The sequence below is a fragment of the Elephas maximus genome, chromosome 18 (assembly GCF_024166365.1).
Source record: "Elephas maximus indicus isolate mEleMax1 chromosome 18, mEleMax1 primary haplotype, whole genome shotgun sequence".
Classification (NCBI taxonomy): domain Eukaryota; kingdom Metazoa; phylum Chordata; class Mammalia; order Proboscidea; family Elephantidae; genus Elephas; species Elephas maximus.
The window spans coordinates 72,135,050-72,619,491 of NC_064836.1; the positions used below are offsets into that span (position 1 = coordinate 72,135,050).

General features: G+C 39.0%; 8 protein-coding genes and 1 pseudogene across 15 annotated transcripts; 5 read left to right on the forward strand and 4 right to left on the reverse strand.

Annotated features, from left to right (window-relative positions):
• Window positions 1–40,196: 40,196 nt before the first annotated feature.
• Window positions 40,197–143,175, reverse strand: IMPG2 (interphotoreceptor matrix proteoglycan 2). Of its 3 annotated transcripts, XM_049858314.1 has the most exons (20): window positions 141,918–143,175; window positions 141,282–141,527; window positions 129,408–129,574; window positions 125,758–125,789; window positions 125,629–125,652; window positions 104,486–104,535; window positions 103,089–103,171; window positions 97,959–98,120; window positions 93,647–93,705; window positions 91,530–91,550; window positions 75,643–75,887; window positions 72,725–72,810; window positions 63,756–64,059; window positions 60,887–62,184; window positions 59,496–59,715; window positions 55,024–55,234; window positions 47,203–47,391; window positions 44,642–44,843; window positions 44,103–44,182; window positions 40,197–42,636 (listed from the first exon to the last, which is right to left on the reverse strand). In XM_049858314.1, exons 1-20 carry the CDS (start codon window positions 142,000–142,002, stop codon window positions 42,621–42,623), a joined length of 3,780 nt encoding a protein of 1,259 aa, XP_049714271.1. In that variant the 5' UTR covers window positions 142,003–143,175; the 3' UTR covers window positions 40,197–42,620. The 3 variants fall into 3 exon arrangements, with proteins under 3 accessions (XP_049714271.1, XP_049714269.1, XP_049714270.1); XM_049858312.1 differs by lacking the exons at window positions 141,282–141,527; window positions 141,918–143,175 and having other exon boundaries at window positions 44,642–44,840; window positions 129,408–130,194; XM_049858313.1 differs by lacking the exons at window positions 141,282–141,527; window positions 141,918–143,175 and having other exon boundaries at window positions 40,197–42,633; window positions 129,408–130,194.
• A 3,533-nt stretch (window positions 143,176–146,708) lies between these two features.
• On the reverse strand, window positions 146,709–321,783 carry SENP7 (SUMO specific peptidase 7). Of its 5 annotated transcripts, none has more exons than XM_049858316.1 (24): window positions 321,122–321,461; window positions 310,689–310,741; window positions 297,044–297,148; window positions 279,576–279,673; window positions 247,092–247,289; window positions 233,717–233,911; window positions 206,216–206,334; window positions 202,915–203,099; window positions 201,790–202,129; window positions 200,761–200,918; window positions 197,660–197,797; window positions 191,620–191,653; window positions 186,860–187,039; window positions 185,372–185,634; window positions 183,647–183,780; window positions 182,313–182,429; window positions 165,973–166,095; window positions 156,883–156,975; window positions 156,118–156,242; window positions 154,624–154,676; window positions 153,067–153,110; window positions 152,900–152,968; window positions 151,272–151,422; window positions 146,711–148,635 (listed from the first exon to the last, which is right to left on the reverse strand). In XM_049858316.1, exons 1-24 carry the CDS (start codon window positions 321,135–321,137, stop codon window positions 148,498–148,500), a joined length of 3,129 nt encoding a protein of 1,042 aa, XP_049714273.1. In that variant the 5' UTR covers window positions 321,138–321,461; the 3' UTR covers window positions 146,711–148,497. The 5 variants fall into 5 exon arrangements, with proteins under 5 accessions (XP_049714276.1, XP_049714273.1, XP_049714274.1 ...); XM_049858315.1 differs by lacking the exon at window positions 321,122–321,461 and adding an exon at window positions 321,601–321,783 and having other exon boundaries at window positions 146,712–148,635; XM_049858317.1 differs by lacking the exons at window positions 233,717–233,911; window positions 321,122–321,461 and adding an exon at window positions 321,601–321,783.
• Window positions 194,478–194,891, forward strand: LOC126061702 (40S ribosomal protein S25-like; annotated as a pseudogene).
• An 8,344-nt stretch (window positions 321,784–330,127) lies between the features above and the next one.
• On the forward strand, window positions 330,128–336,374 carry LOC126061379 (putative protein FAM172B). The gene is made up of 3 exons (XM_049857880.1): window positions 330,128–330,155; window positions 332,392–332,495; window positions 335,283–336,374. The coding sequence occupies exons 1-3, from the start codon at window positions 330,128–330,130 to the stop codon at window positions 336,372–336,374; spliced, it is 1,224 nt and encodes a 407-aa protein (XP_049713837.1).
• An 8,379-nt stretch (window positions 336,375–344,753) lies between these two features.
• TRMT10C (tRNA methyltransferase 10C, mitochondrial RNase P subunit) lies at window positions 344,754–347,921 on the forward strand. The gene is made up of 2 exons (XM_049857974.1): window positions 344,754–344,903; window positions 346,588–347,921. Exon 2 carries the CDS (start codon window positions 346,600–346,602, stop codon window positions 347,854–347,856), a length of 1,257 nt encoding a protein of 418 aa, XP_049713931.1. The 5' UTR covers window positions 344,754–344,903; window positions 346,588–346,599; the 3' UTR covers window positions 347,857–347,921.
• A 10,148-nt stretch (window positions 347,922–358,069) lies between these two features.
• PCNP (PEST proteolytic signal containing nuclear protein) lies at window positions 358,070–376,621 on the forward strand. Of its 2 annotated transcripts, none has more exons than XM_049857773.1 (5): window positions 358,070–358,175; window positions 363,969–364,183; window positions 366,327–366,401; window positions 372,930–372,985; window positions 374,715–376,621. In XM_049857773.1, exons 1-5 carry the CDS (start codon window positions 358,112–358,114, stop codon window positions 374,839–374,841), a joined length of 537 nt encoding a protein of 178 aa, XP_049713730.1. In that variant the 5' UTR covers window positions 358,070–358,111; the 3' UTR covers window positions 374,842–376,621. The 2 variants fall into 2 exon arrangements, with proteins under 2 accessions (XP_049713730.1, XP_049713731.1); XM_049857774.1 differs by lacking the exon at window positions 358,070–358,175 and adding an exon at window positions 363,820–363,945 and having other exon boundaries at window positions 364,021–364,183.
• Window positions 376,622–389,726: 13,105 nt separating this feature from the next.
• Window positions 389,727–414,922, reverse strand: ZBTB11 (zinc finger and BTB domain containing 11). Its single transcript, XM_049857772.1, has 11 exons — window positions 414,360–414,922; window positions 404,600–404,835; window positions 403,695–403,926; window positions 399,477–400,321; window positions 399,057–399,233; window positions 397,985–398,230; window positions 396,672–396,816; window positions 395,848–395,965; window positions 392,817–392,975; window positions 392,512–392,687; window positions 389,727–391,942 (listed from the first exon to the last, which is right to left on the reverse strand). Exons 1-11 carry the CDS (start codon window positions 414,667–414,669, stop codon window positions 391,425–391,427), a joined length of 3,162 nt encoding a protein of 1,053 aa, XP_049713729.1. The 5' UTR covers window positions 414,670–414,922; the 3' UTR covers window positions 389,727–391,424.
• Window positions 414,923–418,409: 3,487 nt separating this feature from the next.
• Window positions 418,410–422,337, reverse strand: RPL24 (ribosomal protein L24). The gene is made up of 6 exons (XM_049857775.1): window positions 422,248–422,337; window positions 422,057–422,132; window positions 421,458–421,568; window positions 419,703–419,839; window positions 419,211–419,274; window positions 418,410–418,534 (listed from the first exon to the last, which is right to left on the reverse strand). The coding sequence occupies exons 1-6, from the start codon at window positions 422,250–422,252 to the stop codon at window positions 418,454–418,456; spliced, it is 474 nt and encodes a 157-aa protein (XP_049713732.1). The 5' UTR covers window positions 422,253–422,337; the 3' UTR covers window positions 418,410–418,453.
• A 25,290-nt stretch (window positions 422,338–447,627) lies between these two features.
• Window positions 447,628–477,998, forward strand: CEP97 (centrosomal protein 97). The gene is made up of 11 exons (XM_049858071.1): window positions 447,628–447,732; window positions 450,255–450,397; window positions 451,268–451,426; window positions 452,360–452,461; window positions 453,772–453,885; window positions 454,437–454,603; window positions 466,106–466,270; window positions 467,035–467,168; window positions 467,559–468,333; window positions 471,530–471,605; window positions 473,425–477,998. Exons 1-11 carry the CDS (start codon window positions 447,690–447,692, stop codon window positions 474,121–474,123), a joined length of 2,577 nt encoding a protein of 858 aa, XP_049714028.1. The 5' UTR covers window positions 447,628–447,689; the 3' UTR covers window positions 474,124–477,998.
• Window positions 477,999–484,442: the final 6,444 nt, after the last annotated feature.

Here is a 484,442-nt window from a genome sequence, read left to right on the forward strand (position 1 = left end):
ACCTGAGCCATGGTCTTTTCAATTGCCTGATACATATGTGAAAGCTGGACAATGAATAACCTGATACATATGTGAAAGCTGGACAATGAATAAGGAGGACCAAAGAAGAATTGATGCCTTTGAATTATGGTGTTGGTGAAAAACACTGAATATATCGTGGACTGCCAGGAGAATGAACAAACATGTCTTAGAAGAAGTATACCCAGAATGCTCCTTGGAAGCAAGGATAGCAAGACTACATCTCCTTTACTTTGGACATGTTATCAGAAGAGGCCAGTCCCTGGAGCAGGACATCATGCTTGGTAAAGCAGAGGTTCAGAGAAAAAGAGGAAGACCCTCGATGATATGAATTGACACAATGACTGCAACAATGGGCTCAGGCAAAGCAACAATTGTAAGGATGGCACAGAACTGGGCAATCTTTTGTTCTATTGTACACTGGGTTGCTATAAGTCAGAACCAATTCAATGGCACCTAACAACAACAATCATTACCATATACGAAAGTGATTTATAAACTGTGTAATCCATTGCCGTTGAGCCAAATTCTGACTCATAGTGACTATAGAACTCTACAAATGGTCATTTTCTTCATATTAGAAGTACAGAAGAGGTAAATTATAAATCAGGAGATAATAGTAGGAAATGGCATGGCCAATATGTAAAGAAGTTCTTTCCAAATTCATAATTCAGTGCCACCTTTCCTTAATGTCATGGCATCACAGAACTTTGTGGTTAAAGAGGATTTTAAGGGCTTTATTGCCCAGACATCTACCTGATATTCTCTCTCAGAATTCCACAAAATTCCCACCAAGTGGTGGTCAATTAGCCTCTGCTCGAACGCCTCCAGAGACAGGGACTCAATACTTGCAAAATCATTTCATGTTTTTGGTGATGAAGGGAGGTGGAGCAGTAGGAAAGGGTAGAAAAATGAGATTCTAGGGCTGTGCTGTTCAATAGGTCGCCACCAGCCACATGTGGCTACTGAACACTTCAAATGCAGCTAGTCCGAACTGAGATGCGCTGTGATTTTGAGGACAGTACAAAGAAATATAAAAAATGTAAAACATCTCAACTTTTTATATGGTGAAATGGTAATATTTTATGTATGCCGTGTTTATTAAAATATACTATTAAAATTAATTTCACCTTTTTCTTTTTACCTTTTTAATGCGGTTACTAGAACATTTTAAATTGCTTCTGTGGTTCACATTGTATTTCTACTGGACAGCACTGGTCTAAAGAACACATTTTGTCTTTCTCTCAATTTAGCAGAACAAACATGAGGCCTTTAGGAGACATTGAGTTGGAAATCCTGGACTAGTTTTACTGTGCAAATCAAAACCCTTCCTTTGTCGTTTGAATCCAATGCACTGTTCTGCGATGCATTTCTCTGTGTCTGTTCCCTTAGCTGTGAAGTGGAAAAAATATTTTCTTCTCCTTGCTACCTCCACAGAGAGTAATAGACTCATTATGAGTCTCTCATGATGACAGTCTCCTGTTGTCCTGGAGACGGTCCTGGAGCATGGTTAGCTTCACTGCTCACGACCCAAGACGGCAAGCAACTTGCACATTTAACAGTATCAGACATATCATTGTAGCTAAAAATAGGAAAGCAAAAATGTTCTCAGAAGCTCCCTGATAGGAAAAACAATAAATCTTAGTCAATTATTATAAAATGTATTGTTACTTGACAAATTAACATAGCTTACATGTATTACTCACGGGTGATAATTCTACATTTGAAAGTGCCTCTGATATTGAGGACAAGTATAATCCTTAAGTGATGCATGATAATTCTTTTCGTACAAATCCATCTGGGTATTGTTTGACACCATACCAGTACCTTAAATGTTTAAGTCTCTTTAACTGATTTGTTGAACAGTCTTAATACAGTGGGTAAAACATGAATTCATTTTATTTTATTTATTTTACTCCCTTAGTGACTTATTGGGCAGATTCCAGATACCCTCAGTTATTAAAAGTCCTGTCTATTAAACTAAATAACTCTGAGTTATTAAAGTCCAGCAGAATAGCAGTAAAGGGGAGTGAGGGGCTTATGACAGGATTTCAGCTTTTGCTGGGAGAATGTAAGGAGAGTTTAAGGAAGTGAGGACCAGTTCAAATCAGATGTCATTAGAAAGCAGGGCAATGTGATGACTGAGTATTTTGGTAATTTCTATCTAGGAGGCAAAAAGATTAAGGCAAGGCTAGCGTCCTCATTGGCAAAGAAGCCGTAGGCACTCATGTAAATTGGAGAATGTTGCTTAGTGGTTTTTGTCGTAGCAAGTGTCCTATCTTTCTTCTCTTGAACTTTGTCGTAGAATAGTCATTTTTATTATCATGGGCATTGTTCATTTCCAGTTGGAAACATCAAAGCCTCACTGCCAGCCAGCTCCCAGGGTTGATATTCAATTTCTCACAGTCTTCTGTCTTGAATGTATTCAGGCCTGATGAGTGACTCCTAATAGCTTTAAAGCAAAAGCACCCCTCTCTCTGTCACATATGCAGACACACACTCAGATTTCCTCTTCTCGATCTTTGATAAGGAGCACTAGTGGCTCAATGGTTAAGCACTTGGCTCCTAACCTAAAGGTTGGGAGTTGAAACTCACCCAGCTGCATGGGAGAAAGGCTTAGCAATCTGCTTCCATAAAGATTAAACAAAAAAAAAAAACCAAACGTGTTGACCTCAAGTCAACTCTGACCCCATAGGACAGAGTAGAACTGCCCCCACAGAGTTTTCAAGGAGCGGCTGATGGATTCAAACTGCCAAACTTTTGGTTTACAGCTGAACGCTTAACCACTACACCACCAGGGCTCCTCCATAAATATTACAGCCTAGAAAACCCTATGCAGCTGCTCCACTCTGTCACATGAGGTCTCTATGAGTCAGAATCGACTCAACGGCACCCAGAAACAATAACAATATTCTGATTAAAGAGATTTGAGTTTACCAGAGCCCTGGTGGTGCAGTGGTTAAGCATTCGGCTGTTCACCAAAAGGTTGGCCGTTCAAATTCACCAGCCACTCCTTGGAAACTCTATTAGACAGTTCTACTCTGTCCTGTAGGGTCGCTATGAGTCAGAATTGACTAGACGGCAACAGTTATGGTGGGTTTTTTTTTACTGTTTGGTATTGATTTGGGCAGGGTTAGTTCTGCCCCCTCTTCATAAGCCCTGGAGATTTATCTGCTCCCTAGCTGTTGCTTATCCATGAGTGGTTGAAGCAACAGAATTTCACAACTGATGTGTCAGAACTGTGAGTTGTGAATTGCCATGGGATCCTAATGCAGCAAATAGCACAGGGAATGTAAAAAATGCCTTATGACTATTAAACATGGAATTTAGTGACCAAGTGATTATGACTCATTGTGGCTAGTAATATCTTTGGGGGTTTTTAAGATCAGAGAAAATTCTTACCTATTTGAGCTAAATAATCCTTTTCCAGGCAATGAAATAAAAGATATGTTCTCTAAACTCCTTCCAGGTCCACAGGTTTAGGTCACTAAGCCATTTCCTGCAGCCCTTTAAGGAGTCTTTTTTCAATTTTAGGGTGATTAAACTACAAATATAAGTATTGTTCTATCAGTATAAGCTCTAGGCATCCTAGGACATCTAGTTTGATTTCCTAAAGAAAGAGAAAATAATTCATTCTTTTATGTGAGTGGAACAAACGGCATTAAGGTTTCTCTTTGCCAAGCACACATCTCCTTTGTGGGCCAAATTCTCTAACTACTTGCAATCACAGTAGAAGTACAGATTTCTCCCCATTCTGTTCCACCAGAATTTGGCCACATAGTATTGGAGTATTTTCAAACACAGTATTGAATAATCCTGCAAATCTTGAAGTATTCTAGCTCAGTGGTTCTCAGATCTAAAGAGCATCACAATTACCCGGTGGGCTTTTGAAATACAGATTGCTTGCTCCCACTTCCCTACTTTCTGATTCAGTAGATCTGGGGTGGGATCTGAGAATTTGCATTTCTGACATGTTCTTAAGTGATACTGATGCTGCTTGTCCACGGACCACACTTTAAAAACCACTGGTCTAAATACGGGTTCTTTCAGCAAAGAAGTGCAGAGATAAACATGAGCTGGAACCATTCTTCCAGAACTCAGAATGACTTCTTCCCTTTAAAATCCTTCTCAAACAGCTAATCAAGGTCATTTTTCAAAATATTAAAACTAAGCATTGAAATATGAGTCAGAACACACATCCAAAAATCCTGAGAGACTAAATTCCTGGGCTGAGGGCTGTAGGGACCATGGTCTCGCGGATCATGTAGCTCAATTGGCATAACAGTTTATAAAGAAAATGTTCTACATTCTACTTTGATGAGTAGCATCTGGGGTCTTAAAAGCTTGTGAGTGGCCATCTAAAATACTCAACTGGTCTCACCCCTTCGGGAGCAAGGAAGAATGAAGAAAACTAAAGACACAAGGGAAAGATTAGTCCAAAGGACTAATGGGCCACAACTACTGCAGACTCCACCAGGCTGAGTCCAGCATTAGATGGTGCCCAGCTGCCAGCACTATTCTGATGGAAATCACAATAGAGGATCCCGCACAGAGCTGGAGAAAAATGTAGAACAAAATTCTGACTCACAAAAAAAAGTCCAGACTTTCTAGCCTGACAGAGACTGGAGAAACCACAAGAGTATGGCCCCTGGACATCGTTTTAGCTCAGTAATGAAGTCATTCCCGAGGTTCACCCTTCAGCCAAAGATTAGACAGGCCCATAAAACAAAATGAGACTAAAGGGGCACACCAGTCCAGGGACAAGGACTAGAAGGCAGGAGGGGACAAGAAAGCTGGTGATTGGGAACCCAAGGTCGAGAAGGGAGAGTGCTGACATGTTGTGGGGTTGGTAACCACAAAATGTGTATTAATTGTTTAACGAGAAACTAGTTTGTTCTGTAAACCTTCAGCTAAAGTATGATAATTTTTTTTTAAAAGAAATATGAGTCAGAACAATGGTTTTCTATGCTTGATTAAATGAATAATTTGGAGCATAATGTTTAATTTTAAATATAGTCATTGTCCATAGTGATCTGCTACCAGGAAAAGCCCTGGAATAATGAATTGTAGTCTTCAATTTTTCATCAGTATAAAATAATCATTCCCATTTCACCATAACATATTGTTATACTTAAACATATCTAGCTTCAAGTAAGTATAAAAATATTCATTTTGCTATAATGACAATGCAACTAAGATTCATATTTAAAACCTGGTTCACCTTGTGAGTGAAAAAATTCTGATGTCAAAATAAACATAACTGTGATATTTCAGGACTACTAGAAACCTGTAGCTTTTACATGTCTGGATATCCCAGCTTTCTAATCTTAATTACCACTAAAACAATTACACTAAACATTAATGAATATCACTAATGAATATTAAGATGACCAACACCCTAATTAAGGTGTAAACAATCTTTCTAGAATGGTATTTGGAATACATCTTCCAGACTGCTTGGCTAAGTCCTTCCTGCCAGAAGAACACACTCCCTCATGCTCAAGCTTCCCCACTCTCACAGAGCTCCAAGAAGATCAGAGCAAAGAGAACACAGTGAGGTGCCTGAGCCACATACCTGGGGAGAGCATCATATCCTGGCCTCCTAGAAGAGCTGGATGGCCTAACTTCTCATCAGGAGCTCACTTTCTGCCTTGCGTGTTTGACAGAAATTTAAGAGGGGAAAAAGAATGCCCTTGGAAACTCTGCTCAGACTCCTGGACTCTTCTGAGTGCACCTGCCCAGCTTCTAAACAAAACCTTATCCTGCTTCTAGACATCAGAAGATGAAAAATTTCTGACTGTTATCTCTTTTAATGTATGACTTAATAATCACGTGAATTGAGTACATTCAAAAAGTGAGCTGCAAACAAGGCATGGTTATAAATCAGTATTATTAAGTCAAAAATAGGGGAGGAAAAAAAGACCTATGAGCTTTGATGACAACGAGGTAAACCTGAGCCGAGACGTGACGTGGCTACCACTAAAAATGAATGCTTTTCAGGTGAGGCAAAGCAACAGCCTCGTTACACTCACAATAGGCGGACTACTTCTGGAGTGCCGAGTTAATTCTGCAGATGACATCTTAGGAAAGTCATCAACAAATAGGAGAGCATGTACAGGTGGCCAGGATGGTGACACATTTGAAAAACTTGTTATTTGAGAAACATCTGGAGGAACTTAAATTGACTAGAGAAGAATTGGGTGTGGGGGGGAAGGGGGTGGGAGCCACATGGATACATGAACAGTCTCTTGAAATACTTGAGGAGCTATTACTAGAGACAGAAATTAAGCTTGTTCTTTTCTCCATAGATGGCAGAATAGGAACCAATGGAAGTATCAGGGAGTTTAAGAACACAGCTTTGAAATCAGACTGGATTTAAACCTTGCTTCCAGCTGCTGTTGTATGTGTAAACTTGGACAAATTATTTAACCTTCATGAGCCTCAGTTCTTTATCTGAAAAGAGGGATAAGAGAAGTACCTGCTCTTACGGTTTTTGTAACGATTAAAAGAGATAACTGATATAATAGACTGAGCAGAGTGCCTGAAAAATGTTCAAACAATATTAATTAATCAATGAATTAAATAAAGATGCCTGAAAATGCAATGGGCTGCCTCTAGCAGGGAGTTTGGTTGTTGATGTTGTTAGCTGCTGTCAAGCCTGCCCCTGACTCAGGGTGACCCTGTGCACTGCCTGGACCACTACGAGCTGCAGATCGCATTGTTGTGCTCTATAGAGTTTTCAATAGCTGATTTTCAGAACTAGCTCATCAGGCCTTTCTGTCTAGTCTGTCTTAGTCTGGAAGTTCCATTGAAACGTGAGAGGGGAATTTTAGCATGGGCTAACTGACCATCTGCCAGGGAGCATCCCACAATGTCATGTTGCAATTATTCTTGCCTCATGTAGAACTACGGAAGCCATAAGAACTCTTCTCACTCAAGAATTCTTTGACTCTTGTTAACTAGCACTTAAACCTCTCTCCCTGTGCTCCCACTGCACCTTGTTCCTACATCTTTTGCAGGGTTCATCACGTTTTTTTCATGTAGAACTACGGAAGCCATAAGAACTCTTCTCACTCAAGAATTCTTTGACTCTTGTTAACTAGCACTTAAACCTCTCTCCCTGTGCTCCCACTGCACCTTGTTCCTACATCTTTTGCAGGGTTCATCACGTTCTTATCATTAGTTGTGAACATGTCTGTCTTCCCCTAGTGTGCAAGGCCCTCAAGCTCAGATGGCGTCTCATCCAACTTTGTTCCCTGGGCACCTAGCCCAGCGCATGGCACACCGTAGATACTCAGTAAACACTGGTTGAATGAAGGAAGCCACTCGGGAACGGGGCCTCACCTGGGCTTCTGGCCACTTACTCTACCAGTGTGGCAATTCCTCTTTTAAAAGCCTTATCTAATGGTCAATCCAAGAAGTTTCTGAATTCTTGCAATTATGCTGGAAACATCATTTGGTGGGCATTAATTTTCTGAGTGAATAAAGCATTCCAACGGCACCATGTCAAGTACATTGCAAATTCAGGAAGTTTGGACTAAGTTCTGATTCCCAACATGTGAACTTCCCCCTTAGCCACAGCCTCAGACTTTTGAGTTCTTGGACGTGCTCTCCACGGTCATATTCTCCTGCTGACAAACTGGTTCATGGGAATCCTTAAGCCAACCTTCCTTTTTCGGTACCAGAAATTTCACCCTAAATTCTGAACAGGGGCAAAAGCCATCATATTGCAGTCTAGCCATGGTGTGTCGAAACTAACAAGACACCTGCTCACCACCAGAAAAATGTGTTTGCATAATTACCAAGCCCTATTCTTCCAGTCCCCGAGTTCTTCCCTGGATAAAAGAGAAGCATCTTTCGGGTCCCCAGACTTATTCATCTTTTATATGTTTTTCCAAGTATTTACCATAATATTAATCTTCCCTTGGTCACTCAATAAACACTCGATGAGTAACTAAATAGCACTCTAATAGCATTACAGAGGTAATGAGACAGCTTCCAACTTTGCTGAAATTATAGCCATGGAGTAGCTTAGACGCGTAGAGAAAGTGGCTCGTTTGATGCGGGAAAAAAGTTCTAACATTTTATACTCCGCAAAACCTGACTAAAACTCCATAAAACCACCAGAAACTCAAAATGAGATATGGTAAAAAAAAAAATTAAAAAAAAAGTAGTAAACGAGCTGCCAGTCCTGCTAACCCACAACATGTCGCTACGAGAACCTCAACAACCTACAGCATTTGTTTCAACACCACACATGCTCGCTCTCCACTCTGGAATGTACTCAAGGGAAAGTCTGAAAGGAAAACCAATCTTGGCAAAACCTCATTTGTTCTTTCACATAGTCCAAAGCTGTGATGCTCGGGGAGCACTAAGCTCCCCAACCCCAGGCATGACTAAACCTGACTTTTTCAAACTTCAGAATAACAATCTCCCTTCTGCTTCAAACTGTACGTGCAGCACCGAGACAACTGAACCTACCCCAAACCGCACAAACAAGAAAGCACATGTTTTCCATCGAGACTACTTTCCTCAGTAATAATCTGTTGTTTCTTTATGATATTCTTAAAGCTCATTCTCTGTTAACTGGATACAGACGGTGCGGAAAATTCAAAATGTTTTTCATAAGCCAATGTTCATTTAGATCTCCATATAACTTTTTAATTCTTTGTCATTTATTCTAACCCTTTATGTCATTTATGGCTTTCCTGGGGTATTATCTAGCCCCAGCAGGAGTTCAGATGTCTATGTCCTGCCCATTATCTTTGGCAAGTGATTAAATAACTTCTACATCCTCTTCTAACAGCCACCCAGAGAAGGAGACAGGAAATGTGAGACAACACTAGTGGTGGGTGATTTTACTGATGTCTGTCACACACCGTTACTGTGCTGTATGCAGCCAGTCATTAGTGCTTTCATCATTTTGTATTCCTGTTCCTCCTCACAGTGAATTTAGCGGTGGTTTTTTTTTTTTTTTTTTTTTGGTTCACAGTAATTTTTGCAAAACAAACAACTCTTTTAGACAACATGTTAAGGGGTTATCTTGCACGGGGAATTGATCTGTATGGGGAGTCAGGGCCAGTGGGCTAAATGAATGTCATTTTTAATGACTCAAGAAAACCTGTGCAAGGGTTACACCTCACAGAAATCAAAGGGTTAGGACCTAACAGAAATGCTGCCCACAAAAGCCAGGCAAGATGCTCTTCTCAGCAGGCTGAATAGAACACAGGAACTGCGGCCTGTCTGAAGCTCAATTAACCTGTTCAGACCTAGCAAGGTCAGACCAGTGCTCTGTTTGCATATTCAAGAAACTTTACAACAGGGAGGAAAGATCCCCTTGATAGAGGTATGCTCTTTAAAAAAAAAAAAAAATTACAGCCCTCAAAATTATGTCAAGAATTTTGACAGCCCTTTACTTCACCTGTCAGTGAGTGATTCTGAACATAGCCGAGAGGTATTTCCAAAACTCCTGAGAAGGAATAATATCACACAACACTAGTAATTAATACCACTGCATACATACTAGTGAAGCATTCCAATACAAAAAGTGATTAAAAAAAAAAAAATCTTCAAGGAATTCTAAGAGTTCCACACATATAAAAGAGTGAACTTGTGTTATCTAAATCCAGTCTTTGCTGTAATTCATTTAATTTGTTCTGAACAGAAAAGAAAGAGAAGTGTAAGCAGGGCCAGGACATCATTTCTATGTAACCAGAGGATCACACTGGTTGTAAGATCAGTAAAGAATGATGGTGAGCAAGATGGGGAGCACGAGGAAATGAGGTCTTTCATAGCACATATTCCCAGTGCAGCAACTCGGGGTTGTTCTTCCGGGATCTTTGCAAAGCCTGACCGTGCCCAAGTTGATCAACAGAACACTAAAGCAAAAACACAAATATTTCTTACTTTGTAAGGAGCATTTTCAGTTGGAGACCTCCACTTTAAAATTCTTAAATATTCCATTGCTTTACAGAGACTTTGCTTTCTAGAATTTCAGATCTGCTAATCAATAACAATTATCATTATGTAGTATTTGCATTTTGTTATATTTTTAAAATAAATATCTCATTTAATATCTGTGAGGTTGGTCTTATCATTATTCCCAATTCACAGATGAGGACATTGAAGCTCAGAGAGGGAAATCATCTTCCCCAATGTCACACAGTCTGTGAAGAAGCCAGGGCTTGAACTCATATCTTCCAAGTATGAATTCTTCAACTTATATTCTATACACCATGTTGTCTCTGACCTATGATAAAATGACTGAGAGATTTGAAAAGGATCAATTTAGAAATAGCCATACGTCATGTCAAAATGTTATTGTCATTGTTGTTGTTAGGTGCCATGAAATTGGTTCCAACTCATAGTGACCCTATGTACAACAGAACGAAACACTGCACAGTCCCATGCCATCCTCACCATCATTGCTATGCTTGAGCCCATTGTTGTAGCTACTGTGGCAATCCATCTTGTTGAGGGTCTTCCTCTTTTTCACTGACACTCTACTTTACCAACCATGGTGTTCTTCTCCAGGGACTGTTCCCTCCTGTTAACTTGTCCAAAGTATGTGAGATGTAGTCTCACCATCCTTGCTTCTAAGGAGCATTCCGGCTGTACTTTTTATAAGACAGATTTGTTCATTCTTTTGGCAGTCCATGGTATACTCATTATTCTTTGCCAACATCACAATTCAAATGTGTCAATTCTTCTTTGGTCTTCCTTATTCATGGTGCAGCTTTCCCATGCATATGAAGTGAAAGCAAGAGATACATAAAATTATTAAGTACACATTGTGCTTCTCCCTGGAAACAAAACAGTAGTTTTTAGGCTTTTCTGATACTGATTTACTTCTACCACATTTTTCTTTCACAAAAGGCAACTATTGTGAAGTCAATCTCATCACCTAATGAGAAAGGCTCTCATTGGCAGGTCTCTCTGCCTGAGGATGTTTTCCAAATGTCAAGGAGTGATTGACTTCAAGTTGTGTGCTAGCATATTAGCATGAATATAAATTTCTGTTTCTAACCACTGACATGTCACCTGACATGTTGGCACTGAGCTTAGCCACAAAAACAAAGCTGTCACAGGGCCCCAGCACTTACCACTCATAAATAATGTTCCATACAGACAAGAAGTGCACTCAAATTGACAAAGAGGCTGTTGTGATTATAATGGAAGACAAGAATTTACAGGATAATCCTAACATAAAGCCCTGACACTATGTTCTATTATCAAGCTCATTTTTCTAAAATTAAGCCTTTTCTGTCACTTTTGTTACCATGTGTGCTACCCTGGAGTCCTTTACTCAGGGCCCATGACTTTCTGCTTAAACATAAACCTGGAAGGGTAGTTTTGTTTGTTGATGCTGCTAAGGGTGCGATATAGGGCTGCCACTTTTTGGGCAGCTTTTATATAAGAAAAACTGTCCAACTCACTTCTACAAACTGATAAAATTGCTGGTTGATTGTATCATATTTTAAGCTGGGTGTGGATGGAGGAATCCAGTAAAAAATACTAGTTGAGAAATTCAAATTTTCCAAAATAGTCAAGATAAATTACCTGTCCATTAATGGTGCCTATTCTGGGTAACTGGGCTGCCATCTAAAAGGCTGCTGTTTCCAGCCCATCTCCAAAGCATTCACATGGATGTATCAGCTTCAAACTACATCTGGAGACTTGACATTGATTTTGACATGAAAAGATTATAAATGACTGCAAAACTTGCCAGGCCACTCAGTATAACCCATAAAATACACATACATTTCCATGTCAATTGACCAAGAAAGCATGGTCAAGAATTTAATAGTGATTTTGGTAAAAAATGATTTCAGGGGAAGAAATGTTGGATTGCATAAAACTCCTTCTCAAGATGTCTTGAAACCAACCTAGCTCCATCTTGTGGAGCCACAGACTGAATGAGACAACTTCAGAATTAAAAAGACTTACGACCTCATTCAACCTTCTCATTTTAGATGGATGGGAGGGAGGTGGGATAAGACTTTGATTTATTTTTATATGGATTACAAATTTATTTACTTTTTATTATGGACATTTTAAAAATATACTTAAAGATAAGGCAACCAGTACAATAAAACCCCATGTATGAGTACCAATCATATCAATTGAGCTGCCAATCTTTCAACTCCTTACTTATCACATGAGGAATTTGAAACACATAGAGAAGTAAATTACCAAGGTCACTTAGTTATTTGTGGCTGACATATGATTGGAAGTCGTCTCCTAATCCCCCAGATAGTGCTTTTTCCACTCTGCCTCATAGGTCTGGCCACTTGCAATATATGGATTATCCAGATACTGTTCCTTCTAATAAAACCAAACTCGTTGCCGTCGGGTCAATTTCAACTCATAGCAACCCAACAGGAGGACAGAGTAGAGCTTCCCTATAAGGTTTTCAAGGAGGACCTGGTGGATTCAAACTGCCAATCTTTTGGTTAGTAGCTGTAGCTCTTAACCACTACGCCACCAGGGTTTCCATCATTTCTAACAGTGACCCATATTTACCACCACACCCCCCACCATTTTAATTGAAGGGAATTGTGATTAGGAAATGTATCTGGGCAGTAATTATTCTACCTTTCCATTACCAAGCAGAGTCAGTATGAATGAATTAGTGCAGAAAACTAATGACATTCTGGTCTAGATTGTGAGGACACCCTATTCAACTAAGTTATTCAAAATGCTTTCAACAACAGAAGGAAGTTCTGTTGACTTTGTTAATGGAGAAGTTTCTTAGAATTTGTCTTATCTTCATCAAGTTCTGACTGAGCATGTTTAAGGCAAATCAAAATACATTGTCCTGGTTTTTGCTGTATCCACTCTTTGCTTAGTGGTTAAGTGCTATGGCTGCTAACTGAAGGGTCGGCAGCTAGAATCTGCCAGACACTCCTTGGAAACTCTATGGGGCAGTTCTACTCTGTCTTATAGGGTCTCTAGGAGTCGGAATCAACTCGACGGCACTGGGTTTGGTTTTGGTTTACTCTTTGTTTATATTTAGCAAGGAGGCTAGGAACTATGGAATCAAGATATAATAGAACCATATCACTAAAATTAAGTCTCCGGTCTTGTGTTGTTTTCTCCATCCTTTAGATCAAACCACACTACCCATGCAGCCTTCAACCAGCAAGCCAATCACAGGCAATCCTACTCTGTAAACCTACAATTTCTTTGTTTTGTTCCTAATCTTGCTCTTGCCTCACTCTGTTCCAGCTTAGCCCAGTTTTCAACCCTGTTATGTATTGAATTATGTCCCCCAAAAAGATACGTTGAGGTCCTAACCCCTGTACTTGTGAATGTGACCTTGTTTGGGAAAATAGGGATTTTCTTCACAGACGTTCCCTGTAAAATTAACAAGGTCATACCAGAGTAGCACGAATCCTAATACTATTCCCTTCTGAATGGTGTCTTATACAAGGGGAGAATAGACATGGAGACAGGGTTAGGCACAGCAGGAAGATACCATGTGAGGCTCTGTCTATAAATCAAGGAACACCAAGAAATGCCTGAGGCTACCAGAAGCTAACAGAGACAAGGCTTTCTTCTAGAGCCCACAGAGAGAAAGCATGGCCCTGCCAACACCCTGAATTCTGACTTCTAGACTCCAGGCTGTGAGACAATGAATTCCAGTTCTTAAAAACCACTTTGTTCTGCTGCAAAGTATACTTTTTTTTCTAGCGCACATGGAACATTCTCTAGAATAGACCACATGTTAGGTCATAAAACAAACATTTGCAGAGTACAAAACATCGAAATATTACAAAGCATCTTCTCAGACCACAAGGCAATAAAACTAGAGATCAATAACAGAAAAACTAGGGAAAAGAAATCAAATACTTGGAAAATGAACAATACCCTCCTAAAAAAAGACTGGGTTATAGAAGACATCAAGGAGGGAATAAGGAAATTCTAAGAAAGCAACGAGAATGAAAATACTTCCTATCAAAACCTCTGGGACACAGCAAAAGCAGTGCTCAGAGGCCAATTTATATCGATAAATGCACACATACAAAAAGAAGAAAGAGCCAAAAGCAGAGAACTGTCCCGACAACTTGAACAAATAGAAACTGAGCAACAAAAGAACCCATCAGGCACCAGAAGAAAACAAATAATAAAAATTAGAGCTGAACTAAATGAATTAGAGAACAGAAAAACAATTGAAAGAATTAACAAAGCCAAAAGCTGGTTCTTTGAAAAAATTAACAAAATTGATAAACCATTGGCTAGACTGACTAAAGAAATACAGGAAAGGAAACAAATAACCCAAATAAGAAACGAGAAGGACCACATCACAACAGAACCAAATGAAATTAAAAGAATCATTTCAGATTACTACAAAAAATTGTACTCTAACAAATTTGAAAACCTAGAAGAAATGGATGAATTCTTGGAAAAACACTACCTACCTAAACTAACACGTTCAGAAGTAGAACAACTAAATAGACCCATAACAAAAAAAGAGATTGAAACGGTAATCAAAAAACTTCCAACAAAAAAAAGCCCTGGCCCGGACGGCTTCACTTAAGAGTTCTACCAAACTTTCAGAGAAGAGTTAACACCACTACTACTGAAGGTATTTCAAAGCATAGAAAAGGACGGAATACTACCCAACTCATTCTATGAAGCCACCATCTCCCTGATACCAAAACCAGGTAAAGACATTACAAAAAAAGAAAATTACAGACCTATATCCCTCATGAACATAGATGCAAAAATCCTCAATAAAATTCTAGCCAACAGAATCCAACAACACATCAAAAAAATAATTCACCATGATCAAGTGGGATTTATACCAGGCATGCAAGGCTGGTTTAATATCAGAAAAACCATTAATGTAATCCATCACATAAATAAAACAAAAGATAAAAACCACATGATCTTATCAATTGATGCAGAAAAGGCATTTGACAGTACAACACCCATTTATGATAAAAACTCTTACCAAAATAGGAATTGAAGGAAAATTCCTCAACATAATAAAGGGCATCTATGCAAAGCCAACAGCCAATATCACTCTAAATGGAGAGAACCTGAAAGCATTTCCCTTGAGAACGGGAACCAGACAAGGATGCCCTTTATCACCGCTCTTATTCAACATTGTGCTAGAGGTCCTAGCCAGGGCAATTAGGCAAGACAAAGAAATAAAGGGTATCCGGATTGGCAAGGAGGAAGTAAAGTTATCGCTATTTGCAGATGACATGATCTTATACACAGAAAACCCTAAGGAATCCTCCAGAAAACTACTGAAACTAATAGAAGAGTTTGGCAGAGTCTCAGGTTATAAAATAAACATACAAAAATCACTTGGATTCCTCTACATCATCAAAAAGAACACCGAAGAGGAAATAACCAAATCAATACCATTCACAGTAGCCCCCAAGAAGATAAAATACTTAGAAATAAATCTTACCAAGGATGTAAAAGACCTATACAAAGAAAACTACAAAGCTCTACTACAAGAAATTCAAAAGGACATACTTAAGTGGAAAAACATACCTTGCTCATGGATAGGAAGACTTAACATAGTAAAAATGTCTATTCTACCAAAAGCCATCTATACATATAACGCACTTCCGATCCAAATTCCAATGTCATATTTTAAGGGGATAGAGAAACAAATCACCAATTTCATATGGAAGGGAAAGAAGCCTCGGATAAGCAAAGCATTACTGAAAAAGAAGAAGAAAAGTGGGAGGCCTCACCTTACCTGACTTCAGAACCTATTATACAGCCACAGTAGTCAAAACAGCCTGGTACTGGTACAACAACAGGCACATAGACCAATGGAACAGAATTGAGAACCCAGATATAAATCCATCCACGTATGAGCAGCTGATATTTGACAAAGGACCAGTGTCAGTAAATTGGGGAAAAGGTAGTCTTTTTAACAAATGGTGCTGGCATAACTGGATATCCATTTGTAAAAGAATGAAACAGGACCTATACCTCACACCATGCACAAAAACTAACTCCAAGTGGATTAAAGACCTAAACATAAAGACTAAAACGATAAAGATCATGGAAGAAAAAATAGGGACAACCCTAGGAGCCCTAATACAAGGCATAAACAGAATACAAAACATTACCAAAAATGATGAAGAGAAACCCGATAACTGGGAGCTCCTAAAAATCAAACATCTATGCTCATCTAAAGACTTCACCAAAAGAGTAAAAAGACCACCTACAGACTGGGAAAGAATTTTCAGCTATGACATCTCAGACCAGCGCTTGATCTCTAAAATCTACATGATTCTGTCAAAACTCAACCACAAAAAGACAAGCAACCCAATCAAGAAGTGGGCAGAGGATATGAACACACATTTCACTAAAGAAGATATTCAGGCAGCTAACAGATACATGAGAAAATGCTCTCGATCATTAGCCATTAGAGAAATGCAAATTAAAACTACGATGAGATTCCATCTCACACCAACAAGGCTGGCATTAATCCAAAAAACACAAAATAATAAATGTTGGAGAGGCTGCGGAGAGATTGGAACTCTCATACACTGCTGGTGGGAATGTAAAATGGTACAACCACTTTGGAAATCTATCTGGCGTTTTCTTAAACAGTTAGAAATAGAACTACCATACAACCCAGAAATCCCACTCCTCGGAATATACCCTAGAGATACAAGAGCCTTCACACAAACAGATATATGCACACCCATGTTTATTTCAGCTCTGTTTACAATAGCAAAAAGCTGGAAGCAACCAAGGTGTCCATCAACGGATGAATGGGTAAATAAATTGTGGTATATTCACACAATGGAATACTACGCATTGATAAAGAACAGTGACGAATCTCTGAAACATTTCATAACATGGAGGAACCTGGAAGGCATTATGCTGAGCAAAATTAGTCAGAGGCAAAAGGACAAATATTGTATAAGACCACTATTATAAAAAAAAAAAACTATTATAAGATCTTGAGAAATAGTAAAAACTGAGAAGAACACATACTTTTGTGGTTACGAAGGGGGGAGGGAGGGAGGGAGGGAGAGGGTTTTTTATTGATTAATCAGTAGATAAGAACTGCTTTGGGTGAAGAGAAAGACAACATTCAATACATGGAAGGTCAGCTCAATTGGACTGGACCAAAAGCAAAGAAGTTTCCGGGATAAAATGAATGCTTCAAAGGTCAGCAGAGCAGGGGCGGGGGTCTGGGGAAAATGGTTTGAGGGGACTTCTATGTAAATTGGCAAAATAATTCTATTATGAAAACATTCTGCATCCCACTTTGAAATGTGGCATCTGGGGTCTTAAAGGCTAACAAGTGGCCATCTAAGATGCATCAATTGGTCTCAACCCACCTGGAGCAAAGGAAAATGAAGAACACCAAGGTCACACGACAACTAGGAGCCCAAGAGACAGAAAGGGCCACATGAACCAGAGACCTACATCACCCTGAGACCAGAAGAACCAGTTGGTGCCCGGCCACAGTCGATGACTGCCCTGACAGGGAGCACAACAGAGAACTCCTGAGGGAACAGGAGATCAGTGGGATGCAGACCCCAAATTCTCATAAAAAGACCATACTTAATGGTCTGACTGAGACTAGAGGAATCCCGGTGGCCATGCTCCTCAGATCTTCTGTCGGCACAGGACAGGAACCATCCCCGAAGACAACTCATCAGACATGAAAGGGACTGGTCAGCGGGTGGGAGAGAGATGCTGATGAAGAGTGAGCTAATTATATCAGGTGGACACTTGAGAGTGTGTTGGCAGCTCTTGTCTGGAGGGGGGATGGGAGGATAGAGAGAGAGGGAAGCTGGCAAAATTGTCACGAAAGGAGAGACTGAAAGGGCTGACTCAATAGGGGAAGAGCAGGTGGGAGTACGGAGTAAGATGTATATAAACTTATATGTGACAGACTGATTGGATTTGTAAACGTTCACTTGAAGCTTAATAAAAGTTAATATAAATAAATAAATAAATAAATTGGTTCACACAATGCCATCTAGGAATTTATCTCTGACGGATGAAATAGATCTCTCCACCAGTTCCCACAGTTTTGTATGGTCTAATGCCAGTAATAAATCCCTTATTCCATATAAAAAAAAGTATCAAGATCAAACAAAATTTGTTCATCTTCCTACGTTGATGCTTTTATACCATTACCAATAGTTTCCCATTTGGGGTAATGTTTCAAAATACAAGAAATATTTATAAATCTTAGTTTAAGCAGGACTTTTATCAAATAAAACAAATATTTTTCTAAGCATTAAAGGACAGTCAAACACTGAAACAATGCCCAAAAGTATATAAGGCAGAATTAAAATTAAGAGCATTTTAAAATAATTGAAATACAAATCACCTGTACCAAGTCACTTTTGATTTAAAATAATAATAATAAATTCAAAGGGACCCAGGCCAAATTAACTTGAGCCAAGTACTAGCAAAAAGGTGAGTGGAAAGTCAGGCCTGGAAACACTCTCTGCTGGCCTCTGAGAGGCCCTCCGTGCCAGGCAGGCAGAGGCCCTGTCTGATTAATGCCCATGCAGCCAGTCCCAGACCTGATTAGCTGACAATATACGCAGATTGGCCAAATGAAAGAAGGCCACGGCACGAATGTCAAAAAAGTATAAAGAAACCTCAGTCCGAAAATGGTCAAAGCATTTGCACAGATAAGTCACAGAAGAAATAATACAGTGGTTAACACACATCTAAAAAAAAATACTCAGTTTCCCAAGTAATATATTAGATGCAGATTAGAGCATAAGAGACCATCTTCACCTATTAAATTAGTAAAACTTTTTATTTAAGGAAATACTAAATGTTGATAAAGATATGGTGAAATGGAGCTCTTCCACACTGGTGGAATCTAAACCCATTGCCATCCAGTTGATTCCGACTCATAGTGACCCTAAAGGACAGAGTAGAACTGCCCCATAGGGTTTCCAGGGAGTGCCTGATGGGTTTGAACTGCCAACCTTTTCGTTAGCAGCCATAGCTCTTAACCACTATGCCACTAGGGTTTCCAGACGGGTAGAGGAAGTGCAAATTAGTAAAAGTTTTCTAGAAAGCTATCGTTTGTCAGAAGAAAATAAAACATCATCAAAATTCATTAAAGTGCTCAACTACTAGCCGAAAGGTTGGCAGTCAAACCAACCCAGAGGTACCTTGGAAGACAGGTCTGGCGATCTGTTTCCAAAAGGTCACAGCCTCGAAAACCCTATGGAGCAGACCCGCTCAGCATGTATGGGGTCTCCATGAGTAGGAATTGACCTGACCACAGCTAACAACAACACTAAATAATTCTACTTCTAGAAAAACCCTATAGAGCAGTTTTGCTCTACATACATGGACTTGCCTTGAGTCAGAATCAACTTGGCAGCAACTAACAACAAAAATCTCTCTTAAGGAAACATTTAGAATTGCAGAAAATACAATGATGTTCCCTATAGTGTTCATTCTGACCATTAAAAAATTGGAAATAATCAAAACTAGATCACAATATGCGAATGGTGATATTAAGTTTTGGTAGAGCTATCCCAGAACTCTCAAAGCACACAGCAAGAGGGGCGAGATAGGTTGCATAGACGAGTGAAGTGGACTGGGGGGGTGTGGTAGACACCACCTGCCCCATAGAAAGGGGGCGATCTCAACTCAGCCCCAGACAATTGCTGATATGACGGAATGCAAGTTCACCAATCTCTTGATTTTTCAAAAGAAATCAAAATTACGGATTTTGATGTGAAATTTCCTAATTTTTAAGTATTGGCAACTAAACAAATATTTTTTAGTATTGCAAAGGCCAAATAAAATATGTTTATGGACCAGACTCAGCTGACACACCATCAGCTTGCTACCTCTAACTTAGCTGATTGAATGTTTTTGAAAATTATGCTATTGAAGAATTTTTAATGAAAATGCTCCTTGTATAATATTAAATAAAAGAAGACGACAGCCCTAATTACTTAAAAAATATATACGGTTGTTGTTGTTAGGTGCCGTCAAGTCGGTTCTCACTCATAGTGACCCTATGCACAGCAGAACGAAACACTGCCTGGTCCTGTGCCATCCTTACAACCGTTGTTATGCTTCAGCCCATTGTTGCAGCCACTGTGTCAATCCACTTCGTTGAGGGTCTTCCTCTTTTTCGTTGACCCTCTACTTTATCAAGCATAATATCCTTCTCCAGGGACTGATCCCTCCTGACAACATGTCCAGACTATGTAAGACACAGCCTCACCATCCTTGCTTCTAAGAAGCATTCTGGTTGTACTTCTTCCAAGACAGATTTATTCATTCTTTTGGCAGTCCATGGTATATTCAATATTCTTCGCCAGCACCACCATTCAAAGGTGTCAATTCTCCTTTGGTCTTCCTTATTCATTGTCCAGCTTTCACATGCATATGATGCAATTGAAAATACCATGGCTTGGGTCAGGCGCACCTTAGTCTTCAAGGTGACATCTTTGCTGTTCAACACTTTGAAGAGGTTCTTTGCAGCAGATTTGCCCAGTGCAATGCGTCTTTTGATTTCTTGACTGCTGTTTCCATGGATGTTGATTGTGGATCCAAGTAAAACAAAATCCTTGACAACTTCAATCTTTTCTCCGTTTATCATGATGTGGCTTATTGGTCCAGTTGTGAGGAGCTCTGTTTTCTTTATGTGTTGGAAAAAACACTAGGAGAAAAGACATCAAACAACAACCCTATTTGGAGGGAGAATGTGGATGATTTGTTTTCTTTATATTTTTCTGTATTTCCCAAATTCCCCTCAAATGAGGATTTACTGTTTTATAAAATTATCTTAAAGAAGGAAAGATGCACCTGCTCAGCCCTTACTCTGGGCTTGGCATTAATGCACCATCATTCATGGAGTGAATGAAACAATTCAGAAAGGCTGACTTTTTTTTTTCAGTCAGTCATTTTAATTTTGTGAGTAAATGGCTACCTCTGAGGCCCCACAATTTTGACATCACTAATAGATCAAATCAACTCACCCAACAACTAACTACAATAGGTTGGGAACACTGCAGAAGGCACTTATTAAAAACAATACAATGAAATACTGTATTCAATCATTTAGCCCAAAGACACACTCAGCAAATAGTAAAAAATAAAGTACTGTATTCAGAACTCGTAAGGGATAGAGGTGCCTCATTCTCAAATGAGAATTTAAAAAATGAGGAGTCAGGTTAGTGTTTTAAGGCCAACAACAGGCATTTAAGGGTAAAGCCAGGAATGCGTTTGGAAAATGAATAACTGCCAACTGAAGTATAAAATGGATCAACCTCTTAAAAAAGAGAAAAGTAGCAAGATGTGATGGCAGGTGGCTTTTTGTGCCATCAATTGACGTTTTTTTCACTTTTCAATACTATGTGCAGAGGTTGTTACTAAAAGGCAGAATTATGTGGATATATGAAATGTTTTCTATTGTGTCTCAAAGGTTGCATTTAGTTTTATTTGGACTAATTTACAAAAAGAAGAACCCTTAGGCTAAGTCTAATGCCATGATATAAATTTCAGAATTAAGCAACTCAGTGCCCAGAAGCACGGGAAACCAGGCATATCTGGGTCACTTTCATGCTGCCATTCATGGCCCTCACTTCTCAGCCCCAGCTCGTCCCTTCCAATTGCCTACTTCTGCTGCAGAGCCCAGCAGCCACAAGGGATTGGTTCTTGCTGTTTAGATGCCATTTAAACCTGGAAACAGGGTCAGGAAACTTCCTGGTGATAAAGCCCCTCTTAATAGAGTATGCCTTTGTTCACTGATATCTTTTCCTTTCAACTGCCATGAAGCCCTCTCTCCTGGACCCTGACTTGGACTTCAGTGCTCTTGTGTTAGAATTCTACATTGTGTAGCACCTCCTGGCTCTCATCTGACTTGACTTCAGAGTACTTGTCTTTGGCTTGCCTGCCTTGATGCTGACCTCAGCCCACCCTGAACCCCAGAAAAGCCTGGCCCATCCACTCACTGAACCTGCATCTTAGATTCTGATCAGCGTGGTTGGCTGGAAACCATGACCCAGATACCTTTCAGCCCCCAGCACCTGGTTCTCATACTCCAGTAATAAAATGTGATTCTAATTGTAACTCCTTTGGGAAAGCTTAGCTCAAATACTGGCCAGAAGTTTTTAAGAATGTTTATCATAACCTGCTTTCCCCTGTTCTCTTTTTGCTCCATATTTGGCCAATGTTTATGAGTTATTCCAGCCTTTATTTTCCACTTGTCACCATTCTAGTGGAGGAAAGGTTATTAGAAAACTCAGAAGAGTATGTTCTCCTATGTAACCATAGCCAGGAATTAATAAAATACTGGATAATCCAGAGATAATTGGGTTACTTTTCATGAAGCAAATTTATCTTTATTCTCTTTTGTGTTTTGATTAGCCAAATATGGAATTTTGCATTCTCCAAACAGTGGGAGATTAAATAACAGTGGGAGGGAACTCACTTACCTGGCAGGAAGATATAAAATTTTATCATGGGTAAAAGAGGGATAAACAGAGAAAAGATCGACATTGTCAAGGATTTCATTTTACTTGGATCCACAATCAATGCCCACGGAAGTAGCAGTCAAGAAATCAAATGACACATTGCATTGGCAAATCTGCTGCAAAAGACCTCCTTAAAGTGTTAAAAAGAAAGGTGGCACTTTGAGAACTAAGGTGTGCCTGACCCAAGCCATGGTATTTTCAATCACCTCATATGCAGGCAAAAGCTGGACAATGAATAAGGAAGACTGAAGAAGAATTGATGCATTTGAAATTTGGTGTTGGCAAAGAATATTGACTATACTGTGGACTGCCAGAAGAATGAACAAATCTGTCTTGGAAGAAGTACAGCCAGAATGCTCCTTAGAAGTGAGGAGAGCAAGGCTTCGTCTCACACACTTTGGACATGTTATCAGGAGGGACCAGTCCCTGGAGAAAGACATCATGCTTGGCAGAAAAACTGAAAAAAGAAGAAGATTCTCAATGACATGAAATGCCACAATGGCTTCAACGATAGGCTCAAACACAGCAATGATTCTGAGGATGGCGCAGGACCGGTCAGTGTTTCGTTCTGTTGTACATGGGTCACTATGAGTCGGAACCAACTCCATGGCACCTAACAACGAAAGAGCGTCGCCTATTCTCATATTTCTCAATAATTCTAGAATCACATAGGGTACCCAAATGAGTAGCAGATCAAAGCTAGGAATATGAAAAAGCAACAATGTCTTTATTAAAAAAAAAATTCCTTTGGGAATGTAAATATGGTAATAATATTCACATGTAGATCAAGTGATTTTATTTAGTGTTCAACTAAACAGGAGTGTCTAGTTTCTGGGCTAGTAGGATGGATGTGTTGTTATTTATCTGCTACATCTCCACTGGCTATTTTTATAACATATTGTGCTTTCAACCTCTGTTTAAAGCCACTCAGCCTAACGTGCTCTCCCATCCAGTTGGCACTGTGCTGCACAGCCCCAGACACAAGCCTTCTGTGAAAGCGATGACTTTGAAGCTCAGACGCTGAGTTCACATAGTAACCATGAGTCCACACAGGTCACTCTGACAGGAGAGAAGAGGATGCCAGAGCTAGAAGCCATCAGCAACTCAAAACATACACAGAAAAAGAAGTCACTGTTTTAGTTTGCTAGTGCTGCCGTAACAGAACAGAAATTGTGCTTTAAAAAAACAAATTTTCTCACAGTTTAGGAGACTAGAAGTCTGAATTCAGAATGTGGCTCTAGAGGGAGGTCCTTCTTTGTGTATTTCCTTAGTTCCTTGGTGATCTTCATGTGGCTTTGTGCTTGCTGTCTCTGTGTCTCTGCTGCTCCTTATAATTCAGAGGTGATTAGGTTTAGGACATACCCTACAACAGGTATGGCCTCATTAACAAAACAAAGAAAACCCTATTCCCAAATGGGTATATGGGTTAGGATTCCAACACATATTTTTTTTGTGGGGACACAATTCAATCCGTAACAGCCACACTAAGGGGAGGGGCACGGTAGGGACGTTACACAAATGTATCAACACAAAAGCACCTCCTTCCCCAGTAAAGGCTGAAACAGAAGCTAGGTTTCCAGCCCCGGGTGGGCTTGTGAGAAGTGTTATACCAATACGGTCTAGGTTTTGGCAAGTAAATTAATACTAGGAAATCAAGTCTTACGTGGCCACCTCTGTTGGCTAGAATTACTGTATTTTCCCGACTTTTAGATAAAAAAAGAAAACTTGAAGTGGGAAGTTCTCAAGATATTTGCCTTCCTGTTTCTGCTCCTGAGGAACGGTTTTATAGGCTGGGAATGAGTCATATTATTTCCTCCTTAAATCAGTTTAAAAGTTGAGAGGTTAAAAACATTACTTTTGGAGTCACATAATTTGGCAATAAAAGATGGTTTTAACAGTGAACATTTTAGGAAATAACCTAACCCTCTGCTCTAAATCTAACAGTACTGGGGACACCACTTTCTAAGACAATTAGATGGAAATTCCTGGAGCAAACGCATCGCACATTAATGTGCTTCTCTCTGCAAGTTGCCATGTCACTTCCCCAAGTCCCTCCCCAGTGAGTCTGGAACAGATAGCAAGTACCCAGCCCCCACTTGGTTCTCTGCCGAGACCTCCCAAGTGTCGGTTGTCGTGAAATCCTGATGTAAACATGTACACAGGGAGCAACGCACTGTGATGACAGCGCAGGGGGTGAGAAGAAACACCATTAATCAGTGTGGCTCCCGCCGGGGCACCTCGAAAATACTGGGCAAAGGCAGTGTTTTTATAACATGTTTACTAGCATTATCAGATTCCTATGCTTTTCAGCTTGGTTTAATAAAACTGAAAAGAATCACCTAGTTTTATAGAGCTTTTCAAACTACCAATTTTATATTTTTAAAGCCAAAATTAATTTAAGACTGTCCTCAGAACAATTTCTAAACCTGTTCATTAATGGAAAGTCCATTTAAGCTTGCAGCTTTGCAATTCCAAGCTAAATTCTGACTTTGAAACATCACTGGCAAATTCTAAAAGTGAAATAAGGAAAAGTGAAGCAATGGAAAAATCTCCCCCGGCTCACAGTGTTGAAGAGAAGGTATTTCCAATCCTCAGCATGTGTTTTAGAGCTTTCTTTTATGAGGACAAGAGATCATTCCCACTACTGTGTCATGAGGAAAACAAATTTCTCTACAAAATAAGTTATCTTTATATTTACATTTTTAAAAGAAACAGGCAACATTTAAAAGGGACAATTCCAACCTTACAGTTTCTTTATCCAGATTCTTTGATGAGTATCATCTGTGCAGATATAGGCTATTAAATCCATTTTCCTGGTAGAAACTGGAACAGGCCTCTCAGCCATATCTTGAAGAGAACCTGCACCTTTTTTCCCTTCCCTAGCCTGCCTCTGTCTCCAAGTATCATTTTGCTATTAGCTCCTCTAAAAATTAAATGTTAACCAATATCTCCCCTAGGACCATGGAAAAACAAGTGATACCTACCTAAGCCTGTCAAACGGGATGATGCTCATCAGGATAGTGCCAGTCACTCCCTGGGCTGAGGGGATAATGGCAGAGAAAGATCAACATGTTTGGAACGTGATCACCTAAACCACACAGAAAAAGAATGGACATTCCACAAGTTCCTAAAACTCCTGTCCCCTTTACCCTAGAAAACCCTAGCTGGACTGCAGTTTCTCGAGACAGACAGCTTTAGGAGGAGGCCATTCCCCTCTGTCTCCATATAGTGGTATATATAATAAAAGCTGTTACTACCCATCTCACCCGTCTCAAGAATTGGCTGTTTTCAGCAGGTGGCTCTAACTTTTGAAATTGCGGTAAAAATTTGGTGGCCCTTATGGGGATCTCTAGCCTTTTGAGACACGGTGGCCTGGGACAGGGCCCAGGCCTGATCAACAGTTGCCCTACCAAGCAGCCGCTGGGAACTCTGTCTCCGGAGGCTGTCACCAGATCCGGGCTCACTGCAGTGCCACTAATGCCCAACCAGGCCAAAAAGGTGGGTGAAGGCAAGATCTAGCCAGAATCCTGAGGTGAGTCCAAGGCCCACTCCCTGTTACACTCAGGGCCAGGGCAGATAGGGCAGACCAGCATGGCTTCCAGAACTGGACCTGGGCCCTTAGTTTCTAAGGTGAGTGGCACCTTACATGACCATCCCCGTGAGTAGGATTGCAAGGAGGGACTCTTGGTGACTCTAGCATTTGGGCAGGCATATGAGTGTGTGGCAGCCATCATTTTTGTGTGTCTGGATGTTTTCTGTCTCTGGTTGGTGCACGCTGGTTCTGGGGAGTGGATGTAGACATCTCTATCTGTTTAGATTGGGAGATTGAAGCCCCTCCATCTGGTATTGGGGATAGGAGGCATCTGGAGGATTGAAGTGGAGATTCAGACGTTCCTAGTAATATTAGACCTCACTAAAATCATCCTTGTTCCCCCTTTCCCCTTCTGGCTTTTCTGGTCCAAGTACTCTCTGTTTGTCTTATATGCATGACTGGGGCTATCTGGGAGGTAGAGGCTGCCAAGATCACCTCCGTAACCTGGCTGGCTGGCTGGGAAGTTGAGACTGCAAGATTATCTCTGTCACCTCTGTCTGTTCATCTTATGTGTAATTTACGTGTAATAAAAATTAATTGGTGAAAAGAAATTCAGGTTGAATCAGAACTTACTTATAGAGCCCTGAAAATTTATTGATTGGGCTGAAAAAAGAGATGCACAGGGAGAACATATTTTCAGTCTAGACTGAGATTTGAACCACAATACAAAGAGCACTCTGGGCAGGATGTTAAGATTTTAAAAACAGGTTCTCTCCCAGAGCTGAGGAAACTCTTGGCTGCAGTGTGAGAGACAAATAAATTCCCACTGGACTAAAAGAAAAAGCTGGTGGTATCAACTACCCATAAAAATAAAAAGCTAGGTTCTTGAGAACAGTTAATTGGACAGAATGAGAAATCAAGAGAACATACCAGGAGATTCACCCACAGGGTGCGTTCTTAAACACTGGCAATTCTTTTCTTATGATCAATTAAAGAAAAAGCTTCAGAAAAAGACGGACGTATAGGGTTAAAAATCTCTCGGCTAGTAGGACTGGATGCCAAGTTTACTCTGAGATAAGAAAAAGAAAAAAAAAAAAAAGTTACAGACCAAAAATGCCAGACAGCCTTCCTAACTACTGACTTGCAGGCTAAAGGCCATCCCCTAAGAAAACAAAGAAAAGGAAGGAGACCAAGGCCACAGGAGTCAAGAAGGCCCCACAGCCCTTTAGAAAGAGACCAGTGCAGTTGGTGTAAAGAAAAAGGACATTAAAAATGAGAATGTAGAAAATACCAAGCAACAACAAAAAGAGAATAATTTTGTCTTTAAGTAGCAGTTCCAGAACAGCAAAAGGGGAAAAAATTACTTTTCTTTTGCCTTTCAAAAAAAAAGCCTAGGTCGACTTAAACATATGTAAGTGAATAGGAAATGGCCTAATCTTGTCTTCTACCCTGAGCTAAAATGTAGGTAAGGGTGGGGCGAGATCAGGCCTTCTCAGCCTCCAGCCCTAGTCTCCATGGTATAGCTCCAGGAAAGCTTTTGAAAGACCCTTTCCAAGTAGGTGGAGACCTTTTTGAGACAAAAAGAAGATATAAGGAAAATTTGTTTTACTATAATTATCAGAAATTGGGTGGATCCCAATCATAAAAGAACTGTAAACAAGTTCTCTATTGTAGAAATATGTGTGTGTGTGTGTGTGTATGTATTTTGAGTGAGCTCATTTTTGCCATTTAAAGGGATATACCATAAGAGATATCCAACAAAGACAACATTTAAGAGGTTTATTAAAAATAAACTTATTTGATATGGTCAAGAGTTTTATCTGTCTGACTGAAGTTTAATGGTTTAATTTATGAGATTTTTAGTAGCTTTAATGTTAAATAACATATAAAACAAAGAATTAGGTTTCTCACTGTTAACAAAATTTTCTTTGATTACTGAGTTAAAGACTTAAGCTCTTCTTCGTGTGATCTGCTTCAAAGACAAAGGTTCAGTCTGTCATTAGAACAAGATTCCTAAGTCAGAAACCAAGCCACATGGCTTTAGGGAAAAAAAAAAAAAAATCCCTAAGGTTTTTACTTGAAGATCTTTGGTTAAATAACTAAAGTATTGTTTCTTGGTACCTTACAGTAAACTGCTGACAAGTTTGAAAGCCACGAAAAAATTTTTTATAAAGAAAAATTGCTAAAAAGCCTTATTTAACATGCTATAAATTACGGGTAACATGTTGTTAAAAATCAAGAGAAATCCCTAATTCTTTCTCATTGGTTTAAAATTTATGTTAATATTTCCTCTTGTTTTTGCCTAATATTAGACAGCAAACACATAATATTGTGCCATAATTTTATTATTTCTTTATTGCTAACATGGTTGCAAATTTATTTTTTTGAATCTAGCGTCAATGAAAGCCAGTGGTTTGATTGGAGAATTCATATCATTTACCTATGAAGTTATTTTTATTATTATTCAGGTATTTAGAGACTTGGTAATCTTGGTATATTCTTAATATATCCTGACTGTACGGTATTGTCTCAAAATTATTATGTATTATATCTAAAGCTTTTTAAAAATATGGTTAATGGTTATATTTAGAAATACTTTTATCTATTTTTTAACTGATTTGGCCTTTATGCTTGTAATTAACTTCTATCAGGTCTTTCACTATTAAGAGTTACGTTCATAAATTAATCGTGGCCATATTAAGTTTTGTCATCTACAGATAAGTTTTTACTTTGCTGATTTCCTGAAAACATTTCACCAGGATATTTCAACAAAAAATGTGGACTATATTGGACTCATGAAAGAGACTGTGACTAGATTCGATCAAGATATCCAGAAATCCTACGCAAAAACTGATCGGTTCGCAGGCTGCGGTTGATCCAGAATCACTTAGAACAGAAATTAACTACATAAGACTGAGTAAAAGAAAAGATAATACAGTTTTATGTGAAAATATTGCTAATGTTTTAAAGTCTATCATTCTAGAAATAAGCAATGTTTAAGGTCCTACTTTCTAGATATAAGAAACCATTTTCCTCCAGCTACCAGATTAGGGTCCATGCCCTGGAGCAGTTGAGCCAATGAAATGTGCTCCAAATCAGAAGGAGTGAGGAGGTTTGTTAGGGGATGTGTACATCACCTGGGACCCGGCAGTAGCACAGGTAGGCTGTCTCTGTGGAGTCCAGGGAGTGATTTTGCATTAGAGTTTGTGTGGGATTTTATAGGGCTTGTAAGTGTTTTTGTAGCCCGCAGACAGCTGGAAGAGTTTTTCATTGCAGAATAGTGACAGGGGACTCTTTGACTGAAGAGACACATGTTGGAACACCTCTTTACCGGGTTATAGGCATGCATATCAGACACCTGGGCTCTAATCACCATGTGGGGGGGTTGTAAATCACAGGTAGACAGAACAAAACAAAGTTGTTGGCCTCAGATTAAAACAAAGAACAAAGTCATTAACAGAGGTATGTGAAGGAAGAGGCAAGCAGAGGAAGGAGAAAAATAGGTTTATCATGGTGTTAGTTGTGTCAACCTCTCTGTCGCCCATTTTGAAAAAGAAAACATGCTAGGGAATGTTAGGGTCACACTTCTTTCTCTTAAGTTATCTAACTAGTGGGTTTCAATATTTTAACTCTTGAGTTAGAAATTCCTGTTGATAAATTTAACAAAGTTGTAAATATCATAACCAAAAAAGTGTCTAAAATTTGACCTGTGATTTTACAAATTAAAATAGGATTAGATTTCTTATTAGTTCTCTCGGAATAGTTTTATGCCTCAATAGATAATTGTTGCTATATTTATATTAATACACAAGCTGAGGTTTTGCAGACTATAGCTGCTACTGAGGCACATAAAAAGCAGTTACTGATGCTGCTTTTGCTTAAAAAAACATCTCATGAGATTTGTTTCCTTGGTTGGAAGAGCTTAGAGTCACGGTTTCATTAGATATTTCAGGCTATTGGCCTAATATTATTGTTAGTGTTTCTATTCTACCTCCTGATTTGCTGTATGGTGCCTGGGATCTTATAAACCAGATAGTGCCCAATTACCATTTATTGAGCATTTTTTGATCAAAGATTCTATAACAAAATCATGATCCAAAGGAGGGAACCATGAGAGGGTTGTATGTGATTCTCCTAGAATCCAGACTTCTGGCTTTCATGGAGCTTGGGACAACCTACACAGGCCATCACCTTTGGATGTCCTTTTGAACCTTGAGCTTTGAGGAAAAAACTGATTCCTGAAGCCACACTGAGTTAAACAATTGTCCAGATAAACTAGCAAGACCATTTTGCTCCGGACATTGTGCTTTTTTTTAGAATTCAGTCTGTTTTGAGAAACTGACTCCACAGATCAGACTGGGAATTATGTTCAGGGTAAATCAGTAATCAGTTTAATCAGTCTTCAAGACAATGTTTATAGTCGAACTCTCACCCCCTTGCTATCTCCTCTCAGAGGAGATGGACCTCATAGCTCGGACTCCGTTTTGTCTTAGGTTTCACTTCTGCTTCTGAAAAACTGACCCATGAATGTTAATAGATAAACCAAGGAGGGGCAGCTTGCCCTAACACTTCGTATGTTTTATGCAAACTGACTGGAAACCTCCAACAGAAGTCCATCATGTATTTTCTTGCTAATCATGTATTCTTTACTAGAAGCTTGTTTGTCACATGTAAATTTTTCCATACCTTTCTGTTTTCTCTAGACAAACTGTGTGTGCTTTATGGATATATGTTTTTTGTGTGATAGATTCAACTAATTTAGATGATCCCTTTCCAACTGACAGTGAATTTACAAGTAATCTCTTGTTGAGAGTCCTGACGAATGCATGGGACAATGCACTCTGAGAACCTTAAGATTACCTTTAGATATTCATAGTAATGATGCTAGTAAATATTAGAAAGGGAATATTAAATTGTTACCTATTGTAAAACGAGAGTCAGAAGAAAGCCCATTGGTCCAACAGTCAGGGTGTGGTTGGTAGATTTAATTCCTACTTATGATATAGTTGAATTAGAAAAACCTTTAAGAAGTTAATCAATCACCATGGGACAAAAAATAGACAAAACTGCTCCTGGGACAGAAGCACAACATCGATCTCTGATCTCATTAAGCTGAAGTGACATGAGATAACGAAATAGACTGGAGATTTTTTATCCCCCCCCCCCAAAAAAGTATAATCTGTGCTGTAAAAAATACTTCTTGTTGCATTTGGATAAATAACACAGAAAAAGTAGAACACATACAATTAGACAACAAGCTACTTGGTCACACACTGTAACACCCTTACAAAGACGAGATTTATTTGGTTGTTGTTGTTAGGTGCCGCTGAGTCGGTTCTGACTCACAGCGACCCCATGCACAACAGAACGAAACACTGCCCAGCCCTGCGCCATCCTTACAATCGTTATGCTTGAGCTTATTGTTGCAGCCACTGTGTCAAATCACCTCGTTGAGGGTTTTCCTCTTTTCCGCTGCCCTGTACTCTGCCAAGCATGGTGTCCTTCTCCAGGGACTGATCCTTCCTGACAACATGTCCAAAGTATGTAAGATGCAGTCTCGCCACCCTTGCTTCTAAGGAGCTTTCTGGTTGTACTTCTTCCAAGACAGATTTGTTCCTTCTTTTGGCAGTCCATGGTATATTCGATATTCTTCACCAACACCACAATTCAAAGGTGTCAAATCTTCTTTGGTCTTCCTTATTCATTGTCCAGCTTTCACATGTATGTGATGCAAGTGAAAATACCATAGCTTCGGTCAGGCACACCTTAGTCTTCAAGGTGACACCTTTGCTTTTCGACACTTTAAAGAGGTCCTTTGCAGCAGATTTGCCCAATGCAATGCGTCTTTTGATTTCTTGACTGCTGCTTCCATGGCTGTTGATTGTGGATCCAAGTAAAATGAAATCCTTGACATCAATCTTTCCTCCATTTATCATGATGTTGCTCATTGGTCCAGTTGTGAGGATTTTTGTTTTCTTTATGTTGAGGTGCAATCCATACTGAAAGCTGCAGCCTTTGATCTTCATTAGTGCTTCAAGTCCTTATCACTTTCAGCAAGCAAGGCTTTGTCATCTACACAACGCAGGTTATGCAGGTTAACGAGTCTTCCTCCAATCCTGATGCTCTGTTCTTCTTGTAGTCCAGCTTCTCGGATTATTTGCTCAGCATACAGATTGAATAGGTATGGTGAAAGGATACAACCCTGACACACATCTTTCCTGACTTTAAACCAAAGAGTATCCCCTTGTTCTGTCTGAACAACTGCCTCTTGATCTATGCAAAGGTTCATCATGAGCACAACTAACTGTTCTGGAATTCCCATTCTTGGCAATGTTATCCATAATTTGTTATGATCCACATAGTCGAATGCCTTTGCATAGTCAGTAAAACACAGGTAAACATCCTTCTGGTTTTCTGTTTTCAGCTAGGATCCATCTAACATCAGCAATATCCCTGGTTCCAGGTCCTCTTATGAAACCAGCCTGAATTTCTGGGTGTTCCCTGTTGATATACTGCTGCAGCCACTTTTGAATGACCTTCAGCAAAATTTTGCTTGCATGTGATATTAATGATATTGTTTTATAATTTCTGCATTAGGCTGGATCACCTTTCTTGGGAATAGGCATAAATATGGATCTCTTCCAGTCAGTTGCCCAGGATACTGTCTTCCATATTCTTGGCATAGACGAGTGAGCACCTCCAGCACTGCATCTGTTTGTTGAAACATCTTAATTGATATTCCATCAATTCCTGGAGCCTTGTTTTTTGCCAATGCCTTCAGAGCAGCTTGGACTTCTTCCTTCAATACCATCAGATCCTGATTATATGCTACTACTACCTCTCCCAATGGTTGAACATTGACTAATTCTTTTTGGTATGATGACTCTGTGTATTCCTTCCATCTTCTTTTGATGCTTCCTGCATCATTTAATATTTTCCCCTTGCCAGATGAAACACACAGAAATCAAATTGACTACATCTATGGAAAGAGACAATGGAAAAGCTCAATATCATCAGTCAGAGCAAGCCCAGGGGCCAACTGTGGAACAGACCATCAATTGCTCATATGCAAGTTTAAGCTGAAACTGAAGAAAATCAGAGCAAGTCCACAAGACCCAAAATATGATGTTGAGTATATCCTACCTGAGTTTAGAGGCCATCTCAAGAATAGATTTGATGCATTGAACACTAGTGACCAAAGACCAGACAAGTTGTGGAATGACAACAATAGGTCATTGAAAAGACAGGAAAGAAAGAAAAGACCAAGATGGATGTCAGAGGAGGCTCTCAAACTTGCTCACAAACATCAGGCAGCTAAAGCAAAAGGAAGAAATGATGAAGTAAAAGAACTGAACAGAAGATTTCAAAGGGCAGCTCAAGAATACAAAGTAAAGTATTATAATGACATGTGCAAAGAGCTGGAGATAGAAAATGAAAAGAGAAGAATGCACTCGGCATTTCTCAGGCTGAAAAAACTGAGGAAAAAATTCAAGCTTTGAGTTATTTGGTTGGTTACCATCAAAAATAAGCACATGAGCTAGATCACTACTGCAAGGGATAGCCCTGATAGTATTAGGCATAATAGAATTTGTCCTCTATTGTCTTACACACTTAAAAGGCAAAAGAAAAGCCTTGGGCTAAAATGTTGATGTACACAGAGTCTGCAATTGAGGAAAACTTTGCTCTTACTTAAGATTCTGATGAAGAACCAGATGGTATCCAGTGGAAAACCAGCATTGTGAGTTTAAAGAGCCTGAAATGGCTGCCATCTAGGAGCTCGACTAAGTCCAGGTATTGATCATCAATGTGTTATCTCCAATCTCCAATCAAAAGGAGAGAATGATTTAAACATTATTCCCTGTCCTTGAACATTGAGAATGTGACCCAGCTGGAGCTGGGCTGACAAGAGCTCACAAAGACTCACAAAGACATATCGACTGAGTCCTGAGATAAAGACAACAGACAAGACAATCTTGCAAATTGCCTTTTAAGAAAGAAAAATATCTTTTAGGGAACGTTTCTCACAAAGCCAATCAAACACAACACAAAAGACTTTCCCCTCTTTTTTTATTGTTAGCATTTAGTGAATAGAAAATTTGTTGGACCAACGAAGACCCTCCTGTCAGTTACTGAAACCTATACCAATACCAACGACTGTTAAGAAATACAATTCAATATGTAAGATCACGGTTTCTAGCCAATCTGTGAAAAGGTGAAACTTTCAGTGGTTTTGCCCATTTTGTACCCTGTAATATTCTTAGGACTTGGACAGACATGACTCTAGCAGCATCTTTTCCATTTCCCACTTTTGCCTTTTTAAATATATGAACCAGTTAAAAGACTTAAGTGGCTGTTCAAGGAACAAAACAAAGACTGGTAAATAAGTATCATAAAAATAAGTGCGGTAGAGGTATTAAGAGTTGTTTTTGCTCTAGCCCTTTTACTAATTTCTATTTTATCCTTTGCTTGTGTTGTTCCTCTCTCTAGACAAGCTTATGTGTCTTGGTATATGCCTTAATGAGTTGGTGCCTTCTTCCCGAATGGTGGAGTCATTTCAAGTGATTCGAAAGTTCTAGCTCCAAATGATGGTTGCTCAGGGATTTCAACTCATCCTTCATCAAGAAGACAGACAATAGCCCAATAAAGGGCCAGTATAGACACAAGAGGGATAGACTAGTTTAACTCAGACAACACAAAAGTTCCACTCCTCTAACCTTTAGGCCTCTACGCCCCCCCTCCAGCAGGAAGCAGCTAGAGAGACACGATGCCCTGTTTCCCAAGACTGAGAAACCTACAACAAAAAGGGGGGATTAGAGCAGACTGCTCAGCCATATCGTGAACAGAACCTGTGCCATTTTTCTCTCCCCTAGCCTGTCTCTGTCTCCAAGTATGATTTTGCAATTAAAATTAGCTCCTCTAAAAGTTAAATGTTAACCAATGTTTCCCCTAGGGCTGTGGAAAAACAAGTGATACCTACCTAAGCCTGTCAAACAGGACAATGCTCATCAGGATGGCACCAGTCACCCCCTGGGCTGATGGGATAATGGCAGAGAAAGATCAACATGTTTGAGATGTGATCACCTAAACCACACAGAAAAAGAATGGACATTCCATTCTGTCCCTTTTTCCCTAGAAAACCCCAACTGGACTACAGTTTCTGGGGACAGACAGCTTTAGGAGGAGATCATTCCCGTCTGTCTCCATATACCGGTATATATAATAAAGCTCTTACTACCCACCTCATCCATCTCAAGAATTGGCTGGTTGCAGCAGGCAGCTCTAACTCAAGAAACTGCAGTGACAAAACTGCAACGCGGAGTACTGATTTATCGAAAATGAAGTTGTTGCTAAATGGTACAATGAGATACACATGCTCATTTTATTCACTGTACCTCAAATTATAATAAAATAGAAAAGATCATTAGCTTTCTCTCATTGATAGTAAATAAGGTACTGAAATACCAGAAAGCACAAATTCTTTGAGAAAAAAAAATTATTTCTCAGAAGCTTTCTATATAATAACTTTAAAAAAGTAGAAAAGTGGTGTCCATGGAATCGACTCAACAGCACTGGGGGTATGGTAAAAGAAAAAAGGCAGGGGGAGGAGCATCTTAAGCAATTATCACTCAAACCAACATCTGTTTTCAAATAATTAAAGGATAAAAGTCCCAATTTAGTACTTCCTCAGACTTTTTAAAACTTCTAATCTACATTATTTTTCCATGCCTTCCAAATGATAGCAATTTAAAATCTAAGTCAAAATTTGGTTTCCCACCTTTGTCACTGGGAAGACAATAGCTAACATTCGTTTTGTTACCATACAAACCTTTGATGGTTTCACAGCAGCAGCAGCAGTCTCAACCTCCTTGAGTATTTGCTCATTATCCAGCGCTGAGAAACCCTAATGACTGTCCTCTAGAAGCACGGAGTCAAATAAATGCTTCCAAGTACCTACACTGTATCAGGGGACATAATTCCCAGAGGAACCTGGCACGAAGCCATCTTTCTTCAGGGCCTGTCCTTGGAGCACCATGATACCAGCCCCTCTGCAAGGACTGAGTTACATAAATGGGAAGACAGGCAATTCTTCCCTCATAGGAAACCTTGAAAAACCAAGAGGGAACATCACAATCAATTGCTCCTATGTGTAGGACAGGCACAGTCAATTTTGAAGGCACATCAACACTTTCAAAAAAGACATGAACTTGAAAAAAACTGACAGATTTAACCAACTACCCATCCGTCTGCACAGTAGTTGTTTTTTGTTTCTGTTTCAGAAGGAGAAGAAGTGCCCTGCTCTCTGGTGCCTTTATTCTATTATGCCCTACATAATAAAAAAATAAACAAGGAATAAAATTTCTAAAAACAAAAATTCTTTTTGAAGATTAAACAAATATCTTCATACTTGACGTAGATCAAAGTCTCGCAACTCCTTCCACAGAAAGTAGAGATGAATTTTTATATTAGCATGGATAAATTTGACCTAAAGAAGAACCAGAAAAAAAATTGGACAGGAGCTATGTATGTTTTAACGAAAAGATAATGTGAAGTTTAGTTTATGTGGAACAGACCACCGAGGTCTAGCTCAGACGGGATATAAATCCAGGAGGACCTAGAATGTGAACCAGTATCCTGACAGCATGAGCTGAGTGACTAGGGTGTGTCCTGACCAGATTTCTTAAGAAGAGGGTTATTACTCACTCTTTCTCCAAAAAGTAGGTCACAAATTAATCAATCAATGGGTATTTATTTGACACATTTCTCCCACTTTGTGTTTTTATAATAAGGTCTTTGGAGTCAAATCAAGATCACCCTCCTGATTTCTTTGGGTCTTGTTGCCAGCAGGACACCACACAGATGTAGGGAGAAAAAACTGAAGATCAAGTTTCCTGAGGCTGATGCACAGCAAACTGCCTGCTTCAGTAAGTGGTCACTGATTTTCTTCCTTTCATGTGCAAGATTGCCTTAGATTGCGGTTGCCATATTTATTACTTCTCTGTGGACAGGTCACCAGTTCCTTCTTGCTACAAGACAGCTGGTGGTAACTACCCTGTGTAATGTTACTTTCATCAACTCCTTCAGTTTTCTTTCCATCCCTGCCTTAAGCAGATGAGGAAAAATGAAAGCTTTTAAAAGTTTAAAAGAGTAACGTTTAAGAGAGGCCGAATAATGACTCATCATCGTTAAAATGAGGCAACAATTGGGTTCCAGATAGCATCTAGTTCTCCTACATTTCACTATAAAAAGAGAAATCAAAGAATGATTTTCATTTTCACATCATGCTCACTTGTGTGTGCATCATTGAACAGTAATTACAATTCAACTGTTGCTAAAATCTACATTTTCTTCTGACAAAAAAAAGTCGATAGGTTTTTGAAACAGATGTTTATTATAATGAAAATGACACCATTACATACAAGATAGAAGCAAGATCATTCTATACACATGAAAGACTTTTAAATTTATATTTCTAATTAACTTCTATTAAGACTAGAAAATGTCAAGAAAATAATGAAGTAACATGAATTTATATGTTCCACATTGGGTAAAATGCAATTACAAACAAAATGAAAAACGAGAAGTCCTTCATTATCCACACTTCATACTGAATATATATTATGGTGTTTTCACTATCGCTTAACGATCATCACATAGACTTGATATATAAATGACTATACTTCTGATACCACGGTTACTTTTTTCCTATTTATGCCCCTAATCTCTAAAAGAAGTACATCTAAAGAAAACAACAACAAAACCAGAATGGGAAATCACATAATCTAGGTTGTAACTGTAACGGTTTGGCTGAGGGGAATGTTTTAACCTGTGTCTTATTATTCTAGGGGAATGGTTTAACCCATGTCTTATTAACTCATAGGAGTAGTGTAAGGTTTTGCAAAATGTACGAATCCAGACAACTTCCAGGCAAATTCCTTTCATCGTCCATTATATTATACTACCTTCCTCCATTCCCATCTCCAGCCAGGATCCTTTGCGGAATACACTGCAGCCGGTTTGCAGATTGTGACCTTCACACATGTTCCTGCATTTATCACACACTTGGGAATAGAACGAGCTAGGAGCCATGACTCATCGCAGCTGGACTGTAAATGGGGACACTAGCCCCACCCATCCCTACTGGGAATTGTTAGAAACATTTTAGGAAAGAAAACTTGACCCATTTTTGTCTTAGCCTAAAACATTTCCATTTAATAAAGATAAGTTATTCTCCTAAATCAATTGTTCCCTACGGAATAAATGTGCTGTCTTCTCTTTCCATTGCAAAATGGAAATTCAGTTCAGGGGCTGACAGATGTCCAGTACCCTTTGTTGAAAACACAGACATGACACAAAGATACCAACCGCCTAAAAATCATGAAATAGAAGTCATGCTTGTAGAACAAGCATACAAATGAATAGCTAGCTCAGGTGTCATATTTGAACCAACATATTTTAAGAGTCTACATAGAATATTTTGTGTAGTTTCCACCTTTTTGTCTTAAGTAATGTTAAAACCAAAACCAAACCCATTGCTGTCAAGTCATTTCTGACTCACAGTGACCCTATAGGACAGGGTAGAACTGTCCCATAGGGTTTCCAAGGAACACCTGATGGATTTGAACTGCTGACCTTTATAGTTAGCAGCCTTAGCTCTTAACCACTACACCACCAGGGTTTCCCTTTTTGACTTAGTTAATGTTAAAACCAAAACCAAACCTGTTGCTGTCAAGTTGATTCTGACCCATAGCAACCCTACACGACAGAGTAGAACTGCCCCATAGAGTTTCCCAGGAGCAGCTGGTAGATTTGAACTGCTGATCTTTTGGTTAGCAGACAAGCTCTTAACCATTATGCCACCAGGGCTCCACTAGGTAATGTTAGGTCAGAGTTTTCTAATTACAATTTACTATGTGGATAAAAAAAAAAAAGATGTGAGGACAGCCAACCCATGGTGACTAGATACTGCCAAAGAAAAAGCAAGGAAGAAGTGAGAATAAAGTCATCAGATAAACCCTGCACTCATTTTATTATGTAAAGTCAATGGATCTTTCCAGCCAAACCAAACCCACTGTCTAGTCTATAGGACAGAGTAGAACTACCCTCTTAGGGTTTCCATGGCTGTAATCTTTAGGAAACCAGACTGCCACATCTTTCTCCTTCAGAGTGGCTAATGGGTCTGAACTGCTGATGTTTCAGTTAGCAAAAGAACACTTAGCCACTAAGCCACCAGGACTCCTTCAGTGGTTCTTTAAAAAAAGACACATAAATGTGAACAAACACAGTCATGCGTCACTTAACATCCACAATACCCAAAACCCAAACCCACTGCTGTCAAGTCAATTCTGACTCATAGTGACCCTATAGGACAGAGTAGAACTGCCCCATAGAAATTACCAAGCAGCGCCTGGCAGATTTGAACTGCCAACCTCTTGGTTAGCAGATGCAGCACTTAACCACTACGCCACCAGGGTTTCCAACATCCACGATATGTTCTGTGAAATAGGACGTTATGTGACCTGATCGTTGTGCCAACACCTAGTTTATCTAAGGCTACAACAAACTCTTCTGCAGACTCAGCACTCACTTTCACATTATGCAGCGAAAAACGTTGTTTAAAGCCCTTCAACCGCCCAGAGCTAGCACTAAAGTCGATATGGTAGTCTGGTCCTGCTTTTTCTTTAAGCATCTCAAACAAGCTTCTTGTCTCATCAGTGATGGCAACACGCTGAGAAGGATTTGCTTTTGTGTTTGGTTCTCAATCCATATCATCAGCAATTTCTCCATATCTGATATAGGTTCCTCTCACGTTTTCACGAGCCTCGTAGCTTTCAGTGGAGCCCATCCTTTAACAGCTTGGAGAATTTTTTCTTTGTTTTTGAAGTTAGGTCCGCTATGTCCCATTCTCCAATCACGGTTTCTGAACTCTATTATAACCTTATGGGACCATGGGCATACATGCAGTTGGACAAACGGATGTTATGTGGTGCACGAGCATACTCTTAAACCATGGCAATCGTGGAAACAGTGCCCTATGTATCAAATAAATTCCCCTTTATCCAGAACCCATAAAAATAACAAGAATCATGTACGTAAATTCAATTTTCAAAGCCACATCTACAAGACTCCAAAGTAGCTTATGAATAATAATAAAGACAAATCTGAGTTATGTACTTCAAACTTTTAGTGCTGAGTACATTTTATTGTTTTCAAATAAGGTGACAGCCATATTGAATATTATATTGCTGTTAGTGATAATGTTCTAATAATCTAAATATTTCATTCTCCAATCACATAGCCTGAATGGGTGTTCAGTCTGATACTTTCAAACCACTGCATGCCATTAAATTACCTTGCAGAAAGCTCTTTTAAGAAGATATCCTCTGCTCTTTAGGGGTAGTTTGTGCTCCCACACTGATAGGCCAGACTGGTACCTCCTATAACACTTTACTTTGTATAGCAGTGGATCTTCACTGTGGAAATTCTGCATTTTCCCATCTTTTCCACAGTGATTCAGCTATAGCAAAGAAAGGATCAAAGTCTTTATTGCTGGACTGAGACTTCCTATTCTTTCCCTGAGGGATTCCTTAGCTCTCCCAGTTAATAGCTGAGGAGCAGACATTCACATGATCCGCTCTTGCATGAAAAGGTCATGTAAAAGGAAATCAGAGACAGAAACGTATGTCAGAATTCCAAATCCCCCTTCAGTGCTTGACTTAGTTTGGGCGTATCCTAAGGGTTTCGTACAGTGACCTGGTCTAGACGCCTGTCCTTTACGGCCATCAATAATTCTTCTAAGAAGCATTCAAAGGATTGCATCCTAAAATTAATTTGTAATGAAACAAATTTTGTTTTTCATCCAACACAAAAGGCTTAGAAAAAAAGGTTTAGAATATCAAGCAGAAATCATCGGGAGTTTTGCAAATGAAACCATGCATTTAGTAGTAACAAATATTAACATTGATAATGCTTTAAAGATAATTATCAATTAATTTTCAAACGAACCCAGTAGAAAAATAACCCAGTGATGGCTTGTACCTATGTTGAACTTACAGACAATCTAGTATATGAATAAGTAATGAAAGGCAATACTGAGATAAAAGGAGCTAACGTCACACACACACACGCATGTGCGCACGCACGCACGCACACACACACAAAGCGTGTTACCCATAGGTGCTTTGCAAAAATGCCTAGATATCTTCAAGGTTTTCAACAGTTTTACTATGGCAGGTACCCAGCCTCAAGATTTAGTTCCTGGTGTTCTTATAGAGAGTGAAATTGGGAGACATCAAGTTGAGGGGGAAAAAAGTGAACCAAGTATTTTATCTTATGGCCAGTTTATCCCTGGTTGGTTATATGTGGTCATAAAGAAAGCAAAATGATCAAGACTGTTTTTGGCAAACATGAAGATACCTAATATAAAATACCCATATCAGTAGTAACCATCGCATACGCAATGTAAAATGAATGGAGATGATTACTTCGCCTTCTCTTTGCCCCTTCTACAAGCTCCCCATTCAGAATAACATTAGAGAGAAAGAGGAAACCTTCCATTTTCAGTCAAATTTTATATAAGAACTTGTCCTGCCTATAATTTTTTTTTAAAGATTTGAATTGCAATAAAAATCCTGTCATGCTTGCACATTAAATGGGAATTCAGACCCAAAATATCACACAAAGAAGAAGCAATGCCAATGAGCTAATCTATACTACTGAGGTAGTTAAGTGCTGTTTTCCAAATTCATATAGCAGAACTAGAAAAGACTCAGGACATCTTTAGACACAGTAGTAGAGCCAGAGAATCCAAAAGCATGACTCAGTCTACCAATCAACCTGCAAAGCATATTCTCAGGGCTATGGCCTTACCCAGCCCCCCATACTCTCCCTGTCCAAGAGATTAAATCCACCTTTAGTCTAATGGGAACCCTCTAACTTTATGCATACAGATTGTCCTTGACAACTTAAAAAATAGGATACTGACACACTTATCATAAAAATACTGTGGTCTTGATTAATGTGGTCAGGAAACTCACAACTCTGGTAGCAGCATAAGGTGCAAGCTTAACACTATAGCAAAAAGGTTGCTTCTTCTTCAACAATTTGGCCCAAGACATCTTAACGTTTTGTTGAGATGAATGCCCCACTGTAAATTCTATTAAGACTATTTCAAAGGCTTCTCATTCCACCTGACAATAACAAATATGCTACAAAATATTCACTTACTAAGCATGACTTCTCCTGGTAATAATTTCATCTTATTTTCCTGCTAGGAAAACGGAGGCACAGTTATTAAGAGACTCAAAGATTCAGAAGCAGAGAGAAGTGCAGCCCTGACTCCCAGGCCCAGCTTTGTTCTTACAGGCAGTTTCCAGAGCTCATGCAGATTTGAATTTCTTTAAACGCAGCTTTTGGTCTTTGTAGGTATAAATAGTCATATCTCTTATACATTCTGAAACACTAAGCTGGAAATACGTGCCCTAAATTTTATTTTATTTTTAATCTCTTCTTCCAACAGAATTCAAAATCCAGGTTAATTACGTGATGTAGGTAGCAAGCCATCTCCATCTTCTCAAGGCTTCTAATCGGTTTCAAAATGGGAGTTTTGCTTAAAGCTCTTCCCTGCTATGAAAACACAAAGAATATTTAATTGAAGAAGCAAAAGCTGCACTTTTGTGATATTTCCACGCTATGTTCCTAAACTCTTCAATCCTTTCCATTTTGTTTCTTTGCAGAAAAGGTCTCCTATGCTGTGACAAATTAAAAAAAAAAAATCCACCCTACAAAGGCCACATAATGTTTTTACTATATCCAAAGTCAAGTCCATTAACATTTTCTTAGGCTTCTGGTAGATGAAAACGCTGAATCTAAAGTGAAAAGTTAAAATGATGTATAGATTATGTGATTATGTACCCACCATTTTTTAACGCCATCTTCCCTCTATGAATATCCCCTTAAATGAATACTGTCTGTGTGGACTTTCTTTTGTTTCATAGGATTTGTGTGTTTAAATACTTGTTACATGAGTTTTTTTGCACATAGGTAGTCCTCAATTTAAGATGTATTCGAGTTACAACGAATCACAAGTACGACTGTCTTTTTTTTGTACATCTTAGGGTCACTATGAATCGGAATCAACTGGACAGCAATGGGTTTGGGGTATTTGTACTACATACAATGTTGCAGTTTGTAACTTGCCAGTGTTATCATCCTCAGATGTTCACTCGCAGGTGTTCAATATTATGATTTCCTGTTCAAAACAGTGCTGTATAGCAGGCTATGAAAACTAAAAAAAAAGTATCTGACTTACACCAGAATGAAATTATGACACAGTCATTGGAGTGGAACCCTGTCATAAGTCTACTAATGACCATAATGGTCTCTTTATAAGATAGTTCATTTTTGTAACCCAAGTCTGGTTGCGAATTATGGGAACAAAGAAAGAAAAAAAAAAAGAAAAACATCTGATAGACACTTGTCCAAAATGCATGCTGAGAGAAGCAAATGTGAAGAGAGTAAAACGTAAGATGAACTTGAATGAAATGTAAGATGAACTTGATAAATGCAAGAGATATCCTTTAATGAGATGTGTGACTCAAGAGCATGCTGAAAAATACCTAAGAGATGGAAATGAAATGATGCGCTAAAACACATGAGGATTTATGGCTACTCAGATGCTATTTATAGAAATGTTCTATGAAAAATATTTTATAGCATTGGATCACAGGTGATATCTATAGGAACAAGAGAGAAAATATGACATAGCCCAGGGATCTATGAGCAAGAGCAAATAGCATCTCGTTTTTAAATCTTCTGTCACTTGCCAACATTGTGATTGTGTCTCTTCACCTCTCTGAGACTTTTTTCCCTCATCTATAAAACTCTAAACAGAAATGCCCAATTTATAAAGCCATTATGAGGAATAAATGAGGTAATCTGTGTAGAAGTGTATGATAAACTATAAAGAATTCAACAAATGTTCGTTACTACCCGGACCCATGTCACATGGATAGGAGTTGCGTGCTCACGCTGGTGGCACTACCCTAAGGCAAGTTAAGACCCTGGATTAAGGAGCTTTTTCAAATACTTACATTTGATGCTGTCTCACAAAAGCTGCAAACTCAGGATCATTGGCATAGAGTTCCAAAATTCTCATTCTTTCTTGAATTTCCTTAAAAAAAAGAAAAAAGAAGCTATACATTGCATTAGAAAAACCTCAACATCCTCTTTCAGCGAGTTCTACTTTTCCTAAGGAATTGTGGTCTTCTGGGTGATTTAGGAGAGGCCCATTTTAGAGAAACAGAAGGTTTGGATGCTGTGTGTACTGTCCTGAATAACTCAGAACAGTTATTCTTAGAACTTTAGAAAGGAGGAGAAAGAGACAAGCGGAGGGAGGGAGAGAAATTATTAACAACAATGGACAAAGGGACCACGGGTGGGAATTAAGATACAGCTCTGAATCATATACCCTCTGCATTCCACACAGACAGGGAGATATCATGAGATAAAAAACTAATTATGGAAAACTTGCATCCTTTCTTGAAGCCTGTGGTATACACACCGATACCCATATACACATGCGTGTCCACACAAGGCAGCAAAGCAGCAATGGAAAAGCTAAGTTTCCTACCTCTCTGGAAAGTTCGCTGCTCTCATACATCTGTCGGATTTCTTCTCTGCTCAGACCACCAATCACTTCTCCGCTAGCAGAGTTGTAGAAGGGACGCTGGGGATAGGGTCCCTGGTACTGCTCGCATCCAGCCCTGTGGCTTCCATACACAGGGTTGTACTTCACAGCATTCTCAACGGATGAGAGGCTGTCAGGCTGCCTGCTGGAGACACAAAAAAGAAAATAAAAAAAAACCACTGCCGTGGAGTCAATTCAGACTCGTAGTGACCATATAGGACAAAGTGAAACCGCCCCCAGAGGGTTTCTAAAGCTGTAATCTTTATGGAAGCAGACTGCCGCATCCTTTTCCCATGGAGCCACTGGTGGGTTCAAACTGCCAACCTTTTGATTATCAGCTGAGCCCTTTAACCACTGCACCACCAGGGTTCACAAAAAAGAAAACCAAAACCAAACCCATTGCCTTCAAGTTGATTCCAACTCACAGTGACCCTACAGGACAGAGTAGAACTGCCCTATAGAGTTTCCAAGGAGCACCCGGTGGATGACGAATGAACTGCGGACCTTCTGGTTAGCAGCCATAACACTTAACCACTATGTCACCAGGGTTTCCACAAAAAAGAAAGGCATGGTTAATTCATGTTCTCCTTCAAATGCTCAACTATTTGAAAGAGTAATTACCGGGGATAAGATTTCTGTTGTGGAAGAAAAAAAGAGGTGAACTGGATACAAATAGGGGAGGTGGCTGTAAAATTTACGAAAATCAATCTCAAATGTTACTTATCAGGTGTTATCATTATAATCAGAGCCCTGGTGGCTCACTGGTTAAGAGCTCGGAGGCTAACCAAAAGGTCAGCAGATCAAATCCATCAGCTGCTCCTTGAAAACCCTATGGCGCCGTTCTACTGGGTTACTATGAGTTGGAATCGACTTGATGGCAACCAGCTGGGTTTTTGGTTTTTATCATCATTATCTGTTCAACTAGATGGCAACTGGAAATATTCCATGTCTCATTCATCTTTATTTGCCCCACAATGCCTGGAGTCAATAAATGTTACTTTGGAAATATGTCTGCCAGTAGATAGTGTTTTCTTAAAAGAATATGGCTTTGAATCTCCCAGAGTTTACAAATTGAAAATCAGTGTATAACCATACAGAGAATCTAAAAGGAATATAAATATAGGAGGGCTGGGCATTGATTAAATTCAACTCAGGTCTACAAATATTTACCGAGCATTGATTATGAGTTTAGGACTGTTTTAGATGCTGATACTGTAAAGAAGGATTTGCTGGAATCCCTGCCCTGGATGAGATTACAGTCTAATGCAAAGTCAGACTTGATACAATGTGTAAGAACACTACTCATAACCATACCCATTGCTGTCACTCATAGTGACCCTGTAGGACAGAGTATAATTGGCCCATAGGGTTTCCAAGGCTGTAATCTTTACAGAGGCAGGCTGTCACATCTTTCTCCCACAGAGCGGCTGGTGGGTTCACACTGCCAACCTTTCAGTTAGCAGCCGGGTGCTTTGACGACTGCACCACCAGGGCTCTATAAGAACACTAAAAATCCATTGCCATCGGGTTGATTCTGACTCATAGTGACCCTATAGGACAGAGTAGAACTGCCCCATAGAGTTTCTAAGGAGCAGTTGGTGGATTCGAACTGCCAACCTTTTGGTTAGCAGCCAAGCTCTTAACCACTGCATCACCAGGACTCCAAAAGAACACTAGTGGAGGTATATTCTGAGCACTCTAGGAACTCAGGAGGGGTGTCTCCTTAGCCCAGCCAGAGGCTAGGGAAGGCTTCCAGGGAAGGTAAGGACTCTAGAAGAACAGAAAGTACAGCCAGGGATTGTGATCATAGGGTGACCCAAAGGATGATTGAATCACTATTCCCTAGAAAGCGTTTCGTTTCCCCCAATAATAACATCATGCTTAACTAAACAAAGAGGGAGATTTCATTTCTTGTCACAGTCTTACCTAGATTTAAAACCTGGCTTATTACTGCTGATGTGAGCCAAAAGGGAACAAACTGTAAAGTTCTGGCTCCTCATACAAGGGAAGCAACTTCTCTACCTCATCTCCATCAACTCGCCCTCCATCCCCACCATCACCACCACCATGAAACAGGCTCTCTGGCCACACTCAACAGTACCATTCCTTCAGTGTGCCTTCAGGTTCATGTCTACCTCCCTGACTTTGCTTCTTTATGCTCATGCAACTAGCTAGAAAGCATCTCACCCCATCCCCAGCAAACCTCTACTCACCTGTCCAGCTAAATATCACAACCGCATTAAAAATGCTAAGACTCTCCCCCCTAGGCAAGACGAATTCATCCCTCATCCAGGCCCTTTAGCACCTTGTTCATACTTCCACTCATGTTGTATTATGGCTAGTTTCTTTTCAATCTGCCACCCTTTTGAGGCAAGGGACCATGTTTTTATTCAACGTCATAGCTCTCCCCTCTCCACCTAGCTCCGGGTCCAATATTTGCATAAGAAAGTACTATGAGAATAAAAGGAACATAATTGCATCACAGAGCTCTCTTCCTTATTTACCTGAAAGGCATCTCTCTTTCGCTCCTAGCAAATTGAGCCTGAAGAGTCTTGACGAGGAAGAGGATGACAGCAGAAGAGATGAGCAGCAGTCCGACAATGGAGGCGATGGTGATGCCAATCACCAAGGGCTCTGACACAAACTCCTCACAGTGCTCACCTCGATACCACCAGTTCTCACCCACCCGGCATCTGTAAAGAGCAGCCACCAAGTCCAAAAACTGAATCACTCTGCCCACAGTAACAATTAACAGCAGGACTAGAGAAGGGTAAAGATATAAATGCTGACCAAATGAAGCTTCATTAAAGAGTTCAATACACATGTCAGATGACCGTACAATTTAAGGCTATGCATTGATGACTCAGTAGGTCATCAATGACTGTAAGTGAGTGATTAAATGACTTAAATTATTTGTTCAACATTTTTTTATATAATTTATTTTATTTTTGTTGTTGTTGAGAATACAGACAACAGAACATACACCAATTCAAAAATTTCTACATGTACCATTCAGTGACACTGATTACATTCTTCGAGTTGTGTAACCATTCTCGCCCTCATTTTCTGACTTGTTCCTCCCTCTTGAACATAAACTCACTGCCCCCTAAGTTTTCTATCTAATCTTCTGAGTTGCTGTTGTCAGTTTGATACTATATACATAGATCTTAAAGGAGCTGAACACTCAAGGCAGACAGACATTCCTTACTAGTTAAGCTAAACTGTTGTTTGGTTTTGAGAAGATTTCAGGGGATATTTTTATTGATTTATTTATTTATCCCTTTTTTTTAAAATCGAGCTTTAGGTGAAAGCTTACAGCTCAAATTAATTTTTCATACAAAAATTTATACGTATATTGTTATATGACACTAGTTGTAATCCCTATAATGTGACAGCACACTCTCCCTTTCCACCCCAGGTTTCCTGTGTCCATCCAACCAGCTCCTGTCCTTTGCTGCCTTCTCATCCTGCCTCCAGACAGGAGCCGCCCCTTTAATCTCCTGTATCTGCTTGAACTAAAAAGCACAATCTTCACAAGTATTATTTTATGTTTTACAGTGCAGTCTAATCTTTGTCTTAAGAGTGGGCTTCGGGAATGTTTTTAGTTCTGGGTTAAGAGAGAATCTGGGAGCCACGTCTCTGAGGGTTCCTCCTATCTCAGTCAGACCACTAAGTCTGGTCTTTTTACATGAATTTGAGTTCTGCACTACACTTTTCTCCTGCTCAGTCAGTGACCCTCTGTTGTGTTCCCTGTCAGGGCAGTCATTGGTGGTAGCCAGGTACCATCTAGTTCTTCTGGTCTCAGGCTAATGGACTGTCTGGTTTATGTGGCCCTTTTGTCTCTTGGGCTAGTATTTTTCTTGTGTCTTTGGTGTTCTTCATTCCTCTTTGCTCCAAGTGGGTTGGGACAAATTGATGCATCTTAGATGACCTCAGATGACACTCACCAAAGTGGGATGCAGAACATTTTCATAATAAACTTAGTTTTGCAATGACCTAGATGTCCCCGGAAACCATGGTCCCCAGACTCCTACCCCTACTACTCTGTCCCTCGAAGTGTTTGGTTGTGTTCAGGAAACTTCTTAGTTTTTGCTTTAGGCCAGTTGTGCTGACCTACCTTGTATTGTGTGTTGTCCTTCCCTTTACCTAAGATAATTCTTGTCTATTTTGTCATTAGTGAATTCTCCTCCTTCTCCCTCCCAACCCTAATAACCATCAAAGAATGTTTTCTTCTGTGTTTAAGCCTTTTCTTGAGTTCTTGTAATAGTGGTCTCATACGATATTTGTTCTTTTGCCACTGACTAATTTTCATTCAGCATAATGCCTTCTAGATTCATCCATGTTGTGAGATGTTTTGCGGATTCATCATTGTTATCATTGCATAGTATTCCATCATGTGTATGTAACCATAATTTATTTATCCGTTTGTCGATAGGCACCGAGGTTGCATCCATTTTTTGCTACTGTGAACAGCGCTGCAATGAACATGAGTGTACATGGCTCTTATTTCTCTAGGATATATTCCAAGGAGTAGGATTGCTGAATCCTATGGTACTTCTATTTCTAGCTAAGGAAGTGCCAAATCCATTTCTGAAGTGATTGTGCCATTTTATATTCCCACCAGCAGTGTAAAGTGTTCCAGTTTCTCCAAAATCTCTCCAACATTTACTATTTTCTGTTTTTTGGATTAGTGTCAGCCTTGTTGGGGTGAGACGGTATTTCATTGTAGTTTTGATTTGCATTTCTCTAATGGCTAATGATCGTGAGCATTTCCTCATGTGCCTGTTAGGTGCCTGAATGTCTTCTTTGATGAAGTGTCTGTTCATACCCTTTGCCCATTTTTTAATTGGGTTATTTGTCTTTTTGTTGCTGAGGTGTTACAGAATCTTGTAGATTTTAGAGATTAGACGCAGATCAGATATGTCGTAGCCAAAATTTTTTCCCATTCTGTAGGTAGTCTTTTTACTCTTTTGGCGAAATCTTTTGATGAGCATAACTGTTTGATTTTTAGGAGTTCCCCATTATCTAGTTTCTCTTCTGGTGTTTGTGTATTGTTAGTAATGTTTTGTATACTGTTTATGCCATGTATCAGGGCTCCTAACATTGTCCCTATTTTTTCTTCCATGATCTTTATCATTTTAGATTTAGGTCTTTGATCATTTTGAGTTAGTTTTTGTATATGGGTCTTGTTTCAATTTTTTGCAGATGGATATCCAGTTATGCCAACACCATTTGGTAAAGAAACTGTCTTTTCCCCATTTAATGGAACTTGGTCCTTTGTCAGATAACAGCAGCTCATAGGTGGATGAATTTACACTTGGATTCTTAATTCTGTTCCATTGGTCTATGTGTCTGTTGTTGTACCAGCACCAGGCTGTTTTGACTACCATGGCAGTATAAGAGGTTCTAAAATTAGGTAGTGTGAGGCCTCCCACTTTTTTCTTCTTCTTCAGTAATGCTTTACTTATCTGGGGCCTCTTCCCTTTCCATACGAAGCTGGTGATTTGTTTCTCCAACTAGTTAAAAAATGTTATTGGAATTTGGATCAAGATTGCTCTGGGTAGAACTGACATTTTCACAGCACTGAGTCTTCCTATCCATGAGCAAGGTATGTTTTTCTACTTATGTCTCTACTTCTATCTCTTTTGGTTTCTTGCAATAATGCCTTGTAGTTTTCTTTGTATAGTTCTTTTATGTCTCTGGTTAGATTTATTCCTAAGTATTTTATCTTCTTGGGGGCTATTGTAAATGATATTCATTTGGCAATTTCCTCTCCAGCATTCTCTTTGTTGGTGTAGAGGGATCCAACTGATTTTTGTATGTTTAGCTTTTATCCTGATACTTTATTAGTTCCAGTAGTTTTCTTGTGGATTCTTTGGGATTTTCTGTGTAGAAGATCAAATCATCTGCAAATAGGGATACTTTTACTTCCTCCTTACCAATTTTGATACCCTTTATTTCATTTTCTTGCCTCATTGCTCTGGCTAGGACCTCCAGCACAATGCTGAATAAGAGTGGTGATAAAGGGCATCCTTGTTTGGTTCCTTTTCTCAAGGGGGATGCTTTCAGATTTGGTCCACTTAGGATGATATTGGCTGTTGGCTTTGTGTAAATGCCCTTTATTATGTTGAGGAATTTTCCTTCTATTCCTATTTGGCTGAGAGTTTTTATCATGAATGGGTGTTGGACTTTGTCAAATGCCTTTTCTGCATCAATTGATAAGATCATGTGATTCTTATCTTTTATTTATGTGACAGATTACATTGATTATTTTTTTAATGTTGAACCATCCATGCATACCTGGTATGAATCCCACTTGGTCATGGTGAATTATTTTTTTGATATGTTGTTGAATTCTACTGGCTAGAATTTTGTTAAGGATTTTTGCATCTATGTTTGTGAGGGATATTGGTCTGTAATCTTCTTTGTTTGTAGCATATTTACCTGGTTTTGGAATCAGGGTTATGCTGGCTTCATAGAATGAGTTTGGGAGTATTCCATCCTTTCCTACGCTCTGAAATACCATTAGTAGTGGTGTTAACTCTTCTCTGAAAGTTTGGTAGAATTCTCCAGTGAAGCCATCAGGGCCAGGGCTTTTTTTTGTTGGGAGTTTTTAAATTACCTTTTCAATCTCTTCTTTTGTTATAGGTTTATTTAGTTGTTTACCTCTGTTTGTGTTAGGTTAGGTAGGGAGTATATTTCTAGAAACTTGTCCATTCCTCCAGGTTTTCAAATTTGTTGGAGTACAGTTTTTCACACTATTCTGTTATGATTCTTTTAATTTCAGTTGGGTCTGTTGTGATATCACCCATCTCATTTCTTATTCAAGGTTATTTGCTTCCTCTCCTGTTTTTCTTTTGTCAGTTTGGCCAGTAGTTTATTGATTTTGTTGATCTTTCAAAGAACCAGCTCTTGGTCTTGTTAACTCTTTCAATTGTTTTTCTATTCTCTATTTATTTCTGCTCTAATCTTTATTATTGCTTTTCTTCTGGTGCCTGAGGGTTTCTTTTGCTGTTCTTTTTCTATTTGTTCAAGATGTAGGGTTAATGTTTTGATTTTGGCCCTTTCTTCTTTTTGGATGTGTACATTTATTGTTATAAGTTGACCTCTAAGCACTGCTTTTGCTGTGTCTCAAAGATTCTGGAAAGATGTGTTTTCATTCTCATTTGATTCTATGAATTTCTTTATTCCATCCTTGATTTCTTCTATAACCCAGTAGTTTTTGAGCAGGGTGTTCAGTTTCCATGTATTTGATTTTTTCCCCCTTGCTTTATCTGTTATTGATTTCTACTTTTATGGCTTTGTGACCAGAATTTGATGTTTTGGATTCTGTTAAGGCTTGCTTTGTGGCCTAATATGTGGTCTATTCTGGAGCATATTCCATGTGTGTTGGAAAAGAAAGTATACTTGGCTGTTGTTAGGTGCAGTGTTTTGTACATGTCTATGAGATCAAGTTGGTTGACTGTGGCATTTAGATCTTCATTGTCTTTACTGAGCTTCTTTCTAGATGTTCTGTCCTTCACTGAAAGTGATGCATTGAAGTCTCCTACTATTATTGTAGAGCTGTCTATTTCTCTTTTCTATGCTGTTAGGGTTTGTTTTATGTATTTTATAGCTGTGTTGTTGGGTGTGTAAATATTTATTATGGTTATATCCTCCTCCTAGTGTACTGACTCTTTAATCATTATACAGTGTCCCTCCTTATCATTTGTGGTTTTGCTTTAAAGTCTATTTTATCAGAGATTAATATTGCCACTCCTGCTCTTTTTTGATTGTCGTTTGCTTGACATATTTTTTCCATCCTGTGAGTTTTAGTTTGTGTCTTTGTGAGTCTAAGGTGTGTCTATTGTAGGCAACATTAGACAGATCGTGTTTTTTTTTAATCCTGCCACTTTCTCTTCATTGGTGCATTTAGTCCATTTACATTCAGTGTAATTATTGATAGGTATGAGTTTAGTGCTGTCATTTTGATGTCTTGTCTTTGCTTGTGTTGTCAACAGTTCCTTTGTTCCACTTAATTTTCTGTGCTGAGTCATTTTTCTTTATATTTTCACCTTTTTGCATTGTTGTTGATTTTGTATTTGTTGAGTCTTTATGTTTTTCTTATTTTTTATTTTGATGTGTAGGACTGTTAGTTTCCTTTGTGGTCACCTTAAAATTTACCTCTATTTTTCTAAGTTTAAACCAATCTTTTATTTCTTGATATCACCTTAACTTCTCCTCCATACGAAAGTTCTGTGACTATATTATTTAGTCCCTCTTTTTTGTTTCAATGTTGTCATCTTTTACATTTGACGTCTCTGTTTCCCTATTTTCAGTGTTTTAGCTTTGACTTGTTTTTGTAACTTCCCTATCTAGGTTGATACCTGGTGTTCTGTCCTGTGTTCTAGTCTTGGGTTGTTATCTGATATTACTTATTCTCTAATAGGAGGACTCCCTTTAGTATTTCTTATAATTTTGGTTTGGTTTTTACAAATTCCCTTAACTTCTGTTTATCTGGAAATGCCCTAATTTCGCCATCATATTTGAGAGACAGTTTTGCTGAATATATAATTCTTGGCTGTCAATTCTTTTCTTCAAGGCTTTATATATGTCATTCCATTGCCTTCTTGCCTGCCTGGTTTCTGCTGAGTAGTCAGAGTTTAGTTTTGTTGACTCTCCTTTGTAGTTGATTTTTTGTTTATCCCTAGCTGCTCTTAAAATTCTCTTTATCTTTGGTTTTAGCAAGTTTGATTATAATATCTCTTGGTGACTTTCTTTTCGGGTCTACCCTGTGTGGGGCTCAATGAGCTTCTTGCATAGATATCTTCTGTCTTTCATGGTATCGGGGAAATTTTTCTGCCAACAAATCTCTCTGTATTTTCTGTTATCCCCATTGGGGGATATTTTTGGCTTAAGGCTTAAGGCTTAAAGATTATCTCAGGACAATAGTTTCAGCCTCCATGGTTCCAGAAAATCTGAATTCTATAGGAATTTGAAATTCTGTTCTGCATTTTCCCCCTTCTGATCAGGATTCTTCTAAGAATGTTTGATCAAAATGTTCAGTAATGGTAGCCAGTACCATCCAGTTCTGGTATCATGCCAAACGGAGCAGTTGTTCATGGAGGCAATTTGCTTCACATTCCATTTCCTCTTCCTATTCTTGACTCTCCTACCTCCTCTGTTGCTCCAAGCGAACAGAGACCAACTGTTGTAACTTGGATGGCTATTTGCAAGCTTTTAAGGCCCCAGGCCCTACACATTGAACTAGGACTCAACCTCCTTATTTCTGGATTAAGAAAAACATATCCAGATAAGGCAAATGACCGACCTGAAGTCACACAATTTGTCAGCAAGCAACTGGGTCTAGAACCTGGGTCTCTAGACTTCTAGTGTCCTTTCACCACACTGCTGAGATTCTTCAAACTTCAAGGCCACACACTTGTGTGAAAATGTCTTCACTCCCCAGAGCAGCAAAGAAATCACGCTTTTCACAACAATATTAATTACATTGGAAACCAAGAGACTATTTTTCTTAGTCTTCTAGTTAAACTTTACACTTTTCCCTATGGAAGAGTCTAGACTGTTTCCTCCCATTTCCTCTGTTTTTTGGGATTTTTACCAATATTTGCCCATTTTGACATTCACAGATTGTCTTCTGGTTATGTTTTCTTCCTTATTTTCAGCATTCTCTCCTCTTACACCCATGAGACTTTGGGGTGATTGTTTTTCTCAGTTTTGTTCAAGAGGAGTGGGCAGGGAAGGAGGATCAGGCTACCTGAATCTGCTCATCTGTGTGCTGCATTTAAGGGTCTAAAAAAAAAAAAAACACGGACTCTAAGATACTTAGATAAAAATATACTTGTCACCACTTCAAAGACTTCAAAGCTTGTTTTTCCTTATTTTTGAGTACTCAGAAGGACCAACAGCAGCTCAAAGTCATTAAGAATATAATCCAAGTAGAACTATAAAATTTCTCTGCTTTCACTTGCAGATAAAGTGTTAATCTTATACCTAAAACTAATTTGAACACTGGTTGCCTTATCATCATTACTAAGAACCGTAACACAAACATCTCCAACTATTCCAAATACTACCAGTAGGACTTGTTTAATATTTTTCTGATACCTCCCTAAGAACATAAAATAACCACTTGAACTGGGTATAATTCAGGCTTATTAATGATCCAGTCTTCACATGAGAACGATATGGTACTCATCTCTTGCCTCAATACAACTTCTATAATAAATACTGCTGTAATTATCCTAAAACCATAGTATATATCCTTTTTCTTTAAAGGAAGTATTTATAACCTTGTGAAGCCAAAATCCCTAACTGTAACATACCTACAAATGGCCCCATGCCCAGGTATAATGTCACACTTTCCATCGTTCAAGCAGAAGTCAGGCTGTAGGTCACAGAGACTCTGACAGGGCAGTTCTTCCACACTCAGGTAGCCAGGGTGGCATCTGCACTCTGCTTCTCCACTCCAAGGGTTGACCAGACACTCAGAAAATTCATTGCAGGCCTCAAACTTGCAAGGGTTGGCTTGATCGCCTAAAGCCTCAAACAAAACAGAGAATGGTGCAAGGAAAGGCAAAGCACAGATATTGAGGTACACGAAGCCTACCCACTAAATCTCCCCCAAGAGTAAAAATAAAAAGCCTACCCACTAAATCTCCCCCAAGAGTACCATGGGACAAATCTCCTGAACCATTAATTATACCATCACTACCAACACCACACACAAAAAAAAATTTGACTCATCCTTGATTGATGAGCTTCTTACAAATTTCTCTGAAACCCAGAGCCAAAATCATAAAACCCCATGACCTGGGTCTTTAAACTCCATGTCATGTAATTGTAAATCGAAATTTAACACAGTGTTCATGTTGATTTCCACCAGCCCTATACTGCTCTAGTATACCTCTATTCTGCTCACAGTGCTACATGGAATGGAGAGAAAGAGCTCAGAGAAGATCTGGTAGGAGCCTCAGAGGTGGATATACCCATTAAAACAGCTTGGGAACAGTGATGTTCATAAAAGCCAATATTAGAAAAGTAAATCATTCCTGTACCCGCCCAGCCATTCCCAACAATATTTGGGCCTAAATTACTTCTTTTTCATTGATGGGATGAGGGGAAATGATATTTTTTTAAAAAAATAATTAGAACAGTAACTAATCAAAATTTAATTAAGACAGTGGCCATGGGACTTCCATCCTACCATGTTTCCACTATACATTCTTCATTGGTGAATGGCAGTCTGTGAATGGCAAATGGACAAATGGTGACATAGATACCAAAAACTGAGAAAAGAGGTGAAAATTACCCATATTCTTCTCTATGAAAAAGTGTAAAGTTTGGCTAGAAGAATAAGGGAAAAAAACATGGGCTCTGAGTTTCCAGAGTCATTAACATTTTCATGACAAACAGTGATTTCCTTGCTTTTCTGGAAATTGAAGATAAGTTTGCATAGGTCTGTAGCCTTGGGGTTTGGAAAATCTCTGCAGCTAATCTCCCTTGGCCCTGCATGAAAATTGGGGGACCATTGCCAAGATGGTCACAGACAAGGAGAACAGACCAGTGTGCTGACAGGGCAAGATTCCGCTGTGTAGTTCCTAAGTCTTCCCAGTCTTACCCTAGTATTCATTGGGTAAGTTTGCAATCAGAAAAAAATCCAAAACTGGTCTAGCAGTGAGGGATGGGGAAAGAGAGGAATATGGTGTTTTACAGTTCCCCTTTGATGATAGAAGTTCAAGAGTTTCTGAGACACTGCATGTGAAAACAAGTTATGCAAGATACAAGTCAATCTTATCTCTAGCCAGTCTTGAAATAAAATAATATTTTAATCTGAGTAGGAACATACATGTACTAGGAAAATTCTATTTAAAATTTTTTAAAACTTTGTGACTATTTTTTTGGGTGTAGGTGAGTGGTTGCAGGAAGGAAAATAGAATCTACAAGAGGAAAATGATACATGTTGCTCCCTTTTGCTTTTAGACCCAAGAAAGAGACTAAGCCTAATATTTTAATCATGTAAATAAAAGATCGGCTTCAGTCTCTTTCCAGTTCTTTGCGCTGGTAAAAGGGAGATGCCCAGAATAGATGGCCCTGTATTTGGAAGAGCTCCTTAATGACTTTATGGGAAAACAGAAGTAGACCCAGAGCTCAGGTTGAAATAGAAGACAGGGATCTCAAGTGCAGAATCAATTACATTCTGGTGTTCCAGGGGCAATCTAAGAGAAGGATTGATAGTTTCAGGAAGATGAATGTAGAGGAAATATGAAGAACATCTGGAAGGGTATCCTGAGTTCCCAGAGCAACCTTGTACCTGGCCAAATCCTGGAGAAAAAGTTGGCCCGTAAGAAATGCCTTTGAGAGAGTAGCTGAGGAATTTTAGGATGGTGATGCCTAGAAGTAATATTTTAAGTTGTTGGCTATGATAAAAGCCTCCTCCAACTATCCTCATATCATCAGCAAATATCTGATAGAATCAACTGCCTTGTATAGAGGTGCTTTGGGAAAATCAAAATCTGGGGGCCATGTTTGGTTAACATAAAGAACAACCACAACGGTAAAGACACAAGTGAAATTAGAAATTCAGTAGGAGGCACTCAGAGCTGGAAGTGATTAGGAGAAATTTTCGTTCCCTGAGAATCCCTAGAGTTTGGAGGAAAGGATGCAGACACAGGTTTTACACTGTGCATGGGAGAAGCTCATGTGAGTATTAAAGGAAAACGTGGCACTATAAACCTGGGTGACTGACAGGCAGCTGACTTGTGATTAACATACAAAACTGAAGAAAACGCACTGATTTAGTGCACTTCTTTTAAAAGAAGTGAATTTGCTATTACAAAAGTTTCATAAATCATAACTGCTTGCAATTGTAGGGTTGGCCAAACGCTTTTATATATATTACTTCTTTAATTCTTAGCATAGTCCTACGAAACACACAGGGCAGGTAATATTATCCCCCATTTAACACCTGAGGGAACTGAAGCTGAAAGATAAAATAATTTATCTGGGGTCACACAAGTGATATACAGCAGAGCTAAGGCAAGAACCCAGATCTTCCAAATTATAATTAATTGCTTCTCCCACTACACCACATGGCAAAGAATGCACAAACAGCCTTTGGATACTTGGGGATTGGCTAATTCATTTTCCTCACTTTGAATGAGTAATGGTCATTCAAGAAATTCAAAGGAAAGAATGTTTCTTTCCCAGCTAAGGAATAGGGCTCACTTCCAAACCAGTTTGAGAGTAAAAGGGACTAAAGAAATATGAAATCAGACAGTCTACCTTAATCTCACTCAAAACCACTGTCCTCTGGTATATGGGAGGGAAAGAAGAAAATTGAAGGAGCCAACAGTATTCTCCACCTCCAAGTCTTCTAACTAAAAACAATGGCTCATTTCATTCATTCATAGTATATACTGAGTACCTTCTGTGCATAAAGCATGGTGCTAGGTTCTGCCTAGACAGTGGTTAATAAAACAGGCATAGTCTCAGTCCTTGTGGATAGCCTAACTGTGAAAAATAGCTTTTAAGCAACTGTGACATAAATTAGCATTATTACAATGGTGACAAACTCTACAGGAGAAAGGAACATGTTATAAGAAAGACCGATAGGGGAGATCCGATCTAGTTTATGGGTGAGTCAGTGAAAGCCTCGAGGAAGTGACACTTGAACTGAGGCATACAGGGTGAGCAAGAGTTAGCCAGAGGAGCAAAGAGTTTCAGGCAAGAGGGATACTATGTATAAAGGCTTTAAGGCCAGGAAAAAATTTTTGTATCTGAGGGACTAAAAACAAGCTAGTTGGACTAGAACAGGGTGAGCAAAGAGGTTAGTTTCATTGGACAAAATTGGAGAAGAAGATAGGAACCAGGCCTTGAAGCTATTGAACCAGGAAGTCATTGAAAGTCTTTAAGCAGGAAAGTGAAATAATCTGATCAATTTTTTAGAAAGAATACTCTGGCTGCTGTCTGGAGAATGGGTCTGAGGAGGAACAAGAGAAGCCATGGGAAGCTGGTCCAAATGAGGGATAATAATGGCGTGGATTAGAGTTGTACTGTGAAGACAGAAGAGATTTGAGATATATTTAGAATTCATAATCACTACAGTTTTATAAGGGACAGAAAGTTGGGGTGATGGAATAAGGTATTAGGGATATCTTCCCATGTTTCTGGCTTAAGTAGCTGAGTGAACAGAGTCACCACTCACTGAGATGGAGAAACTGAAAGAGTGGATTTAGCTGGAGGGTAGGCAGATATGGAAAACAGAGCTCACTCTTCAGCATGTTAACTTTAAGATACACAGACTACACCCTAGTGGAGATCATCAAGTGAATAATTAAATATTGATTCTGGAGCTCTAAAGAGACATCTAACCTGTATATAACAGTTGGAGGAATTATTTACATTTCCATAGGACTTAAAACGAGGGGAATGGATGCAATAACCTAGGGGGATAATATAGGGGAAGAGTGCCCAGGACCAAATCTATCTGGCCTGACAATATAGAGACTTAGAAGGAACGAATCCAGCGGATAAACAGAAGAGACAGCCAGATAACGTGGGCTGAAAAGGGAATGGGAGGTGATCAAGATAACATGTGTAGACAACCCTTTGCAAAGAGAACGATATGGATGTCCTTGAAAGAGATACTGTATTAATTAAAAGATGGGGAAAACTTGTCTCACATAGTACTCTTTTTTCCTCCAAGTACTGGATTTATTTTTACTCAATGTAAAACAAAATACACAATAACCACTGTATTATACTAAGAAACCACTATAGTACGCAATATCGTTACCTGATTCTACATCAAGGGAGTATTTATCAATAGCCAAGTTCATAGTTTGGTAGGCAGTGTTGCAAAAGTCTTCCAGAATCATGTACACGGCATTGTTGACATCAGCAGGTACAGACTTGGCAAACTTCATTCGGCTGTTCACCACAATGCTGCCATTTCTGAAGTTCAGGATTTCCAAGTTCTGGAATCCTGTGAGATTTGACTGAAGATAGGGTACCAGCTACAATACACGAAAAGTGCTAAGTTATTATTTCTTCACTACATACAAAAAAAAAAAAAAAAAAAAAGATTAAGCCCCTCACCCATTTTCCTAATTACATTCTCTTTCCATTATTTAAACTGTTAATTAACAAAAGCATAAATTAAGAACTATTCGAAAGTCATGAGATTTTCACAGTGATATTCAGGAACCCCATGAAACATGCAGAACAGTTTTAGACACGCAGAGAGTTCACTCTCCCTGTTTTCCCTGAAGGACCACAACAGCGAAAGTGTTGTCCAAACCTGTTACTGTAGAGTCGGTTCTGACTCACAGCGACCCCACATGCGTCAGAATAGATTTTTCAGAAGTAGATCACCAAGTCTTTCCTCCAAGATGCCTCTGGGTGTACTTGAACCACCAACCCTTAGGTTAGCAGCTAAGAACATTAACAGCTTGTACCACCTAGAGACTCCAAAGGCATTCGAGATACCTGCAAAACTTTGGTCTCAGATAAAAATAAAACTTGAAAAAGAAATCTTGAACTAGAGGGACCTGAGAGGTCATGGTCCCTGGACCTTCTGTCAGCCCAAGACTGGAACCATTCCCAAAGCCTACTCTTCAGACAGGGATTGGAGTGGACTATAAGACAGAAAATGATACTGGTGAGGAGTGAGCTTCTCGGCCCAAGTAGACACATGAGGCTATGTGGGCAGCTCCTGTCTGGAGACAAGATGAGAAGGCAGAGGAGAACAGGAGCTGGTTGAATGGATACATGGATTACAGGGTGGAGAGGAGGAGTGTGCTGTCTCATTAGGGGGAGTGCAGCTAGGAGTACACAGCAAGCTGCATGTAAGTTTTTATATGAGAGGCTGACCTGATCTGGAAACTTTCACTTAAGGCACAATAAATAAATTAAAAAAAAAATCTCAAGCTTATTTTAGTCCCAGAATTCATGAAATGCAACCTTCAGTCTCTAACCTGTCACATCCCTGAGCTACATGTGTGCTTCCCATTTCTTGCACACGTGTCTTATTGGATCCCTACCAACCCTAGGCCATGGTGCTAGCATGTAAATGATAGGAAATGTTCACACACATCACACTTTCCTTGGCTCAGATCTTGTGTATTGGGGGATGGAGGGAACATTCATGAAATCTATGATTGCCCATGTTTTACTTTTTGTGCTTACCAATTCTAAGAATCTTTGCTCCAGGGCTTTATATTCCAAAGAGTTTTTATTAAACAGATCTTCTGAAAACATCATGTTAGTCACTCTGAGGCTGAAGAAAACCAGCAAAGCTCCTGCTGTCTGAGTATCACTCAAGTCCCCTCCCTTTGTGGGCTGAGTCACAACACCCATTTCTGCAGAGTGAACATTTGTAGACATTTCCACATAACCACCAATCTTGCCACTTTCCTCATGGGTTAGCTCAGGCTGATAGTAATCCGTGCCTACTCGGTCCAGTTCTAATGAAATATCCTGTACACCCCTAATTACTTCATCCTCCAGCTGGGTGGATCTTGTGGTTGGAGGCAGTTTGGTAGACTCTGCCATGGAAGCTTTCAACCAGAGCTTGTCAGTGCTCTGTGTTGTACTTGCCAATGTGTCTCTGGATAATTTCCCTAGGAAAGAAGTTCTCGCCCAGACTGCATCTGATTCTGGCAATATGGTCCACAAAGACTGCATGTCTGGCTTCACTGTTGAAACCTCGCTTTCAAACCATTCATGGCTAGATGACTCTGAAGTCTGTTCCGTATCCTCCCTTAGGAAGGAGTCTATTTGATCTAGCTTATCAGTAGAGGTGGAGATCTCTGCAGATGCCAAGACAAGAGGTGTTTTGGTAACTGAGTAATAGTCAGTGTCAGGTACCTCTGATGTATTCTTGGAGAGAATTAGAGATACAGATTGGACTGTGGTCTCTCCAAAGACAGGCACAGTAGGTCCACCAAGGGGCTTTTCTTCTATAAAGTTTGTGTATCTATCATCTTGCCCATCTTTTGAAGAACGCTCAATAATTTGCTCTGCTGAATCCATTCTGTCATCTATAACTAGCTTCTCATCTACACCCTTAGTTGGCAAAAATGAATCTTCATCTTCAAGCCATAACTTGGACAGTGGTTCAGTCTTCTTCTCTAATAAAGTCTCAGTCCATGGCCAAGTAATCAGATCTACCTTTTGCCCAGATCCTGAACCTAAACCACTCTCAAACATAAATTCTTTTTCCATGTATGTGCCTGGCAGCAAAGTGCTCACTTCTAATTGGTCTTTGACTTTGGAGGCCACAGAGTCCAAGCCAAAGGGTGTAGTTATTTCTTTAGCAAGAAGATCTAATGTGGCAGGGGAGGCCGGATATGGTGAGGATGTCCAAAGCACCTCAGAGTCTTCAGTGGGTGGTACTGTCTCTTTTGGCACATGAAGAGTCAATGAACTTGAAGGCAACGGGTCAACAGAAAGATAATCTTCTGACCCTTCAACATTAGTTAATCCTAAAAATAAAAATTTCCTTTAATTAAGCTACAGAATTGCCAAAATACATTCCTAGTTTTCCTAATACAACTAGCTACATGTTTTTCCCATTAAGCTAGCAGGGACAGTTGCTGACTTTTCATTTGCTATAGCTAGCAAACAAGAAGATCTGATGTTTTTCTGAAGTGGGACAATCACCCATAAATACACTCCCTTCCACAAGGAAAACAAGTCCTCCACTACTGAAAAAATCCATCATTAAATACTTGACTTTGTTTAACCCGTGAAACTGAGGAACTGCTGAGAGCCATACTGACAACAAGGAAGCTGAATCCAGGGGAAACCGAGAACCCTAGGAAATGCAGTTTGTCTTTGAACTCCCCGTTTCCCATTATGTTTATCAATCAGCATCCTTCAAGTTCACCTAAGGTTTAAAATCCTTGAGTCATTATTTACATCTTTGTTCATCTTCCTCTTTCACACGTATACCAGTTGCTATCGAGTTGATTCCACCTCATGGAGACCCCATGTGTAAGAGAAGTGCACTCTATAGGGTTTTCAAGGCTGTGATCTTTCAGAAGCAGATCACCAGAGCTTTTTTCACCTCTGGGTGAGTTCAAACTGCCAAACTTTCAGTTAATAGCTGAGGCCTTAACCTACTGCATCACCCAGGGACTTCACATACATACTCTATCCCTACGTTACGTGGATTTCCGCATTCCTCTTCAGCATTTAGAAAATCATCCAATTCATTTTCATTTCATTTTGTAATCTCCATTGTGGCTGCCCTAGTTCAGAATCTTCCTTCTCAAGCTTACTTCAAGCTAAAATCTCTAGACTTGATCATCCTATTTAGAACTTCTTTGATGCTGTTTATGTTTACCACTCCAACATCCAAGTGATAAAGTTTTTCTTTAAACCAAAAACCAAACCAGTTGCCGTCAAGTCAATTTCAACTCATGGAGACCCCATGTGTGTCAGAGCAGAACTGTGCTCCACAGACTTTACAATGGCTGATTTTTTGGAAGTAGATCACTAGGCCTTTCTTCCAAAGTGCCTCTGGGTAGACTCAACCACCAATCGTTCAGTTAGTAGGCAGCCACCCAGAGACTCCACTGTAGTTCTTTAATAGTAATTTAATTAAATATTTTTCAATGTTACCTTCAAAATATCCATTAACTGATCCCCATTCCAGCTTACCAAGTTCATTTCTTAAAGTTCACTTCTTTGGACTCTTCATTCCAACCAAGTAAATCTGACTGTTCCCTCTCACACAACGTTTCCAAGATATTTCCCCTTCATGACTAAACCAAACCAAACCAAACCAATCCCAGTGCCCTTGAGTCAATTCCAACTCATAGAGACCCTATAGGACAGAGTAGAACTGCCCCATAGAGTTTCCAAGGAGCACCTGGCGGATTCGAACTGCTGACCCTTTGGTTAGCAGCTGTAGCACTTAACCACTACGCCACCAGGGTTTCCCCTTCATGACTACTACTGTGCTTTTCTTCTAAACCTAGTCTCTTCCTCTTTTCAAAACTCTGGTCATTCGCTGCAATAAAGAACTGTATAAGAGATTAGAATTCCTCACCTTCTTCTAATAACTGAGATGCAGAAGTCCTTTCCTCAGAAGCCACAGGCAAGCCGGTCTGAAGCACTTCTGGGGTGACAGAATGAAGAGTCAAGCTGCTAACCTCTAAAACCTCTGGGGAAGAACTGAGGTCCACCTTCCAGGGAAGGGCTAATTTGGATGTAGACACTATATCACCCAAAGGGCTTTCTGACCAGAATTCCCTGCCAGTGGTGGAGGGAGGACCAGAGCTGAAATCAAGTGGTGAGACGTTGCTGGTAGTGGATTCTTCTGCTGAGGGCCATTCAGCTTGAAGGGTATTACCCTAGGGAGAAAAAAAAGGCTCAATCATATCATAGATAAAAGAAACACAGAAAAATAATCTTCCGACAGGAGGTAATATAACGCTGAAAATTCGGGGAGCAGGCATGCTACAATATTGCATGCTAGAGTCAAACAGATCTGCAGTCAAATCCCAATTCAGCCACTTCCTGACCGGAAAATCTAGGCGAAAACCACGTAGCCTCTTAAGACTCATCTGTAAAGTGTGTTTTTTTTAAATAGATAACATATTTTTTGGAATAGATAACATATTTTAAAAACCCTGAACAAAGTGGATTTTGGGGAGAAAATATTGTTTCTTTTGCTTTAGAAAATATCTTTCCCTTCATCTTATTGGCTTAAACCTGTTGCTGTCAAGTTGATTCTGACTCATAGCAACCCCGTAGAACAGAGCAGAACTGCTTGATAGGGTTTCCAAGGAGTGACTGGTGGATTTGAACTGCTGACTTTTTGGTTAACAGCCAGAGCTCTTCACCACTGCGCCACCAGGGCTTCTCTTATTGGTTTAAATGACTTTTAAACACATAGAAGTTACTTACATCTGTTAATTATTTGGCAAAGCCCTAAGCACGTTGCCCACAGCAGGAAAGAACAATTAGCAATTTTATTCATCATTCTGAAAGATTCTTAATTAATTAAAGCCCATGGTTTTGAGCAGACATACTACCAAATCAAAATGTGGTCTGATTATCTTGAACGAATAACAAGACCTGGGAAATGGCATCATACTTCCTAGATACAATTTTCACTTTCCAGTAACTTTTGACTAATGTAGTACTTCTTATCTTAAAATTTAGCTTCAGGAATAGAGAAGTACAATCCTTCAACATGCTAATTATTTAATCTTATGAAGAGTCAAAAAAAAATTTTTTTTTTTTTATGAAGAGTAAAAACACTATGTAAAAACACTTAATGATGATGCTAATAGGTAAAATGGCCATGTCATTCGGCAGAAGTTTATACATCTCAGCCTATGCTGAGCTATGAAAACCAAAGAAGTGTCGTGTACATAATGGAATCCATAAAATATTTCCTAGGTGTATGAAAGCTTCAAAAGGAGAATAGAAAAAGAGTGACCATTCTCAACCTTAAATGGACATTAGAATCACATGGAAGTTTTTACAAACAAAAAAACCAATACTCAGGCCCCACGTACCAGGGATTCCGATTTTATTGGTCTGGGGTAGGACCTAGACATTGGTGCTTTTTAAAGTTCGCCAGTAGTGGATACAGCATGATCATATTCTCTGTACACTAGTCCAACCTAGGTTTCTAATATACATTTTTAGTTATTGAATGGTTATGTCTCATAAATTAGAATCTTTAAGAAATTCCTCACATTTATATATGCACCAGACGACTACAATTCATGGAATAGTTATGAACAAAGTGGCCACAAAAACTAAGAATAAGAAGCCCTGAAAATAACCTCCTCCCCTTCCTCTGTTATGTTTATTAGTTGCCATTTAGTCAATTCGATATCAGGAGCGGTGAATTTTCACTGACATACACTCTGAAGCTTAATATACTTTTTGAAGAAAAATGCAGAATTTAAGGTAGCTGACTAGATTTCAGTCTAGGACTATGGAATAAAAAATTAATCTTTTACACTTTGCCCACACACCTCCTGTCTCTCCATCAAGAGTCTGTATGAGGAAGCTTTGAACAGTGCGTGCTCCCAATCACAAAAGAGGAAATATGAGCAAGAAATCACCAGGCGTGTCATAATTTATCCCTTCCTCTAGTGACAAATGCACTGGAAAGTTAATAACAATAGAAGGTCATTGTGTAAGTGTAGGTATACCCTTGGTTTCATCCACGGTTTTAAACTAAAGGCCCTCTGTCAAGTAAACTCATTTGTTCTTTTGGAACTCAGTTACACCATCATTCATATTTTAAGTGGGTCACCACGCTGGTTCGTCTTTATTTGCCACCAAGATCTCAGACCCTTCTATTCCCTGCTCTGTGTCCTGAGATGCTGACCCTTGTGAACTGCATCACCCATGCTCCCTTGCCAGCTGTCTTCTGTTTGAGTTTGGCCAAAGGGAGGCACAAGCAGAAGATCAAATAGCAGCAGAGCGAGAGGTTGGGGATATTTCTCCTCTAATCACCCCCAGCTTCAATAATGTGTCTCTAACATTACCTAGGTCCTTCCACAATTACAGATTCAGGTCTTATTGGGCTCTGGAAATAGCATACCCTCCCCTTGCCTCTATAATACCAGGGATGGTAATGATGTCCCACTATTGCTAGTCTCTATATACCTCAGCATCTTCCTTTTGCTCCCCTAACCCTACCAACACTTCTATCAGTAGATCCTTCATCAAGGAATCTCCATTTGAACCATCTAGGTAATTCTGTTACTGCTGATGCCCTGGCTGAACCACACTATACAAATGTACCACCACTTGGTAATGCAATGCAATTAAAAATCCATAAAAACTTGATTCATTTCTGTCAAAAGGTGATGAGATAATCTGTAATAAAATTAAAATGTCCCTCAAAGAAGGAATGAGAATCAATTTAAAAAATGAACAAAATATGGCATCATTCTGGTTAAACGTAGTTAGAAATGAAGAATCTGGAAACAAAAGAGGAGGGTGCTCAAAAGTGGATGGTGCAATGGTAGTAAATAGTTTTGGCAATGTAACTTTGGTCAAAAGAAAATAAGTAGAAGCAAGACACATCCTGACCTGGCCCTGTTAAAATGAAACATATGAGAAAAAAGTTAAGATGCCTGTAAAAGATAGAGGAAGCAGAAAGCCACCCTGAGTTGACTGGATGCAACTGCAAATGAGCTATAGAGAAAGACTTCTGGATAAGAAATACCCTCTTGGGAGAATGTGCATGGTCTGAAGCAAATATGAGGATAGTAAGACTTGGTTTATGTGTAAGGCCAAAAAGATGATCTAATCAGAGAGAAGATTTCTGGCATGTTTCTAGTAAATTTTAGTATCTTGAGGTATGTAATCACCAGGAGCAGAGTTAATCTTATATAAATCTGTGTAATGGAATTGGCTTGTAATCACTGACCTGTGTGCAGGGTGGTCCTACATAACCTAGCACCAAATAGACACACCAAGCGGCCTTATATTTCTGCTTAGAAGATCTAAGTTATTCTGGTTCGTCAGAAGCCATGACTCAGTTGGAGAGAGCAGGAGTTCAATTCCAGATAACTGAGAAGACAACAAATTGAGGTCCAGAATATGGAAGAAAAAAAATAAATAAGTAAAAACACAAGTTTTTGTCTTGCCAAAGGCTCAGGTGCTTTCTAAGAACATCCTTTGCTTTTATAAAAATTTTATGTTGGGCAGGGGGGATTCATATACGTGAACATAAACAAAAACATCAAATGTTAGAAGAACTCTTAAGAATAGGAGAATATGGTCCTTCTATTAAAGATAATAAAATCTCCTCCTATTAAAAGATAAGGGACTGAGGTTCATAGAAGTCAAATGACCAAGGTCATAAAAAATACAGAAAAAATCAGAACTAGAATCTGAGTGTAGATTTCTCAGCCCCAGTGCTTTTCTCACTACACCAGGCTATGCATTCAGAGATATATACAGGTGTTCTTAGGACGCATGAAGAAAGAATAGAGGAGAAACCAGAGCCAACAGACTTGGCAGTCTATGTTCCTGCATGTTAGCATATGTTCACAGATCTACAAGACCCGCTGTGAACACACAGAGATGGGAAGAACTGAGGCCACTTTCTGATATTTAAAGGTCAGCTATGAGGAATTTCCATTGTGTACAGGCAGTCCCCAGGTTACGATGTCAAAGTCCAACTTACATACAAGCCATAGTTACAAACCAACCCCATAAAGCCTATTATATTAAAAATTTGAGGTACATAAAATCATAATAACAAATAGGTGCTACTTTACGATGTATATCAAAACATTTATTACTGCATTATTATGTTAAGGATGTTTTACTGTGTCTGGAAGTGTTTCATTTTTTTATACATAGAAAAGTACACTACACACTATATATGAAGACAAATATTTGACTGACATTAGATACGAACCATACCTAACTGTTCCAACTTACGTACAAGTTCAACTTGAAGACAGACTTAGGGACGGAACTCATTTGTAATCCAGGGACTGCCTATATAAAGAAAGGTTTCTTTCCTTCCTCTCTTTCTTTTTCTAGTACCTCAAACATAAACGTATTCATGGAAAAGCAATAATGAATAATGAAAAAGCAACACTCGTCCAATACCAAGCCCTGTTCCTCATAAAACTAGTTACCATGATGACGATCATACCTCATAATTCACTTTTTTCCTCTTAATGACCTAAGACCACTTTTAGAGATGTGTTAAGGCTACCCATGCTTCCAACTGAAGCAAGCATATTTACATTCTTGCAAATTCTAAATGTTCTTTTTTTTTTTTCCAAGTCATATGGCTTAAAGCCCTCTTAGCCTATGCAAAAGAATTTGAGTTTTATCAGACAGAGCCTATGGCCTGACACACATTAGGAACGCAGCTAAGTCCTCAATGAAAAGAAACATCTAAAACAACATGTGCTATTCCAATATATCTACCAACTAAATTCCTTTTTATTTCATAAAAATTCAAAGTAAAACAATTTATAATTTTTAATAATAAAGTCAAGTCACAAACAGGCAACAAAAAATGTGAAACTAAACAACTTGATTTTTTTATATAAAGAAGGAAGACCATTTGTCCCAAATAAATACCCTCCTTTAAAAAAATGGCATGGCAATGAAGCTTTCTTATACATTCTGAAAGGTGAATACATGCCAAGAATAGCACTTCATCATTTATTTTTATATGAATAGATGTTCCCATAGTAACAAATTAAACCATGAATTCTTCCTTTAGTTCAATATAGTATATTAACTATTTTAATATTATATTGGCCAGTTTCACTTCTGCTTATGCCAATTGAAAAGCGTGCTGGTGCTACAGAAAGTCTACTATGCAACAAGTGATTTTCCAAGTCTGGATACCAGGAAGGTGTCAAATTCAATATACCAACATTACAACCTCTAATATAATTTTTTAAAACCTGGCTAAACAAAACAAAACAAAACAAAACTCACCTCTATAATAGAGTAGAATTTTGTTAACAATTTTTAAACAAACCAACAACAAAAAAGTAATAACCAAACATTTCAAATTGATCGTTACTTTCATGTCTTATTCTTATCCACTAATATTTCCATGTCTCCTGAAATTCCTGATGACTGCCCTACAGCTGCCACTCTTATAAAAAGTAAAGAATTAGCTTAACTGCAAATGCAACCACTCAATAGTGAACCCAGCTCTTCAATGCTTGCCTATCATTAAAGGGCAGCCATGGTTGAGCTCTAGGCACTTTTCTGCCCCAAGGAAATGTGAACCCAATGGTGCCAGGTCTTTCTAGTTTTCAATAGAAACTGGGAATCTATATTTTTATGCAAAATTTTCCCAATTCTAAAATATTGGCTCATTTTTAAAAATTTGGCCCAAAGGTGCATGTCTGTAGCTGGATCCATCCTGCTGCCTCAAGTTTGTAACCTCTGGTTTTCACAGAAATTCCTGTCTTCACACTATGACTCTGGTATATCATCACAAATCTTCTGTGGTTAGAGAACGCCCAGGATGAACGTGATTAGAAGGAATGGAGACTTGTAGTGCCACGTTTGCAGAGAACCATCAATCCCCGCCACTGCACCCTGGATGGGCTTCTATGAAAGCATCTACGTTACCTTGTATGTTTAGAAATCCATCTACTACTACCAGACAGGAAACTTCCTGTAGGCAGGGGCCACACCTTATTCATTTTAGTTTCCCCAGTAGTTGGCACACGAAAAGCACAAAATAAATATATTTGAACAGACAAATAACAAATAACAAATGACTGTGTTCTGGGATGCCAATCCCCCTCTAAGCTTTTTTCCTGATATGGAACTGAGTGAAAATATTCTTTCCACTGACTTCACATTTCAAAACTGAGTTGCTCTATAACTGAGTAAAAGAAATGACAACATACATTAATGGCTAAATGAGTTTTGGGCAGGCTTCCTAAATTTTTGTTGCTGGATTAAAGTCAAGAAACATATATTTCAAAGATCTTAGAATGAAAAGAAGTTTGGTGAATAGCATCTGGGGTCATAAAAGCTTGCAAGTATACATCTAAGATGCAACTATTGGTCTCCTCATCCAGAGCAAAATAGAGTGAAGACCCCAAGACCAGAAGAACTGGATGGTGCCTGGCTATCACTACTGACTACTCTGACTGGAGTCACAACAGAGGTCCCAGACAGAGAGGGAGAAAAATGTAGAACATAAAATCAAATTCACAAAAAAAGACCAGACTTACAGAGACTGGAGGAACCCCTAAGACACCTTTCTGACCTGATACTGAAGCCATACCTAGAGACCACCTTCAGCCAAACAACAGGCAGACCCATAAGAATAACACCCAAGAAGAACAAGGTCCTTAGAGCAATCAATTATATAAGATCAAAAGGATAACATTTGTCCAAAAGCAAAGATGACAAGGCAGGAATGGGTAGCAAATCTGGAATAAAGGAAACAGGGAACCCAGGGTAGAAATGGGGAGAGCAGACACATTGTAGGGAATGCAACCAATGTCAGGGAACACTTTATGTACAAATTAATCTGACTGTGAACTTTACGTACAAACTAATTTGACTGTTAAAAAAAAAAAGTAGGAGTGGGAAATGTAGAAAGAGAAGGGAATCCCCCTCCTATGTTTATGTGATAATAAAAGATTCAGGTACTTACTGTAGACAAGAAAGTCTCTAGTGTTATAGTTGTGGCTGTTGTGATTGTTTTTGTTTTAACTGCACTTGAGGAAGCTACTTTCTTCTCTACTGACAACCCTCCTATAAGTGAAGTAGTGAGTGGAGGTGTTGAGCGGGTGGGAGGTCCCCAACGGAACAGAGTGGTAAGAACAAAAAGGAAAGCTCATTCCATGATATTTCTGTTCTAATGGGTATGTGTTCAGTCCAGGTTAAAATGAGCCCTAATTTAGACAAATACTATATGAAACAATCTTTGATGGTTATGAGGGAGGGGAGGGAAAAACACTAAATAGACAATAGATAAGTGGTAAAAGTTTGGTTAAGGATAAGACAGTACACAATACTAGAGAAGCCAGCACAACTTGTCCAAGGCAAGGTCATGGAAACTTCATAAACACATCCAAACTCCCTGAGGAACTGAATTGCTGGGCTAAGGGCTGGGACCATGTCTCAGTGAACATCTTGCTCAATTGGCATAACATAGTTTATAAGGAAAATGTTCTAGATTCTACTTTGGTGAGTAGTGTCTGGCATCTTAAAAGCTTGTGAGCAGCCATCTGAGATACTCCACTGGTCCCACCCTGTCTGAAGCAAGGGAGAATGAAGAAAACCAAAGGTACAAGGGAAAGATTAGTCCAAAGGGCTAATGGACCACAACTACCACAGCCTTTACCAGACTGAGACCAGCCCAACCAGACGGTGCCCAGCTACCACCACCAACTGCTCTGACAGGAATCACAATAGAGGGTCCCGGACAGAACTGGAGAAAAATGTAGAACAAAATTCTAACTCATAAAAAAAAAACAAAAAACAGACTTACTGGTCTGACAGAGACTGGAGAACCCCGAGAGTATGGCCCCCGAAGGCCCTTATAGCTCAGTACTGAAGTCACTCCTAAGATTCACCCTTCAGCCAAAGACTAGACAGGCCCATAAAACAAAAAGAGGCTAAAGGGGCACACCAGCCCAGGGGCGAAGATGAGAAGGCAGGAGAGGACAGGAAAGCTGGTAATAGGGAACTCAAGGTCGAGAAGGGGAGAGTGTTCACGTGTCATGGGGTTGACAACCAATGTCACAAAGCAATACGTGTATTAATTGTTTAATGAGAAATTAGTTTGCTCTGTAAACCTTCATCTGAAGTACAATTTAATTTTTTTTTTTTTTTAATGAGGCCTAATTTAGAGTCCCTGTCATTTGTCAGCTATCCTATATTTTTATTCTTCCTTCTCTCCCTTCTATATACACTGTTCTACATGTTTTGGGGAGTCCTGGTTGGCACAGCGATTAAGAGGTTGGCTGCTAACCGAAAGGTCAACAGTTGGAATCCACCAGCTGCTTCTTGGAAACCCTATGGGGCAGTTCTAGTCTGTCTCAGAGGGTCACTCTGAGTCAGAATCAACTTGATGGCAATCGGGTTTTGTTTTTTATTTTTTAATATGCTTTGGAGTCTAAACTTTTTTTTTTTAAATATAATTCTGAAACAAAGTCTATACTCTGCACCTATGTAAATTAATATACAGTCTGGGCTATAAGAAACTATTTCTGGGTAAAGGAACAACTCAGTGGTCACTTAAAGCTTAATTATCACCAAACAAGTATGAATCATAAATAAAACTTCTACCACGTGTAAATTCTGGAAATACAGACTTCATTTAACCACTGTGGGAGGCTTAAATTTTCTGAACCAACACTCGGAACCCATGAGCTGACAACTATGAGTAATGTTCTAGGGATGATGCAAGAGAATATTTAAAATGGCAACAGCCTGGGAAATTCATTATGCCGAAGTAAGCAGGTGAACGTACAAAGGAGGGAAGCTTGAGGGCCTGGTTCTGGTCATAAAATACAGAAACATACTTACCAGCATAGATGGTGTGGTTGCCTGAACACCTGAACTTTGGGTGTTCCAAGCTGGGTCTTCAGTTTGAGGAAGTAAAACTCCTCTCACTAAGTAAAGAAAGAACAATATTAAAGAACATTTCTATTTGAAACACTAGAGGTGCAGAGACAACTAAAAACCAAGTTCATTCTTTTAACAGCTTAAATTTTAGAAGAACTGAAAGGGGAGGCTTAAAAATGCTTGCTACTTTATTCAGATATTTTACTTATATTAGTACAACTGTCTGAATTATAGGAATCCAACGTAAAATAAAAATCATTCCCACTGTTATATTTACAAGACTCCTGTATTATTTCCCTTCCTCTCTCATATCAGTTTTTACTCTCATAACACTAATTTTTTTTCATTCTAACTAAGAAAGTTGAACTGAAATTTCAACCCATTTGATAGATGCTAAGAATGGTAGAAAATTATACAAAATGATTTCTTTTTTCGCACAAAGTGCTTTTGAAAAATGGACTAGGACACCATTATTTATCAGGATAGCAATATTAAGAAGCAGTAGAGTCGATTATATAATTGAGCAAAAATCTACTGCATCTTTACTAGTTAGTAAAGACTGCTGAAATCAAAGCTATAAAGATTAAGAAAGCCATGGTTCTCCTCTGGAAGCACTCCCTGTCAGAGTAATAAATACAAATTATAAAACTACAGGAGGAGCATATATACAACATATGGAAACACAGACAAGCAATTGATTTTGCCTGGGAGGGGAGAGGGAGTCAATGAAAGTTAAAAAGAAGAGGCTGCCAGGATAGTAATCTGAGGTACCTGACCAAAACCGAGGCAGTCTTTCTTTATCCACCTGCTTCCACTGGCCTGACATACAGGAATCAACTAGAAATGTAAAAACCCTTTTTGGTTTAAGTATTTTCTAAAACTTTTTTTCAACTGTGCGAACAATTGTCATATGTGGAAAATAAACTCCACGAAACCAAGGATGATCATATCCTTTGAGATGCTGACCATGTTGCCTAGAAAGCTGCTGCCATTCAGAACTCTGAGTTGGCAAAGGAATGGGTTTTAGGAACAAAATTCTGAGCAATACAAAAATATATCTAATGAAAGGCCAAGGCACAGGAATCAATTGGCGCTGGATATCCTCAAGCTTTTGTTTGGAAATTTAAAGCTTGCTTGGAAAGTCTGGGTTGTTGACCTCTTTTAAAAAACCTTTTGGGAGGTAGCTCCATTCTACCAGTAGCCCCCAGCAGGAAGACCTTGCTATGCTGTTTGTGGATTTAATTTCCTAAGCAACTTCAATTTGCCCGTTTTACACCTTAATTCTTATGTCATTCTCCCACCACCTTGGTTACTACCTTGGTGGTTCTATCTTCTGCTGAATTTAAGTTCAGTCTCCTTCAGCTCATGACTTCCTAACTGTATCTTTGCTTTGTTGGATTCCAGGGTCCAGATTCCTGGAACATTCTGCCCCTATGGTGCCCTCATGAGTAGCCCCCAGCTAGTCTATATTAGCCTTGCCAAAAGAAGTTTAACAATTTGAGGTGATAATAAATCTCTTCTCTTTTCAGTATTTTATCTCACCCAAGGATTCCAACAAGATTCAACTAAGAAAAAGGAGCATTTTTTAAGCCCAGGGTATCTGCCTGTTCCAAAAAACAATGACTCCCTAGTGTTTTAGAACTGATAGCTTTATGCCACTGTCATCCATTGAAGAGAAAGTTTCTCCACTTTCAAGTCCTATGAAACCCATATAAAGTCCAGGGCACTCTGTGGCCCTGTCTTAGCACAGTGTCACATCCAAAGTAATTAAAAACTAATTTAAAGTTTTAGTCCAGGATCTTAAAAAGAAAAAAAAAAAAAAAACCTATCTTGGGAGAAGAGAATCATATTATGCACAGAAAATTTTTGTTTAAAATTCTCTCTCTCTTCTTCTCTCCCTCCTCCTTTCCCTTCCTTTAGCTCTTTCTCTCTCTCATGCACACAACATACGCACACATACACACACACACACACACACACACACAACTACCCAGAAAGACTTTCCTTTCTCTCCTTCTAAAAATTCTCCCCAAACTCCAGCCCCAAAATTCTTGATTCCCTCCCTAAGTACCTCTCTAACTTATCTTTCAAATTGATTCCACTCTCTTCCACTTGTAATTTTTTTTACCTTTTTCTCTTTGACAGCTGGTACTCCTCCCATGCTCAGTCACTTCAGTAAAATAAACTCTGCTGGACATTTTTAAAAGTGAAGCTACCAATAAGTGAAAAAATCACGGAGATGTGTTCATGAAATAGCTAAGCTGTTGTACACTAGTAACCAGACTCCTTGCAAGCTTTAGTCCCACGTTGACTGGGCCATGCTTTTGACTCTAAATCTGGAGTATTTATTCTCTCCTTGATGACCCCAGATCCACCTCTTTATTTTGGATCATAACTAGATCTCCACAGCTATCTGATGTCAAACTTAGTATTAGGTTCCTTGGTATTCTGTCTGGCACCTATTACCAATTCTTCTTTGATTAAGGCCTTCCATCAACCTTCCTGCTCCTTCTTTTCTGCTCTCTGACTTTTAACCCTTTTCCAGCTGACTTGCCTCTGGAGAGTTAATGTCTTGGTTGCCTGGGCAGCACTACAACCTGTTTCAATTCATACTTCCAGCTATTACTTCCTTTTTCTTATACTTTGTTCCCATTTCTCTAAACTATTTCTAAATGTTGTGCTATTTCTCCACTCTCCCCATTCTTTCTGGCCTCTGTGTACAAATATTCCAGAGAGCCCCTGATTAATCTATGCAAAATAGCCACATGGCTTAAGTTCCATTCATATGAGGATGGTTCCTGTCTCACGCAGATTAGAAAATGCTCAGAACCACATATATTTTAGGAAAATTAGTTTTTGCCAGAGCTCATCAAACTCACCATTGATAAGCTGAAGGGATGCAGGATCTGGATTCAAGGAGGAATTCCCCAGCAAAAAGTTGCGGTGCAATGTCTCAGCAATATAATCTCTGAAGTTACTAATCGTATAAACAGCAGTGGGCTTATCATCCAATTCCACAAGGCCATGGTTTTCCACTTTATTGGAGTGAAGGCTAATTAGGTCCCACGTGGTGTTGCTGATGGCCTCACCATTGAAGGTAACTGCATAATAAACATCTACACCACTACGGATGAAGAGAGAACAAATTAGGGCCTGCTCAAGTACCTTTGGAATACCTTAATTTTGTTAGCTGCCTTCACGTAAGAACTCTACCACCGAACCACCACTGCCCCATTAAGGACTTCTAAGGAAGTACAAATAAAGGGGCTTTGAACCCACGGAGAACAAACATCAGACGGGGCAGTCTCAAGAAGGCATGGATCCCATCACCATTCTCTGCAGACTCTAGACAGCCTTTGACATCCCTCCTCCTTCCCTGGGAGCAGAGGGCCATAGTTCTAAGAACAGGGAAAGTGTGCACAGAGACCATCCCTGTGAAATTATCTCAGCATCTTCTTCCCCCATGTTCACACTCCTTCTTTCCTCCTTCAAATTCAACTTCTCCTGTCCATTATTGGTCTGCTTCCTTCACTCTATTAGTATTTCTCTTCACTTAATAAGAAAAAAAGGCTCTATTTAACCTAACTTCTCCCCAAAATGGAAAATCCTCCCTGTCTTTTTATTATTGTTGTTGGATGAATTATGTATTTTGTAGAGTGAAGCAATAAAGAAGCTTATTAAAGAAAAAAAATTTTTTTTTTTTTTAACAAACTAAAACATAGTTATTGTGGAAGGAAAACTGTGAAAACTTAAAAATAAAGCAAATGAATGATTCTGTGATTTTTAAAAAATATCACGATAGAGTATTTTCTAATATGACAGTTGTCCGAGTTTCTCAGGGGGCACACTTTTGTTTGACAGTGGCCCAGAGAATTTACAGTTCTGTAAAGTAGGGCAGTCGTAGTTCAGTGGTAGAAATTCTTGGCCTCCATGCAGGAGACTCATGTTCCACTCCTGACCAATTCACTTCCGGTGCAGCCAGCATTCATCTGTCAGTGAAGGCCTGCATGTTGTGATGCTGAACAGGTCTCACCAGAGCTTCCAGACTAAGGCAAACCAGGAAGACAGGCCTAGCAATCTACTCCCAAAAATCTGCTACTGAGAACCCTACAGATCCCAACAGTCCAATCCTATTGTACATGGGGTTCCCATGAGTCAGGGCTGACACCATGGCAGCTAACAGGACTAAATTGTAAAAAAAACTACTAAGATGTGATTTTTTTTTTTAAGTTTAGTAGGAAAGAGAACCCCAACGTTAATAATTTTACTACCCCATAGGACAACTGGTTTTGCATTTAACTTAGTGATTCTTTCCCAATGGACTAGTAAATTTCTGCTTTACAAATGCTCTAGAGGCTAGCTCTCCTTATTGATGAGTTAAATAAAACCTTATTAAGTGGTAACATATAACTTTGGGTATTGGGATTTTTTACTATCCACCTTTCCATAAACAAATAAAGAGAAGATTTCTTGGAATAAAGATAGCAAGATGAAAAGAAAGAAATAAGTAGAAATTGATATTTCATTTGACATTTTCTTAGTGGTCATTTTGGAGAAATAACACCAGAAAATAAATTTTTATATGCAACACGTTTGTGCCTTCTAGACTATGACCCAGATTTTCTTTAATAACTAAAACCTAATATTTTGTGAGTGCTTACAATGTGACAGGCTTTTTGCATTTAACTTAATTTTCATCTAATCTATTTAATTTCATTAAAATTCATTTAGTTTTTATAATAACCTATGAGGAAAGTTTTATTATCTTTAGGTTACTGTTGAGGAAATCAAACTTTAGAGACTTAAAATACTCGTGTAAAAGTTCACAATACATTTAAGTGATAGGGTCAAGATTCAAACACAGATCTGTCTGACTCCAACACATGCATTCTGAATTACTTTTCTACACTCAGTAGCTTTCATTAAATGACTACCAGAAAAGGTTATTACTAGGATAGTTCTGCTCCAGTCATCATGCTGGGTCTCCAGCCAGTCTTTGTGACACAGCCATCATAGTCAGTACTCAAGAAACCTCACCAAGGTCCCTCCAGAGGAAAGGCAGGCACTATCTTCCCAGAAATAAACCAGTCAAGATAGACATGCAATGGAATAGATTTGCCACCTTCAGACATGCTATAGGGGCAAAACGACTCCCAAATCAAAGCCGAAAAAATAAATTAAGAGTTTCTTCCTCTGAACTTACACAGAATGTTGCATATTCCTCGATTATAGCCTTTGTTAGTTGTAAAGATTCTGTTTACAGTGACTGCCTCTCAGTCTCTCTTTTCCAGTTTCCATCCTAGAGGCTCAGCTTGGTATCTGGCCCTGAGAGGTACCCAGGGACTACTAAATGAACAAAAACCTATACTTATCTGAATATAAAAGAAAACTACAGCCTACCCAAGGTATTCACATATCTAAAGTAGCAACATAATGAGGATGGTCTCATGAAGTCTATTAAAAAAAGGGAATTAGTCAACTTATTAATGCTACTGTTTAATGGAAAGATAACCCTAAGCTTCCAACTACAGTACTGGGGCTTCTTTGTCAGGCGGATCCCTAGACTGGAGATGGCCGTAACAGGCTAACACGGCTTGATGACACTGGCCATTAAGATCATGGAACTTCCTTTTTCTGATTTCGAGCTCACAAAGGAAATGTTTGATTATAACTCCCTAGAAAATTTTCCTATGGAGAGAGAATACATGAGCCAGCCAATTCAATAATTAGTCAGTTGATAGATGTATTTCTCATTTTAATTGTTCAGCTGGCATCCTAGATAATTTGTAGTCCTTTGTGGTTTGATAAGCATGAATTGGTCTTCAGAGATCTCTCCTTCCTGGAAGGACTGGCAGTTCTGGATGTGTCCTGACCTGCATGCTGCAGATCACACCCTGGACTGCAGGTGCCATACAAGTAGCTGGCCATCTTCCATGAGTAACTTCAATAAGATTTTCCTCCCAGATCTGATAAGCTGCCTCTTCCAAGGCAGTGGTTTAAAGCTTTCAAAAGTAGTAGCTGAGCACTTTGAAGTCTTGATGCTCTACTAAGTGGTAAAAGCATCTGCTTGACTTCTAGCACATCCCTCAAGTCCTCGTGCAGTTAAAACCTTTTAATTTTGATACCTTAATATGTTAACTTATGGATACTTCCTGATCCTCATTTGTAAAAAAATGAATTCTGTAAAATATGCTAAAATAACCAAGTGATAACCCTAAGGCGGAAGAAAACAGCAAGAGGGACACCTACTGGTCAGAACTCACCACACCACTCCACACCGCCCTGCTCTTTATGCACCTTCAGTCACGCTGATGTACTTACACCACGGGCTGTACGGGCTCTCAGCTACTGCTCCTTATTATCACCCATCTCCTACCTTCCTCCCCACCTTTCACATACACATACACGTATCTTCTTCACCTAGCTATTTCTTTTTTACCTCAGCTCAGATGTCACCTCTGGGGGGATCTCTTACACCAGAGGTATGGTTGATACTCAGGTTCTATCTCTCCCACTAACTGCATAAAAAAAAAAAAAACCAGTGCCATACGGCACTGACTGCATAAGGATAATTCATTCACCTCTGTGCCCCATGCACAGTAATTCATTAAATACTTCTGAAATAAACGCAAAAATAAACGGTCAATTTTATTCACTAATGGCAAGCAGATTGACCAAACATGCAATTAAGATGCATTGCTAATCACTGGTGATTAGAATGCAACAGTTGGAAACAATGAAGATGGAGCAGTAGTTGGAAAATATGGCCTTGGTGATAAAAAAAAAAAAAAAAATGCCAGAGATCACGATAGAATTTTTTAAGACCAGTGACTTTTTCATTCCAAGTATCTTTTTTAAGCAATATAAACAGTGACTATACACATGGCCTTCCCAGGTGGGATAAACAGGAACCAAATTGACTATGTCTGTGTAAAGAAATGATGAAGAACCTCAATATCATCAGTCAGAACAAGGTCAGGGGCCAACTGTGGAACAGAATACCAACTGCACATGCAAGTTCAAGGTGAAGCTGAAGAAAATTAAAACAAGTCCATGAGAACCAAAATACTACCTTGGGTATATCCCACCTGAATTTAGAGACCATCTCAAGAATAGATTTGATGCACTGAACAGTAATGATTGAAGACCAGGCGAGTTGTGGAATGACATTATATATGAAGAAAGCAAAAGGTCATCAAAAAGAAAGAAAAGAGCAAAATGGATGTCAGAAGAGACTCTGAAACTTGCTCTTGAATGTAGAGTAGCTAAAGCAAATGGAAGAAATGATGAGGTCAAAGAGCTGAACAGAAGATTTCAATGGGAGGCTCAAGAAGGCAAAGTAAAGCATTATAATGAAATGTGCAAAGACCTGGAGTTAGAAAACCAAAAGGGACTAACGCACTCAGCACTTCTCAAGCTGAAACAACTGAAGAAAAAAATGCAACACTTGAGTTGCAATTTTGAAGGATTCTGTAGGCAAAATAGTGAATGACCCAGGAAGCATCAAAAGCCAATGGAAGGTGGTGAGCCAACGTGGTGCTACAGACAGAAGCACCATGCCATCCCTCTACAGCAAGGACCCAAAACACTAAGTAAAACAGATACAAACGTCAGTCCTGGAACCCTAAGTACCAAATGAAGGACTAGAGAACTCGATCAAGCACTGAATGGAATAAGAAACTGACAGAGAACAGAGAACTACAGAGCAGAGGTCCCCCACCAGCTAAAATGGCCAGATTCACCATCTTGGGCTACAGCCACCAAATAACCCAGGCAGGAAGTATGGGAAGGCAATTTCACAGAGCTTCCAACAGGAGACAGAGCACCCAGGACCAGGGATACATGCTTTCCCACCCCATACTCTTCATGCCTGTACAAGGTCTCCGCCACTTGCCAATGGGCTGCAAGCACTAGGTCAGAGAGATACCAGCTCACTGCCACCCAGTTTTGCCATCTTGGACTTCAGGCCACCAAGGACTGCAGACAGGGAGTACAGAAAGGCCAACTTCACGAAACTCCCAGCAGGAGACAGAGCACCTGGTAACCAGGTATACATGCTTTCCCACCCTCCAACCTTTTTCCCTCTATACAGCCTCCACTGCCTGCTTGATTGCTCTGCCAGAGAGACACTAGCTTGCTGCTGCAGGGTCCACTCTGCTCCTACCAGCCAGCCCCTTCTACGCCATTTGTTTGTTTGGGGTTTGTATTTATGTTTGGTTTTTAATCTTATTTTTGGCTTTTTTGGATTGTTTCTCTCTCTCTCTCTTCCTTCCTTCCTTTCCTTTCTCCCACCCAGCTAGGCCCATGTGCCAACACCTCCTTTTTTGACAGGCTTTGATTTTTTGGTTTTTTTTTTTTTTTTCTTCTGGTGGTTTGTTTTTTGATATTGTTTTTGTGGCTTTTTGTTGTTGTTCTCTCTCTCCCTTCCTTGCTTCTCTTTCTCCTGCCCAGCTAGCCCCATGTGCCAGGACCTCCCCGTCTTGATGGGCTGTGACTCTTTGGTTTGTTTGCTTTGTTTTTCTGGTTTGCTTTTTTTTTTTTGTCGCTTCTATCTCCTTTCCTTTCTCCCATCCAGTCAGCCTCATGTGCCATTCCCTCCCCTTCTTGCAGGGTTGATTTTTTTTTTTTTTTGCTTTGTTTTTTATTTCTTTGGGGGGGGGGGGCTTTTTGTTGCTTATCTCTCTCTCCCTTCTTTTCTTTCCTATCTCTCACCCAGCTAGCCCTGTGTACTGTCCCCTCCACTTTGTGATAGACTGTGATTTTTTGGTTTGTTTGCTTTGTTCTTTTTTTCTGTTCCTCCTCTCTCTCTTCTTTCCTTTCTCCCACTCACTCATCCCTGTGCATTGCCCATGCCCCTTCTGGAGGGACTGTGCTGCATAACTCAGTTTGACAGTGACTGCTCATGGCCTCCCCAGGTCTGCAGCACTGTCACTGAACAGCTCCCTCAGTGCCATTTTATTTTTTGTTTGTTTTTCTTCTTTTTTGTTTTTTATTTTGTTAATTGTTTCTTCTCTCTCTCTCCCTTCCTTCCTTTCCTTTCTCCCATCCACCCAAGCCCAGGTACCACCCCCAACTTCTTCATGGGTTGTGCTATACCACTCAGCTAGAAAGCCTGTGGCACACAGCCTCCCCAGGTCTGCACCACTCCCACAGGCCAGTTCCCTCAAAACCATATTTTTAAATTTTCTTTATCTTTCCTCTTTTCTTTTTCCTTCTCCCTCCAACCTAGGCCCTGTGCTACCTCCGCCACTTCCTAATGGCCCATGCCATGCCACTGGGTGAGAAATACATCAGTTTGCCACCACCCCATTCTGCCCCATCCCCAATGGCCAGTGCCCCATCACTTATTTTGTTGTTGTTTTTATTTTTACTATTCCTTTGTTTCATTGCTGGTTCTCTTTCTCTCTTTCCCTTCTTTCCTTTCCCTTCCCCTGCTGACCTAGCCCCATGTGCTACCTACACTTCTCGACAGGCCGAGCCACACTGCTTGGCTAGAGGGCCACCAGCACATGGCCTCATCAGGTCTACCCCACTCACACCCACCAAATCCTATCACACCAGCATTTTATTTACTTTTTCTTTTTTTACTTCATTTTTGCTTTTTATCTCTTCTTTCTCTTCTTCCACTCACCCACTTTGCACATCAAATCCCTTCCTTTCCCTCCTGCCTATCTGCACCATGCTCTGAGTGCCATGCCTCCAAGTGGCACCAACAAGGTCCCTTGGACCCTGCCCTGCACTGCCCCCCTGCCTGGCCCCACTGCCCCCAGTTCGTGCTGCAAACTACCCAAACCCCACCCACCCACCCCTGCTGGACCTGCCGTGCTGCACCATAGCTGAGTGACCAGCCCTGCCCACCTGAACAGATGGTAAGAAGTATCATGCTCAAAGGCAAGCAAGCAACAAAATACGCCCAGCCCACCTGCCTAGACATAACAAATAAAACAAAAAAGGAGGATGACACAATCAAATCTATAATCAATAAACTAAGAAAATAATTCCTGAATGTCCCAGAAACAGCAGACAATACCAAAACATAAAAAAAAAAAACAGGAACGTATGGCTCCAGAAAGAGACCAAAATAAGTCACAAGATAACCTTCTGCTAGAAGAAAAGGCAATAGAACTACCTGATAGGGAATTCATAACTCTAATATTCAGGGTTCTCCAACAGATGAAGGGAAACGCAGACAAAAATAAGGAAAAAAAATAGACAAAATCATGGAAAAGACAGACACAATCATGGAAAAGACAAACAAAACAATAAATCAGAAAAATAATACAGGAACAAAATGTCAAGATAAGTAAACAACTATAAATCATACAAAACCAGCAATTAGAAATCCAAAAGATAAACAAGATTTCCAAAATGGACAGTGCAACAGAAGTTTTAGGAGCAAATCTGAAACAATGGAAGACAGAATCAGGAAAATTGAAGACAAATCCTTGGCTGCCACTTTGTTTAAGGAAAAATCAGAGAAAAGAATAAAGAAAAATGAAGACACCCTGAGAATGATGCGGGACATAATCAAATGCAAAAACTTGCATGTGATTGGAGTTCCAGAACAGGAGGAGAAAACGGAAAACGCAGAGAGGATCACTGAAGATTTGCTGACAGAAAACTTCCCCAGTAACATGAAAGACGAAAAGCCGCCTATTCAAGAAGCTCAAGGAACCCCAAACAGGACAGACCCCAAAAGAAAAACATCAAGACATATCATAACCACGCTTGCTAAAACCAAAGACAATGAAAGAACTCCGAGAGCAGCTCAAAAAAGAAAAGAAAAGTCACATACAAAGGGAGAGCAATAAGACTAAGCTCTGATTACTTGGTAGAAACCATGCAGGCAAGAAGGCAATGGGATGACATATATAAAACCTTGAAAGAAAAAAACTGCCAACCAAGAATGATATATCCCACAAAACTCTCACTCAAATATGATGATGAAATTAGGACATTCCCAGATAAACAGAAATTCAGGGAATACACAAAAACCAAACCAAATTTACAAGAATTATTAAAAGGAGTCCTTTGATTAGAGAACCAACAACATCAGAAAACAACCTGAATCTAGCATATAAGACAGCATAAGCCAGATACCAACCTAGATAATGAACTCTCAAGGATAAAACAAACCAAAAAATTTACAACAGGAACCAGAGACATCAATCTGGAAATGACAACAACGTCAGAACAACAGAAGAGGGAATAAACGGTGAAGGTATAGAACTTTCAAATGGAGAGGAAGTCAAGGCATTATCAAGTAATAAAAGAGTGATTTAAACTTAGGAAAATAGGGGTAAATTTCAAGGTAACTTCAAAGAAAGTTAGCTAACGTACTCATCAAAATAAAGAAGAAAAACAAAGTCTCAGTAAACACAAAATGTACAAAAATGAAAGAAATGAAAAAAAAAAACCCACAAAGAAAAGGAATTTAGCACAGAAGAGTAAAAGGTACAAAGAAAACATCAGTACCATAAAAAAAGACTACAAAATGACAGCAATAAACTCACACCTATCAATAATCACACTGAATGTAAATGGCTTAAATGTACACATAAAGAGACAGAAAGTGACAGAATGGATTAAAAAACAGGACCCATCAATATGCTGTCCACAAGAGACACACCTTAGAAACAAAGACATAAATTTATTAAAAATCAAAGGATGAAAAAAATATATCAGGCAAACAGCTACCAAAAAAGAGTAGAAGTGGCAATACTAATCTCACAAAAAATAGACTTTAAAACAAAACCACCATAAAAGACAAAGAAGGGCATTATATATTGATTAAAGAAACAATCCATCATGAAGACATAACCATAATAAACATCTACACACCCCACGACAGAGCTGCAAAATACATAAAACAAAATCTAACAGCACTGAAAAGAGAAATTGACAGTTCCACACTAATAGCAGGAGACTTCAACACACCACTCTAGGTAAAGGACAGAACATCTAGAAAGAAACTCAGCAAAGATACGGAAGAGCTAAAGGCTACAATCAACCAACTTGACCTCATAGACATATATACAACACTCCACCCAACAGCAGCAAAGTACACATTCTTTTCCAATGTGCATGGAACATTCTCCAGAACAGACCACATCTTAGGCTACAAAGCAACCCTCAACAAAATCCAAAACATTGAGATAATACAAAGTATCTTCTCTGATCACAATACCCTTAAAGTAAAAATTAATAACAGGAAGAACAAGGAAAAAAATCAAATACATGGAAACGGAATAACACCCTGCTTAAAAACCACTGAGTAACAGAAGAAATCAAAGATGGAATCAAAAAATCCCTAGAATGAAATAAGAATGAAAACACATCATACCAAAACCTTTGGGACACAGCAAAGGCAGTCCTCAGAGGTCAAATTATAGCAATAGATCCACATCAAAAAGGAAGAAAGGTACAAAAGCAAAATATTAGCTACACAACTTGAACAAATACAAAGAGAAGAGCAAAAGAAGCCCACAGCCACAAGAAAGGAAATAATAAAGATCAGAGCAGAAACAAATGAAATAGAGAATAGAAAAACAATAGAAAGAATCAACAAAACCAAAAGTTGGTTCTTTGAAAGGATCAACAAAATCAACAAACCACTGGCCAAACTAACAAACAAAAAACAGGAGAGGACACAAATAATCCAAATAAGAAACGAAATGGGGGACATTACGACAGATTCAACTGAAATAAAAAGGATCCTAATAGAGTACTATGAAAAACTATACTCCAACAAATTTGAAAACTTAGAGGAAATGGACAAATTTCTAGAAACACACTATCTACCCAAACTAACACAAAATGATGTTGAAAACTGATCAGACCCATAACAAGAGATTGAAAAGGTATTAAAAAAAAAATAAACCTCCCAACAAAAAGCAGAATGGAATACACAGAATCACTATAACAAAAAGAATCAGTTGACGTTTAACCATTTCAGGAGGCAGCACATGATCAAGAACCGACGGTACTGAAGGAAGAAGTCCCAGCTGCACTGAAGGAAATGGCAAAAAACAAGGCTCCAGGAATTGACGGAATACGAATTGAGATGTTTCAACAAATGGATAAAGCACTGGAGGTGCTCAACCATCTATACCAAGAAATTTGGAAGACAGCTACCTGGGCAACCAACTGGAACAGATCCATATTTGTGCACATTCCAAAGAAAGGTGATTCAACCAAATGTGGAAATTATCCAACAAAATCCTTAATATCACACCCAAGTAAAATTCTGCTGAAGATCATTCAAAAGCAGTTGCAGCAGGACATCGGCAGGGAACAGCCAGAAATTCAAGCCAGATTCTGAGGAGGACATGGATCAAGGGATATCATTGCTGATGTCGTTTCAGATGGATCCTGGCTGAAAGCAGAAAATACCAGAAAGATGTTTACCTGTGTTTTATTGACGATGGAAAGGCATTCAACTGTGTGGACCATAACAAATCATGGACAAAATTGCAAAGAATGGAAATTCCAGAACACTTAATCGTGCTCATGGGGAACCTGTACTTACACCAAGAGGCAATTGTTTGAACAGAACAAGGGGATACTGCGTGGTTTAAAGTCAGGAAAGGTGTGCATCAGGGCTGTATCTTTTCACCATATTTATTCAATCTGTATGCTGAGCAAATAATCCAAGAAGCTGGACTATATGAACAAGAACATGGCATCAGGATTGGAGGAAGACTCATTAACAACTTGCAATATGCAGATGACACAAACTTGCTTCCTGAAAGCAAAGAGGACTTGAAGGACTTGCTGATAAAGATCAAAGACCACAGCCTTCAGTATGGATTACACCTGAACATAAAGAAAACAAACACCCTCACAACTGGGCCAGTAAGCAACATCATGATAAATGGAGAAAAGATTGAAGTTGTCAAGGATTTCATTTTACTGGGATCCACAATCAACACTGATGGAAGCAGCAGTCAAGAAATCAACCCACACATTGCATTGGGCAAATCTGTTGCAAATTACCTCCTTAAAGTGTTAAAAAGCAAAGATGGCACTTTGAGGACTAAGGTGCACCTAACCCAAGCCGTGATAATTTCAGTCACCTCATATGCACACAAAAGCTGGACAATGAATAAGGAAGACGGAAGAAGAATTGATACCTTTCAATAACGGTGTTAGTGAAGAATATTGAATATGCCACGGACTGCCAAAAGAATGAACACATCTGTCTTGGAGGAAGTACGGCCAGAGTGTTCCCTCAAAGCAAGGATGGTGAGACTTTGTCTCACGTACTTTGGACATGTTATCAGGAGGACCAGTCCCTGGAGAAGGACATCATGCTTGGTAAAGTAGAGGGTCTATGAAACGAGGAAGACCCTCAAAGTGACAAACTGACACAGTGGCTGCAAAGATGGCCTCAAGCATATCAACGATTGTGAGGATGGCACAGGACTGGGAACACAGGATCACTATGAGTCAGAACCAACTCCGCAGCGCCTAACAGCAACAACAATGCAAGCAGATGAGACAATATAATATGCGCCACTTGAGAGCATATGACGTTGCTGTGATACTCCTGACTTAGTCTGGTGTATTTTAAACTCTAAATATGAAAGAATATTTTTTCACCCTAAAACCAAACCCATTGCCATCAAGTCGAATCTGAGTCATGGTGACGTAGTAGTTAAGAGCTATGGCTGCTAACCAAAAGGTCGGCAGTTTGAGTCCACCAGGAGCTCCCTGGAAACCCTACGGGTTAGTTCTCCTCTGTCCTGTACGGTCGCCATTAGTCTCATCCTAAAGAACATCATATTTTCTTCATACATTTGTACCTTCTGAGTAATCATTTTAGGGACATGGCTTCACAGCCAACAATCCATCTCTATGACGATGTGTATCTTTGCTCATGGAGCATGCCTCCCATTTCACAAGCTTATCACAGGAAAGGTGCGCTTCTCCTCTTTGTACAAGCTATTAAACCAACTTGTAATGTTAATGTGGATCTAAGACAGAAAGCAATGATTTAAAAAAAAAAAAAAAGTAGCAGCAGCAAACATAGGAAAGGAGAGGAGAGGGAAAAAGTCTGTATCAGTTAGCACGTGAATTGTGTCTTGGGCTATGCAGAAAAATCAAGCAAGGAGAATCAAGCATTTACTGGAAGCCTACTATGTGCCTAGAATAACTTTTAAATATTATGGGGAGAAGATCAAGAGAAATGGTTCTCAATCAAGGAACGTATACAAATCAGATAGTTTGGGTTAAATTATTGATTGGCCTTTCTCTTTACCGGTAAAATATTATTCCAATATTTCTCTTGGACATCTGAATATAACACAATCTACTTTCTCTAGTGAGGATAAATCTGTTAAAGAAGATAAAATGCCTCAGAGATATGCTGCAACTTACTACCATGTTTTTGTTCTAGAAACAGTACTCAAGGAAATGCTTTAAGTATCAGGAGACCATCTATCCTCAGGGCCAACAGCTTTACCGTGACCGTAACAGACTGAATTCTGGCACAGTATTAGAAGTACAGAGATCTGTATTGGTCTTAGACACCATGTCTACGAATGAGGATGAAAATAAAAGAAAGCCAAGAGGCCAAGGGAGTACCCAAGAAACAGAATACACGCTGGCAGACATAAACAACATCATCTGATTGGAGAAAGTGGTGCTGGCTGCCTGTATCAGCAACTCCACGTTAGCCAACCACCACTCATCGTCTTTCATCTTCTGAACCGGGCTGCAACAGCTGCTATTTAAAAGAGGATTTCTCTGCCCAACGGCTATTTCCAGAGGCATCAATTGTGCAGCGGTGAAGTTCACCCTTTCTTGTTCTCTCCCCTTAGGTGCCCTGATTGATGGTTTGACAGATGCATATTTTAAAAGAAAAAACTAGTGGATGTTACCTCTCAGCAAAAGCATCCAAAACAAGGACATTCTGAAGAAACTCAGACATCTCTTCTTCTATAGCACGTCTCCTATTAGGGAGGAGGCAGACACCTACAAAGTCAGGAGCTGAATTTTCCAAGTATGTTTTCCAGGTAGATACAGTGTTGATTCACTTCAAACAGGTTTCACTAGCTGTAATGTGATATGCACATCTTCAAAGAGGTACAGAGCAAATAGAAGATTCATGTGCATATAAATGTTTATGGGTATATATGTGTATGCACGTATGTAAAAAAGAGGTATTCATAATAATAAACAAACTATTTCTGTGTCACATATTTATTCATATAAAACTCAGAATACCTAAAAGTTAAGAATAAATTCCATTGGGTGGAAAGGAGGAATGTGTTGACTTATTATAGGGAGAGCAACTAGGGTCACATAACAATGTGTTTATAAATTTTTGTATGAGAAACTAACTTGAACTGTAAACTTTCACTTAGAGCACATTAAAAAAAAAAGGAAAAAAATTAGTTTTAACTTGTTAATAATACCTGACAATGCTAAATAAATGTGGAAACTGTACCTAGATTAGCACTTCTATTATAAGATCAAATATCTTTTTTTTTTAATTGTGAAAGTTTACAGCTCAAGTTAGTTTCTCATACAAAAATTTATAGACACATTCTTATGTGACCCCAGTTGCTCCCCCTATAATGTGACTGCTCACTCCTCCTTTCCACCCTGGATTTCCGGGTCCATTCAACCAGCTCCTGTCCCTTTCTGCCTCCTCATCTCACCTCCGGACAGGAGCTGCCCATTTAGTCTTGTGTGTCGACTTGAACTAAGAAGCACACTCTTCACAAGTATCATTTTATGTCTTATAGTCCAGCCTATTCTTTGTCCGAAGAGTTGGCTTCAGGACCGGTTTTAGTTCTGGGTTAACAGAGAGTCTGGGGGCCATATCTTCTGGGATTCCTCCAGTCTCGGTCAGGCCATTAAGTCTGGTCTTTTTCCTCGAATGTGAGTTCTGCACCCTACTTTTCTCCTGTGCCATCAGGGACTGTCTGTTTTGTTCCCTGTCAGATCAAATATCTCCTTACTCACTTGTTGTCTGTGTACCCAGAGAAGACATTAGCAGTCAGCACTTGGATACCATTCTTTTGATCTCAGAGTTAGTATCACAGTTTGGGCTAACAGCCTAAGGTCCCAACCGAGGGCAGCGCTGAAACAATCAGGTTTTTTGGTTGAGTACAGACCATCAATATATATATCCATAATGCACAGACACAGAGCAGTTTACACACATTGATGGTGGTGGTGGTTGTCATCGAGTCGACTCCAACTCATGGCGACCCCATGTGTTACAGAGTGGAACTGATCCATAGGGTTTTCTTGGCTATAATCTTAATGGAAGCAGATTTCCAGGACTTTTCTTCCATGACACCACCGGGTAGGTTCAAACCACCAACATTTAGGTTGGTAGTCGAGTGCAAACCGTTTGTGCCACCTAGGGACCTTCATATACACAGAGAGTACAGAAACCCAAATTCTGATTACTTTGATCAAAATATCTCCTAGTCATATAACTTACAGCAAGTCAATATATCTCTCTGAGCTACAATATCCTCACCTCCAAAAAAGAGAATGGATTCTCATTTTCACTACCTCACATGGATACTAGGAAGATAAAAGCAAGGGGGTGGGGGCGGGAAACAGCATTTTGACATATGTCTGAAAGCACTTTTCATTAAATTCTGTGTTCTCAGAGGGCAGAAACCAAGAGTTACTCCTTTTTATATGCCAATCAGTAGGCATTAAATACTTGTTAAAATATTATAAATGAAAATAATGAGACAGCCAGAAGGTTCTTTTCAAATACTACATATTACAATGAAGAAATATTACTATATCTATAAACATGCTCATATCTAGCTATGAATTTGTTTTATAAATTCCATAGGATACTTATCAATTACCCAACACAGAACATAACCTTAAATAAATTCGGAATCCAAAGGCAAAAATGAGAAGCTATTTATCCTTCTGCTAAGACATTACAGACAGCAACTGTTTTTGCAAATGAGCTATTATAGATATCAGCTCCTTTCTCCCTTTTATTTACCACTTCAAATGATGTTTGAGTATTACTGAATGATGCCATGTACTTAAAAGTGTTTACATTAATACAAGTTATTATTTTTGTTTTCAGGGAAGTACAACTCAATATTTAAACGTACATGTCAGTCAGTAGTCTGTAACAAGGTCTGTAAATTATACCCTGTAAACTAAATTTAGCCCGCTGTCCACAAACAGAATAGTTTTCACATTTACAAATGGTTCTTAAAAAAAGCAAAAGAAGACAAATATTTTGTGACATGTGCAAGTTATATGAAATTCAGGTTTCAGTGTCCATATATAAAGTTTTATTGGAACATAGCCATGCCTGTTTATTTGCAATGTATTATAGCTGGGAGTCCTGGTGGTGCAGTGGTTAAGAGCTCAGGCTGCTAACCAAAAGATCAGCAGTCAGAATCCACCAGCTGCTCCTTGGAAACCCCGTGGGGGCAGTTCTACTCTGTCCTGTAGTGTCACTATGAGTTGGAATTGACTCGATGACAACAGGTTTCGTTTTTTTTTTTTTTTTGGTCTTACAGCTGCTTTTCCCCTATAGTGGCAGAGCCAAGTAGCTATAGGCAGACCATACGGCCTGCCAAGCCAAATTATTTACTATCTGACCCTTAACAGAAATAGCCTGTCAGCCGCTGACCTATAAAATGGAAACGGGTAGTGATACTGGAAGTGACAGACAAACCGGGTCATGCTCCCCTGGACCTGCCATATTTTCTAAACTACCTCCTGACTCAATGGATAATATAGAAAATGCCAAAAAGTACTCTACCTGCCATTGTCCTTGGGGGGCCTGAAAATAAAAATGGAAAGTGTGAGACAGGGCTGGAGAGACAGTCACATCATTCATTCAAGTCCAAGTTCTTAGCATAGTTCCTCTGATTTTCTTTTAACTGTTTCCTTTAATAAAAATGCTTGCATAGTATCAGGTACCGACAAATACCTGGAGATTGAAGGAAGGAGCAAAGGTGGAGAAAACATTCTACTTTAAAACCAACAGTTTTTACTGTTTTTAAAACTTTGTTTAAAAACATTTTTAAACAATTCATATATGTTTACCCCTTTATAAACTTTTTCAAGAAGATTAACAGAGAACATTAGTCATTGGCATTAACAAAACTGGGAGCTCTCTTTTGGGGGATTACAATGGGTTATGTTGTATCTAAGGGAGTCCTGGTTTTGCAACGGTTAGGCGCTCGGCTGCTTACTGAAAGGTTGGCAGTTCAAATCCACCAGCTGCTCCACAGGAAAAAAGACTTGATGATCTGCTCCTGTAAATACTACAGCCTAGAAAACCCTATGGGGCAGTTCTACCCTGTCGTACAGGGTTACCATGAGTCAAAATTGACTCGACAGCACACAAGAACATGTTGTACTTAAACTGGAAAAAATAAAAGAAAATCAGGTGGGATACAGCAAGGTGCTAAGGGATTGAGGACTAACTAACCTGTATGACATTGCAAAGCCTTTAAGATTTATTATACGTAACAAACACTTAAACAGAACTTCCCATACGCCAGGAACTGTGCTAAACATTTTACAAAAATTAATTCATTTAACCCTCAAGTCTGTATGAACTAAGGTCTATGAGTATCCTCATGTTATAGATAAACTGAGGGACAAACAAGTTAATTTATTTGTCCAAATTATTTTAAAAGTATTTCTTAACAAAACAGAATGCATAAGTGAATTGCTGCTGTCTTGCTGCACTTGCTATTCCTTCTGGTGAGCCCAGAAGTTTTGACAAGGAGACGCCAAAGCTAAGATACTGAAGCTGCTAAGCTGGCGGTCAGCCTGCACAGTGTGTGGCCTCGTGCTCGCTCTACTGCGCCGTTGGCTGGGCCGCAGCTATCGCTCAAACGCTCAAAACATTCACAGCACTGAGGCCAGCAGGGAGGTTGAGAGCAGGAGCGTAAAAGAGAGCCACTTTGATTCAAATCCTCCCTCTGCCCCCAATTCACAAGTTCCTTGACTTTGGGTTAATACTTAATTACTTTAAGCCCATTTCCTCTTCTCTAAAATGGGCGTTGATAATAAGAATCCCTGTCCTCACAAGGTTGTTGAATAAATGAGCTCATGAAAGTCAAGTGCCCATTACAAAGTATTCACTGAATGAATGTTAACTAGTATTACACTAAGGAACCCTGGTGGCATGGTGGATAAACACTTGGCTGCTAATCGAAAGATTGGTGGTTTGAACCCACAAGCCACTCCATGGGAAAGTAAAGATTTTGGCTTTTGAAACCCTATGGGGCAGTTCTACTTTGTTCTACAGGATTGCTATGAGTTGGAATCGACTCAATGACACACAAAAACAATATTATGCTGTGAGTCTTAAGCAGAAAAGAGATGCCTTATAAAAAGGTATCTCTGATTTATTCAGAATATCCCCGATTTACTCAGAACTGCTATGCTATAGGGTCGCTATGAGTCGGAATCGACTCGACAGCTGTGGGTTTGGTTTTTGGTTTGGCTATGTTTGATGGAGCCTGACATATCCTGTACAGTGGCCTTACACAGAGATGCGAAAGCTACCTCGGTAGAACAGTGACAAGATTCAGGAGGATGCTGAGGTCACATCTAACTGACTTCAGGCCCCCATCGGCACCAATAAGAGCTGTGTGACTTGTCAACAGTAAGCTGGGGAACTGAATTCTCACCCTAGTCCCACCAGGGACCTATTTTGTCTCCTTGGATGTACCATTTTTGCCTTTTGCTAAGTTTCCTCACCTGAAGAAGCAGCACTAAGAATGCTAACTTACCAGAAATAGCAGTGAAGTGCAACATTCAAATCACGTTATTAGAGTATATACGGTAAATACAAAAGGATATTCCATTTGCAATCAAGAGTGTCACTCAACATGCACATTTTTAGAGTAAGCTATTTACCTAAATTCAAGTACTCGGATGTCCTTATAGCCCGGTAACCCAGTAAATGCGTTTTCCACCTGTTAAAAATAAGTATGTAGAAATATGAAAAAAGTGTACAGTAAATGATGATTTTAAGAGTAGAATATAAAATGCACTATTTGTAACTATTAGTTGGTATACACACACACCATGGATATACATGGGTCTGAAAGTTCTATGAGAAAATTACCACAGCGAAAATGTTAGAAGTTAGTTTTTACATATAGCACTGCTACGTTTTTCTTTTCAATTTTGTTTTATAAAGTTTCGACTCGACGGCACTGGGTTTTTGTTTTTTAGTTATTTTAATATTAATCTTTTTCCAAATTATAAAAAGAAAGCATATTTCTTAATCTTATTGGCAAAGCCTTGTGTTTTCCCTTGTGCAATAAAATGTGAAAAATAGCGTTAGTTTCAAAAGCAGCTGTAATAGCATTTTTAAACGTTATTGTTTGGATCAGGAATCTGGCTACAGCACACACCCATGCACACTACCAAACAGTCAAGTGTTTACTTTCTATAAGTGGAAAACCTCCAGGGACGTCTGTTTCCCGTTCCTACAACAGAAGAGAACCACGAACACACCCAAAGTTAGAAAGAAATACGCAAGCCCTGGATTAGGTCTCAGGAAAGAGGCCTTATCCAACTAGTTTTCTCCTGAAGGAGGTTGTGAAGCAATGATCAACCAACTTAACTGGTCAAAAGACCAGTTAATGAGCATTGCTTCTGCAGGAGCTGTGTTTCTTACCGAGCCTTTAAAATCCAGCCATGTAAACCAATATGAGCTTAATGACTGGAGAAGAGAAAAGATTTCAACTGGACTATAGATCTAAAAATAACAGGTTATGCACAAATACAGACTTTAATAAAACTGAACCTTTAATCTGGGCTATTTCAGAAGTTGAAAACCTCACCAGATAAACCATGACATTAGAAGAAGGGAAGTAAGTCAGTGGACTTTGGGGACATCTCTGGGCATCTACTTTTAACCAAGCTGTCAGATAATCAAGAGAGTGGAGTCTTTTAAAACCTTGTTTCAATGACGATCTCCATGTCTTAAGAATAAAGAATACGAACCCATGAATTTTTATGGCAATAATAATTTTGCTATGTTTTATTCTCTGAGGAAAAAGAGAGTGGAAACTCAAGTGGTGTAGTTGTTAAGTGCTATAGCTGGTAACCAAAAGGTCGGCAGTTTGAATCTACCAGGCGCTCCTTGAAAACTCTATGGGGCAGTTTTACTCTGTCCTATAGGGTCACTATGAGTTGGAATCAACTCGACAGTAAAGGGTTATAATTGGAATCAACTCAACAGCAATGGGTTATAATTACTGTAAGAAGCCCTGATGGCACACTGGTTACGCGCTTGTCTGCTAGCCTAAAGGTTGGAGGTTAGAACCCACCAGTGGCTCCCTGGGAGAAAAGACCTGGCAATCTGTTCCAGTAAAGATTACAGTTTTGGAAACCCTATGAGGCAGTTCTACTCTGTCCTATAGGGTCGCAATGAGTCAGAATCGACTTGACGGCACACAACAACGATACAACTCTTATAAGATAGGGGTGGAGGTGGAATCCTCAGGACTGAAAGTCAGAAGACTGAAAGTTAGTCCCAGCTCTGTTGTTTTTGCTGGCAGAGGGACCGTACGTCTTTTTTTTATAGAACTAATACTGCCCTCCCCACCTACCATATGAGACTTTTGTTAAGATTAAAAAAGAACATACCTGAAAGCATACCATAAACCACAAAGTGCTATACAACTGTACATTATTGCCTGAACTTTTACCATGTCTTGAATTCTCATACAGGTATCCTAATTCATCACATCTAGCTAGCTACTATACAGGTATCTATTTGGAGGAAGAGTCATCCCATTTTATTAACCAACATTAATACTATGAATAAAAAAAAAAAAAACAGTTTATTGGACTGCTATGTGCCTGGTGCTTTGCAAATATTATTTATAATTCTTGCAACAATTCCAATAGATACATATTATCTCAACTTTATAGATGAGAAAACTGAGACTCTAAGATGTCAGCTAACTCACCAGGATCACACATTTGGTAAGAGACTGATTGAGAATTTATTCAACCCCAAATCTCTTTAACCCCAAAGCCCATATTCTTCCCACTGAATTACATTGCTTCTTCCTCTTTCCCCTGCCTCATGATAAATATGTTTTATAATTGGGACCAGAACTTGAAAAACTGTAAATTAAAAACTCCCTGAGTTAAAATGAAGGGGATTCTGTATGGTATAAAGGAAGGAGCACTTTGAAAAAGAAGCTGATCTGATTTTCCCAGGGGCAGATCAACTAGTAAGCAAGGTACATATGGGCTTACTTGTGTTTACTTACTAATCTGTAGTGCACTGTTTCACAGGGGTTTCACCACATCCTTGATGTGGTGAAAAACAGGTGAAATTGTGCACTAGGGATTAGTAAGTAAGCACAATTAAGCCCGTGTGTACTTGCTTATTGGGAAATCCATCCCTGGATCTTCCCTTCTACTCAAGAGAGGCTGAAATGACCATGAACAAATTACTTGACCTCCCTGAGCCTCAGCTTCCTCACCTGTAAAATGGAGATGCTCCCCCACATGCCTGCTGTGAGCAAACAGATAGAAAACAGCCTGTAAAGCATAAAGTAGTATATAAGGAAACTGTGTTAGCACTGTGAGTATCCTTCAGCACTATGTCAGTGACACTCCCAAGTCTGTCCTTTCCTCTCTGATGTCATATTTTGTGTTGTCCCAAGACTATCATGCCCCCTCCTCCTCTTACCTTATCGGGAGACTAATAGTTCCTGAACCTCATCTTCTCCAAGCATGTCTGCTTTGTCCCTGTGTGTTTCAGTATTACCTAGAGAAGCTGAGGTAACACTCTGGGTGACTACGCTCTGAAGGGAGAGAGTTGGAGGGTTTCCTTCAATTCACAGTAGACCTGGTGACGAGGGCCTTCAGGGATACCATCCCTGTCTCTGCTGTTCCACACAATGAAGTAGCTATTGGTAGATATTTCATTTCAGTTAAGGGGACGGGAATGTAGGTAGAGATAGGCCAGAGAAGGAGGTCTTTCATGGGAGTCCCAGACCCTTCATCATCCTCGGATCCCCTCAAGCCAACAGCTACCTGACTTATAAAGTCCCTGCTGGAGATGTTTTTCTCTAAATCCGTAGTCATTCAGTGCAATTGTTTACCCGAACACTAAGGCTTAATAAAGTTTCCTTAATTCAAGCGTAGAAAGAACCAGACAGCCAATCCAAGACACCACCTGATGCCAGGTGTCCACTGGCTTGGCTGACACTTCTTCCACATACCACACAGCTTTGCAGCTTGACCACACAGCAAGGAAAATTAATCGTCTAGCCTACAATCCCCAGGTCTAACGGCTGCAATAATACTGTTCGGCTGAGAGGTGCATATTTTTTATTTCCCATTTGGACACAGTGTCTAGTGAAGGAAATTAGTCCAAGGCAATGGAAGTGACAAACTTGGTCGAGGAGAACCCCACCAAGGGGGAATGGAAAAGAAATAAACAGGAAGGAATAGTGTGCCTGTCTTTAGACAAAGAGGGATAGATGGGTATCCAATGCCTTACCACGCAAAAGCAAGGGCACACAAGACAGGACAAGCATGGGTCATTTGTTGACTAAAACATCTTGAGCTCAAGTGCTATATGGACTTATTCCAGAAGGTAAAGTTTTAGACAGGTCTAATCCACAGTTCTTTAAAGAAATTCCTTTAAAAATACCTCCAACCAGAGCACAAAGATAGGAAGGAATTTTACTTTTCACTGGGTGCCCTTTGGCGCTTTTGAACTTTGTACCATGTGAACGTACTCCTGTAAGTTACCACTTGAAATTTTTTCAATTAAAAAAAAAAGAATACTAAAAATTACATGTAATGTTCCCTCGAGCAAAAGAAACTACACTGCACATTGTTTCTCTGGTTTGTATACTTCTCCAGAGATTGTCAAGTTAAAACCATGCCACAGAATAATATATCCTTCCAATGGATGTATTGGAAACAGCACTTATTTGTTAGCGGATGGCAAATGGGTATAATATTTTGTTCTGATGAAATAATTTGTCTGTCTTTCCATGGATTTCTCACAGAACTTTCTGAAGAAATGGCTAAGTACCAAGTCCTCACCCCAGGAACCAAGTACATGGAGAGCTTGAATGTTAACTCTGCCTTTATCGGTATTGCAAATATGGGAAAATTACAACCCCAGCAAACTATCTTGTTTATCAAAAGAACAACAAAAACAGACCAAAAAAATACGACCCACCTCTGAAATAAACTCTTCGACAAGGTGCTGGTAGTGGGAGCTGGAGGGATCCTGCAGTTCTTCCCTGTACTGGCTCCCCGAGAGGTGGATGCTGAATTCTGCAATCTGCTCAGCTGCCGGTTTGGTGGGTTCCTCTACCACATTCTCAATCTCATTGCTAATCTGGATATCAGACAAAAAGTATTTACAAGTATCAACAAGTATTTATTGATTGCTTTCTATGTGCCAACAATGTGTTAAAGGCAACTTCAGATGATGACTTTTATATAGTATCTCACCTTGGAACAAAGTGGGTGGACTTTATGGCATAGGCTAATAATGAAATGACTGAGTATTCTGACTGGCTCCACAGAAAGTAGAAACTTTTCCACAGAAAACTGGCCATGTGCAAGTCAGTAAACAAGAGTTGGCTATGCTATATAATTATCATCTAAAAATAGCCTAGAATAATGGTTCTCCAACTTTTTGGTCTCAGGACCCTATTAAACTCTTAAAATTCACTGAGAAATCCAAAGAAGTTTGCTTTATGTGAATTGTATCTATAGATATTTACTAAACAAAAAATTAAAAGAGAAAATTTTTAAATATTTATTAATTCATTAAAAAAATAATTAAGTTGATACCAAAGAGAGCAACTCTCAGTCCTATTTAGTTTGTGTCACTTGGGCATGTCTTCAACTTTTTGGGGGAGCTGTTCTGGAATAAGATAAAAGAAATGGAGGGAGAGAGAGCAATAACGATGCAATGGAATATTATTCACCAATAAAAAGGATTGAAATACTAATAATCCCCAAACACAGAAATGTTATGCTAAGTGAAAGGAGCTATTCACAAAAGACTACATGGTGTATGATTCCATTTATACGAAATTTCCAGATCCTTAGAAAGTAGTTTAGCGATTGCCAAGGGCTTGGGTTGAGGGTGGGGAGGGAACTGCTAATGAACACAGAATTTTGTGGCAGGGTGAAGAAAATGTTCTAAAATTAGATAGTGATGATGACTGCAAGACTCTGAGAATATACTAATAACCACTAAATTGCACACCTTAAAAGGGTGTATTTTATGGCATGTGAATTATATTTCAATAAAGCTGTTGCTAAGTAATAATACTAATAAACCTATTACATGTAAAATAAATAACATATCCTTCAAAAGAAAAATTAATGAAAAACGGCTTTGTTTACATTTTTTTTAGTCTTTAATGTCTGGGTTATCAGAAGAGAGCTAGATTCTGCATTCAATCAGTTGCAATTTATTGTTTTAGTTGAAGTATATGAAGAAAATATGGCCGCACAGATATGTACTGGAGAACAAAAGAGTATATTCATAGCCTTTTCAGATAATTACGTATATTCTTCTTTATGCTACATCAAACTCAACAATAGTAGTTTCTTACAGGTTAGTTGCAAAATAATATCAACAAACTTTTTATACCCTGTAACATTAAAATCCGAGTCTTCCAATGGCCAAAGCCAGAACAATTTGAGAAACAAAATATTGGATTATAACCCAAAGAGTAAAATAAATATCCATGAGTCCACGCTGATTTGAATAAATGAATGAGATAGAACTGGCAACAGTTCCTTACAGAAGAATTCCAATTAATAAATGCAGAAAGAATGAGTGAAATAGAGTATCACCACTAGAACACTACAGTAGTAGGTGCTGCAGGTAAGATCCATTTGAGCTTATCTAATCCAAGTCCCTCAGTTTTGATACTTAAGAAAACCAAGGATTGGACAGGAGGAATGACTAGCTTGAGGTCTCACAGAAAGCCAATGGCAGAGTCAGGAATATAACACAGAGTTTTTGTTTTTGTTGTTTTTCCCACACTACTATTTTCCATCCACTGTACTATTTTTCATTGTACTAGTTATATATGATCTACATAATCAGAGACCTTTAAAACTTCAGAATGGGAAGTAACCTCAAAGATCCCACCACCCCTTCTGATGCATGAATGCTCTCTATAATATCCCTGACAGATGATTGTTCATTCTCTGTTTAAATGACTCTGATGAGAAAGAATTTGTAAATTTCAAGAACTATATTTCCAAAAGCTCTTAGGGTTGGAAAGTTCTTAATATTAAATTCAACTCTACCACCCTGTACCTTCTACCATTGTTCCCAGTTCTGTAACCTGGGACACATACAAAAGCTGTAGTTTCCAGAGAGCACTTCATATATATAGACACAGCTATCATGTCTTCCCTGACTTTTCCCTAGTTCCACTCCTCCACACATCTCAGCCTTCAATGTCTTTCTTAGGGTGTGGCACCCACAAGTGAGGTCTGAGCAATTAAAAAAGGGTAGGACAACCACCTCCCTTATATTATACTGTATATTTCTATTAAGGAAATCTAAAATTATACTAGCTTTTACTAGTTTTTTGCAGTAACCTCATCACACTGTTGATTCATACTGAGACTAACATCAATAAAAACTTATACTTACTGAATTTTTTTAGACGACTTTGCATTTATCCATATTAAATTTCACCTTGCTAAATTTGGATGGAATTCCCATGTCTAAAAATATTATAAAATAAATACCTTGAGTAATTCTACTGCTACAAAACACATAAAACGCTGAATAGATTTAATGCTTTTAACAGATAGCTGATTTGCAAAAAAGTAAGGAAAACCCCAAGAGGCCAGAAACAATCGGTTGCAGAAATCCAGAGAGGTGATCCAGTGTTGAAGGTGGCCATTTCCATGGTATATCTGCTGATTCCTTGTAACCCACGCAATACTGAATGCCAAATACCATGAAGGGACAAAATACAAAGTGCAAGGCCTATACACACTGGAGAGTTAGACTGATGACTCCTACATAAAGCAAGCGTTCTTAAAACTCAAATGAACAGTTTGAACAACAAATTAGACTAAGATGAAGGAAAGATTAGTGAACCGGAAGACAGACACGGATGTAACACAGAGAGACACAGGAATGAAAGTTATGAGCATGTGGTTAAGAGACATGAAGGATAAAATGAGAAGGTCTAACATATATTCAACCATAAGAGACAACAGCTGAGAATTTCCCAAAATTGACAGACACAAAGCCTAACATTAAGGAAGTACGACAAATTTAAAGCGAGATAAATAAACATAAATCCACACGTATACTCATTTTGTAAAACTGCCAAACCTCAAATCCAAAGATGAAAAAAATATCTCAAAAGCAGCTAAAGAAAACAACCAGACAATCCACAAAGGAATGACAACTAGACTGAAAGTTGAGCTCTCAGTAACAACAATATCTCTCAGAAAATAGTGAACTAAAACCAAAGAAAAAATAACTCTCAACCCACAGTTGAATACAGATTAAAAATATCTTTCTAGAATAAGGACAAATAAAATTTTATCAACAACTGAGATTGAACCAGTAAGAGACTCTTACTAAGGAAACATCAGGAGAAAAATTATCCCAGAAGGTCTAAAATGAAAAAAATTATTGTAAGATGATAAAAGAGTCATCATCTGGGTAAACAGAAAAGAAATTTAACTGTATAAAACAAATATGATAGTTGAATTTGTAGAGAGAACTAAGAGAATGAAAAAGAAAATACTTTAAAATAGCATGTAAATCAACAGGTTGGTAATTTGAATTGCAATGTTCTAAGGCTTCTGTATTATTCAGGATTAAGAGATAAATACAAAACTTTAAATTTTGCTAAGTCAAATATGCATTATAACTTACAGAGTGATTTAAAAAAAAAAAAAAACACGGAAATACATGGTCTCCTAAACAGTAGATAGAAAAATACATTAGGAAAAAAAGGAAAATGTAAAACTGTATCAGGTTCATTTTTAATTAGATATAGGAATCTAATTCCTGCTAGGTATCTCTATAACTGTCCTGTTCTCCTACTGATTCTGTAAATTGGCTTCAAGTCATCCTCTCTATTTTAGATTTTAATGTTCCAACTGATTGTATATAATTCCTTCACTCCTATTACAGTGAACCCTATCTCATTCTTTAAATGTTTCCAGACCCAAGTCATGGCTAGTCTGCCTTGGAGTTCAGAACTACAGTGTTACTTTTTATTCATTCATTAACAATTACTTATTGAATGGTAGTATTTTCTCAGCACCATTTGCTTTGTACACAGTATTACCGAGAGTAAAAGTACCAATCCAGCCATCCTCTCTAGGGACCCCTAGCTATAACCAGCCTTGTTCACTGACAGAGAGGTTGGTGGGGCAGAGTGGAGTGACTTTAACTTGATTTTGCATAGATTAAAATGTCCAGGTTGAAAAGGAAAGGTGCAAGGTAACTAAATTTCATCTCTCTAGGGAATATGTTGAATCAGGATTTTCTCTATATTAAATAATATAGGACTTATGAACCCCCAAATTTTAAAAATTCAGAATTTAACAAGCTTTCTAACAATCTGTCTCTATTTTCCTGAGGAGTGTGTACTTTTTTTTAATCTGAATGTCATACAGGACTCAGCTTTAAGATTTAATACTGTTTAATGTGGATGATGTTGTTGTATGCCGTTGAGTCAATTCTGACTCATAATGACCCTATATGACAAAGTAGAACTACCCCCACAGGGTTTCCTAGGCTATAATCTTTAAGGGAGAAGGTTGTCAGGTCTTTTCTCCCTTGGAGTGACTGGTAGGTTCGAACCACAGACCTTTCGGTTAGCAGTCGAGCACTTACCCCTTGTGCCACCAGGACTCCTTGTTTAGTAGATAGGTTCCTATTAAGAATGATGCCGTAAAGAAGCATAGTGCTTCATGATTTTTAAACTACATAAAATCCATATTCTTTCCACGTGAAGAAGGGAAGACAACATCCTCATCTATTAAGGGTTAGAAGAACAGTCATGTCACAGAGCCTGCGAGAGGCATGTGAGCTGACCATAATGATAGCTCCGTAGTCCCCGGATAATTTCATTTACAATTTGAACCCTCCCTCACCAAGAGCTAGCCAGTAAGAATAGATTTCTCAGCTCTCCAAGGGATCCCAGATTCTTTTTTACGTACTGGTTTCAAAGTCCATATTTTCATTAATAAGGCACCCTATGAAGTCCTGTGTGATCTGGCAATAGACCATAGACCCTCTCTTAATTCCTGCTCTCCATGTCAGAAACTGAAATGGCAAAACAGCATCACTCACACTCTCCTCAGGCCTCTCCAAGCTGCTCTCTGAGGCACCTTCATAGGAAGCCACCCCTGGATACGGAACACTGACAGCAGCACCTAAGCAGAAAAACAAAAACGTGTGTATGAGCTCAGTCCCTGACTAACTCCGAGTTCATATCAGGAAACAAGCAAGTGATGTCAAAATCATCCCTACAAACCATTTGCTTTTTCATCCTGAAAATTCTGTGCATTCTAACCTTAAGACACAGCTGTAGAGAGTCTTCCCAGAAAAAGAAGCAATAAGGGCTCATTCATATATTCAGTCAAAAAACGTTTATTGAGCACTTGTCAGCATCTGCAAGGCACTATGGATACAAAGACCAAGTTCCTAACCTCAAGGAGCTCACTGGCTAATAAAGGGGACCGATATTGAAATTAGTATCTCTATCTAAAGGGGGAAGTAGGTAAAGGTATAAATTAAATGAAATTGACCATAAATTGATAATCGTTGAAGCTGGCATCTCATTATGCTATTCTATTTTTGCATATGTTTAAAATTTCCCATAAAGAGAAGTTTTTTTTAAAAAAAAAATTTTTTTAAAGAATGCAACTACCAATTTACAGAAAATAGAGAGGTCAAAGGAGCATGTTAACCTACACCATTAGAATGCAATCAGAAATATCCTTACTTTGGAAATTCTAGGACAAATGGCCTGGTTTCTTCAACAAATTAATTACAAGAGGAAAAACAAGAAATACAGAAGGAAACTACAGTTTTTTTTTTTTTAAATGAAGACTTAAAAACACATTAAAAAATAAAATGGCCAAAACTAAGCTAGTATTTAGTAATACACACATCCTGTTGCTGTCAAGTGAATTCTGACTCATAGCAACCGTATAGGACAGGGTAGAACTGCCCCATAGGGTTAGTGGCCAAACTCTTAACCTCTGTGCCCACAGTAGATGATAAAACGATTTTAAAAAGATATAAACATAACTCCCATAAAAGTGAGATAGTGGTATTCTTAAGGGAGTGGGGAGCATTGTGTTTGGAAGGGGGCATGTAGAGGGTGTCTGGTAGAGCTAGAAAGGTTCTAACTCTTGACGGAGCAGTGGTTACAGGGTGTTTGCCTTAAAATAATTCACTAGGTTGTATATTTGTTTTAAGCAGTTTTCTGTGCTTGTGTTATATTTAACAATAAAAGTTTTAAGTACCCATATCATAATGCCATAAAATATGTATGCTTAAAAAAAATTTTTTTTTGACTAGTGAAAAGAGGAATTGCTTTTTCTTGAGACTTCTAAATGACATGTAAGAAGAAACCTGATATTTTTAAAATGTAAGCTGTAAAATGTGTTTGCTTGCTTGCAAGATTGTCCTAAGCCATAAATAATTTATAAAGTAAAGTGACTAAAATCACAAAAACATACTTCCCAATGTCGAGGTATCTTCAACAGGAACTGGAGATGACAATTCAGGGCTAAGGAAAAAAAATGTTCAAAGTTAACGAAATGATAGAAATATAAGTTTATTTTGGTGTTCTTTTTTTTCCAAAAAGGAAGCCACTAGTCTCTAAGCAAGAGTTCCCAAACCAAAGTAATGAGTAGCAAAGTGAAAAACAAACAAAAACATTAGTCTTCAAAATTTTTTCTCTACATTTATTGATGCCTAAACTAGAATGACTCTACTTAAAATATTGTCCGGGTTACTATTTCATCACCCTGCTTTATTCTTCTCAGTTCTTAACATTGTCTAAAATTATTTTGTTCATTTAGTTATCTACTTGTTTATCATCTGTCTCCACTGCTTTAATCCTCTAGAACTGCACTGTCCAATAAGGCAGACACTAGACACATGTGACGATTTAAATTAATTAAAAACAAATACATTTTAAAATTCAGCTCTGCGATTCCTCCAGCCACAATTCAAGTGCTCAGTAGGCACATGTGGCTAATGGTTACTGTATTGGACAATGCAGTAAAGAACATTCCCGTCATCACAGAAAGGTCTATTGCACAGAACTGCTTTTGAATCTAAACTCCATGAGATTAGGGACATTGCCTGCCATATTCCTGCTGTATCTCCAGTTCTTATAATAGTACGTGCCCTTTAGTAGGCACTAAATAATATTTGTGGAATAAATGAATGCATAAATATTATGTGTGCAGAAGGCACTTGGCAAACCACCCATGGTGAAGCCGAGGCAAGACGGTTGTATAAACAGCTGCATGTTTCCATCCCCCACAATGAAAATAGAAAACACCAAGCAAAAATAGATGAATTTACAGTTTCAGAATCTGGAAATCAGTCAAAGAATTACAGCATTTAAGAAAACACGGAATTAAGAAAAATCCTGCTCTCCAATGATAGGAATTTTTTCAGTTTTTTCTTCCACCGTAGACACTCCACCCCTCCCTTGCCTCCACAGTCGTGGGCACTGTGACAGATGCTGTTGCTGAAGTGGAGAACCACAAACCACACACCCAGACAAGGACATGCTCTCTGGCACAGAAGAGTGTGGACTAGACTTCACTTTTGCCAGATTTGTCTGTTTGTGTCTTCTAGGGGCTGCTTGAAGGACTGAGGGGGTAATCTCCCCATATTAGATGCATGTGCACTCCCATGGGACTGGGGGAAGGAATGTACCGAACAAAACCCACAGACAGTACCCACACTTAATCACACAGGACTAATTTGCAAGACTGAAGCACGTGGAAGCATAGATTTAGCTTCCAAGGACTGAAGGAGAAAGGCTGGTGTGCAAGTATCTTACAGAATTCAGAACTTCCAATAACAGTATGTAATTATGCAAAATGGCAAAGTAGGTAGTTCTATAGGTCTGTCCCACCTCCCAAATAACAGCACTGGAAAGAGCAACTGGAATCAACTGGAACTCTGGAACTGGGTTGGACACTTAATTCAACCAGGGGAGTACTTGATGAAGGCACAAGCTGCTGACCTCTCTTAGGTGAACTATGTGCATCACCTGGCTACCACCTCCCATTCGTCAGCCCCTCCAAGGTGGTGGAGTCAGTGGTCTATGTTCCTAGAGTGATTGGCGGGTATCAAGGCAGACAGCGAGTATCATGTGCTCCAATGATTTGGGAATACACAGTGTGCACAGTTGGGCTGGTCTGGCGGTGCCTTGAGGGAGGGGTGCAGAACTTTGCAGCAATTTTGGCCCTCTCCCAGAAACAGCTGCACCTTGCCAGCAGATTCAAAGGTCTAGAGCGCCCTCTGGTGAAATATATCAAGCCACTGACTGATGGTAGAGATAACAGAATTGGAACACACACTCTAAACACTAGCTTGGAAAAGTCACTAACAGTTGACTGTAGCTATCATTAAGTAAGAAAAGCAATAACTAAGGAGTGGGACAATTTAGATATTTTCTGCTTTTTGCCGTTTGTTTCTTCCCTGGACTACAAGGAATTCTCCCTTGAACCACTACTTGGCCATGGGCTCCAAAACAAATCTCCAGTGTCCATGCACATTTTGGAAGACAGTCTTTGCAAAAGTAGTCAGGGCAGGTTGATGAGCAGATGGACTATTACAGCCTTCAACAATTAAAAATAAATTAATTAAAAAACTGCAATCTCTGGTGAAGGTGAAGCATCTCAGTTCCAGAGTTACTACATTATAATATTCAAGTGTCCTAGTTTCAAATGAAAAATTACAAGGCATACAAAGAAACCGAAAGGATGGTCCAGCCAAAAGACTAACACAAAGAGACAAAAAATTTATCCTATGGAAGCCTAGATATTTGACAGCTTAGAAGAATTTAAAATACCAATTTTAAATATGTTCAAAGAACTAAAGGAAAAAACAGACAATAAACTAAAGGAAATCAAGGAAACAGTACAGGAGCAAAATGAAAATTCCAATAAAAAGAAACTATAAAAAAGGATCAAACATAAATATTGGTGCAGAAGAATATAATAAATAAAATAGAAACTCCATTGGAAGTTCTTAACAACATATTTGAGCTGGCAGAAGAAAGAATCAATGCATTAGAGTATATAAGATGATTAAAATTCTGAAAGTAAAGAGCAATAGAAGATAAATAAAATTGAGAAAAGCCTAATGGAATTGTAGGGCACTAATAAATGAACTAACATACTAACACATGAATCCCAGAAAGAGATGAATAAGAGAAAGGGACAGAAGGAATAATTGAAGAAATAATGGCACAAAACCATCGAAATCTGATAAAGCAATGAATCTACAAATCCAAGAAGCTCAGCAAACTCCAAGTAGGATAAAGTCAAAGAACTCCATACCAAGATACTTTATAATCAAGCTTTCAAAAACCAAACATGGAGAATTCTGAAAGCAGCAACAGAGAAGCAAAATGTCACACATAAGACATCCTCAATAAGATTAAGTGCCAATTTCTCCTCATAAACCTTGGAGGTCAGAAGGCAGCGGAATGACACATTTAGAGAACTAAAAGGAAAGAACAATCAACTAATAACTACATTTGACAAAACTATAAATCAAGAAATCAAGAACGAGGGTGAAATCAAGATATTCTCAGATATATAAAAGCTGAGAAAGTTCATTACCACTAGACCTATCCTACAAGAATGCTAAAGGGAGTCTTTCAGATGGAACATAAAAGACACTAGACAGTAAATCAAGGCAGAAAAAAAAAATCTCCACTATACGTAATTTCATGGGCAAGTATAAGGACCTATCTTAAGATATTTTTGGTTGGCAATTCTTGTTGCTATGTCCTTCATGATTTATAATGACAAAAGCATTAACAATAAGTATGAATTTATGTTACAGAGCACATGATGTAATAGATGATAATACCAACATAAACGGGGGGAGAGGGAGGACTATAGAAATAAAATTTTGGGTGCTGCAAAAGGTAAGTTGGTATCAATTTAAACCATGTTATAAATGTAAGATGTTAAATATAATCCTCGTGGTAAGCACAAAGAAAATATCTTAAAAATACGCACAAAAGGAAAAGAGAAGGAAAGCAGAATGGTTTACTACAAAAAAAAAAATCAACAAAACACAAATATTGGCAGAAATGAGAGACGAAGACACAAAAAAATACATAACAAAATGGTGGAAGTAAGTCACTCCTTATCAGGAATTAGCACAGATGTAAACAGGCTAAATGCTCCAATCAAAAAACAGAGTGGAAGAATGGATTTAAAAAAGATGATTCAACTATATATTGTCTAAAGAGACACATTGTAGGCCCAAAGACACAATAGATTGAAAGTGAAAGAGTAGAAAAAAATATTCCATGCAAGTAGTAACCAAAAAAGAGCTGGGGTGATGATTTGAATGTCAGATAAAATAGAATCAAAATCTGTTCTAAGAGAAAAAGAAGGACATTACATAATAACAAAAGGGTCAATTCATCAAGAAGATATGACAGTTATAAATATATATGCACATTACACACAAGCCCCCCCAAAAATAAAATAAAAAAAAAAAACACTGACAGAATTGAAGGGAGAAAGAAATCTACAAAAATAGTTGAACACTTCAATACACCATGTTCAATAAAGGAACAAAGGACCTGAACAAAGCTATACACCAAATAGAATTAACAGACATATATAGAACACTCTACCCAACAACAGCACAATATATATTCTTTTCTAGTGCACATGGATTATTCTCCAGAATAGACTTATGTTAGGTCACAAAGCAAGTCTCAATAAATTGAAAAAGGCTGAAATTATACAAAGCAACTTCTCCAACCAAAATGGAACAAAACTAGAAACTAATAACAGAAAGTAAAAGGAAAAATACACAAATATGTGGAAATTAAAGAACACACTATGAAACAGCCAATAAGTCAAGGAAGAAATCAGAAAAAAAGTTTAATGAAAAGGAAAGCACAACATACAAGACTTATGGGATGCAGTAAAGCAGCGCTCAGAGGGAGATTTATAGCAGTAAAAACCTACATTTAAAATCAATAGCCTAACTTTACAGCTTGAAGAACTAGGAAAGAAAAGCAAACTAACTCCAAAGCTACCAGAAGGAAAGAGATAAAAAAGATCAGAGCAGAAATAAATGAAATAGAAAATACAAAAACAACAGAGAGAATCAACAAAACCAGAAGTTGGTTCTTTGAAAAGATAAACAAAATCAACAAACCTTCAGCTTGACTGACAAAGAAAAAAAGAGAGAAGATGCAAATAACTAAAATCAGAAATGAAAATGGAGACATTACAACTAATTCATCAGGAATAAAAAGGATCATAAGAGAATACTGTAAACAATTCTATGCCAACATATTAGATAGATTAGATGAAATGGACAAATTCCTAGAGACACAGAAACCACCTAAATTGTCTCCAGAAGAAATAGAAAATCTCCACAGATCTCTAACAAGTAGAGACTGAATAATGTAATCAAAAACCACACAACAACAAAAGTTGTGGACCAGATGGCTTCACCGAAGAATTCTACCAAACATTTACAGAAACACCAATTCTTCTCAAACTATGTGACAAGCATTACTCTGATACCAAAGCCAGAGAAAGATACCACAATAAAGGAAACTTAGAGACCAATATCCCTTATAAATATAGATGCAAAAACCCTCAACAAAATACTGGCAAACCTAATCCAACATCATAGTAAAAGGATTATACGGTGCAAACAGTTAACCCATTCAGCTGCTAACCAAAAAATTGGCAGTTTGAGTTTACCCAACGGAGTGCTGGGAGAAAGACCTGGTGATCTACTTCCGAAAAATCATTGGATCAAATAGTTAAAAACTCTGTGGAGCACAGTTCTACTCTGACACTGCTTTACGCCACGACCAAGTGGGATTTTTTTCCAGAGTGGTTCAACATTAGAAAATCAATCAATGTAATACATCACACTAATAGAACAAAGAAGAAAGAAGCACATGGTCATCTCAATAGATGCAGAAAATGCATACAACAAAATCCAACATCCTTTCATGATAAAAATCACTAAATAAACTAATAACAGATGGGAAATGCCTCAATATGATAAAGGCCCTTTATGAAAAACCCACAGCTAGCATCATACTCAATAGAGAAAGACAGAGTATTTCCCTTAGGATCAGGAACAAGACAAGGATGCCTGCTCTCACCACTGCTATTAAATATTATACAGGAAGCCCTAGTCAGGGCAATTAGACAAGAAAAAGATATAAAACATATCCAAATCAGGAAGGCAAAAGCAAAACTATACTTTTCTACATATGGCATGATTTTACATATAAAAAAATCCCAAAGAATCAACAAGAAGGCTATTAGAGCTAAAAGATGAATCCAACGAAGTTGCCAAGTTCATGGTCAAAACACAAGTCAGTTGGGTTTCTATAGACAAGCAATGAGCGATCTGAAACGGAAAATAAGAAAAATATTCCACTTACAATAGCAAGTAAAGGAATAAAATACCTAGTAATAAATTTAACTGGAAAGCTGAAAGACTTGTACACTGAAAACTATAAAACATTACTGAAAGTTATTAAAGAAGACCTAGGAAAATGGAAAGACATTCTGTGTTCATGGATTGGAAGACTTAATATTGTTAACATATCAATACTAGCCAAAGCTATCTATAGATTCAACACAATCCCTATCAAAATTCCAACAGCTTTCTTTGTAGAAATGGAAAAGCCAATCTTCAAATTTATATGGAATTGCAAGTAGTCCTGAATAACCAAAGCAATCTTGAAAATCAAGAACAAAGTAGAACGACTCATATTTCCCAATCTCAAAACATACCATAAAGCTACAATAATCAAAATGTTTGGGTACAGGTATAATAATAGGCATATAGACCGATGGAATAGAACTGTGAGCCCAGAAATAAACCCATACACATCTATGGCCAATTGCCTTTCAATAAGGGTACTAAGTGCATTCAGTGGGAATAGTCTCTTCAACAAATGGTGCTGGAACAACCGGATCTCCACGTGCAGAAGCATGAAGGTGGACCCATACCTCCCACCATACACAAAATGGATCATATACCTAATGTAAGAACTAAAACTATAAAACTCTTGGAGCAAACATAGGAGTAATGCTTCTAGTTCCAGTTTTTGACAGTGGATTTATGGATACTACTTATTACTTTTAGTGTACTATCCAAAAATAAATCCATTGTTGAAAACTGGATCTAGAAGCATTACTCCTATGTTTGTTCTAAGGGTTTTATGGTTTTAGTTCTTATACTAAAAGTTGAGCCCTGGCGGCACAGTGGTTAAGAGCTTGGCTGCTAACCAAAAGTTTGGCAGTTCAAATCCACCATTCACTCCCTGGAAACCCTGTAGGGCACTATGAGTCAGAATCAGCTCAACGGCAACCGGTATACACTAGAAGCACTAGACACAAAAGACAAATGGGACTTCACCAAAATTAAAAACTTTCGTGCATCAAAGGACTTTATCAATAAACCAGAGAGACAACCTGTAGACTGAGAGAAAGTAGTTGGCAACCATCTATCTGCTCGGGATCTTTTTTTTCATTAATGGAACACATGCTAAATCATTGAGTGTATCTGAATCACATGTGTCCCTCTGGACTCTGGGGGTAGGATTGGTGGGACACATACGTCCCCTTGGACTTCAGGGTGGGTGCTCATGTCCCTCTGGACTCTCGGGTGGTAGGACTGGTGGGATGCATATGTCCTGTTGGACCCTGGGAACCACATGTCCCTGAGGACTCATGTACAGGTTTGATGGGACACATATGGCCCTATACGCACCAGATGCACCACCCCATACAATACCCTGTAAAAACAGTAATTTGCAGCACATACCCTTCTCTTCTTCAAACAGTTATACAGGTCCCCTCCTGATGGTTACAGGCACTGCTAGTGGGGAAGTAGCTTCTCAATACTCCTGAGAGGTAGAAAATGTAGGTGGGACACATATGTTCTGCTGGTCACAAAAGGGTTTAACATCCAGAATGTATAAAGAACTCCGAAAATGCAACAAAAAGACAACCCAATTTTAAAAATTAGGCAAAAGACTTATTAAGATATTTTACCAAAGAAGATATAGAAATGGCCAATAAGAACATGAAAATACGCCCAATGTCATCAGGGAAATGCAAATCAAAACCACAATACAAAAAGATGTGGAGGAACATGAAACATATATTGCTCAGTGAAATAGGTCAGTTTGAAAGGCTACATACTGTATGATTCCAACTACATGACATTATGAAAGAGGCAAAACTATGGAGATGGTGAAACGGTCAGTGCCAAGGACTTGCTCTAAAAAAAAAGTCTATTATTTAAAACACACACACACAATGAGATACCACTTCACCCCCACTAGGATGGCTGCTATCAGAAAATAACAAGCGTTGCTGCGAATGTGGAGAAATTGGAACCCTCACCTGCTGCTGCTGGGACTGTAAAATGGCACAGCCACTACGGAAAACAATTTGGTGGTACGTCAGAAAATTAAACATAGAACTATCCTACGATACAGCACGTCCAATCCAAAGTATATATACCCAGAAGAACTGGAAGCAGAGACTCAAACAGAGGTGCACCAATACAGCATTATTCACAATAGCCAAAAGGTGAAAACGACTCCAGTATCCAACAACAGATGAACGGATAAATAAAATGTGGTATATACATACAATGGAATATTATCCAGCCATAAAGAGAAATAAAGCTCTGATACATGCTACAGCATAGAAGAACGTTGAAAACATTATGCCGAGTGAAATAAGTGAGATACAAAAGAAAAAATACTGTATGATTTCACTTACATGAAATATCCAAAATAGGCAAATGCATAGAGACCGAAGTTCATTAGCAGTTACCAGGGCCGGCCGGGATGTGGGAACGGGAAGACACCGCTTAAGGAGCACAGAGGTTTTAAGGGCAATGAAAAAATTTAGAAACAGTGTTGATTGCTGCACAACATGGTGAATGAATTAAACTCAGTGAATTGTATGTGTAAAAATGGTTGGACTGTTTTGTTACATATATTTCACAATAAAAATTAAAAAAAAAAAAAAAAAACATGGCCTACGGAGGTTATAGTTTTATTGGAAATACAGACACCAAATAAGTGATGGCAAATGCAACAAGTAGTACAGACAGGAAAGTACTAGCTGCTAAGGGGGAACATATAACTATTAATCTCTTCTCATTTGAGAAATCATAAAACCATAAGTAATCTTAAAGATAGCCTCCTTCAACAATTTATATGAAGAAAGTAAAGTTTAGAGAGATGGCTTGCTGTAGGCCACCATGCTAACTGGTTTCAGGTCTCCCAGCTCTCAGCATGCCACCCTGCAACTGCAGGAAAAGATCAGAAGTGATCAGCACAATCTGAAAAAGCCCTCACTCTTAAAGGAAAGAAAGAGGGTTTCCACAAGTCTAAATTCCCATATATCTCTAAGCTATATAAATTGTAGTTATCTGGGTAAGTTTTTATAACTTTAAAGTTTGTATGCATGTCCTAAGGGGAAAGGATTGTTCCATTAACCACTTCCAAAGGTGCTGGATCAGTGGCGATTATGTAAGTTTTCAGCTTAAATGGCAATTGAAAATACTCTTCAACCTTACACAAGTCAGCTTCCCAAGGTTATTTGATCATAGTCAGAAACATCTCCTTCACAGACTTGTCAAGGTGCCAATAAGTCCCATCTTCAAAACAACTCCTTAAGGTTGCTCCACTGCTCTAAATTAGGTCGCAGAGGGTACTCAAAGACACCAGATAAACATGGCATACATCTTGAAGAATTAATTTCACTTAAAGCTTAAGCAGTTGGGGAGTTAAGTGCCCAAAAGCAATTTTCCCAGGGTCACAAAATCACCTAATGGTCCAAGACCATAGCTAAAATTCCTAACCGTATCCAGAACACTATTCAATAATAATAACAGCAAAAATAATTTGAACTAAACTTACTGAGCCCTCATCATGTGCCAGGTACTGTGCTATGTGGCTATGTGCTTTATCTTGGTTAATACACTGAATTCTGGCGACCACTTTAAAAGGAAGATATTAGTATCCCCATTCCTACAGATGAGGAAACTAATGGCACAAGAGGTTAAAAATTTGCTCAGGGTCACAAGCTAGCCAGTGGAGGAGCTGTGATGTGATCCTAAGTACATTTGATACTCTTATCTATCTCAACTCACTGCTTCACAGCATGGTCTTTATGTGACCCATACTCTTTAGAAGGTTGGCCAGGATGGTTTACTTGGTCTTAATGATGCTGGCCTACATAACCAAATGACCCAGAAGCCAAAGTCTGTACGGTCCCGGAAAAAAAGTAAGGAAACCTCAGTCAGAGCAGGAGGGCTACCATAAGCAACCAGGTATGAAGAACACAGTAAAGCAAAGGGGTCAAAACAAAACATGGCAACTAGAGTGGGAAGTTACGAACAGACAGAGGAAGAAACCAGTTCTCACCTGAGCCAGGAGAGGAAGGTGGTCAAAGTGTCCTCCGTATCAAAATCAAATTTAAGTTCAATACTCTAACTCAGCAAGCACACAAAAGGAGAAGTTTGCTTACTTCTGTAGAACTAGATCTCACCTTACTGAATTCAAAGTAACGTTATTTTTAAGGATGGTAAGGAGGAAACTCTTGGAAATTCAAATCACTCGTCTAACACTCCAATACTTGATACCTATCCTTCCGCTCTCCTTTCAAAAGACAGAAAAGAACACTTAGCAATAACCCTTTTACATGTTCTTATTAGGTATGTCGCCTGCAAGGATCCCTTAAAGCGTCCCTCACAACAGAACTAGAACACAGAGCTGCACTGAGTTTGGACACGAAAATTATTACTGCATTTCTAGACCCAACCACAAATTTCCAAGAGTCTAGCTAAGATCTTTAACTTAATACCAGCAGCAAACAACCCCCTACTGTCTTGTTTCCTCAGTACATTATTCATTCTCCACACTCTTGCTTCAGCTTGTCAGTGGGATTCAGTTGGGATTGTGTCAAAAGATGCATATAGACACATGGAACATAAAGTTTAAAACTATGTGAAACAAGCCAAGCATAGGTTCGCCTATCCAGGTTACTACTTCCTTGACGATTTTCTTTACTTTGTTTTACTATAATCTGTAAACAGCAAAAGAACTCCAGGCAAGAAGTTGGGAATCCTGGATGGTAGTCTCAGATATGGCATTAACTCTGTGAATGACTTGGGAAAATACCTTAGTTGTTCTGAGGCTCAGGAACCTAATCTCCAAAATGGGAACATCTCCCTGCCCTACCCATTTCACCAAAGGTGTTGATGAAAGTCAAAGAAAATATTCTACTCAGAGCATTATGAAAAGGACGAAGTGGTAAACAAATGTAAGAGAAAACAGGAGTTAGTGGAGCATTGATAGATGTCATCCTAAACAGAATAAAACATTTGCTGAAAAATTTTATATTTGGCTTTGTAATCCATGATAGACACTCTCAGCTACAAATACAAGTCAATTGAGGTACAAAAATCCCAGGCAGCAGTCCTCACACAATGAGAATATCAGCAGAGAATTGATAACGGACCTGAGTGAGAGGGACGAAATTCAGTTACTCGTTTAAGGCGTATTTAGTGAGCACATAACCTAGGCTGGGCCTTCTGCGGCCTTTTGAAGATATAACAGCAAGAGCAGATGGCGCAGGGTGAGCAGTGATGGGAGCGAAGCGTAGATGCTTTCAAGATGCCTGAGTGTGATGGAGACGAGCTGGAGAAGGATTTTTTTTTTTTTTAAATATGTAACACATGGGAGAGGCTGGAGCATGTTTCAATGCTAATAGGAAGGAGTGGTGCAGTGGTTAAGAACTCAGCTGCTAACCCAAAGGTCGGTAGTTCAAATCTACCAGCTGCTCCTTGGAAACCCTATTGGGGCAGTTCTCCTGTGTCCTATAGGGTCACTTTGAGTCAGAACTGGCTCGGCAACGGATTCGGTTTGTTTTTGTTTTTTTTCTAGCAAAGAGAAGTTGAAGACTCAGGAGAAAGGGCGGAACAATGACAGGCAGAGGTAAGATGGGATGTGAGGCCCTGAGTACAGGTGAATAAATGCTTTTTTAAAGAGACTTAGCACATGATAGTGGGGAAGGTTAAAATGGGACATAGCAGAGAATCTGGTACAAGTCATACGCCAGCAGATGGAGGTAGAGGTTGCGTGGAGGAAGTGATTTAAATTACAGAGAAGAATTGTCGTCGGCAGAATAATGGCCTCCAAAGAGGTCCATGTCCTGATCCCCAGAACCTGTGAATATGCTATGTTACATATCAAAGGGAAATCAGGTAGCAGATGAAATTAAGGTTGCTAATCAGTTGACCTTGCCATTAGGGGGATAATCTTGGATTATCTGGGTGGGACCCATGTAATTGTGAGGATCCTTAAGTGTGGAATAGGGAGGCAGAAAAGCATCAGCGTGATGTGATATGAGAAAAACTTGACTGGCCATTGCTGTCTTAGAAAATGAAAGGGGGACAGGAGCCAGAGACTATGGGCAGGCTCTAGAAACTGGAAAAGGCAAGGAAACAGACTCTCCTCTAGAGCCTCCAGAAAGAAATTCAGTCCTGCCAACACCTTGATTTTAGCCCAGTGAGACCTACATCAGACTCTTGAACTACAGAACTGTACTTGTATTGTTTTGTTACTAAATTTGTACTGATTTTAGCCCAGTGAGACCTACATCAGACTCTTTAGCTACAGAACTGTATTTGTATTGTTTTAAGTCACTAAATTTGTACTGATTTTAGCCCAGTGAGACCTACATCAGACTCTTTAGCTACAGAACTGTACTTGTATTGTTTTAAGTCACTAAATTTGTTTTGATTTTAGCCCAATGGGACCTACATCAGACTCTTTAACTACAGAACTGTATTTATATTGTTTTAAGTTACTAAATTTGTTTTGATTTTAGCCCAGTGAGACCTACATCAGACTCTTTAACTACAGAACTGTATTTGTATTGTTTTAAGTTACTAAATTTGTATTGGTTTGTTACAGCTGCCATAGAAAAAGAATACAAGGATCTCTCTAACACAGGGAATAGAAATCTCAAAAAAAATCATAAAAAGAAATTTGAATATAGAAAATTAGTGGTCAAGTTAAGGGTTTTAATGGGTCATGATGGTACTCAAAAGGATCCCTGGTGACACAACCGTTAAGAGCTTGGCTGCTAACCAAAAGGTCAGTGGTTCGAACCCACCAGCAGCTCCATGGGAGAAAAAACCTGGTAAGCCGCTCCTGTAAAGATTACAGCCTGGAAAACTCTATGGAGTAGTTCTACTCTGGCATAAAGGGTCATTATGAGTCGGGATCAACTCGATGGAACACAACAACAACATGGTACTCTTGGAGAAAGATGTGCTTAGTAAATTCTTTGGCTCCATAGTATCATTCCCAATATGACCTATCCCTGGGTAACGGCCTTTTCAACAGCTACCATAACTGGCAGTTTCCACCTTGCCCAAACCTGGTATGTTCTGGTTTCATGGGAAGGACGTAAACTTTTAAATTCTCAAAATTCACTTGCATTTTATTGCATAAGCATTATTTTTTTATATATTCCTTATCTGATAAGGACCGTGAATAATATCTTGAGTAACCAATCATACCTAGTACATGCAGTGCCTTGCACAGTGTCAATAAAGATGTACGACAGTTCTGCTATGATGTTTATGAGTTTGTCTGAATATCATTAACATATTAGAAAACGATCATAATGTGAATTTCTCCTTTACTTAGTACATGATTTCATGTGAGAAAAACTAAGTGAACACAGACAACTGCAGCCAGATGAACCTAGCTGCACAGAAATACACAAAATGTACATATGCACACCTCAAACATCTACCAGCTAACTCAGTTTACCACGTGTTATGAGCCACGCCCACCCTCATATGATGTTGTAACTTTCCATCTTATTTCAGATAACCCTCCTTCTACCACTTTACTACAACTTTTACTACACTTTACTACAACCTTTCTGATGTCTACTTCCACAAGCAAACTTCAGGGCTTCTTCAAGGTTAAACTGCCCCCCATACGTTGCAGTATTTATGTATTTCCAAGCCATATAAGATATGTCAACTGTGCTATACCATTTTTGTTAGGTTCCTCTCTTTTTTGAATGTGTAACCAACAAAGGTTTCTAGTGTTGTGCCAACAACCCTATTTTTCCTGTCAGCCCTGTGGTTTTTATTATGCAATTTTGCATTAGGTAGTGATTTTTAGGAAAGTATATGTTGTATTACAGCAGAATTGACTATACAATGAATAAATTTGGTTTTCATACAACTTGGAAGTGATAAACATCACAAGTTTGTTCTAAGACTGCCTCTCAAACAAAGTATGTGTACCTCAGGGAGCAGAGCAGAGTGCCAGAAAGTACACAAAGCCACTACACAGACTTGGCTCCCTTCCTAAAGCAACAATTTTTCTGAGATATTTCAGAAATTAATCATTTTATATAAAACAATCACTGATACATTACATAATAGAATAGAAAAACATGCATGAATTTTTAAGAAAATCAATACTTGAAAAATGTTTGGATTGAGCAATCACTCTGACCTATACCATTAGGGAAACTTTGAGAGAAAAGTCTGAGAAACAGTGTTCTAAGTAAACTGAAAATTCTCTTTGCTGACAGACGTAGAGACTAATAAGAGAAATAAGGGAAGCACGTTAGCTGCTGTGTTGAGCATGTTCTGCAGAGGGAAATGGTAGAAGACTCACTAGGAGGCTAATTCACAAATCCAAGTAAGGGATGATGGTGGCTCAGATAAGGGTGGTGGGCATAGAGGCAGTGAAAAGTGGGCAAATTCTAGATATATTTAGAATCTAGGGGCAACACAATTTCCTGAGGGACTGGATATGAAGTGTGAGGAAAAGAATGAATAAAGGATGATGTCTTAGCCATCTAATGCCACCATAACAGAAGTACCACAAGTGGGTGGCTTTAACAAAGAAAAATTTATTTCCTTACAGTAAAGTAGGCCAAAAGTCCAAATTCAAGGTTTTAGCTCCAGGGGAAGGCCTTCTCTCTCTGTCAGCTCTGGAAAAAGATCCTTGTCCTCAAGCTTCCCCTGGTCAAAGAGCTTCTCCAGCACAGGGACCCCCAGTCCAAAGGACATGCTATGCTCCTGGTGTTCTTTTCTTGGTGGCATGAGGTCCCCAACTCTCTGCTTGCTTCCCTTTCCTTTTATCTCTTGAGAGATAAAAGGTGGTACAGACCACACCCCAGGGAAACTCCCTTTACCTTGGATCAGGGAGATGACCTGAGTAAGGGTGGTGGTTACAATCCCACCCTAATCCTTCTCAACATAAAATTACAATCACAAAATGGAGGACAACCACACAATACTGGGAATCATGGCCTAACCAAGTTGATACGCACATTCTTGGGGGGGACATAATTCATGACAGATGATTATAAATTTTAGGGTCTAAACAGCACACAGGATTAAGTTGTCAGCAATGAGATGCAGAAGATTATAAGAAGAGTCAATTTGGGGTGGGGAAATTGGGGAATCAAGAGTTCAATTTTGGATATGTTTAGCTTGAAAAGTCTACTACGCATTCAGGTAGAGATGTCTTAATAAATATGAGTTGCCTTCCTTCCTCTCGATTTACATTTAAAGACACTGCATCCAGATTTTTAGTGATTCATCTGAAACCAGACAGCCAGTTAGAAAAGGGAAGGACAGGTCTCTTGATTCCGGGTCTAGTGCTCTTCCAAGTAAATCTCCCCAGAGAATAGATTCAAAAAACCCACTGCCGTCAAGTTGATTCCGACTCATAGAAACCCTGGTGGCATAGTGATTAAGTGCTATGGCTGCTAACCAAAAGGTAGGCAGTTCAAAACCGCCAGGCGCTCCTTGGAAACTCTATGGGGCAGTTCTACTCTGTCCTATAGGATAGCTATGAGTCGCTATGAGAGAGTAGATTACTTTCCATTAAAAGAGAATCACTTGATGAATCTTTAATGAATCAATATTTTTTCTTGATAAACCAATCTAATGTTCAATTCGAAAAAATTATATCAGATTTATTTATCTCAATGCAAACACAAAAAAGAATTCTATGAATGACAAAAGGAGTAAGTATGAGTAAACAGCTTTAAAAAATGCACACGTTTAGCCAAGACTCAAAATCTGTGCCTAAGTTTCCTAAAAGAGATGAAATAACTTATCCTAGATGTGCACATAGGATTTCAGTGTACTCCCAAAGCAATCTGCTCACAATATTCATCTTCCGGATTATAAGTGTACCCACTAAGATGAAAGGGCCAGAGCCACAGTAAGCTTGATGTTTGTCTATGTGTCTGAGATATTTCATAATTTAAATTTTTTCCAAAGAAAACATTTAAAAAAATAGAATTATTAATGAATTTTGAGATACTTTCCATTAAGCCTCCACACGAAAAATGAAACCCATTGCCATCAAGTTGATTCCGACTCATAGCAACTCTATAGGACAGAGTAGAAATGCCTCACAGGGTTTTCAAGGAGCGGCTGGTGGTTTCGAACTGCCAGCCTTCTGGTTACCAGCCGTGGCTCTTAATCCCAATGCCACCAGGGCTCCTAATAAGCCTCAGCTCATGATAAAATGTTTATACTATCGAATAGGTAACTTTCCTTTCCCTGACATTGTTAGCATTTCCCAGAAACTGGTAAACTAATTTGATAGTTCCATTTTGTGTTACTTAGTAACTGTGGAACTTTGAGGAAGTTTCATAAGTTCTCTGAATCTTACAGAATTGCACTCTGTAAAATTTTATTTCTCAGGGTTATTATGAGCATTAAATGCAAAAAAAAAGTTTGTTAATATGTTAATACTGCATCTGTATGTATGTATATGTACACACACAGACATGCACTCACGGAAGTGATGATGATGGGCTTGGGAATATGTCATTTTATAAGGAGCCCGTGGGTATTACCACCATTCAACAACTGGTCCATCATTTGCCCCAATAGTACTGCCAGTTTGCACCACAAGGATAACTGGGCACTAGACACACTGACAGAAGCGCAGCAAGAAAACAGCGTATTCTGCCCACTACTCTCAGTAAATGTGCCAAAGGGGGACACGAAAAGACACAGAAGGCACTTTCTGCCCTTCTACTTGGAATTCTGTTCTTGTCAATCATTGGATATAAAAGATAACAGCCAAGACGTAGAACAAGCTGTTGACAAGACAAACACCAAAACTTCAGTGCTTCCCCAGCTGACGGCTCTGTCTCACATACTGCCTCTATGTGGACTCATTGCCAGGTGCCTGGTAGACATTCAATATGCCGATTGACTGATTGATTGGTAAAAAACATCATCATGGAGAAGTTTGCCTAACGCAATGTAGCTACTCTCTAAACGTTTATTCACTTTAGTTAGCTCCTTCCTTCACTAGACAAGAAGAATTTGAAGTTGAAGCAAAATTTAGTATAGCATTTTTTTTTTAATTATAGAACCATTGAAATTGAAACTCTCCATTCTTCATGTTTTCTCCTTTCTTGTTCATGCACATAGACATGAAACAAATACAACTATATTTGTTTATTTCTAAATAATACAGAAAAGTCATATAATTTGAAAAGGGAGACAATATAGCAGAGGGACTGAATACTGGCTCCATCACTTAATAGCGCTGTGACACTGAACAAGTCACTTAATCTCTCTGTACCGCGGTTTCCTTCTCTGTAAACGAGGAAGAATAATAATGCCTATCTCATAGCATGTGAGAGAGAGGAATAAGAATAATGCCTATCTCATAGCATGTGAGAGATTAAGTAAATTAAAATAAGTAAAGAGACCTAGAACTGTGTCTGAACAATAAGTGCTATATTTGTGTTAGCTATTACTATTTTTTATTTAAACTGCAAAACCTCCAATTAAGTTTACTGAGGTAAAGGTATTGTAATCATTTTAAAGGACAAACCCCATCATTTGTTTCAATCATCTAAGTAACTGCTGATTCGTTAGTATTTTTAAATTAAACACAGAGTTAGAGTAAAATGGAGTTTATTCCTTGACCCACAGTGGTCTACCATGAGGTTCCGGACTAACTTATCTGACAGGATAAGGAAGAGAAAGCCTCATCTCCCTCCTATTTGGCATCTTTATGATGCGTTAACATATCAGTGCATAGCAGTCCTTGGAATGCCTAGAATTCTACAGCTTCAACACTTGTAAATGTAGACGTTCACACTAATCTATGCATTGCCTATCTAGCTTCCGAAGGCATGTGGTAGATTACAGTCTAGCTCTTATGATGAAGGAGTGTCTCTTCAGATAGATGGAATCATTCATTGTCTTTTCTTACAAAAAAAAATTGTTCTTGAGTATTGGGATGGGAAAGAAGACAATGAAGGTATATGAGAGACTTTCAGCTGATGTACACGAGGATAAGAGTTTGAGTCAGCAGGCAGGAGGGCCAAAGACACAGAAATAAGATCATCAATCTGGGCCAGCTCCAGAGAAAGCCAAGGCATTCATTCATTTCCCCTTTTCTCTAATTCCTTCCTAGTTGTTATGACTTAGGTGCCTTGTCATCAGGGACCTGTTAGTGATATATTGTCTAAGAAACACTTCCCTCAGCAGGGATAAAGAACAAATCCACATTTTTCCTCTTGGAATGATGAAACCCAACAAGCTCTGAAGTTGCGTTATTTGCCAGAAATACTATATTACCACTGGGGTATAGTAACACTGAACTAGATGGAACAAAATGTCCTCAGCTGTATCTATGAGGCTGATATGGAAACCTAGACACTGAAAATTTATTGTGTGACCAGTTTGGCCATATACAAAGCTGAATCAATCAAAAAATCATCCAACTGAATTAATTTCTCCTTTCTTCCCTCTCTCCACATTTCTGTATACACACCCACCATACCCACACACAACACTAGACTAAAACAAATCAACCAATTCAACACATACTACATATACTGAAATTACACTGTGTACAAGCTTTGTGGTGGTACTGTAGAGGTTATGAAGAATCCTAAAACATGGTTCCTTTCCTCAGGAAGCTTATCTATTTGGGTTATAAAAATGAGTAAGAAGCAGGCGTTAGGTATTTTGTATTATTGATGTTATTTATTTATTCCTGTGAAGATACTATTGCTAAATCTAGTTATTTTTGTTGTGATGATTAAGTGTGGTAATAAATATTTTGCACAGTAAAAGGCAGTATAACTAGAGGTGAAAAGGGTAGGTTTCAGAATCAAATTGATATGGGTCTGAATCCCAACTTCACCCCTTACTTAGCTGAATAACCTTGAGTTACTTAAACTCTAATACTCAGTTTCCACATCTATAAAAAGGAGGTAATAAAAGTACGTAACTCAGAGGATTTTTATGAGAATTAAATAAATCAACAAATGTACAGCACTGGTGGCAGAGTGGTTAAGTGCTTGGCTGCTAACCAGAAGGTCCGCAGTTTGAACCCACTGATTGTTCCATGGAAGAAAAGACCTGATGATGTATTCCCATAAAGATTCCAGCCGAGGAAACCCTAAGGGACAGATCTACTCTGTCATACAGGGTTGCTATGAGTCGGAATCAGTTCAATGGCACACAAGAACAACCTTTCATCAGCCCAAAGCACTGGTTCTTGACATCAGCTGCATAATAGAATCACCTGAAGATCTTTTTTCCTTTTTTAATCCCCATGCTCAGGCCACAATGCAAATCAATTAAATCAGTCTCTGGGTGTGGGTTGCAACACAGACAAGGTTGCAAACCACCAGACTAAACCTCCTTAATGAGCAAGGCTTTCTGATTATGGACAAATAGGCTGAGAACAGACAGTCAACAGGTCCAGCAAATTCACTGATAATGAACAGACACCAACCAAACGGTGATGTCAACGCAGGTTTCTGAAGTAGAACCCTCAGCCCAGAACTCTCCACACAACAGACTCTTGGCAGGCATCAAAATGGGCCCTCTGCTCCATCTTCTCCTCCCCCATCACCACCATCTTCCCCGAATCCTTCTAATCAGATGAAAAGTGGTCAAGCATCTCAGAACATTCCGCAATAACCAGCAGGGGGATTTCAGGAACAGCCATCAAGCCCCTGTTTGGATCTCTGGCTTTGATGACCACCAGAGCCCTTAGCACACTGTTCACACAACTGTAGGGATTACTGAGACTGGTAAGGCTCATCAGAGTATTTAGTCCACTGCCTGGGTTGCAATGACAATTACAAGGATTCTCAGCTCTGCTTCTCAGTAGTGAAGAGCCCACACCCAAGAAACTACATGGTCCCACATCAAAAAAGGGTGCTAAATCCCAGGCCCCAGCACAGGCTCAGTGGTATCATCAGCCATATGAATGAGTGAGACCACAGAGTCCCACTTCCCACCTGGTTATTCATGTCGCATTTGAAACCACATGTATACTCTGCCACCCAGGCTGCACTCTTGACTCACCTACTTGATTTTTTAATCAGTCCTTCCCTCTGATTTGAGGTGAAATTCTGGACTTGGATCTGAACTGCATGCCCTAGTGGTGTGTCCCCGTACAATCACCCACTTGCTGGCATAACCAAATATTCTGAGGATGTACAGAATGAGAAATCTTTACCCTCTGTAGGCTCAAAATTCCACACCTTCCATCTTCTACTGAGCCACAAATGACCTTATCCCTAAGCCTAAAGGTCAACAGAGCAAGAACCATAGCACTGGAGGATTCATCTAGGTTGTGCTATTCTTATGCTTCAATACCATATTCATTAATACTCAAGAAAGTGATCCACATCCCACCCATCATTTAATAATCTATCCTTCTATTAAGGTATACTATTGCCGAACAATTTTACCATTAGCCCCTAGATCTAAACAGTAGTTGTTATGGATGGAACTGTGTCCCCACAAAATATGTGCTGTAAATCCTAACTCCTATACCTGTGGAGAAGGCCTGGTGGCACAGTGGTTAACAGCTCAGCTGCTAATCAAAAGGTCAGCAATTCGAATCCACCAGCCGCTCCTTGGAAACCCCATAAGGCAGTTCTACCCTGTCCTATAGGTTTGGAATCCACTCCATGGCAATGGTTTGGTTTTTGGTTTTATAACCATGGGTGTTATCTACTTGAGAATAGGGTTTTCTTCATTATGCAAATGAGCCATGTCAGTATAAGGTGTGCCTTAAACCAGTCACTTTTGAGATATAAAAGAGCAGATTAGGCACAGAAGCAAGCAGGCTCTGGAAGACTGACACTATCTGAAGATGGTGGAGGCAGACCAATCTACAAACCCAGGAACTCCAAGGATGGCCAGCTAGAAAAGCTGACACAAGGATTTTCCTCCAGAGTGGACAGAGAGAGAGCCTTGCCCTAGAGCCGGTGCCCTGAATTCAGACTTCTAGCCTCTTAAACTATGAGAAAATAAATTTCTGTTCATTAAAGCCACCTACTGGTGGTACTTCTGTTACAGCAGCACTAAGAAACTAAGACAACAGTTGATCATACCATATAAACCAGAAATCCGCTTTCTTACCCAAGAGAGAGGGAACAATCTGCCTCTTCATAAGGTCAGACAGTAAACAAGCCCAGAAAGCTGTGGTGGTAGTCTGGAAAGGGAGGTGGCCTCAAGATGAGGAAAAGCACTTGGGACTTACCCACAGGCCCTGTCACCGCAGGAACTGCCAAGAAAATAGAAAGGCACCATTAAATGTGGGGTGAGTCTTGGAGTAAGTACGACAAATCTATGTTGCCAGACATGAACTCAGGGAAAAAGAAACACTCACCTGCTTACAGTTTCCTTTGTGTAAGTCAGTTTCTAAGAAAAACAAAGATAAAAATGACTATGTTTTTAAAGACAGTTATTAAGCAGTAAATAAAACTTGTTCCACAGGAACATGAATTTCCTAGCACTGTAGAATCTATGTTACTATTCTCCGTGGTTAGACAAATGGTTAAAACAAGGCACTAATGCTATCAAATCTGTTTTGCAACTGGGTAAATGCCCCAACGTCAGTCTCTGTTTGTGTGCCCAAAAGTTCCTGCACTCTTTTTTAAATGGGCACAAATTAACAATTCTTTCCTGCTAATCATTCCAAAAATGTCTGCAAGTTAGAGACTAACCTGCCATGGAGTTAGAATCAAGTTATTAGATGATCTAACGTATTTACAGTGATTTTCACCCTAGAACAATATAGACATGTGTATAAAATAACTGATAAGCCTGTTTCTCCAGAAATCAGACAAAATGATAAACTATATCAATAACTGGATTATTCATCTGGGACGTTCCAAGGCAAACTGTACCCAAGCTTCCTCTAGATAGTTTTATTTTGAGGCCAATATGATGAAAAGAACACTAAGAATCAGAAAGCTTGGTTTCAAGTTCCCTTTCTCCTTCGTTGGCTATATAAGCAAATCACAAAACCTCTCTGGCACTGGGCCTCAATTTCCTCATCTGTAAAATGGAGAGGATATTACTGTAAATATTCTCATGATATTTATTAATAGTTCACTGCTCGTCTTATCTACAGCCTCTCCTGGAGTAATCTCAAGCACTTTCATGGTTTCAAATACTACCTCAAGGCTGATTATTCACAAAGCTGATTTACAACCCACATTGCTCTCCCTGGAATGAAACCAAAATATCAACAGTTCGCTTTTCACACAGGCAGCTCAAATCAACACATTCAAAAGTGAACTCATTCTCTCCATCACACACCCCAAAGCTGCTTCTCGGCCTGTATTCTTGGTCTCAGTCACCAAAGCTAGAAATTAGGAGGTGTCATCGGCCACTCCTTCCCCCACTCCACTCCCAATCCAATCTGTCACAAAATCCTACTCATCTTGTTTCCTGCGTGTATCTCCCATGCTCCCTTGCTCTATCTTAAGGTACAGTTATGGCCCTCATCCTCTCTGCCTGGAGTACTGCAGCAGCATCCTGCCTGGTTGCTCTGCTCCAGTCTTTTCTCCTCTAACCCATCCTATGGTGAGAGAAACCACATGACCTCTCTAAAACTCCAATCTCTAAAATCAGCCCCTGTGACTCTCCTGCTTACAACTCTTCATGGTTTCCTGTCAAAACTTGTTAACCTACCCACTTTTCCACTCTGACCTCCCACCACTCCTAGTCTAGGCTTCTGGTACATTGTCCCCAAGTCATTCCCTATGAACACTTGGCTTATCTGTCCCTCTACCGAGAATGTCCATTCCTAATTCCTGCTATTTAGCTAACTCATACTTAGCATCTAAAATTAAATCTAGGCAACACTTCATCCTCTTCGTCTGCATGTTCTATGAAATAGCCACTGGAAGTGTAACTCCTATGCCTTCAAATCTAAACTTGCTACAAGTTCCACTTGTTTAAGTGACACCTACCAATGTAACACCCCAAAAACCTGCAGTTATGGCAATAGTAACTCTAAACCAGTTGTCACTGAGCCAATTCTGACTTAAGGCAACCCCATGTGTGTCAGAGTAGAGCTGCTCCACAGGATTTTCATGGCTGTGATCTTTTGAAATTAGATCATTAGACCTTTCTTCCCAGAAGTCTCTAGGTGGATTCAAACTGCCAACTTTTCAGTTAGTAGCTGAGCTGTTAGCCATTGGCACCACCCAGGGACTGTACAGTAATTCTACGTTATACATATTTACAGTTTATCTACATCATACATATTTGCAGTCTATCACTTGAGACAGACATTGCTGATACAAGTATAAATATTAATGTAATATATGTTATGTGTTAAGAGCACTGCAAATTGTAAAACCGGTAACGACTGACAAGGGGAGGCTCAGTGGTATGAGGGAAAGAACATGGATTTTGGAAAACTGAGTTTGCATTTAACCATGAGATATAGCTGGTTGTATGACATAGGATCAGGAGTTTAAAAACGCTGATGCTTAATTTCCTTTTCTGCAAAATGGGGACGTTACCACCTAATTATAAGGTTACTGCTTATTAGAGAGAAGGTATTTAATGTGCTTAATGCATGGCCTAGTACATAGTAGACACCAAATACGTGGTGGTTATTAATACAGAGAAGTTTAAAAAATGGCAGAGGAACAACTATGCGATGCTTTGGCTTAAAATGTGAGGTATCATGATTAAAAGTTGCTTTCATTTTAAAACATGGAAAAGCCTGTACACCTTCAAAATTTGCACACCTTTATAAGCCTGAAAAATTTGTCTTAGGGTTCACCCATGTTTATCAGACCATCCTTCTCTCCTCAACTTAACCTCACTTAATGAGACCATCTTGAAAAGAACCAAAAGTTAAAAGAAAACCATAACATACTTCTCCCAGACATAAAATAGGAAAAATAGAATAATATACTTTATTACTTTAAACTGTACTAATCTGATTTAAACAGACTCAAATAAAAATATCTCATTTAGTCAGTAATTCTTTTCTCAGTCCCTTTAAGGTATACAGTACTTACAAAGCCTATTTAAAATAATTTTTGTAAAGTTTATAAATTATAGAAAATAGGAAAAAAGCATTGTGGCTACTGCTTATATACTTTCATTTTATTTCAGCACACATCTATTGCATATCTACTACATCATGGGAGTGCAAAAATGAACAATTAATGATATACCCCTTGCTCTTCAGTTCATGGTCCGGTGGAAGAATTAGTCATATAGACAACTAATAATAACAAAGTATAAGTACAACACTAAAGAATCACGGGAGCTCAAAGATTTGTGGGAGCTCCAGGCTGGAGGCTGGCTCCTCACAAAAGAAGTTACCTCTGAGCTGAAGACACAGAGGGCGTGACCAGATGGGCAGGGGACCCAGGGCGCATCAGACAGCATGGACAACGTGCCACATGTATCTGAACAGTTTCACTTTCTTGTCATGAGTACACACGTGCTTTCCGAAAAGGGGCAAGTGGGCAGGCAATTTGTCTAGATGCATGTTTAGTTACCCTTTGCTATGAATAAACTAATGCCCAAAATAAGCAAAATAAGTAAGCAAATTCATAAACTAGAATCATATTTACACTTTACTAAACATTTATTCAATGAACTATATTCACTATCTTAATTAAAGTCACAAGTCTCCACCCTGAATTGATAATATATAAAACTTTGGCAAAAATGCTTGACTCTCGCAGGTTTGCTGAGTATTATTTCCAAAGACTTACATTTATAAACACGGCTGAGGCTCTAACCTGGTTTAATAATGTTTACTATAAAGGCCAGAGCTAGAAATACAAAGACTAGGCCACACCCCAGAGCAGCTCACTAGGATAGCATAATACAACAAAAAAGAAATCGAGGGCTTTGCCACTTGGTCTTCCTTGTTTCAGGCTTTCACTGTGTATGTGCATTTCAACAACAGTCCATCAATTCATTCCCTTGTTACTACACTTACCTGTATGTGCATTTCAACAACAGTCCATCAATTCATTCCCTTGTTACTACACTTACCTTCATGATTAAGTTTCGATGTTCCACAGACTGACTAAAATTTGTACCCATTTCAAATATACTTGTGATTCCATCCTCACACAAATTCATCCAGTGACGATATTCCTCACGCTCAGGAAGGCGATCCCAAAAAGTTCTATAGGCTTCCCAGACAGCTTCCTGACACACTGAAAAAATGGACAGAGGTATTTTTATGAAAAGTTATACCCTGGGTTCTCATAACGATCATGGGCCAATTCAGATTCACCTCAGAGACACCCTTGCCCACACTCCCTTCTGGAAGGACATAGGAACGAGTCTCAGTCAAGACCCTTTGTGTGTGTCTAGACTTTTCAGAAGAGCCTTTGTACTCCTCATTCCCTTGGGAAGGGGACTGATTCACCTTCTACCGAGCAGAGGTTTTTTCCACCTCTCAAAAAAATTCACGTTTATGTTTTTCAGAAGTGAAGATGATGTGAGTTTACTGTATATGATCCAGCATGTTTCTTTAACAGGTGTGGTAATTTTAACATTACCTGATATTTACAGATGTTTTAAATTCACTTAACTTCTCCAAATACCAGCTTCTCAACCTTTCAAGATGACTTGGGAAGGGGATAATGATATGCCCTGGGTGCCCTATAAATGCCCTAGAGCTTTTTTACAAAACTGTAGTGACTTAACTGCACTGCATCAAATCCTTCAAAAAGTTTCCATCACATACCACTAAAAAAGAGGAGCACTCAGAGATTTCCTCAGAGCTCATAACAGAAGGAAAAAAAAAAAAAAAAACTGCCATCAAATCAGTTCCGATTCACAGCAGCCCTGTGGAACAGAGTAGAACTGCCCCCATAGGATGTCCACGGCTGTAATCTCTACAGAAGCAGACTGCCACATCTTTCTCCCTTGGAGCCGCTGGTGATTTCTAACCTCTGACCTTTTAGTTAGCAGTTGATAGCTTTAACCATGGAAACCTAAAATCAGGAAGGACGAAATTCACCTGAAGTTATCCTCCCCAGGCCACTATATTTCATATTGGAAAACAAAAGATAATGATGAGTTTGTTTGTTTTGTTTTTTAATATCTAAAAAGAAAATTAGATTCAGGAAAAATGTACTGCTATATTAAAATAAAAACTAATTCAAACTGTCTGCTAAATTATTCTACAGCATCAAATCTGAGAGGGAGCAAACATGCTCTGCTTATTCTGTACAGCACTGAGTATACTGCTATCTTGTAACGATTTCAGTGACCAGGTACAGGATACTGTGGGCAACAGCTACACTGGATGGAAGGGAGGAGGAGGACAGTAGTGACAGAGAAGGAAAGATGTTAATGCAAAGAGATAAATAAAACTATTTTTCATTTCATTAAGACTGAATATCTAGGCAGCATATTAAGATGGAAAAGGAGCCCTGGTGGCACAGTGGTGAAGCCCTTGGCTGCTAACCAAAAGGTCAGAGGTTGAAACCCACCAGCCACTCCATGGAAGAAAGATGTAGCAGTCTGCTTCCATAAAGATTCAGGCTTGGAAACCCTGTGGGGCAGGTTGTACTCTGTCCTACAGGGTCGCTAGGAGTTGGAATCGCCTCCATGGCTACGGATTTTATGTTGAGGTGGAACCCTAGACTCAGATCTCCACCCTAGCCCTCACTTCACTTCTTACTAGCTTCATAGTCATGGGCAACTTACCTAGTCATTCGCAGGTTCAATGTACTCAATCTCTCTTTTTTCAATGGAATGAATAATTACTGCCTTACCTATCTTATCTGTGGAAGTATTTTGTAAACTGCGAAGTGTTGATGTTATTGTCATATTGAGCTCTGGCTGTCCACTGTTTGATACTCTAAGCCAAAAAAGAGCTCTTAAGCTTTAATAGAATATGAAGTATATGACTATTGAAACTTTATCGACTTTTCAGGGTTAAACTGAATCTTTGCTTACAAATTTAAATTCTCTTTCAATGAACTAACTGCATTCTTATTATTGCTGTTTAGAACATTTGACCTACAGCATACTGAACAGTCCAGCAGGGCTGATTTAGGCAGAAGTGACCCACTTGTGGATTCATAGTTCTTCCTTTCTTCTTCTTGAAACTTCAGAAAGAAAGTAAATCCCAGAACACGATGAAAAGGTGAAAGTCTGGGTAAATGAAAACAAGTAAACAAATGTCTACAGAGCCTGATAATTAAATAAGGTAATTCACTGAAAGTATACAAATATTGTGAGGCCAAAAAACTGTATATCCATAAGGAAAGAAAGAATAAATCTCAACCCCTTCTTCACACTGTACATAAAAAATAATCTGATCTGTAAAAGCTGCTAGTACTATGAAGGTTCCTGTAGAAAACATAGAAGAATATCTGCATGACTTTTTTTTTTGAGGGTAGGCAAAGGTTTTATAAATAGGACACAGAAAGCAACAACTATAAAAGTAAAAAAAAAAAAAAAAAACTGATTATATTAGACTTCATCAAAACCAAAATCTTCTGCTCATCAAAAGACACCATTAATGAAAATGAATAGGCAAGTCATACCTCCAGGAGAAAATATCAAAATATATATATTTGACAAAGAACTGGTATCTAGGGTGTTTAAAGAATTCTACGGCACAGTAATAATAATATAAAAAAAAAACAAGCAACTCCATTTTAAAAACCGGTAAAAGATGGAACCGAGGCATTACAAAGGAAGAGGTACAAATGGCTAACGAGCACGTGAAAAAGTGCTCACCATCATTCAACTTCAGAGAAAGGCAAATCAAAAACATTTACACACAAATCAGAATAGTCGAAATATTTTAAACAGACAACACCAAATTTTGGCAAGGATGTGGAGCAACCAGAACCCTCATTTTTGGTAGGAGTGTAAAATAGTACAGGGAAACCCTGGTGGCGTAGTGGTTAAGAGCTATGTCTGCTAACCAAAAGGACAGCAGTTCAAATCCACCGGGCACTCCTTGGAAACTATGAGGCAGTTCTACTCTGTCCTATAGGGTAACTATGAGTCAGTAATCGACTCGACAGCAGTAAATTGGAGTTGGAGTAAAAGAGTACGACCGCTTTGGAAAAGATACTCGTAGTTTATTACATAACTAAATAAACATACACTGTCATAGTTATCTAATGCTGCTACAACCGAAATATCTCAAACATATGACTTTAACAAACAGAAATTTATTCTCTCACAGTCTAGGAGGCTAGAAGTCTGAATTCAGGGCACCAGCTCCAGGGGAAGGCTTTCTCTCTTTTGTCTGCTCTGAGGGATGGTTCTTGTCATTGATCTTCCCCTGGTCTAAGAGCTTCTCAGCACAGGGACCCCGGGGCCAAAGGACACGCTCCTCTCCTGGCTTTTCTTGCTTGATGGCAATGAAGTCTCCCTCCTCTCTGCTCACTTCTCTCTTTCATATCTCAAAAGAGATTGACTCAAGATGCAATCTAATCCTGTAGATTGTGTCCTGCTTCATTAACACAGAGACTAGGATTTATAACACACAAGTACATCAGATCACAAAATGGAAGACAACCACACAACACTGGGAATCATCGCCTAGCCAAGTTGACACACACTTTTGAGGAACACAATTCAATGCATAATGTACACCAAACCTATGACTCAGCAATTCCTCCTAGGTATTCACTCAAGATATATGTAATCATATATCCACAAAAAGACTTATGTTCAATGCTAAAGAAGCTTTATTCATAATAAGTAAAAAATTAAAACAACCCAGGTATCTATAGCAACAGGAAAATAAATAGGAAATGATGATAAAGTCATATGATAAAATAAAAAGGAATAAATTCATGCAGTAACATGAATGAATCTCAAAAATATTAGGCTGAGCATAAGAAATCTTACACAAAAGACTACATACTATTTTATTTCTATAAAGTCTCAGATAGGTGAGACTAAATTATGGTTAAAAAAAAAAATTAGAAGACTAGTTGCCTGGGGGTGGGGTGGTGTGAAGACTGTCTGGGAAGGGGCATCAGGTAGCCCTCTGCAGTGCTAATGTTCCAAAATTTGGTAGAGGTTTGGGTTACAATAGTGCGTGCATTTGTCAAAATTCTCAAACGGTGTGCTTAATATTTCTGTATTTCACTCTATGCAAATTTTCCTTAAAAAAGTAAACAAACATTGAGCTTTAATGAAATTCTTGCTGAAGTGACATGGGGGAAGTATATTAATGTTTAAAACTTGTAAAATACATCCCAAAAATAAGACGGTTGGATAGATAGATATGTGATAAAGCTAATAAAATGTTAACTATAGAATCTAGGTGGTGGAATATGGGTGCTCACTATACTATCCTTTCAACTTCATGGTACGTTTTGAAACTTTTCATAATAAAATCTTAGAAAAGTATTCTTAGGCACTGAAGAAAGGTAGTTGGAGATAATACTGGGGAGCAACCAGAAGTGATAAAAAAAAAACATACCAGATTTTACAGCAGGCCTTCTCTTTACCAAATTCATGGATTTACAGAATAGTAGCACAGTCTCTAACAAATTAGGGTTTGGGGGATGCCTCCCTACATACTACAAAAAGCTCTCTCAGCATTTCAATGCTGGGTCTAAAATATCTCCATCAAAATTCATTCCGTTGACTTAAACTAGCTCTTTGAAAATATCAACAAAACTGACAAACCTTTAGCTATACAGACACAGAAAAAAAGAAGACTCAAATTACTTTAATCAGAAATGAAAGAACTACATTACTCTTGACCTTTCAGAAATAAAAAGGATTATAAAAAACTACTACAAACAATTGTAGATAAAATGAGCAAATTTCTATAAAGACAATCTATGGAAACTGATTCAAGAGGAAACAGAAAATTGGAATAAACCTATAAAACAAGTAAAAATATTGAATTAGTGATCAAAAAGCTTCCCACAAGGAAAACTGCAAGCCCACATAGTTTTACAGGGTAAATTCAACCAAACATTTGAAGAAGAATTAATACCATTTCTTCACAAACTCTTCCAAAAAATAGGAGAGGAGGGAACATTTCTCAACTTATTCAATGAGGTCGGTATTACTAAAATACCCAAAACAGACAATGCCATCACAAGAAAAGGAACCTACAGACCAGTATCCCTTCATCAATAATCCTTAACAAAATACTAGCAACCTGAATCCAGAAACACATAAAAAGGAGTATACACCATGACCAAGTGGGATTTATCCCAGGAATACAAGGTTGGTTTAACACCTGGAAATCCATTAATGTGATATACCATATCAATAGAATAAAAACAAAAATCACATGATCACTTCAATAGACTCAGAAAAAGAATTCAACAAAATCCACACCTTTTCATAATAAACACTCAGTGAACTAGGAATAGAAAGTAATCTTCAACCTAATAAGGTGGAAACAGCTGAGTATCAACTGCTTAATAAACAAAATATGGTATATACAAACAATTGAATATTATTTGGTCATCAAAAATGTTCATCAACAACATGAACGAATCTTGAAAACATTATGCTAAGTGAGAGAAACCAGTCACAAAAGATCGCAAATTATTTAATTCCATTTATAAGAAGTGTCCAGAATAAGCAATTTTATAAAAACAAAGTAGATGAGTGGTTGCTTCAGGCTGTGGAATATGGAAGAAGTAAAGATATCTTCTCTTTTCCCTCTGTCTTAAAATAATATAAATTTATTCTCTTATAGTTCTAGAGGTCAGAAGTCCAAAATCAGTCTGACTGCGCTAACATCGAGGTGTCAGCAGGGTTGGTTTCTTCTGTAGGCTCTAGTGGAGATTCCGTTTCCTTGCCTGTTCTAGTTTCTAGAGGCTACCGGCATTCCTTGGCTCATGGGCTCTTTTCTGCATCACTTTAACCCCTTTCTTCCTTCATAACATCTCACAACACTGACTCTGATCTCTTGACTTCCTCTTACAATGACCCTTGTGATTACATCAGGCCCACCCAGGTAATCCAGGATAACCTTGGCATCTCAAAATTTAATGACACCTGTTAAATCCCCTTTGCCATTATAAAATATCATTCACAGGTCCCAGGGACAAGGCTGTGGCCATCTTTGCGGAAGGGACATTATTTAGTCTATCACAGGGTAGTAAGCCTTTTTTTTTTTTTTTGGTGCAACCACCACCATTATTTATTTCCAAAACTTTGTCATCACTGCAAACAGAAGCTCTGTACCCAGTAAACAATAATTCCCCACTCTTCTTCCCCTAGCCCCTGGTAATCACTAATCTATTTTCTGTATCTATGCATTTGCCTATTCTAGGTATTTCATATAAGTAGAATCATACAATCTATTTCCCTTTGTGTTTAGTTTATTTCACTTAGCATTATGTTTTCATTGTTCATCCATATCATAGCATGTATCAGAACTTCATTTATTTTTATGGCTGAATAATATTCCATTGTATGTATATATCACATTTCATTTATCCATTCATCTGTTGATGAACACGTGGATTGTTTCCACCTTTTGCCTATTGTGAATAATGCTGCAATGAATACTGGTGTACAAGTATCTGTTTGAATCCCTGCTTCTAATTCTTTGGGCTTTGTACTTAGGAGTGGAATTGCTGGGTCATGTGGTAATTCATCACGCTATAGTGGCTTGTGTGTTGCTGTGAGGCTGAAAGCTATGTCACCAATATTTCCTATGCCAGCAAGTTCACCCATGGTAGACAGGTTTCTGCAGAACTTCCATACTAAAACAGGCTTGGCAATCTATCCGGAAATTAGGCAATGAAAACCCGATGTATAACCACAGAATACTGCCTGATATAGTGCCTCCAAGGTTGGAAGGCACTCAAACATACCAATGATCATGAAAATGGCACAGGACCAGGCAACATTCAGTTCTGTTATGTCAACACGAGTCTGAACTAACTCCACAGTAACTAAAAACAACAACATGGTAATTCTATGTTTAACTACTTGAGGAACTAGGGTTTCTTTTCTGCGGTGATGAAAATGTTCTAAATTGAACTGTGATGATGGCTGCACACATCTGTGAAAGTAGTAAAACTCATTGTACACTTTAAATGGGTGAACTGTATGGTACACGAATTACATCTCAATTAAACTGTTTTTAAAATACAATTCCCTCTGAAAAGGTAACACGTCCTTACTTTATTCAACGGCTTTTCAATTGGGAGCTATCTGACAAGAAGATCCGATTGACTACTTGGAATAACAGAATTCAGAACAGTAACATTTCGATGCGGGGGAGAGTTTAGGGGAAGTTTGGAGGATTCATGCAGCTCAGACAGGAAAAACTGGATAGTGCACTGCAGGCAGTAGGGAGCAGAGCAAAATCACCACGATTTCAGGGAAAGAGGTACTAAGGAAAGCAAGCGGCCACCACGACAAATGTCACACACTTCACTGTTTGGCCTAGCACTAGACATACTCAGAATCCTATAAAACAAATTTAGAGTACAGCTTTCCTATCCTTGTTGCACAATTTTTGTAGCTTTTAATTACTGCTGAAGAAAACCTGCTGTTTTGGAAAATATAAGTAACTATAAATATCTCTCTTCTGGTGAAGATAACCTGCCCTGGAAACTGATGGGGGAAGGGAAAACATAATGACAGCTTTTTGAAGGAAAAAACGCCAGCATTTAATCTCTCTTTAATCCTGTTACTAGGGCTCAGGCTGTGTGTCTTACCCAGTACATAAAAATGCAATATGGAAAAAAGTCTTTTTCAGGGTAATAGTTTCCTTTCAGAGCTATGGAGCCCAAAGCATATGGAGTGATCAATTTGGTGCAATAAGACAAGAAAAAGAAATAAATGGCACACAGATTGGAAAATAAGTAAAACTGCCTTTATTCATAAATAGGATAATTGTCTACGTAAGTAATCTACAAAAAAAAAAAAATGTTAGAATAAGTCAGGTAAGGTTGCAGGGTAAAAGGTCAACATACAAAAATCACTTATATTTCTATATACTAACAAAGATCAGAAATTCATTTTTCTTAAAATACTATTTTCAATAGCATGAAAATAAATGAAATCCTTAATTAAAGATAAATCTGCCAAAAAATTTGCAATGCCTGTACACTGAAAATTACAAAACATTATTGAGGCAAATTGAAGACCTAAATAAATGGAGGAATATATCCTGCTCATAGATCAGAAGATTCAATATTGTTAAGATGACAATTCTCCCCCAAATTGATCTATAGCTTCGACACAATACCAATCAAAATCCCAGCAGCCTTTTTTGTAGAAATTAGCAAGCTGATTCCAAAGTTTATATGGAATGGAAAGGACCTAGCATAACCAAATAAATTTGAAAAAGAAGAACCAAGTTAAAGAACTTACACTATCTGCTTCAAAGACTTGTTAAAAAGCTGCAGTAATAAGACAGTATGGGTTTGAATAAAGAGAGAGAAATAGCTCAATGAACAGAATAAAGGGTGAAGAAACAGACCTACCACACACGGGAGACTGATTCACAACAAATGCGCAAAAGCAAGAAAGGGTCATCTTTTTAACCAACGGTGCTGGAACAACTGGCTATCTATATGCAAAAAGAATTTTTTTAATTGTGATCCATACCTCACGCCATATACAAAATTAACTAAAAATGGATCATTAACCTAAATGTAAAACATAAAACTATAAAACTTCTACAGGAAAAGATAGGAGAAAATCTTTGTGACCTTTAGTTAGGCAAATTTAGATATGACACCAAAAACCTGATTTAAAAAAAAGATAAATTAGACTTCACAAGAACTGAAAATGAAAAGACAAGCCACAGAACGGGAAATAATATTTGTGTATATCTGACAAAGAGCTTGTTATCTACAATACATAAAGAACTCTTACAACTCAATAATAAGACATGCATCCCAATTTTTTAGAAAATGGACTAAACATTTTGATAGACTCTTCTCCACCAAAGAAAGTATACAAATAACAAATAAGCACAGGAAAAGTGGTTCAATATCCTTAGTCATTAATCACTAAGGAAACGTAAATTAAACCACAAGATATCCGTTCGCAACCACTAGGATGGCTAAATTTAAAAAAGGCTGACCATACCAAGTATTGCAAGAATGTGAAGAAACTAGGGCACTCATACATTGCTGGTGGAAATGTAAAACAACACAATCACACTGGAAAATAGTTTGGCAATTTCTTAAACCTGTACCTGTCATGGAAACCCTGGTGGTGTAGTGGTTAAGTGCTACAGCTGCTAACCAAAGTGTCAGCAGTTCAAATCCGCCAGGTGCTCCTTGGAAACTCTGTGGGACAGTTCTACTCTGTCCTATAGGGTTGCTATGAGTTGGAATCGACTCGACAGCATTGGGTTTTTTTGGAATACCTATCATGTGACCTAACCATCCATTCCTAAGTATTTACCCAATAGAAATGAAGGCATATGTTCATACAATGATTTGTATGTACCCAAGTGTTCATGACGGCTTTATCTGTAATCACCAATAACTGAAAATAGTCCAAATGTTCCAAATTGTGGTATATCCATAAAATGGAGTACTACCCAATGATAAAAGGTAACAAATTATTGACACACACACACCAAAAAACAAAACAAAACACAAATGAATCTCAAAACAAGTACACTAAAAGACAAAAAAAAGTACATACTTTTTGATTTTGTTTATACATAAAATTGTAAAAATTGTAAACTAATATATAATAATACAAAGCAGATCAATGATTGTGTACTGTGGTAAGAGGAGGTGGTGAGAAAGGGAAAGACTATAAATGGGTGTGAGAAAATATTTGGGGGTGATTGATAATTTCATTATAGGCGCTCCTTGGAAACTCTATGGGGCAGTTCTACTCTGTCCTATAGGGTTGCTATGAGTCGGAATCAACTCAGTGGCAGTGGGTTAGTGGGTTTTTAATTGACAATGATAGTTTCAAGGATAAACACATTTGTCAAAACTAATCAAATTATATACTTTAAATGTGTGCAGTTTATAATCCATCAAGTATACCTCAATAAAGCTTTATTCTAAAAGGTCCAACTACAGATACGATTTTTAAAAAAAGAGGGAAAGGAGTCTATTACACTGCACTCCAAGTGCCCTAGGTATCTGGTCAATTTTACAAAATCATTAAGTTAAAATGCAGTTGCTTCTCAGTTATATGAATATACTTTTCAAAATTTGTTTCTCCAACTAGCAATTGATGCCAAATAATTTATGAAGACAAAATTGGGCAAACCATTAGCTTGGTGGAAATAGCTAAGATCCTTGGTTGGACATTGAATGGATCCCTTCCTCCAAGTTTCAAACATCTGCTTCTAAAGGCGTGTTGTTGTTAGGTGCTGTTGAATCAGTTCCAAATCATAGTGACTCTATGTACAACAGATGGCCCAGCCCTGTGCCATCCTCACAATTGTTGCTGTGTTTGAGCCCATTGTTGCAGCCACTATGTCAATCCGTCTCATTAAGGGTCTTCCTCTTTTTTTGCTAATATTCTTCTCCAGGACATAATCTCTCTAAGGGCATAATCGTCTCAAATCCATCTCTTCAAAATCAAGACCTATGTTGAAATATTCAATTTACCCAATTCTCAAAAACGTAACAAATGAAATACTACTCTTTACCATGACAGGGTATACCCAACCCAGTCCCAGTGCCAGTACCTCCAAAAGTGGTAATAATCTAAAGAGAGTGGAGAGTAAAGGAACTGAATAAACATGAAAATGACATTTATAATTTATCAAGATATGATTTCTATTACCTGATTTTTACTTTATATTATTTTTAGATAGATCAAAATACATACCCAAAATACATAGATATTTCAATTGCTGGGTAAGCAGTGAAGAAGAAATAACTGATCATTAAAGGTATATGATTATGCTTTTTAATTGCTTTGCCCAAGTTTTTATAGATTCAAGAGATATTATTTTAGAAAGCCAACAAAAAATTTAAAGTATTCCTGGAATAATTGATTTTAAAATACAGATGCTACGAATGGGATCATTGACAAGGGGCCTCGTGTTTGGCACAGCACATCAAGATCGTAACAATGCTGACTTGGCTTTTACTGTCATGGTAAAGAGTACTATTTCCTTTGTTATATTTTTGAAAACTGGGTGAAATTAATATTTCAACAAACCTGATTTCACTATCATTTCGTCATCTATTTTCACTTTAGTTTACTAGCATCACACGATGACTAGCTTCTTACTGGCTCTTGAGCAGCAAAAACACAATGTCTGGGAGTCCTCCAAATGGCTAAGGGATATTGTCACTGGTATACACCGAGACATCTATATCTTCTGGTTAGTATATATGAGAAACAGAATCCCTTCACATAGTAAAAAATATGAGACCAAGGATAATATTGTTTAATTAAAAACAAAATAAAAATCCTCATTGTTGTTGCTCTACGTTCCATTGTGAGAAGTGTCATCATTTTAGACCTACGAACATTTATGGAGACCAACCAGCTACATACACATGTAGGGAGCAACCAGCATGAACTCTATGGGATGACTAAACTATAAAAAATAGAAATGGATTATATTTCATACACATAAAATAACTAAATTAGGCCAACAGGTAATACCTTGGTAGGTATACTATGTGGGCACAATGAGCTAAATTACTATGATGAAGAAGTAAAAATTATTATTTATCCAATAACATAAGTTGGTATTCCTGAAGTGCTTAAAAAGATTTAAAATATTTCCTCTTAAAAACAATGTAAACTTTCCTCTGAAACTGGCTTAATACTATATTTTTAGTAAATCCTTTTTGCAGAGCTACTTGAAAGAAGGTAATTGGCTCAGTTCCTGTCTAAATTACCACAAATTTTGAATTATAATGAGATGTAACAAATGTGACAGAACTATGTTTGAATTCATGTACGAAGCTCAAGGGTTTGCAGCAGTGGGCTGTGGGTGTAGCTTACCTCGGACTTTAAAATACTTCACATGATTTGCCACAGCCTCTGAAACACTTTCATCTGGGCAGATTTTTACTCCATTAGGAAACAGAGATCTCCTTCTTCGGAGCAACGACCGTCTCTCAGCTTCTCTGTGATCCGAAGGTTGTTTTTTTTCGGTAGACAGAGGAGGATCTGGGGTTTCCGAGTCCGTGAGGAGAAAAAAAAATGAACTCTTGGGTTCTTGGATCTCCTCGAAAGGTAAGGTTTGCACTAAAGAGTGAAAACATAACCAGGCTTCTGATGATGAATAAGATACAGCATGAAAGGTGACCAAGCAAAACTGGCATTTGTGCAACATTTAGATTTTAGAGTCAATGCTCAGAGTATAGACGTGTACGTATCTAAGGAAGAGGGGAGTGGATTCTTTTTTCTATTTCATTTCCACTCCTTTATTTGAAGATTGTTACTGAAATCAAGTATACATCCAATTTCAACACAGGAAAAGAGGAAAAGTAAGGCTTCACCAGAAATTTCTAATGAAGAGCTAAAATTACTGGAAAGATATTGAAACTTACACATAATCACATAAAGAATGCTATTTTTAGAAAGAATATACTAGAGATATACAGAAAGAGAAAAACAAATTAAATTTTAAAATACCTGTTAATGATAGAAGGTTTCCTTTTATCAGGACAAGTATCAAAATACCCAGAAAAGTCTTCCCAAAAAGAGGAAACATAATCATTTGGGCTAAAACCAATGGAATGAAGAGGACAAAATCCTTAAATGAGCACCCAAAGCCTTGAAACTTCCTGTAACAAATTGTTACAGGAAAATTCTAGCATTTAAAAGTTTAAGAATAGAAAAATATTATAAATTAGCTCAAATAAAAATGGTGTCCTTTTTCAAAGGTACCTCTCACTTCTTTCCTGAAATAACCAACATGCTATGAAGGCGGGAGAGGTAAGCTAATTAGAACAGATGGGCAGAGACAATTTCTTTAATCTAGCTAGCTAAGCTCTTTACTAACACTCTTTACCTTTTACAAGCAGTCTACTTAGGAATAATGTTTCACGTATAACTCACTGAGCTTGTACAACTTTTCTGAATCTGATAGGTTCACGTGTTCTAAGTTCTTCTATGGCTTAAGATGTAAAAGCATAAAATGCCAGACTGCCTGTACCTATCTACTTCATTAATATAGAGTTACATCCAGAACAAAATTCATTTTCTTGGAGCTGCTTGTCTTTGTAATAAAGCCCCTGTCTTGCAAATTTCCCTCCTTGAGGAGGGATTTGAAAATCTTTCACTATAACCACTTACTATGTCTCCTTTGTCTATAAAATGGTATGGGAATAGTAAAGCTAACTCATGGTAGAGCTGTTCAGAGGATGAAATTAGTTAATACACAGAAAATGCTCAGGATTGGGCTGGCACATACTATGTACTTAAAATAAATGACAGCCATTTGATAACTTTGGTGCTTAATGCGCCATCAAACATGAGGTCCAGTATGTTTATCTACATATGAAATTCTTAACTAGGAGAGGACTTCCTCTACCACAACGGGATCAGATGAGATTCTCTGTATTAGGGCAGCTGTTTTTATCAAATATACCTAGTAGGAAATAGTCAAAATCCCCATGGAAGCCAGGATTTACTATCAAATGGCAATGAACTTAAATCTTACTTCATGTACGTTTGGGGAAATGCACCTAAAGATATTTTATAAAGGTCTAAAGCACATTTCTCTTGAAAATTGTAAACTGTGACAGCTAAATCATCCTCAATGTTCTTTCATGCTTCAGGAAACACTCATCAAGTATGATTTTCAATACAGCCTCAAATAAACCACATTTTCATCATTTATAAAAGCTAACAAATCTCAACAGCTATCATTAAATACATGTGCATTTGCAAAATATTGGTATCTTTCTAAGAAATTATTTGCCAAACTTTATTGTCAGAGTGGGTGAAAAATAGCTGAAGATTTTACTAAGTCAGTGTTTAAAGTCTTGAGAGAAGCTCCATGTTTACAATTCAGAACAAAGGAAAAATTTTAGGTAAAAAATCAATTGGAAATTATTCTTCCTGATGGCCTAGACCAAAAAGTCAGAAAAATCTTCTGAGCATCATGGTATCCTGAGTAACTTTCTGTACTTGGATTCAGGAAACTTGGGCTCAAATCCTGGTTTGATCTTGGGCAAATCCCCTAAACTCTTTGAGCTGGTTTACTCACCAATAGATATGATAATCTCTGCCTGCATCATGGGGTCATCAGTAAGAATTATGAAAATTCTTCATAAATTCTTCATGTTCTATGTATTATTTGTCTTGTATTACAATTGTTCATAGTTTAAAGAGGTTTCAAGCTTTGGAATTCCCTTTTGTTCAAGCTTCAGAATGGAATAAAATTTCCCTAAATTATATTATAAATAGGGAATTTACTTAAGAACTTTTAAAATGTTACATTATTTTCTTTAAAATACAGTTTGTAAACTGTAGAAACCTCTACTGCTTAAAAAAAAAGGAAAATTCAGCAGGTTCATTTGTTCATAAATAGGCTCATCATTTTATAAATTCATTTTAAGTTGGTATTTGATACAATTAGAATTTCTAACTGCAGTGTTATAACTATACCTATTATACAAAGCAGTAGGTGAGACTACCATAAGGTTGTGCCATGGGAGCCCAAAAGCAAAATTAATCCCAACTGGAAAGGTGGAAGGAGTTTCCTGGAGAAGGCAACACTTCAGCCAGGTCTTAAATGGTCTGGGTGGCATTACATTGGCAGAGGTGGGGCGGTTGGTGGTGGGGACTCAGAGCTAGGAAGGAAATTCCTGGTCATGGTCATTGACAGTAAGGTGGAAAAGTACATGGTTTATAGGGAAAGTGGGATGTAATTTGTTAGAGTAAGAACAGGAGGAGCACAGAATAAGCAGGTTGAAAACTGGGCTTCAAACCAGGGTTCCCTCCAATTTGAACCCCTGCTGGGAATTTGCATTTCTAACAGTTCCCAGAAAGTTATACAGTGAATCACCTGGGGATCTTGTTAAAATGTAGATCCTAGTTCAGTATACCTGCCGTGGAAACATGAATTTTCAAGGGGTTCAAACCAGAACAAATTGGTTCAAAGCCCTGGCTGAGAAGGAAGGCAGAAAAGGTTGAGATAGATTACAATATACCTTGGAAGTGATACCAGAATTTTGGATTTTTAACTTACAAATGAAAGATTATCTAACATAATTATTCAGAAAAGATATTTCTTGGATTTTGATTTAAGGAGATTCTTTTTGGGAAATATTTTAAAATCTCATCATAGCCCTTGAAACTTGTTATGCTTCAAGACATGTCCCCAGATTAGAAGCAGGTAAGAAAAAACTCTGAGCTTTAGCATAGGTAACGAGTGCCAGATTCCTCCATTCATACCTTAATTCCAGACCAGTTAAGGATCACTTATTGACTCAGAAAAATTTTCTGAATGTTTACCATATGCTACTGACATACTCAATACAGGAAAAACAAAATGTTTCCAGTCTTGAGAAGCTTATAATATAAAAGGAAAAACATGTACACAGATACTGTAAAAAAACAATGGGAGGTATACAGAAGTTGCTATGGGAGGGCAAAAGAGGGAATGAATTAATTACTCTGTGAGCAGCTTTGGGCAAAGTTTCCTAGAGTTGGTAACATTTGAGCTAGATTTTGAAAATACTGTTCACAAGAAGTAGTAAAAGGGTGGTCTAGGAGGGGAAATAACTTGTGCAAGGCAGGTGTAGAGGTACAATATTTCAATGTCCACGCCACACGACCATCTATGGTCTTGGCTGTAAAGTGACATTCACACTCATAGGACAACAGTCCACAGTGTGGTTCCAGGTCTATTCTGTAGGAGAATACAGCACGGGAAACACAGAACGTTATCATAATAGTATCAAGTAAAGTACAGCTTCATCTAGAGTCCTTTCAGGAGTCCTGATCCTGATTTCCAGCTCCTAAGGGAGGTGCCATCAGTAGTAGGGCCATACCAGCATAAGGAAGCCTCATATCCACAAAACCACGTCTTCTAACAGCACCTGAGCAAGTTTCCAAACTTCCACAAAAACAACCTCAGTTACAAGAGAGGAGCAGAGGCATATGACTTTCAATAGGGTTTTACACAGCTCTGGTCAGTTAGGAGGAAACCCTGGTGGCATAATGGTTAAGAGCTACATCTGCTAACCAAAAGGTCGGCAGTTGGAATCCACCAGGCACTCCTTGGAAACCCTATGGGGCAGTTCCACTCGGTCCCATAGGGCCACTACGAGTCGGAACCGACTTGATGGTAGTGTGTTTGATTTTGGTTTGGTCAGTCAGGCGCTCAGAGTATGCATGTCCCTTCATATTTCTCCCAGTCCAGAATCAGTTCAACAGTTAAAGGCTATTTTTCCACAATTAAAAAATGCTGAAGACAGTTACCAATCCACATTTACCTTAACCCAATACATTTCCAAAGAAACAGTATCGAAAGAAAGAAAACCTAAGATCATTTCCCCGTGAGAAAAAAATTTTAAGCTTGTTGCTAACACAAAAGTATTTATAGCACAATGGGTAATTTTATGACTAAAAAGTAGGGGGACAGTGGAATATAGGACGAGGATAGAACATAAATTGGAACGAGATTAGGAAGGGCTTTATATAACACTTTTTTTTCCCTCCCCGCATAAAAAGAAGTTGATTTTTCTAAGGGGCCTTGGTGATGCAGTGGTTAAGTGCTGGACTGTTAACTGAAAGGTCAACAGTTCAAACCCACCAGCTGTTCTGCAGCAGAAAGATGTTGCAGTCTGCTTCCAGAAAGATCATAGCCTTGGAAACCCTATGGGGCAGTTCTACTCTGTCCGATAGGTCACTGAACCGGAATCAACTTGATGTCAATGGGTGTATACTTTTCTAAGTCCTAGTTAAATTACTGAGTAGGATTTTAAAAAATAAAAAGCAAGCTACCATTTTTTTTTTTAATCCCAAGAGTTATGAATTAACAATGGCATTATCTTCTCTAGGAAGGCTTTCCCTGTCCATAGACAACCCTCTCACTATCCACCAGACACACACACACACACACACACACACACACACACCCTTAGGCTGAGCTCCCCTCTGTGCTCCCATAACAACTCTGCTTGCGCTTAACAGAGAACATTAAAACTGTTCATATGTCCATTCTCCCATGAGACTATAAATGCCACAGGAATTAATAGCTTTCATTTTTTTTTTTAATATACCTGCTAAATAAATAGATGTTCAAAATGTTCCCTGAATCAAAATGACATTCAAATTAACTACATGTTTGTTAAAATAGGAAGAAAAATTAATTTAAGCATCAGTTATAAGATATTCACTGGATAGCACATAATTGGAAAGTTATTTCTAGTGATTACTCATGTTTCTTAAGAAAAAATTACACTTCAATTTAATGAACTGGAAACACGTTTAATATAAAATGTTGATATTCTCAAAGCATTATTTCACATGAATTTAGGGAAATGAATTTTAAACAATTTTCAATACATGATAAACGACAGTGGTATCTTTGAAAAACAGATAAATGAAAAAGTTAAGAAATCACAAGAAGATGTCTTATATACTCACTGTACCCAAAATTAGATATAAAAAAATAATTAAAAATCATCACCTAAAAAAGTCCCCCCACATACACACATAAATTAGGAATGAATTATATAATTATAACCATCTTTATATGAAATCTCCAAAAGACAAATATCTTTAACAATATAAAGATGGTGACAAGGTCAAGGACACTGAGGCTCAACCGACAACCTCAATTCACATGATTTTGAAATAAAATGTTCGGCCTTTTTAGCCTTACCTTAAAGTGTCTGTTTCACGCTTTACACACAGTTACAATGCAAAGTCAAGAGTTGTTTATCGCAGATTAAAATAATATTCTTAAAAGAACATTTTTCTTATCTGAGAAAATACAATATATTCCTGATAATGTTAGAGTAAATCAGAAGGTTCTGAAGCGTTTACTCAGATATAATACCACCATCATCACACGAATTCAGTAGGACTGTTACTTAAAAAATTAAGCTCTACAGGGATCATAGGTCTCTAAAAACTACAGTCTAAAAATAAAAAAGCAATGAGAACAATCTGGCTTTGCAGATGAATACTGGGTAAACAGAGGTATAAAATTATATACTTAGTTCTAACAATTAATAAATAGTACTTTGAGAAATTTGGGGGGTTTTTTGCTAAAGTTATGAGGACACCAATTTTATCTTCTATACGTATAGAAATTGTATACATACATTCTGAGATAACATAGGAGTCAATATTTACATTGAGTTGAGCAGCTACAGATATCATTTTTAAAAACCTATCTTGGATAGCTAAATTTTTGGGGGGGGGGTATTTCTTTTTTTACTTTCTCTAATTTCAGAAAGAAAACACTAAAAGAAATAGAAAAAAAATCCAGTTTTTAGTTTATTCCAACCATCACCCTAAATCAATTAAATTCTCAAATCCCCAGATATGATGCCAACGGAAATGTGAAGAAGATGATCACAGTTAGAGCACAGTCACTGACGGGTCCATCTAGCAGCCGCGCAGTATAACAAGCTGCACTTTGAAAGAATGAATTTTTACGTTGAAAGAATGAATTTTTTTCATCTTCCTAACATTATGAACGTCTTCTTTTACACTATACAGAAGGGATGCCGTAAATGGCATTTTCTGAAGGTCTGATACTAAGTTCTTTAAAAAAAAAAAAAATACACAGTATTCATACTGCATGCTTGAGCTGCAAAGAATAGAATTACAATATGATGTGACTTGTCAACAAAACTGACAAGCACTGGGGCTGGCACCAGGAAGAACCTAACTCCCTTCAACTCCCAGTCACGAGGAAGGACAGATCACGTGGTTTTAGTATCTACAAAAACACTGCCACCTTACATATACTATTGCATGATCCAAGCATCTTCACTCAGAAAAATATCAAATATTTATGAAATTTTAATTTCTATTTAGTAAGTTTATCTACATCGCCCCCATTCCCACTCCATGTTTGAGATCCCAACAATTCTAACAATAGATCTTATATACTTTAAATAATGTTCAATGATTTATAAAACTACTGCAAGTTACTTCTCTTCTTTGTGAGCTGGCTAATGCAAATGCCGGTAAGCAGCTTTCCAGTAATCTTGTAGGACAACTATGTCATGTTTGTAGAGATTAACTAGCTACTGCTGCCCTTCTGTTGCTGTAAGTGAAGTTTCAAAATCAGCTCCCGAATATCTTCCCGTTTGGTCTTTATTACATGACGAGGAAACCATTTCTCCAAATGAATTGGAAGTTCAAAGTTAACAATTGGATCCTAATGACAGAAAAAAAAAAAAAAATGCAATCATTTTAGCACCGTAATTTCAAATTTTGTTTCAATTTCATTTTTACAAGAAACTTAATTTTTTCAAAATGAGCTTTATTGAAACATAATTCACGTACCATACAATTTACCTATTCAAAGTGTACAATTCAATGGTTTTTCGTACACAGAGGTGTACAACCATCACCACAAGTCAATTTAAAACACTGTTCATTAAATTGCTAACTTTTGAACATCAAAACTAAGTACCATGTATTCTGCTATGACGCATGTTTAATTAGCTCAAATGGCATTGATAAATAGGGGAATGATTCACCATAATGTAGAAGTCAGGTTGTTTGAACACAATTTTTGCAGCATGCTATTATTTTGAAAACAAAGAGAAAGGCTTAGCAGTGTATGAACAACTTCTTCAGATAAAAATAGAAAATTCTGTAGAAGTGTCTTCTTTTAGTGCAAGAAAAGGCTAGGTTAGTGTTTTCAAGAACCACTAACTGGGGAAGCTAAGTGAGGAATCTGCAAGTGTAGATTTACATGCCAAAGACATTCCCTCCGTGCTTGAATATAAAGGGTTAAAGAAGGCTACCCCGGATCATGTTTATAATTTTGATGAAATTGACTATTAGAAGAAGCACTTAACATCTTTTTTTTCCTCATATAAAAATTTATACACACATTGTTATGTGACCCTAGCTGCTATCCCTATAATGTGATAGCACACTCCTTCCCACCCCGGATTTGGCGTGTTCGTTCAACCAACTCCTGTCCCTTTTTGCCTTTTCATCTCACCTCCAGACAGGAGCTGCCCATTTAGTCTCAAGTATCTACTTAAGCTAAGAAATACAGTCTTCACCAGTACCATTTTATGTGTTACAGTCCAGTGTAATCTTTGCCTGAAGAGTTAGCTTCAGGAATGGCTTCAGTTCTGGGCTAACAGTCTGGGGATGATGTCTCGCGTGGTCCCTCCAGTCTCAGTCAGATCATTAAATCTGGTCTTTTTACTAGAATTTGAATTCTGCACCCCACTTTTCTCCTCCTCCGTCAGGGACTCTCCGTTGTGTTCCCTGTCAGGGCTGTCGTTGGTGGTGGCTGGGCACCACCTAGCTCTTCTGAGAAAGACTTACATCTTGAATGAATTAACAGCCCTGGCATAAGGCTAAAAGGATGAACTGACTATGATCTACAAACAAATGCCAGTGGAAATTTAACTGTATTAGTATTTTTATTAGAATTATTATAGTTTTGTTAGGGTTTATTACAAAGTTCCATAGGCTTTGCGTGGTCTGTCCTAAGGCTATCTTTTCAACCTAAGCTCAGTTAAATTGTTGCACAAATTTGCAAAACACAAGGTTTAGTTTTTTAGTTTTTTTCTAGGAATGGTGCTACAACTTATATAAGAAGTATATTCCACTGATGAGGTTACATAAAGTAGAATTATGTAGCAGACTCAGAACGTGTTAAACAATAAGGCACTTTGAGTCTTCAAGAAACAAAATCAAGTCTTTTGGGAAGAATACTTGAGAACTGAAACTCATTCTATGATGAAGCTCCAATGTGAAATAAAAGGAAAAAATAAAAATCACAGATATTTAATGGTTTCCAAAATGTGTACCATCTTCTATATATTATCATTCTTTCCCAATATTAAAAAAGCCAAAATTGTAACTGCATCCTGTAACCCTTATGCTTTATAAGTACCTTTAAGCACTTTCCAAGCACGCTCCTGGTCAAAAATACCCTGCTCCTAAATCCATCTTCATAAATAAGAGAGTAAGGATTAAGTAATGAGTTGACAGTTCAACAAAGAGTGACTCCTTGCCATTTAAAATTTCTTGTTTAATATCCCTATAGAGACTCTGGTGAACTAAAAAATAACACCCATGCTTGCCACTGTACTTATCCACCTTGTGGTTGTCTGCTCTTCTTGGGTATGTTTCAAGTAAGGGGTGTGCCCCATCCTCTCTCCCTCCACTCCATCTGGGAACCCAATTCCACGTAAAGCAGGCCTTTTGACTGTATCACAGGTGTCTCATATGCTCTGTTCTCTTCTTTATATTCTTTTTTTCTGAACGATACCCAAAAAACACAATGCCGTCGAGTCGATTCCAACTCATAGCGACCCTATAGGACAGAGTAGAACTGCCCCATAGAGTTTCCAAGGAGCACCTGGCGGATTCGAACTGCCGACCTTTTGGTTAGCAGCTGTAGCACCTAATCACTATGCCACCAGGGTTTCCTGAACGATCGTTCGGATATTTTCTATTGTCCTATCTTCGAGTTCACTAACCCTGTCTTCTGCTGTATCCAGTCTGCTATTAAACCCTTCCAATAAGTTCTTAATTTCACATGTATCATTACACATTTTCAGTTCTAGGATGTCCATTTGGGTTTTTTTTTTAATAGACTCCATCTCTTCATCCATTTGGCTCATCTTTGCCTCTGTTTTCTCAAACATATTAATTAAATCATTTCAAAATTTTAAACATCTGGATCATCTGTGCATCTATTTCTATGGTTTCTCTTTTCTTTTTTCATGATTACCAGTAACATTTTCCTCTTTGCTTGTCTACTGATTTGTGATTATGCTGGTAACTGTGAATAAACAACTTACTTATATCTTCACATACCTTGAAGAAGCTTTCCACATATTGTAGTAAATACACTCCACAATCACTGCTATTATCTTGCTTAGGAACTTTAGGGCATAGGTCCACCATGTTTGTTTTACTGAATTCACGATGAGTTTTTCGTTTGACTTCCCACTCTACCTCTAAATACCTGAAATCATCAAGAAGTAGAGTGACTCAAGTAGAAATCTCCATACCATTCGCAACACTTTCACAAAGGTGAAAAAACATTTGCTACCAGATGTTATTATCTCAAGCCAAATATCCAAAGGCTAAACCTTAACAGTGCAAATTATATTTTCTGAGCCTTCACTAGTACTACTTAAAAGAAAATCTGATTTTCATAAAAGCTAGATTTTTTTCAACAACTCAACATTCATAACTCAAATACTTAAAGTCATTCATATTACAAAATAAACGAACAAGTGATTTTAAAAGTTTCACTGCTAGACTGTTCCAGGCCACAGTAAATTACAAAATTATACACACAGGCATGCACACACACAAATGTGTAATGATAAGAATTTTAAACAGTTATTTTTTTTCTGAAGAGGTATGAAAATGTATGTAACAGGTTTACAGGACAGATTAGTTGTTTCTTTAAATCATTCCATCTCCTCTCCAAATGTTGGGCATATGATCATTTTGCTGTGAAAGAGCCTTGGCCAAAGGCTAGCAGGTGGCCTGTGTAGTAAAGAAATTGACCTTGAACCAAAAATATGTCTGGTCTTTGCGATGGCTTCTGGAGGTAATCTCTAAACCCATAAAATGTCATGCCTGCCAGGAGTACCTGGAGGCCTGGACCCAGCCAGACAGTAACAATGTGATTTAGGGTGGAAACTTTCAGCCACACCAACAATGTGATGTAAGGTGGGATTTGGGGGTCCACACAGTATCAGCTTGATCTCCTGAGGGTCTGGAGACTGAGCTAAGCCGTGTGGGGAATCAACCACGCTTACATCATGGACTCCCAAAAAAGCTCTGGATACCAAGGCTCAGGTGAGCTTCTCTAGCTGGCAATAATTTGTGCCTATTGTCACAAACTGATAATGGAAAAACAAGAGTGTCCTGACTCCACATGAAGAGGACAACTGGAAGCTCTGTGTTTGGTACTTTCCTGGACTCTGCCGTACGTAATTCTTCCCTTGGCTGATTGCTTTAGCTGTACTAAACCATATCCATTAGCTGAAATAAACTGTATCCATTAGTATAACAGCTTTCAATGAGTTCTAAGAGTCCTTCTAGTGAATCATCAAACTTGAGGGCGGTCTGGGGAACCCTCTGAACCTGCAATTGGTATAAGCAGTGAGGGGGTCTTGTAGACTGTGTTCCTTTTAACTTCACAGGTACTTTTGATAATATTTGCAACATGCCTTTGTGAAATTATGCTTTTTGTTCAATTTTGAATACAAATTCCTAATTTACTTCTGATGTAATCCTTGAGAAATATTAATACTTGAATATTGACACACAATAGGCTAATTTATTATTGATTAGGTTTACAGACCTCATCTAAATGCATAATAAATTATAATCCCTGATGTAGTCTTTTTAGTAATACTTAAGATAGGCTCAAAATTATTGGAATTTTATATAACAGACTGAAGGGTAAAATTGTCATTACTTACTCTCGTAAATTCTGAACTGTATTTTGTACAGAAGCAGCTTTCAGGGAGTCAAGTATGAGAATACATGGCCTATGAAAAGCAAAAAAGAAATCAAGATGTACATACTTGTGTATGAAGTATAGGTAAATGTCTCGAAAAACTCTATTATTATTATAGTATATACCTACCTTTTACACATTTTCTTTGGTACTGATATATTCGTCTCGGTACCCTGAAATAACATGAATTTTAGGACTTTGAAATTAAAGCTAGTTTGAAAAATTAATACTCAGCAACTCCTTAAAATGCTTCAAATGACTTTGAAATCGATATTTCAAGTAAGAGTTCTCTTCGTCATCTGAAGTGAGTGAATGAATTTCATTTTTCAAAAATCAGTTGATTTTTTTTTTATACTGGTAAAACAGGACTTTTTTATACGCTTTTACACGTGGCCTCAAGGAGTATGAAATTTCAACATGGCCTAAAAAACAATCTGGAACTTCACTTCAATTCAGAGTTAGCATCTTAGGCCAAGATAAACAAGTTAATTTAACCTCTCTGTATATACATTCTCTAACTCAATTTATGGCATCAGTAAAAATACATTTCCTGCCTTTGAGGCACTAGAAGCAGAGTATTAATCTGTATCAAGGGGAATGGGATGGGGGGCAGTTATTATTTTTATTGTTGACATTGTTTTTGTTCAAATAAATTTATGAAACAATAGATCACTCAAACTTAAACAGGTTTCTTTAATGCAGGACTCCTTAGTACGTAATTCCAATGTGCACAGTGAATGTCTAAGACAGGTACAGTACGCAGGTTTTACCTAATTTAACTGACTTTAAAATACTTTTTATCATAAGCTGTATCTTAGAATTAGTGTTCCAAGGAACCTATTTGGGAAACCTACCCTAGAAGCATGAAGGAATTCCCTATCTTGCCACTGTGACAACAGAAAAGGAACCTCCTTCTTCCTGCCCACCCTAGACCACTGGTAGTAAAGACACGGCCTATAACAGGGAGGCTGCTGCTGTCTGCACCTACAAAAACCCATTTGGTGGCTACTTTAATCAATAAGGAAACCCTGGTGGCACACTAGTTAAGGGTTCAGCCGCTAACCAAAAGGTTGGTAGTTTGAATCCTGTGGGGTAGTTTTACTCTGTCTTATAGGGTCACTACAAGTAGGAATCAACTCAAAGGCAACAGGTTTTTTTTAATGGATTACTTAATAAGGACACCAAATTTAGACCATGCACACCAGCTTGGAGGCTCACAGAAATAAAAGCTAAGAGTGACTCTATCTAACCTTGGGAGTCACAGATTGGCCTTGAGTCTATTCTGAATGATTTTGAACCACAACTTGTAATAATAGAAATTAGTACAAAACATGCTTGCTGAAGTTAATAAATAACACTAAGTTCAAAAAAGCTGCTGATATAATTGAAGAACAAAAGTAAATGTGATCCTCAAAAATTAGAAAAGCAGTTGACCACGATGAACATCAGGTAAAAGACTGAAAAACTAGGGAGCTAAAAGCAAGATAAACAGATACAAGAATAAATGATAAATCTCTTGCTCTATTTCCCACTCCCACAAAAACTGTCAAAGAATCAAAAAAGAGCACAATATGACTATGGGCTGCCAATATCCACCACAGCCCACCTAGCTATGGCATACTTTATAATTAACATTATAAATTCATCAATTTTCCTTCCTTCATATCTATAAAGAACACAACTTACTTGGGAATCCTCTGCACCCAAGGATAGTGTTGAAGTAGTATGTAGATCACTATCTAGTTAGAAATAACAAAGTGATTATGAATCTTTAATGAATCTCTAACACAGACAATTTAGATGAGCTTAAACTGTAATTTTGTATGCCCAGTAGTAATTAAATATAAATGTACACACACACACACCCCCACACACACATGGGATCTATTTAAATTTTTCATGGTTAATATTATGAACAAAATCCAATCAAAAGATAAAACTGACAATGGCTGGCTATTATTAGACAATACATAAACCCCAGAGCCAAACTCTAAAATGCCAATTAGCTGAGCCAGTTTCCCATAAAAAGACAATCTTTAAAGTTAGCTCACTAATTAAAATAGCTGTTGTTTTGAATTCCAAATTCTCAATGGAATCCAGACTTTCTGCAGCCACTGAGGTTGCATGAGCCCCCAAAACTACTGCCTTGAGATAATCTTTAATCTTTAAACCTTAAACCAAAACTATCCCCTGATGTCTTCTTTGGACCAAAAAATAGCTTAATTAGTAAAGTGTATCTGCTTTGAGCATTGTGCTCTTTTAAAGAATTATCTATGTGAGATCAAATAGACAATGGCAACTAGAAAGACTGGATGGGAAGCTTAGGGGCAGTGTGTTTAAGATAATGTTGTTGGAATAGTGTGGAAAAGAACAGCAAGAATGGTAACACAACTTGAAGTACATAACCACTGTCACTGAATTTTACACGTAGAATTGTTGAAATGCTGTCTTTGGCTGTGTATACTTTCTCAAAAAAAAAAAAAAAAAAGAACAGCTGCTGCTTTAATGTGGAGAATAGTTAATTTGCCTAGTAATGGCTCTTCTACTCCATGATAATAGAGTTTTGTGTAAGTACACTTTTAAAGCTCAGGAGGACTAATCAGAAAATAATCTGTTACTTTATCAGTTTTTCTTTTTCTTCCTCCCTAGGTGTTAGCCAGTATTATGGTAATGATATTACTATCATTAATTCTGTTTGAACTTGGGCTATAAAACACACATATAATTTTGGTACTTTTTACAAAGAAGTTAGGCCTATTTAAGATTTTGGGTTGAAACATTTAAAAAATCATGGAAGAATTAGAGAATTATAAGAGACCCTATATTACCCAGCAGAATTAGTATTATCTATTAGAAATATGATAACTTATATTTAAAAAAGGGAAATTTTCAAGCTGTGCCTAAAAATCTATGGCATAAAGCCTTAGTCCTGTTAGCAAGGCTACTCTATAAAAAGTGCTATGATAAAACTTGACCTAACGGTATAACTTAAGAATTACATTTTTTCTATACATGCAGCTGAGCATGTATCATGGAATTTCAGACTTCTTATTCTTCTTTCTAGTAAGTCTGATGACCATAAATAGCTACTATGCTACCTTTTAACTTCCTACCAGTCCAAGTAACCATCATACTGTTGTCGTAATTACGGAAAACATCATTCGACGTTGAGCATGTCACCTGTTGTTTTGTTGTACTGTTGGGACTGCTGAGCCTGGGACTGCTGGGGTACAGGCTGTGAAGTATCTTCATACACAGCTTCTTCTAGCCATGGAAAACAAATGACTGCCAGATACCAGTGAGACCTGTTGGAAAAGAAATACAATCTTAACATACAAAATCTAAATAACGCAGAATACGCTCTACAGCTGCATCTGAGAAAGTGAGTACGACTTAACTTCACGTCACTTTTGAAAAGCAGTCTACAATGATATCTGATGTACTAGAAGGCAGTAATTCCAAATGAACAGCCAAAGCTACCAGGGCCTAAGTAAGGCCACTTAGGGCAAATTCAAACTTTCTCAGGATCTGCTTTAACAAGTAGACCTAAGAGCTCATCGGCATCACCATTTTTTGTACTAACACTGACCGAGTTTGTTCTCTTAAACACCCCTGAAAAATCACCTTACAATCTGTTGACATTTTATTTAGCATATCTTCTCTTGAGAACCAAAAGATAAAAAATGTCGCTGTCTCAAACATCATAGTCTTTTGGTCATTTGTCATTTTCTTTTTTCACTATATTCACAAAATAACCACTGTCAAATCAAATCCAACATATGCAACGTACTGTTTTAGCTACTTTTTACAAAGTAAAAAAAAAAGGGGGGGGGAGTATACCCAGAATTTATGTACCCATACTTTTTATTAATAATTAATCAAGAAACCCAACAAAACATTTTGGACTCCCTCCAATATTATTTTCAAATAATATGAAATACTCACGACTCATTTACAGGCACAAAGATGTAATCTTTATTAAAAATGTTTATATGACGAGTCCATGTTCTTACTCTTTTATGTCTTCTCTGTGCCATTCTGAGAATATGAAAGATAGATGTGATATATAAAAAATTAAAAATGTAAAATAAGATACTAGACAGTCATTTTTATATACTGAAAAATGCAAGATTTGGTTTATTTAATCATCATCTTCAAGATATATGATATTTAAAAACCAAAAAAACCAAAACCACTGCTGTCAAGTCGATTCTGACACACAGCAACCCTAAAGGACAGAACAGAACTGCCCCCCAGGGTTTCCAAGGAGCGCCTGGTGGATCTGAACTGCTGGCCTTTTGGTTAGCAGCTGTAGCTCTTAACCACTATGCCACCAGGGTTTCCATATAATATTTAACACACTAGAAAAACATTTTATTAACTCCTGGTTGTTCTTAAATCTGAGCACTATTTATAAACAACGTTAGAAGGATAAAAAAAGGCAACAATACATAAAAGGCTTTGTGGATACCATAAGTGACTCAGTAACTAAGAGTACAGACACAAATGTACCTATTTATTATGCTTAGCTTAATCTGGGAATAGTACAATACATTATCATTAAACCTTGATAGAACAGTGCAAATATTCTTTGTTAAAATTTAATGGAGGAAGGAGTATGAGGCATATATCCCTAGGTTTTTAAAGATGAAATTCATCTCCTTCATTTCATAAATAAGGAAACTACCAGGCAATGAGGTTAAGAACACCCACCATTCATCCATGTTTCTTTTTACTTTTCCAACAAATATTTACTAGGTCCATAAGCACAAATAAAAAATTACCCACATTGCCCTAAATTTATAATCAAATGAGGACAGAAAAACTACAACCAATAACTATAATGTAAGTGTTAGAAAAGATATAAAGGAATCATGTAAAACCATCTAGAACAAGCATCTAGAAAAGAACTGGCATGCATGCACAAGAATACTAGTTGATTTTCTTCACATTATTAGGGAAGTTAAAGAAGGAAGACATCAAATCAAGTCTGGGCATGAAAAAAGGTTTTAAAGAGGAGGCGGAGCCAACATGGCAACCTAAACAGATGGAAAACCAAAAGTGGGTTCTCTGAAAGGATCAACAAAATCGACAAACCACTAGCCAAACTGACAAAAAGAAAAACAGGAGGAAGGAAATAACCCAAATAAGAAACGAAACTGGGGACATTACAACAGACCCAACTGAAATAAAAAGAATCGTAACAGAACATTATAAAAAACTATACTCCAACAAATTTGAAAACGTAGAAGAAATGGAGAAGTTTCTAGAAACACACTCCCTACTCGAACTAACACAAACTGAGGTAGTAAATCTGAACAGACCCATAACAAGAAATTGAAAAAGGCAATTTAAAAAACTCATTAAAAAAAAAAAAGTCCAGGCCCAGATGGCTTCATTGGAGAATGCTACCAAACATTCAGAGGCGAGTGCACACCAGTATTCTTCAAACTATTTCAGAACACAGAAAAGGGACACTTCCAAATTAATTCTATGATGCAGGCATAACCCTGATACCAAAACGAGGCAAAGAAACCAAAGAAGAAAAAGAAAATTACAAAACATTATCTCTCATGAACATGGGTGCAAAAATTCTTAACAAAATTCTAGCCAATATAATTCAGCAATATATACTAAAAAAAATGAGGTATACACCACAACCAAGTGAGACGCATACCAGGTATGCAAGGATGGTTCGAAATCAGACTATCAATCGACATAATTTACTACATAAATGAAACAAAAGAATCACATGATCATCTCAACGATGCAGAAACGGCATCTGATAAAGTCCAACACCCATTCCTGATAAAAGCTTTCAATAAAATAGGAATAGAAGAGAAATTCCTCAACATAATAAAGAATCTATACAAAACCAAGAGCCAACATCGCTGTCAATGCAGTGAGATTGAAAGCATTTCCCCTGAGAATGGGGAACAAGACAAGCACGTTGTCCTTTATCGCCACTTCTATTTAACATTGTATTGGAAGCCCTAGTTAGAGGAATAAGGCAAGAAAAAGAAATACAGGACATACCCATTGGAAAGGAAGATGAAAATTATCCCTATTCGCAGATCCTATACATAAAGAACACCAAAGACTCTCCACAAGGAAACTACTGGAACTACAACAGAGATTCAACAGAGTAGCAGAATACAAAATCAACATACAAAAATCAGTTGGATTCCTATACACTAACAAAGAGAACTTCAAAAAGGAAATCAGGAAAACAATGTCATTTACAATATACCTTAAAAGTCAAAAATACTTAGGAATAAATCCAACCAGGGACGTAAAAACCTATACAAAGAAAACTACAAGACACTACTGCAGTAAACCAAAAGAGGCCTACATAAATGGAAAAACATAACCATGCTCATGCATAGGAAGACTCAGTTTTGTAAAAATGTCAATTCTACCCAAAGTGATCCACAGATATAATGCAATCGATATCCAAATAACAACAGCACTCTTTAACAAGATGGAAAAACTAATCACCAACTTTATACAGAAAGGAAACAGGCCCCAGATAAGCACAGCATTACTGAAGAAAAAGAACAAAGGCCAGAGGCCTTACACCACCTAATCTAAGAACCTACTACTATCCAGCCACAGTAGTCAAAACAGGCTGGTACTGGTACAATGACAGACACATACGCCCCTGGAACAAAATCAAGTACTCAGATGTAAATCCATCCACTTAGAGTCAGCTGATTTCCAACAAAGGAACAAAATCCATTAAATAGGGAAAAGACAGTCTCTTAAGCAAATGGCGTTGGCAAAACTAGACGTCCTTCTGTAAAAAATGAAACTGGACCCATACCTTACATGATACATAAAAACTAACTCCAAATGCTCCAAATGGATCAAAGACCTAAATACAAAATCTAAAAAGATAAAGATTATGGAAGAAAAAATGGGGCAACACTAGCATCCCTAATACACTGCATAAATACAATACAAACCAGAACTTACAATGCACAAACATCAGAAGATAAGCTAGATAACAGGGAGCTTCTAAAAACTAAACACCCATGGCTCATCAAAAGGCTTCACCAAAAAAGTAACCTACAGGCAGATAAAAAAATTTTGGCTACGACATATCCAGTAGGTGTCTAATCTTTAAAATCTATAGACTACCCTCAACACCTCCACAACAAAAAGACAAATAATCCAATTAAAAAATGGTCAAAGGATATGAACACATATTTCACCAAAGAAGACAGGTAGCTAACAGACACATGAGGAAACGCTCGCAATCTTCAGCCGTTAAGAGAAATGCAAATCAAAACTAAAATGAGATACCATCTTAACCTGACATTAATGGCATAATCAAAAAAAAAAAAAAAACAGAAAATGACAAATATGGGAGAGGTTTCAGGGAGAATGGAGCTCTTATGCACTGCTGCTATGAATGTAAAATGGTACAACCACTATGGAAAATGATACGGTGCCTCCTTAAAAAGCTAGATGAAGAAATGCCATACGATCCAGCAATCCACTTAGAGGAATTTATCCTAGAGAAGTAAAAGCTGTCACACAAATAGACATATCACAGCCATGTTCACTGCAGCATCACACACAACAGCAAAAAGATGTAAACAACCTAAGTACGCATCGACAAATGGAGAAACAAATTATGGTACATACGCACAATGGAATACAACACAACAATAAAGAACAATGATGAATCCGTGTAACAACCTCACCGCATGGATGAATCTGGACAGTATGCTGACTGAAATAAGTCAATCACAGAAGGACAAACACTGCATGAGACTACTATTATTAAAACCTAAGAAAAGGTTTACATACAGAAAAAAAAAAACTCTAATGGTTATGAGGGAGGAGAAGGTGGGGAGGAGAAATCACTAACTAGAGAGTAGACAAGTTAACTTTGGCTAATGGAAAGACAACACACAATATAGGGGAAGTCAGTAAAACTCAACCAAGGCAAAGTTACGGAAGCTTCCTAGACACATCAAAACATCTTAAGGGACAAGGTGCTGGGGCTGAGGGCTGGGGACCATGGTCTCAAGGGACATCTAGGTCAATTAGCATAACATAACTCATAATGAAAATGTTCTACATCCTACTTTGGTGAGTAGCATCTGGGGTCTTAGAAGTTTGCAAGTGGCCAACTAAAGATACATCTATTGGTCCCACCATGTTCAGAGCAAAGAGAATGAAGAAAACCAAGAACAAGAAAAATATTACTCCAAAGACTAATGGACCACACAAACCAAAGCCTCCACCAGACCAAGTCCAGCACAACTAGATGGTGCCCAGTTACCACCACCAACCACTCTGACAGGGATCACAATACAGGGTCCCAGACAGAGTGGGTGAAAATTCAAATTCACAAAAAAAAAGACCAGACTTACTGGTCTGACAGAGACTGGAGGAACCCCTGAGACTATGGCCCTCAGACACCCTGCTAACTCAGAATTGATGCCACTCCCAAAATCTACCTTTCAGCCAAAAATTAGACAGGCCTATAAAACAAACAATAACAGATGTGAAGAATGCACTTCTTAGCTCAATCAAGTATAAGTGAACAAATGGGCAACACCTGCCCAAAAGTAAAGATGAGACGGTAGGAAGGGACAGGAAAACTGGGCGAATGGACACGGAGAATCCAAGGTGGACCCCCTGACACACTGTGGAGATTGCAACCAATGTTACAAAACAATGTGTATATAAATTTTTGAATGAAAAACTAATTTGTGCTATAAACTTTGACCTAAAACACAATAAAATTTAAAAAAGAAGAAAAGGGTTAAAAGGGAGATAGCATTTAAGAGTGGGATAAAGTCACGTACTTCTGGCTCAGACTCTTGGAAGGAGCTGTTTTCATGCAAGGAATAAAACAAACTCTTACATTCTTACAGATTTATATTAAAAGTAATATAGGAAAGAGATATTTTTGCCCTGTCCCTGTTCCCCTGAACAACATTTAACCAAACAGACATGGGGTAGAGATGAGAAGTAAAATAGGACCCAAAGTGAGCTAAAAGATAGGGAGGAAATTAAGCATTTTGTGGAAGATAAATTACATAAAATAAAAAAAATGCTTAACAAATCTGCTCATTTCAGAATGATTCAAACATTACAATGATTATAAGCTATTATCTTCAACTAGTGTATAGTCTGTTAACTTGTTTTCCATTTGAAGATCTTAAGGATACACACTTGGTTTACTTACGTTGTTATCTGGTACAGTTCCTGATTATGCTAACATTATTTGATTAGGAGCATATTAAACATAGGGCAGGGTGGGAAGAGCAGCGAAGAATATGAAGACCACAATATGATCTCGTATTCTCAGTTTCTAACTACATACAAAATCCTCAATTAAATGACTAACAGTTTACGCAGTATTCAATAATGTACATTATTTATTATCTTTCGTTCTACCTAGTATGTTCCAAGCGCTGTGCAAAGCACTGGGCACAAGGTAGAAAATAAGATAAATAAAGTCCCTACACTTCAAGATGAAAAACAAAAACTTAGCAAGCAAAAAAAATAAATAAATGAGTAGAGATCATATTGCAAGGTAAATAAAATGGCAGAAAAAGAACATTTCAGGCAGAAAATAGGGAAGAGCTTAGCATATTTGGAAACTGAAGGAGGTAGGTTAAGGTGAAGCATGGTGAAGTGAGGGCCAAGAGTGCTGTGATGAGTTTGGGAAAATGGACAGAAGCCGGATTTTGCAGGGTCTTGTAAACCATGGTAATGAGCTTATCATTTAGTCTTGTCATTGTTGCTCACTGCTATCAAGTAGCGCCTGGACTCACGACAACCCCATGTATGATGGAACAGAACACTGTCCAGTCTGCACAATCCCCGTGATCACTGGAGATTGGATCATTGTGATCCATCGGGTTTTTGCTGATTTTCAGAAGTAGATCTCCATGCCTTTCTTTCTACTCTTAGTATGGAAGTTCCACTGAAGCCTTTTCAGCATCACAGCAACTTGCAAGCCTCCACTGACAGGAGGGTGACTACACATGAGGTGCAGACCGGGAATCAAACAGGGATCTCCCATCTGCAAGAAAAGAATACTACCACTGAACTACCACTGTCCCCTAGCACTTAGGCTATGATTCCCTAACACTAGCAGCCTTTCATAGGAAGTTTATTGACCATTAAGGTTTGTATTCCTCACCCATTTTGCTTTTAGGTTATCTAATTACTGATTTGTAGGAATTCTTTGTGTGAATACTAATGTTTGGTCTGATACACACACACACACGCAGAGCACGCACACAACAGACAAGAGTGTGTGCTGCCTACCAGTACCTCACTCTAGTGTATGACACTCGTGTAACTTTTATATTACTTTATATAGGATAAGGAACATGTGCAGTTTTTTTAAAACATAATAACAGCAGGATCCACTTTCATTTCCTTAGTTTCTAGGTGGGTTTCCAAACTGATGATCTCAACGTTGACAAGTAACTTTAAAACATGAGATTAAATGCATGGTACTAACCATCAATTTCTACATATATAAAACAGAACAGAAAAGCATCAGAAATGCTAAATCTCAAATTTATTTAATAAATCCTCCCCATCCATATTTCCTGTTTCATTAACCCTGATTTTCAGGAGGTTTTCAAATTGTGATTTTTCTCCTTAATTGATCCTGGCAGGCCTTGTCCCTCAGCACAACATTGCTCACTATATTGTTAACAGAGACTCCTTTTATTCTCAAAAGTATTCCAGTTCAGATTATAAATTATATACCTAAAACACTACAAACAATAGAAAGAACACGAACTTTGAAACTGATAAGCTATATCCAACTTTGGATAACTTGTTTAACTAATTTAGGCTTTATTAATAAAGATAATGGCATTTATCTCACAAGGTTATATAAGATCAAGTAACTTTGTGTTCATCGATTTGGCTCTGAGTAGTCACAAATAAATGCTAATACCGTCCCTATTCCAACCACCCTTCTCCCACAATACAATGAATTCAGTCTGTTTATCCATTTAATCATCTTTTCATTTGTTTAGTATTCTTGTTCTTTAAAGGGATAAAACAAACTCTGACAGCCTTTTTCTTTTTTTTTTTTAAACTTATGGCAGTCTAGTACAATGAAAATATCTTGGACTAGAGGTTAAAAGAAATGGTTTTAAGAACCAACCAGTTCTGACATTCACTGTTTGTCCTTAGTCAAGTTAAATAATCTTTATTAGCTTACTTCCTCATCTGAAAAACTAGGTTGTAATATATATATTCTACATATATAACAGCACTGTCATGAGGGGGAAAAAATTAAATAAAGAATGTAAATGTACCTTGTAAATTGTAAAGTGGTAGACAAATGTTTATATTTATTTCTAAGTAAATACTTTTAATTTTATCATGGGTTTATCCATATAAATTATCACACAAATTGTTGGAGGGATGGAAGGTGTGAAATGCTCAACTCTCAGAGTCACTATTACCTAAGCTGTAACAGCAGGGACATCGGTGGTTCACTGGTAGAATTATGTGAGAGACCTGGGTGTGATTTCTAACCGATGCACCTCGTGCACAGCCACCACCCATCTGTCAGTGGAGGCTGGTGTGTTGGTATGATGCTGAACAGGTTTTAGCAGAGCTTCCAGGCTAAGTCTGACTAGGAAGAAAAACTTCGCAATCTACTCCCAAAAATGAGCCAATGAAAACCCAATGGATCCTAACAGTCCACTCATGGGGATGGTGCAGGCTTGAGCAGCACTTCATTCTGTTGTGCATGGGGTTGCCATGGGTTAGGGGCCTGACTTCACAGCAGCTGGTCTGGTGTTTGTTTGTTTGTTAACAACAAGTTACAACATTAACTCCTTCCCCACTTTCACCCTTACAATCCACTGCTCTATAGGTTTTAACATTAATTAAAAAATACTTGGGTAGAAACTCTGCTAAAACCAAAAAAATTGCGAGGTTTTTCTTCCTAGTCAGACTTAGCCTGGAAGCTCTGCTAAAACCCGTTCAGCATCATACCAACACGCCAGCCTCCACTGACAGATGGGTGGAGCCTGTGCGCGAGGTGCATCGGCTAGAAATCACACCCAGGTCTCTCACATGGAAGATGAGAATTCTACCAGTGAACCACCGATGCCCCTGCTTTACGGCCTAGCAATTTGCTGTCAAGTCAATTCCGAGTCATTGCTACTCTACAGGACAGAGTAGAACTGCCCGTAGGGTTTCCAAGGAGTGGCTGGTGGGTTCGAACTGCTGACCCTTTTGGTTAGCAACCACCTCTTTACCACTGTGCCACCAGGGCCCCGTTTATAATATTACATCAGTTTAATTAAATAATGGCGCCCTGGGCCGCAGTGGTTAAGAGATCAGTTGCTAACCAAAAGGTCGGCAGTTCGAATCCGCCAGCCACTCCTTGGAAATCCTATGGGGCAGTTCTACTCTGTCCTACAGAGTCACTATGAGTCAGAATCGACTCAATGGCAATGAGTTTAATTAAACAACAGTATGTTGGTAAGGGTTCAAACAGGAAAACTAAAATTAACGCTATGTATTTATAACAGATAGAACTTAAGGCAGGGAAGAGGCCACAGAGGAGACAGAAATGGGGCAAAGTCAAAATAAGGGACAGGGAGGCAACCAGAGGTTAGCAATAGTAGAAAAACCACTATTATCCCTAGCCAGGAGGGCAAAGGGAAGAAGCAATATCTGCAGGTAAAACCTGGAGCCCGAGTAGGCCTGTACGGTGAGAGATGGACCTTTAGAGGAAATGCGGCCACTGCCGGGAAGTCACTACCCAAGACAAAGAGGGTAAGGAAGAAATAACCTATCCTGTCCTCCAGGCTCCAAGTATCCCCCACGGGAATCTGGAAATATAGCCTTCAAGAGTCAGCCTCCCTGTGACAGGGAGCAGAACAGTGGAAGTGGAAAAGCAGCTCGGAGAGCAAACAGGCCTAGGACTACACAAGTGGTAATACTGCTTACTCTAGAAAATACTATGTAGCATCAAAATAGTACGTTTTCTTCTTAAAACTTAAGTACATTAGAAGGTTGACTTACGAGAGATTTGGATTATCTTCTGTTAAATTATTTTCCTTCCTTGTTAAGCACTTATAGAAAAAGCTACTGAAAATATGACTTCGTTCAACAAGTTCATCAGATGCCTTCTCCAATATAAGATACCTGTGAAGTAGAAACCCCACAAAAGTCAATTATTTTCATAAGATTTTACCTAGTCATACCCCAATTACTTTATGTGTTCTGAAAATCTTATTTTTATATGCAATTAGATTCAAAGCAATGTTGCAGTTTTTACAGTTTGCTCTGATTTCAGGTTTCAGTTTATTCTTTAATTATTCCACTTTCCAACAAGATTAAAGCAGAAATTGTCCACTTACTAATTCATTTTAAAATACTGATCAAATTCCTAAAATGTGCTATGCACCATGTTCAAACTAGGGACATAGTAAGAAAAGAAAAGAAAAAAAAAATCGGTGGAGTACGTATCCCCATAAAGCTTAGAGTCCAAAGGGGTGAGGGTAAGATGGACCATTAATCAGATAATGACACAATCAAACGTAAAACTGCCAACCATGACACTCTACATAAATCCAGAAAATTTTTAATCTCTAGATCCTTAGGCCATTCCTATACTAAAACAACATAAGCTTGTAATTCAATCATTTAGTGATTAAATACTTCATAATTAGAGAACTCAGCTGTTCTTAATAATTTATGCAGGTTCAAAATGTAATTAATAAAAAAAATTTTCTTAAAAAAAAACATAGGTTGAAATGTTTTACGTGTGGTTATGGAGGTGTACCATCTGGAAAGGAGAAACGTGGAACTCTTCTGGGGTTCTCAAAATGTGCCCCATCTTGATCTGAATGGTGATTACACGGATGTATACACACGTAAACATATACACATGTAAACACTGCCAGACGGTTCAGATTTATGCACTTTACTACTTGCAAGTTATTCATCAATTTAAAAAATAAATAGAAAGTCATTTTCGAAATGGAGTTACAATCTCTTCCTAAGAGAAGCCAACAAGGTACAGGCAGTTCAGTGAAAAAAAAGTATAGGAAAATACAATTAAAACTGAATGAGAAATAAAATTTTATTAGCTAATTCTAATAAAGCATACCAAAATTAACATCTAAGATGATTCAGTTCATCTCACAAAAAAAAATTTGGCATGATTATAGGGATACAAAAATAATTAAGACAGGGAGAGGAAAGCAAAATCAATGACTTAGGAGACACAGCTAAGGGCGATGGAAAAAATCTGGAAATGAATAATGGTGACAGCTGGGCAATATGAAGAATCCAGTATCACTAAACTGTATATGTAAAAAACACTGAAAATAAGTATTTTTAAATTTTATTTTGATGTTGTTATAGAGAATATACACATCAGAACATAAACCAACCGTATCTACGTGCACAATTCAGTGATACTGGTTACATTCTTCAAGTTGTGCAACCATTTTCACCCTCCTTTGCAAATGTTTTGTTACGTACATATTTACCACAATAAAAAAATTTAAAAATATTTAACATATAAAGATACCTTAACAGTTAATGTGATGTGTCAACTTGGCTAGGCCATGATTCTCAGTATTATGTAATTATCCTCCATTTTGTAATCTGACAAAATTATTCTCCATTTTGTAGTATAAGTCAACCATTTGCATGATGTGATCAGCCAATCAGTTTTAAGGGGGGTTTTCCTGGGGATGTGGCCTGCACCCAACAAACATATGGACATTCTGGCAAAGCTTACTTGCTTGCTCTGGATCCTGTTTCTGGCTCATTATCATCTGACCTCTAGTTCTTGGGACTTGAGCCAATAGCTTGTCATCTGACCTGCAGCCTTGGGGATTCACCATCTTCCACAGCCCTGTGAGCCAGTAACCTGCTGTCTGACCTGCCAATTCTGGGTTAGTCAGCCCCTGCATCCATGTGAGTCAGGAGAAGCCTCCAGCCAACATCTGATCCAAGGACTTTGGGACTTGCCAGCCTCCACCACTGCGTGAGCCATTTCCTTGAAATAAATCTCTCCCCCCCGTTCCTCACTCTCTTTCTCTCTCTACGTGTGTGCGCGTGTGTGTGTATACATACATATACACACATACATACGTATGGAGTCCTGGGTTAAGAGCTGGGTGGTGCAGTAGGGTAAGAGCTCGGCTGCTAATCAAAAGCTTGGTAGTTCGAATCCATCAGTTGGAAGCCCTATGGGGCATGTCTACTTTATCCTATAAGGTCGCTATGAGTTGGACTTGATTCTACAGGAACGGGTTTGGTTTTTTATTGGCGTCTCTGTGTGTGTGTGTGTGTGTGTGTGTGTGTGTATACACACTTCACTAGCTCTGCTTCTCTGGAGAACCCAGCCTAAGAGAGATGCTCAGCCTTTAGAAGGAGAGTGATCATAATACCCCCAAATAACCTTAAAATAAGATAAAATAGCATAAAAGCCTGTAAGTACCATAAAACTGATACAAACAAAATATTACTGGAGATTATACCTGTTTAGAAGAACAAGAAAGCTTTCATGAAGGCATCATTTGAGAGAAACAAGGCATTAAAGGAGTAGCGTGAATAAGGATGGAATCTGTTTTTAAACTGCTTAGTAAAATTCAATTTCGCAGGACTGTGTGATATCCATAGGATTCTAAGTAGAAGATGTCTGACAAGATAAATTAGTGTCATATTATCAAGACCCTCAAATGCTGAACAGTGTTTGAATTCATTCTGACAGGTAACAAAAATTGCTAAAAGTTACTAATGGGAACTTCATTCATAAAGCAGTTTAAGTAGAATGAAGGTAGATGGGGCCAAGATGGCAAACTAGCCAGAAGCTTCCACTGAGCCCTCTTACAACAAAGACCTATCTGATACCTCTCCCCTCTGCCCCAGCTGGCTTCATTAACAGTTGATTTTCCTGGGCCTGAGATAGAATCTGCTGCACTTCCTGAGACATTCTCCAGGCCCAGGAGAAGGAACAAATTAACAAACGGGGGGAAAAATACTCTGCACGTTCCCCTAATCTGGAAGCACAGAGCAGAAACAGCTCCAGCCCATGCATAAGTGATCCACAGACTTTGTCTCTCATCCTTACATGGATCCAGGTGGCTATAACATTGCAATGGCAACTGTGTTAGAGGTCTAATTGTTTCAGCTGTGCAGTGGAGAGGCAGGTTTTGGAGGTCTGATACTGCTCTGCCTATTGAACAAGGCCTTCACCTACCCACGGCAGGGGCCTGAGGACTAGAGGATCCATCCATGCCACCTAGTCACTCGTGAAAGGATGGTGGTGCCTACCAGTCCTTACACATGTAAGCATTGGGCGCCTAAGGTACAGCTGCAGAGCCTATGTACCAGAGCGCTCTAAAGAACAGAGAAGCTCCTTCCTCACAGACACTTGGGGGAAGGCTGCCACCCCCCTGCCATCCTGAGTGTGAACCCCTGCCACCACCAGAAACCAGTGCATACACCCATCACCACTGCTCCTCTAAGATAGTAGGTGAGAGCCTACACCACACACTAGGTGACCAACTATCACAACACCTGAGCTGAATCTATTCAAGAATAGTGAATGGACTGCTAGGCTCATATACCTGGCAACAGCTCTAGCCATCTGGTAACAGGATATTAGTGCTTCAAAGGCTCCAATAACCAAGGGAGCTCACTCTAGTAGCCTATTTGGCTATATTGAAACAAAACAAAGCAAGAAACTAGGACACAGTGAGCAAATATAAAATACATTATTACAATAACTTATAGATAGCTCAGAGACAACAGTCGATATCAAATCACATAAAGAAGCAAACCATGATTGCTTCAACAAACTCCCAAAACAGAGAATCAAGGACCATCCCGGATGAAGATGTATTCCTGGAATTACCAGATGCAGAATACAAAAGACTAACATACAGAAGTCTTCAAGAAATCAGAAATGAGATCAGGCAACACACAGAAAAAGCCAAGGGACGCACAGATAAAGCAGTTAATTAAAAAGATTATTCAGGAATATAATGAAAAATTTAATAAACTGCACAAATCCATACAGAGACAGCAATCAGAAATTCAGATTAACAATAAAATTACAGAAATAGACTACTCAATAGAAAGTCAGAGGAGCAGAACTGAGGAACTGGAAAGCAGAATTAGTGTGACTGAAGATAAAACACTTGGCAACAATACAATGAAAAATCTGATAAAAGAACTTTTTAAAAATGAAAAAAAATCTAAGAATCGTGTGGGACTCTATCAAGAAGAATAACCTTCAAGGGATTAGAATACCACAATAGGGAGCGATAACAGAAAATACAGAGAGAATTGTTGAAGATTTGTTGGCAGAAAACTTCCCTGATATCATGAAAGATGAAAGGACATCTACCCAAGACACTCATTGAACCGCATACAATGTAGATACCGAAAGAAAGTCATCAAGACATATTATCATCAAACTTGCCAAAACCAAAGATAAACAGAAAATTTTAACAACAGCCAGGGATAAGCGAAAAGTCACCTACAAAGGAGAATCAGAAAGATTAAATTCAGACTACTCGGCAGAAACCATTCAGACAAGAAGGCAATGGGATGACATATACAAAGCATTGAAGGAGAAAACCTCCCAGCCAAGAACCATATATCCAGGAAAATTGTTTCTCAAATATGAAGGCAAAATAAGATGTTTACGGATAAACAAAAGCTTAGAGGATTTACGAAAACCACAAGAAACACTAAAGGGAATTCTCTGGATAGGAAATCAACAACATCAGATATCAAACCAACACTAAAACATAGAACAGAGCAACTAGATATCAAGTCAAATAGGGAAATGACAAAAATTTATCAAGATTTAAAAAAAAAAAGCTCAAAACAGGAAGTCAGGGATGTCATTACATAAAAGATGCCATTAAATCAATAAAGAGGCACTAAATAAAGCAGGCATAGATCTTCCACATGGAGAGGAAATCAAGGCAATATAGGGAGATAAAACTTAGAAAAAAAGGGGTAAATATCAAGGTAACCAAAAAGAAGGCTAACAATCCTACACTTCAAAATAAAAAACAAGATAAACATAAAGATGCAGCAAAAACAAATTAAACCACAATGAAAGAGAGCAACATACAATTTACAAAGAAAAACTTCTCAGCACAAAAAAGTAAGTGGAAAAATGAAACTGTCAACAACACACAAAAAGGCATCAAACTGACAGCACTAAACTCATACCTATTTATAATCACGTTGAATGTAAATGGACTAAATGCACCGATAAAGAGACAGAGAGTTGCTGAATGGACTAAAAAAATACGATCCGGCTATATGCTACCTACAATAGACACACCTTAGACTTAAAGACACAGACTAAAATTCAAAGGATGGAAAAAATATATCAAGCAAACAACAATCAAAAAACAGCAGGAGTAGCTATACTCATTTATGACAAAAGAGACTTCAAACTTAAATCTACCACAAAGGATAAGGAAGGACACTATATAATGATTAAAGAGATAATATACCAGGTGGATATTACTATATTAAATATTTATACACCCAATGACAGGGCTTCAAGATACATAAAACAAACTCTAACAGCATTGAAAAACAAGAGACAGCTCCACAGTAATAGTAGGAGATTTCAACACACCACTTTCAGTGAAGGACTGAACATCCAGAAGGCTCAATAAAGACACGGAAGATCTAAATGCCACAATCAACCAACCTGACCTCATAGACATATACAGAACACTCTACCCAACAGCAGCCAAGTATACTTTCTTTTCTAGTGCACATGGAACATTCTCTAGAATAGACCACATATTAGGTCATAAAGCAGGCCTTAACAGAGCCCAAAACATCAAAATATTACAAAGCATCTTCTCTGACGGTAAGGCCATAAAAGTAGAATAACAGAAAAAGCAGGGGAAAGAAATCAAACACTTGGAAACTGAACAATACTCTGCTCAAAAATGACTGGGTTATAGAAGACATCAAGGATGGAATAAGGAAATTCTAGAATCCAATGAGAATAAAAACACTTCCTATCAGAACCTTTGGGACACAGCAAAAGCAGTGCTCAGAGGTCAATTTATATCAATAAATGCAAACATACAAAAAGAAGAAAGGGCCAAAATCAAAGAATTATCCCTACAACTTGAACAAATAGAGAGCAACAAAAGAAAACTTCAGGCACCAGAAGAAAGCAAATAATAAAAATCAGAGCAGGATTAAATGAAATAGAAAACAGAAAAACAACTGGAAGAGTTAATAAGACCAAAAGTAGGTTCTTTGAAAAGATTAACAAAATCGATAAACCACTGGCCAGACTGACAAAAGAAAAACAGGAGACAAAGCCAATAACTCGAATAAAAAATGAGATGGGCAATATCACAACAGACCCAAATGAAATTACAAGAATCATAACAAAGTACTCTAACAAATGTGAAAACCTAGAGCAAATGAACAAATTTCTAGAAAGACACTACTTACCTAAACTAACACAAAGACCTATAACAAAAGAAGAGACTGAAAAAGTAATCAAAAAACTCCCAACAAAAAAAAGCCCTGGCCCTGATGGCTTCACTGGAAAATTCTACCAAACTTTCAGAGAAGAGTTAACACGACTACTACTAAAGGTATTTCAGAGCATAGAAAGGAATGGAATACTCCCAAACTCATTCTATGAAGCCAGCATAACCCTGATTCCAAAACCAGGTAAAGACACTACAAAAAAAGAAAACTAAAGGCCAATATCCCCCATGAACTTAGACACAAAAATCCTCAACAAAATTCTAGCCAATAGAACTCACCACAACCAAGTGGGATTCATACCAGGTATGCAGGGATGGTTCAACATTAGAAAAACAATCAATGTAAGCCATCATATAAATAAAACAAAAGACAAGAATCACATGATCTTATCAACTGATGCAGAAAAGGCATTTGACAAAGTTCAAGACCCATTTGTAATAAAACTGTCAGAAAAATACGAATAGAAGGAATATTCCTAAACATAAAGGGCATTTATACAAAGCCAAACGCCAACACCATCCTAAATGGAAAGAGACTGAAACCATTCCCACTGAGAACAGGAACCAGACAAGGATGCCCTTTATCACCACTCTTATTTAACATTGTGCTGGAGGTCCTAGCCAGAGCTATAAGGCTAGATAAAGAAATAAAGGGCATCCAGATTGGCAAAGAAGAAGTAAAAGTATCTCTGTTTGCAGATGACATGATCTTATACACAGAAAAACCTAAAGAATCCTTAAGAAAATTACTGAAACTAAGAGTTCAGCAAAGTTCAGGATACAAGATAACATACACAAATCAGTTAGATTCCTCTACATCCACAAAGAGAGAGAGAAAGTGGAAATCACCAAATCAATACCATTTACAATAGCCCCTAAGAAGATAAAGTATTTAGGAACAAATACCTATACAAAGAAAACCACAAGACACTACTGCAAGAAACCAAGAGAGACCTTCATAAGCGGAAAAACATACCTTCTTCATGGATCTACAGATAAAATGCAATCCAAATCCAAATACCAGTGATATTTTTTAATGAGATAGAGAAACAAATCACCAACTTCATATGGAATAGAAAGAGACCCTTGATAAGTAAGAATTACTGAAAAAGAAGAACAAAGAGGAAGGCCTCATACTACCTGACTTTAGAACATATTATACTGCCACGGTAGTCAAAACAGCGTGGTACTGGTACAACAACAGATACATAGACCAATGGGATAGAATTAAGAATCCAGACATAAATCCATCCACATATGAGCAACTGATATTTGACAAAGGCCCAAAGTCTGTTAAATGGGGAAGAGGCAGTCTTTTTAACAAATGGTGGTGGCATAACTAGATAGCCATCTGCAAAAAAATGAAACAAGACCCATACCTCACACCATGCACAAAAACCAACTCAAAATGGATCAAAAACCTAAATATAAAATCTATAACAATAAAGTTCATGGAAGAAAAAATAGGATCAATGCTAGGAGCCCTAATACATGGCATAAACAGTATACAAACATTACTAGAACTGCAAAAATGGCAAAAGAGAAATTAGATAACTGGGAGCTCCTAAAAGTCAAACACCTAAGCTCATCCAAAGACTTCACCAAAAGAGTAAAAAGATTACCTACAGACTTAGAAAAAGCTATTAGCTATGACATCTCCGATCAGCAGCTGATCTCTAAAATCTACATGTTACTGCAAAAACTCAACAACAAAAAGACAAATAACCTCATGGGCAAAGGATATGAACAGGCATTTTACTGAAGAAGACATTCAGGTAGTTAACGGATACATGAGGAAATGCTCACGTTCATTATCCATTAGAGAAACGCAAATCAAAACTACAATGAGATTCCATCTCACTCCAACAAGGCTGGCATTAATCCAAAAAACACAGAATAATAAATGTTGGAGAGGTTGTGGAAAGACTGGAACACTTAGACACTGCTGGTGGGAACATAATATGGTACAACCACTTTGGAAATCGTTTAGGTGCTTCCTTAAAAAGCTAGAAATAGAACTACCATACGATCCAGTAATCCCACTCCTTGGAATATATCCTAGAGAAATAAGAGCCTTTACACAAACAGATACATGTACATCCATGTCCACTGCGCCACTGTTCACAATAGCAAAAAGATGGAAGCAACCAAGGTGCCCATCAATGGAGGAATGGATAAATTATGGTATATTCACACAATGGAATACTATGCATCAATAAAGAACAACGATGAATCTGTGAAATATTTCATGACATGGAGGAACCTGGAAGGCATTATGCTGACTGAAATTAGTCAGTTGCAAAAGGACAAATATTGTATGAGACCACTATTATATGAACTCAAGAAATACTTTAAACAGAGAAAAAAATATTCTTTGATGGTTACAAGAGGGAGGAGGGGGAGAAGAAGGGAGAGGGGAGTCGCTAATTAGATAGTAGGGAAGAACTCATTTAGGTGAAGGGATGGACAACAGACAGTACAGGAGAGGTCAGCATAACTGGACTATACCAAAGGCAGTTCCCTGAATAAATCAAATCCTTTGAAGGCCAGAGTAGCAGGGGCGCGAGTTTGGGGGCCACGGTTTCAGGGGACATCTAGGACAACTGGCATAATAAAAACTATTAAGAAAACATTCTGCATCCCACTTCAAAGAGTGGCGTCTGGGGTCTTAAATGCTAGCAAGCGGCCATCTAAGATGCATCAATTGGTCTCAACCCACCTGGAACAAAGAATGAAGAACACCAAAGACGCAAGGCAAGTATGAGCCCAAGACTCAGAATGGGCCACATAAATCAAAGACTACATCAGCCTGAGGCCAGAAGAACTAGATGGTGCTCGGCTATAACTGATGACTGCCATGACAGGGAACACAAAAGAGAATCCCTGAAGAAGCAGGAGAGCAGTGGGATGCAGATCCCAAATTCCAGTAGAAAGACCAGACTTAATGGTCTCACTGAGACCAGAGGGACCCCGGAGGTCATGGTCCCCAGAACGTCTGTTAGCCCAAGACAGGAACCATTCTCGAGGCCAACTCCTCAGACAGGGATTGGACTGGACTACAAGATAGAAAATGATACTGGTGAGGAGTGGGCTTCATCTGGGCAGCTCCTGACTGGAGGAGAGATGTCAAGGCCGAGGGGGACAGAAGCTGGCTGAATGGACACGGAAACACAGGGTGGAGAGAAGGAATGTGCTGTCTCATTAGGGGGAAGGCAACTAGGAGTATACAGCAAGGTGTATATAAGGTTTTGTATGAAAGACTGACTTGATTTGTAAACTTTCACTTAAAGCACAATAAAAATTTAAAAAAAAGAATGATGGTAGTAATGTACTAGGAAAAGGGATGCAGATACAAGGGGACTAGTTAAGAACATAAAACAACTGACGTGAGGTAAGGAGTAAAGGAAAAATAATCATGGTAGTAGGAGGAGATTAAAGCAATCTGAGAAACAAAATCCACTAAATTTGGTGTCTAAAAAAAAAAATTTTTTTTTTTTTTTTAGTTATGTAGTGCTGCTATAACAGAATACCACAAGCGAGTGGGCTTTAACAAACAGAAATTTATTTTCTCACAGTTTAGAAGGCCGGAAGTACAAATTCAGGGTCCCGGCTCTAGGGGAAGGCTTTCTCTTTCTGTTGGCTCTGGAGGAAGGTCCTTGCCTACTCTGAGTTTCTGTTCCTGGACGACCTTCACATGGCTTAGCATCAATCTTCCCCCATCTCTATTTTGCTAGCTTGCTTAATTTCTTTTATATCTCCAAAGTGACTGACTCAAGATATACCCTAAACTAATCCTTCCTCATTAACATAACAAAGATAACCATTCCCAAATGGGATTATAACCATAGGCATAGAGGTTAGGATTTACAACACATATTTTTGGGGGGACATAATTCAATCCTTAACATTCCACCTTTTGGCCCCCAAAAATTCATGTCCTTGCCACATACAAAACACATTTTTTAACCTCATCACATCATCTCAAAAGTCTTAAATCGACTTCAAGTCCAAGATCTTATCTTCTGAATCATCTAAATCATATATGGGTGAGACTTCAGGCATATTCCATTCTGGGGCAAAATTCCTCTTCATCTGGGAACCTGTCAAACCTAGAATACAAGTTACCTGTTTCCAAAGTACAATGTTGGAAAAAGCACAAGGTAGACATTTCCATTCATTACAAATGAGGGAAAGAAGGGATAACAGGCACCAAACAACCCCCAAACCCAGCAGAACAAATTACATCCACTCTCAAGGCATGAAAATAATCTCCTCTTCTGGGCCATCTGGCCAATGTCCCTGCCCTCCAGATTTAAGTGTTGGCCACACCCTCTGGATTCTGAATTCTGGGTGGAGGCCCTTTGGTCCTGGGCTTCAGCTCACCTTCCATGCCCTCTGCGATGGCAATTCAGCTCCCGCAGCTTTAGGTGGCCCCCTAGACCATCTGAGTGGCGACCCCAGCCCCTTGGCCCCAGCAGACTCTGTTCTACTGCCCACTGGGCATGGCAGCCCTGTCCTCTCAGCTTTCGGCGGCGGCCCCATCCCCCTGGCACAACTTAACAGCAGCCCCACACTATAGAATCTAGCTGGCAAAGATCCGACTCTTTGAAACCTAGGAGGTTGTGGCCCCACCCTTTGATACTGAGAAGGCCCTGCTTCCTGGGTTCCTTCCAATAGCTCTGCTGATCTCTGAGCTGCTCCAAGGATAGTTCTTTCCTTAGAGGACAAAAGATGTAGCTCCTTTAGCCTTTTTTCTGCGTGTAGAATTCCAAGATACAGACAGCGTTCTTTCTTTTCATTCATTCCCTATACTCTAAGCTGATGGGTTTTCTGCTGTGGGAGTTGGTTAGATTCATCAAAGACTTAACAAAAGACTGTGTAGCCACACCCTTGATGAACATTCTAGGACCCACGTCCTTCCATTTTTCACAGTTCATTTTTAAGTCCACCTTTTTCCTCTCGCAAGGAGAAACCACACAGCCCCATTAAGATCTTGCCTAGAAGTCTCTTCAGCCAGATATCCAAGTTCATCATGTAATAGTCCTACCTTCCACCAAACATCTGAACATAATTCAGACAAGTTCTCTGCCACTGCATAAAAAGCCTCACCCTTCCTCCACTGTCCAGTCACATGTTCATCGTTTTCTTTTAAAGCCTCACCAGAAGCACGTTTAACGCCCACGTTTCAAGCAACATCCTGTTGCTGGTGCCATACACATCCTCTAAGATGACAGAGGCTTTCTCCATAGATCTGCTCACTTCCTTCTCAGCCCTCACCAGAGCTGTCCTTGAAATCCACAATTCTACCAACAGTCTCTTCAAGGCAATCTAGGCTATTTGGAATTAGGCATCTTAAAACTCTTTCAGTTTCTACCCATTACTTAATTCCAAAACTGCTTTCAGATTTTAGGTATCTGACAGAGCAGCACCCCACGCTTCTGGTGCCAAATTCTGTCTTAGTTATCCAGTGCTGCTACAAAAGAAATACGACAAGGGGGTGGCTTTAACAAACAACTTTATTTTCTTACAGTTTAGAAAGCTAGAAGTCCTGATTCAGGGTGCCGGCTCTAGGGGAAGGCTTGCTCTTTCTGTCACCTCTAGAAGATGGTCCTTGTCTCTTTTGAGCTTCTGATCCTGGGCAATCTTCATGTGGCTTTGCATCAATCATTCCCCATCTCTGCTTTGCTTGTTTAATCCTTTTTATATATCAAAAGAGATTCACTCAAGATACACCCTATACTAATTCTGCCTGATTAACGTAACAAAGACGACCCATTCCCAAATGGGATTATAATCAGAGGAAGAGAGGTTAGGATTTACAACACGAATTTTGGGGGGATGTAATTCAATCCATAACACTTGGCAACTAACTAAAACATGTAGTGAGGGATAGGAGGGTATCAATGGAGACTTCCACTTCCAGCTAAGATAGAATAATTGGGACAGGATTTACCCTCTCGCTTTTCTGACAATATATGAAACAAAAAAGAACAGTGATCCCTGAGAGAAGTGGAACAAACGAGGTGAGCCTTACTATTGCCCCAGCTTTGAGAGTCTCCAGGCTGCAGCACAGACAGAGTGGAGCCCAGCGGACTACCAATGTTGAGCAGAGTCTGGGGAGACCAAACCAGCCAGAGTTGGCAGATCATAATACTGGAGCAGAAAGAGCTGTATACAGAGAGAACCCCAGACACCTAAAGAGTGCCTTTTAGCACAGCATTAATCACTGCATACATGTGAGGGCAGTACTCAAGGCTGGGAAAAGAACAATCCAAAAGATTAGAGGAAATGGTAGACCGTGTTCACACAGGCCAGGTACGGTGCTCTTCTACCAGCCAGAATAGAAAACTTCTTTGTTGATAGAGCACTGGGAAGGGTCTTTCTTCCGAAGTGGGAATTAATTCATTGGTTTCGCCTAACAAATTTTGAAAGCAAGACCCAAAAGCACCAATTTTTTCTAAACAACTCAACTATGTCCCGGAACAAAGCTCAAAAATTTTTATAGAAATACAAAATAGTCAGCACCCGATAAGGTGAAATTCACAAGGTGTGGCCTCTAATGAAAAAAATCACAAATGGGCAAAGGACTTGAACAGACATTTCATCAACAAGGATATTCAAATGGCCACCAAACACGTGAAAAGGTGCGTACCATCATTAGTCATCTGAGAGATGTAAATCAAAACTACAATGAGATACCACTTCATTCCCACTAGGATGACTAAAATAATAATAATAAATCTTGGCAAGGATATGGGGAAACTGGAACCCTTATCCACTGCTGATGGGAGTGTAAAATGGTACAGCCACTATGGAAAACTGCATGGTTGTTCCCTAAAAAACTAAAAATAGAACCACCATATGACCCAGCAATTTCATTCCTAGGTATATACCCAAAAGACTTAAAAGCAGAGATTCAAGCAGATACTTGTACACCAATGTTCATCGCAGCACTATTCACAATAGCCAGAAGGTGGAAACAACATAAAAGCCCATCAACAGATGGATGAATAAAAAAATAAGATGGTACATACATATAGTGGAATACTGCTCAGCCAGTAAGGAGAAATGAAGTCTTGATACATGCTACAATATGAACGGAGCTTGAACACATTACACTGAGTGAAATAAGTCAATCAAGAAAGGACAAATATTGTATGACCTCACAAATATAAGAAAATTAAGAAAACGCAAATGCACAGAGACCAGTTTATTAGTGGTTACCAGGGGCAGGAGTGAGAAAAAGGGGGTTAACAGTGATGGAAAAATCACATCGATTAAGGGTAGAGTTGCACAGCTGATTATCCTAACTGCTGTCAATAAGTTGCACACCTGTAACAAGTTTATTGGCATACATTGGGTGACAGATATATTTATAACCATGATAAAAAAAAGGGTAGCTGCTGAGGGTGCTTATGTATAACCAAACACCTCATGGGATTTGGTTCCCTCATTTGGAGGTTTAGGGTCATATGGGATATTCCAGTTAATTGGCCTAATAACATGTTTAGTGCTTCTGTTCTACCTCCTAATTCATTGTATAGGGCCTGGGGTCTTAAAAGCTTGCAAGCAGCCATCCAAGACACAACAATTGGTCTCTACTTGCCTGGCGCAACAGAGGAAAAAGGAGAGTCAGAAATAAGAGGATATGGAATGTGTGAGTGTCTCCATGAACAACTGCCTCCGTTGCCATGAGACCAGAAGAACTGGATAGTACCTGGCTACCATTACCGAACACTTTGATCAAAGATTCTGTAGAGGAATCCTGCTCAAAGAGGGTAAAATGCAGGACAGAAATTCAAATTCCCATGGACTCCAGACTTTCTGGTGCCATACAGGCTGGATATATCCCTGAAACTACTGCCCTGAGATAATCTTGAATCCTTAAACCAAAAATATCCCCTGAAGTCTCCTTAAAACCAAACAGTGCTTTTATTGTCAGGTGTCATCAAGTCAGTTCCAACTCATAGTGACACTATATACCACAGGACAAAGCACTCCCTGGTCCTGCACCATGCTCACAATCATTGTTATGCTTGAGACCATTGTTGCAGTCACTCTGTCAATCCATTTCGTTGAGGGTCTTTCTCATTTTTGCTGACCCCCTACTTTGCCAAGCATGATGCCCTTCTCCAGGGACTGATCCTTCCTGACAACATGTCAAAGTATGTAAGACGTAGTCTTGCTATCCTTGCTTCTAAGGAGCATTCTGGTTGTACTTCTTCCAAGACGGAGTTGTTCATCCTTTTGGCAGTCCATGTGTTTTCAATATTCTTCACCAACACCATAATTCAAAGGTATCAGTCTATTTATTCACTGTCCAACTTTTGCATGCATATCATGTGACTGAAAATACCATGATTTGGGTCAGGCACACCTTAGCCTTCAAGGTGACATTCTGCTTTTCAACACTTTAAAGAGGTCTTTTTCAGCAGATTTGACCAATGAGATGTGTCTTTTGATTTCCTGACTGATGCCTCCATGAGTGTTAATTGTGGAACCAATTAAATGAAACCCTTGACAACTTTAACCTTTTCCCCGTTTATCATGATGTTGCTTATTGGTCCAGTTGTCAGGATTTCTGTTTTCTTTATGTTGAGGTGTAATTCATACCGTTTAGCTTAAACAGTAAAAAATGTCTACTTTTAGTACTAAGCTCTTTTAAGAACTTTCTATAAGGGATGAAATTGACCACATCAACTCAAAAGATTAGGTAGGAACCTTAGGGGGCACTGAGTTCATGTTCATGGGGAGGGACAACACAGAAAAGGAGGATGACAATGGTTGCACAACCTGAAGAATGTAATCAGTGTCACTGGACTGTATGTGTAGAAATTGTTGAATTGGTGTGTTTTGCTGTGTATATTCTCAAAAACAAAATAAGCAAAACTATTTTAAAAATCATCAGACATGCAAAGAAGCAAAAAAAAAAAAGTCATAATGTCATAATAAAGATAAAAATCAGGCAATTGAAATTGACCCAGAACTGAAACATACGTTAGAATAAGCAGAAAATGACATTAAACAGTTACTATAATTGTATTCCATATATTCAAAAAGTTAGAGATGTGGAAGATATAAAAAGACCCAAATCAAATGTCTAGAGATTAAATCTACAATATTTGAGATAAAGAGTAAATCGTCAGGTGAGATTTTGAGCTAAGTGACTGGAAAAAATGTAGTATTAGTAAATTAACAGGGCTTAGGTAAAATGATGATACATTTGGTTTGGGAAGGGTCAATGAAATAATTAGAAGATATATCCAGCATATGTTGGAAATGTAGGTCTAGGAATATTAATATGAGGGTTAGAAACAAATTTCCTTTGTGTAAAAGTTATAAGCACCTTCATATCTACTCCTTCAGCTTGGGTATACAAAGAGTTGAAACTGACATGGACTTTTCAAAGGACAGTTAACTCTTATATTGCCTTTAAAGGTACAAGAGATAACTGAAGAATTGTTTCTTTTCTGTTCCCAAAGGAATTTGTTAGTACTTCCTTCACTACAGTGATGACAGTAGTAAAAGTATAAGTCAGAAACAAACAAAACACACACACACAAAAACAGTAGCATTTCTGAAGTATACAGTATCTATGAGAAGTAAAGAAATGCAACTGAATTAGTCAACTCTGGAAAATTCTGGTAAGTAAAAATTTTCTGAATCTGAAAAAGGCAGGCACTCCTCGGAAACTCTATTCGGCAGTTCTACTCTGTACTACAGGGCTGCTATGAGTCGGAATCGACTCGACGGCACGGGGTTTTTTTTTAGTGTAAAACTATCTCAGAGGTATGGCTGTTTAAGAGCAAAACCTGTAGAACAAATGAGAGGATGATTTATCACTGTACTTACTTAAGATAGAAATCAATGATCACATCATTAAGAAATTCTCCTTCTTCTAAGCACTCCAGATCTTCATTAGTTACTCCTAATCCCCCTTTAGTAGGTGGTGGCGGGTATACAATTAGCCTTAAAAAGTAATATTACGGTTAAAATACATTGGTATGGAAAATTCTAGTGTAAAAGAAAATTATTATATGGAACAATAACAGAACAGTAGTATTCTATAACTAAAATCTGGAGAATAAAAAATGTTTGACGGGATACAGCAATTACATTTTACGTCCTTTATTTCCACAAGCTACTAATGACGTTCTCACTGAATATCACCTTTTCCCTTCCAAACCTTCCCACGTAGGTTAATCTCAATGACGTTCTAACTGAATACTACCTTTTCCCTTCCAAACCTCCCCACATAGGCCAATCTCAACGATGTTCTCACTGAATATCACCTTTCCCCTTCCAAACCTTCCCACGTAGGCTAATCTCAATATGTGCCTCATCGATTAACTACGTATCACAATCACTTACAATACCATTGAGGACGTGTCTCTTCCGCACAAATTAACTTACAAGCTGATGAAATGAAAAACAAATTCAAAATGGATTAAGGAGCTAAATGCGAAAACTAAAACTATAAAATTCTTGGAAGAAAATGCAGGAAGTAAATTCTTCGAAGAAATGCTAGGTCCAATGCTGTCGGACCTAGCTTTTAACCGTGGATAATTATAATAGAAAAGGGCAAACAGCAAAAGGCAAAATAAATAAATGGGACCTCATAAAAATTAAAAACTTCTGTTCATCAAAAGACTTTACAAAAAAAGTGAAAAGACAAGCTACCGACTGAAAGAGTATCTTCAGAAACCACACCTCCAACCAGAATCTAATAACCAAAATACATATAAAATTTTGATAACAATAAAAAGACAAACAACCCAATCATAAAAAGGGCAAAGGATATGAATAAACATTTCACTGAAGAGGACATTCAAATGGCTGCCAAACATATGAAAAGATGCTCAATGTCATTAGCCATTGGAAAGATGCAAATCAAAACTACAATGAGATACCATTTCACTCTCACTAGGATGACTAAGATAAAAAAAAAATAATAACAAATGTTGGTGAAGATGTAGGGAAATCCTCTGCCAGTGGAAATGCAAAACTGAATGAAATGATACCTATTATTTCTTAGTAAAGCTTTTTTTTAGCTTTCTCATACATAAAATTTTTCAAAGACTTACTGTCAGAATGAAAGTAAGATCAACACATTTCAAAACGTGAACTAAAAAGCAGCAATATGGATAAAAATTTCTATTACAAACAGGATATGGCACAGTACATACTTCTGAACAGGTCCAGTGTGCCTGACTTCTCGCCATTCTTCATCTGGATTAGATGTAATAGAAAGTGAGTAGCAACCACTACTTTGCTTCTGTAGGAAGGTGTAGGTAGGTCTGGCTGCGTCTGTGTTTGAGGACTGACAGATAATGACAAGGAAAAAGGTCTCCTTATACATATATAAATACAAGCATATTAACTCTCAAAAGCACAAAGTCAAAACCTAGACTTGTAAGAAAAAATGCTGGGACTAAAATCCATACTAGTGAGTTATATCTATACCTTCAGAATTTCTAGAAAGTAAGATATTAAAAAAAAAAAAAAGTAAGATACAATCAAGCTAAAATAACACTTTTGATCAGAAGATACTGTACACAAAATGGTCAATGTTTAATTTGGAGTATTATTCCCAGCTCTGGGCTCTATAAACTAAAAAAGAATTTGAAACCTCTGCAGTTCAAAATGAACAAAAGAGATAATAGTAGGTAAAAATAAAATTTTCAATTCAGAGGCTGAGTCTTTATAATAACATAAGTTCATATTTTGTTATTAAACGGAAAAGCCAGATATAAAGTTGTATATATAATAACTATACACAATTTTTGCAACAATATGCACAAAAGAGTGGTGAAGTCTTTATGCCTCATCCTCCACTAAAGTGACTTTCTACAGGCCCGTTAAAACATGTATGTAGGGGAAACTTAATAAACACTTTTTACTTTTCTTCCTATAGGTATGTGACATAGATATACAAGCTACATGTATGCTACCAACTTCCTATAAAAATAGTATTTTTTAACTTACTATCGTTTCAGGATAATTTTAGACTTAAAGAAGAGTTGCACAAAATAAACTTTTACCCAGCTTCCCCTAATGTTACCATCTTGTACACCATAGTGCGATTATCAAAACTAAGAAATTAACATTGGTATACTACTACTAAGTATAGACTTTCACTGTTTTTCTAGTAATATCCTTTTTCTGTTCTAGGATCCTATATAATTCCCTGACCATTAGTAACCTAGGACCACAGCCATGATACTTTTGAAGAGTACTGTTCAGTTACTTTACAAGTGAAGTGAATTTCTCTGGTTTTTCTCATGATTAGACTGAGGCTATGAATTACTGTGCAGAATACCACAGGAGTGGCATACCCTTCTCAGGGGGTACATCATGTTTATACATCTTGTTGCTGGTGATGTTTACTTTGATCCCTTGATTAAGGTGGTGTCTGCGTGATTTCTCCACTGTAAATTTATTATTTTTCCTTTTGTAATTAACATTTTAGAGGAAATGCTTTGAGACTATGCAAATATTCTATTGCTCCTTAAATTTTCACCCATTAATTTTAGCATTCATTGATGGATCTTGCCTGTAACAATTATTACTATGGTGTTCTAATGGTGATTTTAAATTTCCCTCATTCCTTTCATATTTATTAATTGAAATTTTTCTCTAAGGAAGAATTATTCCTTATCTTCCATTTATTATTCATTCATTCGGTTATCTACGTACATCAGCACAGACTTATGGATATTTTATTCTTTAGCTATAATCTCATACTATCAATACTGATTTTGTTGATCAAACCGTTCCAGCTTCGTTTGGCACTGGGGGCTCTTTCAGACTGGTTCCTGCACTCTTTCAATACAATGAAGCCTTCTGAAATCAGCCCAATTTCAATCAAAGAATTTTTACCCAACACCCCTACAAACTAATCATATGCTAACCTGAGACACTGATTTCACCTTCATTTCTTCAACAGCAGCAGTAGGTAAGGAACAAGTCGAAGCGCAGTAATAATGAATAAAAGAACTTTCTTTTGAAGAGAGGCTCTGAAACAAAGGAAATGCCTGAACCCAGGACAATGGATAAGACAGGTCTAATTTTCCACTGGTCGTACTTATTTCTGTCATAATATCTTTCAATTTCAATTCTTCTCTTTGTGAAATAGGATTGTGTAGCTCAAGGAAAATGAATTCGCTAGATTTTGCTATAAAAGAAAAAAAACAATATTTAGTACTATTTTTCAAGGATATAATTAAAACAATGAATTATTTACTAACAGTAAGGTTGGTATAAAAGCGAACAAAGTATTTTATATGTTATGTAATAACCCAGGCAAATTAAAATCACACAGTAGGTCATTAATAGTCTAGAACTAAAACTCACGAGTTTTGATACTCTACTACAGGAGAACGGAAACACTACAATGGCTATTGACTGCCGCATTTCCAGTGCGTGGCATTTAGTAGGTGATCTGCAAACATTTGTTATGAATACATAAATGAACAAATGAGTGAAAATTAAGCAGTTAATAATTTTTTCTAGCCTTCTCCATATATCAAATTTATCAATTAAGAAAGCATCCAATCATACATCTCCTTCAAAATCATTTCCTTTCACCAACCATTTCAACAATGGTCTCAAAAAACATTCTCTCCTTCTACCCTAATAATGATTATATATGGCTTATTATGTTTACCCAATCTTTACTACTTAATCATGAATTTTTCTAATGAACTTGTAAGTAATTAGGACACGGAAACAATTAAATTTACAGGTATAAAATTTAGTTCACCAATTAACATCTCTAATACTCAAGGGAGTAGGGGGAAGAAGGTTGGGAGGTCAAAGAGATAAGAATGAACCTTACTAATTTGATTTATCCACTTCCAAAAAAAAAAAAAAAAATTTTTTTTTTTTTTTAAACCAGATTCTTTTAGGAGTCTGAAACTAAAAAAAGTTGGGAAATCTCTCCAAATGCATATATACACGTTACGGGGGCACACAGAAAGGTGTGCAACCCAGTCTTACAGGAATGATGTGTACATAAACTAAGCTTTTTTCTTTTTTAAAATAAGCAATAGGAAATGTTGAAGGTAAAGACTTCTATATTTTATTTAACCTTGCCACTAATTACCTCTGCCACAGCTCATTATGAAACAAGACCAAGACACTTATAATAAGGTAGCAAAAGATAGCAACTGACTAAAAGTTATATAAGGTATTGCTTTTACTTTTAAATAATTTCCTTTGGTTGAATAAAACTATCAGGAGAAATTACTGTGAATACAATAATTTGTTTTATATAATATTAAGGAATAAAATTATTTTTAATTCAATGAAATGACTATATCCTATTATTTTAAAAGAAAACTGCTTTATTCACAGATTTCTCAGGTTATCCTGAAAGTCTGAAATCATTTTACACTTACATTGCTGGCTTAATACAGAATTTTCTAATTGAGTCTGAATCTCCTGAAGATAATTTGAAGACACCCAGAGGAAGAGGATGGTATGACTCCTTTTACTATGGTCGTCATCCTTACTTCTCCATAACCCAAACCTCTTCAAATACATGGTATCCACTAGCAATGACACCTCATTGAGGGACACTGAAACAAACAAAAGATAACTTATGACAACTGACAGTTCTTTGATACACTGTATTTTTCATGAAGGATTATAGCAAAGTGTTTTAGAAATATATTCCCAGCCCCCTAAACTTAGCTGAAGAACTCCAAGCAATACTATTAGAGTAAAAAATATATATATATCAATTACAATTATGAAGGGCTAAATGTTTATTAAATAATAATTAAATTTAGGAATTCAGCCTTTTATACTATATGATTTCAGTTATAACCAGGAAAGGGAAATTTGAGATTAAATAAATTCAGTAGCATAAAAATCTTGCCCAGAGAGATTTCTCACTATGCACTCTGATATCACTAGCAAAAATGTGTAGAGGGAGGCTACAGCTTACCAATGCAGAAAACTAATCATAATGTAACTTAGAAAACAAGGTATTTCTTCCCTGGTCAATGCTATAAATCAAGACTCCAAACATTACCATAAACCAATTTCTATCTTTCTAATAAATTACTTCCCTTCTTCTCCCAAAATATCTGCACTCCATGATAAAAAAACAAAAGATTCTCAAGAACAAGACAAGGTTCTGAACAGTCTAAGAAACAATTTCTTCTAAAATTCTTCCAGATTTTACTTCTCAGGCAATCACTCTGAATTATCAGTCTTTCTCCTTCATAATAAGCTAGGGAAATCACTAGTTTTTTAAACTGCAAAGACATATGGACACTGGCTTAAAGAAGTCCTGAGGTCATCTGGACCAACTTTAAGAAAGCAGCTGAGCCAAGAATACAAAGAATACAAATACTGGGTAACAAATCTCTTAGTATTCTCATCTCCTGGCGCCTTGCTATTCAGAGTGTAGTCCTCATGCCAGTGACACTCTCAGAGCCTGCAGAAATGCAGAACCTCAGGCCCCACCTCAGACCTACTGAATCAGAGTCTTTAGTGTAACAAGATCCTGAGGTGATTCATGTGAACACTAAAATCAGAAAAACATTTTAAAATGGGCATTCAAACATTTCATTTACCAGCCATCTTTAATGTTCCTGAGCCAGCCGTTCTATTCTTCACAACCTAACACCCCATTCTGAAAACTGTCACTGAAACTGGCTGCAAAAACTAACCAATTAAGGAGGGGTGAGAACCCTCAGCAAAGCTTCTCAGCAATTCTTCCTCATGCAGCTCACAGCCCCACAGACATATTCAATACTATATCTGTGAGATCTACACAATTATTTACTAACCCAACTGTTCCAGACTTTTAATATGGAAGCGAATTTTTCTTTAAGAAAACTACTTAAAAAGTCTCTTTTAGTCAGTGACTGCCCTGACAAGGAACACAACAGAAAAACCCTGAGTGAGCAGGAGAGCTGCGGGGTGCAGACCTCAAATTCTCATAAAAAGACCAGACTTAATGGTCTGACTGAGACTAGAAGGACCTTGGAGGTCACGGTGCCCAGACCTTCTGTTAGCCCAGGACAAGAACCATTCCCAAAGCCAACTCTTCAGACGGACTGGACTGGACCATGGGATAGAAAATGATGCTGGTGAGTAGTGAACTTCTTGAATCAAGTAAGACATATGAGACTATGTGGGCAGTTCCTGTCTAGAGAGGAGATGAGAGGGCAGAGGGGGTCAGAAACTGGCTGAATGGACACGAAAACAGAGAGTGGAGGGTAGGAGTGTGCTGTCTCATTAGGGGAGAGCAACTAGAAGTATATAGCAAGGTGTATATAAATTTTTGTATGAGACTGACTTATTTTGTAAACTTTCACTTAGAGCACAATAAAAATTGGAAAAAAAAGTCTCCTTTAGAAAGATTAATCCAAAGGACTAATGGACTACAACTACCACAACCTCCACCGGACTGAGCCCAGAACAACTAGATGGTGCCTGGTTTCCACCACTGACTGCTCCGGCAAGGATCATATTACAGGGTCCCAGACAGAACAGTAGGAAAAAAAAATTCAAATTCACACATATACACACACAAAAAAAGACCAGCCTTGCTGGTCTGCCAGAGGCTGGAGAAATCTGAGAGTATGGCCCCTGCACACCCTTTTAACTCAGTACTGAAGTCACTCCTGAGGTTCCCCTTCAGCCAAAGATTAGACAGGTCTACAGGGCCAACAATAACATATGTGAGGGACGTGCTTTGTAGTTCAATCACGTATATGAGACTAATGGGCACACCAGCCCAAAGGCAAAGACCAGAAGGCAGGAAGGGACAGGAAAACTGGACAAATGGAAACGGGGAACCCGAGGCTGAGAAGGGGAGATTGTTGACACATTACAGGGTTGGCAACCAATGTCACAAAACAACTTGTGTATTAATTGTTAAATAAGAAGCTAATTTGCTCTGTAAACTTTCACTTGTATCACAATTTTTTAAAAAAATGAAAAAATAAAATAAAAAGTTTCCCTTAAAAAAGGAGATTTAGCACCATCTTGAAGAGAAATTACCTCATTACCAACTTCTTCCCCAATATGCGGTTTTTCTGTACACAGCTATGGCAGATCTGAAAGTGGGAACTGCTTACCCACTTTTCATTCCATCTTCTTCCTTAGTAACAAAACCCTACATTTATTCAGGACAGCAATATACCAAGCTTAAAAAAGAAAAAAACTTCCTAGCTTCTTTTGCAAATAAATGTGCGGCCAGATGACTAAGTTCTAGATAATAAAATGGAAGAAGAGGTGAGGTGGCATTGACTTCCAGGAAGGCACTTCAAAAGGGTGAGAGGCAGGTGGCATGTGCCCTTTTTACTGCTTACCCTACTTCCTACTTTCTGCCTGGGACATAAACGTGATGATGGGACCGTGAGACAAACCTGAGGATGAAAGCCCTGCATCAGGGATGACACTTTAAAAAAAAAACAGATGAGCCTGGGCCCCTAATGGCCAGTAAGACATCATATCAGCCCTATTCAGCCTACCTCTGGAGTTCTTCAATGTGAAGGGAAAAATACTTCTATTTTCTTCAAGCCACTATTACTAACAGCCAAATACAACATAAATATGCAAAAACCATTTTTTTCTCAGCTGCTATGGAGAAAGAATAAATATTTGGACCCTTAGGTTCCCATCTACAAAAAAAACCTTTTATATGCATATCTTGTTTTTAAAAGATTTTTTCATATGGACACTTATCATAGACAGGATTTGGGGAAAAAAGACTAATATTTTCCTGTTGACTTCCATTACAAAATTATAAATTCACTACCACTGAAAAGAGTATTTTCCCATGATTTCTAATGGAAGTTGTCTTTTCAAAATTATGTGGCATCACAGGGGGAAGACGTCATGTGAAGATGCATTTACAAGCCAGGGAATGCCAGGGACTGATGGGAGCCACCAGAAGTTAGTATGCAACAGTTTCTCTCTCAGAGCCCTCAAAGAGAAATCAACACGGCGGCCAATACCCTGATTCGAACTTATAGCCTCCAGAACAGTGAGACAATAAATTTCTGCTTTTTAAGGCCTAAAAAAAAAGAAAAACTCTTATCAGATCAAAATTTTTTAAGTAAGTAATATTTGAAACAAAATATGAATATTAATTAAGAAAACCTAAAATATAAAAAGTTGAGGTTTATATCATAAGAATTTGAGGGCAGCTCACTCTGTTACCCAGGACTTCAATTATAAATGATGGCACTATCTTTTCTAAAATCATTATTGCCTTTCAAAATCACAGGCCTTTATTTATTTCTTCTAAATAACTAATGTTATAGTAGTATTCCTTCACAATTTACTAAAACTTCCTAATTAGGACTATCGATGTATTTATTCTGGGCCTTATATATTCTTACTATATATGGTGGTCTCCTAATTATTAGATTCATTACCATAATGTACAGTTCTGGTTTTCTACACATGGGTATCTGTGAGTTCAATTAAAGTCACTTTGATGACATCTCTAGAACTGCCACAGAAGCTTCCTCTTCCCTAGTTCATATCTGAAATGCTGTGTACATTTTTTTCTTCCTCATTCTTTTCACAATACATTCTCTAAAGAGACTATCTTCTATTGCCTTCCCCCCCTCCCCCATAGTGTCATTATTTATTCTGAAAGGATTTTAGGGGAGAGAGGGACTGACAAAATGGGTCTGAGTTGCAGGTACACTTTGCTGTCTACCTATTCAATATGAAATCACATAAAAATCTCTCTTCTCTACAAAAACATTTTTACATTATACTTCTCTCCCTAAGGTTCTCATTTTTATATACCAGAAATATTCTTCCTTTCTATCTAAACTTTATTTCTGTTAATGCCAAGAAATCACCATGAGTTCCCTTAGTATTATTTAACTTGAAGTCATTAAAACAACACAATACTATTTTCAGTATTTTAAAACATCTTAACTCCTTTTAAAGCTGCTTAAAAAAATTTAAAAAAAAAGCTAAGTTAATCTCAAGCTTGTCATTAAACTGCTTTAGTTTCACTTAAAGTCTATACAGAAAAAAAATTACTATTTCACTTAAAGTCTATACAGAAAAAAAAATTACAGAAAACGTTGACAAAGCATTTCAAATTTTTTGCTGATCATTTATTTTATACTCAAAATCGCAGTGAAAAGAGGTCATAAAGACAATGATAGCTTACCTTGAAATGGAATCTTAATGTACTTTGTCGTGAACTTGAAGGAAAATATAAAAGCACAAAATTAGTTACTACTCAAGAAATTTTCTTTCTTTTTCAAACCACAAGTACATATTCTAAGTTTATACTAAAACTGCTCAAGCCCTTTTACCAATAAAAGAAAATGTTTCACTGTAAAGACTTAGTGTTATAAAAGTTTAAGAATTCTGTACAAGAAATTTGATTTTCAATACATTCATTCATAAAAACCAGTGATACTTGGTGTGTGTGTGTGTGTGTTAATGTTTCCTGAAGATTTAAAGAACAAGTAAGACAAAATGAGACTATAGCCTGAAGTCTGCCAAGAGTCTTCAAGGAAGCACTGACTTTGGTAAATATACCATAAAGTAGGGTTTGAGTCTTGGCTTGGCAGACTGAGAAGATGATAGCTCAGCAAAAGTGAACATTCTCTTAGGGATGACCTCACAATAACCAAGACTCCATGAGATGCTAAACAAGCCAAAATGCCAGTGTACAGCCACATGTTCTATGTTCTTTATAATGAGAAATTAAAACTGTCAAAAAGGCTGAATTTGTGTCCCACCTGGCACGACCATTCTGTTTCTACAGAAAAATCACCTGGTGAGTCCAACTACAATCAATAGGTTGCCTTTACCACATAAAATCAGGACTAGAAGAATCAGTTAAGGCCAAACGGCTACAAAGGTGTAACATATCCAACTCCACAACAGTGATGCCCTTGTGAAAATGAGAACATAACGTATGTCCAGAAGCCAGAACGCCCTGGAGAACACCCTGGAGAACTGTTAGGTGAGCACTGCCAGCACTTTCACCCCTAGCATTCATCTTTTCTTTGTTTCATGTCATGAATTCCCTTCTGACTAAGGATACAGCAAGGTTCTTACTCTTTCTACTCTTCTTTAAGCCTTGCTTTATGTGTTGCTTTTAAAATAAGCAACTAGCAGAGTCTTTTACATGTGCTACCTAAAACAGGCTTGTGCTTTGAAGTTTATTTTTCCATTAGTGCCAAATGAATTTGTGCCTATTTATTTAGTTCTTTGTTTAAGTCTCTCTTTTGATCAACACATTTATGAAATTGTTGAACATATCAAAAGAATAATCTGAAAATACAAAACCAAACCAAATGGCCCTGGTGTATGGGTACCTAAACTAACCACCACAGAGATCCACATTAAGTAGCAAAGAATGTTCAGTGAAATCATAGGTTTATTTGACTTCATGTATTTTACCAATTTATTTCATACTGTAGTTTCAGAAATAAAAAACTCATATTCCAATAGTGTAAGTCAGTCACTAAAGCAAAATTTGAGCCATAATGCATATCAATTAAAATCATGAGCTCAGGTTTCAAATCCCGCCTCTATTGTCTCTAAAACTTACACAAATAGTAAATGGGTAAGCTTAGGTCACTTACTGAGCCTCTCTCAGCTTTAGCTTCCACATCTATACAGGTAGGGTTGTTCTAAGTTTTAAAAGAGATGATGTATATAAAGTGCTGAGAACCATGCCTGCTCAAGAATCAAGGGGGCTATTAGTATTAGACACTAGCATCTGATTAACAATTTTACTTATCTAGCTCAATTTAGTCAAATAAACCTTATCATTCAGTCATTTTCAAGTAAGTGCCACATATATCTTCCCTTGCCAAATTCTTTCTGATGTATTTCACTGGTTCTTTAATCTCATAAAATATGTCTCAGCAAATGTAAATAATTAGTCCCAGAAAATGAATACAAAAGGTGTTTCCTTTGGAGATTTTTATACAGCCATTACTACAACATATAGTTATAACGCCAACCAAGACAAAATCATGAAGTAGAAACAGCACCTCATCATGTCCCTAGCCTCAAGTTCCTATACTCGTCCCTTGCTCTCCCACCCTCAAGTGCTCTTGTCTATTCAAACCTTGCTGCTTGGCAAGGGTCTGATATTCATTTACACCTTTGTAGGATGACTAAGCCAACATATTACCTCTCTCAAGGTAAAACCCTATTCCCAACAAAAATTTAACCACCAGTTAAAGTAAAAAAAAAAAAAAGTTTTTGTGGCAGTTAAGGAGCCGTGGTAGCACAGTGGTTAAAGCACTCAGTTGCTAACCAAAAGGTCAACAGTTCGAACCCACCAGCCACTTCATGGGAGAAAGATGTGGCAGTCTGTTCCATAACATGCACAGCCTCAGAAATTCTTTGGGGCAGTTCTACTTTGTCCTAGAGGGTCACTATGGGTCAGACTTAATGGCATTGAGTTTGGAGTTTTGTAAGGTAACTTCAGTTCTCTGAAATCATAACACTCTTGTTTAAACTTAAGAATAAAGCTGACTGTAAGAGCTATTTTATACCTTCTTACAGTAGCCACTGTAGTTCTCTGAACATACTATATACTTAATAAACATCTTTTCCTACTATCAACAAAGTAGAGATTTTAAAAAAGAAAATATTCATATCTAATGCAGCCTTCTCTACACTAAAAAAAAAAAATTACACTTAAATATTCAGCTATAGGAAAATGGCTCTAATTCATGTAGTTTCCCCGGTAGATATTTTCTAGTTCACCTAAATTTTAACTATCATGAGCGTGAGAACAGTGTCTACAATGTTTAACACATAGTAGTCACTCTGTAAATATTTAGAGAATGACCAGGTTTAATTCTCTATTTACCCACCTAAAAAGAGCTCTTTTAATTTCTAAGTGACAGAACATCACGAACTGTGTCTGTGTGTGTGTGTGTATACATACACCACACACACAGACACAGTTCATGATATATACAGCTTTTTTGTTTGTTTTGTCCGACATCTCAGCAAGGCTGCAGTTGTAGTAGCTGCTCTCTGAGCTTCGAGATGCCATCTGAGGACAAGAAGAAAGACGCCGGAAAGTCGGCCAAGAAAGACAAAGACCCAGTGAAAAAATGTGGGGGCAAGGCCAAAAAGACGAAGTGATCCAAAGGCAAAGTTCCAGACAAGCTCAATAACCTGGTCTTGTTTGACAAAGCCACATATGACAAACTCTGTAAGGAAGTTTCCAACTATAAGCTTATATCCTCAGCTACTGCCTCTGAGAGACTGAAGATTGGAGGTTCTCTGGCCAGGGCTGCCCTTCAGGAGCTGCTTAGCAATGGACTTCTTAAGCTGGTTGCAAAACACAGAGCTCAAGTAATTTACACCAGAAACCTCAAGGGTGGCGATGTTCCAGCCGGCGAAGAAGCAACAACAGGTCCAGCCAACCGTATATGTTGGAAACTAAAGCTTTATTAAATCAAAAATATAGAGAGAGAGAGGTTTTTGAAATAAATTCTTCAAAACTTTCACCTGTTTTCCTTTTTCATATTACTCATTATAATTTTTTAATTTTTAAAAGTGATTATGCTCTCATCCTAACAGTTATCATTTTTGTAGTATTCCTCTCAGCCTTCAATCACATGCATATACACGTTACTAACTCTGATTTATTAAACCACTTTCTTACAAACACTCGTTTTTTATTTTAATTATAAGAAACGATCCAACAATCATGACAATAAATTTTAAGGGCTACTTTGTAACATTTACCGAATATGTACAGTCCCCCATTATTTGTAATAGAAAAATGTTGAGACAACGTAAATGTCAAACAACAGGGAACTGTTAAGGACAATCCAAGTACTCGAGAATAAACAGATGAATTAATAAAATGATGGTAAGCTTCAAAACAGTATGTATAATATCCTTTTTGTTTAAAATACATGTATGTACGTATGTGTGGTACGTGTGTGTGTATATATATTTTGATACATATACACATAAGAATATGGAATGATATACACCATAGAATTAGCAGCACTTGTCTCTAGGTAAGCAAGATCATGGGTGTTCTTTACATTGTTCCTTTATTCATTTGTAGCTTTCAGTTTGGTTTTGGTTTTTGCCCATAAAAAGCTCACCCGACTGTGTAATAACATAATTAATTTATCAATTAATTCAAAAAATTCTAATGTTTAATATTTATGTTGGATTTTCCCCCTTGGCTAATCACTTATTATCATATATTTAGGCTATCCAACTCTCCATCATTACAAAGACCTCAAAAGAAATAATTGGCTAACACTGAATTTAAAATAAAAAAGCAAAACGGGGAAAAAATTCTAAAAAGAGAAATTCTGATATTTCTTAAACAGAGAATTGTAGGATTGCCCCTAGGCATGCCAAAACCATTAATATTTGAAAACCAGTGACCAAAGAATATTAAACAACTTGTTCTGATGCTTTCAATCAACTCAATTTTTACTGTATCACAAGCTAGCATTGTTTGTATCTTCCAGAATTTGCCAGGATTTGGACATGCTTACTCTACTGGGATTAGGCTCTCGCCTGCACGGACATCAAGTAAACATCTACTTTGTGTTTTAAATCATGTGCTGTCTTCTTTGTGAAGAGATTCCTGATTCCTCTGGAAAGATATGGGTACCCATTACCATATGCACCCTTCTTGTACATAGTTCTATTGTATATTTACCATAATGTAAAATAAATACAAGGAGCCCTGGTGGTGGAATGGTTAAGCGTCTGGCTGTCAACCAAAAGGCTGGCAGTTCAAATGCACCAGCCACTCCTTGGAAACCCTATGGGGCAGTTTCTACTCTGTCCTATAGGATCACTATGAGTCAGCGCTTGGCTTTTAACCAAAAGGTTGGTAGTGGAACTCACCCAGTGGCTCTCTGATAGACAGATCTGGCAATTTGCTCCCATAAAGATAACAGCCTGGAAGACCCTGTGGGGCAGTTCTACTCTGTCACACGGGGTCACTTGACAGCACCTAACATCAACAATGAAAGTACGTGTCTACCTCTTCTATTAGAACACAAATTCCTTGAAAGCAAAGACTATGTCTTTCTATTTTTATAACCCATGCCTTATCCTTAACACAGCGAAATATTAATAAAACATCTAGAAAATAACCTAGGTATAAATTGGAGATTACCTATGTGTTTTGCCATCATATTTCACAGTCTGTACAATCAAACAAGCAGCCGTAACTGCCTTCCTAGGTTGTGGCCATTTATTGAAGGTACACAAGTGAATAAGCATGATTTCATTATAAGAAGCTTAAAGTCTAATGAAGAGGTTTAGGCAAGAATATAAGTAATTACAAAATGGAACACAATGTATCTTATAAAAGATAAACAATCAAAGTGCTGTAAGTAACAAAAAAGTTAAAAAAAAAAAAAAGTGTTATAAGCACACAGAAACGGGAGAAGTTAATTTCGACTGGAAAGGAGGGACTGAAAAGGCTTCCTGGAAGAGGCAGTAGTATTTCAGACAAGCCCCAAAAGATGATTAGAATTTTAACAGGCAGAAATGGTGAGAAAATACTGAGAGCCGAGTAAAATCTAGTCTGGCTTCAGGATATAGTATGGGATGGAGAATACTGGGGAAAAAAGTAGAAAAATAGATTAGGATCAGTTCCTTTAAGTCCCTAAACGACAAATTTATAAGCGTGGAGAACTCAGCGGCACAAACAGTTAAGTGCTCGACTACTAGCTGAAAGTTGGCAGTTTGAATCTACCCAGAAGTGCCTTGGAAGACAGGCCTGGCGATCTTCTTCCAAAAGCACAGCCTTGAAAACCCTACAGAACAGTTCTACTCTGCACACATGGGCTCATCATGAGTCAGAATCAGCTTAATGGCAACTAACATCAACAGTTTACGATAATTTAAATCAGCAAAATGAGAATTTTTTTTTCCTTTGTGCTTACAATTGCAACCTGAATAAAAACTTACCACCAAATAATTTTTAAAGCCAAAAGAAATATCAATATTACACATTTTTTTCATAGATGACCTCCATTAGATTATTCAGAAATTAGAGATATAATTTTACAGGGGGAAGAAGGGAAATGATACATTTCACAGTAGGTATAATGACTTTTAATATATCCCAAGTGTCCCATATAAAATTAACCTCAATCCTATTAGCTATTTTACTTAAAAAAAAACAAAAAACTGCAAATCTAAAATCAAAGACTTAAAAAAGAAAACATACTTACTGTAACACAGCCTTTAGATGCTCCTTTTATTTTACCGATATAAACAGAAGTAAACATAAAATCCAGTTGTAGATCCATCGCATTGCCAGGCGTAATACAGGAAACTTTTTCCATGACCGGATATAATTCAGAGGGGGCCTGGCAAGGAATAAACATAAAATGCATATAGCCCTAAGTATACATAAATACTGGAAATGGTCTTCAAAGTAAAAAGAGTTTCTAAATTACTATTAATGAATTTGTAAAGGATTTTATACTGTTACTGTGAAGATACACTTATCTAGATTTTTTTTCTTAAAAAATATATGATTCACCTTGAGAAAACTGCTCTGAACAGTCCAATCCAAAAATTAATTTCATAAGCCTAAGCTCCAGAAATATATCCTCCTTCATATCAAAGCCATAATTTCAAATTTAATATTTTTAATAGGTTTTATTCATTTTTTAACTCAAAAGAAATTTACACAGCATTTTACTTTAAAATGAGCTTTTAAATATCTCTTTTAATCTTCACAACTACTCTATGCAGTAGTTTTTTTTTCCATTTCATAAATAAGTTAATCAATATTTAGACTGGATAAATGGCTTGCCAAAGATCATGCAGTTGATAAAAGCAAAGCTAAGATGCAAACCCAGGTTTTCTGTCTCCTGGTCAAGAACTATTTCAACCACGTAAGACTGCTTCCATAACCCGAGATGACTGTCTTGCTATTGCACTATTACAACGAAAAATGAAAGGATATAAGTACCTAAGAACTTCTGTTCTACTAAATCTATATGCTTTACTTTATGTTCTATGTCCAAAGACAGCCAAACAGAAGCAGCTCCCAGGTGCCTAAAACTTCAAAAACCATACCACTTTCACTCAATGACATAACTCTGCTTTTAAATCACAACAGACTACCAGGGATTAGCAGCAGCTGTTTCCCAGCTTCTGAATTTTACACTGCTTTCAGATAACTTTTTTCAGAAGCTCATTTGCCTAGCCTTTGCACATTATCCCTCTTTAACATCACAAATAACCAGAGAGATTACCACTAAAGCAGTCATTATGCATGTGTGCTTGCTCTCCTTCTGTCTCTAGCAAATATAATCCATCTTCATTTGAAACATATATAATACTTATTTTTCATCCAGCTCACAATGCCAATTACCTTCTTAAAAGAATTTATCATTCTCATTTTTTGTTGCTTGCTGTACTAGTCTTTTTATTCCCTAACTAAAAAAAACTAAAAACGGAGGATCAAATCCACTACAGATAGCTACAGTCAGACAAACAACTGAATTTTTTTCTTAGTGATGAAAGGAGAGAATTTATTGGGCCCCTCATGTTGTAAAGACTGTCTCCTAAAAATAACCAACCTGTATTTCTCTAACTTCATTTAAAAGCAGAAACAAGGGAAGGCAGGGAGACATTGTAGTATTCTGCCTTACAGATCTTGGTAGGTCTCCACAGTATTTGCTGTTTGGTTGTGATCCTACCCTGTCAATTCTACAAGAACTGTTATTTTCTTGTAATTTGATCATTTTACAGTGTATGATCAGCTTATAAAGGAGCCCTGGTGGAGCACTGGTTAAGCCCTCAACTGCTAACCAAAAGGTCAGTGGTTGTAATCCACCAGCTGCTCTTCGAGAGAAAGATGGGGCAATCTGCTTCTGTAGACTTACAGCCTCAGGAACCCTATGGGGCAGTTTACTCTGTCCTATAGGGTTGCTATGAGTAGGATTTGACTCAAAAGCAACGGGTATAGGTATCAGCCTATGTGCTGCCAAGGCAACTATAATTCATCTAGAAGTCTGCACTCATTATAAACAATGACACTGTTTTAATTATATACACAACTGAGCCATCAAGTGGAATTCCTGGGTGGCACCAACTGTTAATGCTTAACGTGGTTGGCTACTAACCAAAAGGTTGGAGGTTTGAGTCCACCCAGAGGCACTTCCGAAGAAAGACCTGGCAATTCACTTCCAAAAAATCAGCCACTGAAAACCCCATGTAGCACAGTTCTATTCTGACACACACAGGGTTGACATGCGTTGGGGTCGACTTGACAACTGGAATAGGCCATCAAGTAGGCCAAGATGGCAAGAATAGTTACATTTTAGTATAATTCAGAACACAGCTGCTGAGGTGATCTCTGCGTGGAGTATTAAATGTATAAGAAACACCCATGAAATGATAATCAGACCACCAAACTGTCTTCATAAACCTGACCAAACTCTTCATGGTACTCTAGAGAATAAAAGCATCTAAGATTATTCAAAAACACACTAACATAAGTTTATGACAATTCTGCACTGGTGATCACTGGTAATAATTTCTTTAAAAATAATATAATCAGAAGCAGACAGTATAAAACAATACTGACAATAAATGACTTGAACCTTACTTTAGAGCTATACTCTTCAAAGCACAGTATCAAAAACAAAACTGGCAAACATTAAATCAAAAGACACTTCCATTTACTAGTCTGTTTTTTTTTTTTTATTAGAAGGAAGAAAGAACTTAGCAAACTTGATAAGTTTCTCAGTCATCAACACTTTCATATGTTATTTCATTTAATACTCAAAATAATCCTGTGAGGTAGACGTTATTATCATTTAACATATGAGGAAGCTCAAGCTTAAAAAAGTGACTTGCCTAAATGGCAGTCAGGATTTGAAAGCAGGTCTATATAGCTCCAGAAGGCATGTTCTTTCTTCTAGTATCGTGCTACCTTAATGGTATACGAGGAAAACGAATAATCCCAAGGAGTCATGGTGCTGCAAGACCATACAGATAAATATTGGAAAACCGCATTTTATTCTAAAAAATGTTTTGATCCAATAGTTAAATGTTCAATGAGAACCATAAAAAAAAGAAAAAAATTCAAGCCATAAAACATTTAGATTGAAAACAGATAAATAACCAGAAAAAATAATATAATCATAACACTTTCACTTCAAAAATAATTACATACTTCCCTCAAGCTAACATGAAACTTGTCTCAAAACTCAAACTGAGAAAATTTATAATTTTTATTACAATTCTCTGCTTGACAGAACAAGTACCAGTGTACAGTTCACTGTTAATCTGTGACAAGGCAGAAATAAATTACCTGCACAGATTCACATGTAATCAAAGGTAGTTCCGACATTGCTGATTCACAAGTTCTCTCATTTTCATTAACGATCTCGTTGTCTTGCTTAGGTTGTAATTTAAGAATTTCTGAACTTTTATGTTCAACAGGTCCTTCTTCATCACTGGAAACAACAACTAAAAAGGACAAATGTACTTTTTAAATGTGTCACGATAATCAAATATCAAAAAGAGAACTCCCTAATTAATATGCTGTATCTTTTATAATTCCATTAAATTTAACCATAAAAAGAAGTAAAAACTTTTAGAAACTGGCCTATCACTCATTATCTGATTTAAACTAGCTATATATTTTTTTTATATTCTGGTTTCCCTATAGTTATGTATTAGTTTCCCCATCAGTGCTATTATTTAGCAGTTACCTGCAACTTTAGCTTCTGGAGGGTGAAGATGTTTAAAGATGGGTAAAGCCAGGAGACTTTAGGAACAAGCTCTAAATTGAACAATGTAAACTGCACTCTCAACTGCACTTTAAATGCTGTTACATTAGTTGCTTCAAGGGAAAGGAAATGGATGGTTAGGGGAAGTTGTAGGATATTATTCACTGAACATCATTAAGAATCTTTTAAAGTTTCTGTACCATATGACTGTACTGACTACTCAAAAAATTAATTAGATCAAAATTAATAATAATAATTAAATAGCATTTAAACTCTCTGTATTCCAGCTTCAGCAAAAAATAACAATGGATAGTCCTTTTAAAAACTGCTACAGAATCTTTTTTAAAACTACTAATGAGATTGATTACAATTCACTAATCTAAAAAAAATTACCTTCTCTTCTTCCAAGTACTATATTTGTTTACCTAAATCAATATTACAAGATTCATGAAGGAAGCCTCAAAACTCTAAGACATTTTTTCTAAAATTAATATATTTCATATTGATGCCACAAGCAGCTTATTACTTTAGCAAAATCTGTTCATGAGGAGAAAAAAAATGACTAAGAAGAGAAAATGAAGTGCCTTCATAATCCTCCTATCACTTACTTGGTTCAGCAGAGATCAACGACTGGTTCCCTTCACTATGTCCACTTCGCAGAGGCTTTTCGATCGTATTTGACTCACTCTCACTCCTTTCAGCTAGGGGAGAAGTCCCCACAGCATCACTGGAAGCAGAGCTCTCAAACGTTCCAGAGGCTGAACAGTCAGAGGCGCTTTTGGGGGCAGCACTCAAAGCCAACTCCTGACCACTGAGCGGAGACAGTTTAGTAAAGCCACTTCCTAAAGGTTCGGGTGTAATTTCTTCAAGCAGTTTTGGGTCCTGATGATACTTTTCACTTGACTTTTCAAACTCAGTGCGTACTGTTGAGTCATTTTCTTGTTCTTTCTGAACATAAGTAAGTATACAGAAAAAAAGTAGCATTTTTCAAATGTGGCTTCCTTAAAACAATTTTTTAAGCTTTAAACTCATAAAAATGATATAAAATTTAAAATATCATATCATTTCTATAACTACATAAATAGAAAAATGTACAACTATACTACATTATGCTTCCCAGTGTCTCCCAAATATAAAAGGGTAGGGTTTGGTCTACTAAATCCGATGCCTAAATATTTCTATAAAGAATGGGGGGTTCGGGGAATGCCCATCTTTAGAAGTGGTTCAGAGAAGAAACTCCTGAGATCTAAGTCAACTTTAGAATGACAGGATTTTTTTCACATTTTTATTCTGCAAAAGTAACAAGGCCATGTGACCAACTACCTTAGTAACACAAAAGCAAAAAATTTAAAACTTAAGAGGATAACAATATTAAAAACTATGAAAATCAACCATTTCCTTCAACATCTCTATTACTGTCTTTGTAATTATGACCCAAAGGCACTGCGAGGTCCTGAGGTGCCTTCTGAATCAAAGGATCAAGGTTGTATTTTTACTAGTTTTGTTGTTAATTAATACCTTTGAAAATGGGTAATGTACATATTCTTTATTTACAAAAAATCCCCTCGCCTCCAGATAAACAGAAGCTTAAATAATCTGGCAAGTAAATTACTCCTGATAAAAAGTATGTGATAGTAAAAGCAGAAAGCTGGAAGAACATTATTTGGCCAAAGTCAACTCATTTCTACCGCAGGACCAATTACGTCCTATGATGTCTAAACAGCTCTACTTACCGTCTGTTCTGCCGACGCATCCAGAGAACAAGCAGAACTATGGGAGTCAGACACATTACTTCTAAGCCTTTTCTTTGTCTTCCTGGAAATTACAGTGGGTTCCACTTTTGACTCAGAATATGTATCATTCTTGTTTCTGGTACCCTCTTCAAGATGATCACAACCTCTACTTCCACTATTAAAGTCTTAAAAAACAAAAGACGCGTAAATATGGCCAAAAAGTAGCAAAAGAGTCCCTTTTAGAGGAGTTTGAAGAAACATCGTCAAAACTGCTATCCTACTTCCAAAGCTTGTTCAAACAGAAGTCCACTGTTAACTCTCACACTGGAACTGGTCAGTGTAAAAGGACAGTCTACTGAAAACTGTATACATGAAGTAAGCATTCATTGTACAGTAAGTCTGAGGTAAGAAAACATATAAAAACAGTATTCTTTCATAGCCAAAGCAAAGCAGGTATTTATTCCTTTTGCTGTAACTGCATTTGATTGCAATATTTTTAAAGTCATAACAAAATTTGGAATATTCATGTCTTAACAAAATGTTGTTTTGATAATTCATTGGGATTTTACAAATTAGTTCTGTCTTTTTAAAATGTAAGTTTTACGTAATTTCTTTATCTTAGTAGGACAAGTCCATGGTGACACAAACAGTTAAGCACTCCACTCCTAATGGAAAAGTTGGAAGTTCAAATCCACCCATAGGTGCCTTGGAAGAAAGGCCTGGTGACCTTTTTTTACAAAAGATCACTGCCATTGAAAACCCTATGGAGTGCAGTTCTACTCTGAAACACAGGAGGTTGCAATGAGTTGGAATCAACCCCACTGCAACTGTTTTTTGTTTTTTGGGGGGGATGTTACTGGAAAGGGACTATATATTGAAAGAGTATTTATCAACGCTTTTTAAAAAGGAGCCACAACACCCTTCCCCAGCAGTTGACTGTGATATATGATCATTCACAAGGTTATCAATTTGCTTCAGTTTCTTTTTAATAATCAAGGCCCTGTCTCTTTAAGGCTCCAATAAGCTACCGTACAGAGAAGGAAGTGCTCCCTTTTTAAGTCTACAAAGCATCATTTTAAAAACCATGTCAATTATTATTAAGAACGCTTAGTATATCAGTTATCAAATATAGGCTCTGTCCAAAATTACCTTTCAAATGAGTCTATTTAAGTAACTTGTTATCCTGAATTATTTTGCTTTCTGAATTCATACCATATAAGCACCAACTCAAAGACTACACGCAGCAAGTCACGAAACAGCTTTCTTGAAATCGTAACTTATAACTGATCTGACACTGGCTGGACTAACCTCTCCCTCCACTAACCGAAAGTTCTCCAACCCCAAGTGTCCTCTCTTCAAGCCATTCCTGCACCTAACTCTAGCTTCAGAGATTCCTAAAAACTAGCATTTATGGTAATATATCTTTGCCAATGCTCGAAAAGGCAGGTGAGGGCAAGAAAACTCCAAGGCAGTCAACAGCCTTTTAATTTCCAAAGAAAACACTCTTTACTCTTCCCCCAAGAAAATAAACTCCCCATAAATCATCAACACCACTGGTTGAAAGGCACATTAAATTTTATTTGTGAAACTGTAAATGTAAAGGAAGTCAAATACAATTTCTACACATAAATACTTTACCAAATTACAATCTCTAACCAGAAAAGTATAGCAAAAAGATGATGACTGGAAAGGGGCTTGAGAAAAACTCTATTACACAGGAGTTTTCCTTCAAGCAATTTACTATTTGCACATCAGCAAAGCCTGTCTCGTGAGAAACAGGGTAATCTTAGCATATAGAGCCAGACAGAGTAAAAACAGGGCTCCACCTGCCCAAATACATACAAAAGAGGTGACAAAATCCTGTAAGCAAAATATTATTAAATATTTTCAATGTATTATTTTGGTAAAAGCAAATTTCACAAGGCACACTTAATGTACTACAAAAGAGTGGTATACCTGGGGTTTAATTCAGAATTCCCATTTGTTTATGGATTTATGTTAGACAACTGACATCCGACACTATTATCTACAGGAAAGCAGACATTATGAGCTTCAACAAAGTTTTGAGAGTGAATTTTCTTAAAAGCACTTTACTGTGAAGACCGTCAGGGATACTCAAAGACTATAAAATGTTTCCTTGGTCACAAACTTTTCACTGTTGCATCTCTAAAACTCCACTGTGACTGTTTAGGTAACACTTGTGGGCACACATGAGAGGCTTTTCATTCAACTATTCTTACTGTGCCAAGGAAGAAACGGAATGTGAGAATCACACGTTATCTTGATAGTATCTGTACTGAGGCCACTTATATACTTAAATTTTTATTTGCTAATTAAAGATAATTATTTCTGGGAAAAGAACAATTCGTAAGAAACTATCTGTTTATGCAGACAGTACTTAGTGAGCAATTGAAATTTCTTCTCTAAGAGTCATACTGCTTTCTCTAAAGACTGCCTTCCTAAGAGTTTTAGCTGGTTTCTTACATACATTACAGTTAATAGTTTCCTTTTAACTTTTTGCCTTTTATGTAAAAAGTTACTAAAAAAATTTGTAAGTAGTTGTGTCCTAAAAGAAGGCAAAGAATTTCGCATTATGTCATTAAAGGACCTTCTTTTCTTTGGAATACATACGAATACTTACAAAATCATTATTCGAAAAACAAAATACCCCTACTAGTTTGAAGCTATCATAACCTAAGAGACCCTTGGACACGTCAATTTCACAAATGACGAATGTAGTAAATAGCTTTGGTACAAATTTTGGTAATATATTTTATTGAAAATCTTAATAGACAGACAAAAAGGAGCAGTCAATTCAATAACCCTACATGCAAGGAGGCCTACAAACAATTTCCCCATGTCCGGAATGTATTTACCTCTAAATCTGCTTGTTTTGGCATCCTCTCAGACTTGAGAGAAATTCTAATGATAAAGAATGTATTTCATAGCAGGAGGATTGTCAGTGGGAAGCTAATAATAATAATCCAGTGAGCAGTAATATCAATTTTTAGACAGACAGCACTCAGAAACAGCTAAACATTATAAATTTACAGATATACTCTCCCGACACCCACAAAAAAAGATAATATTCCAATTTAACTTTTAGAATTGGTAAATAAATCAAGAAATGGATACTATAGTATACAATAACTTTAGCAACTTTTTTGTGTTGCTAAATAATCTCCCTTTACTTTGATATATCTTTTAAATGTAAGATGGAATGAGCTTATTTAATTTTAAAATTATTGGAAATATATTATGCAAAAATTCAAATTTCAACCGTTTTCTAAGGTACACAAACCTTTAGGCTGAGTATCAGGCATTACAAGAGAAATGCCATCATCATCTCTTTGCTTTTCTTTAGTGTGTACAGCCTGCTGTGCAGAGTTGTTATTTACTGTCTTACTTGACTGTGAAACCCTGCAAAACAGAATTATATTATACTCAATTCTTTTAAGGCCCAAATTGATATAGAAGTTAAATGGCATATTCAACAACAACAAAAAGATAAAAACCCAATAGATACAGTACATTCCCACATGGCACAATATATGATCTGGGCAGTAGAAAGTTTATTAAACTGAAATTTGAAAAGTAATTCCTCGTCTTTTTTATACCATTACATTCCCCACGTCTTTGGTGGGGGGGGGGAAACTTAGGAAATTCATACTGTAGGACTATGTGCATGCAAATCAAGCAAAGGTAATACTACTAAATGAGTCAAAGAGGTTTAGGAGGTAAAATTCCACGAAAACCAAATGTGTACCCATGTGTAAATCAAACAATTATAAGCCAAAACTAATTGTCAATACATTTCAAACATGGTTCATATACGAAGGTTAAGTAAAAAGTTTGGGATATGGTAAAAATTTTACCTAAAGAAGAAATTTATTTTCCAAGTCTTAATTTGCCACAAAATCCACTCACTTAACTAGTAGTATATCCACACGAAAAGGTATAAATAACAAAGTAGAAGACCTCACACCTCCAGATCTCAAAACATACTATTGAGGATGTGGGGAGACGGGAACCCATATACCCTGCAGGGGGAACGGTAAAATGGTACAACCGCTGTGGGAAAGGGTATGGCACTTCCTCAGAAAACTTAAGAAATAGAGCTACCTTATGATTCACCAATTTCACTCCTAGATATATACCCTAGAGACCTAACAGAAATGACAAGAACAGACATATGAACACCTGTGTTCATTACAGCACTACTCAAAACAGCAGAAAGATGGAAACAATCTAAACATCCATCAACAGATGAATGGATAAGCAAAATGTGGTACATGCCCACAAGTGATTACTATACAACGATAAAGAATAATGAGTATGCAATACGTAAGGTGGATAAATCTGGAGGACATTATGTTGAGCGAAATAAGTCAATCACAAAAGGACAAACATTGTATGATCTCACTTTTTTAAAAAGACAAAAATACACATACATACAGAAACCAACATTCATCGGTGGTTACCAGGGATGGGTAGGTGGGAAGAGGGGAACCACTCTTTAAATAGTAGACGCTTGTTATTTTTGGCGATGGGAAAACTAATGCTGAATGTGGGTGACATGCACACGGGCTGATCAAGGTAAATGATGTCATTAAGAAGTACACACACACAAAAAGGATGTTTCTGGCAAATGCTAGGACATATATAATTTTGCAACAACAACCAAAAAATACATGTGTGGTTACATATGTATGTATGCATGCATATACGCGTATAAAAAAACGCGTATAGGTATGTATAAACCCATACCAAACCCAGTGCCATCAAGTCGATTTCGACTCACAGCAACCCTAAAGGACAGAGTAGAACTGCCCCGCAGAGTTTCCAAGGAGCAGCTTGTGGATTCAAGCTGCTGACCTTTTGGTCAGCAGCTGTAGCATTTAATCACTACACCACCAGGGTTTCCATAGATATGTACATGTGTGTATATATATGTACATATATGTGTGTATAGCTATGTGTGTATATAAATATGTGTGTGCCTACATGCATATTCATCTATAAAGTTACGAATACTTCTTAGGCATAGCCAAACATCTCACGAGATTGGTTTTCTGTGTTTGAAGCCTTAAGACCATAGTCTCATGGAACAACTCAGTCAATTGGCATAATACAGCTCATAAAGATAACGTTCTACATCCTAGTTTGGTGAGCAGCATCTGAGGTCTTAAAAGCTTTCAAGGGGCCATCTAAGACACAACTATTGGTCCCTCATCTGGAGCAAAAGAAAGAGAAAGAAACCAAAGACTCAGAGAAGAAACTAGTCTACAGGACTAACAGTCTACACAAACCACAGCCTCATCTACTGTGAGGCCAGAAAAACTAGATGGAGCCAGGCTACCACTAATGACTATTCTGATCAGGACCACAATACACAGATCCTGATAGAAGAGGAGAAAAATGTGAAACAGAACTCAAATTTTTAACAAGTCCAGACTTAGTGGACCAGTTGAGAATCTAGGACTCCCCAAGACTATCACCCTGAGATATTCCATAAACTTTGAACCAAAAGTACCCCAAGGTCACCTTTTAGCTAAATAGACTGGCTCATGAAATAAAGAACATTACCAGTGAGTACCACGTGCCTTTAAAAAATCATCTGTATGAGACCAAATGATCAACAATTACTCTCAAGAAAAGATGAGAGGTTAAGAGGGCAGGGAAACCAGATTACTGGAAGTAAAACATCCAGAAGGGAACTAATGAGAATGTTAACACATTGTGAAAAATGTAACCAGTGCCTCTGAATAATCTGTGTAATAATTGTTAGATGGGAACCTAATTTGCTGTGTAAACTTTCACTGAAAACAATAAAATATTATTTTTTAAAAAGAAAAGGTAAAATAGACACCTCAAGAGTGAGATTTTGTAATTTAACTCTTACACTGCCATAAAGAAAGTAAATACAATAATAATCAAGTTCATTTGGGAAAGTAAAATCTTTAAAATGCATAAATTAACCAATGAAAAGTTTTTAACTTGATTCATTTTCAATTACAAGCTTTCTTCAAGTGAAGTTATTTAACCAAATTAGTGACTGATATTCTCATTGGAATTTAACAATACTGCAACTTATAAGCAAGCTTCCACCTTTGGGACTCAAGATCACCCAACAGTTAAAATTCAGTTAATACATGGAATCTTTACTGTACCAGGCAAAACAACTGGTGCTGGAAAGACAAAGATTAATAATTCATTGCCAGTTGAAGAACTCCTCATTTATCTCAGGAGATAAACACAAACACAACTTACTTATAAAATTACGTGACAGGTGCTGTAAAGCAGCAGTAAATTTACAGAACTTGTAGAAGCAATTAACCTCCTCCTGGAATAGGAGACATGGCTGAGGAAGGCTTCAGCAAAGAGGATGACATCAAGAGATGTCCTTAGAAATTAAGTAGGATTTAAGGGGGAGAGAATTGGGGAACTATTCTAGCCAGAAGCAACAGTTTAAGAATGAGTACGAAAATGCGTGGAGTATGTGTAGAGGCATCTGAAGGTAAACATAGCTTATCAGATATATTCTTGATTTATAAAAAGAAAAAAGGCTAAACTCTTCTAAACATGTTTATATATGTTCTACACTACAAAAGTATGCCATATTGGAAAAAATTCAGTACACACTTGGTATATTTGGTGTTTTTCAGAAGCCATGAGCTATTCTATAGGCAAAGCTATAATTTTTTCAGAGTTTTTGTGATCTCTAAAGATCTCTTTAATATAAATGTCAAGAAATCATTATTATTTAAATGAAGCTAAAATTACAAAAGGGAAAATCATGCCTTAAAAATCATAGAAGAAACTTCTTTTACTTTTAGGAACCTATTTCGGTACTTTGATGCAAAAAAATATGAATGGGTCAATACATCAGCATTCCTCAACCTTACAAAGATATATTTTAATACATGTCATCTGGGGGCTAAACTTTGATGCTTTCATTCTATAATATTAAATGCTTCTGCTATGGCCAAAAAAGAAATAAATTTTCAACAAACTGAGATCAGATGAATTTTGTTTTACACACATAGCTTTTATTTTTAATGCTGAGACGCTTATGGCAATGTTTTCCACAACCCTGAATATCAAACCCAAAAACCAAAGGTTATGAAGTAGCCAGAGGTAAAAATAAATCCCCTACAATCACAGATTCTTTCAGGAACTCTCAGTTTCCAGAGATAAGGAAGGAAATCACCGTTCTAGACTATGAAGGATTACACAAACACTTCAAACAAAGATCTACAGACTACTGTCAATTCCAATCAACACATATTTATGGAGCGCTTATACGTGTCAAGGAGCCCTGGTGGCGCAGTGGTCAGGCACTCAGGTGCTAGCCAAAAGGTCAACAGTTTGAACCCACCAACCAATCCACAGGAGACAGATGTGGTGGTCTGCTTCCATAGAGATTGCAGCCTTGGAAACTCTACGGGGCAGTTCCACTCTGTCCTGTAAGGTTACTATGAGTCAGAATTGACTTTTTTTTGTTGTTTTTTTTAGTATGTATCAAATTCTATTCTAGACCCGAGAGATAATATGTTGAACAACATAGATCTCTCTGATCCCCGGGGGTCTAGTATCCAAGCACTTAACCATTTACACCACCCAGGCGGCCTAACAGAGTTAACAGCCAATAAACATCTAACCAAAAGAAATACGTTGTCCAACTCTGACTGCACATACATTTTCTCATCTCTAAGTATATTCCTACGCAGAAATATAAAGAACAAATTCTGCCTCAAAAGTTAAATTAAGTGATGGGAATCTAAGTGATAAGATGTGTAAATGTTCACAACAACATGAAATATAAAGATTATAAAAAGAGCAGGCAGTTTAAAATTTGATAGAGGAGAAAACAGGATACACAGTCATATGTCCACAATACATCCTCTGAAGTAGGGCATTATGAGATTTGGACGTTGTGCAAACAACATATTATATAGTTCGCACACAGACATGCGTTAAGTCTTGAGCAAGAGCATTCACTGATTTTCCACCTTCGTGTTGTTAAATAACCTTTCGTTTCTCTTCCAGACTGGTACTTCTCCTTTGTCTCTTGCCACTGCTATTACCAGCACTGATTTTGCTGTGTTTGGGAGCCATGAAGTACTTCATGGTAATATTATCGAAAGAAAATTAAACAGAAAGATAACACTGTAACACTCAAGAGAGCTCCATATAGGAGATTGGGATGTTGCTGCCTGTGAGTCGAAGTATACTCCGTTAGTTTACATTAATAACAGAAAATACAGTACATACATAAGCTAGTAACACAGGCATTTACTATGACTATCAAGACATACGTATTACAGGTTATATATTCACTGCACCACTATATGCCTGGCAGCACAATCGCTTTGTATACAAGAGACATGAGATAGACACGCTGCATGCGGGAAACTGTTGCATTTCCTATGTTCCCTTATGTCCCCTACATCTCTTTCTCCGGCTGGCCTTTCTGAACTCTATTATAACTTTAGGGGACCACAGACATACATACAGTCGGATGCTGCCTTAACGGATGTTATGTGGCACATGGCTGTATTAAATTTTTTTAAACACATAAGATAAATAAATCAATATGACTAGTACCAAAAAATGCTCTAAAACAAAGCCAAAATACAAATCTATAAATTATTCAAAAAATTATTTATATTTAATTCAAACATCCTTGATAAAAATACCTTTTTCTCTTCTCCACTGCATATCAGATACAACTGTACATACATGCTCACACAACAAAAATTCATTTGGAAGGAGCCATGAATGAGTGCTCTGGCATCATACCACTTTCCCACAATATGCAGATCCCTCTACAGGCTCCCCAGTTGTAGGCACCTTCTTTCAGATGGTAGGGGCACCTGCCCATCCACAGTGAAAGAGCAATGATTTATATCTAGGCTTTAGCAATATTTAATAACTTTAATAAACTTATCTACTGTGCCTCAATTTTCTCATTCATAAAATGAGGTGATGCTAATTACCTCAGAGAGTTACCATTAAGATCAAATGAAATAATACCTATGAAAGTACTTAGCACAGAGCCTGGAATATGATGGCACAATTATTTTAATTATCTACTTCCATTCTCAAGGAAAACCTCGAAGTTTGTCCAATTTACTTCTGTGAGCTCTACCTAGATGATGAGAATGTCTTCTCCAAAGAGAAGGCAAACAGGGTAATGGAGTAGAAATAAGAATAATTAATGATGATTTCGAGTAATATTAGTTATTCTTAAAAACTGTTTTATAATTTCATCTATGGATAGTTTTCTTTCTCTTCTCTGCTAACTATAATCGAGTTCTTATGTAAAACTACCTGATACAGGCTACAACGTGGATGAACCTCAAAACATTATGGTAACTAAAAGAAGCCAGACACAAAAGGCCACATATTATACTATTCCATTTATATGAAATATCTAGATTAGGTAAATTCACACAGACAGCATACAAATTGACAGCTGCCAGGGGCTGGAGGTGGGGGAATGGGGAGCAGCTGCTTAGTGAGTACAGGGTTCCCTTTGAGGGTGATGAAAATTCTTTGGAACTAGATGTGCTGTTTGCAAAATACTGTGAATGTACTAAATGTCACTGAATTGTACCCTTTAAGTTGCTTAATTCAATGTTATGTGAATTTCACCTCAACTAAATAAGAGAGAAAAAATACATGGTTTAAAACATGAGGTATAATGCACCTTGGTGTATACAGGTGTTCCTTATACCATTCTTTGAACTTTTCTACATACTTGAAATTTTTCATAATAAAAGTTGTCGGGTAAAGTGGTTATTTCTGAGGAGAAGGCATGGAAATGGAACAGAAAGGGATAGAGAGTGGGGAAAATATGAGGGCTTCAATGATATAGAAAATAGCTGATTTCTTAAGACAGAGTGTAGGTATTTCAGTGCTTATTTTAATATATTTTTTAACTTAAATTCATCTGATACATATATTTTAATGTACTATATGTTTCATGATTATTAGAGGAGGAAAAATCATGAATAAAAGCACACAAAACTTTGTATCCAAAGGTAACCTCGGTTTTCACATTTATAACAGAAATATTCACTACTACCCTATCTAATTTTTCTTCAGCTTCAACTTAAACTTGCATATGAGCAACTGATGGTCTGTTCTCAGTCAGGCCCTGGCCTCGTTCTGACTGATGATATTGAGCTTCTCTATGGTCACTTTTCACAGATGTAGACGATTTGATTCCTGTGTATTCCATCTGGCGAGGTCCACGTGTAGTTACCGTTTATGCTGTTGAAAAAAGATGCTTGAAATGAAGAACTCATTTGGTCTTGCAAAATTCTATCATGTGATCTCCAGCAGCATTTCTATCACCAAATCCTTATTTGCCAACTACCGATCCTTCTTGTTTCCATCTTTCGCTTTCCAACCACCAGCAATTATCAATGATCTTGACTACATGTTTGATCAGTATCAGACTGCAGAAATGGGTAAAAATCTTCAATTTCTTCATCTTTGGCACTAATGGTTGGTGCATAAATTTGAATAACAGTCGTAATAACTGGGCTTCCTTATAGGTACATGGATATTATCCTATCACTGACAGCACTGTACTTCAGGATAGGTCCTGAAATTTCCTGCACAACTTCTAGATGAACCTAAAGAAAATTAAAACAAGTCCACTAGAGCGAAAAATACAACCTGAATTTACATACTATTTCAAGAAAGGATTTGACACACTGAACACTAATGACCAAAGAGCAGACGAGCTATGCGATGGCATCAAGGATATCATACAAGAAAGCGAAAGGTCATTAAAAGACAGGAAACAAAGAAAAGGCCAAAATGGAGATCGGAAGAGACTCTGAAACTTGCTCTTGAATGTACATGAGCTAAAGTGAATGAAAGAACTGAAATAAAAGAGCTGAACAGAAGATTTCAAAGGGTAGCTTGAGGAGACAACGTAAAGTTTTATAATGCAATGTGCAAAGCTCTGGGGTTAGAAAACCAAAGGAAGAACGCACTCGGCATTTCTCAAGCTGAAAGAACTGAAGAAAAAATTCAAGTCTCAAGTTGCAATATCGAAAGATTCTATGGACAAAATATTGAATGAGACAGGAAGCATGAAAAGAAGATGGAAGGAGTATGAAGTCACTACCAAAAAGAACTGACTGACATTCAGTCGTTTCAGGAGGGAGCATATGATCAAGAACTGATGGTACTGAAGGAAGAAGTCCCAAGCTGCGCGGAAGACACTGGCAAAAAAACAAGGCTCTAGAAACTGGCAGAACACTAAATCGAGATGTTTCAACGGATGCTCATTCATCTACGTAAAAAAATCTGGAAGGCAGCTACCTGGCCAACCAACTGGAAGAGATCCATATTCGTGCCAATTCCAAAGAAAGGTGATCCAACAGAATGTGAAAAATATCGAACAATATCATTACTATGACACACAAGTAAAATTTTGCTGAAGATTATTCAAAAGTGGTTGCAGCAGTTACATCAATAGGGAACTGCTGGAAACTCAAGTCAGATTCAGAAGAGGACATGGAACGAGGGATATCATTGCTGCTGTCAGATGGACCCTAGCTGAAAGCTGTTTACCTGTGTTTAGCTGACTACGCAAAGGCATTCGACTGCGTGGATCATAACAAATTGTGGATAACACTGCGAAGAATGGCAATTCCAGAACACTTAATTGTGCTCATGAGGAACCTATACAGAGATTAAGAAGCAATCGTTCAAACAGAACATGGGGATACTGTGTGGTTTAAAAGCAGGAATGGTATGCATCATGGTTTTATCCTCTCACCATACTTATTTAATCTGTATGCTCAGAAAATAACCCAAGAGGCTCAACTAGATGAAGAAGAATGCCACATCAAGATCGGAGAAAGACTCATTAACACCCTGCGATATGCAGATGACACAACCTTGCTTGCTAAAGGAAACCCTGGTGGCGTAGTGGTTAAGTGCTACAGCTGCTAAACAAGAGGTCGTCAGTTCAAATCCGCCAGGTGCTCCTTGGAAACTCTATGGGGCAGTTCCACTCTGTCCTATAGGGTCACTATGAGTCGGAATCAGCTCGACAGGAGTGGGTTTTTGCTTGCTGAAAGTCAAGAGGACTTAGCGCTTACTGATGAAGATCAAAGACCACAGCCTTCAGTATGGATTGCACCTCAACATAAAGAAAACAAAAATCCTCACAACTGGACCAATAAGCAACATCATGATAAATGGAGAAGAGATTGAGGTTCTCAAGGATTTCATTTTACTCGGATCCACAATCAATCCCCATGGGAACGGCAGTCGAGAAATCAACAGACACATTGCACTGGGCAACTCTGCTCCAAAAGACCTCTTTAAAGTGTTAAAAAGCAAAGATATCACCTTGAGGGCTAAGGTGCGCCTGACTGAAGCCAAGGTATTTTCAATTGCCTCATACGCATGCAAAAGGTGGACAATGAATAAGGAAGACCAAAGAAGAATTGACGCCTTTGAATTGTGGTGCTGGTGAAGAATATTGAATATACAACAGACTGCCAAAAGAACAAACAAATCTATCTCAGAACAAGTACAGCCAGAATGCTCCCTAGAAGGATGGCAAGACTTTGTCTCACACCTTTTGGACATGTTATCAGGAGTGGCCGGTCCCTGGAGATGGACATCATGCTTGGTAAAGTGGAGGATGAGCTGCGACACCACCAAGGCTCCACTGTAAAGATTACAGCCTTGGAAACCTTATGGGGCAGTTCTGCTCTACCCTATGGGGCCGCTGTGAGTCGGAATCCACTGGATGGCAATGGGTTTATCTGCCCTTTACAGAATAAGTTTGCCAACTTTGGACTAAATGATTTATTGGGTCCTTTCCAATTTTTTTCCGATTATAAAATTCTTTATATATTCTATAAAACACCTAAAATTTATGTGTTAAGCCTTTCAATCCCTATATCTTTACTGACTTTATGAAGACTGCGTTGTACAAATGATAGCAGATACACATGATGCATTAACCAAACTTTATCATTCCTCTTTTTATTTTTTTTTTCCAGGGTTTAAATAATATTAACAGCTCTTAGAGATATCCAAGTTAACATTCTGTGGCAAAAAAGAAAAAAAAAGTAGACAGTCAGCGAAAAAGAAAAAGACCCTCAACCAAATGGACTAGCACAGTGGCTGCAACTATGGGCTCAAGCCCAGCAACGACCGTACAGACGGCACAGGAGCGGGCAGCGTCTGTTCTCTCGCACACACAGTCGCCATGAGCCAGAACCGATCGGACAGCACCTAACAACAACCCTATCTATCTCAGAGGGATATTAAAAGATTAATATAAAAAAAAAAATGGGATAGTGTAAAAAAGAAAAAGAAAAAAATCCCAATTTTTAATATATCATCGTTCATTCCAGACAAGAGATTTAAAGAAAATATATTAAAATATTATCAGTGGCTATCACTGAGTGGTAAGTTTTGGATTATTTTTGTTGTTGTTGTCAGTTTCCCCATCAAGTAGGTACAGGTAATATTTTCAATTTTATATTTTTCTACATATATTTTTATATAAATAAAATGCATTATTATACAAAGCAGAAAATATTCAGTGTTTTTGTAAATTATGCCTAAGGAAAAATGATATATACTTTCGGGAAGAAGGACTAAAACTATATAAATACTCAATAGTTCACATTACAAATTCATATTACCAATAATTTCATTTAAAACTGATATGGATTGAATTGTACCCCGCCCCCCCAAAAAATAAATGTGTTGGAATCCTAACCCTACAACTGTAAGGAGACTATGCTCAACTACCAATCTATAGATTGGTACTTCAAACCCACCCAACGGCACCATAGACAAGAAGTCTGGTGATCTGCTTCCATAAAGAAAATCCTATGAAGCAGTTCTATTCTGTGACACATGGGGTCACCACGAGCAGGAATCAACTCAAGAGCAAGGGTTTGGTTGTTGGTTTTATACCGTAAATGTAATCCTGTTTGGGAATAGGATTTTCTTTTTTATGCTACTGAGGCCCTATTGGTATAGTGGTGTCCTAAACTTAATCACTTCTAAATTATAAAAAAGCGTAGATTAGACAAGGGAGCAAGCACAAACAGGGAAGTAGACGCCATGTGAAGATAATCAAGGAACCCTGACTTTCCCCCCAGAGCCAAATGGAGAGCTTTCCTCTATAGCTGGTGCCCTGAATTCCAACTTTTAGCCTCCTAAGCTGAGAGAAAATAAATTTGTTCCTTAAAACCGTCCACTTGTGGTATTTTTGTTACAGCAGCACTAAGAAACAACACTAATGTTCTTTAAAAAAAGGCCTTGGATTTAAGAAATATGTATTCTCTACATCAGTATTTTCAAATTGCAGGTTGCAGTCATTAGCGAATTCTGAAGTATATGTACTGCATCAGGATCGGCACGCATTTTTTAAATGAAAGAGCCCAAAAGAGAAAAAGAACATGTCAGAGTGTACTGAATGTAGTAAATATTCTTTGGTAAACTTTTATTTCAGTTTTATGTATATGTATGTATGTATCATATTATCTAAGTCACAATATACTTTCTTCCTGTCAGTTACAATCAAAATCATCTGCAAACAACTGATCTATGTATTATTTATATTCTAGTTTACCAAACGAGTTAGGATGGAAAGTGTTGCATGAAAAACAAAACTGCTCAGAGAAGCGTAAGTTACTTCTTTTTCTTTCTCAGTGAGTAGGAACATGTATATTCAAATCCTTCAATCTTTTCAAAAAAGTCCAAAGCGGCAAATAAACATTCAGAGGCATCACTAAGCATTTTAGTTTTCAAGATTCAAAGAGCAGGAATCACATAAAACTAGCTCTTCATCTTCTGCTTGTTGACTTTCTATCAGACCACTCTTGATTGAATAAAGAGCAATCTCCGAGACAAGAGTGTAATTAGATAAAGGCCGGTAATCACTTGCCTAAGTGGTAAATTTGATCCAGCACTGCAACCAACCACTAGGGAGAGCTCAAAGGCTCTCTACCTACCACCTCCCATCCATTAACTTCCCATTTTACCCTTAAGGAGGAGTTTTAATGAGTTAAGAACAAAATGAAATCCTTTAAAAAAACCTAACTGTAAGGTATAGGATAGAGGCTGGAAGGAGCAAAGGGGATTAAAGTGCTCTTCTTTTTGAGTTCCTTCATTTTCATTCTTTTCCTGTCCCTGCAGTGTTGTTACAATCCATGTCTCAGGGATACCACCTCCTACAGTGCAGCCCTCCACCTGAGAAGACTAAGCACAACCAGGGTGGAGCCCAGAAGAAAGAAAGAAATCAAATAATGAGCAATTTTTCTTCCTGTCCAAATTATATTTTTTTAATTGTCCTTTAGGTGAAAGTTTATAGCTCAAGATGATCTCTCATACAAAAGTTCATATACATATTGTTATGGGACATTACTTGCAATCCCCACAATGTGACAGCACATTCCCCCTTTGGGCCCCAGGTTTATTGTGTCTGTTTAACCTGTTCCTGTCCCTCCCTGCCTCTCTTCCTTCCTCCGGACAGGAGCAGCCCATTTGGTCTCATTTTTTTGGATCCAACTGAACCAAGAAGCAGACCTCTCCGCATATTATTTTCTGTCTTGTTGGATATGTAGTAACCAAAAATTTTTTCCATCTGTAGCTTCTCTTTTCACTCTTTTGGTAAAGTCTTTTGACGAGTGTTTAAGTATTTGATTTTTAGGAGCTCCCAGTTATCTAGTTTCTCTTAGGGTGCTTGTGTATTCTTAGTTATGGTTTATATATTATTTATGCCATTTATTAGGGCTCTTAGTGTTATTCTTATTTTTTCTACCATGATTTTTATCATTTTAGATTTTATACTTAGGACTTTGATCCATTTTGATTAGTTTGTGTACAGGGTGTGAGGTATGCATCTTGTTTCATTTTATCACAGATAGATATTCAGTTATGCCAGCACCATTTGTCAAATTGTTTTTTCCTCATTTAATGGACTCTGGACTTCTGTCAAATATCAGCTGCTCATAAGAGGATGGATTTACATCTGGATTCTCAATTCTGTTCCATTGGTCTATATATCTCTTGTTGTACCAGTACCAGGCTATTCTGACTACCATGGAGATATACTAGGTTCTAAAATCAGGTAGTATGAAGCCTCCCATTTTGTCCTTCTTCAGTAATGCTTTACTTATCCAGGGCCTCTTCCCTTTCCATATGAAGTCGGTGATTTGTTTCTCCATCTTTTTAAAAAATGCAGTTGGAATATGGATCAGGATTGTGTTGTAGGTCGCTTTGGGTAGAACTGACATTTTCACAATGTTGAGTATTCCTATCCCTGAGCGTGGTATGTTTTTCCACTTACGTAGGTCTCTTTTGGTTTCTTGCAGTAGTGTCTTCTAGTTTTCTTTTTATAGGTCTTTTGTGACTCTGGTTAGGTTTATTTCTAAGTACTTTATCTTCTTGGGGGCTATTGTAAATGGTATTGATTTGGTGATTTTCTTTTTGAAGTTCTCTTTGTTGGTGTAGAGGAATTCAACTGATTTTTGTATGTTTATCTTGTATCTTGATATTTTGCTGACATCTTCTATTAGTTCCAGTAGTTTTCTTGTGCATTCTTTGGGCTTTTCTGTGTATAAGATCACATCATCTGCAAATCTGGATACTTCTACTTCTTCCTTACCAATTTCTCTTGCCTTATTGCTCTGGCTAAGGCCTCCAGCACAATGCTGAATAAGAGTGGTGATAAAGGGCATCCTTCTCTGGTTTCTGTTCTCAAGGGAATGCTTTCAGACTCTCTTCATTTAGGATGATGCCGACTATTTGCTTTGTATAAACGCCCTTTATTATGTTGAGCAATTTCCCTTCTATCCCTATTTTGCTGAGAGTTTTTATCATGAATGGGTGTTGGACTTTGTCAGATGCCTTTTCTGCATCAATTGATAAGATCATGAGATTCTTATCTTTTGTTTTATTTACATGATGGATTACACTGATTGTTTTTCTAACGTTGAACCATGCCTGCATACCTGGTATGAATCTGGCTTGGTCATGATGAATTAATTTTTAATATGTTGCTGAATTCTACTGGATAAAATTTTGTTGAGGATTTTTGAGTCTATGTTCCTGAGGGATACTGGTCTGTAATTTTCTTTTCTTTTCTTTTTGTGGTATCTTTATCTGGCTTTGGTATCAGGGTTATGCTGGCTTCACAGAATGAGTTCAGGAGTATTCCTTCCTTTTCCATGCTCTGAAACATCTTTAGTAGTAGTGGTGTTAACTCTTCTCTGAAAGTCTGATAGAATTCTCCAGTGAAGCAATCGGGGCCAGGGCTTTTTTTAATTACCTCTTCAATCTCTTCTTTTGTTATGAGTTTATTTAGTTTTTCTCTCTGGGTTTGCGTTAGTTTATGTAGGCAGTGTGTTTCTACAAGTTTGCCTATTTCCTCTACGTTTTCAAATTTGTTAAAGCACAATTTTTCATAGTACTCTGTTATGATTTTTATTTCAGTTGGGTCTGTTGTAGTAACACCCATGTCATCTCTTATTGGGGTTATTTGCTTTCCCTCCTGTTTTTCTTTTGTCTCTTTGGCCAATGGCTTATCAGTTCTGTTCACCTTTTCCAAGAACCAGCTTGCTGTTTCTTTCAATTGTTTTTCTATTCTCTATTCCATTTATTTCTGCCCTAATTTTTATTCTGTCCTTTCTTCTGGTGTCCAAGGGCTTCTTTTGTTGCTGTCTATTTGTTCAAGTTGTAGGGTTAGTGTTTTGATTTTGGCCCTTTCTTCTTTTTGGATGTGTGCATTTATTGCTATAAACTGACCTCTGAGCACTGCTTTTGCTGTCTCCCAAAGGTTCTGGTAAGATGTGTTTTCATTCTCATTTGATTCTATGAATTTCTTTATACCATCCTTGATTTCTTCTATAACCTAGTAGTTTTTGAGCAAGGTGTTGTTCAGTTTTCAAGTATTTGATGCTTTCCCCTTGCTGTTTCTGTTCCTGATTTCTACCTTTAAGGCTTTAGGGTTCGAAAAGATGCTCTGGGATATTTCAAGCCAGAGGAGTGCGAAGAAATGGGCCTCAGAGCAGTTGCTCAGGTCTGCCTCTAGCTTAGACTTGTGCTAACACAGCAACAACGGCCCTGGAAGGCTCACATATTTTCCAGTTCACTTTCGCATAATGAAAAACTAGACAAACATCTGAGCTATTGAAGGCAGACACTGGAATTACCTGGGGAGATTTCTCCATATTAAATTCACTGTGTTGGTCAGCAATTCTGAAATGACTTCGTATGTATAAAAGCATTAAGTAAAAAAGCAGATATATTATTGATAACGAGAACCAGATACCTTACTGTTAGAGGAAAAAAAAAAAGTTAAAATAAGAAAACGAAGCCTAGAATGAACTTTATGGGACTTAGTCAGAATCCAAAGTATTATGAACATATGTTTTTATAATATACAAAGAACTATATCCAGAAATATAAATCTATTTGTATACACAGATTAACACACATACATATATCTCACAGCTCTGAGAGAGGCCAGAAGTAATAACATCCCAGTAGCTAGCCAGCTTAATCCATAAGGAGCCCTGGTGGCACAATGGGTAAGTGCTCAGCTGCTTAACCAAAAGGTCAGCAGTTTGAACCCACTAGCAGCTCCACGGCAGAAAAGACTTGGCAATCTGCTCCCACAAAGACTACAGACTAGGAAACCCAATGGAGCAGTTCTGCTTTGTTCTACAGGGTTATTATGATTTGGAATTGACTTGATGGCACACAAAAACAACAATAGCTGGTTCCTAAATATTATTCTCCAGTAAAGGACATGAGGGCTCCTTGGACAAGTTGACCCCAGAGCTGAGACAAAGAAAATATAATATGAGCCTGGAGCATCTTGTACCAGAAAGTAAAAAAGAAAACACTGAAAAAAGGATGCTGGCATGTCAAGTAGGCCAAAGAGCCAACCTTGAAAGAGCTCTCAATGCAAAAACTGGAACAATTTACACAATAAAATAAGTAACAATAGCATTAGACTATAACCTACACAAGAAAATTAAAATTCCACAAGAACACACATATACATACATAAAGAGGGATGGCTGGCTATTCCTTACAGAATAATTCCAATTAATGAACATAGCAAGAATGAGGGAAATAGAAAGCAAGCATTAGAACATTACAGTAATAACTGTTGCACGCAAGATCTACTAGTGGGTACTTAAATTAGTGGGAGAAAACTTGAAGAGAAACAGGATATTTATATAATCTCAAAGTATTTCTCCCAAAATATTAATTAAAAACAGAAAAAAAGAAGTAACTTTACAGTGGAGAAAACTAGCACACATCAGTTCAGCCAAGTGATCAAGGTTACTACCATCAGTAATAAGACAGTGATATACCATGTACTGAGAAAGGTATACCATTTCTCCAGTACTCTTATTAAAAATTTATAATCTCAATCTAGTCATGACAAAACATCAGATAAACTAATATTGATGGACATTTTACAAAATTATTGACCAGTAGTCTTCAAAAGTATCAAGGCCATCAAAGACAAGGAAAGATAGTAACCGTCACAGATTAGAGGAAACTAAGGAGACATGACAACAAAATGCAATGTGGAATCCTAGATTGTACCTTGGAACATAAAAAGGACATCAGTGGAAAAACTGGTGAAATCTGAACAAAGTCTACAGTTGTTCTTCCTGTTGTTAGAGCCGTCAAGTCGCTTCCGACTCACAACAACCCTATGCACACCAGAACAAAACACCACTCAGTCCTGTGCCATCCTCACAATTGTTGCCATGCTTGAGTCCATTGTTGCAGCCACTGTGTCAATCTGTCTCGTTGAGAGTCTTCCTCTTTTTCCCTGACCCTCTCCCTTACCAAGCATGACGTCTTTCTCCAGAGACTGATCCCTCCAGATAACACGTTCAAAGTATGTCAGATGTAGTCTCACCATCCTTGCTTCTAAGGTATGTTCTGATTGTACTTCTTCCAAGACAGATTTGTTCATTCTTTTGCAGTCCATGATACATTCAGTATTCTTCACCAACACAATTCAAAGGCATCAATTCTCCTTTGGTCTTCCTTATTCATGGTCCAGCTTTCATATGCATATGACGCAATTGAAAACATCATGGCTTGGGTCAGGCACCCCTTAGTCTTCAAGGTGACATCTTTGCTTCTCAACACTTTAAAGAAATCTTTTGCAGCAGATGTGCTCAACGCAATGGGTCTTTTGATTTCCTGACTGCTGCTTCCATGGCTGTTAATTGTGGATCCAAGTAAAATGAAATCCTTGAGAATCTCAATCTTTTCTGTTTATCGTGATGTTGCTTACTGGCCCAGTTGTGAGGATTTTTGTTTTCCTTATGTTGAGGTGTAATCCATCCTGAAGGCTGTGGTGTTTGATCTTCATCAGTAAGTGCTTCAAGACCTCTTCACTTTCAGCAAGCAAGGATGTGTCGTCTGCATAACGCAGGGTGTTAATGAGTTTTTCTTCAATTCTGATGCTGGTTCTTCTCCATAGGGTCCAGCTTCTTGGAGTATCTGCTCAGCATACAGCCTAAACAGGTATGGTGCAAGGATACAACCCTGACGCACACCTTTCCTGGCTTTAAACCATGCAGTATTCCCTTGTTCTGTTTGAACCATTGCCTCTTGATCCATGTATAGATTCCTCATAAGCACAATTAAGTGTTTTGGAATTCTCATTCTTCGCAATGTTATCCATAATTTGTTATGATCCACACAGTCGAATGCCTTTGCATAGTCAATAAAACACAGGAAAACATCTTTCTGGTATTCTCTGCTTCAGCCAGGATCTGTGTGACATCAGCAATAATATTCCTGGTTCTACAACCTCTCCTAAATCTGGCTTGAAGTTCTGGCATTTCTCTGTTGACATACTGCTGCAGCCGCTTTTTAATGATCTTCAGCATGTGATATTAATGATATTGTTTGATAATTTCCACATTCCATTGGATCACTTTTCTTGGGAATAGGCATAAATATGGATCTCTTCCAATCGGTTGGCCAGGTAGCTGTCTTCCAAATTTCTCAGCATAGACAAGTGAGTACTTCCAGCACTGCATCCATTTGTTGAAACATCTCAGTTGGTATTCCGTCAATTCCTGGAGCCTTTTCGCAATGCCTTCAGCGCAGCTTGGACTTCTTCCTTCAGGACCAGTGGTTCCTGATTGGATGTTACCTCCTAACATGGCTGAACGTCAACCAACTCTTTTTGGTATGATGACGCTGTGTATTCCTTCCACCTTCTTTCGATGCTTCCTGGTCATTTAATATTTTCCCCATAGAATCCTTCACTATTGCAACAAATCTATTCTTGAGATGGTCTCTAAATTCAGGTGGGATATACTCAAGGTCATACTTTCACATTCATGGACTTGCTCGAATTTTCTTCAGTTTCAACTTGAACTTGCACACAAACAACTGATAGTTTATTCTGCAGTTGCCCCCTAGCCTTGTTCTAATGGATGATACTGAATTTTTCCATCGTCTCTTTGCACAGATGTAGATAATTTGATTCCTGTGTATTCCACATGCATAGTCACCATTTACGTTGGTGAAAAAAAGTGTTTGCAAACGCAGTCGTTGGTCTTGCAAAATTCTATCATGTGATCTATGGCATCGTTTCTATCACCAAGTCCTCATTTTCAACTACTGATCCTTCTTCATTTCCAACTTTCATATTCCAATCACCAGTAATTATCAATGCATCCTGATTTCATGTTCAATCAATTTCAAACTGCGGAAGTTGGTAAAAATCTTCAATTTCTTCATCTTTGGCCTTAGTGGTTGGTATGTAAATTTGAATAACAGTCATATTAACTGGTCTTCCTTGTAATCATATGGGTATTATCCTATCACTGACAGCACTGTACTTCAGGGGCTATAGCTACTAGTATTGTACAAATGATTTCTTTCTTTGCTAATCTTAGATCTTGGTTTTGATAATTACATCATGGTTATGTAAGACGTTAAAATTAGGGGAAGCTAGTAAAGGTTGGCACAATGGTGAAGAACTCAGCTGCTAACCAAAAGGTTGGCAGTTCAAATCTACCAGTCCTTCTTTAGAAACCCTATGAGGCAGTTCTACTCTGTCCTATAGAATTGCTGTACAAGTCAGAATCGACGCAACGGCAGTGGAGTTTTTTCTTTTTTTTAAGGTAAAGATGTAGGAATTCTCTGCCCTGTTTTGTAGCTTTTCTGTAAATCTAAAATTATTTCAAAATTAAAAGTTTCAAACAATGCCTAGGCCCCGCTCCAAGGAGCTCCCCCAAGAAAGAGAAGTGAGTACATGCTTTCTGAAAAGGCTACCCAAGTGATTCTGATGTGATGGTCTGGATAAGGACCACTGCCCTGTTGATAATAACTAGTGATCATTTCCCTTTGCACATATCTCCCTTAGGAACTGAGCAGCCATGAGGGGCATCATTTTTAATAAAGAGATTCTGAACTAGCTATTTATTTATTTGCTTCTTAGTCATTCATTCATTCATTTACTTGCCATATCATTGAAATATGAAGCCTTGAGAAACAGCACCCTTTTTACTTGTCATTGTTTTGAAGTCCTTTCATTAAAACATAACTTTTCACTACACAAAGTCTCACCAAAAGAATGATATTCTTAACACAAAAGACACCTGTCACCCAGCACATTTCCAAACTAAATCTACAGAATTCCAGACTGGCAAAGGGGTTACAATAAAACCTTAGGAGTCTAAGCCAATTAACGTAATTGTTATCAGTAAGTTGTATGCCTGTAAAAAGCTGAAATGGCAAATGTATGTGATAGATATATTTATAACAAGGACAAAAAGGAGAGAGACAGAGTAGCTGCTGAGGCTGCTTATGTACAACCAAACACATCATGGGATTAGGTTCCTTGATTTGGAGCCTTAGGGTCATGGTTTCATGGGACATCCCAGTTGAATGGCCTAATAACGTATTTAGTGCTTCTCTTCTACCTCCTAGTTCATTGCATAGTGTCTGGGGTCTTAAAATCTTGTTAGTGGCCATCCAAGGCACACTAATTGGTCTCTATTCACCTGGAGCAACAGAGGAAGAAGGAAAGTCAGGAGTAGAAGGGAAAAATGGAATGTGTGCCTAACTGCCTCCGCGAACAACCACCTCCTCTGTCATGAAACTAGGAAGAACTGGATGGTACTCGACTACTATTATTGGACATTTTGATCAAAGATTCTATAGAAGAATTCTGATCACAAGGGGAAAATCCAGAACAGAATTTCAAAGTCTCACGGAATCCAGACTTTCTGAAGCCACTGAGGCTAAATGAACACCCAAAACTGCTGTCTTGAGGTCATCTTAAACCTTAAACCAACAATATTCCCTAAAGTCTTAAAATCAAACAATAGTTTAGCTTAACTAGTAAAAAATGCCTGACTTGAACATTATGCTCTTTTAAGAACTATCTATATGTGATCAAATTAACAACAGCAACAGGAAAGATTAGACAGAAACCCTAGGGGGCAGTGAGTTTATCTTAATGGGGGAGGAACAATCCAGAAAAGGAGGGTAAGAATGGTTGTACCACTCAAAAAATGTAATCAATGTCACTGAATCGTACATGTAGAACTGCTGAACTGATGAATGTTTTGGGTGTATATTCTCAACAACAAAAAAGTAAATTATAAAAAAAAACCTTTGGAATCTAAAACTCTTCTAACACTACTTAAGCAAGACCTATAATCTTAAATAATCTTTAAGTAATTTTAACTAAATGAAAGTTGTTCTTTTCTGAAAATGCACTAGCATACCTTTCTAGTAAGATGAAAATTTATAGCCAAAAACACATAGATTAAAAATTAAACCAAAAAAAAAAAAAAGATGTTCTCAAAATAACAGACACTTTCATTGGTAGTTATGTGGCTAACTTTTTTTTCAAAAGGTAATAAAACATTAACTGACATCAATATAGGAAACTATGATACAGCTAAAATGAATGGATCAAATATGAAACCTCTTCCACTTTCATTTGAAAGCTTTGAGCTCCCTCTACCGAAAATCTGTATTAAACTTTTGCAACTTAAGGTGGCAATTTGATGCCTTTGGCTAAAGTCTAATTAATGACCTCCAATGAATGCTGGGTGTAATAAGATCCTCTTGCTTTTATAAAATGTACGTATTTTTAAGAGGTACTTTTTCTTACAAATCTGTGAAGCTTATTTTAAAGTTGAATTCTATGTATTTAGAAGAGTTCTTTAAAAATTTTTTTTCAAAAGAATCTCAATGAGAAATCAAACTGAAAATATACTGAAACATTTTGATCAGTCTGACCTACTAGAGAGTTTTCAATAAACATATACACCAGACTACAAAAGGCAAAAAAGCAATCAGAACTGCAATTAGAAAAGTAACCTCCAGTCAGTGAACAGTGGTTGACTGACTGATCTGTGTATTTAGGTTTGAGAAGGCCTTTCCAAGTAAACACCAAAACAGAGGAGCCAAACACCGGCAGATTTTTAACAAAAAAATGGAAGATATACTGTGAAAGGAAACCCTGGTGGCGTAGTGGTTAAGTGCTACGGCAGCTAACCAAAGGGTAGGCAGTTCGAATCCACCAGGCACTCCTTCGAAACTCTGTAGGGCAGTTCTACTCTGTCCTATAGGGTCGCTATGAGTCGGAATCAACTCAACGGCACTGGGTTTGGTTTTGGGGTTTTTTGGATACTGTGAAAGATACTATAAACAAAGTAAAATGACAAATAGAAGATTTCTCTTTACTTTTGCAACACACGTTATGAATTGAATTGTTCCACAAAACAATATGTTAAAGCCTCATCTCTGTATCTGTGAATATGACCCTGTTCAGAAATACAGACTTTCTTTTGTTATGTTAATGAAGTCTTACAAGAGTAGAGTGGGTTCTAAACTTAATCCCTTCTTAAAAAACCCAGTGCTGTCGAGTCGATTCTGACTCATAGCGACCCTATAGGACAGAGCAGAACTGCCCCATAGAGTTTCCAAGGAGCGCCTGGTAGATTTGAACTGCCAAACCTTTTCATTAGCAGCCGTAGCACTTAACCACTACATCACCAAGGTTTTCAATCCCTTCTTAGTGATGTCTTATTAAAAAAAAAAAAAAGACATCTAGATGCACACAGGGGGAACAGACAATATGAGGAACTGTCTGCAAGCCATGGAATGCCAATAAATGCCCAAGGCTATAAAGCTAACTGAGACTAGGAAGGACCTTCCCCTACAGCCAAAACAGAGAGAGCATAGCCCTGCCAAAAAACCTAAATTCACTCTTCTCAACTCCAAAGCTGTGAGACAATAAATTTTTGATCTCTAAAACTACCCAGTTGTGGTATTTTTGTTACAGTAGCATTAGGAAACTAAAACAACATATAACAAAGAGTTCATATATTTAATAAGAGTTCTACAAATCAATAAGAAACAAATGAACACCCCAATATGGGCAAAGACTAAGTAGAGAACTCATATTCAAAATACAAAAAACATCTTCACTAATTTTTTTAATTAAAACAATTATATTTATTTCTGCCTATAGACTGTAAACAATTTTTTTAAATGGTAAAACCTAGTTCTGTTTAGAATATAAGATAATGGCATTACAAGGATTTACTAGAATACGTTAAGACACACATATATAGGCCCCTTGCTATAAAACACTGATATAGACAAAAAGTGCAAAATATTCTCAATGTCCACTCATAAGGAAGTACACTTAAAAAAAAAAAAAAGATATAGTAAATCTCTATGTACTGATGTGAAAAGTTATCAAATTAAAAAAGAAAAGGTAATTCTGGAACAGTACTTAACAGTATGATGTCATTTATGTAAAACAGCATAAGCGTCTGTGTGTGTATTTGCTGTTAGTTGTTGAATCGATTCCAACTCATGGCAACCCCACGTGTGCAAAGTAAAACTGCCCCACGGAGTTTTCAAGGTTGTGACCTTTCGGAAGCTGATCACCAGGCCTGTCTGGGTAGGTCTGAACGACCAGCCTTTTGTTTAGTAGTCCAGTGACTAACCATTTGTACCACCATATGTGTGTATATTTGCGTGTATTTGTGTGTGTGTGACATTTATAGATGAAAACATATGTATATAAAAACAAACTATTAACAGTGTTATCACTGCAAAATGGAATCAATGAATGACTTACGTTATCTACTATTTAAATATTTCACAATGGAATTATTGTTAACAAGTGACAATATTTTAAAATACTCGTTTAAAAATTAAACGACAAACGCTCTCACTTACTGAAGCCTGTAGACGTTTCACACACATTTTTTTATTTACTTCTCCAGCATACCTAAGCCTTACCTCATTTTACAGATGAGGAAAACTGAGATGCAGTAAAGTTAAGCAAACTGCCCAGGACAACACAGCTGCAATTCAAACCTGTACTAAACAGGTTAGCACACTATAGTAATGATTTAGTAAATGTTAGAAAGTGTAGTAAAGATTTAGTAAATGTTAGAAAGTGGTATAGGAGTAATAAAAGCTTAATAAATTAATGGTAGAAATGCTGGTGCCATCCAGTCGACTCCGATTCACAGCAACCCTATAAGACAGACCTGCCCCACAGGGTGTCCAAGGAGTGGTCCTGGTTAAGCGCTAGGCTGCTAACCAAAAAATTGGCAGTTCCAATCCGCCAAGAGGCTCCTTGAGAGAAAGACCTGGTGTCCTCCTCCTGTGAAAATTAAAACCGAAAAAACCAAACCCACTGCTGTCAAGTTGATTCCAACTCATAGTGACCCTACAGGACAGAGTAGAAATGCCCTATAGGGTTTCCAAGGAGCAGCTGGTGGATTGAAACTGCTGGCCTTTTGGTTAGCAGCCGAGCTCTTAACCACTGCACCAACAGGGCTCCCCTATAAAGATTACCGCCTAGAAAACCCTGTCTACTGTCATATGCGGTCACTATGAGTTGAAATAGACTCAACTGCACCTAATAACAATGTTAAATAAAAACTGTCATCTGGGAAAAAATAAATACGCTACTTCAAAGAGACCATTTTAACTTGAATTTTCTGCTCACCCTTGGTATTTTCTATCATTGTTTGATATCTGATTTAAAGTTGCCCTCCCCCCTCCCCCCACACACACATAATTTCATTCAGGTTGTCTGTTATTATCAATAACAGTTCTGAACACTGAAGTTGTCTCAGTTGTTCGGGCTAAGTGGCTAAAGCAAGACTTTTAGTCTTTTGTATGATATTCTTCAATCTGCATGATCAAGGGCTCGATTTCAGCAGAACCCTCCTCAGTGTCCACAGTCATAGCCTTCATTTTTCAACCCACCAATTTCACGAGTTGCTACCTGACTTTGGTATGTTCCTAATAAGAGTTGGCACATTTATCAAATTCTGTACAATAACAATAACGTTAGAGCATCAGCATCAGTCTCCTTCTCAAAAGATCTAGGAGCCCTGGTGGCACAGTGCTTAAGGCATTCAGCTGCTAACCAAAAGGTTGGCAGTTTGAACCCACCAGTCGCTCTGAGGGAGAAAGATGTGGCAGTCTGCTTTCATAAAAATTTACAATCTTGGAAACTCTATCAGGCAGTACTCCTCTGTCCTATACAATCACTATGAGGTGGAACTGACTCGACGGCAGTGGGTTTTTGGTTTGGTCTCAAAAGATCTAAATTTTTGTTCACTCTTCCTAATTTTGAGATGGGCAGGCTAGGAGGAGGTTGGATACAGCAGGAGTCCCATTCTGAGCCTACCCTGTGTTCGTCCTATATTTATTTCAGTTCTACTGGGGCAAATCTCTTGAAGTGATGGCCATACTTGGTGTCTATTTTCATGGACACCCTGGATTCTGCTCAGAACAAATTCACTTTAAGGGAAGAGAGAACTAAAGCCTCATTTAAGCAGAGCCAACACCAGCTGCCATCAAGTCAATTCCAGCTCATAGTGAACCAGCGTCTATCAGAATAGAACTGCGCTCTGTAGGATTTTCAATGGCTGATTTTTCAGAAGTAGATCACTAGGTCTTTCTTCCAAGGTGCCTCTGGGTGAACTCAAACCTCCAACCTTTCAGTTAGCAGCTAAGCCTATTAGCCGTTTGCACCACCCAGACACTCCAAGGAGAGTAATATTCCTCTTTAAACCAAATGGTGATGCTGATATGCTGTGACAAGCCTTGGCAACACTGGTAATGGCAACAGCGGTAGCCGTGATTTCAGGATCAGACATCAACAGCCTCAGCACAAATGGCTTCAGTAGCGTTGTCATGGATTGAATTATGTCCCCCCAAAAATACGTGTATCAACTTGGTTAGGCCATGATTCCCATTACTCTGTGGTTGTCCTCCATTTTGTGATTGTAATTTTATGTTGAGAGGATTAGGGTGGGATTGTAACACCACCCTTACTCAAGTCACCTCCCTGATCCAAGGTAAAGGGAGTTTCCCTGGGGTGTGGCCTGCACCACCTTTTATCTCTTAAGAGGTAAAAAGGAAAGGGAAGCTAGCAAAGAGTTGGGGACCTCATACCACCAAGAAAGTAGCACCAGGAGCAGAGCGCGTCCCTTGGACGCGGGGTCCCTGCGCCTGAGAAGCTCCTCGACCGGGGGAAGATTGAGGACAAGGACCTTCCTCCAGAGCCAACAGAGACAGAAAGACTTCCCCTGGAGCCGATGCCCTGAATTTGGACTTGTAGCCTACCAGACTGTGAGAAAATAAATTTCTCTTTGTTAAAGCCATCCACTTGTGGTACTTCTGTTATGGCAGCACTAGACGACTAAGACAAGCATCAACTATAGCAACAGCCTTTAATGGCTTTCGATAGCAGTAGCGACAAGAGACATACAAATAATGACTATTACTTATTAGTCAGCTGTTATATCCCAGGCACTTTACTAAGAACTTTACATAGCAGTCTCCTTAAATCTGTAGAATAATACTATAAAGTGTGTATTATTATCCTAGATTTAAAGATAAGTAACTTGCCCAAGGCAAGTCAGCATGTGAGCTGTACGGTTAAGATCTGAACTTAGCTGTGTGGCTCCAAAGTTTATGCTTCTTCCAAAAGTAAAAGTCAAAGAAAACTGCCACCAAGAGAATGAATTTTCAGGGCCCACATCAAATACCTCCTGGAAATTTCCAGAACTGTTTAGAAATGGCTTGAGGAGAGCCAGAAATCCCACAGAATATACTCTGGCTGGGAACAGCCAGAAATTTTATACCTATTATTATTAAACCTCAGCTCAGATTGGTATAAAGTCTGAAAAATACAGGCAATTCAATATTTTCACAGAATCTTCACAATAGTGCTACTTCCCATAACAGCATGAATGTGCTTTGATGTCACTTGAGTTCCATGGCAATGGTACATCATCATAAGTTACTTTCCTTATATTTTCATTTGCATAATATTGTAATATATAGGTACAAAGAATTCTCACATACGGGATATAAAGAAATAATACAACAATTCTGTGAGGTAGAAAGGACATTCAAAATCATTTCTCTTTTTACAACTCAGGAAACTAAACAGCAAGGTTAAATAGCATGAACATTAACCTAAGTGTACGAAATTCATTACGCACTGAGCTAAGCACTGAGTATAAAGGAAAATAAGACATGATACCTCTTCTCAAGTAAAAAACCAGGGTCTAGCAGAGGTGGCAAAAACAAACACCTACAACATAATATGATAAATACATTTCTAATATATCCAACTTTTCATTAAATTTAGTAACTAGGTAATGCCACTGAAACTCTCATTTTCTTCAGCAAACTTAGAAAGAGATCTAATAAAAGTATAAATTTAAAATGGCCACGGATAATTCACTAAAAGAAACCTAGGTGAAAACATAAAATATTTGCCAAAAGGAGAAAAATTCAGAAGTTCATAAAAAATAGAGTTTATAAAAATAAGATGTGTTAGAAGTATAAGAAATTAGTAGTAAATCTTTAAAGAGGTAACTATAAATGGTCTTCAATGTAGCCAGGTTTATGAGAGAAATACAAACTGGAAAATTCCTTTGGATGGTTCATGGGGAAAAAATTTAAGGTCAATTTTTTACTCGGATCAAAACTCTTTATTCTACAGACTGAAAGTAGAAAAACAGAAAAAGAAGCTTCAGGAGTTCAGGAGAAACAAAAGTTAAATGAGTTAAACGATCTACTGGTATTTACTAACCATCCCCTAACCTTTTTCCACAAATTCCTACTTGACTACTGAGTACTTCTGTTGCCCACACGGGCCTCTCCTAGAGCTTAAAACAAAGGTGACTTTAGATTTATGCATTTCTGACATAGTAGGCTGTGTTTGTTAACGGAATTCAGCTCTGTCAAACCATGTTTGTGAGGAATGCATTCAGTTATTCATTCAATAAATATTTAGTGAGTATTGTCAGGTACATGTTAGAATCCGAGGTAGAACAGTAAACAAGACAAGATGGATAACTGGATAGATAGACAGGCGAACAGATGGATGGACAGGGCAGGGAAGACGGTAAGAATATAGCAACAGATATCGGGGTATGGATTTCAATTATAACAGATTAAGAAACTGGAATATTGAAATAGGTAACTAAATTTTCATTAAGAGTCTGCATCCATTTTCCCAAAATGTAAAGTGTCCAATACTTTTAGAAACTGTTATTAGTGATGGACTGTTGGTAATGACAGCCATGCCACCCACCAGAGGGGACAAGCCACAGCAGCCATCAGAGTACATTTACTTCATGTTTAGCAATAACGTATCTGTGGGAAAATAATGGGGAGGGCTCATGAGAGTAAGTATAATATTTATTTTGAGTAAAGTTATCACTAAACATACCTTTCAGATAAAAAACATCTCTTGGGAGGATTTAGATTTTGACAAGATTCTAGGTTGCCATCAGGTGATGAGGAAAGTTGCTCTGATTGCAAGTTGTCTGTATCACCCAAACTGGCCTCAGTTACAGGTAGGGTCTGTATGTATTTTCTTCCTAACTCCGTTCCCAGGACATTCGTCAATATAACTCTGGGTATCCTGTCACACAGAACAACAAACACTGTACTGTACTGAAGTTTTCAGTGAAAACATGTATTCTAGGAAGCTGAATTTTCAAACATTTTCTTCTTAGCACAAGTAAGAGATTAGAACTGTAACACTCTAGAAATCAACCAATGAACACTCAAAAATCTAGATAAACACATTCTTTTTTATGTTTCTAGAAGTACTTCTTTCTTATAAATTGGCAAAGATTAACCTACAACTACAATCAGACTTTAACAAGTAGCCAGTTTTAAAACTGTACTAAATGCTTTTGGGTACATAAAATTTTGACCAATTTTTCTTAAAAAATGCACTCTTTTTCTTTTCCAGTAGCTGTTCAAAACAGAGGTAAGTGCAAAATTAAACTGACCAATTCAAGAAAGCTTTGTTATTCTCTTCAACAGAAAGTTCCTCAATAAACAATTACATACAAACAATTACATCATTGGAAAATAACAAACGCTAAATCCAACAAGAAGATATCACTCAGATTGCATCTACGGCAACAACAGATTCCTTATGAAAACAGCACATATACTGATGGTAGTGTATGTAATTTATATAATACCACTGGGGAAAGAGTCAATAAGTTAAATGTGTAGGAAATTAGAGTGTATTTTTAAAGCTGCAAACCTTTTTACACTGGTAGGGTTTGTATAAAATGTACTATAAATTCCTGAGGTCTTCTTAAACAGAAAAGGGTAATGTAATCTTTTCTTGGATACCAACAACAAAAAAAACCTAACCTGCTGCTGTCAACTGTGATTCACGGTGACCCCGTGTGTTACAGAGTAGAACTGCTCCATAAGGTTTTCTTGGCTGTAATCTTCACAGAAGCAGACTGCCAGGCCTTTGTCCATGGCACCACTGAATGGATTCAAACAGCTTACCTTTAGATTAGTAAAAACCAAAAACCAAACCCACTATCAATTCTAACTCATAGCGACCCCACAGGGTTTCCAAAGCTTTAAGTTTCTATGAAAGCAAAGTGCCACATCTTTCTCCCGTGGAGCCACTGGTGGTTTTGAGCCACGGACCTTTCAGTTCGCAGTTGATCACTTTAAGGTTAGTAACCAAGGGCAAACCATTTATACCACCTTGGTTAACCGGTTGTTATTATGAACAAAAGCTGGTGTATTTTGCCACACTACAATGATACCCTCAAGGCTGCTATTTGGCACTGAAATGACTAGCCTAACCCCAATTATTGTGATTTTTTAGTTGTTACTATATTTTATACCTTCAGAAAGGGCCTGAGTACTTTAAGTGAGAAATGTGAACTTTCTTGTTAGCTACAATTGTTGCAGTACTTAGAGGTGCTCTTTATTTTCACTACATAGATGCACTAGGTTTCAGAATGTTCTTTTCACTAGATTTGAGATAATTATGAATCACAGAATTTCAGATCGTAAGGAGAGCTTTAAAGTTATTTAGTCCTTCTCTTTATTATAAACATCAAACCAAAAACCAAACCCAGTGCCACTGAGTTGATTCCAACTCATAGCAACCCTATAGGACAGAGCAGAACTGCCCCGTAGAGTTTCCAAGGAGCGCCTGGTGGATTCGAACTGCTGTCCCTTTGGTTAGCAGCCGTAGCACTTAACCACTATGCCACCAGGGTTTCCATTATAAACACAGAGAACCAAAAATTCAGAGAAGTTAAATGGCTTGTTCAAGTATAAGTAGCTCTTCCTGGAAGAACCTGGCCTATTATCTTTTGGCTGCTTTGTTTGTTTTATTCCATTATACTGTATCCTCAAAACTAGCTTGCCACACAAAGGATTCCAGATAACGGAGCTTTTCCCTATATACTTCGGGAAATCCTGAAAAAATATTCATTTCTAGCACTATCACCATAAAAAGATGTTGCAATGATTAGATAAGACATCTGATCTAAAAACAATAAAAAGAAAAAAAAAATGGCTAACATTAAATATAGCTCCCTAAACTTAGAGTTTATGTGAGAAGAAAGAAGGGAAAGAAAGTCTGCCCCCTAGTACACTCTAATTGTGAAGTCAGAGCAGAGCTATTTTTCTACCTCCTTGTAACATTTAAATCTCTCAGGACCCTATTTATTACTGTCTCCCTTGTATCATCCTTGATCCCTAACAAAACTCTCCTTGAAGATACTGGATTAAAAGTGGGAATAAGGGCAACGTAAGATCAATAAGGAATCTCAAGATTTCTGTCACCTAGCCTCACACTAGTTATTACTATGAAATGAACCGCTGAAGAAAACAACTGTGGTTCTCAATACTTTAGGAAAAATACAGAAAAAATATAAGCAGAGAGAATTTCATTCATGTTAGAACCATTTTTTCTAGGTGAATATTTTAGTATAAATATTATTTTTAAGTGCTGAAAGACTGATAAACTGAGAACTCATTTTTAAGAATTAACAATATACTCTTTTTATGAGCATCTGTGGGTGGCGCAAATGGTTAGGCACTCGCCTACAAAGGTCCCTAGGTGGTGCAAACAGTAGCGCTAGGCCGCTAACCTACAGGTCAGCAATTCAAATCCAGCCGGCAGTACCGTGAAAGAAAGGCCTGCCAATCTGCTTCCACTAAGATTATAACCAAGAAAGCCCTACAGGGCAGTTCTACTCCGTAAGGCATGGGGTCACCATGCATCAGAACTGACTCCACAGCAACGGGTTTGTTTGTTTTTGTTTATCAACTCAAAGGTTGGTGATTTGAATCCACCAGGAGGGCACCTCAAAAGAAAGGCCTTGCAATCTACTTCCGAAAGGTCACAGCTATTGAAGTTCTGCTCTGAAGCCCACGGGGTCACCATGAGTCAGAATCGAGTCAATGAAACTGGTTTAGTTTTTACTGTTTATGGTATCACTATTGAATTCTAAAATACTGCTCATAATAAAAATAATCCAAAAATCTGCAATATTTGGGTAGAGTGAAAACTTGGGGGCACATAAGGAGACACATCAAAGAAATGTCAACTATCACTGAGTTCTGTTAAAATGTTTAAAATGTTGGGTCCCTAAAAAAAGATGTCTCATGAAAACAGGTGTTGGAGTTCATAGGTTAGTCCTGTACAAAGCGTTAAGGATAACATTTGACAAAAAGGCAGTATAAATATCAACAAGGAAAGAGAAAATTGTAAATGTTGACCATATTCCTGTATGGTTTGTTTTTCTGCTGGATTGTGAACAAAGAAAAAGGCTAGAAATAAAAATAATAACCTGGGAGAATAAACAAGGCCATTTAAGTTAAAAATGTTTCCTAAGAGAAAAATTTCAAAATTTTTTAATTCAACCAAAACCATCTGAAAAGGAGATTTTACATACCAAACTGCACTAGAACCTGCATCCCTAAAGCACCAGAGCCCTCCAGGGCTTCTGAAGCTCTCAGAAAGTTCAGGGAATTATCTCAGCATGTCTACCATAGTATCTTTCAATAAGGGGAGCAGTCTGTTACTATGTGACAAATGTCACAGGGAAAACATTGAAAAGCAAGTAGAACTTTAATGAATAAGGATGTATTCTTCACAATAATGAATCATACCTATCTAGGTCACAGAGTACCATGGAATTTTAGAACTAGAAGGGATTAAAAATAAAGTTCAATTCCTAATCTACTGATGAGAAAAATTAATTTCAGAAGAGTGAAAAATTTTTTTTTTAAGTAGAAGAAAAGAAATAAGCTGTTGAGAAAAAAGAAGAATGCAAATGTAAAGAGAAGCAGTATAGTTAAAAACAAGGGCTCTGGAATCAGGCAAACTCAGGCTCAGGTTCTGGTTTCACCGCCTAATACCTATATAACCTTGGACAAAAGTTACCTACTGTAATGTGTCTCTTACCCTTTATCTCATCTCTCAAATGGAAAGAATAATACCTACCACATGGCGTTCTTAGGATTAAATGAAATAATAGATGTAAAGCAGTTAGCACATACAGTAAGCATACAATAAACAGAAACCCACTTTGTTTTTTAAATCTTGCTGAAAATTATGAACTATCCTTTCAAATACAGTGATAATTGTAATTTATTACGCTCTACAATCTTGATGAAAGTAATATTCTATTAGAAAAGTTTATAACTGAATAGTTAGCAATGTCTACAGTATGCCCAGCTCTTCCTAAGACGAAGCCATAGCTCAAACACCTTTTATTAACTATTTACAACTTATTCAGTTGCAGTACACTGAAGAAACAAAGCTCTGGGTGACAGTCTTACAGAATGCAAATCTATAAAGTCACAGGTAAGTCCATAATACCTAAATGTGTCTTTTGGAGTACAACTACATAAATTAGCACTGCCATGGAAATTCCAAGGCTAGCCAGAATTTAAAATAATTCTGAATTTTACAAAGAATATATGAAGGTATGTATTTCACCTCTCATACTATTTTAATCATTTCACATAGCCTAACCAATCTGTTTTGCTTAAGTATTTAAACAATATCAGTAAGCAAAACAGAACTGCTTAACTTTACTGACGTTATGAAATCATACTGCAGAACTTAATAAATATGCTAAAACAAAGCAGAAAATGATGGCAAAAAGTATGACAGCTCAGTAAAGGAACGAATTTGAAATGCCATGAGATGCGGCAGAAAGTAAACTGGCCTAAGAAGTAGTATCATTTACTGATTTTATCTCTGCATGGTTACTCTATCTGGCCATTAATTTTCTCAATTACAAATTCGGGGTTCCTCTGAGTCAGAATCTACTCGATGGCAACAGTTTTTTTTTCCCCCTGCTTTTTTTTTTTTTTTTAGTAGCAAGATGTCAATCCATCTCACCGAGTTTCACACAGATGTTAAACAGTGAAGTTCAAATAATTTAATAAATGAGGAGAGGAGCTTTGAAAAACTGCTAAGAGCTAAGACATGAAATCTTTTTAAGAAATGAGGTCCTTGTTAAAATATAACCACATGTGGTAAAAAAGCTATAATAAAGTAAGCAAAAAAATATATAACACTAATTTAGTTTTCATTTTGTTGTAATTCTAGATTTATGTCTTTGTAAAATTGTGTTATGTGACACTTTGGGTTCTCATAAATTCACTCTTGTCCTAGGAGATATAATTCAAAATACACTTTTTACATCAGTGTTTAAAGCTATATAGAGAAAAAAATTAATTTTTGAATAAATTTCTTATGGAGATTCATAGATTTTCTAAATTTGCCCTTTTCTTTTACTAATCTAAATTTTAAGTAATAAATTATCACTCAACTATAATATTACTGGTTTAAAGACATTTTAAGGTGATGGAAATACTGCAGTATACAAAGGTTTTATCATTACAATATCTGGAATATGCAACTTTTTAAAACTTCGAACATATGCAAATGTAAAAAGAAATTAATAAACGTAATTACACCACTTGGGGGAATTCCAAAAACTAGGAGCTAACTCTTCATAATAGACTATGGACATACTGCCCCTCTTACGTATTTCTCTAACAATCTCTGGTGTCAACTGATTGAAGGCAGAAGGAAGATGGTTTATCCTCTCCAAAATCTCGTACCTATGCCCCCGTCTTGCCTATTGATCAAAGTTTACAAATGCTTGGCAATTTCCCCCCAGGAGAACAGACAAAATTACATATGGAGATAGAACATGACTAAAATATGATTTACTTATTTGAAAAGAAATCTGTGCGTTCCAAATACTGCTAGTTTGACATCTCTAAAACTCTTGACCCTTCTCTTCAGTATTTAACAAGATTGATTTAACATGTTTTTTATTTTTCTTATTTTCAATCTTATTCAGAAATTAAAAGGCCAAATTGCTCTCACATAAAAAAGGAAGTGTTTAGATCACGACCTTTAGGTCTCAGACCGCAAATAAAATTACTAATAAAAAGCCATTTCTGGGACTGAATAGTTTTGCTTTTCTCAATAAAAAAAAATAAAATAAAATCTAAAGATAAAATGGAAAACCAAAAATAAATGTTCTCCCTTTCATCCTCCTGAAATAATTAATTTCTACCTAGATAAGAATGAATATAAAACAAAAAGCCTCACATCAAAGTTAATACGGGATTGAAGAAAGCTTTATTCCAGACAGTAAGTCTCAGACAGAAGCTACCCATCCAAAGTCATACCCCAAGAGTTCTCCAATTTCCTTATTTGAAACTTATAATTTCTCTTTTCCTACTTATCACCAAAATTACAGAGCAAATTATTGGTTTTGATTTGATTAGCAGCCAAACGCTTAACCACTGCGCCGCCAAGGCTCCAATTTCAGTCAGAGTCTGGAGGTGTAAATCTAACAAGAAGCAAACTCCTTTATTCCATGAACATTTACTGAGCATTCAGTATGTGCCCAGTACTGTGCCATGTACCTGGAATAAAGAAAGAAGAGGAAATAAAATGTGGTCCCCGCCGTCATGAAGCTTCCTGTCAGGGAGGGAGAAACAGAAAACCACAAAATAGTGTGATGAGTGCTGTGATGTATGAATAAGCTGCTTTGGAAGACAAAGAAAGGGATCACATACAGATTTGGGAGAGTGGAATCAAGGAAAGCTTCCCAAGAAGGTAACAAGGGAGCTCAATATTAAAAACCAATAGAAATCAATAAAACGGAAAAGGGGGATTCTTTCCAGAATAAGAGAACAAACAGTATGAGCTCAGAGGCATAAAACAGCATTAAACATTGAGTGAGGTAGTAACACTTCAGAGCCCTAGTGGTGCAGTGGTTAAGACCTCAGGCTGCTGACCAAAAGGTCAGCAGTTCAAATCCACCAGCTGCTCCTTGTAAACCTTATGGGGAAGTTCCGCCCTGTCCTATAGGGTCGCTACGAGTCGGAATCAACTCAATGACAACAGGTTTGGTTTTGCTTTTTTGGTTTTGTTCATTAGTCCATTTGTGGGAATTTTCAGTCTTCGTGATAATGCATAATTCATACTAAGGGCTGTAGTCTTTGACCTCCACCATTAACTGCTTCAATCATCTTCATTTTCGGCAAAAACACAACAAAAACAATGATGCTTCCGTAAGTTTGAAGCACAGTGTTAATATGGAGGTGTGGACAGACATGAGGCTAGGGATAGACAAAGATGAGATGATCTTGTGTGCCAAGCTAAGGAGTTTGAACATTACCCTAAGGGTTATGTGGAGCCACAAAACGATGTTAAACTAGAGTGGCAAGAAGGTCTGCCTTTTAGAATGAATACTTTGGCAACGATATAGGCAATAAACCAGAAAGAAAATAACTACACACAGGAAGCCCCATTAAATTCTTACTGTAAAAGAAAGGCACAAAGTTATTAGGCCTTGAACTGAGACAGCAGCAATAAAGATGGAGAGGAGACAATTTTAAGACAGATTTAAGGGATAAAAACTTGTTGTTGTTAGCTGCCACAGAATTGGCTCTGAACGAAACATGGCCCAGTCTTGCACCATATTCCTGAGGGTTGGTATGTTTGCGTCCATTGTTGCGGCTATCGTGTCAATCCATCTCCTTGAAGATTTCCCTCATTTTTTACTGACCCTCCACTTGACCAAATATGATGTCCTTTTCTAGCAACTGGTCTTTCCTGATGGCACGTCCTAATTAAGTGAGCCAAAATCTCCCCATCCTTCTAAGATTAATATTGATCATATTTCTTCTACGACTAATTTGTTCGTCCGTCTGACAGTCCAATATTCTTCAATATTCTTCGCCAATACCACAATTCAAATGTGTCGATTCCTCTGTCTTCTTTTTACATTCTGTTGTTTTCACATGCATATGAGGCAATTAAAAATACTATGGCTTGGGTCAGGTGCACTTTAGTCATCAAAGTGACATCTTTGCTTTTTAAAATTTTAAAGATGTCTATTGCAGCAGATTTGCCCAATGCAATACGTTGTTTGATTTCCTGACTGCTGCTTCCATGGACACTGACTGTTGATCCAAATGGAATGAAATCACTGACAACTTCTGTTTGTTTTCCATTTATAGTGATGCTGTTTATTAGTTGTTGCAGTTGTTAAGAGCTCGGCTACTAATCAAAAGGTCGGCAGTTTGAATCCACCAGCTGCTCCTTAGAAACTCCATGGGGCCGCTCTACTCAGTCCTATAGGGTCTCTATGAGTCAGAATTGACTCGATGGCAACAGGTTTGGTTTTGTTTTGGGGGTTTGTTTATTAGGCCAGTTGTGAGAATTTTTGGTTTTCTTCATGGTCATGTATAAATTCATACTAAAGGCTGTCGTCTTCGACCTTCACCATTAAGTGCTTCAAATCATTTTCATTTTCAGCAAGCAAGTTGTATCATTTATGGGTCTCAGGTTGTTAATGAGTCTTCTCCTAGTCTCAAATTTTTTATATAGTCCAGTTTCATGAAATATTTGTTCAGCATACAGATTGAATATGGTGAAAGGATACAACCCTGTCACACACCTTTTCTAATCTGAACCCATGCAGCAGCCCCTTGTTCTACTTGAACGACTGCCTCTTGATCCATGTACAGGTTTTATATGAACACAAAGTGTTCTTCAATTCCCATTCTTCTTAATGTTACCCACAGTTTGTTTTGATCCACAGAGTAGAATGCTTTCACATAGTCGATAAAACACAGGTAAACATCTTTCTGGTATTCTCTGCTTTCGACAAAGACCCATCTGACATCAGCAATGACATCCCTAGTTCCATGTACTCTTCTGAATCGAGTTTGTACTTCTGGCAGTCAACGTATAGCTTCAGTCATTTTTTAATTATCTTCAGCGAAATTTCCTTAGCATGCGATAACAATATTGTTTGAAAATTCATGCATTCCACTGATTGCCATCCTTTGGAATGAGGACAAATATGAATCTCTTCCAGTCAGTTGGCCAGGTCTTCCAAAGTTCTTGATACAGACCAGGGAGCATTTCCAGCGTTGCATCCAAGCGCAGAGGCATCTCAACTGGTATTGGGTCAACTTCTGGAGTCTTTTTTTTTTTTTTCCCACAAATGTATTCAGTGTAACTTGATCTTCTTCCTTCAACACCACTGGCTCTTGAACATATGCTACCTCTTAAAATGGCTGAACATCGACCAATTATTTTTGGTACAGTGACTGTGTATTCCTTCCACCTTCTTTCAACGCTTCCTGCATCATTCAATTTTTTGTGCACAGAAACCTCCAGTAATGAAACTCCAGGCTAGAATTTTCTCTTCAGTTCTTTTTTAGTTTGTTTTTATTTTTTGTTGAGAATGTATATACAGGAAAACTTACACCAATAATTTCTACATGTACAATTCAGTAACACTGATTACATTCTTTAGGTTGTACAACCATTCTCACCCTCTTTTTCAAATTGTTCCTACTCCATTAATATAAACTCACTGCCCTTAAGTTTCCTGTCTAATCTTTGGAGTTGCTATTGTCAGTCTGATAACATAAAAATAGTTCTTAAAACAGCACAATGATCAAGGCAGACATTCTTTACTAATTAAGCTAAATTACTGTTTCGTTTAAAGAAGACTTCACAGGATATTTTTGGTTTAAGGTTTAATGATAATCTCTGAAAAAGAAAAAAAGAGGTTTTATCATGGCATTAGTTTCAGGGGTTCACCCAGCCTCCACGGCTCAAGGAAGTCTGGAATCCATGGGAATTGTTCTGTATTTTCCGCCTTTTGATCAACACTCTTCTGTACAGTCTTTCATCAAAACATTCAGTAATGGTAGCCAGGCACCATTCAGTTATTTCTGTCTTATGGCAAAGGAGGCAGTTACTCACAGAGGCAGTTAGCCGTACAGCCATTTCCTCCTCCTATTCCTGACTTTTCTTCTTCCTCTGTTGCTCCAGGTGAATACAGACCAATTATTGTACCTTGGATGGCTGCTTACAACCTTTTAAGACCCCAGGCAGTACATAACAAACTTGGGGGTACAACAGAAGCATTAAACACAATATTAGGCCCTTAACAGGGATATCCCATGAAACCATGACCCTAAACCTCCAAACCAAGAAACTCAATCCCATGAGGTGTTTGGTTGTACATAAGCAGGCTCAGCAGCTACTCTTTTTTTGTTGCTGTTGTTACAGCTATATCTATCACATCATATTAAACTAAAACCATTGCCATCATTTCGATTCCAACTCACAGTGACCCTACAGAACAGAGGAGAACTGCCCCACAGGGTATCCAACAAGCGACTGGTGGGTTCGAACTGCCAACCTTTTTGGTTAGCAGCCAAGCTCTTACAAACTGCACCACCAGGGCTCTATCACATAACCTTTGCCAATTCTACTTTTTACAGGTGTACAACTTACTGACATCAATTTTATTAATTGGCTGTGCAACCCTTAATCAATGTAATTTTCCATCACCTTAAACCAAAACTCAGTGCTCCATAAGCAATAACTCCTCTTTTCCCCCTTTCCCTGTCTTTTTTAATGACCTTTTCCTTTTTTCTGTATGATGCCCTTGATGTCTTCCCACAACTCTTCTGGTCTTTGGTCTTTAGTATTCAGTACATCAGGTCTATTCTTGAGGTGGTCTTTAAATTCAGGTAAGATGTGTTCAAGGTCCTATTTTGGTTCTCTTGGACTTGCTCTGATTTTCTTTAGCTTCAACTTACACTTGCATGTGAACAATTGATGGTCTGTTCCACAGTCACCCCCTGGCTCTGTCTTAACTGATGATATTAAGCTTCTCCATTATCTCTTTGTACAGGGACACAGTCAATTTGATGACTGTGTAATCCATCCAGTGAGGTCTATGTGTGTAGTTGTTGATCATGTTATTGAAAATAAGTATCTCTGATGAACAAGTCATCGGTCTACAGAATTCTATCAAGGGACCTCTGACGTTGTTTCTATTATCAAAGCCATATTTTCCAAATAAAGATCCTTCTTTATTTCCACCCTTCTCATTCCAATCACTAGTAATTACACATGCACCTTGACTGCATGTTCCATCAATTTCAGATTGCAGCAGTTTACCTTTGTCACTCATGGCCTGTCATAAGTTTGAAGAACAGTCATACTTACTGACCTTCCTTGTAGGCGTGTGGACAGTAATCTATCACAGACTGCATTATACTTCAGGATAGATCTCAAAATGTTCTTTTTAACAATGAATGCAATGCCATTCCTCTTCAATAATGTCATTCCCAGCATAGTAGACCACATGAGTGTCAAACAAAACAGCTGATACCCATTTCAGCTCACTAACACCTAGGATATCAATCTCCAAGTGTTTCATTTCGTTTTTGACAACTTCCAATTCTCCTTAATTCATACTTTGCACATGCCACATTCCAATTACCAATGGATTTTTGCAGCTCTTACTTCTCATTTTGGGTCACGCCATACTAGCAGATGAAGGTCCTGAAGGTTTGTCATTAAGGTCGACCCTACTTTGAGGAGGTTGTTCTTCCCTGGTTGTAGTTGAAGCTCCTTCCAACCTGGAGGCTCGCCTTCTAGCACTGTATCAGGCAATATTTCCTTTGGCTAATTTTCTGAAGTAGATCACCAAGCCTTTCTTCTTATTCTTCGTCTGGATGCTCCACTAAACCTGTCCACCATGGGTGACCCTGCTGGTGTGTGAAATACCAGTGGCAGAGCTTCCAGCCTTATACCAATACACAAGGAACCACAGGACAAGAAACTGACAGGTAAATGATTACACACGAAGGGTAAGGAAAACAGAGGAGCTGAGGACAATTCACAAGTTTTAATTTGAAGAATGAGATGTAGGAGGGAGTCATTCATTCAGACACAGAACACATTTTTAGAATAAAGATGATACATTCATTTTTTAACAAGTTGAGTTTAGACACTGGGAGCGTGGGAAAGAGGTCTGGACAAGGAAGTCATTCAACCCAGGAAGTAGAGGAAAATGAGAGAAAACAGCAAAAAAACAAATTCACATATTTTGGGGGCTCTTTATTTCACATTATGTAAATGCTGTGTAACATATTATCTAGTGGCTAACAATTTCTGGTAGTAAGAACTATTCTTTTGAGACAATAAAATATCACACTGTTCTAAATGGAAAAGGTCAGTCATAAGGTGAGGGAACTGATGCGTTTGTTGTCATATGAATGATGCATTTTCTCTCTACCATTTGCAGGACAAAATGGTAAAGCTTCCTTTCACAAGAGTCAAAGGAATTGGAAGAGCCATTCCTTTAAGTGCCCCTTTATTTATTTTTTTTTTTTATCAGCACAGCAGGAAAAGAGTTCCCTGTGCTCAGTAGGAAAACTGATAGAATCCAGCAAAATGAGAACAAATTACCTCATAAGTTACTGATGTAAGTTGTCTGACTCCAAGATTTAAGGTGCTTTAGAAAGTTAAATTCACATCAGGTATGATCTAGTAAGAAATATCCCATTAAACTTAGCTTTTTATCTGTTTACCTTTTTTTTTTTAAAGACTTGTCCTTTTGTAAAATTAATACATAACGTTATGTTTAGAGGTTCTGACAGAGTTAAAAATTAATTGTTGAAAGTTAGCAGTTTTTACCTATGTCTTAGCTTAAAGCACCTATATGATGTCACTCAAAATTACAGACCATATAACTAAAGTCTAGGTAATGGCAGATTATTCTAAGTGAAAGTAAAGTACTTCCTCCCTACGTCCCCCCGCAAAAAATTCTATAACTGTAAATGTAAATACACACAGTGAAAAACTCTGTTACAGATCATAAGTCCCTAGAGCTAATTCCTAGCTTCCAGACCCAAACTTCACATACAAGTCTATTTAAAACTATAAGCCTAAATCGGTCTTGTTTGCTTTCAAAATTAAACTGAATATTTACTAATAGAATTCTAGGGGCAATATTTCAATATCATCTCCTTTTTTAAAAAACACATGTAAAATACAAGGAAGCTCATAACGTAGTTAGAACTCAGATAATAATTTAAAGCTATGTTAAAGATGAAGAAAAAACAAGTATCTATAGCTAAACCTGTATACATACGCATCTTCATTTTGTATCATAAATGAATTCCTAAAAAGATGAGTACATGGGTATTATCATTATGACGTATAAGATAAAAGAACCACCGATACTTGTTTTTAGAAATAATTCCATGTCAATCCAGTTAATAAACTGCCAAACCATCCTCTGTGTAAACTGATACTGTCAGCTTACAGACAGATTAGACTAGGGGCGCACCTGTAAATGCAGATTTTCTTAAAGATCATTTCCAGCAATGTTATTTTTCAGAGTATTAGATTTGTATTATTTCAAATGTGGTAAGTTGAACAAAATCAATACTGAACGTACCTTTCAGACAAATTAAGGCTTTGGTGAAGAGGTTCTAATGTTTGACATGCCTCTAGGTTGTCAACAGATGTCGAAGGCAATGAGTCTGAGTGCACCTTGGTGGCATCACATAAATTAGCATCGTTTCTAGGTAGGGTCTTTCTGAATTTTCGTCCTAAATCCGTCCATAGGACATTCGTCAACATAACTTTGAGTTGCCTGTTACACACATAAATAATTAATACACACAATACTAGACATTGTATAATACATGAATTCATCACAAACTGTAAGAAATGAAACCTTCAGAAATTCCAAATTTCAGTCCTTCAAGCAATTAGAGTAGTAAATCTCGTACATAAAAAAATTTGCCTAACCATTCTCAAATACACATCAAAAAGTAAAGTCTGTATTACTTAAATTGGGATTTTCTTCAGAATTCCGTTTGGCAGACTACAACTGTGGTTAAACCCATGTAGAGTTGTTAGATTCCTGGTAGCCCACCTATACTATTCGCACTGCTAGCAGTGGAAGGAAATACATGTCTGCACATCTCCTCACGAAGGCAAACTCTTTCTGTAATAAAAATATTCTTATTTTAGTATTTGCTGATTCAGAAAAAAATTATTAAAACTAAGGGCACAACGGTACATCACCTACAGTTTTAAGCCTACATACTCAAGTACATAGATTTAATTTGACCTTATTTCCAAAAATAGGTCAATTTAAAAGATTTTTATAAAACATTTATTTTAATATCAATATCAAAAGGAAGATCCTAATAAATGCAAGCAGTTCCAGCTTTCTGCCTTATCTCACTTTGCCCATCTGTTCATTCAGTATAACTCTGTGACAACACCTGAAGAACAGTGGTCAGGTCTGCGATCATAGCATATAATCTGAAATCTGCAGTGGAGTAAACAGGCTACAAAGTGGGCTTGAAACAATATCAACAGAGGAATCCTGGAAAGAAATGGAAATGTTTAGTCAGAAAACTATTTTGTTGGAAAAATTTCTAGAAACACACTACCTACCAAAAATAATGTTGAAAATCTGAGAAGACCCGTAACAAGAGAAGAAACTGAAAAGGTAATAAAAAAAAACTCCCAACAAAAAAAAGCCCTGGCCCAGATGGCTTCACTGGAGAATTCCATCATACATTCAGGGAAGAGCTTACACCAGTACTACAAACTATTTCAGAACACAGAAAAGGAAAGGATACTTCCGAATTCATTCTATGAAGCCAGAATAACCGTGATGCTAAAATCAGGTGAAGCCACCACAAAAAAACAAAATTATAGACCAATATCTCTCATGATATAAACGCGAAAACTCAACAAAATTCTAGCCAATAGAATTCCGCATCATATCAAAAAAAGAATACACTACAACCAAGTAGGATACATACCATATATGCAAGGATGATTCAACATCACAAAATTAATCAATGTAATTCACGACAAAAATAAAAGAATTACATGATCATCTCAATTGACGCAGAAAAGGCATTCGGCCAAGTCCAATGCCCATTCCTGATAAAAACTCTCAATAAAATAGGTATAGAAGGGAAATTCCTCAACATAAAAAAGGGCATCTATACAAAACCAACAGCCAACATCATTCTTAACAGAGACAGACTGAAAACATTGCCCTTGAGAACAGGAACAAGACAAGGATGCCTTTATCACCACTCCTATTTAACATGGTTCTGGAAGTCCTAGCTAGAGCAGTAAGGCAAGAAAAAGGAATAAAAGGCATCCAAATTGGTAATGAAGAAGTAAAACTGTCCCTATTTGCAGATGATATGATACTATACATAGAAACCTCAAAAGACTCCACAAGAAAACTACTGGGACTAACAAAGATTCAGCAGAGTAGCAGAATACAAGATAAACACAAAAATCAGTTCGATTCCTATACATCAGTAAAGAGAACGATGAAAAGGAAATCAGACGAACGATACCATTTACAAAAGGCCCTAAAAAAATAAAATACTTAGGAATAAATCTAACCAGGGATGTAAAAGATTATACAAAGAAAACTACAAAACGCTACTGCAAGAAACCAAAAGAGATCTACACAAATGGAAAAACATACCGTACTCATAGATAGGTACACTCAACATTGTGAAAATGCCAATTCTACTGAAAGCAATTTACAAATACAATGCAATCCTGATCCAAATACCAACAACATTCTTTAAAGACATGGAAAAATTAATCATTACCTTTATATGCAAACGGAAGAGGTCCTAGACAAGTAAAGCACTACTGAAGGAGAAGAATAAAGTAGGAGGACTCACGCTACCAGACCACAGAACCTACTGTACAGGTACAGTAGTCAAAACAGCCTGGTACTGGTAAAACAACAAATACATTGACCAATGGAACAGAACTGAGAACCCAGATGTAAATCTATCCACCTACAGTCACCTGATCTTCAACAAGGGCCCAAAGTCCATCAAAAGGAGAAAAGACAGTCTTTTCAACAAATGGTGCTGGCAAAACTGGATACCCAACTGCAAAAAAAATGAAACAGGACCCATACCTCACACCATACACAAAAACTAATTCAAAATAGATCAAAGACCTAAATATAAAACTGAAATCTATAGAGATCGTAGAAGAAAAAACAGAATCAACGCGGAGTTCCTAAATACACGGCATTAACAGGATACGAACCATAACTAACAACACACAAACTCCAGAAGGTAAGCTAGAGAACCTGGATCTTCTAAAAAGTATAAAACAAAGTCAACAGACTTCACCAAATGAGTAAAAAGAAAACCTACATACTGGGAAAAAAATTTTGGCCAATGCAAATCCGACAAGATCTAATCTCCAAAATCTACAGGAAAATCCAACACCTCTACAACAAAAAGAAAAATAATCCAATTAAAAAATGGGCAAAGGATATGAACAGACACGTCACCAAAGAAGACATTCGAGGAGCTAACAGACATATGAGGAAATGCTAGCAATCACTAGCAATTACAGAAATGCAAATCAAAGCTACAATAAGATTACCATCTCACCGTCAACATTATTGGCACAAATCAAAAAAAAAAAACAGAAAATAGCAAATGTTGGAGAGGCTGCAGAGAGACTGGAACTCTTACGCACAGCTGGCAGGAATGCAAAATGATACAGCTATTTTGAAAAACAATATGGCACTTCCTTAGAAAGCTAGGAAGAGAAATACCGTATGATCCAGCAATCCCATTCCTAGGGATATCCCCTAGAGAAATAGGGGCCATAACAAGAATAGACATATTCACATCCATGTTCCTTGCAGCATTGTTCACAATAGGAAAAAGATGGAAACAACCTAGATAACCACCAACAGATGGCTGGATAAACAAACTATGTATGGTACATACCCACAATGGAGTACTACTCAATGATAAAGAACAATGATGAATCTGCAAAGCATCACACTACATGGATGAATCTGAAGGGCATCATGCTGTTAAAAAACCAAAACCAAACCCAGTGCCGCTGAGTTGATTCCGACTCATAGCGACCCTACAGGACAGAGTAGAACTTACGCTGTTAAAGGATCTGTTAAAGGATTCTCCAAGTTGTTAAAGAATTGGGTCCAGTGAAAGCTACAAGACTAGTGAAAATGCGAGAGGGGCCTATATCAGATATGGAGAAACTGCTAATGGTGCAGATTGAGAACTAAACACAAAAATGAATCCCTTTCAGCACGTTGATGATCACTGCTAAGGCTTGTTCAAAATGCTTAAAGAAAAAGTAGTACCAGTCTACGATATTGAGTTTAGTGCTACTTCTGGGTGGTTAAAGCACTCCAAACAATGTTTTCACTGCATAACGTGCAAACGCATCTGCGTGTGTTGATGCAAAGGCAGCAGAAAATCTGTTGAAGCCTTAGATAAACTAGGTGTTCACACAACGTCCAAATTACGTAACGTCCTATTTCACAGAACATATCGTGGACATTAAGCAACCCATGACTGTACATACATATACTGTCCAAGTGCTCATCTTTATCTTCTACAACTTTCTTCTTCACTGTAAGCACTTGAGCCACATTGATTCTTTAATTTCTTTGAACAAGCTTCATTCACATCAGAGCATGAGCATTTTGTCCCTCTTCTTGAACCTCTTTCCCTTCATTTCCTATAGACAGTGCCTATTCTTCTTTAGAATTTCAGCTTAAAGGTCATATTGTCAACAAAACCTTTCCTGATCTGGTCAGAAGAAGTGGCTGTACTTCTCTTCCATACCACTTATCACGATTGTAGTTAAGTAATTAATTGGGTAATTCTCTAGAATGGAAGTTCCCAAAGGTAGTACTCTATCTTGTCATCCTTGAATTTCCAGATCCTGGCACAACTGTTTGTTAGAAATTATTCAAGAAAAGTATTTGTTCAGTGAAGAAATGAATTATTCTTATTGATTCTTAGACATGCCACTCATCTCTTCAATCTGTAATGATTATTTTGAAACCAATAACCTAAACTTTTATTTATTTTTGTATTAAAAATATTTGGAGTTCCAGTGTTTTCCATGGAAGTTTGTCTGAGGATTTGCATGGCCCAAAGTGGTTGCCCCAAACAAGTGATTTCTCTGAGGTCTCCTGTTTTTATCTTAAAATAGGAAAACATTTTGCTTTTACTCCTTAGCATTTTTGTGTTTCTTAAACAAGCAAAGAAAAAAATGCCTAAAACTGCTTACTAAGGAGTAAAAGATACTTGCTTTTCTTTTTTTTGTTCTTGGAATTTACATTCCAGTATTATTTATTATTTGTTCATTAAATAAACACATAGTAAAAACATACTATGTATAGGTAGAAAGATGTATACGACACAGGCCTGCTTACACTTAAAACATCAAGTACCTTCTATATGGTCACCTTTTAATGAACTCAACATCCTTCAAAAATGAACTTTTTTCCCCCCCACAGGGATTTTTTTTTTTTTTCTATTGTACTTTAGATGAAGGTTTACAGAACTAGCTTCTCATTAAACAGTTAGTACATATGTTGCTTTATGATACTGGTTAAGAAGCCCACAACATGTCAACACTCTCCCTTCTCAACCTTGGGTTCCCTTCTACCAGCTTTCCTGTGCCCTCTTTCCTTCTAGTCCTTACCCCTGGGCTGGTGTACCCCTTTAGTCTCATTTTGTTTTATAGGCCTGTCTAATCTTTGGCTGAAGGTTGAATCTCAGGAATGACTTCATTACTGAGCTAAAAGGGTGTCCAGGGGCCATACTTTCAGGGTTTCTCCAGACTCTGTCAGGCCAGCAGTAAGGCTGCTCTTTTTTTCTGAGTTAGAATTTTGTTCTACATTTTTCTCCAGCTCTGTCCAGGACCCTCTACTGTGATCTCTGTCAGAGCAGTCAGTGGTATAGCCAGGTACCATCTAGCTGTACTGGACTCAGTCTGGTGGAGGCCATGGTAGTTGTGGTCCATTAGTTCTTTGGACTAATCCTTCCCTTGTGTCTTGAGTTTTCTTCATTATTCCTTGCTCCTGAAGGGGTGAGACTAGTGAAGTATCTTAGACGGCCACTCATAGGCTTTCAAGAACCCAGATGGTACTCACCAAAGTAGACTGCAGAGCATTTTCTTTATAAGCTATCTTATGCCAACTGAGCTACATGTTCCCTGAGACCATGGTTCCCACAGCCCTCAGCCCAGTAATTCTGTCCCTCAGGCAGTTTGGATGTGTCTGTAGAGCTTCCATGACCTTGCCTTCCTTGATCAAGTTGTCCTGGCTTCCCCAGTATTGTGTACTGTCTTATCCTTCATCAAAGTTACCACTTATCTATCCTCTAGTTGGTGTTTTTCCCTCTTCTCCTTTCCCTTCTCTCGTAACCAACAAAGATCGTTTCTTTCTATGTGTAAATCATTTCATGAGTTTTTATAACAATGGTCTCATAGAGTATGTGTCCTTTTGTGACTGACTTTTTTGCTCAGCATAATGCCCTCCAGATTCATCCATATTGTGAGAGGATTCATCATTGTTCTTTATCGTTGCTTAGTATTCCACTGTGTATATGTACCATGTTTATCCATTCATCTGTTGATAGGCACTTAGGTTGTTTTCATCTTTTTGCTATTATGAACAACGCTGCAATAAACATGGGTGTCCGTCTGTCTATTCATATGACAGCCTTTTTTTCTCTAGGATATACTCCCAGGAGTGGATTGCTGGATCACATGGTATTTCTAGCTTTCTAAGGAAGCACCATATTGTTTTCCAAAATGGATGTACTATTTCACATTCCCACCAGCAGTGCATAAGGGTTCCAATCTCCCCACAGCCTCTCCAACATTTGTTATTTTCTGTTTTTTTTTTTTTTTTTGATTCATGCCAGTATGCTGGGGTGAGATGGTCATCTCATTGTACTTTTGATTTGCATTTCTCTAAAGGCTAGTGACCCCAAACATTTCTTTATGTGTCTGTTAATCCCAACTCATTAACATCACAGAGGAAAATCACAGCAGATGACAAAATGGTGGGCAATCACACAATACTGGGAATCATGGCCTAGCCAAGTTGACGAACATTTTTGGGGGACACAATTCAATCCATAACACTATCCATTACTCTTTAACTCATTTTTTTGTAGGTGCATATTTCACAGTAAAAACAAAGAGTAAAGGACAGCTAAAACAAGAAAAACTAGTAAACTTTGCTAAAATTTGAACTGAAATATCCATTAGGGTTACAACAGCTTCAGGGACTCTAAAGAATAATCATCACTGGAGTCTACCTTGGACTATACCTTTCCAGTACATTGATGTGCTACCTGCAAATGACCAAATGCTAATGCAAAAAGCTTCTGAGCCAGTAAGGTAACTCAGCTGATACTTTAATATTAAAACCCTGGTACTTAACACATAGGACTAAAATGCTCTGAGGTACTAAAGCACTAATTCAATGAATACTTTCAATCTATGATTCATTCAAACAAAAGGAAAAACTGGATGGCTCTGCCGCCCTACTCTCCTTTCACACTGGATTTCTGCTGCACTTCACCTTTCCTTCTCACCTGTTGATGCTAAATCTTCTTTTCCCTTAGAGACTACCCATTTTAGCCTTATTTCACCTGCATACAGGGTTGGCTTCATGGACATGAGTCCTCCACAGCAAATGGTGCCCTGAGCTCCAAAAGGACCCTCACCTGGTTTAAGGCTCTGCTGTCAGTATCTTGAAATAATCAGTCATTTCATCCCTGAACTTGTGTTAATGTTCACGGGACACTGGAGCATACACATGAGCAGAGAAGACACGCTGCAATGTGTGTGTCTGCAGTTCCTTGCTGCCCCATCACATACAGTATCTGAGGATGCACCATTCCTTTACGGCATTCAAGGACGCGCCATGTGCACAACATTCTGGTGGACCCACCATGCTGGGAGTTCAGCAAGATCCAATGCAAGAAAAAGGTAAGCGTGTTACATTTACGACTAAGCAGGGGCGCCGACAGCCCCAAGAGGTCACGTTTTCCATTCAAACCAGGACTTGCTTCAAACACAGTAAGAACGGCATCCTAAGAAACACGAATGGCCAGGAAACCCTATCATATCTTTGCCATTAGACCTACTGTAGCAATGATTAACAAACTCTTAATGTTAGAGAACATAGCAAACAGGAATTCAGTATTCCTTAAACCACACATTAAAGTCAAGCAAAAAAGAGAAAAGAACAAATGCTGAACAAAGAGGCTGCAGAGAGACTGGGACTCTTATGCACTGCTGGTTGGAACGCGAAACGGTACAACCACTTTGGAAAACAATACGGCGCTTCCTCAGAAAGCTAGAAAGAGAAATACCATATGATTCAGCAATCCTACTCCCAGGAATATATTCCAGAGAAATAAGAGTCATCATAGGAATAAACATATGCACACCTATGTTCACTGCAGCATTATTCACAATAGCAAAAAGAAGGAAACAATCTAAATGCTCATCAGTGGATGAATGGATAAACAAACTATTGTACATACACACAATGGAATACTAAGCAACAATAAAGAACAATGATGAATCTGTGAAGCATCTCACAACATGGATGAATCTGGTGGGCATTATGCTGAGTAAAACAAGTTAACCACAAAAGGACATACATTGTACGAGACCACTACTATAAAGACTCATGAAAAGGTTTACACATATAAAGAAAGAATCTCTGATGGTTACAAGGAGGGAAAGGGTGGGATGGAAAAACACTAAATAGACAACAAAAAAGGTAAGTAATAATTTTGGTGAAGGATAAAAGAATACACAATAACTTGTACAAAGCAAGGTCTGGAACCTCTATCGACACATCCAAACTCCCTAAAGACCAAATTACTGGGCTGAGAGCTGTGGAGGCCACGGTCTCGGAGAACATGTAGCTTCACTGGCATAACATAGCTTATAAAGAAAATGTTCTACATTCTACTTTGGTGAGTAGCACCTGGGGTCTTAAAAGCTTGTGAGTCGATAACTATGAGCCCAAGAGACAGAAGGGGCCACATGAACCAGAGACTTACAGCATCCCGAGACCAGAAGAACTAGATGGTGCCCGGCCACAACTGATGACTGCCCTGACAGGGAGCACAACAGAGAACTCCTGAGGGAGCAGGAGAACAGTGGGATGCAGACCCCAAATTCTCATAAAAAGACCAGACTTAATGGTCTGACTGAGACTAGAAGAATCCCGGCGGTCATGGTCCCCAAACCTTCTCTTGGCCCAGGACAGGAACCATTCCCGAAGACAACTCATCAGACATGGAAGGGACTGGACAATGGGTGGGAGAGAGATGCTGATGAAGAGTGAGCTACTTGTATCAGGTGGACACTTGAGACTGTGTTGGCATCTCCTGTCTGGAGGGGAGATAGGAGGGTAGAGAGGGTTAGAAACTGGCAAAATCGTCATGAAAGGAGAGACTGGAAGGAGGGAGCGGGCTGACTCACTAGGGGGAGAGTAAGTGGGAGTATGGAGTAAGGTATATATAAGCTTATATGTGACAGACTGACTTGATTTGTAAACTTTCACTTAAAGCACAATAAAAATTATTTAAAAAAAAAAGCTTGTGAGTTATCATCTAAGATACTCCACCAGTCTCATTCCATCTGAAGCAAGGGAGAATGGAGAAAACCAAAGACACAAAGGAAAGATTAGTCCAAATGACTAATGGACCACAAGTACTACAGCCTCCACCAGACTGAGTCCAGCCCAACTAGATGTTGCCCAGCCACCATCACCAACTGTTCTGACAAGGATCACAATAGAGGTTTCTGGGAAGAGCTGGAGAAAAAGTAGAACAAAATTCTAACTCAAAAAAAGACCAGACTTACTGGCCTGACAGAGACTGAAGAAACCCTGAGAGTATGGACCCTGGACACACTTACAGCTCAGTAATATAGTCACTCCTGAGGTTCACCCTTCAGCCAAAGATTAGACGGGCCCATAAAACAAAACGAGACTCAACTGGCACACCAGCCCAGGGGCAAGGACAAGAAGGCAGGAGGGGACAGGAGAGCTGATAATAGGGAGCCCACGGTCAAGACGAGAGAGTGTTCACAGGTTGTGGGGATGTCAACCAATGTCTCAAAACAATATGTGTACTAACTGTTTAACGAGAAGCTAGTTTGTTCCATAAACGTTCATCTAAAGTACAACCGATGACTGCCCTGACTGGGAACACAACAGAGAACCCTTGAGAGAGCAGGAGAACAGTTGGATGCAGACCCCAAATTCTCATAAAATAAGACCAGACTTAATGGTCTGACTGAGACTAGAAGGACCCCGGTGGTCATGGCCCCCAGACCTTCTCTTGGCCCAGGACAGGAATCATTTTCAAAGCCAACTCTTCAGACAGGGATTGGACTGGACAATGGGATGGAGAGGGACGCTGGTGAGGAGTTTCTGGATCAGGTGGATGCCTGAGACTATGTTGGCATCTCCTGTCAGGAGGGGAGATGAGAGGGCAGAGGGGGTTAGAAGCTGGCAGAATGGACACGAAAAGGAGAGTGGAGGGAGGGAGCAGGCTGTCTCATTAGGGGGAAAGCAATTGGGAGTATGTAGCAAGGTGTATATAAGTTTTTGTGTGAGAGACTGACTCGATTTGTAAACTTTCACTTAAAGCACAAAATTTTTTTAAAAAATAAAGTACAAAAAAAAGTCAATCACAAATACATATTGTATGATCTCATGTATATAAAAAGACAAGAACAGGCAAACGTATAGAGATCAACGTTTGTTAGTGTTACCAGGAGCAGGGGGAGAAGGAAAGAGGGTAACTGTTCATGGAGCACTAAGTTTCTGTTTACAGTAACGGAATAATAGCATTGAGTAAGGGTAGGGTTGTACAGCCAATTATTTTAATTGTTGTAAATAGTTGTACACTTGTAAAAAGTTCAACTGCCAATACATTTACAACAACAACAAAAAAAAAATAGAGTAGGTGCTGAGGTTGCTATGTACAACCAAAAACCTCATGGGATTTGGTTCCTTGGTTTGGAGGTTTAGGATCATGGTTTCAAGGGGCATGCCAGTTAACTGGCCTAATAATACGTTTAGTGTTTCTGTTCTATCTAGCTCCTAGTTCACTGCGTAGTGCCTGGGATCTTATAAACTTGCAAGCTGCCATATACAAGGTACAACAATTGGTCTCTACTCACCTGAAGCAACAGAGGAAGGAGAGTCAGGAACAGGAAGAGGATATGGAATGTGTGACTAACTGCCTCCATGAACAACCGCCTCCTTCTCCTTTGCCATGAAACCAGAAGAACTGGATGGTGCCAAGCTACTATTACTGAACACTTTGATGAAAGACTCTATACAAAAATTCTGATCAAAAGGAAAAAAATGTATAACAGAATTTCTAATTCTCATGGACTCCAGACTTTCTGGAGCCATGGAGGATAGATGAACCCTGAAACTATTGCCATGAGATAACTGTTAAACCTTAAACCAAAAATATGCCCTGAAGTCTTCTTTAAACCAAACAATAGCTTAACTCGTAAAGAATGTCTTCCTTGGGGACTGTGTTAAGATCTACCTGTATGGTATCAAATTGACAACAGCAACTCCCAAGATTAGACAGGAAACTTAAGACACAGTGATTTTATGTGAATGGGGGAAGAACAACCAGAAAAGGAGGATGAGAATGGTTGCATAACCAAGAATGTAATCAATGTCACTGAATTATACATGTAAAAACTGTTGAACTGGTACGTTTTGCTGTGTATAGTCTCAACTGAACAAAATATATATATATACACACACACATTTGAAAATAACAAATGATTTGTAAAAACGTAATGAAAAAAGTATGTTACAACATCTCATGAGAAAAGCGCTATATAGAGTAATCAAAAGAAATACACTGGAAGGGCTGTTAAATGATTGTATTTATGAAGTAGAATTGCAAGTGATCTCCTTTAAGTTACATTACTTTTACCAAGGTACTATATGTACATAGTTTAAAAGATTTAACAATATAAAAATACTAATAAAAATACTCAACCCCCAATGAAACCATTTTTAAAACTTGCAGATATTTTTTTCTAGTAATTACTGCCACTGATTTTTTTCAGACAACATCCACTGATAGAAGTATTTTGTGCTATTATTTTGTTCCACTGATCTCCTAATTATACTACAAATTGTGTTAAATCCATAATCACTATTAATTCTTATATGAATTGTTAAAACGAAAATCATATTAAGCCAATAACAGGAATTGAATGAATTTCATTTAATATACACTTTCTCAATTTGTAACATTTCAACTAGGGAGTCAAAAATGCTCCAAAGAGAAAGAATTTCCAGAGATTCTTAGGCCCCAATTTATTGACACTGCTGTGGAAATGAGACCAGAACAGTGTTTATATAATAACAATTTACCCTAAAACACAGCTTCTAGTCTGACCCTGGAGCTTCTGTTTCTGGAAACATCTAGATAATTCTTCAAAACAGCACAATGCCCAAGGCATAATGGTCTTTACTAATTTATCTAGACCGCTGTTTGACATAAAGTTGACTTTTAGAAACCAGTTTCTTAAAGGTTCAAGATTCAAAATAACATCTCAGGACAATGGGCTGGGTGGGTTACTCCAACGTCCATGAACCCCAGAAATCTGGATTCCAGGAGAATCAAAACTCTGTTTCTTCTGAAGCTAAGCCAATCAGTCCCTGTGGATAATTTCCTTTCTTGCACAATATTTTCTTTTCCTAGGAATTAATAATTACCTTATTTTCTATGTACATTGAATTTACTTAGTTTTCCATGTACCATCACCATAGGGAAACGCTGGTGACACAGTGGTTAAGAGCTACGGCTGCTAACCAAAAGGTCAGCACTTCAAATCCACCAGATGCTCCCTGGAAGCCCTATGGGACAGTTCTACTCTGTGCTATAGGGTCGCTGTCAGAATCAACTTGATGGTAACAGGTCATCACTTACATTTCACTAAAATTATTTCACACAGATACATAACTCCTCTCAATACGGGCAAAGACATCAGGTAGCCTATCAACTCCAGTTCTTTTTTTCTCGGAGCTCTCCTTCCTGGAACCCTCCAGTTTTTGACACATTCTGGGATACTTGCCCTCTAGGCCTGTTATCCTGGGACTTCCCTTCTTATATACTCTGTAACTTTCCTTCGCCTCTCTCCTGGTGAATTCTGTTTCCTGAATTCTCTGCTTCCTGTATTCCATACATTCCTTATTCTTAGATTACAGCAGTAAACTTATGGCAAATTATAGGCACATGGGCTGTTTTTCCAAGGCCTGTGAGCTATGAATGCTTCTTAGAAGCGAGGACAGCAAGACTTCAGCTTACTGACTTTGTACGTGTCATCTAGAAAGATCAACTGCTAGAAAAGAACAGCATCACTGGTAAAGTAGAGGGTCAGTGAAAATGAGAGAAACCCTCAATTATACAGCTTGAAACAACAGCCAAACCAATGGACAAAAACATCCAACAATCAGTAAGATGGCACAGGACCGGGCAACATTTCGTTCTGTTACCCACAAGGTCACTACAAGTCAGAGCCGACTCAAGGACACCTAACAACAACAAGATGAGCTATGAACGCCTTTTACATTTTTTCTTTTAACAAAGAGAAATTTATTCTCTCACAGTCTAGGAGGCTAGAAGCCCAAATTCAGGGTGCCAGCTCCAGGGGAAGGCTGCCTCTCTGTCGGTTCCAGCGGAACGGCCGTGTCATCAATCTTTTTTCTTTTTTTTTTAATTATACTTTAGGTCAAAGTTTACAGCTCAAATTAATTTCTCATACAAAATTTTCATAAACGTATTGTCACGTGATACTAGCTGCAATCCCTACCATGTGACAGCACAATCCCCCGTTCCACCTCAGGTTTCCCACGTCCCTCCAATCAGCTCCTGTCCCCTCCTGCCTTCTCATCCTGCCCCCAGAGAGGAGCCACCCACGTAGGCTCATGTATCTGCTTGAACTAAGAAGCACACTCTTCACAAGTACTATTATATGTTTTATAGTCCAGTCTAATCTTTGCCTAAAGAGTGGTCTTCAGAAATGGTTTTAGTTCTGGGTTAACATAGCATCCAGATGCCATGGCTTCAGGGGTTCCTCCAGTCTCTGTCAAACCATTAAGTCTGATCTTTTTATGCGTTTGACTTGTGTTCCATACTTTTCTCCCACTCAGTCAGGGACTCTCTGTTGTGTTCCCTGTGAGGGTGGTCACTGGTGATAGCCGGGTACCATCTTGTTCTTCTGGTCTCAGGCTGATGGAGTCTCTGGGACTTTTACATTTTAAGGGTTATGTTGAACTGAAAGAGGAAAGGGGAAGGAAGGGGAGGAGAGCAGAAGAAAGGAAAAAGAAAGAAGACCATGCCACAGAGACAGTATGTTACTCACAAACCCAAAATTATTACATGGCCCTCTACAAAAAAAAGTGAGCCCTTTTAAACTCCCATTTTAGTGAAGCACATCCTAAAATAGCCTCCCAAGAAAGGGTACAAGGAAGGTGATTTTTCTGAGAACTGCATGTCTACAAATGTCTTAATTCTACCGAAACACTTGATCGTTTGGGTATAGAATGTTAAGATGAAAATCTTTTCCCTCTGATTTTTGTAACATTACTTTGTAATCTTCTAGCTTTCAGTATTGCTCCTGAGAAGTGAAATGCCACTGTGATTCCTGATCCTGTGTATGTGACTTTTTTTTTTAAACCTCTGGAACCTGCCAGGATCTTTACTTTACCTGTGGTGTTCTGAAATCTCATGATAATGAACTTAGGAAAGAGTTTCCTTTCTCCCCTTTCCTCCACTTAACTCCCCCCACCCCTCATTCATAGTGCTAGACATTCATTAAGCCTCTCCCATATGAAATGTACATTCTTCAGACCTCAGAAATGTCTTGCAGTATTTCTTTGACAAATTCTTCCCTCCATTTCTCTACTTGGCGTTCCTATTATTTCGCTATTGTACCACCTTTTTTTTTTTTTTACCACCTAATTAAGGAGCCCTGGTAGTGCAGTACTCGACAGCACGGGAAGGTAGTGCAGTGGTTAAGTGCCTGGCTGCTAACTGAACGGTTGGCAGTTCAAACCCACCAGTTGCTCTGGGGTAGAAAGATGTGGCAGACTGCCTCCATAAAGATTACAGCCATGGAATCCCTATGGGGCAGTTCTGTTCTGTCCTATAGGGTCACTATGAGTTGGAATTAACTTGACAGCAATGGGTTTTTGGTACCACCTAGTTTGATGCTCTAATTACCTTACTTTTTCTTGCCTACTGTCTCTTGCTTAATCTGATTCTTTGATTTTCTGGAAGGAAATTCTAGCTTTATCTTCTACTGGGTTCTTAAGTTTCTAAAAAAAAAAAAAAACTGTCCTATTTTTAATTCTCAAGAGTTCCGTCTTATTCTCTAAATGCCACTTTTAATAGTTTCCTGTCTATTCTTAATGGATGTAATGTCATGATGGTGGTTGTGGTGGTGTGCCACTGAGTCAATTCCAACTCACAGCCACCCTATATGACAGAGCAGGACTGCCCTATAGTGTTTCCTAGGCTGTAATCTTTACGGGAGCAGATCACCAGGTCTTTTCTTCCACACAGCAGCTGGGTGGGTTCCAATGATCAATCTTTCAGTTAGCAGCCTAGCATTTAACTACTGCGCTGTAGGGACTCCTTAACAGATGTAATATCAATCTGCAAAAGGACAAGATAAGCATAATGAAAGGTCTCCAGACTGCCCCTGCTTTCTGCCTTTGTTCTTTTTTTTTTTGCTACATACTTCCTCCACTCTAAAACTTTGACTAGCTGATAAGCCATGAGACTTGCAAAAATCCTTAGAAAATACTGTACTGATGGCTATGAGGACCCTGAGTGAGGGGCACAATGGTAGGAATGACTTCCAACCCTGCGTTTCAATTGGAAGTCAAAAACTGCTGCCTAAGCCAAAATCACAAGGACGTAAACTCAACCTTCCCCCACCCTACCAAAAGCCTGCTTCATCAGAAAGCCACCTGGTCTTCAAGTTATACCTTATGCACATCCCTGAATAAAGCCTTTCATCTCTATTTCAGTTACTTACATCCCTTCCTTTGACAACTCTGAGATACTATCATTTTCTTTTATTCTTGAAGTGTTGTTGTTGTTGTTGTTGGTTCACTCTATTGTCCTTTTCCTACGAGTTGTGTTTATTTACATCTGTTTTTCATGTTAGAAACTGTCTAGAAATCTTGGCTGTCTATAAGAATAAATTGTTTTTCAGGAATCAGAAGTGGAAATGGAACATGTGTCTGGTTCCCTCCATGAAAACCTGCCTCTTTTGCCATGAGATGAGAAGAACTAGATGGTGCCCAAATACCATTACCAAACATTTTGATCAAAGATCCTATAGAAGAATCCAGATCAAAAGGGAGAAGATGCAGAAGAGAATTTCAAATTCTCGATGGAATCCAGACTATCCGGAGCCACTGAGGCTGGATGAACCCTTGAAACTATTGCCTTGAGATAACCTTTAAACCTTAAACCTCAAATCAAAACTATCGCCTAAGGTCTTCTTTAAGCCAGAAAATAGTTTAACTTAATTTGTAATGTCTGTCCGTGTTAAGTATTGTGGTCTTTTAAAGAATTATCTATATGGGATCAAGCTGACAACAGCAACTCGAAAGATTAGATGAGAGGCTTAGGTGGCAGTAAGTTTACATTTATGGTGGTGGAATAATTTGGAAAAGGATAGAGAGAACGGTTACATAACTTGAAGAACGTAACCAATATCACTGAATTGTACATGTAGAAATTGTTAAGATGGTATATCTTTTGCCATGTATATTTTCACCAAAAATAATAATTTTTTTTTCCAAAATAAATTGTTTTAAAAAATTGATCGTAAACTCAGGGTACATGGATAGAATCTGTCAACCGAAAGTTTTTGCTATACGGCATGGGCCAAGTTTCCTGCCAAATGTCATTCTTTATGAGTCTTGGGTGGCTTTCTTTCCAGAAAAGAATCCACTAATTTCCTAATAAAGAATTTAAGTATAGTAGTTAACATTTTGGGAGCCAACTGGGAAAAGGTGCTGAAGGACTAAAGACTGAAAGTGTAATATTCCACAGCATCGCTCTTTTTCTTTACCCTCACTCCCTGCTGTGCTGGGTGTCGTGGAGCCTGGAGCCTCTCTGGTATAATTTCTCTACATAATAAATCTCCTGCTTCCTGCCTGGATAGGGAAAAGATAGTCACTTATGTCAAAGGGCGATTACAATCTGGGAAACCCTATGGGTCAGTTCTACTCTGTCATATAGGGTCACTATGAGGTGGAATCAGCCCAATGCATGCAACAATAACAATAAATGAATTAAATAAGGTCACAATACAAAAGATCAACATAAAAAAATCAACTGCACATCTATACAGTAGCAACGAACAGCCTGAAAATAAAACCAAGAATACAATTTCATTCACAACAATGTCAAAAAGAATAAAATGCTTAGGAATAAATTTAACAAAAGAAGTTCAAGACACACTGAAAACTATAAAACACTGGTGAAAGAAATTAAAAAAACCAAACGCACTGCCATCGAGTTGATTCCAACTCATAGCAAAATTAGAAATTAAAGACGACCTAAATAAATGGAAGGAGTTCCCGGGTGGGGAATATGAGTAACAAACTCAATGCTAACCAAACGGTTAGAAGTTTGCATCCACCCAAATATGTCTCAGAAGAAAAGCCTGGCCATCTACTTCCAAAAACTCAGCCACTGAAAACCCTATGGAACACAGTTCTACTCTGGCACACAAGGGGTCAACACAAGTCAGAATCAACTCGATAGCAACTGGTAAATAAACAGAAAGACATTCCTTGTTCACTGATCTAAAGACTTAATACTGTTAAGATGCAATACTCCCCACATTGGTCTACAGATTCAACACAATCCATAACAAAATGCTTGCTGCGTTGGTTGGTTGGTTTGTTAAAATTGACATGCTAATCCTAAAATTCATATGGAAATGCAAAGGACCCAAAATGGCAAAATCAATTTGAAAAAAAAAGAACAAAGTTGGAGGACCCACACTTCCCAATTTCAAAATTTAGTACAAAGCTACAGTAATCAATACGAGGTGGTACTAGATAAGGACAAAAATATGGATCAATGGAACAGAATTGAGAGTCCAGAAGTAAACTCTTAATTTACAATTGATTGTCAACAAAGGTGCAAAGAATATTCAAAGGGAAAGTCACAGCTTTTTCAGCATATGCTGCTGGAACAATTGAATATTCACAGGGAAAAATATGAATTCAGACCACTACTTCACGCTGCACACAAAAATTAACTCAAAATGAATCAAAGACCAAATGCTAAAACTCTTAGGAAAAAACATCAGAATAAACCTTCATAATCTTTGATTAGGCAATGCTTTCCCAGATATGACACCAAAAGTACAGCAACCAAAAAAAAAAAGTGATAAATGAAACTTCATCAAAATTAAAACTGTCGTGTTTCAAAGGACATCATCAAGAAGTGAAAAGCAAACCAAAAGAATAGGAGAAAATACTGGCAAATCATATACCTGATAAGAGACTCGTATCCAGAATATACAAATAACTCTTAAAACTCAATAGTAAAAAGACAAATTACCCAATTAAAAGATGAGGAAAAGATATAAATAGGTATTTTTCTAAAGATATACAAATGGCCAGTAAGTTCAAGAAAACATCCCCAAAACCATTAGTTAGAAGGGAAATTCAAATCAAAATCACAATGAAATAGCCTTTAACATCTACCAGGACAGCTATAATAAAAAAGCCAGTAACACGTGTCGACAAGGATAAGGTAAAACTGGGACCCTCATACACTGCCAGTGGAAATGGATAATGTTGCAACCATTTTAGAAAACCATTTGGCAGTTTCTCAAAAGCTAAACAAAATTACCATATGATATGGCAATCCCAATCCTAGGTTTTCTGCCCAAGAGAAATGAAACATGTGGACACGAAGACTTGTTGTTAGCAACATTATTCACACTGGCCAAAAGTGAAAACAACTCAAATGTCTACCAACTGGTGAGTGATAAACACAATGATGTATACTCAAACAATGGAAAAATTATTTAAAAATTAAAACCAAACAAGGTACTGATACATGCCACAACATGTATAAACCTCAAAAGGATAAACCTCAAAAATGTTATGATCAATGAAAGAAGCCAGACACAAAAGAACACATTAAGATTCCACTTACATGAAATGTCCAAAAAAGGCAAATCTACAGAGATAAAAGGTAGGTTAGTGGTTGCCTAGAGCTGTGGGTGGGAATGGGGAGTGGCTGCAAATGGGCATGTAGTTTCTTTTTAGGAATACTGGAAATGTTCTAAAATTAGGTTGTAGGGATGGCTACACAACACTGTAAATATACCAAAAATAGGACACCAAAAACGGGTGAATTTATTGTATATAAATTATACCTAGTGAAACAAGTGTTATCATTGTTGATTTCAGATGATCTTAGCCAAAAGCAGAGAATACCAGAAAGGTGTTTACCTGTGTTTTATCAACAAAACAAAGGTATTTGACTGTGTGGATCATAACAAATTATGGATAACATTATGAGGAATATGAATTTCAGAATACTTAATTATGGCTCATGTAAAATCTGCACATGGATCAAAAGGCAATCATTCAAACAGAACAAGGGGCTATTGCGTGGTTCCAAATTTAAAATAGTGTGTACCTATTCAATCTATATGCTGAACAAATAATCCAAGAACCTGAACTATATCAAGAACATGGCAACAGGATTAGCAGAAAACTTATTAAACAACCTGAGATAAGCAGATGACATAACCCTGCTTGCAGAAAATGATTTGAGGCACTTACTGAAGGTTAACGACTACAACCTTCAGTATGGATTACACCTGAACATGAAGAAAATGAAAATCTTCACAACTGGACTGATAAACAACACCACGATAAATAGAGAAAAAGCTGAAATTGTCAGTAATTTCATTCTACTTGGATCAAAGGTGAATGTCCATGAAAGCAGCAGTCAAGAAATCAATGTATTACATTGGGTAAATATGCCACAAAAGACTTCTGCAAGGTGTGGAATCACCTTGCAATAAGCAATCTGGCCTTCCGTTCATGATTCTTTCAAGTTGTACCACAACACCTGCAGTTAATGAATGGGGGCTGACCAGACAATGAGGGGCTGCCTGGGGGCCCAATACTGACTAAACCCCAGGAGGCATGATATATCGTAGCCAAGCTGAGTTCAGTAAGAGCCCTGAAAATGAAGGTTCAGGTGGAGCTTCCTGGTTGGTGACCATGCAATGGGAGAGAGTAGCACATCCCTTTTTGGGACATGGAAGCTCCCCTGTGACCCCTCCCAGACCTCACCCTATGTATCCCTTTGTTTATATTCCTTTTTGCTTGTAATAAATCTGTAGTAAGTACAGTGTACTCTCGTTAAGGTTCTGTGAGTCATTCCAGTGAATTAGTAAACCCACAGAGGCAGTGAGAGTTAGTAGGGGCTGGCATCTGCCTATCTGGCAGCCTAAAAGGAGGTGTCCTTTTTAATTTGTGAGTCTGACCTAGCTTTGGGTGGGCAGGGTCTGAGAAATACTGCATACTGTCTAACTTCTGAGCTCTGATTCACTCTGGGTCAAAAGGAGAGCGTGTGCCATGTGAGCAGCTGGCAACAAAGATGGAAGAATGGGAAGGTGAGGACTGGCTCCATCCCACATTTTGGGGACTGGATTCATGCTGATCCTTACCACAGAGGTAGCAATGAAGGTGGGATTTGTCCAATGTTATTTGCTTAGTGCAACCTCTTTAAAGGTTTAAAAAGTAAAAATGTCACTTTGATGACTAACAATATTCCTTCTCATTCTAATGAATTAGAGGGCCTAAGTTTCCTCATCTGTAAAATAAGATGCACCTGACCCATGCCATGGCCTTTTCAATCACCTCATGTGCATGCGAAAGCTGGGGAATGAAAAAGGAAGACAGAAAAAGAATTATGTATTCAAATTGTGTTGATGACAAAGAATACGGAATATACTGTGGACTTGAGTAGGAATTTACTCGAGGGCAATGGGTTTCAGTTTGGCCAGAAGAATGAACAAATCAGTCTTAGAATACAACCAGAATGCTTCTTAGAATGGAGGCTAGAGAGACTCTGGCTCACTTCCGTTGGACACATCTTCAGGAAAGACCAAAAGCTAAAAAAGGACAACATGCTTGGTAAAGTAAGGGTCAGCGAAAATGAAGGAAATGGACTGAGACAACAGCCACAACAATGGCCTCAAATATACCAACTATCTTGAAGGACTGAGCAATGTTTTATTCTGTTATACATAAGGTCACCATGAGTTGGAGCCAACTCGATGACAACTAACAACAACAAATTAAATCTCAATAAAGCTGTTAATTATTTTTAAAAGACGCTAAAAAATATTACAAGGTTTAAAGTGAGATCAAATACAGCATATAGCGTTTTACAGGTTCCAAAGTAATTCAAATACAGTGAAACATGTGAGAGCTGGAACTCAACAGGATTGCCTTATTTTTCCAGGTCTTGCAAGTTTTCCGCCTCTGATAGGACACAGTCTTACCACTTTTCTATTGCTCTCTATTAGTGGAAAATATTTTCAGTTTTCCTTCTCTGACAGGTTTCTGCCTTACACAGGTTCTGACTTTCGCAGGTTTTACTCTCAGATATTTTTGTTGATTTTACTTCCCTGCACACAGAAGCCACTTACATGTGGCTAAACCAAAAAATTAAGGCTACTGTTCTGGGTTAATATCAAGCTAGGTTTTCCAGAGATAAACCAATAATACTCCTCCTCATTCTAATGAATTAGAGGATCTAAGCTTCTTTATCTATAAAATAAGGCCAATAATACTTCCACCACACAGATTTGCAAAAAGTAAATGAGACAATTCAAATTATCCTAATTCCTGGTATGAAATAAGCATACAATAGATGTTAGCCACCATAATTATAGGGTATTCAGAGGTCCAGCCATGGCAATTCTGCTCCATTATTTACATGTCAAAAGCTCCCAAAATACTGATTAGCAGGCAAGAACAGTACAATAACTTGATAAGAATGTTATATTACCAGAGCACTAAGTCCGTAGGTACAAATGTAAGCTCATGGTGGTGAAAATGAGTTCAATTGAGGGAGGGGGGAAGTTCTGGAGAAAAGGCAAGCCAAACTGCTTCTCTTCTAAAAATATTCACACAAAAGAATTTTACAAAGATATGAACATATGCTCATTTTGTTGTGAAGCAAATACATGACAATTTCCCACCCCTATTTATTGTTTTGAACCAAGTCAAATTCCTAACTCTTTCTACCAATTTAACCCAGTTTCACCCAAACATGTTCCACCCCACCTCAGTTTCCAAACATTCTAACTAGCCCTAAACATTTTACCTACTTGAATCTAGCAAGATGATTTACAAAAAGTAAGAATCCAAAGTTCCAGAACTTTTGACAAAGGTAAAGAAACACTAGAAGTTTAAAAGTATAGAAAGGATGCCTTCTCCTAGTTGAACCACTAGGACATGATCCAGGTCCTCTCTACCATACATCACAGATTTTTCGAAAATAATTTTACCTTTAAATATTGTTACATAACCCTACAAATACAGTGCAGGAGCCTTTTATGGACAGTTTAACTTTGGCAGTTTGAACAAATGCAATATATACCTTAGCAATTAAAAAAGTCTTACTCCAGATACGTTTTCAAAATAATACAAAGCCCTCTAAATTTTATCAAAAATCACATCCTATTATTCCAAAGCTGGCTAGCTGAGTAAACTATAAAACTGATTACACTATTGGCTAGTGGCTACATCACTTTGACAACTGAGAAGAAACATCCACCTTCCTTTGTCAGGATCCTGTGAACAACACTGTTCTTTTCGTATATTAAAAAGATGCCGATTCCCACTTTGAAGTGTGGCGTCTGGGGTCTTAAACGCTAACAAGCAGCCATCTAAGATGCATCAATGAGTCTCAACCCACCTGGATCAAAGGAGAATGAAGAACACCAAGGTCACACGGTAATTATGAACCCAAGAGACAGAAAGGGCCACAGGAACCAGAGACTACATCATCCTGAGACCAGAAGAACTAGATGGTGCCCGGCCACAACTGATGACTGCCCTGACAGGGAGTACAACAGAGAACCCCTGAAGCAGCAAGAGAACAGTGGGATGCAGACCCCAAATTCTCATAAAAAGACCAGACTTAATGGTCTAAGACTAGAAGAATCCTGGCGGTCATGGTTCCCAAACCTTCTGTTGGCCCAGGACAGGAACCATTCCCCAAGTCAACTCATCAGACACGGACTGGACTGGACAATGGGTTGGAGAGAGATGCTGATGAGTGAGCTACTTGCGTCAGGTGGACACTTCAGACTATGCTGGCATCTCCTGTCTGGAGGGGAGATGGGAGGGTAGAGGGGATTAGAAACTGGCAAAATGGTCATGAAAGGAGAGACTGGAAGGAGGGAGCGGGCTGACTCATTAGGGGGAGAGTAAGTGGGAGTATGTAATAAGGTGTACGTAAGTTTATATGTGAGAGACTGACTTGATTTGTAAACTTTCACTTAAAGCACAATAAAAATTATTTAATAATTAAATAAAAAGATGCTGATTTTGATCGATGTTGTGCTATTATGTCAACATCCACTGTTACTAAAATTTTAAATCTTTGAGACTCAGGGAGATATGGCTGTGACACCTTGCTTGTCCGTTTTCCCATTCTTGCCTATTCTGTAATATTCCTTGGACACGGGCAGACATGGCTGTGGCAGCATCCTTGTCCGTTTTCCCATTCTTGCCTATTCTGTAATATTCTTTGGACTCGGGAAGAGATGGCCCTGGCTGCAGGCTTGTCCATTTCCCACTTTTGCCTCTTTGAACATATACCAAATAAAACTTTCTTTTGGCTTTACTAAATTCTGTGATGTTTTTAACCTACAACAGTTAATGGCATATTTGCAAAGGGTTTCTGAAACTACAAATACAGTCAACCTCAAGGAGACCTGGACTGAGGAGCAGAAGCCAGTGAAGAGAGGTCCTACCTTCTGGACCCACGCATTTGCACTCCATGTCCCTTTGACACTGACAGGGTGAGTGCTCTCAGAAAACCAGCCTTTGCTTATTCTTTTTTGTTCTTTCTCCTGTTTCCTTAAATTTTGTTCGGCATATCTGTTTGACTCTTTCTTAGGTTTTTGCTTGGTCATTTGGTTAAAAGTGCTATCTAGCAACTCATCTGGTGAACTGCAGTTTAGGTGTGGATTCAGGCATTTCAAACATTAAAGAAGTAATTCGATTTTCAAACAGCTCTGAGTCACTATAAGCCACAAAAATTTGGGCACTGGTCGACCAATAAATGCCGTAAGGGCAGTCGCCGGTGCCCACCACAAGCGTTGAAGACTCATGTGACCGGATCAGATGGGCAGAGCTCTCAGTGCCAGGGCTGAGAATGGGGATGGGAGGGGAGGCGGGACTCCTGAGGCTGAGAGCAGACCAGGTGTGGGCAGGGTGAGGCTGCTTTCTTATCTATTGCTGGTGAAGGACAGACTTCAGAGTACCCTGGCCGTCCCCCGACATTTCCTCCATCCATTCACTATTTCAACCTTTGCTAGGTCCTGTGTTACCAGAAAGACCCTACCCCTGCCTTCAAAGAACTCATCATCTCCTGGGAGAATGACCTTAGGCTGCCTGCCACCCACAAGCAAACTCTCACGCAATGAAGGTACCCACCGATCTAAGCGAAACACTGTCCAAGTCCGGCAGCATTCCTCATTAGGTTTCTTTCTGTGGCTGACAGAAAACCTAGAAAATAGTGCTCTGTTTTGCCAAATTCGCAGGGGGAGGTGGTAGCTCCTGACCTGTTTTGCCAAATTTTCAGTATGAGGTAGCAGCTCCTGACCTGTGCTATGAAATTTGCAGGGAAAAGTGGTAGCTCCTGACATGTTTTATATGGTTTCTCAATAAAGAATCATAATGTTAAAATTAAAAACATCAGTAGCTACTTTAAAGTACTTTCCAAATTGGAGGAACTAGTATATTTAAAGTCTAAAATAAGAGTCTAGGTGTCTAGGCAGCAGAATGAATTAAGTTCAAAAAAAGGAAACCAAAAACTTGAACCTTAGAACTTAACATCCTTGAGAAATGTGCCTGGATTTTCCCACCTCTACCAAGACATTTTTTTTACCAAGACATTAGTTTGGGGTTCATTTTAAAAAATGCTATAAACCAAGTATACTAGAAGTGACAACTTTGAGAAAATAAGCTTTCATTTGTGTTCTCCTTTCCTCTTTAGGGAACTTTTGTTTGATACTCAGTTTTGTCAAAAGGTCTAATATTCTTCCATCATCTGAGACCTTGATAATAAGTTTTATCTAGAACCTTTTTTTTCATCGAATTGAGTCCACCTTATGAAAAACTGTTATATACACTTTAAGAAACTAGAATCCCCAAATCCTTCTTTTGTGTGATATTGTTCAGTGAATTCATGTGGACTCTCCATCTCCTTTTGCTCTGAGAGCTTGCTTCTGGATTACAGCGTTGTCTAAGTTTCTGTTTTGTATCAGGTTGGAGGCTATGGCTGAGGATAGCCATAAGGCTGCCTTAGAAACTCAGTTCCAGCTTCGAAGAGAAAAATTGCATCTTGTGTCTATCTTATGATTCAGACTTTTAGTAGCTATTTTGAAAAACTTTTTTTGTATGTCAGTTTTAAAAGCAAAACCTTTCTAAGTAACTTAAGCTGGATATTATATGAAAAGTGTTTTATTTAAGGAAAAGGGATAACTTTTGTCTTTAAGTAAAACTAGCAGCTCCAGAGTGGGTAAAAGAAGGCATAGGACAAGCCTAAGGGGAAAAGAAAAAGACTACCCAAGAATTGATGGATTCATTTACAAAACTGCTAAAGAGCTTTTATTTACTGGGTAGATAAAAGGTAATAAAGAGGAAGTAAAACTGCTTACCAAGAGTTGTTTATCTTTTGCCTTTCAAAATGCCTAGATCAATTTAAACATATGTAAATGAACTGGAATGCCCTAATCCTGTTTTCTATCATGAGTCAAAAAATAGAGGGGTGGGACAACATCAGTCTCCAAGGTCATATAGCTCCAGGAAGCTCTGCTATAGTTGAGAAATTGGGTGGTTCCCAATCATAAAAGAACTATAAATAAGTTCCCTCTATTGTAGGGGAACTTTAAAGAAGTCAAAAAATAGGAATCACAATGAGATACACCTGAAACGGCCTGGAGAAGTGTTTCTGCTAACCAGAGACTTAAGGTTATATCCATATCACTGAATTGGTCAGTTGAGCAGAGGCTTTGTGATTTCTGAAGCCAGCTGATAAAATCTTTAAGAGTAATTTTAGATTGGGAAAAATACGGGAAATACTAAAAGCTGAATGAAAACTTAGAATGTTTAAAGAAACTTTATTTCAATTACAGTTATATTTTATATAATACAGGCTTAAAATAATTTCCGAGACCTTTTAGGTATCTTAGCGGTATAAAATTGGGTAAATAGATATTTATCATAATTTAAGTTTATATACTTTTGTTTTTTAAGCCACAAGAGAAAGAATATGTATGTCTGCTAATGAGTGTGTTCATTTTTGCCATTTCAAGCAATTCACTGTAAGAGAGGCAACAAAAATAGCATTTAAGAGGTTTATTAAAAAGAAATTTATTTGATATGGTCAAAAGTTTTATCTGACTAAAGTTTAATGGTTTATGAGATTTTAAATAGCATATAAAACAAAGAATTGGTTTCTCCCTGCTAAAATAACAAAATTTTCTTTGATTTCTGAGTTGAAGGGTTAATTTATGCTTTGTGTAATCTGCCTGGAAGGCAAAGGTTTGGTCTCTCATTAGAATACCAGTCCGGAGTCAAAAACCAAGCCACATGGCTTGAGAAAGAAAAAAAAAAGCTAAGGTTATTAACTTTAAGATCTTTGGTTAAATAACTTACATACTGTTTCACAGTGACCTATAATAAACTCCTGACAACTTTGAAATTCCATGGGAAGTCACAAAAATTTTTATAAAGGAAAAGTGTTAAAAAGTCTTATTTAATAAATTACATGGAATGTGCTATCAAAATCAAGAGAAGCACTTGATTCTCTTTGGGTTAAAATTTGTATGTTAGTATTTCCTTTTGTTTTTGCCTAATATCAGACATCAAAGACATAACATTATGTCATAATTTTATTATTTCTTAATTGCTAACTTGATCGCAACTTCATCAAAGCTAATGGTTTGATTGGGGAATTCACATTGTTTAACTATGAAGTTTTTTCATTACTATTCAGGTATTTAGAGACTTGATAATCTTGGTATATACTGACTATATGGTATTATATCTCAAAATTATTATATAGTATATTATACCTATATATTATATAGTATATTTTATCTGATTCCTGAAGCCACTTTTGAGTCAAACAATGGTCCAGTTGAATTAGTAAGATGCTTTCACTCTGGGCATTGTGCTTTTTTGGAAGAGTTCAGTCTGTTTTGTGAAACTGACTCCGAAGAACAGACTGGGAGCTATGTTTAAGGTAAATCAGTAATTAGTTTAATCCGTCTTCAAGACAATGTTGTAATCATTATATTTAAAAATATGTTTGTCCAAAGTTTTTTTAAACTGACTTCATTTGGTTCCGAATTTTTTTTAATAATTACGAGTATTATGTTTATAAATTAATCACGGCCATATTAAGATCTGTCGTCTGCAGATAAGTTTTTACTCCACTGATTTGCTGAAAAGTCTGACCAAAATATCTCAACAAGATGGACTGTACTGGACTTGTGAAAAAGGCTGACTAGGCTGAAGCAAGATTTCCAGAACTCCAACGCAGAAGCTGATGGGTTCGCAGACTGCGGCTGATTCAGAATCACATGGACAGAAATTAACTACACAAAACTGAGTGAACTAAAGGACACTACGGGTTTCATGTGGGAATACTGCTGATCCTACTTTCTGGATGCAAGGAACAATGTTCCTCTTTTCTGCTAAATTATCTAACTGATGGGTTTAGATATTGTAACTCTTGAATTGGAAGTTCCTGTTGGTAAACTTAGCAAAGTTATAAATATCATAACCAGGTAAGTATCTGAAGTTTCAGCTATGATTTTACAAAACAGAAGAGCATTAAATTTCCTGTTAGTCTCTCAAAACAGTTTTGTGCCATAATATATACATGTTTGCTGTGTTTATATTAATATGTAACCTGAGGTTTTACAGAATGTAGTTAGTTGCTGCTGAGGAACATGAAAAGCAGTTACTGATGCTGTTATATCTAGACAAACACCTCATGAGATTTATTTCCTTGGTTCAAAGAATTTAGGGTCATGGTTTTATTGTTTGTTTCAGACAGTTGGCCTAATATTATTGTTAGTGTTTCTATTCTACCTCTTAGTTCACTGTATGGTGCCTGGGATCTTAAAAAACAGATGATGCCCCCCTACCACTATTGATCATTTTTGAGCAAAGATTTTATAACAAGATCATGGTCCAAAGAAAGGAACTGTGAAAGAGTTGTAATTCTCCTGGAACCCAGATTTCCGGCTTTCACAGAGGTTATGCTAACCCACACAGGCCACTGCTTTTGGGCATCCTTTCCTGAACTTTGGGGGAAAGAAAAATAAAAACGAATTCCTGAAGCCACTTTTGAGTCAAACAATGGTCCAGATAAACTAGTAACACCCTTTCACTCTGGGCATTGTGCTTTTTTTGAAGAGTTCAGGCTGTTTTGTGAAACTGACTCCAAAGAACAGACTGGGAACTATGTTTAAGGTAAATCATAATTAGTTTAATCCGTCTTCAAGACAATGTTTTATGAAATACCTGTCTAATGTTTGGAATCAAACTCTCACACTCTTACTATGCAGAAATTTATGCATCTTAAAGAAACCAGGTTCTCAGAAGAGACAGACCCCATGGTTCAGGCTCCATTTTGTCTTAGGTTCCACTTCCATTTCTGAGAAAGCGACCCATGACTGTTAATAGGTAAACCAAGAAGGGGCAGCCTGCTCTCAGGAAGGATACACAGTATGTTTTAAGTAGATTAATAGAGACCTCCAACGGGAGAGGTCCATCCTGTATTATCTTGCTAATCATGAATTCTCAAATGGAAACTTGTGTGTCACATGTAGATTTTTCTATACTTTGTTTCCTCTAGACAAAATTTGTGTGCTCCTTATGGATACACATTTTTGTGTAGTAGATTCAACTATACTAATTTAGATGATCCAACAGATTGTAAATTCTTGTGGGCAATCACTTGTTTAGATTCCTGATGAACACAGGGGCAATGCACTTTGGGAACTTTAGGATTACCTTTAGATATACATAGTAATGGTGCTAATAAATATTGGAACCAAATCAAAACCATTGCTGTCGAGTTGATTCCAACTCATAGTGACCGTACAGGACACAGCAGAATTGCCCCACAGAGTTTCCAAGGAACGCCTGGTGGATCAGAACTGCCGACCTTTTGGTTAGCAGCCGTAGAACTTAACCACTACGCCACCAGGGTTCCCAAATACTGGAAAGGTAATGTTAAATTGCTACACATTGTAAAATTAAAGTCAGAAGAAAGCTCACTAGTCCAACACTCAGAGTATGGCTGGCAGTTTTATTTCCTACTTATGGTATAGTTGAATTGGAGAAATCTTTATGAAATTTCTCAATCACTATGGGACAAATTGCAGATGAAGTTGCTAATGGGATGGAAACAAAAAGCAACCTCTGACCTCATTAAGCCAAGGTGACATGAGATAACATAATAGCCTTAGATTTTTAAATTAGTCCAAGAGAGTACAGTCTGTGCTATAGACAGGACATACACAGAATTAGACAGCAAGCCACTTGGTTACATACCATAACACCCTTACGAACACCAGATTTATTTGGTCGGTTACCATCAGGAATAAGTACATAGGCTAGATCGCTACTGCAAGGTATAGTAATATTCTTAGTCTACATCCTGATAGTATTAGGTATAATAAAACTTATCCTCTATTATCTTATACACTTAAAACGCAAAAGAAGGCCTTGGGCTGAAATGTTGATGTACACACATTCTGCTCACTTAGGCAATGCAACTGATGAGAATATGGCTCTTACTTAAGGTCCTAGTGAAGAACAAGATGGTATCCCGTGGAAAATCAGCACCGTGAGTTTAAAGAGCCTGCCATGGCTGCCATCTAGGAGCTCGACTAAGTCCAGATATTAATTATCAATGTGTTATCTCCAATCTCTGATCAACAGGAGGGAATGATTTAGGAAAAAATATTGGAGTCATTATTCCCTGTCCTTGAGCACAGAGAATGTGACACAGCTGGAGCTGGACTCACAAGGACTCACAAGGACACATCAAGTGGGCCCTGAGGTATAAAGACAATAGCTAGGATATCTTTTAAGGGACGCTTCATGTAAACAAATCATAAAACAGAACACAAAAGACTTTCCACTCTTATCTTTTTCTATTAGCATTTAAACATTTAGTGAACAGAAAATTTGTTGGACCAATGAGGACCCTCCTGGCTGTTACTGAAACCTGCACCAATGACTGTTAAGAAAGACATTTTAAAATGTAGGATCAGTTTCTAGCTAATCTGTGAAAAGGTGACTCTTTCAATGATTTTGCCCATTTGTAATGTCAATATATACTGATGATTCTCTAAGGTTCCTCCAACTCGGGCAGACATGGCTGTGGCAGCATGCTTGTCCGTTTTCCCATTCTTGCCTATCTGTAATATTTCCTTGGACTCAGGCAGACATGGCTCTGGCAGCATGCTTGTCCGTTTCCCACTTTTACCTCTTTGAACGTATGCCAAATAAAACTTTCTTTTTGCTTTACGAAAATTTTTTTTAATCTTTATCCTCTAACAATGTCATTGAAGTATATATTAAGCAGATGTTATGCTAGTGCTGACAACAAGCCTGATAATCAGTAACCTTGGAACAGAAGTCAAATATCATACACTCTTTAAGGAGGCTTAAAAATTGCCATTTTATACTGGACTGATAATTTAGGAGGACAAACTGAAAAATATTAGAGATAATGCCAGTAAAACAAAAGGCAGTATTAAAGTAGTAATACATCACAACGGCCACTAATATCCTCCAAGAACTCATCTCCACCACTTTACAGGCCTTCTTATGGGAAAATAAGGTTTGACTGATGAGACATGAACCCTGCAAGGTCTTCGGGATCATCTCTCTTCCATTAAAGGAAACAATTCTGAATGTGCAAACCTTTCAGAAAATATGATTTGATTTTTTAATTGAAAAATATGATCCCATTACTTCTAGCACACCATCTCTCAAATCGAATACTATTTATGACATGGTCTTGATAATCTTTGAAAAACCAAGTCTATAAACTTAGTTTGTGGTTGTTCTGAGCTTCAAACTATCATCTTTGTACCTAAATAAAGGCCCAATTTACCTTAGTAATTTATACCTAGTATGGCTGAAGGCCAGGGTTACATAAATTGATTTGGAGTCACCAATATATTTTTATATTTCCTACAGACTATTTACTTGAAAGCAGAGAATAAGCCTAAGAAGCTTACAGAGTGCTCTGACATAAATGCAAGGATACCATTAGTCTTCCGATTTGTGTGATCTTCAAAAATCTGAAATTTTTACTCTGGTATTAATTAATTGCCATTTTTTCATAATTTTTTTTTTTTTTGGTGAAAATATACACTGCAAAACATACACCAATTCAACAATTTCCACATGTACAATTCAGTGACACTGATTATATTCTTCAAGTTGTACAATCATTCCCTCTATCCTTTTCTAAATTATTCCACCACTATTAACATAAACTCACTGTCCCCACCCCCCAAGTTTCTCGTCTAACTTTTCAAGCTGCTGGTGACAACTTGATCCCACGCAGATAATTCTTTAAAAGTGCACAATGCTCAAGGCAAACATTCTTTACTAATTAAGCTATTGTTCGGTTCAAAGAAGACTTGAGGAAAAAGTTTTGGTTTAGAGATTATCTCAGAGCAGCAGTTCATCTCAGGGTTCATTCAGCCTCATTAGCTCCAGAAATCCTGGATTCCATTAAAATTTTATATTCTGTTCAAATTTTCCTCCCTTTTGATCAGGATTCTTCTATAGGATCTTTGATCAAAACATTCAGTAATGGTAGTGAGGCACCTTCCAGTTCTTCTGATCACGTGGCAAAGGAGACAGTTATTCACGGAGGCAATCAGACATACATTCCATTTCCTCCTCCAATTCCTGACTCTCCTTCATCCTCTGCTGCTTCAGGTGAACAGCGACCAATTGCTGTACTTTGGATGGCCACTTGCAAGCTTTTAACCCCAGGTAATTGTAATTTTTTATTCACTCCCTATGTTAAAAAGGGAAATTCAATATCTTCTTTCAGAATAACAACTTTCTAACCACTGATTGATAGTATAACCCTGAAATGCTCTAAACTCCTTCCAAAGATGGCTACAATTTGAATCTTGCAGAATTTCAGTATATCCATAATTTATTAGTACTTTTTATGACTAAATGGAGTATGGTTCCTCCCTGCAGGGCCAAAAATGATGAGTTGAATATTATATTAGTCTATATGTAACTCCTGCACTGTCAGCTAAATCTTACCAGAATCTACAAAAACAAGGAGTTAAAATGACTTAGATACACAGAAAGTTAGAGGTTAGAAGGAAAGTTAGGAAGCACTGAGTTCAAGCCTCATACAGCGAAACCTGTGAGAGCTAGAACGCAGCAGAACTGCCTTATTTTTCCAGGTCTTGCAAGTTTCTCGCCTTTGACAGGGTGTAGTCTTACCACTTTTAGTCGAAAACATTTGTGTTTTCCTTCTCTGACAGGTTTCCACCTTACACAGGTTCTGGTTTTTGTAGGTTTTACCGCATTTCAAAAGTTGTGATAAGTGAGACTCAGAGCTTAAAGGAACTGTCCGTGGTCGCACAACTTATACACACTGTAATCACCCTATGTCACACCCATGTAGCTTACCTTTCTGATGATGCCTTAGAAGTAACAGGATGCCCACGGACACCTTTTTTACTTCTATGCTCTAGAGAGATGACCTTATTTCTTAGAGTTCTTTTCAACTAGGAAAAAAAAAGAATACAGAATTTCAATAATGAATATAGAAATGTGAAAATTAAGAGGCACTTAAAGTATCATTTTTATTTAGAAACTTAAGATAAATAGGCAAGTTCATAATTAACAGGGGGAAAAAGTGCAATCTACAGAATACCTGACTCTGTTGCTAGTGCAAGGAGCCCTGGTGGTGCAGTGGTTATGGCATTCGACTGCTAACAGAAAGGTCAGTGGTTCTAAACCACCACCGGCTCCGCGGAGAAAGTTTCGCCAGTCTCCTTTCATAGAGATAGACAGCCTTGGAAACCCTATAGGATAACTATGAGTCAGAATTGACTCCAGGGCCGTGGGTTTGGTTTGGTTTGAGTTCCTAGCCCTGAAGTATTTAAAAAAAAAAACCAAACCCGTTGCTGTCAATTCCACCTGGTTTGGTTTTTGACTTATTATTAAGTACACTTCTCACAATGAGTTATATATTATCTGTTTATACTGAACTGTACCCAAGAGGACTAATTTGGCTTACACAGCCTGACTCTCAGAACTCCTCAACAACTAGTTCCCTACAATCATTTAATTAACCTCACAGTAAATGCAGCCTTTACCTTTTGTTACGGAATTTGTGTACCCCAATCAACTGTTCTGTAGTAAGGTTTTGCCTACGTTTGCAAAATGATGGAATGAGTAGTCTTTGACTCTCATACTCCACACAGAAAAGCAACATTATTCCACCAAAAAGGGGGAAAAAGAAATCTTAAACAATGACAAAAAATGAAATAAACACAAGGTGACAAATTGAAAGTAATGATAATAGGGGAGAAGGGAAAGTGATTAAAATATTAACTTTGAATAACACTAACATATTTAATGTCCGTCTCTACTTCTACCAGTAAAAAGGGCAACCTGGAGTACATCTACAGATGTTATTGAAAGAATAAAAAAGTTCACTATTTCTTATATTCAATAATACACTAAGATGTTTACAAATTTTGTTTTTAAAAATTGGATAATATTTGCAGACTGGGTAAAATTTTATATTTTTCACAGACAGTGTGGTTTTCATTTAGACTGTAAGATACAGCATCTCTGAAAAATGAGGAACAGACAACAGAGAATTGTCCCATAATCTGGTTATGAAAAGGAATTTATTCACATACATATTTTGAAAGCTACCTGGTCACAGATAAAAAGGTTAGAATGGCTTGGATGTATTTAATTTAAATATGAAAAAGACTTTTACTATAATAAAAGGCAGTACATAGTACACCAACCTTCACTGCAACGTTATTCACAACAGTCAATGTCTATCAATGTGGATTATACATACAAAAGAATGTTACTCTGCCTTAAAGAGAAAGTCCTCATACCTGCTACATGAACCTTGAAAACATGTTGAGTGAAATAACTCAGTCACAAAAGGAAATACTGTACTCACCCACTTACATGTAATAGGTAAATACACAGAGACCGACATTTATTAGTGGTTACAAAAAACCAGAGGCGGGGGGAGAGGGAAAGGGCATGTCATTGCTTAAGGAGCACTGAGGGTCTGCTAATGGTGGTAAAAAACTGGAAAACAGTGATGACAACTGTACAACATGATGAATGTAATCAATGTCACTGAACTGCACATGTAAAAATAATAGAACCGGCAAGTATTTTGTTATATATATATTTTTACCACAATTATGCTGGGAATGACAACTTGAAGAGGAATGGTGTTGCATTCATCGTCAAAAAGAACATTTCAAGATCTATCCTGAAGTACAATGCTGTCAGTGACAGGATAATGTCCATACGCCTACAAAGAAGACCAGTTAATACGACTATTATCCAAATTTACACACCAACCACTAGGGTCAAAGATGAAGAAATAGATTTTTATCAGCTGCTGCAGTCTGAAATTGATCGAACATACAATCAAGATGCATTGATAATTACTGGCGATTGGAATGCGAAAGTTAGACACAAGAAGGATCAGCAGTTGGAAAATACAGCCCTGGTGAGAGAAACAATGCTGGAGATCGAATGATAGAATTATGCAAGACCAAAAGCTTCTTCATTGCAAATACCTTCTTTCACCAACATAAACGGCGACTATACATGGACCTAGCCAGATGGAACGCACAGAAATCAACTTGACTACATCTGTGGAAAGAGATGATGGAAAAGCTCAATATCATCAGTCAGAACAAGGCCAGGGGCCGACTGTGGAACAGACCACCAATTGCTCATATGCAAGTTCAAGCTGAAACTGAAGAAAACCAGAGCAAATCCACAAGAGCCAAAGTATGACCTTGAGTATATCCCACCTGAATTTACAGACCACGAGAAGAACAGATTTGATGCACTGGACACTAGTGACCGAAGACCAGACAAATTGTGGAACGACATCAAGGACATCATCCATGAAGAAAGCAAGAGGTCATTGAAAAGACAGGAAAGAAAGAAAAGACCAAGACGGATGTCGGAGACTCTGAAACTTGCTCTCGAACGTTGAGCACCTAAAGCAAAAGGAAGAATTGATGAAGTAAAAGAAATGAACAGAAGGTTTCAAAGGGTGGCTAAAGGAGACAAAGTAAAGTATTACAACGACACGTGCAAAGAGCTGGAAATGGAAAACCAAAAGGGAAGAACATGCTCGGCATTTCTCAAGCTGAAAGAACTGAAGAAAAAATTCAAGCGTCGAGTTGCAATAGTGAAGGATTCCATGGGGAAAATATTAAATGATGCAGGAAGCATCAAAAGAAGATGGAAGGAATACACAGAGTCATTATACCAAAAACAATTAGTCGATGGTCAACCATTTCAAGAGGTAGCATATAATCAGGAACCGATGGTACTGAAGGAAGAAGTCCAAGCTGCTCTGAAGGCACTGGCAAAAAACAAGTCTCCAGGAATTGATGGAATATCAATTGAGATGTTTCAACAAACGGATGCAGTGCTGGAGGTGCTCACTTGTCTATGCTAAGAAATATGGAAGACAGCTTCCTAGCCAACCGACTGGAAGAGATCCATATTTATGCCTACTCCCAAGAAAGGTGATCCAACCGAATGTGGAAATTATAGAACAACATCATTAATATCACCCAAACCCACCCACTGCCGTCCAGTTGATTCCGACTCAGCGACACTACAGGACAGAGTAGAACTGCCCCACAGAGTTTCCAAGGAGCGCCTGGTGGATTCAAACTACCGACCTCTTGGCTAGCAGCTGTAGCATTTAACCACTACCCTACCAGGGTTTCCCATTAATATCACAAACAAGCAACATTTTGCTAAAGATCATTCAAAAACACCTGCAGCAGTATATCGACAGGGAACTGCCAGAAATTCAGGCTGGTTTCAGAAGAGGATGTGGAACCAGGGATATCCCTGCTGATCTCAGATGGATCCTGGCTGAAAGCAGAGAATACCAGAAGGATGTTTACCTGTGTTTTATTGACTATGCAAAGACACTCGACTGTGTGGATCATAACAAATTATGGACAACATTGCAAAGAATGGGAATTCCAGAACACTTAATTGTGCTCATGAGGAAGCTTTGCATAGATCAAGGGGCTGTTGTTCAGACAGAACAAGGGGATACTGACTGGTTTAACGTCAGGAAAGGTGTGCGTCAGGGTTGTATTCTTTCACCATACCTATTCAATCTGTACGCTAAGCAAATAATCCGAGAAGCTGCACTATATGAAGAAAAACGGGGCATCAGGATTAGAGGAAGACTCATTAACAACCTGTGTTATGCAGATGACACAACCTTGCTTGCTGAAAGTGAAGAGGACTTGAAGCACTTACTAATGAAGATCAAAGACCACAGCCTTCAGTATGGATTGCACCTCAACATAAAGAAAACAAAAATCCTCACAACTGGACCAATGAGCAACATCATGATAAACGGAGAAAAGATTGAAGTTGTCAAGGATTTCATTTGACTTGGATCCACAATTAACAGCCATGGAAGCAGCAGTCAAGAAATCAAAAGACACATTGCATTGGGTAAATCTGCTGCAAAGGACCTCTTTAAAGTGTTAAAGAGCAAAGATGTCACCTTGAAGGCTAAGGTGAGCCTGACCCAAGCCATGGTATTTTCAATCACATCACATGCATGTGAAAGCTGGGCAAAGAATAAGAAGACTGACGGAGAACTGACACCTGTGAACTGTGTCAGGGAAGAATATTGAATATACCACGGACTGCCAAAAGAATGAACAAATCTGTCTTGGAAGAAGTACAACCAAGAATGCTCCTTAGAAGCAAGGATGGCGAGACTGCGTGTTACATACTTTGGACATGTTGTCAGCAAGGATCAGTCTCTGGAGAAGGACATCATGCTTGGGAAAGTACAGGGTCAGCGGAAAAGAGGAAGACCCTCAAGGAGGTGGATTGACACAGTGGCTGCAACAATGGGCTCAAGCACAACAACAACTGTAAGGATGGTGCAGGACCCGGCAGTGTTTCGTTCTGTTGTGCATAGAGTCGCTTATGGCACCTAACAACAATAACAACCACAATTTAAAAAGAAAAAAAGTAAACATTTGTTGTTTTAAGTCACTTTGGGGGTGAGAGTAGAGGAATAAAAGGATTTGCTTAATCAATTGGTCTCAACCCACCTGGATCAAAGGAGAATGAAGAACACCAAGGTCACACGATAACTATGAGCCTGAGACAGAAAAGGCCACGTGAACAAGAGACTTACATCATCCTGAGACCAGAAAGAACTAGATGGTGCCTGGCCACAACCGATGACTGCCCTGACAGGGAACACAACAGAGAACTCCTGAGGGAGCAGGAGAACAGTGGGATATAGACCCCAAATTCTCATAAAAAGACCAGACTTAATGGTCTGACTGAGACTAGAAGAATCCCGGCGGTCATGGTCCCCAAACCTTCTCTTGGCCCGGGACAGGAACCATTCCCGAAGACAACTCATCAGACATGGAAGGGACTGGACAATGGCTTGGAGAGAGATGCTGAAGAAGAGTGAGCTACTTGTATCAGGTGGACACTTGAGACTGTATTGGCATCTCCTTTCTGGAGGGGAGATGGGAGGGTAGAAAAAAAAAAAGAGAGGGTTAGAAACTGGCAAAACAATCACGAAAGGAGAGACTGGAAGAAGGGAGTGGGCTGACTCATTAGGGGGAGAGTAAATGGCAGTATGTAGTAAGGTGTATATAAGCTTATATGTGACAGACTGACTTGATTTGTAAACTTTCACTTAAAGCACAATAAAAATTATTTAATAAATAAAAGGATTTGCTTATAGCCAGTATCATTCAATTACGTGATTTTGAAGCCCTCATTCTGGCAGGGACATGAAAATACTACGCGAATTAAATCTCTCTCATGGTTTTGAAATTGTGAATGGTAGAGGCTGGAAGAGTTTTACAGTACCTAATAGTAAAAGCCAAGATTGCCTTTGAAGAGATTGCTGGTGGAATTATGGATGTCGGACAATTCCACAGAAGTTCGACTGAAATTCTTTTTTTTTTTTTTTTTACTACCAAGGGTAAATGTTAGTATCTCCTTTTAAATTTTTCTTGGACAAAATCAATTCTGCATGCATTCTAACTGGTACAGGGGCTCAAAACCTCAACTGAGTACCCACTTAGGCTCTGAAATGGAGCCAGCTGCTTCCTGAGGAAAACACTGGCTTTGCTTATAATTACTTATCGCTGTCACAGCTTACTGCAATAAAGAAGAATGATGAATTTCCAACTAATTGAGAATACTGGTCAGAATTTAACTTTTATGTAAGAATTTCAACTCTACGGACTCTGCATCTAATTTTAAAGTGAGCAATAAGGAATGCCAACACTGAAAACATTTAAGAGAATATAAGCTGGAAATATTTGCTAACCAATTTCATCAAACTCCTGAATGAACGCAGGGGGTGATATCTGGAAGTACTAAACACCATATTGTTATAGGCAGTGACTTTTGAAGAATGAAATTATATGCATACAGGGGGAAAGGGAATGAGATATTACACACTTCCTTACTGTTGATATTTCTTCAAACAAGCATATGTTACTTTTACAATGTCTTTAAAAAGCAATAAATTTTCTTTTAACCCTGACTGAGAAAACACATTTTTAGTTTACTTTTTTAGTGTGCATATATATATACACACACAACAAAACACTGCCAATTCAATAATTTTTACACATACAATTCAGTAACATTCATTATATTCATCATAACTATATGAATAACCATAACCACTACCCTCTTTCAAATTATTCTACCACCTTTAACAGAAATTCAGCACCCCCAAGAGTCAGTTAAATATTTGCTTTCTTTTTTCTTTGACAGTATTGTTCTTTTCACTTTATTAACCTTTTGTATGTTTTGTTGGAAGCAACTTCATACTCTTTTTGGGAAAAGGCATAACAGAAATAAATTTTAAATTAGTAAGATGTTTCAGTACTGAAGTAGCAGCCCCCAGGTAGTACAACAGTCAATTCACAGGAAAGAAATGAGAGGATAACTCTGGAGAACAGGAGGGTTCCTAGGGTCAGTTGTTTTTCACATCACCATTTGGGTTTATGCACATCAAACTAAGGGCTTTTTTGTTCTTTTTCAAAACTCACCCTGGCTACCAGGTACCAGAAAAGTAGCTGTTATGGATTGAATTATATTCCCCAAAAATGTGTATCAATTTGGCTAGGCCATGACTGCCAGTACTGTGTGGTTGCCCACCTTTTTGTAATCTGATGTGATTATCCCATGCATTGTAAATCCTAACCTCTAAGATGTAAATAAGGCAGAATTAAAGGCAGTTATGTTAATGAGGCAGGACTAAATCTACAGGATTAGGTTGTATCTTAAATCAATCTCTTTTGAGATATAAAAGCCAAGAGGGGCCAGGAGCGCAGGCAACCTTTGGACGTGGGGTCCCTGTACTAAGAAGCTCCTAGACCAGATTGATGACAAGGACCCTCCCCCAGAGCTGACAGATAGTGAATGCATTCCCTGGAGCTGGCACCCTGAATTCGGACTTCTAGCCACCCAGACTGTGAAAGAATAAATCTCTGTTTAGTAAAGCCATCTACTTACGGTTTTTCTGTTATAGCAGCGCTAGACAACTAAGACAGAATTTTACCAGGAATGGGGTGCTGCTCTGGCAGATACCTAAAACGTGGATATGGTTTGGAAGTTGTGAATGGTAGAGGCTGGAAGAATTTTAAAGTACCTAATAGTAAAAAGCCTAGATTGCCTTGAAGAGATTGTTGGTGGAATTATGGATGTCAGACAATTCTGGTGAGGACTCAGAGGCAGTGAGGAAAAAGACTGACACCAGAGACAGTGTAGTCTGCAAGAAGCAGCAGCAGATAAACAGCAGCAGCAGAACCAGTAGACTGGCGCAAGACAGCACGGAAGCCGAACCACGGAGCGAGACAGATGAGTGTCTTTGCGCAAGAGGCTTCCTGGTGGGATGGGGTGCCTCCGAGCACTAATCGGTGGAGCTAAAGAGCTTTGGAATACTTGCCCAGCAGGGCAGACATAGGCAGCAAGGCCCAAGGATTCGAAATGCCAAGAAACCAGGAAGCAGAAGCTAAAGAGAAAAGAGAACACTGAAAGCAGAGCTGCCTCAGTCTCAAAGGGTAGGGCCATGACCTCTGGGGTCTCAAAGGCTGGAGTCATTGTCTCTGGGGCTTCAAAGGGTGGGCCCCGGCTTCCCAGATTTCAGAGTCAGATCTTCACCAACTTGATTTTGGAGTATGGGGCTGGCCATTCAGGAGTGACAGCAGGATGGGGCTGGATATGCTGCCCGAAGCTGAGGGGCAGAGCTGCAAAGCCCAATGGGCAGAAGAAGGGCGCTTACTAGGGCTGAGAGGGTACAGTCACCGCTCAGATGCACTCAGAGAATGGGGGCACGCAAAGCCGAGACAGCAGAGTTGCCAGTCCAGTGGGCCTGGGAGATGGAGCTAAAACCGGGGAACAAGAGGCCTCCACCCAGAATCCAGAGAGTGTGGCCAACACCCAGAGTCTGGAGGGCAGGGTCATTGCCTAAATGGCCTCAGAAAACAGAGGATGATTTCCAAGGCTTGATAGCTACTAATGTAATGTGTTCTGCTGACTCGCTTGGTACCGGTTATTCCTTCTTTCCCTCCAATTTCTCCTAGTTGTAATGGAAATGTCTACCTTTTCCCTGTTCCACCATTATACTTTGGAAACATATAACTTGTATTCTAGATTTCACAGATGAAGATGAATTTTGTCCCAGGATGGAACACAGACTTGGAGTTGATTTAAGAACTTTTGGGATGATACAACAGGGTGAAATGGTTCTACATATGCAAGGACATGAATTTTTAGGGGCCAAAAGGTGGAATGTTATAGATTGAATCACGTTCCCAAAAGATGTGTATTAATTTGGCTAGGCCATGATTCCTAGTATTGTGACTGTCCACCATTTTGTGATCTGATGTGATTATGCTATGTGTTTTAAATCCAAACCTCTATGATGTCAATGAGGCAGGATTAAAGGCAGTTATGTAAATGAGGCAGGACTCAATCTACAAGATTAGGCTGTGTCTTAGTCATCTAGTGCTCCTGTAACAGAAATGCCACAAGTGGATGGCTTCACCAAAAAGAAATTTACTCTCTCACAGTCGAGTAGGCTACGAGTCCAAATTGAGGGCATCAGCATTCTCTGTCAGCTCTGGAGAAAGGTCCTTGTCATCAATCTTTCCTTGGTCTGGGAGCATCTCAGCAAAGGAACCTCAGGTCCAAAGGACATGCTCTGCCTCCTCGTGCTGCTTTCTTGGTGGTATGAGATCCCCCTCTCTCTGCTCACTTCCCTTTCCTTTTATCTCTTGTAAGATAAAAGGTGGTGCAGGCCACACCCCAGGGAAACTCCCTTTCCATTGGATCAGGGATATGACCTTAGTAAGGGTATTACAATCCCACCCTAATCCTCTTTAACATAAAATTACAATCACAAAATGGAGGACAACCATGCAACACTGGGAATCAGGGCCTAACCAAGTAGACACATACTTTGGGGGGACACAATTCAATCCATGACAGGTTGTATCTTGAGTCAATTTCTTGAGATATAAAAGAGAGAATCGAGCAGAGAGTAGAAGGACCTCATTATCACCAAGCAAGAAGAGCCAGGAACGTGCGCACCGTTTGTACCCAGGGTCCCTGCACTGAGAAGCTCCTAGGCCAGGGATGACTGATGACAAGGACCTTCCCCCAGGGCCAACAAAAAGAGATAGCTTTTCCCTGAATCTGGAACGCTGAATTCTGACCTCTAGACTATGAGAGAATAAATCTCTGTTTAGTAAAGCCATCCACTTGTGGTATTTCTGTTACAGCAGCACTAGATAACTAAGATAGTAGCTAAAGATGGGAGACATACAAATTTCACATGTAAAATTGAAAAACTGGAAGATGTGGAAGAGTTTATGATCTAACCCCTGGACACAAATAATTTAGAGATAAATGTTGAAAATACAATATACGAAAAGTTGGAGGCTACCTGTAGATATAATAGCACGTATTACCCAACCAGGGCTCCTTAATTATTACCATACTCTTATCTCAGTGCTTCTTTCTTAAAAAAAAAAAAAAAATCCCAAAATAACACTAGTCGAATCTTGTTATAACCATAAGCAACCAAGAAATTATAAAAGATTAGAATGGAATTTTCTTCCTGTATGATTTTTAGTAGATGAGTATCTTAATGCACAAAAAAGAAAAAAAAATCTTAATTCACAACTCTAGAAATGTATCTTTACAATATATTTTAACATTTGATTATAAGGCTTGCTATAAACTTAGTAGCCAAGAAAGTGCAGTACTAGCATAATGACAGACAAATATGTAATCAGAACAAAATAGAGTCCAAGAATAAATCCATGAATATAAAATCAAATAATTTCTTTAAAAGGGGTACATGTAACTGAACAAGGGAAATAAAATTATTTTTATCAAATGGTGCTAGACCAATAGGAAATCTGTATGGGAAAAAAATGAACTTTAATTCCTACCACACCATACACAAAAATTAACAGAAAAATTATATTAAATGTAAAAGCTAAAACTACAAAGTTTCTAAAAGAAAACATGGAAGAACAGCTTTTCAACCTAAGAGTAAGCAAAGATTTCTAAGGCAGAAAAAAACACTAGTGAACACATTCAAAAAACTAAGACTAGAACAAAATTTTCCCAACATACTAAAGAGCATTTATGAAAAACCCATAGTTAACATCACATTCAAGAACCCCAAGAGCAGGAACAAAACAAAAATGCCCACTTTCACCATTTCTATTCAAGATGGTACTGGAAGTCATAGTCAGAGTAATCAGGCAAGAAAAAAATAAAAGTCTTCCAAATTGAAAAGGAAGAAGTAAAACTATATTTACACATGACATAGAAAATCCTAAGAAATCTACACGCAAAAAAACTAATAGAGCTAATAAATGAATTCAGCAAAGCTACAGAATACAAAATCAACATACAAAACTCAGCTGAATTTCTATACACTAGCAATGAACAATCCAAAAGGAAAATTTAAAAAACAATCCCATTTACAGTATCATCATAAAGAATAAAATACTTGGCATAAATTTAAGCAAGGAGATGCAAAACTTGTAGACTGAAAACTACAAAACATTGCTGAAAGATATTAAACCAAAAAAAACCAAACTTACTGCCGTCGAGTCGATTCCGACTCATAGAACCCTATAGGACAGAGTAGAACTGCCCCATAGAGTTTCCAAGGAGCGCCTGGTGGATTCGAACTGCCAACCTTTTGGTTAGCAGCCATGGTACTTAACTACTATGCCACCAGCATTTCCGGAATATATTAAGGCAGACGTAAATAAACGGAAAGACATCCAGTGTCATGGACTGGAAGACGTATTATTATTAAGATAGTAATACTTCCCAAAGTGACTGACAGATTCAATGAAATCCTTATCAAAATTACAAGGGCTACTTCAAAAAATGGAAAAACTGATCCTAAAATTTATACGGCGGTGCATGGAACCCCAAACAGTCAAAACAATCCTGAAAAAGAAGAGCATAAGTTGAAGACTCACACTTCTGAATTTCAAAACCCACTACAAAGCTACAGTCATCAAAATAATGTGGTGCTGGCATAAAGACAGACATACACAGACCAATGGAATAGAATATAAGTACAGAAATAAACCATACATCTATGGTCAACTAAATTTCAACAAAGGTCCCAATATCATGCAATGGGGAAAGAAGAGTTCTTCCAACAAATGGTGCTGGGACAACTGGATTGACAAAAAAAAACAGAAGTTGGAGCCTTACCTCACACCATAAACAAAAATTAACTCAAAATAGACCAAAGACCTAAATATAAAAGTTACAACTATAAAGCTCTTAGAGAAAAACACAGGAATAAATTTTCACGACCCTGGATTTGGCAATAGTTTCTTAGATATGACACCAAAAGCATAAGCAACAAAAGGAAAAATAAATGGGATTTCGACAAAATGAAAAATATTTGTGCATCGAGGGATGTTACGGTTGATGATTTTGTTTTTTCTAGGTGCCTCTGAGTTGGTTCCAACTCAGAGATCCTATGCAAAACAGCAAAAACACTACCTCGTCCTGCACCATCCTCACAATTGCTGCTACGTTTGAGCCCACTGTTACAGCCACTGTGTGTCAATCCATTTCATTGAGGGTCTTCATAAAAATGGCACGGGGGCATTGTCTGACTTCCTCTAACTTCACAAAGGGGAAGGAGAATCAAAATCAACAGCACAAGGGAGAGTCTTATAAGGCAGAGGTCAGACATGCCTCTTCTCTCCATCTTTACCAATTCTGACACCAGCTGTCCCTTCCACAGCACTCTTCACTTCTCTGCTGGGTTAGATAATTCATTGCAATGGCCACACAGAACTCACAAACAATACAATTATGGGGTTTATTACAGAGGTAACAGGTTACAATTCAGGTGGAGAAACACTCAGGATACAGTTCTTCTACCAGGACAGCTTCTTTTCAGCTGTGCTCACAGGCACACCTCTTCCTGCCCTGCTCAGGCAACTGTTACAAAGCTCTTTTAGCCCCTGCTAGTAAGTTCCCAGAGGCACCCCAGGCACTCAGCTTTCTCGCTCCGTGGGCCAGTAAGCCCACTGCATGGTCTCCCACCAGTCTGTCCTGCCACCGTTTCTCGCCATCTTCAGGGTTACAGTCCGCTCTCTCTTCTCTCCTGAGAAGTTCCAGGAGTTTCTCAGCTCACGGATCCTGGGCCCAAAGGACACACTCTATGCTCCTGGCTGTTCTTTCTTTGTGGTGGTGGGATCCTCTCTTTCCCGCCTCTTTCCACAGCTCATTTCAAAGCCAGCAGAATGGCAAACTAACCAATCCCTTCGGTGGGCCACAATTACCATATCACACAGACCTGCCCAATCACTTGGGTGGGAGTTACAAGACCATGGCTACACAGGCCACACAAAAATGATCCATCACACCACAGTCTTCCTCTTTTTCTCTGACCATCTACTTTACCAATCATGATGCCGTTCTCTGGGGACTGGTCTTTCCTGATAACATGTCCAAAGTATGTGGGACAAAGTCTTGCTGCCCTCACTTCTAAGGAGCATTCTGGCTGGACTTCCTCCAAAAGAAGTTTGTTCATTCTTTGGCAGTCCATGGTATATTCAACATTTTTCACCAATGCCACAATTCAAAGGCACCAATTCTTCTTTGGTGTTCCTTATTCGTTGTTCACCTTTAGCATGCAGTTCTCCTCACTCACTGTGCAGCTTTCGCAAACCACCACTCGTCTCTCAGCTTGTCATGTTGTGGGGGCTTGCAAGTTGCCGTGATGCTGGAAGCTATGCCACCATTATTTCAAATATCGGTAGGGACACCCATGGTGGACAGGTTTCAGCAGAGCTTCCAGACTAAGACAGATGGGAAAGAAGAATCTAAAGATCTACTTCTTTAAAAAATAAGGTAGTGAAAATATTATGAATAGCAACATAAAAGGATACTATCAAGGAAGTACAAAGACAATCCAAAGAATGGGAGAAAATATCTACAAGTCACATATCTGATAAAGGTCTAGAATCCAAAATATATAAAGAACTCTTAATTCAACAACAAAAAGACAAACAAGCATATTATTAAATGGGCAAAGAATGTGAATAAACAGTTCTCCAAAACAGATATACAAAATGTCCAATAAGCATATGAAAAGATGCTCAACATCATCAGTCACTAGGGAAATGTAAATGAAAACCTCAATGAGATACCACTTCATACCCACTAAGATTGCTATTATCAAAAAAAGAAAAATAACTAGCGTTAGGGAGGATATGGAGAAACTGGAACCCTTGTCCACTGCTGGTAGAAATGTAAAATGGTGCAGCCACTACGGAAAACAGTTTGGCAGTTCCTCAAAAAGTCAAACACAGTATTACCATATAAGCCAGCAATCCACTCCTAGGTATATATCCAAAAAAATACTGAGAACAGGGATTCAAACAGATACTTGCACACTAATGATCACTGCAACATTATTCGTAATGGCCAAAAACTGGAAACAACCCAAGCATCCATCAACAAATAAATGAATACACAAACGTGCTAAATACATACGATGGAGTATCATTCATCCATAAAGAGAAATGAAGCCCTAATACAACCTTGAAAACATTATGCTGAGTGAAATACGCATGTGTTAGTTATCTAGGGCTGCTGTAACAGAAATACCACAAGTGGATGGCTTGAACAAACAAATTTATTCTCTCGCAGTTTAGGAGGCTAGGAGTCCGAATTCAGGTTACTGGCTCTAGGGGAAGGCTTTCTCTCTCTGTCAGCTCTGGGAGGAGGTCCTTGTCATCAATCTTCCCCTGGGTCTAGGAGTTTCTCAGTGCAGGGACACAGGGTCTAAAGGATACGCTTTGCTCCCAGCTTTTCTTTCTTAGTGGCAGGAGGTCCCTCTCTCTGCTTGCTTGTTCAATCTCTTTCATATCTCAAAAGAGGCTTAATGAGGCAGGATATGATCTACAGGGCTAGGGTGTATCTAGAGTCAAACCAAACCCGTTGCCGTCAAGTCGATTCCAACTCACAGCAACCCTATAGAACAGAGAGGAACTGCCCCATAGAGTTTCCAAACAGCACCTGGTAGATTTGAACTGCCGACCTTTTGGCTAGCAGCCATAGCATTTAACCACTAAGCCACCAGGGTTTCCATTAACACCACAGAGGTTAGGATTTACAACACACAGAATGATTACATCAGATCACAAAATGGAGGATAATTACATACTACTAAGCATCACAGCCTAGCAGAGTTGACAAATATTTTTGGGGGGACACAATTCAATACACAACACTGAGTGAAAACAATCATTGTCAAAATACTATAGACCATATGACTACATTTATGTGACACTATAAGCTACAGGCAGAGAAAACATCAGTGATTGCCAGAAGGGGTAGCCATACAGATCAACTACAAAATGTGGCAGTACAAGGGAATTTTTTGGATCAATGGAACTGTTTAACGTCATAACTGTGATGATACTTCTATGAGTCTATACAGCTCTTAGAATTCACAGAACTGTACACCAACAAATAAACACATACATGCACACGCACATATATATCTTTATTATGGTGGTGGCTGCAACAGTGTATGCATTTGTGGAAACTCATACAACTTAAAATGGATAGATTTAATTGCATGCAAATTAATCCTCAATAAAACCCAAAAACCAAACCCGCTGCCACTGAGTTGATTCTGACTCATAGCGACCCTACAGGACAGAGTAGAACTGCCCCACAGGGTTTCCAAGGAGCAGATTTGAACTGCTGACCTTTTGATCACCAGCTGAACTCTTTACCACTGTGCCACCAATTCTCAATAAATTTTATTTTTAAAAAGAGCATGGGTTGGAGAGAGATGCTGACGAAGAGTGAGCTACTTGTATCAGGTGGACACTTGAGACTGTGTTGGCATCTCCTATCTGGAGGGGAGATAGGAGGGTAGAGAGGGTTAGAAACTGGCAAAATTGTCACAAAAGGAGAGACTGGAAGGAGGGAGCAGGCTGACTCATTAGGGGGAGAGTAAGTGGGAGTATGGAGTGAGGTGTATATAAGCTCATATGTGACAGATTGACTTGATTTGTAAACTTTCACTTAAAGCACAATAAAAATTATTAAAAAAAAAAGAGCAAAAAATGTGAACAGGCACTACACAAAGGAAATATGCAACAGCCAATCAACATATGAAAATGTTTTAAGATAAATAATCAAGGAAATGGAAATTAAAACCCACAAAAAGTCCACCAACCGAATTAGATAAACCATTTATGTTATATTCATACAACAGAATACTAATAGCAATAAAAAGCAACAAACCACTAACAGATGCAAAACATGATGAATCTCAACATTTTGCTCAGTAAAAAACACAAAAGAGTACACACATATTGTATAGTTTCACTCTTATGAAGTCTAAGAATAGGCAAAACTACTTTGATTTCTATAGGAAATAAAAATCAAAAGACTGGTTTTGAGGAGTAGGGTGGTTTTATGGATTGAATTGCATCCCCTAAAACTGTGTGTCAAGTTGACTAGGCCATGATTTCCAGTATTGTGTAAACTGTCCACCATTTCGTCATCTGACGTGATTTTCCTATGTGTTATAAATCCTACCTCTATGATGTTAAGGAGGCAGGACTCAATCCACAAGACTAGGCTGTATATTCAATCTCTTCTGAGATATAAAAGAGAGAAGCACAGAGGCAGGAGGACGTCACGCTGCCAAGAATGAAGAACCAGGAGAACAGAGCATCCTTTGGACCTGTGGTTCCTGCACTGAGGAACTCCTAGACCAGCAGCTTGTCATCTGACCTGCCCCCTTTCGGTTTCACCAGCTTCCATGGTCCTGTGAGCCAGCAGCTTGCCCTCTGGCCTGTCAATTCTGGGTCCGTTAGCCACTGCAATCAAATCAGTTAGCCACTGATCCACAGACTTTGGGACTTGCCAGCCTCCAAAACCTCATGAACCCTTTCCTTGACATAAATCTCTCTCTCTATGTGTGTGTGTGTGCATGTGTGTGTATATGCACGCATATATATATATATATATACATACTTCACTAGTTTCACTTCTCTAGAGAACCCAGCCTAAGGCAGTATGTACTGTTCACATGATCAGCAAATAAAATACAGTATTTCTTTATGGTGACCTTGAGGTCCTTCTCTGTTTCTCTCTCCTTTTATCTCTTGTTAAGATAAAAGGTGATGCAGGCCATACCTCAGGGAACCTCCCCTTACATGGGATCAGGACTGTGACCTAAGTAAAGGTGATAAGTAAGGTTGATGCACACCACCCTAATCCTGCATTAACATAAAAAAGACAACCTAGTGCTCTTTAACATAATCTAATCCTTCCCCATTAACCATAAGCAGAGGTTAGGATTTGTAACACACCACAAAATGGAGGCTAGTCACAGAATACCGGGAATCATGGCCTAGCTAAGTTGACACATATTTTGGGGGGACGCAATCCAATCCATGAGAGAAGACATAAGAAAATCTGACGTATCTGACCTGTGATGTCAGCAAAGAATATTGGCTATACTTCGGAATGCAAGAAGAATGAACAAATCAGTCTTAGAAGAAATACAACCAGAATGCTTCTTAAAAGTAAGCCTGAAGAGACTTAAGCTCATTTACTTTGGACACATCATCAGGAAAGACCAATTGCTAGAAAAGGACATCATGTTCTGAAAAGTAGAAGGTCAAGCAAAAAATGAAGGAAACTCTTAATGACATGGATTGACACGACAGCCACAATAATGGACTCAAACACAGCACTGATCATAAAGACGGCACAGGACCAGGCAACATTTCATTCTATTATACATAAAGGCACTAAGAGTCAGAGCCGACTCAATGGCAGCTTACAACAACAGAGTGCTATCTTCAACTTTATTCATTACAGCCCTATAATATTTCTTAACAGTAACAAAATCAAAGTCCAGATTTATAATGATAATATTTTGAAACGTAATTGTGTCACCCTTTAAGAAATACCCTCTTAAACGTCTGAGATAGGCAGACACCAAAAAAAGCAAAGGCTTCTACTAAGATTGAAATTGTAGTAAGCTTAAAATACGGTTTATACTACAATAATGAGATTTATGTTCCATGGGAGGGGCGGGGAACCATGCATAATAAGGTCCACTTAGATTCAACCTAAAGGTTACCTGAACCTCAAAGCATCCTACCAATACACACAAGAAAAAATTAATTTAAATCCTACATGTAAATAACAAAAGGCCAAAATAAGGACATACAATAAAAATTTATTTTACTAAAATAGTTTAAACACTAAAATACTTTAAAAGAAAGTAGTTTGCTTACCTCCTGCAAAGGGAGATTCCAGCGCTCTGAGCTTCTGAGTTTGGACAGTGACGACTGAACACAAATATCCTCTGGTTTTGCATTTAACACCTTCGTTATCCGAAACTAGGGTGAGAAAACAATCAGTTTAAACAAAATACAAAAAAGAGCTGGATCAGGTAACAGAACTATTACATTACCCTGAATTATACTTTGCTATTTGTTTTAAAAGTTCTAAAATCAGTGCTTAATTTATGGAAACCCTGGTGGCGCAGTGCTTAAGAGCTACAGCTGCTAACCAAAAGGTCAGCAGTTCAAATACACCAGCCACTCCCTGGAAACCCTATGGGGCAGTTCTACTCTGTGCTTTAGGGTCACTATGAGTTGAAATCAACTCAATGGCAAAAGGTTTTTTTTTTTTTTTTTTTGGTTTTTAAATATAATTTTATGAGAGAAACCACAATAAAAAACTTTCATTAAGTATAAAGGTAGATATATTAAGTATCTCAACAGCTTCCTCATTACCCTCTTGCCTACAGCCTCTTTTCTAATCTTTCAAATGCTTTCCCTAGAGTTCTCTCACAAACTATGGCTATAATACTTAAAATACAACAATGATACCTCATTACTTATAAATAAAACTCTCTACAATCTGGGCTCCTTCAAATCACCCACACACTGTAAACTCTATTCCCATCCACAAAGTAACCAAACATTGCCCAAACATGTCACACTATTTTATGTCTCTAAACCCAGTGCCGTCGAGTCGACTCCGACTCATAGCAACCCTGTATGTAAAATGTCCCTAGACCTCTGTATATACCACTCTCCCAAACTAGAACGCCTGTCCCTCTATTTTCCTTTGGTGAAGTACTCCAGATTCTGCTCAAAATTATTCCCTCATCCACACAACTACCACCCCCATACCAAGACATTCCTTTCCCTGGATATGAATATTTGGTACATTTTTATTACTTACTTATACTACACGTATTATACTATATTAAAATTATTCATCTACATTAACTTCTTCACATGTGGAGCTCCCTTAAAGAGAGGACCTGTCTTATTCATTCACCTCTGTATCTCCAATGTGCGTGGCTCATGATATGCTGAGTAAATGGATGAATGAATTTAGAGGCTGTAATTTTTAGCCACAGTTTGAAATCGTTTGTTCAGAACTTAAATATCTTCACTTTTACACTGAAAGAAATATATAACGGATGGTTAAGCTTCAAGTTCAGGCTACAATACATAACATATAGTAACATATCAACTGCAACCAATCAACAATCCATGAAATTATTTCTATGAGAGGAAAGCATAAGCCAGGGCTATCTGTCCTTTTGTTAAGTTGTCGAAGCTTTATATACTCATGCGCTGCTGTCAGGCAATGTTCGACCACATATACGTCGGCGGTCGAGCATGCTCCATCTGAGGGATGCCCACAGTCCAACTAGGCCCTGAGCCCACCCCACCACCTCCCACCCATGAACAGATGCTCCTGCCACTGAACGGAGTGGGTACCCAACCCTCCTCCCAAATGTCCCAGGTCGGCAGGCATTTCAGAGCCCAGGCAAGATAGGGGCGCTGGGTAGCCAAGACCGCTCCCCTGCTGCCCAGGCCAGAGCCCCCCAACCGTGACCTTCAGAGGGCTGCAAGGCTACACACAGGGAAGGGCACAATCCAGTGCTCGCCTGAGGCTCTGAATCAGGAGCTGCCCAGGGCATGCACACAGCACAGCAGCCCCCCGGGCCTGTGCACTCTCTGCCCCAAAGATGTAGGTATTCGCACAACGTCCAAATCACATAACATCCTATTTCACAGAAGGTTATTTTGGACATTAAGCAACACATGACCGTATGTATTTTGGTTATTAGATTTTCATTGGGTATGTGGTTTCTGAAGACATTTTCCCAGTCAGTTGCTTGCCTTTCATTTTTCTGGTAGTTTTTGGAGACATAAGAGTTTTTATTTTTATGAAGTCCATTTATTTACTTTGTTCCTGTTCACACTTTTGTTATTATATTAGATATTCCACTGTTAAAAGCTAGGCCTGACAGCCTTGCCTCTGTATTTTCTTCTAAGAATTTTATGGTTATGGTTTTCACACTTAGGTCCTAAATCCATTTTGAATTTGTTTTTGTGTGTAGTGTGAGGCATGGATCTTCTTTCATTGTTCTGCACACAGAAATCCAATTTTCCCAACATCATTTACTGACCCCAAAACAGCCAGTGCCGTCGAGTCGATTCCAACTCAAAGCAACCCTATAAGACAGGGCAGAACTGCCCCACAGAGTTTCCAAGGACCACCTGGCAGATTCGAACTGCCAAACCTTTGGTTAGCAGCTGTAGCACAGCTCTTCTTTACCCACTGAATTGACTTAGCGCCCTTGTCAAAAATCAACTGAACAGATACATGGATTTGTTTCCGGACTCTAAATTCTATTTCATTGGTCTATGTGTCTATTATTACACCAGAACCAGGCTGTTTTGGTTAGTAGAGACGTATAATACGTTTTAAAATCAGAAAATTTGTCTTCCTATTTTTTTTTCCTCCTTTAACATTGCTTTAGCTATTTGGGGCCTCTTGCCATTCCATATAAAGTTGAGGAATGTTTTTTTCCATTTCTCTAAAGAAGGCTGTTCAAATTTTGATACCTCATGTTCTTAATTAGGGAACAGAAATTGCTTTCTTGTGGGGTAAGGCATGGGCTTCAGGCTATTCCTACCCATCGATGTCTTGTGAGTAGGTTATTGAGCCTACACTGGATTCTGTGACAAAGCACCAATTCTCTCCATTCCCACATGGTCTTCTTACAATACGACACTAAGAGGCCTCCAGCATGAGGTGCGCTCTATGTCCATTCTTTTTGAACCTGGGAATGCCTGTGACCTCCAAGGCTACAACATAAAAGGCGATATAGCTTCAGCCTGGCTCATAATGCATGCATGTTCTCTCTTTTTCTCTCTCTCCCTCTCTTCCTCCCTCCCTCTCTCTCTCGTTTTACTCTCACTCTCTCTCAATTTCTGTCTCTGTCTCTGTCTCTCTCTCTCTCTCCCTCCCTCTAAACACAGACCTTGGGAGCCCTAAGCCAATACATAAAAAATCCAGATAACCTGATGCTGCTATGCTTGAGAAATCATATGGAGAAGCTAAACAGGGATAAAGATGACTGAGAAGCCCCCAGATGTGTGAGTCTTCCCAGCACAGGTATCAAAACAAATGAGTGAGTGAATCTTAAATGAGTCCAGCCCCAAGCCTCCAAACCAACACAGCTGACTCCAAGTGGAACTAAGAAAAAAAAAGCTATCAGCAATTCAACCCTGCCCAGACTGCTGATTCATGAGCAAAATAAGTCAAACCAGTAAGTTTTGGGATAATTTGTTACACAGCCCTAGTAATAAAGGGGGACCAAGTTCAAAACTGAGATTTCCCAAGAGTAAGCTCAGTACAGGTGTTGAGTATTTTAACTTTATAAGACTGTGGATGTCCTCTTTGTGAGATTTTATATTCTTTTTTCACAGTAATTAGTTTTTATCATTTTACCTTTGAGTGGCTTACACAGATGTCAATGAATTACTTAGCTTATTTTTTCATACATAACTTCCATTAGGATTGTCACAAATATCCAGCCCACATTCAAAAAGGGCAGTTTTCTACTTTCCCCAAAGTATAGAAAAAAAATATAGACACACATATAATCTGGATATTTATAAAAACTATAAGCCATCATCAAAAGCCTTAAAAAAGATCATATATTCTCCTTCTGCAATCTACTACTAGGAATTTATCCTAAAGAAATAAAATCAAATAATATTTATGAATAGGAATATAGACTATTTAGGAGTTATAATACAGGAAAACCAGAAACAATTATAATAATAAAACTAAACAAATTATAGCAAAGTTAAACAACACTGTACAGTTGTTAATAATATGCTCCAGAGCAATATTTTGTTTCCAACACAATAAGTGCAAAAGAAAACCACACTTACAGAACGATCCCTCTTTTCAAAGACAGAAAAAATCCATATATAGGAAAAAAAAATGGGAGGATATATACCAAAATGTTTAACAGTGATTATCTTTCAAAATAGTGAGATGACAAGCAATTTTTGTTTTAATTTTTGTGTTTTCTTATAGTTTCTAACTATTTTATTAATAGGAACACTATTCAACTGTTAAAGGCCAGGAAAAAAAATAAACATGCAAAGCTCAAGAAAAGTCTCTGCTACAGCTTTCTTTTAAATAAACTGAAGGTCTAAATCTCTCTAACATCATGTATAGTGACAAGCAGATTTCAGGTACAACCATTCTACTGTCAATTTTTCTACACTTACTTTCTTAATTATTAATTGATTAAAAAATGTAAACCTTTTGCAACATACTCGTATGTTTTTAGACTAATTTTAATCCTGGTCTCAACTGTGTACATTTAACAAAGATTCTAAAGTATTAGTGATGTAGCCTACACACCTACTCCTCACTTATTAACTACCTCGTTATCCGACATTTCGCATTTACAATAGCAAAAAATCTACTGACTATTTCGCACGTTAACAACACATGCCAGGCAAAAAACAGACTGATGCGCAAGGCAAGGGTAATGCTAGCTGTGATGCCTAAGGTTATGTATCAGTTTGGCTGGGCCACAACTCTTAGTGGTTTGACAGTTATGTAAAGATATAAACTGGCAGTTCTGTAGTGATGTAATTTGGTACTTGTGTACTAATGTAGTCATCCTCCATTTTGTGATTCGATGTGGTCATTCTCCATTTATACATAATGCTGATTTTTGTATAATGATCTAGTCTTTGGAGCTTAACCATGCAAATAAAGAAGAAGTGAATGTGTTATAATTAGGTTGATAAGTGTGAACCGAATGTATTATAATCAGGGCTTCAAACCAGTTCATTCCAGTTCAAACCCCTGCTGAGAAACCTGCATTTCTAACAAGATCCCCCCAGCTGATGACAATGATTTAATGTTAAAATGTAGATTCCGAGTCAGAATATCTGGGATGGCATCACTGGCATTCACTGGGAACTTGTTAGAAATGCCTATTTCTCAGCAGGGGTTCATACCAGAATGAACCAGTTTGAAGCCCTGTTTATAATTTCATTACAAGAACCTGAACAGAGTACAAACACCAGAAGAGAAACTAGATAACTGGGAACTCCTAAAAATCAAACACTTATGCTCATCAAAAGACTTCTCCAAAAGAGTAATAAGACAACCTACAGACTGGGGAAAAAAATTTGGCTATGACGTATCTGTCAAGGGTCTAATCTCTAAATTCTACAAGATACTTCAACACCTAAACAACAAAAAGACCAATAACCCAATTAAAAAATGGGCAAAGGATATTGAACAGACACTTCACCAAAAAAGACATTCAGGTGGCTAACAGATACATAAGGAAATGCTCATGTGATCATCAGCCAATAGAGAAATGCAAATCAAAACTACAATGAGATACCATCCCACCCCAAAAATGCTGGCACTAATCCAAATAACACGAAATAGTAAATGTTGGAGAGGCTGTGAAGGGAATGGAACACTAACACACTGCTGGTGGGAATGTAAAATGCCACAACCACTTTGGAAATCAATTTCACGCTTCCTTAAAAAGCTAGAGATAGAGTTACAACACAATTCAGCAATCTCGCTCTTGGAAATATATCCTACAGAAATAAGAGCCCTCAAACGAGTAGATACGTGCACACCCAAGGTCACTGCAGCACTGTTCACAATAGCAAAAAGATGGAAACAACCTAGGTGCCCATCAACAGAGGAAAGGATAAACAAATTATGGTATATTCACACAACGGAAGAGTAAGCAACGAGAAAGAACAATCAGTCTGTGAAACATCTCGTAACATGGATGAATCTGGAGGCATTATGCTAAGTGAAAATAGCTGCAAAAGGACAAATATTGTATGAGACCACTATTTTAAGAACTCACGAAAAGGTTTAAACACAGAAAACAACATCGTTTGATGGTTATGAGGGTGGGGAGAGAGGGACAGGAGTATTCGCTAACTGGAAAGTAGACAAAAATTATTTTATACGAAGGAAAGGACAACACACAATACAGAGGAAGTCAGCCAAACTGAGCTAAATCAAAAGCTAAGAAATTTCCTGAATACAACCAAACACTTCAAGGGACAGAGTCTGGGGATCATGGTTTCAGGGGCTATCTAGATCAGCTGGCATAACAACATTTATTAACAAAATGCTCTGCATCCCACTTTGGTGAGTGGCATCTGGGGTCTTATACGCTTGCAAGTGGCCTCCTAAGATGAATCAGTTGATCCCAACTCACCTGAAGCAAAGGAGAATGAAGAACACCAAGACACAAGGAAAATATGAGCCCAAAAGACAAAAAGGGCCACGTAAACCAGAGACTCCATGAGCCTGAGACCAGAAGAACTAGACAGTGCCCAGCTACCACCAATGACTGCCCTGACAGAGAACACAACAGAGTCCCTGATGGAGCAGGAGAAAAGTAGGGAGCAGAACTCAAATTCTAGTTAAAAAAAAAAAAAAATACTTAATGGTCTGACTGAGACTGGAAGAACCTGGGAGACACGGCCCTCGGACTCTCTGTTAGTCCAGAACTGAAATCATTCCCGAAGCCAGCTCTCCAGACAAAGATTAAATTGGACTATAAAACATGAAGCAATACTGGTGAGCAGTGTGCTTCTTAGCTCAAGTAGATACACAAGACTTAATGGGCAGCTCCTGTCTGGAGGCGAGCTGAGAAGGCAGAAATGGGGCAGGAGCTGGCTGAATGGACGCAGGAAATCAGGGGTGGAAAGGAGGCATGTACAGTCACATTACAGGGATTGCAACTAAGGTCATATAACCATGTGTGTATAAATTTTTGTGTGAGAAACTAACTTGACCTGTAAACTTTCACCTAAAACACAATAAATAAAATGTTAACTGACCAAAAAAAAAAAGTTTACTGATGTTTCCCTGGTACTTAATGCCTGATATGGTCAAGTACATGTTAAGTACCCAATATTTGCTAAGCAATGCTTCAATAAATAAAACTAATTCTAGAAAATGATGTTGACAATATATAGTTAAGTAGAAAAGGCAGATTACAAAACAGTATTTTTGAGGTTTTTCTATTTTTTAATGTTTATTTGTTTATGATATGTGGTTAAATGGACAAACTGGAAGGAATTATGCCAAAATATTAATTTTGATTGTCTTCTAGGTGGTCTTAGGTGGTCTTCTTTCCATTCAATTGAATTTTATAACTTTTCTACAACAAACTAGTATTGCTTTAGAAATTTTTTTTAAATATATTCATCTCAAAAAGTATCAGTTTCTTATCCCCATATCCATCAAGGCTGTCATCCTTCCAGTAATTTATTTCCACTTAGCTGCCTTGAGGAAAAAAACAGTAATATAAACTTCTAAGAAGAATGTAATATGCTAATTTCCTAAGAAACACCCACATTTTTAAAATGAGTAGTACAACTTCATGTGTTTATTATGGTTGAACAAATAAGTATATATGCTGTAAATAATGACAGAAACAAAAGTTACAAATAAGGAAAGGGGGGAGGCTAGAATAAACCCTGTGTTGTCTGATTAGTATCAGAAGTATCAGTATTAAACTCATTTTTTTTAATAGATATATATAGACAGAGAAATAAAGATATGTCTGTACATACACGGGGTTAGTTTACATATTTATATTTTCTGGAGCCCTGGTGGCGCAGTGGTTAAGAGTTCGGCTGCTAACCAAAAGGTTGACAGTTCGAAGCCACCTTGGAAACTCTATGAGGCAGTTCTACTCTGTCCTATAGGGTCGCTATAGTTTGAATTGACTCAATGGCAGTGGATAGTATTTTCTAGTTCTGTCTGTTGAGAAAACCTAGAAAACAATGACACCCTAGTAACAATGAACACACCTAGCACTGAGACCTGAGTTTCTAAATACCATTCTTCAATAAAAAGAACCAAGTCTTCCTGGAAAAGTGGTTAATTCCAAGACTGGGTCAGGGAAAACACAAGATGAGTCTGGAGCATCTTGTGATCATGAAGTAAGCAAGTGCTCAAAAAAAGATAGGGGTATGTTAAAAGGGCACAGGAGTCAACCTGAAAGACCTCCCAATGCCCAAGCTACAACACTCTGATCAACAAAATCAGTAACAATAGTGATGGATTATAACCCATAGAATAAAATAAACATCCATGAGTCTATACTGATTATATACATACACATCCCTGGTGGCACAGTGGTTAAGTATTTGGCTGCTAACCAAAAAGTCGGCAGTTCAAATCCACCAGCCACTCCATGGAAACCCTATGGGGCAGTTCTACTCTGTTCCATAGGGTCGCATAAGTCAGAATCAACTTGACAGCAATGGGTTGGTTATAAGGGAATAGAGGCAGCTCTCCCTTACAGAAGAAGAATTTCAATTAATGTAGAAGGAATGAGGAAAATATAAAACCACCATCAGAATACCATACATATTCATTGTCACAGGCAAGAACCACTGACAGAAGCTAAAGTAGTGGGCAACAGTTTAAGCAACAGTATGTTTCTGTACATTCTAAGTATTTCCCCCAAGATATCTATTAATTGCAAAGGAAAAAATGATATCTTTACAGTGGAGAAACCAGGCAGCTATCACCTGAACCAAGTGATCAAGGTTGATATCACCAGGTACATCATCATGTACCCCTTGGTGAACTGAGAAGGGCATGTAACTTTTGTGGTACTGTCAGGGACTGAATTGTGTCCCCCCAAAAATGTGTGTCAACATGGTTAGGCCATGATTCCCAGTATTGTGTGGCTGTCCTCCATTTTGTGATTGTAATTTTATGTTAAAAGGATTAGGTGGGATTGTAACACCACCTTTATCCGGGTCACCTCCCTGATGCAGTGTAAAGGGAATTTCCCTAGCGTGTGGCCTGCACCACCTTTTATCTCTCAAGAGATAAAAGGAAAGGGAAGCAAGCAGAGCGTTGGGGACCTCATACCACCAAGAAAGCAGCACCAGGAGCAGAGTGCACCGTTTGGACCTGGGGTCCCTGCACCTGAGAAGCTCCTCGACCATGGGAAGATTGAGGACAAGGATCTTCCTCCAGAGCCGACAGAGAGAGAAAGCCTTCCCCTGGGGCTAACATCCTGAACTTGGACTTTTAGCCTACTAGACTGTGAGAGAATAAACTTCTCTTTGTTAAAGCCATCCACTTGTGGTATTTCTGTTATGGCAGCACTAGATGACTAAGACAGGTACCCTTCCCCAAAAGCTATAACCTTAATCTAACCACGAAAAACTATGATACAAACCCATACTGAAGGACATTCTACAAAATAATGACCAATATACTCTTCAAGGAAACTCTGGTGGCGTAATGGTAAAGTACTACTGCTGCTAAACAAAGGGTCGGCAGTTCAAATCCACCAGGCGCTCCTTGGAAACTCTATTGAGCAGTTCCACTCTGGCCTATAGGGTCGCTATGAGTCAGAATCGACTCGACAGCACTGGATTTGGTTTTTTTTTATACTCGACAAAAGTGTCATGATCACAAAAGATAAAAGTCTGAAAAACCGTCATAGACTGGGAACTAAGGAGACACGACATCTAAATGCAATGTGGGACACTGGATCAGAAAAAGGACATTAGTAGAAAAACTAAGGAAATTCAAATAAAATCTGTAGTTTAGTTTAAAATATTATACTAACGTTGATGGCTTAGTTTTGATAATCATACTTACAGCCCTAGTGGAGCAGCAGTAAAAGCACTCAGCTGCCAACCAAAAGACTGGTGGTTTGAACCCGCCAGCCTCTCCATGACAGAAAGATCTGGCAGTGTGCTTCTGAAAAGATTTACTGTTGCTAATTCCACCTCATTAATGTCATAGAAATAGGATTTACAACACACAGGTAAATCACATCAGATGACAAAATGGCGGACATAATACTGGGAATCATAAACTAGCCAAGCTGACACACATTTTTGGGGGACACAATTCAATCCATAACATTCTACCCAGGACCCCCAAAAATTCATGTCCTTGCCACATGTAAAACACTGTCACCCCATCATATCATAGCAAATTTATTAAATCAACTCCAAGTCCAAAATTCAAAAATTCCTCTTCATCTGTCAAGAATACAAATTATCAGCTTTCAAAATATAATGGCGCAACAGTCAGGCACAAGCCAGACATTTTCATTACAAATGGAAGAAACTGGAGGGAAAACCAAACCCAGTGCCGTCACATCAATTCCAACTCATAGCGACCCTACAGGACAGAGTAGAACTGCCCCAGAGAGTTTCCAAGGAGCACCCGGCGGATTCAAAATGCCGACCCTTTGGTTAGCACCCGTAGCACTTAACCACTACACCACCAGGGTTTCCACTGGAGGGAAAGAAGGAATAGGCTCCATGCAAGTCGTCAGAACACATTATATTAGCCCTCAAGGCTTGAAAATAATCCTCTGTTCTCTGAGACCATTGAGACAATGGCCGTTCCCTCCAGACTCTGAGTGTTGGCCACACTCTCCAGGTTCTGAGTGGAGGCCCCTGGGCCCTGGGCTTCAGCTGTACCTTCCAGGCCCACTGAAACCCCAACTCTGGTCCCTTGGCTTTGGGAGGCCCCCTGGCTGCACAGTGGTTAAGAGCTCAGCTGCTAACCAAAAGGTCAGCAGTTCAAATCCACCAGCCACTCTTTAGGAACCCTATGGGGCAGTTCTACTCTGTCCTATAAGGTCACCACGAGTCCGAATCAACTCGAGGGCAACAAGTTTTGTTTTGTTTTTTTTTTAATTCTCCTAGTCCAAATGAGTAGTGACTCCACTGAGTTAGCTCTGCTTCCTGTGTTCCTTTTCAGCTTCTGCTTCTTGGTTCCTTGGCCTCTCGGCCTCTTGAGCCTTGCTGCTCACATCTGCCCTGCTGGGACAAGTGTTCCAAAGCTCTTTAGTTCCACCGATAAGTGCCAGAAGACACACCACTCCACTAGTAAACTTCGGCCGGAAGGCTCTCAGCTCTCTCGCTGTGAGCCAACTCCAGAGCTGTCTCTCGCCGGTCTTTTTTTTTTTTTAATCACACTTTAATTTCAGGTGACCAGTGAATATATTACACAATTATTGGTATAATTGTGGATATGCTTTTTTTTAATTGTACCCTAGATGAAGGTTTACAGAACAAACCAGTTTCTCATTAAACAATTAGTACACGTATTGCTTCATAACACTGGCCACCAACTCCACGACACGTCAACACTCTTTCCTTCTGGACCCCGGGTTCCCTATTACCAGCTATCCTGTCCCCTCCTGCCTTCTGTCCTTGCCTACTGGCTGGTGTGCCCATATAGTCTCGTTTTATTCTATAGGCCTGTCCAATCCTTGGCCAAAGGGTGAGCCTCAGGAGTGACTTCCTTTCTGAGCTAAAAGGGTGTCCGGGGGGGCCACACTCTCGGGGTCTCTCCAGTCTGTTGGCACTGTCTCTCAAAGATCTCCTGGTTCTGCTGCTGCCATTTCTCTGCTGCTGCTTCTCATCATCTGCACCGTCTCTACTGCAACAGCTCTCCTCATTTCCTTCTGAGTCCTCTATCCATTCACAGTTTCAAAACCACTTCCACATTTTAGGTATCTGTTAGAACAGCACCCCACTCTCTTAGTGCCAAATTCTTAGTTATCTCGTGCTGCTATAACAGAAATACTACAAGTAGAGACTTTAACAAACAGAAATTTATTCTCTCAAAGTCTAGGAGGCTACAAGTCCGAATTCAGGGTGCCAGCTCCAGGCGAAGGCCTTCTGTCTCTGTCAGCTCTGGAGGAAGGTCATTGTCATCAATCTTTCCTGATCGAGGAGCTTCTCAGTGCAGAGACCCCTGGTACAAAGAACACACTATGCTCCCAGTGCTTTTTTCTTGGGGGTATGAAGTCCCATGTCTCTCTGCTCATTTCTCTCTTTTGTATCTCAAAAGAGATTGGTTTAAGACATAATCGTACAGATTGAGTCCTGCCTCATTAACATAACTGCCGCTAATCCCATTTTACTAACATCATAAAGACAGGATTCACAACACTTAAGAAAACCATATCAGGTAACGAAATGGTGGAAAATCACACAACACTGGGAATCACGGCCTAGCCAAGTTGATAGATCTTTTGGGGAGACACAATAAAATATATAAACTCTACTGTAAGTCTATAAGTCTAAAGTTATTTGAAAATAAAAAGTTAAAAAAAAAATACTGTACATCTAAAAATCAGAAAGAGAAATTCATTAACTTAATATTATTAATTCCTAGTGGTAGAATTTGAGATTAATTGTGTGGAGGAAGTAATGACCTAGGCAGAACATTTCACTTCACCGGAGATATTGAACAGAAAATATGTAACCAACACAGAGGTATTTAAAACTGAGTACGATGGTATTTAGCCTAGCAATACAAGCTTTTCTTTTTTACTACCTGCATTCACCCCAGCCAAAAAACCAAACCCACTGCTGTTAAGTCGATTTAAGAGTCATTCACCCCACTTAATTTAAATCTAGAATTTTAAGTGCCAGAATTTTAAACTTTAAAAACCTGAATTTTAGAAGCCACGCTCTCTGATCTTCTTATCACTAACCAAAAACCCACCAAAGTCTAGGTGATTCCGACTCATAGCAATCCTATAGCATAGTAGAACTGCCCCCAGAGTTTCTGAAGAGCGCCTGATGGATTTGAGCTGCCGATCTTCTGGTTAGCAGCCATCGCACTTAACCACTACACCACCACGGTTTCCACGGGCTTCTTAAGGAGCTTTTAATTCCCTCTTACAGCCCTCTTTCATGAATTCTTCTCCCTCTTTGCTCTGTTACAACTTTACAGCATAAAAATGTATCAAATTAAAGTTCTCTGTGCATAACTTGGAAATCCTGGCGGCATAGGAGTTAAGCGCTATGTCTGCTAACCAAAAGGTCAGCAGTTTGAATCCAACAGGTGCTCCTTGGAAACTCTATGGGGCAGTTCTACTCTGTCCCATAGGGTAGCTATTAGTTGGAATCAACTCGACAGCAATGGGTTTGGTTTTTGTTTTTTTTTTTTGGTTTTGGTACATAACTTGGAATGCTTCAGAGAAAACGGAGCTAATAAATTATTATAATATAAATTAGGGTGCTACTGCATTTAAATCACAAAATTCTAGAGGAAAACAAGATTACCTTTCTAAACAAGCATGCATTTTTTAAAACACTTCCTACATAGGTAGAAACTTCATAATGCTTATTTTGCTAGTCTTGGCTTGTATGTGAGGCATGCAAGGATGCATTCCAAACAGTAGTTGTCAGCATATGCCTTGGATACAACTCTTCTACGTCCGAAGTATTACTAACGAATGAACATGAGGCACTGTAATATATATTCAGTCGTCAGAGAAACGCTGAATTATGTTTTATGTAAAATCTAAAATGAGGCCTGTAAAGTATACTGGTACGTGCTACAATGATTTAAACAAGGCCGGTCCCAGAAAGGTTTCCTGATTAACCTTCAGTTAATTAGGATACGTAGTGCCCCAAAACATTAATTAGTCATAGTTTTACAGTATTCTCTTTAAAATTTTATTTTAAAGACAATTACTAAAATGCTTTCAATATACACAATTCTAAAAATAATAAATAGGTTAAAAATAATCCATACCTCACGTAAATCAGAAGATGAAGACTTTCTCCTTTTTCCTTCTGTGACAATTTCTATAAAAACCAAAAACATGATAAAAATTACCCTTTAACACCTAAATGAGATAAACAATTTAATAAGAGAAACTTTCATAGCCATCCCTTATTTTAAATTAACATCTTGTTAGATGTAGGATTTACATTGATACACTTTACAGAACCTAAAGGATTAAACATAAAGGTCAAAAAAGGATATTTATCATTATAATTGCATGTGTCAGAATAGCAAATTGTCACGAAATGTGTCCACTACACAATATATGTATGATGACAAAAGAAAAAAGAAGGAAACTTAGCTCTAAGTACTAAATCAGAATTGCCCTGGCAAAAGACCTAGCACCCATTAGTATTCAATAAATGTTGGCTGAACCATCTGACAGGACAAATTTTTATAATCTGAAGGGGAAAAAAAATGCAGAAGGTGAGATCTAGAAGTTGGCAATACTCTACAAAAACACGTTCAGTTCTACTAAATACCTAAGCACACTATACAACTGGGTACCAGTTTAACTGTTTCCTCACCAATATTTTTTCGGACTTTTTATGGATACTTCATTTTTGAACTATTTCATTCAATCAGCAAATATTTACTGAATGTCTATCATGTGTCAGTCACTGCACCGCAGTAGGCAGTGATTATAGTATAGTAAGCAAATCAGACAGTCCAAAGTTTCCTGAAACTTATAGCCTATGCAATGTATCACAGATTTCATAACAATACTAAATGATACGGATCCATACATATGTGGTCACCTATTTATGACAAAGGGCCCCGGTGGCACAACAGTTAAACAATAGGCTGCTAACTGAAAAGTTGACGGTTGAAACCCACCAGCGGCTCTGCAGGGGAAAAGACCTGGCAATCTGCTCCCATAAAGATTAAACCAAAAAAACAAACCCACTGCTGTCAGGTCAATTCCTACTCACAGCAATCCTATAGGACAGAGCAGAACTGCCCCATAGGTTTCCCAAAGAGGAGCTAGTGGATTCAAACTGCCGACCTTTTGGTTAGCAGCTGAGCTCATAACAACTGTGCCACCTGGGCTCCCCATAAAGACTACAGCTTAGGAAATTCTATGGGGCGATTCTACTCTGTCAGCTTGACTGCAGACAACATCATCTATGACAACGGTATCACTTCAATTCACTGGGAAAAGAACAATGTTTTCAATAAATGATGCTGAAGCAATGTGATAACCAAACAGAAAAATAAATTTTGACCCCAACTCATACCATAAACAAAAATTAATTAGAAAGGGTCACAAATTTAAAGGTAAAACAAATAAAAGCTTTTAAAATAAAACATCCGAGAATACCTTCACGACACTGGGGTAAGCAAAGATTTCTTAAACAGGGCACAAACAGACCTAACCATAAAAAAAAAGGTTTACAAACTACTTCATTAAAATTAAGAACTTAATATTCATCAAAAGTCATCACTGAGAACGAAAAGGCAAGCCACAAACTAGGAGATTATTCATAATAAATACATCTGTCAAAAAATAAATACATCTGCGAAAATATATAAAGAACTCCTACAAAGGAGTAAGAATAAGCAAGACGATCCATTCTTAAAATGGGCAAAAGAAATATCTAGAATAGGCAAATGTATAGAAACAGAGAGTACCAAGGGCTGGAGTAACAGCGAGTTTTCACTTCATGGGCACAGTTTCTACTCAAGGTGAGGAAAATTTTTTTGAAACAAATAGTGGTGATAGCTGCACAACATTGTGACTATAATTAATACCACTATGTTGGATGGTTAAAAATTATTAAAATGGCAAATCTTATATTTTACAATAAAAAAAAGTCAAAAGCCTTAAATAGGCACTTCCAAAAAAAGGTTCAAATGGCCCATAAACATACAAAAAGGTGCTCAATTTCATCACCATCGAAGATATACAAGTTAAAACATCAATGTGATACCATTCCACAGCCCTCAGAATGGGTAAAATTAAGAAAACTGAAAATAGCAAGTACTGGTCAGAGACTAGAACTCTCATGCACTGCTGGTGGGAACGTAAATTTGTACATCTACTTGGCCATCTACTTGCTGAACACCTGCCTACTCTATGTCCAATGACTACGTTTCTAAATATATGGCCAAAAGAGAGAATGCTTACAGCCACCAATAGACATGTGTAAGAATTCAAATTATCTTTGTTCTTATTAGCCAAAAACTGGCAACCACCTGAATGCCAATTAACAGAAGCATGGATAAACAAATAGAGATATATTCATACAATGGAAAACAATACAGCAATTAAAAAGAATAAATTACACCATACAGAGTATGAATACATTTCACAAACAGTATGTCTAAAGGAAACCAGGCACAGAGTATGCATACTGTATGATTCTATTTTCGTGAAATTCAAGAACAGGTAAAACTTACCTATGGTGATACTAGACAAACAGTGATTGGGAAGGGACACAAGTGAGCCTTCTGGGATGCCGAAAATATTCTATACCTTGATCTAAATTATGGTGATACAGCTGTATGTATACAATATAAAAAATTCATCAAACTATATATTAAAGATATGTGTACTTTACTGTATATCTCAACTTAAAAAGTTAACTTAAAATAACAATTAATTAGAACAAATGAACTATACCTTATTCAGAAATCCATACGGCTGAAACAATTTCTCTGATACATAGCATTAATTCTATTATATGCATTTCCTGAAGCAAGTACTGCTGCAAAAATTACTTTAACCTCTATACTGCAGATTCTGACGAGTTCAAATAATTTCATTAACCTATCATTCTTTAACTATATTACCAAAAATAAATAACTTTTAAGATAAACTATAAGACTTCACTTTGTAGAAATTCGCTTTCTAGTCAATTTTACTAAAATACATAGCATTTAAAAAAAAAAAGAGTATCAGTTGCTTAAATTGCACTTTATAGATTAATATGTCCAAACTGACTCACTGAGTTAAAACTGCTTCTATCCAGTTGTGCGACATCTCCATATTTCCTTTACTACTATTGTGACTTCCCAAATTTTAGGAGTTTTTAAAACTGTGTTGCTCCATCTTACTCTAGATTGCTTTGGGAGTGTTTTAATAAACATATGATGTACCTCTACTTGAGGCTGTCTGGTATAGTGTAGTGCTTGGAGCACAGATATTAAATGCAGACAACCTAAATTTGTATTTTGGCTTACTAGTTGTGACTTCTCTGAATATCAAGTTTCTCATCTGTAAAACGGGAGAATATCTGCCTTTTGAATCATTAAGATTAAATGAAACAGTCGATATCAAAAGTTTTTAGTATTATGTTTGGCATGTAGTTAATGAAAAGAACTGGTAACTATTATTACTACAATGTTTTATATTAAAATATCTCTTTAAGAGACCTCAATACATTAATATTAATATACAAGAAAATCTAATTATTCTCATTCTAAATATGAGCCAAACAATTAAAAAGCATGACTTTTTCCCAAGTAGCTTGTGGAACCATTCCTCGCTATTTATTCTATAAACATTTACTTGGAAAAATAATACTTACCATTGCCAGACACTATGCTAAGTGCTTTACACAGATTTTTTCATTCAATCTTTACAAAAGCTTTACGAGATCAATAACGGTATTATCCCTATTTTAGAGATAAAGTAATTTAAGTTTAAAAAAATCCAAATAACTTGCCCAAGGTCACAATGGTGATTCATCACTGGTCTGATTCCAGGGGTGGCATTCTTAACCAGTACACTCTAGGCATGTTGGAAGTTACAAAGACATAAGATGAATAAGACACACCCTGTCACGAAGTTAACAGCATCGTAGCAGAGATCAGACAATTCCCCACAGCTACAATAGATGCTGGAATCTGATGAACAGTATATAAGAAGTATAAACACCCACGGCAGTTCAGAAATGAATATTTTAGTTTGTGCTAGATGGTTCTGGGAAAGGTACAATTCAAAAAGGGCCTTGGAGTTTTACACAGGCAGAGATGGGTGGGAAGGTCACCCCAGTGCCAGGTCCATCCCATGGGTGGGTGAGTTATCAATACAGGTATCTACCAACTAGGATGAAGCTGCCACAAGAGGCAGGCTCCTAAATCACTGAAGACACAGACTGGTTGTCCATCTGGGAGGCAGGTTTGAGACAGCACCATTACATCAAGGTTCCAGTCTGATGCTTCAGAGCCACTCAATCCTAACCACAACTCAATCCTACCCACGACTCATCTCCTCTGTTACCATGTCCCTCTTGCATTATCAGGCCCTAGATGCCAATCCCCACAGCCTGTTACCTTGCAATTCTCTCATCTCTCATGTACTTCAGCTCTACATTCTTCACCTCTTCCCCTAGCCCAGTAAATCCTTTCTCAGGGTCAATTACAATTTTCTTATATTCTAAATGTTTCCTTGAACATTTCCTCCACCTTGGTTTAACTTTTTATTGATGACGTTTCTTTTAAAGACGCTCTCGAGGAGAAGATTCTTCTCCCTTTTATAAAACTAGGAGTAAGGATTAACAGTCTCACCCACTACCACCCTTCCAATTATTATTCTATTTACTTACTGTAGTAGCTCCTCTTTAAAATTCCCATAAATTGGATATCCTCCCTCATCCATAATTGTGACTGCCATCTACTGACCCAAGACTCTCCCCAAGATTCCTAGAATACTCTGATGTTTGGTTCATAGTTTTCCACTCTATCATTAAAATCTACCCTCACTCTGAAGCACTAAAACGTCCATGAATTGACTTCAATCAATACAAGGGATTCACTTTAATTTACTCCAACAACCTTCTTCTATACATTCCCACTTCAGCAATATGTATTTGAGTGGAAAACAATCCCACCTCTCAAGTTCTCAAATGTGAACTTGCCCTCTCATTCTACAGCATACTGTCCTTTGACTCCTCCATTTCCTCACACCCACTGACTTCATTCCTGGTCCTCATACTTGCCACACACTTTAAGTAAAACTAAACTCATATTTCTTTTCAAGTTCTTGCACCTGGACTGCTTCACATTAACTGAAGAAAGTCACATAACCGTAGCAACTACTAAAAACTTACTCTGGTTTTAACTAAAACCTTAAAAAATTATTTAATATTTCTCTTATTAGAGGTGGTCAATCCCTAATTTACCTTCTACTCTATTCCATCAAGGAATGGTACAATGTTTGGTACAAATAATTAACGTGCTTGGTTGCTAACTGAAAGGTTGGAGGTTCTAGTCTACCTAGAGGCACCTCAGAAGAAAAGGTCTGGTGATCTACTTCCAAGAAATCAGCCATTGAAAACCCTACTACCCTTATGGGATCACCGTGAAACAGAATCAACTCAATGGCATCTAATACTAGTTATTCCTTCTATCAGCTATTTTAAGCTTCTAATACCACCTAAAAGTCCCTTTCTCAAAAGATTATCTTGCCTCCTATTTCACTAGAAGCTAGGATTTTAACATCCTTAACTTCTCAAATTTTCTCTGTAGTCCCTCCTTTCCATGTCTCAATGAACTGTTTTTTGATGCTCTCCTCTCCTGTTTCTTCTCTGATCTCACCACATCGGTAATCTCTTAACCGGTATTTTCAACTTTCCCTCCCTACTAACTCCCCTTCCTACTCTCTACCAACCCAATTTAAGTCTCTCATATTCATTAAAAACTTCCTTTCTACCTAATTTCCTACTCAAGGTTGTTCTAGACAACTGTCCTTCCCATCTCATTTTCTCAGTTTACTTTCGCTGCCCTTTTCCTCACCATCCATTCACTCCTTTAGCCTCCTGAATCCGGCTTTTATCCCTTCCGTTCTACTATGACTACTTTTTTTTACCTGTGACCTCCTAACTGCCAAATCCAAAACCCTCACATTACCTCATCTTTAACACTAACATTGTTTTTCACTGGCTTTTAACACACTCTCTTCTCATGCTTCACCGAACTTATCACATTTCTAATCTGCCTCCTACCTAACTGCTTCACCTCAGTCTCCTTAGCAGTGTCTATTCCTCCCCACTTTGAAATAGATGTACGTGGTTCAAGCGTTTTCTCATTCTATGTACACTTTCTGTAATTCCATTCATTCCAGTGGTTTCAGTTAACATAATGTAGTTCTATCATGATTAATAAGGTCCCCATGTAGTGCAAAGCATTTGCGTTTGGATACTAACCAAAAGGTTGGTGGTTCAAATCCACCCAGCAGTGCTGTGAAAGAAAGGCCTGGTGATCTTAGGTGTACAGCCATTTCCTAAAAACTTATGGAGCACAGTTCTACTATGACACACGTGAGTTTGCCAGAATCGACACAATGGCAAGGGGTAGGTTTCGGTATCATGATTTAACCTCATTTTGAACCTCAACATAATGCAATTACACTTAAAATTCAAAATCTTGCAGACATATCCTGAACCTACTGAAAGATGTAGGAAAGGTGAATCTCATCACCAAAACCAGACTCAGTGACCCCACAAGACAGAGTAGAACTGTCCCATAGGGTTTCTAAAGAGAAGCTGGTAGATTCAAACTGCCGACCTTTTGGTTAGCAGTCGTAGTCATTAACTACTGCGCCACCAGGGCTCCATCTCATGGGACACTAGTTATTGAAGATAACAGGGTAGGAAAGAAGTTTCAAAATCAAGTAAGTTTGAGAAAACTGTAAGCTCAGTCTCTCTCTTGGAGAGGCAAAATGTACAGCAGCATAGCCAAGGATCTAAAAAGCCCTGGGCAAGATGCAGAAAAGTACAATGATCAAGAGTTTCTGTGGCTGGTTTTATTTTAAAATATTAAAAGTTTTAATATTAAAATACGCATTAACTCATTTAAAAACAATACACTCATGCTACGTTAACATAACTACCAAAAACCAAAAAATCACTGAGAAGAGTGGCATTGTTCTACGTATCTGCAAATCTCTTTTAACGTCTGGCTTAGTAGAAAACAGCTGAATTTTCCTATGTGGTTCTACATTCAATTGATGTTGATATGCGTAGCCCAGAATAAGAGGAAAAAGACAATATCTTGGATTTATTATGAAAATCGTTTTGACCTCACAGATCCAAGTAGGCCTCAGGGAAACAAGAAGTCCCCAGACCGCACTGTGGGAAACTCTGCATTAAGCAGGTACAGCCACGCGAGAAGCCACACCACTCCTGTAATTATCAGTTAAAGAAAAAATTTAAAAAAATTTTTTTTTGTTGTTAAGTGAGTCATAAATACTGGTTTTGTGTTTTGCTGGGATTGGGCTTCTGCTACTTGTAACTGAAAGAGTTCTGAGCAATACACTATGTAACCCTTTGTGATTCTTTCTGGTTTAGGATCAAGTTTAAGGAAGTTTAGTGCTGTCTCACAGAGGAAACTTCCTGTCTTGTCCTCTTTTCTTTTTCCACTACTTTCCTTCTTAGAATCTTAGGATCTTCTGTCTCTTAGAATTCTTCCTGTTTTAATAATCAAAGTCTTCTCTTTGTGTACTTACAGGATTTTGATAACTAGATACGCCACTTTCAGTGACCTGCGTTCATTAGAAACTATTCCTAATGAAATGGTAACTGCATGTGTATAATTATTTCACAGAATCTACAGAATCCCTTTCAACAAACTGATCATTTGTTTGTTTCTGAGAATTTACACAGAGAAAATAATATACACTATTAAGAAAATGAGACTGATTCCTAAAAATCAGTGTTCTCTTAAAACCAGAGACATGCTGAAGAGCTGCCAGGTTGATATTAGATTTGGGAATGGTTTTCATTATATGTTAACCACAGTTACTTTCAGAAGGGACATCTCCAAAAGGAAACTCATCAGGCAAAAAAAAATTCCTCTGCAGAAGCATAACATAAACATGTCTTTTAAGAATTAACAGCTTTATTCTCCAAATTCACTTTCCACAACTACTTGCATCCAATCAACTGTAAACCCACTACTAGGAATATATCCTAGGGAAGTAAGAGCTGTTGAACTAATAGACATATGCACACCCGTTTCATTACAGCATTATTCACGATAGCAAAAAGATAGAAACAACCTAAATGTCCATCAACAGATCAATGAATAAACAAATTATGGTACATACACGCAATGGAACACCGCAACAATAAAGAACAACGATCAATCCACAAAATATCTCACAACATGGATGAACTATACTACATCAAATAAGTCAATCACAAAAGGACAAATATTATATGAGAGCACTATTTATAAAAACCCAAGAAAAGGTTTCCACACAGAAAGAAACAATCTTTGACGGTTATGGGGGGGAAGGAGGGGGGAGAGGAAATCATTACCTAGATAGCAGAGAAGTGTTAACTCTGGTGAAGGCAAAGACAACACACGATGAAGAAGTCTGCACAACTTGGCCAATGCAAAGTCATAGAAACTTCCAAACACCTTGAGAGACTGAGTTACAGGGACTTAGGGCTGGGGACTGCAGTCTCGGTGGACATCTAGGTCAACTGGCACAATACAGTTCGAAAAGAAAATGTTCTACATCCTAATCTGGCGAGTAGCGCCTGGGGTCTTAAAAGCTTGCAAATGACCATCTAAGATACATCTATTGGTCCCATCCCACCTGAAACAAAGGAGAATAAAGAAAACGAAAGACACAAGGAAAATATTGGTCCAAAGGACTAACGGACCACATGAATCACAGCCTCCACCAGCCTAAGCCCAGAATTAGATGGTGCCTAGCTACCACCACCAACAGGTCTGACAGATGTCACAAGACAGGATACCAGACAGAGCGGGGATAAAAACGTAGAACAAAATTCAAATTCACAAAAAAAAGACCATACTTGCTAGTCTGACAGAGACTGGGGGAACCCCCCAAGACTATGGCCCCCGGAAACCCTACGAACTCATAACTGAAGCCACTTCTGATGTTCACCTTTCAGCCTTAGACAGGCCTATAAAACAATACATGAGGAACGTGCTTCTTAGTTCAATCAGATACACGAGACCTAACGGGCAATACCTGCCCAAAAGTAAAGATGAGAAGGCAAGAGACAGGAAAACTGAAGTCAAAAGGAATCCAGGGTGGAAAGGGAAACAAGGAGAGTGCTGACACAATGCAAATACTGCAACCAATGTCACAAAACAACTTGTGTATAAAGTTTTGAATGCGAAACTAATTTGTGCTGTAAACTTTCACCTAAGGCACAACAAAACGAAAAAATAAAGATCAACTATAAAATAAGTATAATCAGGTAAGGGAGTATACCGGTACATGCAAAAAAGAAACGTGATTTGCTGAAGGGCAAGGTTAGTTATTATCTTGTCACCCCACCCCCTTCACCAAAAAAAATTAAGGCAAGATGAAATGCATTTATTGAAAAAAGTCATCATAAGGCTGTGCATCTCAAACTGAAGTGTGATTACTCCTAAAGTCCTGTGTTAGGAAGTACACAAATGACACCAGATAACATTGTGTATTTTTCTGTGTCCATTTTACTTGAAGATTCTGAAGGAGAAAAAAAAGTATATTAAAAACAAACATAACCTACTGGAGGCATATATATACATACATACACATATCATACATACACCGTCAAAGGCAAAGAATATCTCTATACAAAAAAGTGTTAACACTGGTTGCTTATAAAAAGGGACTTCAGGCTTTCAATTGATTGCTTCAGGCAATGTCCCCAGAGATCCATGTTCACTCTCCTTTGGAGTTAAGGCTGAGAACGCTTGAGATGCACTGCTATAAGGAATTCCTAAATAAATCTGGAATTAAGGCTGTCTCCACAAAAATAAAGGTGCCCTCGTGGTGCAGTCGTTACAGTGCTAACTAAAAAGTCTGCAGTTTAAACCGCCGAGCTTTTTGGTTAGCAGTGGAATATTTAACCACTGTGCCACTACGGCTGTTTTCCCCAAAGATCACAGCCTTGGAAACCGTACAGAATAGTTCTATTCTGTCCTACAGGGTCGCTATGAGTCTAAATCAACTCCGCGGCAACAAGTTTGGTTTGGGTTTCTACAAAAATAAACGGTACAACAGGAAATGAAAAAACCAAACAAAATAATTGATGCATTGGTGTTAGTCTGTGTACTAAAGTCTAAGCTTATTAAAGGTAATTTCCTCCTCCACACCTCTCGTACTAAAAGACTTAACACAAAGGCGCGGGGCGCCCTTAATGGATGAGATGTTTCACAAAAACTTGCCGACTGGGAGGAGCCCTGCCTCACGACTTATACCTCCACTTATGTTTTCAAGGCGTAGTACACCGAAGATCATCGTTTAAACCTTAAAGGAATTTCAAAAACAAAAATGTGCTGAGAATAAAAGCATAACGGAAGCACGGCTTCACATCCTTTGTTCGGCTTTTTAATCACTTTTTGGTAGAAGCTGGAGGAGGCTGGAAGAGAAAAAGGCTATTAAAAGCGGGTCTGTTCAGAAGAAAGAAACACATTTCTGCATTTACCTGAGGAATGAAACATCAATTAGGAAGCCCCGCCTTTCCTTCTGGGCAGCCCTTCTACCCAAAGAGTCGGGATGGGGTTGGGGGGAGTCGAGAATCACAGGAGAGAGCAAAGTGGGGTGGAAAAGAAGCTGGTACATTGGTGGAATTACGAGGAAGGCGTGGCAGGAGAGCCGCAGGCCAACCGGGAAGATGCTGGGCCGAGGCGACTCGAGGAGGGTGTTCACGGGAGGAGGGAAAAAACGAAAGGAGTGTTGAGGTGAAGAGTCGCCGAGGCTTCGCTGACAGCTCGGGCTGGTCTGCGACTCCGGGGACGGAGGCCACCCGGGACTCTGCCATTGTGCGCGCCCCCCTTCTCCCTCCCCGCCCCGCCCCTGCCCTCGCCCTCGCGGCTCCGGGCCGCAGCGCCCGCCGCCGCCAGTGCCTACCGTTTGCCCAGTGTGAGGGACAATATGCTCAACCCTGCTCCGACCCCTTCTCACCTGAAGAGGAACGACGTCGCCCAGGCTTCCTCTTGTCCATCTTCTCCCCCTCCTGCTGGAGTCGCAGTTGCGGTCGCTGTCACCTCAAGACCCCTCAGTCTGGGGATGGGGGAAGGGGAGAGGAAAAGGCAGGAAAGTGCGAACCGCGCTTGCGCAAGAGCCGTCGCCGGCCCTCCGACCGGAAATCAGCCTCCCCTCCCACCTCCACCCGGAAGTCACTTCCTGGGACTTGTTTTGTTTACGAGGTGCTGCTTGAGGTGCTTGTTTCGTGGCGCTTTTTATCTCTGCCGCTGTGGGAAAGCGAGGCTGGGTGCGAGATTTTAATCCCGGGTGTAAAAGGCTGAGACTGAACCGACAAAAAAACTAAAACGGGAAACTTTAAAACTTCTTCCAGTTCACTGAACCTCGCGAGGTAGCCCCCTCAAAAAACCAAGCCAAACCTGTTCTAGGGGAGTTGATGGCGACTTTTAGCGACCCAATATGACACAGTAAAACTTCCCCACAGGGTTTTCAAGGAGCAGCTGGTGGGTTTGAACTGCCGACTTTTTGGTTAGCAGCGGAGCTGTTAACCACTTCTCCAGAAATGACTAAAACTTAATAACTTTTGCAGTGTTACTTTGTTCACCACCTCCGCTATGTATTTGTCCTTAATGCATTTCCTCAAAAAAAAAAAAAAAGGCAAAATCACTTAATAATATTGATATATTCATTGGAGTGGAAATAGGTCAGCTGTCAAAGAAAAAAAATGCCATGGTGAGGATATATTTTTTAATTCAAACTCGTCATTTTTAAAAGCCCGAAAAAGGAAGCTAGACCTCTATTTTGAAGCATGGAGTGCTGAGATGATGGTAGACACTGGGTGGCTGTAAACTGGAATTCCTTCAACTAAGGAAATAGCCCTGTCCTGCAACTTTTCTTCCAGTGATTTAAGCCTGATGAGTTTTGAAATGGTAGACCTATTTGAACAGTGGTTAAGCACTTGCCTGCTAACTGAAAGGTGGGCAGTTGGAACGCACCAGCCACTCAGCGGGAGCCGGCTTTTGTAAAGCTTTATAGCCCTATGGGGCAGTTGCACTCTGTCCTTGGAACTCTGTGAGTTGGAATGCACTCCATGGCAACGAGTTTGGTTTTTTGGTAATTTTGAAATATTTTCAATGGGCCCATCAGCTTAGAAAATTATTAATTTCATTAGGCATAAATGTACATACAGGAATAAAAATGTGTAACGAAAATGAGCTGACACCTGTGAATTACGCTGTTGGTGAAGAACATTGAATATATCATGGACTGCTAGGAGAATGAACAAATCTATCTTGGCAAAAGTACAGTCAGAATGTTCCTTAGAAGCAAGGATGGCAAGACTTCGTTCATCTGGATTACTTTGGACACATTATCAAGAGGGACTAATCGCTGAAGAACATCATGCTTGGTAAAGGATCAGTGAAAAACAGGGAGACCCTCAACAAGATGGATTGACACAGTGGCAGCAAAAATGGGCTCAAACATACATGCTATTGTGAGGATGGCACAGAACCAGGCAATGTTTCTTTTTGTTATGCATACGGTTGATACGAGTGGAAGCTGATTTGAGGGCACCTAGCAACAACAAAGCTTTAAACACGATTTAATCACAAGTTTAACAGAGTTCAGCTGAGTGCTCTCATCAGAGGCAAAATGATACTAGAATGTTCCAAACCAGAAGGGATCTGAGACCTTGAGTTTAAACCCTTTATCTTACCAACACGCATAGAGGGAAGGAGACTTGCCCAATGTCACTCAAATGGGTACAGCCATCCCATATATTGTGAATGGAACATCTTAATTACAACATGGTAATTGGGTAAGTGCTAGGTTAGAGGTATACCCCAGGTGCTTTAGGGTACTGGGCTGAGGGGAGTGCCTTACATGGCAGGAATACTTCAGGGATTGCTGAGAGTGAAATTCACCATAAGGACGTCATTTAGAGGCACTAGTTTATTTCCGTTTAATGAACGGAAACATTGCTTACTGAAAAATATCTGAATTTTAAGTTTTAATTAAGAAGTTAACTGACTCAAGAATCAACCCAGCTTGACTCACTAGCCAATATTGTAGGAAACAAATTAACTGCAAAAGATGGAAGTAGAGCTGAGAGATGGGAACATAAAAAAAGAGCACGTGAGTAATCCATCCCCCCCACCCCCGAGCTAACAATCTCAATAAAAGTGGTTCCTGAAATTTAGCAGTAAGGTAACTGATGAGAAGTGAAATTATAAGTCAAATTATTCAGCTTGCAGATGTATCATTAAACATCTCATTGCACCAAATAGAGCATTTGTGCTAATGAAGACTGAGTGAGCCAGTTTATTTCTTTGAATTGGAACTTGTTTTTTAATAACATGTATGAAAATAAATGACCTTTAAGCTCAAGAATTTTTAATTTGCTTTTTTTAACTACTATTTTTTATTGTTTAGCCTTAACGACCTTTACTACATAGTAAGTGATACTGAAAATACCTCAAGGACTATTCAGTCAATGATTTCATTGTTTCTGCTTTTGGGGGAGTTTTTCAACAACCTCACATTTTCACGAAAGACTAATCGATCTTTTATGGTGTTTTATAATATTCAGGTGAAAGCTTTGTTAAGAAAAAGGACAAAAAAGGTGAATGATTTTCTTAGCATGTTTGGGGATAATGTCATTTCTTTTATGTACATTTACCTGACACTGTACAGCAGATTTTAAATTAAAATCATTTGAGGTTAGAAATTCATCAGCCTAGAATCTTATAGGAAGAGAAAATGATGGACTGGTCTGATCTAAATGGATGTGGTTATTTATTATGTGCTAAACACTTTTTTTTTAAACACTTCAAAATTAGGTATTCAGTATATTTTTAAGCGGTGATTGTAGTTTTAACAGTTTCAAGCCATATTGGCAGTGTGAAAGTATTTGAACCCTTTCTTTACTCTTTGATTAACCATTTCTGTGAAGAGAGCTAAATGAAATCTACAAAAGGTCCTTTTGCATCACAAATAAGTTAACTTTAAGTGCGTTATAAATGTAAACAGATTTGGATGGGCATCTTGGTTTTAAAACTGAAAGTGAACAATCCGGCATTCCTTACCATGGGCTCTAGGAAAGCCTGTGCCAGGTTGCTATTCACCTCATTTTCCTTAGTAATTGAGTCTTATATTTTAATAAGATTGAGAAAAGTAAGTTTCACCACCTGAAAAATTCTTATGTGCGGGAAGCCTTTCTCCCATGCATAAACCAAAATCAAACCCGTTGCCCTCGAGTCAATTCCAATTCAAAACCAAAACCCATTGCCATCAAGTCAATATTGACTCATTCCGACCCTATAGGACAGAGTAGAACTGCCCCATAGAGTTTCCAAGGAGTGCCTGGTGGATTTGAACTGATGACCTTTGGTTAGCAGCCATAGCATTTAACCACTACGCTGCCAGGTTTTCCAATTCTAATTCAGAGTGACCCTATAAGACAGAGTACACCTGCCCCACAGGGTTTCCTAGGCTGTAATCGGAAGCCAACTGCCACAGCTTTCTCCCATGGAGGGGCGGGTGGGTTCTAACCACCAGCCTCTCGATTAGCAGCTGAGTGCTTAACCACTGTGCCACCAGGGCTCCTCTTCCATGTACTGATGAACTAAATACGTCATTAATATGTGACTCATGAAAACACACGAGTTGTTTGGTGTCAAACAGGGCTTCGAAGCAGTTCATTCCGGTTTGACCCCTGGGGGAATCTTGTTAAAATGTAGATTCTGATTCAGTACATCTGGGGTGGAATTGCAGATTCTCAGCAGGAGGTCAGACCGAAAGGAGCCAGTTCAAAGTGCTGGTTTCAAAGACACCCTCTTTTGTAAGACTATCAGCAGTTGGAACTGTCCTGCAGTGGAAAAATAGCCTGTTTACAGAAGTTAAGAAAACCTGTGATAACTCAACATATTTGAGCAGCAGATGGATAATCTTCTGCCCAGTAGGCTATGGAAGGAATTCATGCACAATGCTTCTTAAACCTTTAGCTTAAGATCCCCAAAGTCTCTCTTGGCCCTGAGAAACCACAAGAGTTAGTACAGTGTCCTAGGATTAGTAGCAGCTGGGTGTCGTTACCACTCCCTGTAGTCCTGATACAGCCTGTGGGGTGCAAATGGTTAATGGCCTCCATGGCTAAATGAAGGTTGGAAGTTTGGGTCCACTTGGAGGCACCTCTTAAGAAAGGCCTGGCAATCTGCTTCCCAAAAATCAGTCATTCTAAACCCTATGGAGCACAGCTCTGTTCTGATACATATGGAGTTGCCATGAGTCAGAATCGATTCAGTGGCAACTAGTGGTCCTGATGGAGAACCATAGTCCTGATAGAGGAAAGAGGAGAGCAGTTTCAGAATCTGGAGGGGAGCTGTGTAAAGAGAACCACGTGGATAGAGCCACTGGGTGCAAACTGTGACCTTCAGTCCAATGATACAGCCAGCCCACAGTGAACCCACAGGGAGGGAAACAAAGAGAACGAATACCCCAGTCTTGGTCTTCCTTTTTTAATTGTACTTTAGATGAAGGTTTAGAGAACAAACTAGCTTCTCGTTAATCAGTTAGTACACATACTGTTTTGTGACATCGGTTAACAACCCCACGACATGTCAACACTCTCCCGTCTCAACCTTGGGTTCCGTTTTACCAGTTTTCCCATCCCCTCCTACCTTCTAGTCCTTGCCTCTGGGCTTCTGTGCCACTTTAGTCTCGTTTTGTTTTACGGGCCTGTCTAACCTTTGACTGAAGGGTGAATGAACCTCAGGAGTGACTTTGTTACTGAGCTAAAAGGGTGTCTGGAGACCATACTCTCAGGGTTTCTCCAGTCTCTGTGAGGCTGGTCTTTTTTTGTGAGATAGAGTTTTGGTCTCTGTTTTTCTCCACCTCTGTCTGGGACCCGCTATTGTGATCCCTGTCAGAGCAGTCAGTGGTGGCAGCCAGGCAGCATCTAGTTGTACTGGACTCAGAATGGTGGAGGCTGTGGTAGTTGTGGTTCATTAGTCCTTTGGACTAATCTTTCCCTTGTGTCTTTAGTTTTCTTCATTCTTCCTTGCTCTCGAAGGGGTGAGACCAGTGGAGTATCTTAGATGGCCACTCACAGGCTATACCCCAGATGCTACTCACCAAAGTACAATGTAAAACATTTTCTTGTAAGTATATTATGCCAGTTGAGCTGTTGTTGTTGTTAGGTGCCATCGAGTAAGTTCCGACTCATAGTGACTCTATGCACAACAAAACAAAACTGCCAGGTCCTGCGCCATCCTCACAATAGTTGCTAGCTTGAGCCCGTTGTTGCAGCCACTGTGTCAATCCATCTCATTGACAGTCTTCCTCTTTTTCACTGACCGTCTACTTTACCAAGCATGCTGTGCTTCTCTAGTGACTGATGCCTTGTGATAACATGTCCAAAGTATGTGAGACATAGTCTCATCATTCTTGCTTCTAAGGATCATTCTGGTTGTACTTTTTCCGAGACAGATTTATTTGTTTTTGTTTTTGTTTTTTGGCAGTCCACAGTATATTCAATATTCTTTGCCAACACCACACTTCAAAGGCGTCAATTCATCTTTGGTCTTCCTTATTCATTGTCCAGCTTTTGCATACATATGAGGTGATTGAAAACCCCGTGGCTTGGGTCATACGCACCTTAGTCCTCAAGGTGACATCTTTGCTTTTTAACACATTAAAGAGATCTCTTGCAGCTGATTTGTCCAATGCGATGCGTCTTTTGACTTCTTGACTGCTGCTTCCATAGGTGTTGATTGTGGATCGAAATAAAATGAAATCCTTAACAACCTCAATCTTTTCCGTTTATCATGATGTTGCTTATTGGTCCAGTTGTAAGCATTTTGTTTTCTTTATGTTGAGGTGTAATCCATACTGAAGGTTGTGATCTTTGATCTTCATCAGTAAGTGCTTCAAGTCCTCTTCACTTTCAGCAAGCAAGGTTGTGTCATCTACATAATGCAGGTTGTTAATGAGTCTTCCTCCAATCATGTTGCCCCGTTCTTCATATAGTCCAGCTTCTCGGATTATTTGTCGAGCGTACAGATTGACTAATTATGGTCAAAGGATACAACTCTGATGCACACCTTTCTTGAGTTTAAACCATGCAGTATTTCCTTGTTCTGTTCGAACCACTGCCTCGTGATCCATGTAGAGATTCATCATGAGCACAATTAAGTTTTCTAGAATTCCCATTCTTCGAAATGTCATCCATAATTTGTTATGATCCACATAGTTGAATGCCTTAGCATAGTCAATAAAATACAGGTAAACATTCTTCTGGTATTCTCTGCTTTCAGCCAGGATCCATCAGACATCAGCAATAATTTCGCTGGTTCCATGTCCTCTTCTAAACTTGGTTTGAATTTCTGGCAGTTCCCTGTCAATATACTGCTGCAGCCACTTTTGAATGATCTTCAGCAAAATTTTGCTTGCATGTGCTATTAATGATATTGTTAGATGATTTCCACATTTGGTTGGATCCCCTTTCTTGGAAATAGGAGTAAATATGGATCTGTTCCAGTCAGTTGACCAGCTGTCTTCTGAATTTCTTGGCATAGATGAGTGAGCACTTCCAGTGCTGCATCTATTTGTTGAAACATCTCAATTGGTATTCCGTCAATCCCAGAGCCTTGTTTTTCGCCAATACCTTCAGTGCAGCTTGGACTCCTTTCTTCAGTACCATTGGTTCCTGATCATAGTAACTCCTGAAATGGTTGAATGTCAACCAAATCTTTTTGGTATAGTGATTCTGCATATTCCTTCCATCTTTTAATTCTTCCTGCATCGTTTAATATTTTCCCTGTAGAATCCTTCAATACTGCAGCTCAAGGCCTTGAATTTTTTTCTTCAGTTCTTTCAGCCTGAGAAATGCTGAGCATGTTCTTCCCTTTTGGTTTTCCATCTCCAGGTCTTTGTACATGTCATCATAATACTTTGTCTTCTCGAGCTGTCCTTTGAAATCTTCTGTTCGGCTCTTTTACTTCATCATTTTTTTCTTTTTGATTTAGCTACTTGACATTCAAGAGCAAGTTTCAGAGTCTCTTCTGACATCCATTTAAGTTTTTTCCTTCTCTCCTGTCTTTTTAATGGCTTCTTGCTTTCTTCACATACGATGTTCTTGATGTCATTTCACAACTTGTCTGGTCTTTGGTCATTAGTGTTCAACGCCTAAAATCTATTCTTGAAAAAAAAATTCTTGAGGTGGTCTCTAAATTCAAGTGGGATATATTCAAGGTAATACTTTGGCTCTCATGGACTTTTTCTAATTTTCTGCATTTTCTTCAGTTTCAACTTGAACTTCCATTTGAGTAACTGATGCTCTGATCTACAGTCAGCCCCTGGCCTTGTTCTGAAAGATGACATTGAACTTTTCCATTATCTCTTTCCGCAGATGTAGTTGATTTGATTCCTGTGTATTCCATCTGGAGAGGTCCACGTGTATAGTCACCATTTATGTTGGTGAAAAAAAGGTATTTGCAGTGAAGAAGTCGTTGGTCTTGCAAAATTCTATCATGTGATCTCTGGCATCGTTTGTATCACCAAGACCATATTTTTCAACTACTGATTCTTCTTTGTTTCCAACTTTCACATTCCAATCTCCAGTAATTATCAGTGCATCCTGATTGCATGTTCAGTCAATTTCAGACTGCAGAAGCTGGTAAAAATGTTCAATTTCTTCATCTTTGGCCTTAGTGGTTGGTGCGTAAATTTGAATAATAGTCATATTAGCATCAGAACATTGTATGATATCGTGCCGGGAGATGAGCCCTTCAGGTTGGCAGGCTCTCAAAATACAACTGGGGAAGAGCTGCCTCCTCAAAGTAGAGTTGACCTTAATGACATGGATGGACTCAAGCTTTCAGGACCTTCGTTTGCAGATGTGGCACGACTCAAAATGGGAAGAAACAACTGCAAACATTCATTAACAATCGGAACCTGGAATGTACGAAGTCTGAATCTAGGAAAATTGGGAATCGTCAAAAATGAAATGCAACGCATAAACATCGATACCTTGGCATTAGTGAGCTGAAATGGACTGGTATTGGTCATTTTGAATGAGGCAATCATATAATCTACTATGCTGGGAATGACAACTTGAAGAGGAATGGCGTTGCATTCATCATCAAAAAGAACATTTCAAGATCTATTTTGAAGTACAACGCTGTCAGTGATAGGATAATATTCATACGCCTACAAGGAAGATCAATTGATATGACTATTATTCAAATTTACGCACAGATGAATTGAGCTAGATGTTGTAAATCTTTACAGAAGCAGACTGCCACATCTTTCTCCCATGGAGTGGCTGGTGATTCCGAACCCACAGCCTTTTGGTTAGTAGCTGAGGGCTTCGTCAGTGCACCACTAGGGCTCCTTCTGAAGTGGAAGGGGGTTCCTGAAAATCAAAATATACCAATTAAAATTGTTTCCATCTGTGATTCTAGTGCCACACTCACCCTCCGCTTAGAGATAACCACACCTAAAGCACAACATGGCAGCTGTTTCACCATCTAACCCAGGTTGGTAGAAGGATCTCGTTTGAAATTTTCATTAATGGATATATACTGCTCTCCTTTTTTAGTTCATTCTATGTAAAATGACTAGATGAATTAACATAGGGAAGTAAGTTCCTAGCAAATGGTCCTCATTAAATTTTTGGTGAATGAATGAAATGAAGGGTCAAGTGCTGTGCATTTCTAAGATTACTGGTAAAAATCAATCTTCTATTGGGTTTCTAGAGTTACTTTGGACATGTCAGTTTATCTTTGTGAAAGCCTCAACTTCTCCATTTATAAAATTAAATGTATTAGCTAAAAATGTCAATAAGGTCCCTTCCAGCTCTAATAATCTTACTCTTGAAGCTTCAAGGTATCTTACTCCAACCCATTCATTAAAAAAAACTAAGCATATAAGACAGTTTGCTTCTTGCCTTCTTTATTATAATGGACTGTCTTTATTTTCTTGAGAGAAATGGACCACCTTGGTGTGCAAAGGAAAAAAACAAGTATGTGTAGATTTACAGGATATTCTCTAAGAATAATTCATAAACCTTTGACATTTATTAACTCTGCAAAACCCCTGTATTTTTTTCAAAAGCTTTGTGTGTCTCTCCTATGTATACAGTTAGAGGGCTTTTAAAGTGCTTTTTACTTATGCTTTTGGCAGAAATCATAAAAGTCTAACAGTAGATAGTGAACAAAAAAAAGCCTGTGCTCTTGTGAAACTTACATTCTGATGGGGGAAAACAGAACAAGCAAATATAAGTCAGTTGGTAATAAGTACTACGAAAAGGAAAAAAAAAAAAAGGAAGGATTATAAGGACAGAGGGAGTGATGCAGGATGGGAGAGGATTTTCAGATAGAATGGTTGGGGAAGGACTCTCTGATCAGAAAACACATGGGCAAAAATCTGAAGGAAATGAAGCCATGTAGATATCTAGGGGAAGAGTGTTCCAGGCAGTGGACATAGAAAAGGCAAGTGGTTTTAGGCAGTAGTGTGCTTTACCAGTTGCAAGCAAAGAGACCAAATGTGGCTGAAGTCAGCAAGAGAGTGGTGGGAAATGATACCTGAAAAAGCTAAGAGATCATGTAGCTAGTTGAGTAAGCAAGTGAGGGAATGGAGGGAGGTGATGTTGGAGAACTAAGGGCCATGTGAGACCTTGCAGGCCAGGGTAAGGATTTAGGCTAAGTTTTATTCTGAGTGAGAGGGGAAGCCACTGAGAATTTTGAGCAGGGGTATGACATCCAATTTAGATGTTTTGGAGGGATCATTCTGGCTGCTTTGTGGAAGACAGACCACTGTGGGACTAGAGCTTATGCAAAGAGATGGATGGGAGACTAACTAAAGGTGAGGGTTGATGCTGACTTGGATTTGAGTGGCAAAAGTGGAGGGCTGACCATGATTAGACTATAAATATATTTCAAGTAATAGAGCCTACAGATTTTCTTATGAATGGAATGTGGGGTATGAAAGAGAGGAGGGAGATTTGTAGCATGAGCAACTGAAAGAATGGAGTTGCCATTCACTAAGACAGGGAAGACTAGAGGGAGAATAGATTGAAGGGGGTGTTTTTAACATGTTAAGCTTGAAATGCCTGTTTGACATGCGAGTAAATATATCAAGTAGACAGTTGGATATGAGTCTGGAATTCAGAGTAAATGTAAAGGTTGGAATATAATAACCAAGCAAAACCTACCGAAATAAATTTTGAAGAATTACCTAGCCTCTCATTCTACAGGATGCTCTCCACCTTGTTCTATTCACTCCACCTCCACCGGTTCTTTATACGTTGTTGCAGCTGCCATTGAGTCAGCCCCCAGCTCACGGTGACCCCACATGTTAACAGAATGGAACTGCTCCATAGGTGTAAAAACGGTGTGGCAGTGGCATCTGACCTCCTCTAACTTCAGGAGGGCTTGAGAGAAACATTATCAGCATCAACACTCAAGGCTGATTCCTATGAAGCAGAGGTCAGACATGCTTCTACCCTCCAACTGCCCCTCCTACTGCACTCTCTGCTTCTCTGCTGGGTTCAGCAATTCATTGCAATGGCCACATAGAACTCACAGACCATACTCACAATTATGGGGTTTATTAGGGAAACAACAGGTTACAATTCAGGTTCAGGAATGCTCAGGTTACAGCTCTTGGATCATGAGAGCCTCTTCCCAGCCGTGTCCACAGGCATGCCTCTCTCTGGCCCCTCAGCCTCTGCCCAGCTCAGGCCAGTGTTACCAAGCTCTTTTTGCTCTGCAGATAAGTGCCCAAAGGCACCCCAGTCCGGCAGCAGGCCCCCTGCTCGAAGGCGCTCAGCTTTCTTGCTTCATGGGCCAGCAAGCCCACCGCGCTGTCTCCTGCAGGTCTCCTGCTGCCTCTGCTGCCACTGTTTTCACTGCTGCTGCTTCTCGCTACCTCTCGCCGTCTCTGGTGTTACAGCTCTCTCTCTGTCTCCTGGGTCAAGGAGGGTCTCAGTGCAGTGATTCCTGGTCCAGAGGACATGGCATGCTCTGCTCCCTTCTCTTCTTGGTGGTCACGAGGTCCCCTTCTCTGCTCTGGAATTGGCTCCCTTTTAAGCCTAGTGGAATGGCAAAACTGAACCAATTCCTAGGTTAGGATTCCATACATCTTATTTGCATGATTCCACCCCCACAAGGGTCCCATGCACCTTATTTGCATTATTAGCAATGCTGTCCAGTCCACTTGGTGGGCCACAAGCACCACATTTGCATAGTCCCACTCGGTTGTTTGTTGGGGGTTACAAAGACTGTAGCTAGACGGGCTATATTAAGTAATTCACTGCACTGCAATAGTGTCTTCTGGGCAATAATCTTTATGGAAGCAGATTGCCAGGCCTTTCTTCTGTGGAACTGCTGAGTGGGTTCCAACAACCAACCTTTAGGTTAGTAACCAATCACAAATCACTGGCATCTCCCAGGTTCCTCTTCTTTATATTATTGTTGTTGTGTGCCCTCATAGCAACCCTGTAGGATGAAGTAGAACTGCCCCACAGGGTTTTCTAGACTATAGTCTTTACAGGAACAGATTCCAGGTCTCTTCTACCTTGGAGCTGCTGGTAGGTTCGAACCACCAGCCTTTCAATTAGCAGCCAAGTGCTTAACCATTGGGCAGCCAGGGCTTATGTTCTTTATATAAAACCTGTTGCCATAGAGTCTATTCCAACTCATAGTGACCCTACAGGACAGAGTAGAACTGCCCATAGGGTTTTCTAGGCTTTTTAATCTTTATGGAAGCCAACTGCCACAACTTGCTCTCACAGAACGGTTGGTGGGTTCAAACCATGACCTTTCAGTTAGCAGCCAAGCACTTAACCACCGTCACCAGCACTCCTTGTTCTTTGTAGACCCATCTGTTACTTTTGGTTTTCCGGTTTGTTGAGTCCCATTCTAACTACAGAGAATTGTCTCTCAATCAACTAGGCACACACACACTTAACAAAGGTGAAGAAGAGTGATTGGATGGATGCTGTTCACTGTGTGCTATTAGAAAATACTAATTTTTTTCTGATTGAAGGAAAAGTTGAATAATTAGCTAACAAATTTCATTGTTCATCTCATAAAGTTTTAAATATTTTGTTTCCTCTATTTTTGGAACAGAGAAAGGCAATTTTTAGCACGGCATGTGAATAAGCAAAGTAATTTTAGATCTGAGAGATTACTGCTTTTCTGTGCAAACCTCCACATCCATTTCGAATCATAAAATAGACTTTTGTTTTTGGAAAGTAGTTTGACAATACCTGGTAAAATGGAAAATGTTGATAAAATATGACCCATAAATTCCACTTCTTGGTATATTCCCTAGGGAAACATTTGATACGTGCACAAACATATACGTACAAGGATGTTCACTGCAGCTTTTTTATAATGGGAAAACTGGAGCAATCTAAATGTTCTTCAACAGGAAAATGGTTAAATAAAATATGGTATATTCCAACAGCGAATTACTATAAATGTAATGCATGTACAAAATGAATAAACTAGAACTACATTTGTTAATGTAGATAAAAATCACGATGTCAAGTGAAAAAAAGCAAGGCTGGACAAGAGATATACATAGTTTTTGTAATTTCACATTTCTCAAAGAAGAGGATTGTGCTGTGTGTGAGATACTAGTAAGATGGTTTTTACATTAGTTCGTTTAATTCTGTCAACAACCTTGTGAAATAAATGGTGTTATCCCTAGTTCACATTTATTCATTCAAAAAATATATATTACATACCAGACATTGTTCTAAGCACTGATCATACAGCCGTGAATTGAACAAAGCTTCTGCTATCATGAAACTTTCATTCTAGTGAGGGAAGACAGATTTAGAAATATATACAAACATATGTCAGGTGGTAATATGTGCTATGAAGAAACATAAAGTAGGGAAGAGAGAGAGAGAGTAATAGCATAACTAAACTAGCACTCAGAAGTTGAAGAAATAACTTCATATAGGTTAAAAAACCTGCTGAGGGTCACTTAACTTGTAAATTTGGAGTTGGGATTTAAACCTAAGTCAATCTAATTCCAGAGGTTCTTCTGTTAAGGATGGTAACTCTATCAGTCACTTACACTTGGGAAAAAATTACATTACCCCTTCCCCTCACTTATCAACTATCTCATTATCTGACATTTTGCATTCACAATGATAGTAAAAAATCTACTATCTGACAGTAATAAACAGTCATGAATGTCGAGGTGTGAGGCAGGAGGAATGCTGGCTCTGATGGTTAAGGTTATTTGTCAGCTTGGCTGGACCATGATTCTCAGTGATTTGGCTGTTATGTAATGATGTACTCATCCTCCATTTTGTGATCTGATGTGGTCATCTTCTATTTTCACATAACACCAATTTCTTATAACAGCCTGGTCTTTGGAACCTAACCATTTTCATAGGTGAGGAGAAGGTGTATTAACAGAATAACACCTGAGAACAGCAACACTAGAAAAAAAAACTTTTTAATAGAACAAGATAGAATAGAAAGACGTCTAGATAGGTTGGGTACTTTGGACAACCAAAAAAACTTCCTTATGTACCTATGGGGTTTGGGAGTCAGAAAATACCATTCAAAAAGTGAGAAAAGAGTTAAATTTTTACTTTGGTTTTCTAGCACTGATACATTTTTGTGTTTTTTTGCTTTTAGTGGTTACCAATAACTCAGGAGCTGAGTTTCCAAAAATTTATTGAACAGTCTGGCTTACTAGAAGAATTTAAATATGACTTCAATGACAAAGCTGAATTGAGACACACTGAGACACAACAGCCTTTTGTCTTTAACTATTATAAAAATGTCCTGGAGAAAAATTGCAAGCGCTACCAGACCCTTGGCCATTTGCTTGAACAATACATCTACGAGCTTTTGGAGAAAGTGTGCAAATTGCAAAAAGTGTATATCCCACTTGCTGATAAAGAACCAAGAAGTTTCTTTTTCATGAGTGAGAGCACATTAACGAGACATCATTCTGCTCTTCTTGTCCTTCTTCAAGACCATGGGGTCTTCCGAGCGGGACAGTGGAGTCAACAAGCGATAATATGTCATGGTCTCCAACATGGAAGTCAGATACCGTGTATTCAAATGGCATTACAGGCACATTACGGTGTAATTGTGCCAAACCTCAATGACAGTTTTGTGGGTGTAAAGATGGAAAAAGAGTGGAAAAGCCTTCTAGCACAAAATATTGAGCCCTCTTCCCTAAAAATGGTTCAAACTGAGAGCTTTTTATCTCTCCAGCAGCCTCCCCAGTATGTTCCAGATAAATGCAGCAACACCCCGGAAGAACACATGGCTTACATTTGGGATTACTTCATTTCAAAGACTGAAGGCAAGGATGTTGCCTTCCTTGTACATGGTTACGGAGGCTTCGTTTTTATGGACCTGCTGGTTCGTAGAAAGTGGGAAGTGATGAGCAAAGTATATGCTGTTGCATTTATTGACTCTGAACACCATGTGGGACACCAACTAGGAAGCGATGTACAGTTATTAGCATGGATAAGGCACCACTGCCGTGAATGGGTGACAAGTCCTAAGCCTTTGGATAAACCTGCAGCTACTGTTTTGAAAAAGGAGTTTCCTATGGTTTCTGCTGGTACAGAAAAACACAGCTTAGCCCCTTCCTCTAGCCTAGAGTCCATTTTTAAATACTTTAAAAAAGCTTTGAAAGCCAAAACAACTGTTAATTTCTCTCGAATTCCAATAGCAACTAGAAGCTCCACAAAAAGAAAGCAAAGCGCCTAAGTTACTTTTTGTTGTTTAATGTCCCTCTGCAACTTTGCTGTTGTACATGCTAGAAGAAAAAGAACACTTTCAGTTCACACACAGTATTCTGTTCTGGCTTGAGGTTTGATTTATTACATTTTAAAACAGTGACTATATTCCCTTTTGTAGCTGATTGATGAACCAGGAAGTCAGTGCCATCGTTAATACTTTACAGTATTAGTCAAGTTCGAGGACCTTTCTTGTGAAAAGCTACTTTCCTATGGTTTAATAGAATCACATCATACTGTATTTGATGGAAATTAAATATTAAGTCAATCTTTGGTTTCTATAATGTTTACTAATGCTACATTAAAATTATAAGTTGAACGTAAAAAATTAAATATCATAAGCAAAACTCCATTCTTTGCTTACATGCTTTTGTTTAAAATTTTTTGTCGTGTGTGTGTGCATTTACCTGTACTTTCAACTAATATTGAGTAACTGCTATGTGCCAGTCAAAACTGGGTTTGGGAACACAATGGCAAGCAAGCCCAGCATGGCCTTTATTTTTATGAATTCACGTTGAACAAGAAATTATAACTGTGAAGACTGTTAATAAGTAAAGCATCCCATGGAACAACTAACATGGGAGCTAACCCTTCTCGGGGATCAGAGAATACTTCCCAGAGAAAGGTATGCTTAGTCTGAAGAACAATAGTAGTTAGCTATGAGAACAAAGTCCAAGGAAAAGCAATAGCATAGGCAAAGATCCTGAGGCAGGACAAAGAAGTCCATTTCAGCTGAAGCTGGAAGATGGAGAGTAACTGGAAAGTTACGCTTGAGAGATAAGCAAAGGCAGTTATGCAAGACTGCATTATCCGTGGTTAAGGTTTTGGACTTTATTCTAATGGCAGTGGGAGCCATTGGATGGTTTTAGAGAGGTGAATATCATCAGATTTACAATTTAGAAAGGATATTGCACTAGAAGGAGCTCAAGTGTAGAAGCAGGGAAGCCAATTTAAAAACCTTGGCAGTCATTTGCGAAATATTTAATGAGCTCTTAATTAATAAAAATCTGTGATTGATTGGATATTAGGAACAAAGAGAAGAAAATAACAAGAATGACTCCCAGATTTCTGGCTTGAGCGAACCTAGATGGATAACAATACTATTTGCTGAGATGGGGATCACTGGTGGAAAAGAAGCTACATAAATATATACTGCTTTTCCAGAAAAGAAAAAAAATTTTTGTTGTGTTTTAGGTGGAAGTTTACAGCACAAATTAGTTTTTCATTCAAAAATTGTATACACAAAAATTTTTTGTGACATTAGTTGCAGTCCCCACAATGTGTGGGTACTTCCCCCTTTCCTTTTCCACACCGGTTCTCAGCATCCATTCATCCAATTTTCCTGTCCCTTCCTGCCTTCTCAACTTTGCTTTTGAGCAGGGGTTGCCATTTGGTCTCATATACTTGACTGAACTAAGAAACACATTCCTCATGGGTGTTACTGTTTGTTTTATAAGACTGTCTGATCTTTGGCTGAAAGGTGGACTTGGAAAGTGGCGTCAGTTCTGAGTTAGCAGTGCGTCCGGAGGCCATAGTCTCAGGGATTCCTCAAGTTCCATCAGACCAGTAAGTCTGGTCTTTTTGTGTGTGTGAATTTGAATTTTGTTTTACATTTTTCTTCCACTCTACCGGGACCCTCTCTTGTGAACCCTGTCAGAGCAGTCAGTGGTGGAAGCCAGGCACCGTCTAGTTCTTCCGGGCTCAGGCTGGTGGAGCCGTGGTTCATGTGGTCCACTAGTCCTTTGGTATCCAAATGTAGTTTTGATTTGCATTTCTCTAATGGTAAAGGATTGCAGCATTTCCTCTTGTGTCTGTTAGCCACCTGAATGTCTTCTTTGAAGTTTGTGTTCATATCCCTGCCCATTTTTCAATTGGGTTGTCTTTTTGTTGTTGAGGTGTATTCTGTAGATTTTAGAGATTAGACGCTTGTTGGATATGTCATAGTCAAAAATTTTTCACAGTCTGTAGGTTCTCTATTGCTTTGGTGAAGCCTGTTGATGAATCATAAGTGTTTAATTTTTAGGAGCACCCAGTTATCTAGTTTATCTTCTGGTGTCTGTGCATTGTTAGTTATGGTTTGTTTTAGATTTTATGTACAGGTTTTTGATCCATTTTGAGTTAGTTCTTATGTATGCTGTGCGGTATGGGTCCTGTTTTGTTTTTTGCAGATGAACATCTAGTTTTGCCAGGACAATTTATTAAAAAGACTGTCTTTTCCCCATTTAATGAAATTTGGACCTTTGCCAAAGATCAGCTGATCCTAGGTGGATGGATTTACATCTGGGTCCTCCATTCTGTTCCATTGATTTGTATGTCTCATTGTACAAGTGCCAGGCTGTTTTGACTACCGCACCTGTATAGTAACTTTTGAGATCAGGTAGTATGAGGCCTCCTACTTTGTTCTTTTTTTTCTATAATACTTTACTTATCTGGATCTCTTTCCATATAAAGTTGGCAATTAGTTTTTCCACCCCATTAAAGAATGCTGTTGGTATTTTGATCATGTTACGGATTGAATTGTGCCCCCCAAAAATGTATATCAACTTGGAGAGTCCATGGTTCCCAGTATTGTGTGGTTGTCCACCATTTTGTGATCTAATGAGATTGTCCTATGTGTTGTAAATCCTAACCTCTGTGATGTTAATGATACAGAATTAGAAGTAATTATGTTAATAAGAAAGGATTCAATTTACAGGATTAGGTTGTATCCTCAGTCAATCTGTTTTTTGAGATGTAAAAGGGAGAAGTGAGCAGAGAGATAGTGGCCTCCTACCACCAAGAACAGGAGTCAGGGGTGAAGCACATCCTTTGGACCTGGGGTCCCTGCCCTGAGAAACTCCTAGACCAGAGGAAGATTAATGGCAAGAGCCTTCCCCTAGAGCCTAGAGAGAGAGAGAAAGCCTTCCCCTAGAGCTGGCACCCTGGATTTGGACTTCTTGCTTCCTAGACTGTGAAAGAATGAGCCTTTTGTGGTATTTCTGTTACAGCACCACTACATAACTAAGACAGATCAAGACTGCATTATATCTGTAGATCGATTTGGGTAGAACATTTTCGCAATGCTCAGTCTTCTTATCCATAAGCATGGTATGCTTTTCCGTTTACGTAGGTCTCTTTTGGTTTCTTGGAGTAGCGTTTTGTATAGCACTTTTACATCCCTGGTTAGATTTATTCCTAAGTATTTTATTTTTTTAGGGGCTATTATAAGTGGTATTGTTTTCCTGATTTCCTTTTCGAAGTTCTCTTTGTTAGTGTATAGGAATCCAACTGATTTTTGTATGTCAATCTTGTATCCTGCTACTCTGCTGAATCTATAGTTCCAGAAGTTTTCTTGTGGAATCTTTGGGGTTCTCTACGTACAGGATCACATCATCTGCGAATTGGGACAGTTTTACTTCTTCCTTTCCAATATGGATGTCCTTTATTTCTTTTTCTTGCCTTACTGCTCTAGCTAGGACTTTCAGTGCAATGTTAAATAGATGTGGTGATCAAGGGCATCCTTGTCTTTTTCCCTTTTCAGCCTCTCTTCATTGAGAATGATGTTGCCTGTTGGTTTTGTGTAGATGCCCTTTATTATGCTGAGGAATTTCCCTTCTGTTCCTATTTTATTGAGAATTTTTGTCAGTATTGGGTGTTGGACTTTATCAAATGCCTTTTCTGTGTCAGTTGAGATGATCATGTGATTCTTTTCTTTTGTTCTATTTATATAGTGGATTACATTAATTGATTTTCTAATGTTGAACTATCCTTGCATGCCTGATATGACTCCCACTTGGTTATGGTGAATTATTTTCTTAACACAGTGCTGAATTCTATTGGCTATAGTTTTGTTGAGAATTTTTGCACCTATATTTATGACAGATATTGGTCCGTAATTTTTTTTTTTCTTTTTGGTGTCTTTGACTGGCTTTGGTATCAGGGTTATGCTGGCTTCATAGCATGAATTCAGGAGCATTCCTTCCTTTTCTATGCTGTGAAATAGTTTGGGTAGTACCGCTGTGAGCTCTTTTCTGAATTCACCAGCGAAGCCATCCTGACAAAGGCTTTTGTTTGTTGAGAGTTTTTTTTTCTTCGTTTTGTTACCTCTTCAGTGTCTTCTCTTGTTATGCATCTGTTCAGATTTTCTATCTCAGCTTGTGTTCGTTTAGGCAGGTAGTGTGTTTCTAGAAATTTGTCCATTTCCTCTAGGTTTTCAAATTTGCTGAAGTATAATTTTTCATAGTATTCTGTTATGATCCTTTTTACTTCAGTTGGATCTGTTGTAATGTCTCCTATCTCATTTCTTATTTGGATTGTTTACTTCTTCTCTTACTTGCCCTATGGTTTGTCAATTTTGTTGAACTTTTCAAAGAATCAACTTTTGGTCTTGTTGATTCTTTATTGTTTTTCTATTCTCTATTTCATTTATTTCTGCTCTGATCTTTATTATATTATATATAATACCTATATTATTATCTTTATTATTTCTGTTCTTCTGGTGGCTTTGAGCCACCAGAAAAAGAAAAAGGTTACAAATTATTTCTTAGCTCTGCCCATAGATCAATAAAAGAGGAACCCATACTAGACATTGCATTTGGAAGCACCCTGCCATATTTAATAGGACATACAGATTTTTCTGTACATAGCTATCATTAGTGAATACCTTTTTTTAACCAAGTGTATGCTATAATTTCTTATTAGTAAAGACATAGTATTTCAAATTTCTCTTCTTTCTGTACCATGTCTTGAGTGGCATAATGAAGACAAAGCACTGAATTGTAAATCAGGATATGTAGATTTTATTTATTTTTGTTTAATTTGTGTGTGTGTGTATGTGTGATTTAGGTGAAAATTTACAGAGTAAAATAGTTTCTCGTTAAACAATTAATACACATATTGTTTTGTGACATTGGTTGGCAACCCCATGACTTGTCAATACTCTCCCCTTCTCAACCGTAGGTTTCCCATGTAAATCAGGATATGTAGATTTTAAATGAATCTTGGCCTTGGGTAAACCAGTTAATCTCTCCAAGCCCTCGTTTCTTTTTGTAAATGAATGAGGTGGGTTTTGAAGTCCCTTCCAACATAGATATTCTGTCTAGAATACATCTAATGCACCCAATGTGGAGAACACAAAAAAGCAAAAATTAGTATCACTATAAAAGCTGTGCTATTGTAAAAATGAGGCAGCATCGGACCTCCCCACCTAACTTTGCGGGGAGGAGCCAGAGTTAAGATCAGTATCAACATCAGCCCAAGGCTGATTCCTAGGAGGTGGAGGTCAGACACACTTCCGCTCTCCACCTTTTCTTTTTTTTTTTTTTTTTTTACCAATTCTGACACCAGCCATCCCTCCCACAGCACTCTCCACTTCTCTGCTGGGTTCAATAATTTGTTGCAATGGTCCCACAGAACTCACCGGGCCCTTGGCCCTGCTCAGACAAATATTACAACTTTTTCTTTAGCTTTGCCAGCAGATACCTGGAGGCACCCCACTCCATCAACAAACCTTCTACCCAGAGGCACTGAGCTTTCTTGTTCCAGGATTTGGCATTTGGCATGCCAACTGTAGCCACCTCACTCCGTGGGCCGGGAAGCCCACCACATCTTCTCATGCTGGTCCCCTGGTTCTGCTGCTGCTGTTTCTCCGCCACGGGACTCTGCTGTACTTGCTGCTGCTTCTCGTCATCTCCCACTATCACCTGAGTCTATCTAGGAGTTTCTCAGCACAGGGACCCTGGGTCCAAACAACGCACTCCGCTCCTGGTTCCTCTTGCTGGTAGTGAGCTCCCCCTCCAACCTCTGGGATTGGCTCCTTTAAGCCTAGTGGGTTGGCAAATTCCCTACAAGGGTTCCACGCACCTTACTTGCATTAGCAGGTTGTCCAATCCCCTTGGTGGGCCACAAGCACCTTATTTGCATAGTCCGATCCAATCATTTTGTGGGAGTTAGAAGACCATGGCTAGAAGGGGCATGTAATAGTAATTTGTTGTACCATAGGTATCTTGCACTTAATTAACTGAAAACTGATGTTTCTCCTAGTCCCCAATTTACTATTTAATCTGTTGTTTCTCACAACCCTTGATTTGTTAACGTTAGATGTATTAGTTATCTATTGCTGCACAATAAATCACCCCAAAACTTAGTGGTTTAAAACCACAAACATTCATTATCTCACTCTTTCTGTTGGTCAGGAATTCAGGAGCAGCTTAGTTCAATGATTCTGGCTCACGATCTCTCATGACGGTGCAGTCAAGACTGCCTGGAGCTCCATGCTCTGAAGACTTGATCTGATGTTGTCAGAAGGCCTCCCTTTCCTGCTGGCTGTGGCGGGAGAGCTTGGTTCCTCACCACATGGACCTCTGCCATCTTGAGTGACCTCATGATATGGTAGCTAGCTTCCTCTCGATTGAGTAATCCAAAAGAGGGAGCAAGCAGGAAACTACAATGTCTTTTATGACCTAGTCTCCAAAGTTGCATGAGGCTCCATTTTTTTTTTTCTATTTCTTAGAAGTGAGTCTCCAAGTCCAAGAAAAGGGGAGTTCAGTTCCACCTTTTGAGGAATTGGTGGACATATGTTAAATAACCACATCAGAAATTATGTCAACTGAAACTTCTGAGAAAGCAGCTCAACTCAGTTGGTTATAAAATTATCTGGGAGCATGATTATCTTGTCACATTTTTTTCTTGTTTTTATAAACAGCTCTGTGTGTTTTTCGTTCATGTTGTCAAGTCAGATCCAGCATATGGCAACCTTATGCATAACAGAACAAAACACGGCCCGGTCTTGTGCAATCTTTATTATTTTTAGTATGTTTGAGGCCACTGTTACAGCTATTGTGCTAATCCATCACATTAGAAACTGATTTTCTCTTTTTCTGCAAAGCATCAACATTTTTGCCACAGACAAGAAATGTTTGTGTTGAAAACAAAGCCGTTTATCTTAACCACCCTACCTATCATCATCTGCCCAGATGATCAAGCCAGGCTATTGACTTCTCCCTCTCCTCGTCCCCCTGAATTTCAGTCACGAAACTGATCATTTCTACTTCTTAAATATCTTTCAAATCAGCCCCCTTGTCTTCATCTCTACCGCCATCACTCTAGTCCAAGCCATTGTCGCCTCTTGCATGAGCTGCAGCATTCATTCATCACCAAATAATTAAATTCCCATTACATGTCAGGCCCTGTTAGAGGCACTGAGGATACAGTAGAGAATCAGAAGAGGTCTCTACTTTGTAAAAAAACACCTAGACCTTTGACTCCACGCTTTGCCTTCAAACTTATCATAGAGCCTCTGCTACAGAGAAATAATTCCCTACCATGTGAAAAACAGTGCCAGCAAGATATTTGGTGACCAACACTTATCCACTATAGAAAAGACATGTGGTGGGATGAGTTGTGGAGAGTTAGAAAGCAGGTGTCTTGTGTACAAAACAACCTCTACTTAGATCTACCAGTTTCCAAGGAAGAATATGGGCCAAAGGCATTCAGACCTTCTGCTTACTCTATTTGAGTTCTAACGTGAAGTCACCTTATGTTTTAATGACAACTAAATCAAAACATTTGTGAAAACACTGTGTTGGCAGAACAGAACACCTCAGACTGGACTTGGCCCAAAGGCTACCAATTTACAATCTCTGCTTTAACTTTTCACATTAAATTTCCAAATGATTTAGGAGGCAAGATAAATATTTAGTTTGGCTTACCACATTCCAAGCGAAGTGCTAGGCACTGGTGATAAACTGGTCAAAAAAGTTAACAAGTTAAAAGGTTAACAAGCATCAAGGAGTTAAGGCAGGGATTCCGACCAGTTCATTCCAGTTGGTACGCCTGCTGAGAATTTGCATTTCCACCCCAGATATACTGAATCAGAATCTACAGTTTAAGAAGATCCGCAGGTGATTCTTATGTATTATGTATAAATCTTGAGAACCACTGCTGTACTTCTGGTTCTCAGGATTGGTCCCTAACCAGCAGCATTGGCATCGCCTGGGAACTTGTTAGAAAAGCAAATTCTCAGCAGGGATTGCAACCTGAAGGAATCGGTTCAATGCCCTGGTTTAAAGCTATGGGACACTTGTGAAGGGACTATTTTATGTGAATCAATGCTGATAAATACAGAGGCCAGGTAGAAAAGATTAAAGTTTTTAAGATAGATGGAAATAAACGGGAGCCCCATGCACGTTAAGACGGTCGTCCACTGTACCCAAACCCAGCTGCCGCCAGTCACTAGAGCCCCCCCCACCCACTACCCCTTCCACCCGGAAGCCTTCCGTGGCGACGGGGTGAAAAGAGCAAACACCGCGTTCAGTGACGTCATATGGGGGCGCCGAGAGAGGGGCGGGACTTCCGGTTGCGCGCTGGCGTCGTCGTGTACGCGCCTGGGTCACTGTCCGCGCGGAGGAGAACGTGCAGCGGCGAGTCTCCTGCGGCGAGGCCTCTGGAGCGACCTGGCGCGGTTGGATCTTGTAGCCTGGGGGATTCGTGCACTTTCCGCCGACGGGAGCTGTTCTCTCTGGTAATGGACATGTTTCTTCTGAACTCCGTGTATGCGTGTGTGTTGGGGCGGCAGGAAATGGGTTACTGCAGTGGCTACGATGGCCTAGACGTGGAGGAAAGCAAATCCGGAGGCTAGGAGATGCAGTTAAAAAAAATGAGTTTGGAGAGAAGTGAATGGATCCAGGAAGTATTTAGAAAATAAAATGAATATAACACAAATAGATTGGGTATGGTCAGTGTGGAAGAGGACCCATTTTCTGGCTCCAGCAACTACATGGATAGTAGTGACCCTCCCTGAAACAGAGAACGCAAACAGATGAGCAGGTTGGGGAGGGAAGTAGGAGAGAGTATTATTTGCATTTGAGGTGCCTGTTCGATGCGTGGTGATTAAAGCCAGGGAAGTAGGTCAGAAAAATGTGTGGACTGAAGAAAGAACTAAGGACAGAACTGAGAGGCACAGCACCTTTAAGGGACAGGCATCTGGTCATCAGTGCAGAGGCATTCGGGAGACTTAGGAGCGGGGTCGTTAAATGAAGCCAAGGGAAGAAGGAATTTTTCTTTTCAGATGTTTAAGTTGTGTTTTGTAAAAATTGAAATTTTTTTTTGGCTTCTAGTTTGATATTGGTTTCACATTGTTAAGCATCTTCATCATCTTGTAGATATACAGACTTTTAGGATAAAATTGTGAGGCATATGTGTATATATATATATATATATCCCAATTTTGGACATTTTGTTTAGCAATAACGTTATTTGCTGCAAAATAAAGTCGGAACTGGAGAAGAGTTTGATTTGTTTGTTTTTAAATCAGTAAACGAAAAAAACCAAACCCACTGCCATCCAGTCGATTCCGACTCATAGCGACCCTATAGGACAAAGTAGAATTGCCCCATAGAGTTTCCAAGGAGCACCTGGTGGATTCAAACTGCCGATCTTTTGGTTAGCAGCAGTAGCACTTAACCACTACGCCACCAGGGTTTCCTTTTAATCAGTAGCTCTGTATATATTGATGTACATTACATTGATACAGCAACCCTTAGTGCTTTTTACTAGTTGCCATATTCTGTAGCTTTTCTGTCCTTTGTTTTCATGTGTTGGTTTTGTGAAGGGTCTTGTGTTTAAGTCTGTATCTGAGCTTACATCAGAGTGGGAATAAATATAGCATCATGATCTAGCCACATCAGTGGTACATAAGTTGATTATCCAGTAACATTGATCCTCCTGGGCTCCTACGTACAAATCTAATAAGGATATTCAGGGTTTCTGTCTGCCTAAAGCAATAGTGGTACCTCTGGTGGTGCGGTGGTTAAGAGTTCTGCTGCTAACCAAAAGGTGGGGAGCTCTAATCCACCAGCCACTCCTAAGAAATCCTGTGGGGCAGTACTGCTCTGTCCTATATGGTTGCTATGTGTTGGAATCAAGAGCAGTGGATTTCTTTTTTTTGGGGGGGGGGGGGGTTTAAAGCAATAGTGAACATCATGTCTAAAATAAGAACTCAAAATTAAATTTTCTGCCCAGTGAGTGGTCATAGGCTCCAGGCCACAGGAGTCTAGGAAAAAATAGCTGTACCAAGATCCCACTTTGTGTTTCAGAAATCAGTTGCATTTTGGTGTCTCAGATTTATATTTGCAGTTAGTTGGGGTTTGTTTTTCTGTTGTTTGTTTTTTTATCTTAACTCTTTGTTGCATTTTTCTCTTTTACAGGGGTTTTCTTATATGCCTGTTTTTCTCAAAATGAATGTTAGTTTCACCTTCTTAAGACCTTTTGCTAGATTTTTGGTGCCATTTACCCTTCAGAGGAAGACAAATGGTGTATATTCAACAATTCTACAGAGATACATGTCTTCCAAAATACCACCTGTGCCCTGTCCTAATAAGGAGAGTACATCACCTCCTGAACAGCTGGAATTGGATGGGTGGAAAATTACAATGAAATCTAGTGTGCAAGAAGAAGGTGCTTCAACAGCCTCAGACAGCAAAGATGAAGACCCTGTAGCTGCCACAAGAGAATTAATCGAGATGTGGAGATTGCTCGGCAGAGAAGTACCAGAACACATCAGTGAAGAAGATCTCAAAACCATTATGGAAAGTCCTTCTAAATCATCTAAAAGGAAATACTTAAAATACTTGTATATCAAGGAAAAAATGAAAAAAGCTAGGCAAATAAAAAAGGAAATGAAAGCAGCAGCAAAGGAAGAAGCAAAAACAGACAGAACCACTGAGGAAAATAAACAGCGGGACTTTCTATTTCTACGGCTTTGGGATAGGAATATCGACAGTGCAATGGGCTGGAAGGGTGCACAGGCCATGCAGTTTGGACAACCTTTAGTTTTTGACATGGTTTATGAAAATTATATGAAACCAAAAGAACTGCAGAATGCTGTTTGCCAACTTTTAGAAAGCGAAGGATGCAACAGAAGAAATGTTGATCCTTTCCATATTTATCTCTGCAATCTTAAGACAGATGGTGATTATTACAGAGAATTGGTTAAACGTTATAGAGAGAGATGGGACAAATTGCTTTTAACTGCAACAGAAAAGTCTCATGTAGATTTATTCCCAAAGGAGGATATTATCTATTTAACTGCAGATTCTCCCAATGTTATGACCACTTTTAAGCATGACAAAATTTATATCATTGGGTCTTTTGTTGATAAGAGTATGCAGCCAGGTGCATCCCTAGCCAATGCAAAACGGCTGAAGCTGGCAACAGAATGCCTTCCGTTAGATAAATATTTACAGTGGGAAACTGGTACGAAAAATCTCACCTTAGACCAAATGATGCGTATTTTGTTATGCGTGAAAAACACTGGTAGTTGGGAAGAGGCTCTGAAGTTTGTTCCCAGGAGGAAACATACTGGCTACCTGGAGATTTCGCAGTATTCTCAAGAGTTTCTCAACCAGTTAAAGAAGCCAAAGACTTTTAATCCATTTCCAAAAGGCTCCCTAAATGTATGCACAAAGAAAAGGTGACTTGAGTGATAAAGCTCGATACTTTAAAAAGTAAGTGGATTGGAAATAAAGTTCTATCAGTGTATTTCTTCCTGAGTGGAATTTGCTTGGTCTTTCTTTTAAAGGTAGTCTCTCCAAACTAACTGCAGTATTGCATCTTTTTCCAATTATTTAAATATCTGCAAAACTTAGGAAATATGTTTTATTTACTGTTAAAAAAAAAATAATGTAAAAAAGTAAAAAAAAAAAGTCCCAAGTTTGTTGAACAGGATAATCTTTAAATGAGCTCAGTAAAACAATTATACTGTTGGCGTGGCTGTTTATGGATAGCTTGAGTTTCATGTTACATTTTTCCTTAAATATTCTTTTAGTCATTTCAACAACTACCCTGCCATCAAAAATTGGTATAGAAAAGATTTCTAAACTTCAGCTGGTGGTTCATTTATTAAAGAAACATTTGATGCGATCTAGGCACGTCATCGGCACTGAAGTGTTTTGTTTAACTGAATCTTGGCTAAAGATTAGACATCCCTTGCCATGTCATGGGATTTGGCTGTACTGTTAAAAATGGGTTTGGGGTAGTAAGGCTCATTTCTTCTCTTATTAAAAAAAAAAAAAAAGGCTTATTTGGTTAGAATTGAATATAACCTTGCCTGCTGTAGTGTCGATTAAAAAAAAAAAAACGTTGCCATCTAGTCAATTCTGACTAGTAGCAACCCTATAGGACAGAGTAGAACTGCCCCATAGGGTTTCCAAAGCTATAATCTTTACAGAAGCAGATTGCTGCATCCTTCTGCCACAGAGCTGCTAGTGGGTTTGAACCCCCGACGTAGCAGTTAGCAGCCGAGTGCTTGCTGCACTACTAGGCTGTTAGTATAGATAGGTTGCCTTTTCTATGAAATACAGTGAAACCTGTGAGAGCCGGAACTTGATGCAACTGCCTTGTTTTTCCAGGTCTCGAAAGTTTTCCCGCTTTGACACCTATCTGTTGCTGTATAGTAGTGGAAAATAGGAGTTTTCCTTCTCTGACAGGTTTCCACCTTACACAGGTTCCTGCTTTTGTGGGTTTTACTGTATTTCCTTTGCTCCAGCCATGTGGTTTGAATGGAATCTGACATCTGTTTACAGAGCCTGTGCCCCTGGCCACACTGGTTTCTCCAGGCTAGGCTGACATAGTACCCTACCTCCCCAGCTAATCGATGAGACTAGGGACAAGCACCTGACCTAAAAAGGGTGAGCAGAACCCTCTTCTAAGGAAAATGGGAAATGAGATACGCATCCCAACCTTGAAGAATCAGAAGAGGCCATCTTGAGAAGGTGATGTATAAACTTAGACCTGAAAGGGAAAAGTGTGATATGAATTAATTTCGAGTATTGTGTGCCTCTAAGTCGATTCCGACTCCGTGACCCTATATGCCAGAGTAGAACTGCCTACTCTGTTCTGTAGGATTTCCTAGGCTGTAATATTTACGGGAACAGAGTGCCGGGTCTTTTCTCTTGCGGAGTAACTGGTGGGTTCAAACCACCAACCTTTCAGTTAGCAGCTGAGCAGTTAACCAGTGCATCACCAGACCCTACAAAATGGCAAGGTAGTAATAACTTGAACCATTTGAGATATATTGAAGAAAAAATAGTACAGTGATTAAGAGCAAAGGGTTAAGATTGCCTGGCAACACGGGCTAGAGTGAGGCAAGGCTCCTACCGTGCCTCCCTTGTCTATTGTCCCAGCCCTGATTCCTGGGTTCTATCTCTATTCTTACAGGCTCTGACATTTCTTAAATCTTTTGAAAGTTAAGTTTTTCTCATCTATAAAAAGGAAATAATAGTTTTTGACTAATACAGCGTCTGGCACGTAAGTGCTTGGTACATATTAACTATAATTGTCTGGTTCAGACTACATAACCAACCCGTTGCCGTTGAGCCAATTCTAAATCATAGCAACCCTATAGGCCAGAATAGAACTGTCCCATAGGGTTTCTGAGGAGCGCCTGGTGGATTCAAACTGCTGACCTTTTGGTTAGCAGCCATAGCTCTTAACCACTGTGCCACCAGTTAGCATTCAAGCTATAAAATTTTGAATATATGGATTGTCTAATAGCATGTGCAAGTTACTGAGTCCCCTTGAGTATACCGCAAGTTTTTTCTGTGTAGCGATATACTAAAGCATTTCGGTGGTACAGACACTAGAGGAAAAAAAAAAAAACATTTTTCTTCCAAATGGCCAAGCAGCAACTGCATCCTAAGAACCCTTCACGTGTAGACAAACCACAGTGGCAGACGCAGGAGTCTGAACTCCTACTGATTTAAATTTTCCAAGTCCTTGTAATTCGGAACTTAGCAGAACCCTGAATGAGGCTTCAATTCCTCTGCATAAGACAGTCTGATTGCCCAGGCACTAGACTCAGAGTAAGGAGCCCTGGTGGTGCAGTGTTTAAGCACTTGGCTGCTAACTGAAATGTTCGAGCCCACCAGTGGCTCTGCAGGAAAAACGTGGCAGTCTGCTTCCCTGCAGATTGCAGCCTTGGGAACTATGGGGCAGTTCTACTCTGTTCTATAGGGTAGCTATGAGTTGGAATCGACCCAACAGCACACAGCAATAGATTTAGAGCCTGAATGGTGCAAACAGTTATGTGCTGGACTGCTAACCAAAAGGTTGGTGGTTCGAACCTACTCAGGTGCCTCAGAAGAAAGGCCTGGCACTCTGCTTCTGAAAGGTCATGGCCTTGAAAACCCCATGGAGTGCATGCAGTTCTACTCTGCATACATGTGGTTACCATGAGTCAGAATCGTCTTGAGGACAACTGGTTTATAATGCAAGCTGCATATGTACTGTAAAATTTTTAGTAGCCACTAAAAAAAAGTAAACAGGAAATTGTTTTTAATTATTTAACCAAATATACCTAAGATATTTCAGTATGTAATTGGTATAAAATTATTGAGATATTTTGCATTTTTTTTTTCATTCTAAGAATTCAAAATCGGGTGTATATGTTAATGGCTGTAAAGCAAAACAAAACTCATTGCCGTTGAGTTCAAGGAGCAGTTGAGTGGATTCAAGCTGCCAACCTTTTGGTTAACAGCCAAACAATTCACCACTGTGCCACCAAGGCTCCATTGATGGCTATACCAAATAAGAAAACCCCAGATCCCTTGTTGAGTGGATTCCGATTCACAGCAACCCTGTAGGACAGATTAGAATTGCCCCATAGGGTTTCCAAGGAGCAGCTGGTGAATTTGAACTGCCAACCTTTTGGTTAGCAGTCAAACACTTAACCACTTCACCGCCAGGGCCTCATTAATGGCTATACCAAAAACCTGGTGCCGTGGAGTAGATTCCAGCTCATAGCAACCCTATAGGACGGGGTAGAACTGCCCCATAGAGTTTCCAAGGGGTGACTTTTTGGTTAGCGGCCGTAGCTTTTAACCACTATGCCACCAGCGTTTCCACTAATGCCTATTAAAGAAAACCAAACCCACTGCCATGGAGTCAATTCTGACTCATAGCTACCACATAGGACAGAGTAGAGCTGACCCATAGTGTTTCCAAGGAGTGCCTGGTGGATTACGAACTGCCGACCTTTTGGTTAGCAGCCGAACTCTTAACCACTAGGCACCAGGGTTTCCATTAATGGCTATAAAAAACCAAAACCAAACCCAGTGCCATTGAGTGGATTCCAACTCATAGCGACCCTATAGGACAGGAGTAGAACTGCCCCATAGAGTTTCCAAGGAGCGCCTGGTGGATTTGAACTGCCAACCCTTTAGGTTAGCAACTGTAGCACTTAACCACTACACCACCTGGGTTTTCCTTAATGGTTGTAGCACATCTTAATTCTAATGCTAAATTTTTACCGGTTAAAGTGAAATGCAGTCCTACCAAAACAGTAGAGTTGTCCTTGACAAAATATTTTACACTGTTTCACTTTTTAAGTTAAAAAAAAAATTCAGTTTATCAGCCACTAACCACATTCGAGTGCTCAATAGCCACACGTAGCTAGTGGCCGCTGTATTGAACAGGACAGCTCTGAAGTACTGCCTGGTAGACCTGCAGTCTGTTTTGTTCTTGCATCACCCAGATTCGGTGGCCATTTTGTACTTACTGTTGAACCCTGGCAAATCTCACTCAACTGTTCCCTTTTTGAAGTGCACCTTCCTTGATTTCCATAACACAGAAATTGTCTTTATTTTTTCCCACCCTAGGAGCTTATCTTCTTCATTGGCCATTCATTCACTTGGCAAATATTGAGCACCCGCTGTGTGCCCAGAAGCATATTAGGTGCTTGTACTACAGCAGTTGAACAAAATACTGCCAGCTTTCGTGGATATAAAATTCTGGGGGCAACAGGAAGGCAGACATAAAAAAGTAAATATATAAAATGCCGGATGGTACGAAGGTTAGGGGAGAAAGGGGAATGCTGGTGTGGGGGGAAGTTACTGTTTTATGAAAGGTGGTTGGGAAATGACTTCTAAGTAGGCTGCATACTGCACACCACCACCCATCCTACCTTCTCCAAGCCACGCACCCTGGCTAGGGCTGTGTGTGGTGGAAGAGGCACCCTTTTCTTCACCACGAAGATACTGTCTGCCCTTAAGCCATGTGCTTAAAGGACTGGATCCACGGAGAGTGTCCCTTTTCTAATTTGCACAAAAACTGATAAAGCGCCATTTCAGCAGAGACCTGAAAGCGGCAAAAGCGAGCTATGAAGATGTGAGGAAAGGGAGTTTCAAGTAAAGGGAACAGTAAGTACAAAGGCTCTGAGAGTGGGCCTTCATCTCCACCACTAGTCTGTCCGTTTGTCGTACTGTGGTGGTTTTCGTGTTGCTGTGATGCTGGAAGCTATGCCACTGGTATTTCAGATACCAGCAGGGTCACCCATGGTGGACAGGTTTCGGCAGAGCTTCCAAACTAAGACAGACTGGGAAGGAGGAACCGACAATCTACTTCTAATGGCCAGTGAAAACCTTATGAGTAGCAAGCAGCAAAGGAACGGGCAGTGTTTCATTCTGTTGTACACTGGGTTGTGATGAGTCAGAACCGACTTGACGGCACCTAACAACAACAAAATGCAGGAAAAACAGGCTTTAAGGTGCTGGTTAATCAAAAGTTAACTTTGGGATATTTTAGAGTTGCCTATTAGACATCCTAATACCCGTGGGTTTGTGATCAGATACTAACTGGAAGGTTGGCAGTTCAAATCCTCCCAGTGGTGCCATGGAAGAAAGGTCTACTTCCCGTTCTTTTCTGAAGCACATGGAGTCACCATGAGTCAGCATCAACTTGATGGCAATGACTTTAGACATCCTAGTGGAGATATCCAGTAGGCAGCTGAATATATGAGTTTGGAGTTCACAGGTGAGGGCTGGCTGGAGATACCAACACCACTAATATGTGGTTTCCAAGGAAACTCTATGGGGCAGTTCTACTCTGTCCTATAGGGTCGCTATGAGTTGGAATCGACTCGACGGCACTGTTTTTTTTTTTTTAATATGTGGTTAAGAAGCCCTGGTGGCGCAACAGTTATGCTCTCAGCTGCTAACCAAAAGGTAGGCGGTTAGAAACCATCAACACCTCTGCTGGAGAAAAGACCCAGCAATCTGCTCCCATAAAGATTAAAAACTGATTGCTATCCAGTCAATTCCAACTCAGAGTGACCCTGTAGGACGGAGTAGAATTGCCCCGTAGGGTTTCCAAGGCTGTGAATCTTTGCGGAAGCAGACTGCCACATCTTTCTCCCGTGGAGTGTCTGATGGGTTCGGCTTCAAACCAATGCCCTTTCAGTTAGCAGCCAGGCACTTTAACTAGTGAGCAACCAGGGTTCCTCCCCATAAACATTACAGCCTAGGAAACCCTATGGGGCAATTAGACTGTCATATAGGGTTGCTATGAGTTGGAATTAACAGCACACAGCAACAACAATATCTAGATGGTTAGCTAAATGTGGGAGCCCTGGTGGCACAGTGGTTAAGTGCTTGGCTGCAAACCAAAGGTCTGCGGTTTTAACCCACCAGCAGCTCTGAGGGAGAAAGACATGGCAGTCTGCTTCTGTAAAGATTTACAGCCTTGGAAACCCTATCAAGCAGTTCTACTCTGTCCTATAGGGTCGCTCTGAGTTGGAATCAACTGGACGGCAATGCAGGTTTTTTTTCTTTGTTTTTGTAGTTAAATGTACCAGACTAGTTGAGATCATCTAGGGAGTGAGTGGGAATAAAAAGAGCTCTGAAGTCTGAGCCCTGAGGTACTGCAACATTTAGCAGTCTGGGAGGTAAGGAGGAACCAACAAAGGAGAATGAAATAGAGCAACCAGTAAGGAGAAGAAGCAAGAAAAAATGTCCTGGACACAAAATGGAAAAAGTGGTTCATGCTGCAGATCAAGTACAACGAGGCGTGAGAGCTGACCACTGGATTTAGGAATAAGGAGGTCAATGGTGATCTTGACAACAGCAATTTCAGTGGAGGTCAGAAAGAAAGCCAGATTGGAGTAGGCTGAAGAGCATATGTGGTGATATCGGAGATAGCAAATATGAGCAATCCTTTCAAAGAGTTTTGATATGAAGGGAAATGGTAATAAGGAACTAGAAGGAGAGATGAGATCAAGAAAAGAGTCTTGGTTTTGTTTGTTTTGTTCAGATGGGAGGTATAACATGTATATAGGCTGTTGGGAATGATCCAATACTAGAGAGAAAAATCTAATGAAACAGTGAAAGGAGTGATGGCCTCATGTAAGCAAGAGGGATGAGATCCACTGCTGAAGTAATAGAAGAGTAGACAGAACATATAGGTACAGATGCAGGTATCATGCCATATAGATGATGAGAATGTATAGAAGTCCTGTTTTGATTGCTCGCATTTTCCCAATGAAAATAGGAAGCAAAGTTACCAGCTGAGTGAGCAGAGGTACTGGACTTTTTTTTGTGAGCAAAAACGCGTGAAATAGTATGAGAGAGTGAATAAATGTCAAAGTGTGGTCCCCAGGCCAGCAGCATCAGCATCACTTGGGAACTACTCAGAAATGCAAATATTTGGGCTCCACCTTCTGGATCTACTCAATCAGAAACTCTGGCCGTGGGCCCAGCAACGTGTGTTTTAACGGCCCTTCAGGTGATTCCTATGTAAGCTAAAATTTGAGAACCACAAGTCTAGGGAAATGTAATACGATTGCTAGGCTGCATTCAAACCCACCCAAGGTTAGTGACAGCATGATTAGCTACTTTTCCTCTCCACTCTCATTTTGTTGCAGCTCTCTGCCTGAGTTCCAAGTTCACCTCTTACTTTTCCTTGGTCCAGTTTCCTCTTCCATAAAAATGGAGATGATTAGTAGCATTTAATTCATGGGGTCATTGTGGTGATTAAATTTCATGCTCTATACTTGCAACTATACTTGGCATATATCTAAATACATGATAGATATAATAACCTCACAAATTATGTATCTAAATTAAAATCAGAATTGTTCATATTTCCTTCCCTTTCCAGCTTTTTATAGCCATCACTTGAATAGCTCTTTACAGGTTACAAACAATAACAGCTACCGTTACTCAAGCTCCCACTATGTCCCAGGCACTGTATTACAAACTGTGTACTTATTCTCTCACTTAATCTTAGCAATAAGCCTATACATAATATCCCAGAAAGATTATACCCAAACTCGCGGAATTAGAAAATGGCACAGTAAAGCCAGTTTCATCTGATGCAAAGCGGCTACTCTTTGCACTGCACTACACTCCATTTTCATTCTTTAACCTCTTGTAGGGGATTAATGAAGACTGCATTTCTTCAACAAATATTTGTTGGTACAATCTAGGTTTTGGGGAAATAGTTGTGAGCAAGACAGACAAAACCTGGCCTTGTAGAACTCAGAGGCTAATGGATTAATATTTTCCATCCCTTAACTTCTATAAAGACAGTGTAGTATATGGAAGTGGATCTGCCCCAGCTTCTGGGTTTCGTTTTCATCATTTAAAAATACAGGTATCTATCTATAAATAAATAAATATAATTTCACATAAAAGTTTCATGTTTGTTTCCATTTTAAAAAATGACAGAATTGAGGGTCTCAATGATTAACGAACTTGAAAAGATCACATCTAGGGAAAATAAACACAAATTGAGCACCTGCTCACATATGATATTTTGCAGGGCGCTTTTTTTTACATATCCTGTGTTATAAATGCTGGACGAGGGATTTCAACTCAGATGACCAAATCACAACCCAATTAGCCTGCTTTGTCGTGGGAAACATACTTTGGTTCTTTCTCCGTTCTCCAGACTTGAAGCCTGAGGAGTCATCCATGCACAAAGTACAAGCACCTTCCATATATAAACCAGACAGTACAAAATACTGTTGAGAAAAAAATTAATTTTAAAAAGTCTCTATTGTCAAAGAACTTTTAAGCCATTTAGCGAGACAAAAAATTCTTTTTTTTAAGACACACAGGCAAGTACAAAGTGACAAAGACTGGTATACAGAAATTATCTTATTTGATCTTATGACCCCTGTGAGTTGGTACTATTGTAACCCAAGGAGGGTTCTTGTTCTGTCTTACTTAGCAGACACCACACCAATAGTTGCAAGGGAAACAGAAAGTGGAGATTTATTGTTTTCGCAAATAAGAAGCAACAGGGGCCCTAACAGCGTAAATACCACACGCTCCCCTCCCCAGGGGAGCTTGGAGCTTTTATGCCCTCCAGTCCCCAAAGGACGGGATTGACGCCCCAAATCTGACACCCCGATTCCTCCCGTGTCTATATTTGGAGATGCAGATGCTGAGTCATTTGTAAAGGAAGGGAACTTCCCATTTACAAATGGGGTCGGCAGCAGTTCTGCGCCGGAGAACACCTCCCCCCCCAGTGAAGCTGTGGTCCGGAGTCAAGTTCCGGGACGCGGCTTTTCCGGTCCAGCGCCCATGCGCCAAGATCTTGGTTTTTGCAGGCCTGGGATTTTGGCGCCAAATTCAAACCGCGGTTAAGGCTGCTGGTGAGGTTGGGCCAAGCCGCAGTTATAAACCCGGCTTGGCGGGCTGCGAGGGGGGGGGGGGAACTGCGGCGGAGGTGGGGAAGCCTCGGTGGTGGCTTCACTATATGATTCCTATTTTACGGCGGAAATGTAGGTCTGGAGACTGTAAACAGCTCCCCCAAGGTTCAAACTCAAGTTCTGACTCTTAAGACTATGTTCTGTAATAAACTAAACCCTTTGCCGAGGAGTCAATTGGGACTCACAGCGACCCTACAGGGCAGAGTAGAGCTGCCCCATAGGGCTTCCTAGGCTATAATCTTTGAAGAAGCAGGCTGCCACATCTTTCTCCATCTGAGCGGCTCAGTGAGTGCTTCAAGCCGCCAACATTTCGGTTAGCAGAGGAGCGCTTAAACGGTGCGCCACCAGGGTACCTTTGTTCTATAACACTCATTGCATACTGAAGGGCAAACCCAGAAACTGCAAACCCAAGAAACAGACTCAGGAGGCAGCTGGATAAATACAGAGAGAAAAAAAAAGGGGAAGATCAGGCTGAAAAGGCAGGCTGGAGTCCAACAAAACGCACGGACCTCATTCTGCAAAACAAGGAAATCCATTAAACCTTCTAAGGCTGGCAGAAATGACTGCATTTCGAACTCTCTCTGAGTCGGAATCGACTCGACGGCACTGGGTTGGTTGGGGTTATTCCTTGATAGTAATTGCGGCATATAGAAAAAGTGGTTCCATTCTACATGACCTCGTAGCAATTACCCTCGCTGGCCTCAACTCTCACAGCTGATTAAAAGAGGATAAGATATTCCGCACTGGACTACTGGGATAGTATATGAATGGTGTTTGACACTAGAAGGCGTCCGATAAATGTTGATTCCCCCTTATGTAGGGAAACAGTAAAGCTGTACTTTCTTCACGTAAAGTAGGTGCACGTGATCCAGCAAGGCCCGAATGAAGACCCAGCCAGGAAAAGTTACAACCATACTCGGGGCTTCAGAGACATCCCCAAATTCCTCAACATTTCCAGGGTGATGCTCCCATCTCCCTTCACCTCTCTGGACCATGGAAAATCTAACTGCCTTTTATCAGGTCCCTGGCCAGCCCTCTGCAGAGACCGCCCAACCTCCCCCGCCCGCCCTTCAAAGGCGACTCATCGATGACATCACAACCACTTCCGTTTCCGAAAGGACCTCTTTTCACGCTCCATGGCCGCTCTAGGCTGCCGCCTCGCGGCGTGGCTGCGAAGCTCTATGGTTGCTAGGCGGGGCCGTGACGTCCTTGGCGCGGCTGCAGGAGAGACCGCGGCGGGGAAAATGGCGGACGGGAAGGCGGGAGAGGAGAAGCCGGAGAATCCGCAACGAGCTGGAGCCGCTGGAGGTGAACACAACCCCAGCGTCGCGGGCTGTGGGGAACGCTGTGGTCCATTTTTTTACCTCCCCGGGGTGGCGGGAGTGCAGTGGGCGAGAATGGGCGGGTCTGGCTGGCGCTCACCCGGCCAGGTGCTGGGCCCTGACGAGCCCCGGGCAGGCCCGGTGCGGCCGCTGGGAAGCAGGCCCACGTCGCCTCCTACTAGGGGAGAGACGGCCAGTGTGCGTCACCTCCTGGTCCCTGCGGACGTCCCGCTCTGAGGGAAGGGGAGGTAGGGCCTAGAAAGGAAGCCCGAACTCGGGTGGGACTCGGAGCGGCGGTGCAGGAGCCGCTACGGCCACATCCGAGAGGCACGTCCCACAAAACGCACGGCCTGCACGAGCCACCGAGCGGCGGCCTCGGGAACTGGCCGCAGGCCGAGTTTCCGACGGTGTTGGCCTCTCAGTGCCACCTAGGACTTAGTTAACGCTTGTTGCTCCCTGTTCGCTGAGGAGGCGGTCGACCCTAGGCTGTTCTCTCTCCAAGGAGAGAAGCAGCTCAATGCTGGCTCTTAATGGGATGGGCCCGAGCGATGTAGGGAAAGGGGAAACCCTCTGCCCGCCCGCTGGTTTAAGCTGCGGGGTCTGGGATTTGTTGTCTTTATTTGCCTTTTTTTAGGCTGTTGCCAGCTGAGCGCATGCCAGATACCTAGACTAGTGTGACTCTTTCTGTGTTTTGTTACCATGTGGAGTAAACTCAGATTGAAACTATCTTTATTCTATTTAATCCCCCCCCCGCCCCGGAAATTTTGGTCTTGTGCTTTAAAAAAAAAAGCTTTAAGGAAAAGAAAAATGTTCTCTTTCCAGCCCGGCATTGTCTTAACACGTGCGAGCTTATCCTAAGGAACGCTTGAAGTGTTGTTCGCATCCTGAGTCCCCCAAGTGTTGTTCCTGAAAGCATTTAATTAGAGAAAGTACAGAAGAGTAATAAATAGCACGTGGAGGCAACTTCAGACCTACTAACATGATGTTTAATGTGAATTACCTTGGGAACAAAAGCATTAAAAGATTACTTTGGACCCAAAAATTCCTTTTTAAAAAGCATGAACAGTGCTATTGAGCTTTTTCCCCCCCCCGGTAAAATAGCTTATGAAACAATAGTTTAAACCCTCTTTTGTTGCCTCATTAGAGCCCCCCCAAAAAATATTGTCTTGAAAATTGTTGAGTACAATTACATTAAAAATTAGAAGTAGTTTGAGAAAAAAACAGACCTGCAGCCTAAATAATCTTATGTGACTTTTAGTTTTAGGGTGTCTTTGTAACTGTCTCGGCTGTAGAGAGATGTTTAATGTGCGTCAGCATAATTACACCGTATAATTTATCCACCACTGTCAGTTGAGAGAGATTAGCTCTGTAGTATGAATCCTTAATTTGTCTCTTGATGTTTTCATTTTAGCCTGTTTTTTTGGTTGGTGACTTGGAATAAGTAATACGCCTCAGCTGCTACATACTTTGTCTTGTGTGTGCTTTCCTTTGTAAGAAATTAGTGCTGTTGCATATAAACCGTTTTTGAACGTCAGATATTTTTAATGAAATTGTACAGAGAACTCAATAGTCAAAACATTCAATAACAACATGGGTATTGATAAATTGGTAGTTTTGGGGCAGATAGTCACTGTTTTGAAAACCCTACCAAGTTTGTCTTAAGGGCTTAGAAAGTATTCTGAATTTTAACTTCATTTGAACATTCCAGTGTATTGGCACCATAGGTATTTTATGAGTATATTATTTCCATGCTTATGTCAGTGAGAGAAGCTGTTTACTTGAACTACCTGCTTTCACCTTAGAGAGGAGGTGTGAGGCTTTGAGTAGGGTTCCCCCCGGCCCCTTCCTTTTAGATTTTTGTAGCTGCTTGAAATAAGTAGAAACTTTAGAGAAGAGCTACTCATATCATATGCATTGCCATCTCGGGCCTTTTTTTTTTTTTTTTAATGCTAAGAACTTCTTTAATGAAATTGACATTTATCGTGCCACACTAGTGGAGTCTTGAATATGTTCTCACTTAAGCCTCACACCAGTCCTATTGGAGAGGTGTCTGTGTGCCCTTTTTTTAGATGAGGCAGCAACCAGAATGCAAACTGGGTCATGAACGATATCCTTATGGACTTAAACTTTCTTAGTTAGGTAATTTTTTTTTTGAAGTAGGTACCTTTGTACTCTAAAGTCCATCCATCCTTCCGTAGCTATTCAGTGGTAAAGAACCAAAAGTGATAGTGCCGTGAGTAATTTGGTTTCACGTTAAACAACACATTTTGTGTACTCAGAATAAGTAGAAACTAGATGAAATCCCTTTTGTTAAAATATTCCTTTGTAAAGAATCTAGTAATTTTACATAACTATTCATGTTTTATGTTAAAAGTTGATTTGTAATTTAATTATTATTTTTTATTATGCTTTAAGTGAAAGTTTACAGCTTAAGTTAGTTTTTCATACAAAACTTTATACACACATTCTTACGTAACACTAGTTGCTCTCCCTGTAATGTGACAGCACACTCCTCCTTTGCACCCGGGATTTCCAGAGTCCATTCAACCAGCTCCTGTCCCTTTCTGCCTTCTCATCTTGCCTCCGGACAGGAGCTGCCCATTTAGTGTCATGTATCTACTTGAACTAAGAAGCACACTCTTCATGAGTGTCATTTTATGTCTTATAGTCCAGTCTAATCTTTGTCTGAAGAGTTGGCTTTGGGAATGGTTTTAGTTCTAGGTTAACAGAGAGTCTGGGGACCATGTCTTCTGGTGTTCCTCTAGTCTCAGACCATTAAGTCTGGTCTGTTCAGTAGAATTTGAGTTCTGTACCCCACTTTTCTTAGGGACTCCGTTGTGTTCCCTGTCAGGGTGGTCATTCTTGGTAGTCTGGCACTATTTAGTGTTTTTTTTGGTCTCAGGCTGATGGAGTCTCTGGTTTATGTGGCCCTTTCTGTGATTTAATTATTTTTAAATACTGAACATTTATTCTTTAAAATATAATTCATGTAACTAAAATTTTACAGTACTAATTTGTGGTCATCCAGAATTTTGTTTTCTACGGTCCTAAAATATAAAACATCTTATTAAATAGACTAAAAATAGCAGTCCCTGATTAAAAGCCCCAAACACAAAAATAGTACATGTGTTTAAAGGGAGAAACTTAATGTGCTTAGGAATTAATGTTGATATTAGTATATTTCAAAGCCTACATTGGGTTGAAGCAATTTTCTCTTCTGAGGAATTGTACGAGGAATTGTAGAAATTATATACCAGTGACATTAATAACATAAGTTTTGCTATCATATTTTCCCTTTAGTTCATTGCTTAATCTCTTTGCTTTGTTTCCTATTTTGTGTATTCTGCTACATAATTGTTATAGGATGGGTACTTACATAAAGAGAAAATGACAGCTCAATCCTGGTGACACACTGCCTTTCAAGGCTAAGTAATGTGCCTTCACCTCCCTTCACTCCCCTCCTCACTCAGGGGGAAATCTTATCTAAAGATACTGATAGAGTTTTTACAATTGCCTTTAAAAAGCAAAAACAAACACTTCCTGAGTGTGGGCAAGGCCAAACAGTGATTTGCTGTGTCCAGAAATAAAGTGCTGGATCTGGAATCAGTCATATGGAGAAATTACTTAATAGACGTAGTTTGTTTAACCTTAAGTGTGGCCCTGTGAAGTGGGTAGTCTCCCTGGTTTGCCCCTTCAGGTGTCAGAACTCAGAGGTGAATAAAATAGAGCTGCTGCCAGTTGATTAAGTAATGAATAGTAGAGCAGTTGTCCCAGCTCCCCTTTTCATGCTTTTTCTGAGCGCTGTCTGTGGAAATCTTTCCTGTGGCGTAGTAGGATGGGCCACATAGCACTGATGTCATGTGTTAGCACATACTAGTTCAGCTGGTTATCACCTTTAATGTTAATATTATTACTTTAATTTTTTAGATTCTCTGTTCCAGAATTATTTTCTGGGTAAAGGGAGACCCAGAATCAGGAAAAGATAGGTTTAAAAAGGACTGGAAACTTTAACTAATTATAGCTCTTGGGTCACAGTTGAAAGATAAGAGTTTCCACTATAATGAATTCTGAAATTTTTTTATGCTATTTGTTTTGATGTTTTTCCACAGTTGTCTTTACACAAAACTTGTGGCTTTTGCATATATGTAAAGCCAGTTAGTTTTCTGTTTCTGTGTGTCTCCATACATAGAGCCAATGAGTTTGCAATTTCAGCTGTGTCAGGTACAGAAAAGTAATTGTTTTGAGTTTTACTATAAAATATGATAGTTTACTAAAACTATAAATAGAATGCAGAGTAAAATTGAACATAAATGCTTTTAGTTATAAACTTAGACTTTGAAAACGCTGATGTTTGCACAGTACTCTGGTTTTTGTTGTTTTAAGAAATTGACTTCTGTTATTTCAGCTATTGCATAGCAGGCCAGTCTTTCGTTGTTCAGGTGCTTTTGTAATTTTATATCTAAATATGTGAATGTCAAGCAGTCCTACCAGTGCTCTCTCTGCCTCCTGGGGAAATCCCCAAACCTAATCCTGCTTAATTCCTCCTCTGCATTATCCTTACAACTCTCAAACCTCTTGTCCAAAAGGAATAAATTATTGCTTTCATTTTTTCTCTAAACAAAATGGAATGTTCTGTTCGAAGTGCTTATTAATCCAGAGACTCCATCATTCCAAAATTATGTAGATCTAAATTACAGCCGTTTAATCCTTTCCTTGACAGTCTGTTTGGGTTTGGTTCTCCCCCATGCCCCCATGCATTCTGACTTTTTGTCCTGTTTTCTCGACTGTTGTTAGAACTGTCCCTCAGAGCATCATCTCTTTCTCCATAAATAAACTACTCATTTCAGGTAGCAGAATACATTCTGTAGGTTATAACTGGGAAAAGAAAAAAATTTTAGTGATCAGGCACCTTTCTCCCGTCATATCCTTTAATATGTTCTTAAATAGCCTTCTTGTATAAGAGAACTAAGAGACTCAGGATGCAAACTAATCATTGACCTAACACAAAAACAAGGAAAATTACCTAAAGACATCTTGCATTTCAAACCTACATATGTATGCCTTCTGTTTGAAATTATAATTGGACCTTTCTTTCATGAGAAAAAATAATGTATAAACCGAAACATGATTGTTAATTGTTTTTAAATGTAAAATAGGTGATAGCCAAACTTTCAGAGTAAATTACTCAGGAAATACCTTGAAGCCCTCTTAAATTCTTTTTCAACTCTTAAGATTTTGTAAGCTGTATGTGAGGAACACATCACTTAAGTACTCTAGACTGTGTTAACACCGTAGTACGGGTAGTAATCGACGTGTTTCTAACTAGGTACTTTGTGTAATTAGTGGTACATCGTTGAAGGATATTAGAATTTATTGCCCAAATATATTTTCTTAGGATGTGACTCATTGCCCATAAGCTAGTTTGTGTAGAAGAATTTATAGATCTTAACTTCTACAAAGCAAAGTTCCACAAATAACCAGTCTATTGTGTAACTTATATGGTAGTGTTTAGTTGAAGGGTCTTTACTTTTTGTGACTCCATGTTTATAATTTTAAATTGCTCTGTATTTTATGCTAGTTAATTCATGGGAGCCTCTTCTACTGCCACACAATCTCAGTTCCTGCTGTATACTCTAACAAACAGTGGAAGAGACTGTTGGGTCAGTAGGTGACAACTGCAGAGGTGTCTTCCTTATAACGATGCTTTTTGAGGTTGCTGCTCCCATCAATCTGCTCAGTAAAAATAGCTCATCTTGGTAAGTTGTTTCGACTTCACCAGGACCTGAAGAAGAAGCAGAAAAACCTGTGAAAACTAAGACTGTTTCTTCCAGTAATGGAGGGGAAAGTTCCAGTCGCAGCGCTGAGAAACGATCAGCTGAAGAAGAAGCTGGAGACTTCCCAACAAAGCCTACAAAGATCTCCAAGTTTGGATTTGCCATAGGTAGTCAGACGACAAAGAAAGCATCAGCCATATCCATCAAACTCGGGTCAAGTGTGAGTTGTTATTTTAAATATGATGTTTGTAATGTGTCTTAAGGATTTGTCTTGGAAACCTGTTTAATAGGTTATGGTGAATTAAGCATCAAAGATAAATTGCTGTAGAAGTCACCTTTGACGGATGAATTCTGTGTAAGTATGTAAAAGTGATTAGCACTGTGATCAAGAAGGACCTGGAATATTAGAAGGAACAGCTGCAATAGGGAATATAAAGTGATAGCTAACTTAGAATTTTTCCAAATTGAGTCAAAACCTCTGAAAAATATTTTCGGAGAGAATTTTGGGTTTTTTTTTTTTTCAATGTCAGCATTATTAAAAATGAGTTATTTTTATCTAAGAAAAACCATTAGTAAGGTATTGCTTGATAATAAGAGCTTTCTGCTTACCTCACTTTAGAGGTACAAATGGACACTGAGTACTAATATTCTATGACAGGAATCTGTTACACGTACACTTTTGGTTCCTTTTCTGAAGATATAAACCTTGAGTTAATACTTGTTATTAACTGTGGAACCTCTAGAACTATTTGAAATATTAGGTTGAACTATATGAAATTGTAGATGCTCAACTGCTTCTGAGCTACAAAAAATGACAGTTTCATTTGATTCAACCAAACAGATCTCTTCTTTAAGTTATTTAAATAATACATTGCTAGTGGCTTTAGGGGAAACCTTAGCGGCATAAGTGGTTAAAAGCTACAGCTGCTAAACAAAGGGTCAGCAGTTCGAATCCTCCAGGTGCTCCTTGGAAACTCCATGGGGCAGTTCTGCTCTGTACTGTAGAGCCGCTGTGAGTCGGAATCGACTCGATGGGAAGGGGTTTGGTTTTTTTTTTTTTTTTTTTGGTATTGGTTTTAGAAAATGGTTGCATTCATGCTTTTGAGTTGTTTAACTCATGCCTGTTTTATGAAAGTTAATACCCAGTTACCATACAGCTTTATTTCTGTATTAGATAATTTGTTCAGAGATCCTTAAAAAATTGTTCTGGATCACTTCCCACTTAGATTCGATGTGTTTGAGCTGTGTTTCTAGGTTATTGGTTTTGATTTGTTTTTTAATTGTAAAAAAATGTATAACAAGTGCCGTTTTAACACCTTTTTACATGTCCAGTTCAATGGCACTAAATGTATTCATCATGTTGTCCAGCTGTCATCATTATCTGTTTCCATATGCTTCTAATTTTTAAAGAGCTACCATTCCTCAAAGCCCCATGCCCGTGTTGTGTTTTTTCTTTTGCTTTTTTCCTAAATTTTAATCTGAACAAAAGACATTAAGCTTATAATCTCGTTTTAAGGTTATAATCAGCTCATTTTAAATCAGTTCCTATTTGTTTAACCTTTTTTTTAAGTTGCATACACCTGACTGCATACATACTTAAACTTTTTGATAGTATATTAAACGTGTATTCTTATGTTCACTTCTAAAACAGATGGTCCCCTTGATAATAGATTTTACTGGGCTTACTAAATCAGGTATCCAAATCCCTGCTTGTTCTAAATCGCTGATGTGATTCAGTAATTGCTGATGATTTTAGGAGGGAGGGTTATATTTGAAAAAACAAACATAGTAAAACTTTTTAGTCTTTGGAAAACAAAACCCTGTTTTCATAAAGTAAATTACAGTGTAAATGCAGTCTTGGGGGAAGTGAGGCGTAGGATATAAAAAATAGTAGAAAATGCTAATTTGGATTATATCATATGAAAATATCGTTGATCAACCAACAAATACTTGCGTCTTATGTCTATAACATCAAATACATAACACCCTTAAAAGAGTAAAGGGTGCTTCTAGAGTCACTGTGTGATCTCCAAAGTAAAATTTTTTATTCCTTCAAAAGCAAACGTTTGTGATGTAGAAGAAGGGAGGATTACTTTCAGCAGATCAGAGATTTCACTCACCATGTAGAAAATCTTTTACAGGAGGGGAAGAAATGGGTGTATAATTAGTATATTAAGATGCGTGCACTGATAACGCACATTTTTCAAAAGAGAGAATGGGTTTGTCCAAAGTATGAGCTCTTCACTGTACAAGTTCTATGAAAAAATAAAATTGAATCTTTAAAGATCAGTTATTCATACCATGAAACAAACCTGTATAACTATTATTTATGTGATGTTTTTAAAATTATGTTTCTTCTTTAGAAGCCTAAAGAAACAGTTCCAACTCTTGCTCCAAAAACCCTTTCAGTAGCAGCAGCTTTTAATGAAGATGAAGATGTAAGTTGATACCTAGTTTTGTTTATTTTACTTTAACCAATTTTTGAAAGAAAGTGCTAGTGGCATATTGTAGGTTGCCTTAATGATACTAGTGAATTTTCTTTGCAACTATGAATAGTTTTTTGTAATGCCTACAAAAAGTGTATGCTTCTATTTTTGGTATTAATTTTCTTTGCTTGTAGGATTGTTTAAAAATATTGTTGACTTTTGGGTCAAGAAGCTTAAGAACCAAATCAGATGCTTATTATGATAGTAATATGCTATCCTAGGAGATACAGAGGATCCAAAAAAAGAAGAAATTAAAACTGCTGCCTTTAATAATTTTTACAGTTAGGGTTTCCGGTGACGATACATCATACATGCATTTACCTTGAGGAAGGCAGCTTGCTGCCTGCATTACCAGGAGGCTAACAGTTTAAATGGTACAGGTGTTGTTCAGTTCTCCATAAACGTGTTCAGGAGTGAGTGTGAAGTGCTTGCCTGCTGTTCTGTCTCCTCCCTCGTGCCACTCAGTATCCCTGTCTTACTGTGCTTATGAATCATTTATGGGATTTTCAAGGATAATTTTGACAAGTATTTTTATTTATACTCTTACTTTAGAACCTAACTCCCACTTACGATATGACCCTTATTGTATAACAGACATTGCAGGATACATGAGTAATTGTTCCCAAAAACAGTATGCATAAGAATTACATACACAGAGGAGCACAAACCTGTGGGCCTAAAGTGATTCGGGAAGAATATGTGAGAGGGTTGGGTACTAAAACATTAAGCAGAGTTTTAGTGAACCTAGGAATGCTTTTATAAGCTAAGACATCAGCTTTTGAGTCACAAGTGTTTGTCAGTTTGTCGTACTGTGGGGGCTTGTGTGTTGCTGTGATGCTGGAAGCTATGCCACTGGTCTTCAGATACCAGCAGGGTCACCTAAGGAGGACAGATTTCAGCAGAGCTTCCAGACTAAGACAGACTAGGAAGAAGGACCTGGCAGCCTACTTCTGAAATGCATTAGCCAGTGAAAATCTTATGAATAGCAGCAGAACATTGTCTGATATAGTGCTGGAAGCTGAGCCCCCCAGGTTGGAAGGCACTCAAAAGATGACTGGGGAAGAGCTGCCTCCTCAAAGTAGAGTCGACCTTAATGACGTGGATGGAGTAAAGCTTTTGGGACCTTCATTCGCTGATGTGGTACGACTCAAATTGAGAAGAAACAGCTGCAAACATCCATTAATAATCAGAACCTGGAATGTAGGAAGTATGAATCTAGGAAAATTGGAAATCGTCAAAAATGAAATGGAACGCATAAACATTGATATCCTAGGTATTAGCTGAAATGGACTGATATTGGCCATTTTGAATCGGACGATCGTATAGTCTACTATGCTGGGAATGACAACTCAAAGAGGAATGGTGTTGCATTCATTGTCAAAAAGAACGTTTCAAGATCTATCCTGAAGTACAGCACTGTCAGTGATAGGATAATATCCATACGCCTACAAGGAAGACCAGTTAATATGACTATTATTCAAATTTATGCACCAACCACTAGGGCCAAAAATGATAAAATAGAAGATTTTTATCAGCTGCTGCAGTCTGAAATTGATCGAGCAGGCAATCAAGATGCATTGATAATTACTGGTGATTGGAATGCTAAAATCGGAAGCAAAGAAGAAGCATCAGTAGTTGGAAAATATGGCCTTAGTAATAGAAACAATGCTGGAGATTAAATGACAGAATTTTGCGAGACGACTTCTTCGTTGCAAATACCTTCTTTCACCAACATAAATGGTGACTATATACATGGACCTTGCCAGATGGAACACACAGGAATCAAATTAACTACATCTGTGGAAAGACGATGGAAAAGCTCAATATCATCAGTCAGAACAAGGCCAGGGGCTGACTGTGGAACAGACCATCAACTGCGCATGTGCAAATTCAAGCTGAAACTGAAGAAAATCAGAGCAAGTCCACGAGAGCCAAAAGATGACCTTGAGTATATCCCACCTGAATTTAGAGACCATCTCAAGAATAGATTTGACGCACTGAACACTAGTGACCGCAGAACAGACGAGTTGTGGAACGACATCAAGGACATCATATATGAAGAAAGCAAGAGGTCACTGAAAAGACAGGAAAGAAAGAAAAGACCAAGATGGGTGTCAGAGGAGACTCTGAAACTTTCTCTTGAGCATCGAGCAGCTAAAGCAAAAGGAGGAATTGATGAAGTAAAAGAACTGAACAGAAGATTTCAGAGGGCTTTTCGAGAAGACAAAGTAAAGTATTATAATGACATGTGCAAAGAGCTGGAGATGGAAAACCAAAAGGGAAGAACACGCTTGGCGTTTCTCAAGCTGAAGGAACTGAAGAAAAAATTCAAGCGTCGAGTTGCAATAGTGAAGGATTTCGTGGGGAAAATACTAAATGATGCAGGAAGCATCAAAAGAAGATGGAAGGAATACACAGAGTCATTATACCAAAAACAATTAGTCGATGATCAACCATTTCAAGATGTGGCATATGTTCAGGAACCAATGGTACTGAAGGAAGAAGTCCAAGCTGCTCTGAAGGCACTGGCAAAAAACAAGGCTCCAGGAATTGATGGAATATCAATTTAGATGTTTCGACAAACTGATGCAGCATTGGAAGCATTCACTTGTCTATGCCAAGAAATATGGAAGTCAGCTTCCTGGCCAACTGACTGGAAGAGATCCATATTAATGCTTATTCCCAAGAAAGATGATCCAACTGAATGTGGAAATTATAGAACAATATCGTTAATATCACACGCAAGCAAAATTTTGCTGAAGATCATTCAAAAACAGCTGCAGCAGTATATCGACAGGGAACTGCCAGAAATTCAGGCTGGTTTTAGAAGAGGACGTGGAACCAGGAATATCATTGCTGATGTCAGATGGATCCTGGCTGAAAGCAGAGAATACCAACCAGGAGGATGTTTACCTGTGTTTTATTGACTATGCAAAGGCATTTGACTGTGTGGATCATCATAAACTATGGATGGCACTGTGAAGAATGGGAATTCCAGAACACTTAATTGTGCTCATGAGGAACCTTTACATAGATCAAGAGGCTGTTGTTCAGACAGAACAAGAGGATGCTGATTGGTTTAAAGTCAGGAAAGGTATGTGTCAGGGTTGTATTCTTTTACCATACTTATTTAATCTGTATGCTGAACAAATAATCCAAGAAGCTGGACTATGTGAAGAAGAACGGGGCATCAGGATTAGAGGAAGACTCATTAACAATCTTCGTTATGCAGGTGACACAACCTTGCTTGCTGAAAGTGAAGAGGACTTTTGAAGCACTTACTAATGAAGATCAAAGACCACAACCTTCAGTATGGATTACACCAGAATGTAAAGAAAACAAAAAGCCTTACAACTGGATCAATGAGCAACATCATGATAAATGGAGAAAAGATGGAAGTTGTCAAGGATTTCATTTTACTTGGATCCGCAATCAACAGCCATGGAAGCAGCAGTCAAGAAATCAAAAGACACATTGCATTGGACAAATCTGCTGCAAAGGACCTCTTCAAAGTGTTGAAGAGCAAAGATGTCACCCTGAAGACTAAGGTACGCCTGACCCAAGCCGTGGTATTTTCAATCGCATTATATGCATATGAAAGCTGGACAGTGAATAAAGAAGACTGAAGAAGAGTTGATGCCTTTGAATTGTGTGCTGGCAAAGAATATTGAATATATCATGGACTGCCAAAAGGACGAACAAATCTGTCTTGGAAGAAGTGTGGCCAGAATGTTCCTTAGAGGCAAGAATGGCGAGACTGTGTCTTACATACTTTGGACATGTTGTCAGGAGGGATCAGTCCCTGGAGAAGGACATCATGCTTGGCAGAGTACAGGGTTAGCGGAAAAGAGGAAAATCCTCAACGAGAAGCAGTGTGGAAATCCCGAGAAAGAAGAGAGAGGCCAGGTCACTAGATGTAGCAGCATGGGAAAACCACTAGACTGGGAATTGGAAGACTGGATTCTTGTCCAGGTGCTTCCTTGCCAGTTCCTAACCAGCAGAAAGCCTTTGAGTGCATTACTTTACCTTTTTGGAGCCTTGGTTTCACAACTGTAAATTGAAGGCTCAGTTTAGATCATAGATTTTAAAACTGTTTCTCAAAGTTCTGGGGTTCTATGGAAGTGTCTCAGGAGCTACTGTGATGTGAAAGGGTGGTGCCTAACAAGCAGGGCTCTGGATTCCTCCCATTTTAAAGTTACCTGGCATCTCTGGCATTCTTAAGAGATTAGGTAGCATGTGGATATTGTACATTGTATGAGAGAAGGACAGTGTAGGAAGAAGGGAGCCCAAGTGCAGAGGCTGGAAATTTTAAGCACCTGCATAATGTTAAGAGCTTTGAATGCTGAACAGTTTGTATATATCTGTTCACACAACTGTTTTATTCTCAGTATAACCCTGTGAATTGTGATGCACTTATTTTTATTTTGCAAATGGAGAAAATAAAAAGTGAAGTAAAACGTACTTGAGTGTGTGCTGATAGATATTAATGCTGAATTAGAATTTAGGTCTTCTGGTTTCTTATCCTATCTTTTTTGCATGATAGCTTATTCTCTGCCCTGTTTTTTAAAAGAAGCTTTAGACAGGTTCAGACAGCATTCTTCCTGCTGTAATATGTTAATGAGACTAAAGGATAAACTGGAACAGTTTGCCTCCTGCTCTGGAGTTGGCTCTGACTCGGGGTGGGCCCGTGGGCCAGAGTAGAACTACATTCCACAAGGTTCTCAATGGCTGGTTTTTCGGAAGTGGATCCCCAGGCCTTTCTTTTGAGGCGCTTCTGGGTGGACTCAAAGCTTCAACCTTTCTGTTAGCAGCGAGCACGTTAACCGCTTGCGCCACCCAGGACTCCAGACCGTCTCATAAGTAGAAGAGTGCACACATCTGAAATCCTCATCAGCTTTTCATTGTTCTACAGAACATAGTTAAGTACTTTTGGACATACTCTGAGCCTGAAATATTTTGGACAAACAGGGCACCCAAGTAATTAATTACTTTAAAAATATTTAATAGTTTTTCAGTTGTTGTGTCTCTGTAGTCTTCTCTGATCTGGAACAATTCCTGAGTTGTCCTGTTACTTCATGTCATTAACATTTCTGAAGAATACAGGCCACTTATTTTGTAGCATGTCCCTCAGTTTGGGCTGGTCTGTGTTTCTTTATCCTTGGAGTCACATTGCTGACTTGCGGCCCGGAATACCCCAGTAGTGAGGCCACATTCTCCGTGCATCGCGTCAGGGAGCACGTGCTGTCCTCTTGTCCCATTACTGGCAAGGTTAGCTTTGACCATTTGGTTAAGGTGGTGTCTGCCAGGTTTCTCCACTCCCTGCCCTTTGAAATTAAAATGTGTTTTATGGGGATATACTTTGAGAATATGTGGATGTCCCATTATTCCTTGTTTACTCACTAGTGTTAGCGTCCATTGATGTCTAGTCTGAATCAGTCATGGTGTTTGTCAAGTAGTGATTTTCTAATTCCATCATCCCTTCTAAGTTAATTAATTGGCTTTACTGCAAGGAAGAGTTTTCCCTTAGCTCTTTTAAAATTTATATCAGTTTAGACTCATGGATTCTTTATTCAGTATGTTATAATCCTCTACCTATTACCTATAATGCTAAAATTGTCCTGAATTTGACCAGAAGTAGTCCCCTTTAAGTTGAATCTTACGGACACACTTTAATATATAATGTATGTAGAGTTCCTGGTGGCACAGTGGTTAAGAGCTACAGCAGTTAGAATCTGCCAGCTGTTCCTTGGAAACCCTATGGGGCAGCTCTGCTCTGTTCTGTAGGTTCAGTATGAGTTGGAATTGATTCAAGGGCAATGGGTGTATATATATATATATATATGTGTGTGTGTGTATAAACTCAGCAGCATTTGTACATAAAAATATCTGTCTGAAAGGAAATTAATTTGTTAAATATATCTTTAACAATTATAAGTATGGAGAAGTAATACGGAACGAGCTGTTTTTATAGTAGATATTTTTTAGAGTGAGCAATACAGTGAAGTGGTAAAGAGCCTCTGCATAGACGTCTGACTGTTTTGCCGTTCGTTGGCTTTATTCATTAGCTTTATGACCTTGGCCACGTTAACTTTGTTGCCTCATTTGCAAAACAGGAGTGATGATGATTATAACCCACTCCATAGGATTACTGTTAGGGTTTTAAACAGTAGTGCTTATTAAAGCGTTTCAGCACATTTTCCTCTACGAATTCAGCCTAGTAAACAATAAATGGCTTTAGTTCAAGAATATCAGGGTTTCTTACCATATTTTTTTACTTTATGCAAAATCCGTATACTGGAAGCTAAGTGTTCCTTTTTTAAATGTGGCTAAGATAAATCACTTATTTTTTCCTTTTACTGAAATTTACAATATTGAAAATCCTAGAAGACTTAGATATAAAATTGAGCATTGTCAGTGACCAGGTAAATGTAATAAACCTGTATGCTGTTACTTTGGTTGAATTCTTTCTTCTTTCTCCAGAGTGAGCCAGAGGAAATGCCTCCAGAAGCAAAGATGAGGATGAAGAATATTGGAAGGTATTATAATTTTTCATTACTTTAGTATTACAGAAAACAATAGGGTGGATTAAGGGCAAGAATAAATTGCACATAATCTTTTAGTGCTTAGCATTTTCTCAGGTGTTCTGGCAAAACCGTTTTCAGTACTTTCTGTATACTAGATGGTTAAGGTTGCAGAGGCCATAAGATGTGGACTAATCCTCATGGAAAAGAACAATAGCGCAGTAATAGTGTGATGTCTTGTGAGCTGTGTGTAGTAGTGATCTTATTTTTCTCACCCGGTAGGAACAGAATAACTTAAGGCTATTTATTTTCAGATACACGTAACCTGTATTTTTCAAATAAGAAATAGTTATTAGAAACGTTCTTGATTTACATGTTTTCCTCCATTATCAGACTAGTTATATGGGAAGGGAACGCTGGTGGCGTAGTGGTTAAGCATTCGGCTGCTAACCAAAAGATTGGCAGTTCAAATCCATCACCCACTCTTTGGAAACCCTATGGGGGCAATTCTCCTCTGTCCTGTAGGGTCACAGGGGGTTTGAGTCAACTTGATGGCAGTGGTTATTGTAGGGAAGTACTGATCAGAAGTCGTGAACTGAAAGCCCATGACCATATCTAGCTCAGATATGTGTTTTTAAAAAATGTTTTTCATTTAAAATTAATATTTAAATTTTTTTCTGGTATAAAAGAGAAATGAATTTTCAGTCTCTTCACTTAATCCGGAAACCCTGGTGGCGTAGTGGTTAAGTGCTATGGCTGCTAACCAAAGGGTCGGCAGTTCAAATCCACCAGGCGCTCCTTGGAAACTCTCTGGGGCAGTTCTACTCTGTCCTATACGGTCGCTATGAGTCAGAATTGACTCGACGGCACCGGATTTGGTGTTTGTGTAATCCTATGTGTTTTTTCCTTGGTAATTTAGATTCTAAATACTAAAATAAGGCAAATAAAAGTATTTTAATTTCCATTTTCCTCCATTGTTCTTCTTGTTAGAGAAATAACATTAACCTCAAATTGACAGGATAATCCGCTTCCTCTCTTTGTATGCAGAAACAGATAACTTGGAGGCTAGCAAGAAAGTTCAACTTCAGATCAACACATGTTATGTACCCATTTCTACCAAATATCTGAACGTCCCCAAATAACTAATTACTAAATGCTTACACAAGCTTCAGTTTTTAAACTGTCAGTGTTATGATTTAGCTGGGAACATCCAGTGGGTGCCTGCCTTTCTTTTATACTGGGAACTAAAGTAAGAAATACACCTGACATTGTAACCTAATCTGAACACCCAGTGTTGTACATATATTTAAATAGATGAGATTGAAACAAAAGTTCATAAAACGATGTTGAACCTTACTGTATGTGGTACATCGTCTTTTTTTTTTTTTTTTTTTTTAATGTTGATGGCAAATCATCAATTTGATTTCATGACCCTGTTAATGGGCTACAACCCAGAGTTTAAAAAACTGTAGTGGCTCCCAGCCTTAGCTGTGCATCAGAATCCATTTTACATGTTTGTTAAAACTACAGATTACAGATTCCCGGGCCCCACACCATGGGTGTACTGAATCTGAAATCCTGGGGTTACATCTGTGGAAAGGTTATTTTTTAAAAAAACTGTAGGGGCCTCTGATGTTCAGCTTGTGTTACAATAGGATAATAACAAAAGGATATTGAATGGGGTCAAAACAGCCCAAAAGGCTTTATGAAGCATTTTTAAATAAACCTTTTTCTTTTAACACAGGGATACACCAACATCAGCAGGACCAAACTCCTTCAACAAAGGAAAGCATGGGTTTTCTGATAACCAGAAGCTATGGGAGCGAAATATAAAATCTCACCTTGGCAATGTCCATGACCAAGACAACTAAATGATGCGTTTTGCGACTGGGGCGTGGGCTGGGTGTAAAGTTAAAAGGAACAGTTTCCTTTTTTAAAGAATGGTATAAGACTATCTTTGGAGCCGCCTTTTTTTGTTGTTGTTTTTTTTTTTTTTTTGGTCTTTTTTTTTTTTTAAGTAAAGATCGAGTGGTATACTAATAAATGAGAGTTTGAAATTAGAGGTAATTTATGTTTTATATACAGATTTCAAGACATTTGCTAATTTTGTAGTTTCATGTGATTAGTTTCCAAAGGTTACAGGTAATAAAGAAATCAGAAGTGGTACCTTTTTAAGAATTGCATATTTTTTTAAACACAACTATTAGCACATTAAGAGGGAAGCAAAAAGTTGTTGTCTACTTAAACTGGTTCAAAATGCAAGCAATTGCTCTCTAACTTAACTCCCTTATCATGTAAACTGTCTGGCTCCCAGGAACAGCCTTATAGAAAGGGAGTATTGTATTGGGAGGCAAAATGTTACTGGACTATTGCCTGAAAGTCAATTTAGATAAAATTAAATACAGCTGTTTTTCTCATGGGCATTTGTTTTGTTTCAAGTCATAGAGTCGTTTTTGCATTGCTATCAGTAGATGCAGATGCTTAGCTCTTTAAAAGTAACCATTTTTTGAAATTTTATGTCAACTGTTGAATATTTGAAATAGCTCACTTCACCTTAATGGGTCTTGTCTACCTTCACTAGTCTTCGAAGAATGACCATTTGCTACCAAAGTAAATCAGTATTTTGAACGTGCTTCTCTTGGTTTTTTTTTTTTTGTTTGTTTAGCTAGTTCCTGAAATCATTTCCATGAGAACCTGAGGAAGCTGTTTCTTTTAAAATACAGACCACCACCACAATATTCAAATGTACATAATGCTTACGTATTTGGCTGTTTTTATTTTTTAAAAGGTATGAACATCTAAAAAAGAAAATACTATATGAAGATGAGAAGTGAGAAGATGCACTTTCTGTACTTTGTCAAAGCATTTAAGTTACTAATTTGTGAAATCCAATTTGAATTGACCTTACTACAGGAGTTCTTACTAATGGAATACTGTGGTTTATTTTAAGTGTGTATGCACTGACCACTGGGCTCTCAGGAGCACATTGTAAAAAAAAAAAATGCTGAAAATAGAAGGACGGAAAATGCATCTTCAGACAGTTTATGGAATGTCTGACCATACATTGTTCTGCGTGTTGGTGAGGTTTAGGGTGGTATTTTCTTCCTTTTTTTTTTTGTATTTTTTTATCGTCTATGAACTGTTTTTTTCTTAATGTGACAGTTAAACACATCTTTAAAAACATAGTCACAAACAAAAGGAACATACGATTTCCTTGAAAATTCCTACAGTGTTAAATTTGGAGGACATGTCACTATTTTATTGGTGGTAACTGCTAGCTGAGCTCTTTTAATAGGTAATAACTCCAGAGAAGCAGCCTGACTGTTGTATATTCCTAACACTTTTGTTCACTTGCATTTAAGTTTAGAATAAGTCCCAAGTAAAACAATGGAGAAATGTATATAGAGCTGTTAGTTCTTACTTACTTACATGATTTAATTATATCAAGATACATGAATTTAACTTTAACTTACTTTAATGTAGGCAAACTTTCCATTTTCATTCATTTTATTGTTTATGTTAAAATAATTATCCCTCTCCTACATATTCTTTTCTTGACCCAAAGGAAATATTTACCTGAGGTCAAGATGGGAGAGAGAAATGACTGAGATGAATGTCTTTACTAAAATACCAATAAATTGTCAAACTCAATAGTGTTCTTTCTATTCCACTTATTTGTTGCTTGTTTTTTGTTTGTTTTTACAAAAAGTTGAGACAAATGTTAAGATTGGTGATTTTTGCCTGTATTGTTGGCCAGAGTAACGGGTTTGAAAGGCTTAGTAAAAAGTCTAAGTTAGCAGCAGCTCTGTAGCATTAGTGTCCAGGCTGGAGAAGACTTGGAGTCAGACATCCAGATCCTCCTCCTCTGTTGCCACAGGGTCCTCTGGCCTATTGCTGGAGAAAATCCTGTAGAGGCATCTGCACCTTTGAAAATCCCCCATTACTAGTGTCTATCATCCATTAGCCATATATATAGATTTAAGAGCATAAAAAAGGAAATGAATTGAATCTCTCTCCTACTTAAGGGCTTTCATCAAATATTTGAAGTGTTCTTTCTTCCCTGTACCTCTACTTGCTCCCTGCAGATGAAGCATGTCCACTCCTCTGGTTACTTTTTAATATTGTTAACTCATTTTGCCTTCTTCATCCTGCATACTATGCATTCTTCTCTCAACACATTCCAGATACCCACACTTCTTTTCCTTGGTTATCAAGAATTCAGGGTCATTTTGGTTGCCTTCTCCTCGTTTCCATCACTTTCATTTTGCTAACCATTTCCTCCTAAGTCATTAGAGCAGCCTTTTCCTTAGTTTCTTTTGACCCCTTGACCAGAACTCGGTAGGTGTTTCCCTTTTAGAGTATATCCTTTTAATATTTATAGTGCTGATGCTTAACAGGACAGGCCCTAGTAAATAGAACGGTTGAGCTACATTCTAGAATTTTCATTTCCCATTTGATTACAGATGAAGGCTGAGTTTCAAACATGTTTTCATAATGCTAATATCAAGGTTAACTTCACATACTGTGGAGAGATTGTTCAAGTAACTTTCCTGGTTAAGGGGATGTACTTAAAAATTTTTTTTAACTTTCATTTTGAAACAGTTTCACACCTAAGTTGCAGAGATGTTAAGTATCTGCTTATACTCTGCATATATTCACCAAATGTTAACATATAACTACAGGATAGCTGTCAGAGTAAATTAACATTATTAACTATACTGTAATCCTTTTTTTTTTTTTTAATCTCTTATTTTGCATTGTACTGTTCTCCACAGACCTTGTTCAGATTTCACTGTTGGCCCCACTAATATCCTCCTAGCCCAAGATCTAGTTCAGTTCCACACACTGCATTTAGTTGTCTTCTGTCTCTAAACCAGTGCCATCAAGTTGATTCTGACTCGTGGCGACCCAGAGTATGTCAGAGTAAAACTGCTTCACAGGGTTTTGTTTTTGTTTTTTAATTTTTATTGTGCTTTAAGTGAAAGTTTAAAAATCAGGTCAGCCTCTCATAAAAAACTTACATACACCTTGCTATACACTCCTAATTACTCTTCCCCCAATGAGACAGCACAGTTCTTCCCTCTACTCTCTCTCCTCATGTCCATTTGGGTATCTTCTGGGCCCCTCTGCCCTCTCATCTCCCCTCCAGACAAGAGATGCGAACATAGTCTAGTGTGTCTACTTGATCCAAGAAGCTCGTTCTTCACCAGTATCATTTTCCAGTCCGATCCCTGTCTGAAGAGCTGGCTTTGGGAATGGTTCCTGTCTTAGGCTAACAGAAGGTCTGGGGACCATGGCCTCTGGGGTCCTTCCAGTCCCAGTCTGACCATTAAATAAGGTCTTTTTACAAGCATTTGGGGTCTGCATCCCACTGCTCTCCTGCTCTCTCTCGGGGGTTCTCTGTTGTGTTCCCTGTCAGGGCAGTCATCGGTTGTGGCCAGGTACCATCTAGCTCTTCTGGTCTCAGGCTGATGTAGTCTCTGGTTTACATGGTCCTTTCTGTCTCTTGGGCACATAATTACCTTCTACGGGTTTTTTTTTTTTTTTTTTGTGCTTTAAGTGAAAGTTTACAAATCAAGTCCAGTCTGTCACATATAAGCTTATATATACCTTACTCCATACTCCCACTCACTCTCCCCCTAATGAGTCAGCCTGCTCTCTCCTTCCAGTCTCTCGTTTCGTGACGATTTTGCCAGTTTCTAACCCTCTCTACCCTCCCATCCCCCCTCCAGACAGGAGATGCCAACACAGTCTCAAGTGTCCATCTGATACAAGTAGCTCACTCTTCGTCGGCATCTCTCTCCTACCCATTGTCCACTCCCTTCCATGTCTGATGAGTTGTCTTCGGGAATGGTTCCTGTCCTGGGCCAAGAGAAGGTTTGGGGACCATGACCGCTGGGATTCCTCTAGTCTCAGTCAGACCATTAAGTCTGGTCTTTTTATGAGAATTTGGGGTCTGCATCCCACTGCTCTCCTGCTCCCTCAGGGGTTCTCTGTTGTGCTCCCTGTCAGGGCAGTCATTGGTTGTGGCCGGGCACCATCTAGTTCTTCTGGTCTCAGGATGATGTAAGTCTCTGGTTCATGTGGCCCTTTCTGTCTCTTGGGCTCATAGTTACCGTGTGACCTTGGTGTTCTTCACTCTCCTTTGCTCCAGGTGGGTTGAGACCAATTGATGCATCTTAGATGGCCGCTTGTTAGCATTTAAGACTCTATGGGGTTGTTTAATGACTGATTTTTCAAAAGTAGATCACAAGGCTTTTCTTCCAAGAGGCTTCTGGGTGGTCTCAAACCTCCAACCTTTTGATTAATAGACGAGTGACCCCCATTTCTCTTTAGTCTCCTTTAATCTGGAACACTTCGGTGTTTATCCTTCCTGACTTGACTTTTTTGGGAAAAGTATAGGCCAGTTATTTGTAGAAGATCCCTCAGTTTTGTTTCTCTCTGATGTTTCCTCATTGAATGTATATGTATGCATTTTTGGCAAGGATACCACAGAACTGATAAGCCCTCCTTCTATCATGGCAGGAAGTACACGATGTCACTTTGTCCCATTACTAGTAATGTTAACTTTGGCTACTTGGTTAGGATAGTCTATCAGATTTCTCCACTGTCAAGTTACTGTTTTTCCCATTGTAATTATTCAAAATCAGCCAAACTGCAAGGTTTGAGGGTTTGTTAATTTGCTAGAGGGACTCGCAGAACTCATTGAAAACTATCGTACTCACCAAAACCAAAGGGAACTGCTCCGAAAGATTTTCATGTTACTGTTGGGTTTTTTGGTCTTTTCTCCAATTTTAAAAATTCTTTATAAGCTCTTATCCGTGATAAACGTTACAAATATTTTCTCCCAACTCTCTAGTTGTCTTTGACTATGGTATTTTTTACCAGTATAAAAAGCTTATTTTTTATGTATTAATCTTTTTGTTGCCTGTTGATTTTAGAAAGCCTTGCCCTACACTGAGGTTAAGTATGAATTTACCCATGTTTTTCTAGTGCTTGTGTGGTTTCATTTTTTTACATTTAGGTAGATCCCTGATTTATTTTGGAGTTTATTCTTGTGCATGTGTGAGATAGGGATCTAATTTTAGTTAACTGAATGATACCTTTGATTTTAAGTCATCCTAACCAAGAGTAGTCTACTTTTGTGTCAGAAGTGTTTTAAAAATTTTATAGGTTTTACATGTTTCTCGTTAATTTATTCAGAGTATTCAGTTTTTGTTTTTGCTGCTATTGGAAGGGATTTTCTCTAGCGTTTATGTGCTTTACTGGTTGTAGATGTGACGGCAATTGGTTTATGTTCATTGGGTATCTTGCTTCCTGACTGAATTCTTACATTGTTTTTTACCATTTTTTAGGTGTGACATCATATCACCTCAAATAGAGATGATTTTATATCTTACCAATTTTTTTGCCTTTAATGTTTCTTGCCTCATTGCATTGCTTAATACATCCAGCGCAGTGTTGAACAGTGGCAGAGAAATGGCACCCTTGCCTTCATTCTTGCTTTTAATGGAAATGCTCCAGTGTTTTCCTGTTAAGATGCTGGCTTTCAGACTAAGGTGAACATATTTTACGACTCGTAGCCACCTTATAGGAATAGAGTAGAACTGCCCCATAGGATTTACAAGGCTGTCATCTGTATGGGAGCAGACTGCCACGTCTTTCTCCCATGGGTTCGAACCTCTGACCTTTGATTGGCAGTTAAGTACTTTAACCACTGTGTCACCAGAGCTTCTCACCATAACCAAACCAAAACCAAGCCTGTTGCTGTCGAGTCGACTCCGATTCACAGCAACCCTATAGGACAGAGTAGAATTGCCCCATTGCGTTTCCAAGAAGCTGCTGGTGGATTCGAACTGCTGACCTTCTGGTTAGCAGCCAACCTCTTAACCACTGTGCCACCAGGGCACCATCATGATAGCAGTACCCATCAATTCCTATCAAGTGTTCTCACTAGGAATGGGTGTTGAATTTTGTCAAAAGCTTTTTTTCAACATTGTATTATTGAGAATGCTTTAATAAAAAGACTTGTTAACGAGAACTCTTAAGGTGTAGCAAAGGTAGCAACTGTAGGAAGAAACTACCACCTCTAGGAAACAAGTGAACAAGGGAAAAAAATATCTTAGGGGAGGGGCCTGCTGGCTGAATCAAATCTCAGAGAAAGGTTGACTGCTGCAGGGAAGAGCAGCACAAGGAGCTGCCCGTTATCACGATGAAGACAACCTTTGCCTGAAAAATCCTTGGTGTGTTAGCCTTCCACCTCCTCAGGAATCCATTGTTGGTTAGCAATAATTAGCTTTTCTGTAGGGTCAGTATGAGTCAGAATTGACTCAACAGCAATGGGTTTGGTTTTTTATACTCTACAAACCTTCATCAGTCCTTCACTACTTTGGTAATTGGAAGGCTTCGTAGGGAGAACCAAAGGCAAAGACAAATCTCCTACATAAGGCAAGTTAGGTTTTGCCGTGAGCCGGGGCTTCTCAGGCATGTGACAACTTCTCAGTCACAGTAGACATCCCTTCATCTTTGCACGCGGGCATAGAGCTCTTACCTGGATCTGTGCACTTTTGTAATGTAAATATGTTGTTATTCTAAACTTTTGTTTTTAAGAGCCCTCTTTCAGAGCGTTTTTACCTGCACAGTCCATTGAACTTAGGTCGCTGGATATTTAGAAAAAATAGAAACGGCTGTGTATTACGTAAAATGTCAAGAATGACCAGTGTAACTTTATTGCAAGAACAGTTACCTGAACTCTTGGGAATAAGCATCACTGCCTGGTATGCGATTCACATAAACCAGAAACGAGTGTCACTCAGAACCCAGCATAGGCCTGAGCGCACGCTAGTCACACACCAGGAGTTACTTTACTCCTAATAGGATTCGCTGACGGGATGCTTCAAAATCAATAGATCAGTAGAAAAACCCACGTAACCATGACTGAAGATAAGTTTGTTATCAGGAGAAGAGATCATGACAGGAACAGAATGCTTACAGTGAGTGATGCAAAGAAATTACTTGTAAGTAATAATTAGGTGTTGAAATAGTTATAGCTGATTAAAGCCGATCTAACTGCAGTGGAATTGGAAATGAAAACCAAGGTGTGAGCAACGGCTTGACTCGCAGAGGAGGTTCACAGAAGGTACTTCTCTTCCCCACGAACATAGTTGGATATAAAACCCTGCCAAAATTAGCTGTTGTGTGTTAACATTAATGCAGCATGCAATGCTCATTTAATACTATTCACATGTAAGTAAACATTCCAGAGGGTTTCTCACCACTTACGTTTTCAAATGACCACTTTGAGAAGAAAACGTCACCTTCCCCTTCATTTTAAACATAGGTATTTCTTCTCATTCTAACGCATTTGAATTCTATGACTAGGTACTGACTACGTGATATCCCGACTAAGAGAATCATAAATATTAATCAAATACAGCTTTTTCCAGAGGCTTTGCTTCCTCTGGCAGTGCTGACATAAGAAGCAGCTGCTGTTCTGTGCTCTCAAAGGGAGCTGGTAGTGCCACCACGTTGAAAAGGAGGAAAACTGATAGCAGCCATTTCTTGCCACATACAAAAATGATTTATACCTATTTGTGGTTTCCTTGCTATAGTTATATAAAACAAATGCCATTGAGTTCAGTCCGACTCATGACGACCACAGATCTGTGCCCTATAGGGTTTTCAGTGAGTGAGTTTTCAGAAGATTGCCAGGCCTTTCCTGTGAAGTGCCTGAGTTAACTTAAACCGCCAGCTTTTCAGTTAGCAGCCATTAACTGTTTGCACCACCTAGAGACTCTATAGACAGACTATTAGAAAACTAGAAGCTTCAAGATGAAGGGCAGTTTCAAATATTAACCTGGAGGTAATGTGTATAAGAGAAAGGAAAGTAGGGCAAGTATGGAGGCTAAAAAACCAATTAAGAGGTTACTAATACGCTGGAGGGGAGCACATTGGTTAAAGTGTTTCACCACTGTCTTAGGCTAGGTTCTCTAGAGAAGCAAAACCAGTATAGTGTATATATGTATACAGGGAGAGATTTATATCAAGGAAATGGTTCACAGGGTTCTAGAGGCTGTAATGTCCTAAGTCTGTGGGTCAGGAATAGAGGCTTCTGCCGATTCACATAGCTACGGGGCTGAGGAGCCCAAGATTGGCAGGCAAGACCGCAGCTTAGCTCAAGTCCCAAAAACTGGAGGTCAGACAGAAAAACCAAAAGCCCCCAAGCCCCACATGAATGTCCACCCACACTGGATGCAGACCACACGCCCAAGGAAACTCCTTTTCAACCAGGTGGCTGCTCACTGCAGATCCCATCGTGGGGGTGATCACGTATCATATCTCAGTAGGGAAGTGATCACAACATTACACAACTGCCAAAGGACTGAGAATCATGGCCCAGCCAAGTTGATACACAATCTTAACCATCACAGCTGCTAATCAAAAGGTCAGCAGTTTGAAGCCACCAGCCTCTGCAAGAGAAAGATGTGGCCTTCTGCTTCTGCAAAGATTTACAGCCTTGGAAACAATACGGAGGCAGTTCTGCTTTGACCTATAGGGTCACTGAGTCGGAATCGACTCAACAGCAACAGGGTTTAATACGCTGCATAGAGACATCTTGGAAGACAGGCCTGCTGATCGGTTTTTGAAAAGTCAGCCTTGAAAACCCAATGGGACAGTTCTCTGCACACATGGGGTCGCCACGAGTCAGAATCGACTAGATGGCGACCAGCAACAATATGCTGCATGTCTGAGTTTATAGAAGCTTAATGTATCCGCGGAAGTAACAGACCAGATAATTGCTAAGAACTCAGTGGCTGAGTGGAAAGAAATAGAAGCATCCTAGATGACTCAAGAGGGCCTGGGCCTAGGTACCTGGGAGAACAGTAGATGCTGGAGAGGAAAAACAGACAAATGTTTACAGGGTACCTTGAAACTAGGAAGAACCTTCAGCCAGAATTTAGGGAGCTGATGAGGCTAGGATGACAACAATCCATAGAGGACTTTCAAGGACAACCAGAATATCTGGGCGAAGAGGGTCAGTATGAGGCCTGATTTTCTAACAATAAGCACCATTACTATGAGAGTTGAGGACATTGGTTCTATTTCCAGTTTTCTTTTAATTTTAGATTACCTTATTTCCTCAGTTTCCACATCTTTTGAAAGGGCTTGATACATACCTGTCTCACGTGGCTCTGAGCGGGTGCTGAAGAAACTGAAGGCGCTGCCGAGAGTTTTAGTGTGGTATCCCGGCTGACTGCTAACAGTAAAAAGCCGAGAGTTTTAGTGTGGTATCCCGGCTGACTGCTAACAGTAAAAAGCCGAGAGTTTTAGTGTGGCATCCCGGCTGACTGCTAGTAGTGAACAGCCGAGAGTTTTAGTGTGGTATCCCGGCTGACTGCTAGTAGCGAACAGCCGAGAGTTTTAGTGTGGTATCCCGGCTGACTGCTAGTAGCGAACAGCCGAGAGTTTTAGTGTGGTATCCCGGCTGACTGCTAGTAGTGAACAGCCGAGAGTTTTAGTGTGGTATCCCGGCTGACTGCTAGTAGTGAACAGCCGAGAGTTTTAGTGTGGTATCCCGGCTGACTGCTAGTAGTGAACAGCCGAGAGTTTTAGTGTGGTATCCCGGCTGACTGCTAACAGTAAAAAGCCGAGAGTTTTAGTGTGGTATCCCGGCTGACTGCTAGTAGTGAAAAGCCGAGAGTTTTAGTGTGGTATCCCGGCTGACTGCTAATAGTAAAAAGCCGAGAGTTTTAGTGTGGTATCCCGGCTGACTGCTAGTAGTGAAAAGCCGAGAGTTTTAGTGTGGCATCCCGGCTGACTGCTAACAGTAAAAAGCCGAGAGTTTTAGTGTGGTATCCCGACTGACTGCTAGTAGTGAAAAGCCGAGAGTTTTAGTGTGGTATCCCGGCTGACTGCTAGTAGTGAAAAGCCGAGAGTTTTAGTGTGGTATCCCGGCTGACTGCTAGTAGTGAAAAGCCGAGAGTTTTAGTGTGGTATCCCGGCTGACTGCTAGTAGTGAAAAGCCGAGAGTTTTAGTGTGGTACCTCGGCTGACTGCTAATAGTAAAAAGAATACAGTAATTAAGCTAACAGGAGGAGGGGGATGGAATATTGAAAAAATAATTTGAAAAGGAACCTAGATCAAAAAAAAAAAAAAAAAAGCTAGCCTCTGATTACTTCATTAAAGCGGTGTATGTGATCACCAGCACGAGGTTATCTTTTCCCCTTTATGTTTAATAAGTATTTTGTGGGGAAACTAAATACGCTGTTCCTCATCACATTTTCCATTTACTCGTTTGTACTTTGGCTCTCGAGAACTTGTACTGATTTTCTTCAACTTGAACTTGCACATGTGCAGTTCATGGCCTGTTCCACAGTCGGCCCCTGGCCCTGTTAATGATTGATGATAATTGTGCTTTTCCATCGTCTGGATTCCTGTGTATTTTATCTGGTGAGGTCCACATGTAGAGTCGCTGGTTATGTTGATGAAAAAGGGTATTTGCAATGAAGAAGTCATTGGTCTTGGAAAATTCTATCAGGGGATTCCCAGTGTTGTTTCTATCACCAAGGCAATATTTTCCAACTACTAATCTTTTGTTTCCAACTTTCACATTCCAATCACCAGTAGTTATTAACGCATCTCGATTGCATGTTTGATCAATTTCAGACTGCAGAAGTTGGTAAAAATCTTCCATTTCCTCATCTTTGGCCTTTGTGGTTAGTGCCTAAATCTAATAGCCCTATTATTAACTGATCTTCCTTGTAGGCGTATGGATATTATCCTATCACTGACAGCCTTGTACTTCAGATCTTGTAATGTTCTTTTTGACAACGAACGTGATGCCATTCCTCTTCAATTTTTCATTCCCAGCATAGTAGTCCGTATGATTGTTTGATTCAAAATAGATAACACCAGTCCATTTCAGCTCGCTAATGCCTAGGGTATCGATCTTTATGTTCACTTTTGACAACTTCCAATTTTCCTAGATTCATACTTTGTACATTCCACATTCCAATTATTAATGTTTGCAGCCATTTCTTCTCATTTTGAGTTGTGCCACATCTGCAAATGAAGGTCCCAAAAGCTTGATTCCATCCACATTGTTACGGTCAACTCTACTTCGAAGAGGCAACACTTCCCCAGTACTGTTCAGAGTGCCTTCCAACCTGAGAGGCTCATCTTCCGGCACTGTATCGGACAATATTCCACTGCTATTCGTAAGATTTTCACTAGCGAATTTTTTCAGAAGACCACAAGGTCCTTTTTCCTAGTCTTAGTCTGGAAACTCAGCTAAAACCTGCCCATCAAGGGTGACCCTGCTGGTATTGGAAATACCGGTGATAAAGCTTCCAGTATTACAGCAACACGCAAGCCACCACAGTATGACAAACTGACAGACGTGTTGAGGGAATGGTTTTAGGGACCCCCAACTGTGGACTTAGGGTTTCCTATTTTATCAGTGGTTTATAATCTGTTATTATGCTGCTGTCCAATCAGTTTGCCAAGATTTGACCAGTGGGAGCCCCTTCAATGACTTGTGTGTCCTCTGGACGTGTCCCCTCGTTCTTTGAGCATCTCCTTGCTTTCTGACACGGGATGTTCCAGACTGTCTTCTGCTTACCTTGCCCCAGTCCTGGAATCAGCCATTTGCCACGGAGCTCTAGTTCTTTCTACTGGGGTATCTGGATGCTAGGTGTAATGTAATCACTGCTGTTGAGTGTTGCTGCTCCCAGGCTACCTTGGCAAACATAACGGTACATATACATACACATGGCATCCCTGGGTAGCACAACCATTTAAGCATTCACCTGCTAACCAAAAAATCTGCAGTTACAGTCCACCCACAGGAGCCTCACAAAAAAGCCCTGGCAGTCTACTTCCAAAAAAATCCACGACTGAAAACCCTGTGGAGCACAATTCTACTCTGACACATACAGGGTTACCCTGAGTTGGAATCGACTTGACAGCTACTGGGTCTGAGTTATACATACACACACATACGTATACACGTATTTACAAAAATAGTTCCTATCTGTATGTTGACATCTATTAGTCTACACTGATACCTCCAGTTCCACTTCATTACCTCCTTTTCTATATTTGTATAACTCCCTTCTCTGACAGTGAGAAAGCTGGCTTCCAGTATCCTTCGTATGTGTACATATCTTATTATTGCCTTCATTGCCCACATGGGCACCCTTTCAGCCCCACCTGATCTCTGGCCACTAATCCGGACCACCCCTCTACGCGGATGCCCTTCTCTCCCTGCCCAGGCTTTACTACCTCTTGCTGTCCAGCCTTCCTACACAGACATAGACACAAGCCAGTACTGCTCTGGCTTCAACAAACAGTACTACTGAGTCCACAGTGTGTCTACTTCGCTGTTCCCCATCTGAAGATGTTAGGGTTGTTCAGAAAGGGAAGGGAACTCATTTCTTACAGAGAGCATTACCCTGAGAACAAACCAACGAGGACATAAGAAAGGAAAATTACAGGTCAATCTCAAAGACAGATGCAAAAATCCTAAACAAAAATATTAACAAGCTGAATCTAATGATACATACCAAGTGGGACTTCAATAGATGGTTGATTTGACATTCAAAAATCTATTAAATTCACATTAATAGAATGAGATGCAAAGAAAGTATAAAAATTCAGCATTCACTCCATTAAGAAAACAGATTCTCTTATTAAGCTTAATAAGAATGCCAACTGTCACTCCATCTATTTAGCACTGTACTGGAAGCCTAGACAGGAATAGGCAAGCTAGAAGAACTGGAAACAGAAAATTCAAACTTTTCTTATTTGCAAATAACATAATCGAGTGAGAAGGAAATCCAAACTATTTAAATTAATAAGGGACTTCAGCAAGGTTGCTGGATGAAAGGACTTTTCTTTTTTGAATATTTTATTGTTGTTCTTGAGAATATATACAGCAAAAGCAAACTGAGTTTCTATATGTATAATCCAGTGACTATTACATTCTTCAGGTTGTGCGGCCATTCTCACCCTCCTTTTCTTAGTTGCCTCCTATCTATTCTTCCGTTGTCAATTTGATACCATATAGATTGAAGAGCATAATGCTCAAGGGAGACATTTTTTATTAGTTCAGCTACTGTTTGGTTTTAAGAAGACTTCAGGGGATAGTCTTGGCTTAAGGTTTAAAGATTACCTTTGGGCAATCATTCAGCCTCCATGGCTCTCTGTAGAAAGTCTGATTCTCTGAGAATTTTCAGTTCTGTTCCAGATTTTCCCCCTTTTGATCAGGATCCTTCCATGGAATCTTTGATCGAGATGTCCAGTAATGGTAGCTGGGTACCATCCAGTTCTTCTGGTCTCATGGCAATGGAGGCAGTTGTTTAGGGCAATTAGCCACACATTCCATGTTCTCCTCCTATTCCTGACTCTCCTTCTTCCTCCATTATTCCAGAATAGAGAACATTTGTTGTCGTCTTGGATGAACACTTGCAAGCTTTTAAGACCGCGGGCACTATGCAGCAAACTAGGAGGCAGAACAAAAGCACTAAACATATTATTAGACCAATTAACTGGGATGTCCCACGAAACCATGACAAAGGACTTTTCAGTCTCAGTGAAAATTAAACATTTCACTATTTAGAATGTTTTGCTGTACTGTCTTGTAGACATTTATCAGATGAAAAATATCCCCTTTATATACCAAAACCCGTTGCCATCGAGTTGATTCTGACTCATAGTGACCCTATAGGACAGAGTAGAAGTGCCCCATAGAGTTTCCAAGGAGTACCTGGTGGATGTGAACTGCCGACCATTTGGTTAGCAGCCGTAGCACTTAAGCACTACACCACCAGGGTTTCCCCCTTTATATACAGAAGTGTTGTATTTCTATATACCAGCAGGAAATAAGTATAAAATGAAACTTAAAAAACAATACCATTCAGAATTGCATAAAAACAATAATAAATCTAAGATTACAAGATACACACACACGCTATATAAAATGTTCCTGAGAGGAAGAGAACCTAAATAAGTGGAGGATTATACAGTGTTTGTGGATTGTGAGATTCAGTGTTATAAGATCTCAGTTCTCTCCAAATGCGTCTATGAAACCCTTGCCTAGGAACCTTCACAAAGATTGCAGATTTGAAAAGCTTGAATCACCAATGCATCAATAATTTACACCAGTGCTACAAGAAACCTGAAGGTTTGGATTTAGCTTTAGGTCCAGCACAGGCAATCCTGTGAAATTCTGCACAAAGCCACTGGTGTGTAATAAAATAGATTAAAACCCGTGTGAGAGGAGCACTTAATTCATCTACTGACGACACATGCACCTCAGTGACTAAAAGCAAGAACTCGCCTGCTTAGCAGCAGTGGAGGCAACAAATAGGCAAAAGGGCTTAAAATCCTCAGATTTGGCCAGAGGACACCCACACAGTTTGGGAAAGTCATCTAACAATAAAAATACTGCATATTTATAAAAAGGGATTTGTTATGAATTAAATACGGAAATTTTCCCCACTGTAACATTAAAAATGTGCTAACTTTTCAGAACTTTCTTAACATTTGTTTCTAATGGAACTGATATAATTCTACAAATTTAAATTATCCAAAGTTCACAATTATTTGCAATACATTTAGTTTTGTGATAAGGTTATGTTTGAGTAAGACGTTTTCATATTATTCGGTGTTCCCTCCATGATTACTTTTTCATGTGTTCAGTTCCTCTTCCCTTTTAAAAATTAAGTGAATAAAATCAATTAGCAGCAATTGACTTATGAATTGAAAATAGGGCCAAGTTCAACTCCAACGCTTATGCTTTTAAACAAGATTCAGCATCTTTTATTTACATCTTGATGACATACATTAATGGTTTCATACAATTAACTAAATCTAATAACAATGGCGAGGATGGAACATAAAAGACAATTCCAAATTTCAGTCATGCTGAAGTACATTTTCACAAACTGAAAACACCATAACTGAGCAGCCGTTATACAGTTATGGGCTATAAGCGAATTCAGTTCTTAAAACTGAAAGTCAGCCACACAGCTATTAAACACCGGAACACTTGCCAACGCAGATATTACATGTGCAGCTGTAACGCATGCATGGCTGTCACGCTGACTCCTAAGCCTTAAAGCCATTTTTAAAGTAAACAAGTATCTCAATAATATATGTACATCAAGGCACATTCTTTTCTTGTGCTTTAGAAATGATTTACATGTGGTTTGCTTATTTCTTAATTTCACACTTTATAATAGCTTCTAATACTTGAAAGTTTAATTTTGACATTTATAGCTTCAGTGGTGATTTCTTAGAAAAGTGAGATTTCCTTGTGGTTATTCTGAAAATCAGAAAACTGGATAGCTTCAAGATGTGGGAATTTAAAATCTAACACATGAATTAATATAATTTAGTTTTCCCATAACTTTTTAGAATAATTTACTTTCAATAATTTGGTGGACTGTGATCATTTAATTTCTTCCAGTAGTATACTATAACGAGGGCTGCACTGAAGAACATTCAGTCTTTCTCCAATTATTTGACAATTACATGGTATTAGGGGGCTACTGCAGATGTCTACTATTGCTGTCCTATTTCTAAACTGTCGTTTTTCAACAAAATTAAACAATTAAACATGATACGAAAGCTGAAAACATACCAAACCAAGTTTTAACTTGTTCATTCTTCAGCAAAAGAACTAGATTCCTTGTTTTTTTCATTCTTTCCGTTTATCGGCCTATGTTATCAAGGAGAAATTTCCATCAACACTATTGAGTAACAGCTTTTTTCTCATGGCCCGCTTACCTGCCTTGAAGAGACAGCATCCAAAGGCTTTAATAGGCATTTCATGTATTTTAATGCCATTTTAAAAGTCGGCTGTTAATTCATGGTTTCCCCGTATAGGTAAGTAGACTGTGCAAACTTGATTGTTAACATGTAACTTATTAAGTGCTTTAAAATAAAGATCCCTGACTTAGAGGGGGTTAAAATAAATAGTCAACAATCACAGATTTGAAGCATTTAAAAAATGTAATATATCTATATATTCTACTAAAATGCTTTATACTGGAATTTTCTTTTTAATCCATAAATGGGGCAGATGAAATCATAGAACCTTACCTCTATATTCCGAGGATAAACAGAGAAGAAAAGCCCATTGGTGCAGCCTTTGAAACTCAAAACATATAATAAAATAGTGTCAAAATGCAAATGAAGCTGAGTCATTTTAATTCATAAAAAATTATACCATGATAAACCACTACCATCAAATAGATTCATTTTCAATTCCTTTACAGTAAATGCATTTTTCTAGAGGACCCACTGGCCAAACAGTTCAGAAATGTCATATCAGTAAACAGCCCAGAGCCTTGACAAACTCTAAGTTGATAGTCACAGAGTACTGTAAACAAATGTTCCATGAGTTCACCGTACATGAGATGTCACTTCGTTTTCATCTCCATTACTATATTCACTCTGCTTCTGAAATATGTGCCACCTCTACTTCAACAGTCTGAATAGCTTCTGCAACTTCAGAAAGCTTCTGTCCTTGCTGTTGGGCCAATACGTAATTAACCACCTGCATGATACTTTGGTCAGAAAGCGTAGATACGGATGGACACTCTTCAGTAGCTGCAACAGCTTCGAGGGCTTCCATAGTTTCTCCTGTCACCACTACAGTCTCAAGTTCTTGAGGACCACTGCTTTCTTGTCCCTGCATGTCTGCTGTTAAGATGCTAACGGCGTGTTCCACTTGAGTTCCTTGGTTATGAAACTGAAGGGTATCTTTCTCCAGCATAATTTTGCAAGGCACATAATCTCTGTGGAATTTAGTCATATGTTTGCGAAGTGTTCGAGCGTCTATGTAGGCTTCGCTACATACAGGACAGACATAGGGCCGCTCACCAGTATGTGTTCTGACGTGGCGTTTTAGAGATCGGGCATCAGCCCAAGCTACTCCACATGTTAAGCACTCAAATGGCTTAACTCCTATCAAAAAAAAAAAATAATAAGGGGGTGTGGTGAGGTGCAAGCACCAAAATATATTAAAGTTGCCCGCTAAATGTTTCTCTTTAAATACAGCAACCCATTACCCTTTCCATCTTGACTTTGGCAATCTTGTCCTGAGGACCTAATTATTTAGAATAAACAAAATTCTGTACTATAATCTCTCTAAAGATGTTCTCAGGTATAGAAAATTACTGAGAAATTTGAGTGACATGGGTTTCCATGCATAATCTCATTCCATCTTCACAGCAATCCTATCACAATAAATGCCTTAGGATAAGGAAAATGAGGATTCCCATAGTCTAGTTCTACAAAAAAATGCTGATGTAGAGTTCAACTCACTAAAAAAGAACACACACGCACACACACAGACATACACACAACAATCTGGTTCAGGATCCCCTGTATCAACTGAGTTAATGTTTCAAGATGTGGAAATTAACCTCTAATCAAGGAAAGGGTGGCAGTAGGAACAAGAGGGCGGTGGAAGGAGAATCACTACTGGCCTGACTTGTGTTTACTTAGACATGTATCATGTTGAGTAGAGTTACCTTCATGGTTGTTCATGTGTCTCCTGTACTCTCTCAGCTGAGTGAATTTTCTTCCGCATTGTTCACACACCCATTCCAGGTTCTGTTTTGCTCGTCCTTTTTTGCCATGGGTAGCTTTCTTTACATGCCTTCGGAACAACGCTTTTTCATAAAATTCTTTGCCACATATATTACACCTAAAATAGGCGGAAAAACCTAAATTAGTTTTTCAAAACACCAAGAGCCTTAAGAATCAATCCAAGTGTATCTGTATGTGTGTGTGTGCACATCCCAATTAGGTTCAGACCCCTGTCCAAGTCACCCACCTGTAAGGCTCAGTGACAGAATGAGACTTGACGTGGGAATACCAGTCCTTCTTCCAGCTGTAGCACTTGTCACAAAACTGGCACTGGAACGGCTTCACACCCAGGTGTTTGTTCATGTGCTGGCGAAGATCTCTCGCTTCAAAGAAGCTCTTCTCACATCTGCCATAATAAAGTTCAATCACCCAGCTGGGTCATCTTCCTTCAGAGCAAGTTCCCAACAACTCACTATGTTCTTGCCTTTCTACAACTCCACCGTCAGATGATCCCAATCTAAAACAAAGGACTTCCCAGCATTCCGAGCTCGTATCAAGGCTGCAGGATCTTCAGTCCTGTAACCTCTAGAGTGTTACAAGTATCTTAGAAAGAACCATGTAGAGTCCCCAAAAGTTATTACAGTGGACACTGATTGTCTCCTCCCTTCTACAGAAGAAACCCTAAATTTTCTTTCTGGGATTCACCCCTCTCCTGTTCTCTGTGTACTGGGGACAGGCTTCACCACTGACTCCAGGGAGGAAGCAATGACTCAGGCCTAAGTCAGTCACGGCACAGCACTGGCCAGCGTGTCGGACTCAGGGGTGACCAAATGATTTAACTCACTCACATCACAGAGAACCTCAGGGCTTTTACAGGAACTACCAGAAAAGAAGCTTGAGCATGTGGGAGCTAACGTGATGTGAGGCTGGAAAGCTGTCACTACTCTGTAACCATATGAAGCCTGAGGGACGCCAAGTACTAATGACTCTGAACCTAGTTTAATTAAACCATTCAGACTCCTAGACTTTATCTTTCCATTCAAGCCAGTTTAGCTTGACTTTTCTTTCATCTGCAACTGGAAATGTCTTGACAGTAAACTTTTTGCTTTAAAACAAGGCTGATTATAGTGACACCTGCAAATATGGCAGAATAGGGAACTCCAAAAGCCCATCCCTCCAAAAAAGTAGGGGATCATTTGGCAAAAACTGTGAGAACCAACTTTATCAAACTCTGGAAATTAATCAAGAGTTTCCAGCAACCAAATGTTACTGGTGAAGAATGAGCTTCTTCAATCAAGTAGACACATGAGACTATGTTGGCATCTCCTGTTTGGAGGGGAGGTGAGAGGGCAGAGGGGGCCAGAAGCTGCCTAAATGGACATGAGGAGAGAGTGGAGGGAAAGAAAGACTGTGCCGTCTCATTAGGGGGAGAGCAATTAGGAATGTATAGCAAGGTGTATGTAAATTTTTGTATGAGAGACTGACCTGATTTGTAAACTTTCACTTAAAGCACAATAAAAAAAAAAAAAAAAGTTTCCAGCAACTAGGCAAAAAATCAAGGATAAAACTTGAATTTCACTAAGAAAGCTTTGTAGCATTTTAACTTACCCCAGCCCCATGGCCTGCTCCCCAACTTAGCAATGGCCTTGAAGACAATGGCCCACACTCCCAGTATAGGTCTCTAGTATCAGAGGGAGCAGAGTGGACCTTATAGTGAAAAATAAATGAATTAGCTGGTGACTCCTGGGGCAAGGAATAACAGTTGGACATACGACAGACAAATCAAAAGCTTGAAGGTCAAGGATGGAGAATGAAGCGCTTTGGGGAATGTTGTTCTGTGCTGCTGAGTCAATTCCGACTACTAACGACCCTATGTGACAGAGCAGAACTGCCCCGTAGGGTTCCCAAGGCTCTAATCTTCATGGGAACAGATTGCCAGGTCTTTTCTTCTGTGGAGCAGCTGGCAGGTTTGAACAGCCAACCTTTCCGTTAGCAGCCGAGCACTTAACCATTGTACCGCCAGAACTTTGAAAAGCTCTCACATATTCCTGGGAATCTAGAAGGCCACACGCATGCCCGGGGCTGGGCTGGGCGTATGCTCAGAGAAGACCTGACAAGGCCCTAAGCTCTACCTCTGGCCGACCTTCAAGCTCTGCACAAGCAGGAAGCCAAGGCTAAGGCAGAGTTGCGAAGTGCCTGGCTGAGTGTTGAAGGCGTTCTGAAATTAGACAGTGGTGATGGCTGCACAGCATTGTGAACATACTAAAAGCCACGAACTGTACACTTTACATTGGTTAAAATGTAGTTTTAAGTTATGTGAATACCTGAATTAGGAAAAAAAAATTCCAAAAGGCTTTGAAAACTGAAAAAGGAGACAAAGTTGTCTGAAGGAAGGAGAAAACTAGCAGAGCATCCAGGACTTCAGAGGAACTGCTTAGAAACAAATTCTGGTTGGCAGTGAGGACTCTTCTTTCCCACAGTCCCCACCCCCACATAGCACATTTAGAGAATCTCCTTAAGTCACTTTAAATGAGTTGTTTGTATGATATGAGATTTATACCTCAATAACGTGGTTTAAAAATAATAACAGCCATAACTAGGCAAAAAAATAAAAAAGACTGATGTGATGGTTAAGGTTGTGTGTCAACTTGGCTAGGCCACGATTCCAGAAGTTTGGCAGATAGTATGTAATCATCCTCCATTTTGTGACCTGATGTGAGCAGCCAATTGGCTGAAAGGCCAATGAGTTGAAAGCCAAAGAACTGCCTTAGGGGTGTGCCCTGCATCCAATATATATATGGATGTTCTGGCAAGGTTCTTTCTGGATCCCACATTTGACTTGTCATCCTCTGACCTCTGGTTCTTGGGACGTGAGCCAACAGCCTGCTGCCTGATCTGCAGATTTTGGGATTTGTCAGCTCCTGCAACCCTGTGAGCCAGCAGGCTTCCACCTGACCTGCTGATTTTGGATTTGTCAGCCCCTGCAACCACAGAAGTCAGGAGAAGCCTCCAGCCCGATGCCAGACCCAAAGATTTGGGACTTGCCAACCTCTACAACTATGTGAGCCACGTCCTTGAGATAAAGCTCTCTCTATATATTTAGGCCTCACTGGTGTTGCTCCTCTAGGGAACCCAGCCTAAGACAACTGATTAAAATCAAGAGTAAACTGAAATTATAGTTCAAAATTATCTTCTAATACTTTCTTTTGAAAACAACTTTCAAAACAGAATAAGAACATAATGAAATTAACCGAATGCTTCACATATGAAAAACTTACTGAGTACAATGATACCCTCGAACCTCAGGCTTTGGCTGGTGTTTCTTTAGGTGCTTGCTGAGTCCAGAGCCCCTATGAAAAGACTTTCCACAAACTGAGCAAAGGTACTTGGACTCTCCTGTAAAAAATAAAAACCATGTCACAAATCCAGCAATCAGGTCTACTCTAACAGAATTCTTTATGCCGTATTTCAGAAGTTATTTTACATAAAGGTGATACAGAAGCTGTAACAGCTGGTGGCCAGCCAGCTTCTAAGAATAACCACCATGTCAAAAATCTTTATTTCCTCTGAACTACAGTACTAGCAAAAGCTACTACGCAAAGAATGTGATATGCCTGCATAATCTATGGATTATAGTAGTAACAGAGGTGAATGTAAGTTCTAGAGCAGGTATCTACCCTTCATGAGCCATTTCCACACACCTGCTGTGAAGTATCTGAAAATAAGTACGTGTTCACTAAAAATTCTAATCAAATTGTAAGCCACTTACCATGCTGATTTTTACATCTGCCTGTTGCTTAACTTTTTTAAAGCATGACTATTTCTTTAGACGCCTGAATCTACGTTATACACGATTTAACACCCAGTACGCAATTTTTCTACATTGAGGAAGACTGCTTTTACACAAATAAGATAGCTCTAAAACTAGATTTAAGAAAACTTTTTAACTTCAAATACTCATTAATAAAAAAAATGTATATACATAACCATCACTGTGTCAGTATAATTTCCAGTATAATTACAGCTTATTAACGTTAATAGTAACTAACAGTAAACTAACACTATGTGAACTATAAATATGTCGACATGAATTTCTCATTACCTGTGTGAATACTCATATGTTCTTGAAGACTTCGTTTGGTAACAAATGACTTAACACACAGTTCACACTGGAACTGCTTTTGGGACTGGTGGAGACTCTGGTGTAATTTTAGACCATGCTTATAGATGAAAGTCTTTCCACAGACCTAGCACAGAACATGGGTATGTGAACCAGTAAAACGAGAGCAGAGGAACTAGTGTACTATTTTAAATAAAACTTTACATTTTAAGTAAAATGACAGAATGAAAGTTGAAATCAGAAGTGCCACTGATATCAGCTGGTTGATCCCCTTCAGACTCAGTACTTAAACAAATACTGCTGCTACTTTTCTTAAATCCATGTGGTCTCTGGAGGACTTGAAAACAGTTCAAACAAACCTGGTGCCACTCTTGTGAGATGTATAATCTGTTAAAAAAAAAAAAAAACCAACCCCCTTGCCATGGAGTCGATTCTGCCTGTTGGTGACCACATGTGTTACAGAGCAGAGCTGCTCCCAAGTTTATTCCCTATTTCTTCACTTTTCTTCCACAGACCACACTTTGTGGGTTCTGCTGCACTAAAAGACCAGAGGCCCAGTCAACACTTGGTATTTAAATTTATGAATAAAATGTTTAGTACCTGCCTCAAAATAATGGGGAACAGAGGGGGAGCAGGGCAGTGAGTGACAGTATACATAAAACAAGACTGACCATGAACTGGTTAATTATTGAAGCTGGGTGAAGGGCACACAGGGGTTCATTCTAGTCTCTTATAACATTCTATTCTCCTGTAATAAAAAGCTAAAAATGGGAAATATAAGAAATCTCATTGGTTCTAAAGCTGTTAATAAAAACAGGTGCTACTAGAAATTTTCCACTATTCCAAATAGTCCGACGCTGGCTAATCATAGAGGATTCTTTACCCGGGAGTCATATTTAGGCATTTAGGAACCTCAGTCCTCAGCTCTTAGGCAGGACTTTCGGTGACCCAGGAGATTTGTTTCAGCCTTGGTTTCCTTTCCAGTCCAGTTTGGTCTTGCTGAAGGTTAAGGAATGGTTGGGATGATGAATTGGTCATTCCCACCCAGTATATCCTCTGGGCCCGAAAAAGTTCCAACATACCATGTAAATCCATTTCATATTACAACCCTTCACGGCAAACTGAAGAACACAACAGGGAATCAATCACCCTTAACCTAGGCAACCAACTGAAGAACCCACAGGTTGCACTTCGACTTTTTATACAAGAGGGGATAACTCCAGAATTACATCAACCAGTCTCATCACGTAGTTAAGCTCCTATCTTTAAATAACAAAATAAATGTATGGCTTTACCTGGCATGCATGTGGCTTTACACCTGTGTGCTTTAACATGTGTATTCGAAGAGAATATAACTTAGGTAAAGTCCTTCCACATATGGAGCATATGAACTCTCGCTTGGTTCTGCCCTTCTCCGATGGTGTTCCCGATGCCTCGCTGCACGTGGATGTGGAAGAGGATGATGTGGGGGCGTCTTTCCTGGCGTGTCGGATCAGGTGTGCTCTCAAGGAGGCACTGTACTGAAACTGTTTTTTACACAACTAAAAGAAAAAGTAAACAAAGTTCTGTCTAAATGTATTCCATTACAGAATTCTAAGTGAAACTCAACTTGTATTTCAACTTTTCATTTCTTTGTTACTATTATATAAATTAATACACACACATATTATGTAAAAGACAATGTGCTAGGTACCAGACAGATAAAGGCGAGAGGGACAAGACCCGGCCACTAGTCTGGAGAGGCTTAAGATCTAACTGCAGAGAGAATGGCCAGAACAATCAGGAAAGGCATCATCCACAACACGCATCTGCTGAATCAGTTACTAAGACCAAAAAACAAAACAAAAAACCCAAGCAGACTGCCCGCGAGTCAATTCCAACTCATAGCAACCCTACAGGACAGAGTAGTACTGCGCCATATGGTTTCCAAGGAGCGGCTGGTAGATTCGAACTGCCAACCTTTTGGTTAGCAGTCGAGCTCTTAGCCGCTGCACTACCAGGGCTTCTGGTAAATCAGTTACTAGCCCTCTGTGTTATTTATCAGCTTCAAAAAATGCAGTTGCTAAGGACTCCTCACCTGTTCTTTGTTTTTGTTTTTGCCATTTTATGAGTTTATGTTTTTAAAACAATCTTTTTACTGTTGTCTTACTAGGGTATCAGCAGAAAGTATAGGCTAAATCGCTGATGAGTTTTTCTGCTAGGAAATGATTATGCACAAACCAGACAGTGAGTCCTACGCAACATGCAGCACGCTGTAGAGGAGACAGAGAGGGACTACAGGTGGGAGGGGGAACAGCCAAGCAGGGAACAGGGTTCCACTTATCGTGAAGTTAGACTGTCTTTTCAGTTAGCTCTCCAGACCCTTACCGGACACTTGTAATCTCGAGATCTTTCGTGTTTCAGGGTGTGCATTATAAGGGCATATCGTCTCTGAAAAACCATCCCACATTCCCCACATTTATGCGATGCTTCTTCGCTGTTCTCTTTAGCATCCCTTTTTGGCTGTTTCATCTTTTTACCTCTTTGAACTAATTTCTGGGCCACCTGTTAAGGGATAGAAAACATAACCCAAATAAATATATTCATTTTGATTTTTAAAGTTATGAGTCGTGTTACAAATTTCTAAGAAAAACATTCCAAATTCACACCGCCTTATTGTTTGTATTTAAAACAGTAAGTTGCCTCCCTGCACCCCTCCCACATAACATTCACCATGGGAGAAGTTTATGAATAGAATGCTTTCAACCTGAAGCTAAAACTACAAATGTCAACCCCTTTACAACATACTTGTTGAACTGCTGACTTGGGAACAGCTTTCCGCTTCTGCAGCTTCTTCTCCATTCCCTTGTGCAGTCGGATATACCCTCCTTCACTAACAGAACGCTGCCGAAGCCTGCTTCTGTAAGTATCATCCTCAGGGCCGAGGTCTGCCTTTGATGTCGGGGTAATGGGATCTTCCTGATCTTTTAAAGGTGGGACGAGGTTCTGTTTATGCTCTGGAGTGTCCTCAGCACAGTTATCCTCATTGGCTGTATCAGTTCCCATATCGCTGTTCTCCGGGGAGCTACTGATCACATTGTCTTTTGAAAGTTTAGGATGAATATTAGAGATTGTGCTATCTTCTTTGCCGTTTGAAGTTTCTAGGCCTGTCTGGTTGTTTTTTATTGCTAAATCAACAGATTCCATTTCAGAATGGCTATCAGTGATACATTCAACAGGTGCCAGAGCAGTTTCAGCCGCTGAAGAAACCTGGGGCTCGGTCTGTCGTCCTAGCTCTCCATTCTGCTCTGCTTCTGGCAAGTCTCCATTTACTAGCAGTACAATTTCACATTCCTCTAGTTCAGGAGATAAAGCGGCTGTAGTTCCCTCACTGCTAGCCACAGGAGGGGCTGTTCCTCCATTCTGTCCTGGTAAGTCCTGGGTAGATGCAACTGTTTGTACTTCACCCTTTTTATACACTGTTAGCTGCTTCTCTTCCATCAGTTTGTGTACGCTTTCACAGATTTCTAAAACTTCTGACATGAAGAGATGACGAGCCAAGATGGCAACATCAGCCATGCTACAGAAGTCAAAACTCAGCACAGAAGTATAGGCGAATTCTAGTAAAGGAAGGAAGCTTGCCTTACAAAAACCTGGAAGAAACAAGAAAGGCATGGGGCAAAAAAGTCAATCGCCACTAAAACACCTTATAAAAACAATTAATACAGAATTAGGACAACATACAATAGAATATAAAGACAAATATGACCATTTATTTTGTAATTAAATACCCCAGATCTGTTTTGTGTTCTGTTTGCTTATTAAACCTTAAATCACTCACTTCTATGAGCCCAAGTATCTCAATACCTAAAACATAAGATACCATCAGACCTACTACCTCAAAGAGTTGTTCCAAGGCAGTCATTTTCAAACTGTACTCCTCTAGAACCCCAGGGGTTCCACAAATTCTCAAGAAACAGTTGTTGGAGAACGGAGGATAGGAAAACAGGGAGGTAGGTGAGTAGACAGGGGTATGACCAACCTGTGCTCTAACCTCACTTCCAGAAGTATAGCTGTATTTTTAATAATAGAAGTCTAAATTAAAATTTGCCTGAGCAAAGAGTGTCACGACTAAGAATTAAAAACCAAGGTCTAATGCAGGGGTCAGCAAAATTTTTCTGCACAGAGTCACATGGTATATACTGCGGGCCATAAGGTATTTGTTGCAGGGACTCAACTCTGCCATGTTGCTGAAAAACAGCAGCCAAAGATAATATGTGAACGAATGGATGTGGCTATGTTCCAACACAACTTTACTTATAAAAATAACAAGGGGAAAGGTTGGCCCCTGGGGCTGTAGTTTGCCATCCCTGGTATAAGTAAACACATGAGGTATTACATTCTCATTTTATTTGAGAAAATAAGGTCAGTTTATTTCTTTTCTAAGTTCTCAGTGCTTCAACTTTCGAAAGCCATTTAAAATTTTTAATACTCACATGACTCAAAACTGAGAAAAGACAAAAGATTACACAGTGACAACTGTAACTCCATTTCCATACCCAGTCTGATTAAGCATTTGTACAGCTTCCCCCAGCTTGTTTACACAATCAGGCAAGTATTCTTACTCCCCCTTCTTACAGTAGGTCTCACTGGCTAAACACACTGTTCTCCACCTTGCTTTTTTCATATAACAATGTATCTAAGAGATCTTTTGTTAATATACAGAGCCAAAGCACCCTTTTTTAAAAAACTCCCATTTGCCATCAGTTTTAATTCCAAGTACGCAGGAAGACAGAGGACAGAGAAGTACACAGAGAAGCCTCGAGCTCTGAGACATACTGGAAGTCAAGGTGAAAAATGAGAAGACTGCATACCAATGTATCATCATGGCTAGCTAATTCTGCCATTCCCAGGAAAGCTGATAATTAAATAGGCTGAAACCATCTTAATCCTTATGAGAACAAGTTAAGCTTGAGGTAAGTAAAAAAATTTCTTAAAAAAAAATCACATACCAATGATGTCATGTATTTTGGTCTTTTACCCAATGCCTTTTTAATTTCTAAGTTCAGAGCTATAAGAAGAATTTCCTATGAACCAGCAGAAACAAACAGGCTGAATCAGATCAACAAACATTTTAAGTGTTGTTATTAGCAAATATAAAAGAAAACAAAACTCTTTGTAGTTTGTTCTGGAAAGTTCTAGTTCATTAACTCTATAAAAAAAACTCTATAGCTGTGTCTAATTTGCTGTTAATTTTAGACTCTGTAGGTCATATGGTCTGTGCCGCAACTATTCCATTCTGCCCTTGGCTCAAAAGCAGAAACAGGTAACAGGTAAATGGATGGGCATGCTGTGTTCCAACAAAACTCTATTTACAAGAACAGGACACAGTCTGGAACTGGCCCAAAGGCTGTGGTCTGCCAACTCGTCCTTCAGCAGGATTAAAAACAAAACAAAACAAAAGTTAATAAACCTTTTGTAAGAAAGAATAAAAATGAGAGAAAAATCACAACCACTTATCAGGAATAAAAATGGAGACATATCTACAGTTGTTGCAGACATTTTGAAGGGGATATTACGAAAACTTTGTGCCAATTAACTTGCAATTTTAGATGAAATGGACGAATTCTAGAAAAACATAGTTTTATATAAATTACTCAAGATGAAATAAAAAACCCAAACAATTCCATAATCATTAAGTTCTCAAATTTGTAGTTAAAAATCTTCCTCCAAAGTACATTGCAGGCCCAGGCAATTTTAGCCAAAACTTTTATCAAAAATTCAAGAAACAAATAATTCTAATCTTACAGTCACTACTATAAAAAAAAATTTTTTTTATAGTCTATGTTAAAAAAAAAAAATGGAGGAAAACACATATTTTACAAGGCCAGAATGACTCTGATATCAAAACATGACAGAAATAGGGTGAAAATCACACATGAATATAGATGCAAATGTTCTCAACAATATTAGCAAACCAAACAGCAATTATGTGAAAGATAATCATGGCTCAACATTAAAACCTGACTTCACATTAAACAACGAATGTAATTTTGCACATTATAGAATAAATGAGAAAAATAAAGATGGTCTCAATAGATGCAGAAAAAGTATGTGATTGGAACCAACACCCATTTCAGAGGAAATCTTAATGTTAAATGTGATAAAGGGTTATTAATTAAAAACATTTACCAAATTATCCACTTAATAGTGAAAAAGCACCTCCTATTAGAACTTGGAATGAGATAAGAGAGCCCTCTGGAAACCCTGGTGCCACAGTGGTTAAGAGCTACGGCTGCTGACCAAAAGGCTGGCAGTTCGAAACCACCAGACGCTCCTTGGAAACTCTATGGGGCAGTTCTACTCTGTCCTATAGGGTCGCTATAAGTTAAAATCAACCCCACGAGAACAGGTTTTTTTTTTTTACAGGGTAGCCAACATTGTAAAACAAGACGTTCAAAGTATAAGAATTGGAAAGGGAAAAACAAACTATTATCTATAGCAGATAATAGGTTTTATGCAGATAATTCCAAAGACTCTACAGATAAATGTCTGAATTATTGAAGGAATTTAGCAATACCACTGTATTCAAATTAATATACACCAAAAATAAATTAGAAAGTATACAGTCTTAAGAAGAAACAAATTTTAATGGTATCAAAAAGTATAAAGTTCCTCGGAATAAATCTAACAAAAGATGTGCGAGACCTTTATGGATAATCTGTAAACCATAATATTAATTCAATGCAGTCTCTATCAAAATACATGCAGCTTTTCTCTTTCTTTCTTTCTTTACTTGTTTTGTTTTGTGTAAGTCCGTGATTGATTTTACAATTTATATGGAAGAGCAAAGGGTTATGAATAGCCAAGAATCACCTGATAATACGGGTGAGGAAGCTTCCTTATCTGATAAAGAATTATTATAATGCTGAAGGTGCTAAGACACACATCACACATACACATACACAAATCCCTCTTCCAGAAAGGATTTACAAACAAAAAGCAAGAATATCAGAAAATCCTTACCAGAAAGATCCACCACAGTCTCATGACTGGAAACAGCTCCTTTTTCAAGGAAAAGATCTCGAAAGTATTCACTATTAGCTGACAGAACAGATTTATGAGCTTTGTACTCTTCTCCTTCAATTAACAAAGTAACATCACAGAAGTGGTTGGAGAGTCTTTGTTCGTTCAGTTGTTTTAAGACCGCCTGACAATGCTTCGGAGAAGATCGTTTCACCACACCTTTAGTGTCAACCTATCAAGATAAATTTGAGACCAAGAGTTGGATTATATATTATCTTTATTTTTACCCTTGACAGAAATTGAAACAAGACATACGATTCCTTTTTAACAGATATCACTAATTAAAACGAAGAAATAACCTGATATTCTCTCTTTCTTACCTATATATTTAAGTAAAAAGATATCTTGTCTTATTTTCTATGTTTCACTCTATTTGACCTAATAAAACCTTCCTACTGCCTCTTCTTGCTGATCAGGAATTTGATAAGGTGAAAAACTGATCAAAAACAGGCAAAAAAACAAAGATCTAGCCAGTTTGATTTACCTCACCACATGACCCACAGACTGCTTCCAGAAACATGTTCTGTCTCCCTTACTAAGCTACTGTTAAAAAATGACAGAAGTGGTAATTAACAACAAACCATAGGTTATGAAGTGCATTCTGGAGAGAAGAAACAACAGAAAGATCTGAAGGGGTGGTATCAGCATATTTTTAGCTTATATTACACGGTACATTACCCACTTTGTCTTATTCAACAAGTTCTACTTCAAACACATAAACCCACTCGTATCTTCAATGTCAGTGCCAATAGTCTTGGTGGTTTGAAAAAAATAAAATTCGCCAAGTCTGAAAATACCAACATACTATTTACAAACGTTAAAGTGGAATGAAAAGTATCACTTACAAATACAAGTTCGTGTTTGGATACTGGCTTCTTTTTCACAGGCTTAGAGGCTGTAGTTGGAAGTGAAGTGAAATTGCTCAGGTCATCCTCTGATTCATTACTTTCTTCTCCAGACTCAAGGTCTAGCCCCAACTCTTCCAACATTTCTGAGGCATCTGATATTGGGCGAGAACGATCTAGTTTCTCCTGACATTTGCTACACTGTTTAATGTAATCTTTGACTTGCTTTAATATACCTACAATGAAAAAACATACGTACTGCTGTTATCTGACAACCGAAGCATATACTGTATCATCGATGATTTATTTAATCTGTGTAACACTAACATGTTTGAGCGCGTAAGTGCTGAAACCACACACCCCATCCAGGTATGTAGAGTGAGTTCTTTAAAATGTATGGTACTTTTTTTCCCTTGAAGATATAAGGTTATAAATGATGGTGTTCATGCTGAAGTAGGCTGTTTTGTTGTTTATTCTCATTTATTCCCCCTCCCTAAAAGATGATTATACAGCCCCACCCATTTCCATGTGAGTTCCAAAATCTTCATGCGATAAGAACCATATAACATTGACAACACTCAACTGTTTTTGATCTACATAAACAGCAATTTAACAGGACTCAAACTAATACTTTTCTACCCTACCGGTATTAGGAATCCCTGGGTGGTGTAAACATGCACAGCTACTAACCAAAAGGTCAGGGGTTGGAATCCACCCAGAGACACCTTAGAAGAAAGGCCTGGCAATCAACTTCCAAAAGGTCATTGTTGTTAGTTAGCTGCCATCGAGTCAATTCTGACTCATGATGACCCCATACGTCCAAGAGGTAACAGCCACTGAAAACCCTATGGAACACAGTCGGTCGGACATGACGTGGACCACGTCTGAAGAGAAGCTTTAAGAGGCACTGAGTGTTCCCACCAGTTCTCTGACCTTTTCTCTCTCTGGTAAAGAAACAGCATGTCCCAGATGGATGCTGTCCTTCAGCCTGGAATGCAGATGAAAAAAGACTGGTAGAGCCTACAACCAATGCTCTGGCATTGTAAAATAAGTCCTTTGTTTTTGAAAGCCAGATTTTAGGGTTGTCTGAAATAACAGCATATATAATCTAACCAAGTCAATGTACACAAGCCACTCACAAAAGCCTACTTGAAATTTCAACTTCCAGCTCAGCACACTGCAGTGCGGACAGAGGAGCAGGAAGACTTTATATATATATGTGCATTACTGAACATTTTGATCACAGGTTCTATAGAAGAATCCTGATCAAAAGGGAGAAAATGCAGAACATAATTTCAAATTCTCATGGAATCCAGCCTTTTTGAAGCCACGGAGGCTGGTTGGACCCCCAAAATGACTTCCTTGAGATCATCTTTAAACCTTAAAAGAAAAATATCCCGGCACATCTAGGTCAATTGGCATAACAAAGTTGATTAAGAAAATGTTCTGCATCCCACTTTGGTGAGTGGTGTCTGAGGTCTTAAAAGCTAGCAAGCGACCATCTAAGGTGCATCCATTGGTCCCAACCCACCTGGAGCAAAGGAGAATAAAGAACAATGAAGACACAAGGAAAATATTAGCCCAAGAGACAGAAAGGGGCACATAAACCAGAGACTCTATCAGCCTGAGACCAGAAGAACTAGATGGTGCCCAGCTACCACCAGTGACTGCCCTGACAGGGAACACAACAGAGAGTCCCCAAAGGAGCACAAGAAAAGTCGGGTGCAGAACTCAAATTCTCCTAAAAAGACCAGACTTAATGGTCTGACTTAGACTGGAAGAACCCCAGAAGACATAGTCCCGGGACTCTCTGTTAACCTAGAACTAAAACCATTCCCGAAGCCAACTCTTCAAAGAACAGACTGGACTAGAAGACATAAAACGATACTCGTGAAGAGTGTGCTTCAGATACATGAGACTAAATGGGCAGCTCCTGTCTGGAGGTGAGATGAGAAGGCAGAAAGGGACAGGAGCAGGCTGAGTGGACATGGGAAATCTGGGATGGAAAGGAGGAATGTGCTGTCACATTATAGGCAGAGCAACTAGGGTCACATAACAATGTGTGTATAAAATTTTGTATGAGAAATTAACTTGAGCTGTAAACTTTCACAATTAAAAAAAACAAAAAACAAATATCCCCTGAAGTCTTCTATAAACCAAACAATAGCTTAACTAGTAAAAAAATGTATGCCTTGAGATTCATCTTTTTAAGAACTGTCTATATGGGATCAATTGACAACAGCAACTCGGAAGATTAGATAGGGTGCTTAGGGGGCAGTGAGTTTACATTAATGGTGAAGGAACAACTTGGAAAAGGAGGGTGAAAATGGTTGCACAACTCAAAGAATGTAATCAGTGTCACTGAACTGTACATGTAGAAACTGTTGAATTGGTGTGTGTTTTGCAAAAAATATACATAAATAAATTTCAGATGAACAATGAATATTCTTTTAGTGTAAGTATGTCCCATGCAATATTTGGGGCACATTTATACTAAAAAAAATTGTTTATTTGAAATTCAAATTAAAAAAAGCTTTTACATGTGCACAGATGTAGAGATCAATAGAGATTATATAATGAGTCATGGTGGCACTGCGGTTAAACTCTCAGCTGCTCACTGATAGGTGCACGGTTCAAACCCACCAGCCACTCTGCAGGAGAAAGGTGTGGCACCCCACTCCTATAAAAATTACAGCCTTGGAAACCCTGTGGGGCAGCTCTACTCTAACCTACAGAATTCCAACTAGATGAGTCTGAATTGGCTCATTGGCAAGGGGTTTCAGAGTTTATATTCTAGCGTTTAATAATATTAAAATCAATAACAAGTCTGTACTTGTACTAGATAGGCAGGGAGTTTTTACGATTCTTCACATTTAAGTATATTTTGCATACAAGAGAAGTTTGATTCAAGTATTAACTGACTGAATTCTAATGGTATTAAAGAAACTACACAGAAAGCATTTGAACTAGGACAAAAAAATTAGAAAAATTACAAAAAAAAAAAGATACCAATGTATGATAACCCATCAGCTATCTCAAAATTCACCCTATTATTTATGTTTGTTTTTGGTGGAATCTTCCACAATAGTTATTAGATGTTGCCCTTTTTTTCTTCTTTTTTGGGGGGGGGAGGGGTGTGATAAAAATTTACATAAAATTTGCCATTCCAACCAGTTGAAGTGAATTGAGTGCAGAATTCAGTGGTGTTAATGTACATTCCCAATATTGTGTAACCATCGCTATTTCCAGTTTTTTTTTTATCATCCTTAACAGAAAATCGATACCCATTAAACAGTAACTCCCCATTACCCGCTTCCCCAGCCTCTATTAAGCTCTATTTTACTTTTTGTCTCTATGAATTTGCCTATTCTGTGTATCTCATATAAGTGGAATCATACTTGTCCTTTTATGTCTGGCTTATTTCACCAGCATAATGTCATCAAGGTTCATCCAAGTTGCAGTATGTATCGCCATTTAATTCCTCTTTACGGCAGCATAACATTGCACTGTATATATCTATTATGTTTTATATATCCTTTAACTCCAGTGTCAGTGTCTTGTTGGGATCATGTTAAAACTAGCTTTACAGATTCAGAAACCTGACCTCCTCAGTTTACCCAGAGGTGATCAGGCTTAAGGAATCTGGCTCAAGTTAACCACTTAACACTAACGTATAAATATAGTTAACTATTTTCAGAAGTTACTGCAAGGAGTTGAAATTATTCATGCAGCAGAACGAAGTTTAAATCCACTAGCTGGCTCTATGACCTTGGCCAAGTCTCTGAACTTCTCTGTGCCTCTGTGTCATCTGAAAAATGGGGATAATAGTACTTACCTTACAGGGCTGTTATGAGGATTAAATGTTAATATTCGTAAAGCACTTTGAACAGTGTCTGACACACGGTAACTGCTACGTGTTTTCTAAATGATGCTCTCACTAGTCAACCTCTCTTGTACCCCCAATCTATATAAAATACCGTTACTACTAAAAGGCTGTTTACTGAGCACAGACTCAAAGGAAAATAAATGACCTTCCTGCATAGTTCCCTAATAAAGAGCCTGAGGAACAGTTTTCCGCTCCAGAGCAGGGGTTCTCATCCTCAACGTGAGGCTATATTGTACACTATAGGATGTTTAGGAGCATCCCTGGCCTCTACTCACTAGATGTCAAAAGTACCTCTCCCTACCCCCCAAACTACTGCCATTGAAAACAATCTAGAGATCCTTCTGCCAAGTTGAACAATTTGCTCAGGCCGGTTGCTCAAGAACTCCACTCCCTGGCCAGTGCTGGATATAAGGACCACCTCTTGCTCAAAAAAAAACAACAAAAAAAAACACCCCATTGCTGTCAAACTGATGCCAACCCATAGCGACCCTAGCTCAGAGGCTCTTTTTTCTAGTCTCCATGCATATTAGTCCTTTGGTTGTTCTGTTTTCTTCAAAGAGATTACCACAAAAGTGGTTAGTTATAGCTTTATTTTACAAAAATCCAGTTCTTGTCAAGTTTTCTAGAGATGACGCCATCATCTTCTGGATTAGACAACAGCATCAATTTATCCCCCCAGTCTAACCAATTACACAATTGTTAGGGTAAGAACTTCTAAAGTAACTGATATTACGTGATCTTACCAGTTTAATTTTTTTTTTATAATTTAATCTTATTGCCACATTTTTGATGCATTTAACTGTAGATTCCCATGAATCAGGTTCTGACGAGCGTTTTACACTCTGAAATGAATATGGTAGCTAATACACAAAAACTTTAGGCTCTGAGTCTGAGTTTTTCATGGTTCAAGAACAAGAGAAGTTGTTAACAACTTTGCCTGAGCATTTATGATGGTAGCATTCCACAACAAGCAGAATAAATAATGAACTCCTGTAATCTACCCCTGATACAACTTCTAGTGGACTGACTTTGAAGCACTGTCCCTCAGCAAATATGCCACACTGTAAGTTTAACTAAAAATGGAAAACAAACCAATCAATGGAATAGTTCTTTCCTCAGCATCCAAAATGAGCAATTCATACAAGCTCCTGAATAAACAGTTTAAAATGGCTTCAGAGTATTTTACCTGTTTAGAGAGGTCATTTGTAGTTTATGACAGACTTTAAAACTGGTAGTCAAAAATGCTTATTTTGTCAATTATCATTCTAGGTACTTACCAATATTCGCTATAAATACCATCTCCAGAAGTAGAATCAATCTGCTTGAGCGTTGTTTTTAACTACTCAGAAGTCCACTATGTACATTCATTATGAAATGGCTTTGAAAATTTAAGACAAAATATTTATGAAGGAATTGAATAGTGAAAATTCCTTCAATTCCACTACTGTATAAATAATGTATTTTTTCCTATGTACTTTTAGCAATATTAATAACCTTATAATAAATAAGTATACCACAAAATTTTAATGTACTAGCAAATAAACATGTCAAAATGAACAGTGAACAGCTGATAACTGAAGGCAAACTGTTTTGATGCTTATTGACTATCAATTCCAATTTTAAATGAGGAAAAATAAAAATGTGATTATCAAATAACGTAATAACCCATTACATGTTAACATAAATAGCATTTTTATGAAAAATAACTATTATTTTCAAAATTAGTGAAGAGTGGCACTGTTTTACATTTTTGCAAATCTTTTTATATGTGGCTTAAAAAGAAACATTATATATACTTCTGCAATCAATCTATTGTCATATATCATACACGATGTAGTCTCTGGAAAACTCCACTGTATGCTCATTAGTGACTGAACGTAGAAAAGATAAATAATGCCTTACTATTATTATGAAAATAATTTTGACCTTGTAGACTGGGGTTTGAACCCACCAAGCCTCTCCTTTGGAAAAGACTGCGATCTGCTCCCTAAAGATTACAGCCTAGAAAACACTTTGTGGCAGTTCTACTCTGTCATACGAGGTCATTATGAGTCAAGAGAATCCACTCCACGGTACTTAACAACAGACTTCCCAGTGGGATCTCAGCCCCTCCCCACTTCTAGGACCATATTTTTCCAACAACCATTCTGGATGTTTAAGAATTTTAAAATTCCATACAACTATATGAATGTACTTCTTTCATTTATAAAAATTAAGCTAACACAAACATGGACTCAGTTTTTTTGTCTTTTACGACAAAGCACGTTTTTTAAAAAATAATTTTTATTGTGCTTTAAGTCAAAGTTACAAATCAAGTCAGTCTGTTACATATAAGCTTATATACACCTTACTACATACTCCCATTTACTCTCCCCCTAATGAGTGAGTCAGCCCGCTCCCTTCTTCCAGTCTCTCGTGACCGTTTTGCCAGTTTCTAACCCTCTCTACCCTCCCATCTCCCCTCCAGACAGGAGATGCCCATACAGTCTCAAGTGACCACCTGATACAAGTAGCTCACTCTTCATCAGCATCTCTCTCCTACCCATTGTCCAGTCCATTCCATGTCTGATGAGTAGTCGTCGGGAATGGTTCCTGTCCTGGGCCAAGAGAAGGTTTGGGGACCATGACCGCCAGGATTCTTCTAGTCTCAGTCAGACCATTAAGTCTGGTCTTTTTATGAGAATTTGGGGTCTGCATCCCACTGCTCTCCTGCTCCCTCAGGGGTTCTCTGTTGTGCTCCCTGTCAGGGCAGTCATCAGTTGTGGCCGGGCACCATCTAGTTCTTCTGGTCTCAGGATGATGTAAGTCTCTAGTTCACGTGGCCCTTTCTGTCTCAGGCTCATAGTTATCGTCTGACCTTGGTGTTCTTCATTCTCCTTTGATCCAGGTGGGTTGAGACCAATTGATGCATCTTAGATGGCCGCTTGTTAGCATTTAAGACCCCAGACGCCACACTTCAAAGTGGGATGCAGAATGTTTTCATAATAGAGTTTATTATGCCAATTGACTTAGAAGTCCCCTTAAGCCATAGTCCCCAAACCCCCACCCTTGCTCCACTGACCTTCGAAGCATTCAGTTTATCCCTGAAACTTCTTTGCTTTTGGTCCAGTCCAGCTGAGCTGACCTTCCCTGTATTGAAGTATTGTCCTTCCCTTCACCTAAAGTAGTTCTTATCTACTAACTAATCAGTAAACAACCCTCTCTCCCACCCTCCCTCCCTCCCTCCCCCCTCTCGTAACCACAAAAGAATGTGTTCTTAGTTTATACTATTTCTCAAGAACTTATAGTAGTGGTCTTGTATAGTATTTGTCCTTTTGCATCTGACTAATTTCACTCAGCATAATGCCTTCCAGGTTCCTCCATGTTATGAAATGTTTCACAGATTCCTCACTGTTCTTTATCGATGCATAGTATTCCATTGTGTGAATGTACCATAATTTATTTAACCATTCATCTATTGATGGACACCTTGGTTGCTTCCAGGTTTTTGCTACTGTAAACAGTGCTGCAATAAACATGGGTGTGCATATATCTGTTCGTGTAAAGGCTCTTATTTCCCTAGGGTATATTCCGAGGAGTGGGATTTCTGGGTTGTATGGTAGTTCTATTTCTAAGTTTTTAAGAAAACGCCAGATAGATTTCCAAAGTGGTTGTACCATTTTATATTCCCACCAGCAGCAAAGCACATTTTTTAAAAAAACAACAAAAAAACCTGGATTAGATATTACACAGATAATGAATTCAGGAAAGGAAAATTCTGAACATTAAACCCCATATACCCAAAACCAAACCCACTGCCAGGGAGTCAAATCTGACTCATAGCGACCACGCAGCATTTCCAAGGCTGTAAGTCTTGAGGGAAAGAGACTGCCACATCTTTCTCCCGGTGCCAACCTTTTGGATAGCAGTCAACTACCCACCTGCCACCAGGGCTCCTAAAACCCATGTAGCACATATAATAGTGGTTAAGAAGAGAGCGAAATCACAAAGGTAATCTTTGACATATTATTTAACCTCCAGGTGCTTTTAATTTTCCCATCGGTAAGACAGCGACATAAATATTTACAGCTCACCAAATTTTATGAAGATTGAGTGAAAACAAATTAAGCGCTCAGAACCATGTCTGCATATAAAAGCTCGGTCAATGTTACCTCTAGCTGTAACTACCATCTTTAATCTCTCTTAAAGTATTAAACCTGGGACACTGACTCAGCAAAACAAGGTCTGCCTAAACCGATCCTCACGAAACAGCCATCGCTCCATCCTCTTCACAGCTGCGTCTCTTGAATTCACATGTTTAGGGTAGAAGATGAAAGGAAAGCATTCACGAGTAAGAAATGTGGAAAGAACGTTTAGAAACTATTTAGCAGTCTAATTTCTTTACCTCAGATGAAGTCACCGCGACTCATAAATTAATTTCTCCAGAGCCCTATGGACAGCGGCGGAATCCTTGCAAACAAAACCCTTCAGGTGGGCCCAATCCGTCCCCCAATCCTAACAGCAGTGGGACGATTCCTCAACTCTGGGCAGAGGTGATGGTTAGGAAGCCAAGCGCCCCTGCCCTTCTGTCCTAACCTGGCCCCCACGGAGTCAAAACAGTGCGCTGACATTTTCTGACAACACAAACCACGGAGATAACCAGGTCTTTTTGGGGGGTATACACTGCCTCACGGTTCCCAAGGCGCTTTTCACATTCTCCCCATTTGTTCATGGAGCAGAACACTAAAACACTGAGAATGATGACAGTGTCTGATATTGTTTACACTTTAAATCTCGGCCCCCAAACGAAGTTTAGGACTACCGTTTTCATACAGCCACTCCGCACCACACACAACAGCATTACTCCTCATTTCGCCGCAGTATCACGCTGTGAGGAGGACGGGCAAACGGGCCCGGAGAGCCTCAGACGCCACCGCCAGAACCCTACGGGGGACACTGCCGAGGCAGCGGGGCTGGGGAGGGCCGCCCGCCGCCAAAGCCGTCAGCACACACAGGAGTTCAAGACGCGGAGCACGCAGCCTCCTTCTTCCCGAGGAAGGCACGCCTGCCTCCGGCGCCGCCTCAGGAGGCCGCCCGGCACCGCCGGCCACTCCCCCGGGGACGCCCCCTCGGCCCCACCCCGGTCAGGGCCCGCCCCCCGCCGCCCCCGGCACACCTCAGGAGGCCGCCCGGCCGCCTCAGGAGGCCGCCGGCACCGCCGGCCACTCCCCCGGGGACGCCCCCTCGGCCCCACCCCGGTCAGGGCCCGCCCCCCGCCGGCCCCGGCACGCCTCAGGAGGCCGCCCGGCACCGCCGGCCCCTCCCCCAGGAAAGCCCCCTCCGCCCCACCCCGGCCAGGGCCCGCCCCCCGCCGCCCCCGGCACCGCCTCAGGAGGCCGCCCGGCACCGCGCGGCACCGCCGGCCCCTCCCCGCGGCTGGCCCGGCCCCCGGGGAAGCCCCCTCCGCCCCACCGAGCAGGGCCCGCCCCCCGCCGCCCCCGGCACCGCCTCAGGAGGCCGCCCGGCACCGCGCGGCACCGCGCGGCACCGCCGGCCCCTCCCCGCGGCTGGCCCGGCCCCCGGGGAAGCCCCCTCCGCCCCACCGAGCAGGGCCCGCCCCCCGCGGCCCCGGGCCCGCCCCCCGCGGCCCCGGCTCCTTCCTGTGGGAAGTGCGGCTCCTTTCGCGTCCCCCACCCTGCCGCCGCCGCCTGGCAGCCGCTCCGCCGCCGAGCGCAGGCCGGGCTGACGCCGGCCGTCCGGAAGGAGCGGAGCGGCGACCCTCAGACCCGGCTGCGCCCGCAGGCTGCGGCCACAGGCTGCTCCCACAGGCTCCGCCGGCGGGCCCCGCGCGGACGACAAGCCGCCGCCCGCCCCTCGCCGCGGGCGAGAGCTCACCTCGCCACCAGTAGGTCTTGGACAAGTCATGCCAGGTCTGGTGCCGCGTGTGGTGGGTTCCGCCCGGGCCCAGGTGCGCCGCCTCGATGAGCCCCTGGCGCCGCTCGGGCTGCAGCACCACCTCCAGCTCCGCGAAGGTCTTGCGGTGCCGCTGCCGTCGCTGGTAGTACAGGGTGCCGTCGCGCACCACGTAGCAGGCGGCCGCCTTGCGGATCTTCCGCTTGACATTGCCCTCGGTGCCCGGCGCGTAGGGCTCGCGCTCGTTCGTCAGGTACCGCAGGATGGCCCGGTAGCTCTCCTCGCTTGACATAGCGGATGGCGGCTCCCTGAGGGCGCCGGTCAGTGGCAGGGGAGGACGACAGCGTACTAGCTCCGGGGGAATGCACAGTAGCAGCGGCGGCACTATCGGAAGGAACGGCTGCGCCCTGGTGAGCTCTTTCCGACGGCGCCCGCAAGGAGGAAGAACGGACGAGTTGGTAACCAGGGGGAACTGGACTTCTCCAGCGCGCGGGATCCGCTGGCGACTGACAAAATGGCTGCTGCACCACCGGAAGTGACGTGATCAAAAGCTGTGGGTGAGGGGACTGGACCCTGATTGGAGCGCACTGGCTTTTGGCTTCGTGAGGCCGAGTGGGTGACGTCAGGACTGCAGGGCGTACATTTTGGAAGCTGGCAGACCCTTCCTTGGAGATCGAAGTATCTTTAAGCAGACATCTTAAATTCTGGCAGTTTCTCTTTTCCCCTCCCCTCTCGTTTTTTTCTCACGCTGAGGAGCCACGTGTAGGGCCTGGTGTAAGGTTGTGATCCAACTGGAGACCCCGAAAGGGTGAAGGGGTATTTTCCCTTCTACTTTCTGAGACTCGAGTTCATGAAAACATCAGATTTTGAGGCTACTGGTAAAGGTTTTGGTAAAAAAAAGTTACCCTCTGGATATAGGGTAAAACACAACCCCACTTGACATGAAAATGTAGGCTCCAATTAACAAGCGTTAAAAAAAATCTAAATCACTCGATAACCCATTGCGGTCAAGTCGACGCCTATTCACAGGGACCCTAGTAAGTTATTTAAATTTCTGAGCTTCCGAGTGCTAGCTGCAGACTACCCATGGGATACTCTGGATTTTTCTAAAATGGTCGACTTATATAGTGACAAATTTCAACACGTGAAGAGCAATCGTCTTGGAAAGGGGTGGGTAGTAGCTAGCACAATTTTTGTAAAGCTTCAGTTGCATGCGTTTGCACGTAAGCCTGCGGGAAAAGTTCTCCATTTTACACCCAACATACACTGGGGCAACATGAGGCCCAGAGGGCTGGAATTGTTTTCCAGGGTGCGGTGTGGGTCAATTCTGATTTTTAGCTGATAGCCTTCTCCCGAAACAGCACTCCCCGGCGACTACTGCCCAAGCCAGAGCCCCCAGTGGCCGGCCGAGAGTAGCTGAACTACCGCAGGGAACGCACCTCCCGCACCTTCCACCCGCGCCTTCCACCCTCCTATATTCTGAAGTCGCTGGGTGGCGCTCTTTGGCCCCTGAGGAGACAGGCAGACGGTGGAATGCAGCGGGCTCAAAAGCAGGATGAGGCACCCAGTCTGTAGTACTTGGGGCTGGGGGCACTTGAAGCAGCACCCTTGAAAGAATTTTAGGGACGTGAGTTCCTAGCGTCAGGACAAAAACAAAGCTACCTAGCTGTCCACAAGTCTGATCTGCTTAGACCCAATCGATCCGCAGACTTTCCAACTACAACTAGGGAGGGAGGAGGATTTAGAAGGTAGAGATGCACCCCTCACACCTATGCAACGGGGCACACAGAACTCAGGTCCAGATTCTCCCCAATAAGCTGGTCTGTATGCTGGCCCAGTCTTAACCACCCCCTATGTGAAAGTGATTTCCTTTTAAAATTAAACATAAAACAAATAGATTTAAATAAAAATTTGATTAAATAATGCAGGTACGATGTAGAAATGACAAAAACTCGTTTCAAGTCCCAAATACTACCAAAGAAAATCTAATTAAAAAAAAAAAAAATCCCTCTCCAATTCAGTTTGTGCCAAAACACATGAAAACACTCAAGCCCACTAATAAATACTTAAGATTTCCTCTGCTGTGCCTTTGGGCCAATATGGAGGTAATGTATTAATAAAATTTTTGGGGGTGGGTAAGAAGTATCTTTTAGAGTAAAAATTGTCAGCCAAGCTGAATTTGTTGTACTAGGACAAAAGGTAATTGTTTATTTCAGGCTTTGCTTGGTTACACCTTAAAGACATTTTACCTGGGTTTTCACAGGTATATTAAAGGCTCGCCCCCCCCAAGTAAAATCTTAATACTTAAATTATGACCTAGTGTACCGTATCTCACCTTTTTTACACTGATTCTTGTTATACCTTGATCTTATACTATTTTTATATTCCTCAGTTTTCACATTAGCTTCCCCCAAATAGACTGTCTTATTTGCAACACCTAGAACAATGCCCAAATTTAACATGAACTAGAATGAAAAATCATTAATTCTATCACCTTGGATAGAATGGGGGGTAGAGAGAAGACTGTTAATGTTGACTTAACCGTCACCTAGTATTCCTAAGTGTAAAAACAAGTTTCTCAAGTTTACATAAGGTTTCAACACAAGTCTTTCTCTACTTTGCATGCTTTTAAAATACGTAACATGGTTGAGTAGGAAAAAAGTTAAACTGTATCGTGGAAAGTTAACAGCAGCAGCTCAGAGGCCTCTTTTTCCTTCTTTAGTTCTCAAGAACAGAAGATTAATGGAGGTGAGCAGGTAGGCTGGAGATGTATACTCTAGGCACAGGGACACCATGCACAATCATGGAGGTGTACTGAACATCTATGAACATTTATCTAAACAATAGATGCCTACCTCTGATAATCCAGGATAGACCATGAACGTAGCATACTGATAATACAGTAAGTTCTCTGCAAATCAATTTTAACTTCCCCACTAGAACATTCAAAAAAATCTTAAGAGTGAAACCTCTCAGAGTCAGAGCTCAATGGGGCTGCCTTGTTTTTTCCACGTCTTGCCAAGTTTGCCACCTTTGACAAGGTGTAGTCTTAACCACTTTTCTGTCGCTCTCTTACTAGTGGAAAATAGTTTTGAGTTTTCCTTCTCTGACAAGCTTCTGCCTCACACAGGTTCTGGCTTTCCCAAATTTTACTGTAGTACACTACAAAAGGGGATTGTGGTTCTCCTTATATCCTTCCAACTTGGCACAGCTTGGTCCGCGACAGATGCTCAATGATGAAGACCACCTACCTTCTGCAGAAGCCCAAGTCTGTTCTTTACATAGTTTTCGTATTTTACATACATACATCCCTTGAACATCAGTAAGCTACTCAAGACCTTTTGCTATTTACGTATGGCTCTGTCAAACTCCCAGCTCAAAAATCCACTCTAGCAGTGGTCAACATTGCTCTTTACTCAAGGAGCAGTGCCTTCTTTTCAGTTTATTTCTTGGAAACAAAAGATGGTTTTTAACCATCTTCAGCTCAGCCACTAGCTAAATGTTAGGAGAGGTACTAACCTAATATAAACATGTCTATTATCAAAACAACAATAACTTTATCCTGCTTTTTGCCTATTATCAAATATTCTCAATTTGTGGAAAAAGGAAATTGTTTTTAACAATAATTCATTACTTTCAGGACAGAGAAATGACACGAAAATATGCATCTTTTAGAAACCACCCTGGACTAAATATACGCACCATTCTTGTATGTGCAGCCACGCATGCAATGGGCCCTTTAAGCTGAGCTAAGCTAGCCTTCACCGCACAGATCTCTGTCACACCATTTTTGCTTAACATCTCTCCAACTAAGAACGAAGAGAAAGATTTTGCTCAGACTATAAAATAGACAGCCGGGCGGAATCCCTACCCCACCACCTGGCCTATGTATTTTAGAAAACGTGACTGCTAATAAAAAAGCATTATTCTTGCAAAACAAATTTTTTGAAAAAAATCCATTACTTTGTAGTTCAGCTATTACCATGCAGACCCAAAATGCCTCTGTTTTCAGAGTAAAAAGTCAGCACAGTCTAGAGTTGCAGTCAGATCTTTATTTAAAAGTCTCATCTGCCAACTTAGCGTTTTCCACCAACCCGAGGAGCAGAAACCTTCACAGGCTTGGCAATCTTTTGTTTCGGTGCTGCCTTTGTGGGAGCCTGTAAAAAGATAAGATTTTATGTCACATCATCCCATGCAATTTTTTTTTTTCTTTTACCACCACCTTCTAATGCCCTGATTCTGTAAGTATTCTAGACTGCTTTCTTAGTTATTTAATGGCATTCCTAATAACAATCTTTTTAAATCAGGCACAGAGTTAAAAGTTCACCTTTATAATAAAGACAAAGACAATTGCAACAGATAGGAGGAGAGTAAAGACAAACACACTGGTATCCTAAACTGGTTCCAAAGACAGAAAAAAGGGCATTATGGAAAAGTTGTTGAGATTTTTAAAGTTCTAGTTTTATTAATCGTATAGGACCAGTGCTAATTTTATAGTTTTGAAAACTGTACTATTGTTACCCAAATTGTTAACATTAAATAAAGCTGAGCGAAGGATATACATAAACTCTATTATCCTCAAAAGTTCTCTGTAGATCTGAAATTACTTCAAAATAAAGCTGAAAAACCAAAAGCCACTGTATTCCCTCCCTTTCCAAATTCCTGCCTAACACTAACTAATCTGCACTGGCAGAAGGGGGTCTCTTTAGAGACCTGCACCCAAAAAGCAGTTATTAACATCATTTCCATTAGTGTCCTGCACTAAATTTCTTAGAGTAAAAATACATTTCCCTATTGTTTTATTTATGAAATCTAAGAAAAGCCCACAATTACCTTAGCAGCAGCCATTGCTGTCTTTTTAGACGCTTGCTTAGCTTTTTTTGCTTCCTTGGCAGCCCTGAGAAATTAAAAAAAACAAAAAACTTAAGGCAAAGCATATTACTCCTTAATATAGGATACAGCTTATTAGTAAGATCCCAGAATGTTTGGGCAACGTACAGCGTATTCCTGACCAATCCCTGTTTACTTGTAGGGTAAATCCAAAAGGTTTGTCAAATTTCATTAGCCACCAACTAACCATAATGTACAGTAAAAAACTGTGCGGTAGCTTTAATACTAACATTGCATACAGAATTACAACACAACAAACCATTATTTATATTACACACTTGGTATTTTTAAGTCAAAACATTCATGGCTGACAGTCCGTATATACATACAACTATCAAAACAAAATAACATCAGATTAGGTTCCTGTGCCTACGAAGCCAACAGTATAACCGAAAATCCATCCAATACCTGAAATGCTCATGAAACATTCCTCACCTGATAGCCTGTTCCCGCTGTGCCTTTCTAACCTCTGGTTTCTGATTCCTCTTGGCCATTATATCAGCAAGAGATGCACCAGTGATGGCCCTCTGGAATTTGACTGCACGGCGGGTTCTTTTCTTTTGAATTTCTTCCTAAAAAAAAAAAAAAACACCCAACTCATAGCAACCCTATAGGACAGAGTAGAATTTCTTCCTACAAACAAAAAAACAGGGTACACACATATGACTTTTGCCTTCAAGAATTTGGGGGGAAATGGGAAATTAAGTCTGTCAAGATTCATATTCAACATTAAATATGCAGGTTTCTGTAAATTTTCCACTTATGGATTGGCTAAACCATCTATTACAAATCTGTCCATTTTTTACTACTTTATTAAAAGGCAAAAAGTTAAACTATAAGAAAGAAGCTCCCTGGGACTCTGTTAGCCCAAAACTAAAACCATTCCCAAAGCCAACTCTTCAAAGATTAGACTGGACTATAAGACATAAAATGATACTTGTGAAGGGTGTGCTTCTTAAACTAGATACACGAGGCTAAATGGGCAGCTCCTGTCCGGCGGTGAGATGAAACGGCAGAGAGGGACAGGAGCTGAATGGACACAGAAAATACAGAGTGGCAAGGAGAAGTGTGCTGTCACATTATAGGGAGAGCAACTAGGGTCACATAACAATGTGTGTATGAATTTTTGTATGAGAAACTGACTAACTGTAAACTTTCACTTAAAGCACAATATTAATAAGTAACAATAAAAACCAGAAGATGCTTAGTTGCTTCATTAATTTTATACTACCTTAAAACTGATTTTATTAAGACTCCATTTCTAAGAATTTATTTATGGAAAACACATCAGACCTCAACTTACCTATTTTAACACTCAAAGAAATACTCAAGAAAACGATGTATGAAAGTAAAACTAGTAAGTATTAAGAGAATGCCTAAGATTCAATTTGAACAACGCCTGCAGATACTATACTGGAAGCCTAGAGTGCCTATTTAAAAAAAAAAAAAAAATCTGACAGTTCATCTCTAAGAAAAATTAAAATATATTTGAAGAATTGTTTAAGGCAGGGATGTGCAAAGATGTCTTAAAGATTTTAACAAAACATATGGAGAAAACAGGTTGTGTCTGTGGCTAACTAAAGTAAATGCTTATTTCATTTTAAACTTATTTTATATATATCTGATGGCATCTATTCTCCACAATACCTACTAGCGCCACCCAGGAAGTGCTCACTAAATATTCCAAGGCTCCTGGATACTAATTCTACTGTGCTGGCAACTCAAAACTTTTTGTTTCTCACGAACTGACTTCATCCAGCTAAAAGGACACTTCAAAACAACAACAAAAAGCAGCTACAAAACACATCCAGGCTTCTTGAGAATTAGCTAGCATGCTGCAAGACTCCACTTAGATCTACATTAGCACTAACACAACAAACATTATAGTCAAAGTCAGGTTACTATAGTAGCTGCTTACTTCCTACCCACTGGAACACCTTAAACCCTTTCAAGGTGCCCATAACTCAATTAATGTAATTTATCTGACTTGTGCAAGGGGATGCTTTCAAATTTCAACTAGACATTTACTGTGAGCTTGAGACATATAAAAAGATATAATTTTATATCAATTTCATGTCACTGTTTAATGCTTACAGTTTAAGAGCACTTTCATATATTGTCTCAATTATAATTTTACAGATTTTAAAACTGATAGAAAACTTAATTAACATCAAAGCGCATTTTCCTTACCGACTGTCCCTTTTTGTGCTTTCTTCTGTAGAGAACAGTCCAGTTTATCTGCCGAGGGTTCCTCTTGGAAAGGAATGCCGACTCGCATTTTGCATTAAGAAACTGGAAGACCTGTCATGAAAAGTTCAAATTAATTACGTACTCAACTATACAAAGCAGATTAATGTAAGACTGAGGCGCAGAAAGACCAAAAGGCTTGTGTCACACAACTGGCAGTTACTGGGTGGCACCGGGAAGGTCTGTTAGTTTGGCCCTGTCTTTCCTCTAGAACAGGCATAGGGTGTCAAATCCTGGGAGGCGTACAGCTCCTGTTGTCTCCCGGAATTCCAAGAGGACCCAGCGCCCGTAAGACAGACAGATGCGTCGGTAGCCTCACGTATTTCCCTTCGATCAAGATAGACATTAAAGTTACACAAACCCCTCCTCACTTCCGACCTCACTGACGCTGGATAGAGGCTCAAAACTGGTTCACTTAGAGGCCTCCTAAACCTCTTCCAGGACCAAAGCTGATGTGAGGAATACACCCGCCTGGATACAATTACACCTGCTTCCCTACCTGGGAACACAGGCGGCTGCCTTCAGCCGTCACGGCCCCTTACCTTCCCGTCGGTCCTGGCGTAGCGCCTCCCGTGTCCGGGGTAGATTTTGTACCCGCTGAAACTGCACAGCTCGACCCTGTAACGAAAAGTGAAAGCCCATTAGGGAGGGTGCCTACAGCGAAGAGAAGCCATCCCCAGGCAGCGCTCTGTCCGAGGATGGAAGCGGATTGAGACCCAAGTTCCCTACTTACTTCATGGCTGCGACTGCAAAGGAACAGGGAAGATGGCGAAGAGAAAGAGAGGATCATGGGAAGAGAGCTTATAAGGTGGCGAGGGCATCTCCGCCCTAAATTCCCCGGGCTGACCCCGCGCTCGGCGATGACGTCAGCCCGGCTACGCGCCCTGTCCAAGCCTCCCAGGAAACGTTGCCAGAGGTGCCGTGAGACTCTGGGAGTGACAGGGGAGCGACCGCCGCACGCGCAGTCAGGCGGTTGGTGTCTGTGTCACCCTGTCTCTGCTACAGTCCAGTATTTCCAGAACCATCGTCCTGCTGTGGGAATGTGGACTGAAAAAATGGGGGCTCTACCTCCTCTCCCTCAGTTTTATTGACGAACAGACGAAAAACTGGCATTTAAAGTCTGAATAAGTCCCATTTTTCCCACCAGGTTGGCCTACTTCCTCCGCCACCAAAAGTACATTTCAATAGTTTCACCGTTTGGAAAGGAGTAATAACACTTGAACTGTCTCCCCGGCTGTGCGAATCGAATTATGCATGATGACACTTTGCATTAATTATGATTAAAGTTTACTGAACGCTTTCTCTGTGCCAGGAATTTAAAGGCTTTACATACAGTAGCACTTTCAGTACACAGAATCCCTGTTTAAGCGCCCGAGCACCGCAAAATGACCAATGTCACAATGCCGGTTCGGGAGAAACTTGGTTGCGGGCCTCCTGCCTGATGGACGCGCAGAGAAGGGTAAAGCCCTTGCCTGAAGATCTTGAAAAAGGGCCCTGGGCAGGTCGACTGGGGGACCGAGGCCTCAATCTCTTGAGCCGTTCTGTGATGCAGGACACTTTATAGAATGACAGGTGTGGCTAGAGGCAATCCTTAAATTGGGTGAGAGCCCGAAGTACGCACCTAGGAAACATAGAAATGTAATGAGTGACATAAGCTATATAAGCAACTCGCCCTTAAAAGGTCCTATAAAATAGGTGTTTGAAGAGATTTGGAAAGTCCAATAAGGTAGCTGACTAACGTTAAGAAAGCGTACAATTGTGTTGGAACCCGTCTCAAGAACGAGTTAGAGATCTGCACACAATCAAAAAGCAGGGAAAAGACAAGGAATATGACAGCCTGACTTGCTCTGACTAGCTGCTGGGAATACCCTGTGTATGCTGCAGTTAGTTGCCAATGAGTGGCTGCCAAGTGTGCAGAGTAGCACTCCTTCCTAGGGTTTTCAAGGCCTGTCTTCTGAGGCGCCTCTGGGTGGGTTCCAACCACCAACCTTTCCCTAGTTGTCCTGCGCTTAAGCGGTTGTACGCCACCCGAGAACAGTTGATTCTGACTCAAGTGATCCTATTGAAGAAAAAAAAAAACCTTTGCTGTCGGCTATATTGTTGTTGTTAGCTGCTGCCGAGTCGATTCCGACTCACAGTGACCCCATGCAAAACAGAATGAAACACTGCCTGGTCCTGCGCCATCCTCACAATCCTTGTTATACTTGAGCTCATTGTTGCAGCCACTGTGTCAATCCACCTCATTGAGGGTCTTCCTCTTTTCCACTGACCTTGTGCTCTGCCAACCATGATGTCCTTCTCCAGGGACTGATGCCTCCTGACAACATGTCCGAAGTATGTAACACTCAGTCTCGCCATCCTTGCTTCTAACGAGCATTCTGGTTGTACGTCTTCCAAGACAGATTTGTTCGCTCTTTTGGCAGTCCATGGTATATTCAATATTCTTTGCCAACACCACAATTCAAAGGCATTAATTCTTTTTCGGTCTCCCTTATTCACTGTCCAGCTTTCACATGCATATGATGCAATTGAAAATACTATGGCTTGGGTCAGGCTCACCCTAGTCTTCAAGGTGACATCTTTGCTCTTCAACACTTTCAAGAGGTCCTTTGCAGCAGATTTACCAAATGCAATGTGTCTTTTAATTTCTTGACTGCTGTTTCCATGGCTGTTGATTGTGGATCCAAGTCAAATGAAATCCTTGACAACTTCAATCTTTTCTCCGTTTATCATGATGTTGCTCATTGGCCCAGTTTTGAGGATTTTTGTTTTCTTTATGTTTTTTATGTTGAGATACAATCCGTACTGAAGGCTGTGCTCTTTGACCTTCATTAGTAAGTGCTTCAAGTCCTCTTCACTTTCAGCAAGCAAGGTTGTGTCATCTGCATAACACAGGTTGTTAATGAGTCTTCCTCCAATCCTGATGCCCCGTTCTTCATCTAGTCCAGCTTCTTGTATTGTTTGCTCAGCATACAGATTGAATAGATATGGCAAAAGAATACAACTCTGACACACCTTTCCTGACTTTAAACCAATCAGTATCCCCTTGTTCTGTCTGAACAACTGCCTCTTGATCTATGTTAAGGTTCCTCATGAGCACAATTAAGTGTTCTGGAATTCCCATTCTTCGCAGTGCCATCCATAGTTTGTTATGATCCACACAGTGGAACGCCTTTGCATAGTCAATAAAACACAGGTAAACATCCTCCTGGTTGGTATTCTCTGCTTTCAGCCAGGATCCATCTGACATCAGCAATGATATCCCTGTTCCACGTCCTTTTCTGAAACCAGCCTGAATTTCTGGCAGTTCCCTGTCGATATACTGCTGCAGCCGTTTTTGAATGATCTTCAGCAAAATTTTGCTTGCGTGTGATATTAATGATATTGTTCTATAATTTCCACATTCTGTTGGATCACCTTTCTTGGGAATATGCATAAATATGGATCTCTTCCAGTCAGTTGGCCAGGAAGCTGTCTTCCATATTTCTTGGCATAGACGAGTGAGCACCTCCAGCGCTGCATCTGTTTGTTGAAATATCTCAATTGATATCCCATCAATTCCTGGAGATTTGTTTTTCGCCAGTGCCTTCAGAGTAGCTTGGACTTCTTCCTTCAGTACCATTGGTTCCTGATCATGTGCCACCTCTTAAAATGGTTGAACATCGACTAATTCTTTTTGGTATAATGACTCTGTGTATTCCTTCCACCTTCTTTTGATGCTTCCTGTGTCGTTTAATATTTTCCCCATAGAATCCTTCACTATTGCAGCTCGAGGCTTGAATTTTTTCTTCAGTTCTTTCAGCTTCCGAAACACCGAGTGTGTTCTTCCCTTTTGGTTTTCCATCTACAGCTCTTTGCATGTTTTATTATAGCTATCGACTATAGGACAGGATAAAACAGCTGCCCATCGGGTTTCCCAGGGTATGATCTTTATGGAAACAGACTGCCACATCTTTCTCCCTCTGCAGCAGATGATGGGTTCCAACCACCCAGCTTGCAGTTAGCAGCTGAGCACCTAACCACTGCCCCACCAGGGCTCCACAGGGACTACTACACCCTGTGTGTAGATGTTGTCTATATGGATTAGAGGCAGATGCCTCAGGTGTCCATGGCATGATGATGTTATCCAACTCTTACATTCAACCGTTTGTTTTAAATCATTGCTGATTAAATACTTTTTTGTGTGTGTTCAATCATTAAAAAAAAAATTTAAAAGCTTTCTGGAATGGTCCTGGCTTCTCCATGCTTCATGGCAGAACTGGGTGTGAGTAGGGAGGGGAACTAAGATCTATCTTCGGTATTTGGTCCAGTTTGCTCCACAGAGCCCCAGAATTTATAGTTCTTTCACACTCTGTTAGAAACGTTTTGTTTTATTGGCCTTAGAGATTACATTTGACCTGACTAGCTCTGTGGAGGAAAAACAGAAAATTGGATCTTGGAGATTTTAGCTCTATGTTACTCTTTCCTGGAGGGCATTCTTGAGATAGTATTTCAGGGTTCTCAGTAAAGCACTGCCTATATCACACCTTAAATTGTGCTCAAGCAGTTTTAAAACAAGGGGAGATCATACAGAAACTTGAGTCCTTTGAATCAGCCAAACGGCTCTAATTTACTCCCTGTTTCTTCCCTCCTGCTAGTGTCTTCGGGCTTCTGGACAAACCATTGCACCTTCTTCTCTGAAGCCTAATGTTTTGTCTAAATAAGCAGCAGGGCTAATGAGATATAATTCTGGGCTGGTGCCCCCATGTCTTGACTACCCTCAGGTAATCAGGCAGGAAAATTTGCATTGCATTCTATGCAGTGAAATACGCAGCCCCTGGAATCTAAAACCTGGTGGGGGAGATCCTCAGGGTCCTTCCTCCACAGTGCAAAGACGGGACATCTGTGGAACTTTCCTGTCCTGCCCGGACATCTTTTGAGCCAGGGAAGACTGCTGGTGATGGAACTTTTCCTGTTGTGTGCTGTCTGCTGTTTGTGAGTAATTAAAACGGCTTTCGCTATTGCCATCAGCAACGTGTACATGTCTCCTGTGTACGACTTAATCAGGATAAATGGACATAACACCCATGGAGTTGTCGGTGCCACTGGAAGGAATTCTCATTCCAGTACTATGGTGGGTACTTGGGATCCGGAGATAGCCTTTAAGGCAAACTGCGTGTGCAATGCACTCCAACAGACTTTTCTGACCCCAGTCCCAAAGCCACCCTGAGAGCCCTGATTTGATACTTCACTTATATGGGTTTCCAGAGCACTCTGTATGTACAGGTTTTTTGTTGTTGTTAATCTAATATTGCCATTTATAAAACTCACTGTGCTCTGTCTAGGGAGGCTAGGTTACTTGCACAAAGCCACAGAGGTAGTAAGTGCCACAAAGAGGATCTGAATTTAGGACTGAATTGGCTCCAGAGCCTGTGTTTTTAACCACTACCGTCTCCCTATTGAAGGAGCCCCAGTGGTGCACTGGCTAATGCTCAGTTGTTAACTGAAAAGCCAGCAATTTGAACCCACCGGTAGCTCCCTGGAAGAAAGATCTGACAGTCTGCTTCCATAAAGATTACAGCCCTGAAAGCCCTTTGGGACAGTTCTACTCTGTCCTGTAGAGTCATTATGAGCTGCAATCGACTCCAATGCAGTGGGTTTGGTCTCCCTACTAATTGCATCAGTTAATTCCCTCCCGAACTAAAAAATCCTCCACTGATGCCTTGTTTCTCTAACTCTGCTGAGTCTGTGCTCTTTAAACAGGAAGAATGAACAGGTTATGTGCATAATTTCTGGAGCCAGACTGCTGGGTTTTGGATCCCATCCTGCTACTAATAGCTATGTCACTTTTGACAAGTTACCTGTCTTAATTATCCAGTGCTGTTAAAACATAAATACCACATGTAGGTGGTTTAACAAACAGAAATCTATTTTTCCACAGTTAGGAGGTGCCAGTTTCTAGGGGAGGCCTTTCTTTCTGTCCACTCTGAGGGAAGCTACTTGTCTCTTCAGTTTCTATTCCTTTGCTTCTTGGTGATCTTCATGTGGCATAGCATCTACCCTCCCCCATCTCTGCCTCCTTGCTTAATCTGCCCCTGGCGCAGTGGTTAAGAGCTCAGCTGCTAACCAAGAGGGACGCAGTTTGGATCCACCAGTTGCCACTTGGAAACCCTGTGGGGCAGTTCTACTCCGCCCTGTAGGGTCTCTGTGAGTTGGAACTGGCTCACAGCAATGGGTTTGGCTTTTGGTTGTATCTCAAAAGAGATTGACTCAAAACACACCCTACTCTAATACAGTCTCATTAACATAACAAAGAAACCCATTCTCAAATGGGATTGTAACCATAGGTATAGGAGTTAGGATTTACGAAACATATTTTTGGGGGACACAATTCAATCCATAGCATTACCTAACCTCTCTGAACTTTATGATAAGTTTATTTTTATGAATATAAAAATGTTAATGGTAATACATTTCTCATAGGGTCATCTTAAGGAGTAAATGAGTTAAGAATAGCACCTGACACTTGGTAAGCAGTATTTTTGTTAGCTGCTATTGCTATCTGCAGTGCAGTGAATTACTTAGTATGGCCCTTTTAGCCATGGTCTTGTAACTCCCACACAGTGATTGGGTGGGACTATGCAAACAAGGTGCTCGTGGCCCACCAAGGGGATTGGACTGCTTGCTAACAATGCAAATAAGGTGCATGAAACCCTTTGTGGGGGTGGGACCATGCAAATAAGGTGTATGGAACCCTAACGAAGGGATTGGTCAGTTTTGTCATTCTGCTAAACTTAAAATGAGCCATTCCAGACTTGGAAAGAGGGGACCTCACTACCATCGAGAAAGAAGACCCAGGAGTGGAGCTCATTGTTTGGACCTGGAGGCCCTGTGCTGAGAACCTCCTAGACACAGGAGACAGAGAATTGTAATACAAGGTGGCAAGAAGTGGCGGCACAGAAACAGCATCAGCAGAACCAGGAGACCAATGCAGCATGGCGGGATGGGGTCCCTGGCCCATGGAGCAAGGTGGCTACAGTGGGTGTGCTGAGTCACAGAGCAAGAGAGCAGAACGCTCTCAGGCAGAAGGCTTACTAGCAGAGTAGGGTGCCTCCAGGCACTTGGTGGAGTAGGCTCCATGACCCATGGAGTGAGAGGAAGCTGAGTGCCTTCAGGCTGAGAGTTACTGGCAGAATGGGGTGCCTCTGGGCACTTGCTATCAGAGATAAAGAGCTTTGTAACACATTCCAGCAGGGCACATACCAGGCCAGGAGGTCAAGAGCCAGAGAAAGGCTTTCCTGTGGGCATGGAAGAGAAGAGAATGTCCTGATCAAAGAACCGTATTCCAAGTTGTTCCTGAGCCTGAATTGTAACCTGTTACTTCCCTAATAAACCCCATAGCTGTATTCTCTGTGAGTTTTTTGTGGCCACTGCAATGAATTATCAAACCCAGCAGGGAAGTAGAGAGTGCAATGGGAGGGAAGGCTGGTGTGAGAATTGGTAAAAAGGTTGGAGGGTGGAGGTTTGTTTGACCTCCACCTCATAGGACTCAGCCTTGGGCCGATGTCCATCTTGGTTCTCTCCTCCCCTTTGTGAAGTCAGATGGGGAGGTCTGACACCGCAGCACCACACACAGTTCTTTACAGCATCACCATTCCTACCACGTCCACCACTATTGTTTCCCTAGTGATTAACACAGACAAGACCCGTAGTAAATAAGGGAACATCATTGTAAATTAGCTCCAGTGCAAAACTGAGGCAAATGTTTTTGAGAAAAATGCATTTTCAATTCTATAATGTGAATCGTATTGAAAAATGTCTTCCTTAGGTGGCTGAATTATAGAGATTTGTTAAGTGGTTAATTTATTTAATGAAAACCTCATTCAACTTGTCAGTGCGACAGTATCTAATGTGAACAAATTATAGATAGAGAGAGATAGGTAGATGCTTCACCAACTTTGCTTCTCTAGAGAACCCAGCCTAAGACATTCGGTACCAAGAGTGGTTCTAGAGAAACAAAATTGTAAGGATGAGTTTTCTAAATTGGTTCTCAAATCTGGTTAGTTTTAAAGATGTTGATGACTCTGCTTCAAGTAGTAAAGAGACCACTGCTAATCCATGGCGTGAAGTGGCAATAGAAATATGCAAAATATCACCACCAATTGATCAGGTATTGGTGAGAGACAAGGCTCTAAATAATTTTATACCTTTATACCAATCAGTCCTTTGGGGCTGATTGGACCCCGTGGTGGTAGGGGCCAAGTGGTGGCACTCAATCAACAAAGACAAGGTAGGTGTGGTTACCAACCATAATGGACAGCAGAGTCCAAGCACTAATCAGAATAGTCTGATTCATATGGACTTATGATGTTGGCTACTTAGTCATGGTGTCCCTAGGAGTGAAAGAGATGGAAAGAAAGAGATGAGCTCAGGGCTTCAGAGTCATAACTCAATTACCACATAAATGACCTCAAAGTTGCTACTTGTGCCTTGAAAGAAGCCTTATTTCTTATGGTAACAGAGCTGATATTGCTGAAAACCACACCCAGAGTCTTACCATAAAAGTGGCTGAATTACAATGTCAGTGATTCCCAACCTCAAATGGTGTCTGAAGTTAAAGAAAGGGCATCGATTGGGAAGAAATGGGATCCTGAAACTTGGAACTGGGACATATAGGGAGATAATCAGGAAGCTGGGGACACAGAGCCCCTAATTCCATTGAATCACTCTTGCCAACAGAACTGGCCTTCTCACTCCCATCTGAAGAGATTACTCCATTTTCGCTTGCTAAGCCACCCTTACCCGTCTCATGAGATTAACCCAGTTGCGTCTGAAGAGCCTTTGTCTGAGTCATCTTTTGGAGAGGCTTCTGAGTCATTGCCTGGAGTATTGCCTGAGTCAGATAGATGTCTTATAAGCCCTTGCTGAATGTTCTCAAAATGCATCCCCACCACGCATTTTTCTTCTAGATCTATAACTAGACTTAAGCCCCAGCGAACCCCAAAAAGTGAGGTACAAAGTGTGACACAGGAGGAGACACACAACATTCCAAAATAACTGCATGAGTTTTCTAATATATATATATACAGAAACCTGGGGAATATGTGTGGGAATGGCTATTAAGGGTGTGGGATAATGGTGCGAGGATCATAAACATGGTTCTGTCTGAGTCTATTGATATGGGCCCACTAAGGACAGTTTCTTCAATGTTTCTGCTCAAGAGGTTAGGAAAAAATCTAACAGATTATTTGGTTGGTTCACTGAAGCATGGATTACATGGTGGCCTATACTAAATCAAGTTGAAGTACCTGACCTGCCATGGTGTACTGTAGAAGGAAGAATCCAAACGATTAGGGAAATTGGCATGTTAGAGTGGATTTATCAGGTTAGACCCACAGATCCACACATGGAGTGCCCAGAGGACACACCTTTTACCACAACGATGAGGAACAAATTTGTGAAGAAAGCCCCACCATCCTTGAAGACTGCTGTGATTGCAATTTTATGTAAGTCAGATTTGACAGTGGGAGCTGCCCTAACTGAATTAAGACACCTAACTATACTGGGGCTGATTGGACCCTGTGGTGGTAGGGGCCAAGTGGTGGCGCTCAGTCAACAAAGACAAGGTGGGCGTGATTACCAACCATAATGGACAGCAGAGTCCAAGCACTAATCAGAATAGTCTGATTCATATGGACTTATGATGTTGGCTACTTAGTCATGGTGTCCCTAGGAGTGAAATAGATGGGAAATCTGCTAAATATTGGTCAGTAAAAGCAGAAGAATTCTGGGTCAAGCAAATGACAGTCTAACTTGAGTCTCCAGAATAGAGAATCACAGCCTCTTGATCAATTCCCAGACTTGAGCCAGTTTACAGACCCACAAACCCCTGAATAAAAGGGAAGGATGCCACTAGACTGCCAAAAACTTGTACTGTTAATCTTTCTCCCAGCCTTTCCCAAACGGATCTATGGCCTTTTATGAGAGTGACTGTTCTTTGGGGAAAAGGAAATAATCAGACTTTTGGGGGGTTACTGGATACTGGCTCTGAACTGACACTAATTCCAGGAGACCCAAAATGTCCCTGTGGCCCACCAGAGTGGGGGCATATGGAGGTCAGTTATTAATGGAGTCTTAGCTCAGGTTTGGCTCACAGTGGGTCCCCAAACCCATCCTGTAATGATTTCCCAAGTTCCAGGATACATAAGTGGAATAATATTTTAGGCTGGGTTCTCCAGAGAAACAATACCAGTAAAGCATATGAATATATATATAGAGAGAGATTTATTTAAAGGAAATGGCTCACACAGTCATGGAGCCTGGAAAGTCCCAAGTCTGTGGGTCAGAGTGGAGGCTTCTTCTGGCTCACAGGCTGCAGAGACCAACAAATCCCAAGACTGGCAGGCAAGGTGACAGGTAAGTTGCTAGCTCAAGTCCCAAGAACTGGAGGTCAGACAAAGGAGCCAGCTGCAGGATTCAGAGTGAGCAAAAGCCCACGAGCCTTGCCAGAAAGTCCACCTGTATTGGATGCAGCCCACACCCCCAAGGAAACTCTCTTTCCACTGATTGGCTACTCACAGCAGATTCCATCATGGAGGTGATCACATTATATCAGATCTTATAATGGACATGATTACATCATTATAAAAAAAAAAAAAATCCATTGCCATCGAGCTGATTCTGACTCATAGCAACCCTATAAGACAGAGTAGAACTGCTGCATATGGTTTCCAAGGAGCACCTAGTGGATTCGAACTGCCAACCTTTTGGATAGCAGCCATAGCACTTAACCACTACACCACCAGGGTTTCCTACATCATTATTCATCATTATATGACTGCCAAACTACGTCATAACTGCCAAACCACTGAAAATCATGACCCAGCCAAGTTGACACACAACCTCAATGATCACAGCCTATGAAATATTTTGGTATATTTAGTCAAAGAGGCAATAGGTCTCAGGAAACATCTAGGTCAACTGGCATAACACAGTTCATAAAGAAAATTTTCCACATCCTACTTTGTTGAGTAGTGTCTGGTGTCTTAAAAGCTTATAAGCAGCCATCTAAGATACATCTATGGGTCCCATCACTTTCAGAGCAAAGGAAAATGAAGAAAACCAAAGGCACAAGAAAAATATTAGTCCAAAGGACTAAAGGATCGCATGAACCAGAGCTTCCACCAGCCTAAGCCCAGAAGAACTAGATGGTGCCCATCTACTACAACTGACAGCTCTGAGGAGGATCACAACAGAGTTCCAGACAGAGCAAAAGAAAAATGTAGAACAAAATTCAAATAAACAAAAAAACATCAGACTTACTGGTCTGATAGAGCTGGAGGAACCCTGAGACTATGGCCCTGGACACCCTGCTGACTTAGAACTGAAACTACTCCCAAAGCCCACTTTTCAGATAAAAATTAGACAAGTCTATAAAACAATCAATAATAATATGTAATTAATAGTTGACATACTAAAAAAACCCCATATGTATATATACTTTTTCTTTTCTTGGAGCCTTGGTGGCACAGTGGTTAAAAGCTCAGTTGCTAACCAAAAGGTAGGCAGGTCAAATCCACCAGCTGCTCCTTAGAAACTCTATGGGGCACTTCTACTCTGTCCCATAGGTCGCTATGAGTCAGAATTGACTCGATGGCAACAGGTTTGTTTTTTTTGGTCTATATATATTTTTCTAGACTTTTTCTAAATATATAAATATATACATAAATAAATGCGTATGTGTGTGTGTGTGTACATACATATGTCATGGATTGAACTGTATCCCCCCAAAATATGCACATCAATTTGGCTAGGCCATGATTCCCAGCATTGTGTGATTGTCCATCTGATGTGATTTTTCTGTGTGCTGTAAATCCTACCTCTACGATGTTAATGAGGTGGGATAGGTGGCAGTTATGTTAATGAGCAGGACTCAATTTACAATATTGAATTTCGTCTTGAGCCAACCTGTTTTGAGACATAAAAGAGAAAAGTGAGCAGAGCGATAGGGGGACCTCATACCACCCAGAAAGCAGCACCGGAGCAGAACATGTCCTGTGGACCCAGAGTTTCTATGTGGAGAAGCTCCTAGTCCATGGGAAGATGGATGAGAAGGATCTTCCTCCAGAGTCGACAGAAAGAGAAAGCCTTCCCCTGGAGCTGATGCCCTGAATTTGGACTTCTAGGCTACTAGACTGTGGGAAAATAATTTTCTCTTTGTTAAAGCCATTCACTTGTGCTATTTGTTATAGCAGCACTAGATGGCTAAGACAACATACGTGTATATGTTTTTAAAAAACAGGATTATAGTATAAATTCTACAACTTTTTAACTTCATTTTTTTTTTTTTGCTTAGTGATATATTTTTGACATCTTTCCATGATAGCACTTATTTAATGAGTAGTACTTTTTTACTGTATCATATAAAAGTATTTTATTTAGCCATTTCCCTACGATGACTGTAGTGAATGCTGTGATGCACTGCCCAGGTTCTCCTTCAGAAGGCAGGGTTTATTCCTCCAGCTTCTGGGAGTGCTGCCACCAAACAACCTCAGTGGTAGGCCTTCTTTGGAAATTGTTTAGATTCAAGAGGGTCACCTCGTCAAAGTCGTGTACCTTTTGGGCAACTTACATCGAATGATTGGTTGAAGTGGGGATATGAAAGTCTGACTCCCTCACCCCAATTTGGAACAATTCTGAAGGCCTATCTAGCTTCAGACCTCCCTGTGGTGTCACCTGAGGCATTTGTCAAGACTGCATTGCAGGTCATCCTCTCCCTCTGTTCTTCTGTCCTCTGTTGTTCCAAGAGCACTTCCTGATAAACTTCCTAGACACTAATCTCCATCTCAGAAATCAGTTTCCTGAGGAACGAAACCTGTGATAACAGCTATTTAGATTATTTCTGATGTTTTGCTATGACAGTGCTGCAGTAAACATCTTAGTTCATTCACATCTTCCAACCTGTGTTAGTAGTCTCTAAGATAAATTCGATGAATAAGGAAGACTGAAGAAGAATTGACTCCTTTGACTTGTGGTGTTGGCAAAGAATATTGAATATATCACGGATTGCCAAAAGAACGAACCAATCTGTTTTGGAAGAAATACAATCAGAATGCTCCTTAGAAGCAGAGATGGCAAGACTATGTCTCATATACTTTGGACATGTTATCAGGAGGGACCAATCTCTAGAGAAAGACATCATGCTTGGTGAAGTAAAGGGTCAGTGGAAAAGAGGGAGACTGACCCTCAAGGAGATGGACCGACACAGTGGCTGCAACAATGGGCTCAAACATAACGATGATTGTGAGGGTGGCACAGGACTAAGCAGTGTTTCGTTCTGTTGTGTATAGGGTCGCTATGAGTCGGAACTGACTCTATGGCACCTAACGACAACAAGTTAAATTCTGCTGGACCAAAGAATATACACATTTTAAATTTTCATGGGTACTTTCCAGTTGTTCCCCTTAACAGCTCTACCAATGTATATTCCCACTAACATATTTTCTATACCGTCACTAAGAGTTACTTTATCAACATTTTAAAATTTTCACCAATTTTATGGCTAGAAAAGTGATCTTATTCTGATTTTATTTTGCATGTATTTGATTATTAGTGAGTTAAAGAATATTTTATATGTTTATTGACCATTTATATTACTTCTTCTTAATTGCCTCTTTTTATTCTTTGCCTTTTGTTTTTGTTTAGGTTGTCTTTTTCTTACTGATATGTAGGGACTTTTGAGAGAGACGAAGAGTGAGAGCTAAGCTGCTCTTGAATTCCTGACCCATCGAAACTGTGAGACCATAAATATTTGTTTTAAACCACCTGTTTTGCAGATAACTTGTTAATCTAGTAACAGATAACTAATACAGAGGGGCAAGGAATATGTGGAGGTGGAGGCTTGGTGAATGGTGGTGTCATTTATCAAAAGAGGGCGGGAGAAAGGAGGAGGTTTGTGGGGGAAAGTTTGTTTTGGAAAGGCTGGGTTCAAGATGTCCCTAGGGACATGAAGGTGGAGCTGTGTAGTGGAAAGCTATAGAAGTTCAGAAGAGCTGCTTGAAGCATATTTTAGGAGTAATGAGCCTATAAGTGATTGTAGGATATGTAGGATAATATCACCTAGTGTTGTAGGCTGGGTTCTCGGAAAGCAGTCACTGAGACTGAGTTTGGGGTACAAAATGTTTACTAGGAATCAACTTCTGTGGAACTTTATGCAGGGTCTATTCCTCCAGCTTCTGGAATGACATAAGTGCCATTTTTAGTGTTTCCTTCTGTCATAGATTGAATCGTGTTCTCCAAAAATATGTGTATCAATTTGGCTAGGCTATAATTCCCAGTCTTGTGTGACTGTCCACCATTTTGTCATCTGATGTGATTTTCCCATATGTTGTAAATCCTACCTCCAAGATTTTAAGGAGATGAGATAGGCACCAGTTATGTTAATGAGGCAGGACTCAATCTACAAGATCAGATTGTGTCTTGAGCCAATCTCTTTTGAGGTATAAAAGAGAGAGGGGAGCAGAGAGACAGGGGAATCTCATACCACCAAGAAAGCAGTGCCAGGAACAGAGCGCATCCTTTGGACTTGGGTTCTCATGTGGAGAAGCTCCTAGTCCAGGGAAAGTTGGACCAGAAGGACCTTTCTCCAGGGCCCACAGAGAGAGAAAGCCTTTTCCTGGAGCTGACACCCTGGTTTGGACTTCCAGCCTACTAGACTGTAAGAAAATAATTTTCTCTTTGTTAAAGCCATCCACTTGTGGTATTTCTGTTATCTAGATAATTAAGACACTTCTAACAGTGTTGTCTCCTCAGGTGTGGGGGGATCCTGCCTTTTTGGAATCTACCACCATAGTTCCCTGCAGGCTGGCTACTCCCAAGACACTCAGGCACTGATTTCAGGGAGAGCTTTGAAAGGAATGCCTAGTAGAAACAGCTAGATTAGAAAATGTTTAGGTTTAATATTTATGCAGTTCCTTTGATGGAAGTATACGATACTACCAATAAAGCATTCTTTTATCTTGGTGAAATTATACACACCGAAAGATTTGACAATACAACAACTTTCACATTTATAATTGAATGACATTGATTCCATTTTTCATGTTGTACCACCATTATCTCTGTCATTTCCCAAAATATTTCACCACATAAACATAAACTCAATACCCTCACACAAAAACTCTCCCTTTACCCCTCCATCCCACCACTGGTAACTATTAATAATTTTTGGATTCGATATATTTGCTTATTTCATATAAGTGACATACAATATTTATCCTTTTGTGACTGACTTATTTTACACAGCATAATGTTTTCAAGGTTCATCCATGTCGTGGCATGTATCAGAACTTCGTTTCTCTTTATGGCTGTGTAATGTTCCATTGTATGTATATACCACACTTTGTTTATGCATTCATCTGTTGATAGACATTTTGGCTATTGTGAAAAGTGCTTACTTACGTAGCATTGAGTTTCTGTTTATGGTGATGGAAATTTGCTTTGATTAAGGGTAATGATTGCACAGCCAATTGGTGTAATTGATGTCACTAAGTTGTAAACCTGTGAAAAGGTGAATTGGCAAATGTGTGATATATATTTTTACAACAACAAAAAAAGAGTAGCTGCTGAGGCTGATTATGTACAAGCAAACACCTCATAGGATTTGGTTTCTTCGTTTCTAAGTTTAGCTTCATGGTTTCATGGGACATCCTAATTAATGGCTTAATACAATTTTTATTGCTTCTGTTCTACCTCCTAGTTTGTTGTGTAGTACCTGGGTTATTAAAAGCTTGCAAGCAGCTATCCAATGTACAATTGTCCTCTATTCACCTGGAGTGACAGAGGAAGACCAGAAGAGTCAGGAATAGGAGGAAGAAATGGACTACTTGGCTAATTTCCTCCATGAACAACTTCTTCTATTGCCAGGAGACCAGAAGAACTGGATGGTGCCATGCTACAATTATTGAATGTTTTTATCAAAGATTATATAGAAGAATCCTGATCAAAAGGGTGAGAATGGTTGTACAATCTGAAGAATATAATCAATGTCATTGAATTATACATGTAGAAATTGTTGAATTGGTGTATGTTTTGCTGTGTATATTTTCAACAACAATTAAAAAAAAAGACCCAAAAAAGTGCTGCAATGAACATTGGTGTACAAGTTTTAGTTTGTGTTCCAGCCTTCCCTTCTTCTGGGTATACAACTAGTATTGGGATTGCTGGGTCATATGGTAGTTCTCTGTTCAACTTTTTGAGGAACTGTCAAACTGTTTTCCACAGTAGCTGCACCATTGTACATTCCCACCAGCAATGGATGATGGTTCCAGTTTCTCCACAACCTTGTCAACACCTGTTGTTTTCTGTTTTTTTGGTTGATCGCCATTCCAAAGCAAGTGAGGTGATATAGCATTGTGGTTTTGATTTACATCTCTCTAATGGCTGATGCCTTTGTATAATCAATAAAACACAGGTATTCTCTGCTTTCAGCCAGGATCCATCTGACATCAGCAATGATATCCCTGGCTCCCCGTCCTCTTCTGTATCCAGCCTGAATTTCTGGCAGTTCCCTGTCAATATACTGCTGCAGCAGCTTTTGAATGATCTCAGCAAAATTTTGCTTGCGTGTGATGTTAATGATATATTGTTCAATAATTTCTGCATTCGGTTGGATCATTCTTTCTTGGGAATAGGCATAAATATGGATCTCTTCTAGTTGGTTGGCCAGGTAGCTGTCTTGCAAATTTCTTGGCACAGATGAGTGAGCACTTTCAGTGCTGCAACTGTTTGTTGAAACGTCTCAATTGATATTCTGTCAATTCCTGGAGCCTTGTTTTTTGCCAATGCCTTCAGTGCAGCTTGGACTTCTTCCTTCAGCACCATTCGTTCATGCTTATATGCCACCTCTTGAAATCGTTGAATGTCAACCTTCTTTTTGGTATAATGACTCTGTATACTTCTTCCATCTTCTTTTGACACTTCCTGCGTCATTTAATATTTTCCCCATAGAATCTTTCAGTATTGCAACTCAAGGCTTGAATTTTTTTTCAGTTCTTTCAGCTTGTGAAATGCCGAGTATGTTCTTCTTTTTTTGTTTTCTACCTCCAGCTCTTTGCACATGTCATTATAATACATTACAAAGGCACTTGACTGTGTGGACCATAACAAATTATGGATAACATTGTGAAGAATGGGAATTCCAGAACACTTAATGGTGCTTATAAGGAACCTGTACATAGATCAAGAGGCAGTTGTTCAGACAGAACAAGGGGATACTGAGTGGTTTAAAGTCAGGAAAGGCGTGCATCAGGGTTGTATCCTTTCACCATACCTGTTCAATCTGTATGCTGAGCAAATAATACAAGAAGCCGTACTATATGAAGAAGAACGTGGCATCAGGCTTGGAGAAAGACTCATTAACAACCTGCGTTATGCAGATGACACAACCTTGCTTGCTGAAAGTGAAGAGGACTTGAAGTACTTACTGATGAGGTTCAAAGACCACAGCCTTCAGTGTGGAGTACACCTCAACATAAAACAAAAATCCTCACAACTGGACCAATAAGCCACATCATGATAAATGGAGAAAAGTTTGAAATTATCAAGGATCTCATTTTACTTGGATCCACAATCAACAGCCATGGAAGCAGCAGTCAAGAAATCAAGGGACGCATTGCATTGGGCAAATCTGCTACAGAAGAACTCTTTAAAGTGTTGAAGAGCAAAGATGTCACCTTGAAGACTAAGGTGCGCCTGACCCAAGCCATGATATTTTCATTCGCATCATATGCATATGAAAGCTGGACAATGAATAAGGAAGACCAAATAATTGATGCCTTTGAATTGTGGTGTTGGCGAAGAATATTGAATATACCATGGACTGCCAAAAGAATGAACAAATCTGTCTTGGACAAAGCACAACCAGAAGGCTCCTTAGGAGCAAGGATGGTGAGACTGCATCTTACATACTTTGGACAGGTTGTCAGGAGGGATCAATCCCTGGAGAAGATCATTTTGCTTGGTAGAGTACAGGGTCAGCGGAAAAGAGGAAAACCCTCAAGGAGATAGTTTGACACAGTGGCTGCAACAATGGGCTCAAGCACAACGATTTTAAGGATGGTGCAGGACTGGGCAGTGTTTTGTTCTGTGGTACATATGATTGCTATGAGTCAGAACTGACTAGATGGCACCTAACAACAACAACAATGGCTGATAATGCAGAACATCTTTTCATGTGCTTGTTGAACTCTCTTGTGACCCACTCAAGTCCTTCGCCTGTTTTTTTTTTTTTTAATTTGGTTATTTATCTTTTTAAGTTGTGGAAGTTTTATATATATTTTGGATATTAGGCCTTTATCCATATAAGGTTCCAGAAAATTTTCTACCAATCTGTAGGTTGTGTTTTCACTTTGTTGATTAAGTTCTTTGATATACAAAGCTAATTTAACTTTTATCAGTTTCCCTTACCTATTTTGTTTTTTGCTGCTCAGACTCTTGTCATATTTGATGATTTATCATTAAACACCAGAAACCCTGGTGGCATAGTGGTTAAGTGCTATAGCTGCTAACCAAAACGTCAGCAGTTCAAATCCACCAGGCGCTCCTCGGGAACTCTATGGGGCAGTTCTACTCAGTCCTATAGGGTCACTATGAGTCAGAATCCACTAGACAGCAACAGGTTTTTTTTTTTTTTTAATCATTAAACACTAGGTCCCTCAACCTTGCCCCTTCATTTTCTTCTAAGAATTTTATGGTTTTAGTTTTCACATTTAGGTTCTTGATCCATTTTGAATTGGTTTTTGTGCTATGAAGCATTCTCAAAAACAAATAATTCTAAACCTAATCAAGTCATATGTAACTACTAATTACAGGAAATACAGCAGACGGAGGAACTTGGGAAATTACTCCACAGGAATGCAATTGGCAAAATCTAGACTGTGGGGAACTCTACAAGGTGACTTAATTTCTTCAGCAATTATAAATTGAAAGGAAAGAGATAGATGGATAGAGAGAGAGAGAGAGAAACCTATAGACAGGACCAGCTACATAATTTGCAGGGCCGAATGGAAAATGAGGAAACCCTGGTGGTGTAGTGGTTAAGTGCTACAGCTGCTAACCAAGAGGTCGGCAGTTCAAATCTGCCAGGCATTCCTTGGAAAGAAACTCTGTGGGCAGTTCTACTCTGTCCTATAGGGTCGCTGTGAGTCGAATCGACTCAATGGCAGCGGGTGGAATGGAAAATGAGTGTGCGGTACCTTGTTCAAAGAGCAGAAAAAATGTGCAGTTAAAGGTACTATAATGTAGTTTTCTTTCTTCTGCAGTCTCTCTCTCAACCTTTCATTGGTGTTTTTTGCTACTTAACAGTCATGCTCCCTCAGAAAGATAGGTTTGCTGTCACACTCACCACCCACCAGCTGCTGGGGTCCTTCTCCAGCCAGCTACTGGACCAATTTGCTGTCCTCCAGCTGATGGTGGGGAAGTTGAATCATCCATCTCCCCTTCCAGAGGCCTCCTGCCCCAACCACATGGACTGGCAACTCCCTGGGACGTGCTATATACCTTGGTCTCGTGTTGGGCACTTGTGGATGAGAGGTTGTACTGCCAGCTTGGAGGTGTGGGGAGTGAGGACACAGCACTCCTGAGGGGAGCGGGAACGAGGACTCCAGGCCCATTCTGGGAAGGCAGGAAGGTAGTAGGAGGCACATGGCATGTGAGCTGAGGCTCCAAGTCTCTGGCACATGCTCTATGGTCCAATTGTAGTTCTCTTACAAAACACAAATTCAAAGAGAAAATTGTTAAAACTTTTAAGACAGTGGTTACAGAATATAAAACCCCAAACATGGGGCCCTTTTGAGCATAGGACCCTGTGTGACTACAGTGGTAACACACCATGAAACCTGTCCTACAGAGATTAAAGAGCCACATCAACCAATTGTAATGTATGGATTTAATCTGAGCCCTGATTTGAACAAAAAAGCTGAAAAGACAATAGGGTTAATTTGAATATAACTAGATTTTTCCTTACCTGAAAGAATTATTAATTTTTTAGGTGTGATAATGGTACTGTGACTATGCTGTCTAAAAAAAGAAAGTTCTCATCTTTCAGAGATTGTACTATTTACAGATGAAATAACATGATGACTGGGATTTTCCTTAAAATAATTGAAGTGGGAGGGTAGTGAGTAAAGATATGGGTAAAAAAAAGATAGGACAGGAATCGATAATGGTTGAAGCTGGGTGTTGGGTATCAGAATTCATCAAAATTGTCTATATTCTTATATACTTTTAAAAATATTCTTATACACTTTTTAAAATTACTTTTCCATAATAAAACATTTTAAACAATTATAATGTGTCTTGGGGTTGAAATACTTAAGCCTCACAATTTAGTCTTCAAAAATAGAAAGAGCAAGTACCACCTGTATTATTTTGTAATTAACAGAATTTTTAAAAGAAAAAAAAAGATTTTATGCATGAATATTTACAGAAATTTTATTCATAACAAACACAGGAAACAGTTGAGGTGCCTACCAAAAGGTGAAAAAACAATCTATGATTATTTATACAGTGCAATACTATTGAGCAATAAAATTAAATGAACTATTGATTCACACATCATCATGGGATGAATCCCAAAAAGTTTATGCTGAGTGAAAGAAACCTTACATAAAATAGTACATACTGTATGATTCCATATATATCCAGTTCCAACCATGGAAAACTACGATGGAAAAAAATATTAAAATAGTGGTTGCCTTTTTTTTTTTTTCCTAGGGGAGTAAGGATTGATTGGGAAGGGGCATGAGGGAACTTTCCAGGGTAGGGGCAATGTTATATATCTTGATGGGGTTTAGGTTACTCAGTTTGTCAAAATTCAGGGAATGTTCACTTAAGATTTGAGTATTTCATTTTGTGTAAATTTTGCTTCAAAAGTAAAGGAACTAAACACATACTGAACAGTAATGAAATGCATGTTGAAACATTTATAGGGAGGTGTATCAACACGAGCCCTGGTGGTACAGTGGTTAAGAGCTCGCTGCTAACCAAAAGGTCAGCCGTTCGAGTCCACCAGCCGCTCCTTGGAAACTGTATGGGGCAGTTCTACTCTGTCCTGTAGGGTCAGTACCAGTCGGAATTGATTCCACAGCAATGAGTTTTGTTTTTTTTTTTTTGGTTTGATATCAATGCATCAAAAACAAGATGGAACGGAAGATGGATAGAGAAGTAGATAGATGACTAGATACGTGATAAAACAAGTACAGTAGAATGTCAATAACAGAATCTAAGTGGTGGGGTATACAGGTGTTCACCAAGTTGGCCAACTTTTCTGACAGAAATTTTTCATAGTAAAATAAAGGGAGCCATCTTCTGGAAGAAACTGGTATTACTGATTGGCTCACAAAGGTGAAGGGAACAAAGCACATAACTGTTATTTTAAGTTTTTTGACATACCCTATTGGTTCTTGCTCATGTGCCCAAGCTGTCCTCTTGGCTAGAAAGCTTTCCTTCCTCCCACTGGCTAACTCCTACTCAGATTTTACTTCCTATAGAAGAAACCAAAGCTGTTAAAGATCTCATTCTACTTAGATCAACAGTAAACGTCCACAGAAGCAACAGTCAAGAAATCAAACACAGTAACATACTGATTTGGGTAAAGCTGCTGCAAAGCACCTCTTTAAAGTTTTAAAAAGTAAAGTTGTCACTTTGATAACTAAAGCCATGGTCTTTTCAAAAGCCTCCTACGCATTGAAAATTGGATAATGAAAAAAGAAGACAGAAGAATTGATGGGTTTGAACTGCGGTATCGGTGAGGAGTACTGAATATACCTCAGACTGCCAAAAAAACGAACAAATCAGTCTTGGAAGAAATACAACCAGAATGCTCCTTACAAGCAAGAATGGTGAGACTTTGACTCACTTACTCTGGATACGTCATCAGGAAGGACCAAGCACTAAACAAGGACATCATGGTAAAGTAGAGAACCACTGAAAACAAGGGAAGCCCTCAATGACATGGACTGACATGATAGCTGCAACAATGGATTTAAACACACCAATGATCGTGAGGATGGTGCAGGACCAGGCAACGTTTCCTTCTGTTATACACAAGGTCGCCGTGAGTCTGAGCAGACTGACAGCAGCTAACAACGGAACAGGGCTCAGAAAATGTTTTCTGTAAAGGGCCAGATAGGAAATACTTTAGGCTTTGCAGGCTAAGTGGCGAAATCAAGAATATCACATAGGTACTTATTTAATAAGAGAAAATAATTTCCACAAAATTGTCATTGATGAAATTAGACATCGATATTATGATGTATTATATGTAAACATATTTGCAATATAACATAAATATATTTTTGTAATCCTGGTATGCCAACGAGAAGAAAATTCTTTTTTTGGAGTGGTGAGTAACATTTTGCTTAATTGGGGTTCAAAATTATTATTCCCTATTATTATTATTATTTTTTATCATCAAAATGGGTTGCAAATGTTCATCTGTTGATCCTGAGCTGTGAGGAGGTCCTATACCCTTCATCTTCACACAGTACCGCCCAATTCTGATGTCAATTCAAGGGATATACTTTTAATCGAACACATTAATCTCTTGGAAGGCAATTACAGAATTCGACTATTCTCTTGATTGCTTTGTTAGCATATCGGATTAATCACTTCCAATTGAATGTTAGGTAAAAGCTCCTCAATTGCACAGTTAAATGGATTTTGAAATATGGAAACTTTTCTTCCCTTGCATTGAGATCTGCAAAACACTGTGTCTTAGTTTCCTAGTGCTGTAACAGAAATACCATAGGTGAGTGGCTTTAAGGATACTCATATTAAACAGCTGGCAACCCTAACTTCTTGGGATCTTCTTGCAGTGATTTTGTGAAAATTAGAGGTAATATATGCAACATAGGTATTACAAAGCCTAGCACATAAAAAAAGATAAATCATAATTATGATAATAATATTAGGAAATTGAATACTCATTTGGGGCTTCTAGATAACCTGCGGAGCTCTGGTGGCACAGTGGTTAAAATGCCTGGCTGCTAACCAAAAGGTCTACGGTTGGAGCCCACCAGCTGCTCCACGGAAGAAAGATGTGGCAGTTCGCTTCTGTAAAGATTACAGCCTTGGAAACCCTATGGGGCAGTTCTACTCCGTCCTATAGGTCACTATGAGTTGGAATCAACTTGACGGCGACGGGTAGATAACCCATAGATAGACATTTCATAGTGGCAATAACTCCTTCCGTTCAGGAGATCATAGATAAGGAAGCCAAACCATAAAAGGCTACCAATAAATACTAACCAGAGAAGAAAATGTTCAATTTTATCCACCTAAACTTTTGCATAAATAAGGATTTTTTTTTACTGTAAGAAAAACTGGCACATTTTCAAAAGCTTTACAATGATAAAATTCTTCATATTAATAATATCCTAGTTTTAAAACTTAAAAACTCCGAAGTTATTATTATACTTCTTTCACATGCAAGTTCTCATCCTGATTAGAAAACCACCTTTATTTCGACAAGGTAAACTGCACTGTCCAAACCTGTGGTTTCAGTACCCTGCCTTCCTCCTCTCTTATATTCATCTTACCTAACTTATGTCCCAACACTCCACTGAAGCTGCTTTGTTGAAGGTTACCACTCACCATTACAACAGTCTCCTTCCTGCCACGATTGTCTGTACCTTCTTGTCCATCCTGCTACACGATCAGTTTAACCCTTCTAAAACACAAGTTTCATTATGTCAATCCCTCACTCAAAAACACCTAATGAAAACTAGCAGTGGGAAATAGGGTGAGGCCAGATTATGGTGGTTTTTGGAAGTTGAATTTCAAGTGGGATATGTTTGAGGAAAAGAGTAACATGATGAAAGGTATTGTTTTACCTTGATCATGCCAGTAACAGTGGGCAGGATGAATTAGAGATGGGGGAGACGAGTCAGGCGATCAGCTGTAGCAGGGATCAGGTATGCTGTGCTGGCAAAAAGGAAAGTCTTCCTTGTGGGCCTGGGCCTGTCAAAGAAATGCTACCTTGCCAAGGGGTTCATAGTGGTGTTGGTTATTAGAATCTCCTAAATTGGTTGGGGCTTGTAAGTGTTAACATATATAGAAGACAATGCAATTTAGTTTAAGTGTAGTAATTTGATTTTTGATGTAAAAGCTGTATCTGAAGTACAAAAGAGTTTCTGTGCTGTCACTTTAAAGGGTGGCTGGGTCACTTGGGCACATGGGGCCTTGCTCAGGAACACCCGGGGTGGATTATCCAATAGGCAAGGTAAGCTCTGTTCTTACCTTGCTTACTATATCATCTGTAAACAGTTTTTGTTTCTAGTTATGGCTGGAATCTGTCCTTCTCTCAAACTCACAGCACCTTCTTAGAGAATCAAGGCCTCTTTTCAAATTTACAGTCCCTCACAAGGACAGTTCACCCAGTAAGCAAGGTAAGCATGGGCTTATTTGTGCTTATTTGGTAATTTGTAGTGACCAATTTAAAAAAAAAAATTATTTGTAAGCACAAATAAGCCCATGCTTACCTTGCTTACTGGGTAATCTGCCCCTGGGAACACCTGTTCACTCTCTTCAAGATTAATGATTATAATTGGTTAGCCCCAGAAAAGGAGTCCTTTGGCTCTTTGCTCAGAACACCAGAGCAGATGAACCGATCAAAACTCTGCTTCAGTTATTGCTGTAAACTTGTGGGATCCTGTGCTCTTCAAGTACCCTCCAGACTTGCAGGAACTCCTCTCCCAAGTCGTTAGCCTCTAAAGTGGAGTGAATTGTAAACCCTCTCTCTTTGGGCTAGAGACTCTCCTCAATCCTTACTGCTCATTCCAGGGAACAAGAGTTAAAAGGAGGCAGCACTGAGGCTTGCTGTATTCATATATAGTAAGTCTGTGCTCTCTAGGTAAAGGGTCTCTAGGTTACAGGGGAAAAAAAAATCCTACTCAATTTCCTCTTCAGAACTAGGACATTTGTCTTCAGACTAAAACAGTACGAAACAGTAAAAGCAAAAACAGTGAAGGCAGGTGCAGTCAGATAGGAGGAGAACCAAGGAAGGAGGGAATGCTTATAGAATCAAGTGCCTGGAAATCTAAAAGGATGAGTTACTGGATTTTCCCAAAGAGAAATTATCAGAGACTTTGGAGATTACAGTTTCAGGAAAAGATGAGATCAGAATAAAGATTAAAAGAGGGAGTGAGTGAGTTAGTAGTAGAAAGTGGAAGCTCCCTTAATATAGTCTATGGTGCTGTCAGGTTAGTTTCTCACTTCCTATGAGCACAGCTTCATGGCCACCTGCAGCCTATGTGCATGTTTTTTCAACTGTCTACTTCTTGACTTCAGATTCTACCCAAAAACCATCTACTCAACGTTTAAATCCTAGATCGATTTCACTTCCTCCATCAAATCTTCCCTGAAGATTATAGTTGTCCTTCGCCACAACCTTATTGAGTTCCTAGTTCAAGCATACCATTTAAAACCATTTAGCAAGGAACAATTCTAATAAAAGTGTGAGCCAACCCCCCTCCAACTACCGGTTGCCCCCGAGTCGATTTTGACTCATTGCGACCCCCATAGGCAGTGTAATTCTTCAGTTTGGAGACTATATACATTTCAAATTTCTTTCGAATACTTCCTGGAAAAATTCTGGGTTCATACTTATTAAATGTACCTCCAGGTCAGAAGTTCTGTTAAATACTCGAAAACAACCGCTCAAAAATACTGTAAAAAAGTTTCTATCTCGATATGCTTTAAATCCTTTTACTTAGCTAAATTCTTATAAAATGTATCTATTTGACTATCATAAGACAGCTGAAGTCGTTCCTATAGTGGGGACTGTCCCCACAAGACTTCTGCGAGCTCTCAAGTTCAGACTACATTAAGTAGCTTCTTTATAATCATCCCGATGGTAAAAGTATCAAATTTCGCTAACACCTAGAAAAGGGGCATGAAATGATTATCCAATAATGCAGTTTGCTCATCTGTCAAATGAGGGAGTGGACCAGTGTTCCGGAGCTCATTACAGGTCAGTTTCTAATCCCTGGGTTCACTCCGTTAAGTTTAAACAGCCAATTAGGTCTTCTGGGTGCTGTGCATCCTGGGAGTTGTAGTTTCCGGCTCCCTCCTCCTGCCTACAAGCTCCACAGGAGTGGCCGCAGGACGGTTGCCTGGTATTATTAGCAAGCGGGAAGTATGGCGGTGGCGCGCGTCGATGCGGCTTTGCCTTCGGGAGAAGGTAAGGCGGTCCCTACCTCTGGGTCCCAAACTTTACCGAGCCAAATTAAATAGTTGTCTGGTGGAGAGGGGAAGCCCGGGTTTAGCTGTACAGTTCTGGACCAGGTCTTTTGATGCGCGGCTGTGGGCGTCGCGGAGGCGCGCTGCCTTCTGGGAGTTGTAGTCACCAGGCACTGTCCAGCCCTCCGGCCTCCCGGCGAGGGCCAAGCGAGGGACTACTGACCCCAGGGGCCTTCGCGCGCGCGCGCACCTCGGCTCCCGTGCTGCCGGGGCGGGGGGTTGGTGGGTTTGGGGCTGCGGTGTCTTTTCCTGGACGTTTGCTTTGTGTTTCGGGGCCGCGAATGAAATTGGCAGGATCTCCTTTTTCGCTGCCATGTCCCTCTTTCCCTTCGGTTTCTAGAACGTTCAGGAAACTGCACGGAACACCTTTTCCTACACTGACGTTGAACCCCTCCTTAGAAGGGAACGGTGGCCGTGATAACATGGGGGGGAGGGGGTGATCCAGAGCCCCCAGTTTCCCACCCCTCCTTACGCATACGGGGTCCTGGGAACGGATTTGGTCGCCGCTCAACAGAGCTCGGGGGGTGGGTGCCTCTGTGGCCGGGAGGTACCTCTTTGGGGCGCAAGGCGTGAGCTGAGCTCCTTTGTTTTGGTTACCGCTCCGAGGCTCCTCAGCAGCCGTTTGGATCGGGGTCAGGGCAGGGAGTCGGGACCCATCTCCAGGGCTTAGACCAGGGGCTCGTTATTTGGGACCTGTAAATTGTTCGGGGCGGGGGGGAGGTGACCCGATGGTTCTAAGAGGTCTGGCAAACCCCTCGGAATGGTGTGCAAACAAAGAGTGGGCATTTTCTGGGACAGTACATAGCTTGCATCAGATTCCCAGAGGAGTCCATGACCCCCCAAATGCTAAGCGCCATTTTAGACGCGGAAAAACGTTGAAACCTTCCAGGGAGCAATCTTAGCGTAATTATTTCTCGCAGTCCTAATCTGGGTATAAATTTGAAATTACAAGTTTCTCTGGCCCCGCCCCCCACTGCTATCTACTTCTGTTAAACTCCACCTTCTCTGCCCACCCAGGCAATTTACTGACAGTAATAGCAGTTAACATTTATAGAGCAATTTTTATGAGCCAGAGGATGTTCCAAGTGCTTTTGTTACATTATCTCATTTTGTGTAGAACTACATGATAAGGCAGGTATTATCATCACCATTTTACCGAGTAGACAAGTGAGCCCAAAAGAAGTAACTTGCCCAAGATATCACAGTGGAGTAACCCGATGGAGCCAGGATTTGAACGTTCTGTTATATTACTTTATTGAATGCTGTATGGTTTGTGGGCCAGGAACAGGACTAAGTGTTTGTCACATGGCTTCTCTTTTAATACAACCTAGTGAAATCGGTGTATTGTCCTCATTTTAGAGATGAATTAACTATACTTTTTTTTTGAAGTTGTCAAAAATTTCAGATTAAATGCAACTTTGAAGTTTACAGACAAGTTTATGATAACAATAATAACAAAGCCATATTGAAGAAGTATATTCCTCTGAAAAAACACTAGGGACACATTTGTAGAAAGAAATATGGCTAAGAAAACTGATTAAAGTACTTGAATTAAAAAAAAGTACTTGAATGATTAAAGTACTTGAACAACAAAACTAATATTTATATTGTAGAATATTTAGATAATATATTCTGCTAATTTTATTTTTAATGTGTAAATAATATAGTTAAGTTTTTTTTGCTTTAATGTACAAGGTGTGTTGTTTTTATATTTTAAGAAATACTTTTATTTTTGAAAATAGTTTTGGAATAGGCCCACAAATAAAACCAATTTAAGAATCAGTATTTCAGTATATGACAATATGATTTTTAGCATCACCTTTCACTGTGAAAATGGTTCTGGTTTGGATCATAATCCATATAGTCTTCCAAATGTGAAAGGAAAGCAATTTTGGCTCAGTATGCGCAAAGGCATTTATGGAGTAAAAAGAAGGCTGGTGAGGCTTTTGCTTAGTAAAAGGCTTCTTTTGGTTAATAGCCTTTGTCTTGGCTGCCTTTTTCCTGAGAGAACCGAACTATAGTTTTCAAAATAGTTTGAGTTCTGGGTAATATGCTGGAAGTTAGGTTATAAGCAGGTTGATCTTTATAAAAACTTCACTTCATTTTTTAAAAAGCTATTATTTAGTTATAACATATAGATGTAATAGTTCATATATAAATGTGCAGAATTCCAAAGTGTTATAGAAACTTGAACAGAAAATCACAAATCTAGTTGTACTGTTTTATTTCTAAGGAAAAGTGAATAATTTCAGTCTGGTCATTTTGAACTCAAGATGGGCTTACTTTTAGAATCTTGACATCCTACTCATATGAATCAGAATCAACTTGACCCACGGAGCAGCAACAACAGTGTTTTCTGACTCTAAATGTATAGGTTTTTCGCAAGTATAATTTCATCCTTGTGTTCAGCTGTTGTATTTGCTTTATTTGTGTTTTCCAACAATGTCCCTTCTCTTTTTCAAGGTTCAGTAGTCAATTGGTCAGGGCAAGGACTACAGAAATTAGGTCTAAACTTGCCCTGTGAAGCTGATATCCATACTTTGATTCTGGATAAAAACCAGATTATTAAACTGGAAAATCTTGAGAAATGCAGACGATTAATACAGGTAAGTGTTATTCTCTGGGGAAATAGTTACACAGGACCAGTTTATTATTAAACAAAACAAAACAATAAAATCACCAAATAGAAGATAACTCTGCAGGCCTGGGAAGCAGTAAATGTCTTGAATTTTTACTTACCAGTTTCTCATAATGATGAAAACGTATGTACTACATCTAGGGTGGACTAGAAAAAGAAGAATTGTTAAAAAAAGAAAACATTTTATGTTGGCAAAATGTTGTGTTGCTAAGATAACCTTTTACCTCACCGTGGAGGTAAAGAGTTCATTCATTCAGCAAATGTTTACTGGGCCTCTGTTAGAGTCTTCATGAGTCAGAATTAACCCTATGGTAACAGGTTTTTTCTTATGTGTCTGACACTGTTCGAAGTCTTGAGTAAGACAGGGTGAGCACCTGGTTCCTGTGGCGCTTAAGTTGCTGCTGTGTTAAAAATGTTTTTTCTTTAGCAGTTGGGAAAGGTCTGATTGCTCAGCTTTTTCTGTATTTCCCGTTGCTTAGGAACAACAACAATAAAACCCCTAATATTTACATTGTGGAATATTTAGGTAGCATATTGGAAATCCTGGTGGCATAGTGATTAAGTGCTACATTGCTAACCAAAAGGCCGGCAGTTCGAATCCACCAGGTGCTACTTGGAAACTCTATGGGGCAGTTCTACTCTGTCCTGTAGGGTCGCTATGAGTCAGAATTGACTCGATGGCAATGGGTTTGGTTTGGTTTGGATATGTGAAAAGTACAGATGTGGTTTGTATATATATTTGGGTATGCTTGGCCATTTAAATAAACTTTTTAACTCAATGGTGACAGTAAGATATATATTTTGTTCCTAAGAATAATGAGATGTTTCCTTTCCACAGTTGTCAGTGGCTAATAATCGGCTGGTGAGAATGATGGGCGTGGCCAAACTGACCCAACTCCGGGTATTAAATTTGCCTCATAATAGCATTGGCTACGTGGAAGGACTAAAGGAACTCGTACATTTGGAGTGGCTAAATTTGGCAGGAAATAATCTCAAGGTGACTTTTTTAATTATAAAACTATTCACCATAAAAAAAGAAATTCAGCCAGGATAGAAATAACTAGAGCAGAAAGTGGGAGTGGTCCCACTCCTCAGGCTTGATCTCCATTAACATGAACTAAAAAACTAATTTTGAAACATGTAATGCAGCATAATATTCTTTTATGTATGAACAAAGAATCTATACGTAGAGAAGCAGATCAAATGGTAAACTAAAGTCTTAGAAGGGTGACTGTATCATCCTGAATTAACCTTAAGTGAATGTTTAATGGTGTAATGAAAAATATATTGTTTTAAAAGTCAGGAGATCTGGATTCTGGTCCTACTTCCATGCACTTGGTAGCTGTATAATTTTGGGTAAGTTAATAAATACTTCTGTGTCTTATTTTTTGATATGCTAGGTGAAGGAACTGTATTAAATGATGTTAATAGCTGACTTTTATTAAGCAATTATTGTGCTAGATATGATTAACATCTTAAGTATATTAACTCATTGAGTCTCACGATATGAAGTACATGTACTTACTATGCCCAGAGATGTTAAGTAACTTGTGCAAGGTCGCACAGCCAGGAAGTTGTTGAGCCATGATTTAAATCCAGGCAGTCTGGCTCCACTTGTAACTTGTAAACTCTGTACTATGCAAACTGTCATGTGTCATCACTAAAATTTCTTCAAGCTGTAAATATCTGGGGTGATATGAACTCCTTGTTGGCCTTCTGCTCCTAGAGCAGTAATGAAGGTGGAAACCTGCCACGTGACAATTAACCAAATTCTGTCGGTACTGCCTCTTTTTTGTTCTTTAATCCCTGCTTCTCTGCTTCCGGTAATGAAGGGAAGAGGCAGGAGATTCTTCCAGCTACAAGGAATAGAGAAGAATTTTATACTTTGACTTTGTGTACACAGTATAATGTAATGCTTTTTTTGCTATAGGCCATGGAACAAATCAATACCTGTACAGCTCTGCAGCACCTTGATTTATCAGACAACAACATACCCCAGATAGGTGATCTATCTAAATTGGTATCCCTGAAGGTAAGTGTGTTTGCTGGCCATGTTGTTTTCAAAATTTTACACCAAGATGTCAAGAAAAAGTGACCTGATTGGCTTGAAACCAGCCTGCCATATATGAAGAACAGATTGTGTTTATTATGATAAAAACTCTGTTGGCTTAGCAGAAATTAAGTATGAAACTTCTTGTTGTTAGTTCCTATAACTGACTGACTTTGTGTAAAAGCGGTCATTGTGCTCTCTCTGGTCTTGTCCTCTGAACGTGATGGAATCCCCTTCATGCCCAACAGCCAGTGCCAGCAGTTCGTGTTATATAGCTTATAACATGTGTTGGTGAGGTTGAGAGTCGTCATCCCTGAATTTGAGTCTGTTTTTTAACACTCAGAATTATTTTTGGTGTATTATATTATGAATATTACTTTTACTTTAATTAAAAAATAAACATGTACCGTATAGTACTTTCATGGAGGGGAATAGACTGTACAATCAAATAAGTAGTAATTAGAATCCCAGCTTCAAGAAACATTTGTAGGGCTTTTTCCATATTTTTGCTTCATTGGATATTATTAGCATCAGAAGGACTCATTAAGCCTTGAAAGCAGTATTTTATCACAATTCACTCTGCAACTTTAGTAGAAATCATTTTTAGCAACAATATTTCTAAACGACTTGCTGTAGCAGATGCTGTACTGAGAGATGCCAAGAGAATTCAAGTGAACTAAGGATGAGTGACCCTTTTTTTTTTTTCAGGGAAAGCATGATTATCTTTTCAGAATTCTGGGGATTCAGAGTCATGGATTTATTCTTGAATGTTGCTGACTTAATTTCAGTCAGCTTCATCTGCTGCCCATAGCACATGCTACCTTCCTCTGAAGTTTTAGTTACCAAGAGGATACAGTTGCGAATTATAGGTTGTGGGCTGTCTTTCTCTCTCTCTTAAAAAATTTGCTCAATGCATGGTTGTTGTAATGAGTCTTTTCTTTCCTTTTTCACCCTCTGTTTTGATTTTTTATAAGAAAGTGAACAAGTGTGTTGGAAATTGCTTAGTGCCTAATAACTTAAGTCTTACAACATGCTAATTGCTACACCAAACATATTTCTTAGGAAAGTCTATAAACTTTCTTGGGCTTAGGATGCTGCCATGAAAAGAGGGAGTTGGACCAGAAGACCACCTAGGAGCCTTGTAATATTAGCTACCTTTCATTTGTATGTGCAGTGAGAAGAATAACACAACGGACCCCTTTGTTCTCGTCTACACCATTTCGGTGCTCTTAAAATAGACCAATTTATTTGTAATCTTTCAATTTGTAATTGATCCTGTTTTTACTTTCAAGACCCTGCTTTTACATGGAAACATCATCACCTCTCTTAGAATGGCACCTGCTTATCTACCCAGAAACCTTGCTATACTTTCCTTGGCAGAAAATGAAATCCGAGACCTAAACGAGGTAAAATTTGAGGGTATTCTGTGGGGTCAAGGAAGCTGGCAAGTCTAGCAGGGAGGCAGGAGAAGGTTTTGAGTTCGTTTTTAGACCGAACATCTTGAAAGAAGCCGTTACCAAGAAGGAATGCTTGACGCTAGATGATCTTTCCACTTTTTCTTAATGCCAGTGGGGTATTGAGGCTGAATTTTATTTGTAATGCTGCAGTTATCATTCCACTGGGAGAAGATCTGTGGGAGAAGGACATCTGCATTAAAGGGTTAATAGGACACCCTGTCTACTCTTTCCTGGCTGCTAGTATATTTTTAAAATAGGGTTTTCTGTGCTAGGAAATAGTGCTGATACTTTCTAAGGGGCTTTGTGCAGCAAGAACAGATTGGCCATATTGTTGGAATTTTGAAAGTCAGTGGGTAATAGAAGAGTATTGCTCATAACTTTGCAGAACAAGAGGGAAGTTGTTAGATTGTCAAATGCTGCCAGAGATGTGTATTCAGCAGAAGCCCCGTGCTTGACACTGAAGAGTCCATTTCGTTCAACAAAGATACCCTTTGTTCCAGATCTCTTTTTTGGCATCCTTAACTGAATTGGAGCAGTTGTCGATCATGAACAATCCTTGTGTGATGGCAACGCCTTCCATTCCAGGGTTTGACTATCGGCCGTACATCGTCAGCTGGTGCTTAAACCTCAGAGTCCTGGATGGATACGTGATTTCCCAGAAGGAAAGGTGAACATGACCTCTGTACACCACACTCATCCTGGAAGTTACTGAGCGGACCCTTTCTGGTTCACTACAGTTTAATAAGCTGAATGTTTCTTAAAATGTGCATTTTGTATTAAGATTGTTAGTACAATCATGTAGCAGACTACATGCTGGTCATTTAGGATTTCTCATCCTTTCCAAAAAGGATAAATGTCAATCCCCCAAATTTGGGCTAGTGAGTATAACTTAGTGCCCAACATACAACAGTTTTGTTTCTAAAACTTTTTCCTGTTAATCAGTTGTTTGGGGCTTGAAAAACCATGTTATAGATGCTGCTTGGTGTCTCAGATCATCCTCCAAAAGCTTGTAACCCATCACATATGTGAGAGCAGTATCATGATACCTTAGAACCCAACTACCTTTTATAACAACAGCTTTGGGGGAAAATACGCACAGAGGTCTGATTTTGAACTGGTAGCTGACTTCCTGCTTGGTCCTTGCCTTCTCACACCTGTGAAACAGCAGTAGTGGGAACTGCCCTAACCCTAGATCATTGATGGTTTCCATGGCTTGGATGGGGTGACAGTGACACATGATGAGTGAAATCAGAGATTTAGGGGCAGTAAGCCTGTGGGAGGAGCCCTGGTGACACAATGGTTAAGTGCTCAGCTGCTACCGCAAAGATCTGTGGTTCAAACCCACTGGCTGCTCCGTGGGAGAAAAGACCTGGCACTCTGTTTCTATAAAGATTACAGCTTGAGAAACCTATGGGCAGTTCTGCTCTGTCTTATAGGATGCCATGAGTTGGAATTGACTTGATGGCACACAGGTCCCTGGGAGGTGAAATGGTTAAATGCTTGGCTGTTAACCGAAAGGTTGGTGGTTTGAGTCCTCCCAGGCCCACCTTGGAAGAAAGCCCTGGTGATCTGCTTCTGAAAAATCAGCTGTTGAAAACCCCATGGAGCACAGTTTCACTCTGACACATGTGAGATTGGCATGAATTGGAGTCAACTCAATGGCAACTGGTTTGGCTTTTGTTTTTTTTTTCCCAAGGAACTAGCATGTAGATAAGAGGGGATGAGTTAGAGGGGATAGTGAGAGTTGAGATGACTTTATCCTCTTCACTAAGCCTCGTTTTATTTTCTCTTCTTAATGTGTGTACGTATGTGTGAATGGACACTCTACAGTCTTCCTCTTCTTTGTCCTTCTGTACTAGTGACTGATAGTCACTCGAGAGATTTCCTAATGGGGTGGTAGGGTACAGATTCCCCCAAAATCAAACCCATTGCCATTGAGTTTATTTTGACTCATAAAAATAGCGACCCTATAAAACAGAGTAGAACTGCCACGCAGGGTTTCCAAGGAGCCGGTGGTGCATTTGAACTGCCGACCTTTTGGTTAGCTGCCGAGCTCTTAACTACTGTGCCACCAGGGCTAGTTTTCCATTTCCTTCTCTCTGCTGTTTCATCTAGTTATTGAACAGGGTGGGGGCAGTAAGGAATGGCAGACAGGAGCTAGGTAGTAGTGGCACTGGTGTGGGGTGAGCGTTTACTTTGCCTTCAAAGAATGCTGGCCTTTCCTTTTTCCTGCAGTTACTGTTATTTTGTTTCAAACTGTGACTAGTTCTAAAGATGGAGTATGGGTTTACTTGGTTATCTTCTCTGGATCTTCCATTAAAAGAAAGAAGATACATTGTTGGACTTTTCTATGTAAGTAGGACTGGCAACATTTTCATATTTGGAAGGCAGTATGGTGAGCTAGGTGTTAAGTATAGAGAGAGACTAGGAAGAGAATTGAGACCTGGCCGGGAGACAAAGGCTTCACAGCTTTCCTTGCCACCCATTAGCTGTGTGCCCTTGGCGAGTTCTTTTACTTCTCTGAGCCTTAGTTTCCTCATGAGTAAAATGTGGTTAATAATACCTAACCTTCAAGGATGTTTGAGGATTAGAGGATCCCTGGTGGTGCAGTGGTTAAGTGCAGGGCTGCTAACCAAAAGGTTGGCAGTTTGGGTCTACCAGATGCTCTGAGAGAAAGATGTGACAGTCTGCTTCCATAAAGATGGCAGCCTTGGAGACCTTTTGAGGCGGCTCTACTCTGTCCTGTAGCGTTGCTGTGCATCAGAATTGGCTCGATGGCAAGGGCTTTGGTTGTTGGCTTTTTATGAGGATTAGGTTATGTCTGTAGCATAGTACTGGTAGTGTAGTAGGTATTTAATAAATGGCAGTTATCAGTTATTGGAGTCCCTGGGTGGTGCAGACAGTTACTGCACTTGGCTGCTAACTGAAAGGTTGGAGGTTGGAGTCCACCCAGGGGCACCTGGAAGAAAGGCCTAGTGACCTACTTCCGAAGAATCAGCCATTGTAAACCCTGTGGAGCACAGCTCTACTCTGACACATATAGGGTCGCTGTGAGTCAGAATCAACTCGATGACAGCTGGTTTATTACTTAAGGATTGGGACTAAGGATTGAAGAGCTCTCTTGAAACTAAAGCAAGCGTTACAGAAGGCAGAATGTAAATATTCGTTGAATGACTGAATGAATAATAATGCAAAAGCTATGTTCTACACTGTGGAGGTTGCTTTCATCCAAGTGACTTTAAGGGGAATTTGAATTTTCTCTGCACTCTCTCTACAATGTTTTCAAACACTCAATTTCAGACACTTCAGGATGTGGGGAAGGTGGACACCCACCTGGGGCACACTCTCTCTCTGGGGCTGCCCTGCACCAACGAAGAGTGGGAGAAATGAAGTGGTGGGAGGGTAACTCAATAGCAACCTTTTCTCAGACACGTATCCCCTTTTTAAAAAAAATGGCAAAATGTCATGTAATTCAGATATAGTTAAAGAATAATAATTAAAAAATACTCATGTAATCACCCCCCTCCCAGAGCAAGACTAGACGATAACTAGCACTCAGAGACCCGCTGTGCCCCACTCCCATCCTAACACCCCTCCCCACTAGAGGTAACCACCAATACTGCCTTTTTGATAATTTAGGAAGATTACTTTTTCCTGGTTATTATGGAGTCTTCAGACTAACCAGCATCCACCAGAATGACTAAAATGAAAAGGACTGACAGTACTAAGCGCTGCTGAGGTTGTAGAGCACCGCGCTGGGAGTGTGAAGGCTGCGACCACTTGGGAAAACTGGCAGAACCTGCAGAAGCTAAATGTCATATATATGTACATATATATACTTTACGACCCAGCAATCCTACTTCTGGTATATATCCTACAGAAATAAATGCCTGTGTCTGTCAAAAGACTTATACAAGCACGTTCATAGCAGCCTTATTCATAATAGCTCCAAACTGGAAACAAATATTTGTGAACTGAAGAATAGGTAAACTGAGTTATATTTCAGTGGAGGAACCTAGATTGTTGTTGATGCTGTACTAGAGAGGAAATGCTACTGCAGTTGGTCTTTGAAAACTCTGCTTCATGTTTTAAAAGAACTCTGGAAGTATTCTGTTGAGGTGGGAGAATTATTCTAAAGGAGAGAGCTGTTACATTAAATATTGATGAGTGGTCTGAGTAGTGCTCAAAGCATTTTTTCAGTCAACCTTGGGATTTGCCCTGAGGTACAGGAATCTCCAGCTTTGTACCTATGCAGGAGCCCTGATGGTGCAGTGCTTAAGTGCCTGGCTACAAACCAAAAGGCCGGCAATTCAAATCCACCAGCCACCCTGTGGGAGAAAGATGTAGCAGTCTGCTTCCGTAAAGATTACAGTCGTGCACACCTTGTGGGGCGGTTCTGCTCTGTCCTATCGGGCTGCTATGACTCAGAATCAACTCATCAGCAGTGGGCGGGTGGTGGCGTATCTATCCAGCCTAACGTATTCATGAAAAGCGTCCAGGTTACAGTTCTCCATTGTGGACAGTATCTCAGGCTTTTGGATGACTCCAGGTAGACAAATCCTGGGGGTGTGTGTCCCCCCAGAGAGTAGCTTGAGCCATAACCCAGCCCTGTGATGCCTCGGCTGGCTACTGCTCAGAGAGAGGCTGCTGTTGTGTGCCATCAAGTCCATTCCTACTCTTAGCAACCCCACGTGACAGTAGACCTGGCCCACGGGGTTTTCTATGCTGTGGCCTTTACAGAAGCAGATGGCCGGGTCTTCTTCCCACAGAACGGCTGGGTAGGTTCAAATCACCAGCCTTCCCATCAGCAGCTGAGCACGTAACCATTTGTGCCGCCAATGAATCACACCCGTGGAAAGACTAGCATCTTTGTGCAGTGCCAGTATTTTACATTCTTCGTGAAGTTTGTTTTGATCCCTGTTTTACTGTTTGTAGGACCTTGTATCAAGCTGCTGCCATCGTTTAGTTAGACATCTGATGGGAGCAGAACTTTGGAGAAAGTTGACAGCTCTTTTTTAAAAGAACATTTCAAATGTACACTGAAGTAGAGAGAATAACCTAATTAATCCTGTGTATTTTTCTTACCCACCGTGTAGCTTGAACAGTTGTCAACGTTTTTCCAGTCTTGTTCCATCTAGCTCCCATTTTTTTTTTCTGATGGAGTATTTTAAAGCAAATCCCAGCTATCATATCATTTCACTCAGTACTCCCTTTTCAGGAGAAAGCAGATTATTTTAAATTATCTTTCTCGGTAGCTGTTGCTTTTGTGTTACTTTATGTAAACTGCTCCTTCAGTTTCAAAAGAAGAATCATAATCTAATGATTTGAAATGAATGTGTTAGAGCTGAATAAATTTTAATGTTGTGTTTTTTTTTTTTTTTGGGAATTGCAATGGTGTTTTAATTGGCAGGGAAGTTCTTTTTTTTTTTTTTTTACACCTAGGAGAATATCTTATGGGTTTAATAAAACTTGCACGTTGTCGTTAGTTGCCACTGAGTGGATTCCAACTCATGGCGACCCCATGTGCAGAGTGGAACTGCTCCATGGGGTTTTCAAGGCTGTGAGCTTTCACAAGAAGGTTGCCAGGCCTGTCTTCCAAGGCACTTCTTGGCGGGTTCAAACCACCAACTTTTTGACTGGTAGTCAGGTGCAAACGGTTAAGTTTGCACCACTCAGGAAGCCCCCCAAAGCTGCATAATGATGTTTATTGATAAATTCATGTGAAGTAAAGGCAAAAAAACAAAAAAAACCACCGTGTAATTCGTGCTCTACGATTTGTGTTTTCTCCCACAGACTTAAACTGAAATATTAAAGGTTGAGCCTCTCCTCTGTTCTCCTTCACTGTGCTTATCCTTCTTCCCAAACTAAAAACCATCCGTAATCTGGAAATGTTGCCCCCTGACTCATATTTAAGTTAGTGATCATCCTCTACCCTGGTCCCTTCTTGTTTTTGATGGGCAACTTTTCAATAAGCTGTTTGCTTGGGAGCAGAACTTATGGAAACTTAGAGCAGGTTTCAGGAAGACTCTGACTGATTTTGTTACAGTCTACAGGAGTGTTTCCATGGAGGAAATACTTCTAATTATTGTTATTTAGATAAAAAGTTCTTTTAATTGTTAGACTAAGATTGGGATGATATAACGTCATTTAATCAGTTTGGCATACCTCATTTCTCATGGTTAGAAACCGTTCTTCCTTCCTCGTGACATTGGCAAATCACAGAAGACATTTGGCCAATTGCATCCATGTTCCCTCGGACATGTTCTTCTCTACATTTCCTGTAAATTGGTTATTGGGTGTGGAGGTTTGATCTAATTCAGGTTTGATTTTTTGTGGGTTTTTTTGGGAGGCATACGGTATCTTTTTGTCTCTCTCTTTTTTAAGTATTTTATTGTGTTTTAAGTGAAAGTTTACACAGCAAATTAGGTTCCCATTTAACAGTTTTTATATGAACTGTTCCACAACATGAGTTAAATTTTTTGTAGTGCTTCAACATTCTTGTTTTTTTTCTTTTTTTTTATTGTGCTTTAAGTGAAAGCTTACAATTCAAGTCAGTTTCTCATACAAAAGCTTATACACACATTGTTATGTGACCCTAGTTGCTCTCCCTACAATGTGACAGCACACTTCTTCTCTCCACCCTGTATTCCCATGTCCATTCACGCAGCTTCTGTCCCCTTCTGCCTTCTCATCTCGCCTCCAGACAGGAGCTGCCCGTTTAGTCTCATGTACCTATTTGAGCCAAAAAGCCTACTCTTCACCAGCATCGTTTTATGTCTTATAGCCCAGTCTGACCTTTGTCTGAAGAGTTGGCTTCGGGGATGGTTTTAGTTCTGGGCTAACAGAGAGTCCAGGGGTGGTATCATCTGGGGTCCCTCCAGTCTCAGTCAGACCATCAAGGCTGGTCTTTTTACTAGAATTTGAGTTCTGCATCCCACTTTTCTCCCGCTCCATCAGGGACTCTCTGTTGTGTTCCCTGTCAGGGCAGTCCATTGGTGGTAGCCAGGCACCATCTAGTTCTTCTGGTCTCAGGCTGATGGAGTCTCTAGTTTATGTGGCCCTTTCTGTCTCTTGGGCTCATATTTTCCTTATGTCTTTGGTCTTCTTCATTCTTCTTTGCTCCAGGTGTGTTGGGACCAATTGATGCATCTTACATGGCCACTTGCTAGTTTTTAAGACCCCAGACACTACTCACCAAAGTGGGATGCGAAACGTTTTCTTAATAAACTTTGTTATGCCAATTGACCTAGATGTCCCCTGAAACATTGGTCCCCAGAACCCCACCCCTGCTACTCTGTCCCTTGAAGTGTTTGGTTATATTCAGGAAACTTCTTAGCTTTTGGTTTAGTCCAGTTGTGCTGACTTCCTCTGTGTTGTGTGTTGTCCTTCCCTTCACCTAAAATAATTCTTGTTTACTATCTGCTGCAAAGGACCTCTTCAAAGTGTTGAAGAGCAAAGATGTCACCTGGAAGACTAAGGTGCGCCTGACCCAAGCCATGGTATTTTCAATCACATCATATGCATGTGAAAGCTGGACAATGAATAAGGAAGACCGAAGGAGAGTTGACGCTTTTGAATTGTGGTGTTGGGGAAGAATATTGGATATACCGTGGACTGCCAGAAGAACAAACAAATCTGTCTTGGAAGAAGTGCGGCCAGAATGCTCCTTAGAGGCAAGGATGGCGAGACTGCATCTTAAATACTTTGGATATGTTGTCAGGAGGGATCAGTCCCTGGAGAAGGACATCATGCTTGGCAGAGTATAGGGTCAGCGGAAAAGAGGAAGACCCTCAACGAGATAGATTGACGCAGTGGCTGCAACAATGAGCTCAAGCATAACAATGATTGTAAGGATGGCTCAGGACTGGGCAGTGTTTCGTTCTGTTGTGCATAGGGTTGCTATGAGTCGGAACTGACTTGATGGCACCTAACAACAACAACAACCTCGTTAGTGAATACCCCTTTCCCTCCCTTCCCACCCTCATAACCATCAAAGAATTCAGCATTTTCATTATTGCCATTCTGTTTCTTCTTTTTCCGTTGATCTAGCTTCTCTGTCCCTCCTTAGCTTCTCATCTTTGTTTTAGGGCAAATGTTGACCTTTTGGTCTCATATAGTTGGTTATTTAAGGGAGCACAGTACTCACAGGTGATATTGTTTATTTTATAAGCCAGCCTATTCTTTGGATAAAAGGTGACCATCAGGAGTGGCGTCAGTTCCAAGTTCAAAGGCTATCTTCTGGCAGTAGTCTCAGGGATTCCTCTAGTCTCTGTTGGTCCAGTAAGTCTTGTCATTTTTTAGGAATTTTAGTTTTGTTCCACATTTTTCTCCCTTTCTATCCAGGACCTTCTGTTGTGTTCCTGGTCAGAATGGCTGGTGGTGGTAGCTGGGTGCCATTTAGTTCTTCTGGGCTCAGGCTAGATAAGGCTGTGGTTCATGTGAGCTGTTAGTCCTGCGAACTAGTTTCTTCTTTGAGTCTTTGGTTTCCTTCATTCTCTTTTTTTCCAGACAAGCAGAAATACAAAAATAGTTGTATCTTAGATCCTGTGAGCTTTTAAGACCTCAGTAGCTACTCACCAAACTAGGATCTAGAACATTATGAATCGTTATGCCAGTTGACCGGATTGTCCCATGAGACTACGGTATCCATAACTGTGCCCCATGTGGTTTATTACATACATGAGCATATATGCAGTGCACACAAATACGTGTATATGTATGGTTACAGATACATGCACACTCATATGCTCATGTGCCTTCCTATACACATATATGCATAGATATCTCCCTGTGTAACCACACATATTTTTTTGGTTATTGTTGTTGCAAAATTGTTTGATACAGCATTTACCAAAATTGTCCCTTATTCTTGCATACTTCTTAGTGTCTTCATTCACCTTGGACAAGTTGTGCTGACTTCACCCATACTGGGTATTGGCTTTCTCAGCACCAAAAATAACAAGTGTGTGCTATCTAGAGGAAGACCCTAAATGAGATGGGTTGATGCAGTGGCTGCAACGATAGGCTTAAACATAGCAATGATTGTGAGAATGGCGCAGGACGAGGCAGTGTTTTGTTCTGTTGTACATAGGGTCCCTATGAGTTGGAACTGACCCGACGCCACCTAACAACAGTATCTAGAAGGTGATTCCTCTTCCCTCCCGCTCCTGTCCCTGGTAGCCATCAAAGAACATTGCTCTCTGTGTGTGTACCTAGTCTTCACTTTTTATAAAAGTGAGACCATACAATATTTCTCCTTTTGTGATTGATTTATTTCACTCAGCATAGTGTTCTCTAGATCCATCCATGTTACAACATTTTTTGTGGACTCATCATTATTCTTTATAGTTGTGTGGTATTCCATTGTATGTATGTACCACAATTTGTTTATCCATTTATCCATTGATGATCACTTAGGTTGTTTCCATCTTTTTGTTATTGTGAGTAATGCTCCGGTGAACATAGGTGTGCACGAGTCTGCCTGTGTCACGGCTCTTATATCTCTAGGATATATAGCTAGGAGTGGGATTCCTGGATCATAAGGTATTTCTTTTTCTAGCTTTTTGAGGAAGCATGATGCCATTTTCCATAGTGGTTATATCATTTTACAATCCCACCAGCAGTGTATAAGATCCAGTCTCCCCACAACCTTGCCAGCATTTGTTGTTTTCTGTTTTTTGATCAGTGCCATTTTTGCAGAGGTGAGATGGAGTCTTGTTGTAGTTTTAATTTGCATCTCTCTGATGGCTAATGATTGTGAGCATCTCCTCATGTGTTTGTTAGTCACCTGAGTGTGCTCTTTGGTAAAGTGCCTGTTCATGTCTTTTGCCCATTTTTTGTTGTTCAGTTGTTGAAGTTTTCTATATATTTTAGAGATTAGATTCTTATCAGATATGTCATTGTCATAATTTTTTTTCCTAATCTGTAGGTTCTCTTTTTACTCTTTTGGTAAAGTCTTTTGATGAGCATAAATATTTAATTTTTAGGAGGTCTGAGGTATCTCATTTGTCTTATGTTGCTCATACATTTGTAGTTGTGTTTGATAGATTGTTTATGCCCAAAATTAGGTCCACTAGTTTTGTCCCTATGTTATGTCCAGGAACTTTATAGTTTTAGCTTTAACATTTAGGTCTTTAATCCATTTTAAGTTAATATTTGTGTGTGGTGTGAGGTATGGATTCCATTTCATTTTTCTGCAAATGGATATCCAGTTTTGCCAGCACCGTTTGTTAAAGAGGGTGTTTCTTCCCTATTGAACGGTCTTTGACCCTTTGTTAAAAATCGGCTGCCCACGGATGGATTTTCTTTTGCGTTCTCAATTCTTTTCTGTTGGTCTATGTGTCTGTCATTGAACCAGTACCAGGCTGGGTTTTTTTTTTTTTTTTTTAATTTTTTTTGTGCTTTAAGTGAAAGTTTACAAACCAAGTCAGTCTTTCATACAAAAATTTATACACACTTTGCTGTATACTCCTAATTGCTCTTCCCCGAATGAGACAGCACACTCCTTCCCTCCACTCTCTGTTTTAGTGTCCATTCGGCCAGCTTCTGGACCCCCTCTGCCCTCTCATCTCCTCTTCAGACAGGAGATGCCAACATAGTCTCATGTGTCTGCTTGATCCAAGAAGCTTGCTCTTCACCAGTATCATTTTCTATCCCATAGTCCCGTCCAATCCCTGTCTGAAGAGTTGGCTTGGGGAATGGCTCCTGTCCTGGGCTAACAGAAGGTCTGGGGGCCATGACCTCCGGGGTCCGTCTAGTCTCAGTCAGACCATTAAGTCTGGTCTTTTTACGAGAATTTGGGGTCTGCATCCCACTGCTCTCCTGCTCCCTCAGGGGTTCTCTGTTGTGTTCCCTGTCAGGGCAGTCATGGTGAACCAGTACCAGGCTGTTTTGATTACTGTGGTTACATAGTATGTTTTGAGGTCGGGAGGTGTGAGGCCTCCTAGTATGTTCTTTTTAAATATTGTTTTGGTTTTTTGGGGCCTCTTTCCTTTCCATATAAAGTTGGTAATTAGTTTTTCCATTTTATTAAAGGGTGTTGTTGGGCTTGGCGTAGGGATTACGGTATATCTGTAGGTTGCTTTGGGTAGTGTTGACATTATTACAACGTTGAGTCTTCTGATCCGTGAGCATGGAATATTTTTCCATGTATGTAGACCTCTTAGTTTCTTGCAGTAGTGTTTTATAGTTTTACTTGTACAAGTCTTTTACATCACTGGCTAAGTTTACTTCTAGGTATTTTATCCTTTGGAGGGCTATTGTAAATGGCATTGTTTTCTTGATTTCGTTTTTGGAGTTCTCCTTCTTGGTCTAGAGGTGCTTAACTGATTTTTATGTGATGACCGTGTACCCTGCTCTTGTTGTCTCTTGTGTTATTAGCCTAGATCAATGCCTAGATTTATTAAATCGTTACTACTGCATTGCCATTGAGTGATTCCGAATGATAGCGACCCTATAGGGCAGAGCAGATTTCCAAGGTTGTAACCTTTAAAAAGATACTGCCACATCTTTTTCCCTCAGAGCTGCTGGTAGGTTCAAACCATCCTTTCGGTTAGCAGCCAAGTGCTTTAACCACTGTGCCACCAGAATTCCTTTGTTAAGTCATTTGGGATTGCAGAATAGTGAAATTCCAGTACTGTCATTCCTTTATTAGCTGGAATACTTCTATGAAGCAACTATTTCATTATCCATTATAGTTTGTATAGGAAAGATAGAATTAATAATATTTAATTCTTGCCTTTTATTTACCAGCTTTTAAAATAATGAGTTGTTGGTTCACTAGCTTCTGCCAACTGTGAGCAAGTAATTTTTTTAAAACTGTCATTATGAACTCATGGATTTAAACACAATTAGTGCATTTAGGCACATCAGTTTGACAGAGTAAATGGAGGGACTATTCGTTGCTTCTTTGAAAATAATTTTAAAATATTTGGAACCACTAATGCAATTCTATGGAAGTGCCCCTAAGCAAGAAAAAAGGTTTAAAGCATATTAGATTAAGGGGAATGGGGAAAAGGCTAGGTTTAAAAAAAAAAAGTTGAGTGAATTTTGTTTAATTATGAAAAATACTCAGTGGTGCTATAAAGATAAGGCAGAAGCTCATTGTTGCTTAAAAATATGTCTTGTCCACCCAGTGCTATTTCCTGTCATTTATTTCCCCCAATTTCAGTTTGAAAGCTGAATGGCTATATAGTCAAGGCAAGGGGAGAGCTTATCGACCCGGCCAGCACATCCAGCTTGTCCAGTATTTGGCCACAGTGTGCCCCCTCACTTCTACCCTGGGTCTTCAAACTGCAGAGGATGCCAAACTAGAGAAGATTTTGAGCAAGCAGAGGTAAGCCCAGTTATCTACAGCAACTGGTGAATCACAGGTGGGAGTCCTGCTGAGGTTTTCTGAGGTGTTAGTGGACCTGCCTGATAGGTTGGAGGCATGTGCTGCAGCCTGTGTGCCTCTGGGCACTGAGCCCCTTGTCACGGTGACAGTGCTGCAGGGGAGCTGAGTCAGGCAGGGCAGACCTGCTCGCCTACCCCTCAGAACTGCACTGCTGATGTCTTATTGAGCGAGAGAACTGAGCAGTATGGGGGAATAGGTTTTTTTGGGATGTCTTTGTGCCGTTAATGTAGATGTTTCATGTGGGTTTTTAATAGCAGTAAGAAGTATACTACAACGACAACAAAAAGCCCATTGCTATCGAGTCGATTCCGACTCATAGTGATCCTATAGGACAGAGTAGAACTGCCCCTTAGAGTTTGCAAGGAGTGGCTGGTGGACTCAAACTACTGACCTTTTGATTTGCAGCCAAGCCCTTAACCACCATGCCACCAGAGCTCCAGTAAGAAGTATAGCTGGGAGCACTTGGCTGTCACTTCTTCTATCGGAGATGAGGGTGTCTCTCTGTGCAATTGAAAAATAGGTTTCTTAACCTTTTTTCTATCCCGGTTTTCAAATGAGACCTTATAATTTGGAGGTGATTGAAGATACCTACTTTTAAAACATTGAAACTGTTCATCTTTTGGACATTATTACCTAAGAAGCAGAAAAGCTTTCTCTTTTTGTGTTTGTTTTGTATTAAATTACATCAGATGTTGATTTTTTAGGTTTCACCAGAGACAGTTGATGAATCAAAGCCAAAATGAAGAATTGTCTCCTCTGGCTCCTGTTGAAACAAGGTCGTCCCTTGTTCCTGAGCATTCAAGTCCTGTTCAAGATTACCAAATAGTCCAGGAAAGTGGTGAGTCATTTGATCTGGTGGGGACCATAAAACAGAAGAAAGTACATATTTTCATAATTTTTTTATTAGTTGTTAATATAGGTAATCATTTGAGTCTAATTTGTATACACACACACAAATCTATATCTACGTAGGTATATGTGGATAAATATAACTTTTATTTCTATTATCTTGGAGCATTTATAGCTCTGCTGCCTTTTATGCAGACCTGGTGCTTTGGTTATTCTTAGATTAGTGTGAGAATTCATTTTCTTAAAGAATGTTTGGTGTTTTAGGCATAGTAGAGGAAATCATTAAGGCATTTTATTAGATTTAATTAAAAGAATATGACTAAAAAGGACTCTATAAATATTTAGTGATGTAAATGATACTCTTTATTAATCCTTCTAGAACCCATCACCCAAGTCAATTCTTGGGTTGGAATAAGCAATAAAGATGATCAATTATATGCTGTTAAGAATAACTTTGCAGCCTCTGTACACACTACAAGATATTCTCGAAATGATCTGCACCTAGAAGACATACAGACAGATGAGGACAAGTTAAACTGTAGCCTTCTCTCTTCAGAGTCTACTTTTATGCCAGTTGCATCAGGATTATCTCCAGTATCACCTACAGTTGAGCTGAGGCTCCAGGGTATTAACTTGGACCTAGAATATGATGGTGTTGCAGATGAATCTGTGAAAGGGCTGGAAAACCAGGACTTGGATAAGGAGGAGGAAAAAGCTTCCTGGGCTGCAAATGAGAATTCTGTTAAAATAATGCAAAGCGAAATCAGTGCAGAGATAAATGAGAAAGCTGGGCTGTTGCCTTGTCCCGAGCCAATGATAACCAGTGCTGTCTTGAAGAACGATAACCATAGTCTTACATCTTTTCCTGAGTCAGTCGGACACAGTGTCTTCCATACTCACCCACATGGTGGAGAAACCATGTCTCAAACAGCTTTAGAGAAACAGCCCTATAGGATTTCAACCCAAAGATCTGTTGCTCTGGGGCAAGATAAAGTTGCCCTTCAGAAATTGAATGAAGCAGCCACCAAGCTTCAGGCCTGTTGGCGGGGCTATTATGCCAGAAACTACAACCCTCAAGCCAAAGATGTGCGGTACGAAATTCGGCTACGCAGAATGCAGGAACACATTGTCTGCTTAACTGATGAAATAAGGAGGTAGGTCAAAAGTCCTGCTGAAGTACCATTGGTTTGCGGGTCAGATTCTTGATTCAGCACATGGAGTTGTTTCTGGTGTGGTCAGAATAATTTTCACACTGTGTTGCTACTGTTGGCTTACTTGTTTGCCTCCTATAATAGACCAGGAACATCTTGAAGGCAGAGACTGTGATATGCGTCCCCTATCCCTGGCACAGAGACTGGTGCATAGATGCAGTATAGCAATAGATGTGGAATGAAGGAATGTGAGCATTATGGAAGAGCTTTATGGGCATCTATATTTCTAATCATGGAAAATGTAGGGAAACTGAAAAAGTATAAAAATGGGAAGGTGAGAGAATCTAACTAGAACATAGTAGGTGACATAAGAGTTAAAGGAAGTAGGGATTCAAAGGAGCTAAAATCCTGGGGCCATGGTAGGAATTATTCCCTAATTCCATGGCTCACATGCTGTACTCACTGCCAGGAAAATTAGGATGTCATAAATTTATTTTGAATATTAATACCTCAACAAGGAATGTTTATTACCAGGTGGAAGAGGAGGAAGCAGCAAAAGAGACTGAGAAGGAGCAGTCAGAGTGGGGGGAAAACTAGGAGAACGTGCGTCCCAACTCCAACAGAGGAAGTGTTCCAGGAGAGATGGGAGGTGCCATAGGATGAGGAGAGAAGGGTCTTTTAGATTTAGCTGCTAGAGATGATTGGTGACTGTGTTGGGGTCCTCAACACTACTCTCAGGCTCAGTGATTTGCTAGGACTCACAGAGCTGAGAAAAGGCATTATGCTCATGGTTATGGTTTATTACAGTGAAAGGAAACAGATGAAAATAAGCAAAGAAAAATGCACGCAGGACAGAGTCCAGGAGAGACCAGGCACAAGCTTCCAGTTGTCTTCTCCCAGCAGAGTTGTTTCAAACTGGGGGGAAGGCCAGTTTAGGAAGGGCTGTCTGGTGAATGGGAGAGGAAGAGCTTAAAGAATGAGTATCCAAACCAAAACCAAACCCGTTGCGGTCAAGTTGATTCCGATTCAGAGCAACCCTAATAGGACAGAGTAGAACTGCCCCATAGGGTTTCCAAGGAGTGGCTGGTGGATTCGAACTGCTGACCTTTTGGTTAGCAGCCAAGCTCTTAACCACTGTACCACCAGGGCTCCGTAGAGTGAGTGTAGTGGCTTTTTTTGGGGAAGTGTTGCTGTGAGGAGGAGAAGAGAGTAGAGTGGTTGCTGGGGGAGGATGTGGAGTCAAGGAAAGTTCTTTTTAAAAGATGGGAGATGCCGGGGCATGTCTGTGTGCTGATGAGAATGATTTAGTAGACAGGGAAAAACATGCTGCAAAGGAAAGAGGAGAGAAGGACAGAATTGAAGCTCTCCAGAAGGGGAGAGAGGAGATCCAGTGCACAAGTAGAGGGAGTAGCCTGAGGCAGGAGCAGGTGTGGGCAACGTGGGAGGATGGGGAAGTCCAGTCTGATGCCCCATTGTTTTCATTAAAGTAGATATCATGGCTGAGACTTGAGAATGAGGAGAGAGATAAGGACATGGAAGGCTTAAGAGGAGAAGTGTGAGGTTGTTGTTGTTAGGTGCCATTGAGTTGGTTCTGACTTACAGCAGCCCCGAGTGACAGAGTAGAACTGTCTTGTAGGGTATTCTTGAAGGAGGAAGGTAAAGAATCATTTGAAAACAGTGGTGAGAAGGAATCTGATGTATAAGAGAAAAAATGGCCGCCAGTTGAGATGGCTGTGGTGCACTTGGAAACCCTGGTGGTGTAGTGGTTAAGAGCTATGGCTGCCAATCAAATGGTTGGCAGTTCAAATCTACCAGGCGCTCTTTGGAAATCCTATGGGGCAGTTCTACTCTGCTGTATAGGGTCACTATGAGTCGGAATTCACTCAGTGGCAATGGGTTGGTTGATCGTGGTGCCCTTAGAGGAGGGTCTGGCTCGGTAAAGGAAAAGTTCAGAGAAGATGTTGAGGATACAAGGGAGTTTGCTGATTACAATTCAGGAGTTGTGGATGGCACAAGGAGCCCCTAGGTGGTGCAAACGGTTAATGCGCTTGGCTGCTAGCCAAAAGGTTGGAGGTTCAAGTCTACCCAGAGGTGCCTTGGAAAAAAGACTTGGCATTCTACTTCTGAAAAGTCAGCTGTTGAAAACCCTGCAGATCACAGCTCTATTCATGGGTTTGCCATGAGTCAGAATCGATTCCACTGCAACTCATTTTAGATGGTACAAGAGAAGGGTGTGAGGGCCAAAAAAAGTATAGAATTGGGTCAGAGCTTCAGAGCAGAGTCATGATGACAGTCTGGGAGATAATGTGTAACTGGGGAGCCTGAGCTCCTGATAGCGCAAATATGGAGGAGGTGGCAGTGAACCCATAGCTAAAGCTTTAATGAATGAGGGGGAGTGATGGGTGAGGAAGTCTGTAATGACAGCAAAATGACAGGGGCCGGGGGCAAATGGGGGTCTGAAGTTTGATGACGTTAACCCTGTTAGTCTCTTAGAAGAAGGTGGTTCGAGCTGTGATCCTCAGTACAGGTGGTCCCTGACTCACGAAGGGGGTCCTTCTGATGGCTGTGTCTTAAGTCAGTTCTGACGTAAGTCGAATACCTCATTTTTTTTCCTTTTTAGTTTTCATTATTATTGCCTTTTATTCAGTATCTTTATAAATCTGATCTTTATTTGTCTTTGGAGTTTGGAAACATTACATATAAATTTACAGATACGATGACATCAACAAAGTACACGCCGTAACATTGCGTTTAGTACATACTACTAAAGATAAGGTGTAAAAAAACAAAAAAACAGATGGTCATAAATGTGGTTCGTTATAACAGGAATACGTCGTGAGTTGAGGACTGCCTGTGCTAAACTGAGGGTTTTCGAGGATTTGAGTAGCTATTGGTTTCTGCAGCTCCTGTCTCCTTTGTGTTGGGGCTGGGAGGTTGGAGCCTGATAAAGAGCCATTTCATATTTTATTATCACTGACAATACTTTGTAGAATTAGTATAATCTGAACTTCAGCCACATCTCATTTGGCTTCTACTTGAGTCCTAGTTTAAAACTAAAGTTTCAGCTTACATCTTCTAAAAGTGGAGAGGACTGTTAGAATATTAACCTCTTCCCACTGCACGTGTTTAGTAGTTGTAACGGGAGGTGCACACCAAAGCCCCCTTCCCTGTGTCAGTAATGTATTTTGAATTATTGTAGATTGAGAAAAGAAAGAGACGAGGAACGTATTAAAAAATTTGTGCAAGAAGAGGCTGTCAGATTCCTTTGGAACCAGGTAAACCCCCTACTTCTGGTTTCCCTAATATGTGAACAAAGAAAAATTGTAAATTTATTGAGATATTCAGAGAGTAGTCAGGGGTATTAAACACCCTCCTCAAGGTGAAGGATATGGCTTATTTACTTTTTTACTAACTCTGGAGTTGGACAGTGAATTTTGCTACATTTTATTTAATCTGGAGGAAAATATTTTCATAATTTTGAGAAGGAAGATAAAGTAATGTAAAGCTGAAGGGAAGCAGTTAAATTGAGAGATGTTGTAATAACATCTTTCCAATATATATATAAAAAACCTAATTTGAAATTTTATGTAGCTTCTTCTTTCTTCTTGTCTGGTCTTATCTTGTTAAAACACTATTTGGAAATATTTGGATGAATGACGACAGACAGTATTTGATGGCTGTAGTATGCATGTTTTAAAAATGCATGACTGCTTGGGAGAGAGAGTTTGAGTCTTGCAATAGCACACTTAGGGGACAGTTCAGATGATTGATTTTGCTGGTATTTTATTACATCAAAGACTTTTTGACAATAATTTCCTGGAAATATTTTTATAGAATACAGTTTTATGATAGGATTTGACCCACAAAACTAAAAACTAATTATTATTTTTAAGGTTTTGTAATTACCAACAGTAAGGGAATGATTATAGAATAATAATACTGTGGAATAGTATACCAGAAAAACCCAAATCCATTCCTCTTGAGTCAATTCTGACTCATAGCGACCCTATGGGGCAGAGCAGAACTGCCCAATAGGATTTCCAAGGAGCGCCTGGTGGATTCGACCCGCTGACCTTTTTGGCTGGCAGCCTGATGTCTTAACTACTGTGCCTCCAGGGCTCCGGATGAAATAGTGTGTGGCAGTTCAAAAGAATAAGGTAAATGTTTGGACTGACATGGAAAAGTCTCCAAAGTAATATTGCTTAGTGAAAAACAGCAAGTTGCAGAACTATATCAGGGTTCCACTTACGTTTAAAAAAAACCCTGTGTATTTGAAAATACATAGAAAAAAGTCTGAGAGGATGTATATCAAACTGCTATCAGTGATTACCTTGGAGGATGGTCGAAAAATTTTATATATTGCTTTTTTGCTTGCAGTTTTTACAGTAAGTGTATCTTACTTTTGAAATTTTAAGAATATTAAAAAAAGTAAAACCCATTGCTGTCAAGTCGATTTCGACTCATAGCAACCCTACAGGACAGAGTAGAAGTGCCCCATAGAGTTTCCAAGGAGCACCTGGTGGATTCGAACCGCCGACCTTTTAGTTAGCACTTAACCACCACGTCACCAGGGTTTCCAAAAAAGTAAAGGTCATATTATCAAGAGATTGAATATTTTTAGGTATTTCAGAGAACTGCATATACTGTATTGTTAGATAGTGTTTAAATACTCTTATCCCTGTGTGACTTCTAAAATGGTGCTGTTATTTTAGAGGATCTACTCGTGTCAGTGGCCGCTATGCTGTCTTACCGAACAGGCCTCAGTGGATATTGAGTACATTACCGGCCCTTTGGTCAGCCCGATGTGTGCTGTTGTGCTGTGGATTGCCTTTCCTGTAGAAGCAAGATAATTGCTTTGGACCATCCCCACTCTCCTGGTGAGGGCCTTTTGTAACCAAAAACATGCACCACTTACACCAGCCTGGCTGAGGCTGGCGGTGCCACGGAAAGGGCAAAGGCTTTGCAGTTAGGCAGTTTCTAACTCTGGTTCTGCCATTTACCAACTTCAAGACTACTGGAAAAAAAGTTCAAAGGGCAGTTGTCAAAGAGGCGTGCTTTTTATTTTATAATAAAACTGTACCCTCTGATTTATAGGTAAGGTCTCTACAAGCTTGGCAACAGACCATGGACCAGCGCCTGGGCTCCTGGCACGCTGGTGTTCTTAAATCAAGCACTCTGGTGCCACCTGAGCCTCCGTTGTTCACTCAAAGTCGGGAGCCCTCTTCTGATCGAAATTCAGACTGGCTCATCGCTCCCGATGGGGTTCCTCAAGAGAAGTCCTTGCCAGAATTTCCAGACTCTGGTTTTCATTCCTCCCTTACAGAACAGATTCATTGTTTACAGGATTCTCTGGAATGTGGAAAAAGTTCCGCAGAAGGCAGTGAAAGTTCTGTAGTGGGGAATTCCATTGACACAGTCAGATATGGCAGAGAGTCAGATTTAGGGGATGTTAGTGAAGAAAATGGTGAACGGAGTAAGGAAAGCTCAAACAATGAGCAGGATAATAGTCTGCTTGAACAGTATTTAACTTCAGTTCAACAGCTGGAAGATGCTGCTGAGAGGACAAATTTTGATGAAGGAATAGGAGATAGTAAGCTTCACGTAGCTTGTTCCCTGGAAAAATCAGATGTCTTGTCTGACAGTGCTTCTGTAGATGAGACTCATGGCCTGTCTCCTCCGCAAGCTGAAGTCAGCCAGACACCAGAGAATCATAAGTTAAATGCCGAAGTTCCAGGACAGCAGTCAGGGTGTGAGTCTGCATTTCAGGTATTGCACGTTGGTGTCACTGTGTAGGGTGTCTGGTTGCTTGGGAAGCAGAAATCCACTTAAAAATGTTTTCAGTTGTCTGCTTCATTTTTGTTTTTTTTTTGGAGGGGAGTACTCCCCCCATTTTTGTCACTGTTTATATAGGGCCTGTGTTCTTGTCTCATATTTTCCAGATTCTACATAATGAGCTGAGTCTTCATTTTGATTTTGCTAGCCTTTTACTTAACTGTAACATACCAAACGATAATTACATTGAGAGCGGTGTGCACTTCATTTCATAACAACTGAATTGCATCAATGATGTTCTGATTTCTTCTATGTACTCAGATTATTCCCTTTCAAAAATTATTAAACTATAATATCTTAAAGAAAATAGGAAATTTTATCTTCAAGATATAAATAAGAGAGTTTTGATTCTTCTGTATAGGAGGAAATCAATTATGTATTAAGGAATGTAATTGTTAAGACAAATACAATGACAAATATGAGAATGGTGAATTATTTTAAGTGTCCAGTCTTGTTGGAGTAAGAACATGTTTTTTAAGCCTTTTTCCTCCCTTTAGAGTAAGGAAATCCTTTTGAGCAAATTTAGGAAGAAAAGGTAAGGTTATAAAATTTCTCAGTGGAGATTATTAATTTGTTTCCTGGAAGGCTTTAGTTAATGTCATGTATCAGTTTTAACATATGAAGTAAAGTGTTCCACCCATGTTAAAATCAGGTTTACTTAGACCACATAAGAACGTTTCTCTTAGCTGTGAGGAAAGCAAATGCTAGGCTCCATCTACTTGGACTATTGTCATGGCGAACATTATTTTTTCATGTAGTGCTTTTTTTTTTTTTTTTTTACCCTACAGATAAGCAATATATGTGCCAATATATTTCCAGAAATTAATGCATGTTCATGTTCTCTGTTCCTGCTTATGTTTGCTCATGTATTTCAGCAGAAGGTTTGTGGCCGTTTATTTCGCTTTTGACCTCTGCCTCCGTAGGGAAGAGCATTCAAAGTAATACTAGTGATAGAACATGAATGCCTTTAAAAAAAAAAACAAAAAACTATTTTATATCTAAAGTGCTGAAAAAGTGCCACAATTGGAATACAGTTTAGTGGTGGTTAAGAAAAAAATAAACCTCACTTATTTCTTTACTTGTTGACGAGAGTATATATCTGTAACGTTGGGAAGAAATTATAAGATTGTGCTTGAATGTAATAGGTGCATTTGGAAATGAAGGGTAATTTTTGGAAACTTGGTATTTTAATCTTTGAGAAAGTTCTGATACCATTGAACAACATATATCTGATTTTCCCCAATCCACGAACATACAATTATTTACAATTATGGCAATACTTCAGTGTTCTCTAAATTTGGGTGCTAAATATCTACTCATTATTCTGTTACTGTCACTAGGTCCCCTTCGTTGAAGTTATATAAAATGAAAACTTCTGATCCTTCAAGAATAAAATCAGGGATCACATGTTATACTTTGTTGATAGTTAGAAATGTTTCTCCAAGTCTGTTAAAATATCTTTTCCTGGATTTATAAATATGTAGCACTCAGGTTGAGAAGACTTGGATTTCATTCTCAGAAATCCAGACTCTGTTGCAGAGGAAATGTTTTCTGTTATCTTATAACCCAAACAGCAGTCTTATCTTCAAACTGTTTTCCCTGGTAAAGCATGTGTAACAGTGAATGCACGTTAAATAAAAATTGAATTTTTTACTTTTTGAATAATCTAGTTATCTTTTATGAATGATTTGGAATTTCTTCTTAGAAATGCCCTATTTTTCTATTTTACAGTTAAGTGCCTCATTTGCTGCCCATACTTAGACAAAGAAAAACCAACTTGCACTGCACTCGTACCAAAGTGCTACTTCATGGTACATTAACTTTTCATAAAAGCTGCGGAAATGTCCCGGTTCAGTATTACCTGCGTAGGTGTGTGCTAACGTCCTCTCCTGTCTTTTTTTTTCCAAGAAATGGTGAAACACAACTAAATTTGTTGGAACATTAGAATTTATCAGCAGGATTTCCTTTTAGCCCATTAATAGTATTCAGAATACTTTTATAAAAAATTGACAGAATTATTAATTTTATGCTCATCTGTTTTTTTGTTACTTTTTAAGTACAAGAATATTAAGCAGCCCATGCCCCTTAACTGTACAGATTATCTTGAATGCAGATAGAATAAAAATAATGTAAATTAGAATGTAGGAATTCTGTGGCATAGATTTAATACATTTTGATGGGTTTTACAGTATAGTTTAAAAGTGATTTATATACCTCAGCTCTGGTAACTATGGGCTGTTTATTGGTCTGGCTTAAGAGGGAATGGGTGTGGTCATTTTGGGAGGTTGAGCTTTGAACACAGTTGTATTTTTTTCTAACATGAGAGGTTTCGTTCAGCTGTGCTATTTTAGTTCACATCAATTCTCTTCATTTATGAAAAATTCAATATATCAACAGGAATTTCTGTAGAAGCACAGAATCATACCATGTAAGAGCTGGAAGGAACCTTAGAGATTATAATTCTAATCTTTTTAAAGATAAAACTAAGGAACAGAGAAGTTAAGTGATTTGTCTAAGGTTACAGCTCGGTAGTAGTAAGTAAACCGTAAAAACTTAAATGGTATTGTGTTTGAAAATTTTATTATACCCTTTTCATTAATCTCTCTATTTAGTGATTCAGTAGAGGATTCTGTACATTTTTCATTCTCTTGGAAAGAGAAAAAAAAGTTCTAAGAGAACTAGAACCCTACCATAGAGTTGCTTGTAGAAGATAACTCATTCCTTGGGATCCCTGAGTGAGTTTTCTCTAAGAAATGTGATTTGATTAAAATGTGTTTTTTTTTTTTTTAAAGAACAATATAGTAGAAATTAAATTTTTGGAAACAAATAACTGCATCTAAGAGTTCATTTATTTGATGACAGGAGTATGACAGGTTACCAATAAGTATAAAATTCTCTAGTGAAATGTTGAGTTTAATTGTTTCATCCACAGTTTTACAGAAGAACAGATGCTGAAGTTTTAACTCCCCGGGGTGCTGAAAGCTTTAATCATGACCGCTGACACGTACACAGTTTAGTCTGGCTTTATAAGTGTAGTTATAAAAGGCCACATAATGTGCATGTTTTAGGAAAATGGTCATTTATCTGCACAATTGATTGTATATATGCAAATAACTTTATTCTTGAGTAATGTGGGTGCCATTCTTGTGTGTGGGTTTTCTTATTTGTTTTGGATTGTATTAAATACATAAACACTATGATAGTGTATTTTCCTGTTATCTACTTAAGACAAGTGTAGTTCCACTTTTTATAAATATTTCAGGAAGAATACAGGCATAACATACTATACTATTTCCCTTGGTACTTTTCTTTTGTTGTTGCACAAATTCTTAGAATTGGGTTTATAACAATAATATATAAAACCCCGTTTTCAGAAGAATTAATACACAGTAAAAAGGGAAAATATAGGATGAGTCTGATCGGTTTTCCATTCATAATGAAAAGGATAAGGTACTGTATATTTTTATTTTGGCATGTACTTTATTAAATAATATTTATTATATTGTAATGTTTTAACTTACATGACCCCCTCATTCCTGAAGTGAAGCAGAAAGGGTCTGTAAAGAACTTTCTAAACATTTTAAATGAGATTGCTTTCACTGATCAAACCCATTGTGCCGTATTAAAATGAAAAGTCAAGTAAAGCAGTCTGCACAGCCTTGGGGAGAAAATAATTATCTTCTAAAAATGAGGTGCTTTTTATTTGTATATGAATAAAAAAATACTAAATTTTAATTACTGGATTTAGCAGATAGCAGGAATCACTGTAGTGGCTTTGTTAATTTTAATTTCTTTGAGTGTTTTGTAATAATTTTAATATTGACAATAAGAGTTTAAAAATAATTTGATTGTGGACTGCTTTTAGATTTTAGATGATACAAAGTGGTTTGGTCTGTTTTATGAAGGCTTAATATTTTGTATTATACTTATTTAATTTGTATTTGTGTCTCTAATTTTAAATAAAAGGTTTGTACATTTGTTTGAGTAAATTATCTGTATTATAGTGACTGCTGGTGATGGTTCTTATTCACTGTGTTTGTAATTCATGGATGAATAAAATTCAGAACAAGTTGCAACTAGAACTCTGCTAAGTAAGGTCCTGAGTATTAGTGTAATATAATTGAAGTCACAAACAAACAGTCCTACCCTTATGAAAATGAACATGAAGTGAAAGGAATGCTAATTTAGTTTTATTCAGTATACCCAAACCCATTGCCATCGAGTCAATTCTGACTCATAGCAACCCTATAAGGCAGAGTAGAACTGCCCCATCGGGTTTCCAAGGAGCGCCTGGTGGATTCAAACTGCCGACCTTTTGGTTAGCAGCCAAAGCACTTAACTACTGTGCCACCAGGGTTTCCTTATTCAGTATAGATTCATTATTTCCTGGATCCTCAGTGGAATTTGCTGGTAGAGAAGAGCAGATATCATTCCTCAAAGAGCATAGATAACATTGTTAGACGCTGTGAAGACAGTGAGTAACAAGAGTAGACACTTCCTTGTTGAACACATTAGGACCTGTAGTTGGTTGGTTAATCAAAAGATTGGTTAGAGCAGGGAATCATGAAAAACTTAAAGAAAATCTTTCTTGAGCTATAATTGACCTACAGTAAACTGCACATATTTAAAGAAGACTGGTTGAAAAATTTTGATGCATATGTGCCCATGAAATTATTACAAAAATCAAGATACTGAACATCCAGCACTCCCAAACATTTTCTCATCCCCTCTGTATTCCCCCCTCCCATAGGCAGTCCCTGGATTACACACAAGTTCCATTCCTAAATCCGTCTTTAAGATGAATTTGTACATAAGTTGGAACAGTTACGTAGGGTTCATATCTAATGTCAGTCAATTGTTTGTCTTAGTATATAGTATATAGTGTACCTTTCTATGCATGAGAAACATTAAGTGCTTCCAGATACACTAAAACATCTTTAACATAATGATACAGTAATAATGTTTTCATACATGTTGTAAAATAGTGCCCATTGTTAAAAGCCATTGTATGTATCTTGAATTTTTAATAGGCTTTATGGGGGCTGGTTTGTAACTATGTTGTACATATGTCGGATGTTCATAACCCAGGGGCTGCCTGTATTTCCTCTGGTTTCTTTTACTCAATATAATTATTTTGAGATTCACCCAATAGTTCATTCCTTTTTATTGCTGAGTGGTATTCCATTGTATGTATTTGCTACAGTTTGTTTTAGCTGTTCATCTGTTGATGACTCTCACAAATGAAGAGTCCAGTTGTTTCCAGTTGTTGGCTCTTACAAATTAAGCTTCTTTGCGCATTCACGTACAAGTCTTCCCATGGCCGTGTCCTTTCCTTTCTCTTGGGTGAATACCTAGGAGTGGAGTGGCTGGGTTGTACGGTAGGGGTATGTTTAACTTTTTAAGAAACTGCCAAACCAAATTTTGTTTTCCAAAGTGATTCTATCATTTTGCATTCCCACTAGCAGGATAGGATAGTTCCACTTTTTCTACATCCTCACCAGCACTTGGTGTGGTCAGTCTTTTTAATTTTAGCCATTCTAGTAGATGTATAGCAGTATCTCCTTGTGGCACCCTGGTGGCACAATGGTTAAGAGCTTGGCTGCTAACTGGAAAGGTCAGCAGTTTGAACCCAGCTGTGGCTCCTGGGAGAAAAGACTTGGTGATCTGCTCCCGTAAAGATCACAGTCTAGGAATCCCTGTGAAGCAGTTCTACTCCATCATATAGAATTTCTGTGAGTCGGAATCAACTTGACAGCACACAACGATGACTAATGATGTTGAATATCTATTTATTTATTTGTCTTCTATACATCTTTGGCTAAGTGTCCCAAAGTTTGGTGAAGTATTCCAAAAATTTGCCCATTTTAAAAACTGGGTTGTCTTAATTTTGAGTTGTAAGAGTTCTCTGTATAATCTAGATACAAATCCTTCATCAGATATCTGTTTTGCAAATATTTTGTCCCAGGCTGTGGGTTGCCTTTTTATGTTTTTTGAAGGGTAAAAGTTTTAAATTTTGATGAAATCCAACATATTGATTTTTTTCTCTATAGAGAAAAGAATACAGGCATGCTTTTTGTGATGTATTTAAGAAATTTTTTGCCATACCCGAGATCACTGAAGGGTAAAAGTTTTAAATTTTGATGAAATCCAACATATTGATTTTTTTCTCTATAGAGAAAAGAATACAGTTCATGCTTTTTGTGATGTATTTAAGAAATTTTTTGCCATACCCGAGATCACTAAGATAGTATTCTCAAATGTTGTGGTTTTAGCTGTTAACATTTAAGCTAATGAGTCCATTTCTAAGTTAATTTTTTAATATGGTGTGATAAAGTTTGAGACTTACTATTTTTTGCATCTGGTTATCTGGTTATCTGGCACCATTTGTTGAAAAGATTGTCCTTTCCCTATTTAACTGCTGTGGCACCTTTGTCAAAAACCAATTGGCCATATATGTGTGAGTCTATTTTTGGATTCTATTCTGTACAATTGATTTATTTGTTTATATGTCAGTACTACACTATCTTGATTAATATAGCATTATAATAAGTCTTGAAATCAGGTAGTGTAAGTCCTCCAACTTGGTTCTTTTTCCGTGTTGTTTTGAGCATACACACTCTGGAGTTCTGTGGCTTTCGTGTGTAAATTCTACATAGAATGGACCATTTCTAGTTTGGGTTTCTTTAAAATGCAGGGAGAATTTAAAAGAATTTGTCAAGTCGCCTGAATGCAGAATATATCTAGGTTTTTTGTTTTAATTTCTCCCTCTCGTTTTTTTTCTTGCCCTTACCTAAATCAATAGCATTTTTTTTAACTCTTTAAAACAATTTATCTTTGAGTCTTTCCAAAGCACTCAATTTTGTTTTCCAAGACAATTTTCTGTTTTTCCACTTGATTTCAAAGGTTCATGTACTGTGTAATCAGACTATATAATTAAAATAAAGTGTAACCAGCATGGCCTGGTTTGGAAACACACACCCACTGGTGGGAGTAGAAGAGCACACTGTGAACAGGAAGTCGAAAAAGCAAGTCAGCAGAATAACAAAGCTTTGCTTGTACTTTCTCATGTGTCTTTGAAGGAAAATAAAACCTCACACTCCAAATAAGATTATTTTAAATTATACAATCTAACATGCAGAGTTGAGAGTCTATATCTTTTTAAAGTGTATCTAAATTGATGCCGATTCCCAGTTTGGTGACCAGGTGGGTGTTAGTGGTGGTTAGCAAGGGTCAGGATGCCCAAAAGTTCTGCTAATCAAACTCTGGGGAGTACATTTTGTATGATTCCATTTACATGACATTCTGGAAAAGGAGACATTATACTGGCAGAAAATAGTGGTTGTCAGGGGTTGAGGTAGGGATTGATTTTAACAGGGCTGCATGTGGGAATTTTTAGGGTAATGAAACTGTTCTATGTGGTTGTGGATATGTGATTCCATGTATTTGTCAAAATCCATAAGATGGCATACCACAAAGACTGAGCTTTAGTGTCTGTAAATTTTACCCCCCAAAATATCAACTAGGATGTCAGGGGTCTCAGGATGGAATGCAGACAGATGAATCTAACTGTATTACCACATATGATAGAACCTTACTAAAGGCAGTGAGGAAAGGGGCAGGGGGACCTGAGTAACTTCGGAAAACCATGTTTTGATTGAATAGTGTAAGGGTAAAGACACATATATACACACTGTACTCCAGTGGTAAATTTGTTTCTTACAGGGGTATAGGGTAGCAATTCTGAAACTATTTTACATGTATACTAAACCAAAAAAAAAAAAAAAAAAAAGGGCAACCCAAGTCACTGTTGTCAAGTTGATTCTGACTCACAGTGACTGCTCAGTATACTAAACCAAAAAAACCCAAATCTGTTGTGGTCGAGTTAATTCTGACTCATAGTGACCCTATAGGACAGAGTAGAACTGCCCCATATGGTTTCCAAGGGGCGCCTGGTGGATTCAAACTGCTGACCTTTTGGTTAGCAGATGTAGCTTGTAACTACACCACCACAAGGGTTTTTTCTATGTATACTGGGGTTGAACAAATAAGTTAGTATATTTTAGATAATAGGCAGGTATCTCACTATTGGAGAAAAAGTTACAAATAAGCAAAGGGAGAATGCTAATATGAGCCCTGTGGTGCTGGATTAGAGTTGAAGATAACAGTATGAACTCATATTTATTTTAAGATAGATAAAAAAGTACAAGATTATTACAGAACTATAGATACATGTGCATACATGAGTTAGTATTCACACGTATTTATTTCTTAGTTTTGTCAAGAAGGCCTAGAAAGAGACACTGTCGTAGCAAAAAGCATACCTAGCACCCCGATTTCGGTCTGTAAATACCGCTCTTGAATAAAAGGAATCAGAGATGGGGCAGGGAAAATACAAGGTAAGCTTAGAGCATCTTACAGTGACAGAAGTGATTAAAAAAAAAAAAGATGGGGCATGTCAAAAGGACATAGTAGGCAACCTGAAGAAAGCTCCCAATGACCAAAGGTCGATTAATTGGAGCAACAAAATAAATATTGGGTTATAACCAAAGGAATAAAATACTCAAGATTGTACACTGATGTAAGTAAACTGTTGAATACATGAATGGGGGAAGAAGGGCTAACTGTTCCTTACCGAAGACTTCCAATAATAAATGTAGAAGGAATGAGGGAAATAAAAAATCACCATTAGAACACCACAGTAATAATTGCTCCAAGAGAGACCCACTAAGGAACACTACAATTAGTGGGCAAAAATTTAAGGACAGACAGGATATTTGCAGAGCCTCAAACTAAATTCCCCCAAATATTTATTAGTTATTTTGGTAGGTTTAACATATACCCACAAATTCTTTGATACTCCTCCCTTGTGAAGGTAAGGCTTAATTTCCCTCTCCTGAGTGTGGGCTGGATTTAGTGGCTGACTACTAACAAATAGAAAGGGAAAAATAGAATCTACTGTACAGAAACTTAGCAGATAGTACCTCAGCCTGTGATCAAGGTTAACATCACCAGTGATAAGTCATGCTGATATCATATTCCCCCTGATCTGATGTCATGAGAATGGCACTTCACTTCTAGTATTCTTCCACTAAATCCCAATGTCAATCTATTCATGAGAAAACACCAAACACAAATTAAGGGAAGTTCTACAAAATACCTGACCAGTTCTCTTCAAAAGTTTCAAGGTCACTAAGAACAAGGATGGAAAACTGTCACAGATAGGAAAAGACAAAGGAGACATGATGACTGAACGCAACATAGTACCCTGGATTAGATCCTGAATCAGGTAAAGAACATTAATGAAACAACTGGTAAGATCTGAATAAAGTCTAGTTTTGTTAATAGTACGATACAAGTGTTAGTTTCTTAGTTTTGAGTATATGAAGGGTATACGGAACTCTGTCTATATAGGAACTCTTTGTAACTCTTTTCGTACATCTAAAGTTCTCTCAAAAAGTTTTTTAAAAGTCTGGGGAGCTTCACAAAATGAAGATTTCAGATAACTCCTGTCCCAGAGGCTGACTCAGCAGGTCAGTGGTGGGATCCAGAATCTCTTTTTTATAAGTGTGATTGTCAGTGAAGCTTGCATTGAGGACTACAGAACTGGAGAAGTCAAGAGGCAGGAAAGTTTATGCCATTTCTCTCTAAATCATACATGTGGGCCAAAGGAACTGGCCTTCACAGATAAGAGATTAAAAAAAGGAAGAGACACCCATTAATTTGAGGAAATGGATCAAGGCAGTAGCTGTACCACCTACCTCTACAATCCACCATCAGAAATGGAGCGGATTTGCTAGTGAATATCCCCTAAGGATGCTGCATCAGAAATGGGGCTTGCTTTGTTTTGGCTTAGAGAATTTACCTATAAGATCCATGCTTTGTTTTGCTTAGAGAAATAAAGTTCAGCAACATTAGCATCCGAAGCCATTTTTTTGCAGATAGGTCAAAAGATCAGTTCCTCGGGTTTCATACCATAACACACAAATCTTATGTTTTTGTTTTTATTTTCTCCAACTCTCAAGGTGAAATTACCATAAACAGAGCAGTCAGAAATTCCTTATGCTGTGTGGTAACCTGAAATAGGGAATTCAAGAGGAAGAAATTCGGAATGCCGGACCAGGTAGTTATTTGTCATCTCATTTATTCCTAAGTGCAGGTGGTGTTGCCCCTAATTTCCAGTTAAGGCAACTGGAGCTTAAGGAATGTGCCCAGGATGGCACTGTAAGTAAGAGGCAAGCTGTGGCCCAGCCCCAGGCCTGCTAGGATCTTTGCCGGGTAGC

Excerpts from the sequence above, each read along its gene's own strand:
- CEP97 (XM_049858071.1), top strand. The coding sequence starts at position 447,690 with ATGGCGGTGGCGCGCGTCGATGCGGCTTTGCCTTCGGGAGAAG. Across the intron at positions 450,398-451,267 it reads AATGCAGACGATTAATACAG|TTGTCAGTGGCTAATAATCG; the intron begins GTAAGTGTTATT and ends TCCTTTCCACAG. Across the intron at positions 471,606-473,424 it reads TCAGATTCCTTTGGAACCAG|GTAAGGTCTCTACAAGCTTG; the intron begins GTAAACCCCCTA and ends TCTGATTTATAG.
- RPL24 (XM_049857775.1), bottom strand. Across the intron at positions 421,569-422,056 it reads ACGCCAGGACCGACGGGAAG|GTCTTCCAGTTTCTTAATGC; the intron begins GTAAGGGGCCGT and ends TTTTCATGACAG. Across the intron at positions 418,535-419,210 it reads CAGCAATGGCTGCTGCTAAG|GCTCCCACAAAGGCAGCACC; the intron begins GTAATTGTGGGC and ends ATCTTTTTACAG.
- PCNP (XM_049857773.1), top strand. The coding sequence starts at position 358,112 with ATGGCGGACGGGAAGGCGGGAGAGGAGAAGCCGGAGAATCCGCAACGA. Across the intron at positions 358,176-363,968 it reads ACGAGCTGGAGCCGCTGGAG|GACCTGAAGAAGAAGCAGAA; the intron begins GTGAACACAACC and ends CGACTTCACCAG. Across the intron at positions 372,986-374,714 it reads AGGATGAAGAATATTGGAAG|GGATACACCAACATCAGCAG; the intron begins GTATTATAATTT and ends CTTTTAACACAG.
- SENP7 (XM_049858315.1), bottom strand. The coding sequence starts at position 321,640 with ATGGACAAGAGGAAGCCTGGGCGACGTCGTTCCTCTTCAG. Across the intron at positions 279,674-297,043 it reads GGAATCTCCCTTTGCAGGAG|TTGAAAAGAACTCTAAGAAA; the intron begins GTAAGCAAACTA and ends TTTTTTTCCTAG. Across the intron at positions 156,976-165,972 it reads GAAGATAATCCAAATCTCTC|AATGGCACAGAGAAGACATA; the intron begins GTAAGTCAACCT and ends TCATATTCTCAG.
- LOC126061379 (XM_049857880.1), top strand. The coding sequence starts at position 330,128 with ATGGCAGCTGTTTCACCATCTAACCCAG. Across the intron at positions 330,156-332,391 it reads TGTTTCACCATCTAACCCAG|ATAAGTGCCCAAAGGCACCC; the intron begins GTTGGTAGAAGG and ends TTTGCTCTGCAG. Across the intron at positions 332,496-335,282 it reads CACCGCGCTGTCTCCTGCAG|TGGTTACCAATAACTCAGGA; the intron begins GTCTCCTGCTGC and ends TTTTGCTTTTAG.
- IMPG2 (XM_049858314.1), bottom strand. The coding sequence starts at position 142,002 with ATGATTATGTTTCCTCTTTTTGGGAAGACTTTTCTGGGTATTTTGATA. Across the intron at positions 64,060-72,724 it reads CAACCACACCATCTATGCTG|GGTAATACCCTTCAAGCTGA; the intron begins GTAAGTATGTTT and ends TTTTCTCCCTAG. Across the intron at positions 44,183-44,641 it reads GCAGCGAACTTTCCAGAGAG|GAAATTCAAGAAAGAATGAG; the intron begins GTAGGAAACTTA and ends CTTTTTTTTAAG.
- ZBTB11 (XM_049857772.1), bottom strand. The coding sequence starts at position 414,669 with ATGTCAAGCGAGGAGAGCTACCGGGCCATCCTGCGGTACCTGACGAAC. Across the intron at positions 396,817-397,984 it reads TAAAGCCACATGCATGCCAG|GTCTGTGGAAAGACTTTCAT; the intron begins GTAAAGCCATAC and ends GTTCTGTGCTAG. Across the intron at positions 392,688-392,816 it reads TCTGTCACTGAGCCTTACAG|GTGTAATATATGTGGCAAAG; the intron begins GTGGGTGACTTG and ends CGCCTATTTTAG.
- TRMT10C (XM_049857974.1), top strand. The coding sequence starts at position 346,600 with ATGCCTGTTTTTCTCAAAATGAATGTTAGTTTCACCTTCTTAAGACCT.